This window comes from Bos grunniens, chromosome 20 (genome assembly GCF_055505025.1).
Source record: "Bos grunniens cultivar Pamir isolate PY7600 chromosome 20, Bosgru_T2T1.0, whole genome shotgun sequence".
NCBI lineage: Eukaryota > Metazoa > Chordata > Mammalia > Artiodactyla > Bovidae > Bos > Bos grunniens.
In genome coordinates this window covers 14,162,668-14,739,383 of record NC_141184.1, presented here as the reverse complement: position 1 = coordinate 14,739,383, position 576,716 = coordinate 14,162,668, and the positions used below count along the sequence as shown (strand labels likewise).

At 41.4% G+C, this 576,716-nt stretch overlaps 2 protein-coding genes across 4 annotated transcripts; one reads left to right on the top strand and one right to left on the bottom strand.

Annotated features, from left to right (window-relative positions):
* Positions 1-98,669: 98,669 nt before the first annotated feature.
* FBXL7 (F-box and leucine rich repeat protein 7) lies at positions 98,670-564,038 on the bottom strand. Of its 3 annotated transcripts, XM_086362484.1 has the most exons (5): positions 563,906-564,038; positions 435,325-435,414; positions 173,000-173,062; positions 111,158-111,769; positions 98,670-102,016 (listed from the first exon to the last, which is right to left on the bottom strand). In XM_086362484.1, the coding sequence occupies exons 1-5, from the start codon at positions 563,940-563,942 to the stop codon at positions 101,280-101,282; spliced, it is 1,539 nt and encodes a 512-aa protein (XP_086218610.1). In that variant the 5' UTR covers positions 563,943-564,038; the 3' UTR covers positions 98,670-101,279. The 3 variants fall into 3 exon arrangements, with proteins under 3 accessions (XP_086218610.1, XP_086218611.1, XP_086218612.1); XM_086362485.1 differs by lacking the exon at positions 173,000-173,062; XM_086362486.1 differs by lacking the exons at positions 173,000-173,062; positions 435,325-435,414; positions 563,906-564,038 and adding an exon at positions 169,787-169,936.
* LOC147350121 (uncharacterized) lies at positions 563,842-570,351 on the top strand. The gene is made up of 3 exons (XM_086362487.1): positions 563,842-564,849; positions 566,626-566,685; positions 570,094-570,351. Exons 1-2 carry the CDS (start codon positions 564,155-564,157, stop codon positions 566,660-566,662), a joined length of 732 nt encoding a protein of 243 aa, XP_086218613.1. The 5' UTR covers positions 563,842-564,154; the 3' UTR covers positions 566,663-566,685; positions 570,094-570,351.
* The last annotated feature ends 6,365 nt before the right edge of the window (positions 570,352-576,716 follow it).

Here is a 576,716-nt window from a genome sequence, read left to right as displayed (position 1 = left end):
GGGTATCTTACTCTATTTTTTCTTTCACTCAGGATGGAGAAATGTAGAGTTTGAATGGTGCTGCTAGGAGAAGGTGGGGAATACAACTGGAAGTGACTTAGCACAATAAGAGCAAGATTGGTGCCCAGGTCAATCACAAAGGGCTGGAAGTGGCAGGCACCAATCAAAGTTCTGCCAAAAGACTGTGATGATTGTCTGTCCCCAGTGGGTTACAAATCAGATCAGTCAGGGTTCTCAGGTGCGAGAAACTAAAAAGCAAAACAAAGTCAACATAAGGAACAAAACCTTTTATTGAGAAGACAATGGGTAGCTCTCAGAACAACCAGGAAGGCCATAAAAACACACTTGGTTAGGATTATGGGATGCTGGAAGGAGCTAGGACCACACTCAAACCAGGCAACAAAACCAGCCAGAAGAGGACACTATTGCTGCCTCCAGAACTGAACAAGCATGCTGTTCTTGCAATATCCTGCCTGGAGTTTCTCAAAACCTTGAACGGAATCCTCCTATTTCTTTATATCTCAAGCTCCCAATTCAGAATTTGGGGCAAGGACATCTGATGGCTCTAACCTTGGTCACATGTTCGTGCTGTGGCTACAGAGAAGATGCAAAGTAAAACCTGGAGTTTTCAGCATCTGTGCTGAGAGTCAAACTTTGCCTCCCCTTGAGACACTTGAACTGAGAAATCATCCATTTGTAAAGGGTTCCAGATGCCCAGTAGCCAGAGACAGAGAGACTGGACCATCCAAAACAGCCCTCTAGCTGCTCTTCTGCAAATAGAGCAGGTTGAAATTAATAATCTCCAATGTTGTTTTAGCTTTTCTCAGGTGTTCTGATTCTAGGGAAGTAATACCTAGATGCTTATGCCTATTATAAGTATGTTTATTGCCATTTAAAAAACACGGGAGGAAACAGCACATAAAACATCTGCTTCCTGAGCTGCTTGGACGTGGCTGAGAGTCTTGATGACAAAGAGGCTTCATTTTGTATGCTAATTTCTATTGTTTGTGGTTTCCCAAGCTGTTATGCAGAAAGAAATTCACAGAATGACCCTGCAGTCATCAGGAAAGCAAGTCAGAGACTCACACACAGGGACGCAAGAAGGGAGGGGTAGCACCTGTGTGGCCTGTTTATCAGCATGTGTGTGTGTGTGTGTGTGTGTGTGTGTGTGTGTCTGTATGTGTGTGTGCTAAGTCGCTTAAGTACTGTACAACTCTTTGTGACCCCATGGACTGTAGCTTGCCAGGCTCCTCTGTCCATGGGACTCCTCAAGCAAGAATACTGGAGTGGGTCACCATGCCCTCCTCCAAGGGATCTTCCCAACCCAGGGACTGAACTTGAATCTCTTAGGTCTCCTGCACTGGCAGGTGGGTTCTTTACCACTAGTCCCACCTGGGAAGTCCCTCCTGTCTACCAGTGCTAACCTTAACTCGGAGCCTCTCCTTTGCTTGCACAATGCCCTTTCTCCTCCAACAGGGAGCTGCAAATGGGGGCCAGCCCCTTAGGAGAGCTTCAGGTCATTGCTGAAAACAGCCAGGATGTAATGATTAATTTTATGTGTTAACTTGACTAGGCTGCAATGGATCCAGACATTTTGCCAAACAGCATTCTGGGTTTGTCTGTGTTTTTGGATTTGGTAGCGTTTGAATTGGTAGACTTTGAGTGAAGCAAATTGCCCTCCTTAATGTGTATCGCCCTCATGAAATCAACTGAAGACCTGAATAGAATAAAATGCTTGGGTAAGAGGGAACTTAGGGCTTCCCTGGTGGCTCAGCTGATAAAGAACACGCCTGCCAATGTGAGAGACACAGGTCCAATCCCTGGATCAGGAAGATCCCCTATAGTAGGAAATGGCAACACATTCCAGTATTCTTGCCTGGAGAATTTCCATGGACAGAGGAGCCTGGCAGGCTACAGTCCACGGCGTCACAAAGAGTCAGACACGACTGAGTGCCTGAGAGCGCGCGTGCGAACGCACACACACACACACACACACAAGAGGGAACTTGGCCTACCTGACTGTTGAGCTGGGACATTCATTTTCTCCTGCCTTTGAACTGAAGTTTACAAGCTTGGTTGTCCTGGATCTCAGGCATTTCCTCTCAGACAAGACCTACACCACCAGCTCTCCTGGGTATCCAGCTTGCCAATTGCAGAACTTGGGGCATCTCAGCATCCACAATCATGTGAGTCAACTTCTTATAATAAGTATTATTTATATACATGTATGTGCTAAGTCACTTCAGTCATGTCCGACACTGTGCAACCCCATGGACTGTAGCCAACTAGGCTTCTCTGTCCATGGAATTTTCCAGGCAAGAATACTGGAATGGGTTGCTATTCCCTCCTCCAGGGGATCTTTTCGGCCCAGGGATCAAACCCATGTCTCTTATGTCTCCTGCACTGGCAGGCAGCTTCTTGACCACTAGCACACCTGGGATGCCTTTAGATAGGTGCTATCTCCTATTGATTTTCTTTGTGAGGAGAACCTTAAGACACAGGGCAAAGTGAGGACAGAAGGACGTTGCTGCGACACTGATTACTCCACCCCCAGTTCTGCAGCCAGTCTGATGACCAAGGGTCTCGAGATCATTAGTCACTAGTGTACATACTTGCCCAGACCCTGGTTCAGTGGCCTCACCATAAACATTTTGAAAAAACTGGGTGTAACAGTTTAAACCAGCTCTTCCCGCATACGTGAACTTCCTTCCCTTGAGCACATGCCCCTGGGGCCTCTCCATGATGGGTTTAGAACATAAATGACTGTACTAGGGTGAAGGAGTGCTAGAAAACAAGAAAAAGAACAGGGATGAAATTTTTGGCTCAGAAATTTTGGAGATTTTTCCTGCACATTCTTTTCTGTTGGTGGATTCTGTATTTTCTCCCACTTCATCTGCCTTATTCGCTCCTGTGTTTGCCCTCTCTTGCCTATGCTAACTTGGTTCACCAGGAAGGTAGGCACACTAGAGTTATAGAGGACAGTTTATTCACACTTATCAAAATACCCAGTAGGAATGTGAGTTTGTCCCTTAGAATTTGCTTGCAGTTGAAAAGTCAGACTCTAGCCATGGAAGAAATGGAAGCTTCAGTCATTTGCACTTCTCACTTTATGTTGTTGCTCAGTGTCTAAGTCACATCTAACTCTTTGTGATCCCATGAACTGCAGCATGCCAGGCTTCTCTCTCCTTCACTATCTCCCAGAGTATGCTCAAACTCATGTCCATTGAGTTGTGATGCCATCCAACCATCTCATCACTTTATGGGGCTGCCTGCTAATGATGTGTGAGTCTTTAAAAAATGTTTTTATTTATTTGGCAGCACTAAATCTTCCTTGCAGAATGTGAGATCTTTAGTTGAGGCATGCAAACGAACTCTTAGCTGCAGCATGTGGGATCCAGTTCCTTGATCAGGGATGGAAACACAGTCCCTTGCATTGAGAGTGCAGTCTTAAACACTGGACCACCAGAAAGTCCTGAAGAGTGAGTCTTAAATAGACAGAATCCGCCATTAAGGTAGGTTAGTAATATTACTATTTAGGAAGTGAAATGGACTCTGTTCCTCTCCATCTTTCTCCTTCTGGTATTTCTGTCATGCATACCTTGTACCTTTTATAGTGGTCTCATGGTCCCTGGCAATTCTGTCTTGTTTTTTTCCAGTCTGTTCTCTTTGCTTTTAGTTTCTTAAGGATTCTACTGATACATCTTCTAGCTCAGAGTTTTTCCTCAGCCATGTCCAGTCTACTAATAAGCCTATCAAAGATATTCTTCTCTATTCTTGTATTTTTTACCTCTGGCATTTCTTTTCAGTTCTTTCCTAGGGCTTCCATCTTTCTGTTTACATTGTCCATCTGGTCTTGCATGTTGTCTACTTCACACACTAGAGTCCTTTAGCATCTTAATCATGGTTGATTCAAATTCTCAGTCTGATAATCCCAACATCCTTGCCATGTCTAGTTCTGATGCTTTCTCTGTGTTTTCAAAATGTGGTGGACTTTTCTGTTTGTTTTTTGGCTTTTTGATATTTCTTATAACTTTTTCCTTACAGAATTTTTTTTTTTATTTTCTGATACTTGGATATGTTGTTTTGGATAAAAGGAATAGCTGCGGTCTATAATTGGGTCTCGGGCTTCCCAGGTGGCTCAGTGGTAAAGAATCTGCCTGCAATGCAGGAGATGAAGTTTCAATCCCTGGATCAGAAAGATCCCTTGGAAGAGGAAATGGAAACCCACTCCAATATTCTTGCCTGGGAAATCCTATGCCCAGCAGAGCCTGATGGGCTAAAGTCCATGAGGTTGTAGAAGAGTTAGATACGACTGAGTGACTGAACATGCACACACACACATAATTGGGTCTCCACCCTTTATTGACCCTATGTCTATGCCTGGACTCTGAACTTCACAAGTGTTTTTCAGTTTTTTTTCCTCCCCCTTTAGCTGGGACAGGATGACTAGAGCCAGCAGAAGTTAGGAATTCCCTTCCTCACACCACTTAAGTTCTGATAATAGTCCAGTAGGTAGGTTCTAGTTAACTGACTTCCTCTGAGGGCAGGTCTTGTGAAGAAGAATAGAGTGCTTGGGGCTGTTTCTAAATGCTTCTCCATCACCTTCCCCTGCCAGAAGTCCATGGGGATTTATTTGGTATGAGAATCTGATTGAGTTTCTGGAGTTAGATCTCACAATATTATGAGGATCTCCTTATGATTTGGTCCCCTTGGAGTTCTTAATCAGAGTTTTTTGCACTGAGCCTCCAGCTCTTCTTTAATTGTGGTCTAAGTTTTCCTTCCCTGGCACTGGTTCCCATGGTGGTTTGCACTCCTGAGTCTCTGGTAAGCCTCGGCTCTTTATGTTCACCTGTCTGTCCCTCCAATCTCAGGGCGGGAGTTTGCCCCGTGTCCTCCTCCCTCTTATGGATCCAAGAAAAGTTGAAGAAGTCTGTTCACCTTGTCACTCATTGTTAGGACACAAAGGCTGCTTCCAAGGTCCTTATGGTATCACACTCAGATCCAGTTGCTCTCTGCTTGAAAGCCAATACTCGAGAGGCAAGTATTGGTTGAAAAGAAAGATTGTTTTTATCAGGAGGCTGGCAACTGGGAGAGAAAGTAGACTCACCTCCAAAAACCAACTCCCAACTGTTGATCAAGGGCAAGAGCTTTTAAAGGGGAATTTCAGAGGTGTGGGCAGATGGAGGGAACTACATGAAGAACAGTACAGTCAACTCTACCAATCATCTTGAAATTAGTCATGTGGTGGTCTGATCAGAGTTGTGTTGATTGTTTTAAGTAGTTAGTCTTCAGTTCCAGGATTGGTTGGTTCCCATTTTCTTGAGGCCAGTTCTTGGAATTGTGCAAGATATAGCAGCTTGTCATGGCTACAGTCTGGTCATCATGTAATTAACTTCTTCCACCTGGTAGAAGTTTCAGTCTCTATGAAGCAGCCCAAAGGATATGACTCAGAATATTATCTATAGCCCTTGAGGAGGAACTAAAGGTCCCTGACTTTACTTAATCACTAAATTCTTATTATTTTGTCCTATTTGACTGTTTTCTTTGCTTCTTCATTTTTTCCATTTCTCTAATTACATTTATTTTTTGATACATTTATTCTTTATATATTTAAAGTGTTTATACAGACAAGAGGAAGGTGGAGGACATGTGGGTGGGTCTGTCCTGGAAAGGCCCCACAGAGTCCTTCTCCATTTCATTTACATGGGGAACTAGAAACTAGAAGACTTAAAGGGGTGTCTTTAGTCACTGCCTGTGACTAAATCATGAAATGATGAGGGAGTTAGAAAAATATATTCTGATGTTCCAAGAAGAATTGAGAAGCGGTGATTTTGGTGGAAGCTAGATTCCTCTATTTTTTTAATTCTGAAATTAGTCTTTTTATTTTTTTTAATTTTTACTTATTATTTATTTAAAAATTTTTTGGCTATTGTGGGTCTATGCTGCTGCACATGGGCTTTCTCTAGTTGCAGCAAGTGGGGGATATTCTCTGTTGCAGTGCACAGGCTCCTCATCGTGGTGACTTCCCTTGTGAAATGTAGGCTCTAGAGCTAGGGCTCAGTAGTTGTGGTACACGGGCTTAGTTGCTCCACAGCATGTAGAGTCTTCCCAGACCAGAGATCAAACCCCTGTCCCTTGCATTGCAAGGTGGATTCTTAACCACTGGACAACCAGGGAAGCCCTGAAATTCGTCTTTTTAAAAATACTTTTTATTATGAATTATTTCAGATTCACCACAAAGGACAAAGACCATGGTAAACAATCGTGTTTCAGCCATCTGAGAATTAAAGGTAAGTTCCAGTGTGTTTGTAACTCAAACATCTGTAACAGTTCACCTGCAATCACATATTAGGCCACAAGAAGTTATCTTCATTTCCAATCTGTTCACATGATATAAAACCCACGTATGCAAATGTCAGCCTTTGAGCCCTGTAAGATTCTCTTTCATTGTACAGCCACCTCTCTTCACTGGCTCTGAATGACTTTTGGTTGTTTCTAAGCCACATCAGCCTCTGAAGATGACAACTGTCCCTGATAAAAGATGTCAAGGCAGTGCATTATGTTCTCTGAAGGCTGTTTTAGTGATGAGGTACCAAAGAGAGTTTTCCCAAAAGCAATATCATTGGGATCAGTGTATAAATTCCCAAGGTGGTAACTGTGAGCTGATGACAGTCACTTGACTATATAAATTCTTGAATGGCCAGAAACATCTGTCACATAATTTTATAGTCGGGATTATTTTCAAAGGTCTTCATGGAAGGAGTTTTCATAAATTTTCACTGTAAGATTTGTAACTCTTTCTTCTCAGAAGCTCCTTTTTATATCAACATTAAACCTCTTCTCCTGCGATTCAGGAAATTACATTCTGTTTAACTCCGAGTCATGGTAAGAACAGCTACAATTTGATCTCTGCCTGTGGGATGGGTACTATTATAACCCCTGTTCGCAGATTAATAACATCAGGTTTAGCAAAATGAAGAAATTTATCCAAAGTCACAAAGTTAGGATGGAGGAAAGCTGGGATTCACATGAACCCAGAATCTGACACCCTTATCCATTGCTCTTCAGATCCCACCACAAGAGAATATGGCTTCTTAGATACAGGAGCTAAATTTTCTTAGAGGCAGAAATGGACACGGATTTATCCAACACATAAAGAGAACTCATCCTGAGATGGATGGCTTTATTTTGGATTCCCCCAGGTCTTGCAAACCCAATAAAAGTAAGTGGCCCAGCACAGAGTGCCATGTAGGTTGTCTGCCACATACCCAGTGCAGACTGTTGTCTCTGGATGAGGTTTCCCTAGAGAAGCATTACTAACTCCATCTCCTTGGAAGATGCCAGACCTGTATCCTTTGCATTGGTTGCTAGGTGACTCACTGTCCTGGCTAGTCAGGATTATAGATGCTAGGCAGAACATAGGAAAAAGCCAAAAATATCCCTCTCCTTAAAATCCCTGGGCTCTTGGGAGAGACTATCACAATAATTTATGCCACAACCATCCAAGAGAAAGAGAAGGTTCTCTTTTGCAAATCTCAGGACTATAACCATGTACTACATACAGTCCCTTGGTTTTCTGCATTAGTATTGAAAACTTACCCAGTGAAATACAAACATACACTAATAAATTGCTTGGAAAATCTCAAGAGACAATCTATACACAAAGATCAGAGAAGGCAATTGCAACCCACTCCAATACTCTTGCCTGGAAAATCCCATGGATGGAGGAGCCTGGTAGGCTGCAGTCCACAGGGTCTCTAAGAGTCGAACACTGAGCGACATCACTTTCACGTTTCACTATCATGCTTTGGAGAAGGAAATGGCAACCCACTCCAGTGTTCTTGCCTGGAGAATCCCAGAAACGGTGGAGCTTGGTGGGCTGCCATCTATGGTGTCGCACAGAGTTGGACACGACTGAAGTGACTTAGCTGTAGCAGTAGCATACACAAAGATGAATAACTGATGGAGACTTAGTTGTTGTGAATTCCACCCAGCATATTAATCTCACAGTGTTAAATTCTATTCCCCACCACACTCTAAACAGTCCTTTGTTTCTTGAAAGTGAAAAGTGAAAGTTGCTCAGTCATGTCCAACTCTTTGCAACCCCATATACTATACAGTTCATGGAATTTTCCAGGCCAGAATACTGGAGTAGGTAGCCTTTCCCTTCTCCAGGGGATCTTCCCAACTCAGGGATCGAACCCAGGTCTCCCTCATTGCGGGCAGATTCTTTACCAGTTAAGTCACAAGGGAAGCCCAAGAACACTGGAGTGGGTAGCCTATCCCTTCTCCAGTGGATCTTCCTGACTCAGGAATTGAACCAGGTCTCCTGCATTGCAGGTGGATTCTTTACTAACTGATCTATTAGGGAAGCCCTTTGTCTCTTGGAAAAATATAAAAGCCACCCCACCCCGGTTTCAGGTCAATGATTCAAAAATCACTCAACAACTTTTCTAGTTTAACAACTTAATTAAATACCTCTTTGTTCTGGACTGTTGTATCTTGAGAAATGTTTTTCTAATAGCCTCCCCACGTCCCAGTAATTTTAACTAAACTTCCTCTAGACAACTGATGCTCTGCTTCCTCCTCAGTTCCATCGGAGAAGTTTAAAATATGGGTTCCAGTTTTTCGCTGTCCTGTAGTATTACATTTAAGATTGGCCACAGCCAAATGATAGACAGAGTGGCCTTCCTTGAACCTTGACTTTGGACTTGGCCACATGACTTTCATTAGCTGTAACGTTGTAATCGCTGTCAGAACAAATTGCGACAAAGATATCGGCTTAAAAACATTTCCATTGTTACCATCTTTCTAAATTCCATATATATGCGTTAGTATACTGTATTGGTGTTTTTCTTTCTGGCTTACTTCACTCTGTATATGACCTAGAGGGATGGTATGGGGAGGCAGGAGGGAGGAGGGTTCAGGATGGGGAACACATATATACCTGTGGCGGATTCATTTCAATATTTGGCAAAACCAATACAATATTGTAAAGTTTAAAAATAAAATAAAATTTAAAAAAATAAAAAAATAAAAAGATACAGTGGTATCAAAAAACAAAACAAAACAAAACAAAAACATTTCCATTTATTATCTCACAGTTTCTGAAAGTCAAAATCCAGTGAGTCCTCTACTTAGGGTCTCCAAAGGCTTAAATAAAGGTCATGGCAGGATTCGACTCGTCTATGTAAGTTCGAGGGATGGGTTTACTGCCAACCTCACTCAAATGTGTGCTAAGTCACTTCAGTTGTATCTGACTCTTTTGGCTCCACGGACTGTAGCCTGCCAGGCTCCTCTGCCCATGGAATTGTCCAGGCAAGACCACTGGAGTACAGTATCATTTCCTGTTCCAGGGGATCTTTCTGACCCAGGGATTGAACCCAAGTCTCTTGCGTTTCCTGCACTGTCAGATGAATTCTTTACCACCAGAACCACCTGGGAAACCCTCCAACCTCACCCAAATTGTTGGTCAAATTCAGTTCTTTGTGAATATAAGGATGAAATCTTCATGTCCCTGCTGGCTGTCAGCTGAGGGCCTCTTTTCTCCTATGAGCTGTTTGCATTGCTTCTCATGCACTGCATGTGATCATCTCCAGCAGTGGTGGGTTGAATTCCTCTTGTGCTTTAGATCTCTCCACCTTCTTTCTGTTGCATCTCCCTCACTCCAGCTGGAGGAAGCTCTCTGCTTTTAAGACCCCGGGTTAGCCTGCATCCAGATAATCTTGGGCAATATCTTTGTTTTAAGGTTCATAATCTTAATTACAATGTAAAGTCCCCTTTGCTATGTAATATAACATATTTCACGGGTTTCCCTGGTAGCTCAGGTGGTAAAGAATTTGCCTGCAATGCAGAACACACAGATTCGATCCCTGGGTTGGGAAGATGCCCTGGAGGAGGAAATGGCAACCCACTCCAGTATTCTCACCTGGAGAATCCCATAGACAGAGGAGCCTGGCGGGGTACAGTACATGGGGTTTCAAAGAGTCAGACATGACTGAGCAACTAACACCAACTAACTTAACCTATCTATAATATATTTACAGGTTTCAGTTTAAAAAAAAAAATCTGGCCAAAGACAGAAAACTTCATCTAGAATTTTAGTTCTACTTCTGCCTCGTATCATTTTGGACAAGTCATTTGCTTTCTGTATGTCTTGATTTCTTCATATATAAATCCAGAATATAAGTCAAAGTTCAAAGAACTGTAGCAAAAATTAAATACAGTGGTGAATTATTTCATTCAACTATCTTTTAGTATATTCATAAATACTTACTGAATTCTTATGGTCTGCTAGACATTATGGTAAAAACTGAGAAATTAAAGATTAATTAAGACAAGTTTCTCATTTTTAAGAAGTCTACATCCCAGTGAGAAAAGTATCTCATAAATGCTAAAGCAGTCTATAAATCCAAGGTGTTATTTTTCTATTTCTTCTTCTAAATTTTTTTGGGGGGCATAAACTACCTTTTCATACTTCCTGTCTTATTTTCTTCTAAACTTCAGTCAGTCATGAGCTTCATTATAAAAATTAACATCTTTCAAATTTCACCTTCACATTCTTTCTTCATCCAAAAGAAAAGGTGGTTACACTTACTCATTGGAAAAAAAAAATATTCACTTCAGGGAGACCCAAATTTACTAAGTCTTGTAGGAAAGCATAAGAGCTTTCAATTGAAAAAGATTAACCTTTCTTAGATCTATTGAAAATCTTCCTATTTTCTTCACTAATAAAATGCACCTCAGGGGATGTATTATATGTCTCAGTACCAAAACCCAACAACAACACACATGGGTTACATGAAATTCCAAGTTAAAGATTATAATGGGAATTGACTGAATTTGTTGCTCTAATCCTCCAAAGTCCCATCTAACTATTCATCTATTCATCAGGATGGGAGTATTTCTATAAATGCTTATGGCCCTTAATTTTTCTCTTTTCCAGACATAGTCATTATTCAAAGTGTAACCCAGTAGAATATTTTTGGAATGCTGCATTATGGTCATTCACTGAGCTATTTTAGTTGTTGGTCTCCTTCCCTGCTTCTCTCCATCTTCTCTTTCCCTTGTACTATGTCCCTGGACTACAGCAAATGTTCCTTTTGTTGGGCTGCCCTGAACAGTCAAAAATGATACTAAGTGTGCATAGCTTGACCTGTTCTGGAACAATTCACCAACAGTCTAAATGACAGATTATTGGCATAGAAACTGGCCTCAGGGACACATCAGCACCCCACCAAGAACTGCCAGGAGGGCTGCTGCACTGTGATAACTTCCTCTATCCTCCAAGGCTGAAATGAACATGTCTCCACGGAGCCGTCTTAAGAAGGATCTCTGGTCCAGCCTCAAAGTTCACTCAAAAGACACTGGGATGGTCATGCATTAGGTTTTCTCACTGCTCTCAAAGACTGTCTTACCTTGAAGATATTTTCACATAGAATGAAGAGTAAATGTTAATAGGCACTCAGTACCATTGTGTTTTCAAAGGAGATGGCCAACAGAGTAGAGTTTGCAGCCACGCCCAGCTAATGGATCATCACTCACAGTTAATTGCAGTGTGTTTTTGTCATTATGGCCATCATTTGTAACAGAACATGATATCCAACATTTGAGCCTAAGATCCAGGGAAGATATGACACATTCTGGGAACAAGAGGGACTGTCTACTGGTGTTGTCCTTGGAGAAGTGGTGAGAAATGTTGGAGAGGCATTTGGAGGAAATTAGTGCCAAGGACCGACCGAGTCAAGAAAAAGAGACACAACCCTGTGCTGGGGTCCATAGCTGGTGTATTGAATTAAGCATATGCATATTATGATCTGCTGAATGAGGGGGCATAAGACACAGCATGAAGTTGGCAGGTAGCTCCCTCAGCATCTGTGCTCTCACTTTGAGGAGGTGAAAACCCTGGGGCCATTTTGACTGAAGGCAGAGTTTCAGTGCTTTTACACAAAAGAAGTCAAGTCATAAGATTTATTACTTATAGATTCTGGGAATGGGACAATGAGCTGGGGGAAGGGCATTCCTCAGGTGACAGAGAGCAGGGTAGCAAGCACCTACTACTTATAAGGTGATCGGGGCAGAGTTCACTCACTTTTCATGAGTTCAGATCTAAGTGGTTATTTTAAAAAGTATCCCAGGGATTCCCTGGTGATTCAGTGGTGAAAAATCTACCTGCCAATGCAGGAGACATAGGTTCAACCATCCCTGGTCTGGAAACATCCCACATGTCTCAGAGCAACTAAGGCCGTGCACTATAACTATTGAGCCTGTGCTCTAGACCTTGGGAACCACAATGGTTGAACCCAAGCGCCACAGCTACTGAAGCCTGTGCCTAGAGCCACTGCTCCACAACAGGAGAAGTCAGCACCACAGTGAAAAGCATGATCATTGCGTCTAGAGAGCATCCCCCACTCCCCAGAACGAGATAAAAGCTCACACAGTGACAAAGACCCATCAGAGACAGAAATAAACATCAGAGACAGAAATAAAGGTGAAAAAGGCCCCAGGAAAAGCAAAGTGGGAACTAGGGGTGGAGACTAAACTCAGGTCCTTATCTAAATGTCAGTACTCTGGGTGTCAGAAGGGTTGTCATACTGTGAAACGCTCAGACAGCAACTCAAAAAAGCTGTTTTCTCATCACAGCCCTTTGTGCAAGGTGAGATGATGAAACAACACAGAAGGTCAGACTCTGGAGGGACAGGCAAACAGACAAAAGGCTAAAAGACCATGAAAGGCAAATCAGAGGCTAGGGGACAGACAGGAGAAGCAGAAATGGAATGAGATGTGAATATCAAATAAGGTGCTTTAGGAAGGCACTGTTCTCCTCCTGTTCCACCACCCTGAAGCTTAGTTCAGGGTCCTTATTCAGTCAGAAGTAGAAGTCTTGAATTGGCAGGCTGTCAACATAGCCCATGTCTTAGTTCTGTAACTTAAAGAAGTAGATTTAATAAAAATAAGTCTCCTTCAGCTTCTTCCTCTGCAGAATGCATGATAAAACTGCAGAAGATTGACTTGGCTGTCAATGCTTTAAAATATTATGGTTTAAAGAGACCTCAGAGGCCATTTGGATTCTTCTTTTGCCCATACGCAGATTTCTCTAAACCATCCAGGTTACTACTCTTCACGTTAATATAGAGCTACTGTTACACAAGTCAAACTAGAGGAGTTAAAGTCCCAACAGATATGTGGTCCAGGGCTTATGTCTTCTTGAGAAGGGCTTACAGCAAGTCCCTGAATCTTTTATATCCAGTGTAATCACATTGACCATATGATAGCTTTTTCATGATGGACATTATCAGGTATTCTTACCTCTATCCTCCATTGAGTTTTCCAATGCTTGATACATAGTAGGTGTTTCAGAAATATTTGTGACATGAATGAAAGACTCAGATCAGATCCTTCACACTCTCATAGCTGATGAAATCTGTTGAGAACTGTATTAACACCATTCTAGATATGAAAATCTTCACCAGGCAGGTTCCACTGCTGGAAAATGGAATCCAGTCTGACTCACTAGAAGGGAATTACATTACAAAACTGCATTACAAATATATTGCTTGGATATAAGTTGTGATGAATAAGCAGGTGGGAAAGAAAAGTCTAAAGGCTTCGGGCCAAAGCAAACACATGATAAAGAATAACTGTTAGCAAACTGTGTCTATGATGACAAATTCATAAAAAGAATATTATATGACCATCTCAACTCTGCTCTAGTGCAGAGTGGATACTGGATACAGGAAGTTGATTTTAGGGACTGAGCAACGCTTCAGATGCCAACTGGCCTAAAGTCTCAGATTGGAAGGGAGGAAGCTATAAGCAAGCTGAACAGAGGCTTTTAAATTTTTTAATTTAAAAACCTTCCAGTTTCAGAATAGTGATGCAGACATAGACAATGGACATGCGGACACGAGGGGAAAGGGAGGGTGGGATGAACTGAGAGAGTAGGATTGACATATACATGTTACCATGTGTAAAACAGATTGCAAGTTGAGAAGCTGCTGTATTACACAGGGAGCTCAGCTTGGTGCTCTGTGCTGACCTAGAGGGGTGGGAGGTGAGGGGGTTGCGGTGGGAGGGAGGTTTAAGAGGGAGAGGATACATGTGAACTTATATCTGATCATCCTTATTGTACAGCAGAAACTAACATATTGTAAAGCAATTGTACTCCAATAAAATTTTCGCGTTTAACTGAGATATAGTTGAAATACAGCATTGTAAATGTTTAAGGTCTACTATGTAATAATTTGGTATCTGCATATATTGGGAACTGGTTTTTCCGGTAGTCATGTATGGATGACCATAAAGAAAGCCGAGTGCCTAAGAATTGATGCTTTTGAACTGTGGTGATGAAGAAGACTCTTGAGAGTATCTTGGACTGCAAGGAGATCAAACCAGTCAATCCTAAAGGAAATCAGTCCTGAATATTCATTGGAAGGACTGATGTTGAAGCTGAAATTCCAATACTTTGGCCACCTGATCAGAAGAACTGACTCATCAGAAAAGACCCTGATGCTGGGGAAGATTGAAGGCAGGAGGAGAAGGGGATGACTGAGGATGAGATGGTTGGATGGCATCACCGACTCAATGGGCATGAGTTTGAGCAAGCTCTGGGAGTTGGTGATGGACAGGAAGCCTGGTGTGCTGCAGTCCATGGGGTCACAAAGGGTTGGACACAACTGAGTGACTGAATTGAACTGATTACCACAACTTTATTTAACATCCATCACCTCATTAAACTTCTTCTTGTGATGAGAACATTTGAGATCTGCTCTCTTAGCAAATACCAATAGGCACCATGCTGTACATTACAGTTCCCAGAACTTACTTATTACTCGAACTTTGCATATTTTGACCACCTTCAAAACATACATCTTTGTGTATACATATCTTTCTGTGTATACATATATGTATATCTATATACATATACCTTTATGTATACATTTCTTTATATGCATATTTTCTTCATCAAGTTCATTCCCATGTCTTGGTTATTCTGAATAGTGCTGTAATGAACACGGGGTGGGGAAACGCGGCTATTTATTCAAGATAAGGATTCTACTTCCTTCAGATATATACCCAGATGTAAAATTGCTGGTTTGTATGGTAGTTCAATTTTCCAGTAGAAGTGACAAATAGATTCAAAGGATTAGATCTGATAACCAGAGTGCCTGAAGAACTATGGATGGAGGTTCATAGCAGTGTGCAGGAGGCAGTGATCAAAACCATCCCCAAGAAGAAGAAATGCAAAAAGGCAAAATGGTTGTCTGAGGAGGCTTTACAAATAGCTGAGAAAAGAAGAGAAGTGAAAGGCAAAGGAGAAAAAGAAAGATATGCCGATCTGAATACAGAGTTCCAAAGAATAGCAACCAGAGGTAAGAAAGCCTTCCTAAGTGAACAATGCAAAGAATTAGAAGGAAACAATAGAAAGGGAAAGACTAGAGATCTCTTCAAGAAACTTAAAGATATCAAGGGAACATTTCATGAAAAATTGGGCACAATAAAGGACAGAAATTGTATGGACCTAACAGAAGCAGAAGATATTAAGAAATGGTGGCAAGAATACACAGAAGAACTATACAAAAAAGATCTTCATGACCCATATAATCACGATGGTATGATCACTCACCTAGAACCAGACATCCTGGAATGTGAAGTCAAGTGGGCCTTAGGAAGAATCACTATGAACAAAGCTAGTGGAGTTGATGGAATTCCAACTGAGCTATTTCAAATCCTAAAAGATGATGCTGTTAAAGTGCTGCACTCAATATGCCTGCAAATTTGGAAAACTCAGCAGTGGCCACAGGACTGAAAAGGATCAGTTTTCATTCCAACCCCCAAGAAGGGCATTGTCAAAGAACATTTGAGCTACTGAACAATTGCATTCATTTCAAATGTTAGCAAGGTAATGCTCAAAATCCTCCAAGCTAGGCTTCAACATTATGTGAACTGAGAACTTCTAGATGTACAAGCTGGATTTAGAAAAGACAGAGGAATCAGAGATCAAATTGCCAACATGGGTGGATCATAGAAAAAGAGAATTCTAGAAAAAATCTACTTCTGCTTCACTGACTACACTAAAGTTTACTACTGTGTGGATCACAACAAACTGGGTAAAATTTTTAAAGAGATGGGAATACCAGACCACCTTACATACCTCATGAGAAACCTGTATGCAGGTCAAGAAGCAATAGTTAGAACCAGACATGGAACAATGAACTGATTCAAAATTGGGAAAGGAGTATGTCAAGGATGTATATTGTCACCCTGCTTATTTAACTTGTATGCAAAGTACGTCATGCAAAATTCCAGGCTGGATGAATCACAAGCTGGAATCAAGATTGCAGGGAAAAATATAAGTAACTTCAAACAGGCATATGACACCATCCTTATGGCAGAAATTGAGGAGGAACTAAAGAGCCTCTTGATGAGGGTCAAAGAGGAGAGTGAAAAAGCTGACTTAAAACTCATCATTAAGAAAACAAAGATCATGGCATCCGGTCCCATCACTTCATGACAAGTAGATGGGGAAACAATGAAAACAGTGACAGATTTTATTTTCTTGGACTCTAAAATCACTGAGGATGGTGACTGCATCCATGAAATTAAAAGACGCTTGCTCCTTGGAAGAAAAGCAATCACAAGTCTAGACAGTGTATTAAAAAACAGAGACATCACTTTGCCTACAAAGGAGCATATAATCAAAGCTATGATTTTTCCAGTAGTCATGTACAGATGTGTGAGCTGGACCATAAAGAAGGCTGAGTGCTGAAGAATTGATGCTTTTGAACTGTGGTGTTGGAGAAGACTCTTGAGAGTCCCTTGGACAGCAAGGAGCTCAAACCAGTCAATCCTAAAGGAAATCAGTCCTGAATATTCATTGAAAGGACTGATGCTGAAGTTGAAGCTCCAATACTTTCACTATCTAATGCGAAGAGTTGACTCATTGGAAAAGACCCTGAGGCTGGGAAAGATTTAAGGCAGGAGAAAGGGACGACAGATTACCTGATGGTTGGCTGTCATCACCAACTCCATGGACATGAGTTTGAGCAAGCTCCAGGAGATGATGAAGGACATGGAAGCCTGGCATGCTGAAGTCCATAGGGTCGTAAAGTGTTGGCCACCACTGAGTCGCTGATCAACAACAAATGGTAGTTCTATTTTTAAATTTGAGGGAACTCCATACTATTTTCCATAATGGCTGTACCACATTTCATTCCCACTAAAAGTATACAAGTGTTTTCTTTTCTTCATATCCTTACCAGGGCTTCTCTCTCATCTTTTTTATGGTAGCTATTCTAATAGGTTGAGGTGATAACTCATTATGGCTTGCATTTCCCTCATGATTAATGACATTGAGCAGTTTTTCATGCGACTGTTGGCTATTTGTGGGTTTTCTTTGGAAAATTACCTATTCAGGTTCATTACTCATTTTTAATTAGATTATTTGCTTGGTTTTACTATTGAGTTGTACATGTTCCTTATGTATTTGGATATTAGCCCTTATTAAATACATGGTTTGCAAATTTTTTTTATCAGTCTATAGATTGCCTTTTCATTTTGCTGATTATTTCTTTTGCTGTGTAGAAGCTTTTTAGTTTGATGTAGTTCCACTTGTTTATTTTTGCTTTTGTTTGTATTTTAGGTGTTATACTGGTAAGTCACTTCAGTCATGTCCGACTCTGTGCGACCCCATAGATGGCAGCCCACCAGGCTCCCCCGTCCCTGGGATTCTCCAGGCAAGAACACTGGAGTGGGTTGCTATTTCCTTCTCTAGTGCATGAAAGTGAAAAGTAAAAGTGAAGTTGCTCAGTCATGTCTGACTCTTAGGGACCCCATGGACTGAAGCCTACCAGGCTCCTCCGTCCATGGGATTTTCCAGGCAAGAGTACTGGAGTGGGTTGCCATTGCCTTCTCCTTTAGGTGCCTTAACTATAAACTTATTGCCAAGAGCAGTGTCAAAGAGATTTTTCCTGTGTTTTCTTCCAGGATTTTTATGGTTTCAGGTTTTATATTTAGGTCTTTCATCCATTTTGAGTTAACTTTTGTGTGTTTAAAATTTTTTAATTGAAGAATAGTTGATTTACAATGCTGTGTTAGTTTCAGGTACAGCAAAGTGATTCAGGAGCTTCCCAGGTGTCTCAGTGGGGAAAAAAAAAAAAATCCACCTGCAATGCAGGAGACACAGGAGACGTGGATTCAGTTCCTGGATCAGGAAAATTCCCTGGAGGAGGGCGTAGCAACCGCTCCAGTATGCTTGCCTGGAGAATCCCATGGACAGAGGAGCCTGGCAGGCTACAGTCCATGGGGTCAAATAGAGTCAGAAATGACTGAAGCAACTGATCACACACACACTCAAAGTGATTCAGTTTTGTTTGTGAGGGGCTTTTTGACTTTACAACTGGAGGGCCTTTCTCCAGATTCAGGGCATTTCTGGCTGCCTCAGGGTCCAGGGTGTAGATGGTCAGGTAGGACAGTGGCTGGCCCATATACAAACAACGTTGTGCAAACCAAGAAAGGTGCTACTCTTGGTGGATGCCGTCCAGTGCTAGGGTTCATCGTCAGCAAGCAAGACAAAACTGACATTCAGTTTCCGTTTGCCTCTTTGGCCACCCACACTTGCCCAGGGCCCAGCTGGTGTGCCTCGGCATGGTGGCCCCAAGGATGAGCTGGGGCTTCTTGAGTTTCATCCTGAAAAGCTCAGGAGGTGGAGAGAGAAGAGGATGCTTTCTGGGTCTCTCGTTTCTGGTATTTCCTTGGATACAGGAGAGAAATTTGGGCTTATTTTATCAAATTAGAAGTATTTAAAATGGGTCCCTTAGACTCTCAAGACTCCACAGACAGGCTTTTTTAGGGCTTCTATAAAACTTCAGAGATTTAGATAGCAGTTGTAAGCATGTGAATATAAGAGTTTTTATATAAAAATATTTCATATCTTTTATCCATCCCAAAGGAATCCATCACCCTAAAATATTACAATTATTGGTTTAAGTATGTGTTGTAATTCAAAGATTAAACCAATAAACAAAAGAGAGTAGAAAAAAGAGTCTGACAGGAAATTTTTCTTTATTTCATTTTAATTGTCATAGTTCAATGAGCATAACACAAATATATAACATAAACTTTGTGAACAGCTACCCATTCAAGGAAACTTGCTCTTCTTGTCTTCTTCACACAGCCTGGAAAATAACTTTTGGCCACTTTAATGAACAAGTTATTAGATTAGAAGAATTGAAAATCTTCCAAACACAGAACAAAGCCCTTTAATGCAGTTCTTTACAAAGGTTGGTAAATGAGCATATGCCCTGGGCAGGCCAAAAGGAAGTTCAACTAACTCAGTGGCTAAGTGCTCCTGTATTGGGAGTCAAGTTCAATTCTTGTCCCTGCCATTAACTAACTAGGAGTTCAAAAGTGTTTAGAAAAGTTATTTGACTTCTCAGAAGCAAAATGGAGCTAAGTGAAGGATCTACCCACCTCACAGAATTGTTTCAAGGGGAAAATGCAAAAATACATGGGAGATACTTACTACGATCCTCAACATACAATAAGAGCTTTATATATGTGAGTTGTTTAATAGTTTTATTATTATTGAAAAAATTAATCTATCAGAAGCAGATTGGGGGCTTTAAAGTTTTGGGTGGCGTTTTCTTTTTCTTTTATTTTCCTCAGAACCAGTCTCATTCAATGCAATTTCAGAAGCAAATCCCCAGATTTCTAAGATAAGATACACATCTCCCCTTATTATACCTTTGAGATCAGCTAAAATAAATTTAACTTTTAAATAATGTAACAGCTATTAAAAATGTACAGTACGTGGGATTTAGAAGAGCAGACTTTGACAAATGGGTAGAAAGAATAAGGATGAGTTGGCAGAGTACATCCATTGGGTGAAATAATGCACAAAGATTAAAACTTTATTTCCCCTGCATTTAGGTTTAGGGCCAGTCTTGATCTCTTTGGGCTTTGGGGATCCTTTTGAATTTATTTTATTTATTTATTTATTTTTTGACAGCTTTAATTTTTCAGCACTTTATTTTTTTTTTATTTGATAAATTTAATGCCTTTTATTGCCATACCTCATTTTACTGTGCTTTGCTTTAGTGAACTTTATAGATACATGTTTGTTTTTTTTTTTCCCCTTGTTAATTTTCTGTTTAGTTGATCTATCCATAACTGTGAGTAGGGTATTAAAGTCTCCCACTATTATTGTGTTATTGTTAATTTCTCCTTTCATACTTGTTAGGATTTGTCTTACATACTGCGGTGCTCCCATGTTGGGTGGATATATATTTATAATTGTTATATCTTCTTCTTGGATTGATCCTTTGATCATTATGTAGTGACCTTCTTTGTCTCTTTTCACAGCCTTTGTTTTAAAGTCTAATTTATCTGATACGAGTATTGTGACTCCTGCTTTCTTTTGGTCCCAATTTGCATGGAAAATCTTTTTCCAGCCCTTCACTTTCAGTCTGTATGTGTCCCCTGTTTTGAGGTGGGTCTCTTGTAGACAACATATGTAGGGGTCTTGTTTTTGTATCCATTCAGCCAGTCTTTGTCTTTTGGTTGGGGCATTCAACCCATTTACGTTTAAGGTAATTACTAATAAGTATGATCCCGTTGCCATTTACTTTATTGTTTTGGGTTCGAGTTTATACACCATTTTTGTGTTTCCTGTCTAGAGAATATCCTTTAGTATTTGTTGGAGAGCTGGTTTGGTGGTGCAGAAGTCTCTCAGCTTTTGCTTGTCTGAAAAGCTTTTGATTTCTCCTTCATACTTGAATGAGATCCTTGCTGGATACAATAATCTGGGCTGTAGGTTATTTTCTTTCATCATTTTAAGTATGTCTTGCCATTCCCTCCTGGCTTGAAGAGTTTCTATTGAAAGATCAGCTGTTATCCTTATGGGAATTCCCTTGTGTGTTATTTGTTGTTTTTCCCTTGCTGCTTTTAATATTTGTTCTTTGTGTTTGATCTTTGTTAATTTGATTAATATGTATCTTGGGGTGTTTCTCCTTGGGTTTATCCTGTTTGGGACTCTCTGGGCTTCTTGGACTTGGGTGATTATTTCCTTCCCCATTTTAGGGAAGTTTTCAACTATTATCTCCTCAAGTATTTTCTCATGGTCTTTCTTTTTGTCTTCTTCTTCTGGAACCCCTATGATTCGAATGTTGTAGCATTTAATATTGTCCTGGAGGTCTCTGAGATTGTCCTCATTTCTTTTAATTCGTTTTTCTTTTATCCTCTCTGATTCATTTATTTCTATTTTTTCTATTTCTATTTTCTATTTTCTATTTCTATTCTATTTTCTATTTCTATTCATTCATTTATTCTATCTTCTAATTCACTAATCCTATCTTCTGCCTCTGTTATTCTACTATTTGTTGCCTCCAGAGTGTTTTTAATTTCATTTATTGCATTATTCATTATATATTGACTCTTTTTTATTTCTTCTAGGTCCTTGTTAAACCTTTCTTGCATCTTCTCAATCCTTGTCTCCAGGCTATTTATCTGTGATTCCATTTTAATTTCAAGATTTTGGATCAATTTCACTATCATTATTTGGAACTCTTTATCAGGTAGATTCCCTATCTCTTCCTCTTTTGTTTGGTTTGGTGGGCATTTATCCTGTTCCTTTATCTGCTGGGTATTCCTCTGTCTCTTCATCTTGTTTAAATTGCTGAGTTTGGGAGTCCTTTCTGTATTCTGGCAGTTTGTGGAGTTCTCTTTATTGTGGCGTTTCCTCGCTGTGTGTGGGTATGTAGAGGTGGCTTGTCAAGGTTTCCTGGTTAGGGAAGCTTGTGTCGGTGTTCTGGTGGGTGGAGCTGTATTTCTTCTCTTTGTTCAGTCGCGCTATGGGGAGGGAGGGAGGGATGCTGCAAACAAATGACACTGGCGTGCGCTCGCAGTGCCTCAGCCACACTGGGTCTGCCCCCGCTCACGGTGCGTGTAGCCTCCCTGCCCACACTGCTCAGGCTCTAGGTTGTTCCGCCGGGAACAATCCGAGGCTGGCCCTGGGTTGCATGCACCTCCCAGGTCCAAGCTGCTCAGGTTCAGGCACTCAGGTAGTTCTCAGAGGCGCAGACTCAGTTGGGGCTGCGTTTTGTGCTCTTCCCAGGTCCGAGCAGCTCAGGTGATGAGGTGTTTGGCGAGCACCAATGCTGCGACTTATCGCCTCCCCGCCACTTGGTTATCTGGGTGTAAAACCAGCACACCTTCTCAGGCAGATGTTGACCGTCCAGACCCCCAATAAGTTTTAGTTAGCAAAGAAGCCAGTTTTATAGATAATGTCTCTCTGGGGCTGCGATTGCCCCCTTCCGGCTCTGGCTGCCTGTCACCGGAGGGGGAAGGTTTGCAGCCGGCTACCTCTGTTTAGTCCTTTGTTCCACGCGCGGGCTGGCGGTGTCTTAGGTTAGGGCTGGCTTTTCGCATGGTAGATATCCCACAGTCTGGTTTGCTAGCCCAAATTATTTCGCTCAGATAGTGCTCAGGGTATTCAGGCCAGATTCTTACTCTCAGCGATGCAGCCCGCGCCGCGCCTCCCTGCCCAGCCCCCGCTTGCTAATGGCGGATGCAGGCGTCTGCGCTGCTTCTCCGCTGGAGGAGTTACCGTAGGGCTCGCAATCTGCGAGTTTTAATTGTTTATTTATTTTTTCTCCCTGTTATGTTGTCCTCTGTGCTTCCAAAGCTCGGCATGGATTCGGCAGTGAGAAGGTTTCCTGGTGTTTGGAAACTTCTCTCTTTTTAAGACTCCCTTCCCGGGATGGAACTCCGTCCCTCCCTCTTTTGTCTCTTTTATTGTCTTTAATATTTTTTCCTACCTCCTTTCAAGGAGTTGGGTTGTTTTTCTGGGTGCCTGATGTCCTCTGCCGGCATTCAGAAGTTGTTTTGTGGAATTTACTCGACGTTTAAATGCTCTTTTGATGAAGTTGTGGGGGAGAAAGTGTTTTCCCCGTCCTACTCCTCCGCCATCTTGGCGCCTTCCCTCCCTTTTGAATTTAGAAAGGAACAATTAGCATATCAGGGGCTTCCCAGGTGACTCAGTGGTTAAGAATCCACTTGCCAATGCAGGAGATGTGTGTTCAATCCCTGGGTCGGGAAGATCCCCTAGAAAAGGAAATGGCAACTCACTCCACTATTCTTGCCTGAGAAATCACACAGACAGAGGAGCCTGGCGAGCTATAGTCCATGGGTCTCAAGAGTCAGACATGACTTAGTAACTAAACAACAACAACCGCAATCAGCATATCAAGGTCTAAATGTTCAGGGAATGTGATGCCTGGCTCAGTCCTGAAACTGCCTTCAGCCTTCAGCTGACTCCTTTGTGTGGACAGCACCCTTTCAGTATTCAGGATACTCTAAAGCCCACTTTCCTAGCCATGCCCCTGGCGATAGTCAAGGGATTGTGCCTAGGTCCTGGGCACATTTATTTGGAAATTTTTTGAGATATGACTCAGTTAAAGATTGGGCGGCTGGTCAGAATTCACAATAATAATTACCCAGGTAGGACCAACAGGCAGTAAGATAGTCCTTCCTAATGCTGGCTACACATCATAACCAATGGACATATATTTACAAATAAACATGGACCTGACCCAACATGAGTCTGTGTAGTAAGTCTGGGTTAGCACAAACTTTTGGAGAACATTGCCAAAAAGAAGATTAAAAATATATACATTGCTTTACTAGGGCAAAATGAGGTGGAATTTGCATACCTTCTGAAGAGTAACAAAATAAATATGTGTCAGTGGCAATATATGACTCAGTAACAAAGAGCATGAACTTAAGAATACAGGGACATGATCACCTATGCTCTGTTGGGACTCAAGATTGGAATAAGGTGATGGAAGAGACTATCTGTTCAATGGAAACAGAGGCATGCAAAGAGAGGCAGAAGAGTATCAGGCTCCCATGGGTCTTGCCAGTGCAATTTCTGTGCTACTCTCTTCATGTATTTTATGAAACCAGTTCCTCTACTCCAACTCTTGAGATCCAAAAGGCAGGTGCCTAATTTTATCTCACTGCCCAGAGACACTGGTTAAGGGTGGACACCTGCCTCAGGCTGGACCAATCACGTCTCAGATGCCAGGCCACAGTGAATGGTCCAGAGCTGTGCTGTCCAGTATGGTAGCCTGGGGCAAAGGGGGCAGTCCAGGCCACACAACTGAACAACATTAAAGGTCAACAAGAGTCTTTTTCAAGATTTGTTACAACAGAGTTAGCAAATAGAAGTCCTTCTCCTCAAAGATGTCAAAGATGGAAAGCTATTGAAGGGTGGATACTGAGAGAGAGATTCTCTGGCTGTAGTTTTTTTAGGAAGTACTTTTGGGGTCAATAATGGGGGGAAAAGAAAAGAAGCAGAATTGAGCAGTGGGAATGTTGAGCTGAAATAAACCCTCAGTGAAGGACTTGACGGGCCACATGGTGAGCTCTGAAAGGAGGCTTGATCTTCAAAGTTATCCTGAAGTAGTATAAGAGATCAAGCCTTTATACTACTGCACAGATCAGTCATTGGATGTGGGCTTCCCTGGAAAGTGGGCATGAACTTGTGTTAGGTACAAGGCAATTCCTGAAGATGGCTGACAGTTAAAGGCAACTGGCAAATAAGGATTTTAGTCCCAGAAGAAGCAAGTCAAAGAATTTACTACAGAATGCCAGCACTTCTGAAAGAGTAAGAGGTGAAACCCAGAGAGTTCTGTGGACATGTGGAACTCTTAATTCCATGCACTCTTGTACTTTCTATGGTTTGCTTACAAAAGCCCATTAGGCTCTTTTTCATATCTGTGCATGCTAAGTTGTTTTAGTCATATCTGACTCTTTGCCAGTCCATAGACTGTAGTTCTCCAGGCTCCTCCACCCATGGGATTCTCCAGGCAAGAATGCTGGAGTGGGTTGCCATGACCTCCTCCAGGGGATCTTCCCAGCCCAGGAATTGAACCCCTGTCTCTTATGTCTCCTGCAGTGGCAGATGGGTTCTTTACCATTAGCATTGCTGTTTTTGTTATTCAGTTACCTAATTATGTGTGACGCTTTACACACCATGGACTGCAGCATGCCAGGCCTCCCTGTCCCTCACCATCTTCCGAAGTTTGCCCAAGTTCATGTCCATTGCATCAGTGATGCCATCCAGCCGTTTCATCCTCTGATGTCCTCTTCTCCTTCGGCCCTCAATCTTTCCCAGCATCAGGGACTTTTCCAGTGAGCTGGCTGTTCACATCGGGTGACCAAAATACTGGAGCTTCAGCTTCAGCATCAGTCCTTCCAATGAGTATTCAGGGTTTATTTCCCTTAATATTGACTGGTTTGATCTCCTTGCTGTCTTAGGGACTTTTAGGAGTCTTCTCCAGTGCACAGTTCAAAAACATCAATTCTTTGGCACTCTGCCTTCTTTACAACCATACATGACCAGTGGGAAGACCATAGCCTTGACTATACAGACCTTTGTTGACAGAGTAATGTCTCTGCTTTTCAATAGACTGTCTAGGTCTGCCATTGCTTTCCTGCTAAGAAGCAATCATGTTCTGATTTCATGGCTGCAGTCACCATCCACAGCAAATTTAGAGCCCAAGAAGAAGAAATCTGTCACTACTTCCACTTTTCCTCTTCTATTTGCCATGAAGTAATGGGGCTGGAAAAAGCACAAGCTGGAATCAAGATTGCCGGGAGAAATATCAATAACTCAGATATGCAGATGACACTACCTTATGGCAGAAAGTGAAGTGGAACTAAAGAGCCTCTTGATGAAAGTGGAAGAGGAGAGTGAAAAATTTGGCCTAAAGCTCAACATTCAGAAAACGAAGATCATGGCATCTGGTCCCATCACTTCATGGCAAATGGATGGAGAAACAGTGGAAACAGTGGCTGACTTTATTTTTTTGGGCTCCAAAATCACTGCAGATGGTGATTGTAGCCATAAAATTAAAAGACGCTTACTCCTTGGAAGGAAAGTTATGACCAACCTAGATAGCATATTCAAAAGCAGAGACATTACTTTGTCAACAAAGGTCTGTCTAGTCAAGGCTATGGTTTTTCCAGTGGTCATGTATGGATGTGAGAGTTTGACTATAAAGAAAGCTGAGCACTGAAGAATTGATGCTTTTGAACTGTAGTGTTAGAGAAGACTCTTGAGAGTCCCTTGGATTGCAAGGAGATCCAACCAGTCCATCCTAAAGGAGACCAGTCCTGGATGTTCATTGGAAGGACTGATGCTGAAGCTGAAACTCCAGTACTTTGGCCACCTCATGTGAAGAGTTGACTCATTGGAAAAGACCCTGATGGGAATTGGAGGTAGGAGGAAAAGGGGACAACAGAGGATGAGATGGCTCGATGATATCACCGACTTGAAGGACATGAGTTTGAGTGAACTCCCGGAGTTGGTGATGGACAGGGAGGCCTGGCATGCTGTGATTCATGGGGTTGCAAAGAGTTGGACACGACTGAGCAACTGAACTGAACTGAATGGGGCTGTATGCCATGATCTTAGTTTTGTTTGTTTGTTTGTTTTTTAACATTTAGTTTTAAACAGGCTCTTTCACCCTTATCAAGAGGCTCTTTAGTTCCTCTTAGCTTCCTGCCATTAGAGTGATATCATCCGCACATCTGAGGTTGTTAATGTTTCTCCCACCTATCTTGATTCCCGCTTGTAACTCATCAGCCTGACATTTCTCATGATGTGCTCAGCGTATAGGTTAAGCAAACAGGGTGACAGCAGACAGCCCTATTGAACTCCTTTCTCAATCTTGAACCAATCAGTTGTTCCACACAGGGTTCTAATTGTTGTTTCTTGATCCACCTACAGGTTTCTCAGGAGACAGGTAAGATAGTCTGGTATTCTCACTTCTTTAAGAGCTTTCCACAGTTTGTTATGATCCACACAAAGGCTTCAGCGTAGTTGATGAAACAGAAGTAGATGTTTTTTTGGAATTCCCTATCTTTATGATCCAGCATGTAATTTGATCTCTAGTTCCTCTGCCCTTTCTAAACCCATCTTGGACATCTGGAAGTTCTTGGTTCATGTAATGCTAAAGCCTAGCATGCAAGATTTTAAGTATGATCTTACTAGCAAGGGAGATGAATGCAATTGTCCGATGGTTAGCACTTTCTTTGGTATTACTCTTCTTGGGAAGTGAGGTGAGGATTGACTTTTTCCAGTCCTGTGGCCATTGCTGGGTCTTCCAGATTTGCTGACATATTGAATGTAACACCTTGGTGCCATCATCCTTCAGGGTTTTTAATAACTCTACTGGAATTCCATTGCATCCACTAGCTTTATTAACAGCAGTGCTTCCTAAGGCCCACTTCACACTTCAGAATGTCTGGCTCTGGGTGACTGACAACACCATCACAGTAATCTGGTTCATTTAGATCTTTTTTGTACAGTTCTTCTGTGTATTCTTTCTATCTCTTCTTGATCTCTTCAGTGTTTACTAGGTCTCTACTGTTTCTGTCCTTTATTTTACCCATCTTTAGGCAAAGATGGGCACAAAAACCTAGTTCAAATTCTACTAAAACAATCATGTCTAAGACAATTAAGAATATATAATTCTTCAGAGATCTATAAGACCAAAAATTGAAGCATGTCAAAAAATGCATGGGAGTGGGTAAAGGGAGAGAGTAATTCAATTATTATTATTGCAGCAAACTACATTAGCTTGACTAGATGGAAGGAAGATGTTTCTTCATAAACACAGGCCACTAAACTGGGGCCAAAGAAAGATTCTTTGTTGGGATTCAGTCCCATGATCATCTGCTGGAGTATCATTGGGCTGCAAGTAAAATATCTTGATACATTCTTGACCAAATTTTTTTACAAAATTTTTTTATTTTTCCAAAGAGGAGAAGTTGGAGAATTGCTGCTATCACCTCAATTCTGAAGAACCAGAAGGATTTAGTTGCAGGGGAGGAAGTCAGGTGAATCATTGAAGAACATGTCTATATTGCTTTGGAAGATTTTTAAAAGATTGAGGGGGAGAGGCTGGCATGTGTGGGATGTAGAATTAAGGAAATGGATACATTCATGTTACAAGAATTGGATGGGAAAGGGCTCAAGAGGGTTGAGTGAGTGAGTGAGTGAGTCAGTCACTCAGTCGTGTCTGACTCTTTTTGACCCCATGGACTGCAGCCTGCCAGGCTCCTCTGTCCGTGAAAATCTCCAGGCAAGAATACTGGAGTGGGTTGCCATTTCTTTCTCCAGAAGAGGATTGGGTAACTCCTAAAACTCAAATTTTGAGCATGTAGCCCCAAGATGGAAGGAAATACAGAGGAAGTAAGGTTATATTCCCAAGAATTAGAAATTGTGCCAATAGGACTAAAATTGTTACTATAGACTGAACATGTCACTTACACTAAATTCTTAAAGTGTTAACATCTAATCCTAAACATGATGGTATTTGGAGGTTGGATCCTTTGGAAGATGATTAAGTCATGAAGGCAGAGCCCTCATGAACGAGATTAATGCCCTTATAAAAGGGTCTCCAGAGAGCTCCCTTGCCCCTTCTGCCGTGTGTGAACAGAGAGAAGGCGACTTCTATGAATCAGGACTTGGTCTACAGATCTGCTGGTGTCTTGATCTTGGACTTCCCCACTTCCAGAACTGTGAGAAATAGATTTCTGTTGTTTGTAATCCACTCTGTCTATGATACTTTTGTTATGGTGGCCTGAATGCACTAAGGAACAGTGGCTGTCTTAACTCTCTTTAGAAGAGAATAATCATAGAAGGGATGAATTTCTAGTTTGAGCATTCTTGGTATAATAACATTATATTACTGGGTGACATAATATGGACTTTCCCAGTGGCTCAGTGGTGAAAGAACCCACCTGCAATTCAGGAGATGTGGAAGACACAGGTTCAATCCCTTGGTCAGGAAGATCCCCTGGAGTAGGAAATGGCAACCCACTCTAGTATTCTCATCTGGAGAATCCCATGGCAGAGGACCCTGGTGGGCTACAGTCCATGAGGTCGCAAAGAGTCGGACATGACTGAGCACTCATGACAAATGTGTCACAATCCTCAGTGGCTATTTTCTTTCCAGTTTATTTGTACTTTAAACATGGAAAACCCTCATCAGTAGGTTGGGAGTAAAACATAAGATGTATGAATAAATGAAAGTGAAACTTTGGCTGTTCTGCTTTCTTGGCTCAGACAGTTGCCTTCCAGGGACCAGAAGTAATAACAGCTATGATTTATTGGATTCTTACAAAGTTCCAGGCATTGTGCTAAGTGCTTTATATGAATGATCTCATGTAATCTTTACAGACATTCTTTTGGAGTAAGTATTCATTAATATCCCCATTATACATACACTAGAAGTCAGATTTGAAATGATCAGATGACCTGTTCCAAGGGGCAAAAATTAAACTTAAGACAAAGCCAGTGTTCCAGACTGCTATACAGAAAGAGCTTACAAATGAAAATGGTAAATCATTTTCTGTGATCTTTGTGGTACAGGGAGGAAAATGAACCGTGCTCCTCAGGGTGAGAGCCAAGCACAAGGGCAGTAGAAGGAGAGTGTTTAGCAAGGGCTGAAATATAACCAACTCTATGCTGGTGGGCAGGCCGTCATTCCTGCAGTGGGACTGTGACAGCCCTCAGGAGGGGTTGCTCCTTTCTACCTGGTCCACCAGACCTTTGCAGCCCTTTTGTCTGGAAGTGGAAACATCCTAACTTAGAGAAAAGTTGCCTCGATCTAGAGTTCCAAGATCAAAAGTGAAATAAACCAATGAAGGAATGAGTGTGAGGAGATTAAGAGGAGAGAAATATTAATGTGATTTGCAAAAAGATGAGTAAGGGAGATTTTGACAACTAGCAGCCAGTGAGATTGACTTCCTTCCTGGGCGAGATTCCTGGAAAGGCTTATTAAGGGGATAATTTATCTTCTACTGCCCTGCTTCTCTGAAGAACTTTTTGAAAAGTCAAGAGCAGGAATTACATTAGCCTATATACCCATCCAGACAGAGGGAGTCCCATATGGGTTTAGCACGTATGTTTAAAATATGTATCTTTGTATCTTTGTATTTATTTATTGTAAGGTGATGGCACTCAATAAATATTTTTTGAAGAATAAGTAAATGGGTGACATTTACTTAGGTCACCCATAAGTGACGTATGAGTATATAAGGTCAAAATGAGTCCACATGTTGATATAGCTGCTTTCAAAATTAATTTGCCTGTATGATCTATTAACTGACACAATGGCAACAATGATCTTATTCATTTTTCTTGTCTCAGATTCAATGTCCTATCTTTAGAGAAAACTTTCCTGACTTCAAAAATTTAAATCAGATCCCTCCTTATTATTCTTATTTAAAGCACCTAATGTTTTTTTTGTTTTTGCTTCACTTACCACAAGTAGTAATTGACGTCTATTGGTGCATTTTCATCTAACGTTGTCTCACCACAGCAGAGGCTATATGTTGTGGCTCATTATTGTACCTTCAATATAGTGCACAGTGTCCAGAACATAGAAGTTGTCCAAGAAAATCTTGTTTAATTAAAAATGTGAATTAAAGAGGAGGTCTCCACTTACTAAATCAGAAACCGCTGGGTGCTGTTATCCTGAATGTCAAGCTTTGAATGCATTTGAGCACAATGAAGTTATATTGAGAACAGAGGAACCAACCTGTTATTAAAGTTAACTGTAAGCTAGAGAAGAGATTTGATTCTAAGTGATGGAAAAAAATGCAATCGTTTAACTCATAGAGAAAAGCTGCAAGGTAAAGAGTGGTGACATGTGCAAAGACAGTTCCCTACTGTCTACAGTTATTGCAAGGGTTGCCTCTGAAGAAGCAAGTATTGCCACACACATACCCACCCACATGCATATTTTAAAATTTGGCCTTACAGTGTAGTTTAGGATCAGTGTTGATATTTATAATGACTGGAGTAGAAACATTTGAGATCAATACGAAAAAAAAAAAACTTTTTTGTTTTTAAACAGTTAAATCTGTCCCCAAAGAGAATGGACAGTTGTGGTGCTGGAGGATTCTTGAGAGTCTCTTGGACAGCAAGGAGATCAAACCAATCAATCCTAAAGGAAATCAACCCTGAATATTCATTGGAAAGACATGCTGAAGCTGAAGCTCTAGTACTTTGGCCACCTGATGTGAGGAGCCAACTCATTGGAAAAGACCCTGATGCTGGAAAAGATAGAGGGCAGGAGAAGGGGGTAACAGAGGATGAGATGGTTGGATGGCATCACCAACTCAATGGACATGAGTTTGAGTAAACTCCAGGAGATGCTGCAGTCCATGGGGTCCAAAAGAGTTGGACAAGGTTTAGTGACTGAAGAGCAACAGCAAGTCTTCAAATCTTCAGAAAACTTAGTGCGTGCATTAGAGTAAACATAATTAAGAAACGGCACAGTGCTTAGACCTGCAGGAAATGGACAGCTCTAGAGAGTCTGGCTCCTTGTGGCTGCCTTGATCTTGTGAGGGCTGGCCAGATGATCTTTGCCTTTCTCTAACCTCAAAATAATTGTAAAACCTGCAGAAATATCACCCACAGTTTCTTAGATCCTTGACTATACACATGGCTCTTGAAAGAGCCTGAGTAGAAAATTTGGCCTTTTGTGTTTGAAGTACACACTGTATGTCACTGAAACTGTAGGACTTTATAAATTCATAACAAATGTGTGATGATTTAATAACTTTGCTTTCAAATGGAACATGAGAAATCTAAGCAATTGCCCCAAACTGCCTAACTATTAACCTTGATTTATTGGTAACAAAAGCAATTACATATTCTTAGTAATATAGGCCTTCTGCAGATATAGTATTAATAATGTTAGGACACATTTTTTCTGCACAGCAAAAAGAAGCAAACTATTTTTCAAGCACATCAAAATGTAGGAGCATTTTAAGTAGCAAATAGCATTGTTACACATAACTACTATTGAGCATATAGCTTAGACGTGGCATCTTTTTGAAACTCTATAATCCTAGGTTGAACTACTGCTGTTATTTAGTCGCTAAGTTGTGTCTGACTCATTTGAGATCCCGTGGACTGTAGCCCCAGTCTCCTAGGTCCATGGCATTTCCCAGGCAAGAATATTAGAGTGGGCTGCCATTTCCTTCTCCAGGAGATCTTGCCGACCCAGGGATCAAACTCGAGTCTCCTGCATTGGCAGGTGGATTCTTTACCACTAAGTCACCAGGGAAGCCCAGGTTGAACTACTGTAAATTGATCTTTTAGGAGTAGAGTCCTAGTCAGCTGTTTTCTTCACTGTATTTATTTATTTTTGTCCCTGGAATATGGGATCTTAGTTTCCCCACCAGGGATCAAATCCATGCCCCCGGCATTGGAAGCGCTGAGTTGTAACCTCTGCACCATCAGCGGAGTCCCTGTTCTCTGTATTTAGATCCTATAATAAGTGTTCAATACCCTGGAAAGTCTTTGTTTTTGGAACTAAGCTGATGAAATGCTTCAGGATTTTACTTTATTTACGCATCACTTATATTCACTTCCCCGCATCACCCCGCACTCCTCCAACCATCTCACCAAGTCCTACTTGAGAAGAGAACAACCGGGCCCCTTTCTCAGTTTATGTTGTTTATAGGTGTTGCACCATGATTTTCTGTATCTTATTTTCTTATAATTACTGAGAATATCATTTTAACATTCACTACCCATCGGATCCATTTGACTAAAGACAATGATCAGACATCAGATACTTGGGAGACACTAGTTTTATTAGGGCACAGAGTATATAAAGGTGCCCTAGATCCAGCATGGATGTTCTTTGCTCAGTTACGATTAATATTGCACAAGCCCTATTGCCAATTTTTCTTAACTCATTTTTTCCCTTCAAAATTTTTTTTTAATCTTGTTTCTTTCCCACAAATTATGAGGCAAACTGGCTGCGCCAAGGCAATCTTCAGTACCAATAAATCAAGGTTTCCCATAAAACTGTACAATTTCTTACTGATGGCACTTGAAGAAGAAAGTTATTAAATCATTACTCATTTAACAGATATTTTTAGGATGCACTACTATTTCTCACTGCATACTCTGGTGTGGTCATAGTATAGAAATCTAGATATTGAGTGGAAAAACCTAGGCAAGATCTTGGTGATTTTCCAGCATTAATACTTAGTCTGCTGTTGCTAATGAGGCTTCCCAGGGGGCTCAGTGGTAAAGAACTTGCCTGCCAATGAGTTCAATCCCTGGGTGGGGAAGATCCCCTGGAAAAGGAAATGGCCACCCATTCCAGCATTCTTGACCGAAAAATCCCATGGACACAGGAGCCTGGTGGGCTACTGTCCCTGGGGTCATAAAGAGTTGGATTCGACTTAACAGCTAAGCATGCACACACAGGTTGATAATGACCAAACAGATGGGCAGGTAACTTTCAAAGAAGCCTGTTTTCCTTGAACTGCAACAACCAGGGTCACATGCCATAAAGGAAGAATGTTCTGGAGGCAGGCAATGCAGGAACAATGCACTTGCTCAGACATCTCTTTGAGTGGGACTCTCATATTCATCTCTGCATTCCCGTGCTGTCTGCTGCAGGTGCTCACTGGTTGGTGAATTTAATCCTGGGTTATTGGAGAAGGGAGAATAGAGACAAACCCACACAGATGAAGAGGGGCGCTCATCTTTTTAGGCTAATGGGCTTATCCTTTCTTTTAATGTGCTAATATAGCTAGAGTAGGGTATCCCTCGAGTGGGATAGCAGAAGGATCTGCAGGTGGTACAGCGTCCTCCCAATGATGCAGGGGTGTTTCAAAGCACTTGAGGTTATGACAATCCTGAAGCATGAAGCTGCAAAGTTTTATTCATAGTCCACAATGCAGAGTCCTCAAAGGGCAGGAAAGTCTGATCCAAGGCTATATTTTTATAAAAATTTGCTCTATCCTAAACTCTAGGGGAACATGTTCTTTTCTGAGGACAGAAGGAAAATCTCTATGAAGCTGACTCTAAGTCTTTAGTTCTGCAAAGCTCCACTTAGTAAACTGAACGGTGACCTACTGAATTGCATGGGTTGAGGGAAGAAGCCAAGAAAGCCGAAATATTTCTCAGCATTGTGTTCATACCATGAGGACGTTTACAGTGATAATGCCACTACAATAGTTTGAACACAAATTGATAAATTTTATATATACTTAATCAGCCACAAAGGTAAGTTGAACCCAAAGTATTAGTCCCTGTATTCTTGCCTGGAGAATTCCATGGACAGAGGAACCTGGAGGGCCGCAGTCCATGGGGTCCCAAAGAGTGGGCCCTAAAACTTTACTGTTAGAAATTCATTTCTTTGTCTGGAGTATTGTCCTCTCTCTCTAATTCCCTTTCTCAAATAGCCTAGATGTAGATTAATATATTAAGTCATTAACACCTTAGTGTGAAAGAGTTTGAAAAATCATGGCTCATAGCAAAGTGGGGAGATGTAAAACTTAAAGCAGTGGTGGGGAATATGAAAAGATTTAAATCAAAGACTAATCTTTTTTTTTTTTTTTTTGGCCTGGGGAACCCATCTGTAAGCATAAATTTCACAGATTCTCTTATTCTCAAGCAGAATTCTCCACCTTGTCCTTAGGGGAAAAGGTGCAAAAACTTTTGTTATGGAGGTGGGTATCCTGTGAATTGCAGAAAGTTTAGCAGTATCCCTGCTCTCTAATCATTACATGCCAGTTGCAACCTCAGTTATGACAACAAAAAATGTCTCCAGTCTTTGCCAAAAATGTTCCCAGGGGAACAAAATTACCCCGACATGAAGATCACTGTCTCGTGTAAATTATAATCTTGGCGATGTTAAGGGTAGAATCAGTACAACTGTTTTCTCCCATAGATGGCGCACTTGCTCAACAAAGTGTTTCATTAAAAGAGCTGTAGGGAATCTGAAAAGTGCAAAGTGTTGCTTGCTCAAGTTGGGTCCCACTCTTTGCGACCCCATGGGCTGTGGCCTGCCAGGCTCCACTGTCCATGGAATTCTCCAGGCAAGAATACAGGAATTGGTAGCCATTCCCTTCTCCAGGAAGGAGATCTTCCCAACTCAGGAATCAAACCCAGGTCTCCCACATTGCAGGCAGATTCCTTACTGTCTGAGTCACCAGGGAAGCCACAACAGGGAACCTAACCAGAAGGAAAAGTACAGATCACAGGCCACTGAATCAGCTGCAAATTGTCTTTGCTTTTGCCCCTCTTCTGAATCAGCAGGAAATGGACCACATTCCTAATGGTTGCCTTGACCCTCTATGGGCTGGCCAGGAAGGCTGATTTTGACAATGGAAGGTGCTAGCTGTCTGAGCCTCATCCAGAAGGGCTCCCAGGCTAGGCTGGGCAAACACCAAGGTTTATAGAGAGTCACCCAAAGCAGCAGTCACTCATATGCTTTTGATATTGCAAAATTGTTCCTAGTTACTCTGCACATTTTGTCTTTAAATTGCTTTCATTGTTTTATGTGGTCTGTGGTACGCACCTCATTTCTTTCAGCTTGCAGCCATAGTATTTCCAGCAGTTAGCTCATTCAACAGAAGCTCCTTGTATTTTTATCCAAGGAGTCAACATTATGTTAGGGAGAGGAGGCAGAAGGTTGGAATACATTTCCCTAAGGTGAGAGGCAACTAGCCTCATAAAATGTTTTATTACCCAAAGTGAGAATATTGTTTAATCACCAAAGTGATGCAAAGTGGCACAGTGGTAAAGAATTTGCCAGCCCATTCAGGAAAGACAGAGGATGTGGGTTTGATCCCTGGATAGGGAAGATTCCCTGGAGTAAGAAAAAGCAATCCACTCCAGTATTCTTGCCTGAAAAATTCCATGGACAGAGGAGCCTGGAACACTAGAGTCCATAGGGTTGCAAAGAGTTGGACATGACTGATCATGCACCCACGATGCTAACAAAGCCTCAAAACTCCCCTTGACATTTTGCTAAGATTACTCGCGTGTGCTAAATCACTTCTGTCATGTCCAACTCTTTGCAACCCTATGGATTGTAGCCCACCAGTCTCCTCTATCCATGGGATTGTCCAGGCAAGAATACTGGAGTGGGTTACTATGCCCTCCTCCAGGGGCTCTTTCCTACCTAGGGATTGAACCTGTGTCTCTTACATCACCTCTATTGGCAGGCAGATTATTTACCACTAGAGCCACCTTGGCAGCCCCCACAGGAACTAGTTATGCATTAGACAAATTGCAGTTCTCATTCACCAGCTCAGGGCAAGGTCAGGCTACTGAAAAGTAACAGTGATGCTTCTTCCAAGCGGATGTATGTTGCAGGTTTAATGCTTTTCTTTTCCACCTGTGACATGAGTGGGTTTACAGTTTCAGGATACAATAGACACTGAGAGCTGACATCCTCTTCATTTGTCACTAGCAGCAGACGTTGTCCAAAGTCGGGATCAAGATTCATCGTAGCCAGGAGCTGTTGACTGGGTCTGTTTATTACCAGTAAACTCTTTTTTTTTTTTTATTGTTAACATATTTTATTTATTTATTTTTATCTTTCCTTATTTTATTTTATTTTTAAACTTTAAAATATTGTATTAGTTTTGCCAAATATCGAAATGAATCCGCCACAGGTATACCCGCATTCCCCATCCTGAACCCTCCTCCCTCCTCCCTCCCCTACCCTCCCTCTGGGTCGTCCCAGTGCACCAGCCCCAAGCATCCAGTACCGTGCATCGAACCTGGACTGGCGACTCGTTTCATACATGATATTATACATGTTTCACTGCTATTCTCCCAAATCTCCCCACCCTCTCCCTCTCCCACAGAGTCCATAAGACTGATGTATACATCGGTGTCTCTTTTGCTGTCTCGTACACAGGGTTATTGTTACCATCTTTCTAAATTCCATATATATGCGTTAGTATACTGTATTGGTGTTTTTCTTTCTGGCTTACTTCACTCTGTATAATAGGTTCCAGTTTCATCCACCTCATTAGAACTGATTCAAATGTATTCTTTTTAATGGCTGAGTAATACTGCATTGTGTATATGTACCACAGCTTTCTTATCCATTCATCTGCTGATGGACATCTAGGTTGCTTCCATGTCCTGGCTATTATAAACAGTGCTGCGATGAACATTGGGGTACACCTGTCTCTTTCCCTTCTGGTTTCCTCAGTGTGTATGCCCAGCAGTGGGATTGCTGGATCATAAGGCAGTTCTATTTCCAGTTTTTTAAGGAATCTCCACACTGTTCTCCGTAGTGGCTGTACTAGTTTGCATTCCCACCAAGAGTGTAAGAGGGTTCCCTTTTCTCCACACCCTCTCCAGCATTTATTGCTTGTAGACTTATGGATCGCAGCCATTCTGACTGGCATGAAATGGTACCTCATAGTGGTTTTGATTTGCATTTCTCTGATAATGAGTGATGTTGAGCATCTTTTCATGTGTTTGTTAGCCATCTGTATGTCTTCTGTGGAGAAATGTCTATTTAGTTCTTTGGCGCATTTTTTGAATGGGTCATTTATTTTTCTGGAGTTGAGCTGTAGGAGTTGCTTGTATATTTTTGAGATTAGTTGTTTGTCAGTTGCTTCATTTGCTATTATTTTCTCCCATTCTGAAGGCTGCCTTTTCACCTTGTTAATAGTTTCCTTTGTTGTGCAGAAGCTTTTAAGTTTAATTAGGTCCCATTTGTTTATTTTTGCTTTTATTTCCAATATTCTGGGAGGTGGGTCATAGAGGATCCTGCTGTGATGTATGTTGGAGAGTGTTTTGCCTATGTTCTCCTCTAGGAGTTTTATAGTTTCTGGTCTTAAGTTGAGATCTTTAATCCATTTTGAGTTTATTTTTGTGTATGGTGTTAGAAAGTGTTCTAGTTTCATTCTTTTACAAGTGGTTGACCAGATTTCCCAGCACCACTTGTTAAAGAGATTGTCTTTAATCCATTGTATATTCTTGCCTCCTTTGTCAAAGATAAGGTGTCCATATGTGTGTGGATTTATCTCTGGGCTTTCTATTTTGTTCCATTGATCAATATTTCTGTCTTTGTGCCAGTACCATACTGCCTTTATAACTGTGGCTTTGTAATAGAGCCTGAAGTCAGGTAGGTTGATTCCTCCAGTTCCATTCTTCTTTCTCAAGATAGCTTTGGCTATTCAAGGTTTTTTGTATTTCCATACAAATGGTGAAATTATTTGTTCTAGCTCTGTGAAGAATACTGTTGGTAGCTTGATAGGGATTGCACTGAATCTATAAATTGCTTTGGGTAGTATACTCATTTTCACTGTATTGATTCTTCCAATCCATGAACATGGTATATTTCTCCATCTATTAGTGTCCTCTTTGATTTCTTTCACCAGTGTTTTATAGTTTTCTGTATATGGGTCTTTAGTTTCTTTAGGTAGATATATTCCTAAGTATTTTATTCTTTCCATTGCAATGGTGAATAGAATTGTTTCCTTAATTTCTCTTTAAGTTTTCTCATTATTAGTGTATAGGAATGCAAGGGATTTCTGTGTGTTGATTTTATATCCTGCAACTTTACTATAATCATTGATTAGTTCTAGTAATTTTCTGGTGAAGTCTTTAGGGTTTTCTATGTAAAGGATCATGTCATCTGCAAACAGTGAGAGTTTTACTTCTTCTTTTCCAATTTGGATTCCTTTTATTTCTTTTTCTGCTCTGATTGCTGTGGCCAAAACTTCCAAAACTATGTTGAATAGTAATGGTGAAAGTGGGCACCCTTGTCTTGTTCCTGACTTTAGAGGAAATGCTTTCAATTTTTCCCCATTGAGGATAATGTTTGCTGTGGGTTTGTCATATATAGCTTGTATTATGTTGAGGTATGTTCCTTCTATTCCTGCTTTCTGGAGAGTTCTTATCATAAATGAATGTTGAATTTTGTCAAAGGCTTTCTCTGCATCTATTGAGATAATCATATGGTTTTTGTTTTTCAATTTGTTAATGTGGTGTATTACATTGATTGATTTGTGGATATTGAAGAATCCTTGCATCTCTGGGATAAACCCTACTTGGTCATGGTGTATGATCTTTTTAATGTGTTGTTGGATTCTGATTGCTAGAATTTTGTTAAGGATTTTTGCATCTATGTTCATCAGTGATATTGGCCTGTAGTTTTCTTTTTTTGTGGGATCTTTGTCAGGTTTTGGTATTAGGGTGATGGTGGCCTCATAGAATGAGTTTGGAAGTTTACCTTCCTCTGCAATTTTCTGGAAGAGTTTGAGCAGGATAGGTGTTAGCTCTTCTCTAAATTTTTGGTAGAATTCAGCTGTGAAGCCGTCTGGACCTGGGCTTTTGTTTGCTGGAAGATTTTTGATCACCCTGCTGAATAACCAACAAATCACAGAAGAAATCAAAAAAGAAATCAAAATTTGCATAGAAACTAATGAAAATGAAAACACAACAACTCAAAACCTGTGGGACACTTTAAAAGCAGTCCTAAGAGGAAAGTTCATAGCAATACAGGCATACCTCAAGAAACAAGAAAAAAGTCAAATAAATAACCTAACCCTACACCTAAAGCAACTAGAAACGGAAGAAATGAAGAACCCCAGGGTTAGTAGAAGGAAAAAATTAGGGCAGAAATAAATGCAAAAGAAACAAAAGAGACCATAGCAAAAATCAACAAAGCCAAAAGCTGGTTCTTTGAAAGGATAAATAAAATTGGCAAACCATTAGCCAGACTCATCAAGAAACAAAGGGAGAAAAATCAAATCAATAAAATTAGAAATGAAAATGGAGAGATCACAACAGACAACACAGAAATACAAAGGATCATAAGAGACTACTATCAACAATTATATGCCAATAAAATGGACAACGTGGAAGAAATGGACAAATTCTTAGAAAAGTACAACTTTCCAAAACTGGACCAGGAAGAAATAGAAAATCTTAACAGACCCATCACAAGCACGGAAATTGAAACAGTAAACTCTTTTGAACAAATTCCATAAGGACGCCTGTTGCTAAATGAACATCCAAGAAGCAGAGATTCAGGCTCACAGGGAACTTTCGTTGGTTTTATTAATTCAACAAGTGCTTTTGAGGATTGACTATGTGCAGATATAAACTTGGGTCTGCTAAAGGCAGTGATGTCACTCCCAGACCCCAACACTAAGCATAGCCCCAACAGGAAGCACAGAAGCCCATCTAGTATGCAATCTTGGCCACGTCTGCTTGTCAACACTCCACAGTCTCCTTTTCAAGAGCCTCTCTGGAGACTTTTTCCCGTTGTCTACTGTAGTAGCAACTCTGTGTGGTGGGATGTTCCACCTTTAATTGGGCGTGAGGAATTCAAGAAAGCAAGTCACACGTGGTCTGGTCCCATTCAATTGGTTCTCTGTCACGAGTGGTGACAGAAGTGATTAGCTCTGCAAACCAAAGAACCTGATGTAGGCTGAGGGTGCTATTTGGATCTGCATTCTTAAAAATTGCTCTGCATGTTTCTTCTATGTTTTACTGGCCTAGAACTACTGTTTTGATGCAGAGATTCTTAACCCTGGCCGCACGTTATGATCACGGGGGAAAGTTTAAAAAATGCTGCTGCCTGGGCCCCATCCCTGTGATTCTTTCATTAGTTTGAAGGTGTATTTCTTCTTGGAAAATTAATAAAATTTACGTCAGTGGTTCTCCATCTTGGCTGTACATTAAAATCATCTGGAGTAGGGGAAATTTTTTTGTTTCTTGATATCTGAACCCCATTGCAGACCAATTAAAAATGACTCTGTAAGCTAGAGTGCTGGCATCTATAGTTTTTAGCTCCTCAATGTATTCTAGTACGTAGATCAATATGGGACCACTGACTCAAATTCTGGGCTTCCCCAGGTGGTGCAGAGGTAAAGAACCCGCCTGCCAATGCAGGAGATGTAGGAGACTTGGGTTCAATCCCTGGGTTGGGAAGGCCCCCTGGAAGAGGAAACGGCAATCCACTACAGTATTCTTGCCTGGAGAATCTCATGGACAGATGGACCATGGTGGGCTACAGGGTTGCAGACAGTCAGACTGAGAGTCTTACAGACTGAGAGTAAGACTGAAGCAACTTAGCATGCACTCACACATACGATGCAAATTCTGTTACTTTCATGTAGAAGTACTCTACACCAGCAATCAAAAAGGCAGAAAGGGTCACTAAAAAGAAGGTCAAATTGGGTTGGTTCTTTGTGCATAAGGAATCAAAAGTCAAACATTTCTTCTGGATTCTGGGAGAGAGAGAGTGTGTGTGAACATAGGCAGGACAGGTTTTGTAGAGTTGCATAAACAGGAGTAGAATGTTTGTGATTAGGAAAAAACAAATTCTGCACCACAAACATCTATTAACACCTCCTACATGCCATGGGCTGTCAAGGACCATAAGGTAAGACTGAATCCTTTCTCATGATTTGGAAGCTTACAACCCCAGAAAGAAATATTGTCTCGGCAGACCTCATATAGTCAGAGGGAAGCAAGAGAGAGAGAGAAAGAACCTAATTTGAACTCACAGCCCAAAATTTGTCACAGTGGGACCTTGGAGGAATTCAGTACCTTTCTAAGCTTCTATGGCTCAGCTGTCAAAGGTCCCATTCAGATGCGAGATGCTGCTTCCTGTATCCTCCTCTCCAACTGCTTCTCTCCTAAAGAAGCCTGCTGTCTCTGCCCCCTACAATCCACATTCATGCATATCCTGGGGGTCTGATCTATTCCTGAGTCCACCTCTCTCCTCCTCCACAAGACTTGCTCTATTCTATGCCCTGTTGTGTAAGACTCTGGTTCCTTGAAGTCTGCAGTGACAGCTGAGGAGCCATGAAATGCTCTACAGGTGACATAGTAATGGCATATTTTCCCCGGTGGTGGCTCAGATGGTAAAGCATCTGCCTGCAATGTAGGAGACCAGGTTCAATCGCTGGGTCAGGAAGATCCCCTGGAGGAGGAAATGGCAACCCACTGCAATACACTTGCTTGGAAAATTCCATGGATGGAGGAGCCTGGTAGGCTACAGTCCATGGGGTCGCAAAGAGTTGGATACAACTGAGGGACTTCACTTTCACTTTTCAAGGAGGAGTGATTGGGAGCAAAATATCTAAAGTATATTTCCTGAGGGGAGATGGGTGAAAGGTTTTGGAAAAACGTGTTCTTCTCTTGGAAGCCCCTCAACTAACCTCCAAGAGTGAGTTATTGTTCTTCCTGGGATTGGCCTGTGTGAGTGGCCGTTCCACCCACGTTCCCTCACCCCAGGAGGCTAGATCCTACCACCAGAAAACAGTGAGTCCTCTCTACATTGCAGGGACTGGTTAATCCAAGAAACTGAATAAGGTTAAACCCGCAGAGCATTTTTTTTTTTTTTCTTTGAGAATAGTAACTAATTTCCAAAGAAGTCTTTTCTGGACTGAACTGATCCAAGGTGCTCTGCGAGGGAACTACAATTTTAGGAACAGAAAGTGATATCCTGGTTTTTCTACTTGGGTGGTACAAAAATGCTGCTTAGGTCACTTTGCCCATCAGACCAAGGATCATGTACCACCCTGTTGAGAAAGACTTCCTGTGGTTATTCCAGCAAGAAATAATGACTCCTTTCTCTGATATGTGTATCTACAATTGTTTCTGAAATTATAGAAATTTATTTCCATTTGCAGTGACACATCACCTTTTCCTCACATGGTAGTTATTTGGGTACAAATGCTAGTTTTTCCGACTAGACTGTAAACTCCTTAAAGGCAAGATCCCACTGTCCAAACAGTGCTAAGCTCAATGTTGGGACTGTAATATTGACAGATCCATATGGAGGCATGGGTTTATGTTTATATTTTAAAATAACATAAGAAAATAGAAATCCATCATGTATATAATGAAAAAAAATTATACAAAAATTAGTTGAATTAGTTTTCATTCATGTGTCATAAAATTTTTAATTAAATTAAATTAAAATTTTTTATTGAGGTATAGTTGATTTGCAATGTTGTGTTAGTTTCAGGTGTACAGCAAAGTAATTCAGTTTTATGTATGTGTGTGTATATACACATATGCATAGTTATATGTATGCATCTTCTTTTTCAGATTCTTTTCCCTTATAGGCTATCACAGATTATTGAGCATAGTTTCCTGCGCCATACAGTAGGTCCTTATTAGTTACTTATTTTATATATAATAGAGTATAAATGTTAATCCTATAGTTCAAATGTCATAAAATTTTAAATGACTGGCTCTTGGGGAATTGATAGCAAGACCTTGTACAATATCAAGGAAGCTTCCATGCTCACTGGGGCAAAAATCAAGGTGTTTGCCAGGATGAACTGTTGTCTGGAGGCTGTAGCTTTCGTCTGGAGGTCACTGCCAACCTTATTCCTATTGATGGCAGAATTCAGTTCCCAGGATCACAGGACTGAAGCCACTGTTTCCTTGCTGGCTGTTGACTGAAGACCTGAATATTCATTGGAAGTACTGATGCTGAAGCTGAAACTCCAACACTTTGGTCACCGGATACAAAGAACTGACTCATTGGAAAAGACCCTGATGGTGGGAAAGATTGAGGGCAGGAGGAGAAGGGGACAACAGATGGATGGCATCACTGACTGTAAGGACATGAGTTTTAAGAAAGCTCCAGGAGTTGGTGATGGACAGGGAAGCCTGGTGTGCTGCAGTCCATGGGGTTCCAAAGAATCAGACACAACTGAGCAACTGAACTGAACTGAACAGACTGAAGACCATGCTGAGCTCTTAAAGGCCACCACATTTCTTTCCAAGTGGCCTCTTCCATTTTCGAGCTAACAATAGTATATCAAATCCTTCTTATGCTTCAAATCACTGACTTCATTTTCTGTGTCTTCTAGACTCAGATTTGAAGAGCTCCTGTGATTAGGAAGGGTCCACCTGGATACTTCCTATTTGTAAATTCAATTGTGCCGTGTAAGATGACCTAACCCTGGAAATGAGATTCGTCACACTCACAAATCCTGGTGATCATACAGGGTGCGCACACCAGCAGTTGGGAAATTTAGGAGCCATCTTAGATTTCTGCCTACCACAGTACTGTCAAGAAGCTTGGCTGAGAATAGAAAACTACTGGGAAGAATAATCTAGAAGGAAATGGGATTAAATGATTCTTTCTAAAATCATGGTCAAGAGCAAGCCTTGAGCCTATTTGTATGCTGAGAAGACAGAAAGGATACAGAAAAGGGATTAAACATCCAAGAAGGTGAGAATAACTGCAAAGGGACTTGAGGAGATGGGTTCCTGAATGCAAGATTAAAGGGAGAATGCCCTTCTGCTCAGAGGATGGAAAGAGACTGTGAAGGTAGATGCTGATATATGTGCAAGGGCAGCAGTTTGATGGAATGCTTTCAGATTGCCTCAATACATTCCCTAAGAAGTAGGAAGACAAGGAAAGCAGAGGGAGTAACAGGGTAGATAGAACTGGGGGATGCTGAGAGAGTGGATATTAGAAGTGCAACTTGAGATGGTTGACCCAGGGCATCCACAAGTGGTAGAGGGTTAATAATAAATCCATCCAATAAGCACAGAGCAGCCTTCCCTGGTGGCTCAGACAGTAAAGAATCTGTCTGCAATGCAGGAGACCCCAGTTCAACCCCTGGGTCAGGAAGATCCCCTGAAGAACTTGCCAACAAACATTCATATAGTCAAAGCTATGGTTTTCCAGTAGTCATATACGATATGAAAGTTGAACCATAAAGAAAGCTGAGCACCAAACAATTGATGCTTCTGAACTTCAGTGCTGGAGAAGACTCTTGAGAGTCCCTTGGACTGCAAGGAGATCCAACCAGTCAATCCTCAAGGAAATCAATGCTGAATATTCATTGGAAGGACTGATGCTGAAGCTGAGCTTCAATACTTTGGCCACTCAATTCGAAGAGCTGACTTGTTGGGAAAGACCCTGATGCTGAGAAACATTAAGGGAAGGAGGAGAAGGAGGATATAGAGAATGAGATGGTTGGGCAGCATCATCAATTCAATGGACATGAGTTTGAGCAAACTCCAGGAGATGATGGATGGAGGATCTGGGCATGCTGCAGTCCATAGGGTTGCAAAGAGTTGGACATGAGTCGGACATGATTGAATGACCGAACAACAGCAAAGCAGGAAGGATGCTGGAGCTGCCTCTTACCTGCTCATGAGTCCCACCATGTGCATTTGTCCCCAGCACTGAGTTCAATGACATTATATTAGCATCTTGAAGTGGCCACAGTGGGGACACTTATACTTTGGAAATGGGCAAACATCGAGATTAGTGCTTTTTAAACAGACAGCTAGCTGTTAAATATTTACCAGCTCACCAGTCCTACAGGAACCACCCTTTGAGTTTCAAAGACATCAGCCTACATCAAATTGCTTCTGTTCATAAGCTCCTAATTCCACAAAGAGGTCATAGGAGCATCTGGATAAATGACAAAATGAGCATAGTTTACAAAATGGTGCCTGAGGTGGCTATGATATTTAGCTTTCATACCAATTTAATGTACATCAATAATGAGGAGGAGGTACTGCTAAAGGAGGCTTAAAATAGCAACTTATAAATCTCTTCTCTCGACAGAATGGGTTTCCACTTTGCATATCGAAATATGAGAATCAATTGAGATTTGTGATACTAGGAGTATTTTAGATATTGAAATGAATATGGGCAGATAATAGAAAAAATTCCTTCCTCTTTTCCTTCTTTCTTTTATCCTACCTTTCCTTTCCTTTCCTTTCTTCTTCCTTTTTTTAAAACAACATTTGAGTTTTTAAGAGAACCATGTTATTGGAACTTGTCTAAGAAAGTCAGGAAAAGGCTAATGAAGAAGATTGAAATAGAGAAGGATGAACAGAAAGAGAAAAAAGGATAAGCAAAAAGGTACAAAGGAACTATCAGACATACAGTAGCCAAAGAAATACTTTCAGTGAGAAAGCTAATTAAACTCTATATTTTTAAAAATAATTTCTAAGTAATTAATGGTCTTCTTAAAATCGGTAAGGTGAATACAGTTTTGATTCTTTAGTTGAGACGTTACCTTCTCTCAGAGCCTTCAAATATGCATGAGGCAATCTGCAGTTTGAGCTACTTGTGTTTCAGGAAAAGCCATTGAAGTGTTCTCTCAACGAGCAGCAAGACACTATTGCTACCCTACCAGCTCTTCTGTAATTCACAATATTATCTACTTTTAAGCAGCCCTCTAAGGGGAGAATGTTGAGTCCAGGCGGAGCCAAAGCAGGCAAAGTGTTGCAGAATTTTGACTTATGTACCTTATTTTAGCCCAGGGTTATTTGTGATGAAATAAGGCACTGGAAAATGATGACAATAAGAAAAAATTGGAATTATCATTAACACTTAAATGATTCAAAAGACTCAGGGTCTTTCTTCTCCTTTTACCTAAGATCCTTTAGTGGTTCTCGGAGTCTTGCTGGAGAGGTCAACATGAAAAAACTTTTGTAATGCTAGAAGGATGGATTTTATGTTTTTATAAGTCTTCTTTATAGGACCACCCTAAATGTTTGTCTTAGGTCCATGTCACCCAGGAAAGTAAGATGAAAGGAAAAGGCTAAACGGCAGAGAGGAAGCTAAGTCTTGATCTTCCCGTATGTCAAGGTAATTGGCCTTGGCCTTTCTTGCTCATGGGACTTTGGGACAGTAACTCAGAAGCAACATGAAGAATAAATTTGGATTCTGGACAGTTGCTTAATACTATCTTGTTGATGAACTATCTTTCTTGAGCTGCTTCATCAAAGGCTGCACCAGTGTTCTCAAAGGTCGCCATGATTTATCACAGCTCAACAAACGTATCTACTGGTATATTCCAATCCTTTATAAATTAAAGTTCAGGATTCTAGATAAATTAAAATAAAAGAAGAGTGAGTCTTCTGTAAGGCCGTGGCTCTAACAACAGGATCTCCATGAGCAACTTATCATGCCAGCCTTATGACATATTGAAGAAATTCATACATCCTCAAGAAGGTATTCTGCAATTCACTGATTTCCTCAATTTGCTTTTCAAAAAAATCTAAGTGACTCTCTGGGCCAGAAGATTATTTAACTTCTGACATTTTAAGGTATGGAACATATTGAATTTAAAATTAAGTCTGAGTAAACATTGATTAATATATGATATCAAAAGTTCCAAATCAAAACGATTTTAAGACAAGTATGTATGTAAATACAAACATGTAACATAAATGTGAAACATTTGCTTTATCTAAATAAATGTTTAAAAATGGGAATAAAGTAAAGCACACTAGTTTTAAAGTCATTTAACAACTATAAAGAAGAGAATAAAGGCAGGCTGCCACGTAATATTGAGCAGAGTTCTCTGTGCTCTACAGTAGGACCTTGATTGTTATCCATTTTAAACATAGTGGTAAGTACATGTAGATCCCTGAGTGGGAGGGAATTTGGGGGGAGAATTGCTGTTGTTGTTCAGTTGCTAAATTGTGTTTGACTCTTTGTGACCCCATATATTGCAGCACGCCAGGCTTCACTGTCCTTCACCATCTCCAGGAGTTTGCTCAAACTCAAGTCCATTGAGTAGGTGATGCCATCCCACCATCTCATCCTCTGTCTTCTCCTCTCACCTTCAATCTTTCCCCACATCATGGTCTTTTCCAATGACTCAGCTCTTTACATCAGGTGGCCAAAGTATTAGCATTGTCAGGCAAATTCTTTACCACTAGTGCTACCTGGGAAGCCCTTCGGGGAGAATAGATACATGTATTAATATATATATAAGACTGAGTCACTTTGCTGTCCACTGAAAATTGTTACAACATTGTTAATCAGGTATGTTCCAATATAGAATAAAAAGTCAAAAAAGAAGATAATAAAAACATTTGTAATTCTGCTACCTAGAGGTGATTATCATTGAAGTATTTTTAAGGCATGTTGTACAAGTCAGTTGTTACAGTAATAATACTCCTTAACAAAACAGACTACAACAGACATTTATTTTCTCTTCATCATGAAGGTATAGATTAATAATTTGGCTGGAATTTCTCTTCCTAGGCTCAGCTGGTTTCACCTGCCTTGGCTCTAGAAAGGAGGTAAGTTCAGATCTCATTCTGGGTTGGGTGAATGCCCAGTGTCTCTTCCTCTCTCTGTAGTGGGCAGAAGCAGAGAGGTGAGTTCAACCATGCAAGCTTATTTAAATTGTCTGCTCACATCACACCTTGCAGGAGTTCACTAAACTAAAGCTACTTACGTGACCAGTCAGAGTCAGTGGGGCAGGGAACACACTCCCAGGTGGGGGAACTAGAGTAAGGCAATGGAGGAAGAAATGGTAAGCAAATCATATAATTACACACGTATATATGCTGCTGCTGCTGCTAAGTCGCTTCAGTCGTGTCCAACTCTGTGCGACCCCATAGACTGCAGCCCACCAGGCTCCCCCGTCCCTGGGATTCTCCAGGCAAGAACACTGGAGTGGGTTGCCATTTCCTTCTCCAATGCATGAAAGTGAAAAGTGAAAGTGAAGTCGCTCAGTCGTGTCCGACTCCCAGCAACCCCATGGACTGCAGCCCACCAGGCTCCTCTGTCCGTGGGATTTTCCAGGCAAGAGTACTGGAGTGGGGTGCCATTGCCTTCTCCAACACATATATATACACATAGTTATATATGTATATGCACATATGTTTATATGTATAACATATGTTTATATATGTAAACATGTATATATAGGTGAGGCTTCCCAGGTGGTGCTAATGGTAAAGAATCCACCTGCCAATGATTTCCCTTACACATTTTTCCTATTGTAATCTTTGTCACTCGCTTATTGGTTTGCAGAAACTCAATGCATTGTATCATCATATTGCCAATATTTTTCTTAGTTTGTGTTTTACCTATTCATTTTGTCTTTTTGACATTGATATTATAAATTTTCATATATAAAAATGAATCGAGAAAAAAAACAATTTTTTTTAGATGAATGAGCTTTGCTTTGCAATTTCTTCTTTTGCTTTAAGTTTAGAAAGTATTTACTTTTCTAAGACTGGTACTATTTACTAATTTTTGCTTTTTTTAAAAAAAATGGTTTAATCCTTTATATTGATATTTTGCTTTTTGACCATTATGAATTTATTTTATTCAGTCTGTGGTCTGAGATGAGGAGGTAAATTCTGTCCCTTCTAAAAAATTAGTTAGCACAATACAGAGAATAAAGTGAAGTCACCCGGTTATGTCTTAGCCTTTGCGACCCCATGGACTGTAGCCTACCAGGCTCCTCTGTCCATGGAATTTACCAGGCTAGAGTACTGGAGTGGGTTGCCATTTCCTTTTCCAGGGGATCTTCCCTATCCAGGGATCGAACCCAGGTCTCATATATTGCAGGAAGACGCTTTACCTTCTGAGCCACCAGGGAAGACTATATAGAGAATAACCTTTTACTAATGAAAAAAATTAAACATATAAGTAATGTACTAAGAGTATCTAAGTATGTATACAGTATTAAGATACTACATAAAGTCTAAATTAAAAACATTATTACCAAAACAAAAATCCTGTAATAATTTAGGGGAAGAATGGCTGACAGACCTGTTAAAGGTAGAAAAAACATTAATTCGATGTCTCTGTTACTTCATTATCTTATTTATGACACAAAATAATATATGTATAATTGAGAAAACATTTTTAACTATCAGCTGGATAAAGTTGACAACTGTTTATATCCATTTATTTGAATTTTTAAAAAAAAATCGTACTCTTTCTTTGAAAAATAACCTTCGTGTAGTAGAGGAAGAGATAAATAAACATGGAGCTCACAATTAGGAAACCCACATTCGAGTTCTCTTTGGACGCTGTGTGATTTTGATCAAGTTAACCTTTTTTATCATCAGTGTACTTATCTAAATTGAGAAGGCAACAATGCCACCAGGGTATAAGCTGAAGAAAAATAATAAGGACAGAATAAAGACATAATAATAAGGACATAAATATTTTTCAGTTCGGTTCAGTCGCTCAGTTGTGTCTGACTTTTTGTGAATTGCAGCACGCCAGGCCTCCCTGTCCATCACCAATTCCCGGAGTCTACCCAAACTCATGTCCCTTCTGTCGTCCCCTTTTCCTCCTGCCATCAATCTTTCCCAGCATCAGGGTCTTTTCCAATGAGTCAACTCTTCACATGAGGTGGCCAAAGTATTAGAGTTTCAGCTTCAACATCAGTCCTTCCAATGAACACCCAGGACTGATCTCCTTTAGGATGGATTGGTTGGATCTTCTTGCAGTCCAAGGGACTCTCAAGAGTCTTCTCCAACACCACAGTTCAAAAGCATCAATTCTTCAGCACTCTACTTTCTTCACTGTCCAACTCTCACATCCATACATGACCACTGGAGAAACCATAGCCTTGACAAGATGGGCCTTTGTTGGCCAAGTAATGTCTCTACTTTTAAATATATGCTGTCTAGGTTGGTCATAACTTTCCTTCCAAGGAGTAAGCATCTTTTAATTTCCTGGCTGCAATCATCATCTTCAGTGATTTTGGAGCCCCAAAAAGTAAAGTCTGACACTGTTTTCTTTTTTTTAAATTTTATTTTATTTTTAAACTTTACAATATTGTATTAGTTTTGCCCAACATAGAAATGAATCCGCCACAGGTATACCCGTGCTCCCCATCCTGAACCCTCCTCCCTCCTCCCTCCCCATACCCTCCCTCTGGGCTGTCCCAGAGCACCAGCCCCACTGTTTTCTGAATCTTGAGCTTTAAGCCAACTTTTTCACTCTTCTCCTTAACTTTAACATTTACCAACTGATCATTGCATTGCTAAATGTTTCACATGAATTTCTTAATTTTGTCCTCGTGTTATCCTTACAAAAATATTCAGTGGTACAAACAATATCCTATTTCACAGATTGGGTATCTGAGAAATTAAGTCCCTTGCCACATTCCCAGAACTTGGTAGTGGATAAGGATGCAAAAGATTGTTCTAATAAACAAAGCAGAGCATTGTAAAGACATCAGAGGTTACTATGCAAGCATAAGTTTCCTTTGAGAGTTTCCACTTGGAAGTCCTCTTTCCCTTGATGTCTTCTTTACTTCATGATGGTTTTAGTCCATTTCATGCAGATGGCTCTGAGCCATAGAAAGCAGGAGAAGAGTCTGAGCTTCATTGTTCATTTTTGGGTTGCTCATCATTGGTAAACTTGTACAATCTCTTCCTGCATCTCTGTTTCTTTCCTTTATTCTTTTATACTGAAGACTCAGAGCAGTTTCTCCCCTCTATACCCTTAGTGGATTGTTTCCTGATTTCATTTATGATTTAAGAAACTATGCTTTCCCTAAGTAAACTCTGAAATTTCTAAGGAAAACCAACTTTTTCACAGTTATCACCAAAAAGATAATAGCCCCCAAGAGCACCCATCTCTTGCACACGCTTGTTCCTGGGAACAGGTATTTAGCAGGTCATTTCAAGTTCCAGCTACAGCTTTGTCATAGACTCTAAAACAAAGACCAGCAGCATAACAGATGATTTCTCCTAAACCAAACCATGAAAAGTGAAAGTGTTAGTCGCTCAGTGGTGTTTGACTCTTTGTGACCCCATGGACTGTAGCTCTCCAGGCTCCTCCATCCGTGGGATTCTCCAGGCAAGACTATTGGAGTGGGTAACCATTCCCTTCTCCATGAGATCTTCCTGACCCAGGGATCAAACCCAGATCTGCTGCATTGCAGACAAGTTCTTTACCATTTGAGCCACAGGGAAGCCCCCAACCAAACCAGGACTGTCCACATTTTGAAAAAAAAATTCATAAAATTTTTCATTAGTGTAAATAACACATTTACTTGAGTTTAGCAAGTTTTTAATTTTTTACTTGAAGTTCTCATGAGGCTGAAATTCCACAAGGTAAGTGCGGGAGGTGGGAGGAAGATCAGCTTTAATCTAATTGGTAATCAACTTCTCAGTTTACAAGGAAGGTGTAACCTGTAGTCACAGATGACTCAGAGACTCAGCTTCTGCCAAAGCTGGGTATCAGTCTGAGAGGTTTGGCTTGTATCCCAGGGACAAGATGAAATTTGTTCCTGAGCTATTTCCTTTTTTCTGTTCCAAACTATTTAATAATCTCTCTTTCTAGTTCCTTGTTGTAAGAGTTAGATGTATCATTCTTAAGACAGTCTCAGGCTGCAGCGGACATACTTACTGGTGTCATATAAGAACTGGGTGTCATCTTTACTGAGGATCTGCCACATTCCTCATTTGATTCTCAAACATTTGTGAACATCAACATTCAGACAGGTTGCAGAGATGCCTGTCTTCAGTAAAGATGAAGCTGGACCAGAACTCTGGCAATCTGACTCCAGGTTCTACGCCCTTCCCACACCACCAGCTTCCTTAGACAGTATCTCTCAGCTCTCTGCTTTATAAAGTGAGGGTATCAGCTATACTATTTTTTCATCCTTCTCTCTTCCCTCTTCTACCTTCCCATTTCTCTCAGCTGCACTTACCATGCTCAAGATTGATAAGGCTTACATTCTGTTCTGTAACCATTGATAAGCATTCCATGATTAATTCAAAGGTTGCATCTGAAAATTAAAAGGGAGAGGGTGGGAAGATTTGGGAGAATGATATTGAAACATGTAAAACATCATGTAAGAAACGAGTTGCCAGTCCAGGTTCGATACACGATACTGGATGCTTGGGGCTAGTGCACTGGGATGACCCAGAGGGATGGTATGGGGAGGGAGGAGGGAGGAGGGTTCAGGATGGGGAACACATGTATACCTGTGGCAGATTCATTTTGATATTTGGCAAAACTAATACAATTATGTAAAGTTTAAAAATAAAATAAAATTTTAAAAATAGATATTTATATTATTTGATGACATTAATATTGCTTATGGTATCATTGTGTATTAGTATTGCAGTTGTAATACTACTATCTTCCAGTTAATGAAGGAAGCATGTCAAAATAGATTCTGTTTCTTATTCTTTACAATTGCTAATTATGCATTTGAGTCAACTTTATATATGATTCATTTCTTTCTTATACAAGGTTTTGGTTTTTAAATTTTCCCAGAGTTCTGGTTGCCTTTCTTTCTTTGCAGAGTGAAAAATATATACCCTCCTTACTATGGTCCTAATATGTCATAACTCTCCACTAAATACTCATTAATTTTTTTTTGAAACTTACTGGCTTTATATTCCAATTTGTATTTGTTCTACAATTATCTTCCTCCCTGGAGCTTTTCATTATCTTGCATTTATGTGCTTTAACCTGAACCGATAGCTCTGCAGCAGACAGGCTATTATTCACTACTTTTCTGGGTTAGATTAATATTTTCATCCATGCTGACTTCTTCCTTAGTTTAATACTCTTTTGCTTGAGTACATTCTGACCCAGCTTCTAAGAAAAACTGCATGGGAAAGAAACTCTGAATTCATTTTTTTCAGTAGTCGTGTATGGATGTGAGAGTTGGACCATAAAGAAGACTAAGAACTGAAGAACTGATGCTTTCAAATTGTGGTGCTGGAGAAGACTCTTGAGAGCCCCTTGGACAGCAAGGAGATCAAACCAGTCAATCCCAAAGGAAATCAACCTTGAGTATTCATGGGAAAGCCATTGCTGAAGCTGAAGCTCCAATTCTTTGGCCACCTGATGCGAAGAGCCGACTCATTGGAAAAGACCCTGATGCTGGAAAAGATTGAAGGCAGGAGGAGAAGACGACAGCACCCGAGGACAAGATAGGTAGCATCACTGACTCAGTGGACATGAGCCTGAGCAAACTTCAGGGAACAGTGAAGCATAGCGTAGACTGGCATGCTGCATGCAGTCCCTGAGGTTGGAAAGAGTTGGACATGACTTAGAGGTTGAACAACAATAATGGAAATTTTTTTAGATTTGTCCTTTAGTTACTTGAATCATCCATGGGTCAGAATTTTGTATCCTGACCCTTCTCTTTCTTGTTCCAGATTTCCCCCAAACGTCTGGTTATTTTGGTTGTCTCACAATAAGAATAAGGTTGGGAGCTGGGCACATAGCTGGGGAATTTCAATCAGCAGGCTATTCTAAATATAGAAAACTATCCTGGCAGTCCACAGCCTATTGCTCCAGCTCCTGGATCTAGCACACCATTCTTATACACACACACCTGGAGTTCATTCTCTTTTCCTGTATTTAGCATTTATTTCAGACCAGGGCCAGATGTAGGCAGGATTGGAGAGTGAAGAAAGAATAGATTTAGGAAACCTAATACTAATATATTTGAGAAATGCTATATTTGATTTCACTTTCAGAACATAGATTGATATCCTCCTGGATCTTGGGATCTCTTTTGATCAAACTCTTTCATAGCTAAATTAGAAGTAATTTGACTTAGGATATCAGCAGCAAATTGAAAAAAAAACACGTAATAACATTTGCATCCCCCAGTGAAGGCATTTAGGATGACAGCCAGATTCTGAAAGTGCTTGAGCCCCACTTGAAATTAATTTTGGTATAAATTATAGGGTAGCTAATATAGAGCACCTCTCATCTACTTAATTTCTACATATCAGCACTCAATATAATTTTTAGAAAAACACTTAAAAATGTAGTATCGATAGAAAAGCAAACGTAGCAGAATTAGATTAACTCTTTTTTGCAAGTAAAAATTAGGGCTTTTCTATTTAAAAAAGAAACATCACATTTTGAAATTACTTATGAAATTTAATCTGACCATTTATTTACTGTGTTCAGTTGCAGAATGATTATGAATAAGAGGGACTTCCCTGATGGCTCAGACAGTAAAGAATCTACCTTCAATGAAGGAGATCTAGCTTAAATCCCTGGGTCAGGAAGATCCTTTGGAGAAGGAAATGTCAACCCACTCCAGGGTTCTTGCCTAGAGAATTCCATGGACAGAGGAGCCTGGTGGGCTATAGTCCATGGGGTCACAAAGAGTCGGACACAACTGAGTGACTAATACTTTAAGAATAAGAAGGTAAAAACTGGGTTGATTCATGATGGTGAAGAATAAAATCTTTGTGTGCTCTTTTTTGTCTACTTAAAGTGTCTCATGGTCTTCTCAGGTGGCTTAGTGGTAAAGAACCTGCCTGCCAATACAGAAGACACAGGAAACATGGGTTCGATTCCTCGGTTGAGAAGATCCCTTGGAGGAAGAAATGGCAACCCATTCCAGTATTCTTGCCTGGATAATCCCATGAACAGAGAAGCCTAGCAGGCCACAGTCCATGGGGTTTCAGTGAGTCAGATACAACTGAGTATGCATGCATGCAAAGTATCTCATAAAAAGATTCTGACAACATCATTCTGAATGGACTTCTAAGCTTTTTGCCAGAGATAGGAAAACATTTTCTATCAAGAGCCAATAACCTCACACATGCTAAATCAATTTAAGGTTTACATGGAAGAACAATCACCTTAACACAGCTTTAGCTTTTTATTTTGAAAGAGAGAAACTTTTTAAAAGCTTAAGTAGAGAAGCTATAAAACTTGATAATATGAGTTACTTAAAAATATACTTCACTTTTGTACTATGCCTTAACATAATGCAGAAGGCTCAGGGAGAGGAAAGGGAAGAGGAAAAAACAGAGCAGATGGGAGGAGGAGACTGAGAACAACAGATTTAGAGACAGTGAGAGTAGAGAACAAGTCAATAGGTGATGAAGTGTGGAAGTACTTTGGTTACTTGATGCTGCCTCTTTGGGCTGAGAGTGTATTAGCAACACTTTCTGAAGCTTTAATTTATTAGCATCTATTCACACATGCTTATTTATTCTTTATTCCTAAATGCAGTGAATATTCACAGTAGCCCACTAAGGGTGGGGGATGCTATTTTTTAGGTTTGCATTATGATAAATAGGGAAATTTTATTAAAGATTCCGTGCTGGGCTTCCCAAGTGGGAGAGTGGTGAAGAATCCTCCTACCAGTGTAGGAGACACAAGAGATGTGGATTTGATCCCTGGGCTGGGAAGTTCCCCTGGAGAAGGAAACGGCAACCCACTCCAGTATTCTTGTCTGGGAAATCCCATGGAAAAAGGAGCCTGGTGGGCTACAGCCTGCGTCCACGTATATTAAGTTGCTTCAGTTGTGTCCAACTCTTTGTGACCCCATGGACTGTAGCACACCAGGCTCCTCTGTCCATGGGGGTTCTGCAGGCAGTCTATAGGGTTGCAAAGAATTGGACATGATTGAACACACACAAATACATACACATACACACACACACACTGGACTCTTACTTTTTTTTTTTTAAACTGAACTACAGACTTAACTGGATTTCATCAGTCTCCTCACTCATGTTCTTTGCTGGCTCATAACTTAATCCAGGATTCCACGCTGCATTTAGTAATCATGTGTCCACATTTTCATAGTCTGTGAGAGTTCCCCTCTCTGTGTCTTCCAGGATCTTGCACTTGTGAAGCATATGGGACATATATTTTGCAGAATATCCCACAATTTGGATTAATCTAGTGTCTTTTCATAAACGGATTAAGTTTGGGAATTTTTTTACAAGAGTAGAGCAAAGAAGATGCACTCTTCTTAGTGTATTTTACCAGGCAGTAAATGATGAAAATGTGTCTTCTTATCACCGCTGCTAAGCTTGGTCACTGGCTAAGGTGTTGTCTGCCAGGTTTCTGTATTTTATAATGACTGTTTTTCCTTCTGTAACTATTGAAGATTTTAGGGGAGATAATTTGAGACTAAGAAAATAATGGTTTTTCGACAAGCTTTTGCCCATTAATTTTAACAATTGTTCTCAGATCTTGCCTTCAACAGTGTTTACTCTGGTGTATTTCTTCTAGTCTCATTACCTCTTCTGTATTTGTTACTTGGAAGAGCTATACTCTCTCATTTATTGATTCAGCTATTTATCTCTGTTATTCTGGACTCATGGATGTTTAGTGTATTCTACTGATTATAATTCAATGCATCATTTTTTACTTTGTTACTCAACTTCTTCCACTCCTAGATACTGGAAGCTCTTTTAGGTTGGCTCTTGTGACCTTTTGACAGGCTCCAATCATTTTTTGAGCACTTCCTTACTTCTGGACCAAAAGATGCTTCAAACTCATCTTATATTTTCCCTTCCTCACCCTCAAAATAAGCTACTTCTACAAAAAGTTCTGGTTTTCACTACTTAAAAACAGCATTTAGAGACAAAGATCTATGCTGCAGGTGACTTCGTTATTACTGGGATGTCACTGATTCTAGACTCCATCAGTGGTTCATGCCTTTACCAATACCGTGCTGTATTGGTTAATGTGGCTTAATAATAAGCCTTGATGTTGTGTAGTGTGAGGGTTATAACTTTGTTCATTTTCAAATTCGTTTTGGTTATTAGTTCCTTCTTCACATGTAAATATTAGAATCAGAAGTATTGTTATCTACAAAACAACTTGATAAGATTTTTATTTGGTTTGCACAGATTAGATTAGAGTGGTTTGACAACAATATGGAGTCTTCCAGATCCTTATCTTTTAAACCTCTGATTTCTATACAAGATTCAGCCCAATGTATGGAAACCTATTTAAGGACACTCAGGAACTGAGTCTCCATACTAAAAACAGACCATAATGTTAGGCAATCAAAAAGTTGGGTAGGAAACAGTTCACAAAGTAATTTTTAATTTGATTTTGTCTCTCCCAAGTCAATAATGAATATAATAAAGGAAAGAAGAAAAAGATTTCCATATGGTAGCAGAGTAAGGGAACTGATAGCAGAATTTATCTATTTGCTTCTAAAGCTCTTGATAACATCCACACCAGATGTCCTGCCAAGTCTGAAATACTGTAAAAACATTCTTCATTTACGGAAACATAATGTTTCTTTTTTGCTTTGTAAACATTGCAAGTATGCCTCCTGTTTCTTTTCTTTTTCATATCCACCCCCACATATTTTTTTGGATGGAAAAAACCTAAGATAAGAAAACAAATGACTAAAATTATTTTTCCATCATAAATTCATTACTTGTGGAAGTACCTTGGATTTTATGTATCATAGGGACTTTGGAATAATCATTCCCAGTGCGTACACTGTGGTTTAGAGACCAAGGAAGACTAGCATATGACCTTTTAAAACCTGTTCTTGCTTTTGAGATTTTAAAAAATTAATGTGTTCACCAACATCTTTTAACTTCATCTCATACACAAGTTCGAATGATGCTTGGTGGGGAGAATATAAGTAGGTCCCTTTGGTGGTTTAGAAAATAGTCATATAAGGGCATAGGTGACTCAGAAAATTTTAACTCTTAAACATTACTAAGGGATAAACTAATATATTCACTTCTAGAAGTCTATATTCCCCATGATGGCTTTGTAGAAAAGTTTCTGATGAAGTAAATTATATTGTGGTGTGGTAGATATGTCCTGATTTTAGCTGCTAGACAGTTTGGTCTAGAAAAAATATATATTATAACATCTATTCAATTTAATACATTTATATACTTATGTATGTTACATACACATGTTATATACATCTGTTATATAATATTTACATATGTATTGCTAATTGCTAATTGCTAATTGCTAAGTCACTTCAGTCATGTCCGACTCTGTGTGACCCCATAGACTGCAGCCCACCAGGCTTCCCCGTCCCTGGGATTCTCCAGGCAAGAACACTGGAGTGGGTTGCCATTTCCTTCTCCCATGCATGAAAGTGAAAAGTTAAAGTGAAGTCGCTCAGTCGTGTCTGACCCTCAGCGACCCCATGGACTGCAGCCTTCTAAGCTCCTCCATCCATGGGATTTTCCAGGCAAGAATACTGGAGTGGGGTGCCATTGCCTTCTCTGTTACATATGTGTATATGTATTAAATTGAATATATATGTATATATATCTATTAAATTGAAGTATAGCTTATTTACAATATTGTGTTACTTTCTGGTATATAGCAAAGTGATCCATATATATTCTTTCTTAGATTCTTTCCTGTTATAGTTTATTACAAGATACTGAATGTAGTTCCCTGTACAATACAGAAGGACCTTGTTAATACTCTATTTTATATATAGTAGTTTGTATCTGCTAATAATAAACACCTTAATTTATTCCCATCCCTTCCTTTTTGGTAACCAAAAGTTTGATTTCTATGTCTGTGCCATTTTCTGTTTAATAAATAAGTTCCTTTGTGTCATTTTTTAAGATTCTACGGTAAGTGATATCATATGATATTTTTCTTTGTCTGACCTACTTCATTTAGTATAACATCTAGGTCCATTCATGTTGTTGCAAATGGCATTATTTCATCCTTTTTGATGGCCGAGTAGTATTCCACTGTGTACATACATATACCACATCTTTATCTATTCATCTGTCATTGAAACTCTAGGTTGCTTCTATGTATTGGCTATTGTAAATAGTGCAGCTATGAATATTGAAGTGTATGTATCTTTTCAAAGTAGAATTTTCTTTGGATATATGCTTAGGAGTGGAGTTGACAGTTTCTCTTGCTTTGTTAGTTCTCCTCCCCTAGAATTTGCTAGGTTTTGTTTCTCTCCTATTAAACAGTTGTTTTAGACTGCCACTGTCCTGAGGATAGTCATGAGGTAGAAACTTAAGGTCGTTCAGGTGTTCTCAGGATCTATGCCTTTTCCTGCATATGCCCAGTGACTTTCTAATTTCTCCTATATATTGTTTTTGAATGTTCTTGTCTTTAATGTCTGGTTTCCAAAGGTGGAACAGAGAAATATGAAGAGTAGGGTAAAGATTTTGGTCCCTTAACTCCCTCAGAAGACATTTTAATTGCAGGGGGAGGTCTTGCAGCAATGGCTGCCCTCCGTTTTTCTGCACATATATGATTAGAACTGGGAATCAGGAATCAGACACAGATCCCTGATATTTAGAGGACAGAGTCATCCTCACCCACCCTGCCTTCTGCAAGATGTGTACGAATTTGATTCAGAAATACATGGGAAGTGCAGGATGGGCTGGTTGTGCAAAGCTAAGAGTTGAAATTGATTGAAATTAATCACAGTGTATCATCTAAGACTTTCCCTTTAAATTGCAAAACTTCAATAGCTCCCCAGTTCCAAAGTATTTATATCAGGAGTCTCTGCCAGTGAAATTTATTTCTAGGTGGGGACTCAGATTGCTGGTACTTCCTACTCTATCTTCCTAGAATTCTTTGGCTTATAGTTTTTGATACAAGGATAGTATTTTTTTAACTGAGATATATATATCAGTTTATATCAATATATATAACTTTATATATTATTAACATTTAGTGCTTAAGGTGTATAGATCTACACATTTTCACAAATGCATACAGTCACGAACCACTGCCATTGGAACACAACAATCCTATCATTTCCAAAAGGTTTATTTTGTAATCAATTCCTGCCTCAACTGCTGCTCATAGATTGGGAAAAGGTATTTACAAAGCATAGATCTGATAAGGTCTTGTGTCTGAAATATAAGAACTTTCAAAATTCAAAAGTAAATTTAAAATATCAATAAAAATGGTAAAAAGGTTTAACAAATATTTCACCAAAGAATATATATGAATGGCAAACAAGTGTGCTGTCATTTGTCATTAGAGTAATACAGATTAAAATCATAATGAGAAAACACTACAGCTATACACATGTTGAATTAGCTAAAACAGATGGACCATGTCAAGTGTCCACTAGAATGAGGAGGATCTGAAACCTCTGTGTACTGTTTGTGGGAACTGAAAATGTTACAGCCACTGTGAAAACATGTACTCATTCTGCCATTCTAATTTCTCAGCATTTACGCAAGAGTAATGAGACGGGGATCAAGACCATCCCCATGGAAAAGAAATGCAAAAAAGCAAAATGGCTATCTGGGGAGGCCTTACAAAGAGCTGTGAAAAGAAGAGAAGTGAAAAGCAAAGGAGAAAAGGAAAGATATAAGCATCTGAATGCAGAGTTCCAAAGAACAGGAGGAAGAGATAAGAAAGCCTTCCTCAGTGATCAATGCAAAGAAATAGAGGAAAACAACAGAATGGGAAAGACTAGAGATTTCTTGAAGAAAATTAGAGATACCAAGGGAAATTTCATGCAAAGATGGGCTCGATAAAGGACAGAAATGGTATGGACCTAACAGAAGCAGAAGATATCAAGAAGAGGTGGCAAGAATACACAGAAGAACTGTACAAAAAAGATCTTCACAACCCAGATAATCACAATGGTGTGATCACTGACCTAGAGCCAGACATCCTGGAATGTGAAGTCAAGTGGGCCTTAGAAAGCATCACTGCAAACAAAGCTAGTGGAGGTGATGGAATTCCAGTTGAGCTATTTCAAATCCTGAAAGATGATGCTATGAAAGTGCTGCACTCAATATGCCAGCAAATTTGGAAAACTAGGCAGTGGCCACAGGACTGGAAAAGGTCAGTTTTCATTCCAATCCCAAAGAAAGGCAATGCCAAAGAATGCTCAAACTACCACACAATTGCACTCATCTCACATGCTAGTAAAGTAATGCTCAAAATTCTCCAAGCCAGGCTTCAGCAATATGTGAACCGTGAACTTCCTGATGTTCAAGCTGGTTTTAGAAAAGGCAGAGGAACCAGAGACCAAATTGCCAACACCTGCTGGATCATGGAAAAAGCAAGAGAGTTCCAGAAAAACATCTATTTCTGCTTTATTGACTATGCCAAAGCCTTTGACTGTGTGGATCAAATAAACTGTGGGAAATTCTGAAAGAGATGGGAATACCAGACCACCTGACCTGCCTCTTGAGAAATCTGTATGCAGGTCAGGAAGCAACAGTTAGAACTGGACATGGAACAACAGACTGGTTCCAAATAGGAAAAGGGGTACGTCAAGGATGTATACTGTCACCCTGCTTATTTAACTTATATGCAGAGTATATCATGAGAAATGCTGGACTGGAAGAAACACAAGCTGGAATCAAGACTGCCAGGAGAAACATCAATAACCTCAGACACGCAGATGACACCACCCTTATGGCAGAAAGTGAAGAGGAACTCAAAAGCCTCTTGATGAAAGTGAAAGAGGAGAGTGCTCTTACTCACTCAATATTTGGAAAACTAAGATCATGGCATCTGGTCCCAACACTTCATGGGAAATAGATGGGGAAACAGTAGAAACAATGTCAGACTTTATTTTTGGGGGCTCTAAAATCACTACAGACGGTGACTGCAGCCATGAAATTAAAAGACGCTTACTCCTTGGAAGGAAAGTTATGACCAACCTAGATAGCATATTGAAAAGCAGAGACATTACTTTGCCAACAAAGGTCCGTCTAGTCAAGGCTATGGTTTTTCCTGTCGTCATGTATGGATGTGAGTTGGACTGTGAAGAAGGCTGAGTGCTGAAGAATTGATAACTTTTAAACTGTGGTGTTGGAGAAGACTCTTGAGAGTCCCTTGGACTGCAAGGAGATCCAACCAGTCCATTCTGAAGGAGATCAGCCCTGGGATTTCTTTGGAAGGAATGATGCTAAAGCTGAAACTCCCGTACTTTGACTACCTCATGCGAAGAGTTGACTCATTGGAAAAGACTCTGATGCTGGGCGGGATTGAGGGTAGGAGGAGAAGGGGACGACAGAGGATGAGATGGCTGGATGGCATCACTGACTCGATGGACATGAGTCTGAGTGAACTCTGGGAGTTGGTGATGGACAGGGAGGCCTGGCATGCTGCTATTCATGAGGTCGCAAAGAGTCGGACACGACTGAGTGACTGAACTGAACTTAACTTAATGAAATGATATGTGCATGTGAAGACTTGTACATGAGTGTTCATAGCAGCTTTATTTGTTGCCTTTTGAGTTTGGCTTCTGTATTTAGGATTCACACAAAGAGAGGTTTTTTTTTTTTTTTTTAATGAACTTTATATTCTATCTTTCAATCTGTTTTCTTGCCATTTCTTTAACATGATCAATAGATGTTTTTGAAGAGTATGTCTTCTATCCAGATTATCACCTAAGCAGACGATGTGGTAGATGAGACAATGGCTCTTGTCCTCAAAGAGCTTATGGTCTAGCAGGTATGATGGGCATGGATGCAAACGTTATGGGGGACACTAAGAAGTTCAGGTTTCAAGAGGAACCAAAATTAATAAATTAACTCTAGTGCAGGATATAATGCTTCTGTGAAAATTAAGCATTTAAAAGTAAGCATAAAGACGTATAAGTAGGATTTTACAATCATGTGCTTGACCAGTACTGCTCCGTAATACTTTTCCAAGGTAAAACAAGGAAAAGATAAGGATGATATTGTGAAGATATTGGATGTAAGAGATTTTGCTTTATCCTGAGCTTGTGTTCCTTCTAATTTTTTGTGTTAACATTTTTTATCTGTAGTATTAAATAATAACTATTTGCATTTTGTGTGTCCATATAGTCAAAGCTATGGCTTTTCAAGTAATCATGTACAGATGTGAGTGTTAGACCGTAAAGAAGGCTGAGCACCAAAGAATTGATGCTTTCAAATTGTGGTGCTGGAGAACATGCTTGAGAGTCCTGTGGACTAAAAGGAGATCGAACCAGTTAATCATAAAGGAAATTAACCCTGAATATTCACTGGACAGACTCCAATCCTTTGGCCATCTGCTACGAAGAGCTGACTGTTTGGAAAAGACCCTGATGTGGGGAAAGAGTGAAGACAAAAGGAGGAGGGGACAGCAGAGGATGAGATGGTTAGATAACATCACTGACCCATTGGAAATGAATTTGAGCAAACTCTGGGAGATGTGAAGGATGGGAAGCCTGATGTGCTGTAGTCTATGGGGTCACAAGGAGTCACACACAATGACTGAAGAAGAAAATATAAGAAATTTATTAAATATTGATGAATTGGATGAAGTGTAAATGGGAGTTCCTTGATTCCTCTCGGAAGTTTTTGGTAAGCTTGATAGTTTTCAAAACAATACATTAAAAAGTCCTTTCACTAATGAAAATAAAGGTATAGTAGATGGTAATCATTTTGATTAAAAAATTAAAAATTAACAGAATTTCATTCAATTTTAGAATTTTTTATTGTTTCTTGAAAACCCTTGTTCTTTTGTCATGGCTCCTTCCTCCATCTTCTAAGCCAGCACTATAACCTCTTCAATCTCTCTCAAACTCTGACCCTGATGCTTCCCTCATTCAACAATAAGAATACTTGTGATGATGCAGGATGATCACCCCACCTGACCTAAGGTCAGCTACCTTAACTCCACTTTCCCATGTGACATGGCATACTCTGAGGTCCTGGGGCTTAGAAGGTCACATCTTGGGGAGACTATTAGTTTGCCCACTATGTAGGGAATGTTAGCGGGACATTTCAGGCCACTGGGTGGTAGTGAACATGTAGTGTGGCACGTAGGGAGAGCAGAGTGGTGGGAAGGAGCCGATAGCATAGAGACGCTTTAAAGACAAGTCAAGCATCTGGGACTTCACCCACTGGGAAACCACAGGAGGGTGTTAAATAGGACTGACATTTTCATATTTGTATTCATGGAAGTTTACCCTGGTTTTGCTGGAGAAAATAGGTTGGATAAGAGTGATTGGCTGAGTAGCAGATCGTGAAGCTGTTCTAGTCATTCAGATAAAAGCTGACAATATTCTGGACTTGGTAGCGGCCGTGGGAAAACAGAAACAAATGACCCTCCATTAGCACTGGAAGAAGTGAAAACTTGGAAGTGGCTTCCCCAGATGGCAGTGTCATCTTCAGTGACATTAAAGTAAAAGTTAGAATGAAGAACTGAATTGACAAGATTTGGTGAATGACCAGATGATGAGGGTTGAGAAGGAGTGTACTGGTCAGTGTTCAATCATGGAAGCAGAACCAGTAGGATGTATGGTTTTTCTATATGGATTTCATATTTGGGATTGCATTTGCAGCTGTGCAGCTAGGTTAAATGAGCCCAAGGACCACTGGAAAGGAAGTCAGGGAGGAAAGATCAGGAGCAGGAAGGAACCCCCAGAGCAGAGGTTAGAGCTTATTGCTCACAGGCAGACAGTTAAAAGAGAAGGTCCAGGTGGAAGGGGAATAATTAATTGCAGACTCTGCTGCTGTTTGCAGCCTCAGGTCTCATGAAAGACCTCAAACTGTTTAAGGCAGACCCTCCCAGGATCATCTCCCTTTTGATTATCATAAAGTCAGCTGATTGAGAACATAATTAACAGGGGAAAAAAATCCCTTCATAGAGCACTTAGAGCAGTGTTTGGTTGAACACTGCAAAGAACATGTGTGTATGCTACAAAATGGCCACTGCTTTTCATCCATGCTCCAATTCTTATGAGAAATCTCCCTTGAACTCCACAAACATTCTAGAAAGGGAATTCCAGAGGTAGCAGTTGAGCCCAGCCAAGTCGACATGTCACAAAGCTATAACATGGAGGAAGGGGTGAAGGGTAAAGTAAAGATTCATGCATGAGCCAATGGGAGGGGGCTTTGGGAAGACAGCCACCCCTGTGAGGCACAGTGAGCCATATGGTAGAGAGACTCTTTTTTATTTTATATCCTTAGGTGCCATCATGATCCCATACAGAAAAGATGGACATACGGACAGTAAGGCTTATTCATGAACAATAAGCCTCATTCTAGACCTCTCCTCTTTTCCACACTCTGCTATGACTCAGCCCTATATTTGCAGGAGCCCCAGAGAGCTGACAAAGGACATGTGACTAAGACCTTTAGTTTTCATCTGGAATTTTACTGCCTGTTATCTATACTCACACTCCTTGAATTCTTGGCCTCCTGGATACTCAACAAATGGCATCTATTCTACTCATCTCTCTGGTGGTGTGTTCGCAGGAAGCTGCAGCAAGCACTTGAAGAGGGTACGCCCTGGGTGGAGGGATGGATGTAAAGCCACCATCTTGGCTCCCTGTTGCCTTAGAAAACTCAAGGGGCCACTCCAAGGTGGCCACTGCTGACTCTTGGCCACATGTGCCCTTTGCACGCTGTGAGAGGACACAGTTGTGCTTTCTTGATGTCATCATTAGAAAGTTAGAAATATACCTACCACAAGCATCCTTTGTTTTCTGGAACCCATCCAACTTAATGTCTTAGATCTTAGAGTGAAATGTGCTCCCATGATGCTTATTAACACATTTAGTCATTTACACACATTTACAACTTATGGAGCTCTGGGATTTTGAAAGTTACTCTCTTGACTCTGAAATTTAGAAAATTTTCTAAAGCCACCATACACTGAGAGTGAACTGTGTGTGATGAGTTTTTAACATATATCTTATTTTTCCTCCATGGTCAACCCAAAAGATGGGCATGATCATCTACACTTTGCAAGTGAGAACACAGCCCAGAGTCACACATTCAGGAAATGGCAGCTTTTTGAAGCCATGCCTGTCTGACTCAGTGGCAATACTTTATCCTCCTTGACTTACTGTGCACCTAAATCCTCACGGGCAACTCAGTGACTTTACCCACTTGATAAAGTAATACATCTGGACATCAACAGTATTCTCCTGCAACTGAACAGGAAAGACACTCGTCCTTAAGTACTCCATTACTGAAAATTGCCATTAAATATAAGAAAACCACAAACTAACAGGGCAAACATGACACAAGTGGCCAGAAACAGTAATGAAATTGAACTTTGTCAAGTCCCATCAAGGTCCTAAAACTTGTTGTTTATTTAGGCATACTTAAGAGATATGGGTTTGAGCCCTGGGTGGGGAAGATCCCCTGGAGGAGGGCATGGCAACCCACTCCAGAATTCTTGCCTGGAGAATCCCATGGACAGAGGAGCCTGGAGGGCTAGAGTCCATAGGGTTGTAAAGAGTTGGACGTGACTGAAGCGACCTAGCATTCATGCACAACGAGACACATATGATAGAAATTGAAAAAAAAAAAAAACCTGATACAAATTCTGAGCTAAAGGAATTTTATGTCCTAGTAGAGAGAGATGTGACATAGATTATTATAACATACAATAGCAAAGACTGGACACGATAAGGGAAGAGCAGATAAGGTTTCTGTAAGACAGAGGGCAGAGATGTGTAGCAGATTCACCAAGAGTCATGTTCTTGACACTGTCTCAGTCTACCTCCTACACTGAATCCCTACATTTGGAAATATAGTCACCCTGAATTTGGGTTAACCAAGGGTGAGTCTGTTAAGACAATCGAACTGGCTGGCATACAGTGGTCCACACAGACACAGTGTAGTAAACCAAAGTGTCATCAGTGGCCTTATAAAGGCAGAGCACTCTCAAATGGCTTTTACAGGTGGCCAACATTTAGACCCTGATGCTGGGAAAGACTGAAGGCAGGAGGAGAAGGCCCAACAGAGGACGAGATGGTTGGATGGCATCACCAACTCAATGGACGTGAGTCTGAGCAAACTGCAGGAGATAGTGAAGGATAGGGAAGCCTGGCATGCTGCTGTCCTTTGGGTCGCAAAGGGTTGGACATGCTTAGTGACTAAGTGACTGAACAACATTGAGATTGGCTAATTCTTGGTACGGTCTGTGTTTTTTAAATATCTTACTCTGTTCTCAGACTTTGCAGAAGTATGCAAATGATTGTGTGTGTGTGTGTGCGCACATGTAAGAGAAAAAGAGAGAGACAAAAACAGAAAGACAGAGACAGAGAGGGATCATGATCACAATAATGAGTTCTAGGGATTCAGGACAGTATCAGTGCAAAAGAAATCCAGACCACTCTGCCTCGATTGTGACTCCTACACCTTTCTCATTTATACCCATGTTTTTGATAGCTCTCTCTTTCTCTTTTAAAATTAAAAAAAAAATTTATTTCGGCTCTGCTAGGTCTTTGTTGCTGCATGTGGGCTTTGTGTAGTTGTGGTGAGTGGGGGTTACTCTCCAGCTGTGGTGTGCAGGCTTCTCATAACAGTGGTTTCTCCTGTTGCAGAGCATTGTCTCTAGATGTGCAGGTTTCGGTAGTTGCAGCACACAGGCTCAGTAGTTGTGCTGCTTGGGCTTAGTTGCTCCCCAGCATCCCCAGTTGCTTCCCAGACCAGGGCTCAAATCCATGTCCCCAACATTGGCAGGTGGATTCTTGTCCACTGTACCACCAGGGAAATTCTCCCTCTTCCTTAACTGATCTTTGAAGTCTTCTTGCCTCTATGATTCTGAGTATGAACCCATGGCTCAGTTCTGTTCAGTTCAGTCACTCAGTCGTGTCTGACTCTTTGCAACCTCATAGACTGCAGCAGGCCAGGCCTCTCTGTCCATCACCAACTCCCAGAGCTTACTCAAACTCATGTCCACTGAGTCGGTGGTACCATCCAACCATCTCATCCTCTGTTGTCCCCTTCTCCTCCTGCCCTCAATCTTTCCCAGCATCAGGGTCTTTTCAAATGAGTCAGTTCTTCCCATCAGGTGGCCAAAGTATTGGAGTTTCAGCTTCAGCATCAGTCCTTCCAACAAACATTCAGGACTGATTTACTTTAGGATGGACTGATTGGATCTCCTTGCTGTCCAAGGGACTCTCAAGAGTCTTCTCCAACACCACAGTTCAAAAGCATCAATTCTTCAGTGCTCAGTTTTCTTTATAGTCCAACTCTCACATCCATACATGACTACTGGAAAAATCATAGCTTTGACTAGATGGACATTTGCTGGCAAAGTAATGTCTCTGCTTTTTACTATGCTGTCTAGGTTAGTCAGAGCTTTTCTTCCAAGGAGGAAGCGTCTTTTAATTTCATGACTGCAGTCACCATCAACACACTCTTAATAATAAACTTGCTCATCAAATGGACCTCAGTGCTGTGCTATCTGGATCTCACTCAAGCCTGCCAAGTAAATGAGAGGTGCTAGGTCTCTCTCCCAGTTCTAGCTTGATATCTAGCAGCACAGCCATGTGTGGACATTCTTCATGATCTGATACTCTGAGGCATGGCAGCTTCAACCTGAACTGTGAAAGTGTGAACATGTTAGTCTCTCAATGGTGTCTTACTCTTTGCAACCCAATGGACTATAGCCCACCAGTTTCCTCTGTCCATAGAGTTCTCCAGGCAAGAATACTGGAGTGGGTAGCATTTCCCTTCTCCAGGGGACCTTCCCAACCCAGGGATCAAACCCAGGTCTCCTGCATTGCAGACAGATTCTTTATCGTCTGAGTCACCAGGGAAACCAGAACTGGATCATCCTTAAAAAGAAAATAGCTAAGCGCTTTGAGTTCACTTAGAAACTGATTTTAAAAGTCAGGGATTCTTTTTCCTTCCTATTGATAAAGACAACAATATAGATGATTATGCTCCCCCCCACCCCAGAGAAGCTCACAGAAACACATAGAAATCTCAGTATAAGCATAATATTTAACCCCACCATCTAGATGGTCAGAAATAAGACTAATTATATTATTTGGAGCCAAAGATGGAGAAGCTCTATACAGTCAGCAAAAACAAGACAGGGTGCTGACTATGGCTCAGATAATGAACTCCTTATTGCAAAATTCAGACTTAAATTGAAGAACGTATGGAAAACCACTAGGCCATTCTGGTGTGACCTAAATCAGATCACTTATGATTATAAAGTGAAAGTGACAAATAGATTTAAGGGATTAGATCTGAAATATCAATATCTTTAGGCAGAGTGCCTGAAGAATTATAGATGGAGGTTCATAACATTGTACAGGAGGTGGTGATAAAAATCATCCCAAGAAAAAGAAATGTGAAAAGCAAAATGGTTGTCTCAGTTCAGTCGCTCAGTTGTGTCTGACACTTTGTGACCCCATGGACAGCAGCATGCCAGGCCTCCCTGTTCATTACTAACTTCTGGAGTTTACCCAAACTCATGTCCATTGAGTTTCCACTGTTTCCCCATCTATTTGCCATGAAGTGATGGGACCAGATGCCATAATCTTAGTTTTCTGAATGTTGAGCTTTAAGCCAACTTTTTCACCCTCCCTTTTCACTTTCATCAAGAGGTTCTTTAGTTCTTCCACACTTTCTGCCATAAGGGTGGTGTTATCTGCATATCTGAGGTTATGTCTGAGGAGGCCTTATAAACAGCTGAGAAAAGAAAAGAAGTGAAAGGCAATGGAGAAAAGGAAAGATATGCCCATCTGAATACAGAGTTCCAAAGAATAGCAAGGAGAGATAAGAAAGCCTTCCTAAGTGAACAATGCAAAGAAACAGAAAAAAACAATAGAATGGGAGAGGCTAGAGATCTCTTCAAGAAAATTAGAAATACCAAGGGAACAGTTCATGCAAAGATGGGCACAATAAAGGACAGAAACAGTATGAACCTAACAAAATCAGAAGATATTAAGAAGAGGTGGCAAGAATATACAGAAGAACTATACAAAAAAGATATTAATGACCCAGAAAACCATGATGTTGTGATTACTCACCTGGAGCCAGGCATCTTGGAGTGCAAAGTCAAGTGGGCCTTAAGAAGCATCACTATGAACAAAACTAGTTGAAGTAATGGAATTCTGGCTGAGCTATCTCAAATCCTAAAAGATGATGCTGTTAAAGTACTGCACTCAATTTGGAAAACTCAGCAGTGGCCACAGGACTGGAAAAGGTCAGTTTTCATTCCAATCCCAAGGAAAGGCAATGCCAAAGAATGTTCCAACTACCACACAATTGCTCTCATTTCACACACGAGCAAAGTAATGCTCAAAATTCTCCAAGTGAGGCTTCAATAGTATGTGAACTGAGAACTTCAAGATATATGTTCAAGCCACATTTAGAAAAGGCAGAGGAACAAGAGATCAAATTGCCAACATCCATTGGTGTTGGGAGGCACAGTGCAAAATAGCCTTGAAGGAGAAGGTCCTCAGGGAAATGGTGAAGGGCCAGAAGTACCTAGGCATTGTGTACTGATAGCTGAAAAACATCTCCTGCCTTTGGCTATGCTCGGCGCCAAGATTTAACAATTAAATATTAAAGATGTTGCTTGAGAAAATGGGTCATGGGATAAACACATGGGTCATTAAGAACGCGCTGTTCCTTGAAATATCTTTTACTGATTATGTCTTAGCCTTGTACATGCCCTGCTAGCTGTATGCTCTAAGCTCTTTGTTCCTCACTCCTATAAAAAGGCTCGACTGCAGAAATAAAATTGTCAGTCCTTGCAGAGACTGTCCAAGTGTTGTTCTTTCAGATTCGCCATTTCCAAATCCCGGAGAGAAAACTCCAACAGTTGGATCATAGAAAGAGCAAGAAAATTCCAGAAAAACATCTACTTCTGCTTCATTGACTATGCTAAAGGCTTTGACTGTGTGGATCACAAAAAACTGTGGAAAATTCTGAAAGAGATGGGACTACTAGACCACTTTACCTGCCTCCTGAGAAACCTGCATGAGATCAAGAAGTAACAGAACCAGATATGGAAAAATGGACTGATTCAAATTGGGAAAGGAGTACTTCAAGGCTGTATATTGTCACTGTGCTTATTTAACTTATATGCAGAGTACATCATGAGAAATGCTGGGTTGGATGAAGCACAAGGTGGAATCAAGATTGCTGGGAGAAATATCAATAACCTCAGATATGCAGATGACACCATCCTTATGGCAGAAAGTGAAGAAGAACTAAAGAGCCTCTTGATGAAAGTGAAAGAGGAGAGTGAAAAACTCAACATTTAGAAAACTAAGATCATGGCATCTGGTTCCATCACTTCATGGCAAATAGATGGAAAAACAATGGAAACAGTGACAGATTTTATTTTCTTGGGCTACAAAATCACTGCAGGTGGTAACTGCAGTCATGAAATTTAAAGACACTTGCTCCTTGGAAGAAAAGTTCTGACCAACCTAGACAGCATATTAAAAAGCAGAAACATTACTTTGCCAACAAAGGTCTGTCTAGTTAAGGCTATGGTTTTTCCAGTGGTCATGTATGGTTGTGAGAGTTGGACCATAAAGAAGGCTGAGCACCAAAAGATTGATGCTCTGATCTGTGGTGTTGGAGAAGACTCTTGAGAGTCCCTTGGACTGCAAGAGATCCAACCAATCCATCCTAAAGGAGATCAGTCCTGAATGTTCATTGGAAGGACTGATATTGAAGCTGAAACTCAAATACTTTGGCCACCTGATTGGATGAGCTGAATCATTAGAAAGACCCTGATGCTGGGAAAGATTGAAGACAGGAGAAGAAGGGGATGACAGAAGATGAGATGGTTGGATGGTATCACCAACTCAATGGACATGAGTTTGAGCAAGCTCTGGGAGATGGTGAATGATAGGGAAGCCTGGAGTGCTGCAGTCCGTGGGTCCAAAGAGTCGGACATGACTACATGTCTGAACAACAACAAAAATCATAAGTCAGTATTTTTTTTTCCAAGAAAAGTTTTGCTCTTCTAAGTTTCAGTCCATTCCTCAATAAAGCCTTGTAATATAAAGCAATACCAGTAATCAGTACACAGAGGACTGGAAGAAATATTTCTTTAATTTTTAGAAAAAAGCCCTGAATTCCGGTAAGTTGGCTTAGGCATTTCCTCCCAGGAAGAAAATGCAGGATCACTGGAAAAGTCTGTAGTATACTATAGAGCCTGTGAATGCTTCAGGTAAAAAGAATAGTGCAAGTGTGTGATCAGAAGGGCCAGAGAAAAGCATGCTGGTTTGGGCTTTGTCAACTTGGTTAGTCAAAACCTGTATTTACCCAGATTTCCACTCCCTACATGATCATGAGTCGTACTCAGGCAAAAATGAAGGAAGTGATGGAGGGCAGCGGTGATAGTCAGCCATCATGCTCTGATGTTGTCATGATCCCAGAATTTCCTTCTACTCTGTTCAGTTCAGTTTAGTCACTCAGTTGTGCCTGACTCTTTGCAACCTCATGGACTGCAGCACTCCAGGCCTCCCTGTCTATCACCAACTCCCGGAGTTTACTCACACTCATCTCCATTGAGTTGGTGATGTCATCCAACCATCTCATCCTCTGTTGTCCCCTTCTCCTCCCACCTACAATCCTTCCCAGCATCAGGGTCTTTTCAAATGAGTCAGCTCTTTCCATCAGGTGGCCAAAGTATTTGAGTTTCAGCTTCAATATCAGTCCTTCCAATGAACATTCAGGACTGATCTCCTTTAGGATGGATTGGTTGGATCTCCTTGCTGTCCAAGGGACTCTTCAAGAGTCTTCTCCAACACCACAGTTTAAAAGCATCAGTTCTTCGGCACTCAGTTTTCTTTATAGTCCAACTCTCACATCCATACATGACTACTGAAAAAAACCATAGCCTTGATGAAATGGACCTTTGTTGGTAAAGTAATGTCTCTGTTTTTTAATATGCTGTCTAGGTTGGTCATAACTTTCCTTCCAAGGAGTAAGCATCTTAATTTCATGGCTGCAGTCACCATATGCAGTGATTTTGGAGCCCCCCCAAATAAAGTCAGCCACTGTTTCCACTGTTTACGCATCTATTTGCCATGAAGTGATGGGACCGGATGCCATGATCTTAGTTTTTTGAATGTTAAGCTTTAAGCCAACTTCTTCACTCTTTTCTTTCACTTTGAACAAGAGGCTCTTTAGTTTTTCTTCACTTTCTGACATGAGGGTGGTGTCATCTGCATATCTGTTATTGATATTTCTATCCCAGCATTCTTGATTTCAGCTTGTGCTTCATCCAGCCCAGCATTTCTCATGATCCACTCTGTAGATCCACATTAATGACTAAACACCCTTGGCCTCCAAGAATGACCATTGGTGACTCCCTTCCCTATGTATCTCCCCTCCCGGACTTGAACTTCCCTGCTCCTCCCACGACTGTGTAAGGTCAAATTCCTAGAGTCATGTAACTTGAGTGTTTCTAGCTCCCTGGATGGGCCGTGACTGACATGAGAAGTGACAAGGGCACCAGATGTATCTCTTCAACTTGCCATCATGAGTACTAACCCCACAGAGCCTCCCAAGGGAAAGCTCTTGCTTAGCTCCAGGAAAATAAGAAATTACAACTTGGGTTTCCAGAATGTAGTGGTATTTGTTCATTCATTCATTCAACACATATCTAGAAAGCTCTCAAAATGTGCTAGACATTCTTTCAGTGAGGATGCAGTTAAACTAAAATAGGCATATCACCCAATTCTTTGTCCAAACCAGCTCTGTTTGAGAGTGAACAGGGGACTATTAAATAGGCAGACTTCTCTGGTGGATCAGACGGTAAAGCATCTGCCTACAATGCAAATACACCAGGGACTTCCCTGGCTGACTAGTGGTTGGGATTCCATGCTCCCAATGCAGGGGCAGGGGTTCAATCCCCGGTCGGGGAACTAGGATCCTGCATGCCACACAGTGCAAGAATGCCAAAAATAATAATAAATAATAAAAGTGCCAATAATGATAATAGCAATACCAGCAATAATAAGTTAAAACATTTTAAATGCATAATATTAAAACATATATACCAGAAAAAAAAAAGCATAAACTGAGGCTGTGCTAAACAAATCAGGATATAGATGAAACACTGTGGTTGTCTTGGTTGTAAGTCAAGTCAGAAAGACATAATTTAAACATAATCTCGCAAATACATGTAAACTTACAAGGATGAGTACAGCTAAGAAGAAGGGGTCCACAGAGCAGATCACTCTTCATGGGATGACTGAGCTCCATTAAGAGGTCAAAGGAGGCTGCTGACTGCTCTGCTGTCATGGGTGCTCTCTCCTTCTCCTCCTCCTTCTCGCCTTCCCTCTCCTCTCTTCCAGGTGAACGTTACACTGATAGGAAAGGGATCTGCCCGAGTGGCCGAGTGTGCAGGTCATTCATGTGAGGAGTCGGTGTGCAGGTAAAGCCCACATGAAAGTGCAATAATTTAGTGGTTAGTGATTTGGGGTATGCCTAGGCTGGAAGAGGGCCCTTCTAGAACTTAATCTGGTGTAAGTAAAGGATCCTGGGGACTTCCCTGGCAGGTGAGTACTTTGGACTCTGAGCTCCTACTGGAGGGGACCCGGGTTCTAACCCCAGTTGGGGAATTAAGATTCTGCATGATGCATAGAGCGTATCCTGACCTGGGTGGGAGGGATTCCATTTTCATCTTTATTTTTTCACTTTTGGACCAGAGATTTTAGTCTTAATGCTGACTTCATTCTTTGCTAGCTGTTGGACAAACTCCTTTTTACTTTTCTTAGCCTTAGTGTTCTCATCTGTAAAATGATTATCATAATGGCAATACTTCTCCTAAGATGGTTTTAGAGCTAAAGTAAGACAAAGAATGTAAATGCCTAGATAGAGATTGACATATAATAATCTTTATATAAATATTACTTCTTTGTGTTGAGGATGATTTTTAAAATTATTGCTGGGTGATAAAACTATTTGGTGAAACTCACACAGTTATTCCCCAGAGAAAGAGAAATCATTGTTCAAGTGCTTCTCTGTTTCATTACTTTAGTCCCTATGGATTTAAAACATGGTTATTTCCAGAATGTCTAAAATATTACAAATATGAAGAAAATAATTTTCCTGTATTTCTACATCTTAAAGCTACATATTGTTAACATTTTATTTCCTTTCCATCTTTTTATGTAGTTATGCTAAAGTATATAACATGCTGTGCTGTGCTTAGTCGCTTAGTCGTGTCCAACTCTTTGGGACCCCATGGACTGTAGCCCTCCAGGATCCTTTGTCCACGGGATTTCCCTGGCAAGAATACTGGAGTGGGTTGCCATTTCCTTCTCCAAAAATATATAACATATTGTATTATATATGCTGAGGTTTTTGTTAACATTTTCTGACTTAAAAATTATAGATGTCCAAGGTAGAAAAATTATAAATGCTTACAGAATGCTTACCTGAAACTCTGAAAGTGTACATTTGTTAGTTAATATTGTGGGTGTATTTTCTTGTAACCTTAATCTATGCTTTTAAAGAAACATAGTGGACACCATACTGTGCACACTGATTTTAAGCATGAACAAAGAGACGTTTATAGATCCTATATGAGTCATTGGTAAAGAATTATTCAGTAACAGCTAATATCAATCCCTGAGTGGATTTATTAGGTTTTCTAATTAAAAATCTCCAATTGCTGCTATCTTCCACATAAATTTTAAAGAAGCCAAAAACCATTACTCAAGTAACTTGCAATGCAATTGGGCGTTATATTGTTTAGGCACCTTTAATCTTTTGAATAAAGGAAACAAATAAAACTTTAATCCTACTCATAGCTCTGTGTCCCAAATATTGGGTTGGCCAAAAAGTTCATTAGGGTTTTTGATGCAATGTTATGGAAAAACCCAAACAAACTTTTTGTCCTATCAAATACTTCAGTATTTAGCCACAGTTGGCAAGGGAAGACACAAAATAAAAACAATTTTTACTTCTGGTGTCTTCAACCAGGGCTATGGCTGATTATAAAACATACTGTCTGTTACTAAGTGACTTAAATCCAAAGGAAGCACTCCAGGGTCAAGTTTTACCCCCAAATTGCAGATCATTCTGATAACATGTGAACCTTCTCAATTCTAGGCTTGGGATGAACACAGAGGAAGGGAAACCTTAATAAATCATTTATGCCATTCTTAGTTGTCTATAAGGGCTTCCCTGGTGGCTTAGGGGTAAGGAATCTGCCTGCCAAAGCAGGAGACACGTGTTTGACCTCTGGGTCAGGAAGATCACCTGGAGAAGGAAATGGCAACCCACTCCAGTATTCTTGCCTGGGAAATCCCATGGACAGAGGAGACTGGAAGGCTACAGTCCACAAGGTTGTAAGAGTCGGACAACGGCTTAGCGACTAAACCACCACCACCAGTTGTCTATAAAGGATGAGATAAAAAGATGAGACAGACGTAATCTGAGTTACTTTAGAGAAAGCAATACAGTTTTGTTTTTAGGTATCTTATGTTAACATAAGTTATGCTAAGTAGACTATATATATGGGTGTGTTAGAATTACATTTTGATTCATCTCTCATCTAACTGAAATTATTCAAAATGCCAGGGTCATTTTCTGAGCAACTGAATGTTTAAATTTTCTCTTGGACAACTTGACAAGGTAACATGCACAGGCTATATATCTTCCTTTGTGCACAGGACTCAATTGTCTTCTTAGAGTATAGATGATCTTCTCAACTGCAGTTAGAGTTGCAGAGATTAATTACCAAAGACAATGGCTATTCATTTATTCAGGTTAGCAGACAACTGCTGACCTACTCCATAGGCTTAACAAATTTTTCTTCACTTTCGAAATTCACAACTTCTGTCAGGATGTAGGTGTCTCTTGGTGTGGATTTTTCCTAGAACATAGTAAAACTTAAATTTGTAGCCTCACATTTTAAAGTTCAACCTCAACAAAGTGTATGAACATGAAAGCTGTTTTTCTCAAATATGCCGTTGATTATTGCTTCTGTAGCGCTTCCCCAAGGTCTCTTACATATAAATTTTTATCTTTAACATCGTCAATTCTGTATTTTGCTGCCTCCAGTAGAAAGTTTAACCTTGTGATTCTATTGCAAACTCCCTTGGAATAATTCCCTGTTACATTTACCTGCTCTTCATGTCTTCATACTCCTTTCTCATCAGTCTTCTCTCTCCTTCTGACCTTTTCTTCATTTTCATACTTCAATTAGTTGATGTCAGATTTTCAGAATTATCTTGCAGCACTTACAGTAAATATGTTTTTTTTTAATTAATTTTATTTTATTTTTAAACTTTACATAATTGTATTAGTTTTGCCAAATATCAAAATGAATCCACCACAGGTATACATGTGTTCCCGATCCTGAACCCTCCTCCCTCCCCATACCATCCCTCTGGGTCGTCCCAGTGCACCAGCCCCAAGCATCCAGTATCGTGCATTGAACCTGGACTGGCATCTAGTTTCATACATGATATTTTACATGTTTCAATGCCATTCACCCAAATCTTCCCACCCTCTCCCTCTCCCACAGAGTCCATAAGACTGTTCTATACATCAGTGTCTCTTTTGCTGTCTCGTACACAGGGTTATTGTTATCATCTTTCTAAATTCCATATATATGCGTTAGTATACTGTATTGGTGTTTTTCCTTCTGGCTTACTTCACTCTGTATAATAGGCTCCAGTATCATCCACCTCATTAGAATTGATTCAAATGTATTCTTTTTAATGGCTGAGTAATACTCCATTGTGTATATGTACCACAGCTTTCTTATCCATTCATCTGCTGATGGACATCTAGGTTGCTTCCAAGTCCTGGCTATTATAAACAGTGCTGCGATGAACATTGGGGTACACCTGTCTCTTTCCCTTCTGGTTTTCTCAGTGTGTATGCCCAGCAGTGGGATTGCTGGATCATAAGGCAAGTCTATTTCCAGTTTTTTAAGGAATCTCCACACTGTTCTCCATAGTGGCTGTACTAGTTTGCATTCCCACCAGGAGTGTAAGAGGGTTCCCTTTTCTCCACACCCTCTCCAGCATTTATTATTTGTAGACTTTTGGATCGCAGCCATTCTGACTGGTGTGAAATGGTTTTAAAGAACTTTTTCTTCTGTCTAAGTCTTCAGGATGGGGTTCCCTTTACCTAAGTCTGTTGTATTTAATGTTCACACATGCTCCAGTGATGTGAGATATAATCAGACTCCTTGTTAATTTACGCAATGGGTATAGATTATTTTCTGGCTCTGTAACTGTGCTTTCTGAACAAGACCTTGCTGATATTTTCTGTTGCCCATGGGCTGCTTTGGACCATAAAGAAGGCTGAGTGCTGAAGAATTGATGTTTTCGAACTGTGCTGCTGGAGAAGACTCTTGAAGGTCCCTTAAACTACAAGGAGATCAAACCAGTCAGTCTTAACTGAAATCAACCCTGAATATTTTTTGGAAGACTGATGCTGAAGCTCCAATACTTTGGCCACCTGATTCAAAGAACTGACATTGGAAAAACCCTGATGCTGGGAAAGATTGAGGGCAGGAGGAGAAGGGGGTGACAGAGGATGGGATAGTTGGGTGGCATCACTGACTCTAGGGATATGAGTTTGAGCAAACTCTGGGAGATAGTGAAGGACAGGGAAGCCTGGCTTGTTGCAGTCCATGGGGTCACAAAGAGTCAGACATGACTTAGCAACTGAACAACAGCAAAAAAAAAAATGGGCTGCTTTGAAGCTCACAAGGCTCCCTTGGCCTGTGGTTTTCAGTTGTGTTCAGGCAATAGGAACCTACAGCAGGAGAATGGAGGGAGGGAGAGAGTGAGGTGGTATTTATTTCTCTGGCTCCTTCCTGAGGTCGCTGGTCACTTGATTTAAGGTTACAGGCCCAACTAAGGCATCCGTTCCTCAAAGTTCTCTATATCTAGATTCTGGCAACTGTTCCGCCTTCCCCTCCCCCTGTCATTTCATGCTTGAGGGTAATCACAGCCCTCTTGTTTTTAACTCCAGGGTACTCTCCTCTCAATGTTTATTTCCCTTACATTTATGAACAGTTCTTTCTGAAATGCATCAATGACACATTAATTCCATGTGTCAACTTGGTGAGGTTATGGTGCCCACTAGTATGGCATCAAACTGGTTTAGAACTTGCTGTGAAGGCATTTGGTAGATGTGATTAACAATTACAATCAATTAACTTTTACATTCAGATTCTCTTCCATGGTATCAGTGGGCCTTGTCTAACCAGCTGAAAGCCTTAGGAATAAACATGGACATTTCCCAGAGAAGGAGAAATTGTTTCAGAATGGTAACATAGATAATCTGCCTGAGTTATCAGCCTATGGGACTTCCCTACAGGTTTCAGACTTGCAAGTCCTCGCAGTCTTGTTCAACCAGTTCTTTAAAATCATTTTCTCTTTTTCTCTCTCAAAAGATCTATCTCTTTATCTATCTGTCCATCTGTCTCTCCAACTTGTTTTGTTACTACAGAGAACTCTGACAGACATATACATACTCAAATTATTCTAATTTGAGAGATGTAAAAGAGAGATATGGGTTCGAACTCTGGGATGGGAAGATCCCCTGGAAGAGGGCATAGCAATACACTCCAGTATTCTTGCCTGGAGAATTCTATGCACAGAAGACCCTGGCGGGCTACAGTCCGTGGGGTCACAAAGAGTGGGATACAACTGAAGCGACTTAGCATGAGCACAAGCATCTGATTTCTGTGGCAACCTTGACCGCTGTGAAGGCCTTTGTAACTATGAGAGTGGTCTGAAGTTCACACCTAAGCTTCCATTCCTTCATTACTTCTCTCAGCAAATTCTTTTGTACTCCTCTGAATTAGCTATTACACCCGACATCAGAAAGAGAAACTGTGGCCCCTGCCTTCATGGAACTTTCAGATATCTGAGAAATCTAAAAACTGCAATAAAATATAGTGAATATGATGGTGGGCTCAGAGAGGGGCTGGGGTGCACTTTCCCTTATTTTGGGCTTTGGGAGGCTTCTGTGGGGAAACCAGCTCCAAGTTGAGAAGGAAGTTATGAACGGCCATTCAGGTGAATGGAAAGGATAATTGGAAGATTAACGGACACCAGAATTGCCTGTGTGAAGCTGGTATGACTGTGGGCAGTGGATCCATCTACTGTATGTTTATACTAACCTTCCACGTCTTTCTCCTTGGCTTTACAGTGTTTTAAAGAGACAGATCTTAGGAGAATAATCACTGCACGACTGGGACTGTTTCTGTGGTTGCATCCAGAGTATTTAACCTGGGTTACCTCCCCTCCCAAGATATTCTCCTCCAAGCTTCATTCTTCTTGTTTGAAGTTTCCTGGGCATTTCATTCTCCAATGAATTTAAGCATAAAGGTACTACCACATTTTCAGAATCACATGCAGTGCTTCGATTGGCATTTCCATGGAGATGAGAGGCTGTGGTCCAATCCTCTGACTGGTACCATCCTTATCTTTCTGAGCCAGCAGCAGAAAGTATGCACATTTCCATCAGTTTTATAATCACTGGAAATGCCTCAAATCCTGGAAACATTTGCCTGTCGGTTCTTCTTTTCAGAGCTGTATGCATCATTGTTACTTAACTATTTGATTGGTGATGAATGGATTTTCAGCCAGAAAAATCAGAAAGTGAAGCAAAACGTTAGAGGAAGCTGGGAGAGCATTCTTCAGGAACTGTTAGCCAGATGTCATCTTAAAACACGAAGGCTGGACCCATCCTGTGTGAAAGGGGATGAGATTCAATTCCATTTGTAGAAGTTATGTCTGCCTGCTAAGGCAGGCCCTTGATTGAATCAAAGAGTGCTTTTGTTGGTCCATCTGGGTAATGGCTTCAATTCTCCTAGTAACTGTATTTTGCCGAAATAGGGTCCCAGGGGTTGGGGGATGGTTGGCCTAATTGGCGAGTCTGGATTTATACGCAGGCTATTTTCATCATGCTCTCCTTTAGCCCTAATGAGGTTTGTAAAATGATTTTCACTATGTGTCTGAACATGTGACCCTCCTCACCTCACTCTCCCCCTGATTTCATAAGCAGTTGCTGTGGCAGTGGCCGTTTAACAGGATAAACTCGCTCTTTGGGAGACATCTGCATCCAATAGAGACTGTCTCTGGCATGTCTGTGTCCCTTCTCTGTGGGCAATGTGATGGAAGGCAGGCTCAGGGCTCTGTGTCCCTGCCCTACGTGCTTCTCCACGTCGTGAAGCCAACAGTCACTTCCTCTCCAAGTCGCGTGAACACCAGGGGATTTTCACTTTGCCATCCAGAGAATGAGATATTCTTTCTCCCTGTGATCTCAGAAGATCTTACAGCTAACACTTCACAGAAAGTGAAGAAAAGTTCTTTAAGCCCTTGACTGTACCATCTGCTCCACGGCCTCACAAATTCCCAGCACATAGTGAGTCCCAGCTCCTCATTTTGGTTTTGGACATGAAAACAGTGGAAATAGAACAAGGCACAATTGATACTCAAAGTTGAACATGATTGGGTGATGCCTTAAGTATCAAATTCACATCTACGTCTTCATTTTCTTTCCTGAATTTCCCAAAGAAAATAACTTACAAAATAGCCTTAGAAAACATACTATGGCTTCTAAATTCTGATACGTTATTTGAAATGAATCATAAATAGACTTATGCACTTTAACCTGATATTGTCCCAATTAGAATGAAGGCGTTTGCTTACCAGAGAAAATGTCTAATGAAGTTAATGGTCTATAATAATGGTCGTCAATGTGTGGTCCTCAGATCAGAATATTAGCATTCCCTTGAAATATGTAAGGGATGCAAATTCTGTGTGTTGTTGTTCAGTTGCTGAGTTGTGTCCGACTTCTCGTGACTCCATGACTGCAGCACTCCAGGCTTCCCTGTCCTTCACCATCTCCTGGAGTTTGCTCAAACTCAAGTCCATTGAGCTGGTGATGCCATCCAACCATCTCATCTTCTGTTGTCCCCTTCTCCTCCTGCCTTCAGTCTTTCCCAGCATCAGGGTATTTCCAATGAGCTGGCTTTTCGTATCAGGTGGCCAAAGGATTGGAGTTTTAGCTTCAGCATCAGTCCTTCCAATGAATATTCAGGATTGATTTCCTTTAGGATTGACTGGTTGATCAACTTGCAATCCAAGGGACTCTCAGCAGTCTTCTCCAGCACCACAGTATGAAAGCATCATTTCTTCAGTGCTCAGCCTTCTTTATGGCCCAAGTCTCACATCCATACAAGACTGCGTTGACTATACTGACATTTGTCAGTAAAGTGATATCTGCTTTTTAATACACTATCTAGGTTTGTCATAACTTTCCTTCCAAAGAGCGAACATCTTTTAACTTCATGGCTGTAGTCACCATCTGCAGCAAATTCTCATTTTCCATCAAAATCAGAAGATCCAGAGATGAGACCTGTCAGCCTGTTTTTTAACAAGCCCTCCAGGTGACTGAGATGCTTTCTTAAGTCCTCAGACTACTGATCCTTAAAGGGTAATTGGTGAAGTATTGATAGAGTTGAAAATAAAATTAATATATTTACCATGTGTTTGTTTAGTCATAAAGTAACTTTAGGGCCAGGTGACTTTTTCTGTGAGGAATCACTCAAGTGATCTTCTGATTTACTTGTATTAATTAATCCTCACAATGGTCCCATGTGGTAGGTTCTTCGATTCTGACTTCTAAGATGAGGAAATTAAAGGGAAAAACCTGGTTCATGTCACCCAGCTTCATCTTCAGTGGATACTGGGAACTACAAAGGAAATTTGGAACTTAGAAATGGTCACCTCTCCCTGGGTGTGCAGGGATCTTGGAAGGGATTGGAGACTTCACAAAAAACCCAGGGACCCTCCGTGGGAAGGGCTGAGGCTGGACCTGCTCCCAGAGGTTCAGCGTTACGGGAGCTTCTCAAGAAAAGTAGGATACAACTTAATACAGCAAAGCCCTTGTGCTCTCTGCTGTGTTAGCACTTTGTCCCTAGAATCACACTCAGATAGAACATTGAATTGAGTAGGTCAGTCCAGCTCACTCTAATAGAACTTCTCATATTTTACTTCTAATGGATACTTTTCATAAATTTCAACTTCCAAGTTCAGTGTTCCTGATGCTAGAAAGTTCTTCATCTCCGTGAAATGAGAATAAAGTTCTGGGCTGAATGGCTCTACTGGGGCTGGTTTGAAATGTGCAGGCTAAACCCACATGTGAGTTTCTAGAGGTGTCTGCTTACATTCTTTGGAGTTAACTTTCCTTCTGCTCTGACTTTGATAGAAACCCACATGAGATAGTACTTTCACTTAGCTGGAATGAGAGCAGATGGAATGTTCAAATCTTAAAATTTCTCCTGGATCGTTACCATGAGGCAACATTACATTGTTGGCAATATCATTTGTAAGAGCATTTTATGGCATTGTTTTGTGTTTGAGAAAAAATTAATCAGGAAAAGTTCAGTGTGGGAGACGTGTGGAATTATAATGAAGATTTGCTCTTTGCTTTCTTCTGTTGGTCTATATACATTATGCTCCCTCTTGGTGCCTAACTTGGAAAGCCTGGATCACAAATGCTCCTGTAGGCCTCTCAAGGACAGGTAAACAGAACCCATGAGCCCCGCTCCCCTCTCTACCTGACTGTCATCCATACAGAAACTGTTTGCCATGTCTCTCACAAACCCTAGTCTGTTTTTGGTCACCTCCTCCACATCTGGATGGCTTCCTTCATAGCTCAGTTGGTAAAGAATCCACCTGCAATGCAGGAGACCCTGGTTCGATTCCTGGGTAGGGAAGATCCACTGGAGAAGGGATAGGCTACCCACTTCAGTATTCCTGTGCTTCCCTTGTGACTCAGCTGGTAAAGAATCCGTCTGTAATGTGGAAGACCTGGTTTCAATCCCTGGGTTGGGAAGATCCTCTGGAGAAGGGAAAGGCTACCCACTCCAGTATTCTGGCCTGGAGAATCCCATGGACAGAGGAGCCTGGCAGGCTACAGTCCACAGGGTTGCAGAATCAGAATGAGCGACTAAAATATTAAAATCTTTTGATGTTCTGACAATCTGGTGTTTGTTGCAAAAACTCCTCTATATCCTGGCTCCACCAGCACCTCTTTGGAGCTGTCTCTCAGAGTGATACAAGAGGCTGTGTCCTTAAATCCTCAGGTTTGTCTGCTGAGTAAAACAAACTCTCAACTTTTCCATGGTGCTGTTTCTTTTTGTTTTTCAGATGACAACACCACACTATGGCTGTCCTCTGGGTTTTTGTTTTTGTCATAGGCCAAAACAGAACAGGACAGATAGAACAGAAAAAAACTTGAGGTACCATTTTCCAGAGATGAAAATACCCAATCCAGGGCTTGGTGCCCAGTCTTTCCCTTCTCCTAGGAAACTTACTGTGCCTATTAAAGAGACAGTTTCTTTATGTGGGAAAGTGATGTGTTTCCAAATTCAAAACAAATTGGTAGTGTCCTAAGCTCAATCTCAAAAGGCTAAGTTAATGCTTAAGTTTTTCAAACTGCACCAGGTCTGGCTAATTGCTTACAATGTAGATGAGGACTTACCATTGACCAAATATACATTTTCAGGCTTCCCTGGTGGCTCAAATGGTAAAGAATCCACCTTCAATGCAGAAGACCTGGGTTTGATCCCTGGATCAGGAAGATCCCCTGGAAGAGGAAATGACAACCCACTCCAGTATTCTTCCCATGGTGTGGGAAGCTAGGCGGGCTGCAGTCCGTGAGGTCCCAGAGTCGGACACTATTGAGCAACTAACACAAAACATACATTTAAGTGACAAAGCTCCTTCTTGGGCCGTAAATATATTAAAATTAAACTTATAGTTTTTTTTTTTTTTTAAGAGCACCATCTTGATATTGACATGTAGAACCTAGATTGCTTTCAAACAGGAAAAGAAAATTGAAAAAAATTCACGCAAACTATTCTGGTGATTCTTTTCCTTGGTAGAAGGCTCTCTTGAAAGCCAAAAGTGTTATATTTTTAGGATATTTTCAGAAAATAGGCTACATTGAGGTCATTTTGTATCTTGCTGTTGCTGCTAAGTCACTTCAGTCATGTCCGACTCTGTGTGACCCCATGGATGGCAGCCCACCAGGCTCCCCCGTCCCTCGGATTCTCCAGGCAAGAACACTGGAGTGGATTGCCATTTCCTTCTCCAATGCATGAAAGTGAAAAATCAAAGGAAATCGCTCAGTCGTGTCTGACTCTTCGCAACCCCATGGACTGCAGCCAACCAGACTCCTCCATCCATGGGATTTTCCAGGCAAGAGTACTGGAGTGGGGTGCCATTGCCTTCTCCATTTTGTATCTTATAAATTAGTATATTCATCAAGAACTTAATTGTACTAAGAAAGCAAATAAATCGATATTTGAATCAAACCTAACTGCTTTTGAATTATAGTTGATGTTCTTTAGTTCAGGCTTGGTATCTGAGTGTGGTTGCAGTGATGTTATATGAGTAAGAAGCCAGTGAAAATGAAAGTGTCAGTCATTCAGTTGTGTATGACTCTTTGCGAGCCTGTGGACTATATAGCCTGCCAGGTTCCTCTGTCCATGGGTTTCTCCAGGCAAGATACTGAAGTAGGTTGCCGTTCCCCTTTCCAAGGGATCTTCCCAACCCAGGGATTGAACCCTGGTCTCCCACATTGCAAGCAGATTCTTTACCATCTGAGCTATAAGGGAAGCCTGAAATGTCTATGCAAATAAACGAGAAAATGATCAGGGCCTTTCTACAGATAGCCACTAACAGCTTGGTGGAGCAAAGCATGAAAAGATTCGACACTTTTTTTTTTTTTGCATTTGCACCCTGAAGACCTTGTTGGAAATGCAAACAAGTTACTTATTACTTATATTTCTATAGGGCTTCAAAGTTGACAAAGCACTTTTATCATCTCTTATCCTATAACCTAAGAACCTGGGCCAAATTCCCACGTGTGAAAGATGAGGCCATTGGGAGAAGAAAGATTAAGTGAGATGCCCATGGTCTTATTGCTAACATAGAGCTGGTACTTTTGATGCCAGGACTACTGGTATCTCCATGATTCCAAGCCATCTCAGGATGTAGCGGCGAACCCCACACTGTAGCCACTGCTTCTTCACTCTGATAAAATGATGAAGGAAGCAGTTACAGAAAGCAGCCAGTCATGGTACTGGGGTTGAGTGGTGGTGACAGTGATGGCATTTTCATGGCCACCATTCATAGTCCCTGGTCCTCCAGCCAAGATGTGGTAGCTGGTGAACTACACCTTATCAGTCCTGTTATCATTATAGTAGACATTGACAAGGTACACACCATCCATCAAAACAGCTCAGATGTGTATATGCCTGAGATCTATATACTTGAATCAATGGTTTAACATTCTACTTTCTTCCTTGAAAAGCATGCATCCTTCATAAAGAGGTTTAACATATATATGGAGGAAAAATATCATGATATATGTTTAGCAGAGATTAGAAGAAAATTAAGGTAGACCCTCCATTATCAAGGCTGGCTATTTGCAGAAAGGCTTGAAAATATTTGGAATAGCTCTGTCTGCACCAAATTCTGAAGGTGATAATAGAATGTCACCAGCATAAATATTTCTATCTCCTTTCCAGAAAGGAAATATGATAGATTTTTTTTAAAGGAAGCGGAAAAGAAAAGGAAATACCTGTGTGTCTTTTAGTTTATCTGCAGGGAACAACATTTCCTGGTTCTAAATTTCCACTCATTAACTCTACCTGACCACCCCCGCCCACAATCTCACTTTACTAGATCATAAGATCCAATTGGATGCTGGAAATGTTATCCAGCCATGACGTCAGCAGATTTGTGCCATGCAAACACCCTCTGGGCCAAGAAGTGCTCCTTTGTGTCTCCTTGGGAAGTAAGGATGTGTCAATGTGATCTTGATACAAATATTGATGTAGGATGCCCACATTTCAATGTCTGTCTCTTATAGACCCCTTACCATCTGTGGGTTTAGAAAAACATGTGCAAGGATTTAAAGTAATTTCAAAAGATGAATGGAAGATGACAGCTGGTGAGTTGGAGCCATTAAGGATGTAGCCAACAGTGGTGCTTCAGAACTGATGGAGACGTACAGGCTTTGGGTTTTGCAGGTAACGATCTTCCCTTTGATACCCCTCTGCCATTATTAGCAGTACCTACCCCTGCAGAATTCAGAGGAGAGAGCTGTAGACCAGGCTGACCATGTTTTAGATACTTCCAGAAATTCACTAAGGAAGCAGCTGACACCTGTAAGCAAGATTTCTGCCATTCTGTTCCCTGTACTCCGTCTGTACCTGATTTCAAATCTTCAAATCAAATTGTACTCAATTATGGTTTGACCTGGATTATGAAAATGTTGAAGGCTTCGATTTTTATTCCTTTGTGGGAGGATAAAACAGTGTATTCATTTGCTCAGTCTGCCATAACAAGGCACTACAGACGGGGTGGCTTAAACAACAGAAATTTATTTTCTCACGTTGCTGGAGATTAGATATTCAAGATCAAGATGTCCCCAGGCTGTTTCTCCTAAGAAAGAACTTAATAAACTTATTGTAACTTAATTACCTCTGGAGAGACACTGTCACCAAATACAGTCGCATTCTGACTTACTAGGGGTTAGCACATCAATGTATGAGTTTTGCAGAAGGGAGAGACACAATTCAGGACGTAACAAATAGTATCCAAGTTGACTCAGAGAAGAGACAAATCTGAATCATCTGTTGGCTCCGTGATTTTCAGGAAAAAAAAAAAAACATAAAAAGACAGGATCTTCCTCAAGAAATTGGTGATATCACCTAAGAGTCATGCATTTTCAGTGGTACTGCTAGAACTGAGTGACAGTCATATGTTGTGGACTTCAGCTTTGGAGCCTGAGTCAAAAATCTTTTGCTCTTTGCTGGAACTGTCATAATCTACTATTTATATAGAATATAAATCCTGTCTACTACAAAAGGATTGGTGGTGATATATAACTTTAAACATAATGAAAAAAAGAGAAAAGGAATCATGACATTTAGAGAAGAAATAGATGTTACTAATTACCTGGAAAGAGTTATAGATTATAGTTTGAGCTTAATTATTTTCTAGACTTCCCAGAAATGAAGGAAAACATAAATTACAATGAGATATGTTATCTTTGTGGACTGTTAAAGAAAGCAGGCAAGCTTGCCTGGAGAGTACAGTTATTTTGTTTTTTGTGTTTTTTTTCCTCTAAAACTAAACCCAAGGAAAAACTTATTGCTTGAGACATTTTTCAGAGACCTGAATGAATTGAGTGTTAGATGTTGAATAGGGGATAGCAGATCATGAAAGAGACAGTGTCTTCTAATATGTTTAATGAAAGTAATTATTTAGAATGAAAACTGTCTTATAGCTAACATTAGTGTTACAAGGGGAACATTTGGCATAATTCATATCTTTGGGGAAATAACATTCTTAGAAAACTCTTTTCTCCTTGGAGTGATTATTAGTGGAAGAAGGAAATCGAGAAACTGAGTAAGCTACCACATTATAGCAAAGCTCATTAATGAGACTCTGGACAGGCAGTGGCATGCCTAGAGATGATCCGGGCTTAGAAGCTGGCAAAACAAAGGCTTTTCAAAAGAAAATACAGAGCATTTTTTCTCTTCATTTTCTTTCTTCCTGCAGTTTTCCTCTTCTTTTTCTGCCTTTATCTCATCCTCACCTTCCTCTTTCTTTTCCTCTTATTTCTTCTCCTCTCCGTCTTCTCTTCCTTCTTTTATTCTCTTGGCGTCTGAGAGAAAGGAATTAGAAGAGGTAGTCATTGACAGGATGAAAGAACTAAGAGCTGATTGTTTTCCAAGAATGGGAGGCCGGAGGTTTCTGTGGTGAGTCCAGTAACTAAGATTCTGAGCTTCCAATCCAAGGGGCCCAGGTTTGATCGCTGGTCAGGAAATTAGATCCTGCAGACTGCAACAAAGATCCTAAGTGCTGCAACCACGACCCCATGCAGCTAAAAAATAAATAAATACATTAAAAAAAAAAACAAAGAATGCATTTTATGTAGCCAGCCTCCAAGATAGCCCAGAGTGATCCCTGCCACCTGGAATATCAACCTCTGTCTGTGTGACCAATAGGATGGAGCAGAAAACTCATCAAGGTCATCTGGCTTCCTGCTTGCCATCTCTTATCCTCATTCTTGCTCACTCATTCTGGGGGACACCAGCTGCCCAGTGGCTTCCTGCCAGTAGCTGCTGAGTGAGGTTGGAAGTGGGTTTTCCATCCTGTCAAGCCTTTAGATAACTATAGCCAAGGATGATATCCTAACTGAAAGACTCTGAGGCTGAACTGCCCAGTAAACTGTTCTCAAATTCTGTAAGATACAGAACTTATGATACAGTTGTAATACTGTTCTGTGACCCACAGGAGCTGTGAGATAATAAACATCTATTTCTTTAAATTGCCAATTTTGGGGGTATTTTTGTAATCTATGTGTGTTTGTGTTAGTCGCTCAGTCATGTCCAACTGTTTGTGACCCTATGGACGGACTGTAACCCACCAGGCTCCTCTGTGCATGGGATTCTCCAGACAAGAATAGTGGAGTGGATAGTCATTCCCTTCTCTAAGGGCTCTTTTAGACCCTGGGATCAAACCCAGGTCTCCTGCATTGCAGGCAGATTCTGTACCATCTAAGGCACCAGGGAAGCCCTGTAATCTACAGTAGGAAACTAATAATAGCATTCCTTTGCAAATTGTTTGCAACGCAACAAATTTTAGTGCAAATGCATTTCTCTCTCCTGCTGCCATGTCATTTCCTCAAAGATTTCTCTCACCAAGTGAGCAGTGAATATCAGTCCTTCTGGTGTCACTGAGCTAATGCAAACTCTGATCTGAACAAATTACACATAACAGTCCTTTACTCCTTTCTGTGTATTACTCCACATGCCCAAATATGCCGCTTAAAAATAAAGCAATAATAACAATGTAAGACTTACACGACCAAGTATTTCTTTGGCATCTTTAGAATGCGTCATGTCTTCAGCCTGCCCTTGAGTTATGTCTTTTCATAGCCAGATCCAACTGCTCTGCCCAGAAGAAAACGCTAAGAGGCAGCACATCCAAAAACGTAGCTGTGTTCTTTGGAAAGTATTTCCCCAGAATGCAGACTATGCAGACTACTTCTGATTATCAATGGCATTCATTCTGCTATAGTTTTTTTTCCATAAAAAATCTGGCTAGGGAATTTTAAAAATCAGTACGAAAGACACATTTCACTACCACATTGGAAAAAATATTGTGTTTGGCGAAGGGGAGGCTTTTGGGTGCCATTGGCAAATACCCTCATCTTTAGTCCTAGTAACTGGAGCTGAGAAAAAAAAAAAAATCTAAGCCATGAAGCCCTGTCTGCATCCTAATTCAGATGGGTTATTTATCCCCTTGGCTTTCCCCTTGTTTTGATTTTATTGGCTGAGTCAAACATCTTTCTTGTCCTTATTCCAGGATCAGTAGAATATCTCTATTCTTCTCTTTTTAGTTGGACAGACTGGCAAGATTCAGAATGATTTTGATAAAAATTGAGGGCAGATGCAGCACTCAATATTTTTGATAGATGTGGTTCCATTGCTGTTTTGTTCTGAGTCTCAAAGCTAAATAAAAAACTGAGCCAGTGATAATTTCAGGAACATCAGAAATTTTTATGAGATGCCATCAGTTCCGGGTACTCCTTGACCAAATATACACATATATGTACATGCACACATATATATCTATAGATAGATCTGTCTTTTATATGTAAACCAGTCTGCCATATAAAATATTAACAATGATCCAAAAAGCCTGACCCCTTAACCATTGTTGTTGCCATATCTTCTAGCATAGAAATTAAATGATGCTTCCAAACATTAACAGAAAATCAGTGGCAGAACCAATTATGAACTGTTAAATCCTAATCTGATGATTAATTAGCTTGATCAGATTTGACCATGTTATGAGAAATTAAGGACGACTTTCCCCCTTTGTATCTGTAATATGTATCAGGGGCAGAGTTGGTCAGTATCTCTGTGTTTGCCCTTCTGGGGACTGTAGGAGGGACTTTGGGCTTCTCTGATGAATCAGTGATAAAGAATCTACCTGAGATGCAGGAGATGTGAGTTCGATCCCTGGGTTGAGAAGATCCCCTGGAGCAGGGCACGGCAACCCACTCTAGTATTCTTACCTAGAGAATCCCATGGACAGAGGGTCCTGGTGGGCTATGGTCCACAGTGTCGCAGAGTCGGGCACAACTGAAGCGACTGAGCATGCAAGCATGCAGCAGGTACCTTAGTCCAAGACCATATTGAAGTTCTGCTACCATGGACATCTAATGTTCACAGGAGTGCTGGTGGAGATATTAAGAAATTACCACAGAAAGCTTAGAGACATCCCAAATGCTGGACCAAGGTAAATCCAGGACCATTTGGAAGAGGTTAACAAAGAAGCTGAGAACAAATGACCTAAGTGTGTTTGGTCTGAGTATTTCGGCAGGACACTCTGCTTTCAGATTAGTGGTAGGGAAAGGTTTTAGGAAGCTTGGGGAAAGGGCCTGTAAGCCCTTCTACTCTTTATTCTGATTCTGCTAAATCAGAAGGACGGTGGTTAAAAGAAGTTTTCTGAAGGATTAGGTGTTTAGATGTACATGAATCCTATTGAGGCTAACTGCTCGATACTAACTTGAAGCAGACTTAAATTTATCTCTATGCTAATAATATCTTGGAATACAATCAATGGTATTCAGAGCTTGTCTACCTCATGATTCATGTCTATTGCACCCATTACAACCCAAACAGAAAGCAAAGTTTTCCTTTCTTTTTTTTTATAGTTACATAAAGCAGAGGGACCAGCAGGTATTCCCATGATGAAGGCAAACCGAGATGAAAAATTTCTGATTGTAATCCTTTTAACCAAAGTTGGAACACTTCTAAAAATGAAACTTAATCTTTTAAAGAATCACTTATTTGTATTTCAAGTCCATTCCTGGACATATAGAAGGGAAATATTTGGGTATTCATTAAAAGCAAGACAAAAGACCTACAAACCCTTTGGTCCCGTGATGTTCTACCAGAAACAAAGTGTCATAAAGAAACTTAAAATGTTTCTCTCAGTGGCTTTTTGAAATTTTTAAGTCTCATCTATTGAGCGCTTACCTATAATTTTGTAACCATTTTCAAGAGATTTGCTGGTAGTCACTAATCATTGAGATGAGGAGCCTTGGATTCAAACAGGAGCAAAATTTCCCACTGTAAATGCTGCACAAGCAGGACCATCCAGGGAAATTAGTAGGAAATTAAGAGTGGTGAGTGAACATCTACAAATTAATAATGAAGTTTTAGGTTTGGCAAAAAAACACAAAAAGCCTTCCAAATTTGTTACACTTACAGTTTATAGCTATGGGGTAATTAAGCCTCTGCATATAGACCCTGATGCTGGGAAAGACTGAGGGAAGGAGAAGGGGATGACAGAGGATGAGATGGTTGGATGGCATCACTGACTCAATGGACAGGAGTTTGAGCTCAAGAAGATAGTGAAGAACAGGGAAGCCTGGTGTGCTGCCGTTCATGGGGTTGCAAAGAGTCAGACACAACTTAGTGACTGAACAACAACAATACAATTCGAATTCACCTTTGAGAAATACAGTGTAACCCCTCTAGTCTTCCAGATCAAGGCTGGTTATATTTCGAGGATCATCTCCAAAAATATTCTGTGTCCCCGAAAAATTACTCCAGGGCCCTGACAGTGGTATTTTCTCCTGAATACCGAGCTACCCACACTTAGCAGTGTAGCCTGAGAAGTTCTTTGAAGTCACCATAGGCCCCCCCAAAAGGGACACATCTTCTGAAAATGGTGTGCTAAACAAGAGTGGCCACATCCACCTAGCACAGTGAAAAACAAAACAAAAAACAGGATAAAAAAAAAAATAGGACTCCAACTTGAATTTGTGTTTCATCCTTTGCCACAGAGAACTCAGTGAGCAGAACTAAGCAAAAGGTTAATGTCATTTACTCGCTCAGTAGTGTCCAACTCTTTGTGACCCTATGGAATATAGCCCATCAGACTCCTCTGTCCATGGGATTTTCCAGGCAAGAGTACTGGAGTGGGTAGCCATGCTCCCCTCCAGGGGATCTTCCTTATCCAGGGATCAAACCCAAATCTCCTGCACTGGCAGGCGGATTCTTTACCAATGAACCTCCAGGGGTGCAAAAAGGTAATACATACAATTTACAAATTTTATATAAAAGATATGAGATACATAAAATTCATTTCACTAGAGTCAAAAAATGGACTTTCCTGGTAGCTCAGACAGTAAGAATCCTACAATGAGGGACACCTGGGTTTGATCCCTGGGTCGGTAAGATCCCCTGGAGGAGGGCGTGGAAACCCACTGCAATATTCTTGCCTGGAGAATCCCATGGACAGAGGAGCCCGGTGGGCCACAGTCCATGGGGTTGCAAACAGTTGGACATGACTGAGAGACTAAGCACAGAGTCAATAAATAATAACCTTTAAAAAAGCTTAAAAGATTGCACTTGCTAAAGATTTCTTAGTTTCAGCCAAAGCAGACATTCAGCTAAATTCTCCCAAGGTCTTTCTTGGATTCCAGTTGCTCCCAAGGTTTAACTCTGGGTTCCCAAACCTGGGAGAGGAACTCTATTGTGAAGTTACTGATATAATACTATGTGTTGACCAGAAAATCAGGAAAGAAAGGTCGCTTTTCTTCATGGACAAAATAAGCTATTGACTGTGAAGAATTAGGCATTGGAACCCTGAAACCAGCGAACTGAGGGTGAGGGAAGTCAAAGAAACAGAGACAGTACCTGAGAACGTGTGGCTTTTCTTCTTGTAAAAGCAAAAAGACTCCTTACATAACACGATCACCTTTAAGCTTTATTTTGCCTCATGCATGTGGGATTAAGCACACGTTTTAAAAGGAAAGGAGACTAATGCCCTCCCATGGCAGTGTTTGTATTTCCCACTGCTTACCCGAGGGCACTATTTTTAAAAGAAACATCACACCCAGGAGCCCCAAGGTGAGAGTACCAGCGAAACAAGGCCAGCTTGGAAATCCGGAGGAGACTCTGGTTTTCATTATGTGAGTTAGAGGTCGTTACTTGAATGTTATTTTTTTCCCTCTTTCTTTTTTTTTTTTAATTTTAAATCCACAGCTTCTTGGTCTCCAAACTTCCAGCATGCTCATGGTCATTATTCTTTGGGTGTTTTAAAATTATGAACATAGAAGAGTCAACTGGAGTCTCACACTCTGACTAGCTGATGGAAAGCTTGTGCTTCATGAACATCATTCATATAGATCAACTATGTCATAAATCGCTTGCTGGCCTGTGTGGCTGTAACAAGAACAAGAGAAATGGTCTGAATTCTCCCTCTCTGGATCTTCTACTAAGACAAGGATCTGTTCAGCAAAATGATCTTTTCAGGGGATTTACTAAGTGGCCAGAGAACATGAAAAACCCCCATTTCTCACATTTCTCCATTACTGGGGGGTGGGACTGCAAAATGAGAGATGGCACATTTTGAGATTCAATGCATTTGTGTAGTTACACTGGAAGTCTGAAAAATGTAAAATTATACAAAGGTAATCATGTCTGTTTTGGTTTCCACCTCCCAAAGAAAGGTTTTGAGATAAAATGAAGAAGGATATATATCAGTTGTGACAGCTTTGTTCCTGTATCTACTTTCTCTTAAATGAAAAGGACCATGATAAGTTTGTTTAAATTCTTAATGTAAATACCCGTGTAGAATTCATTCATGATGTGAAACGTGGATTTCTTTTTTTTAAGATTTTATTTATAGAAGGTGGCTGTGTGTTCATTAGCGGTTGGTAAAAGATTAGCGGAAAAGGAAGTACCAATTACTGGTTAATCTTTGTAATGAGAAATCCTCTCCCTTCTATCTTTTGTGTGCCTATCTGGCAATGGGCTTAATAAGTCTACTACTACTCAGACTCGGGAGAGCTTTGGGGCTCTGAAAAACCAGGAGGATTTTGCTTCTGACTGCAGAGAAACGGGAATTAAACGCTTTCCTATCACTCTTCCAGTTTCTAATGCACTTCATTGTTTAGCTGATTATTACTGTGGGCAGATCATTTCACATTGACTACCCTGATAAAATGTGAAGCTTCAAAGAACCCATCCTCGGGGAATTTACAAGTGAAATCCATTCGTCGGCAATTTTAATGGCTACTTAATCAATCTTACTTGGGTCATCCAGTATGGTTGAGATAACTGACACAGACTGGTTCTTTATAAGGAGACACAGTGCACTGAGAAACCTCACTTACTCTGACCGTTCCCATCAAAAGTGCATGATGATTAGGATAAAACCAAAAAGCATCATGTTGGCTGAAGAATCCAAGGATTCTTGAGAGAGGGACCTGCAATCTTCTTCTCCTTGAGCTAGATTCTTGGGAAATCAGGATGGCAGTTCTCTGGGCTGTGTCTGTATGTTTGGACTGGATGTTGTTTGGGAGAGCATCAGGCTGTTTTGAGGTTCTTAGAGTTTTTCCAAGAATTTATATTTCAGTGTTGTTTTTTCAAAATGTTCCCATCTTTTAGAGATTATATGTGTGTGTGTGTGAGAGAGACAGTGTGTATGTGTATATAGGAATTAATCTATGGGATGACCTTAGGACAAAAGAGAACTTTCTATTTCCATATGACTAACTGAAGGCAAATCATTTCTTTTTTTCAACCATCAGGGCAAGACTCTTAGTGCCAGCATGGTGTCTGACACATACTAGGTTCTTAAAAAAAATATTTATTTGTTGAATGAATGAAAGTATATCTCCTTTTTCTATCCCCTTTTCCACCTTCTAACTCATTGCATGACATTATTTGATAGGAGTTCCTTTAGGGAAATGATATTGTTTCTTATTCACCCAGAACCTCTCATAGTACCTGATCAATAAACCTCCATTAAAGGAGTTAAAGGAGGCTGAGTACCATCTGCTCCTTCAGAAGAAATGACTAGCACTCCCTGGGGACTCACTGTTCATGAAGAAAGACTGTAACATCCAGTTTCCCTCATATGTTGATCATCACATGAGCCAGGATAGAATTCAGACATGCTTATTTCATCAGTATAAAATGCAATAGTTGAGTGGCCAGAAGGAGAAACATTTGACAACATAGAAATAAGCAGATTTGGAAATCTTTAGATCAAGTTTTATTTTATTTTTTAATGATATTTCCAAGCCCTATTTTGATACCTGGATGATGTTGATTGCTATCTTCTGAACTCCAGTACTCTTGCCTGGAAAATCCCATGGATGGAGGAGCCTGGTAGGCTGCAGTCCATGGGGTCGCTAAGAGTCAGACACGACTGAGCAACTTCACTTTCACTTTTCACTTTTATGCATTGGAGAAGGAAATGGCAACCCACTCCAGTGTTCTTGCATAGAGAATCCCAGGGACGGGGGGCTGCTGTCTATGGGGTCGCACAGAATCGGACACAACTGAAGCGACTTTGCAGTAGCAACGGCAGCCTGAGCAACAGTTTAGAGCTTTCACGTAGCCTTCCTGGATGGTCCATGAGATCAGCATTCTAGCTGCATCCTGCTGAAGATGCCACCACTGTGCTGTTTACAGGCAGGGATGGTGAAACCTATTCAGCTCCCAAAAGACCATGCTCTTTCATCTCATGTGGTTTCAAATTCAAGTTGATCTGCTAACTTGAGAAGGAAAAAAAAGACTACAAAAATGGACCTGTGGCTTTAGGAGATAATGTTGCACTCAAGGAAAGGAGGAATCATCATATCCTGGATACAGTCTTGGTTGGTGTGTCCCCAGTCTGAATGTCTGTGGAAGTACTGGGTTGACCAAAAAAGTTCGTCTGGTTTTTTGTACCATCTTACAGAAAAGCCCGAAAGAACTTTTTAGTCAACCCAATATTTTCTTGCCTTCAGTGAACAACTTTGCCCATCTGGTGGTTGTCTTTATGGAACGTGTCTGAATTGCTCTTTGGGCAAAGGGAGCTGTGTTTAGGCAGGGCTCAATGATGGTATGGTATCAGCATCCCCAGCAGAGAGACAGCAACAGGACCTCCCCTCTCCATGAACCACTCCTTCCTGCAACATTAAGGACAACTACTGGTGTATGAGGGGCTTTCCAGGTGGTGCTACTGTTAAAGAACCCACCTGTCAATGCAGGAAACATGAGACATGGGTTTGATCCCTGGGTCAGGAAGATTCCCTGGAGAAGAAAATGGCAACCCACTCCAGTATTCTTGCCTGGAGAATCCCATGGACAGAGGAGCCTGGCAGGCTACATACAGTTCATGGGGTCACAGAGTTGGACATGACTGAAGCGACTAACCATGCTGGTGTGTGAAGCAAAAAGAAGAAAGCATTTGAGCATGGAAAGAGGAAAACCAGTTTTGTTTCACAGACTGTCTGCATGAACATATTCATGTAGTATTTACCTCATCACTAAATATTCCTGCTCCCTTTTCTACTGTCTATTCAGCATTTCTGCAAATTAACTTCTTCCTGAACTAATCATGATTGCCAGCTATTGAACAAAAACACTACTTTTTGATGACTTTTCTGTGAAAATTTAGACCTGGTAGGCGATTTTATTGCAAAAAAAATTCTTTTTCCCTTAAAAATACTAAACTGTTAGGTTTCATGTTGTGGGCTCCTGGATGTCAAACGTCTCGAAGTCTTTAATTCTCAACAAATGTCAATATAAGAAATCATGAACCTCCAGGGCATATGCATCTTATTTACTGCTAACTTTATTCTGGGATCTTGACAAGAATTGTATGCAGCTACCTCGAGTTAATATTTCAAAGCAGTTACTAGTCCTGTTGGTTTATGTGATAGTCCTTAAGCAGCTGAATCAGGGTAAGAAGGAAGTTGAGGATAGCTACTTTTAAAATTGGCATCTCCTAAAATGTTTTTGAGAGTCCCTTGGACTGCAAGGAGATCCAACCAGTCCCTTCTGAAGGAGATCAGCCCTGGGATTTCTTTGGAAGGACTGATGCTGAAGCTGAAACTCCAGTACTTTGGCCACCTCGTGCGAAGAGTTGACTCATTGGAAAAGACTCTGATGCTGTGAGGGATTGGGGGCAGGAGGAGAAGGGGACGACAGAGGATGAGATGGCTGGATGGCATCACTGACTCGATGGACATGAGTCTCAGTGAACTCCAGGAGTTGGTGATGGACAGTGAGGCCTGGCGTGCTGCGATTCATGGGGTTGCAAAGAGTCGGACACGACTGAGAGACTGAACTGAACTGAAAATGTTTTTACTTGCTAAAGATGGAATTTTCCATTCATCTCTCAGTACCTGCTTTCTGCCATACTAATTTCTCTGATCTAAAGGTTTGGGTAGGGAGATATTTGGCATTTCCTTTTTTCCAACCGATTGATAATTCTTCCTTTTCAATCAAGTTGCCATATTCCGCTTCTAGGTTTTTTTTTTGTTTGTTTTTTTGTTTGTTTTTTTTTGCTGTACCATCAAAAGGTGGGTTAGGGAACTGAAGATATAAACTGTGAATGTAATGATTTTTACTTACCTGCTAATTTTTAGCCAAAGACAATGAGCTAAGGGGAATGACACAGCCACGGGTGCAACTTTGCCAGCAGCAGCAGTGACCTGACATGCTCTCTATTTCAACAGGAGGCAAGTTTCTCCCTCACTCTTGAATTTCCCCATCTGAACATCAGGCTACTCTGGCCAGGGAATTAAATGAGGCTGAACCCGATTACCAACATATTGCTTTATTTCTTGGTGGTAGTAAGTTAAGGCTTTCTAGAGTCATACAGCACGCAGTGATTTGAACATTAGAATTAAAACAACAACAACAATGAGCATTCAATTTAGCAGAGGCAGGAAGGAAGCAATGTTTAAAAACAGGTAAATTTCCTAGTGAGGCTTTTCGCGTGGTCTCTAAAAATCTGCTGAGCTGTTTCCCCAGGAACCACTGTCATAGATTCATACGACAAGGGGAAGTGGAATGGGTGAAGAGCAGACTGGGAGAAAGACCGAAATGGGGAAAGATAGGGCAAGCCAGGTAATCAGTGTGAAGGCTGGCTTTGTCTCAAGTTTGGAAGACAGTGTAGGTGCTATGGTCAAGAGGTGGTGATCAAGATATTTGGAATGGGACACCCCCTCTCTGGTTGTGTGAGCCGTTTTGGATCTTTCCTCTTATTCCAGGAGTATTACATTGGCTCACTTGGAAGATCTCAGTACCAAGGGTTAGGGACGATCCTTTGTGACTTATATTCTGAAGCTCTGAACAGAGTCACAAGTCACACAGCAGGGGAATGCTACCTTCAATCCCTTTCACAGTTCTAAACTTTGTTACCAGATACTATCCCCAGACAAACAATTCCTTTTTCCCTGTGGCACGTGGCATTGACTGCACCTCCAAGTTGCTGACAGTGTTGATTGGAGAGGTGGCCATATATCATGTGATGCCATCTCACTGCTATCTCCTTCTCAAAATAAGACAAAGACATGCAGGGAGCCTAATATGGGAGTGCAGCTGTCAACTGGTGTATAGGCTGGATGTGAAACTGTTCCATGTGCTTAGCTTGGAGACACTAGGCTCTGGGTGTGGAGGGTGGGTCCTCTGAGAACGAAATGAATGAACTGTTTGGAAAGCAAAGGAGGAGGGGTGTTGCCAGAGAATAATTTAAGAGAGGTCATGGGCTTATTAACAAAAATCAATGAAATGACATGAAAACAAGCAATGGGATTGTTGGCATCCTGACTTCGCATGAATGAGGATAGCAAATGGATTTCCATCCAAATAGGACCATTTCACATTTATACTTGGCAACGGCTTTAATGTTGGATATCAAAGTCTTAGCTGGTGGGCCAGCGCCTACATCTTATCACATGTTCCCTCTTTCATTTGTGGGGCACTTTTGAGTGGACAGGATTTAAACTACCTGGAAATCTGCTCTGCATATTTGAGGAAGGACAAGCAGACATCACAGGGGAGGCACACAAGGTGGCAATCTGCACACGTGACACTTACGACTTAACCTCAATGGGCTTCACGTGATGCAGTCTGGATGCCCAAGGAAATAAACAGATGAGAAAACAGAAATGTGATCTGAATGACAAAGAACCGAGGCATCTGTTCCTGCCAGCTGTAGGGCAGATGTGTGCGTGCACGCCACGTGTGCAGCGACAGGGATTTGAAAAACCCTGGAGGACACGTGTTCTCCTGGGCCTCCCTTGTTAATTAAAAATTGTGAGTGTCTTCCTTCCTACTTGGAAACACTCAGAAAGATCAACCTGACTGGGGGAGGTGGGTTTTGCTGTGATTAGGAATTCCATCACCTCCATGCGATGGGGTGATGCCAAAAGCATGTGTGTACAGAAGCCGTCCATCTGGCTGGGCAAGAGAGGATGACCAAGAGACTCACTCATCAAAAGAAACAAACTGAATGACACTCAGATTAGGGAGAAGAACATATAGGAGGTGGGGTTGGCACGCCTCCTGAAAGCAGTCACAGAATAGATATCCTTGGAAGAGGTAGATGCCTCTTGTGCTGCCAAGGAGCTTGGGTTTACTGACATCCCTTGTTCCCTCGATTCTAAAATGGGCATGAAGCTCATCCTTGATTAGATCAGAGGAAGTCCTCTGATTCAGGGCTGGAAGCAGAAGCCTAGAGAAGTCAAATGCTTTGCCCAAGGTCACACAGCTAGTAAGTGGTGGAGCAGGAGTGGGGTGGAACAAGGCAGGTCTCTTCTTTCACCCTGTTAACTGCTGCAAGTGATCCTTTAAAAGGGTTTATAAGTGCTGCATATATAGCAGGTGCTGTGACATTTATTTAACAAGAATTTTGCTTGGGTATGGGATGGGAGAGTGTGGTTTAGGCCAGTCAAGCAGTTTAAAGAGGAGGAGGTGTGGAGAGCAGTATTATTCTGACGATTTGTTGTTACTGTAGGAGAGGGAGGGGTAGGGTTGGAGAGATGGGGTGCAGAACTCTGGGGATGTGGCCAGGAGGAAAGAAACTGAAAAGGGGATGTTCTTAAAGACATTGCAGTCAGCTTTCTGAGGTACATGTTTTTGAGAAGAGACATCACCACCAATGACCTGATTCCCCCTGCAAAAAACCGTTGTCTGGAATAGAAATGGGGCTCCCTCACCCTCCTTTCCTAGCCCTCTGTTGCCCGTGAGAAATTAGAAAGAAGAAAAGCCAGATCCATAAGAAGAAACTTCCTGGAAGAAAGAAGCTGTTCCGAGTGGGTGTCGGTGCTTACATAGGCTGCTCTGAAAAAAACAAAACAAAACAAAAAAACCAACGTGTTCTGTTCAGGTCTGTACGGTGACAGCGATGGGCGGGAGGCTGTCCCTTCAGAAGAAGGCAGGGTTGGTGTGCTCGATGACGCAGCGCTTGCAGTGGCGTTTCACGAAGCGCAGCGCCTCCACGGACACCTCGCAGTCCTGCACGTTCAGCATCTGCAGGTCAAAGCAGTTGGCCGCCACGATCTGCAGGCCCTGGCCCGTGATGCTCTCGCAAGACTTGAGGCTGAGGCGCTTGAGATTGAAGCAGTTCAGGGCCAGGCACTCCAGGCCCGTGTCAGAGACCAGAGGGCATTTGCCGATGTCCAGGGACTTGAGTTTGGCGCAGTTCTTGGCGAGGTACTCCAGGCCGTGGTCCGTGATGCCCTCGCAGCCCCTGGCATTGAGGTAGCGCAGCTTGCCGCAGTACTTGGCCACGTAGCGGATGCCCACATCGGTGACCCGGCCGCAGTGCGCAATGCTGAGGTACCGCAGGCGGGACTCCAGCTTGGCGATCTCGCGCAGGCCAAAGTCGCTGACGAAGCGGCAGTCGCTGACGCTCAGCTCCTTGATGGAGGTGCAGTAGATCATCAGGTAGCGGAGGCCCTCGTCAGTGAGGCGGACACAGCGCCGCAGGTACAGGTGGGTCAGCTGCGTGCAGTGGGCCGCGATGGTGTGCAGGCCTTCGTCTTCCAGCACGAAGCAGTCTGTCATGTCCAGGTAGCGGATGGAGATCTGTTTGCCGTGCAAGGGGGACAGTTTAATGGAGGCCTCGCGGGTCAAGCTGATGCAGGTCACCTTGGAGCATCCTAGACGGAGAGACAGAACACACGCTCAGAACGACCTCGGGGAACGGGGAATGGTGGGGGGGCTCCTGAATAGATTCCTACCCCTCTCTGGATTTGGGTCCCTTCCCTTCCTGGCTGCTCAGGAGACGGAATGCAAGAATGGGCTTTCCGTGTTCATCATTTAACTACTCTGGGCTTAAGAGGCTTTGGGGTTTTAGAATCAGAAAGATAAGGGTTCCAATGGATATAGATCCATCAATGGTTGGCCTGACGTTTGGGCAAATCGGTCCTTCAAGTAGGTCCTTTGCTTTAAAATAAGGGTGCTCTGCTTCCCTGGAAGGTGGCTGTAAAGAAGACATGAGACTGTGTGTGTAAATATCCCATCCTGGTTCTGGAAAGTTCAGGAAGCTCAGTTCTTACCCTGCAGTGATCTGGTAGCTCTCTGATCCAAAGAAGTGAGATAGGAAATAGAAGGCTGGACCATGACTGCAGTTTGGCAGAAAGAGCACTGGCTTGGGAGTCACAATCCATCTCAGGTCTACTTTTTATGGTCTGAGGCAGGAGGGTTAAGTTTTCTGAGTCTCAAGACTCTTCTCTGAAATGGGAGTGAGTAGCTGGTATGCCTATAACTCTGGGGATATAATAATGAGGATGCAACCAGGTAATGGATATGGATATACTTTGAAAACCATGGGAAATATATGTCATTAGTCTAACAAAGTGACCGTCTAGGGATTCAGTTCCACCTCCTCTGGTCCAGGAAGAACAAAATCAGGATTATCCTCTATCCCTTCTACCAGTTTGTCCTGCTTTTACCCGCTACGATCTATTTTCACAGCTGCCAGACACATCCTGGAACAGTACTCCTGTCATGCTCAAGGCCGTCTCACTACAAGCGTAAAAGCTAACGTCTAAAGGGGGCCTCCAAGGACCTGCACCCCTGGGCCCTTATGCCTTCCCCCTCTTCCAAGCCCACTGGGCTCCTTGCTAGTTCCCAGATGGCTCAGGTGCCTCCCTGCCTCAGCAACTGTGCACTGGACAGGGCCTCCCTGGATAATGCCCTGGGTCACCCCCACTTTCTTAGGCTTCAGAGCAACTGTCCTTTCATAGGACAACTCTTTGTGAGTCATCCTGAATGAACCAGTACCCTCTGCCTGACTCCCATTTATTTTCAGCATTCGTTATCACTTTGAGGCATTATATACCTATTTATTCACTTTTATTCACATTTATTTATGTGTTTGCTGTCCTCATGGAATGTAAGTTCCTGAGAAAAAAGGACTCACACTCTTCACTGCTGTATCCCTCACACCTGGTTCAGAGCTGGTTCTCACTAAGTACCTGTTGAATGAACAAATGAATGAATGATTTATAGAGTGTATACAGTCCCTATATATCAGGGCTTCTCTGATAGCTCAGTTGGTAAAGGATCCGCCTGCAATGCAGGAGACCCCAGTTTGATTCCTGGGTCGGGATGATCTGCTGGAGAAGGGATAGGCTACCCACTCCAGTATTCTTGGGCTTCCCTGTGGCTCAGCTGGTAAAGAGTCTGCCTGCAATGCGGGAGACCTGGGTTTGATCCCTGGGTTAGGAAGATCCCCTGGAGAAAGGAAAGGCTGCCCACTCCAGTATTCTGGCCTGGAGAATTCCATGGACTGTGTAGTTCATGGCGGTCACAAAGAGTCAGACACAACTGAGTGACTTCACTTTCCTTCACTTTCATGCAGTCTTTTATAGGAAAACCTGATGGGATAATCCAACTTCCAACATTTAAATATCCTCAGGATTGTAATCGAGGCTGAGGTATATCTAACATTGATAAACCAACTATTTTATAGTTAATTATAATGCCTTTTATTTCTGTTGAAAGATAACGTTTACAAAGTGCTTTTTATAAACATTTGAGAAAACGTTTATTGATTTTCTTCATTCTTTTTTTTTTCACTTGATTCTTCAAACAATCTGTTTTCTAGACAAGGAAATTAGTACTCAGGAAGATATCTTTAGATGCCTCTCTAAACTCCTTTCCCCTAAATATGTGTGGGAATAAATTTTATATGTATATATTTATACCATATATTATATAACTATTATATATTTTATGACATATGAAACACTCATTATATATTTCAGTTCATTGTATATTACTATTTAAAATATGTACACAGTCTATTTTAGTATATGAACATACATCATTAATATACATAGCCAAATACATCATATAAATGTAATAATACATATATTTCCTTCCACTACGTAGACTGTACATATACTTTTCATTTTCTCTCTCCTCCACCCAAATCCCTCTGCCGCTCTAAAGCCAGGCGCCTCACCTCCGGGGCTCCGCGCCTTGGCTGATGACGTCATCTCCAAGCCTTCTAAGCAACCACGTGATAGTGTTAATGGGGACTTTCCTCCCACTCCTGGCAGGCTGCCCAGGAAACTCTTATAATATAAAATTCAGGTCCTGGGAATAATGACATTCAGAAGCCATGTGCTACCAAGTCGAAGAATTTCAGGAAGGAGCAAAGCATACACCCCAGCATTGGAGAACAAAGATGTGGCTTGTCAGAGCCTGTGCGCACAACTCCAGGGGGCTCTGTGGTTTTGCAGAAGGTGGTTGGTACCCCTCAACTGTCGCTCTGAACTCTCCCTTTGTTTGAAGTTCTTGTTTTACACTGACTGCGATCCTGCTTATGCTGAATCTGTATGTTCACACCGTGGCTGCCCATCTATCATGACGGTGAAGGCACTTAACGATCACAGGACAACTTTGTTCCTAAACTCTTAGTTCCAGTTTCCTATTTAAGAAAGAAATATCCAGTAAAACCTGCTGCATTCCAGGAAGGATACTCTATTCGGTCCAGGGAAACATTTGTCTGCATTTTGAAACCAAACCCCAATTTAATGAAATACTAGCTTAGCTCACTTTTGATGAAGACAAAATCATATCACATTTTGATATGCTTGCATCATTTTAGGTCAATCATTTTAAATTTCAGCTTTAGCCCTTTTATAGATTTGCTAAGTTTGGGTTGAAAATAAACTGATTCATGGCTCAATGGGTAATATCTGTGGGCAGTGGATGCATGTATATATTACAGACTTGCAGAGAACATGAGAAATCATTCCCTTTGAACTTCATTTTTTAAAGATGAGGCATCTCAGATTCAGTGAGATTATATGACTTGTACAGTCAGACTACAGAGAATTTTCCTGATCCAAGACTTCTAATATAGCAGGGATGTAAGAATTGACTAAGAAATAGCATGCAATTGATGAATTGCATGAGAGATGTATGATAGATGTACCAGCATGAAGTGAATATTTAGACACTGGGGTATCATAAGTCTTGGGAGTGGGGATTCTTGGAAGAGAGAAATAATTTGAATACACAAATATGGAACCCAGGTAGTATAAAGTAATAGCAGGAGCAAATTCAAGGGACAGGAAAGCATGGAGGCAGAGGGGGAGTGAGCAGTATTCACAGGATAAAACACAGGATTTATCCTGTGTGGCAGCTAAGATGGGAATAATCCACTGGGATTGGATCTTGGGGGCCTGTTTTACCATGCAGGATAAGGAGTAGGGATATTACACAACCAGGAGTGGATAGTATGGGTTGAACAAATCTGGGGCTATCTTTAATTAATTCCAGATTTGGTTCAGCTTTCACAAAAATGCTCATTACCACCTTCTCTCATTATTGGGTAATAATACTCTGGGATATAAAAGGATGATATCAACAAAGACCAACTACTGCCTCGTAAGTGTGTTACTGAATAAAACACACATGGGAGAACTTAACATGAATGAACTCATCTAGTCCTCCCAACCGTTTTACTGATGAGGAAGTTTTAGTCACTGCGCTATAGCTTTCCGAGCGCTTGTTCAGAGCAGTCACGAATGACAACTTTGTTTGAACCCTTTAGAAATCAAGATGACTGTTTGGGGCTTTGAAACTCCTCTGTTGAACGAATTACATTATCACAAAATACAGATATAAACTATGCCTCATTTTTTCCCATATAAAACTCATAATGAATTGAGAATACACAAGTACCCAGTTGCAAAACCGAGCAACGCTCTACCTGCTTACACCTGGGAGGATACCCTCAGCTTCCCAGGGGTCAGGCCGGAAAGGCTTTACTTAGGGGATGCTTGCACTGGGCCTCCGGCAATGAGACATCTGTTAAGAAGGTTTTGGGGGAGGTGAAAGGGGGCAGAGGAGGGAATGGCATGCAGGTCAGAGAGGTGCCCACACATCATAGTGTGCACAGGCATGGTGTACTTGGGAAATTCAAATGGTTCCAGGAAACACAGCATTCAGGTTACTAGGGGCAGGGTGAGATTTGAACCTAGAAAGAGTAGCTCATGAGGTGCCATATATGCTTTGCTAAGCAACTTTTTCCCTACATGTCACGAGGAGGGATTGGAGATTTTATGCAGGGAAATGAAGGGTTAGCTTCTCAGTTTGAAAACATTCCTCTGGACCTTGGTTGTGTAGAAGGTGTATGGATGGAGTTGAGGTGGGTGTAAGGCCAGTGATAGGGCAAGCATGCATCCAGGCAGGCAGGCAGAAGAGAGGGGGTGGACTTAACATTCTGGGGGAGTAGAATCACCTGGGCAGGACTCAATAGGTCTCATATAACAGATCAGGAAGGGTAGTAAGGAGGACTCCCAGGTCTCCAAGTATAGGGGAGCCTTTGGAAGCAACTTCACTTGTAATAATCATAAGATTTAAACTTTAAAAATTGGTTAGTTGTAATATATTCTATTGATGTTTAGAGATGTTATTAATTGTGATGGTTAATTTTATGTGTCAACTTGACTAGGTGACAAAGTGCCAAGATATTTGGCTGAACCTTATTTCTAGGTGTGCCTGTGAGCATTTTTCTGGATAAGATTAACATTTGAACCAGGAGACTCAGGCAGACTGCCCTTCCCAATGCATATGGTTGTTGTCATTCAGTGGCTAAGTCATTCTTTGCCACCCCATGGACTGCAGCATGCCAAGCTTCCCTATCCTTCACTGTCTTCAGGAGCTTGCTCAAACTCATGTCCATTGAATTGGTGATGCCATCCAGCCATCTCATCCTTTGTTGTCCCCTTCTCCTCCTACCTTCACTCTTTCCCAGCCTCAGGGTCTTTACCAATGAGTCAGTTCTTTGCATCAGGTGGCCAAAGTATTGGAGTTTCAGCTTCAGCATCAGTCCTTCCAATTAATATTCAGGACTGATTTTCTTTAGGATTGACTGGTTTGATGTCCTTGCAGGTCAAGGGACTCTCTAGAGTCTTCTCCAACACCACAGTTCAAAAGCATCAATTCTTCAGTGCTCAACTTTCTTTATGGTCCAACTCTCATATTCATACATGACTACTGGAAAAACCATAGCTTTAACTAGACAGATCTTTTCTGGTAAAGTGATGTCTCTGCTTTTTAATATGCTGTTTAGTAGGTTTGTCATAGCTTTTCTTCCAAGGATTAAGTGTCTTTTCATGTCATGGCTGCAGGCACCATCTGCAGTGATTTTGAAGCCCAATAAAATAAAGTCTGTCACTATTTCCATCTATTTGTTTTCTCATCTATTTGCCATGAAGTGATGGGACCAGATGCTATGATCTTTGTTTTTTGAATGTTGAGTTTTAAGCCAGCTTTTTCATTCTCCTCTTTCACTTTCATCAAGAGGCTCTTTGGTTCCTCTTCGCTTTCTGCCATAAGGGTAGTATCATCTGCATATCTGAGGTTATTGATATTTCTCCGGGCAATGTTGATTCCAGATTGTGCTTCATCCAGCCTGGCATTTTGCATGATGTACTTTGCATATAAGTTAAATAAGCAGGGTGACAATATACAGTGTTAACATACTCCTTTCCTATTTTGGGACCAGTCCCTTATTCCATGTCCAGTTCTAACTGTTGCTTCTTGACCTGCAAACACATTTCTCAAGAGGCAGGTAATCTCTTTACACACACACACACACACACACACACACACATATGGGACATATATATATAACTGGGACATACATATAAAACACCTCATATATATATAACTGTCCCATATATATATACATATATACACACACACACATACATACACTATTGCTTCTATTTCTCTGGAGAACTGTGTTGTCTAGTCACTCAGTTGTGTCTGACTCTTTGCAACCCCATAGAGTGTTGCTCTCCAGACTCCTCTGTCCATTGGACTCTCCAGGCAAGAATATTGGAATGTGTTGCCATTTCCTTTTCCAGAGGATCTTCCCAACCCAGGGATTGAACCCGAGTCTAATACGCATGAGCAGGCATATTCTTTACCACTGAGTCGCCAGCTAAGCCCTAGAGAACCATGACTAAACATTAATAAAAGGTAATAAGTGATAATGAATAAATGCTAGAGCTAGTTATAGTAACTTTCAGTGACTTTTAAAGATAACTTTCAAGGCGGGCATGCTAGGGATGGGAGGGGCAGTTTCACGTTCTCTGGGGGAGTTAAGCTCTAGACAGCCAAGCTCTATACTCAGTGGCAAGTATATTGCCACTGGAAGGCACCGTTCGGAGGTGGTGACACAAATCACCCTTATGAGTTGTTGGGTATTTGGAGTTCATCTACCTGAAAATACCCACCACCATTCCTGACAATATTTAGAATTCTGTGCTCTTGGTGAGTTAGAGATTCCCCCGTTTACACAGTCTTTATTTACACAGATATCCAGGTCAGGTTGATAGGGAGAAGCTTAATACATAACGGTTAGCACAGGGGCCAAGCAGGGTCCACTCACTCAGGCTAGAAGCCCGGAAACTTCCATCCCCAAACAGCACAGGCACTTTCCATATTTCCGAATCTCAAAAGAAGCCCAAAGACAAAATACAATTACTTGCAGCCTGTCCTGAGGGTGCACAGGGGAGCCCCTTTAACAAAGATGGGGATTCCAAAACAGTGTCATTTTCTAATCTAAGAAAAATAAAAGAAAATGAGGTGTTTATAAAAGAGGCCCACAGGATTTAGAACCTTTGAATGTTAAAGAATCCAATCCCTTAGTCCCCACACCCCTGTTTTTTTTTTTTTTTTTAAAGAAGAGGAAAGACATCTAGGGAAAGCTGTGAACTGTCCCAAATCACAGACTTTTGAAGCTAGTTCCCACCGCATCATAATGCTTTCTCTTTCCAGAATTCCTTGAGGGGGGGGGGGAATGTAAGAAAACCTCTTCGTTTCCTGCTTCTTTATGCCAACAGCTGCTCACGACTAACTGAACATACGGTTTCCATGGCTTTGTGCTGGAGCCAACTCAAGGAGGGGAGCAGGGAAAGAATGTACGAGAAATAATTGACTGTCATCGGAAATATTTTCAGATGTCGGTTTTCAAAAGAGAGAGTGAGCTCCGAGAGCTGACTTTTACCTCAGGTTTTGTTAGAGGATATCATTTACCTCAGATGCTGGTAAATCCCCAACTCTATTTCTTGGCCTGTTCAGTGGTTTTTACTTTCGACCCCTCCCCAACAGTCCCTGAGGTTGTGGCTCGCGCTGCTCATTTCTTTAACTCCCAGTTGCATCTCACACACTCCAGCCGCTCAAATGTGTGTCTTTTGACTGGGTAGCAGATGAGATAAAGAAAGGCTGTTAGTCTGGCTGGATCCACGTCTGGCGCCTCAGTGCGAGTCTGGGCTTTAATTCTTCCTGCCTGTGAGAGGTTTGAAAGCAAAGCAGCCATGCTGGGAATTCCTTCATTTTAAAAAAAGAACTAAAGGGTTTCCCTCATAGCTCAGTTGGTAAAGAATCTGCCTGCAATGCAGGAGACCCTGGTTCGATTCCTGGGTCGGGAAGATCTGCTGGAGAAGGGAAAGGCTACCCACTCCAGTATTCTTGGGCTTCCCTTGTGGCTCAGCTGGTAAAGAATCCACCTGCATTGCAGGAGACTTGGGTTCGATCCTTGGGTTGGGAAGATCCCCTGGAGAAGGGAAAGGCTATCCACTCCAGTATTCTGGCCTAGAGAATTCTATGGACTGTATAAATCCATGGAGTTGCAAAGAGGAGGACACGACTGAGCAACTTTCACTTCACTTTCAAAGGCTTCACTTGGTGGGCCCTACCCTTGTACTCTGTAATTAAGAATACTGCTTGATGGCAGAGGCCAACACAATACTGTGAAATGATTTTCCTTCAATTAAAAATAAATAAGTTTGGGAAATACAAAGAATATTGCTTGAGAAAAGATGCAAAAGCAACCCAAGGCTGAGGAGGGTAGGAGTGTAATATGAGGAGACGCTGAGCCATGATGGATTTTTCCCAGTGTCTGCAAAATTTCCAGCCATGGTGACCACTGGCCACAGCACAGAATCAGCTTAAACACAGCTCTTAGGCTCCATGCGACAGTGACCAGTGGATGTCAGGGCAGTTTCTAAACTACTTCGGTTTCAGCTAGAGAGCTGGCTCTCATGTATCTGTGATTAGATACTTAGTTCCCATTATCCATGATTTGTGCTGCCCTGCTGGCTCAGTAGGAGACCCAGCTTCGATCCCTGGGTCGGGAAGATCCCCTGGAAAAGGGAACAGCAACTCACTCCAGTATTCTTGCTTGGAGAATTCCAAGGACAGAGGAGCCTGGTGGGCTACAGTCCACGGGATCTCAAAGAGTCAGATATGACTGAGCGACTAACACCACCACCACCTATCTATGGTTGCTCTGAAATTACTTTGAAAATTATGGGGAGGAAAGACACACTTGACAGTCACACTAACTTGTGGGACTTGCCTAGCTGCTCCAGTGGTTAAGACTTCACCTTCCAAAGCAGGTTCTATCCCTGGTCAGGGAGCTAAGCTCTCACATGCTTCTTGGGCAAGAAACCAAAACATAAATCAGAAGCTATATTGTAACAAATTCAATAAAGACTTTTTAAAAGGTCCACATCAAGAAATAAAAAAGGCACACTAACTTGAATTGCCAGACGTAAGATGCCTCTAAGTCCTCTAAGAAGTTGACATCATTTGACAAAAGGGATACCTCTGGCTCCCAGAATCATGGTTCCATAAAGACAGTTTTATAGGAAGAAGAGTCACCCTGCTGAGCCCTGAATATCACAAAGGGGGACCCTTCCCAAGTGTCAGCGTCCTCTCCTGCTTTGGGAGGATGCACTGGGAAGGGCCCACGGATGGCCACGTACCTGACACATCAAGGTGCTCCAGGTTGGGACAGAGGGACACCACGTCGAAGACTGCCTCGTTGGAGATGTTGTAGCAGCCGGAGACTTCCAGCCGCCGGAGCTCCGGGCAGCACTGGGCAATGGTGTAAAGACCTCGGTCCGTGAGCCGCCTGCAGCCACTGACACTGACGGTTTCCAGCATGAGACAGACGTTGGGTGTGTCCTGACAGAGTCTGCGGGTGAGCACCTTGAGGGCGCGGTCCACGTTGATGGTCTCGCCCGTCAGGCGGATAGTCCTCCAGAGGCGCGGGTCCCAGGCCAGGTTGTACCAGCGGCGGCACACGCGCGCGCAGCGGCACAGCTGGTTGGTGGGCAGGAAGGAGAAGACCTGCACCATGGCGTGGTCCGGGAGCCGCTCGATGCTGGCCTGCTCCTTCTGGGGCCTGGAGGCCAGCCGGATGAGCGGGTGGGTGAGGCGGGTCGGGGGCGGGGAGTGGACCATGGCCACCGTCTCCCCGGTGATGGAGGACGAGGAGGTGGACGAGCCCCTTCCATTCTGAAATCCCGGCAGGTTGGGTGGACATATCAGGGCTGGGCTGGGCGTGCTCAGTGTGCGCATGCTCAGGTCGGAGTCTGGCAAAGGACAGAGAACAAAGGGTTAAGGATGGACGGGGCGGAGTGGCGGGGGTGGGGGCGGGGGAGGCCGGGAAGGAGGCAGGGAGGTGGCACCCTGTCCACTGACATCCTTCCTGGGCAGACGCCGGCTCAATCTGTCTCATTGGAAGCAGGAGCCCACGCAAGTTTTCCCCATTAAGAAAAGGGCTAATTCTTCACTATCTCCCCAGGGGTGGGCAAACTATCTCTAAAGGGTCAGATAAGAAATAGCGGAAGCACTGCAGGCCATCTGGGTTCCATCCCTGTTGCAATTACTCAGTCCTGCTGTTTTAGTGCAAAAGCTGCCATAAACAACACGAAAACAAGCCCAGCCGTCCTGGCTATTTTTCCATAAAACTTGTTCTGTAAAAACAGATCAGCTGATTTGGCCCCAGGGTTATAGTTTTCTGACCTCTGATCTACATTAATGGTGATTATCTAAAGGGCACAACTCCAAAGTTTTATTATTTCTATACTGGGAGAAGAAAGCTCATATATTGTGAACACAAACTGATTTATTTTGGTTAGGCAGATGCTTACGCTTCATTTATAAAGGAGAGGAATGCATTTTAAAGGAGAAGACTGGCCAGTGGGGAGAGAGCATTAGCTATCTTTGCCCTCACCTGCCCCCTAGTGTCCAGCCCCCCATCTTTTGATAATGGTACCCCAAACTCTGTGATCTGGGTTCTGGAGAGCCACCCTGCTTCCTTCCCCTGTCAGACTAGGCACTTCAGATGGTATTTGCAGTCCTTGAATATCTGTTGCAATATTTATTTTTCTTTCTTATCAATAATTCCTCACTTTGCATTTGAATAATGTGACTTTTTTTTCTGTTCCTTGGAACCAAAAAGGTCACTTGATGAAGAAGTAAATGGTTTTTAAATTTATGAGGGATTGAGAGACCTTTAGAATGCTGCTTTAAGAAATCTGCTCATTTCATATCCCTCCCCCAACCTTGATATATATATATATGGAAGAATTTATTCTTGCCCTATATAAATGTTTGTATGTTATACATTTTACATATATAGATGGATAGATTTATTTAGGAAGACATTTATTCTTTCTAAATATGTTTATATATTTCATACACACGTATGAATATATATATATACACACACACACATGCACACACACATATATTGTATATACATATATATATATATATATATAGAGAGAGAGAGAGAGAGAGAGAGTTTACCTCCAAAATACACAATTCTTTACCTGTGAAATAAGTGAATTGGTCTAGATAATTTCTAAGTCACTTTCAGCTCTAATTAAGCTCTAAAGACTTAAACAAAAATTTTATCCTTGTGTGCTTTTTCACATTTTGTATCTTGGGAATTTTCATTCAAACACTTGTCTTTTCAAAGAACTCCCAGTAATAACACATAGAACTTCTGACACAGGACATCTCTGCTGTGTATTTGTAGTTTTCTCACTGATAGATTTTTTCTATGTTTTCTTTTAAATTTACTTCTCTGTGGCCTAACACTGAAGATGCCCTACACAGGTCACCACTTTTCTCCTGGAGCATCTTTGAATTATTGTCTGCCCCTCCCTCAGCCCCATACACTTACAGACACACCTTGTCTGCCTCTTGAAGTATGTAATCTTTTGTGACTGAGTGCAACTGCCACCCCCTCTAAGAATAGTTGGGCTTCCAATGGCACACCACTCCAGTACTCTTGCCTGGAAAATCCCATGGATGGAGGAGCCTGGAAGGCTGCAGTCCATGGGGTCACTGAGGGTCAGACACGACTGAGCGACTTCACTTTCACTTTTCACTTTCATGCATTGGAGAAGGAAATGGCAACCCACTACTGTATTCTTGCCTGGAGAATCCGAGAGACAGGGGAGCCTGGTGGGCTGCTGTCTATGGGGTCGCACAGAGTCGGACACGACTGAAGTAACTTAGCAGCAGCAGCCTAGCTCAGTTGGTGAAGAATCTGCCTGCAATGCAGGAGACCCCAGTTTGATTCCTGGGTCTGGAAAATCCGCTGGAGAAGGGATAGCCTACCCACTCCTATATTCTTGGGCTTCCCTTGGGGCTCAACTGGTAAAGAATCCTCCTACAATGTGGGGGACCTGGGTTCGATCCCTGGGTTGGGAAGATCCCCTGGAGAAGGGAAAGGCTACCCTTTCACAGAATACCACTCCAGTATTCTGGCCTGGAGAATTCCATGGACTTTACAGTCCATGGGGTGGCAAAGAGTCTGACATGACTGAGCGACTTTCACTTCACTAATAGTTCCTTTCTGTCTTTGAGATAAAATGAATTCCTTCCCTTTTGAAATCCCCACCCTTCCTTATACAGGCAAGTGTGAATTTATCTTTCCCTATTGCTTGATTGTATTATTTTTCTCACTTTTGCATTTCTCCCTATACCCCCATATCCTTTGTCATGTGATTCTGCAGTCTTCCTAGGCAGAGTATATTTCTTCAGTCCAGTGATGTGGGCTTTGGCCATGTGACTTGCTTTGGTTAGCAGATCTTAGGGGATGTGATTTGCCCAAAGCCATTTGTGTGGTTGGGCTTGCCCACCTGTTTCTATCATCACCCTGGGAAGAACATCCTCAGTTGGTTCACTGACCTTAGAATGACGAGAAGCCCATCACCTCATCAGATGAGCAGACAGAAGTGGCTCCAACCTGCAGCTTAGAGCCAAGCTCAACCAAAAGCTTAGAGCCAAGCTCAACCAAACCTGGCTGGAGTCAACAAATGCCCAAGTGAACAACAGATGTGTGAGCTGGAATACTGAGGTTTGGGGTGATTTGTAATACAGCACCCCCATGGCAACAGATGATGGATACAACTTCTACTACACTAAAAACCCCTTTGAGACAAGGATTGAATGCTCTTCTTCTTTGCGTCCTGGCGGTGCCTGACATGGTTTATGGTAGAAGTGCTTCTGTGTGTGCTCGGTCGTGTCGGACTCTTTTGAGACCTCATGGACTGTAGCCCTCCAGGCTCCTCTGTCCATGGGATTAGTTTCCAGGCAAGAATACTAGAGTGGGTTGCTGTGCCCTCCTCCAGGGGATCTTTCAGACCCAGGGGTTGAACCTGAGCCTCCTGCATTGGCAAGCAGATTCTTTACCACTATGATACCAGGGAAGCCTTATGGTACATAAGGCTGGGATTTGAAAGGAAGCATTTATATGTTTAATATCTAGCTTGGCATGTACTTTTCTATCCCAGCTGGTATACATACTGCATTTTAAATCATTCATAAGAAAAAAAAATGCACTTCTGTCTTTTGTAATCAGCTAAAATAAACAGTACATCTTTAAGGAAAACCTTAAGTGTAAACCAATTAAGGGTTTGAAAACTGCCATCCAAGCTACCACAGTACTAACCATTATTACATGAACTCCTAGAATTGCCTCTAAAGTTACCATTTTTCTTAGGAGTTTGAACAACTTCTTTTGGATCAGGGAGGAGGGACAATCTTAGGTTTTCAGCTCTGACATTTTAGCAGCTGTGGAGGCTCTGAAATCTCTCTCCTGCCTGCCTCTGGTCCGTTCATCTTAAAAGAGAAAGACGCTTAACTGTTCTGCGAAGACCTGTGTAGTTTGATCTGGGCCCTGGAGGAATGGACTCTTCTTATGGTGGGGGTGGAGGTAGATTCCTAAAACCTGTGTCTATAATGGATTCACTTTTCATCATTCTTTTATATTCCCAGCACTGGATCACAGGAACACATACAGATTGCCTAGCTCTGCTCTTAGTATTTTTTTTTTTTCTTTCTCTTCTTTGCCAATAATCATGCCCTGGCATTAATGGAGTCCACACTCATAAAGTGATGGCAGTCTGGCACCCCTGTGGGAAACATTCTGCCCTGGGAGGCTCTGGAGCACAGTAATGGCTCTCCACTCCAGCTCTTAGCAGCAGGACTCTCAGCAGTAATTCAGGACAGCAGTGCACTGGGGGCTAAGCAGGGGAGCCTAGGAGATTTCAGCCAGGAGAGCTGGATGTCTCCTTTTGCCAGAGCACGCACCAGGATTCTCTTGAGTTCTTTGTGCTCATTCTGTGTGCATGCCTAGTCGCTTCAATCATGTCCGACTCTTTGCGACCCCATGGACTGTAGCCCACCGGGCTCCTCTGTCCATGGGATTCTCCAGGCAAGAGTACTAGAGAGGGTTGCCATGCCCTCTTCCAGGGGATCTTCCTGACCCAGGGATCGAACTCATGTCTCCTGCATTGCAGGCAGATTCTTTACCGCTGAGCCACCAGAGAAGCTTATTCTACAGTAGGTCAAAAACCCTCCGAGAATTTCTGAAAGGATACAGTCTGTTGTAATTGAATGAACTGCACTCGATAATTAGAAAAAGGATGAAGAATGACGAGTAATGCTATGGTCTAAATGTTGCTAGCTGTCTCACATTTGTGTGCTGAGTGAATGTTAACTCCCGAAGTGATGGTAGGATGGAGGGTGGAGACTTTGGGAAGTGATTAGGTCTTGAGAGTTGAACCTTCGTGAACGGGCTCAGTGCCCTCATAAAACAGACCCCAGGAACTGGCTCTCACTTCCGCCCCGTGAGGTGACGGTGAGGAGGCAGACTTATGAGGAAGTGGGCCGCCAGCAGATACTCAATCTGCCAGCATCTTGATCTGGGACTTCTAGAACTGTGAGAAATACATTTTTCTTCCTTATAAGCCACCCAGTCTGCGGTATTTTTCTACAGACAAATAACAACTAGAGATGTTCATGCCCAGATGTTGTCACAAAGTATCTTTTCTTGATATTTTATGTCTCTCTCTCTCTATATATATATATATAGGGAAATATAAATATATAAATATTTTTTCATTGCACATATGCTCACATACACACATAAACACATTTTTAATTTGGAAATAAATGTTATTATGGATAAAATACACATAGTTGCCACAGAGTTTCTCTTCCCCTTGGGGACTCAGAGCCATTTATTGCCACAAGGTATGATGTATAATAACAAGAAGTAGTTTTTCCTTACAGAATGATCAACAGTCCCAGAGTATAAATGCACGTGTGCCAGGAAAGGACAGTATGGCTTCAGATTCAAAACGAGGACCATTTCTATTACCAAGTGGTGTACTCCATGTGCACACAGCCCGGCAGGAGGACCTAGTGCTCTCTTTGCACGCGATTTTTTTCTCCTTTGTCACTTTCAGAGCACTGGCTGCTAAATGGACAATGGCAAGAGCTTCTATTTTTTCTGATACAGATTAGAAACAAGGATGTTGATATTTGATCCCTGGACATACACTCGAGAGGAAATGATCAAAGACAAATATTAAGATGATAGACAGAAGCAATTTGGAACCCTTCTCCTGGCCTTAGATGACACTGCAAGACAAACAGAAGCAAGAAGAAAGCTGACTTTATTTGAACTCAGAATATAAATTCAGACTATTTTGTAGGAATGAACATATTTTCATATCTGAATACCTACTCCAAGTGAATTTCTACCTATCTGATGTCTTGAGGGCAAAATCAACCCACTTATCTTAGCAGTAAGATGGTCCTATTGGGCGACGACACAGAATAACTGAGAGGGTATTATCGCCACTTTTAATACACTGTACACTTTCTTATCCATTTATATAAATTAGCCATTATGTTACATCTTTCTTTAGTGTGCCCCCTAGGCAAATGGTGAGATGTATGAATAACATATGGAAGAACTCTTCCCTGAGAAGCATTATTTTGAGAAGCAAAAGTAGCACTTGCAAGAACTGCCTGTGCTCAGCTGCTACATTGTCTCTGATTCTTTGCCACCTCATGGACTATAGCCTCCCAGGCTCCTCTGTTCCTGGGATTTTCCAGGCCAGAATCCTGGAGTGGGATGCTATTTCCTTCTCCAGGGGATCTTCTCAATCCAGGGATCAAACCTGAGTCTCCTGCATTGGCAGACAGATTCTTTACCACTAAGCCACCAGGGAAGCCCTTGCAAAAAGTACTAAGTGAAATATACATTTCCAAAAGCTTCTGTCAAGAGTCAAATCTACGATAACTGGAAATGGGCATCATGATGAAATGGAACAGAGTAGCTTGTTTGGAGCCTCCCTTCCCTGTTGCTTCTGTGGTATCCACATTGCCATGAGATGCAGGTATCACCCACACAATGTTCTTGGCAAGGATCACTGCAAACCGGCATATGCAACGGCCACTAGTATCAATTAATTAAAGATCAAATGTCCCCTGAAATACCAGGACAAGGAATGCCCAAACTCTTAGGAGATAAATACATCTTCTTAACATCTGAAAAATTTCCAGAATGTAAAAAGGAGGTGGCTTTTTTAAATTTACCAAATGGCTATTTACTCTGCTGACATTCTTTGAGCAAACTTTTTTCAATAATAAGTACACAAATTGATAGGGAACTCAGTTAAAAGTATACTCAATGAATTACTTCATGGTAGGTAAGATGGATGGGTGAATGGAAGAAAGAATGGACAAACAGACAAAGGTACAAAATGAAAACATAAAATCTGCAGAAAGGGCATGTTTGGTTACATATAAATATGTAAATGTTAAAGAAGTTGTTAATCATGAATATGTAAGACTCTAAGAAAGACAGAGATGAACACATGTAAATGTCATGAAAGCAGAATGGGGTAATTTATGGAGAAATAAGCAAACCATTTATTTGCAATAGGACATTATTTTGTGACCTATCTGTTTTTCCTAATGATATCAAGAAGCTGGAAATATTCCCCAAATTGATATATGACACAAAAACACCTACCACGGATGTCTGCAGGAAAATATACAGAATAAACTGCAAGGGATACATAGTGATAGACATTGGGTATTCAAATTCAGTAGTCTGGGCTGCTGCAGAGTCTTGGATTACAGATTTACAGGCAGGAAAGAAAGTGACAATTCATTTACTCATTGGATCATTTAACATGCTGCTGCTGCTAAGTCACTTCAGTCGTGTCTGACTCTGTGCGACCCCATAGATGGCAGCCCACCAGGCTCCCCCATCCCTGGGATTCTCCAGGCAAGAACACTGGAGTGGGTTGCCATTTCCTTCTCCAATGCATGAAAGTGAAAAGTGAAAGTGAAGTCGCTCAGTTGTGTCCAACCCTCAGTGACCCCATGGACTGCAGCCTTCCAGGCTCCTCTGTCCATGGGGTTTTCCAGGCAAGAGTACTGGAGTGGGGTGCCACATGTTTACTATTGTCTGAGAGCCTGGTGGGGTCTGGAAGGGAGGAGTTTTTGCATTTGACTGAATTATAAAGTGGGCTTCCCAGGTGGCACTAGTGGTAAAGAATCAGCCTGCCAATGTAGGAGACATTAAGAGACATGGGTTCTATCCCTGGATGGGGAAGATCCCCTGGAGGAGGACATGGATCCCCACTCAAGTATTCTTGTCTGGAGAATCCCATGGACAGAGGAGCCTGGCAGGCTCCATAGGGTCCATAGGATTGCACAGAGTCAGACCCAACTGAAGCGACTTAGCACAGAGGCACGAAGATTATAAAGGAAATATTCCTGACCCACCACCTTTCTGCACTACAGCCCCATTCAAGTACTTCCACAGCAAAGACCCCGCCCTTTTCCAAAAGCTTGTAGCCTTTAGGGAGAGAGAAAAAAAGACTCTCTATTGAGAATGTGTCTGCATCAGACAAAATCCAGGCTGAGAAGGAGAGCAAAGTAGGTCCAAGTCTGAAAAAAATATCAGTTTTCAGAAGTCTAAGGTAAGGACAATGAAAATATAAAATCTCCCAATAATTTGAATGAAAGACTTTTTAATTTGAATTAATATGTTTAGTAAAAACTTTTGAATTTTCTCAAAATGAGGCTAATTTTCATTTCCTACAATGGAGATCCTAGGTCAAATAAATGTAGTTATATTTTTTATATTGATATTTTCATCTGTTGTCTAAAATAAGAGACAGTGAATTCTTTAAAGTTTGAGAACTTGTTGCTCCATTATTAATTTAAAATATTTCCAAGTATGTGATATATGTGTGAATGATATGTTTTATGCTCTTAAATATGTAAAGAATACCCAAAAGTATAGCTGTCTTTTTCTGAGGGGAAAAAAACCCTATGAACTTTCCTACTTATGGTTGCAAACGTCCTGGAAATTCTGCCTCTTTGGTAATTATAACACAGTATCAAAAATATTCAAGGCATCTCATGCACACATGCTTATTAGACACATTTTCTTCTAACGAGATAGCTGCTTGTTCTGTACAAGTTTTTATTTTCAAACCACTGCTGTTTACACTCTAGGAAGTCATATTTACATTACATTGGCCTTTCAAAGTCAAAATTTACAAAGCTACTCTGCATTTTCCCCCTGTGATTACCAAAACTTTTGTGCAAGATGCTTTCCATTATAAGTTGTCTTTCTACTCCAGAATTCTTGCCATAAAAAGCAAAGTTTCTTTTCTTAGCTTAAACTCAAGCTTAAAAAAATAGATCCATAAAACCTAGCTTGTGAAAAAAAAATACAATCTAAGGGATCTTTTTCTTCTTGTTTCATTTCAAAATATTTTCTTTTAATGTGGTTCACATCATATCCACACCCTAAAATTTATTTAAGGTATTGGTTGCTATGAGGCGGAAATTTATATAGACAAGGTTAACCTTGCATTTTACCCAGAAGTTACCTTTAGGACTCAAGGGTTCTTGCTCGGAGGTCATCCAGACGGTGGCACCCTCAAGCGGGTGTGCATGCTAAGTCACTCAGTCATGTCCGACTCTGTGTGACGCCCATGGACTGTGGCCCGCCAGGCTCCTCTGTCCAGGGATTCTCTAGGCATGAATACTGGAGTGGGTTGCCATGCCCTCCTCCAGGGGAGCTCCCCTACCCAGAGATGGAACCCACGTCTCCCGTGTCTCCTGCACTGGCAGACACGTTCTTCACCACTAGCGCCACCTGGGAAGCCCATGGCACCCTCAAGATCAGATTAAAGCTAGGGCATTTTTTTTTTTTAATGGTACAGATGAACTTATTTGCAGGGTAGGAATAGAGATGCAGATGTAGGGAATGCACATGTAGACGCGGGGTGTAGGGGGATGAATTGAGAGGTTGGGATTGATGTATGTGCACACGCGTGTGTAAAATAGACAGCTAGTGCGAACTTGCTTTACCTGCTGTATAGCGCAGGGAGCTCAGCCCAGTGCTCTGTGATAACCTAAATGGATAGGGTGGGTGGGGGCGGGGGGGTCCAAGAGGGAGGGGATATGTGTATACATATAACTGACTTACTTGGTTGTACAGCAGAAACTACCACAGCATTATAGAGCAAATATACCCCAATTTGAAATAAAACATAAGAAGAATAAAAGGGTAAGATTTCTGTCCAAGAACAAAACTCTGCTTTGTTGGTCACCTGGATCAGTTCTCTTAAGGGCAGAGCTTGGTGACTGGTCCCTGAAATCTTGACAAGGATGTCAAGGGTCCTCTCATATCATAAGATGGAGTCTAGTCCAATGCCTGGCTCTATTTTTATGCCTAAAATAGATTCTAAAAAATTCTAAACACCAGTTCTTCAATTTATCCAGTTTTTGACTCATACTGATTTGAATATGGATTGTGTTTTATCCTTTAGTTCTTCTAAAAGGGAAGAGTCATGCAGCTAAAGAAGCCTTTAACCCATGTTGCCCTAAAAGACATAAATATAATGGATGAGATGTACAGAAGCACAAGCTGAAATCAAGATTGCCGGGAGAAGTATCAATGACCTCAGATATGCAGACGACACCACCCTTATGGCAGAAAGTGAAGAGGAGCTAAAAAGCCTCTTGATGAAAGTGAGAGAGGAGAGTGAAAAAGTTGGCTTAAAGCTCAACATTCAGAAAGCAAAGATCATGGCATCTGGTCCCATCACTTCATGGCAAATAGATGGAGAAACAGTGGAAAGAGTGGCTGACTTTATTTTTTTGGGCTCCAAAATCACTGCAGATGGTGACTGCAGCCATGAAATTAAAAGACGCTTACTCATTAGAAGGAAAGTTATGACAAACATAGCATATTAAAAAGCAGAGTCATTACTTTGCCAACAAAGGTCCGTCTAGTCAAGGCTATGGTTTTTCCAGTGGTCATGTATGGATGTGAGAGTTGGACTGTGAAGAAAGCTGAGCGCTGAAGAATTGATGCTTTTGAACTGTGGTGTTGGAGAAGACTCTTGAGAGTCCCTTGGACTGCAAGGAGATCCAACCAGTCCATCCTAAAGGAGATCAGTCCTGGGTGTTCATTGGAAGGACTGATGTTGAAGATGAAACTCCAGTACTTTGGCCACCTGATGGGAAGAGCTGAGTCATCTGAAAAGACCCTGATGCTGGGAAGGATTGAGGTCAGGAGGAGAAGGGGATGATAGAAGATTAGATGGTTGGATGGCATCACTGACTCAATGGACATGAGTTTGGGTGAACTATGGGAGTTGGTGATGGACAGAGAGGCCTGGCATGCTGCAGTTCATGGGGTCGCAAAGAGTTGGACACAACTGAGCGGCTGAACTGAACTGAACTGATGTACAGAATGGCATCTCAGGAATCTATATAGTGCAGGTTGATTCACTTTCAATGCTGAATATCTAGAAAGGATCTTTTAGATAATTTATGCCCAATGAAACTTCAAGTGACCTTAGATACTATGTCAGAGTCCTGGATTATAATTCACAGCCTCCTTATGGTTTTATTTTGTGTTCAAACAATGACGTCTTAGTATTTTTGAAAGTCTGCAAAATAGCAAAGGGGGATAACCTTATACTAGTTATTCTTTAATGGAAATTAGGATGGTTCACCCTGAGGGAAAGTACCACTGTTAGATACTATCCTTTTCAAAAGGTGAGGCTATAATCTCCTTAGGGTAGAGCATGTTTAGAACCTCTTTAAATACGTGTTAATCTTCCTTTTTAATTAAAAGAAAGATTCATATTGAAAGTCTTTGATAGCCAGCATTATTTAGCTAGCATTTAATAACATTGTAATGTTTTTAAACATTAAATTTACATTTAAATGTTTAAACAATAAACATTTAAACTGTTCACTGTAATTTATTTTAATTTAAAAATCATTTAATTTTGACAAGTGATACTGGTCTTTCCAGGAAGATAATGTAGTATTTGGCTTTTAGATAATTTAAATTTACTTCTAAAAATATTAAGTGAATAGTAGTACAGATGATGAGGAGATACAGCAAAAACCATGAAGGCATTTGTAAATGTCTCAAGTTTAGGAAATGCTGTTATGGCAGAAAGAGCACTGAACTTGGATGAACTTGGATTCCTGCCTCTGCTCTACTCTGTGCAGTTGCATCATCTGAGACAAGTGGCTGCAACTCCAGGGGCCACTGGCCTCCTCTTGTGGAAATTAGAAATAATTCCACCCACTTTACAGAGTAGTTAGATGGAGTCGATGAAAGGTGATATTGTTATCAGTAGACGCATTGGACAAAAATGATAGTCTCTACTGAGGACTTCCTGGGGAGACATTCTGGGCCCTCCAGCTGTGGGGGCTATGTTTTGAGGACTGTATGCTTCTGGATTTCCTGGTATATTCCCATCTTCACAAATTCCTTATTGTTGCTGCCATAAACTTTTGAAATGTCTTTCACATCAGTGGGGTGAGGGGGCGGGGATGTGAATGTAGCCTTATTTGGAAATGGAGACTTTGAAGATGTAATTAAGATGCCATCATACTCAGTTAGGGTGATTCCTAATCCAATATAGCTGGTGTCCTTGTAAGAAAAGAAACAGAGACTTGGGGAGAGAAGACCGAGAAAGACACAGAGGTAAGAGGGCCACACAAAGACGGAGGCAGAGACTGGAGGTTCAGTTTTGTTCAGTTCAGTTCAGTCGCTCAGTCGTGTCCGACTCTTTGCAACCCCATGAATCGCAACACGCCAGCCCTCCCTGTCCATCACCATCTCCCAGAGTTCACTCAAACTCACGGCCATCAAGTCAGTGATGCCATCCAGCCATCTCATCCTCTGTTGTCCCCTTCTCCTCCTGCCCCCAATCCCTCCCAGCATCAGAGTCTTTTCCAATGAGTCAACTTTTCGCATGAGGTAGCCAAAGTACTGGAGTTTCAGTTTTAGCATCATTCCTTCCAAAGAAATCCCAGGGCTGATCTCCTTCAGAATGGACTGGTTGGATCTCCTTGCAGTCCAAGGGACTCTCAAGAGTCTTCTCCAACACCACAGTTCAAAGGCATCAATACTTCGGCACTCAGCTTTCTTCACAGTCCAACTCTCACATCCATACATGACCATTATGCTGCCGTAAACCAAGGAACGTCTGGGGCCCCCAGCAGCTGAAAGAGACAAGAAGGAAGCATTCTCCATGACTCTGCAGCACCCTGATTTGGACTTGTGACCTCCAGAACTGTGACACCACAGATTCTGTTATATTATCTGGTTTGTCTACTTTGGAAAGGCAGCCCCCCAAAAGCCAGCACACTTCTTGCACACTTTTTGACTGAATGATTACCATGTGCCAGGCATTGTATTAGGCACTACCTAGGTAACAAGGTGAAACGTTGTTAGAGGGTGTGGGAGACTCTTTTTCCCAAATTCACATCTCAGAGCACATGTCTCCTGGCCCAGAAGTCCTGCGCCCCTAGACTAACTAACTGGTTGATTCCCAGTCACTGCTCAAATTCCCGGTAGGATGTCAGTTTCTCTATCAAGCCTTTCCAGATCCACCCACGTTGAATTATTTAACCACTTTTACTGTTTCCATGGAAGTATAATCTATCTGTACCATAGCCTTTTCACACAGTATCTCTGCATCCACTGGTCTGCAAGTACCTTGGAGTATTTCCTGCATCTCTAAGTCAGTCCAGGGTTTCACCTGGATTCAGCCACCTAAGGGAATATTCTTCACTTGGCCCTATAGCAAATCCCTTTCAGTTTTCTTTTGGTTGGGGCTGGAAATATTTATAGGAACTGCAGATCTTCCTTCTTATGAAGGAATTGTTGTTTAGTTGCTAAATTGAGTCTAACTCTTGCAACCCCAATGACTGTAGCTCGCCAGGTTCTTCTGTCCATGGGATTTCCAAGGCAAGAATACTGGAGTGGGTCACCATTTCCTTCTCCAGGGGATCTTCCTGACCCAGGGATTGAACCCGGGTCTCCTGCATTGGCATTGGATTCTTTACCGCTGAGCCACAGGGAAAAGCCCTATGAAGGGATTATGTCCCCATAAATCCATCATAAGTTGAAAATATCTTTAAGTTGAAAGTGCCTTTAATTCACCTACTGAGCATAACTTAGCCCAGCCTTCCTTAAACATGCTGAAAACACTTACATGAGAATACAGTTGGGCATCTTTATCTAACAAAGCTTAATTTGTAATAAAGTGTTGAGTATCTCATGTAATGTACTGAACACTGTACTGAAAGTGAAATGCAGACTAGTGGTCTGGGCAGTGTTTACCCTCACGATCCTGTGGTTGACTGGTAGCTGAAGTTCATAGCCGCTGCCAGCATCATGAGGGAGCCTGGCACTGCATCATGCCAGCCTCAGAGAAAGCAAAATTCAAAACTGCGGATGGCTCTTACACCCTTGTAACGCTGGAATATCATTAACTCGGGGACTGCCTGTACTTGGAGCAACCAGATGTTTCTGACTGAACAAGTTGGAACATCTTTGTGCTTTATCATCATTTCATTTTTAGGTCTTTTTTCTTTGGCCCTCCACTTAATTTAGGCTGAGGCAGCACACACACTTAGTTTAATAATATAAAATATCTATCTAATAAATATCTACTTGGGAGATATTTAAACGGACACATGCACACACAAAAACAATCTCTTACAGTCCACATCACCGGAAGTATCTCAGAGCCAAATTCTTAGGGCTTTGTTTGTGGTACCTGCTGTGTAGATGAGTCACATCTCTTCACTTCTAATAACAATGAAACATGAAAACTCACAATAAATGGGGAAAAAAACATTATTACATTGGCCCACAATTTTGAAATATATTGTTTAACTTTAGTTACCTACAAGGTTACAGGAACTTTCGTGAATGTGTATTTCTTCCCCCAGATTGATTCACACGTCAGTTGTAATAATCGGAACTGGCTTTTCATTGCCAGTGTGGGAGAGATAGTAATATTTATCCGCTGTTTTCCAGAAAGCTCATGGATAGCTCTGCAAAGCTGGGGCAATGTGCTAGCTCTTGTCTTGACAACAGAAGAAAACACATGTTTCCATGAAAAGGTCTGCAATCCATGATTTTCAACTTCAACTTGCATGTTATATGGCTGCCTTAATTGTCAGATAATGCTTTTGCCTTATTTCTCCATGAATAGTTATGAAACTCCAGCATTTGGATCTTTCAAAATGCATAGATGGTACAGTATTGAATTTAGATTCTGGTAAAGAGAAACATAAATTTTCAGTTCACAGAAGAAAATAGGCCCCACAGGGAGCAACAGTGGAGCTCACAAATTCAACTCTCAAGTGAGAAAAAAGAGAAATTGCCAATAAACTTACGAACATGTAAAATATCAATAATTAATTAGAATGTTTCCAAAGCAAAGCAAGTCCCCAGAATTTTCTTAACTATTTGAAAATACTATCCACATTGTTTAAATTCTTTACAACTTCTTTTAATTAAGAGTATATACAATGTTTATTATATAAGACACTGTTAGAAGTGCTATATAAATATTGACTAATATACACAATGTCCTTCTTATTTTTTTTAAATGCTTGGGAAAACCAATGACCCAATAATATAGAGAAACATTTTATTCTCTCTATATTATCAAATAGAGAATGGAACAGTAAAGGAACTGAGTACATTTAAGTATTGTTTTCTTTACAAACCGAGGGTCTCTTTGCAGCCTGCTGAGTGGATGGATGCCTTAAAGTGACCTGGGGTACATATTATGGTGAGTTTCTGCTATAGTCCAAGTTCATAATCTCTGCTTGAGAGACCCTTACGGGTAGGATTTTTCCAAGGAATAAACCCCAATACTCTGTAGCACAAAGACTGGCTTTTCAATGAATCCCTGGGTTTGGAGGGGTGGGACTTCACCTGGCCTAATTCTGGACCACATTATTAATACATACTTGGTTTAGGAATCCTCATTTTAAAGGGAAATTTAGTAATAAGCCTAAGGAAATTCAGCTGCAGAGTAGAGTCTAAGCAAACTGAAATACTTCCGGGAAATCCTTCCACACTAACTGTGTGTGTGTGTGTGTGTGTTTTTAATCTGGAGAATTAGAACTTTTTATCAACTTTACAATTACCCATATCCTAACCAGAAACTCATAATTTCTGGATCATATTTCTCTTTAGAAAGATATCTAGAAGTGTATACTTACTGGATATATCTCTTAGCAGCACCTGGGTGAAGAATGAAAAAGTAAATCTAAACGCAGTTTCCTAATTATAACACATGGCATTAATCAGTGCTAAAAGCTCCTGCTTAATCCTGAGATCATTAACAAAAACGCTTGGGGTCAGGGTCGGGAACCAGGAGGGGAAGAAGTTATACATTTGATTCATTGGACATGATCTCGATTTAAAACAGCTTTGCTGGAACACATGTGCTTTCGGTTCTCTTTTAACTAAAATTCAACACCTATATTTAGTAATAAACTGACCAAAATGACAGATTCTGGTCCATCATTTATATGGATATGTCATACATGAGAATGTTCCATATTCTATAGGTTACAGCTCTGATTTCCCCAGGAGGCCATGGTGTGACCTTGGGACGTAGGTCAGAGTGTGGTGGGGGGCACTTGAGTGGACTGGGAAGTAACTCAGGATTTACCCTCTCCATCCTAACCTCTGTGTTTCCCCCTTTGTCTCCCCCAACCCAAACTCAGATATCCACATGGTTCTCATGGGTGGACCACTTTGCTTACTTTTATGACTTTAGATCTGAACTTAAAATACTTTATTTTTACCAGCAAATATTACTCTTTGACATTATTCCAGGCTGGTGGCTTGGGTTTTTCTCAAGATTTTTTTTTTTTTTTGTCCTGACATTTATTTGTTTGGTTTTAAAATCTCTCTCTTCTAAATTAATAAAAGCAAAGATTAGCAAGGATGATAAAAACATTTTCAGATTTATTCTGCAGAGATGGAGCAGATAGAAACCTTGAGGTAGGAATTGTTTTGGCTCATTCAATATGAATGACCTTTAAAAACATTTCTTATTCTGGGCCAGATGATATGCAGGCTGGCCTCTGAACATTGTTAGTTCTTTTTGGTTAAGAAGACCACATTTCTTTCAAGTTCAAAAAGGGAAAAAAAGTTGAAAATGGCACCTTAATTTTAGATTTTGAGAAATTTCAATGCTTGATTGTTTTAGAATTAATTTAGAATTAATTTCATATTATTGTTTTAGAATTAATTTCATATTATTCTGAACACCAAAAAATAATTCATGGTTTACAGCTAAAAGATTGCTTCATTGGTCTCAAGGATCAGGGAAATAAAAAGATGATTAAAACAGCATTTTGAACATTTTGCAAAATGGTCTATTTTGGCTCTTTCAGCCATGTTAAGAGCCTTATGAAACAATATAGCTAAACATTCAGTGATTGACTACTGGGATACTTAAGTACATCACAGGATAGCACAAGCCACAAAGAAATGGCCAGATATTTGTACTTTTAATAATCTTCTTTGGCCAGTAATGCAATGTAGAGAACACACTCTTCCTTATTATAAAAAAGAACTCACATAAATACAGTCAAATAGTTATGAAATAGAAATTCATTTTCTTAGGGAAAAATTTAGGACCAAGATTAATATGCAAGATATCAAATGTGTGGTTATTAATATGACCCTTTTTGGATCTTACACTCCGAAAATTCATTTTAAGGTTTGAAAAGAGCTATCTTTTATCCCTGGAAATAGCTTTTATTCTTATGATTTGAATTCTGTAAAGATCAAAACAAAATTAGAAACAACTTATCACAACCATGATCTAGCTAATATTTTTAATTATTGCAAAGAATCTCTGCTTTTGGCAAGAAATCCACAAAGGGTTTATAATTAGTCTGACATTGCTACAGACTTAAAACAAGGAACAAAGCGCACTACGTACTCACATCAGGGTTATGAGGTTTGTATGTTCTCATTGTAAGTACACAAAATGTCAGAGAGAGTCTGCTGCAATTGACATTCTACTAACAGATAACCTAGTATGAACATATTTGGCTCAAAACTTAGAATTATATCAAAACACAATAATACATCTTTAAATGAGAATAGCCAAGAAAAATAATGCATGAAGCAGTCCTATGACTTTACTGATAAAGAGCTAAAATTATAAAAACAATTGTTACTGTTGTTCAGTCAATAAATCGTGTCCCGCTCTTTGTGAATCCCTGGACTGCATGGCTCCCCTGTCCTTTACTGTCTCCCAGAGTTTGCTCACATTCATGTCCATTGAGTCCTAGATGCTATTTAATCACCCCACCCTCTGCTGCCCCTTCTGTTGCCTTCAGTCTTTCCCAGCGAGTCAGTTCTTTGCATCAGGTGACCAAAGTATTGGAGCTTCAGCTTCAGCATCAGTCCTTCCAATGAATATTCAGGGTTGATTTCTTTTAGGATTGACTGGTTTGATCTCCTTGCAGTCCAAGGGACTCTTAAGAGTTTTTTCCAGCACCACAATTATGAAGCATTAATTCTTTGGTGCTCAGCCTTTGTTATGGTCCATATAGACACAATAAGCTCATAAACACGCTATGTCCCTAGCAGCTCAGTCAGTAAAGAATCTGCCTGCAATGCAGGTGACCCAGGTTTGATTCCTGGATCTGGAAGATCTCCTGGAGAAAGAAATGGCAACCCACTCCAGTATTCTTGCCTGGGAAATTCAATGGGCAGAGGAGCTTGGCGGGCTATAGGCCATGGGTTAAGAGTCAGACATGACTTAGTGACTGAACTACCATGAAGATTCAGATATACTAACATATCATATATTGAAATGTAGCAACTACCATAGGATGTCCTAAGGGTACTGTATTTCACAATGCCAACTTTAAACTTAGGTCCCTACAGCAGCCGTTATTTCCCCAATTCTTCCCTTTGATTTACAAGGGCTGTAAAAAGGTCGTTTCCAGAAGATGCATAAAGAAAAAGCTGTTGTCCAAGGTTTTCATCTCTAGCTTGAAAGCACAGAAGATATTGTCCCTTGTGTTGGACTTCTAAAAAAAAATTTTTTTATTGGAGTATAGTTGCTTTACAATGTTGTGTTAGTTTCTGCTGTACAGCAAAGTGAATCAGCCCTACACATACATCCATCCCCTCCCTTTAACACTTGCTTCCCATTCATGTCACCACAGTGCATTAAGTAGAGTTCCCTGTGCTATACACTAGGTTCTTCAGATCAGATCAGATCAGTCGCTCAGTCGTGTGCGACTCTTTGCGACCCCATGAATCGCATCACGCCTGGCCTCCCTGTCCAACACCAACTCCCGGAGTTCACTGAGACTCACGTCCATTGAGTCAGTGATGCCATCCAGCCATCTCATCCCCTGTCGTCCCCTTCTCCTCCTGCCCCCAATCCCTCCCAGCATCAGAGTCTTTTCCAAGGAGTCAACTCTTCGCATGAGGTGGCCAAAGTGCTGGAGTTTCAGCTTTAGCATCAGTCCTTCCAAAGAAATCCCAGGGCTGATCTCCTTCAGAATGGACTGGTTGGATCTCCTTGCAGTCCAAGGGACTCTCAAGAGTCTTCTCCAACACCACAGTTCAAAAGCATCAATTCTTCGGCGCTCAGCCTTCTTCAGAGTCCAACTTTCACATCTATACATGACCACAGGAAAAACCATAGCTTTGACTAGATGGACCTTTGTTGGCAAAGTAATGTCTCTGCTTTTGAATATGCTATCTAGGTTGGTCATAACTTTCCTTCCAAGGAGCAAGCGTCTTAATTTCATGGCTGCAGTCACCATCTGCACTAGGTTCTTATTAGTTATCTATTTTATATATAGTACCAATAGTGTATTTATGTCAATCCCAGTTTCCTATGAACTTCTTTGAATGAATTAGTGGCACTGGGCAATGGTACCCCACTCCAGTACTCTTGCCTGGAAGATCCCATGGATGGCAGAGCCTGGTAGGCTGCAGTCCACAGAGTTGCTAAGAGTCAGACATGACTCAGCAACTTCCCTTTCACTTTTCACTTTCATGCATTGGAGAAGGAAATGGCAACCCACTCCAGTGTTCTTGCCTGGAGAAACCCAGGGACGGGGGAGCCTGGTGGGCTGCCATCTGTGGGGTGGCACAGAGTTGGACACGACTGAAGCAACTTAGCAGCTGACCACTAATCTACTTTTAAAAGTTTGAGTTGGAAGAGAAATAGAAAAAAATAACACTAAAGCAGTTGCTACATTGCAAAGTTTTACAATCTCCTTTAAAGGAAAGTCTATAAAAATATTCATTAATGTTTCTATCTTTTAAACTTAAGAACAAACACCAAGTGTGAAAGGAGAGCCAGACATCTGAACAAATTCTGGATTTTCCTACCCTCTCCCTATTTGTGCATGAAGGAAGGAGAAATTGTTGATGGTCAGAGTCTATTTTCCACGTGCATGCAAAGACCAGATGCCATAACAAGGTAAAACCATAGCAACTAAGGTAGATTTTTCTGGAGGGAAGTGTGCTGGAATATCAAAGGGCAAGGAACGCTTTAATCAGATTTTGTGGTATTTACCCCTAAACCCCATCCTCCAAACTCCTATATTTAATATTTGTACCCAGCGGGCACAGTGCAGGCAGGGCATGGTAGGCGATGGGAGCTGACCTCCAGGTAGGCACCATGTGTCAGAATCCTTCAACTAAATAACTGAGAGTCAGATCTTTTAAGAAACCTTTCCTTTCCTAAATGGGTCCCATTTTCCTCTCTTTTATTCCTGAAGCATCCATATGTGCACGCTAAGTTGTTTCAGCCATATCTGACTCCTTGTGACCCCAGGGACTGCAGCCCACCAGGCTCCTCTGTCCATGGGATTCTCCAGGCAAAGAATACTGGAGTGGGTTGCCATTTCCTACTCCAGGGAATCTTCCTGACCCAGGGATCGAATTGGTGTCTCTTATGTCTCCTTATGGGTTCTCTACCTCTAGTGCAACCTGGGACATCCCCACGAAATGTCCATAGCGGTGTGTATTCATCTGGCTGGCCTGGCCTCCAACCTGCTGGATTTTCTGCAAGTAGCCCAGAGCTCATCAGAGTGGTGGCTGCTGTCTTCCTCGCTCAGCACTTTTACTGAAATGCCCCTTGACCTGGGCCGGGGTGGGGAGCAGGGCACTAGTCAGTCTTGCAAGGCTTGCTCTGCCCTGATGGCCTAAACCTTCCACTTGAAACCTTCATCATCAACATCACTGCACCTCTGATGAGGCTATACCTAGGGGTCAGAGGGGAAGAACTGAATCAGCCCTGAAGAATTGATAGTGAATCCACATGGTGCTGGATTTCTGAGGACAGTTCTGTCTTCTCTCAGTCTAGGGGATTTGGTTAAAGAATTGTATTGAGCCACTGCCTCCTTTTTTTAGGTCATATAACTTTTAAAATTTGTATTATTTCTTTTTTTAAATTGGAGGGTAGTTGCTTTGTTGGCCTCTGCCATACATCAACATGAATCAGCCACAGGTATACATATGTCCCCTCCTCCCTGAACACACTCCCTCCTCCCTGAACACCGCACCCTCCTCCCATCTCCCACCCATCCCCGCCCTCTGGGATGTCACAGAGCACTGGGTTGAGCTCTCTGCATCAGACAACAATCCCACGTGCTATCTATTTTATCGTATGTATAAGATAATGTATACATACGTTTCCAGGCTAGTCTCCCAATTCATCCTACCCTCTCCTTCCCCGCACTGTATCTGCAAGTCTCTTCTCTTTGTCTGTGTTTCCATTCCTGCCCTGCAAACAGGTCGGCTGCTGAGCTGTACAAGCCAACTGGAGACCTATGTGAGGCCCCAGGAAGAAAGACAGCAAGCTCTCTCCTAAATTAGAGTTAAGCTCTCTACTCAGTCACGGGCAAACTGTGAATATCAGCATCACTACTTAAGCCATACTTGGGGATTATAAGAGCAGATGGAAGTACATTTCCTGCAGGAAACTGAGTTGGACCAGCTTCCTCAAGTCATCTGGACACTTTTTTTCTTTTAATCAAAGCATCAAATTCTTCCTTGTATATTGTTCAGTTGTCTTCAATCAACATAATGGCTGCAAAGAGAGAAAATGTGCTGGCTCAAAACGTCCACCCATTTAGATAATCATAATCGTGTAAACAGATGTGAAATTGGGCACTCCACACTCTATGCTGTGAGGATGTTATGAGCCCTGGGACTTCGCATATGGGGGCATCTGTGCCTTCTAAGGAAAACAAACTGATAACTCTGCAACTTTAAACATCCTGTTCCATCTTAAATATTAAACATATGCCGTAAGGGGGGAAAATGCACAGCCATGTGAAAGCTAGATGGCCAATATAAAACTGTCACTGTGTACTCTACAGTCACAGAGAGGAGGTCAGGAGTGACAGACGAGAGGCAGCTGCAGGGACATTCTGCAGTAAGGGAAGAGAAGCAGGGTTATTGGTGTTGAAGGCTTTTTGCGTCCTAATGAAGCACAGTTTTCTGATTATCGTATTATCACACTCACTTTGACAGTTTGTGCAAAGCTAGTTCACCGTTGAAGAATGGAGTTAAATTCCCTACACACTTGTATCCTAAAATGAACAATATCAACCTGATAAAATAAACCTATGCAATACAGAGCAACACACGGCCATCATGCTGCTGGAAAGTCATTAACGACGCAACGTTCATGGCTGAGGATTTAGTACACTGGGGACAAATAAAAAATTCCCCTGGGGATGGAGACTTATCTAGGTTGTACACCCCGCCTGCAATGCGGGAGACCCTGGTTCAATCCCTGGGTAGGGAAGATCCCTTGGAGAAGGCAAAGGCTACCCACTCCAGTATTCTGGCCTAGAAGATTCCACGGACTATACAGTCCGTGGGGTCACAAAGAGTCAGACATGACTGAGCGACTTTCACTCACTTACTTACTCACACCAAATGGGTAATGGATGGTGTGAAACTGAGTGATATACCTTAAAATGCTGGCTTTATCAGATTCCAGTTTGCTCTAATGCTCTGTGGTCACTCAGGACAAATCTTGTGGGGAAATTAATTATGACTCATTAACTAAAAGTACAGGGACTTCCCTGGTGGTCCAGTGATTGGGAATTTGGCTGCTAAAGCAGGGATCTCTGGTCTGGGAAGATCCCACATGCCTGGGAGCAACTAAGTCTATGAGCTGCAACAACTGAAGCCTGCGCTCTCTAGAGCCTGTGCTCTGCAACAGTAGAAGCCACCGAAATGAGAAGCCCATGCACTGCAACTAGAGAGAGCCCTGTGCAGCAAGGAAGACCCAGCATGTCCATACATAAATGAATAAGTAATTTAAAAGATACAGTAAGATAAGGAATATTTGGGGCTTGTGGCATCTTCATTCACTGAACTGTGGTGGTGAAGTAGATGGCTTTCAGAAATATATAAATACACATACATACATATACATAAGAAATATATATATATATACACACACATAGTAGTTTTGAAAGCTCTATAAACTATTCAGTTCTCTTCAAAATGAAAGGCAAAACAAAATCCCTGTAAGAAAACAGGAAGAGCTGGTCCCCAAATAAATACTTGACAGAAGATGACCGGGTGACTTCCAACCTGGATTGGGAAGATTCCCCTGGAGAAGAGAAAGGCTACCCACTCCAGTATGCTGGCCTGGAATATATACCGTAGTCCATGGAGTTGCAAAGAGTTGGACTTGACTGAGTGCCTTTCACTTTCACTTTCCAAGCTGAAAGGGGACATAAACGGAGGAAGAGGCACTAGAAATGCATGTGATATTGCACAGGTTCATAACAGTTCTGAGCTGCAGTTCTTCACATATAATGTTGGTGGAGTCAAGAATACGGTGAGTTTTACCCATGTGTCTATGGAAACTATTTCTGGTGGAGAACTGTGTTCTCTGACACATCTTTAGCTTGAGGCTAAAATCTAAATTTTACCATAAAAATCATTTTTCACATATCTACCCCCAAGGATGATTTTGTTAGAATCAGTACACAAATGTCCTTTGAGAATGATGAGTGCTCTAGTCAAACGCTTCAGGTCTCTCTTATGCTGGCTGATACATGGACTCTCTTTTTTTTCTCTTTCTCACACAAACATTATGTGTCTATCAATCTAGCTGCTAGCTGGCAGTGCTCTGTTACCCCAAATCATGGCTGGGTTTAGAGATGCCTGTTACTTCAGCCCTCTCCTTCATGTTTCCAAGTAAATCAGCAGAATTTCCAATGTGACTGGGGAGAAAGAGACTAAGTCATTTCCATTCCACCAGAAATGGGGAGCTGATGGGTAGCTGCTGTGTGAATCAAAGTTCAAGCTGAATAAATGAGATTCTGACAGGGCTGGATTCACTCTGTGAGTGTCTGTGCTCTGCATATGGGTAGAATCTTGGTTTCTACTGCTCTAGATGTAGTAGCTAGACTGTGCCAGGTTGCTTAAGTAATGTCCAACTCTTTTCAACCCCATGGGCTGTAGCCCACCAGGATCCTCTGTCCAGGGGATTCTCTAAGCAAGAAAACTGGAGTGGGTTGCCATGCTCTCCAATAGGGGATCTTCTCGACCTAGGATGGAATCTGTGTCTCCTGTGGCTCCTACATTGCAGACAGATTCTTTACTGCTGAGCCACTGGGATAAAAAGAGAACTTTATATTCAAGGTTTGGAAAGCATGATATTTATAAGGTTGGGGCAGTCCGCAGAGGGGAGAAGACTCTAGGTAGATATCATTTGCCTTTTTTCTGCATATCTATGCTAAGTGTATTCCCTTTGCATGCATGTGACTTTGCAGTGTGTTTCATTATTATTCGGGCCCCAGTGACTTATGAAAAATATTTAATGATGTGATGGTCACCCAGTGGGTTTCACACATTTTATATTCTTTTCCAATTCTAATCCAATTCAGGTTAGATCAATCACACTGCTTTCCCCATTGCCTGCTGACTTTAGAACAAGCTCTGGTCTATCCAGTGAAGGCTGACTGGCCTTGTTGGGGCTTCGGTACAGTTTTTCAACCTTTTCTGCTTGCACCTCTCCTGGAGTGGTCTAACCTCCAGAAAACTGGACGGTGACCCCGAGCATGATCTAAACTCTCTCCTACCCAAGCTGCTTCTTCTTCCTTCTTGGGCATTTATGTTGCTGTTGTTTGAAAATCTTTTTAGGCCTGACTCAAGTACTGTCTTCTTCATGAGCTGTTTACTGGGTTCATCAACATACCAAGTATGCCTCACTTAAACCATCATGCACTTCCTGTTTAATTAAGGCATTCCTTTGTCTTCCTGCTTCCATTGTGAGAGGTACTCTGATTATCTTTCTCAGCATCTACCGAAGTGCCTCACACTTAAAAGGTGTTTGCTCAATAAAGAAATCAGATGAGTAACAGCTTTAGACTGAGCTCCTTGAAGTCTTTCTTTTTGTCTCTCACAGCAGCAAGCTTGGTGTCTGCATGGAAGATTCCAGTGTATTCGCTGAATTCAGAAGACCCTCCCAAAATATTTGTTAAACTAGGGAAAATTGTATTTGCCCACTGTAGTGTATAAAGCACTTTCAGTTCAGTTCAGTTCAGTCGCTCAGTCCTGTCCGACTCTTTGCAACCCCATGAATCGCAGCACGCCAGGCCTCCCTGTCCATCACCAACTCCTGGAGTTCACCCAGACTCATGTCCATCGAGTCGTTGATGCCATCCAGCTATCTCATCCTCTGTCGTCCCCTTCTCCTGCCCTCAATCTCTTCCAGCATCAGTCTTTTCCAATGAGTCAACTCTTCGCATGAGGTGGCCAAAGTACTGGAGTTTCAGCTTTAGCATCATTCCTTCCAAAGAAATCCCAGGGCTGATCTCCTTTAGGATGGACTGGTTGGATCTCCTTGCAGTCCAAGGGACTCTCAAGAGTCTTCTCCAACACCACACTTCAAAAGCATCAATTCTTTGGCGCTCAGCTTTCTTCACAGTCCAACTCTCACATCCATACATGACCACTGGAAAAACCATAGCCTTGACTAGATGGACCTTTGTTGGCAAAGTAATGTCTCTGCTTTTCAATATGCTGTCTAGGTTGGTCATAACTTTTCTTCCAAGGAGTAAGCGTCTTTTAATTTCATGGCTGCAGTCACCATCTGCAGTGATTTTGGAGGCCCCAAAAATAAAGTCTGACACTGTTTCCACTGTTTCCCCATCTATTTGCCATGAAGTGATGGGACCAGATGCCATGATCTTCGTTTTCTGAATGTTGAGCTTTAAGCCAACTTTTTCACTCTCCACTTTCACTTTCATCAAGAGGCTTTTGAGTTCCTCTTCACTTTCTGCCTTAAGGGTGGTGTCATCTGCATATCTGAGGTTATTGATATTTCTCCTGGCAATCTTGATTCCAGCTTGTGCTTCTTTCAGCCCAGCGTCTCTCATGATGTACTCTGCATATAAGTTAAATAAGCAGGGTGACAATATACAGCCTTGACGTACTCCTTTTCCTATTTGGAACCAGTCTGTTGTTATTATTATGTTTCTTCAGACTTAATACTTAATGTTAACTTTTGTTTTTGTTTTCCATTTTTAGGTTGAGTTACAAAGGTATACAGAGAAGTGAGTGAAAGTCTCTCAGTCATGTCCAATTCCTTGTAGGCCCATGGACTATACAGTCCATGAAATTCTCCAGGCCAGAATACTGGAGTGAGTAGCCATTTCCTTCTCCAGGAGTTCTTCCCAACTCAGAGATTGAACCCAGGTCTCCTGCATTTGCAGGCAGATTCTTTACCAGTTGAGCTACCAGGGAAGCAGAGACGTAGAGAAGTAGTAAATATTAATACTAGCTTTTGAACAGGACTGCTGACCTTCTGCTGTTTGTCAACAACAATAGATGCCTGAGTAAGCTGTCCAGGGAGTCAGCATTTCAAAGGGTCAAAGAGGAAGGAACTGGCTGGAGTCATTCTCACTGGTCTGGGGGTTCTTGAGCTGGGGAACTGGGATCACACTCCACATTCTCACAGCCAGGATACACAGATTTGCTTAAAGGTCATTATCTGCACATGGGGTGACATTCTCCCATCCCACTGCTGGAACTATGAGATGGGTAATTTTAGAAGTTATTTTGCCACTTTAGGCTCTTAGAATGGATCCATGGTTTACCCTCCATATTTAGAGTAGGCTCCTTCCTCCCTCCCTCCTTCTCTTCTTCCTATCTTCCTTTCTTTTTTCTGGTTACAAACACCAGGAAGTGAGGAATGGATGACCCAGAAGGAATTTTAGTATCGTGCTGCCACCCAAGTCCCCTACCCCTAAACTCTTACCTTTCTAGATCAAAGTAGACTCCACTCAACTGACCCTGAGCTCAGTGCCCTAAGTCCCAACTTGACAATTACTTTGGGATTAAAAATAAGAGAAAGTACTTTAATCATCAGAATTGGATGATCATTCCTATGGACAATGGACTTTGAAGTATCAGAGATGTCTAAATTGTAAGATTTGCAAATGATACATCCACTAGAAAGCAATGCATCCAGCTTATTATAACACCTTCCTTAATTCAGTTCAGTTCAGTTCAGTTCCTCAGTCATGTCCAGCTCTTTGCAATCCCATGGACTGCAGCACGCCAGGCCTCCCTGTCTATCACCAACTCCCGGAGGTCACCAAAACTCACGTCCATCGAGTTGGTGATGCCATCCAGCCATCTCATCCTCTGTCGTCCCCTTCTCCTCCTGCTCCCAATCCCTCCCAGCATCAGAGTCTTTTCCAATGAGTCAACTCTTCGCATGAGGTGGCCAAAGTACTGGAGTTTCAGCTTTAGCATCATTCCTTCCAAGGAAATCCCAGGGCTGATCTTCAGAATGGACTGGTTGGATCGCCTTGCAGTCCATGGGACTTTCAAGAGTCTTCTCCAACACCACAGTTAAAAAGCATCAATTCTTCGGCACTCAGCTTTCTTCACAGTCCAACTCTCACATCCATACATGACCACTGGAAAAACCATAGCTTTGACTAGACGGACCTTTGTTGGCAAAGTAATGTCTCTGCTTTTGAATATGCTATCTAGGTTGGTCATAACTTTCCTTCCAAGGAGTAAGCGCCTTTTAATTTCATGGCTGCAGTCACCATTTGCAGTGATTTTGGAGCCCCAAAATATAAAGTCTGACACTGTTTCCACTGTGTCCCCATCTATTTGCCATGAAGTGATGGGACCAGATGCCATGATCTTTGTTTTCTGAATGTTGAGCTTTAAGCCAACTTTTTCACTCTCCTCTTTTACTTTCATCAAGGGGCTTTTTAGTTCCTCTTCATTTCTGCCATAAGGGTGGTATCTAAAGTTTAATTTTTTTTCTGGAAAAATTTTAAGGATTTTCAATAATTTTCTAAGGCTTTCTGTAAGAATTTCAATTGTGCCCCAAGCTATATATATTATGATTACTCTAAGTATGAAAGTTTCATTGCCTTCAAAATTAACTACATCATTCTTCTTTACTTTTAAATAGCTTTATAAAATTTCAATTATATAAACAATACATGCTCAGTGCTAACCATTCACAAGATATAGAATATAATAAACAGCAAAGATGATTCTAATCATCTCACTTTCTTGTATATCTTTCTGAGCACAGATTGGATGTGGATATTTCTAAGCACAGATAGGTATATTGACAAGTAGAACAGAAAGGAAGAACATTTTGGAATGTTACTCATTTTGAACTGTTTCTGAATCATATACAGGCTTTGATCCTCAGTTTGGTCAATCATTTTATGGAAAATGGTTCAACACCTGAAACAGGATACACTGCCATTAAATTTTTAGAAGGCATATTTAGAAGGCTATTTAGAAAGCTTATTTCCTCTTCTTCTATGAGATAACTTGCTATCACCTACTCCCTAGTGGCTCAGTGGTAAAGAATTCACTTGCCTATACAGGAGACATAAAAGACACAGGTTTGATCCCTGGGTCAGGAAGATCCCCTGGAGAAGGAACTGGCAACCCACTTCAGTATTCTTGCCTGGAGAATCCATGGACAGAGAAGCCTGGTCTGTGATAGTCCATGGGGTTGCAAAGAGCTGAACATGACTGAAGTGACTTGGCACAATTAACAAATGAACATCCACCCTGTCCAATCAAAAAAAAAAACTTAAAAATTTGTTTTAAGTATCTCATTGAGCCCAATGACACAACTAGAATTGAGGTGAGGCACAGTGGTTGAGCAGAATCCAGATGGACCCCTCTAGGAATCCATCTTTTACTGCAGGTTAAGGACAGTAAAAACTCCACTTCCCAAATACTGTGTCAATATATAACGTACTCTATACCTGCTTCCTGGAAATGGGGTAGGATCTTCTCCTTAGAAGGAATCTTTTAGAGAACTCCTATAGACTTTCATTAAATCTCATCTAAACCATAAACAGAAAATTGTACAGAAAAATCAATTTCATATGTGAAGGCATCATGTCCCAAATATATTCATCATGTCTGCCACTGGTATTTACTTTGAGCTCATTGATAGGTGATTATGTAAGTCTCATATTTCAATTTTCCCTGCAATATAAATGTTGTCATGGCTTATTTTTTATTTTTATTTATTTATTTTAAATTAATTAATTTATTTTAGTTGGAAGCTAATAACTTTACAATACTGTAGTGGTTTTGGCCATACATTGACATGAATCAGCCATGGGTGTATATGTGTTCCCCATCCTGAACCCCTCTCCCACCTCCCTCCCCATGAAACTGGAGCCTGTTATACAGAGTGACCTAAGTTAGAAAGAAAAACACCAATACAGTATATTAATGCATATGTATGGAATTTAGAAAGATGGTAACGATGACCCTATATGTGAGACAGCAAAAGAGACAAAGATGTAAAGAACAGACTTTTGGACTCTGTGGGAGAAGGTGAGGGTGGGATGATTTGAGAGAATAGCATTGAAACATGTATATTACCATATGTGAAATAGATCTCCAGTCCAGGTTCAGTGCATGAAACAGGGTGCTCAGGGCCAGTGTACTGGCACAGCTTATTTTTTAAAAATATTTATTTATTTGGCTGCTCTGGGTCTTAGTTGTGGAATGTGGGATCTTGATCTTCATTGCCACATGCAAATTCCTACTTGGAGCATATGGGATCTAGTTCTCCAACCAGGGATTGAACCCAGGTCGCCTGCATTGGGAGCATAGCATTTCAGCCACTGGACCACCAGGGTAGTCTCTGTCATAGCTGATTTTTGTTATTAGAATATTCTCTATGAGCTGTGTACTATAAAAACTGACCAAACATCCACTTGATACATAGTGACTGATATTGGGTGGACTCTGTCAGCCTAGGGCTAAACAAACATCTAGCTTTTCTAAATGTTAACATGCTTTCTCTATAACCATGATGAAGTGGAATCTTGCCCAAATACAAGTGTGATCCTGCCTCCATACGACTGGTGCCCAGGTACATGGATGGAACTTGAGTCCTTCTCTTCAATGCAAAGTAGCTGCTGCTGCTGCTGCTAAGTTGCTTTAGTCGTATCCCATCCTGTGCGACCCCATAGACAGAAGCCCACCAGGCTCCCCCGTCCCTGGGATTCTCCAGGCAAGAACACTGGAGTGGGCTGCCATTTCCTTCCCCAATGCATGAAAGTGAAAAGTGAAAGTGAAAGTGAAGTCGCTCAGTCATGTCCGACTCTTGGCGACCCATGGACTGCAGCCTACCAGGCTCCTCTGTCCATGGGATTTTCCTGGCAAGAGTACTGGAGTGGGGTGCCATTGCCTTAGAGACTGTAATTAATGTACTCTCTGAGTGACAACAGTTACTTCCATTCTAGCCCCTTAGAAATCTGTTTCCCACACAGCTGCCATGTACTTTCTGTGCTCAAAACTCTCCACCAGACTCTTCCTCTCACTTGGAATAAAGCAAGAGACAAAGCCTTGGAGAGAACACAGGGTCCTACACCTTCTGCCCTGACTCATCTCAGTGACCCAGTTTCCTGTTGTGTTTCCATTTGCTCACTGAGATCATGTCCTGGAACCCCACCCCCCACCTCCACCTTGCTGTTTCCAGAATGTGCCAAGCACATCTCCCCACTGCCCCCTTCCCCCAGGGCCTTCCTGCCAGTTGGAGCACTGTCTCTGGCATGTGAGATGGCTCATACCATCAGTCCCATTTCCCTGGCACTTTCTCTATGCCCTGGTCCTCTTGGGCTGCACAGGGCTGACCTCCACAAGTCATTTCACCAAGCTCCCTTGTTCCATGGGAGGCAGGAGCAGGAAGGGCCAGGGAGAGTGAGTCTCCTCCAACCCTTCCTGCTGGGGGTTTGGGCAGTGGCTGTGTTCCTTCCCTCTAGTCGCCGCTGCTGACATGCAGCCCCTCTGCCTCTGCTATAGCTCTGCCCCTTCAGGACTGTGAGTAGAACTGCTTCCTGCTGCAGCTAATCCCTGGGTGCTCACCAACCCCTGCCCTTAATCCTACCCATATCTCTGTAAGCAGCATCTTTACTCAACCTGCTCAATTACTCCTTGTGCTGCCTGTTTCTTCTCATAGGTTACCTCCTGGATGAAGCCTTCCACAATAACCTCTTTAAAACAAAAATCCTCTCGCTTCTTTCTCACACTTTATCTCCATGGCACCTGATACATATTAATTTTTAAAAATTGTGTGCCTTCTTTTGTGGATCGTAAGCTCAAAGGACTTTGTTTTTCTTGTGTTTCCTGATGTGTCTACAGCTCCTACTAGAGAGTCCAGTATGCAGAGTAAATTTATTTGTTTCCTAATTCTAGGAAATAATATTTGGGGTTTCTTTTTCCTTACAAGACTTTAAATGGTAAAGACAGTGACTTTAATATCAACATTAAACAACTCTGATCTGGACAGTAGAACTTAAGGGGACGACGGAATATAAAAATCACTGGAAATCTACTGTTCCTCTGTTAAGTTTATAGTAAAAATAATTAGTACATCCTTGACCTGAGGAAGAACTTGAAGACACTTAAAAATGCCACTTGCATGACATATCTGAGAGCATATGGTAGAATTAAGACGTGATGAATTAGGCAATGCTGTGTTATCTTTTAAAACTACTTCAATTCCATTGATGAGTCCAAATGGGACTATAGCAACAACAGTACAACAATACCAGAAGAGAAGTGTAAATTACGTGGAGAAAACGGAGAATAAGATGGCTAAGATTAAGCTTGCATTCTCTGCACAGATGATAGATTTTAGCATTTCCAAAATTCTTCTAATTGTGTAGCTTACCTTGCTGAGTAAATCATTATAGAAGCAATTTTATCTTAAATGTCACCACCAAATTCATCATCAGAAATTAATTAAGAAATCCTTGATCTCCTTCTGGATTTGTTTATAGTATACAGACTTCACATACTGAAAGATAAAGCTAGTAAACCAAACTTCTTGATGGAGTCTCCAGTTAATTTCTATTTTCACATCATCTTTAGAGGATACCAAGTTTGAGTTCAGGCTTCCCCAGTGGCTCAGCAGTAAAGAATCCGCCTGCAAGGCAGGAGCCGTAGGATACGAGGGTTCGATCCCTGGGTCGGGAAGATCCCCTGGAGGAGGGCATGGTAGCCCACTCCAGTATTTTTGCCTGGAGAATCCATGGACAGAGGAGCCTGGTGGACTACAGTCCATGGGGTGACAAAGATTCGGACACAAGTGAAGTGACTTAGCATGCACACACACAAGGTTGAGTTCTGCCAACACTATGCTCTTTACTTGGAAAGAGAAGAGAGCATGAAGCTGTTATTCCCAAGACTTTCTGTCCCTTATAAAGTTGTCACTATGAGAAAAATATCTCAGGTTGGGAACAGTCCAGTGCCTCCCATCTCACTTCTTAAACTGCTCTGGGTTATGTCACCTGGCTGATTTTTCATTTGTTTCTTGTTTGATTTCACAAGTCTTTGCATTGGTTTTTATTTCAGAGTGTCTGCTGAATAATCACGTTTGTGGAAGGAAAGAACATATGGATCTTGGAGATAGAAACGCTCCAAGCACAGAGCCCACACTTGAAGACACTCAAAGTGCTTGATTTAATGCACTGATGCTCAGCCTTGGTTACACACTGAAATTCCCTGGGGAGTTTTAAAACAGCACTGATGCCTGGATTCAACCTCCCGAGATGATCATTTCAATAGTATAGAGTACATTGTGGGCACTGGAGGTTTTCAAAGCTCCTGTGTGTTCTAACATGGGAGAGAGCTGGGGGACCACTGATTTAGGGAAACTGAATGCCACTGGCAAATCTTTAATGCAAGTTTCAGGTGATTCTAGTCATATGTAACTTCTACTGCTTTAACTCTAAAAACACTGTAGGGATGCCTGCATTCCCTTATTTTGGTTCATTAGAGAAAAAAAAAATCTCTGTTGCTCACTGTTTTTCTGATACATGAGATTTGCTTTTCAGTGAAGAGGCTCATCAGAAGTCATGTGTAAGCCTCCTGATGAGTCACACAAGAAGGGATCTTATTTTCATCCTGGGTAGGGCTGTTTGGGGGTACATCCAGAAGGAAGGATGCTACTCCTCAAACAGAAGAAGAAACTCTTGGCTTGTTAACCTTCAACCACTGAAATTCAAAGTGGAGTGTTTACATTGGCCTAGAGCCAGCTGTTGGTAAATTTCACAGTGCTTAATATCATTATTGTCTTTAGGAGAGTATTAATGGCCCTTTCTGGAGAAGGCAATGGCACCCCACTCCAGCACTCTTGCCTGGAAAGTCCCATGGATGGAGGAGCCTGGTGGGCTGCAGTCCATGGGGTCGCTAAGAGTCAGACACGACTGAGCGACTTCACTTTCACTTTTCATTTTCATGCATTGGAGAAGGAAATGGCAACCCACTCCAGTGTTCTTGCCTTGAGAATCCCAGGGACGGGGAAGCCTGGTTGGGCTGCTGTCTCTGGGGTCGCACAGAGTCGGACACGACTGAAGCGACAGCAGCAGTAGCAGCAATGGCCCTTTCCCTTACTTTTCTGTTTGTATGGCCCACTGGATTTGTCATGACTATTCAAGATGTAGAAAGGCCAGTCCAAGTGCTCTCACAGACATTAACAAAGTCTTAAAGTGGGCAAGGAGCTTTAGTACTACCCAAATAGTCCTGTAGGTTTTAAGAAGGTGAGGATGAAATTTGCGATTTTTCATGAAATGGAAATGTGCTCACAGGTGGGAGAATGGGCACTGGGAGTAAGGTGCAGAAGGTTGTCTTGGACTTCATCTCCTGATGAGAATTTTTCTAAACCTGACGAAGCAGTTCCCTTAAGAATTTAATAGCTTTAACAGTCTAAACACCCATCGACAGAGGAGTGGATTAAGAAGATGTGGTACATATATACAATGGAGTATTATTCAGCCATAAAAAGGCCATTCTAGGAGCCATTTGTATTAGCATTTTAGGGGGAATTTACAGAGCAAGGGTCACAAGAACCACCTCATCAGGTAAATTAAGAGCTCTGAAGTTCCTGGATGACAGTGCAAGGCAACTGAGTTTCAGTTACTAGGAATGCACTTTATGAAATCTTAAATTAGCCTCACAGGTTGCCCAGCCATGGGATTCTGGGATTCTGACTGAGGTAAAGAGATCAGGGACCTCTAGAGCTTGTGGCACTGTTATGACATCAAACCCAAAGAGACTCAATTCTCGAGCTGGTTGGAAGGGCTGGTGGACAGCAGAACATGGCAGCCACGGGAGGACAAAGAATCCCAGAATAAGTGAACGTGGAGTTTTAACACTGGCATTTCCTCCTCTCTCCATTGAAAAAAGCACCTATGTATTTAAAATAGTTTCACAGATACTAACACATAGTCACTCCTCTTGAGTTTACCAAAATAACCATGTGCGATACATTCTAATTCCCATAAAAGGGCTATTTTAATGCATGGAACCGTCATGGGTGGCAGTTAATACCATACTCTGTGTTTAGTAAGGTACTTATTAGCTCACTATCTTCAGGGACAACCCTAAACAAAGTCTAGAAGTGCACATGGTCAATATTTATATTTGCTAGACACACTGGGATGGTCTGGAGCCATTTCCAGCAGCTGTGCAAATGGTTGATGCTGAGGTCCTTTCTCAGACTTAAATCTCCATTTAGCAATTCCCGCCTATGTCCAAACACTGAAAATATTTTCACTTTTGACATAGAGGAGAATCCAGTTTGGGATTTAAATGTCAAGCCAAGAGGGATCACCCATTCTCCTGCCTTCCCTCTCGCATGAGGCTCTGTTCCCCGCCTTCTTTCTCCTCAGTGACAATGCACACTGCCCCGACTCCCCCTTGAGAAATTCCCAGAGCTTGCTCCTTTGTGCTGTCATAAACACAAAGGGTGAAACATTGGCTGGAAATGTAAACTTGGATCAAACTTCCAAAACACAACAGAACAATTGGTGGTCTTGTCGGGTCCAGTCCTTTCATTGGACAAAACCATAGCCTTGACTAGGCTGTACTGTTTATAAGGCTCATCCCCACATATAAACGATTTTTTAAAATTATGGGAGACCCACGTTTATAAATGCAATGGGTCTGTTTAGAAAAAGCAATTCATCTGTCTCTTGAATGGTTAAGCTTTCTCTCTTTCCTCTTTCCAGCTCCAAAGCAAAACAAAGCACGGTTTGGCTTTTTAATTGAACAATAAACTTGTTCCAGGCAGAAAAATCTTCACGCCACTTTCAGTCATTGTGGGGAGACTGTAACAGTTAGGTCAGCCATGTTGCTTTGTGAGCCACGGCTCTTGAAAAATATGTGCCTCTGAGACTTGGGGCCACACAGACACGTGTGCGTGCATGCACATGGGCAGACTCACTCACAGCTTGCAAAGTTTTATCAGATTTTATTAGAAAAGGACTTTCCCCTTGGCTCTATGTATACTATTTGTGCCCTGCTAATTAAGGAAGTGGAAGATCCTTGCTTTATGGGGTGAGAAGTGGTACTGGCAGGATGGTCATCCATAAACCAGCATAATAAAGGGGAATGTAGGGATAACTGAAATGAGCCTCCATTTAAAGACAAAATATAACTTGGGACGTGTACTAAGTCATATCCAGGGGGATTTCTGTTTGATGAAAAAAGATAATAGCATACATCAGAGAATGTACAGACATTCTTGTCTCCAAATGCCTTTTGGAGACAAGAGTACTTTAGGCAACAGCTAATAATTTGAAACGTCCCTCTGCCCAGTTTTATGGCCACAGTGAGAAAGGCACAAGGGGAATATACAAGGCCACCCACTGGGACATGGATCCTCCTCCTTGTGTGTGTTCTCATTGTAAAAATATGTATGCCCGCACACATATGTTCACATAGGATGACATGTAGCTCAAGATTATTTCCTGATAGTTCTTTCAATTGATTAGTAGAAACAGAAACACAATATGTAGGTTGTATTCAGTACAGACTATTCCAGCCTGAGTCTGAGTCCCTTCTCCCTTCTTCTTGCCCTCTTTTTGTAATTTTCTTAACTCACATTTTAAACAAGAAAATATCATTTAAAAAGTAAGATTAAATGATAACAGAGATTGCTAACTCACCCAGTTTGGGCTATACATACAGTCATAGAAATTGCATCAGGTTCTAGAAAGACAATGACTTGTAAGTTTTTAATATTTTGGAGGAAAGTCATGATGAGAACTTAACCATTTCTTTGATTTTCTTCTTCCTCTTGTTTTACTGGGCTTTCCAGATGGCATCAGTGGTAAAGACTCCCCTGCCTATGCAGGAGACATAAGAGACATGGGTTCGATCCCTGGGTGGGGAAGATCCCCTGGAGGAGGGCATGACAATCCACTCCAGTATTCCTGCCTAGAGAATCCCCTGGACAGAGGAGCCTGGGGGGCTACAGTCTGTACAGGCTATTCCAGCCTGAGTTTGACTCCTTTCTCTATTCTTCTCGCTCTCTTTTTGTAATTTACTTAACACACATTTTAAATAAGAAAATTTCATTAAAAAAAGTAAAACTATGGCACCCCACTCCAGTACTCTTGCCTGGAAAATCCCATGGATGGAGGAGCCTGGTAGGCTGCAGTCCATGGGTTCACTGAGTCGGACACGACTGAGTGACTTCACTTTCACTTTTCACTTTCATGCGTTGGAGAAGGAAATGGCAACCCACTCCAGTGTTCTTGCCTGGAGAATCCCAGGGACGGGGGAGCTTGGTGGGCTACTGTCTATGGGGTCGCACAGAGTCGGACACAACTGACGTGACTTAACAGACAAACAAAATGATAATAGGGGTTGCTAAGTTGCCCAGTTATGGCTATACATACAGTCATAGAAATCGAATCAGGTCCTAGAAAGGCAATGACTTGTAAAGCTTTAATATTTTGGAGCAAAGTCATGGTGGAACATAATCATTCCTACGATCTTCCTCCTTTCATTTTACCAGCATTGAAGTGGAAGCCCATCACTGCTTGTGGCAGGTACTTTCTGACATGGGTCACAAAGAGCTTCCTTGCTGGCATTTAATTCTGCGTGTCATCACCTCCCCTTGAATGTGGACTGGACCAACTTAACAGGCTTCTAAAAATAAAATTTGAGAAAAAGTGATGAGACTTCACTTCTGAAATCAGGCGATAAAGGACTGTGACTTTCCTGTAACTTGTCTTCTCTCTCACCCTCCCTCTTACTCATTCTGATGAAGCCAGATGTCCTACGTGAGCTGCCTCAAGGAGAGGTCCAGCTGGCAAGAAAAAAATGGGGGCATCTAGTTAGCAGCTGGTGAGGAACTACAGCCCTCAGTTCACCAAACTGCAGGGAACTAAATCCTGCCAACAACCATGTGAGGGAGTGTGGAGTGTGGTGGTTCCTGGTCAAGTTTTTTGAGTTGTAGCTGACACTCAATAGCAATTTATCTGTCCTTATGATGGGCCATAGGGCACAGTTAGACTGTGTTGGATTCCTGACCCATAGACTCTGTGTAATAATAAATGGTATAGTTCTTAACCAACAAATCTGGGGTAATTTGTTACTCAGCAGTAGGTAGCCAGTACACCATTCTAAAAACATTCTCCATCTTTCACTGGTAGACTCTGAATATTTTTCAAAATGGTAAGCACACACATACACAGTTTATAAAAAGTTCCCTTCCACTTTTTTGGGGTGGGAGACTGTTTTATCCCACCACTGAATCCCACCATTCTTTCCTTTCTAAAATAATTTGGTGGTTCACTGTAATTCAAATAGTAAAAAAGTTCCCAATAAAATAAGACTGTTTGTACCAACTGAATTCCTTACTCAGAAAACTGTCTTTTCTTCACAACTTTTAGTATTTGATATTTTTAATTATCTACACTGAATTCATTTGTAGGTAAATTGTGTTTTTCCCTGTTCATCCAGGTTTATTTGTTCATTTCAGCATCAAAATAATAGATAACCAAATAAATGCAGTTTGTTGGCTGAGTGCTTACCACCTTCTATTTGCATAAAAAACCGATTTTAGCAGCATTTATTAGGGAGTTGTGTGTGTGCTCAGTCATGTCTGACTCTTTGTGACCCCATGACTGTAGCCCACCAGACTTCTCTGCGAATGGAATTTTCCAGGCAAGAATATTGGACTGGGTTGCCATTTCCATCTCCATATTAGGTAGTTAACTGTGTTTGAATCTGTATTATACATTTGGGGTGAAAATTTGATATTTATCAACAAATTATCTGTACTTGAAACAATTTCTCAATAAAAGGTGGGTCTAAGGATTTAATTAGGTTAAGGTCCCAGCTACATATTCTGGTCTTCCACCAGCACTGAAATACCACTGATGTTTAAGGAAGCTGAATGACCAGCAGAAGTGGTAATTTGCAGCACTGATCTAAGACTTAAGGGAAGAGAGCCAAGACGGCATCTTGGAATTTGCTGCCAAAATCTTTCCAACAAAAAGGATGTGTTTCTCACCACCTGTAAAGTCTTAAGTGAGTTCACAATGCCCAAATGAGGGCTATAAAACCCATTTCTTACAGCACTCAAAATTGTTATGCATACAACTTGTGATGAGAAACCAACACGTGGGAAACCTTTTTTGGTGAATAATAAGTTTTCTATACATGGGTTTAGAAACCGTTGAGTATCTCATGATCTGTTTTCAAGGAGAGTGGGGTTAACTGGTAGGACTTTTTCTTCTGGGAAAAGCCAAAAAAAAAAGAAAACAAAACAATTGAAACCTTAAAATTGCCCTGTCAGGGATAAAAGTGCTTGGGAATGTGTATTCCTCTGAATTTCCTGCCCTATCACAACGTTCTCAGTTTGCATCTATACCCAGACAGTAATTATGTCTTACATAGAAATGTAGATAAAAATTTCCTCATATTTCCTTTTTTATGGCAAATGTTTGTGCCCTTTTAAACCCTAACATCTGAATGATAAATATGGAAAAGGTAGTTTTAATTATGCTGAAGAATTTTTCAAGTGTTGTGAGTTGGCTGCCATCTTGAAAGATGAGATAATTTATGATAAGATGTCTGAGACTAAGAGAGCAACCAGACCTTATCTTATTGATTTTTTTAAATGGCGGGCTGACATATAAGAAAATATCCTTAGTTAATGACACATTTTAACAAAACACGCTATATCATTTTTTCAACAGAATTTTGGAAGTCGGAGCTCTGTTCAGGTTCAGAACTGCTGTGTCTGGTGATTTCACACTTGAGTTGTTTCTACTCTGAAACCTCAGGAGTTTCACCTCGGCTCAGCCTTAGGGTTGGACCAAGGAGAAAGAAACAGTAGTGTGCTCACAGAGCAAGCTTTTCTTCTAAGGGGAGTCGACTGACAAGAGGCCATGTTACTGCGTTAAAGGTCATTTGACTTCATCGCTAATATCCTCTTCCTCAGAGCGTTAATGTATTTCCAGTTTTGCATAGTGACTTCTGCTGGGTCTGAAATGGGGGTTTTATAGCATCTCGGCTACTATGAAGAGGATGGGAGCTGGTTTCCTTCCTGGTCATAGAGGACAGACATATCACGTCCTGAGACAAGTCACATGCACAGAGAAAGCTCTGCACTCTGGTATTAGCCTGGATCAGGTCCTACGGGAGCACCTTGTGTGACTTCCAGCGCTGACCCTTCAGCTGATGGATCCTCGTCTCTGATTGGTCATTGAGGCCAGAAAAGCTAGATGATGTGGATTGAGAGCTTCCTGTTAGTATTTTTTGGGATGTACTTGGCAGTTCTGCTTTCTAGATAATGCTGCAAAACATGGACATCCCAGGGATTTGAGTCTCAGCAAAGAGTTACTCGTTATCTGGCAGAGAATGATTCACCATCACTGCTGAGAACTGCAAGGATTTAAAAAATGAACTTGCTCAAATCTGGAAACAATACCAACAAATCCAGCAAAACAATGAAATCATCTATCTTGGGACCTGTTGTTTTTTAAAAAATGGTTTTCAGCTTACTCAGAAGAAGAGTGAATCTGGCCAAAGAATCTGTGCTTTAAAGGCAAGTTCTGACAGTAAAGAATTTTATTAAGTTGCCTCCTGGCTGTCCTTATGTCGGGGCTTCCATGTAAGAAGGTAGCGTGGTTTGGTGGGTAAGAGTGAAATTTCTGGGAACAAGCTGCTTGGGAAAGTTAATCTCTATACTGATTAGTTTTCTCATCTGCAGAATGGGGATAGAAATAGTACCAGTCTCGTAGGGTGGGAAAGTCTGGATGAGCATACAGTAGAGATAGGCAGAATGATAGGATAAGTATTCAATCTATGATTTTTTATATTAAATGAAAATATAAAACTATCCTTGGCCTTCATGATTCAGAATTGATTTTACTAAGCATGTTACAAACAGGATTATTTACATGGTAGGATGTAGTGCTTTTCAAACTTCTTTATATTAAAGAACCAGCTTTTTGTTTCCAATTACCTTTGACCAATCAGTTCAGTTAGTTCAGTTTAGTTGCTCAGTCGTGTCTGACTCTTTGTGACCCCATGGGCCACAGCATGCCAGGCCTCCCTGTCCCTCACCAACTCCCAGAGTTTTCTCATCATTGAGTCGGTGATGCCATCCAACCATCTCATCCTCTGTCGTCCCTTTCTCCTCCTGCCCTCAGTCCTTCCCAGCTTCAGGGTCTTTTCAAATGAGTTGGCTCTTCGCATCAAGTGGCCAAAGCATTGGAGTTTCAGCTTCAGCATCAGTCCTTCCAATGAATATGCAGGACTGATTTCCTTTAGGATGGACTGGTTGGGTCTGCTTGCAGTCAAAGGGACTCTCCAAGAGTCTTCTCCAACACCAGAATTCAAAAGCCTCAATTCTTTGGTGCTCAGCTTTCTTTATGGTCCAACTCTCACATCCATACATGACTACTGGAAAAACCATAGTCTTGACTAGATGGACTTTTGTGGGCAAAGCAAAATTAATAAAAGTAAAGTTCTAGAAAAATGAAATGAAAATGGGATAAGGATATACAACAACTAAGCCTACACTGCTGTATAAAATGTTTCTGAAAGCTTCCTTTCATTTCTGTGTTTGTCTCCTTGCCATCCGGTCACACAATTCACAGATGGACACATGTCTGCAGACTCCATCTGGAACAACATGGCTGCACAGGACAGTGCCTTTTAGTTAGGGCTGCTGTGCACTGGCATCGTTTCTGGGGGAGGTGGGATTTGCCTCTTCCTGAAGTGGGATTCCTCCCTCCCTGTTCCCCCCTCCCCCCGCAAATAACAACAGGCACTTGGGAAAAAAAAAAATCCCTAGGGCCAGCCCATGGGCTTTGACTTGGCCATCAGATACACTGATACACTGACTTGGAATGGAAGCTAGATATGAGTAGGAGCAGGGAGAACACAGAGTCATTCCAGTACACCATGGAGACAGTAGTGCGCCCCACCTCCAACAGCAACCAGGATTCTAGAAGCTGCCTGGGAGGGGTCTGTGGTGGGAGGGGTCTGTGGGCTCGGCCCTTCTCCAGGCCTGTACCCTGCCACCTTGGAGGGGAGCTCCTGGGCCTCACTTCGAGGTTCTCCTGGAGAATTAACCTACTTAGTATCCTTTTAAGGAGTTCTTCCTTAGCTGGTAGATTAGTACTGCTTGAAATTAAGGACCATTAGTAATAGATATGGATTTAAAAGATACAATCAAGGAGAAGAACTATCCTGCTGTTTGAAATCTCATCAACTCTGGCCAACCTATGGCTGTTTACAAACCCTTTGGTATTCCTATGCGTATGTTTATCCCATTACCGACCCAGATCTACTTGTTTTTCATCCATTTCCCTACAGTACCATGGGGTGTGTAAAGACACTCCAGTTGAGTTCAAAATCATGCTGAAAGTGAATGAACAGTTTATACTACATTCTGATAAATTTAAGTCACACGAGCCAGTAGGGAGGACATAAGTCACAATTATGAAGGAACTGGTCTCCCACGTTGTCCTTTTTTATATTGAAGGACATTTATCCTGGGAATTCATAATTCTGTGGTCTTAAGCGAGAATTTAGCCCCGCAAAGCTGATTCCCCATGTAGGAGGATGCTCTGGTGCAAACTTCCTGACATATAGTGGGTGATAGAGGCAGTTTTCTGCTCATCTGACAAAGAAAGGTGCACGTTGGTGGGAGTTCCCCCGGGATGCGGGCCCACCCCCTGGTGCCATGGCGCATCCAGGTGCTGTGCAGATGTCTTTCGGGAAAGCTTTAGATTTAGAAAATAAGGGGTTGGGCTTGAGGTTTTCTGTCCCCTTCCAAACTCTGAGAATCTGCTAGCTGTCCTTCTAGTTTTCTTCTGGCCATCATAATATAATCTGGGCTTCCTGTTTGGTTCGCTGGCACATTTTATGTCAAAAGGTAAATATTACATGATACTGTTTACATCTAATAAAAATGATACAAATTAACTTATTAAAAAAAAAACAGAAATAGATCTACAGATATAGAAAACAAATGGTAACCAAAAGAGAAGGGGGAGAAGGGCTAAATTAGAAGTTTGGGATTAATATAGATACAGTACTACATACAAAATAGTTAACTAACAACAACCTACTGTATAGCACAAGGAACTATACACAATATCTTGTAATAACCCATAATTGAAAAGAATCTAATTATATATATATATATATATATAAACGGAGTCACTTTCCTGTACACCTGAAACTAACACAACATTGTAAATCAACTATACTTCAAAAAATTTTAAAAAGTAACGGGAAAAATAAATAGAATAATAAAAACTAAAAAATAAATTCAAAAAATATTTTCTCATGTAGAATTGCTGCAAGGAGGTAAAAGGATTAAAACCCCCACACTACCAGAAATTACAATTCAGGAAGATAGGGCTTTGCTGGTTATAAAGGTTCCCTGTCATGATGCAAATAATTATTGAGGAAGGAAACAATGAAGTCATCATCTGCTACTGGTGAATCATCAGCGACCCATGTGCCTACTCACAGTGGTCTGAACTGCCAGATAGCTGACAGCAAGTTTGTTTGGGAATGAGAGAGTTCAGCGCAACAGTTCTTGACCTTGGCTGCATATTAAAACCACCCAAGAAGCTGGAAAAACTATCCCTGTTTGGTCTCACTTCTAGAGGCTGACAGAGAAGGCAATGGCACCCCTCTCCAGTACTCTTGCCTGGAAAATCCCATGGACAGAGGAGCCCGGTAGGCTGCAGTCCATGGGGTCGTGAAGAGTCGGACACGACTGAGCGACTTCACTTTCACTTTTCACTTTCATGCCTTGGAGAAGGAAATGGCAACCCACTCCAGCGTTCTTGCCTGGAGAACCTCAGGGATGGGGGAGCCTGGTGGGCTGCCGTCTATGGGGTCGCACAGAGTCGGACATGACTGAAGCGACGCAGCAGCAGCAGCAGCAGCTAGAGGCTGATATTCCACAGAGTCTTCAGTAGATAAGACCTGAGATTTGCAAACCCCACCAGTTTCTACACATGAACCTCAAGGAAGGAAACTTACTTTACTTATGAAAATAAGAACCTATTATCCTATGTCCATTTCTGAAACTTTCTGCTTTATAGTCTAACATATTTTTAGTCTAAATTCCACTTATTTTTGATAAATGGGATCTTTGATTTCAGTTTCCTTAAAGTAAATAATTGCAAAATCAAATTCAGGTAACACTTGCTGGAAAGCATCTTTATGGGATACATCATGTTATGCCAGAAGTAAACTCATGCATTAGTGTGGGACACAGCACTCCATCCACAGGAGAGAGTTAATAAGTAGTTCAGTTCAGTCGCTCAGTCGTGTCTGACTCTTTGTGACCCCATGAATCGCAGCATGCCAGGCCTCCCTGTCCATCACCAACTCCTGGAGTTCACTCAGACTCATGTCCATCGAGTCAGTGATGCCATCCAGCCATCTCATCCTCTGTCGTCCCCTTCTCCTCCTGCCCCCAATCCCTCCCAGCATCAGAGTCTTTTCCAATGAGTCAACTCTTCGCATGAGATGACCAAACTATTGGAGTTTCAGCTTTAGCATCATTCCTTCCAAAGTATATATAAGTAGTTCAGGGATTGATAAAAGAAAGGTAGAGCGAACACTGAAAACCTACGTTCATTTGGTGAACTTTCATGTCAAAGAGCAGAGATTTTAAGTATTTAATATCTCTGTGCATTTGCTTCTCTAGAGATTAGTTCAACTTGTTCTGCTCAGTCAATCAGTCATGTCCAACTCTATGTCACCCCATGGGCTGTAGCCCATCAGGCTCCTCTGTCCGTGGGATCTTCCAGGCAAGAGTACTGGAGTGGGTTGCCATTTCCTACTCCAGTTCAACCTCTTAGCTAACTGCATATTTCAATTACCTTTTACCTTCCGTTCACAAAGGCCAATTGGCTTGTCTCTGATCACACAGTTAGTTAGTACCAAAGCCAAGTCCACTCTCCCACTCCCCAAATTACAGTTTACCATTGAAGGGCTTCCCTGGTGGCTCAGCTGGTAAAAAATCCACCTGCAGTGCAGGAGACCTGGGTTTGATCTGGGTTGGGAAGATCCCCTGGAGAAGGGAACAGCTACCCACTGCAGTATTCTGGCCTGGAGAATTCCTGGGTCTCTAACAGTTGGACAGAACAGAGTGACTTTCACTTTCTTTTCACTTTCACTTTCATTCCTACTGAAAAGCTGCCATTGGATTCATTGGACACCTGCAACTCTTAACATTTGTAGTGGCTTCTCTTTTGTAACATGTAGACATATCACCAAGTATACAAAAGGTTCCCTACTTATTTCAAGATAATATTTTAGTTATGAAGAAAATGCAGCCCATGTAAGGATCTGGATGGGAGACTTTAGCTCAGTCACTTTACATAGTCCCTACTGACTTAATTGTACGATATTCAAAGACAAGTTTGACTTATATGAACGGAAACAGAGAGATTAATTACCCTGGTGTTGGTTGTTAATTTATGTGAAGGGCTCATTTAATCATATTTAAAGTCATAGAGATTAAAGAGATGCAATTAGCAAAATACGAACTATCTATCTTTGTCATTCTAATTCCCTGCAGTTTGGATCTGTGCACTTGGCAAGGTAAATAACACTGAAAAATAAAATAATTTCAAATATTACTTGGAGCCATCTCTCAGTAGGTAGCAAAAGACAGATGCTGTAATAGAGGAAATTAACAAGCCAGACAGGAAAAAAATAGTGATTACGTTAATTTCTAGCCTACTATTATTTCTGCATTGCTGAGCTCATCTCCAGTGTTAATTTTTCCCTTTAAAATAATTTGTAATTCTTTCTAGATTCCTGCTGGTCTAACCACAAGGCTGCTGAAGAAATTTCTGGTTTTCTTTCTATTTTTTTTTAACATCTCTGCAAAAAAGAAGTGTTACCCTTATAACTAGTTAACTCTCTAGAGGACTGTCACTCTTCTCCTGCTGTTGCTGTTCATATTTCAAGGTCCATTCTGTTCCATGTCTCCCTACACAGTTTCCTTCATGACCTTTGAGTCTTGCCAGGCTTTCAAGCCTGCTCTTTAAAAGGTACTGGGTTTCAGTTTCATGTGAGTAGCTTGATTCCATGGATGCAGACCAGATCACAGCCCATAAGCTCCCAAAAGCGCTTGACCGTGAGGAGAATGTGAGTGTGAAAGGGCCTTGAAAATTCTTTGGCTGTCTTGGCAGACAGCTCATAGAATACTCCACCCGCAATGTCACTACATCTTTTTGGACAAAAGTCTGCACAGAAGGTCCAAGAAGCTGGCTTTCTAACAAATGATGGGGGGGTGGGGTGCAGGGTGGGGAGAACTGAGGTCATCCACACATATACCTATAATGGAAGCTGTTTATGAATAAGCCTTAACTTCTGTTAATAAAATCCCTATACATGTCTCAATTAGAGATGTTAAACATCTTTTCATGTGCATTTTGGCCACCTCTATGTCTTCATAGTTTAAAAAGGCACCCCAATATTCAGTGCAGCACTGTTTACTACAGCCAAGACATGGAAGCAACCTACATGTCTATCAACAGAGGAATGGATACAGAGGTGGTACATATATACAATGGAATATTACTCAGTCATTAAAAAGAATGAAATAATGCCATTTGCAGCAACAAATGGATAGACCTAGAGATTATTGTATTAAGTGAAGTAAGTCAGACAGAGAAAGACAAATATAATATCACTTATATGTGGAATCTAAAAAAAAGGATAAAGATGAACTTATATACAAAATAGAAATAAACCCACAGAAATAGAAAACAAATTTATGGTTACCAAAGGGGAAAGGGGTGGGAGAGGAATAAATTAGGAGTTTGAGATAAAAATATATACATTATTATATATAAAATACATATAATAGATAACCAACAAGGACCTACTATATAGCACAGGGAAATCTATTCAATATTTCAACTAATAAGGGAAAAGAATCTGAAAAAGAATGGATATACTGTATGTATAACTGAATCATCTGTTGTACACCCGAAACTAACACAACATTGTAAATAAACTATACTTCAATAAAAAGGTAGTTATGACTAAATTTTTAAAAATCCTTTTAAGTATAGAAAAGAAGTGAAAGTCACTTAATCGTGTCCAACTCTTTGCGACCTCATGGACCATACAGTCCATGGAATTCTCCAGGCCAGAATACTGGAGTGGGTAGCCTTTCCCTTCTCCAGCGGATCTTCCTGACCCAGGAATTGAACTAGTGTCTCCTGCATTGCAGGTGGATTCTTTACCAACTGAGCTATCAGAGAAGCCCCATATAAGTATAGAACCACATCATAAACTCTGACATTCTTCCAAAAATGTCTATTTGGGTGCTTAGCCTAACGTTGACATACAGCTTCTTTCTTCCCAAATCTCCCTCCGTGTTCCCCAGCAACTCTGCCTGAAGAGGGAAGATTAAACAACTGCAAGGGGAAGTTTCGGCTCAGAATTTAACCTCCAACCCTGAGAGCCTGGAAACATTCTTCAAATTTTTTAAAATTCACTCTCAGACCATGAGCTAGTTTCTAAGGCCTTAAGGAATTGTCTAAAGCTCAGACCACTTATTTCCTACAGAAAATCCTCTTCCTTCTGGTTGCCTTTATATCATATTACACAGTCTTCTGTCCACCCAAGGCACAGCCCATAGAGTCAATATGAGGCTGAGAAAGGGGAGGGAAGTTGGAGGGAAACCAAGCCGAGTTCTTATGTCCCTTGTTAAATTTTGGGGGAGGTGAAACGTGCCACTCTTTTAATATGTTCCTTAAAACCAGTGGTGCGCCTATTGGCCTCCTCCCTTGGCAAAATGTCCTAAGTATGCTTGAGGCCTCTTGGCTGACCAGATCTTGGGCTCTACCAGACCCCAAAATGAAAGCAGAACCTAGGATCTCCACCAGAAACCAGAAAGCATCTATATTTTTTAAAAGTTTCCCAGGTGACTCTAGGGACCTCCCCAGGTGGCACAGTGGTAAAGAATCTGCTTGCCAATACCGGAGATGCAGGAAGACCCAAGTTCAATTCCTGGGTTGGGAAAATTCCATGTAGAAGGAAATGGCAAGCCACTCCAGTATTCTTGCCTGGAAAATCCGATGGACAGAGGAGCCTGGCAGGCTACAGTCCTTGAGGTTGCAAAGAGTTGGACACAACTGAGCACACACACAGAGAGAGGCGATTTTAAGGTGAAGCTAAGACATGGGTTCTGAGCCCCCTGCTTCCTGTATTTACCCTTCCATAATCATCTCCTCTTAAGTATGGACAGGATATAGTAATGGCCTAGAGGCAGAATACAGGGAAAGTGATGGGATCACTTCCAAGGTTAGGTTATAAAAGCATGTGGCTTCTATCTTGTCACTCTCTCTTGCTTTCTGGGTTCGCCTGCTTTGATAAGTCCATGTGGCACATAGTGGCACACTGGTGAAGAATACGCCCGCCAATGCAGGAGACAGAAGAGATGTGGGTTCAGTCCTTGGGTTGGTAAGATCCTCTGGAGAAGGAAACGGCAACCCACTGCAGTATTCTTGCCTGGAGAATTGCATGGACAGAGCTGGGCGGGCTGTGGTCCATGGGGCTGCAGAGAGTTGGACATGACTGAGCGCACACAGCAGCACAGCAGCCACGTGGCATGCAGCTGAGGCTGGCCTCCAGCCAATAGCCAGTGAGGAAAGGAGACCCTCAGCCCAACAACCCACAGAGAACTGACTATGGCCAACAACCACCTCCTTCTTCAGCTGAGCCCTTAGATGACTCCAGCCCCAGCTGACACTCTGCAGCCTTGGGAGAATCCCTTAAGCTTTGAGAACCCAGCTAATCTGTGCCTGGATGCCTGACCCAGAGACTGTGAAAAAATACACGAATTATTTTCTTTTGCCATGTTTATTGAGGTATACTTGATAAGTAAAAATTGTATATGTGTATTGAACATGGTGTTCTCTTATACATTCACACTGTGAAATGATTACCACAATTGAGCTAATTAACACATCCATCCCCATGTGTGCAGTGAGAACACTTAAGAGGAAATCAATGTGTACACTGTTTTAAGTCACTCATTTTGGAATCATTTGTCATATGGCAATAGGTAACATACACATGGTCACTCTAGTGATAAATGTTATGGAAAATAAAGCACAAAATAGCACTAGAAAATGATGGGGATGGAGGTGAAGGAAGAAGTTGAAATTTTGAGTAGTGTTACCAAGGAAAGCCTCTTTGAGAAGGTTCCATTGAGGAAGTGAGCAAGGGAGTCATGCAGATGCCTTCAGAGAGACCCTCCAGGCAGGGGGGTCACAGACATGCAGTGCAGCTTGTTGTTCAGTCACTAAGGCAGGTCTGACTCTTTGTGACGCCATGGGCTGCAGCAAGGCAGGCACCTCTGTCCGTGGGATTTTCCAAGTAAGAATACTGGAGCAAGTTGATTTCCTACTCCAAGGGATGTTCCCAGTCCAGGGATCGAACCTGCATCTCTTGCATCTCCTCCATTGGCAGGTGGATTCTTTACCACTAGCACCACCTAGGAAGGCCGTATGCCATAATATAATCGTATACAATGATTTTAGCATTAGAAACATATTTCTAAACTTTCAAGTTTAGTTCAGTTCAGTTCAGTCACTCAGTCGTGTCCGACTCTTTGCGACCCCATGAATCACAGCATGCCAGGCCTCCCTGTCCATCACCAAGTCCTGGAGTTTACCCAAACTCATGTCCATCAAGTCGGTGATGCCATCCAGCCATCTCATCCTCTGTCATCCCCTTCTCCTGCCCCAGATCCCTCCCAACATCAGAGTATTTTCCAATGAGTCAACTCTTCGCATGAGGTGGCCAAAGTACTGGAGTTTCAGCTTCAGCATCATTCCTTCCAATGAACACCCAGGACTGATCTCCTTTAGGACTGGTTGGATGTCCTTGCAGTCCAAGGGACTCTCAAGAATCTTCTCCAACACCACAGTTCAAAAGCATCAATTCTTCGGCGCTCAGCTTTCTTCACAGTCCAACTCTCACATATGGCCAAAAACTGGCTCATTCTACCTCATTTCATATAAGTGATGAGCATTAGTCACTGATAAAATTAAAGTCATAATTATAGGAACCATTTCTCACTGAAACGGCGTCTGTAAATTTCTGACCCCATGTTTCTATGTGCACAGATACGGGCACATATATGTAGACTCGTGTGTCAGTAAATATGTACTTATAACCTGTAAATGTTTTGTTGATTCACTGATAGGCACATTATATATTACACACTGAAACCAGTCCTTTAATTCTAGGGCACACCTCATCTCAGTAGCATTTACCAGCTTATCTTACCTAATAATCACTGCTTGGTGGCTCACTGTTTTGTCTGCAAAGGACAAGCAAGTGTAGAAATGCAGCCATTCTCTGCATAACTGAAAGCAAATTCTACATCTGTCCCATCTGTGAACCCCATCAGTGGAGAGATGACCTTTTCTTCTGGAACAAATTTGGTCTTGCAGACCTTGTCTTAGGAAAGAGACATTTGCATGATTGTTGGTGTGTGAGAACTGGTTGGCCACTGTGGGCATGCTGGGGTGAGGGGTCCCATTGTTGGTGCCTTGAAAGATAATCAGAATGGGTAGGAGATCTATTCCTCTGGGAAAACTAGAGAATTATGGGTTGTGGTGTCAGGAAGGGAGCAGTCCCTTTATGTGGGCATTTTCCCTGCCGCTGGCATTTAAAGGATTGTTTGCTCTGACCCTGGAGACACTTTTAATTTTCTCAACATGGAAAAGTCAGGATTTCGTCTCTACCACAATGATGGTGAAAGCAGCTCTAAGTAAAAGTGGATTGAAAGTAATTGTCCTCCCTAAATGGCACTATTGTCTGTTGTTTGCAAAGAGCTGTTTTAAAGAGAAAGAAGAGGAGGAGGGAGGGAGGGGTGGGAGGAGGAACAATGAGAGAGATTCGGAAACCGAGAACAGAGAACAGAATGCTGAATGAGGCTGTGAAGGGATTAGGAGAGGGCATGTTTGGAGAGTTACAGGCCTGTCATCAATTTCCAGCTCCCTCCATAGATCTGAGAAGTGCTGATGGGGGGTTCAGCTGTGTGCAGTGGAAGACTTAAGCCCTAGAGTCATCTCTGCTTCTGGATGCCTCTGACAAATCTACCCCCAATTCCAATATTTCCCCTTGGTTCTGAGAGTCTGCTTACCACTGAATCTGCTCATTCCACATTCTTCAAGCTCCCATTTGTTTCTAAGTCTTTTTCTCCCACTGTGGCACTAGGGTCTCCTGAAGCCCTGGAGTGGAGAGCTTTGGCTCCTACCTGCCTTCCTGTGGACCTGCCTCTCCCCTACCCCAAGGGATGAAGATGGAGCTGTCCGTCAAGGGTTCCACCTCGCCCACAGAAGCTGGACAAATGATGCCTGCTCACCTATCAAGAGAACTTTTGGGGACCGGAATGGATGTTCAGGGCCAAAAATGGTTTCTTTCCTTATGAAATTTTAAGTTTTTAGGACTATTTAAGTTTAAAATGGTAACCCTTCCCATCTTGAACCCTTCTGTTAATCATTCAATGAACAAAAGTGAAATCAGAGCCAAGACTTAGAAACAGAGTCAGTTCTTTGAGACTGTTGACGTGTGTGCATGCTCAGTCACTAAGCTGTATCTGACTCTTTTTGACCCCATGGACTGTAGACCGCAAGGCTCCTCGGACCATGGGATTTCCCAGGCAAGAATATGGGAGTGGGCTGCCATGCCCTTCTCCAGGGGATCTTTCCAACCCAGGGATTGAACCCACATCTCCTGCATTGCAGGAGGATTCTTTACCACTGAGCCACCTGGGGAGCCCCAAGACCATTCACAAAACACCTGAATGCAGCTATCCAAAAGCAAGACAACACCAGAACTTTCAGTAGCATCAGACAATAGATTCTATTTTAGCTTAAAGCTACATTAAGGTAGGTTCTATCTCTTGTGGTAGAAAAATGTCTTAGGTAATATAATATTTTCTTTAAAATCCTGTGAAGTCTGACAGTGATAGAAATAAAAGTCTGCTGATTTGATTCTACTGAAACCTAAACCAGGAATCTTGGCTACATTTTCACATGAACAGAAATCTGCACTACTTTTTTGGCTTCTCTCATTAAGTTTCTCCACTTGTTCTGAGACACTTGTGTTAAATGATTTCTGCCAGGATTTGTTCCTTCCCTCTGGGAGACCTGAAGGCTAATCCTGTATATTCATTCATTCTCAGCACCTCTTTGTCTTCATCATCCACCCTAACTTGAGTTAGAAGAGCAAAAGTGATGGGTCAGCCCCTCCTCCCAAATTCTAGCCTTGGAAGATAGTGATGGGGCTTCCAGAAACACAAAAACTGGAAGGTGGACAATAAGGAGGCTTTTTCATCAAAGTGGGGTCATAGCCACCACTCTCCTAGGTTCCCAGGCAGATATTTTAAAAATAAGTCCATGTCGAGAAAACTTGCCTGGTACTTATCAAATTTCTGCCTTAATTTTTTTTTTCTATACTCTCTGGCATGAGAAAAGACATGAACATTTCGTCTTAAATAAAAATAGGCTCTTAAAGATAAGATGATGACTGCAAGCATATGCTCCAAATGGAAAAGATTAATACTGGAAATCCTTAATTATTAGGGATTTTTATCAATCCTTTCATGGCTTCTCCTTCAGGCTCTCCTCTCTTGGGTTTTTAACTACTTGCTGACACTGATTCCAGGGAGCAGATAAAATATGATCTAATTTACAGTGCATATTCTGTCACCAGGCAGTGCCTTTGAGAAATTTTAGTAGAAGTGGTTGCTGTTCACGCTTTTTCCTGTATGTAAAGTATGGGGATTACAGTTAACCTAGATCTCTATGTGCAGAGTGTATATACGGCCATATAGAGAAGAAAATGCTCCCAACATACACTGCCATACACACACACATGAAAACGCCTAAATGCCTGAATCTCCCAGGGACTTCCTTAGAGGGAACAAGCAGCCTCACATTTTAGATGTAGCAGAGAGTGGAGAGTAAGGTGGCAGAGTCCCTTTCTACCTGGTTAGTCCTTCCCACCAGCTGGACTCTGATGGAGTTGAGAGTTTCCTTTCTGATTCCCACCCCGTGTTCCAATTCAGGATCACTCATCTCCCCCTTGCCCCTTCCTATCCCATCCCTTCACATCCCATACAGGTGCTACAGAGGCACGTTCCTGTTCAGTGTGGCAACATTCTCCTCCATTGATGTCAATTAAAGAAAACAGTAACATCTGGCTCCCTTCCTTTCTGTCCACACATAGCTTTGAGACCTGAGCATGCTATGAAGCATATGTGAGCCCCATTTCTTAATTCATAAGTTGATGATAATAATGACAATGTTAACAGGAGTCTTGGGTTTCCCTGATGGCTCAGTAGGTAAAGCATCTCCCTGCCAATGCAGAAGACACAGGTTTGATCCCTGGGTTGGGAAGATCTGCTGGAGAAGGGCATGGCTACCCACTCCAGTATTCTTGCCTGGAGAGTCCCATTGATGGAGGAGCCTTGCGGGCTACAGTCCAAAGGGTTGCAAAGGGTCAGACACAACTGAGCACACATGCATTCAATAAGAGTCTTGGGAGGACTCAGTGTAATAACGTATATAAAGTGGTTGGGTTTTGTCAGATTTTCTGTAAACATTATCTCTCCATTCTCTTCTTTCTATCCCCAAAGACAGTCAGTATTAACTTTATCCATAAGTTAAGTTCGCCGTGTTATCTCCTACCAGCAGCTACATGTGGCCAGTACTAGATGCTCCACTAAGCACTGTTTAATAATTAAACAAAGTCTAGCTGAACACGTATTATCAATTTGTGTTTGCAGAAAGTGAATCCAACCTTGCTCCTTGCACAAAGGGAGGTGGAATATAGTGGATGATGACAGGGTGAGTGTGAGCCACAGCCTCCAGAAGGGAGACTCTGACAACGGCAGAGGGTAGCTGATTTCCTGTGGTCAGCAATCCAGTGGTAACAGCAGGATGGTCAAGGTTAAAAGGGCCACAGTATCAGCTCTTGCCCTTTAGTTGACAGCCCTCTTGCTGTGTCCTGGAAAAGCCTGTGCTCGCCCCTCGGCTTGGTTTTAAAACCAGAGGTTGGAATATGTGGGGAATGGGGCTTACTCCACGTGGTCCTCCATGCTCCAGGGCTCCGATGATCAAGTGCTGTGCATCCCCACTGAGTCAGGACAAGCATGTTAATACTTTGTCCATGTAACTATCAGGAAACTGGGCCCCCACACCCAGGACACAAAGATGCCTTGGATCTGCAGATGGCTGAGCAGAAGGCTTTCGTTGGTCAGAATAACACAGGATTCACTTTCCTCCTTTAGTCAGAGTGGTTGCTGTTGCTCTTTCAAAAGACAATAGATGGGGCTTCCTTGTTGGTTCAGAGGTCAAGAATCTGCCTGCCAATACAGGATACACGGGTTCCATCTCTGATCTGGGAAGATCCCATATGCCGCGGAAAGCTGCAACTACCCAGCCCAGGTGCTGCAGCTAGTGAAGCCCGTGCTCCTCAACAAGAGAAGGCACCGCCAGGAGAAGCCTGCCCGCCGCAACTAGAGCGTGGCCCCTGTTCGCCACAACTAGAGAAGAGCTCATACAGCAGGGAAGACCCAGCACAGCCCACAATAAATACATAAAATAAATAAAATTATATTTATAAAAGACAACTGAAACCTGGACAAAGCCAACATGCCATCCTGGTAAAAAAGACCCCTGCATATGTGGCCTAGGAGGCTGCTGTCCTTGGGAACCAGTGCCCATGCCTCAGCCAGAATGACTGCCAAGGCCTTCCTGCTCTCATGCTGGACAGCGGCTGGGTCTCACGATCACCATGTCACATTGGAACCTAGACACTAGACGTTATCTTGGCAAGGCCAGTTAATAAGCCACAAAAATGTGTTAAATAAAGAATACACAGTGAGCAGACACAGGCCACTCTGGAATCTACAATATATCCCATGGGTAGAATTCACCACCACCTACCTAGCACATATTATCTTGAAACACATTCCAATGAGCTCTGCTATTGGAAAGAATTTTGTCAGAAAGTGTAGTGCAGAGAGCCTGGAAATGAGAATCAGCAGATAAAGACTGTGGTCCCACTGTGACTGCTAACAGGCTGTTTTACCTCGGCCAAGACACTCAACATTGTTGGATCTTATCGTCTCTATACAAATAGGATCCTAGACAAGACAATGCTTAAGGCTCTGTCAGTGGTAATACCTTAGGGGTCATTCGGGCACAGATTCCAGTCATTTTCCAAGAGGAGTCCAATGTCAAGAATTGCACTAGCCTTAAGTATTTAGCTGGTTAAGGAACCCTTGGATTTATTGATAGTTGCATGGAAATAAGAAGCCAATAAACTAAGTTAAGGGAATTTGATATGCTGATGGGCCAATGTGAGAAGATGAGGGAGGCTGGAATAAACTTTCCAAAGACAGGCTCCAAAGAATTTGAATAAACTCACCAGAAAGCAAAATAAACCCAACTTCCCAAAGAGTGAAATGTTGTCACTAAAACTGGGCTCTATCAGTGTCATCTGCAAGGCTTCATCCTAATCCCTCATTGGTACCCTGGGTATTTAGTTGCTCAGCTATGTCTGACTCTCTGTGACTCCATGACTCTAGCCTACCAGGCTCTTCTGTCCATGGGATTCTTCAGGCAAGAATGGACTGGTTGTCATGCCTTCTTCCAGGGAATCTTCCCACCCCAGGCATTGAACACAGGTCTCCTGCATTGCAGGTGGATTCTTTACCATCTGAGTCACCAGGGAAGCCTCCCCATTGGTATCCTGGCCACACTGAATTTCTCGGATAAGGGATAACAAGAAGAAAATGAAGCAGGTTGGATGGTCAGAGGACATCTCTTGATATCGGTCAACTAAAAATGAAAAGTTTTGGAAATAATGCATACAATAAAGTGTTTGGTTTGATTTTGGTCAAAATTTGCTATTCTTAATAAACTTTGGCAACTCTTGGCTGTCAAGCAGAAGAATATGCTCTATGTTAACATGAGAGCACAAGGAGTGAAATTTCATGATTAATAAATTGATTGAAAATAGGAATTTATGTTTGGTGGTGTTATTTCCTCAAGTGATTTAAGTAGAGTTTGGTTTTCTAGAAGAATTTTCTTTCTGTTTACTATTTTTACATATAAATCGTCAACTGTTCCACAATCCCTGTAAGACAGAGTCTCCTAATATTCATCAGTTCAGTTCAGTTCAGTCGCTCAGTCGTGTCCGACTCTTTGCGACCACATGAATCGAAGCACACCAGGCCTCCCTGTCCATCACCAACTCCCAGAGTTCACCCAAACCCATGTCCATCGAGTCGGTGATGCCATCCAACCATCTCATCCTCTGTCGTCCCCTTGTTCTGATTTTAATTTCTTATTCTCCAAGAAGGAATGAATTTTAGTGATAAAAAGTATCAACTTAAGAGTCAGGCCTGAGTTTGGTTCTGATATTCACAAACTGGATGTTTTACAGGCTCAGTTTCCTTATCTGTGAAAAATTAATAGGGTTTCTCAGCCTGATGTTGTAGGCATTTGGGTATGATAATTCAAGCAGCAGCCCTGGACACTACCTGCCAGATATCCATAACACATTTGGCTTTGTGACAATCAAAAATATTTATAGACATTCCCCAATGTCCCCTTTGGGCAGCATCATCCCAGGCAGAGGATCTCTGAATTGGGATTGTTGTTCAGTTGCTAAACCGTGTCCGACTCTTTGAGACCACAGGAACTGCAGCACCCCAGGCTTCCCTTTCCTTCACCATCTCCCACAGTCTGTTCAAACTCATGTCCATTGAGTCGTTGATACCATCCAACTATCTCATTCTCTGTCGCCCCCATCTCCTCCTGCCCTCAATCTTTCCCAGCATCAGGGTCTTTTCTAAATGAGTCGGCTCTTCGCATCAGGTGGCCAAAGTATTGGAATTTCAGCTTCAATATCAGTCCTTCCAGTGAATATATTCAGGGCTGATTTCCTTTGCAATTAACTGATTTGATCTCCTTGCTGTCCAAGGGACTCTCAACAGTCTTCTCCAGCACCACGATACTCATGCTTTTTTCTCATGTTGCTGGGAAAATGAAATGAAAGAAGGATAAGAAGCTCATGGCACAGTCTGGGCCCAATAGCTGCCTGTTCTCTCCTTCTCTTGACTCTAGTCTTGGTGGAAATACTAGGGACCATTAAAGGCTCCACCCATCACCGACTTGAGTCAGGTGCCATCTACTCAGCACTGGGGTAGAGTCAGTTGGCTTCTTTGATCTCTGTTCAGCCCCTGATATGATGGCTGGCTTTGAAAACCCAACTGACATAGGTTTAGGGTCATTTAAATGACGTAGATGGGGAAGAGGAGGGAAAAGATCCAAGGTATGCTTTTTAAATCCCAATATACTATAAGTAGACATTATATATGGAATATTTATTGAGCCATGTTGGTGGAAATTTTTCCAGACTAAATTGTGCATTAATCACATTCTAGTTCATAGCTTATTTTAAAACAATATTTTCTTATATTACATTTCTGGTGATTTATTGTATCGCATAAGGATAGTAAAGATAGGTCTATAAAACAATCCCCTAGAAATTTAAAAGTGAAAATAATGGTAAAGCCTAAAAAATGGTTCTATTTTAGATTTAACCAAAGAAGCAGAGGTGAACAATTTAAATCAGGTTATGGAATCAAAGTAATTTGGCTCTTTTAAAAAGAAAGAAAAGTGGGAGGGGGCGTTTAGGATGGGGAGGGGACACATGTATTACTGTGGCTGATTCATATTGATGTATGGCAAAAACCATCATAATATTGTTAAGTAATTATTCTCCAATTAAAGTATGTTAATTAATTAAAAAAATAAAATGGGAAAAATAAAAAAAGAAAGAAAAGAAAAAGTAAACAAAAACTAACATCTTGTCAAGATAGCTTGTTCCCTTATGAATTCACAGTCAGAAGCTGCTAAAGATAACGTCATGCAAATGTATGTGTGCATGCTCAGTCACTTTAGTCATGTCCGACTCTTTGTGACTCCATGGACTGTAGCCCGCCAGATTCCTCTGTCCATGGGATTCTCCAGGCAAGAATACTGGAGTGGGTTGCTATGCTTTTCTCCAGGGGATCTTCCCAATCTGGGGATTGAACCCATGACTCCCGCAGCTCCTGCATTGCTGGTGGATTCTTTACCCACTGAGCCACCTAGAAAGCCCTGCAGATGTATACATTAGATAATTCCCACCAAAATATCTCTCTGCGAAGAAGTTAATGTTCATATAAGGGTATTGCCTATCTTGCATAAACACTGCTGCTGCTAAGTCGCTTCAGTTGTGTCTGACTCTGTGCGACCCCATGGATTGCAGCCTACCAAGCTCCTCCGTCCATAGGATTTTCCAGGCAAGAGTACTGGAGTGGGGTGCCATTGCCTTCTCCATTGCATAAACACAGTACTTTATAATAAATGTCATCAGAGACTTCTATAGTTCTCAGATCCCAGGAAGTTAACTGCCATAGGGTTTAAGCTGCAAAACCACTGGCTTCCTCCTGAAAACCCTTCTTTCATCCAGTGAATATGAAAAAGAAAACCTTTCCTGACCCAAATACTGGCTGAAGGGTTTAGTCTAGAATAGCCCTTTACTGTTGCTATCAATGATGATGTGTTATTTATGGTAATTTCTCATAAGATGAATTGTGTGAGTGTTTGACACATCTAAAATGTTAAATATACATATATATACACACAACACACACACGCACACACACACACACATATTTCCCTCTATTTTTCCATTGTCTAATAGTTGAAAGGTTGAAATTCTCTATGGTTCTCTTGGAGTGTTGTAGAATTTTAATGTGAAAAAAGAAATGGAATAAGACTGGAATATGAAGCCATGAACTTGGAAAGAAACCCAAACTGCCATATTGATGAACACTACATTCTCTTGAGTCAGGGTGCCAGCTCGGAACAATTGTTTAACTTGTCTGTTTCTATTTCCTCAATTTATGGCTGTTGGGTCCTTGAAACAGAAATATTTTGAACATATGTAGCAAATAATTATACACATATATACCCATATATCAGAGACTGTACTTGAAACTCACCCTTTGTAAGTCATCTTTGTTCACATATCTGTTAGTAGTTAAAAAGATTCAGGACTTTTTTGGAGGAACAAGGAAATTATCTATTTCTGCATAATAAATATGTTTTCTTATTACAATCCAATTGTGTTGATTTCTCACTTTGCCTAGAACCAGAAGAAAACATTCATTACTTTTACTAGGTTACTCCCTTACTAATAAATTTCAGTAATTCCTCTTTCTCAAACAATGCTTTTCAAATGGTGTTCCAGAGGGCACCAGGGTTCCACAGGCATGTACCAGGTGTAACAAGAGAGAACAGACCTCTTTAGGGGACTCTTTTCTGCCCTTACTCTTAAGAGCACAGTTTCCATTCAATCTGAATAACATGGAATATATATATATATATATTTTCTGACTTTCATTTAATGCATAGACCCACTACTGGAACCAAATGGTACCATAACTTTCCAGAGATTTATGGAATGGGGGCTGTCTGGGTGTTCCCGTGGTTAAGAATCCATCTTCCAATGCAGGGGAGGTGAGTTTGATTCTTGGTTGGGGAAGTAAGATCCCATATGCCACAGGGCAACTAAGACTGCATATAGCAAGTGGAGAGAAAAGGCTGAATGCTGCAACTGGAGAAGCCTGTGCTCCGCAATGAAAACACCGTGTCAGCAAAAGAAAAAAACACCAAAAGTAAAAAAGAAAAAACAAAGACTCGTGGAATGGTAGTCTGGAGAAGAGAATCTGAATTCATTTCACTAAAATCTTTTTCTGCAACCTGAGCTCATATTAAGGCTGCTTTAGAAGGCAATGGCACCCCACTCCAGTACTCTTGCCTGGAAAATCCCATAGACAGAGGAGCCTGGTAGGCTGCAGTCCATGGTGTGGCGAAGAGTCGGACACGACTGAGCGACTTCACTTTCACTTTTCACTTTCATGCATTGTAGAAGGAAATGGCAACCCACTCCAGTGTTCTTGCCTGGAGAATCCCAGGGACAGGGGAGCCTGATGGGCTGTGGTCTATGGGGTCGCATAGAGTCGGACACTACTGAAGTGACTTAGCAGCAGCAGAAGCAAGGTAATGCTCAAAATTCTCCAAGCTAGGTTTCAACAGTATGTGAACCAAGAACTTCCAGATGTTCAAGCTGGGTTTAGAAAAGGCAGAGGAACCAGAGACCAAACTGCCAACATCCATTGGATCATGAAAAAGCAAGAGAATTCCAGAACATCTACTTCTGCTTCATTGACTATGCTAAAGCCTTTAACTGTGTGGATTGCAACAAATTGTGCAAAGTCTTAAAGAGATATGAATACTAGACCACCTTACCTGCCTCCTGAGAAATCTGTATGCAGGTCAAAAAAACAACAGTTAGAACAGACATGGAACAATGGACTGGTTCCAGAGTGGGAAAGGAGTATGTCAAGGTTATATATTGTCACCCCGCCTATTTAATTTATATGCAGAATAATACATCATGTGAAATGACTGACTGGATGAAGCACAAGCTGGAATCAAGATTGTAGGGAGAAATATCAACAACCTCAGATACGCAGATGACACCACCCTTATAGCAGAAAGCAAAGAGCCTCTTAATAAGGGTGAAAGAGGAGAGTGAAAAAGCTAGCTTAAAAGCAGAACATTCAAAAAATGAAGATCATGGGATCTAGTCCCATCACTTCACAGCAAACAAGTGGGGAAACAATGGAAACGACGACAGGATTTATTTTCTTGAGCTCCAAATCACAGCGAATGGTGACTGCAGTCATGAAATTAAAAGAAGTTTGCTTCTAGGAAGAAAAGCTATGACCAACCTAGATAGCATATTAAAAAGCAGAGATGTTACTTTGCCAACAAAGGTCCATCTAGTCAAAGCTATGGCTTTTTCAGTAGTCATGTATGGCTGTGAGAGTTGGACCATAAGGAAAGCTGAACACCAAAGAATTGATGGTTTTCAACTGTGGTGTTGGAGAAGACTCTTGAGAGTCCCTTGGACTGCAAGTTCAAACCAGTCAATCATAAAGGAAATCAGTCCTGAATATTCATTGCAAGGACTGATGCTGAAGCTGAAACTCCAATATTTTGGCCACCTGATGCGAAGAAGTGACTCAATGGAAAAGATTCTAATGCTGGGAAAGACTGAAGACAGGAGGAGAAGGGGACCACAGAGGATGAGATAGTTGGTGGCATCACCGGCTGGATGGACATGAGTTTGAGCAAGCTCCAGGAGTTGGTGATGTACAGGGGAGCCTGGCATGCTGTAGTCCATGGGGTCACAGAGTCAGACATGACTGAGCGACTAAACTGAACTGAACTGAGGGCTTCCCTGATAGCTCACAGTAAAGAATCTGCCTGCAATGCAGGAAACCCAGGTTCGACCCCTGGGTCGGGAAGATCCTCTGGAGAAGAAAATGTGAACCCGCTCCAATATTCTTGTCTAGCGAATTCTATGGACAGAGAGGTGTGTGGCGGGCTGAAGTCCATGGGGTCGCAAAGAGTTGGACACGACTGAGTGACTAAGCACTTTCACTTCAGGGAAGGAGGTGAGAAGAGGAAAAGGGAGGAAGAAAAGAGAAGAAGGGAGACTTTAAAGAACAGAATTTGTAAACGGTGAGTAGAACATAGGCTTTCTGTGTTCAGGTTCTGTAAGCAAATGGCGAGTGAAGCATGGCAGACCATTTCCCGGCTGACGTTTGCAGAGCATCGGGACCACAGACATGCCAGGACACCATAGGATGTTGCGGGAAAATGGTCCTTTGATGGCAGAGCAATGGAGCAGACTACTGAGATTCCCAGAACTGTTCAGGCAGAAGAAAGGACCCCTGAAGTGTTGGGGGCCTGGTTATGGAGATGAGGAGAGTGGATGGAAGTGAATTACAAAGGATGTACTTATTTTGCTTAACATAACAGGGCAGGTACAATGCCCCTGACAGGAGGCAGGCAGAGAACGTCTATCTCCGCTCTCGGGGGCCTGCTAACCCTAAGCAGGCTTTGAAGGAATGTGATCCCTTGTGTGCCCATAAGGAATGAACATTGAGCTGTGTAACTAATTTGAGTAGAGTTTCAACTCACCAAGGTATAAACTTGGAACGGATTTCCCAGGTATCTGACTAATTGTGTTCTCTCTACTCAATCACAGGGAACATCTTATTGGATGCCTCACATGTCAGTCATTTCCAGTTGTGAAGGTGTTTCTAGTCCAGCCTCATATTCAATTGAAAGCCCTCACTCACCTGTTAGATCCGTGGCTCGTGTGGCCAGCAGAGAGCAGGGGCGACGGTCCCCACCATCATTCTCTAGATAAGTTGTAAACAGTGTGTATATCATTGTCCCATCAAAAAAGAAAGGAAAGAAAAGCTAAAATGAATGAAAACAATAACAAATTCATGTGTATTTTAGCATCTGTATGGAACACAAATGCAGAAAATATATGTCTAGAGGCTCCAGCTATAGTTCATCAGTCAGGACTGATGGGGCATGCTCCTCCACTCACTTGAGCTGCACAATCTCCTCTACACACACATACACACACACACACACACACACACACACACACGGGCATGTGCCTTGGGTTCTGTTTAACTCAAAATCCTTCATCCTGTACTTCCTCTGCATTTGATGGTATTCCATAGGAATTTCTTGCAACTTCTTGATGGACTTGCTGGGCAACTTCAAACAACTCTTGTTAACAACTTAATCAGTAGTTCGTAAGTATAAAACAGAAATACAGCACGCAGGTTAAGAACAGGAATTTTTGCCAGGGGTCCCCAACCTCCAGGATCTAATACCTGCTGATCTGAGGTGGAGCTCATGTAACAATAATAGAAATACAGTGCACAAAAAATAAAATGCACTTGAATCATCCTGAAATCATCCCCCCTCCCAATTTAGTGGAAAACCTGTCTTCTAAGAAGTCAGTTCCGAGTGCCCAAAAGGTTGGGGACTGCTATGGACCACGTAGCCTATTTCCGTCCATTGGGGGAAAACGTCCCTTCGTCCCTCAGTGCCTCAGTCTCCCTACCTGCAATCCAAGGACAGTAATTGCTCCCAACTTATAGGGCTACTGTGAGGATTAGATGATTTAAAAGTGTTTAGAACAGGGGTTGGCATGCTCAAGTGAAGCTATCACTATTATTAAATTTTACATATTTGATACTATAATCTGGGCTGGGCTTGAACCCAGGTCTTACTATATGTATGACATAATGGGCTAACCATAAGCATCCCTCAGGCTCTGTGTTTGGCTAGTAAAAAGAGGGATGAACGTCTTCTGTACTCCCTTCATGTGTCAGGGTGCACAGGTGTTGGCTGGGGTACACTTACATAATGCCATGGGACTAGAAGGGCTTCCCAGATGGGGCAGTTGGTAAAGAATATGCTTGCCAATGCAGGAGACACAGAGATATGCATTCGATCCTTGGGTCAGGAAGAACACCTGGAGTAGGAAATGGCAACCCACTCCAGTATTCTTACCTGGAAAATTCCATGGACAGAGGAGAGTGGCAGGTCAAAGTCCATGGGGTGGTAAAGAGTCAGACACGACTGAGCACACACACCCCCGTGGGACTAAAAAGTGGTAAAATCTTTGTTTAAGGAAAATGTGTGCATACTTTTAAACTCAGGAATTTTTTATTTTTTGTGAATTAGCTTACAAAAATACTTGCACACATATTAATCCAAAAGACAAATGTATGAGAACATGTGCTGAAACATTGTTTATAATGACGCTAAATATGCATTTATTAGGTACTGGTTACTACCATAAATAATGCTACTTGAGTTTATAGCCATTGAAAAAGAGTTTGATACTCATGGAAGTAAACAGCCAAGTGGGAAAATAAAGGACAAGCTGTTAACAGTGCATATATCATAGTCCCATCAAAAAAAGAAATAAAAGAAAATGGAAAAAAAGCTAAAATGAATGAAAACAATAACAAATACACATGTATTTTAGCATCTGCATAGAACACAAATGCAGAAAATATATGTCTAACAATTACCAGTAGTTATTCTGGCAGTGGAATTATGGATGTCTTTATCTTTCTGTGGTACGTATTCCTTTGTTCTCTAAGTATTTTAAACTCAAAGTAAACATTACTTTGGTGGCTAGGAGAATAAAGCTATTCAATTTTTTTTTTTAAACAATCATAGACTTTGGAATCAAACAAGCTTGGGTAAAATGATAACTTTAAACCTTTTTAGCAGTGAGAAAACTATTGAACGCCTCTAAATCTTATTTCCTTTTGTTGTCAAATTGATAATACCTAATCCTCATTATTACAAGGAGATTTAAACTCCCTAACACAAAGCCTGGCATTCCCAAATGTTTCGTAAATGTCAGTTTTATTTCCACTGCTTAGTGCTAATGATAAAATATCTATGCTGATTATCTTAAAAAATATAAACAATATTTATTGACAAAGATTTTAATTTGGTGACACATTTTAATGAGTGACACAAATTCAATAAACCAAATTTGTGATACTCTTATTTTAACTGTATCATTTTTCCTAAGATCATTTTTATTTTAGAGGGAATAAGAAACTACGTAACAAATGGGAAAAAAGAAATGGTTAACTGCATGCAGTTTTACAGTGGGTCTATCAGGACAAAGTGCATATGTAATTTTTGTGTCCCAACCCATCTGCAATCTAGTAAATCACTGCAGAGAAGTAACAGTGTTATTTCACTATAAATATTTATAAATATATCTATATATATTCATATAAATATACATATATCCAGAAAAAGCTCTCCTGCACATTAACAGACCTATAAAATGAAAAATAACAGGAAAATATTTGACTCATTTTACACCTTTAAAATTGCAAATCTGTTTTTTTCAAAATAAAAACTAAATGCTGCAATATTTTATTTACGTACATCTAAAATATGTAGAATTAAACAATGATGAAAAAACCAAGGTCTTTGATAACCATTTTATTTTTATTTTCTATCAAAATTAGCAGGGCAAACCTTCAAGTGAAGTGTTTTCCTAATTTGGATGAGGTCAACTAAACTCTGCAGGAAGTGAGAACAATGGCTTTTGACTTGCTTCTAACATTAGGAAATACACTGGTCTTATCGTCACAACCGTGGACTTGTCCCCTGGTTTCACTGTAAACAATTGAGCAAAACATTAGTCAAGAAGTTGATTAGTATTTAGGGTATAGTATCTGCTTCTGGAGGCTTGTCTGAGTCTGTTATCCTCATAGTAGGTTAGCTTTGCATGTGTGTGTATGTCTTCTATGAGAAAGGAATAAGTGTCACTGTGCCCATTCCAAATAGAGCTTGACTCAAAAATTCAGGTAAGTTAGGAAATTGTTGTATGTGATGGGGGATTTTTGTAGCCAGAATTGAAAAACGAAATATGAAGTGGCTGGGAGAGCATGTGGCACAAAAGTGAGGTCTCACACGCTTAGCATGCTCATACTCAAACAGGAAGAAAAAGATAGCACCTGACCTGAACCTGAACTTGAACCAGATATCTCACCTCAAGTCTCTGTACTTCCTTCCCCCAGGCCATGCTAACGTAATCAACATTCAGGGAAGATCAGAAGGCAAACAGGCCCAAGATTACCTCAACAGATTCCAGATCCTACTGAAAGACAGGATAGTTAACATGATGAGTAACAGGATGTTTATAAAAAGTGATTTCGGAATTGATTCTTTCACGGTTAGGCTGACCTATTAATTATGTGTGTGTGTGTGTTAGTGGCTCAGTCCTGTCCAACTCTTTGTGGCCCCATGGACTGTAGCCCACCAGGCTTCTCCGTCCATGGGATTCTCCAGGCAAGAATACTGGAGTGGGTTGTCATTTCCTTCTCCAGACCTATTAACTATGTGAAGTCGCTCAGTTGTGTCCAACTCTTTGTGACCCCATGGACTGTAGCCTACCAGGCTTCTCCATCCATGGGATTTTCCAGGCAAGAATACTGGAGTGGGTTGCCATTTCCTTCTCCAAGGGATCTTCCCGATGCAGGGATCGAACCTGGGTCTCCCACGTTGTAGGCAGACGCTTTACCGTCTGAGCCACAAGGGAAGTCTATTAACTATAGTCAACTAGTAAATATACGCACTCAGGAGGACAAACACACCCAGGAGGCCCCGGCCCTCTATAAATATTTGTCAGATCAACAGTTAAGGGATGGTTATTTACTATATGGATTTCACAGCTCCTTTGCCTCTTTTTCTTATTTCTGCTTCACATTCCGGTGCCAAAAGCCTTTCTTTCCAAAGGCCAGGAAGATGAAATCAGAGTAAGGAAACCCTCAAGTGGTCCACTTTATACTACTCAATATTTTGGTCCAATGGTTTGGCAGAAACGAACTTTTTAAATGCTGATGAAAACAATCTGTTACATCTCTGTCACTGTTCATTAAGAGAACTGAAAGGATCAAATATCTGTGTGTCATTCAAGAAGATAGCCAATGTTATAGATGTGAAATTTAGGGTTGTCTCCTTAACAAATTCAAGATCTCTACAGCTGCCACACTGATTTTGCTAAAACCATCCATGTAGGGGTAATTTCAAATCCTGCTCATCCATACAAAACCCTAGTGACTGCACTCCTTCCCATATCCTTAACTTCTTGCCCTGCCCCTTCCTGCCCTGTACTTAATAATCCTGTTGCCTGCAAGACGTTACTCTCAATTCAGAGTATCAACGCATCTGAGCATCGACACACTTGAATGTACAGGCACAAAGGACTTGAAGTGAGAAAGGCCGTGTGAACTGTTCCTCCATGAGGTCTCCTCCCAGATATTCCATGTGAAACATCTCTATCACCATCCTAATGGGCCAGGATTGAGTCTAGTCCCTGAGATCCCTGCAACAGATGTTCCTCTTCCATCTCTCACCACTCCTCCCATGAGCCGCAGTAACACCTCTTAATTCAGGGTCTTTGCCGAGCTATGGCCTCTTCTTGCAGAGGCCTCATGACTCAGCCTTCAACTAGCAACCACTCTCTATCCCTTTAAATCTTGGTTCAAGAGGATGCCTCCTTGAAAAGACAGACACACAGCCGGAGACCCTACCTTGAGCTCGACCTCCGCAGCCTGCCTTGTGCCAGGCCAGGTGCCCCTCTTCTGTGCTCCTTGGGATTCAATAGAACAATATATCTAAAGCTTACAACAGTCATCTTCAATGAGTGTGAGCTGTTGACAGTGATTACCTGTATTTGCTCTTTCCTCTGGTGCCTCAGACAGTAAAGAATCTGCCTGCAATGCAGGAGACCTGGGTTTGATCTCTGGGTCGGGAAGATCCCCTGGAGAAGGGAAAGGCTACCTACTCTAGTATTCTTGCCTGGAGAATCCCATGGACAAGGAGCTTGGAGGGCTATGGTCCAAGTGGTCGCGAAGAGTCAGACACAGCTAAGCACAGCACAGAAGCTGCATATCGTAGTTTATTTTTTTGAGGAAAAGATGTCTTAGTTATTTGTGCATCCCTCACCCCTTACATGGTCTTTCCTGGTGGCTCTGGGGTGAAGAATCTCTCTGAAATTCAGGAGATGCGGGTTCAATCTCTGGGTCAGGAAGATCCCCTGGAGAAGGGAATGGCAGCCCACTCCAGTATTCTTGCTTGGGAAATCCCATGGACAGAGGAACCTGGAGGGCCATAGTCCATGGGGTCGCAAAGAGTCAGACACAACTGAGCATGCACACACACACACTCCTTATGCAGTGCTTGGCACCTATTGAGTGCAATATATTAATACATAACCGCCAGACTGAACTCGTAAGAATAAGAGTAATCATGTCAGAGTCATAGACTCCTAGAACTGGAAGTGTCTAAACATGAACATTTAGCTCCAAGTTCACAGAGCAAAAGCCAGCCTTTTGGGCTTCCCTTTTGGCTCACCTGTTAAAGAATCAGCCTGCAATGCACAAAACCTGGCTTCGATCCTGGGTTGGGAAGATCCCCTGGAGAAGGAAAAGGCTACCCACTCCAGTATTCTGGCCTGGAGAATTCCATGGACAGTTCATGGGATCACAAAGAGTCGGACACGACTGAGTGACTTTCACTTCCACTTCACAGAGCAAAAAAACACTCTATGTAGGTACAGAGAGCCATTTTTCCCAGGGAAGAAACACTTGAACATTTCCGATTCACCCTTGACTGTAAACATAGCCTCAAATGGCATGGTCCTCATGCAGCTTCTGATGAATATCCAGAGGCTTCATGCCCATGCAGGGTGTTCAATTATGGTTTTCAACAGAAAGTGTAAATTACAGGATGCCTGATAAATTCATCCAGAAATGTTAAGAAAAACAGATGGCATTTTCCAAATCTTATCAAACAATTCCCTTTCTCCTCACTCACCAGAGTAGTTTTGCGCCAAATATGATGGAAAAGTAATTTGCCTGTCCCTGGTCATTTACACCCTCCAGAGGGAGGGGTTGCTGAGCTAAGTAAGAGATATTGCTTTCCCGCACACTGCTCTCTTCCTTCTCTGGGTGGCTAAAACAAAACAAAGTATTTGATTTCCCCCATTTTTCTGCTGATGAAAGATGACAGGTCCAGTAGTGGAGTTCACAAGTGGAAATCTTTATTTTGTGTGATTAGAATCTCTCTGTTTCTACTGTAACCAGTCCAATGGCAGAGACAGGGATTTCAGAGTCTGCAAGAACAGTGCTAAAACCGCTGTAATCTAGCGTGGATTGATGGACTTCTCAGCGTCCCATCATCTCCCTACACACTCCAGACCTAGCTAGCTCTGCCCCTGATGGAACCGACAGGGCAAGCAAAGGAGAGAGGACAGACTGTGCTTAGCAGTTTGCATTCTACCTCTTTGGTCCATTTTAGACACTTCCATCCCCATTTAAAAGTGAACTTGTTACGTTTTTTTCAGGAATCAAGAACTCACCTTAGAAGGAGACCACGGGGGAACTGCACGGAGAAAACATCTTGGTTTCTGGGGTTATTTATACATTTATTGTAGTTTATTTTTTTTTTCATTGTGCTATTCATTTCTATGAATATAACAATATACAGGCTCACATTTACCCTTAGATATGCTGAACTTCCCCCAAATACACAAAGTACCTGACTCTTAGAATTTGGAAAGAATTTAAGCTATAGAAGACCGGGCATACAAGATTTATTCAGTTCCTGTGGATTTAGCCTTGAGAATTACTGTTCACCAAGAGCCTCAGTGACTACAACCCTTACTGTCAGGCATAGCAAGAGGAAAAAAAACCACCCTTATGTTGTAGAACACATGAGTGACCGGAATGATCTGTTAGTTCATTAATTCAGACAGAGCTCTGTTGCTGATGGTCTGAGGTCTAGCCTCTCGGAGGACAGGGAAAGAAGGTCAACCTCCCAAGAGGCTGCTTTCCTGACCTCAGGAAGCAGCATGGCCAGGAAGGACGCAGAGAACAAGGTGCAGCCATCACCTAAGCACGTGGTTTTGTGTGAGCGATTCTAAGAGCAAGTCTGCTTTCAGCTAGGACTCCATTTTGCGTACAGACTAAAACAGGAAAAGAGGCCATTTATGCATCATTTTCAAACGGAAAGTACTTGACGGATGAAAAATTTTCTGAACCACGGTTAAGACTTTCCAAACAGACAAGGCAATGCCAAAAAAAAAAAAAAAAAAAAGGAGTGATTGTGAACGGGCCTGGCAAAATGCTTCAGGAAGTGGCCGGGCGTGTGTATCCTTGCTGATTACATACATAATAGCTCCAACGCCATGTTCTATACTGAGAAGGGCTGCACTTCAGAGCTGTGTTTTCAAAAGGAAAAAGAAACAGGACTCTCGCTGAGCCCTGCTGTAGAGAGACAGGGCAGCTGCAGGAGCAGGGAAGTCAGGAGTCCTGTGTGCTGGGGACAGTGTCACATTACACAGGAGGAACCCAGGAGCCAGGCTCACAGCAAGTCAAAGGCAGATCCCACAGGGACAAGGCTACAGGATGTTCTAGGAAAGGAGTCTGGAAAATAAAAAATCCAAAGCCTAACCCATATCTCTTTTACTCACTTTGTGGATGAGAGCCCTGGAGAGGAAATGGTAGGTACAGGTAAAGGAACAAATGGTGACATTCATGAGTGTGTGTGTGTGTGTGTGTGTGTGTGTGCTAAGTCACTTCATTTGTGTCTGACTCTTTGTGACCCCATGGACTGTAGCCCGCCAGACTCCTCTGTCCATGGAATTCTCCAGGCAAGAATACTGGAGTGGGCTGTCATTCCCTCCTCCAGGGGATCTTCCCAACTCAAGGATGGAAATCTTGTTTCCCATGTCTCCTGCATCAGCAAGAAGGTTCTTTACCACAAGTGCCACCTGGGAAGACCCAGAAACATTCATATTTCAAGTCATATCTAGGATATCTGAACCTTGAGGATGATGGAAATTAGCCTGCTTCCCAGGTGGCTCAGTGGTAAAGAACCCACCTGCCAATGCAGGAGGAGCAAAAGATGTGAGTTTGATCCCTGGGTCAGGAAGATCCCCTGGAGTAGGAAATGGCACTCCACTCCAGTATTCTTGCCTGGGAAATTCCATGGGCAGAGGAGCCTGGGGTTCCTCAGTCCATGGGGACCACAGTCCATGGGGTTACAGAGAGTCAAACACAGCTAAGGGACTGAGCACAAGCCCTTTTTGACTGGGGAGGTAAGGTGTGAATATTAATGAGATCATACTTAAAAGCACTTTCTACAATGCCTAGTACATAAGTTCTATGAAAAAGTTACAATTCCAAATGATAGTATCGATAATTATAACAAATGTCTGTGTTTTAAGAGGCTCTTCTACCTCTGTCATCCTGGAGATGACATGAAGGTGATCACAGCTTACACAACTGTGAAAGTGGTTTTCCTGTGAACCCTCCCCCCAAAACCCAGGACTGATTTACTTGATCTGGGACTCTTTCGAAGATATGTCCCTGTCTCTACAGAATCTATGATCCAAAGAGATAGAAGCTATACTTCAAGGACCCCTTCATGGATCACAGCCTTCGTGCTTTCTAACTGTGGTGCTGGAGGAGACTCTTGAGAGTCTCTTGGACTGCAGGAAGATCAAACCAGCCAATCCTAAAGGAAATCAACACTGAATAGCCATTGGAAGGTCTGATGCTGAAGCTGAAGCTCAATCCTTTGGCCACTTGATGTGAAGAGCTGACTTATTAGAAAAGACCTGGATGCTGGGAAAGATTGAAGACAAAAGGAAAAGGGGACAGCTGAGGATGAGATGGCTAGATAGCGTCACAGACTCAGTGGACAGGAATTTGAGCATTCTGGGAGACAGTGAAGGACAGGGGAGCCTGGCATGCCACAGTCCATGGGCTTGCAAAGAATCAGACACAACTTAGCAACTGAACAACAACAACACTGCAAGGAAGGATACGAGAGAACCAAGAAGAGGGGGCTTCCCACTTGGGAGTCCAAATGGGGAAGAATATTGTGCCGTTTCTTTTCAGAATCATCGCTTTTCGATCTAGAATGACATGTGTGCATCTCCCTTGAATTGATCAAAGGTATCAAATACTTTCTTATCACAGTCCATGCTGCTTTAGCTTCTTTCCATACTTTCACTATCCCTCCACATTAATATTAATAAAAGTTTTTCCATATTAAAAAAGTAATCATTACTAATTTAAAATTATATAACACCTTTAATAGTGAAGACACTTTTCCATGACCCTATGGTATGTGGATACCTAGGATATCTAAGGTCTGATGTCAACAGGTAGAAATGCTGATGCTCAGGATGGCAGGTCCTGGAACCAGACTGTGTGTGTATGCTAAGTCGCTTCAGTTGTGTCCGACTCTGTGCGACCCTATGGACTGTAGTAGCCCGCCAGACTCCTCTGTTCATGGGATTCTCTAGGCAAGAACACTGGAATGGGTTGCCATGCCCCTTCTCTCCAGGGGATCTTCCCAACCCATGGATGGAACTCACGTCTCTTGTCTCCTGCATTGGCAGGCGGGTTCTTTACCACTAGGACCATCTGGGAAGCCAGACTGCTGGGATTCAAATCCTCACTCTACATCTACCTACCTAGCATGTCAGGCAAGATGACTGGTCACTCTATACCTCTATACCTCAGTGTTCTCATCTGTATAATGGGAGCAGTAAGAGTGCTTCACTCATGAGAGAATTGAAAGACAAAATGCCCATTAAGTTCTGAGAGCACGTGAGGAAGGAGAGACGTTTTAATGGACGTGAAGTTTTTCTAGGTAAATAGAATTCAGGCAATCTGTCCTAATAGTATTAATAGTCTCATTTGAAGAGATTGAAAACAAAATTAACATGTAAAAAGCTTGCATTTTGAATCAGCAGTCATTTGTTTCTTCCAATTTATCCATTCATCTATTCATTTATTTACCAAGTGTATACAAAACTTCTACCAGAAGGTCTCTTTCAGATACAATGAAAAGAAGAAAAATTGATACTCAATTTTAATAGGCAGGTCAAGAGAGGAATCACACACTGTATTCATTTTACATTTAGGCTGCTTTTTGCAAATACTTAAATCACAAACCAAGGGATAAAATTTAGGAGTTGGTCAAAGCTATAAAGGGTTTTTAAGGCATGAAAGAATTGCCTGCATAAACCATACATCAGCAGAGTTCATTAAACCGCACATTACTAGAGCTATAATTTATACGTTCAGTTTTAAGAATAGGCTGAAAAACATACTCAATCTTGGCAACTGCCATCTTGGATTTACTTTTCCAGAAGAGAGAATAATTCCAGGCAACAGCATTTGAAAACATTAACCCCTGGCTTTGTTTCCTTTTGAACAGCCAAGGATTTAGCACTACTGCAAAATACTGTTTGAAATAACAATGAAACCCCTAGAGTCTCTGGAGAAGCAGTAGGGACTTTTTGTCACGAAACAAATCTTGGGATCTCAGTCATAGACTTAGGAAGCTTTATTTTTGACTTAAAGTTCTGTCTTAGTTAAGCAATTCCATTAAAGCATGTACCCGTGTGCACAGAGACACAAACATTTGGTTTCAGAGAGTATTGTGCCTTGAGCAAGCATATTGAGTTTGCTTTAAAAATGAAAAAATGAGTCAATGGAGGTGGTCCTAATAACCGAAAGAGTTGGAAAAGCCTTCTAAATTGTCTACTGAAAGATTAGACTATTCTAGATAATCTAAGGCACATGCAGTCCTGTAGACTCATCAGAGAATTTTTGTCAGATATATCTCTAGAAGCACAATGGCAGGGTATACTGGTCACCTGCTGCTGCTGCTGCTAAGTCGCTTCAGTCATGTCTGACTCTGTGCGACCCCAGAGACAGCAGCCCACCAGGCTCCCCCATCCCTGGGATTCTCCAGGCAAGAACACTGGAGTGGGGTGCCATTTCCTTCTCCAATGTATGAAAGTGAAAAGTGAAAGGGAAGTCGCTCAGTCGTGTCCGACCCTTAGTGACCCCATGGACTGCAGCCCACCAGGCTCCTCCGTCCACGGGATTCTCCAGGCAAGAGTACTAGAGTGGGGTGCCATTGCTTCTCCCACTGGTCACCTACTGCTGCGTAACAAATGATCACAAACTTAGTGGCTTTAAACAACACTATTCACGATTTCACAGTTTTAGTGGGTCAGGAGTCTTGGTTGGGGCTGTGTCTTCCAAGGCTGCAATCAAAGTGTTGGCTGGGATATGTCCTTTCTGGAGCTCAAAATTCCCTTCCAAACTGACATGGTTGTTGGAAGAATTCAGTTCCTTGTGTGGTAGAACCTGTCTTCTTGCTGACTGCTCACTGGAGGTTATGCTCAGCTCCTACAGGTCACCTGCAGGTCCTTGCCACATGGCCCCCTTACAATATGAGTTTACTTCCTCAAGGCCAGCAGAAGAATCCCTCTCTTTAAAGAAGTGCCTTTAAGGGCTTCTCTCCTTTAAGGGCTTTCACCTAATTGAGTTAGGCCCACCTAGGAAGATCTTCCTATTGATTAAACTAAAAACAATGATTTAGGATGTTAATTATATCTGTGAAACCTCTACATCCTTACCACTAATATATGCTATAACCTAATCAAGAGAATGTTCCCTGATAGCTCAGCTGGTAAAGACTCTGCCTGCAATGTGGGAGACCTGGGTTTGATCCCCGGGTTGGGAAGATCCCCTGGAGAATGGAAAGGCTACCTACTCCAGTATTCAGGCCTTGAGAATTCCATGGACTGTACAGTCCATGGGGTCACAAAGAGTCGGACACAACTGAGCACCTTTCAGTCAAGAGACTGAAATCCTAGGACATATGTACCTAGGACATATGCAGAGTTTATACACAGATGACAAGGGTTTTGCAGACCTTCTTAGAATATGGCCTCATGTCCTGGGCTAGAGTAGTTACTTTGCCAAGGTAAAGTAACACTTAGGAATACTTAGGAAGTTTTCATCAAGAGATGAATGGATAAAGAAGATGTGATGCACACACTCACACACACACACGCATATACAGAGATACAAACTCTGGGAGATGGTGAAGGACAAGGAAGCCTGGTGTGCTGTAGCCCAAGGGGTTGAAAAGAGTTGGACACGGCCAAGCAACTAAACAACAATCACAACAGATGTATCTGGAGAGTTGGATGAGGCAGTTGCCGGTGGCTTTTTCCTTTATTCACTTCTATTAATACACTTTCATTTAACATTTCAATAAGTAAACTTTGATTTTATATTTGAAAAGAACATAAGTAATGAGGTAATACGTTTAATCCACTTTATATATAAAGGATGCATTTTACTGGGTTATTTGACTATTCTTAATCATATTTTCTATTTGAGGGATATTCATTTACCTGTATGAGCTTTTTCATTTCTCCACACCTGGTGGGTTAGTCCTAATTACCGTAGTTGGCAAGAGGAGCTAACTGGGTCTCAGTGAGTCTGCTACTTGGATCAGGGGGGTGGTTGGTTAGAAGGAAAAGTGAAACCGTGACCTAGATGCTCAACATCCTATCAGAGTATCAACTCTACACTGTCATTCACAAATGAGAGTTTACTGTGTGCGCCTCACATTATACCTCACCCGGGCCTCCCAGCGGCTCAGGTGGTAAACAGTGTGCCTGCCAATGCAGGAGCCACGTGAGGCATGAGTTCCATCCCTGCGTCAGGAAGATTCCTTGGAGGAGGAAATGGCAACGTGCTCCAGTGTTCTTGCCAGGGATATCCCATGGACAAAGGAGCCTGGGGGGCTACAGTCCACGGGTTCACAAAGAGTCAGACATGACTGAGAGACTGAGCATGCACACGCCTCACATCAGACTGGGCCAGTGTGTGCAGAAAAACCAACTAGAAGCTCTGGGTCAAATTCATCAGGAAATCAGGAGGGAGCACAGAAATATCTGCTAGGAACAAAAAGAAAACCATCCAAACATTTTCCCCCTCAGTTGGAAAGAACCTATTTCTCAGAAGGACTTATTTTCCATATTAGATAAGTCAGAGGAATCAGCTGCCAGACCACACTGAAGAGGGGGTAGGAAGTGGTCCAGCCAGCCAACCAGCCGGGCTGGCATCTGGAACAGAGCCTGGAAGGCTGGAGGCTCAGCTGGAGGTCCGGAGGGTCCACCCCAGGGAAGGAGGGAACAGGCTGGAACCTGAGGCTCAGGGGGCTTAAGGAAAAGGATCTTTTCCTCCAGGGTCCCTAGCCATTTGGATTTTCTCATATCTGTGACTTTTAGTTACTTTTCAGTTTTTTTTCTTTTCTTTCTTTTTTCAGTGGGGGAGGTTCTGTGAGTGAACCTTGTGATAAAAATAATGTCTTTTATCTCTGACCCATGCCAAGCACTGGTCCTCTCTGTGGCATACCCCTGCTTGGCCGCTCCAGCTCTCCATGTGCCCAGATGTAGGCGTCCATTCCTCATGCTTGGTTTGTCTCATGTCTGCATCGTCCTCTCCTGGGCTTTGAGGGAGAAGCAGGAAGCTTTCTTCTTCCCCAGCCCTGCCCATTCCATTCCGCCTCATTCAGCTCAATCCGGCCACACTTTGTGCACCCGGCTCTCCTCCAGGGTGAAGGAGATGGCCTGGCCACCCTGCCTGGCTTTCTCTCACTGCTCAGAGGGAATAGCCTGCGGGCAGTGCCCGGATGTACGAGGGCAACTTGGGAGTGGTGCTGACCCCAGGAATGTCCCTGCTGTGGGACTTCCTTGGTGGTCCAATGGCTAAGACTCCATCCTCTCGATGCAGAGGGCCAGGGTTCGATCCCTGGTCGAGAACCTAGATCCCACACGCTGCAGCCAAAGATGAAAAGAAAGTGAAAGTGTTAGTCACTTCAGTCACATCCGACTCTTCGTGACCCCAAGGACTGTGGCCCACCAGACTCCTCTGTCCATGGGATTCTCCAAGCAAGAATATTGGAGTGGCTTGCCATTCCCTTCTCCAGGGGATCCACCTGACCTGGGGACCAGACCTGGGTCTCCTGCAGTGCAGGCAGATTCTTTACTGACTGAGCCACGGAAAGATTCCACATGCCAAAACTGAGACCCGGTGCAGCCGAATAAATACATAATTTAAATAAGTCAGCATTTAAAAAAAGAAACATCACTTTCACTTCTCTCAGAGTGGATTTTCAGGCCCTAGGAAAAAAGCAAGACTCTCTCCAGCAGCTAAGTGGAAGCAGATCTCTGATGTAAGCAGTGGAGGTAACACTTCCCCTTTCTTGGCACTTGAAGGGGAAGGATGGAAGCAAAATAAAAGGCCAATCTGTGTGTAATTAAAGGCATCTACTAACAAATTCTGCTCCCCCCCCAACCCCCACCCCTGTTAAAGCAATAGAAATACAAATATTCCACCTTCTTAGGCTCCTCCTCCAGTACTAAACTGTCCATGTGGGAGTGGTGTCTTTAGGCATGCTGGCAAGGTTACCTCCATCAAAGGAGGGAAAGAGTCTTCAAATTAAGGAAAAAAGAACGGAATTTCTCCAGAGCGGTAGCTACTGTAACTTTTGCCTAATCTTTGTTTTTTTTTTTTTTAATTTAACTTTATTTTTTTTATTTTATTTTTAAACTTTACATAATTGTATTAGTTTTGCCAAATATCAAAATGAATCCACCACAGGTATACATGTGTTCCCCATCCTCAACCCTCCTCCCTCCCCCCTCCCCATACCATCCCTCTGGGTCGTCCCAGTGCACCAGCCCCAAGCGTGAAAGCGCGTATATATAACTGCCACTGTGTATCGATTCATCTTTAAAGATTATTCATATGACACCTTCTTGAGATTAAAGATTTTAAAACTCAGACAAAAGAAGACAATTATCCAGAGATTTGTAATCTTCTAGAATTCTTAGAAAATCTAGAGAGCTGTAAAGTCCTCTTTTCAACATTCATTCATTAGATGCAGGAATCCAAGCAGAGTAACTTAAGGATACTCACTTGTCTTCTGAAAACTTTGGTTCTTTGCATTCTTATGTGGGACTTTGGGCATCCCTGGTGGCTCAAATGGTAAAGAATCCCCCTGCAATGCGGGAGCCCTGGGTTCTATTCCTGGGTTGGAAAGATTCCCCTGGAAGAGGGCATGGCAACCTGCTCCAGTATTCTTGCCTGGAGAATCCCATGGACAGAGGAGCCTGTTAGACGACAGTTCACAGGGTTGCAAAGAGTCAGACAGGACTGAGCGACTAAGCGCAGCACAGCACATTGGAGGTTATCCTATTTTTAACTCTGTGACCAATCAACCAAAGAGGAAAAGATTCATGTGATTTATTCATTTAAATATTTTCTGAATTCCTACCATGAGGTAGGGGTACAGCAGAGGAAAAAAGAGGCAAAATCTCTGACCTTAAGGAGCTTTCATTCTCATAGAGAAAGACAGACAATAAGCCAATAAACACTTAAATGTATGTGCGTGAAAAGTGTTACCATGTAAAAGGGGACTAATAAGGACAGATAGAAATGAGAACCTTTATTTTAAATTGAGTGTCTTAGAAGAGGGGAGTATTTTTTTTTAACAGAAGCAAAAGCTTATATGAATCATCATTTTTCTGTTGGTGGTGCTCAGTTGCTCAGTTGTGTCTGATTCTTCTTGATCCCATGGACTGTAGCCTGCCAGGTTCCTCTGCTCATGGAATTTTCCAGGCAAGAATACTGGAGTAGGGTGCCATTTCCTACTCCATGGGATCTTCAGACCAAGGGATGAAATCCACACCTCTTGCATCGCCTGCATTGGCAGGTGGATTCTTTACCACTACTTGGGAATCCCAGAAGACACAAATTTCTTGCATTGTTGTTCAGTAGCTAAGTTGTGTCTGACTCTGCCACCCCATGGACTGTAGCACATCAGGATACAAATTTCTTATCACGATACATACATAAAAAGTTTGAGGAAAAAGGGCAAAAATGATGTTTCCTAAAAACTATAAAAGTATCACCTATAAGAATGAGGTCAAAATAAGAATGTTTCAAATCATATCCTTTTATCCATAGAGGTGCTTTCATAGTCTTCTCTTTTCAAGTCATAGTTAGCAAAACATGCTACAGCTTAAAGGACCTATAATTGTCTTCCTACTTCTTTCAGTGAAAAGCAATTGTTCATAAAATGCATTTTTCCTTGTCACATTTAAATCATTAATATACGATGGATTTGCCATAAAACATTTGAAAGAGTTATGGCAACGAAAGCTATTCTCACTGGCTTCTTGAATCCACTAGTTTATTCCCAATCTGTTTCGCTGTAGAAGCTTCCTCTTTTCATTCACACTCCATCTAATTCTCCCTTTAGCAAATTCCTACAGTTTCAGCACGAGCGGATGGAACACCTAGAGGATGCTAGTTCCCTGAGATGAAGATAACAACAGATGTCCTTTTAAAAAGATCTTTAGTGTAATAGGCTTGGGAACAGAACTTAAGGAAAGATTTCTCTGAGCCTTCAGGGTGTCCATGTATATCATAAGCCAACTTGCAGATTTTTAAAAATCATTTAAAAACAGAATTATTTTTGACAGCTTAATTTGAGAGCTACAAATTCTCACAAATTGATAAATCATGATTTAACAGAAGCCACACTGAAGACTTTTGACACTTGATTCTTTTGGATTTTTGTATCTCCCAGAAAAAAACGATTGGCTTCCTCAAGGAATTTTCTCACTGGGAAAATTTTTAAAAATAATTTATTTTTAATCGGGAGGGTTTTCAAATGTTTTGCACTTATTCTTAGGTATCTCCTTAGGTCTAAGCTCAGAAGACACTAGGAGACAAAAACAAAACAAAACAATACAAAAAACCAGCAACAAAGGGCCCAATAGAAAATGGGTAAAGTGTATGATGAGGCAATTCATAGCTGAGGACACCTGAGCAGCAGAGCGAGGGGTAAAAGGCTCTTGACCTGTGTAGCATTCAGGAAAAACAAGATTCTTTTTTTTTAAGTGAGAAAATCACAGTGAAAGAAAAACAAAGTAAAAGTATTAGAAAGTGACAGGTAAAAGAAGCTCATAAAGGGCACGTCGGAAATACAATTCCATGGTTCACAGGGTCTGTATGTTTAAGAAAAACAAGAAAAAAACCAAAACGTAATTACAGATATTTAGTAATAGTTATTGTTATCACTATACTTATAGATCGGAGAAGGCAATGGCACCCCACTCCAGTACTCTTGCATGGAAAATCCCATGGACGGAGGAGCCTGGTGGGCTGCAATCCATGGGGTCGCTGAGGGTCGGACACGACTGAGCGACTTCACTTTCACTTTTCACTTTCATGCATTGGAGAAGGAAATGGCAGCCCACTCCAGTGTTCTTGCCTGGAGAATCCCATGGACGGAGGAGCCTGGTGGGCTGCAGTCCATGGGGTCGCTAAGAGTCGGACACGACTAAGCGACTTCACTTTCACTTTCATCTATAGAATTTAGGGGGCAAAATTGAGCTGAAGATAAATTTCCACACAATTTTCAAGGCGGTGGTTTTTAAGTAGTTAAAAACTTTTAAGGATGCATTAGGAAGTGTACTGTGAGAAAAACAGAGGGATCCAGACAGACCCTGGACGATTAGCATTTCAAATGTCCATCAGGGAGAAGAGATGTCAGTAAGAGAAGACTGTCTTGGTTCTGGAAGGAGAGAAAGACCTAGAAACCAAGGGCAAAAAAGCTTTTCAATTAGGGGGTAGGTTTATCAATACCAAATGGATCAGACATATGTACTGAGATAAAGATATAAATGTGTGTGTGTGTGTGCTCAGTCACTCAGTAGTAGCTGACTCTCTGCAACCCCATGGGCTGCAGCCCTCCAGGCTCCTCTGTCCATGGAATTTTCAAGGCAAGGATACTGGAGTGGGTTGCCATTTCCTCCTCCATGGGATCTTCCTGAACTAGGGATTGAACCCGTGTCTCTTGTGTCTCTTGCAGTGGTAGGCAGATTCTTTACCACTGAGCCATGTGGGAAGCACCAAAGATACAAATGGTTGTAGATTTAAAAAAAAAAAATGAGCACTGAAGATAGTCTCAATACATCCATCCATGGAGTGCTTGTCTAATTCCTAAGGTGGGGGCCAAGATGGCTGAACAAGTCTGGAATCACAGCAGGTGGAGACCACCCTTCCACGTCTCCCACACTCCAGCAGATTGAACTAAACAGTTATCTTTCTTCATGGCCTTCAGCATGTTAATAAAATGAGCCTATCTCTTTTGCTCTCAAATAAAACTTACTTGTCTATTTATCCTCCTTTTGCTTTGTGCCAAGTAATTAAGTTTCAAAACTTTCTCTCAAAAACAAAAACAAAAACAAAAAAATCACCCGAAAAACCTATTACTGATCCGAGAGTAATGCTAATAACCCTTGAGGACAGAGTCTGCATTCAGGATTCCACAGCCCCAAGAACTTCGACTGTCAGATGTCCACCTTCGATTCCTGACTTCCTACCAAGTTAGTTTTGAGGAGGATGCATCGGGTTCTGGGTCTTGACCAACTTGACTTCTAGCCACCCTTAGCTCTTAAAATATCTTAATGCTAGTCATAATAATAATAATAAACAATAGGGAAGTGATTAGCTAATAGATTATCAACAGAGGGTGGTCTAAATCAGCTGTATCTAGAATCTGGCTCACTTTGCCTTTGCTGGATTCAATCTAAGCATGCTTGTCTTAAATGTCAATTGTAACCAAACATAAATGTTTTGTTAAAACAAGTTTATCTACACTAAACTTAACTGTAGTCTCTGATTAGCTGTTTTGAACTTAAATAAAGCATATTTATGGCTGTTTTTCCTTTTGACAGTACGTCAGCTACATATAGGCAGGATTGTGTTGTGTCTCAGGTGCTTTAAAAGGTCCTAGACTTTTTTCTGTGACATTTGAAAGAAGAGGTGTCACACTTTATCCAATCAGATCAGATCAGATCAGTCGCTCAGTCGTGTCCGACTCTGCGACCCCATGAATCGCAGCACGCCAGGCCTCCCTGTCCATCACCAACTCCCGGAGTTCACTCAGACTCACGTCCATCCAGTCAGTGATACCATCCAGCCATCTCATCCTCTGTCCTCCCCTTCTCCTCTTGCCCCCAATCCCTCCCAGCATGAGAGTCTTTTCCAAGGAGTCAACTCTTCGTATGAGGTGGCCAAAGTACTGGAGTTTCAGTTTTAGCATCATTCCTTCCAAAGAAACCTCAGGGCTGATCTCCTTCAGAATGGACTGGTTGGATCTCCTTGCAGTCCAAGGGACTCTCAAGAGTCTTCTCCAACACCACAGTTCAAAAGCATCAATTCTTCGGCGCTCAGCCTTCTTCACAGTCCAACTCTCACATCCATACATGATCACAGGAAAAACCATAGCCTTGACTAGACGAACCTTTGTTGGCAAAGTAATGTCTCTGCTTTTGAATATGCTATCTAGGTTGGTCATAACTTTCCTTCCAAGGAGTAAGCGCCTTTTAATTTCATGGCTGGAGTCACCATCTGTAGTGATTTTGAAGCCCAGAAAAATAAAGTCTGACACTGTTTCCACTGTTTCCCCATCTATTTCCAATGAAGTGATGGGACCGGATGCCATGATCTTCATTTTCTGAATGTTGAGCTTTAAGCCAACTTTTTCACTCTCCACTTTCACTTTCATCAAGAGGCTTTTGAGTTCCTCTTCACTTTCTGCCATAAGGGTGGTGTCATCTGCATATCTGAGGTTATTGATATTTCTCCCGGCAATCTTGATTCCACCTTGTGCTTCTTCCAGTCCAGCGTTTCTCATGATGTAGTCTGCATATAAGTTAAATAAACAGGCTGTTAAATACAGCCTTGATGAATTCCTTTTCCTATTTGGAACCAGTCTGTTGTTCCATGTCCAGTTCTAACTGTTGCTTCCTGACCTGCATACAAATTTCTCAAGAGGCAGATCAGGTGGTCTGGTATTCCCATCTCTTTCAGAATTTTCCACAGTTTATTGTGATCCACACAGTCAAAGGCTTTGGCATAGTCATATAGTTAAAGATAAATTAAGAGTTTACTGCTTTATGAAAGGATTCTTTATTAAAGCATTACCTATAAATTTTTAATAAGAAGCACTGGTCTAATTTTAAATAATATTATCTACAGTCTAGTTATGTTAAATTTTGAATTTGAATCTTACGATGGCTTCAGTCCAAATTGGGCAACAGACTGAACGTTTATGTCCTCCCCAAATTCATATACTGAAACTTATTCTCCAAATGTGAGGATACTGGGAGGTGATTAGCTTTGGGGATGTGATTAGGTCATGAAGGTGAAGCCTTCATGAATGGTAGTGTTATTGTTCAGTCCCCAAGTCATGTCTGACTCTTTGTGACCCCATGGACTGCAGCAGGCCAGGCCTCCTTGTCCCCTACCATCTCCCGGAGTCTGCCCAAGTTCATGTCCATTGCATTGGTGATGCCATCCAACCATCTAATCCTCTGTCGCCCTCTTCTCCTTCTGCTTTCAATATTTCCCAGTGTCAGGGTCTTTTCCAATGAGTCAGCTGTTCTATTAGTACTCTTATAAAAGAGGACTTAGAGAGTGCCCCCAAATCCTTCCTCCATGTGAGGTTACAACAAAAAGACCATCACCTAGGAACCAGGAAGTGGGCTCTCACCAGAGCCCTGATCTTGGACTTCACAGCCCCTAGACTGTGAGAAATACATTCCTCTTGTTAATATGCCACCCAATCTATGCAATATTTGTTATTGCAGTCCAAACTGACTAAGCCAACATATTACCAGAATATCACAGACCTTAGTGTCACAGATTAAAGAGTGACAGAATGTTTCGGCTGCAGGCTATCTAATTCCGTGTAATTCTGGGTATTTGTCTGCTAGACACAAGGGAGGGATCCAAAGCTTCAAAGCCTGGATGCCTTGGTGCTTTCTTATAAGAATAAGTAGCAGAAGAAGCCAAAACCTCTCAAGATGTCTAAGAGGAGGTCTTGCCTGGACAAAGGGTGCAGATACAGCTGACAGCTGACTTACCCCAATTCTCTTGGTAAGCTTTCTCTCCAAGGTTCCATCATAGAGTACAATGTGGACAGTCATGGTGTTTGATTGACAGGAGGCTCAAAGCTGATGGAGGCCAGGTCACATTGCTGTCTGCTCCAAAACTTGCAGGGTGCCTTGGACTAACTGGGGCAAGACATGTCGCGTGATCTGGCCTCTCATTCCTGGCAAACTCAGTTCTTACAACTCTTCGTCTTTCCCATTTAGCTCTAGCACATGGCTCCTCACTGTTCCTTGAACACTCAAGGCCTATTCCCGTTTACAAGCTTGGTGTTATCTGTTGCCTTTGTCAAAATACTCTCATCATAAATATCTACATAGCTCATTTCTTGTCTTAGATCATTTTGGCTGCTATCAGAAAATACTGTAGGGACTTTCCTGGTGGTCCAGTGGTTAGGAAACCCACTTCTAACACAGGTTCCATCTCTGGTCAGGGAAGGAGGATCCCACATACTGCTGGGAAACTACTGAGCCTGTGATTTCTACAGCCTGTGTTCCACAACAACAGAAGCCTGTGCACTGCAGCTGGAAGCCCTTCTTCTGCAAGAGGAGAAGTCTTTGCACCACAGTGAAGACCCAGTGCAGTCACAAAAAGCTCTGCTTTTGCCATCTTTCAATTCTTAATAATTTTTTGAAAAAGAAAAGACCATAGATTGGGTGGTTTATAAACAATAGAAATTTATTTCTCCTGGTTCTGGAGGTTGAGAGTCCAAGATCAAGGTGCCAGCAGAGTCCATGTCTGGCGGGGTTCACTTCCTGTTTCATAGATGGCTGTCTTCTCACTCTAATTCGCATAGTGGAAGATGCTGGGGAGCTCTCTGGAGTCTGTTTTGTTAAGGGCACTAATCTTATTCACAAGGGCTCCACCCTCATGACCAAATCACCTCCCCAGACTCCCTTTCCTAATACCATAATATGGGGGGTAAGGATTTCAACATACGAATATGAGGGGATATAAACATTCTTCTATCTACAGTACTCCTCACCTGATGCAGCTATTTGCTCAAAATCACCTTCTTGATGAGGCTGACCTAAAATATCTTATTTAAAATTACAACCCATTGGTCTCCCACTTTGATCTTTCTCTCTTCATGTCTACCTTTTCTTTCTTCTTCATGTCTTTTTTCTTTTCTCCTTTTTTCCATAAACACATATCACCTTCCAAAGCACTATATTTTTCATTTAGTTTGTCCGTTGGGTATTGTCTGCCTTCCTTTACTAAAATGCATGCTCCAGAAGAAGGGATCATTATTTGGTTCACTGGTGCATCTCAAAGCTCTGAAAACATTTTCTGGCACATAGTAAGTATGTGATAAATATGGGATAAATAAATGAAGGAATTCAATTGGCAGAATATTGTGCAATGATAAGGTATAAGGACCATGAGGACCAAGATCATCTAGATTTTCATCACCACAATGTCCTTAGCACCTAAGATGGTCCCCAGAAGAGAACATTTATTGAAGGAATGAATGAATGTTATTGGGGTGGGGTAAGAGTTCATAAAATCCAAATAAATATAAGTGAAAATAAATACCTTTGGTCTGGGATTGAGGTACTTCTGTGCCCCAAATCTTTCCCAGAGTTCTTTAGCTGCATATGCAAGTCATAAAATTACCCAGGATGTTGCAGAAAAGATTCTTTCCTGTTACCTGAGAATTCAGAAGGACTACAACTACTTAAAAGAAAGTCCTGACAGAGGTGACAGCACCTGACTGGCAAGGGAAAAGTACCTGAAGATGATCTGCCTGTGCTATAATGTGCAGAATTCTACTGCAGTAGGGAATTTTCAGCACTGTTTTCTTGTGCTATAATCAGAGATCACAAGGTTTGGAGTCAGACCGACTTGTATCAAATGTCCTACCCATCACATCCTAGACTGTGTGACTCGGAAGTAAAAGCCACTCAGTCGTGTGCGACTCTGCGAGTCCATGGGCTGTAGCCTTCCAGGCTCCTCTGTCCCTGGAGTTCTTCAGGCAAGAATACTGGAGCAGGTTGTCATACCCTCCTCCAGGGGATATTCCCAAACCTGGGATCGAACTTGGTTTCCTACACTGAAGGCAGATTCTTGACCATTTGAGCCACCAAGAAGCCCTTAATCACTTCCTAAAATCCTATCTCCATATGGTTACAACACAAGGTTAGGGCTTCAACGTACAAATTTCAGAGGGACACAATTCAGTTTATGCTGCTACTGCTAAGTCGCTTCAGTCGTGTCCAACTCTGTGAGACCCCATAAACGGCAGCCCACCAGGCTCCCCCGCCCCTGGGATTCTCCAGGGAAGAATACTGGAGTGGGTTGCCATTTCCTTCTCCAATGCATGAATGTGAAAAGTCAAAGTGAAGTTGCTCAGTTGTGTCCGACTCTTAGGGACCTCATGGACTGCAGCCTACCAGGCTCCTCTGTCCATGGGATTTTCCAGGCAAGAGTACTGGAGTGGCATGCCATTGCCTTCTCCAAATTCAGTCTATAGCAAATACTAAAATAACAACTACATACATGCATAAACAAAGCAACCTTGCTAAGCCGAGAATAGAGGGCAAAGTGGTTGAAAAGCACAATCTCATGTTTCAATACTCCAAAGCATGTAAGTTTAACAGTTTGATAAATTTAACAAGATTTCTTTAAGACCTATTTCATTTTCACAGAAGAAAAACTAAAAGTCAGAAAACGTGGTATGATATGGAAAGTAGACCTTAATCATTCCCTAGCACATTGATTTCAACATGTAAATATGCTCCACATTTTTTTCTAACTTTAAAACAAACCAAAAAAAAATTTCTTCAAATATAGATACCTATTTGGCTAGACAGTATCTTCGCTTCTTCACAGTCACGGTGTGACTCTCAGAAACTCATTTTTTTTCCTGGACCTCCATTTCTATTATCTTTAAACAATACTCACTCTTTAGGGTTGCTGTGAAGCTAAAGAGGATGTGTCAAGTAAAATGCCTAGACATCCCCACCCCATATCACTGTATCCTCTATGTTCATTCTATATAAGACTCTAGTATTTCTATTGCATAATTACACATGTGTGTATGTGCTAAGTCGCTTCAGTTGTGTTGAGTCTTTCCCACCCAATGGATTGTAGCCTGCCAGGCTCCTCTGTCTGTGGGATTCTCCAGGCAAGAATATTGGAGTGAGTTGCCATTTCTTACTCCAGGGGATCTTCTCAACCCAGGAACTGAACCTGCATCTCCTTCATCTCCTGCATTGGTAGGTGAGTTCTTTACCACTAGTGCCACCTGGGAAGCCCGTAATTACACATAAAAACCTATAATTACATGCTCTAATTCTAAGTAAGATTTTGCTTTCTCATCCAAGGTCTAACCGTTAGATCACATTATTCCTTTATTTATTTTTTATTGTATTTTACACTGGAACTTTATAGTAGAAAATGTCACAAGAAATGAGGATAAAATTACAGGCCATTTCATTGTTTTCCTCAGTGCAAACCTGGCCACGAGGGTTTATGAATGCTGAGGTCCTTAAAAATTACAGCAATACATCAGGATATTTACTAAAAGGGCAGAGCAGGGATTCATACATTACCCACTATTTACATTTGAAAGGAGCTAATGGTGTACAGCCCTGATAAGTCATGAATTGATTACCAAGCAGAAGTGACCATTAAAAGATGAAAACGTAGTTTACAATGACTAGCCCAGCCCCATGACTTGGAAATATTTCTTTTGAAATGTGATTAACATTTAGCTTCTGAAATTAAAGACTAAGCAAATTAGTAGCCAATGAATTTGCTAATTTTCCTATTGCCTACTTAAGTCTTCTTAGACACCACCTGCATGACGCAAATCGTGTTCAGAAAGGAGCACTTCTGTAAGCTGCGTATTTCCAGAAGGCCACGTTTGCAGCTCAAGGCTATAAAACACACACCACAGAAGAGGAAACGGGAACCCTGAAGGACTGAGAACTCTGAGAGGTTTGCACAGCTTTTAAGTGGCAGAGCTATGATTTGAACTTCTTGAAAGAGGAGCTGGTTAAGGCCACAGGATTTATAATCAGAGAGCCATACATTTAAGATCGTCTGGAGTGTTTCCAGCCATCAGATTCAGAGCAGCAATACTTTTACCTGTTTTATGCATGTGTCTTTCATGAAAGACAAAGATCCTATTAAAAAAAAACTATATATTACCTGTGTCAAAGTTTAATTTTCAAAAACTTAAAAACGTGGCTTCCATATAAATGCAAAATGAACAAATGCAAACATTTTCTTTAACTCTTTAACAAGGGAACCATTGTGAAGGATTCAAAAGAGAGTAAGAATACATACGGAGTGAAAAAATAATTTTATAAGAAGATTTCTGGGTCAGATGCACAACTGATTCCCTATAGAGAAGACATTTTTTCTGCAGACAAAAGTCATTTGAATGCTACTGCATAAAAACCTACATGTTAACATATAACTTCATAGAATCTAGGCTTATAGTCCATTGTTATTTAGTGAGTCAAACAAAATTACCTAAACTTCTTCCCTCAACAAGTGTATAATCCTTGGGTAAACTTGTTAAACAATGACTGTATGGCATCAAAATGACATGCCCCACTGGTTTTGCTTTATTTCCAAGTTTTAGTTAACTTTTCTTAACTCCTAATAAATGTCTACCTGGAAACTGAAAATAGATTTGCAAGTACAATGAAGATAATAATGTTTTATCTACAGATAGCTCTTTAGTTTACCCTTTGATAATCATAAAATTATCTAGACACTGAAAATGGCATCTGGATACTTCTGATGCAAGAGAGCACGTCTGGGGACTTCCCAGGTGGTCCAGTGGCTAACATTCAATGCTCCCATTGCAAGAGACCTGGGTTCGATTCCTGGTCAGGGAATTAGATCCCACATACTGTAACTAAGAAGTGCATAATGCCAGAATTAAAGATCCCGCAAGTGCCAACTAAGACCCGGCACAAAAAACAAATACAAATTTTTTAAACAAAGAGCCCCTCATAAAAAAAAGAGAGAGTGCATGGCTGTTATTTTCTAAGTGTAGAAAGCAGATCTTTCCTATAAAAAGTGTTGTGCTAAGTCACTCAGTTGTGTCTGATTCTGAGATGTCATGGAATGTAGCCCGCCAGGCTCCTTGGTCCATGTGATTCTCCAGGCAAGAATACTGGGTGGGTTGCCATTTCCTCCTCCAGGGGATCTTCCTGACCCAGGGATCGAACCATCATCTCCTGCCTCTTCTGCATTGGAAGGCAGATTCACTGAGCCACCTGGGAAGCCCTAGAGTTTTACCAAAATATATATTTCAAATGAAAATGACTACTTGTGCAAAGCAGTTAATGACATCATGAAAATCTTAGGCTGTCCATGTGCTTCTTATCAGACTACACTGAGAAGCTGAAGCAAGGGAGGAAAAGTGATGGTTTGAAGGTGACATTCCCAACTTGGAAGGGAAGATAAACAAGCCTCCTTTCAGTACAACCCCTTTCAGCTTGAATATGAGTTTCTGTGCATCTCAGGGAGAGATGACAAAACCTGGCCCAACACAGCTGGCAAGAAAGTCAAGGGGGAGGATTGGAAAGACTTGCCTTTTTGGTCGTTGCTTATGGCAAGGAGTCTGGCTCCATGTTTGCTGAAATTGAATTCAGAAGGAAGATGCCAGAGCAAACCGGAATGAATAACCCATGCAGGGCATCTCTTTGAATTTTTTTAAACTATTTATTTTTAATTGAAGGGTAATTGCTTTACCACATTGTGTTGGTTTCTGCCATGCCTCGGCATGCATCAGCCGTAGGGATACACGTCTCCTTCCTCTTGAACCTCCCTCCCGTCTCCCACCCCATCCCACCCCTTTAGGCTGTCACAGAGCCTTGGCTTGAGCTCCCTGAGTCATACACCAAATTCCCACTGGCTATCTGTTTTATATTTGGTAGTGAATGTTTCCCCTGCTACTCTGTCCATCCATCCCACCCTCTCCCTCTCGCCCCTGTGTCCACAAGTCTGTTTGATCTCTATGTCTGTGCCTCCACTGGTGCCGGCTAAGGGGTTCATTAATGCCACCTTTCTAGATTCAATCATCCCAGTGCTCCAGACGCAGACCTCTGAGAGCTCTTACTGCATTGGTTCATCTCAGCATTCGAGAGAGTTCCTGCCAGCTCAGTGCCATGTGTCACCCAAGTGTCCGTCTTCTCTCTCCTTGTTCTACTTGAGACAACTTCCCTAACTGAACTAGCTGTTCTCAAGATGGTTAATCTGAGTGCCCTGTATTAAAAAGGATCATCTGACCCAACATAGAATCAAAGCCTGATGCGTTTTCATCATCTTTCTGAGAATTATTCAAAATTCCATTACTTTTGAATATATAAATTTACATTGAATATATAAATTTATATTGGGACTTCCTTGTAGCTCAAATGGTAAAGATCTGCTTGCAAAGCAGGAGACTAGGATTCGATCACTCAGTCGGAAAGATCCTCTGGAGAAGGGAATGGCAATCCACTCCAGTATTCTTGCCTGGAGAATCCCATGGACAGAGAAGCCTGGGGGGCTACGGTCCACGGGGTTGCAAAGAGTTGGACACGACTGAGCAACTAACACACACACAAATTTACACTGAGGTATAACACATTGATATTTATTAAGGAACACATGATTATCTTGCTTGATTTATCCCTAGGAAGTACACTGTCTAAGATTTGTGAAAACCATCTTTAAACAGATGTAACAAAATCATATTTTATGATACTACCAGACTGCTATTCTCTGAAGTTGCTAGCTTCCAGGGTCCTTTCCTCCACTATTTGGGCAGCAGAGACCCCTTCCTCTAGGAACTGCCCTCAGAGAAAGAGTGATGCAAGAGAGCTCAAAAAAGGCTCTTGAAATTCATAACAGAGGCAACAGTATTCTTGAAAGTCAAAATAATTTAAATCCACAAGAAAGGCCCAGGCCTTTCCAGTAAGAAAAAAGATTTGTGGGTTCCATAAATCAAAGCCTGGAGTATTTAGAACACAGAGTTTATATCATCAATCTTGAAGTAGGGAGGGCCGGGTTTAGACCGACAGCAGCTTACTTGTCCTGGAGGGTGGGGACTGGGGTGGAAGGAACAGCAGAAACCCTGCAGGGTGGGGGCCAGAAGAGCAAGGACCATGGCCCACCTCTTTACAAAGACCAAGTCACAAGCTGGGGTTCCCTGGGATGTCTAGTCTCTTCTTTCCTAAAGAAAGATGCTCTACAGGTCTCTGTAGCCCCGCCCCCAGCCCCACAAATTCTGCCACATCCCTGAGAATTTACACCACTTTCCACAAAGGGGAATATTCTCACTGCCTCTGTGAGAGCAGCCTGCTGTGGTCATGGGAACATTGCTTTCTAGAATGAGGTTCAGAGCACAGGACTTGCAGAGCAGACCTCTAGATTCAGCCTGACGATCAGCCTATTAGAGCTTCAGTCAGAGTTCTGTGTGGGACAGGAGAACCTCTTGGTATTTCCTTGGAGTTTCTGACCATAAAAATCCATTAAAAGACAGAGATCTCTTTCCCTGGAATGATACTGATGTTCAGGACGGCTGTGATTCCTTGAATCACACTGTAGGGAACATGGGGCCAGTTCCCTGGCTGTGGGGTCAGTGTGTCCTGGGGTTGGTTTTACGTTCTAGGTTTTCCCACAATAGGAATACCACCACTTAGTATCACTGACAGTATGAGATCAGTCTGTGTCATGGAAGTGCAGAATCTGGGCCACTGTAAGGCGCTCTGTGTTTTACCTCCCCCCCCCCTTTATTCCTCACACACCCCCTCCAGAGTATCTTCTGACTCACGTTGTTCAGCCACTCAGTCGTGTCCAACTCTTTGTGATCCCATGGACTATAGCAAATCAGGCTTCCCTGTCCTTCACCAGCTCCTGGAGTTTGCTCAAACTCACTTCTGTTGAGTCGATGATGCCACCCAACCATTTTGTCCTCTGCTGTCCCCTTTGCCTCCTGCCTTCAATATTTCCCAGAATCTGGGCCTTTTCCAATGAGTTGGTTCTCTCCATCAGGTGGCCAAAGTATTGGAGCTTCAGCTTCAGCATCAGTTCTTCCAATGAATAAGGGTTGATTTCCTTTAGGAAAACCTTGATGTCGAAGGGACTCTCGAGAGTCTTCTCCAGTACCACCGTTTGAAAGCATCAGTTCTTCAGTGCTCAGCCTTCTTTACGGTCCAACTCTCATATCCATACATGACTACTGGAAAAACCATAGCTTTAATTAGACAGATTCATATCCCCTCTCCCCTCTAATCTACATCCTCCTCAGCATTCAGCTGGAAAAGCCACCATCTCCAGGAAGGGTCCAGATACTCCACTGATGTGCTTGCAAAGCTTTTTATTTCACTTGAAGTTAGATGAGTTGTAAAGAGCTTTAGTAAAACTGGCTACTCTTTAGATTATATTCTGCCCTGTGTTATCATTATCTGAATATAAGTCTCTTTCCCCCACAGACAGACATTTCTTGGAAGACTGAGACTTTAGTTGCTTTGCTCTTTGTGTGGTATGCATCTAGAAAGAAGAATGATAGGCACCCTCCTTAACTAGAGGAGGCACCCATGTGAATTGAACAGGTTTCTGGGAGACAGAATTGGAAAGCAAAGGGGGAACCTTAAACAGTGAAACAGTAAGTCAGTCAGGATGAGTTAGGCTGTGCTTCAGTAACAAGTAGCCCCAGCATCTAAGTGGTTCACATAATAAAGATGTATTCCTTACTCATCTACATGAGGGTGAACTGGTGGTTTTATGCCCATCATTCTTGCTCTGAGATTCAGGATGCTGCCTGGAATACGGCTTGCTGATGTGGCAGAAGGCGAGAACTCTGGATGACATCTCCAACAAAATATCCTGCAAATTTCTCAGCACCCCATTAGCCAGTCAGGCCAGGGGTAGGTGCGAAGACAGATCACAAGCCCACAGCCGGAGACACCATGTCAGTCAGTGTCAGCAGTTCAGGACGGACTCTGGGGCTGGCTGTGATCAGTCTTTTTGTCAGAGGTTTGCAGTGCTTTCCAAGTGGCACAAGTGTAAGGAACCCACTTGCCAATGCAGGAGACATGAGAGATGTGGGTTCGATCCCTGGGTTGGGAAGATACCCTGGAGGAGAGCATGGCAACCCACTCCAGCATTCTTGTCTGGAGAATCCCATGGTCAGAGGAGCCTGGTGGGCTACAGTACCATGTGACTGAGCACACATGCATGCAGGCTAAGGCTGCCACTCTTTCATCCTCTGTCCTCAGATTACGAGAAAGAGCTACAGGCCAGGATGGAGACTTCATGTCTGAGTCTCTCCAGGCACAAAGATTGGAGGAAAGTTGGCCTTAAAAGCACAAGGGGAGGGGGAACAGAGAGAGGGGACCTGCCCTAGGAGGGGCCATGATGGGCTCCAGGGCGAGCCTCCCCTCACCACCCTACTCTCCTGAGGGGCAGAGTTATTACCACAGTGATCAAATATGGTTCCAGGGCCAGCACAGGAGGAACAGGCGTAACTTAAAAAATGTTCAACCTCACTTATAATCTGGGGTATGTAACAAAAACAATAAAACTTATCTTGGGAACAGGGATGGACCAGTTTGGTGGGACCTGAAGTTTGTGCAATTTGGGGGTAGTCCTCCTGGACTTGGAGAGGCAAGAGAAGGGAGTCTTACCTGATTGTGCTAAAATATCTTCCTTCTGCACAATTCTCAGAGCCCAGATGTATCTGTTTGAGCAAACTCTGGGAGATGGTGAAGGACAGGGAAAGCCAGGTGTGCTGCAGTCCATGGGGTCGCAGAGTCAATCACGACTTAGCGACTGAACGGCAACACAGTGAATCTTTCTCTAGACCTTTCCCAGGACCTTGGAAGGACCCCGGAAGGAGCCAGGCAGGTGGGGATGCTGAAGGGTAAGCCTCACTGGCTTGGGGATTAATCCAGCTTTGCAGGGGAGGCTTTGAAGCAGGGAGAGATGAAGCCAAGAGACAAGAGACACGTGCGGACCTTTGTTCACTATAAACCCCACGTGCCATTCTCTGGGCATGCTCCCAGATGCCAATGATTCGAATTTCAGTTTTAATTTAAATTACTGATATACTAACAGAAGATGGAAAACCTGAGGAGAGTCCCTTTTGGGGACCCTTACAGGGGAGATATCTAAGTGCTGTGTATTATCACTGCGCTAATAAAACAAGAATATTTCAAAAGCAAATCTTGATGCTCAGGTTTTCAGTGTTATGGTCTGACTTTAAATAATGATTCATACTAATGCTTTCAAGAGCAATTCTAGGAAAATACAGACTGAGTGTGGACTGGCAAACTTATATGCCGATTGGTGAATTTTAAAGCAGAGAGTCAATGTTATTAAGATGAAAATAATTGTATATATTCAGAATCCTAAATCATTACCACATGTTACTTGGGTGACTCCCAACATTAGAAAAAATATAAAAGTGAAAAAAAAAACTTCATGTTTTATTTTAACCATTCATTTCTTGACATGGTTTTGAAACATGGATTTTAAAGATACTTGAACAGCAGCTGCTAGCTTTCCAAAAGTATGAGGAAACTTTTAAAAAATGCCTATAAATTTAGTATTTTTGTGGCTATAACTTTTCAGGGATAAATGGTTTAGCAAACAAAGAACGGTAACCACTGAGCTTCATTAAGCATCAAAGATAATTACTATAGGCAACAAGGGTAGAAAGAAAGGCTTCAGATGGTTGTGAGGTTCAAAGGGTTGATTTAGGGTCACTATTAAATAATGATGTGAAAATTCACAGTTACTTAATTAGCTAGTTCATGCAACTCTACAGAGAAAGCTGATTAAAAACCTAGTAACCCAGGGCAGTGGCCCAGGTTTCTGAAGGTCATGAGGCACCTTTCAAACCATGGGGCAAGGCAAGTGTGGGGTGAATTGAGATAATAGCATGGAAACTTATACATTACCATAGGTAAAACAGACAGCAGGTAGGAATTATCTGTGTGGCTCAGGGAACTCAACCCAGTACTCTGTGACAACCTGGAGGGGTGGGATGTGGAGGGATATAGCAGGGTGATTCAGGAAGGAGCTTCCTTTCTGAAGGAAGGTGATTCAGGAAGGGGCTCCCCTGGTGGCTCAGATGGTAAAGCGTCTGCCCACAGTGCGGGAGACCTGTGTTCGATCCCTGGGTTGGGAAGATTCCCTGGAGAAGGAAATGGCAACCCACTCCAGTACTCTTGCCTGGAAAATTTCATGGACTGAGGAGCCTGGTAGGCTACAGTCCATAGGGTCGCAAAGAGTCACATACGACTGAATGACTTCACTTTCACTTTCTTTTCAGGAATGAGGGGACATATGTACACCTATGATTGACTCATGTTGATGTGTGGCAGAAACCAACACAATATTGTAAAGCCATTGTCCTCCAATTAAACAATTTTTAAAAAGTGTGTTACTAATATCGATCTTCTCACACTTCACTTTTACTATTTCATTGAAAAGTCTAATAACTCAAAGGCCAGCTAACTTCTGAGAAATTAAAAAGTACTAAGTAAGGCAGGGAAGCATCCATGGACAGGCTCTCTAGGGCATCGGTTGCGTTGACTCCAATCCTCTCTCAGATCCAGTGACAGGGGAATTGGCAAACACATGTGCCAGTGACACCCAGATATGACAGTATTCTGGAAATCACTCTACAGTTTCTCCTGCAAATGCTGTTTGGCCTTTCTAGCACACCACTGCTGGGCAGGGAGAGACTAAATCCGAACTTCAGCCCTGGCACTGAAAGCCCACAGAACTGGGCTTTCATACAGAATTCGTTCAGACCAAATTCCTGGCTCACTTTCAGGCATCACCTACCTCCTTACCTGCACTTACAGAAACCATCTCAGAAGGTGTTCCATTAGTTACAGAAGGTCCCTGCTGGAGGGAACTTGTCCATTCTATTCGGCTGGTTAAAAACAACCCTTTAAAGCTATTCAATACATTCCTAAACTCCAACGAAGGCTTATTCATTCTCTCAACCTACAGTTGCCAGATTAAATACAAGACACCTAGTTAAGATGGAATTTTCAGATAGCCAATGATTTCTCAGCAGAGGTATATCCCAAATACTGTATGGGACATACTTGTAATAAGCACACTATGTGTTATTTCAACTGACTAGCCCATATTTAACCGGGTATTTCATGGTTTTAGTTGGTAAATCTGGAAACCCTAATTCAATCTTATATTAATAACAGCCAGCAACACCTACAGAGCACCAACTATGCTGGGCACTGAACATGTTTTTATGTGTTTTTAATTCCAGCAATAACCTCATGAGGTAGTTATTATTCCCATTTTACAGGTGTGAAAAATGGAAGTACATTTAATTAAAGTCAACATTCTCTTACGAAATCAAGTATTTCAAACCTGGACCCTCAAGCGTAGATGGCTTCCCATCTTGTGGGTGTGGAAAGGGCCAAAGTTTTCTACAGAAAACAGTTCTGAGCCACTGGAGCACAAGCACAAATGTTTGATCCAGGTCCTAACACTCTTTGGCATGGAGTATCGCATCCATTTTTAGTTTGGAAAATATCCACAGCAGGTGTTACCAAATCCCACTGCAGCCATTAATATACTCACAGAATATTGAATTTTCAGCAATGAAATTCTGGGTGAGCCATCCAAGATAAACTGGATACAATGCCTACCTTTAATAGCCAAATGATTTGATTAGCTCTTTGTTTAATATAGCTGTTTAAATGAGCACCTACTATTCCTAACATGAAGATTTATGTTTTAACATAATTTGATTTATCATGTACCTCATCTGTGTCAGATTTAGGAGAAAGATACATGCAAAATTTAAATGCAATATACTAGAACTTTAGAGTGGAGATATACAGAGTAGTTCTCTAAGTGCACAGCAGAGAAGAGTTATGTACCATTAGGTTAGGGACTATCAGAAGGTCTTCACGGATGAGATGTGATGGAACTACATCTTAAAGACCAAGGAAGCATTCATCGGATAGGAAGTTGCAAAGGCTGTTGAGGGTGAAATTGGTAATGAAATAGAGAGACCTTGCTCAGCATCAACACTGGGCAGCCAGATCCATCATACCATGAGCACATTCTTAGTATTAAAAAAAAAAAAAAAAAAATGAAGCCACAGGGACGGCCCAGAGCAGAATGCCTTGTTCTCTACAATAGCAGTTCGCAACCTTTTTGGCACCAGGGGTGGGTTTCATAGCACACAATTTTTCCATGGACAGTTGAGGGGAGATGGTTTCAGGATGATTCAAGCACAGTTCACAGCGGGGTTCATGCTCCTATGAGAATCTAATGCTGCCACACACACCCCCATACATGGCCCAGGGATTGGGGACCCCTGGTCTACAACGTTAAGAGACAAGCATAAGGTACAGTTATACTCTGTTTTTTTTCTGGCCTCTCTGCTTTTTAATGTCCTTTTTTTCTCCTTTTGCTGAAACGTGCTAGACACAAGATTAGATCTTAGCGCATGATGGACAGAACAAAGAAGTCACAGAAGACGCTGGGGCTTTACTTACCCTGTATCTAAAAGCCTGAATTTTATACCCTCTAACCACGATTTTCTCAAAGTACTAAAGTCTTTAAAAGCTCATCTACCTTTTCTGAGAGTTCATCCACATTAGACATTCAGTATTAAGTGAGGAGTCTTTAAAATTTTTGCAATGTGATTTTTCTCTAGTATTTTCAACTGTGTTAGCTTGTATCTAAGAGGTGGGAAATAGACTTTGCAAAAATGAGCTGATGTGGATGCTGGTCGGACATACCACAAGTATCACAAAGCATTGGCTTCAGTACATTTAATTTTAGTCTCCAGAGAAGTCTTACTTTAGACCTGGCCCCTGTGAACTAGGGAAGAAATGTGAACTGTTTCCTCAAGTTTCCACAACACATTTCTTGCAATTTTCAGTTCACTAAAAGCTCCATAAGGAGGCTTAGATGATGTGCTTTAGGCAGAATTCGATGAGCACTGGCCTGGGAATCAAGGGAACCTGAGTTTGCTCTTGGCTTTGTTTCTTACTTGGGCAAGTCATCAACTTTCTCCTTTTCTTCATCTCTCAAAGGACAAGTGAAGTTGACAATGGCTCTAATCCCCTCTAATTCTAAAGCATTCTACTTTTATAGTTAAATTGTTCAATGGAATTACTTTTACCCATTTGCATTTAAAATTTTTGAATACTAGATTTAGCAAAATTGCAAGAGACCTGGGATAGTATCCAGAAAAAGAAAAAAAAAAAAGATAATGCTTCCCACTGACCCAAATGCAGAAAAATTCAGAAATTAGGAAACACTTAAAACACAATTCTCAACATTTTATATTTTGCAGTAGGAATTAGGATAATTTCTACTTCTGATTGAAATATGACAGGTCTACTTCTTTCAAATGCATGTGTGATCTCTCCTTCTGTTGGTTCGAAGCCAGTGAAAACCTCAAACGACCCTAAATAAGTAAACTGGAAAGTCACTTTAGTTAGGAGTCGTAAGATCTACTCAGGGTTTTACAGCAACATATGTGGTGTTTTATTGGATCGAGACTTTATATTCCATATAAAGTCATTTTTTTCCAAATAAAGATGATTTTACTGGATTCAATTCAGATAATATTAACATGTATGGACCAATTCCAAGCTTCCTTTGGTTTCTAGTAATCATATACGAATGAGAATGGTCACAGCAATTCTATTAATATATTTACTTCTGTCAGAAGCTGCCTTAGCAAGCATAACAATAAAACATAAGAAAATAAACACTGAAAATTGGACTTTTAAGAGATTCTTCATAGCTTATGGATTTTATTAAATAAATGCCAAAATAATTAAATTACTACAAAATTTTAACTGTTTATTATTTATTTTGGCTTCAAATAAAAAACCCAGAAAGTTTATAGTATTTGGTGTTCCAAAATTAATATATTTGATTTACTAAAATAAAAACATATCACAATGAGTTAGGTTCACATATGAAACTTGCAGAATGGCTTTGACACTGCTTACGGCCTCTTGGAAGCTCTTCTAACTTCTCAGAACCTCAGCTGTGCATCTGTAAAAAGACTGACTTGGTAATTTTCTAACTGTCTTTGAGCTCTGAGAAAGTATGATTCAAGAAAACAGCTTTCAAAAAGCACTTAGAAACCCCCGCCCAAACTGTTTTGTTAGATCAAGTCCAAAGACCTAATGTAAAGAAGAATATCCTGTTTCCAACATCAACCAGCAGTGAAACCGGGTTCTTTAGACTAAGCAACAGTGCTAAAGGGGGGTTACAGTATTTGGCTACCACGAAGAAGAAAATTATCATCGTTTTAATCAGCAGATGCTATGTTCTCCTTTGAATCGCTCTTCGCTTTTTCTCGGAAACGGCAAATGTAAGGAACGGTGAAGAACAGCAGAGGGCGCCACAATCACAACCAAAGCGAACAAGAGCAAAACCCTGGCATCAGGACCACGAGTGCCAGGAAGTTCTGAGACCTGAATCCCAAAACGAGAGACAGTCAGCTGGGAACAGACATTTTCAGATTGTATTTGGGAAACTGCCGGTGAAAATGTTTTACATTTCATCTCAGCATCCACTTCCAGATAAAGGGCGATGCTTCTGTGTTTTGGGTACCTTCTGGAATATTTCCTTCTCTCTGGGACGCTACCTACGAGACAGAGGACTGTGCCAGGCGAGACACACCTCGGCAGGCAGGGCGGGAGGCATGAAGATGGGGCTTGGTGTACACGGAGTCACTGATCCGAGGACTGGTGGAGTTTGAAGACTAGAATCCTCTGCACTTGAGATGGTCTCATGTGAAGCATGAAAGAGACTTGTGTGTTGCCAGAGAGGCACAGGTCTAGGAAAGATGGGGCTGAGGAGGGCAGGGTCAGAGTAACTGTAGGGAGGAGTTTTTAAATAAGTGGAGCTCTCCCCCAACTGAGTCAGAGCGCTTGGTTCGCCTCCAGGCCCTGGCTGCTCACACTTCATTCACAGACCTCAGAGATTTATGAATCTGGTGAGAGGCTGGAGTTGATGACTAAGAAACTAGAAGTCTCAAGCATTAATTACACTTGTCATTATGTCAAATTGTATAGGATCTGATTTACTTCTAGGAAATAAGTATGAGATTACACATGCTTTTGAAACCCAAGCTCATGATTTCCAAATAACAGGTCATAATGACTGTGATGACTCAGAGATCTGCTATTAAAACAAACTAATGATTATAATTGTTAAAGTAAGTATCAGAATGATTAAAGTATTTGCTAATGGTTATTCTCTGTTGATGCAGAATTGGACTCAGTAGGGTGTCTGGTTATTATATACATGCGTATATTCATCCACACATATATATAGACACCCACCCGTACACACGTGCAGATTTCTATGGAGAAAAGTGGAAACTGGCTCTCTGGAAACAGGCATTCTTCTTGTGAAGGTGTGAGAGTCCTGTCCAGTTATTAAACGAGGTTAATGCAAAGGCTTCTGAGACTTGATTGTCTGTGTTTGAATCTAGCCTCTGCTGCTGCTAAGTCGCTTCAGTCGTGTCCGACTCTGTGCGACCCCATAGACGGCAGCCCACCAGGCTCCCCCATCCCTGGGATTCTCCAGGCAAGAACACTGGAGTGGGTTGCCATTTCCTTCTCCAAAGCATGAAAGTGAAAAGTAAAAGTGAAGTCGCTCAGTCGTGCTCGACTCTTAGCGACCCCATGGACTGCCGACTACCAGGCTCCTCCGTCCATGGGATTTTCCAGGCAAGAGTACTGGAGTGGGGTGCCATTGCCTTCTCCAAATCTAGCCTCTAGTACTGCCTAGCTCTGTGGCCTGGGGCAACTTGTCCCATCTCGCTGGCTCTCAGGTGGTCCCTGAAATGACAGCATTGACATCAGCTTCCTCTGGGAACCTGACTGAAAGGCAAATTCTCAGACCATACCCCAGCCCTCCTGAATCAGAAAACCTGAGGTGGGGTCCAGAATCTGTATTCACAAGCCTTCTAGGTGACTTCTGATGTGCTCTAACATCTGATAACCCTTGTTCCATGTGCCTCAGTGTCCTCATCTATAAAACGGGCACAAATAAGATTCTTGTGAAAAATAAATGAGGTAGACTTCTATAGTGTTTAGAACAGTATGGAGTACATGCAATATGCAATATGTCCATGCTTTTAATATTATTATACAAATCTCAATAGCTGTGAAGAGGAGAAAAAAAGAGTAACATCAACTGAAATGTTAATATTGTATGGAAGTGGAATCAGTGGGGAAACTGTAATTTTGCTGAAGGTGATAATTGAGGAAATGAATTCCACTGAAACATGGGATGGAGAGATTCAGGCTTCATAAAACAGGACTGACAGGATTCCTCCAGAGGAAAGGACAGCCAAGCTTGCTCATCGGAGGGCAGTCCTGTCACCTCTTTGCCGGGGTGGACACACTCATCTTGGTACATCATTTGGGTTTAAGCTGCCCAGCTCAAACCCCACATCGGATGATTCTTCCCAAGGCAACCAAAGGAGCTGAGTCTAAACTATCACATCTTCATGTCCATCCCCAAGACTGAAGTTAATCAGGCCACGTGGTTCTTCCTATCTGAGAAATTAGGGTGCTGTGAGGGTAAGGGCAACACGAGGACTTTCTCAGGCACTTTCAGCTCACCCCCAACCCCGAAATCTCGGAAAAGCCACTTATGACCACCAAAAAGCCACTTATGACTTTTTGGTGGTCATAAGTGAGGACTCGGGAATTTCTCTGTGCAAAGTCCTTAATCTTCCATTTCCAAATACATGAAGCTGGGATGGTGGTGGTGATGCTGCTGCTTTCCTCATAGGGCTTTGGGGGCCAGCTAAGAGAAAGGATAAAAGGTCAGCACCCCTGCCCCCGCCCCACGCCCAGCAAGTGCCAACCCACATTCGCCATTGCTGAGTTATCCATTTTCATGAGTAAGTAAGACGACATTCCGAGATCTTGCATAAATCGCTTGACATCCCACAGCCAGTAAGTATCAGAGTTGGGATTTCAAGCCCAGTGTGTAGGACGGGAGAACAAATGAGCTCCTCTGGAGACCTGGGTTCTATCCCAGGGTTGGGAAGATCCCCTGGAGAAGGGAAATGCTACCCACTCCAGTATTCTGGCCTGGGGAATTCCACGGGCTGTATAGTCCATCGGGTCACAAAGAGCTGGACACGGCAGCAACTTTCACTTTACTCCCTGAACAATGCTTTCCTGAGAGTTGTCATTCTATAGCAACTTGAGTGGACCTCACTCAGGAATTATAGAAGATGTTGATTCACATATAACTATGAAATTCGGAAAAAAAAAACTTCACAAGATGAAGATTGTTGCTAATAATATAAAAAAAATTTAGGTAAAGATACATCTAGTGGATAATATAACAAAATTACAGTTCTAATTAATAAAATTGCCAATGATTCCATACCTTTGGAGATTAATTCACAACAAAACTATTCAATTTAGAGACAATTTACTGAGGATATACCATGTGTCATATCCTACTTGGTAAATAGAAAAGGAAAGTTGAGTAAGATTTGCCCTTGCCATCAAACGATGTTTTCAAATTATGGTGCTGGAGAAGACTTTTGAGAATCCTTTGGACTGCAAGGAGATTAAACCAGTCAATCCTAAAGGAAACGAACTCTGAATATTCATTGGAAGGACTGAAGCAGAAACTCCAATATGTTGGCCACCTGATGCGGCGAGCCAACTCATTGGGAAAGACCGTGGTGCTGGGAAACATTGAAGGCAGGAGAAGGGGACGACAGAGGATGCACCGACTCAATGGACATGAGTTTGAGCAAAGTCTGGGAGATGCTGAAGGACAGGGAAGCCTGGTGTGCTGCAGTCCATAGGGTCGCAAAAGAGTCAGACACGACTGAGCACACACACTATCTTTTATTTTTTCCCTCTAGCGGTGTTTGTTTTAAAATATCAGATTCAAAGTGAAAAGAAAAAAGGTACAATTTCACTCGGTTTCCAGCTTTTTAAATATGTTGAGATCACTCTTGGAATGAAGTACACAAAAGCTTAGTAATAATCATAATGATAACGTAATAGGTGTTTTTTAAAACTCTCGATTTCCAAACATCCAGATGTTTGGCCTTTGCTGAAGGTATCCAGATGACTGATTGCATTTTTTCAGTTTTCATACAGCTCCAGGACTTCATGGAGCCACAAACCTTTTAGCTGCAACAATGCAATTAGAAATCACAGCTATTCTTCTATCCTGGAGGACCCCTGTGAGCAAACTAAGGTCTGCAGGCCAAATGCGGCCTGACCATTCTTTACGTATTGCCTGGGGCAGTTCTCAAGCTGCAGGTTAGAGCTGAGCAGTTAGGACGTCCTGCAATGCTAAAAATATTTACTCCCTGCCCTTTGCAGACAAAGCTTGCCAAACCTTTATGGAGATCATCATCTGCTTTCTTCAGCTAATTGGCTTTCTATGATTGTCTTTAGGAAGTTATAATAAATCAGTAAACTGATTTGCACATGAGTAATAAACACTTTGAGAAGATGCACTAATGACTCTGGGCATTGTTCAGAGGTGAACTTAATGGAATTTAATGTTTAAGAGGCCATTGGGTTAACTGCTCTTCACCTTGGAAATCATTATGCATTTGGTTAAGAAAAACACGAACCTCAGATGTATGAGTAAATGAATAGAGAGAATGTTCTCACAGTTTCCATTTTTATAATTCATCCCATGGGGCTTTTCAATGATATATATTACAAGAAATGATGGAAAACTCAAATTCACCTCAATATAAAGATTTAAGTTTCACCAAATTTTATTATGTAATAATTTCTTCTAATATGCTTATTTAATGACCAGTATTAAATTGACATTTACATATAGAAAGCTAAGGAATAATGAAAACATTTTTAAATGATACATTAGGTAACTGTATTTTCTGTATCATTTAAAACTTAAAGTTTTGGAAAATTTATTTTTTTAGCCAACTCTTTCATCGTTTTTCCACAAGAAAGGGTTCCTTAGGCCGTCTTGAAAGTATGTTAGTTGTCCAGTCATGTCCGCCTCTTTGCGACCCCATAGGCTGCACCTACCAGGCTCCTCTGTCCATGGGATTCTCCAGGCAAGAATACTGAGTGGGTACCCATTCCCTTCTCCAGGGGATTTTCCCTACCCAGGGATCAAACACAGGTCTCCCTCATTCCAGGCAGATTCTTTCCCATCTGAGCCACCACGAAAGCCGTAGCCACCTTAGTACTGAAATAGAAAGGAAAATGTGGTATTGTTCCTCTAATCCAATGTATTTTGCAGAAGACCATCTTTAAGTTCTTCAGTAACTACTTACTAACTCAACTTTATTTATTAAGAATTCTCAATTTTTAGCCACCTTAGTACTCAACATTCTTAATAAATACAGTATATCTACTGTTTAGAGAGTCTTGGTTTCTCACTGGAACACAATCTGGGACCCTCTGGGTATAGCTAGTGCTTTGACAGATTTTATCCCTTCACAAAGACTACATACATGCTATTTACTATAATAATATGTAGAACCATTGTATGTGGGCTTCTCTCATAACTCATCTGGTAAAGAATCCGCCTGCAATGCAGGAGACCCCTGGTTCAATTCCTGAGTCAGGAAGATCCCCTGGAGAAAGGGTGGGCTACAGACTCCAGTATTTATGGGCTTCCCTGGTGGCTCAGATGGTAAAGAATCCACCTGCACTGCAGGAGATCTGGGTTCAATCTCTGAGTCAGGAAGATCTCCTGGAGAAGGAAATGGCAACCCACTCCTGTATTCTTGCCTGGAGAATCCCCATGGACATAGGAGGCCTGCAGGCTACACTCTATGGAGCTGCAAAAAGTCAGACACGACTGAGTGACTAAGCACAGCACAGCACAGCGTTGTATGTGTGTACACGTGTATATGTGTATATAAACGAGGTCAATGAAGAATAATAGAATGCCGGTCATAGTACCTACTACTGTCACACAGCCCTTCTCTATGGTTTCTGGGGTCTAGATGATTATATGTTGTGCAGAATCGCTGTAAGGTTAGAAACACAAACCCTTGAAGCTGGATCACAGAGAAACATGCCTTCCTTTATTGTTATGTCCAAGTGAATATCTGGTCTCTAAATTCTAATCTCTAAATTTCTTCACCCATTTAATCCTCACTCTTACATGCTAACCCTAAACTTGCCTTGAAAGTTAGAAAGTGAAGTCGCTCAGTCGTGTCCAACTCTTTGCGACCCCGTGGACTGTAGTCCACCAGGCTCCTCCGTCCATGGGATTCTCCAGGCAAGAATACTGGAGTGGACTGCCGTTTCAACTTGCCTTACTTATTACAAATTTACCAGCTGCTCAGGGATTGTGATTCAGACAAAAATGAATTTTTATTTTTCATTTTTTGACAGAAGTCATGTGTTTAGGAAAGAAAATCTCTAATCACATCATTTATCATTTAAAAGAATACCTGCCTGATCCTTAGGACTAATGCATTCATCACTGGCAAAGCCTGAAAACATTTCCTCCCACCAACTTTTGACTTGTTATGAGAGATGTCACTCCCGTTTTACAGATGAGAAAACTGAGGTGCAGTCAGAGTAAGTGACATGCCCAGAGCTTACAGCAGAATCTGGTACCTGATCCCAACTTTATGGACTCAAAGTTCAGCAAACTTACTATTACCTCACATTCAACACAGGCTTCTTATGGACATCAGGAACAAAAGCAACCTACACAGAAACCAGGAGGAGGTTTTTTCTTTTGTTTAAACATTGGTTTTTGACAAAGGTTGATTTGTTCTGGAATTGCAGTTTATCTTTGGACAAAACCCTCAACTCAATTATTTTGTGTAAAAAGGCAAATGTCTCAACACCCAATTTTTAATAGATGATCGCCTTTGTGGCCTTCACAGTAAAAAGATTAAGTAGCTGCAGTGCAAAATCTTTAAATCAAATTTGAGTTTAAGGGTGGCATCTAAAACATATCAAATATGAGGACTTTCCTGGTCGTCCAGTGTTTAAGAATCAGCCTTCCAATGCAGGGGACGCAGGTTCAGGCCCTGGTCAGGGAACTAATATCTCACAAGCAACAGGGCAGCTAGAGAGAGGATCATGTACAGGGGTGAAAGATCTCACGTGCCACAACTATGACCAACACAGCCAAAAATAAAGAAATATTTTGAAAAACTTGACTCAAAGCCAGTTAATATCACATCCAATAGTCTCATCATTAAACTATGCTGCTTTATTGTCATGTTTATATCCTGATTTGGGAATCAAATGAACTGTGTGTTCACTGAATTTGAAAAGGCATTACCTTCATAGGTTGGCTAAGTTGTGTCTGACTCTTTTGAGGCCCCATGGATTGTATGTAGCCTGCTAGGCGCTTCTGTCCACGGGACTTCCCAGGCAAGAAGACTGGGGTGGGTTGCCATTCCCTTCTCCAGGGGATCTTCTCAACCCAGGGATCGAACCTGTGTCCCCCACATTGGCAAGTGGATTCTTTACTGCTGAGCCACCAGGGAAGCCCCACCTTTTGGAATACAAAGCCAAAAAACACTGAGCACATGAGAAAAGCCATCTGTCTCCAGAAGAAAAGAAATTCTTGGGAATTTCCTCGTGGTCCAGTGATTAGGACTTGGCACTTTCATTACTGTGGCCCAGGTTCAGCTCTTGGTCGGGGAACAAAGATCCTACAAGCTATGTGGCATGGTCAGAAAAAAAAAAAAAGGAACAGAAATTCTTCTGCTGATGGATTTTATCATATCCACCTACTAGCACACACTCATGAATTTCTTAAATTTATTGACAAAGGGGAGGGTAGGACAAATTGGAAGAGTAATACTGACATATACACTACCATGAGTAAGGTAGACAGCTAGCTGGAAGGAAGCTTCCAAGTAGCACAGGCAGCTCGGCTCAGTGCTCTGTGTGACCTAGAGGGGTGGGAAGGGGGTGGGGTGGGAGGGAGGCCTGAGAGGGAGAGGATATATGAACACATATAGCTGATTCACTTTGCTGTCCAGCAGAAACTAACAAAGCATTGGAAAACAATTACATTCCACCAATAAAATAAGAATAAAAAACTAAGAAATCAAACACCTTTTCTTTTTGAATACCCAAGAACAGAACAGAGTAGTAGATGAGTTAAAAGGGAAGCAGGTTATTTTGACATTATATTTCTACCTGTTCATTTCTGAGTACTTTCTATCAGAGTGATAAGACCAAATACAGAGAAATGATAATAATAGCTTCCATTGTGATAATTTCTTTTTGAATGTCCAAACATTTCCAAGTACTTAACAGTTTAATTATGTATCTGAACCCTGAGATAGATGTGGAAAAATCTGCATCACACTAGTGAGAATCCAACAGCACTTTTCACATACAAACATCTTTTCATGGCTTTCTCTAGACAGTTTGAAATAAAACATAAATTACAAATTAATCTAAAATAAATTACATTTTCTCAATTTCAGCCATTGGCTGTCACCTTGCTAAAAACAGCCTTCCGCCAAAACTCAATATCTAGCCACTTGATTTAGTGCAGGCTACTAAGGTCTGATGAAAGCAAGAAGTGTGAAAATTTAAAACCCTTAAAGCAAATATAGCACAGTTTGTAGGTGATGAAAATAATTAAGTATAAATCCTATATTTTATTTCAATCTCTCACAAAATTGTCCTGTCCTAAATAGTCAAGTGCCTTGATTGAGTAGACTTTAATGTTCCAAAAATAATCTATCAAGGCACAGTTTTCCCAACAGCAGCATATGACTCTCATCACCTTTAGATATTTCTCATTAAATATGGATTAATTCACAAGGCCCCCTACTCCACTAAGGACCCACTGTAAATATGCGATAGTTCAGGGAAAGTTGCTAACATCCTTATCAAAGGCATTAACGTCCTAAAGAGCTTAGCGAGTTTGCTTGTATAAAGAGTTCATAAAGAATTCTGTCTCCATGGAGGTTGGACAGCTATTCTGCACTGACACCCTATTCAAAGTTGGAAAATTATGCTTCCTTCCCTCCAAGAGGCATTTCATTGGCTCTCTTCTTTGCTTCATTCCCTTCAAACAATGAGATAATGAGCTGCAAAAATGTTATCAAATGCCAATCGTTATAGAGAAATATTTCCACAGTAACTCCGCCTGGAGGGAGGAAGTAGGTCAAAAAAAATTGGTACCAGTTGGTAGAATGCAAAAAAGGGAAAGTCAAAATTTAGGAAACAATGATTAGCTGTGTAAAGAAAAAGTCTTGTGTTGAATTCATCATGTAGTTTGGAGACGGTACAGAGTTGGAAGCAACTGCTCATGAGATTGGACCCATCACAGAGAAGCTTGTGGTTAGATCAGCAGCCTTGCTCATAGCACCACTCAAATGTAGGGCTGCCAACACAGCGCTGGGCCACCCACCGTGATCTGCCAAGTGGGCATTCCAAGGGAAGGTTTGGAGTGTTGAAGGTGTCTGTTTTTAGGGTCGGGAAGTGCTTTTTTTTCCCTTGGCACAGCCAACAACCTATAGTTTGCTCCTGGAGATTCCTAGTGCATGGCAGCATCTTAAAGGGATCTGTTAAATTTGGTCTCACCAAGCATTTCTCAAACCAATCTAGTCATAGAAGATTTTCATGACCACACTGTTATGGTGTGAACTGCACCACTCTCCCCCTGAAAGGCTTCCCAGGTGGCGCTAGTGGTACAGAACCTGCCTGCCAATGCAGGAGACCTAAGAGAGGAGGGTTCAATCCCTGGGTTGGGAAGATCCCCTGGAGAAGGGCATGGCACCCACTCCAGTGTTCTTGCCTGGAGAATCCCCATGGACAGAGGAGCCTGGCGGGCTACAGTCCACGGGGTCCCACAGAGTCGGACATGACTGAATCGACTCAGCATGGCACCCCCCTCGCCAATCCATATTCTGAAGTCCTACCCCTCAGGATAGCACAGTACCTCTGAATGTAACTGTGTTAGGAGAGAGGGTCTTTAAAGGGGTGATTAAGTTAGAATGAATTCTTAGTGTGGGCTCTAATCCAGTATGACTTCAGTCCTTGCAAGAAGAAAAGATTGGGAAACACAGACACAAAGAGGCATGACCATTTGAATGACACAAGTGGAAGGAGGTATGTGCAAGCCAAGGAGAGATGCCTCCTAAGGCAACTAACTTTTGCTGACATCTTGATCTTGGACCTCCAGCCTCCAGAACTGTGAGAAAATACATTTCTGTTAATTTCAGCTCCTGAGTTTGTGGTACTTTTTATGGCAACCAAAGCAAACTAATACACACAGTGTAAGGATTTATTGGAATAGAACATCATCTTACAGTACAAATGCCCCTCTAATTAATGAACAATGGAGGGCACAAAGGCCATGGCCTATCTGACCTTTACATCCCACCACATGAGCTGCTACCACTAATACATGGTTAATAATTGTGAGAGGATCAGGGGCTTTCCTGGAGGCCAGTGGTGAAGACTTCACCTTCTCCTGCAGTGGGTGCAGGTTGGTCCCAGGTCAGGGAGTTAAGATCCCACATGATTCCCGAGAAAAAACCAAAACATAGACCAGAAGTGGTCTTGTAGCAAATTAAAGACTTAAAAATGGTCCACATAAAAAATAAAAGAAATCTTAAAAAAAGTAATTGTGAAGATCATAATTTCTTGTATCCCTGTGAGTTGTAAATTTAAAGATACTTCTGTGATTTCTTTTAATTTGCCCAAGGATCAATTTTTGTGTTTTCTTAGGAAAGACGGAAAGCATAAAAATGCAAATGTAACGTCTTCATATCTGCATCTTGCTTAAGCGTTTACTTGAGAGATACCTGTTAAATGCCTACTATGTACCAAGAGGGCTTCCCTGTAGCTCAGCTGGTAAAGAATCTGCCTACAATGCAGGAGACCCCAGTTCAATTCCTGGGTCGGGAAGATCCCCTGGAGAAGAGATAGGCTACCCACTCCAGTATTCTTGAGCTTCCCCGGTGGCTCAGATGGTAAAGAATCCACCTGCAATGCGGGAGACCTGGGTTGGGAAGATCCCACGGAGGAGGGCATGGCAACCTACTCCAGGATTCTTGCCAGGAGAATCCCATGGACAGAGCAGCCTGGTGGGCTACAGTCTATGGGGTCGCAAAGCATTGCGAATGACTGAACAATTAAATACAGCACAGCTCATGTGCCAAGAACTGTGCTGAAGAGGGGACACACAGACACAGCAAGATAGATCTGCCTCTTGGATTTTAGAGCTGGGAAAGGGAGAAGTATCAAACAAATACGGATACCACTTATTATTTCATCTCAGTTTTGACAAGTGAAATAAAAGAAAAATATAGTGGCAATTGAAACATAAGTGAAAAAAATTACAGCTTTTACTAAACAAATCCAAGGCAGATAATGATGCAAATAAAACTTATCATCATGGTTTTCATATTAATATGGTCAAATTTGTGTCTCATTTTTAATATTAAATAAGGTTCATTGATAATTATTATTCAATGGTGCCTATTTATTCACCTTAATATTACATGTGGTGAGAGATGGCTAGCAAACATTAAGCAGTACATTTCAATATAAAGTATTTCCCCTACTATTTTTGCATAAAATGAAAACCATGGATCATTACTGTCTGATTTCTTTACTGATATATATTTAAATTAAAAAATATATATTACATCAAAATAGACTAGAGTGCTATTTTCTAAACTATCCAAAAATACTTGGTGTTTCTAAAGAAATTTGGGGAATCTAGATTCAAATGCTGTACATTCAAATGACATGTGTCATTTATGACAATAAACTAAAGTCAGGATTTGTAGCTTCGGCTGATAAAAGACTTCAAATGGGCATGTCAACATGTCTTCATTTATGCAAAAGAAACATTTTTGCAAGTCATCTTTTCTCATCTTTCTCAGTTCCATTTCAGCTTCATGCCTCAGCTCTCTCTGTTCATGGATTAGTTGAATAATCTTAGTCCCTCTTCTCTTTTGTTGTATTGACTCTTGGTCTTCTATCAAAAAGTTTAAAGCTGCTTTTCCTTTGAAAATGATTTGATCTTTGCAGGAGTATCAAAGAGTTATATGCATAAGTGATTATTTTAATATTATTAGGTCTTTGACTCTAGAGATATTAATATTAATGACTAATAATTATTGAGTGGTCACTCTGTATTAGACCCTGTGCTAAAATTATTACTAGTGACTCAGACAGTAGAGAATCTGCCTGCAATGCTGGAGACCCGAGTTTAATCCCTGGGTCAGGAAGATCCCCTGCAGGAGGGCCTGGCAACCCACTCCAGTATTCTTGCCTGGAGAATCCCCATGGACAGAGGAGCCTGGTGGGCTACAGTCCATGGGGTCACACAGTCTGACATGACTGAAGAGATTTAGATCAAATTTCATCCACCTAACAGCCCTATAAAGTCAATTTTATCAGACTTGGTGGCCATCTTTTTTTTTCCCCCCCAGGAGAAAGTGAATTTTAAGGAGGGTTAGCAATTAGGACTTGAATCCGGATTCCACTGTTTTAACCACCCCAATGACTGCCTGATAAAGTGAGTGGGCGGACACCCTTAGTAGTAGTCCCAAAGCTCTGAAGGATGAGGATCTCCCCCAGGAAATTCTGAAGTTCAACATTCAAGTCACCATCTGCATAAACCACTTCCAAATATGCATAAACCATCTGCTTTAGAATATGCAGTTATACAGATGTTTGTGATAGGGACACGCTGACACACATTATTCTTAAGTAGAGCAACTTCACATGGTGACCATTATGGGTTACCCACTAGCAAGAATATATTTCTGTGCAGTTAAATGCACGATGGTGATTTAATATTAAAGTAGAGCAATTCCTTCTGAGAGTTCCACTTAAAGGAAACGGCTGGGGTTTGGATGGTTTATTGGGTGAAAATAATAGCCAGCTGTCTTCAGAGATCCAGGATGGGCAAAATGATTGAGTTAATGCAGGCAGACTTTTTAGGGGGTTCGCACATGAATTTTGAAAGGCAGTGGTTAGCAGAACAAAACTCTCCCACACAAACTCACAAATTGTGCTGTAATTAATTCCACACCTTGAGTCCCCACTGTGTGTCAGGAACTATCTAAGTGCTGGCAACAGCAGAGTGTAAGGTCACCCAAGTCCTTACTTGTGTGCAGCCTCCAAGCTCTCGCTTACAAAGGAAAATTCAGGCCGAGCGGATCCCCACTGCACCACTTGGGACAAATCTCTCTTGTATCATAATTTATGGCCCTTTTATGATTTATTCATGTGTTGAGTTTGACCAGGCAAAGAGAAAGTTCTGAGGCTATGTCACGTCCATCATTATTCCCAGAGCTCTAGCCTGCTATCCTTCACTATAATAGTTACTGAAGGCCTGATTTTGAGATACAGTAAGTCCCCTCCGTATGAACCTTCATGTTGCACAGTTTCAAAGATGGGAAGGTGTGTTCCATCAACATCAGGCACATATGAAATGGCAGCTGGCCCTCTGTCTCCTATTGCTGATGATGCTTCAGCTCTACCATCTCCTATTTCCTCTCCCTCTCTAGTCAGTAACTTTTCTTCCTGTGAATTCTGGCGGCCCCTCTATGCTGGTTGTAGTCCTGTATGATTGTACTTTTGAAGGTACTGTACTGTAAGATTAAAAATGCTTTCTTTATTTCTTGTTTGCTTTTTTTATGTATTATTTTTATGTATACATATTATTGTATACATTATACATTATATTATACATTATATTTTGTATATATTATTTTATGTATACATATTATTGCATACAGTATTTTATTGTATACATATTATTTAATGTGTGAAATGTATTATAAACCTATTATAGTACATACTACATACTGGACTGTGTTAATTTAGTACATAGGTTACCGTTGTTGGACTTATGAGCAAATTGGACTTACAAACGCACTCCGGGGATGGAACTCTTCTGTATATAGGGGACTTGCTATACCAGGGTCATACAGTAAGAGATGTATGACCACAGACACAGCATCCGTGGATGATGGGAGAGGGGTAAGTCCAGACTGAGCTTGAGGAAAGGGCTCCAGGAAAAGCCATCCTTGACCATCAGAAGTACCTGGCTGGATATGGAAAGATTTACAAACTGGAAGCCCATTGTAAATAAATTCAGGAGTTCATTTTATTTCTCCTAAATACAAAGACTTGGTAAACGGAACACTTGGGGAATCTTCAGAATGTGGCAGGATACTGAGAAAGACAAACAAGGAAATCTAAAAGAAAAATACCCGCTGCAGACTCCACAGGAAGCAGGCAAGAGGCTCTGGTGGCTTCCACACGGGTTTCAGCTTGATGAGGGGAAAAGGAAGATGGTGGGTGATACGGCCCTCAGGACTGTATGAGTCGTTTCCAGCACATGTGCCCCTGCTGCGGACACACCTGGAACACGGTCTCCTCTCAGTGGCCAAGTCCGGGGCTGTGGCCACAGGGAAAAGGAGCAGACCGAGTCCCCGCAGCCCAGAGCCCTGCCTGTCTTTGGTTTCATCCAGCCCAGGAACCCAAACAGCTCCAGCTCTGGAAACCTGTGGCTTCAGAGTGGAGATGGCTGCACTGTGGGTGTCAGTGCAGCGCCCCGAGTCCGGTACCCCAGTCGGGCTTTGGGATTACTTTCGGCCGCTGGCAACGATATGGCCCTGAAGTACTTTAGGGGGTGCCTTGCTGCTCGGACAACTGTAGATACTGTGGCTCCTGGATACAAGCTGGAGTTATTCCTGGAAAGGATCTGGGGCATTTGGAAGTCGATTCATGACACCTTCTTCAGAAATGTAAAAGGAAAGCCGGAGTTGGAGACAAAAGTTGAGTCCCTATCGTTGAGGGGGAAGTCTCAAAAACCGGTTTGTAATTTAGGTCTCTTCATCAGGAATGCTGACTATTTAGGACTGGCAGAACACCGCGCTGCCACGCTCTCACCTACCCTGCATCAGAGTGTGCCGCGTTGTGCCCACTGCTTACTGCAGCTGCCCTTCCTGTTCAAGCCAGCTCACCGGGGTCTCCAGGACACAGATCTCTCCCCTCCTCCACCCCCGCACCCTCCTTCCCTGTAAACGCAGGACCACAGGTCAGCTGAAGTGAGTGTATGGATGACCTCTGAAAGCAGGGTGGCAGCGAGACCTAATTCCATGTGCCAGAATGTTCGCTTTTCATTTCTCATTATAATAGTCGCATGTGTGTTGTGCTGTGCTCAGTCGCCTCAGTGTGTCTGACTCTGTGACCCCATGGACTGTAACCCGCCAGGCTCCTCTGTCCATGGGATTCTCCAGGCAAGAATACTGGAGTGAGTTGCCATTCCCTTCTCCAAGGGATCTTACCGACCTAGGGACAGAACCCACGTCTCTGATATTGCAGGCAGATTCTTTACAGCTGATCCACCAAGGAAACCCAATAAATGCATACATATAATAATAAATAAATACATTTATAATATTTATTTATGTGGCTTCCCTCGTAGCTAAGTTGGTAAAGAATGCAGGAGACCTGGGTTTGATCCCTGGGTTGGGAGGAGGCTCTGGGGAAAGAAATGGCAAACCACTCCAGTATTCTTGCCTGGAGAATCCCATGGACAGAAGAGCCTGGTGGGCTATAGTCCATGGGGTCTCAAGAGCCGGACATGACTTAGTGTCTAAACCACCACCATAATATTTATTATATATATATATATATATATATATAAAACACATAATAAGTATATAACATAAATAACATATAAAGACAAATAATATATATTCAATGGATGATGAGAAAGGGCTTCCCTTGTGACTCAGCTGGTAAAGAATCCACCTGCAATGCAGGAGACTTGGGTTCCATCCCTGGGTTTGGAAGATCCCCTGGAGAAGCGAAAGGTTACCCATTCCAGTATTCTGGCCTGGAGAATTCCCCGGATTGTATAGTCCACAGGGTCGCAAAGAGTCAGACACAACTGAGTGATTTTCACTCACTCACCCATGATGAGGAAAAAAAAAAATATATATATATATATATATTTCCTGTTTAGAAATGCAATCATGTCATAGACTTAGGAATGGAAGAAGCATCACAGGACAGGACACATTTGACAGCTGAGCAGCTCTGGTCCACACAGCTGGTCTGGGGAAGCCACAAAGCAAAGCACTGTCCCCCTTAATCTAAGCTTCTATCACTTGTCCCAGAGGAGAGCTGATTCTGGATACAGGTGAGCTCTCACTCTCTTTATGTGGTGTACTTGTGAGACATACTGATCCACTACTGGCTTCTGCCCCATATCTCTGAGCTGGGCTAATCTTCCTAAAGAAGAAGGTGGCCATGTCTCCAAGGTGTTGGCAGAGCCCTATTTCATACCTGATGTCCCAACCCAATCATTTTGAGAACCTCGCAGCCTCTCCAAGGAGCCCCAGTGTGGAAGAGAAATGCATGGTGCTGCCCTGATGTCGCTTTTCCACTCAAAACCTTAAAATTCCTCCCCTGCTGCAGCTGCTGCAAAGTCGCTTCAGTCGTGTCCGACTCTGTGACCCCATAGACAGCAGCCCACCAGGCTCTCCCGTCCTTGGGATTCTCCAGGCAAGAACACTGGAGTGGGTTGCCATTGCCTTCTCCAATGCATGAAAGTGAAAAGTGAAAGTGAAGTTGCTCAGTCGTGTCCGACTCTTCGCGATCCCATGGACTGCAGCCTACCAGGCTCCTCCATCCATGGGATTTTCCAGGCAAGAGTACTGGAGTGGGTTGCCATTGCCTTCTCTGAAACTCCTCCCCATTCACTGCTAACTCACTCATCTTCAAACTGTTAATTTATTTTTAAGTTATTTCCTCTATTTTTTTCAGGCTATGCCAGAGATTTTATTTCGGTTTTCACATTTACATTTGTCAAAGCTAATTTAAGCAGATACTTGGAAAGGTACTTTTGAGATGAAAGTGAAAAAGTGAAAATGTTATTTGCGCAGTCCTGTTCGACTCTTTGTGAACCCATGGACTGTAGCCTGCCAGGCTCCTCTGTCTATGGAATTTTCCAGGCAAGGATACTGGAGTGGGTGGCCATTGCCTTGTCCAGGTGATCTTCCTGACCCAGGGATCAAACCTGAGTCTCCTGTATTGTAGTCAGATTCTTTACCATCTGAGCCACCAGAGAAGCCCAGCTGTTCCCTAATCATCCACAAATCAACACATGAAGTGTGAGTGTTTGGGGAGTTAACTTTTCCACTGTGACTAAGGAAACAACACCAAAAGCACCGAAGTGACAGACTTCATGTTATTTTAGAGAATAAAAGCGACTCACTTATGTCACCTATACACAAGCAAACCGGAGAATGGGAGCAATTAAACAGGTTTATTTTCAAGATTTATATATTTCTGTTAATTTATCCCATCTGTAGTTAAGTCCTTTTGAGTTCCTTGGGTCTCGTTACTAGCCCTTTAGGTCATAAGATTAGATCAGATGAACCGGAAGAACTTTATCACTTGTTTAGTTTGATTCTATGATTATGAGTTTTTGTTTTTTTTAAAGCCAGTCAACTTGAGAAACGAACATAAAGGCTGTAGGATAAAAATCCATCTTCATTTTTCTCTCCCTATTTACTCATAGTCTGAAAAAGGAAGGTGAGTCATTCGTGTCCATATTTCACACAAGAATTATTTTCCAGTTTAAAATGAATTAATAAAAGCTAAGATCTATTTTAATCAATCTCAGAAGTTGAATGATTAAGTAAACTCCATCAAATACTTAAGTTATCATAAGTTGTCATAAAGAACTTAGCTTTCTTTTTGAAATCCTATGATTTCATAACCATTTTTTCCTTTAATGGATTATTTTCTCCTGGAACTGATTACGGTTGATACTAAGTAACCTTATGGGTCAACCTTATAGTTTTGACATTTCTAAAACTTCTCAGTGGCTGCAGTGATGTAGTTTATCAAAGACTGTCTGTAATGAGATGCCAATATATGAATACACAGTGAGGACTTGGCCTGTAGACAGATCTTAAGCTAAATCCTTAAAAATTTTAAACCCAGTCAGAATGGCTGCGATCCAAAAGTCTACAAATAATAAATGCTGGAGAGGGTGTGGAGAAAAGGGAACCCTCTTACACTGTTGGTGGGAATGCAAACTAGTACAGCCACTATGGAGAACAGTGTGGAGATTCCTTAAAAAACTGGAAATAGAACTGCCTTATGATCCAGCAATCCCACTGCTGGGCATACACACTGAGGAAACCAGAAGGGAAAGAGACACGTGTACCCCAATGTTCATCGCAGCACTGTTTATAATAGCCAGGACATGGAAACAACCTAGATGCCCATCAGCAGATGAATGGATAAGAAAGCTGTGGTACATATACACAATGGAGTATTACTCAGCCATTAAAAAGAATACATTTTAATCAGTTCTAATGAGGTGGATGAAACTGGAGCCTATTATACAGAGTGAAGTAAGCCAGAAGGACAAACACCAATACAGTATACTAACGCATATATATGGAATTTAGAAAGATGGTAACGATAACCCTGTATACGAGACAGCAAAAGAGACACTGATGTATAGAACAGGCTTATGGACTCTGTGGGAGAGGGAGAGGGTGGGAAGATTTGGGAGAATGGCATTGAAACATGTGAAATGTCATGTATGAAATGAGATGCCAGTCCAGGTTCAATGCACGATGCTGGATGCTTGGGGCTGGTGCACTGGGACGACCCAGAGGGATGGTATGGGGAAGGAGGAGGGAGGAGGGTAAGAAATAAAATTTAAAGATTTAAAAAAAAAAAATTTTTAAACCCATAAAAATTAAAATGTTACACCTTAATATAAATTTCTGCTATACTTAGTATGAGATTTTGCTATAAATTCAGAGTGTGGAGTATAGACAATTAACAAATTCAAATAGATTTCTATTTGGGAAGAGTGAAACTTCAGGATCTAAAAGAGACATCATCCTTCTTCACTCCGTACAGATATTAAGCCATGCTAAGGAATTCGGAACAATTCAGGCACTGTTTTTCTACTGCAGTGTCTCTAGAGTTGTGGCCCCACCCCCAAATTCATACACTAAAGTCCTAGCCCCACTACCTCAGGCTGTGACTGCATTTGGAGATGGTGTCTTAAAGAGGTAATTAAAAATGAGGCTTCAGGTTGGGCCCTATGACATGACTGGTATCCACACAGGAAGAGGAGATTGGAACACAGACATGTAGAGAAATGACTGTGAGAAGGCACAGGAGAAGGTGGCCATGTGTGAGTCAAAGAGAGCGGCCTCAGACAAAATCAACCTTCTTGACATCTTGATCTTCGACTTCCGGCCTCCAGAATTGTAAGAAAATACATTCTTACTGGTTCAGTCACCCAGTCTGTGGTACTTTCTTATGGCAGCTAACAAACTAACACCATAGTTAACTTTTAAAACTGTATTATAAATGTAGAAAATAATATAGAAAACCAGTTGCAAAAATATATACTGATGTTAACAATCAGTTCAATTCAGTCAGTTCAGTTGCTCAGTCATGTCCGACTCTTTGCGACCCCATGAATCGCAGCACGCCAGGCCTCCCTGTCCATCACCAACTCCCGGAGTTCACTCAGACTCATATCCATCGAGTCGGTGATGCCATCCAGCCATCTCATCTTCTGTCGTCCCCTTTTCCTCCTGCCCCCAATCCCTCCCAGCATCAGAGTCTTTTCCAATGAGTCAACTCTTCGCATGAGGTGGCCAAAGTACTGGAGTTTCAGCTTTAGCATCATTCCTTCCAAAGAAATCCCAGGGCTGATCTTTAGAATGGACTGGTTGGATCTCCTTGCAGTCCAAGGGACTCTCAAGAGGCTTCTCCAACACCACAGTTCAAAAGCATCAATTCTTTGGCACTCAGCTTTCTTCACAGTCCAACTCTCACATCCATACATGACCACTGGAAAAACCATAGCCTTGACTAGATGGACCTTAGTTGGCAAAGTAATGTCTCTGCTTTTCAATATGCTATCTAGGTTGGTCATAACTTTCCTTCCAAGGAGTAAGCATCTTTTAATTTCATGGCTGCAGTCACCATCTGCAGTGATGTTAACAATATGGAAGTGTAGAATCAGTGAAGTGTAAAATATTTTAATATTTGGGTCAGAGGTGCGTGTGTGTGCTCAGTTGTGTCTGATTCTTTGTGACCCCATGCACTGTAGCCCACCAGTCTCCTCTATCCATGACATTTTCCAGGCAAGAATACTGGAGTGGGTTGCCATTTCCTCCTCTAGGGGATCCTCTCGACCCCAGGGACTGAACCCACATCTCAGGGGGCTCCTGCATTAGCAGGTGGATTCTTTACCCCTGAGCCAACCAGAATACAGGAAACAGTCACAAATAACTACAAGGGATGGTAAGAATCTTGTGATGCCTGCTTCAGAAAGAAGAGCTTTCACTTTTTATTTAAGTGGCTGGCCGTTTCTCCTTTGAGTAACACAAAGGATATATATGGAATGTTCAGGGGGGTTAATGGAATTTCCAATTCCTGTCTCTCAAAGATGGGGTCCCCTTTTGTGTGACACCCTGCACTACTACTAGGGTGGCTTAACTCCCCCCCAACCCCCACCAACACGGGGTCTTTTCAGTGGTTGAGGGACAAGCTTATGGATGTAGGTAATGAAGTGATGAGAGAGTTAATTTTTAGGTAGGTTGATAAGGAGTCTGGGGCTCTCCAGAAGAGAGGGACCCAGGATGCTTGAGAAGGAGAAAGGGGTCCAGGGCTCTCAATGATTAAGCCTGGTCCCTGGTCCCGAAGCTAGATATTCTTCTTCAGAAATCACGAATCCGACATCATTCACCATAAACTATCAGTGAGATGCAGGAGGAGGTGAAACAGATGTTATTAAAATTCATCTTCATTCATTTCTAAGGAAACAATAAAGCTTTCATACATGGTTCATGTATTGCTGAAGCCTGGCTTGGAAAATTTTAAGCATCACTTTACCAGTGTGTAAGATGAGTGCAATTGTGTGGTAGTTTGAACATTCTTTGGCATTGCCTTTCTTTGGGATTGGAGAAGGAAATGGCAAACCACTCCAGTATTCATGCCTGGAAAATCCCACGGACTGAGGAGCCTGGTGGGCTACAATCCATGGGGTCGCAAAGAGTCAGACACGACTGAGCGACTTCTGTGTGTGTGTGTGTGTGTCTGTTCTTTGAGATTGGAATGAAAACTGACCTTTTCCAGTCCTGTGGCCACTGCTGAGTTTTCCAAATTTGCTGGCATATTGAGTGTAGCACTTTCACAGCATCATCTTTCAGGATTTGAAATAGCTCAACTGGGATTCCATCACCTCCACTAGCTTTGTCCCTAGTGATGCTTCCTAAAGCCCACTTGACTTCCCGTTCCAGGACGTCTGGCTCTAGGTGAGTGATCACACCATCATGATTATCTGGGTCATGAATCCTTCTGTGTATTCTTGCCACCTCTTCTTAATATCTTCTGCTTCTGTTAGGTCCCTACCATTTCTGTCCATTTTGGTATCTCTAATTTTCTTGAAGAGATCTCTAGTCTTTCCCATTCCATTGTTTTCCTCTATTTCTTTGCATTGATCACTGAGGAAGCTTTTCTTATCTCTCCTTGCTATTCTTTGGAACTCTGCATTCAAATGTATTCAAGAAGAGGATAATGTGATGATAAGAAATACCAAAGTCTATTTTATTTGACTCAAACCAACCATTGTGTGTGCATGCTAAGTCAATTCAGCTGTGTCCAACTCTTTGCAACCCTACAGACCGTAGCCCATCAGGTTCCTCTGTCCATGGGATTCTCCGGGCAAGACTACTGGAATGCGTTGCCATTTTCTCCTCCAGGGGATCTTCCCAACCCAAGGATCGAACCTGCATCTCTTGCGTCTCCTGTGTTGGCAAGTGGATTCTTTACCACTAGTGCCACCTGGGAAACGGTACATATATACCACTGTTACATATATAAACATGTACAATATTAGGAGACCAAGGATATGCTTATGGTATATTTCAGGATAAAACATTGATCAAATATTTTTATATGGGTAATTTCCAAAGTGTGAGTATAAAACTGCTGAAAGTCAGCCAGTCCACAGATATTTATTGACGGTCTACAATGGTTATACAGGTCATGCCCCTGAGAACACAGCAAGAACCAGATGCTGCTTATGTCTTCAAGGGTCTCACTTCCTCCCAGGGAGTGATAAACAGACATGAAATCCATTAACAGATTAAAAAACATGATTATAGACATAGGTAATTGCTAAGAAGAAAACATACTTTGATGAAGGATGACTTGGCACTGCTGAGAGCAGTGCTGGTTTATCCAGGAGGGCTGAGGAGGCCACTTTGAGGGAATATTTCAGTTGAAACTGAATGAGTACCCAATAAAATTCTGGAGTAAGCATATTCAAGAAAAAGGGAGAATCAGTGCAAAAATATACTGTGCAAGGGGGTCAAACTTAGCATGACCACAGGAGAGAGAGACGAATGGCTAGATGGCAGTGAATGAGGGTAACAGTCAGACCTAAATGTACAGATTCGAACTCAGAGGTGGGCGAGATGGTACAGATACCCTGTCTTGCAGAGGAGCATGGATCTTACCTTAACTGGATTCAATTTTAAGCAGGGACTGACATGATCTTGCTATGCTTCTAAAATATCACTATGGCTGCTTGGATTGAAAGTGGACTGTCTGGGGTTGGCATAAAGGAGGTGAAATCCAAAGAAGGGGCAGGATGAAGGCCTCTTGGAGTGACTGTCATAGAGCAGATGGTGAGAAGTACTCAGGTTCATGACAGCTTTTGGATGAAGAACCAAGTGGACTTGCAGGTGAGTGTAATGGGAGGGGGAAGTGGGAACCGGGGGAACTTAATTGTGTGTGTATGACCTGTCATCTGTTGAGGTGAAGAATACTCCATCATACTGAGCCCTGTTAACCTAAAGTCTCAACATCTCTGAATTTCATGAATAGAAAGGAGATAAATATACCTCTTTCAAAAAGTTCATTACATGCATCAAATGTATCAGCAATCAGCTGGCAGACTAACCTCCTGCACAAATACGGAACAGAGTACTTATCTTCTCGATTTTGGCCTAGAGTCTTCTGTACACCCACCCAGATAAATATTTCTAATGCTAATACAATAAATATTTATTCAATTAGATAAATACTTCTGATTTCTCAGTTGTGTCCAACACTTTGCGACCCCATGGACTGCAGCCCACCAGGATCCTCCATCCATGGGATTTTCTAGGAAACAGCACTGAAGTGGGTTGCCATGCCTTTCTTCAGTAGATCTTCTTGACCCAGGGATTGAATCCTAGTCTCCTGTATTGCAGGCAGACACTTTACCATCTGAACCACCAGGAAAATCATTTCTAAAGCCAGGAAAGAATATTTAAAAACCCTGGCTTATGGAGAATCCTATGCGTGTTAGTCACTCAGTCATGTTTGACTCTTTACGACCCCATGGACTGTAGCCCCCCAGGCTCCTCTGTCCATGGGATTCTCCAGGTAAGATTACTGGAGTGGGTTGCCATTTCCTTCTCTAGGGGATCTTCCTGACCCAGGGATTGAACCCTGGTCTCCTGCATTGTAGGCAGATTCTTTACCATCTGAGCCACGAGGGAAGCCTGGAGAATCCTATATCCATTGATAAAAACTTACAATGAACTTTACAAAACTTTACAAAACTTACAAAAACTTTACACTGTTCTCAAAGTGACATGTCATTTTGTCATGTTGACATTTCTCACAAAATGAAAGCCACATTTTTGGACCACTTTCTTATATACTGCTTAGAATCAGTTTTCCAAAGTTGTCTATTCACGTGGCTTGTTCTATAATCTTTAAAGGTACAGTAATCCTATGGCATTAACTTTTAAGTTACTATTGTTTATTCTAATAAATGGCAGTGCCTCAAATTCCTTATGATGGTTAGATCTATAGATCAACTTGGCCAGACTATAGTGCTCACTAATTTAATCAAACACACAGAGAGACACACACACACACACACTTAGTAGCTACTCTTCTAGCAGCTATCAAGCATAAAGTATAGTATTACTAACTATAGTTACCACACTGTACATGAGATCCTAGAATCTAGAACTGATTTAACAACTGCAAGCTTGTACTCTTTGACCAACATCTCCCTATATTCCCCACCCTTCAGCCTCTGGTAATCTCGCCTCTAGTCTCTGTTTCTATGCATTTGTTTTTTTTAAATTTCACATATAAGTGATATCATAGAGTATTTATCTTTCTCTGTCTGACTCATCTGCTCAGAATAAGCAAATGTCAGGCTTTACGTTTATTTATGGCTAAATGATATTATACTGTATTCTTTATCTATTTATCCATTGACACTTAGATTGCTTCCATATCTGGCTATTGTGAATAATCATGAATGAAAAATGAATAATAAATATGATGGTGAAGAAATCTCTTTGGGATCCTATTTTCCTTTTCTTTGGAAATATACCTAGAAGTGAGTATACGGTAGTTCTCTTAATATCTTGAGGACCCTCCATACTGTTTGCCATAGTAGAGGCACCAATTTCCATTCTTACCAAAAATGCCAAAGGATCCCCTTTTCTCCACATCCTTACCAATATTTATCTCTTATCATTTTGATGATAGTCATTATATCAGGTGTGAGGTGATATTTCACTTTAGTTTTAATTTGCATTTCTTTAGTGATCAGAGGTTGAGTACCTTTTCATGTACCTGTTGGCTTTTGGCATGTCTTCTTGAAAAAAAAAGTCTATTCAGTTTCTCTATTTTTTTTTTTTTTTTACTTTTTAAAAATGTATTTATTTTTAATTAAACCAAATTGCTTTACAGTATTATATTGGTTTCTGCCAAACATCATGAATCATATGTCCCCTCCCTCTTGAACCTACATTCCACCTCCCTCCTCATCCCACTCCTCTAGGTTGTTACAGAGCACTGGTTTGAGTTCCTGGAGTCATACAGCAGATTTCAGTTAGCTATCTATTTTACATACGGTGATACTGTTTCCATGTTACTCTTTTCATACATCTCACGCTCTCCTTGCTCTTCCCCCTCCTCCCATCACTGTGTCCACAAGTCTGTCCTCTATATCTGTGTGTCCATTGCTACTGTGAAAATAATTTCCTTAGTACTGTCTTTCTAGATTCCATATGTATGCGTTGGAAGTGGAAGTGAAGTCGCTCAGTCATGTCCAACTCTTTGCGACACCATGGACTGTAGCCCACCAGGCTCCTCCATCCATGGGATTCTCCATCCATGGGATTCTCAAGAATACTGGAGTGAGTTGTCACTTCCTTCTCCATGGGATCTTCCTGACCCAGGGATCGAACCCATGTCTCCTGCATTGCAGGCAGATGCTTTAACCTCTGAGCCACCAGGGAAGCCCTGGTGTATGCGTTAGCATACAATATCTGTTTTTCTCTTTCTGACTTACTTCACTCTGTAAAATAGGCTCTAGGTTCATCCACCTCATTAGAACTAACTGAAATATGTTCCTTTTTATGGCTGAGTATTCTTCTGTTTGTGTATCTGTACCACAGCTTCTTTTTCCATTCATCTGTCAATGGACATCTAGGTTGCTTCCATATTATAACTATTTTAAAGTGCTACAATAAGTTCTTTATATATTTTGAATATTAATCAGTTCAGCTCAGTTCAGTCGCTCAATCACGTCTGACTCTTTGCGACCCCATGAACCGCAGCACGCCAGGCCTCCCTGTCCATCACCAACTCCCGGAGTTCACCGAGACTCATGTCCATTGAGTCGGTGATGCCATCCAGCCATCTCATCCTCTATCGTCCCCTTCTCCTCCTGCCCTCAATCTTTCCCAGCATCAGGGTCTTTTTCAGTGAGTCAGCTCTTCACATCAAGTAGCCAAAGTATTAGAGTTTCAGCTTCAACATCAGTCCTTCCAATGAACACCCAGGACTGATCTCCTTTAGGATGGACTGGTTGGATCTCCTTGCAGTCCAAGGGACTCTCAAGAGACTTTTCTAACACCACAGTTCAAAAGCATCAATTCTTCGGCACTCAGCTTTCTTCACAATCCAACTCTCACATCCATACATGACCACTGGAAAAACCATAGCCTTGACTAGACGGACCTTTGTTGGCAAAGTAACGTCTCTGCTTTTTAATATGCTGTCTAGGTTGGTCATAACTTTCCTTCCAAGGAGTAAGCGTCTTTTAATTTTATGGCTGCAGTCACCATCTGCAGTGATTTTGGAGCCCCCAAAAATAAAGTCAGCCACTGTTTCCACTGTTTCCCCACCTATTTTCCATGAAGTGATGGGACCGGATGCTATGATCTTAGTTTTCTGAATGTTGAGCTTTAAGTCAACTTTTTCACTCTCCTCTAATACCTTGTCAGATATATGATTTTCAAATACTTTCTTTCATTCCATAGGCTGCCTTTTCATTGCATTGATGGTCTTCTTTGCTGTGCATAAGCTATTAATTTGATGTAGTCCTACTTGTTGTTTTTTGTTTTTTTCCTGCTCTTAATATTCTGTGTGATAGCACCTCCTTCATAACAACAAACTCAGTTTTATCATATATTCATCCTTCATTTTCAATGAAGTTATAAAAACGGATAATGTATTATTGTTAAAAATTTTTTTCTCACTGCCAGGAAGAACCCTTCTCAAAATTATTGTTCCCAAACTGACTCAAAAAAGAAGCTTGCTCAAGAATTTTTGTACAGTGGTGAGTAATTCAACAAAACAAAACAAAACAAAAAAACAAGCCAGAGAACTCTTTTAACACTGACCCAATCAAAAAATGGGCCAGAGAACTAAATAGACATTTCTCCAAAGAAGACATACAGATGGCTAACAAACACATGAAAAGATGCTCAACATCACTCATTATCAGAGAAATGCAAATCAAAACCACTATGAGGTACCATTTCACGCCAGTCAGAATGGCTGCAATCCATAAGTCTACAAGCAATAAATGCTGGAGAGGGTGTGGAGAAAAGGGAACTCTCTTACACTGTTGGTGGGAATGCAAACTAGTACAGCCATTATGGAGAACAGTGTGGAGATTCCTTAAAAAACTGGAAATAGAACTGCCTTATGATCTAGCAATCCCACTGCTGGGCATACACACTGAGGAAACCAGAAGGGAAAGAGACACGTGTACCCCAATGTTCATCACAGCACTGTTTATAATAGCCAGGATATGGAAGCAACCTAGATGTCCATCAGCAGATGAATGGATAAGAAAGCTGTGGTACATATACACAATGGAGTATTACTCAGTCATTAAAAAGAATACATTTGAATCAGTTCTAATGAGATGGATGAAACTGGAGCCTATTATACAGAGTGAAGTAAGCCAGAAAGAAAAACACCAATACAGTATACTAACGCATATATATGGAATTTAGAAAGATGGTAACAATAACTCTGTGTACGAGACAGCAAAAGAGACACTGATGTATAGATCAGTCTTATGGACTCTATGGGAGAGGGAGAGGGTGGGGAGTTTTGGGAGAATAGCATTGAAACATGTATAATATCATGTATGAAACGAGTCACCAGTCCAAGTTCGATGCATGGTACTGGATGCTTGGGGCTGGTGCACTGGGATGACCCAGAGGGAGGGGAGGAGAGGGAGGAGGGTGGAGGGTTCAGGATGGGGAACACGGGTATACCTGTGGTGGATTCATTTCGATATTTGGCAAAACTAATACAATATTGTAAAGTTTAAAAATAAAATTAAAAAAAAAAGAGAGAGAGAAAAAAAAACAAAACACTACATGATCCCAATTTCTGGGACAGATATCTGGAAAGAGATACTTTGTTCTGGTTAGAGCTGGTCCATTTCCTCATGACCCACCAATGAAACTCCCAGAGAGGGAGGGAGATAGAAAGGGCATTCTAAGGACAGGATGCTGATCCATGCAGAGTTCTATGATGATGCATTGACCAATGTCTCTCAGCCTTCAAGACACAGCATGGTGACCTTTTTTTCTTTTCCCCAGGAGAATATGGAGAGGCACCTAAAAGGCCTCTTACTGCAGTTTCTATGGGAATGAGCCTGAACACCTCTTCCTTGATCTGTCTCAGGAGAGGATACCTGCTCCTTCTCCTGCCCTCCCACATAACTCTACAGTTATCCGTGTCCTGTTCTGTACTGTATATTTCACCTGAGACAGTGCACTGATGTGGTGTCCATAGGTTACCATTGCCTCAATTATGTTGACTCCACTGGGCAGAGTGAAGGTCTTGCTCACCCTTGTGATCAGCTGCCCAGAATGTGCAGAGCAGGTGCCCCCGCTCCTCTTATGAATGAGTCCCCAATACACTCCACTGTCAGAAACTAGGGAAAGTGTGACTGTCTACAACAAACTCTGGCAGAGAGACTGCCTCAAGCAACCAAGTGGTACCCGAAAGGCTGGAATCTTATTACTCTTAACTTGAAATCTAGATCAGAATCCTCACTTGCAGACAGGAAATTTCATCTCCTCCAAGGATGACTCAGCAAAGTGACAGGTACCATTTATTGAGAGCTCTAACAGAATCATGTCAACCATATTCTCTCAGAAGAGTGAATGCTTGTTAGACTTTCAAAATCCTTCTGTGGGAGACAATGTTGGTGAAGCATCTGTTCGATACTGCTGTCTTTTGTCTTCATTTTGATTTTAAGTAATATTTCAACTTAACTCTTAAAAATTGGTAACAAATTCATATATGCTGTAAGTGAAAAAAATCCAAGCTATACAACTAAAAGTCTTCTAAAACTCCACCTCCTGTCCATTCAGCTAACTCCTCTCAATGTCACCACTGTTACTAGTCTTAGTGAATCCTAAAGACTTTTTTTTACACTTCAAAAATAAATTCTCATTCCCTCCTTTTCACAAAAGGATAATGACAAAACAATTCATCAGTTCTAAAGGAAGTTTAAAACAATGTGGAGAAATTATCAGGTTCATAAATGGATGAAATTTAGTGAACACAAAGGAAAAGAGGAGCTGACAGAAAAGAAAATAATAAAGTGACAAAGTGGGTTTTATTTGCTTCTCCATCAGCCTTGAGCAAAGGAGAAGAGACCCTTCACTCAGCTAAGTGTGAAAGGTCTTGGCAAGCCTGTGGGTGTCTGTATGCTTCAAGGCAGACTTGTTTGGGCACCAGTCTTTCCAAATAAAAAGCTTAGAGTCTGCCAGGAACATGGAGAACAATAGCAGACCAAGTGGTCTGCTACAGCTCATGGTCAGAAGAACTATATGAAATGGCACAGATACTCTTAATGAGATCTTGATCACCTTGCTGTATTCCTCTATCTCAGAGCTCCCATTTTCCTTTGCTCCCTCTTTTCTGTCATCTGGGCAGTATTAATGGAGAAATGGGGATGAACCACAACAATTATATGGAAAAGAAAGTGGAAAAAATCCAAATTACTTTCCCCCAAAAGGTCTGGATGTGCTCATTTGTGTTGGACTCTTTGCAACCCCATATATGTCTGGGCAAATCTAAAAGCCAGTGTTCCTAAGATTGAGATGATTGCAAGTTTCAGAATATATAATTTCTTTCAGAAGTTTCAAGTTATATTTTTAAACACATAGACATCACACAATTCTTGTCTAAACTGTAAGCTATTATTTAGATCTGTCTTAATTTGTTTTAATACAACCTGATCTTTTCCATTTATAACAAATATAGACAGCGTATTAAAAGGCAAAGACATCACTTTGTAACAAAGGTTCATATAGTCAAAGCTATGTTTTTTCCAGTAGTCATGTACAGATGTGAGTGTTGGACCATAAAGAAGGCTGAGCAGTAATGAAATTATGCTTTTGAATTGTGGTGCTGCAGAAGACTCTTTAGGGCCCTTTGGAGTACAAGGAGATCAAACCAGTCAATCCTAAAGGAAATCAACCCTGAATATTCATTGGAAGGACTGATGCTAAAGCTGAAGCTGAAGCTCCAATACTTTGGCCACTTGATGCGAATAGCCCACTCACTGGAAAGGATCCTGATGCTGGGAAAGATTGACGGCAAAAGGAGAAGGGGGCAACAGAGAATGAGATGGTTAGATAGCATCACCAACTCAACGGATATGAATTTGAGCAAACTCCAGAAGACAGTGGAGGACAGAGGAGTCTGGCGTGCTACAGTCCACGGGGTTGCAAAGAGTCAGACACGACTTAGTGATTGAACAACAATCTTTTCTATCTCCCATAAGGTTGCAGTTCAACTAGTAGTGATTTTAGATCAGTGCAGAAATACTGCAAATATTGAACAAGATTCATCCCCATGAACCTATTTTTAGTACCGATACCACTCTGCTGTTGAAAAGGACAGTTACATACGGTTGTTCCTGGTCATATATTGGAGGTCTGCACCTGCCCAAAGGAAGGGGAGCCAGTCTCTAGCTGGCCACAGAACGCAGCACCTTCTTGTCATTCTCACAAAGGCACTGCATATGCTAGCTCAGCCTTGAAGCCAAGGACTTTCAAACCACTGGCAGTAACAGGTGCCATCATGATTACGCTCGTATGGGAGATGGCACATCAGTTCATATGGCAGAGTCCTGCATTATACCTATTGACTGGCTTAATTATTACTCACGCCACTTTCACTCTTAAGCATGTTTGGGACTAGATGACCTGTTATAGTCATCCTAGTCTTGTCAGAGATTAATTTACAGGGCTTAGCTGAATCCCCTTTAATGCTACACTCTTGAGAATTGCTGTCATTCAGTTGATAAGTTGTGTCCGACTCTTTTCGACTCCATGGGCTGGAGAATGCCAGGTGTCCCTGTCCTTCACCAGTAGCCATGGTGGTCTCTTGGCTATGTTGTATTTCCTTTTGAAATCTACTTTGTAGTGTGTGTGTGTTAGTCACTCAGTTGTGTCTAACTCTTTGTGACCCCGTGGACTATAGCCTGCCAAGCTCCTCTGTCCATGGAATCCTCCAGGCAAGAATACTGGAGCGAGTTGTCATTCCCTTCTCTAGGGGATCTTCCTGACATAGGGATCGAACCCAGGTCTTGAATTTTTAAAATCAGCCAAAAATGTGTCCTGCTTCATGGTGGTTAGGAGAGTTGTGCTTTTTTTCAACTATCCTGTATATGCATGAAAAGAGAAAGTTGGTGAGAGAATAATAAGTATTCTGCAGTAACTCTCTGAGTCTCCCACAGAGGAGTTCTTGATCGAATTATGCACATTCTCAAATCCTTTCTGGGCCACCTTGTCTGTGCCTAGTTTTGGCACTGACTTGTGCAACCTGATAACACCACAGGCAGCTGAGGGAATTCCATAATCCTCACTGGTCTGGCACAGTGAATCCCTGTGAAGTCTGGATCATGCCAATCACAGGAAAAAAAAAAAAAACTTTTTACTTTTGAGTTGTTGAAAGCTCTGGATGCTTCCGTCATTTGCAAACCATATAAGAAATGGATATCGCTGCAGGGTATAAAATCCAGCTTTTTTTCTCATGCAATTACCTGTGTATTTTTTAGGGATCTTTGTTTTGATTTGAACGTTTGGGTCAGTAATCAGTGCAGATTCTAAATAGGCAAACTAGCAGAGCACGGGTTGGCAACTTTTTTCTGTAAAGAACTAGGTAATAAACATTTTATGCTTTGCATGCCAATAACATTCTTTGTTAAAAACCACTCCTCTGCCTTGTAGCACAAAAGCAGCTGTAGACAAGGAGTAAACTAATGAGCATGACTGTGTTCCAATAAAACTTTATTCATAAAAGGAGCTGGCAGGCTGGATTTGGCCTGTGGGCCATAGTTTGCTGACCCCTAGTTAAATGACTCAACTGCCCTCTGGTGTTTCCCTTTGGTTATCTGTTGGAAAATGTGCTCTTATCATCATTATTAGTTCAGTTCAGTTCAGTAGCTCAGTCCTGTCTGACTCTTTGTAACCCCACGGACTGCCAGGCTTCCCTGTCCATCATCAACTCCCGGAGCCTACTCAAACTCATGTTCATTGAGTAGGTGATGCCAACCAACCATCTCATCCTGTGTCATCCCTTTCTCCTCCTGCCTTTAATCTTTCCCAGCATCAAGGTCTTTTTCCAATGAGTCAATTCTTTGCATCAGGTGGCCAAAGTATTGGAGTTTCAGCTTCAGCATCAGTCCTTCCAAAGAATATTCAGGACTGATTTCCTTTAGGATGGACTGGTTGGATCTCCTTGCTGTCCAAGAGACTCTCCAGAGTCTTCTCCAACACCACAGCTCAAAAGCATTAATTCTTTGGCACTCAGCTTTCTTTAAAGTCCAACTCTCCCATCCATATATGACGACTGGAAGAACCATAGCTTTGACTAGATGGACCTTCGTCGGCAAAGTAATGTCTGCTTTTTAATACGCTATCTAGGTTGGTCATTATCATCATTATGATTCAAAGTAAAGTCCCCACCTTCTCTTTCCTTATCTAGCAAAACATTATTGGTTTTTATGTCAGAAAAAAATGTGAAGAATGGATTCATTGGAAAACATCCTGATGCTGGGAATGACTGAAGGCCAAAGAAGAGGGCAGCAGAAGATGAGATGGGTAGATAGCATCACCCAATCAATGGACATGAACTTGAGCAAACTCCGGGAGACAGTGTGGGACAGGGAAGCCTGACTTGCTGCAGTCCATGGGGCCTCAAAGAGTTGGACACAACTTGGCGACTGAACAGCAATAACATGAAAACCATTCAAAGATTTTCAGAGTTAATTTTGAGAATACTGTTACATCTCAAGAATAATTCATGATTTGACAATTTATCCTTTGGGCAATCTACTGGATGGAGAATTAATGGCACAGAAACATTATAAAGGATATAATGGATCCATAAAATGGCTTGAGTTCAAATAGGATATCTATTGCTTTAGTAAGAAAATATGCCCATTGAAAAAGTTACTTAGGAAAAATACTCTGTAAGGTCATAAACTGGAAAAACAGATGATTGATTATGACAAAACTTTTAAGAAAAAGAAATTTGATAGTTTGGGGCCTGCTATTACTCCAGTTTTAAAATGTTCCTCTCTTTTCTCCTCCTCTTTTTTATTTATGGTAGTAATTTGATGAGAGAGAGCCTTCGAAATCAATGAGGTGCTCACATCTACTTTGATCTGGTAATAGGCAAAAACAAGATGTGTACTTACTTCCTTCTAACTTAAAATAAAAATATTATATTCTCCCAACCTCTCCAATTGGCCTCCAAAATAAAGAACAATGGAGTTATCCATATTCATCTCTTAAAAAAAAATCCTCATGAAACTTTGAGCTGTTTTTAACAATCAAACACATCATTTGTTTGCAGGTAATTTCTGTGACTGAGGCCTTAAGGAAAGTACATTTTGTTCAAATTAGCAATGCTTAAACGGCATGGATTTTAAAATTTTCACCACAGAAAAGGTATTGGGATGATAACCGTAATTTTTGGCTCTTAGGCACATCTTCATTAGAATTCTATACAGTTTAAGGCTTGCAAACTGCATCGAATCTTGGTAATTATGTTAGGCTTTCAAAATCGATACACATTTAAAACCCTGATGTGAAAAACTTAAGTAATCTTTTGACTATATCCTTCTGAACTGCAAACGATTACATATTTAGAAAAATGCTAGTCAAACTGTTATATAGGAAGAAAGTCTTTCTAATTCTGAGTGTTACTACCTCTTCACCCCCCTCACCCATCATTTCTCAGAGGTTCTTTTAATTCACTCTTATCAGATCCGACTTCCCTGGTGGCTCAGACAGTAAAGCGTCTGTCTACAACGCGGGAGACCTGGGTTCGATCTCTGGGTTGGGAAGATCCCCTGGAGAAGGAAATGGCAATCCACTCCAGTACTATTGCCTGGAAAATCCCATGGACAGAGGAGCCTGGTAGGCTACAGTCCATGGGGTTGCAAAGAGTCAGACACAACTGAGTGACTTCACTTTCACTTTCTTTCACTTTATCAGATCGATGGATTCTCCATTCCCTGAGTTGCTCCTGATGGATCCCTGGAGGAACAGAAGACTCTAAGAAAACAAAATACACAAACAGACTGGGCATGGGGTATAACGAGCCATGAGGAGCCACGGAATCAAACGTAAGGCTTCCTCTGGCAAAGCTGTCACCCACCAGCCTCGATCTTTTCATGAGTAATTCATGCTAAGGCAGCATGCTAGGAAATGAAGTTAAAAAAAGTTGGAAAACATTTCCCAGAGGAAATGCGCCCTGCTTGCTCTCTCTGGCCTGTACTGAAGCCAAATTTCTATCTGTAGAGGAAAGACCTTTGTTTCTTTCCCGCCCCTCTCCCTTCTTACAATATTATTAGGTTGCAAACAATAGCTTTTGTTGCAAAGCAGGAATAAAGGAGCCTAAAATCAGCACACAATTGTGTGATCACTGGTTTGCCTTGTATCTCAAAATTGTTAAGGGGAAAAAAAAAAAAAGATACAGCATTCACAAAGCCATTCATCTTTCTTAAACCAAAAGATAAGAGAAAGCCCTGAAATCTGTGAGCAAAAATCCTCAGTACCCATTTATAGGGCTCTGGTAATACTTCCCACAAGGACTTGACAATTTAAGACTTGCTTTTCTTGCTTTATTTATCTATCTTTAGTCAAAGGGGATATTATTAGTTCTCACCTTTCCAAGTTTGTTATTCACTGCGCACAACATGAGGGTAATAAGCAGATGAACCTATAAAGTGCTAAAGGCATCAAAACAAAACATTTGGCAACAGTCGTTTGTTACTTTGTTTAGATCTTATTTGTCATTTTCTATCACCTTGCAAGTTATTTCCCAGTTAGCGCTCATCCTGACCAGGAGATGTCACTGTAGTTGGATTAAATAATTTACAGAGCAATTTGAGATATACTAGAAAGAGTCTCTGTGTTACAAAAAGCTTTCTCTGGAACTGTCACAAATGTATAGAAAAGAATTCTGGAATAAAAGTGAACGCTGTGTGCCCAACTCTGCTTTTAGCCAATAGAATACAACATTTGTGTTATGATCCAGATTAAGAGAGAAGGCTTATTTCCTCCCGCTTTGCTAAAAGTCAAATATACTAGGATAAGACATCATAAACTTGGTGATTTATCCATCTAGGTGAGTAAAGGTTTTAGTGACTATAGCCGGGAGGCAGCTTTGTTTCTTCTACTTTTCACAGACACAGAAAAAAAAAAAAATCCTAAAATTTGTATGGAACCACTAAAAATCCTAATAGCCAAAGCAAGTCTGAGAAAACAGCACAAAGCTGGAGGCTTCAGATTTCCTGATTTGAAACTATACTACACAGCTATAGTAATCAAAATGGTATGGTAACAGCATAAATATAGACACACAGACCAATGGAACAGAATAGAGTCTAGAAATAAACCCTTGCATATACGATCAACTAATATTTTGACAAGGACAAAAGCATGCTCAATGGGGATAGGATAGTCTCTTCAGTAAATGGTGCTGGGAAGACTGGATATCCACATGCAGAAGAATGAAACTGGATTCACATCTTACAACACACAGAATAATCACCCCAAAATGGATTGAAACTTGAAAATAAGATCTGAAACCATAAGAATCTTAGGAGAAAACATAAGTAGTAAGCTCCTTGGCATTGATATTGGCATTAATTCCTTGGATTTGACACCAAAAGCAAAGGCAGTAAGAGTGAAAATAAGTGAGTGGAGCTATGGAGACAAAAAAAGCTTCTGCACAGCACAGGAAACCATCAGTAAATGAAAAGGAAAATGATAAAATGGGAAAAAACATTTGCAAACCACATATCCAATAAGAGGTTAATAACCAAAATTTACAAGGAAGTCGTACAACACAACAGAAAACAAAAAACAAAACAGAAACAAAACAAAAACCAACAACAGCAACAAAGAAAAACAATTTAAAAATTGGGATCCGAATAGTGTGCATGAGTGCTTAGTTGCTTAGCTGTGTCTGATTCTTTTCGACCCCATGGAATGTAGTCTGCCAGGCTCCTCTGTCCATGGGATTTGTCAGGCAAGAATACTGGAGCAGGTTGCCATTTCCTCCTCCAGGGGATCTTCCCAATCCACGTACTGAACCCACGACTCTCGCATCCCCTGTATTGGCAGGAGGGTTCTTCACACTGTGCACCTGGAAAGCCCAGGGATCTGAATAGACATTTTCCCAAAGAAGACGTACAAATGGTGAAAAGTATATGAAGAAGTGCTCAACATCACTAATTATCAGGGAAATTCAAATCAGAACCACAATGAGGTATTACCTTACACTTGTTAGAAAGGCTGTCATTAAAAAAAAAAAAAAGATAGCAAGTGTTGGTGAGGATGCTATGACTGTAACTGGTACAACCACTGTGTAAACCAGTATAGCAGGTCCTCAGGAAATTAAAGGAAAACTACCACATGATCCAGAAATCCCATTTCTTGTGCTGGTAGATGAAGGGTCTCCTTCACTTCATTACAGTCCATCCTTTGGAAAGGTAAGACTGTGTCCCACTTATGTCCATAGCGCACTCTGGAAAACATTTGAAAGTTGAATGTCTGAAAGCCAAGCAACAGACTTCATTTTGTTGAATGGAGTATGAAAAAGGAGTATGTCTTCTATTTTTTATTCTCAGCTTTATTGAGGTATAACTGACCAGCCCATGGCTAGTTTGGTGTGTACTAAATACACACTAAATCAAACTGAAAGAAAAACTAAAAATGCTCTAATTACTGCTTCCTCTCATCCCTCCCCTTTCCCTCCAAGATGAGCATCATTTATTCATGGAGACAAGGATAGCTTACTTTAACATAAAATGCCTGACAGCTAAGCCAGCACATGCATTATAATTGCATTCATCTCTTATTTTTTCTAATGTTATAAATATATGAGGTGGGGTTGTGCCATTGATTATTATAATATTGTTATGGTTAGGGATTAATAAAGCTCCAGATGACAAAACAATTCTCTCTTTAGGTATTAGCCAAAATTACCTACTGTTCTTGCAAGGTAGGTATTAACTGGATATTTTTCATGGGCTTCTCCTTGGAGTCATGTTCTGCGCTTGCTGCATCAGATTCACTATAGAACCTTGTGTAGCCCTTCTCTGTGCCCAGGGACCAGGCTTCTGAGGGTTCCATATATACAATGAGGCACTTTTGCTCTCTGGTTCTTACTTGGAATTGATCAATGGGCAACCCAGAGAGATCGGGGGTCAGGGGGAGGAAGAAGGGAGCGATCACAGCATTTATTACCTGACATCCTCCCCATTCAGCCTTTTCTCTACCAAACTAATGCTTCTCCTTCAGACACACAAGTCTCTCCCAGTCCTGGCAAATACCCCAGGGGTTTGCCTGCCTTTGCCCTCCCAGGCCCAGGAGTTTGCCCAGGGTACCACCCATCCTTTTTTTGCAGGGTCTGTTTTAACCCTGCCCTCAAGTTTGCAAAAGTCTCTCTAGGAAAATCTCTCCAATTGTGTGAATGTTCTATTTTACATACAAACATCATTTCTGGACCGTAGGTGGCACCTGGAGCATGAAATAAGCTTTAGGGAAATGTGTGATATTTACTATTTAGACACGACTAGGCATACACCCCTGGTACGTGTCTTACATTGGGAATAGAACAATTTTTATTTGAATTACCCAAACCAAGTTTTGGAGAGAAAGAAATGTTTAAAGACTATAGAATATTTGAAACAAAGAACCACAGAACTAAACTTAGACTGAATCACAGGCTTGGGACTTCCCTGGGGGTGCAGCAGATAAGAATCCACCTGCCAATACAGGGGGCCCGGGGGTTTGACTTCTGGTTCGGGAAGATCCCACATAACGTGGAGCAACTGAGCCCGTGTGCCAAAACAACTTAGCCTGTGCCCTAGAGCCTGCGAGTCACAACTGTTGAGCCCGAGTGCTACAACTAACTACCGAAGCTCTGCAAGGAGAAGCCATGGTGATGAGAAGCCAGCACACCACAGTGAAAAGCAGCCCCATGCTCATCGCAACGGAGAAAGCCCAGGCAGCGACGAAGACCCAGCACAGCCAAAAATAAACAAATAAAATTTAAAAAAAATCATAGACTTATTTAAACCCGATTCCACATTATATAAGAAGTTCAGTGATCATTCATTGAGCACCTACTAAGAGCCTGACAGTGTGCTCAGGGTTATGTTAAAATCTGTCTGATACACTTGTATCTGTCTTGTATCATCTGTCTGATACACTTGTATGGCAGGTACCATTCCTGTTTCAGAGTTGAGGATAATAAGACTCAAGATAAGTGCATTAACCCGCCCTCACACATGGCCAGTTACAGACTAGCAAGGAATCCTGAAGGGCCACATTCTGTCTACTGGCCAGACCACCCCATCCAGAGGGACACTGGGACCTCATGGGCTCCACATGGCTAAAAGGACTGTAAGAATTCCACAGCCTTAACATAAGCCTGTTTAACTTTACTTAATCTAATCTTCCCAACAGATGTCCTCGAGCCATTCTCAGAGAAAAGGCACTAACATCTGGCATCCATGAATCACAGTTGGGAAATGGGGTCTGTGCCTCTCTTTCCTGATTTTTCTCTCTTTGAGTCTGAGGCCTTGTATTCCTTCTGGGATTGGTGATTACATTGAGGAAAAGCTGTTCTAAAACATCAGGTGCACTGGCGATTCTCAAGCACTACGTTGTTATCAAAAGGATGTAGCATATTTGTGAGACTTTCAAAGCATGTCATCATTGGACAATGATAAGGAAAAGGAAAGAGGAATCTTCGTAACAGGAAGTTTTCATTAGCGCTTAATGATTTGGGCAGCGACCAGGCTAGCGGTCATCTGATAAAATGATTTGCTAAGGAAAATGCTGGTGTGGGTGATTTTAGTCATAAATGGATGCAGGAATAATATTAATAGCTAACATTTACTTAATATTAAGAATGTCCCTGCCATGATTCCCAACTCCTTACATGTTACCTCATTTAATGTCAATGTATGGCAAAAAACACTACAATATTGTAATGTAATTAGCCTCCAATCAATATAAATAAATTAAATTAAAAAAAGAAAAAAATATAAAGTTCATGGTACCCCTTTGAGGTAGACCTTATAGTCCCTAATTTTACAGTTGAGAAACTGAGGAACAGGGAGGTTGAAGAGGCTTGAAGTAATTTCAGTGTCAAACAGCCAATGTGGAGGAAGTGGTCTTGAGCTCCAGGTGGCTGGATTCCAGACCCTCTGCTCACAGGAAGGGCTTCATCTGCTTAAGAGACGCTAGCTTCTTTCCGTTATGGACCAGCTAGATTTTAATTAAAAAAAATCATGTACAGTGGTGACCTCAACTTACCTTAAATGAGATGCGGTAGGAAGAATTTTAAAAATCAAGTCTGATATTAAAAAAGAAGCTCACAAATTCAAGGAGAATTGTAATTTGGCATCAGCCTGGAAGTGACCTGGAGATATTGGTTAACGGCAATCTAAATAGGAGGGCTTCCCGGTGTCTGTGTTAAGAATCTGCCTACAGTGCAGGAGACCCAGGTTTGAGCCCTGGATTGGGAAGGTTCCCTGGAGAAGGGAATGGCAACCCACTCCAGTTTTCTTGCCCAGAGTATTCCATGGACAGAGGAGCTGGGCAGGCTATAGCCCATGGGGTCCTAAACAGTCAGACAGGACTGAGCAACTAACACTTTCACTTTCAGTCTAAATAGGAACAGTGTTAGAGGGCTGAAAATGGGGTTGTATGCAGCATCAGAGCAAGTTCAAGTCTCCGAATCTGTCCTTCATGAATTCTCCCAGGAGTATCACAAGCGTGTGCGTGCACACACATACACACACAAGCCATTTTATTTTGAGCATCGTAGTTTAGAAGGTTCAGAGGCAAGTCATCAGTATGTGAATGAGTCACAGCCCATCTGATGGTCTTCCTGCAGCAGCCCTGGTGGTCTACCCCGCCTGCTACTCTGTCTGCCCCAAAGCTGGCCACCGGCCATGGAACCTCAGCCAGGGAGCTGGCTTCAAGCTGAAGTGAAACAGAGGGTCTGCAGCCAGAGAGCTGGGTGGTGCTGCAGTCTGCAGAGGATGGGAGACACCCACATAGCCAACACTTGTGTATAGACCACACTGCAGAGGACCAGGTAGGTTGTGATCCAAAAGCTCGTTCAGGACAGGATCAGAGCGTGGACAGCCTGCGCACCTGCCAGCATGGTGGTGGCTGATGGACTTCAACTCCCCTCTGTTGTTCTCCACCCTTACGCTCAGCAGATACAGGGCAGACCTGAGCACTGGGTGCCTTAAAGGACAAGGTAAATTCACTGAAAGGCATAGGTGGTCTGTTAGGAGGAAGAAGTCTTAGGGTGGTCAAGAGGGCAGTCTTAAAGTATCTGAAGAGTTGTCATATAGAAGGACCTGAAATATACCTGAGATGCTGGGGATAACTTCCTTGAGCCTGTTAGGTAAACACCTCTATGGAGCTCCTGGTCTGATGGAGACCGAGACATGAAGCAAACCATTGTGTTATTAAAAATAATGTTCCAAACTGTGACAGCTGCCAATAAAAGAAAGATACTAAGATACAGGGGATCTGGGGAGACATCATCTTTTAGAAGTGCCATTTAAGCCGAGGAGCTAAGGATGTGAAGTTAGCTATGTGGAGAGTAAAGAGAGGGATATTTTGGGTGAATGGTAAGGAATGGGACCTAAAGAATCTGGAAGAAGACTGGTCCAGGGAGGAGGAGGCAGGCCAGGGTCAAATCTTACCAGACTTCCTAGGCCCTGCACAGACTTTGGATTTACACTTGTAGATAACACCTGAAAAGTTTCTCTTCCATTTCCCCTTCTTTCCTTGTCATGTCTTTTAGAAATTCCACAAAGTTAATGGACATTATAGGCCTACTCCCTTTGTCAGCAAAAAAAATTGCATGCTTAGTCATTCAGTCATGTCTGACTCTTTGCAACCCTGTGGACTGTAGCCCACCAGAGTCCTCTGTCCATGGCATTTCCCAGGCAAGAATACTGGAGTGGGTGGCCAATTTTCTTCTCTAGGGGATCTTCCCAATCCAGAGATCAACCTGCGTCTTCAGTGTCTCCTATATTGCAGGTGGGTTCTTGGAAAAAAAAATGCTAAAAAAATTAGTTGTTGCTTATTTTACATCAAACCCTGAACTAGGCCCTGAGGATTAAAATGTAAATAGGATGTCTAGTGGGTAGAAAAATGATCCTTTAAAACTGATGTCTACTGAGAACATCAGGATGTGACTTGATTTGGAAACAGGGGTTTTTGTAAGTTTTAAGTAGAGTTATTGTATCCTGGTTTAGGCCGGGCCCTTGCCGAAAAATTGATGCTTCTAAACTGTGGTGTTGGAGAAGACTCTTGAGAGTCCCTTGGACTGCAAGGAGATCCAACCAGTCCATTCTAAAGGAAATCAGTCCTGAATATTCATTGGAAGGACTGATGCTGAAGCTGAAGCTCCAATACTTTGGCCACCTGATGTGAAGAGCTGACTCACTGGAAAAGACCCTGATGCTGGGAAAGATTGAAGGCAGGAGGAGAAGGGGATGACAGAAGATGAGATGGTTGGATGGCATCACCGACTCAATGGATATGAGTTTGAGCAAGCTCTGGGAGCTGGTGATGGACAGGGAAGCCTGGTGCGCTGCAGTCCATGGGGTTGCAAAGAATCAGACATGACTGAGCAACTGAACTGAACTGAACTTGCAAGTAGAGAACTCGATGGCACAAAGAAGAGGGTCATGTGCTGAGGGAGGCAGAGACTGGAGTGATGTGGCTAATAGACAAGAAACTCCAGGGCACACCAGGAGTCACCCGAAGCTGGAAGAGATGTGGAAAGATTCTTCTCTAGAGCCTGCAGAAGGGATGAGGCCCCAGGACACCTTGGTTTCAGACTTCTGTCTCTAGAACCATGAGCCAATACTTCCCTATTGTTGGAGGCTACCCAGTTCATGGTGGTTTGTTGCAACAGCCTAGGAAACTAATACAGCTTGCCTCTCCCTGCTCAGATGGCCCTAGTGTGCAGCAAATGGAATTCTCCAGGCAAGAATACTGGAGAGGATTGCCATTCCTTCCCCAAGGGATCTTCCCGACTGAGGTATCGAAGCAGGTCTCCTACATTTCAGGCGGAATGTTTACCCTCTGAGCCATTAGCAAAGCCCAAAAGAAACTGCTGCTGCTAAATCACTTCAGTCGTGTCCAACTTTATGCGACCCCATAGATGGAAGCCCATCAGGCTCCCCTGTCCCTGGGATTCTCCAGGCAAGAACACTGGAGTGGGTTGCCATTTCCTTCTCCAATGCATGAAAGTGAAAAGTGAAGGTGAAGTCGCTCAGTCGTGTCCTACTCTTAGCGACCCCATGGACTGCAGCCCACCAGGCTCCTCCATCCATGGGATTTTCCAGGCAAGAGTACTAGAGTGGGGTGCCATTGCCTTCTCCAAAAAAAAAAAAAAGAAACTAGTGTAAGTCAAACAGTATATAAGTGTGTATGCAAAGCATGACAGAGCTTTCAGCATATCCTTGAAATTATTTCTTTCCTCTCTGAATTTAATATCTTCTTTTCACTAGTGTTTTTTTCAGAAATCTATGTTTTAAAGACAGTTTAATTTTAGGTAGAAGGTGGGAAGTATTTGTTTCTCTATAATCTAAACCGAGCAACAAAGGACCTTTCTATTTGGCCAGATTGAGGCTTTCTGCACTTCTGAACACAACTAAATGCTCAAGGCATTAGAAGTTTGGATGACATCACTTCCTTTATCAAGACCCAGATTTACTCTGATATTTTATTTTTCTTAACTCCCTCTGTCTTAACTCCACTTACGCCCTGAAATTTCCAGCCCTCTGATCAAGGCACACCTCTTTCAAAAGGCCTTTCCAACTGTCTTTATTTGAAACAAGTTTCCTTCATTCCTATACTGTAAGGCCTTTAATGCTGCATAGGTCTCATGTATTAAATACTATAAACTCTTCATGGGAGTTTCATTTCTGCTTGTTTTATTAGGTTTCTAGGGCTGTTCTAACAAATTACCACAGTCTTGGGGCCTTAAAATGACAGAAATGCATTATCTCACAGGTCTAGAGGCCAGAAGTCTGAAATCAAGTGACTGGCAGAGCTCTCATGTGTAGGAAGGCTTGAGACAAGAATCTTCCCTGCCCCTTCCAGCTCCCGGTGGCTCCAGGTTTTCCCTGGCTTGTGGCTGCATCACTCCAGCCTCTGTCTCCATCTTCCTATGAACTTCTGCTCTGCACCTTTCTCCTCTGTGGGTTTCTCATAGGGACATATGTCTTTGGATTTAGGGCTCACCGGAATAATCCAGGATGATCTCATGTTGAAATGCTGAATCACATCTGCTAAAATCATTTTTTTTCCAAATCAGATCATCTTTGATAGGATCTGGTGCTGAGAATATGAACTTATTTTGCGGAGGCCACCACTACATTTACCTTTGCATCCGTGTTCACCTGTATGTTCGTCACGCATAACACGCATCTGGTAATTCATTTTTTATTAAATGGAATAAAATTAAACTTTTGAACACAGACTCGGGAGGATCTACAAACTATCCTCATTCACTTTTTATCAACCATATTAAACTCATGCTAAGCCACAAATTCCGTTCTTGTGTAGAATTACATTTCTGTCAGTTGACATTGTTAAATAGCAAATGACCTTTCCAGTACCAAAGAGACAGTAAGAGTCATCACTGTCTGTATATTATGTGCTGACGAAGTCTTGAATACTGTTAGGACATTTAAAGAACATAATAATCTGAGCGGAAACAGAGGGCAATTTAAGAAAATAGGAAATAACAAAAAATATAGGGGACTTTCGAATTGTGATGCTGGAGAAGAATCTTGGGAGTTCCTTGGACTGCAAGGAGATGAAACCAGTCAATCCTAAAGGAAATCAACCCTGAATATTCATTGGAAGGATTGATGCTGAAGCTGAAGCTCCAATACTTTGGGCATCTGATGCAAAGAGCTGACTCACTGGAAAAAACCCTGATGCTGAGAAAAATTGAAGGCAAAAGGAAAAGGGGCAACAAAGGACAAGATGGTGAGATAGCAGCACCAACTCAATGAACATGAATTTGAGCAAAATCCACGATACAGTGGAGGACAAAGGAGCCTGGCATGCTAGAGTCCATGGGGTTGCAAAGAGTTGGACATGACTTAGCAACTGAACAAAAACCAAAAAGTAAGAAAGGATGGGTAAGGAGAGAGAGAGAGGAAATAAAAAAACCCCAAACTCTGGTGTCATGTACCTTTAATTTCAGTATTGTCATGGTTAATTGAGAATCTCCCCGTGAGAATTCACAGATCAAAAAGTCTAGAGCTTGTGAGGACTCTATTGAGTAGCACTTGCACTAGGAGAAGACAAGTTTTGGAAACTCAGGAAACAACAGAAGCTATTTCTGCGTGTTAGTTTTTTCTGTTCCAGGACTCATTTCATGATGACAGTTTAGCTAAATTGGTTAGATAGATGAAGTCATTCCAATATTCAATATTGTTTCTATAAAGTATTTTCTGTTTATTGTACAACTTAGAAGTGTCATTGGTTTACAGATGCCACCCAGAGCCACATGCTGCCACTGCCAAAGCTGGGGATTTCACACTGTTGCAACGTTAGAGCAAACAGGCCACAAAATATACCAGATGCAACTGAACAGCGATGCAGCTTAAAAAGACTTAATCGAAAATGTCCTGAATCTACTTTGCCCAAGAATTATCACTGGGACAGTCTGCTCTTTGATATGGTAATACAACCAGCTGCCGGTTCATCTCTGTTTCCAATGTGGTAATCCACACTGCTTTTCATCTTCTTGCCATCAATCATGTGACTTTTAATATTTGGCGGGTTTAACCTTCCATGTGGTCTTCTCAGGGGGCGCTAGTGGTGAAGAACCCATCTGCCAATGCTGGAGATGTAAGAGACATAAGGCATAAGGTCAAGAAGATCCCCTGGAGGAGGGCATGGTAACCCACTCCAGTATTCTTGCTGGGAGAATCCATGGACAGAGGAGCCTGGTGGGCTACAGTTCATAGGGTCACAAATAATCCCACAGAACTGAAATGACTACACACACACACACATTCACACACAAGCTTCCATGTATGAGGTTTATTCATTTTCCTTTCATTGGGAATTTGGAGGCAGTGATTGGCTTAGACTCTTACCAAGGATGAAGTCCCCATTTGCATCTACTATTTCTCTTCCTCTGTATGTGACACCCTTCAAAGTAGCTTCTCTAAGTCTATAACTAACTGGATGCTAAGGTGACCAGGGAGCCTGCCACACACTCTGAGATGTTCACAATGGGCTGTGTGTTTGATGCATGTGTAAGTGTGCACCATGGTGGAATTCACCTGTGATGCAGAAGACTACCCACAGCTGATCTGCACCCTTTCTTCCTGTGCTGTTTGGTGAAAGTATTGCAGAGTACCCAGATGTCTGCAGACATGTGGGAATGTGAGGTTAAGAAGTCTAGGTAGTGATTTTTTAAAAATCTCATAATGAAAAGCTATTTTTCTGAAATGCCAGTAATTGTATAAATCCCATGCTGGTGAAATAGAAGCTTCCTTCATCACATCCAAGGTTGTGTTACAGACTTGATTCATGGAAATAGGCATACCCACCCTCACATGAATGAAAGAAGAAAAGGGCTACAAAAAATGTGATGGTGACACACACACGTGTGCATGCTTAGTCGTGTTTGACTCTTTGCGACCCCGTGGACTGAAGCCCAGCAGGCTCCTCTGTCTGTGGAATTTTCCATGGAGAAATAGTGGACAGGGCATTTCCTACTCCAGGGGATCTTGCTGACCCAGGCTTCACACCTGTGTCTCTTGCATCTTTTGCATTGGCAGGCAGATTCGTTACCACTGTGCCACCTGGGAAGCGAATACATATACACGTGAACATATAATCTTATATATTCTGTTGATCTCAGTCACAAATGGCAGCAGGGCACATATGTCAAAAAGGGATGGGGGTAGGATGGGAGGCAGATCTAAGAGGAAGGGGACATATTTATGGACATGGCCGACTCACTTCATTGTACCACAGAAACTAACACAATATGGTAAGGCAGTTACATTCCAGTACAAAATAAAATAAAATAATGAACAACAACAAAAAGGAAACCCATCAAGGATGCTTCTTTCTAAGTCTAATATCCTTGAACATTTCTGTTTGATTATATGGGCCAAAATCTTTAATTTTAAAGGGCTACAAACATATCTTACTGCATTTCATGTTGTGATCACAAAAGTTAAACCTGAGGAGGACCTAGAGGGCTATCTCAATTTCTTTTTGAACAGGGACTCTGAGATTCACAGAAGTGACAAGATTTGTCCAGGTTACTCGTGGGAGTGGTGACAGAGTTATGACGGCCACTCTGGGTTCTTTCTCTCATGTCCGCACAGTGTCACACTTCAGGCAGCCTTCCCCACAATAACGACACTGGCAACTGGGGGAGGAGGTGGCGAACGCCTCCTAGAACTGCTATCACCACGCAGGCGTGGGAGGAACAGTGACTGTTGTGCTACCTAGCTAGGAGTGTGGTCACCCCGCTGGAACTCAGCCCATCTGCTCAGAAGAAACTCTCTGAGCTGATTCACTATGTCCCTCATCTCTGTTTACCTCAGCCGCGATCAAAAGTTCAAGCTTCCTGTGAAAGCTGATAACCCCCATTTCCATTCACATATATCCGGTCTCATGACCCCACACGTTCCTCTCCCTGGCTAAATCTCTGTATTGTGCCGACCGGCATTCTCAGTCAAGAATCCAGCACACACATCCTTAACTTCCTAACTCACCTCCTTGAGGGCTCTGAATGTGCCCTTCACCTCCTTATGGTCACTGAGACTCATCCCCTGAGCACACTCCTTCCTTGGCAGTCCTGTCCAGTGAAGGAACGTCTTTTCTTCCAGTATCTCCCGAACCGCAGGGCTTGGAACTGGAGTAGGTACCCTCTTGTTCTCCTGGCTACTGCTTTCAAGCCCTATCATCGTTGTTCTGGCAACGCCTCACCCCTTTGAGACTCCTACCAACCAGTCACCCAGCCTCCACCCTCCTGGCTGCCATCTTGGGGATCTCATTCATGCATGGCTCACAATGGCCACTCTTGCACAGGTCAGCATTCTGGATCGTGACTTTCCGGTTCCTCGGCCTCTCTTTCAATGGCCTTTTCTTGCATTTCACCTTAGTTTTCTACTCCCAACAAATCCAGGACCTGCCCGTCTCTGGGAGCTGCGCCTCCTGCTAGTTCTCTACCACCCCTGGTAACCTTCCCGCTCACTCGTTGGTGATGACAGCCCATGATTTCAATTTCTCACACTTACTGACCCTCTCATTGACTAACCCTGCCACTGCTCCTCAGTCATCTTGTGCTTTCACTCCCTTCTTCGCCCAGCCTAGATTCCCTAGTCCACTACCACGATCACACTTATGCAAAAATGGTCACGCTCTGGCTTCTCTGCTCTGTGACTGTATGCACCTGTCACAACCTCACATCCAACAGCTCCAACTTTCCACCCTCTCCCTGCCTGCACATTAACTGATTTATGCTGCTGGGGAATATCACATAGCTGTGTGGTTTCATTTTTAAACTTATGATCGCCAATGTCAAAGTCTCAGGATTGCCTGGCAACCCTATCTCATTTCCCTCCTCAATTCACTTTTCTGCTTTAAGTATCCTTTTTTCTTAAATATCTTCCACCCCCTGGCCACATCCTCATCCTCTGTCTTAGAATGGAGGAAACATGCCTACCTTTTCATAGGCAACTGTCTTCATTTTGGTCATAGGTCCTAGTCAGACTTCTTTGATCTCTGTTTCTCCTGCATTATCAATCTCTCCATTCCTACTTTTCAATCCTATCAACAAGAAATCCGTACCACAATCTTTTCCCTTCCTCATCTGTCTTCAGCATCTGCCCCATTTTTATGTTCTCCATCACAAAATACTTGTCAAGAGATATCTACATGCATGGTATCCACTGCCTGGTTTCTCATTTACATTGAAAAATCTTATTTTTAAAAATCTAAGTAGGGGCTTCCCTGGTGTCTCAATGGTAAAAGAATCTGCCGGCCACTGCAGGAGACATGGGTTCAATCCCTGGCTCTGGAGAATCCCACAGTCCGCGGAGCAACTAAGCCTGTTCACCACCTGTTTAGCCTGTGCTCTAGAGCCTGGGAGCTGCAGTTACTAAAGCCCATGGGTCCCAGAGCCCGAGCTCCGCAAGTGAAGCCACTGCAAGGAGAGACGCACGGATAACTAGAGGGTAGGCCCCACTCACTGCAACCATAGAAAAGCCCGCACAGCAATGAAGACCCAGCACGGCCAAAACAAATAAACAAAATCAAAGTAAAATCGTTATAAAGTTAAGAATATACTTATGTATTAAAATTTTTCTCCCCTTAGGCAGCCACTTAAAACTCTTAACTGAATCTCCTGTGATTCACTTTAAAGGACATACCTAAAAAGCACTTCTCTGTTTCTCAATTGTAGACATTTATAATGAATGGCTCCCCATACTGAACACGTCAGCTTATTCTTTTATACAACACCCTACAAACACATATACACACACACATCACCTTTCCTTATCCTCCCAAATATAGTTATGTCAAACTTCTGGTTAAATCAGCAGGCAGTGGTATGGAAACACCATTTGTAAACAAGACTATGGTTTACCACCACTATCTTTTTTTTTTTTTTTTTGAATTTTTCTATAGTTATCAATTGATTCGATTTTCTGATTATTTTTCCACATATCACAAACTCAATCACCTCAGGAGCTGTAGAATTTGTCTTAATATATTCAAACGTAAGAGGCATACTATCAGTTCCATTTCTACCAGATAAGTTCTTCTGGAATTCTCTGTCCTCTGACTCAGATTCGACCACAGTCACAAGGGGAGAGATATAATAAAAGAGACCCTCTGGCACCACTGTTACAACTGCGTATGCTCTTAGAGCCTGGCCAACAAGTTTAAGGAGGTGATAATGAGATCATGAATAGCAACAGCTTCAGGATAAATGGAATCAGAGCACTACTTTTTACAGCCAAAAGGAACTTTTGCACCAGAAAGAAAGACTAGAATTTTCGTCACTTTTTGGTGCAGCATGGCAGAGGCAAACTCAGCTTCTACTAGTGCTCAAATATCTGACTAAAGGACAGCTCTTGTTCCCTCGTGTGCATATACTAAAGTCCAGTCTATCAATCCCTACACTAAATTCTTCAGCATATTAAAACTGTATTAACATAGATTCATTGAAGAGCAAAGTTTTATGAAAAGCCTTAACAGAAAAATCATTTTCATCTTTTATATAATAACCCCAATCACAATTCTCAGAATGTCTTCTGCATGCTTCTTTTATAAACATATAGAACTCCTGACCGCTAATTTAGAGGTGCTTATTGAATAAACAATATGGCCATGTCAACCTTTTAAAACCCATTCCTACCTCTTAGTAACTCTGAAATTAGTTTATGGGGCTAATATAACTAACAATTTATTTTCTCTCTTGGAAAATGAAGCGAGTAATCTTTGGGCAATTCCAATTCAAATTATGATACATTCTGAATTATTGGAATTCAGATGACTTGAAATGTTAAAATATATATGACAAATATGAAAATAAAAATATAAACACATTTTATATCTATCTATACATGTACCCCTTTACCCCTGGATTATACCTAAGATTCCTTCCAATAACACAAATATGACCTTCAATTCAGTAAATGGAAACAGGTTATCACATGAATCTGAGCAAATTCTGGGAGATAGTGAAGGAAAGGGGAGCCTGGCAGGCTACAGTCCACGGGCTTGCAGAGTTGGACACAATTTAGTGACAAAAACAGGTTACCAGAGCTCACCTTTAGCTTTTTACTTTGGATGAGTGATTAGAGATTGAATATTAACCATTAATCTTGCTGCTTATTTAGTGAAATCAACTATGATTTGATTTTCAACAAAGAAATACAGACACAGTCATGGGGAGTAGAACCCAGTTACTCCCTCTCCCTCTAAGCTTCTTGGCAGATCCAGGCTTCCATTACCCCTCAAGTTCCAGAAGACAACTGGCCACAGAGAAATCACTTATTTAATTTGATACCCACATGATGTGGCAATTAGTTTTCAAGTACATTTTTGAAAAACATAAGTAGGACATCTGGAATGAGGTTGGGATGATTAGGTTTGGGGAGAGAAGACCAATAAATGGAAATTTCAGAAATCTTTACTGAAGAAACAAATATTCCAAGAGTAAGTGGTTCTGTCTTTAAAATAAAATTGCCATTTGAAATAAGAAGATGCTTACTGAGTTCTGCTACAGAACAAATCAATTTTTCATGATGATTCTTGGGTAAGAGCCATAAATCAAATCTTAAGTACTTTTGAAAAAGACCATGCCAATGTCTATTGTTTAAAATTTATTATATCGTTATTAATTTGCTGAATGTAACTAAAAGACTTGAAAATGCTCAGAAATACACAGTGATATTGATTTTGGACGAATTACGATTAAAATACTCAAAATCACTTTAATCCATGTAAAATTTTATCTCAGTGCTATAAAGCACTTTTTTTTTAATGAGCCATGGATAATTTTCCTTAGAACACACGATGGCAGGAAACCAACAATTGGGAACCACATTTCCTAAAAAGGCACTCATTTTGACAGACAAAAGGATAATTGCTCCCAAACCACTCTTTTCCATTTTTCATGACATGGCTTTTCCATTCTGTTCTATGTGGTAAGAAGACCCACCGTAAGCGTACATGTTGTCAACTGCACTGACAAATCTTAATAAATAGGGATTTTACTCACTAGTTAAGAAAAAAACAAAAAGTCCATTAAAAGTAATCTCTCAGTGTGAATTTCATATCACGTATATTTAGCAGGAATGCATTTGATCTTGAGAAGAGGGCTGCAGTTGTAAGATTTGACCCTTAGTGAGATCATCCCTTCTTTTGCATCTTAGGGTATAATCAACGTTTATTTCTAGCTAAAGTCTCTTCTGGTTTCTTTGGGTTTTTAAAATATGATTTTCTTATTTTTTTTTAATATTTTATTTATTTACTTGACTGTGTCAGGTCTGAGTTGCATCATGTGGGATCTTTCCATGTGGCACACAGACTCTCTAGTTGTGGCCCATGGGCTCAGGAGTCGTGGCATGTGGTCTTACCTGCCCTGTAGCATACTGGATCTTTGTTCTCCAACCAAAGATTGAACTCACATCCCCTGCACTGCAAGGGGGATTTGTTTTTACCACTGGACCACCAGGCACGTCCTGAAGTATGACTTTCTGAAGCCATTTCAACCATATTAGAAAGCTGACTGAGCTATTAAAAAGAATGAATTCGAATCAGTTCTAATGAGGTGCATGAAACTGGAGCCTACTATACAGAGTGAAGTAAGTCAGAAAGAAAAACACCAATACAGTATACTAACGCATATATATGGAATTTAGAAAGATAGTAATGATGACCCTATATGCAAGACAGCAAAAGAGACACAAATGTATAGAACAGACTTTTGGACTCTGTGAGAGAAGGCAAGGGTGGGATGATTTGAGAGGATATCATTGAAACATGTGTATTACCATATGTGAAATAGATCACCAGTCCAGGTTCGATGAATGAGACAGGGTGCTCAGGGCTGGTGCATTTGGATGACCCAGAAGGATGAGATGGGGAGGGAGGTGGGAGGGGTGTTCAGGATGGGGAACACATGTACCCCCATGGCTGATTCATGTCAATGTATGGCAAAAACCACTACAATATTGTAATTAGCCTCCAATTAAAATAAATTAATTAAAAAAAGAAGCATCCACAGATAGCCATATATTCTGTGGATGAGAATGGAGGTTCAGGAATTCACTCTACCTACAAAGAATCTTGGAATCATTTGAGGGGAGGTAGAGAACTGAGTGGCTTAGTGGGATAAGGAAAATGGACCACTGGAGAAGACTAATGAACCTTAGAAAGACAGGTGATTCAGGAAGCAGTGCCCCTGAGGAAGCACCACAAGTGAAAACCTGGATTTAACAAGGAAGTTTCTTCTCTGAGCAAAGATTAGGTCAGTGGTTCTCAGTCCAGAGTCTTAACTAATCAGTCTAGACTGGGTACACAGAAGGGCTCTCCAGATGATGGTAATGTGCACCCAGGGTTGAAAAATACTGAATATTAAAGAGACAGAATATAAGGAGGTGTTGAGAAGGAGAGTAATTGAGATGGAAAGGCAGAGTGCACTCTCTCAGTAAAGTGAGAGATGGAGTTAGCTCTTGATACAGAAAATGGGTTAGAGGTTTGGAGAGAATGGGAATTATGTGGAGAGGATAGGGGAATGCAACAGGACTTTAACCACAAATAACCTCTGAATGACCTAAAATACAGTGTGTCAAGGTATTGAATGACCTAAAATACATTACAGTATGTGAAAGTTATATAATGACCCCTTATTGTTTTGAAAGAATAAATAAATTTGCTAAGCATCTCAGATACTATGTACCACGATTTCTTCAACTAATTAGGTATATTTAAGTTCTTTGTTGATTGCACTGGCAAATTTTGACTCATCTTGAATAAATTTAGAGTCAAAATACTATATCTTTCTAAAGATATTTTTATGCAGGTTTATTGTGTTTGGTTAGTTGTTGATGTGCATATAAGGGGGATAAGGTAACATTTCCCACACTTCTCCAGCATGGCCACAGAGAAGATAATCAGTGTTGTTCTAGAGCAAACAATGCTTCTTGCACAGCTGAGCTCTATGCCAATGAAAAAAAGGTTTCTCAACCTTTGAATTTATTTTCTTTTCCTTTCCTTTCCTTTCCTTTTTTTAAAGCGGAATAGAGGTCTGTATGGAGAAGGCAATGGCACCCCACTCCAGCACTCTTGCCTGGAAAATCCCATGGACAGAGGAGCCTGGTAGCCTGCAGTCCATGGGGTTGCTAAGAATCAGACACGACTGAGCGACTTCACTTTCACTTTTTACTTTCATGCATTGGAGAAGGAAATGGCAACCCACTCCAGCGTTCTTGCTTGGAGAATCCCAGGGATGGGGGAGCCCGGTGGGTTGCCATCTATGGGGCCGAACAGAGTTGGACACGACTGAAGCGACTTAGCAGCAGCAGCAGCAGAGGTCTGTACAGTATGTGTAGCCCATTTCCTTAAAGGGAAATGCTTGGGTGTCTCCTAGGACCCACATGTTCTACGGACCAAGCTTTAAAATTTTGATTCAACTTCTCTTTCCTTATTCAAAACTGGGTCATGTGTACTGTAATGTTGTCAGCCTGACATTCTCATACTAAGAGGATTTGAACACTGCGTCTGTTTACCTTTTCAGCCTAATTGAATATGATTCCCGTCACTGTCAGTTTTACTCTTCTTTCAGTTGCTAAACTATAATTAAAAGAAAGACACAGAGAACAGGGAATACGTTATCCATATGTTGCTCATTGATGAGTCTCAACTATAAATATTTTTTGGGAGGAAGATTAAAGAACTACATTATTTGATTTACTCAAGGTTAATATCCAGGTGCACTGAATTTTAAGTTAGGAGAGGAGCCATACTGTGGAGGGAAGATAATATTAGGTCCTGGGGTACAAGGCTGCCATTTGCCCCTAGGTCCACTTACTAACTGGGACTTCTCAGGTGTTCCAGAGGGTAAAGAATCCGCCTGCAGTGCAGGAGAGGCAGGAGACACAGGTTCAACCCCCAAGTCAGGAAGATCCCCTGGAGGAGGGCACTACAACCCACTCCAGCATTCTGGCCCGAGAAATCCTATGGACAGAGGAGCCTGGCGGGCTACAGTCCATAGGCTCGCAAAGAGTCAGTCACTACGAAGAGGCTACACGTGCACACATATACTATTACTACTAACTATAAACCATAACTTTAAGTCCCTGAAACTTTTATGTTTCAGTTTTTCATATGCAAAATGGCAATGAAAATACCTTCCCTCGTTAGGTTGTTAATAAAATGAATGAAATAATGTGTGTCAAATATATTTTAATGTGACTTACCTTGAATTTAATTCTCTATTTTGGGGATGTGTTATAGTTGCAAATTGAACTTCCACAAAACAAAGCAAAATAATATTGGTGGCTTATGTATTTTAAGTTCTATAATTATTAGCTTTACAAATATTAGCATTATACAAAACAATGTACAATGTTATGTATAACATAGGGGTATTTCCAATAGAACTTACGAGTACACTTCTGAACATAGAAAAGAGCTAGCCCACTTACAGTTCTTTTCTTTCTCCTTGCTGGTGTTGGTGCCATGAAGTTATAAGAAACATATGAGAGGAATTATACTGAAAAATGTGAGAATTTTTTCCTGCCTCACCATCACATATGTTGAGCCCCAGACGCAATTATCCTTTTAGAATGTATTACAGATGCGGCACTTAGCAAATGGGTACAAGATGTTTGTTCAGATAGAAACTTGCGGGCCAATGCTAGGGGAAGCTGGCAAAAGCTTTCAGCAGGCAATGTTTCTTGTAGGTTGCCAACCCAGATGATTTTTTTTTCCCTGAGAGTTTTGGCAGCTGTCTTCCATGTCTTCAGGTTGCACTTCTAATTTGTTGTTTCCATGGTAACATGGACTTTCAACCATATTCTTCTTTATTAACTGGCTATATAATGGAGGTGTGCCCTAAGCAAAATGGGATTTGAGGGGGGGACAACAATTAGGATAAAACCTACCACACTTTTCTGTATGATGGTAATCATGTAACCAAGAGTAGTACACTCACAGTTTATTAACCCAAGGTTGGCAGGTATCGATCCTGACTTCTTCCTGAAATGTTTCACCTAACAAAAGGCTCTGGAATCAGATTAATGCATTTATTGTCATTATTACCATTATTATTATTATTATTAATACAAGAATAAAAACAGTGGCTCACATTTTGCACTAAGGAAACTCACAATATGTTGCAGGTGTCTATCTTTAATCCTGATAAATAATAAAAATTGAAATCTGTTTTATGCTTTACAACTTAAAACTTAGCAGTTTTAGGTGGAAGTTACATAGTCAGAGTGTTGTTGCACCTGCAAGCCCAGAATCTCTGCTATGTCCAAAGTCAATGTCTATGATGAATGGAGTATGGAAGATCAGCTAGGATGTTTTGATAACATAGCTGCAACGGAGTTACGTTGGCCTTATCAACATGTTTAAGACTGCTGTTGTTCTTAATTATCATGAAGTATGTGCTGCGATTCATGGGGTCGCAAAGAGTCGGACACGACTGAGGGACTGAACTGAACTGAACTGAATTGACGTGCAGCAGAAGGCATGACCCAATTTCCGTTCTGTGCCTCACTGAAGTTCTGAATTAGCCAAAGCAAAAGTTTAAGCACTGGCTTTGTGAAATCTATAATTTTTCCTACAAATAATGTGAATCACAGACATTCAGCACCCAAATTTGTTCCTGATTCTCATGCCAGCCCATCCTTAAAGAATGGAGGCTTGAAAGGTGAGGAACCAATGTATAATGAATATCACAGATATTGTAAGGAGTCAAATCATTTTGCAATATACCTGAAACATTGTAAATCAACTATACTAAAAAATACAGGTTATAAGTTACACAAAGTAGTGTTTTCCATCAAATTACAAAAAAAAATTTTTGAAGTTTTGTTTTTACAATGCAACTAACAATCATTACATTTTTACCAAAGATTGACATATGAACCCATTACCTTCTTCAATGCACAAAATGTCCTATTTCCCTTTGGGTATTTGATATTATATAATGTTTAATTGTGGTATCTTTTCTGTAGCTGCAATTATTTAAACATTATCTCAGAAAATGTTTCTGTATTTTCTACCTGGCAACCTGAAAAGAGGTACAGATGTCCAACAGCCTCTGACCATCTTATACTCTCTCTCTAAGCTCCCTTCACAACCCTGACTACTTCTTTCTTCATCAATTCAGAATTTCTGGGAGAATAAAGAAACTGGACAGGAGTCCTCGCATGTCCCAAGGGTCAAGAGGAGGAACACAACCCTACCATGGAGTGTGGTTCAGGACCATGGACAACTGCAGAGCCATCTGCCTCCACCTTCAAACTTGATAGCCAGGATCAGAGAAGGCCAAGAAAAATTGTTGCTCATGCTACTTTGGTAATTAGTTAGGAATTAGTATTATGCTATTATTTTTTAATTTTTCAGTTCAGTTCAGTCACTTACAGTCGTGTCTGACTCTGAAACTCCATGGACTGCAGCATATTAGGTTTCCCTGTCCAATCACCAACTCCTAGAGCTTGCTCAAACTCATGTCCATCAAGTCGGCAATGCCGTCCAACCATCTCATCCTCTGTCATCCCCTTATCCTCCTGCCTTCAATATTTCCCAGCACCAGGATCTTTTCCAATGAGTCAGTTCTCATATAGTGGTCAAAGTATTGGAGTTTCAGCTTCAGCCTCATAGTAGCTTTTCTTCCAAGGAGCAAGCGTCTTTTAATTTCATGGCTGTGGTCACCATCTACAGTGATTTTGGAGTCCAAGAAAATAAAGTCTGTCACTGTTCCATTGTTTCTCCACTTATTTACCATGAAGTGATGGGACCAAATGCCATGATTTTCACTTTTTGAACTTGAGTTTTAAGCCAGCTTTTTCACTCTCCTCTTCCACTTTCATCAAGAGGCTCTTTAGTTCCTCTTTGCTTTCTGCCAAAAGGGTAGTGTCACCTGCACATCTAAGGTTATAGGTATTTCTCCCACCATTCTTGATTCCAGCTTGTGCTTCATCCAGTCTGGCATTTAGCATGATGTACTCTGGATATAAGTTAAATAAGCAGAGTGACAATATACATCCTTGGTGTACTTCTTTCCCAATTTGGACTCAGTCCTTTGTTCCATGTCCAGTTATAACTGTTGCTTCTTGATCTACACACATATTTCTCAGGAGGCAGGTAAGATGGTCTGGTATTTTCTTCTCTTAAAGAATTTTCCACAGTTGTGATCCACATAGTCAAAAGCTTTAGCAGAGACAATGACGCAGAAGATGTTTTTCTGGAATTCTCTGGCTTTTCCTATGAGCCAATGGATGTTGGCAATTTGATCTCTGGTTCCTCTGCTTTTTCTAAATCAAATTTGAACATCTGCAAGTTCTTGGTTCACATACTGTTGAACTCTAACTTGGAGAATTTTGAGCATTACTTTGCTAGCATGTGAGATGAGTGCATTTATGTGGTAGTTTGAACATTCTTTGGCATTGCCTTTCTCTGGGATTGGAGTGAAAACTGACGTTTTCCAGTCCTGTGGCCACTGCTGAGTTTTCCAAATTTGCTGGCATATTGAGTGCAGCACTTTAACAGCATTTTAATTTTAGGCTGCCAAAATTCTTCCTCCAGCCAGGTATAATGGTTTCATTAAAATTCCATTCCCTTAGAAAAATAATGGTCTGAAAAAAGTTATCATGTCAGGCCAGAAATCTGGACTCCCCCTTATGACAAAGGCATGCCAAGCTCAGGGGTCAAATATACAAGGATGAGAAGATCTAGGGCCATAGCTAGATAGACTGAGAAAGAGGAAATCACAGGAATACAGCACAACTGGAAAGAAAAACCACCACGAGGTCAATATGTATGGTAGGCTGAGCAATGGTCTTCACAAAAATGTTCAAGTTAAGTTGAGGATACTGAGATGAGGACATTCTCGTGGATTATCAGGGTGAGACAGTATAATTACAAAGATCCTTTTAAAAGTGAGGCAGGAGGGGATGAGTTTGTGATGAGAGATGTGATGAAAAAGCAAGGAAAGGACCATAAGTCAAGGAACACAGGTGGTATCTAGAAGCTGAAAAAAAAATCAAGGAAACAGATTCTTCCACCTGAGCCTCAAAGCAAGGCAGCCCTGCCAACACCTTGATTTAGATTTCTGACCTCCAGATTTCTAACAGAGTAAACTTGTATTTTTAAAAGCCATTAAATATGTGGTAATTTGCTACAGGAGCAACAAAAAATGAACACAGTATCCACAAGGAGAACTCATGTGCAAAGAGAAAGAAAGGGAGTCAAGCAACATGGGAGTGTTTATGAGTGGAAGGACTTCCGTATCGTCGCTTTCCTCTGTCCATTTCCTTTAAATGACTGGAACATACAATAAGTATACTCTTTCTTTACTCACCCGCCCCTTTCCACATAGAATAGATTATATAGAACCATGTAAACCACACACTTCATTTTATGCCCTAACTCTGCTGTACCATAAACAATGGCAATCATTATGGAATTCAGTAGATTATACTCTAGACCACTGGTAATTTCTTTCATTATTTAAAATGTTTCTAAAGTAATGTGCTTAAAATAAAATATTTAAATTGAGGTCCACTTTAATAAAGTTGGGTGGAACCAACTGAATGCAATGCAAATAAAGGGAGATTTTTCATTAATCTGTGCTTGCTTTCTTGTTTAAATTTCAGATACTTAGACCTTGATAAAAAGGGTCATATGCTTTCCACAGGTTCTGTGATTTTTATAGGCCGCTGAAGTCTTCAGAGAATTGAAGCGGTGTTAAAAGACTACCTGTCAAGCCAGAGACAGAAAAAACCAACGTGAAAATAAGAAGGCAGATAATGAAGTCTGTTGGGGTGGTGGAGGGGAATGGTGAATAGAAGATTACTGGGAACTAGCTCTTCCTTCCACTAATTTCAACCATTTACTGAGTCAGGAATCTGTCCTAGAATCTATGCCAATATTTTTTAAATTCATGCAATCACATCACATTTTAATAGACTCAGAGGTCTAAGTAACTGTTCCAAGTTGACACAGCTTGAGTGGCTGAGGCAGGGGACCTAATTTTAAGATATCTGACTCCAAAGTCATGCTTTTTCAATCATGCCTTTCAGTGATGAGAGCATAGAAAGCTTTTGAGTTTAACTAATTGTCTTTACTTGATTTGTCTTCCATGCCCTGGGAATATGGGGTTTTCTTTGTTCCCTTGCCAAGGGAACAGAATTTTCACTCTAGTTGAACAGTGATTCAGAAGTCCACATTCTCACACCAGGTATTTATTCTTCAGCTCAGCTTCCAGAAAGACATAACTTTTGTAATCATCTGTAAACCTGTGTACACAACATATTCTTTGGGTTTAACTATCTTGTACCATTAAGTGGAGCAGAAGAGGAAGCGGAAGATGCTAGAAAAATAGAAGTAGAGAATATGTGCTAATATTCGAGGCTTCCCTGGTGGCTCAGATGGTAAAAAGTCTGCCTGCAATGCAGGACACCTGCATTCAGTCCCTGGGTTGGGAAGACCCTTTACAGAAGACAATGCCTACTTATTCCTGCCTGAAGAATTTCATGGACAGAGGAGCCTGGCGGACTACAGGCTACAGAGTCCAACATGACTGAGCTACTATGGCACAGAGGGTAAAGAATTTGCCTGCAGGGCAGGAGACAGAGGAGATGCCAGTTCGATCCCTGAGTTGGGAAGATTCCCTGGAAGAGGGCATGGCAACCCTCACCAATATTCTTGCCTGGAGAATCCCATGGATTGAGGCTCCTGGCAGTCTACAGTCTATGGGGTCTGATACCACTCCTGCAATTTTCATGAATAATTTATCAACTTATGAAACTTTTAGTTCACTTATGGATAGTATCTTTTTTAATGAGTTCATCCATTGACCATCCTCTATTAGTCCAAATAATCAGAGAGGGTCTGGTTAGGAGGGGAGGCAATTATTTTTGAATGACAATATCCCAGACTCATCCTCAATATGGACTCACATGGTTACAGCAATCAGCTTCTTAGAAGCAGAGCTGGCTTGTCATCCAGATCTCCTAATCCCCAGTTAAAGCTTCTCCATTTATAACATCCTGTCATCTGTTCTCTTCCCAAACCTCAATATAAACCCCAGAATACTGATGCTCACCTCTCAGATTTCCTATACAGATCCGCAGTGCAGCACAGACTCAGCAGGAAAGTCACATCACACAGGAAGACGTGCTGCACATTAATTTTCTAGTTCAAAAGAAAATGAACTAAAGCCCATCTGAAAATACCCAGAACTGTACTCCCCTACTGCTTTGAGTCACTTGATCTCCACCTTTCGGCAGGCAAGGCTACATTCAGCAGCACAGTGAAGAATGAAAATCTCCTTAAGATGAGCTGTTTAGGGGAAAACTCAAAGGGATTACAGGCAAAAGCAAATGACATGCATTAGAGCCGACTAGCAAGTGCCCAGAAGCCAATATCCTTCTAAGGTCCACTGATGATGTGACCCTGGACTGGTCACACAGCTTTTGGGGCAGAGAAGACCTAAGTATAAATCACAGGGAAGAAAGCTAGTTTGTAACTGTTCCATAGGAGATAAGGATAACAGAAAGGTATCAGAAATATGGAAATTCCTTTATAAGGCTTAATTGATTTTGCTGAGCTATACAGAAAGCCAGTGGCAGACTTTATTTTTTTTTGGGAGGGGGGTCGGTGCTCCAAAATCACTGCAGATGGTGACTGCGGCCATGAAATTAAAAGATGCTTGCTCCATGAAAGAAAAGCTATGATCAACCTAGACAGCATATTAAAAAGCAGAGACTTTATTTTGCCAACAAAGGTCTATCTATGGAAAAAGCTATGGTTTTTTCAGTAGTCATGTATGGATGTGAGAGTTGGACTATAGAGAAAGCTGAGCCGAAGAATTGATGCTTTTGAACTGTGCTGTTGGAGAAGACTCTTGAGAGGTCCTTCGGACTGCAAGGAGATCAAACCAGTCAATCCTAAAGGAAGTCAATATTGAATATTCATTGGAATGACTTATGCTGAAGTTGAAACTCCAATACTTTGGCCAGCTGATGCGAAGAACTGACTCATAGGAAAAGACCCTGATGCTGGGAAAGATTGAAAGCAGGAGGAGAAGGGGACGACAGAGGGTGAAATGGTTGGATGGCATCACTGACTCGATGGACACGAGCTTGAGTAAACTCCGGGAGTGGTGATGGGCAGGGAGGACTGATGTGCTGCAGTTCATGGGGTCACAAAGAGTCAGACATGACTGAGTGACTGAACTGAACAGAAAGCCAAGCTTTCAGGGAATCTGGTCTTGCCACGATACAATCCCCACTACTTGGGTATCTCTGGACAAATTTCCTAACCTAGAATTTTTACTGCCACACAGTGTATACCAATAACCATGCAGGGGCAGTGTAATGTCATAGAAAAGGAAGGAAATTTACAGCCAGGCACACTTACAGTCCATTTACCTCCATAAATCTCAGTTTCATAATTGGTATAATGGATAGGATAATAATAACATCTATATCAAAGGGATGTTTGTACGGATGAAATGAAATATTTCATGTGAAACTTTTGGATAAATCAGACACATTTTCAAGTTCAAATTTAAAAAAACAAAAACAACAACAAAAACGACCCACAACATTGGCTTAAACTAATGAGCTTTTCTTCTCATATCTAAAAATTTAGAGGTGGGTAGCTGCTGATTGGTTTATTGTCTCCATGCTGGCATGACTGTAATTTTCTAGGGCTCTGCTCATAAGTTGGCTGCCAGAATTCAGTCCATCACAGTTGTATTAAAGGTAGGTAAAGAAAGCTGAGCGCTGAAGAATTGAGGCTTTCAAATTGTGGTGTTAGAGAAGACTCTTGAGGGTCCCTTGGACTGCAAGGAGATCAAACCAGTCAATCCTAAAGGAAATTAGTCCTGAATATTCATTGGAAGGACAGATGCTGAAGCTGAAGCTACAATACTCTGGCCACCAGATGCAAAAAGCAAACTTATTGGAAGAGACCCTGATGTGGGAAAGATTGAGGGCAGGATGAGAAGGGGATGACAGAGGATGAGATGGTTGGATGACATCACTGACTCAATGGACATGAATTTGAACAAGCTCCGGGAGATAGAGGAGGTCAGAGGAGCCTGGGGCGCTATACTCCATGGGGTTACAAAGAGTTTGACACATCTTAGGGATTGAACAACAACAAGAACAAGTAGGGAAGTAGGGAGGAATCAGATGTGTCAGGAAAGCCAAGTCTTCCTTGAGGTGTTTCCTGCGTCCCCTCATTTTATCCTGTGGGCCAGAACTGCCTCACATGACCACTCTAGCTTCAAGGGACACTGGGAGCCCACAGCTGAGGTTGACCTATCACCCAGACTGGGCACATGTGGCCCTGAATAAAATCAGGCTTTGGGTGACAAGAAAGAACAGAAAAGGGAATACTGGGAGGCAATTAACCAGGTGGATGACAACCTGGCAATTAGTAAAAAGTGAAAATGTTAGTCGCTCAAGTCATGTTCTACTCTTTGCAACCCCATGGACTGTAGCCCGCCAGGATCCTCTGTCCATGGGATTTTCCAGGCAGGAATACTGGAGTAGGTTGCCATTTGCTTCTCCAGGGGATCTTCCCCATCCAGGGATCAAACCCAGGTCTCCTGCATTGCAGGCAGATTCTTTACCATCTGAGCCACCAGGGAAGCAGCATTTAGTAGCTAATCATTAAATTCAGTCTTTTTGATCCTTCTTCCACCAGTAAACTGAATAAATACATCCAGGTTTAATAGTCTGCAATTCCATGGGATTATTAAATTATAATCAGAGATCAATACTATATAAAATTTTTGAGTGGACTTATTTGAAGATGAGTAGGACAGTGACAATGGCACCCCACTCCAATACTCTTGCCTGGAAAATCCCATGGACGGAGGAGCCTGGTGGGCTGCAGTCCATGGGATCGCTAGGAGTTGGACACGACTGAGCGACTTCCCTTTCACTTTTCACTTTCATGCATTGGAGAAGGAAGTGGCAACCCACTCCAGTGTTCTTGCCCGGAGAATCCCAGGGACAGGGGAGCCTGGTGGGCTGCCATCTATGGGGTTGCACAGAGTTGGACACGACTGAAGCGACTTAGCAGCAGCAGCAGCAGCAGGACAGTGACAAATCTGATTCATGGAATGTTCTTAACTCTTTAGTTTGAGATGATTTCAGATTTACCAAAACTGTTATAAAAACAGCAGAGTAGGCTCTCACACACCCTTTGCTAGGTTTCTCCAAATGTTAACACATTACATGACCATAATGTGATGATCAAAACAGAGGAAAGAACACTGACACAGTGTTATTAACTAACCTGCAAGCCTTTATTCACGTCAACTCACGCCTTGCTAATGTTCTTTTCCTGTTCAGAATCCAGTTGAAGATCCCACTGCATTTCATTTGTCATGTCTCCTTAGCTTCCTCCAATCAGGATGCAGAATATTTTCACAACTACAAATTTTTACTATATTGATATAGTGACAACAGGGCTATTTGTTTTGAACTTATTGGAATGTACCACATCGAATTTGAAAGTGACATGACCATGTGGTGGTCCCTGGCAGATGAAAAGGCTGATTTGCCACTGTTGATGTGCTTAACATTCTTCTACACTGAAAATATGTGTACATCACAACAAAAAGTATGGATGATTAAGCTACAGATGAGTACAATCTGGATTAATGAGGGATTTCTGTATCTTGTCTGGGTAATGTTAAATTTCTCCTCTGGAGCATTTTCTTGCCCGTGACATAAGCATCTATCACATCTGTAATGGGTCAACTTCGAAGGTTCCAGATGAGTATATTAAAGATATATGCTCAAGCAGCGATAATTAGCTAAATAAGGACAGCATCATTCATTAGAGAATTCCAAAACGGAGTGCTGAGCTGTCCCTGGAAGTGCCGTCTTTTTACATTCCCCTGTGAGGCGGCAGCTGGCATGTGCCACAAGCCATATGGCAAGGCAGCAGAGACGGGAGCCAGGGCTCCCCACGCAGCCTCCTCGCCTCGATGCCCTGCTGCCTGCCTACTCATGGAATTAGGATGATTTATGACCTTGGCAAAGGGACCTATTTGTAATGCCAATATTTTGGATCAATACGTGAGAGCATGTCTCTAAACAATGTATCTTGCCTCTGCTTGGTCTTTTGCTAAATTGATCCTTGACTGCCCTGAAGTGGGAGCCGAATGAATCAAGATGTCCACATTTCTGGGCTTTGAGGTATGTTTACCTCTCCAGGCCAAACCAGCCTCCTCCAGTTGATGTCTCAGGTACCACTGCAGCCGTGGTGCAGGGATGCAGCGGGAAGTGGAACCCTGCCACCACAGCGCTCATGGAAAAACTCAACATGCTCTGAGTACAGCACGATGACCGTACTATCGCTGCTGGCAGCACAACCTCAGAAAAGGGCAGCTCACCAGGGTTTAGAATGAGGAGTGGAAGTGGTCTTCTGTGCCTTCCACAGGTGCTCTACACTATGTTCCTATTCTGGGGATTGAGAATGAGCAAATCTGTGACAATATTACTCTTTAAACAGATGACAAGATGATAGGTATTTGCTGTTTTTTAATACTACCCTTAGAATAGAAGAGTATCAAAGCACAAGAGAAAAGGATAACATAATTTAAAGGTATTTTAAATTTAAAGGTAATTTAAAGGTATTCCTTTCTCTCCACACTAGTAGCAAAACAGAAAACAACAGGTTTCTGATTCTGATACTCGTTAAACTAGGCACTTGTCGACCAAAGCAATGAGACATACTGCATCTTTGAATACTGTTATTACAACCGTGAAGAGGTCATAAAAGGACATTTGTTCTTTAGGTAAACATGACAAAGCATAGTAAAAGCATATAAAAGTGACAAAATGTCCTGCCATATGTACGTATATTATTCCTCTCTTAGGTAAAAAATAGCTATGAACAATCATACAGTTAATTTAAGTAAAATATATGTCTATGCTTTCCTCGTGGCATCTGCTTTTGCTACCATATATTCACCTGTGTGCTGCATAATTTTGGAGCCTCATCATATACATATAATAGAATAATGTTGAAAATAGTGACTTAGCAATGGCGAGGAGTAACAAACAAAATTATGTCTCCAGGAAAATGCTTACATTTTTGGTATTGTAATGAACCTTCTGCAAATATTTCTTTATATATGTGCTTGCTTGTGTCCCAGTTTTTTCCTTATCCCTAGAGTAGCTCTAGACATTCACAACCAAGTGGTAGGGAAACATACACATTACCTGCAGCGTGGCTCTGGGGCTTATAAAAGCAGTTCCCAGAGCTTAGCCTTCTGCACACGGAAGAGGCTGTGACTCTTGGAGGCAGACACATACCCCACATTAGCAAATCTAAACTAATCTTAGTTTCAGTGCTGTGATGTGCTATGGATATCATCATTAGAGTAAGAGGGATAAACTGTTTCCTAGTAGTTTAAGACACTTTTAAATGAAAACTATGGCTTTTGAAAATAGAATTATTTATCATTTGTGTGAAAGGGAAAAATGAGACTTTTTAGAGGAAAACTGTTCTCTTTTCAGACTATCCTATCTATCACGTTAGGGTATAGTAGTGTGTTTACAGTAGACTGAGTTTCTTCATCAACACCTAACAATTGTGTGTGTGTGTGTGTGCTCAGTTGTGTCCAACTCTTTGCAACCCCATGCACTGTAGCCCGCCATGCTCCTCTGTCCATGGAATTACTTAGGCAAGAATACACGAATGGGTTGCCATTTCCTTCTCCAGGGGATCTTCCCAATCCAGGGATCAAACCCACACCTCTTGCATCTCCTGCATTGGCCACCAGTGCCACCAGAAATGCAGGACCGAACACTTAGAAAACTTCAATTTTCTTCCCTACTATTTATTGGTTTGGTTGAAAAGTTCATTTGGGTTTTCCCATAAGATGCAATGGAAAGACCTGAAAGAACTTTTTGGCCAAACCAATATTTGGTGTGATGAAGGTGGAGGAAAAAGTAAAATAAGAGACAGAATAAGTTGATAAGGAAATTATTAATCCTTTTTACTATTATTTTGGAAGAGCAAATATATTCTAACGAGAATCAACTTTAAAATAGGAGCAGTTTTATTTCAAAACAATCATGGATTTGTACATAATAACAGAAGTGGAAACTTGAATATAGACTTTTATATACTAGGTTCCTGAATCCTCACTTATATTTGCTCTTCCACCTTGTGGTGATGAAGACAAGATAAAGCCAGTGGCAGCAAGCCAGTTCCATACAGCTTAATTAAACTGTAAATGTTTACCGAGTGTCTACTTCCTATAAGACTCCTCTCCAGGGATGCAAAAATGAAGACATAGTTCTAGCTCTCCAGTACATGTGTGAGTAGTGAGGGGACCTGATGTATCAAAACACTGTTTTCATTCAGTGTTAAAGAAGCACACATACCTAAGAGTAGAATTCTTATTATAAGCTGTTTCTTGCCATTAACGTGTTTGCTGCAAGCTTTTTGCTGCAAATATTTTTGCCATATAACTAATTCCTTTAAGACAATTTTACCATGAAAAATGAAAGAGCCAACAGACAGTTTTTGGATTACAGTCCACTTGAGCTGATTGAGTAACTCAGCTGGTAAAGAATCCGCCTGCAATGCAGGAGACCTGGGTTCGATCCATGGGTTGGGAAGATCCCCTGGAGGAGGGCAAGGCAACCCACGCCAGTATTCTTGCCTGAAGAATCCCCAAGGACAGAGAAGCCTGGCGGGTTACAGTCCATGGGGTCACGAGGAGTCGGATATGACTGAGTGACTAAGCACAGCACAGCACTTCTTCCGGTTAGTGATATTAATGACTGTGGCTTTATCCAGCTGACAGGGAAGATGCTTTGCCCCAAGAGTGGCTTCTTCTTTTGACACACACTGTACAGGAGGAAAAAGAGACTCAGGGCCTCAAAGGTGCAGAGTCGAGTCCCCGCTTCCCATAGAACTCTGGCACTTCGGTCAGGAGCCATGTGTCAGAAATAGCAGTACAGAGGCTTCCACAGGGCAATACAGAACTCGAATAGAACCATGCAGCCTAGTGTTCGGGAACTAACACCTCTCTGAATGACACAAGAAATTTTAGTGACAAAAAAAGGATGAGAAGGCGAAACAACAAGCAAAAAACAAAAAAAAGTTTAAAACACTACGCACAAAAGACTCGGAAGACAAGTACTTAGGTACAACCTGCAAGCTAAACTCAGTTATGTGTGCAGTCTTGCCATTAATCTACACACATTTTCCATCTACTTAAATGTGTGATAATTCACAATAGAGTCTTTTAAATTGTGTTATTTCTCATGGTTCACTATGTCCTCTTTAATGTTCTTCTTTTATTTTTTGTTAGTTTGTCTTTTATGGTGAAATTTCTTAACAGCCGATTAATAATGCAGCAAAAATGTTTGCAGCAGAAATGCTTAAGGGAAAGCACGGAGAACTACCTAAGACATTGTTAGGAATATGGGTATCCACTTTTTTTCAAAAGTTCACTTTACACCACTTCACTTTCACGAAAGACCTACATTAGTACCTGTCTTTGATAACCAAAGAAATCCTAAGAGAATTTATGCTTTTACTAATACAGGTAACTGCTTATTATTTATCATTATTTATTTTTTGCTTTAAGCCATTTTGACTACAAAAGGCTTCACAGAAACTTTTTTTTTTTTTTGGTGAATCCTCTCCCTCCCCACCCCCAAGTGCGTTACTAACCAACAGAATCCGGTAAAGGTGAAGTAATGTCACTCTCGTGGTTTGGTTACAAATGACTGTGCCAGCTATCTTGTGAGCAGACCCTCTCTCCTGCTGGCTTTAAGGAAGCAAGCTGTCATACTGCAGAGGCCCCCAAGGCAATGGACTGAAGACCATGCCTGACCAACATGGCAGAGAGGAACTGACAACTTGCAAAAAACTGGGTCCTGACAACCAGGGTATGAGTGCAGAGGCAGATTCTTTCCTGACCAGTCCTTGAGGCGACCCTAATCCCAGCTGACACCCCGAGACCTTGAAGCTAAAAACCCAATTAAGCTGCATGTGAATTCTTTATCCATGGAAATTGTGAGATAATAAATATGCATTGCATTAAGCTGTTAAGTTTAGGGGTAAATCTGTTCTGTGGCCATTGCTATTAGTGGGAACCCACATTTGTTAAAGGAATTGGGAGAAATTTTATTTTAAAAAGTGATTCAAACATATTTTAAAATAATTTCCAACTATACTTTGCTTTTAAATGATTTATAGGAAAAGAAGCACATCATGGTGCAGTTGCAGAAACAAAGAGACTCAATGAACTAAAATTAATAAATCTTTTGTTTACACAGCTCAACAAGTTCAAGGTTGTGAACAACCAGGAAGCCCAGACACAGAGATTAAGCAGATTTCTCTGCAGACCCAAAAGAGCAGAGATGAAATCTCAAGCCCAGTCCATGCATACAAACACCTTTGGGAGCCTAAAGTATCTGTTTTTTTTTTTCTTCTACCTGAAAGCTAACTATGATACTTTTGGCACCAAGGTAGCCACAAACAATTATTTTTAAAGGGAAAGAAAAGGAAATTGCCTACTTAAAATATTAATGCTGTAGATTACTCAGAAAGCAATACTGAAGCAATGGAAAGGAAATGGGAGAAACAGATTGCTTCCAATGTCAACATAATTCTACCTTTGAAATACTCCTTCTGTTCCATGCACACACGTGGTACCTGAGCAAGGCAATGGACAAAACAGCCAGGATAGGAAGTGGCTGTCCAGAAGGAAGAAGAATGACTTTCACATTTCTTACCTCTTTCATTTCCCTATTCATGCAAGATTCTTATCACTGTCCATGGTCACTTTGAAACACAAATGACGGGTTACTTTTCTGCTTTATTCTCTAGCTATTTCTAGTTACTAAAATGTTTCTCATTTGACCCTTGGCTATGTGGGAATTGATTATTTTGTTCAATAAACTCATTGACCCAGACCATCTATGACCTAAAAGTTAAGTGTATCCTCCTTACCACCATGATCGCCATCCCATTCCCTCTGCCATTTGATTCCAAGGGAGACAGTACCTCCCGCGGTAAACTCATGCCTGGTGCCCTTCCCGGCTCTTATCTTGATTACAGGGTTGACATATTTGCTCTGCAAAATGGTTCATTCCTGGGTCCAAAGTGCCTGGTCACTTATTATTTGATAAAGCAACAAAAAGTCAAAGGATTTAATTCCTATGTAAATTCCAGGCTATTTGGTGATGATCAGCTTGTTGTAAATCTGGGCAGTTTTCTAGCTAAAACATGGTGGACTATCTCATCTCAACTGATTTTTTACTTCTCCAAAACACAGACCATTCAAATGTACTTTGTGTTATATACAGTGAAGTTGTGACTGAAAATGAATGTATATGTACTACAGAATAAAATATATCTTTATTTCACATATGAGAATACCACAGTTGATCATTTTTATAGGAGAAAATGATCATAAACGATGACTAGGTGTGATACATGCACGCCTGGTCAATGTGTGTACATGGTGTAAAACTGTCCAGACAGTGTGGTGAACAGCTGACCTTTGCCCCAGCAGGAGACTGAAGGTGTTCCCAACTCTGACCTTACATCTGCTTTGTGACTTTCTGGATCTTAGCTTGTTCTTCCTCTTTAAAAAACAAATGATGAAGGCAAAAATAATCACACAGATCTCTGGCTCTGTGATGACGTACGTCTACGCCAGTCACTGGCTCATTACTGACGCCACTGAGTCACGTGCTGAGGACCTCGTTTTACTCATATTCCATTTCTAAGAGAATGGTCGATTCTTGGGCAGTGCTTGCCTCTCTCATGCCAAGCTCCACCCTTTAGCACACTGCTCCCATGATCCACCCATTGGAAATGCCTACTTCTCCATCTGGGTGATCAGCTCCACCAGGCAGCCTTCGCTCAGGTTTGCTTGTTTTTGGCTGGGTTAGAGATCTCCCTGCTGTGCTCTGACAGTCCCTTGTACAAACCTCAGTTACAGGAATGACTAAATTATACTGAAATAGTTTGTTTCCTATCTGTCTCCTGCCCAGCTAGACACTGAATTCCTCATGATCAGTCTTGGAGAGATTTAATCCCCAGGAGGGCAGGGGTATTTTCTGTTTTGTTCCATGTCACATTCCCAATGTCCTGGAATATACAAGTGGCTAAATGAGTATTTAATAAACAGGAGAATGAGTGAATATATGAATTAACGCCTACTGATATCAATGTCATGAGTTCAGTTCAGTTCAGTCGCTCAGTCGTGTGCAACTCTTTGCGATCCCATGGACTGCAGCACGCCAGGCCTCCTGTCCATCACCAACTCGCAGAGTCTACTCAAACTCACGTCCATTGAATCAGTGACATCATGAGTACCTCCAGAGAATAGCATATTAAACATTCAGCAGGAATTCCCTGATGATCCAATTGTTAAGAATTCTCCTGCCAATGCAGGGGACACAAGTGTGATCTCTGGTCCCAGAAGATTCCACATGCCACAGAGCAATTAAGCCCATGTGCCACAACTATTGAGCCTGTGCTCTAGAACCTGGGAGGCACAACCACTGAAGCTCGCACTACAGAGCCTGTGCTCTCCCAACAAGAGAAGCCACCATAGTGAGAAGCCTGTGGACCGCAACGAAGAGTCGCCCCCTCTAGCCAGAACTGGAGAAAGCCTGTGTGTAGCAACAAAGATCCGGCACAGCAGAAATAAATAACTAATTAAAAAAACTTTTAAAGATGACTGGAGTCATAACAAACCATTTACATTTCCAGAACATAAACTACTTAGTCTAGAAAGAAGAAACATATATCTATCTATCTATCTTCCCTTGTAGCTCAGCGAGTAAAGAGTCTGCCTGCAATTCAGGAGACCCAGGTTCAATCCCTGGGTCAGGAAGATTCCCTAGAGAAGGAAATGGCAACCCAGTCCAGTATTCTTGCCTGGAGAATCCCATGGACAGAGGAGCCTGGCAGGTTACAGTCCATGGGGTGGCAAAAGTCAGACATGACGTAATGACTAAACCACCACAATATATATACACACAAACATATATATATATATATATATATATACACATATTGATTTTACAGCATAATGTCAAAGCATAATTATTTTTTAATAAGCACATGCAAAAATGTTCCCTCAAATTTAGAAACTTTTCAACAGCATGTAATAAGTTATCTCAGAGATGGTCAATGGAAGTCTCAGAAAGACCACACATAAGACAGATGAAGAGTACCTTCATTACCACAGTCTCCCTTCAAGTCCATGGTTCAGTTTTAATAAAAATCAGTGAGAAAAGTTATTATTAAATTGTTTGGTAAGACTGGATTCCATGTTAGTCGTGGATTTCATTCTTAACGGCTTTAAAAATGTGGCCTGCCACTAATACAACTACACTATTAATATCATAGGATGACAATAATAACTTCAGCATTCTGACACAATCTTATTTCAACTCCCTAAGTAGGAAAAGCCTAAAAAAATTAACTATTAGTGTTTAAAATATAAAGACCTCTGTAAACACCTTATGGGATGATTGATAATTCATAATATCAGGTGGTGTTAGACGTAAAGAACCTGCCTGCCAATGCAGGAGACATAAGAGATGTGGGTTCAATCCCTGGGTTGGGAAGATTCCCTGGAGGAGGACATGGTAACCCACTCCAGTATTCTTGCCTAGAGAATCCCATGGACAGAGGAGCCTGACAGTCTACAGTCCACAGGATCACAAACAGCTGGACACAACTGAAGTGACTGAGCACAAACACAACTCAAAGTTACATGGGGGCCACAGTTTAACAAACCCAGTGAAAGACAGAAACCTGTGTGTATATGCTCAGTGACTCAGTAAGCCCACCAGGGTCCTCTGCCCATGGAATTTTCCAGGCAAGAATAATGGAGTGGGTTGCCATTCCCTTCTCCAGGGGATCTTCTCAACCCAGATCAAACCCATGTCTCTTGCCTCGCCTGTACTGACAGGCAGATTTTTTAACACTGAGCCAGCTGGGAAGCCTCCAGACATGTGTGGGCATATTTCAAATGCATGTAGCAACTATTATGACAATAAACATATACTTTAAAGATCTAATAAAATTATATGGCTGTTTATCATGTGTGCCTCTCAATCAATACCTATTAAAATTGTAACTCGTAAAAATCTGTCATATGATTTTCTTTGAAAATTCATTAGAATTAGTTTTATTAATTCTTTTCTGAATATAAAAGCAATTCAATTTAATCAGGCTAAAAAGATAAATAAAGAGAACACCTATGGTCACCCCTATAAACACTTTGCTGTGGGTATATTTAATCATATTTCATTAAGTCTATGCTTTTTAATCAAAGATGGGATCATGCTATTTGGGGACTGGCTTTAAAATGCAATATGTTGTCAAACTTTCTATATCAATACATATATTTCTGTAACATTTTAATTGCTGTGAAATAGTCTATTACACAGAAATACCAAGATGTATTTGTTAGCCCTTTGGGGGTATTTTTCACTTTTGTAAACATTCATGTACCTGGAGAAGGAAATGGCAAACCACTCCAGTATTCTTGCCTGGAGAATCCCATGGACAGAAGAGCCTGGAGGGCTACAGTCCATAGGATCACAAAGAGTTGGACACCACTGAAGGGACTCAGCACAAACATTCATGTATACCAGGATTTTTCAACCTCAGCCCTATGAAGCCTTTGGACTGGATCATTCTTAGTTTCCTGCTGGTCTTCCTGCTCATTGCAGGATGCGCTTCCATCCACTGAAGGCAGAAGCATCCCCTCCCTCCAAGCTGGGACAACCAAAAGTTTCTGCAGATAGTGCCACATATTCTTTGGGGGACAAAATAATTCCCAGTTGGGAACCATTCCCACAGACCCATCGTTGCATATTTAATGGATTATATCAGTTCAGTTCAGTCACTCAGTCATGTCCGACTCTTTGTGACCCCATGAACACGCCAGGCCTCCCCGTCCATCACCAACTCCCGGAATACACCCAAACCCATGTCCATCGAGTGGGTGATGCCATCCAACCATCTCATCCTCTGTCGTCCCCTTTTCCTCCTGCCCTCAATCTTTCCCAGCATCAGGGTCTTTTCCAATGAGTTAGCTCTTCACATCAGGTGGCCAAAGTATTGGAGTTTCAGCTTCAACATCAGTCCTTTCAATGAACACCCAGGACTGATCTCCTTTAGGATGGACTGGTTGGATCTCCTTGTAGTCCAAGGGACTCTTTCAAGAGTCTTCTCCAACATCACAGTTCAAAAGCATCAATTCTTCAGCACTCAGCTTTCTTTATAGTCTAACACTCACATCCATAGATGACCACTGGAAAAACCATAGCCTTGACTAGACGGACCTTTGTTGGCAAAGTAATGTCTCTGCTTTTTAATATGCTGTCTAGGTTGGTCATAACTTTCCTTCCAAGGAGTAAGCATCTTTTAATTTCATGGCTGCAGTCACCATTTTCAGTGATTTTGGAGCCCAGAAAAATAAAGTCAGCCACTGTTTCCACTGTTCCCCCATCTATTTCCCATGAAGTGATGGGACCAGATGCCAAGATCTTCGTTTTCTGAATGTTGAGCTTTAAGCCAACTTTTTCACTCTCCACTTTCACTTTCATCAAGAGGCTTTTTAATTCCTCTTCACTTTCTGCCATAAGGGTGGTGTCATCTGCATATCTGAGGTTATTGATATTTCTCCCGGCAATCTTGATTCCAGCTTGTGCTTCCTCTAGCCCAGCGTTTCTCATGATGTACTCTGCATATAAGTTAAGTAAGCAGGGTGACAATATACAGCTTTGACGTACTCTTTTTCCTATTTGAAACCAGTTAGTCTGTTGTTCCATGTCCAGTTCTAACTGTTGCTTCCTGACCTGCATACAGGTTTCTCAAGAGGCAGGTCAGGTGGTCTGGTATCCCCATCTCTTTCAAATTATATATCCATTGAATATTTCCATTATATATCCATTGAATATTTTCCCTGAAGTAGAACTGCTGGAACAAAGGGTTAAGTTCGAAAGTCTGTGGCCACGTGGCTGCTCTTGAAGACAGTCCCTGTCAATTTTCCCTGAAACAGCATAGCCCTGAGATGGCCTGTTTCTCTTTTAGTCACCATAATCCAATAGTATGTAGTTCCCTTGTTGTTTTTTTTTCTAATCAATACCCATTTGAGAGTATCTCATTGCTGTTTAAAATGCATTTTTTTCTTTTTTTTAAATTTTTAAACTTTACAAAATTGTATTAGTTTTGCCAAACATCAAAATGAATCCGCCACAGGTATACATGTGTTCCCCAAATGCATTTTTTTAAGCAACTGGTGAGGATAAACATTTCAAAGTAGGTTTTGGCATCATTTGCATTTCTACTTTCTTTGGTGAACAGTCTTTTTTACCCTTTCATGTTTAAGGATTTTCTTTCTTTGGTTTTCTGAGAGTTCTTTATAAATTAAGGTACTGCCACACTCTTATGTTGAAAATACTTTTGTTTTCCATTTTCTCATCTACTTTTATTTCCATTTAATTATTGTTTATGCAAAAGCTTCATAGTGTTATATCTATGGTTATATATTATATAGATATGAAACTATGTATATTATAGCTGCTTAGAGAGAAGGCAATGGCACCCCACTCCAGTACTCTTGCCTGGAAAATCCCATGGATGGAGGAGCCTGGTAGGCTGCAGTCCATAGGGTTGCTGGGAGTCGGACACGACTGAGCGACTTCACTTTCACTTTTCACTTTCATGCATTGGAGAAGGAAATGGCAACCCACTCCAGTATTCTTGCCTGGAGAATCCCAGGGACAGGGGAGCCTGGTGGGCTGCCGTCTCTGGGGTCGCACAGAGTCGGACACGACTGAAGCGACTTAGCAGCAGCAGCAGCAGCAGCAGGCAAACTCTGAGCTTGTGATTGTGTTTATGAAGTCCTTTCTCTTCTCAAAATTACATAAATGTTAAACCATATTTTCTTATAGAGTCTTTATGGTTTTTCCCCTGAGTTTTTAACTATTTTAAGCATTTGACATTTATCTGATTTTGAAGTAATGCATAAGGTGATTTTCAAACTATTTTGATGTAAAAGAGAGGGTCCCCTGGAAGAATGGGAACCCGCAATCTGGCTTATCACTCGGTTTTACCCTGCCAGCTTTACCAGGCTCCTAGATTTCCTAATTCTTTCTTGCCATCTCTCCCATTATTATCATAATCTGACCATGAAATAGGTGCCAACAAAGTCAAACAGAATATAACGGGAGAAATAAAGGAAGAAAAGGAAAGCATTTTAATTTATCTGTTAACCTGAAAATAGGAACCAACTAGCTGTGGGTAGAAAATGAATATGTAATATAAAGAGGTTGATTAGGTTTGCTGGAAAAACTTCATTCCTATTCAGTGCTATTCTTCAGCCCTTGGAGATCTGTGGGGCGCCTTTAGTGCACCAAGGTTGTCCATGTATTTAACCTACTTACATCCTCAAAAGAGCCCTGGTGGAAATGCTGATTATTCTTAGTTACTGATGACAGAACTGCAGTTCAGCTTCTCATCAGCGTCATGCAGTTCCCGGAATGCAGAGAAAACCCTGATTCTTTTGTCTATTACTTCTACCTTTAGACAACAACGCAAAGCATCTGGTCAGGAAGGTTTGTTGTTGTTGTTGAGAAAATAAATCCCCCTAGCGTTTTGGCAGGAATGCCATTCAGCCTTCTGTTTGTCACAGTGAATTGATGTCTTCCGGACTCTGCGACTCTACTTGGGATTAGTGTCTGAAGTCCGAGAGCCTCCTAGGAGTAGACCAAGAATTTGAAGCATTCTGCAAAAAATGTAAAGGAACGTAAGCGGCCAGGTCTCAGAGTTGCACAGCTTTAGTCAATTTCCTCCTAATGGCCTCCTTGAACCGAAGCAAAGCCTGCTATGGTTTTGTGTTATTTCATCATCTCTTCGATAACTTTTCTTAACCACAAAACTCATCTGAAAGGGAGAAAAAAAAACATAAAATCTTCTAGGAAGAAATCCTGAAGCAGGAATTAAGACTCAGAATTTGACATGACAAGGAATCTATTGTTCATTTATCTCTCCCTGATTCCTAAATCAAAACACTGGTTTACTTTCTGAGGTTCACAGAAATGCCTTTTCATCTATTCTCTGTAGGCACTATGCCACACAAAGGAAGGCTGCCTACCTCTAACATTCTCCCCCAGTAAACAATACTTAGAAACAAAAAATTAGAAATAAAAAATTAGACTGGCAAATTGTTTGAGTTTGGTACATCTTTAATATTTTTTTCCTTTCTTAATATCTGTCCATCAAAGTTATTTTCATATTATATAATGCTTAAGAATACATTGAGTTCATTAAAACATTTGTGAAGGAGGGAAAAAGCAGATCTCTCCCCAGAGATAAGGGGAAACTGATCTCTTAATGACTTCAATTATACATTTACAAGTGGTTGTTGGCAAGTCATTAAAAATGACCCACTTCACACAAATGGATACCCTTGTATTGCTGTGGGGGCTTGATCTTTGAAGCCCTTCTTTTTCTTGGTTAAGCTCAACACAGCTAGTAAAACTAGGGTCATATGTCTTTAAAATATGTGCATCCAATCAACATACCATAAATATAGTCCATTTGTCTCAACCCTTAGTGAATTCAAGACTTCACTTGTGATTTACAAAGCACATTCTTGTCATAAGTCAGAGCAAGACAAAGTTACTGGGACTCAGAGCAAGACAAAGTTATTGGGACTGAACTCTCCAACTCAAATTCATTTTTTTGTCGAGAGGATGGACTGACAATAATGTGGTTCAATGAGTATGAAAAGTAATACCAGGATGCTTTCTATTATCTTTAACCCTTTGATACTGGTAATTTTGCTATTTGGAAGCATCATTATGGACTAGACCAAATGTTTCCAAGTGGATAGTAATTACGAAAATGAAAAAAAAAAAAAGAGAGAGAGAGAGGAGGTAATTTGCTTTCAGCTAACACTGAAATTCTTACAGGGAGTGGAGGAAGTAAGATTGAAAATGTACAGATATGTTCTCATAAAACTAAATAAAGTATTTCCTTTTACATGAAAGCATAAAGCAATAGAAACATGGTGGGGGAGGTTGGAGAGCATTGCTTGTTTTTGCTTCGTCTTGATGTATGAAACTGATAAATGCTATGTCTGAAGCTTACATTTTTCAAGTGATATACACTGGAGTGAAATATTTTAAAACATCATCTAGATTTAATGGAAAAAAACCTGAGCCAGATCTTGGGGAAATCCTTTAAGATTTCAGAAACATGCAAATCAGTGACTAGATTGGACTGGTTCAGGACTAATTCTGGAACTGTGAAAATTCTCAGTATTTTCAAAACACCTATGAAACCTGTCTGCAGGTCAGAAGCAACAGTTACAACTGGACATGGAACAACAGACTAGTTCCAAATTGGGAAAGGAGTATATTAAGGCTATATATTGTCACCCTGCTTATTTAACATATACGAAGAGTGAGTGAGTGAAGTCGCTCAGTCATGTCCGACTCTTTGTGACCCCACGGACTGTAGCCCACCAGGCTCCTCCATCCATGGAATTTTCTAGGCAAGAGTACTGGAGTGGGTTGCCATTTCCTCCTCCAGGGGATCTTCCTGACCCAGGGATCAAACCCGGGTCTCCCGCATTGCAGGCAGACGCTTTACCATCTGAGCCACCAGGGATGCAGAGTACATCATGCGAAATGCCAGGCTAGATGAGGCACATGCTAGAATCAAGATTGCCGGGGGAAATATCAATAACCTAATATGAAGATGATGCAACCCTTATGGCAGAAAGCAAAGAACTAAAGAGCCTCTTGATGAAGGTGAAAGAGGACAGTAAAAGAGCTGGCTTAAAATTCAACATTCAGAAAACTAAGATCACGGCATCTGGTCTCATCACTTCATGGCAAATAGAGGGAGGAACAATGGAAAAGCGATAGACATTTTTTTCTTAGACTCCAGAATCATTGCAGATGGTGACTACAACCACGAAATTAAAAGATCCTTGCTCCTTGGAAGAAAAGCATATTCAAAAGCAGACATTACTTTATCAACAAAGGTCCTTATAGTCAAAGCTATGGCTTTTGCAGTCTTCATGTATGTATGTGAGGGTTGGACCATAAAGAAGGCTGAGTACCAAAGAATTGATGCATATGAACTGTGGTGTTGGAGAAGACTCTTGAGAGTCCTTTGGACTGCAAGGAGATCAAACCAGTCAATTCTAAAGTAAATCAAGCCTGAAAATTCATTGGAAGGACTGATGTTGAAGCTCCAATACTTTGGCCACCTGATGCGAAGAACTGACTCATTGGAAAAGACCCTGATGCTGGGAAAGATTGAAGGCAGGAGGAGAAGGGGATGACAGAGGATCAGATGGTTGGATGGCATCACTGGCTCGATGGACATGAGTTTGAGCAAGCTCCAGGAGATGGTGAGGAACAGGGACGCTTGGCCTGCTGCAGTCCATCGGGTCGCAAAGAGTCAGAAATGACTGAGTGACTGAACAACAACAACAACAAGAAGCCAGTTTCTCATTAACCAGATGCTGTGAATGCAATCAGCTAGCGAGGGCGTCTGGGGTCTGACCATCTTCTCTTTCCGTCTCCCTTTTCCCTCCACCATTAGGGAAAACCAGAGTGCAGTGGAGTCAACAGATGCAACAAGCATTTTCTGGCCCAGCCACTGGAATGTAACAACAGATATCTCCTGAGCCAGACTTTCTCACTGACTCCATTAGTTGTCTGCAAAACAACCTGCAAACTAGTCATCACATTTTATACACTGGTTGATAACATATGTCTGGCTAGTTCTTACTGGCTAGGAGTTTGTATTGGCTAGCTACTGTTATTGGTTATTTCCAGACAGAATGGAGACAGAATGGAGAGTGTTCACCTTGATGGAGGAAGGCATTCAAGAGGCCAAGGATATTTCTCCTGGATGCTCTTTTAAAAACTGCCTTTGGTTAAAATCAGAAACTGAGCCTTCCTAAGGCTGGTTGCCCAGGCAATGTATAATTATTTGCTGAAAGCTTTATGCTTGTTGATGTTCAGAAATCACTCCCCTATGTGATAGGTAGATGATATAAGTTTTATTTGAAGAGGGGAGACAGAGACAGAGAAAGAAGAAAAGAAAGAAAGAAGCCACACACACACACACACACACACACACACACACACAGTAGAGCAAGTCAGTCCTTGCAAATTCATCTTTTATGCTTGCTTGATCATTCATATTCTCAATGCCTCTATCCTATTCTTCAATTACAGATGTTCTTGGATAGGATCTATTGATATTTGTCCACCACATTTTTTTTTTTTTTGCCAGTGCACACAGGACCCCTTTAATCCATTAAATTACAAAATTAAATCTCTTCTAGGTTGAGCCTTCCCTAAGACATACGGAGCTTATATTGACAAACTTGTTTTCAACCAATAGTCTGGTATGAAAATATGAGGAACATTATGGGGTTTTGGAAAATGTTTCAGCAATTCAGAAATCCTGAGCAACAGCGGCAGATGAGATTTCCTAAATATTCAGAAATAAACTCCAGCCATGCCCCTTTACTTTCCCAACACAAATTACAGCTATAAATTGTGTTAATCTGTCCCTCTCTTGCTTCCTAGTCTGCATCTAAAAGCCATGTACTTTGGTCCTTGGAGTGAGCAAGGATTTTCCTAATAGCAGGAAGTGAGATATACTTGAAAACAATTTGATACTATTGTGGGCAAGGATTAAAAAAGCCAAGGATTTAATGCTTTCCAAAATCACTAATAGAGTCAGTTAGAGTCTAGACAACAAAGGAAAAAGCAACACTAGTCTTAGTTGATGAGCTTCCCAGGTGGCTGAGCCAGGGGCTCAGTGGTAAAGAACCCACATGCAATACAGGAGACAGGGGTTCCATCCCTGATCTGGGCAGATCCCCTGGAGTAGGAAATGACAACCCACTCCAGTAATCTTGTCTGGTAAATCCCATGGACAGGGTAGCCTAGCGGGCTACATCCATAGGGTCGCAAAGAGTTGGGCACACCTGAAGCAACTTAGCATGCACGCACGCACACTTTGAAAGTGTGTGCTATTGCTTGATCCCGTTATTTTTACTCTCCCTGCAAACAGCTAAATCTTCTAGGAAACAATAAACATTCCTACTACGAGAACTAGATCAAAGCACTCGACGATGTCTGATTAATAGTGTTCAATAATAACACAAGTCATGGATCTCTACCAGTTAAGTTTCTGAAAGGGGAAAAGCAACACAATATGGATTTATGGGTTCTGTCTTTTTTTTAATATATATGTATTTATTTGGCTAAGCCTGGTCAAAATTATAGCATGCAGCATCGTTGATCTTTCTTGTAGCATGTGGGATCTAGTTCCCTGGCCAGGGATTGAACCTGGGTCCCCTGCATTGGGAGTATGTACTGTTAGCCACTGGACCACCAGAGAAGGCCCTGGATTCTGTCTTTAGAACAGAGGGCCATGTGAATCTTCTGCCCACACTTCCTTATCTGCAGATTTTAAAAAATCACATAGAATTTTGACAGTAACAAGGGCTTTTACAACTTGATTTCTAAAGGTACTTTAGAGCTTTTAATGTAGTTTCACAGACAGGGAAGAAAGCAAGCCAGTTGTGATCAATCGTTCTGCAGAGTCACAAATACTAACATTAAAAATGTGGATCATCTAAAGTTGAGGTCAATTATTCCCCTTGATCGTCCTTGAGTTTGTTCAGATAGCTGATTATTCACTTGCCAAAATAAGCTCTCGAGTAAACAAATGGTCTGCTGAAAGAACAAAGTAGGAGATATTTAAGTGCTTAGCAAACTCAGTCACAAACACTAGCCGGGGGAAAAAAGAAGAAGACAGAGTGTGTCTGAGGGAGCGTGCGTGTGGCAGGGTGTCCAGCCCATGCCTGCTCCCTGCATTCCAGCCTTCTGTGCATACAGCCCCTGAACCCACTGCTCAACAGCCAAGTCCGACTTGAGCTGAAGTGACAGAAGTGTTCAAAGTCTTATCACAACAGAAACAGCGTTTTCCAAAAGTCAACACGTTGCTGAAGAAAAAGATTGATTAAACCGAGGACAAATCCCTGGACACATCACTCTGGAACAAGAATGAACCATGTGAAAAGTACAGCCATCCCTGGAGTAGTCTCCAGTTCCCCCAGAACTTTCTAGAAGGGTAATTTGTCACTGATGAATTTAAGACATTACTGGAAAAGGACTAGGGGACTGAGATTGGGGTTGATCTTATACAAATCTCTATGAATATACATAGACTTCCTAAATGGAGCAATAAAAAGTAAGTCAGTAAACAGTACACTATGAATTTTGATATATAATAAATTAGCAACCATGACACATACTATTGAATTCCATTTATCATTCTTTGCTTGCATATATTCTTTAAGCTCTTTACCTACAGGTTCAATGAGATGTTTGCAAATTCTTTGATTGCATATTAAGTTGCATAATTTTTTAGCGTTTTTTAAAATCCAAAATCTAAATGCTTTGAAATTCTTAATTTTTGCAATTTGTTACTTGCGTTGATGATGGTGGGTTGTTGGAGAAATCCAAAAGTTTGAGATTAAAATATAATGCTTTGGGAATCACAGCGTTGTTGATTATTTCTCACACTGGGTTTCCTTTACCTGACATGTTCTGTCCATGAAAACTGCATGACAAAGCACAGGCTAAGAGCCCCTCATCCATCTCACTCCTGTTACAACACATGCCTCCAGGGAACACATCTGAGGAACATGTTTCCTTTCATTTTTTTTCACAAGATTTTAGTTGAGGTTCATTCTCTGTGTGGAGTGAAAGCTGTGAGAACCAGAAACTAAAAAATTCTGACGATCTGTAAGAGGAACTCACTCTCGACCAAAAAACCTTACACATATTTAGCTAGTTAAAGTATTTTATTTCTTCATTCCGTGAAATGATATTGAATGAGAATGACACTGGGGATTTGAAAGTCTGTCTTATTTTCACTCACTCTGTGGATTATCCATTTTTAATCTATTATCAGTTTCCTAACTGTTGAGCAGCTAACTCCTGGACAGCCCTCCAGCTGCTGGGTAATCTTTGTGCATCCAGAGAATACTTTCTTACTTAAATATTAATCTAAGAAAAAATATCCATAGCTAAATCCACTACAAAAGTAATGAGAGGAAACATTCCAAACACTAAACAGGAATGCATTTTTCAAATTTATTTATTTTTAATTGGAGAATAAATGCTTTACAATATAGTGTTGGCTTCTGCCATACATCAACACGAATCAGCCATAGGTAAACATATGTCCCCTTCCTCCTGAATCTCTCTCTCCCACCTCCCACACCATCTCACCCCTCCAGGTTGTCACAGAGCACCAGGTTTGAGCTCCGTGCATGAGACAGAAAATTCCCCCTGGCTATCTATTTTACATATGATAATGTATATGTTTCATTGCTACCATCTCAATTCAGCCCCCCCTCCTTCCCCTGCTGTGTCCATAAGTCTGCTCACTATGACTACATCCCCACTACTGCCCTGCAAATAGGTTCATCATTATCATCTTTCTAGATTCCATATATACGTGTTAATATATGATATTAGTTTTTCTCTTTCTGATTTACTTCTTTCTCTATAATAGGCTCTAGGTTCATCCTCATTAGAACTGACTGAAATGTGTTCCGCTTTATGGATGAGTAAAAAAAAAGAATTTCAGTTGTTCAGTCATGTCCAACTCTTTGCGACCCAATGGACTGCAGCATGCCAGGGTTCCCTGTCCTTCATCATCTCCCAGAGTTTGCCCAAACTCATGTCCATTGAGTCAGTGCTGTCAACCAACCATCTCGTCCTCTGTCGTACCCTTCTCTCCTGCCTTCAGTCTTTCCCAGCATCAGGGGCTTTTCAAAGTAAGAAATGAGTAATACTCTATTGTACATACATACCACAAGTTCTTTATCCATTCCTCAGTCAATGGACATCTAGGTTGCTTCCATGTCCTGGCTTTTGTAAACAGTGTTACTATGAACATTGGGGTACATGAGTCTTTTTAAATTATTGTTTCCTCAGAGTAAATGCTCAGTAATGGGACTGTTGGGTTATTTGGTAGTTTTATTCCTGGTTTTTACTGTTCTCCATAGTGTTTGTGGAACCAAAGATCAAACTGCCAACATCTGTTGGATCATCAAAAAGCGAGAGAGTTCCAGAAAAACATCTACTTCTGCTTTATTGACTACACCAAAGCCTTTGATTGTGTGGATCACAATAAACTGTGGGAAATTCTGAAAGAGATGGGAATACCAGACCACCTGACCTCCCTCCTGAGAAACATGTATCCAGGTCAAGAAGCAACAGTTAGAATTGGACATGGAACAACAGACTGGATCCAAATCAGGAAAGGAGCACTTCAAGGCTGTATATTGTCACCCTGCTTATTTAACTTACATGCAGAGTACATCATGAGAAATGCTGGACTGGATGAAGCACAAGCTGGAATCAAGATTGCTGGGAGAAATACTAATAACCTCAGATATGCAGATGACACCACTCTTATAGCAGAAAGCAAGAAGAACTAAAGAGCCTCTTGATGAAAGTGAAAGAGAACAGTGACAAATCTGGCTTAAAACTCAACATTCAGAAAACTAAGATCATGGTAAGCGGTCCCATCACTTCATGGCAAATACATGGGGAAACAGTGGAAACAGTGACAGACTTCATTCTGGGGGCTCCAAAATCACTGCAGATGGTGACTGCAGCCATGCAATTAAAAGATGCTTGCTCCTTGGAAGAAAAGTTATGACCAACCTAGATGGCATATTAAAAAGCAGAGACATTACTCTGTCAACAAAGGTCCATCTAGTGAGAGCTATGGTTTTCCCAGTAGTCATGTATGGATGCGAGAGTTGGAGTATAAAGAAAGCTGAGCACTGAAGAATTGATGCTTTTGAACTGTGGTGTTGGAGAAGACTCTTGGAGAGTCCCTTGGACAGCAAGGAGATCCAACCAGTCAATCCTAAAGGAAATTAGTCCTGAATATTCATTGGAACAACTGATGCTGAAGCTGAAATGCCAATACTTTGGCCACCTGATATGAAGAATTGACTCATTTGAAAAGACCCTGATGCTGGGAAAGATTGAAGGCGGGAGGAGAAGTGGGCGACACAGGATCAGATGGTTGGATGGCATCATGGACTCAATGGACATAAGTTTGAGTAAACTCCGAGAGTTGGTGATGGTCAGGAAAGCCTGGTGTGCTGCAGTCCATGGGGTTGCAGAGTCGGACACGACTGAGTGATTAAACTGAACTGAACTGAACTGATTGAACTGAACACTCCCACCAACAGTGCAAAGGATGCCCTTTTCTCCACACCCTTTCCAGTATTCACTGTTTGTAGATTTTTTGATGATGGTCACTCTGATTGGTGTGAGGTGAGTTTTATTTTGCACTTCCCTAATAATGAGCAATGTTAGCATATTTTCATGTGTTTATTAGCCATTTTTGGCTATAAACCATCTTTGGCATATGTTTTTAAGTCTTCTTTGGAGAAATGTCTGTTTAGGTCTTTTGCCCACTTTTTAATTGGGTTGGTTGTTTTTCTGGTATTGAACTGCACACCTCCTAACACCATACACAGAAATAAACTCAAAATGGATTAAAGACTTAAATGTAAGGCCAGAAACTATAAAGCTGTTAGAGGAAAACATAGGCAGTACACTCCCTGACATAAATCACAGCAAGATCCTCTATGACCCATCTCCTTGAATAATGGAAATAAAAATAAACAAGTGGGATCTAATTAAACTTAAAAGCTTTTGCATAGCAAAGGAAACCATAAAGAAGGTGAAAAGACAATCCTAAGAATGGGAGAAAATAACAGCAAATGAAACAACTGAAAGGATTAATCTCTAAAATATACAAGGAATGCATTTTTAAGATAGGCCATTATATGGGCTTCCTTGCTGGTCCAGTGGTTAGGAGTCTGCCTGCCAAGCAGGGGACATGGGTTCAGTCCCTGGTCTAGAAAGATTCCGCATGCTCAGGAGCGACCAAGCCTGTGCACTGGAACTACTGAAACGCGAGCACTCCGCAGTAAGAGAAGCCACTGCAGTGAGAAAGCACCTCAACTACAGAGTAGCCCACTCACTGCAAGGAAGACCCAGTCAGCCAAAAATTACAAAAAAAGAAAAATGACAAGCCATCATCAGAGGCCATAAACACTGCATTCCTCTCTTTGACACAGTTTAAAATTGATATCAAACTCTGAATCTCACCAACATTTACTTATTGCAAAAATCACTGCAAGGAGATCAAACCAGTCCATCCTAAAGGAAATCAGTCCTGAATATTCATTGGAAGAATTGATGCTCAAGCTGAAGCTCCAAGACTTTGGCCACCTGATGCTAAGAACTGACTCCTTGGTAAAGACCCTGATGCTGAGAAAGATTTAAGGCAGGAGGAGAAGGGGATGACCAAGGATGACATGGTTAGATGACATCACTGACTTGATGGACATGAGTTTGAGCAATCTCCAGGAGATGGTGAGGGGCAGGGAGGCCTGGCACGCTGCTGTCCATGGGGTCACAAAGAGGCGGACACAACTGAGCAACTGAACTGAACTAACCTGAACAGTCACTCTCTAAAATGATAGGAAAAGCATGTGAGTCCATTCAATTCATACAGGAACCTACAGTCTCAAATATTCTCAAGCCTTATAAATGAGTTGAAGCTCATGTAGAAGATATCAAAAATCCTTAGTAGATTCTAAAACAATCATACCCAAGGTTTTCTGAACTAACTCTTACCTAGAGATGCCTCCACCCTGTGCATCAAGAAGTCTGGCCTGGCCTCCAAGTCAACTGAGTTCTATTTGAACCTCAAAGTTCATGTGAGATCCCTCCTTTTTCTAGAATTCATTAAAAATGTATTTATTTGACTGTGCTGGGTCTTAGTTGTGGCATGTGGGATCTAGATCCCTGACCAGGGATTGAACCCCAGGTCTCCTGCATTGGAAGCACAGACTATTAACCACTGGACCACCAGGGAAATCCTGAGAACACTCCTTTCAAACTAACATATCACACAAATTTCCCCTCTCCCAATGGTCCCCTTTATTGCAGCCCAAATTCTAGTTACCACCTGACAAGTGACCAAGGAAAAGGTGGAAAGAAAAGTGTAACTACTGGCCAGAACTTTATGGAAACAGAAGGCAAGTTTTCAAAAACAGTGAAGAAACTAGGAGTGTAGCTTTACAGAACATCAGGTAAATATCTCCCTGAAAGCACGCAGTCCCCAGAAGTTACAGTATCTCAGAATCAAAACATGGAAAGAGAAATACGCATGAATGATGGCAAATGACTTCTGTCATTTGGAAAAAAAAATGAATGCATCTTTCTCTTTCAATGTAATAGACATAAGCTGACATACTTTAGGACAGAAATGACTGAGCTTAGTAATTTATATCATGTTGGTTTGGGCATTGTTTCCTTCCAGATGTTCAAGGAAAGACTGATGATAACTCACACCTCAGCAAATACATTTCAGGATTGCATTTCACTTCCGTGAGCTGCTCACTGCTGCCTGCTTTCTCAGCTTTATTTTTTTGCTTTCTGTCCAGTACACGCTTTGCTCTTGGACTACAGTTAAAAGGGTGGTGACGACGACATATAAATACTGGAGCAAATACTGGAGCAAAGCAGCCACTCATGACACTGCCCAACACCAGCCTCCAAACCCCTGAACAGGAAAAAAAAAAAATCTGCAATAAGCCTTCTGACCAATATGGCGCAAGATACGGTTTTTGGATACCCGTGGGCAAAAAAAAATGCAAAACAAAACCCAAAGAGCAGGAAACGCCTCATAAATTCAGAGCAGAGCTTTTAAGTCAAATGTTCAATCAGAGACTTGCCAGGATCCACAGGTGGGGCTGCTGGAAGTGTTAAGAGCCAGGCAGGGGGTAAAATGCTTCCTTCTTCACTGAGCCAGGCCACTCACAAAGGCTCGAGGTCAGAGAATAGGGTTACAGTAAGGCAAGAAGGAAGCTGCGTTAGACCTCAGGATGAGGTCAGCTGAACTTCCTGCCGCAAAAAGAAAGCCCAGCCTGGAGCTGGTGAGATTGAAACCAGGCCACTGCTCTCTGGACCCTAATGATGAAACTCTTCAGCCGTTTATTATTTTTCACCTAGAGTATACATTTATTATCAACTTTACACAAACGTTTAAAACACAAGCTCTGCTAGACTGGGCTTCTCAGGTAGCTCAGTGGTAAAGAACCCGCCTGTCAATGCAGGAGACATAAGAGATGCGGGTCCAATCCCTGGGTCGGAAAGATGCCCTGGAGGAGGGCAGGGCAACCCATTCCAGTATTCTTGCCTGGAGAATCCCATGAACAGAGGAGCCTGGTGGGCTACAGTTCATGGGGTTGCAAAGAGTAGGACACGACTTAAGAGACTGAACAACACCCACTAGACTGTAAGTGCCACTAGAATGTAAGTTCCTCGAGGTGGAGATCTTTATCTGTTTTGTTTGCTGGGCTACTGAAGTGCCTACATTGGATACACAGTAGGCACCTCACACACATTTGGGCAATAAATAAAGACCAAGACGGATACTCAGGACAAAGATACAGCTCCAGCAGGGCTGTCGTGTAAGTCTGTGCAAGTTGTGTCCTGCACAAAAGCACCTTGCATGTGTGGGTGCTTTGGTCATTTCTGACTCTATGACGCTGTGGACTGTAGCCCACCAGACTCCTCTGTCCATATGATTCTCCAGGCAAGAATACTGGAGTGGGTTGCTGTGCTCTCCTCCAGGGGATCTTCCTGACCCAGTTATGGAACCTGCATCTCTTACGTTTCCTGCATTGGCAACCAGGATTTTTACCACTGAGCCAGCTGGAAAGGGCCTATAAAACCACCTGCCCCTCTGCAAAATGAGCCTGGAGACCCATCAGCATGTACCCATCAAAGCCTGGCCCTGGCCTGTGAGTGCGCAGCTCAGAAAAGGGGCCTTTTTGCAATCTGTCCACCCAAAGAGGAAGCTGTTTTGTGGGCAGGGTCCCCAGGGCTCTGCCAAGGCAAGCTTCCTCTGGGAGGTTACTCAGTGAGTGTGCAGGGCAAGGCAAGGGCATGCAAGTAATGCAATGAATTTTACCAAAGCCATTCTACAGTTCAGACATTTCGTCAGTTCATTTCATTACTCAGGTCTTCCTTCATTAATAACGCTGTGCCGTCCGCTGAGGATACCCCTTTACCAAATCCTTACAAATGTAATTCACAAGTAGAATCAGAAGTCTTGACATTATAAAGACCTGTTTGCCTTACTTCTTATGTAGCCATTAACTAGTCAATGTGCTTCTCTGAGCATATGGATCATTTTCTCTTTTTCTTTTGTTATTTCTTAATCAAGTATAATGACTAACTGAAAGTGTCTAAGATATTTAAGTGGAGAGAAATATTAGCATGGGGGTAAGTAATGAATGAATCAATGTCTAGGTATATGTGAAGGTTCCTTCACTTTGGTACTAGTGGTATGTGAAGCCAGATAATTCTTTGTTGTCAGGGGCTTTCCTGTGTATTTTAGGATTTTTAGCAACAGCTCTGATCTCCATACACTAAACACCAGCAGCATTTCAGCCCCCAGCTGAATCAAGCAAAATGTCTCTATATATTTCCAAATGTTCCTTAGGAGGCAAAATCATACCCAGTTGAGAACCAATGATATAGGTAAAGCTGCCATACCTTAGGATTAAGGTAAACCTAAAAGACACTTAGATATTATATTCATGGAAAATTAAAAAGAATTACCGCAAAATACTAAAATGGGTCTAAGCCTTAACATCAAGCTGGGAAGTGGTCCAAATTCAGCTGCCCCAGTTGGAGAACACAGGACGGTAAGAGAGAGGAAGGATGAGCAGAGACAAACACCAGGCTAAGCAAAAATATGGGGCAATGTTTTTAAGTGGATGAATTAAGTCACAGATGGAAAATCTAGATTGTGCAATTCCCTTTGGGCTCGACATAAGGTAGTAATCTTAGGTTGGATCCACATGTGTGCATTTGAACCAACTAACCATCGTCCATAGATTTTTTTTTTTCTCCCTTTGCCTGAAAAAACAATCTTTGCTGCAAAAATCAAGAGTACCATTATACTGTTGGCCTGATTCAGAGACTGTGTTGGTTGAAATAATATCTACTGCTAATGATAAAGAGGGACAACCAAATAAATACAAATGGTCGGTTTGGTAACGACTTCAATGGCCAGGTTGAACCCCTAGAGCCTCCCATTTAAGAGTTAGGTCACTTGGCTTGTGCTTTTAAGGAGGAAGATGTTTAAAACTCTGATCTCACTCTACCCTTGGCGATGGATCTAGCTGCTTTTTCTTACTTTCTTTCTTTCTTTCTTTTTGAGCTTCTTCATTCAGGCTTGTCCCCAAAGTATCTTAGAACAGACTCTCCAGAGACAAAGCTAAAGATTGGTAGAACTGCATCCTATGAAAACTTGTGGGGAAAGGAAAGTGGTGTAAAAGTAAAAGCATATCTTTGCATCCTTCCTGGCCTCTTTGATCATTCTAGTCGATGTCTGGGAACATTTATACAGGCTATATAGGTGTCTCATTTTTCTTGAGACACTCTCTTCATCTGAATTCTAGAACTATAGTCTTATGTTTTCTAAAAACTTAGAAGCCCCAGCTTCTCCAACTGGGGCAACTGAACTTGGACCACTTCCCAGCTTGATGTTAAGGCTTAGACCCATTTTAGTATTTTGCAGCAATTCTTTTTAATTATCCATGAATATAATACCTAAGTGTCTTTTAGGTTTACCTCCTCATCTTGCAGCAGGCTAACACTGGAAACCCAAAGCTCCCCTTCTCTCATTCCAAGCTTGGTCTGACACTTTGTTATCAGTACACAGCAAAGTAGGTGCAACAAGCCGGCGTAAATGTTTAAAAACTGTGGCAGCAATCTGACATAACAATTGCATATCCATTAAATGTAATAGCAAAAATAAAATAAAGAGCTGGCATTTGCACTTCTTTCTTTCACTTTTCTTTTAGTTTTATTTTCCCTTTAAATTATTTTTAGCGTATTTGACAAAGTATCCATCCACAGCAACTGAGAAAAAATCAAAGTTTCTTTAGCGAGATCAGAGAGACTTTGAGAAGAACCATCGTCACATGATCTCATTTAATCCCAGAGTTTTAAATCACTATCTCGATGTTGCTGGCATTCAATTTTATATCTCTAGCCAGATTCGTTCATCCAAAGGCCTTCTCATTTCTCCACTGAGAAGTCTAAAAAGCATCTCAAAGTGACACATCAGAAATCAAGTCTTGTTTCTTGCTCCTCAATCCCACTCCACCCGTCTTCTTCACCTCATTAAATGGTACTGTAGTGAAGTAGCTCAGTCGTGTACGACTCTTTGCAACCCTGTGGACTGTAGCCCACCAGGCTCCTCTGTCCATGGGATTCTCCAGGCAAGAATACTGCAGTGGGTTGCCATTTCCTTCTCCAGGGGATTTTCCCGACCCAGGGCTTGAACCCAGGTCTCATGCATTGCAAGCAGACGCTTTAACCTCTGAGCCACGAGTGTCTGACCCAATTTTTCAGGCCAGACACTCAGGGATCATTATTGACTAGTATGTTTCTGCTGAGATTCCCAAGTGTCACTAGCTGTAAAGAACCTGCCTGCCGATGCAGGAGACATAAGAAATGAGGGTTCAATCCCTGAGTTGAGAAGATTCCCTGGAGAAGGGCATGGCAACACACTCCAGTAGTCCTGCCTGCAGAATCCCATGGACAGAGAGGCCTGGCGGGCTACAGTCCATCGGGTCTCAAAGAGTCAGCCACGGCTGAAGTGACTTAGCACACACACACGTGTTTCTACTGCCCCAGGCATTCTATGCAGTAGAAATTCCTGGTGGCTCTGGCACTAACAGATATTTCAAACTGAACCACTTCTCACCAAGATCACAGTTCAAACGATCATCTTTTCACCTCAGAAAAATAAGAGTTCTGCGATCTCTCCCTGCTTCTCCTCTTGCCCACTATATAGTCTATTATCCCTGGCAGTTACATTTTTTAAAATATACATCTGATCAAGTTCTCTATGCCCCAAATTCTCCAGTAGATTTGCATCACACTTACAATGAAGTCCAGTGTGTACCATGGTCGAGGAGATGCTCCGCAATCTGCCCTGCCATCATCATTACCTCACTGGTAACCAGCTTCCTGCTGGTAACACCTTAACGTACGTTCCCATTTTAGGAGCTTTTGCATCTTGCTTCCCACTGCCTGAAACATTTTTTTCCCTAGACATGTGCAAGCCGAACTCTCTTGTTTCCCCAAGAGCCCATTTCATGTAGCAATACTACCACCCCTCATCATAATCACTCTTACTTCCATGTACCTTGCCTGGAGTATCCCATGGACAGAGAAGCCTGGAGGGCTACAGTCCATGGGGTTGCAAGAGTCAGACATGCCTTAATGGCTAAACCACCATCCATGTATCTTAGCTAAATACTGTAATATGATTTATCTATTTCAAAATTTGTTAAGTGCCTCTCTCTACCAACAAAGTTTCGTCTAGTCAAGGCTATGGTTTTTCCTGTGGTCACGTACGGATGTGAGAGTTGGACTGTGAAGAAGGCTGAGCGCCAAAGAATTGATGCTTTTGAACTGTGGTGTTGGAGAAGACTCTTGAGAGTCCCTTGGACTGCAAGGAGATCCAACCAGTCCATTCTGAAGGAGATCAACCCTGGGATTTCTTTGGAAGGAATGATGCTAAAGCTGAAACTCCAGTACTTTGGCCACCTCATGCGAAGAGTTGACTCATTGGGAAAGACTCTGATGCTGGGAGGGATTGAGGGCAGGAGGAGAAGGGGACGACAGAGGATGAGATGGCTGGATGGCATCACTGACTCGATGGACGTGGGTCTCAGTGAACTCCGGGAGTTGATGATGGACCGGGAGGCCTGGCGTGCTGGGATTCACGGGGTCGCAAAGAGTCGAACACAACTGGGTGACTGAACTGAACTGAACTGAACTGAACCCGCAGAATGTAAGTTCCATGAGGGCAAGTATTGAGACTTCTTCACTGTAACAACTCTCTTTTGTCTAGAGAATGTCTGACACAGAAAAGAGACTCAAAAATGTGCTTGAATGAATTACTTTATTTCAAACATGTCTGTGAATACAGAAAAGAGTAAAAACAGTGACTAGCTAACAAAACGGTTTTGTTCCTTAGGCTTATCTTTAGTCATTCCTTTTATTCCTTTGACGTTTTTAATTGAAAAACTATGTACCCTCATAACTATGGTGGTCAAACAATTAAATACCTATAACTAATATTTAGACTGTTAAGTAATCAGCCACAGAAATGTGAACTGGAGAGAAATACATTAATTCAGACTCACTTGAACCTTATTTTGTGATAACAGTTTGAGTTTTGTTCAGCAAGCAATAGGCTTCCCAGGTGGCTTAGATGGTAAAGAATCAGCCTGCAATGCAGGAGACTCGGGTTCGATCCCTGGGGTCAGGAAGATTCCCTGGAGAAGGGAATGGCACCCCACCCCAATATTCTGGCCTGGATAATTCTATGGACAGAGGAGCCTGGTGGGCTACAGTCGATGGAGTTCCAAAGAGCTGGACATGACTGAGTGACTAACACTTTTACTTTCCTTTACTTTCAGTAAATAATGGGAAGTTTAATGTAATTGTGTATAGAAGAGTGAAAGGAAAACGCTTGAAAATTTTTAGGAATGCCAACTGTCCAATATTAGGAAAGAAGTCATAAAAGTACCAATGATTTCAATGCTAATTACAATGTAGTTTCATCCACTCATCAGCACAGGTCACTCAAGCCTCTACTAGACAGCTCTCATTCATTCATTCATTTTGCTACTTAGGCTTATAATTCATTCAAACATGTTACAGATATTTACCAAACACCTAGTATGTGCTGGACTCTGTTCCAGGGGGTGGGAAGGACAGAGCCATTGACAAAGCACACAGGAGGCCTTCCTTCACTCAACTGCCTTTCCAGGACAGTTTTGTTCTGATACCTGTTTGTGAAAATAGTGAAACTACTTTTTATCAGTCAAATTCTGATTGGTTTCAAGGAGTTTAGATTCTTCCTTTTTAGAGATGGGTGTGCTCTCTTCTCCAGCCTCCATATTTTCAAGTGTCTGAATGGCTTCAAAATTAAGATATATTATTCTCCTCCATCACCACAGGGGAAGACAGTTACGGAAATGCTTTTCAGATTTTTTATTTATTTAAGATAAAACCACTTGTATTTCTCACCAGGGAGTATTTATATAAATATACCCCCTATAAGTAATCTCATCAAGTAGTTTTGGATGAAAAATCTTTGAAAATAGCAGAAAGTGTCCGTGAAGCAGAAATGGACTTAAGAAAGCCACGTGCACAATTAATAATTCAGTCATTTTCTGAGCAGTGAGCTGGTGCCAACATGCTACTTGTTCTGGCCTCAGTAAAATCGTTAACTCTGATTTTTATTCAAACCTAACTGTCATCACCATCAGACCAGGGACTTAGTATATTTGTCCCCTGATCATGGCACCCTAGTGCATTCAACAAATTTACTTGACATTTATTTGTGAGATCATCCTGTTCCAGTTGTTGTTCAGTTGCTCAGTCTTGTTGGACTCTTTGTGACCCCATGGACTGCAGCACCCCAGGCTTCCCTGTCCTTTACTATCTCCCAGAGTTTTCTCAGACTCATGTCCATCGAGTCGGTGATGCTATCTAACCGTCTCATCTTCCAGTTGGGATATTGGTGTTTTCAGGGGGAAAATATTCTTCTTTCAACCTCTTAAGGAACGGTTCCATTTTCTTTAAGTTCTATACAGAAAATGGAACCGTTCCTTATATACAATATCTTCCTTCTTTCTTTGCTTCCCATCTTGCTTTTTTTTCAGTAAGTTAACCTCTGAGAACACATGAATTAATATTCACCACACAGAGCCAGATGCATCTGAAAAATTTGTAGTCTTTGACTCTTTTTTTTTTTTTTTTAACACCCAAGAGCAGCCTTTTCCGGGAAAAGAAGAAAAACAAAGATCAAGGAAAGAGCTTTAAATGTCCCCCAAGAAGAATTCAATGCCAAAGAATGACTTCTTAAATATACAATTTCACCCTGACTGCCAATCCATAGCTTTTGGAAAGAAAGATTTTTTTAAGCTGGAAATTCATGTGAGAACTATAGGCAAAAGAAGTTTCAAGGACATGCACAAACACCCATATCTATCCAATGGGTAAAGCACCAACAAAAGAAGGTATTATATTTAATACTGGGCTGTAATCATAATTAAAAAGATGTATCAGCAAACTTAAAGTATATGTGTGTGTGTGCGTGTGTTAATAGGAAGGCCCGATATTAGGCTGTATCTAAAGGAATACTGCTACTTAGCATCATGTTTCTCTCTATAAGAATATTTACTAAAGTAATCTTTGACTTTTTGTCTGTTTTGAGGAATGTTACAGGAAAGAATATGAGCATATGTGACTTTTAGTGGATGATACTGCCTTTTAGTCCCCCTCTCATTCCCGCCACAAGAAAACACAGGAGACATTTCTCTCTTAGGAAAATGTCTGGTGATCTTGAGCAACTACATTATTTACTCCTTATAAATGTATTGAATTGTGCAATTGATTGTCTTTCTGTCTTTGTTTGGACAACTAAGGAATTCAGCCAAATCTATGAACCTCCACTGATTCAGGGCAACACCCAGCATTAGTGAATATCATCTATTACTCAGTAATGTTGAATTCTTCTCTTCTTACTTTCCTTTGCTCAATTTCTTCTCTGTTGATTTCATCCCATTCTCTGGGTGAGCCACCTCAAGTCCACTTTATCCAAAAAGTAGGAATTTAAGGAGACAGGGAAATATTTACCAGCAAACATCATTTCTCATTCGGTATATAAACACTCTCACGTGTGATTCGTAACTACATGTGCATCCTTGGAAGCTAGTGGAATCAAACAGAGGTCATTTTAAAGGTGAAATGAAGATGGCAACACGTTCCAGGGGAGCCTGGAGAGGTCTATGTCCAAACAGGGGGCTCTGGGTCGACAGTAGACGGAAGACTTCAGTTTTTAAAAAATGCGTTTGTAACATGATGTTACCCGGATGTTTCAGCTGAGGTTTGAAAACTCCAGATCCAACCTGTTAAAGTGAAGGTACTGCACTATGCAGAACTTGTGGAAAAGGAAGCGGGGGAAGCCAGAGAGAGAGTCCGGACAACAGGTCAGGGACGCCACCACAGCAGCATCAGCAAGAACTCCCTTGTCCCCTTGCCTCTGTCTCCGCCCCTCCCCCCATCCTAGAGTGTCAGAATCCCAGGTTAGCAGAATGGGAGGCTGACAGAGAGAAGTAACCCACACACTCTGCATCCGACAGCCTGCAGCCACTCCATGGGACAGGAAGTAATCCAATCTTCCATGAGGTTGGACCCTTTATCATTATATTCGGTCAGACCATTGAGTTACTGAAATAAAGTTGTCTCTGCGTCTTAGGTAAGAGCTACTGAAAAGTCTGGGTCCCCATGGGGCTTCCCAGGTGGTGATGTGTTGAAGAACCAGCCTGACACTGCAGGTAGACATGAGATGTGGTTTCCATCCCTGGGTTGGGAAGATCCCCTGGAGGAAGACAGGGCAACACACACCAGTATTCTTGCTGGAGAAATCCTATGGACAGAGGAGCCTGGCAGGCTACAGTCCATAGGGTTGCAAAGAGTTGGACTTGACTGAAGCAACTTAGCACAGAGCAAGGGCCCCTGTGACTGCTCATCCCAGGAGGTAATGGCTGGCCCTCACTGGATAACAAAGGGGCCGAGGGAGACAAAAAGACTCTGCTTAACAAATATACGCCACAAGCCATGCTGGCTTGACATGATGTTGACATATTTTTCCAAGTGTGACATATTTATTTGTCACGGTTAATTTTATGGGTCAACTGACTGGATCACAAGTGTCAGATATTTGGCTAAACACTGTATCTGGGCGTGTCAGTGGGCACACTTCTGGATGAAACTAGCATTTGCCATGGTGGATTCAGGAGAGCAGTGTGCCCTCCTCAATGCGGGTGGGCTGTCATCCAACCCATTGAGGACCTGAACAGAACAAAAGGGCAGAAGAAAGCAAAATTTGGCCTTTCCTGCCTCATTTTTTGAGCTGGGATGTAGCCAGCTGCAACTCCTGGTTCTCAGGTCTTTAGACCTGGACTGACCTGCACCCCCAGCTTTCCTGGACTCAAGGTTATAGTTGGTAGATGATGGGACTTCTCAGCCTCCATAATAGAATGAGTCAATTCCTCATAATACATCTTTTCATATAAAATATCTCCTATCGGTTCTCTTTCTCTGGAGAACTTTAATACAGTATTATTTCATCCACATCATGATGCTGAACATGTCCTAACATATAAATGATATCCCTTTTCTATGGGTCTCAGTGATTCTCTCCTACTGTTTTCATACATTTGCAGGCAAACATCAGCTCTACGTGGGGACGCAGATGCCTAATCACATGCATTAGCTTTCCTGAAGGAAAACCACAGATCTGAAGGGGGCCTTGTTATTTGTCTTATTTCTCTATGGACTATTTGATTCAGATAGTTGTCAAAGTATTAGATAGTGACAATGTCATTTATAGGGAAATACACAAAGGGAGGGGCTTCCCTGGTGGCTCAGATCTTAAACAATTTGCCTGCAATGCAGGAGACCCAGGTTAGATCCCTAGGTTGGGAAGATCCCCTGTAAAAGGGAATAGCAATTATTATTGCCTGGAGAATTCCATAGACAGAGGAGCCGGGCGAGCTATAGTCCATAGGGTAGCAAAGAGAACACTTTCACTTGTTTTCACTCAAAGGAACAATGGAAAATCTCCTTCAGTACCAGATCTGGCCAGAGGAGTCTCAACTCCATGATGATACTGCATAAAGTGGTCATTTGATAAAGTGAAACCCTCTTTACAGAGTAAAAATGTTACTTTCCTCTTATTCTCTTTACTCTTTCTTACATCTCAAGGGATAGCCTCTAGGGTTGGCATACTGTTGCTTTTAAAGTAAGACCACTTGTGTGACATTTGTAAAGTTATAGATCTCGAGTCATTTGTTCACTGAAGTGTTTGTTGAACATCTATAAGTTCTGTGGCTGTGATGTAGGGTATAAAGAATGCACATTGCAACAGAACATTTCATCCATTGGGGGAGATAGTATGTCATAAATGTTGTGGAATGCATAAAACAAAGAGCTTCAGGTGCCCAGTGGAGGAAGGACCAGGGAGAGGTGACTGTGGGGGAGGGGTGAAGATGACTCTAGAACTAGGGTGGGTGCTTGTGTGTGCTCAGTCGCGTCTCACTCTTTGCGACCCCGTGGACTGTAACACACCAGGCTTCACTGTCCATGGAGTTTTCCAAGCAAGAATACCATTTCCTTCTCCAGGAGATCTTTCTGACCTGGAGATTGAACCCATATCTCCTGCATCTCCTGTATTAGTGGACAGATTCTTCACCACTGCACTGCCTGAACTAGGTTGCTGGGGCTCAGATCTGAGCTTTTCCCCCTTTACTGCCTGTATGACTCTGGGTAAGCTAGAAATCTCTCTGTGTTGTCATTTCCTCATCTATGGAAAGAAATGATAATTGTTACAGTTAACTCAAAGAAAGTATACATAACAGTTTTTGGAAAATAGCGAGGGTCACATAAGTTTCAGATATAATAATTACCAGGTTACATTATCTATGGTAATAAGCAAATTTATTGTCTAGTCACTCAGTCATGTCTGACTCTTTGAGACACCATGAACTGCAGTATGCCAGGCTTCCCTGTTCTTCACTATCTCCTGGAGCTGGCTCAGACTCAAGTCCATTGAGTTGGTGATGCCATCCAACCATCTCATCCTCTGTCATCCCTTTCTCCTCCTGCCTTCAATCTTTCCCAGCATTGGGGTCTTTTCTAACTATTAAGTTCTTTGCATCAGATGGCTAAAGCTTCAGCTTCAGCATCAGTCCTTCTAATGAATACTCAGGATTGTTTCCTTTAGGATGGACTGGTTGGATCTCCTTGCAGTCCAAGGGACTCTCAATAGTCTTCTCCAACACCACAGTTCAAAAGCAACAATTCTTCAGCGCTCAGCCTTCTTTATGGTCCAGCTCTCACATCCATACATGACTACTGAAAAACCATAGCTTTGGCTAGAGGGAACTTTGTCAGCAAAGTAATGTCTCTGCTTTTGAATATGCTGTCTAGGTTTCTCAGAGCTTCTCTTCCAAGGAGCAAGCAGATACCTAGTGCCTTTTAAATCCATAAAATAAGCAACAGGAGCTGCATATACCCCATCAGACAGAAGTGTGGCAAGTGGCCCCTTGAGGCTGTAAGAGAAGTTGAAATTTGAATATTTCCCTTTCTAGCTTTTAAGTTGAAGGAGGGCAAAAAGAACTGTTGCTGAGGAGTAAAGGCCTTGGGTTCTAGGATTGCCTCTTTAGTGCATGAGTTTTCTTAAAGCCAGTCAAATTCAGAGGGAGGGACAAAGATGACAAAGCAAAACCAAGGCAAGTGCCTTATGTGTTTACAGTAAGTTGCGTGCATTTGCTATTTCATATGGGCTTCCCCAGTGGTTCAGCATTAAAGAATCCGCCTGCAATGAAGGAGACTCAGGAGATGCGGGTTCAACCCCTAGGTTAGGAAGATCTCCTAGAGAAGGGTGTGGCAACACACTCCAGTATCCTTGGCTAGAAAGTCACATGGACAGAAGAGCCTGGGGGACCACAGTCCATGAGGCTACAGAGAGTCAGACGTGGCTGAAGTGACTGAGAACACACACCTGGTATTTTATGTATTTATCAAATTTAAGACTGGTGATTTATTTAGGTCTTTTAATTATAAACTTATAAAACTGTACAGGAAAAATTCACCAGTTTATAAAATAATATTGTCATTTTTATAAGAACTTAAGGGTCACCATGCTTATAAACTCGATTTAATATATTTGTGTAAGTTTCTCCAGAATTGGAGTATTTGGGTTCTTAGATCTTTGAAAAGTTTAAAAATTGAAATGAATATGTTAAATTTATGAATGCTATTTAAATATTTAATGAAATTTAATTAACTAAGCTGCAAAGGTCCCCTTGAAAGTGACAGCTGAACTGTACCAGATTTATATACAGAATAATGAGAGTTTGAGCTAAATTTAGGAGCGTAAGGAAAGTTAGGCTTTGGAATTTGCAACTTTAATACTTTGAATATTAATCTGCTAAAACAAAAATAGGTACAAATGATCTTTTCTTTGGGTGAAACACCCAGAAAGACACCAAACCTCACACTGAAAACAACTACGGGAAACAGTTCTTGCTTCAAATCATTAAATCAAATTCTAGGTCTTACTATGAACCACTGCACTATATTCTGTTCTACACTGTCTTTGCAAAATATTACATGGTAACACTTCTCAAAATTCTCCAGTGGTCTCTTGCTAATAAACCCCAAAGCTTTTAATCTCCCACCTTCCTGAAAGTCGGTGTACCACACTTATTGGAAGCACCCAAGTACACCCTTTTTCTCTGAACATGATTCCATTCTTCTGAACAGTTCAGTTTCCTTTTCTGATTTTTCTGGATCATCTCTTACCTTTCAGAAAACAGATCTCACTATCCCTAAGACCATGTCATCTCAGACTCTTTCTAGAAGATTCTGACATTTACTATTCTTGGGCATTTCTTATAGTCATTTATCTTCTATTCCAAAATCAATGATAAGTAGCTTTTTTTCTTATATGTGGTAACTGTCTACTCTTAGAGAGACATGCCCCTCTACTGTACTCCTCTCCCCAACAAACATTTTAGTTATATTAGATTTATGTCAAACTCCAATTTCTGGTCTCTGCCTCTTACGACAATTATGTTTGAATCATCTTTGAGGCACTGATTCTTCCCAGCACAGCACTCTTCACATAGAAAATATTCATTGAATATTTTGCTAGGTTCATGAGTGTTCTTTGGGCTTCCCTGGTAGCTCAGACAGTAAAGAATCCACTTGCTTTAAAGAACCCAGGAGACCTGGGTTCGATCCCTGGGTCGGGAAGATCTCCTGGAGAAGGAAAGGGCAGCCCACTCCAGTATTCTTGCCTGGAGAATCCCATGGACAGAGGAACCTGGTGGCCTACAGACCATGGGGTCATGAAGAGTTGGACACGATTGAGCAATTAACACTTTCACTTTCATGAGTGTTCTTTAGAATTAATTAATCTTTGTTTTTTTTTAAATGGTAGTATACTAATTTCACTTTCCTGTAATTGCGCTCATGTTAAACACACATTCTGATTTTATGCGTGGTCCACATCAATGGGTACCATCTCAGCACACACTACTGTGCTTGTCACAATGGATCATTTCTGTAATGTTTGCACAGTTTTACCCCTTCTAAGTATACAGACAGACCTCATTTTACTGCTCTGTGCTTCATTGCACTTCTCAGATACTGTGGATTTTTTTGTTGCTGTTGTTCTGTTAGTATTGTTGTTCTGTTAGTATTAGATTTTTTTTTTTTTAAGAAATTGAAGATTTGTGGCAACCCTGCACTGTGATAGGGATTACAAGGTGTCTCAAATGGTAAAGAATCAGCCTGCAGTGGAGGAGACCCAGATTTGATCCCTGGGCCGGAAAGATCTCCTGTAGTACGAAATGGAAACACACTCCAGTATTCCTGCCTGGAGAATTCCATGGACAGAGGAGTCTTGCGGGATACAGTCCATAATGTCACAAAGAGTCGGACATGACTGGGCAACTAACATTTCACTTCACTGCATTGTGATAATTCATTATTATGATGATGGCTAGCATTTTCAGCAATAAAGCATTTTTAATTAAGCTATGTATATATTTTAGACATAATGCTGTTGTACTCAACAGCCTACTATATAAAGATACCTTTTATATGCACTGGAAAATAAGAAAAAAATTTGACTTGCTTTATCGTGCTGGTCTGGAACTCAACCCACAATACCTTCAAGGTGTGCCTCTAATTGTTCTGGATGAAACTATTTTATAATACTTAATAGAAAAATCTGAAATCACTTAATCCCCAAAGAAAGAAAAGTCTTGAAGGTACAGAATTCCTTTGCTCTCTCTTCATTAAAGTCCAAGGGCAATGTCATTATTCCTGATGGCATTTTGTTTTCTGTATTTGACACTAGGAAGCTGAAGGAGGAAACTCTAACCAAGAGGAAATCCTTTTTTGATGTTAAGTTGTGGTTCCAAATATGCAAGCATTTTAGTTTGAGACAAAGTGGAGTTTCTATAGATTGTGATCTTAAAATATACAAACCACTCATTTTCATTCTGACCTTCAACCCCACTACTTTTAAAATGGAATTGCCTAAACTGACCTCACACTTGCCTCTGCAAATTTAGAAATACAAAAGTCCTGCATCTGACATGTGGAGACTTCTTACTTTTATCTAAAAATTAAAACATTATAGAGTGAATGAAAATATAAATACAAGAGATAAAAGAATAAATATGAAAGGCTTCATTTTAATTACTACTTTTATTGCTCCTGGGTTATTTAGTACATCAGTTAATAAAAATGATTTAAAAAAAACCCTAATACTGTTTTTGGGTAAGAATCTAGCTACTCCTTCTCTTGTTTTTATTTTGTTTGTTGGTTGGTTTTCACAAACAAAGTGACCCTTAAATCCTGAAAGAAACGCTAACTCTTGACGTGCCCTGTAATTTGAGGAAAGAAAGCATTCCAGACATGAATAAATAAACACATCTGTGGAACTGACCTAAGAATTATTTGGTCAACTTTGCCAGAACCAACTTTCAAATATTGAATTTTATATCTGGGGGAAAAAATGTTCAAGTATGGAAAACAAACATACCATGGGCAAAAGAGCTCGTAAGATTCACCAGAGGGAAATGGAACGAGAAAATCCGTCCATCTGTTCATGCCTTATTTTTTCATCGCATTTGGAAACGTGCTGCACAGAGATAACTTTGTTCAGTCCTGAAGTGCAACTTGACATGACTGTTGTTTCTGGCGCCAGATGCACCGCACAGGACCCATGAAGGGCGAGGAGCCGGCCAGGGGAAGGCAGCTGCCAGCGGCTGCGGGGGGATCAGAGCTCCTGATCAGCCTCCTCTCCCTCTGTCCTCTGAGCACACTCAGGAACTCGATCCATCAGGCAAATTCATCATCTCGATTCACCAATGGCAAACTTTCAGAATGAACAGGGGACCGTGTGTTCCGTGGCCCACCCCACGTTGCAGAGATGGTTCAAGGGGGACTGTCAGAAGGGGGATGCTCTGCATTGACATTGGTCACCTATGTCTTTGCTCATTAATTTTTTCACCCAGAAGCAACATTCTCTTTTTCCCTTTTTTTCTGCCTAGGATCCTTCCTCTTCTCCCCTCCCTGGAATACTGTGGAGTATTTTTTTTTCTTCTAAAGCACTTTCCCTCTTACAATCAAGAATGAACTCACCAGGTTGTATCTCAGGGGTCAGTGGTATCTAGAAAAACCATTCCCTTCCCAGCCACACTGGTGGAGATGCTCCCCGGCATCACTAGCAAGAGAAATGAGCAACCTGGTTTAAAATACAAACTCTGGGACTTCCCTGGTGGTCCAGTGATTAAGCATCCACCTGCCAATACAAGGGACACAAGTTTGATCCCTCGTCCTGCAAGATTATACATGTTGCAGGACAACTAAAGCTGTGTACCACAACTAGTGAGCCTGCACGCCTAAGCCCATGCTTATCAACAAGAGAAGCCACCACAACGAGAAGCCCGTGCAGTACTAGAGAGTAGCCCCTCTCAGTGCAACTGGAGAAAGCCCACAAAAAGCAGCAGAGACCCAGTGCAGCCAAAAATATATAAATAAAATAAAATGTTTTTAAAAATACATTAAAAAATACAACCACTTACCTTTGTCTGAGCAATTAGCATGGGGTTTCCACCTCCAAAGTGTTAGACTAATCAATTAATCAATTCTGATGTCAGTAAAAATGTAGGGATTAGGTTTGTTATTTGGTCATCCAAAACAACATTATTTTATAAGTGATGCTCTGGTGGCTCAGACAGTAAAGAATCTGTCTTCAATGCAGGAGGCGTGGGTTTGATCCCTGGGTCGTGAAGATACTCTGGAGAAGGGAATGGCCACCCTCTCCAGTGTTCTGCTGCTGCTGCTAAGTCACTTCAGCCATGTCCAACTCTGTGCGACCCCATAGACGGCAGCCCACCAGGCTCCCCCATCCCTGGGATTCTCCAGGCAAGAACACTGGAGTGGGTTGCCATTTCCTCCTCCAATGCATGAAAGTGAAAAGTGAAAGTGAAGTCGCTCAGTTGTGTCTGACTCTTAGCGACCTCATGGACTTCAGCCCATCAGGCTCCTCCGTCCATGGGATTTTCCAGGCAAGAGTACTGGAGTGGGTTGCCATTGCCTTCTCCAGTCTATGGGGTTGCAAAGAGTCAGACATGACTAAGCAACTAACACACATAAGTGATGCTAGTCGCTGGACAAATTCAAGTTTAACATTCATCAACAGGCACCGGAAAACTATCCAGTTGGGTCACGCATCTAATTGTGAATGGAAAAATAAACTCTAGAAATAGCTTCTCCAAAATAGAATGAAACTTATTTTTACAGTAGGAACATAAACAAGGTTTCATGTAATAATGTAACTACATCTACACCCTGTTCCTAAGACCAAACCAAACCAAACTAACCCTCTCTCGTTATTTAACAGAAAATCTCAGTGGTCCTATGTTTATAGAAATTCTATGACTTTAAATAAAACATGCTTTGAATTATTATCTTACATATTTTTGATGTATTTAGTAAACATCTCCATACGATCTTAAGTTGTCTTGAAGGGAACTTTTATAATTCAAAAAAATGAAAAGCAAACAGCTCAAGAAACCAGGGCCCATGAAAGATGAGGTAGAGAAATAATAAAAAGCCAAGATATGATTAATTCTGGGACATACTAAAATCCAGGCTTCCATGATGGCTCAGACAGTAAAGAATCTGCTTGCAATGCAAGAGACCTGGGTTTGATCCCTGGACTGGGAAAATCCCCTGAAGAAGGAAATGGCAACCCACTCCAGTATTCTTGCTTGGAGAATTCCATGAACAAAGGAGTCTGGCAGGCTACAGTCCAGGGAACTGCAAAGAGTTATACACAACTGAGTGATGAAGCACACACACACATACTAAAATTCGATACAATTTTTACAGGTAGGCTGCACATTTGGTCCTGAATGTCCTAGTGGCCAAAGAAAACAGACAAATACATCAGTTAGAAGATTCACAGCATCTATGCAAAAGAAAAATAAATGAACATTTGTGAGAAATTCCTTCCAAATTTCTCTATTGTCAGAAAGTATAGACTATGTCAAATAGGAAAAATGCCTTTAAAATTTTTTTTTTTTTTTAAACATCATGTGTTTCAAGAGAATTCTAAGCACACATAACTTTCTGGCCACTGAACTTGTTAACTTGATAATGGGAAACTAGCGGTCGTTAAGGCTTTGCAGTTGTTTCATGAAGCATGTGCTTATTTGTCATGGAAACTCTACTTCCGTTCTTTCTAATCATTCATCGTGGAGCAGCACTGCTCATAGATAAGAGTGTGGAATCTGGAACCGGCACCTTTAACGATTAGTGTGAACTGGCTGACTTGCGTCACTTCTCTGGGCATCATTTTTTCCATTTGTAAAGTGGTGATAATACTAGCACGAACCTTTTCAGTTCGTTGAGGAATTAAATCACTTATAGATATTTCTGGGAGCGGAGTAAGCACTAAAAATAATAATTATGACTTAAATTGTCATTACTATTTACTATTAATATTTAAGCCTCTGTGCACATATATCTATGTATTACTGCTTAACTATGAATGTTTATGTATAACATACAGTAGTATACAATCATAATGTTAATTCTGCCTTAAAGAAAAGATACATATCATTACTAATAGATTGTGCAAAGGTATGTGAACTTCTGTGAAATCAATTTAGCACCAGTTTAGAATCATTGTATTTATTTTTTTCTTCCTTAAAAGGGAGTCACAGTCAAGGAAAAAGGCTAATAACAGATATTTTACATGTCATTATTTGGAACATTGGTCTTTTAAAAAACACCATCATTAAGTTGATGGACCTCTGGGAAACAGCATCATCAAAAGACCCCTGGAAGCCATCCATTCACATGTAAGTTCTCCACTGGCATTAAAAGAAAAAGGGAACACTAAATTATCCAGAACAATGAATTCAGCAACCTAAAAATAAACTTTCAAAAACTGACACCAAGTATCTGCAGCCCTAGTTGATGTGGAAATAGTCTATGAATAAACGGACACAAAGATTTTAATCATCCTTCTTGTCTTGTTTTGGCCAGTGGAGAAACAGATTCTTTAATTATATATGTTCTCATTCTCACTTAAGTGCATTTCTATCAGGCATTAACTCTACCAAGGTTACTTTATTCATTTCAATAAAATTAGGTCCATACACACATTAAATATTGCAGTCCTCTGTGACACTGATAAATCACTCATCGTCCAATCCTTAATTCTACAAAACTGAAGCAAACCAGATGATGTAAGAAACAGATCATTTGGCTGTATCAGGCAGGGATTCATGAAATGTTTGGTACATGTTGTTTTAGAAAAGAGTCCAACATGGAGAGCCCAAAGACCTCTGTTTACATCTGAGCTCCACCCATGAGTTTTTGTCTTTGACCTAGATATTTAAATCTCTGAGCCTCAATGCACTAAGCTCTAAAATAGGAAAAGTAATTACCACTAATTCAAAGACACATTGGGAGGATAACATGATAGGTTTGTAAAAGCCTTTGAAAACTGCAAAATATTATGCAGAAGTAGAACCATAGTTCATGATCTGACCCTTACTTAGCTACATTCAGATATATGAACCAAGGGGTTTAGGCAAGGATCAGTCTCACAGGAATGACTAAAAGCTAGAATCTCAGTTTTAAAACTTAAGTTACAGGGCATAATTGGTCTAGGGGTTCTTCACAGAGTACTGCTTCCTAATGGCCATGTCTCCTTAAGATACCTAATAATACATGAAAACTTTGCTTTATGAGTACAGTTTCAAAGAAAGCAAAACAAAATAAAACAATCAAATCAAACCAACAAATAAAAACCAAAGAAAACTTTCTAGAGGTTAAGGGCAGAACTCTGGAATCACACTGAGTTGGAATCCTGGTCCACCGTTATTTTTCTAAGCCTGCCTGTTAGTTTCTCTTTGCCTATTTCTTTATCTGCAAAGATAAAGGTAATTACAAAACTTAGAATAGTTGTGAAGACTAGGTGAGATAATATGCATCAAGCACTTAGTGGAGTGCTTGGCATACAGTAAGTGCTCAAAGAATGCTTATCTGCATTATCTATTAACAGAGAACCAATATCCTATATTACTGAATCAAGAATGAACTTCCTTCATGTGAGACATAATTACCTCTTCATTTGAGTATGGAGCTTAAGAAAGGACACAACGCAGAGTAGAGATGAACAAACCAGGTAGAAGAATGATCCACCATCTATAGATCAAACTATTTATGGGTTAGGTGGAAGACAAACACGATGTCACCATTTCCTTGACTGTGTTAAAGTTTCATTTAAAAATATCAGTAAGACAAGCATTCCAAAACTGACCAAGGAAAAAGAAAAGAGTCTCAAACAAAAACACATTGTAAGTAATGAGAATCGACTGTACAGTGCAGGGACCTCTGCTCAGTACTCTGTAATGACCTATGTGGGATAAGAATCTAAAAAGAGTAGGTATATGTATATGTACGACTGATTTACTGTGCTATACAGCAGAAACCAACACAACATTGTAAAGCAACTATACTTTGATAAAAATTAACATTAAAAAAATTTAAAAGAAAAAAGAAAACGTTGAAAGAAAAAGATGATAAAATGAAGGAGACCTACAAATAAAATAGTTGTAAAATAAATTTTAAAACTTAGAGGAAATGGAGAAAATACTAGAAAGTTTAAGTTAACAAAATTGACTCAAGAAGACATAGAAAGTATACAAAGTCCTAGCATCACAACCATATTTGAATCTGTTTTACTGACATGAGTCAGCAAACTACAGTCAACAGGTTGGCTGCCTACATTTGCAAATAAAGTTTGACTGAAATACTGCCATGACTATTTGTTTACAAGTTATCTAAGGCTGCTTTTGTACTGCAAGAGCAGACTTGACTAGTTGTGACAGAGATATTTTTTTCCCCACAAGCTGAAAATGTTTATCATCTACTCTTTAAGAAAAAGTTTGCTAGCCCCTGCTTTTTGAAGTCAAGTTCATTTTTGAAAATATATACAAAAAGGATGTTGAAAGAAAAATGATTACTAATAGCTGTAGTAGAAAGCATTCAATAAAATCCAATATCCATAATGATTTTTTTAAATGTTAGCAAACTTGGGAAGGGAATATATTTCCTAAGTCTAATAAAATCTGTTTATACAACACCCACAAGTCATTAAACTTAATGGTGAAATATGGAAATGCAGTCTAAGAATAAGAAAAATATGAGGCTTACTATTATAACTTCAACTTAACATTGGATGTTCTGGCTAGCATAAATAAGATGACAAGAAAAAGAAACAAATAGTATAAGAGTTGGAAAATAAATCAAAATGTCATCATCTCCAGGTTTGTTATTACTCACATTTTTTTAAATAAAATAATCTCAGATAAGTTATTGGGTTTTATAAAAGGGTTAGCAAAATAAAAGTAAATAAGATGAATTTTCACAAAACAAACTTTATTTCCATACTTCAGCAAGTTTATAAATGTATTTTTTAAAAAAGAACATTGGGCCCAGCAAAAAGAGCCAGACCCCAAAAATGCACATACAGCATGATTCCATTTATATGAAATTCAAGAATAGGCAAACTAATCTATAGTGACAGAAAGTGAATCAGTGGTTTCCTGGGGCTTGCAAGGAAAGGAGGATTTGACTGAAATAAGGCAATAAGAAATATTATGGGTGACAGAAATGTTTTACATCCTGATTGTGGAGGTGGTTACATGAGTGTATACATTTGTCAAAATTCATCAAACTGTGTATATATGGTTTTTCATATGGCTTCACATACATGGTGGATTTCATCATATGTAGATTATAACTCAAATTGACTTGGAAAAAGTAAGAAAAAATCTTTACACCACCAAAAAAAATAAATCTAAAAAAAAAAGTTTTAACATTTTAAGATTATTTTAACAACATGAAGAGATCTACAATGAAGAGGAATACAATATTAATGCACAAAAATGCAGTATCATAGAAATGTCTGTTCTCACCAAACTAACCTAAGATTCAATGCAATTTCATTCCAAATTCCAAATATTTGTGAAATTCATGAAATAATTATAAAATACCCCTGAAAGATGGAAGTGCCAACATGGCACTCAATTAGAACAGCTATTTCTGAAGAAGAAAACTGTGAAAGAATGGTCTTTCAAGATAACGTTTAATTTTAAAACTGAATTAATAGTGTTTTTTCAGAGCAGCAATAAACAAGTAGGACAACAGGACAGAATGTAAACCCAGAAGTGACCACATAGACCGTTCAATCAGTGGTGTTGAGCTATGTTGTACCAGAGCTGGTCTGAGCCAATAGCTGCCAGTTTTAAAATAAATTTTTCATTACTTTTTATTTGTACACTGTTGTGTTGGATTCTGCCATACAAAAACACAAACTGGCCATGATTACAATGGCACCCCACTCCAGTGCTCTTGCCTGGAAAATCCCATGGACAGAGGGGCCTAGTGGGCTGCAATCCATGAGGTCGCTAAGAGTCAGACATGACTGAGCGACTTCACTTTCACTTTTCACTTTCATGCATTGGAGAAGGAAATGGCAACCCACTCCAGTGTTCTTGCCTGGAGAATCTCAGGGAAGGGGGAGCCTGGTGGGCTGCCGTCTATGGGGTCGCACAGAGTCAGACACAACTGAAGCGACTTAGCAGCAGCAGCATACATACATAATCCTATCCCATCCTATCCCTACAGGTCATCAGAGAATGGACTTATGGACACAGCAGAGGAGGGAGTGAGTGAGACAAATGGAGAAAGTAGCATCAACATATACACACTATCAGATAAGATGGATAGTAAGACAGATGGCTGGCGAGAAGTTATTGATTGTTAGTTTTTTTTTTTTAATTTCAAGCTATCTGGTAATATAACCATCAAAAAGTAAATTGCATAAACTTAAAGTAAATGTTATTAATAACAAAAAAATAAACACTCAAAATTCATGACTTCTTAATGATCTTACTAAAGCCCATGTTCCTGAGGTCATTTATGTCCTTTGATTTGTGTGGTGGAAATACAATGTAATGTGAACCACAGAATGCCTTTTCCCATCTCTGTGTTCAGCAACGATATGCCAATAGCTAGAAATGGGCACTTGTAGGAGTATTTATATCAAGGAAATTTTCAACACTACAAATCAGGGCTTGATTTATTCTTTATGTATTGACTATTCTTAAGAGCATAATGAAAAAAAAACTGTTATAATGCAGATTAGAATGAAAAGGGTGTCATGTCTACAGTCCCTACATTATGAATAGCACAATAAAACAATAAAATATAATCTACTGGTATTCAAATGTTATTATCAGATTCAAGAAGCTACTAGTGTCACTGAATTCCCAGATTACATTTTGTTTCACTTTTGTGTTACTTGTTACGGTAAGGAAAGAAATCACCCAATAGTCACTATTATACTCATTCATCTATTGCAACCATAGGCCAGCTACACATATAATAAAATCAATAAAAGCATTCTGTGATAAGCAATCAGTTACATAGAATTCATCCATAGAATAATATTGTATAAACTACAATATATGCATGCACATTTTCACTGTGTACATGTGCCAGTTTCCTGTTAGTGTAAGGTAAGGCAGGGAGTGGGGTTGGGGGCGGTTAAAGAAGAGGGTGCTGTGGGGATGGTATGAGTATGAATAAGGCATCAAGAAGCCTAGAGAGTATTACTCAGCCATTAAAAAGAATACATCTGAATCAGTTCTAATGAGGTGGATGAAACTGGAGCCTATTATACAGAGTGAAGTAAGCCAGAAGGACAAACACCAATACAGTATATTAACGCATATATATGGAATTTAGAAAGATGGTAACGATAACCCTGTATACGAGACAGCAAAAGAGACACTGATGTATAGAACAGGTTTATGGACTCTGTGGGAGAGGGAGAGGGTGGGAAGATTTGGGAGAATGGCATTAAAACATGTGAAATGTCATGTATGAAATGAGATGCCAGTCCAGGTTCAATGCACGATGCTGGATGCTTGGGGCTGGTGCATTGGGACGACCCAGAGGGATGGTATGGGGAGGGAGGAGGGAGGAGGGTTCAGGATGGGGAACACATGTATAATTTTTTTTAATTAAAATTGAATAAAAAAAATAGAGAAAAAAAATAAATAAAAGTTCCAGTTGGTTTCAAAAAAAAAAAAAAATACAAATAGACTGAGTTCATTGAAATGATGTGGTAGTATTGGATAATACAGAAGACCCAGAATATGTTTATGTTATTACATAAAAAAAAAAAAGAAGCCTAGAATTCTAAATTCAAACCTGGTTTTTCAGGTTGTTATAAGAAATAATGAATTAAGATTGGAAGATGGCCTATATAAGCATGACATATACCTATTAAATAGTCATCAAATGGTACTTAAGCCTCCACTGTACTCTTGCATTTGGCTCTGAAAGCCTGCTATTGAAAGTACTAAAACATTTCATAATAAAATATCTCTTAAGAAGACAGAGATATCCTAGGTGTACAATAATGTGGATTCTTAGACACTATTTGGAATTTTTAGAGTGGCAGAAATGATTTGGGTAGCCAAAAAACAGTGTACAGCACAATCCTACCTTTAAAATATCCCTATCTGGGCTGAAAATATTCCTGGGAAAATATCACAATACTAACAACTGAAAGAAAAGATTTTAAAAATGGTAGGTCAGGGGGGAAGGCAATATGCACAAAAAGTATTTCCAAAACCTTACAAAGGAGAACTGGGAATTGGCATACTTGTCCAAAAATGTTTTCTCTCTCTTCTTAAAGTTAGGGAATAGTTATTTTTGTATTATCATGGAGATAAAGAGAGAAGAATCAAAGATGATACAGAAAAAGGAGAAGGGGTAAAAAGAGGGGAAAGAGAGAATATACATAATTTTATTTGAAAGGCAAATAACAAGGTAGGACCTGAAATGATTAATTTTGTTTGCTTCCTGTTTTTTGTTTTTTTTTTTTATCTTTGTTAGTTATGATTTTAGGCAGAGTATTTACAGATTTTGTGAGTGGCCTTTGCCTGCCAGTTTTGGAACTCTTACCACTTTAGGTACTCATGTGCTGTGCAGTGCTCAGTGGCTTCAGTCGTGTCCGACTCTGTGCGACCCTATGGACTACAGCCCGACAGGCTCCTCTGTCCATGAGGTCTTCTAGGCAAGAATACTGGAGTGGGTTGCCAGGCCCTCCTCCAGGGGACCTTACCGACCCAGGGCTGAACCTGCGCCTCTTAATGTTCACCTGCTTTGTCAGGTGGGTTCTTTACCATCAGCGCCACCTGGGAAGCCCCAGGTCTCTTAAAATCACATACCTAAAGGGATATAGAGACTGTTCTCTTTGATATCATAGATCGCACACTGAAAAGCAATTATTTGAAAATCGAAGATATATGTAGTCTCCAAGCAGAAAATGAAATGAAAATTAACATAATCTTTATAAGAAAATGAAACACTGAGCTTCAAAGATGTATGTGGATGAGCATCATACTAGCCTGCTCCATAAAACAGTTACAGCTTCTATCATAAAAGCAAAATTATATATCTAAATTTAAGATGGGATGTTTTTAAACAGTAAAACACTCCAGAATTGCAAACAGATATTACTAATCTGTGGAGAAAGTTACACCATGAATAAAATTTAACAGAGGAAGAAAATAATACTATACATAAAATTATTACTTCCAAACATTTTTCTCACTTGACTCATTATTGCCTTTATTTAGCAATTTGCACTGTCAAAATATCCAGTTTGTTCCAGAATGAGTTCATTCTCTGAGTCTATGATGTGAGGTTTTAGAATTTTGTCATTTTTCTCCCAGGGGTATGTGTGTGTGTGTGTGTGTGTGTGTGAGTGTGTGTGTTTCAGGAAAGCAAGGGCAACTACCAATTTATGTGGAAAATCTCATATTAAGCTGCTAAAGCATTGTATATTTATATATCATATTCTTTTCAATAAATTATTTTGAAAGGAAACAGCTAAAAACAGATAGTAGCTGACGATGCCACCGTTGCCAAAACCAATGGCTTAATGTACAAAATGATGTGCCATATAAAAAAAAAATTGTTGACCAACACATTTCAGATAGTGAGAATTGCTGGATTCATTAAATGCAGAGAAAAAATAAGCTACGTACAAATGAAAAAATCAGATTGCTGGATTTATTAAATGCAAGAGAAAAAAATAAGGTAGGTACACATGCAAAATCAGACAATTTAAAACTTAAGAATTTTTGATGAATTGTTAAATGCTTTCCTAATATTTACAACCTACACGCATGCTTGAAAAGGTTCACAACAGATAGACCATGTAATCAGGAACAATGTGGTTACGTGTGTGCGTGTGCTCAGTTTGGTCCAACTTTTTGATCCCCTTGACTGTAGCCCACCAGGGTCCTCTGTCCATGCAATTCTCCAGGCAATAATACTGGAGTAGAGTGTCATTCCCTTCTCCAGGGAATCTTTCCGACTCAAGGACTGAATCTTCATCTCTTGAGTCTCCTGCATTGGCAGGCAGATTCTTTACCGCTGAGCCACCTGGGAAGCTGGGAGAAAAGTTAATTTACTCCAGCCACCCAAAGTAAATATAATCAAAGCTTAAATTTTACAACGTGGAAGTTTCTAACTGGATGTCTTCCATCTGATTCTTGAATGTTTTTAGGGAAAGTTACAAAGGAAGTCTTCAAGGAAAATGTCCTGAGGGCATCCATATTGTGGGCTCTTTATTACTAGCATTACATGGAAGATAATGCCAATTAACAGTCATAATTGCTAATAAATGACTGGTTTAGTGTAGGTATTATGCTTTATTGCTAATAGGTATTATGCTTTATTGCTAACATCTTACTTTATGCATAGCAACTCAACAGGGATTGCAAATTTAGACTTGCAGACAACTGCAGAGACTCAAATGAGTTCAGTACACAGCTTGATGCCTGGCACAAAACTGGTGATCATGCTTGTTGAAGAAACAAGAAGTACTAGCTACTGATGCTCATACATACTCAACTTCTTACCTGCCAAGTACTTCTGAGTCAGTGAGGGAATATTCATTAATAAGCCATATTACTTCAGATTCTCCCACTGCTGTTCCATCTCCATTCCAAGAAGGATTCTGGAGAACTTAGCTGGATTCTCCCAGGATCTTTGGCCTCAACCAAGGCAAGCTACCTTGACATTAATCATTCCTGCAGAATATCTGTTATTTCCTTTAGTCTGAGCTACAAATTTTAATCGACAAATAAATGTCTATCCTTGTTAATACTTTAGAAAGATAAACACACTTATAAAAGACCTAACTGACTGGCTGGTAGAGAAAAGAAATAAAACTGCAACCTTAAAAGGATTTGTTTCCATTTATTTGATTGTCTTTCTGTACCCTGTCACAATGTCTAAGTGGGTAATGGAATAAAAGAAAACAAATATCTTTTACTAGCAGGAAGCAGTGTATTACAGTGGTAAGAGCAAGACTATTATTGCCAGACCAGGGCTGCCCTGATGGCTCAGCAGTAAAGAATCCACCTGGAATGCAGGAGCCAGAGGAGACACAAGTTCAATCCCTGAGTCAGGAAGATCTCCTGGAGGAGGGTATGGGAACCCACGCCAGTATTCTTGCCTGGAGAATCCCATGGACAGAGGAGCCTGGGGGGCTACAGTCCATAGGGTCACAGAGAGCAGGACAGGAATGAAGCAACTTTGCACACACACACGCATTATCAGACCAACCACCACCTACTACCTTAGCTGTATAATTTTCCTTCTCTGTTAAGTAAAAGTACCTGTCCTGCAGGGGCTCTTTAGGTATTTGTACCACATCACTGTAGGTGGCAATTCAACTAGAACAATGTCAGAAAAACCATGGCTACTCAAATAATGATATTCACTACAGTTCTGGGTATCTTTTCAGTTCTAAAAAACAAAAATAGAATTTAGAGTGACAACAGGATAATTATTTAATCTTCTTGCTGAAAGAGTTATCATGTCAGATTGAGGGAACAAAGAAGGAATTTGTTACTATTTTGCTCATATGGAAATAAAGTGAAGACATAAAATCACATCAAAAAATGTCTTCAACACTTTTGACTCTTCCCTGGAAAAATGTGTAAATTCTTTTAGGACCAACCTTGGGATAACCATAAAGATAACTCCACTACAGCATTCAGAACAGAACTTAAGTCAGTTCCTAGGAAGTAAGATAAATAAGGGCATACTCTGAGTTTATAGTCCCATTCTGAATTGTATTCAACAGTCAAATGCAGATTTCAGTAGGAAAGTAAAGCCAGCTTGCTTGGATAAGAGTCTGGGCTTATCCTTGTGTGAAGGCCACAAACAAAGGGGCTATGGAACTGTTTAAAATAATGATGACACTCTTGTAACCAGTCTTTTTACCACCTCTTAGTTGAAATTCTGTCTCCCCCAATATACACACACGAGACTTTTTGGTGATCGAATGCTTAAAGAGAAAAAGGGTTATTTACGCTTTCTCAACAGTGCAAAACTGTACCAATGATATTTATTTTAAACATCATGTATTTTCCCCTTAGAGGAAAAGCCCATTATTATTACAGCTGAAAGCAATAACTCTCAAACTGGGAAATATTTCCCAATCAAAACCTTGTGATTATCACAATGCCTGGATGCTTGGCTCTTATTTTATTTATTTGTTTACTTAAAGGCATCTCTTCAAGGGTCAGATATAAAAAGACATATTTATTTAACTAGTCTTCAACTGCCCTTGTCTATAAGTGCAAAAATATCCAAACATTATAAAAGATAAGAACAGATTATTTATTTTAGTAGCTTGAGGATTTTCCGCATTAGTTTATCTGAACCTTAACTTAAGTCCAAACAAAAGTCTGGGGAAAAGACCCTGTGGGACTTACTGTCTACCGATCTTCAAATTTTTATTTTGAAAAATGTCAAACTTATGGAAAAACTTGGAAGAATAGTGCAACAAACACCTATATGCCAAATTTACCAGCTGTTAATATTTACACAGTCTCCCTCTCACTTAATTCACATCTATGTATAATACATGTGTATATATGTGTGTATGTATAGGTGTACCCACATACACACACTCCCTTTTTCTGAATTATTTGAGAGTTAGTTGCAAACCTTGTGACTCTGAATCTCTAAAACACTCAGCGCATACCTCTTATGAAGTACCCCACATCACAATCAATATAATCATCACACGCAGAAAATTTAACAATGACTCAATACTCTAAATAACATAAATTCCATATTTAAATCTTCTTCATTGGCTCAATAATGTCCTTTAAAGCTGGGACAGTTTATTTTGCATTTGAATCCACAATCTGATCAAGGATCATTTATTCTAATTCTAGAATATTCATTCCCCCAGCCTCTTCTGACTTACATGACATTGGCAATTGTAGAGCCTAGGTCAATTATTTTGTGTAACATTCCTCCAATTGGAAATGTCTTGTTTCTCACAGTTAGATTAGATTACCTTATACATCTTTGGCAGGCATACATCAGAAGTGATATTGGTCAAGCAATGTCTTGTGTGTATTTTAATGTAATTATTTGAGGTCCACTTTCATCTTTTCTTACTCACTCAAATAGTACAATACAGAAGATGGCAAGCAAGTACTTTTAGTATAGCTTCTTACTGTGTGCTGACCACTGGTCTGGAACACCTCTGGGCATCAGAACACCTACCACACTAACAAATCATGATAACTTTTTTTGTGGAGTGTGTGAAGAGAGAATTAAAACAGGATGGTTTAGGTGCTTGGCACTTATGCATTTTAAATGAACATCTTTAGAACAGTTTGTAATGGAATCTCAGCAGAATTCTACTTTTTATATTCTCTGGGTGGCTTACAGTATACACTGTGAAACTAGACCAGCAACATGGTTGTCATACCTAAGAGAGCAGAGCAGAATACAAAGAACAGGTGTTCCTGGGAACTGGAAAGAAAACAGAAATGCACTGCCAAGCACAGCTCTCTATACCAAGTGGCATACTCACTGAGGCCTGGCACATGTGTAGGGCCTTACGTGGCACGTTATTTAAACTAGAATCAATCCATGTCAAGAGACTCTGGACTTTTTTCTCTATATGTTTTTCAAGATAATAAAATTCTTAATTATCTAGAACAGTTTAGGTAAAGTCACGTCCAAGTAAAAAATGTTCAAGAATATATCCCAATTATTTTCTGCTTTCAAGATAGTAATTAAAGTGAAAGTCGCTCAGTCATATCTGACTCTTTGTGACCCAATGGACCATACAGTCCATGGGATTCTCCAGGCCAGAATACTGGAGTGGGTAGCCTATCTCTTCTCCAGGGGATCTTCCCAACCCAGGAATCAAACTGCAGTCTCCTGCATAGCAGGTGGATTCTTCACCAACTGAGCTATTGGGAAAGTTATCATCAAATATGATCTTTAATACAAATGAAAGTTCCTAAGCAAATCTGGAAATCAGAGTAGATTGCTTTTTCTAAAACACGACGAGAGCTCTAGTTATAATTAAAAAGGTAAAATAAAAGTAAGAATGCTGTTTTTTAACATATTTCTCAATATAATCCAAAGAAAACCCCTTTCTCAGGAATAAGCAAATACACAAGCAGAAAAATCCATAAAGACATCTCTGAACTCAATAACACCATTAATCAACTAGATATAATTAACACCTACAGGCTATGTCATTCAACATTGAGAATACACATTTTTCCCAAGTTCACATGAAACATTCACCACACCACAACTGACAACATTCTCAGCCATAAAATATGAAAGAACGTAAATCATACAAGGCTTGCTCTCAGATCACGTGGGATTAAAGTGGAAATCAATAACAGAAAGTTAAGTGGAAAACCACAAAATACACAAGATTTTAAACCACATACTTCTAAGAAATACATGAGTCAAAGAAGAAATCTCAAAGTAAGTTTTCAAATATTTTGAACTACCTAAAGATGAAAACACAAGTTGTCAAAAATCTGTGGAGTACAGCAAAAACAGTGCTAAGAGGGAAATTCATAGCACTGAATGCAGAGGTTAGAAAAGAAGAAAGACCTGTAGTAGTCAAGGTCATGCAGTATTGTTGAAAGAATAGACAAACAGATCGATGAAAAAGAACAGACAGCCCAGAAAGACAGCCCTGATCTTTGACAAAGTAGAAAAGGCAATACAGTAAGTCTCCTCAACCACAGGTGCTGGAATCATTGGACATGCAAGAAAATGAACCTCAACCCAGATCTTACATGCTTCACAGAAGTTAAATGGGTCACAGACCTAAACGTAAACACAGAACTATAAAACTGCTAGATGAAAACACAGGAGAAAAATGAGAAGACTTGTATATTGTGATGACTTTACTGTAGGTTTTTTTTTGTTTTGTTCTGTCTTGTTTTGTTTTGGGCCTCACCACAGGGTTTGTGGGACCTTAGTTTCCCGGTCAGGGATTGAACCCAAGCCCACATCAGTGAAAGCACAGAGTCCTAACCACTGGACTGCCAGGGAAGTTCCAGCGATGACTTTAAACACAACACCAAAGACACAATCCAAGGAAGAAACAACTGATAAGATTATTTACCATTTAAAACTAAAATTAGTCACCATTTGAAACTTCTGCTCTGCAAAAGACAGTACCAAGAGAATTCGAGAAGACAAGCCATAGAGTTACAGAAAATATTTGCACATCTGACAAAGGGATGTTATCGGAACATACAAAGAAGTCTTAAAACTCAATAAGAAAATACACAATCCAATTAAAAATAAACCATAGAGCTTAACAGACACCTCGCCAGAAAGATATACGGATTGTTAAAAAGTTTATGAAAAGATGCTCTACACCGTCTGCCATCAGGAAAACACAAATTGAAATAGCATTGTATAGCTATCAGAATGGCTAAACTCCAGCAAACTGCAACACCAAATGCTGTCAAGGACGAGGAGCAACAGGAACTCTCATACATTACAGGTGGAATGCAAAATGGGATAGCCACTTTGGAAGATAGTTTGGCCTTTTCCTCCAAACTAAACCTTTATCACACGATCCAGTAATTGTGCTCCTTGGTTATTTCTCCAAAGGCGTTGAAAATGTATGTCCACACAGAACTCTGCACTTGGATGTTTATAGCAGCTTCATCTATAGTTACCAAAACTTGGAAGCAGCCAAAATGTCCTTCAGTAGGTGAATGGATAAATGAACTGTGGGATACCCAGATAATGGACTATCGTTCAGCGCTGAAAAGAAATGAGATATCAAGCCATAACAAGATCTGAAAGAACCTTAAAGTGAAAGAAGTCAGTCTAAAAATGTTACCTGCTGTGATTTTAACTACATGACATTCTAGAAAAAGCAAAACAATGGAGACAATAAAAATTAGTGGCTGCCAGGAGAGTACGTGTGTTAGCACATCATACATATGTATATGTGCTCACTCGTGTCTGACTCTATGCAGCCCCATGGACTGTAGCCTGCCAGGCTCCTCTGTCCATAGGATTTTCCAGGCAAGAATATTGGAGTGGGTTGCCACTTGTTACTCCAGGGGATCTTGCCAACCCAGGGATTGAACCCGTGGCATCCCTCATGTCTCTTGCATTGGCATACAGATTCTTTACCACTAGTGCCACCTAGGAAGCCCCATATTAGTGCATTGGTGAATATGAATAGGCAGAGCATGGAGAATTGTAGGGCAATGAAAATATTCTGTACGATATTATAATGATGGATATGATGGATATACGTCATTATATATTTGTCCACACCCATCAAATGCACATACCTAGAGTGAGCCCTAGAGTAAACTATGGACTTTGGGGGATTATGATGTATTGATGTAGGTTCATCCTGGGTAAAAAATGTACCATTTTGGTGAATGAGGATCATGCAGAAGGCTATGCATGTGTAACGGTAGGAGGTATATGGGAATTCTCTACACTACCCTTTAAATATTACTGTGAATCTAAAAAAGTGTTCTGAAAAATACAGAGAAGAGTCAAATTAAGAGGAAAATCAAACCATCACTAAGTCAGATAATATTTATTGACTATTACACTCAAGTATTATAAACTATAATTACAAACTAGCTTCTGAATATGAGCATCTTAGTAGAGTACATGCAAAGATCATGTAAAGTTTCAAGTGACAGGAATGAACTAACACACATATAGGCCAGGAGGATGTTAGGAAAAGATGCAGAGGAAACAATGATGGTGCAGGCCTGACCATGGGTGGGGGAAGGATTGAGTCTGAGCTGCTAAGGTTGGAGGTCAGCACAATGAACAAGGAAGAAGGGAGAAGAAAGCCAGCAGGCATGGGAGGTGGGCCAATGTCATTTAGGACGGATATAAACATGATGAAAACAGAACTGTATTTGGCAAGTCAGGTACGAGCAAGCTGTTTTAACTTGCCACATTTATACAGATGTTTGGGGTCAGGTTCACAAAGCATAAAGAAGTACAACATAAGTCTAATAAGGATCCCCCCGTGCAGCAATTTCTTTGGCTAAAAATCACACTGTCTGTACAGTACCTCCTCTGCTGAGAGAACATTTGCCTCCAGAGAGCTGTCCCAGGGAGAAATTATAAACAAAAGAGCATTAGCCATCCTGAAGTCTGTACACAAAAACATGGTTTTACAGTTCAGCTTAATCCTCTGTAGACAGTGCTTGATGAAATACATTTTCATGAGTCGTGCATATTCTTAGCATTAGAAATGCTGGAGGCTTTGTGAAAACACAGTATGGCCTTCTCAATTGGGCAAATCAAGCTAGAGTCATTTAGCACTACTATTTACACCTCTAAGATATAGTCCTTACGATGTGTTAATAATTAAAGATACTGAGGAATTAAAGATAACAATAGAGTGTTAATAATACACTTCACATCTTCACACTTAAAAATCTTACTGTTTCTGGTTGGAGAACCAATTCCAGACCATTGCTGAATATTCTATATGTACTTCAGAGGGTCATGGGGCACACATAAATAGGAAACGGATTCCAGAAAACGATGAAGTATAGGTTAAAACAATAAACAGTGGTGAGGCTTTGGTTTATACTATGTATCAGCAATCTACAGCCTATGGACTGAATCCAGTCTATTGCCTATTTTTGTAAATAAAGTTTTATTGGAACACAGCCACAGCCATTTATTTACATATTGTCTCTGGCTGCTTTCACACAACATGGCAGAATTAAGTAATTGTGACAGAGACCACATGGCCCACAAAGCCTAAAATATTTACTATCTGGTCTTTTACAGAAAAGATGGCCAAATCCTGGTCTCTGCTTTTAATTGTCAGAGACTTAAAATATGTGTTAGTTTTCTATGGACCCTATAATAAAGTACCGCAAATTAAGTGACTCAAACAACACAAATTAATTGTCTTATAATTCTACAGGTCAGAAGTCCAAAAATCAAGGTGTCAGTAGGTCTATATTCTGTCTGGAAATTCTAAGGGAGAATTCTTTGCCTACCTTCCTGATGCTATCTGCATTCTTTGGTTTATGGCCCCATCCTCCACTTTCAAAGCCAGCATGTCAATCTCTCTCTGCTTCTGTTGTCATGGGGGCTTTTTTCTTCTAGCTTTTGTCATTACATCTCCTCCTGAGAGACCAACTGGCTTGCTTCTGCCTTATCAGTGTCCTTGTTATTACACTGGATCCAGTCAGAATAATCTAGAATAATCTTTCCATCTCAAGCTCCTCAATTTAATCATACCCATGAAGTCCCTTTTGCCACATACCTTATTATATTCATATGTGCCAGGACTGTGTGTAGAACCTTGGCTATACTACAAGGACACTGGCCCTACCCTGAGTGGGTCCAGGAGCCTCTAAGGGCTTCCAACAGAGGACTAACATGATCTGACTTCACTTTCTAACTGGATCACCTTGTTACGTTGAGAACAAGCTAAAGAGGACAACAGTGGAAGCACAGAGATAGCACTTGGGAGACGACAGCAATAATTGGGATAAGAAATGACACCGTCATTAAAGCAGGGTAGCAGCAATGGACGTGGTAAGTACTCTGAATCCACAAATACCCTGAAGTTAGAGACAAGAATGTCTGCATCTTTAGTGATGCCTTTTGAGATCACGATGTAATGTCTTAACTTTCCAACTAGATTATAAGTTCCTTGTGGGCAGGGTCCAGGTCTTCTGTGTCTCCAGAGACTTCTTGGCCCTGGAGTCTTACAGACAGCAGGTAATGCATATAAAACACATTCATGATCAGTCAGTAAAAAGGAACTGTGGTCAGAGACCCACGAATGTCATATGAACATGATTCAGAACACTTGGCATTTGAGTCAGTGACCAACTATGTGAGAAAACATTTCCTGGGACAAGTCCAGCCTCTCTTCCCTGCCAACAACCCTACAATACATAACTTTATTGCGGTAAATTTAGCTATATTCAAATATTCCAATAGAGTGTTATTAAGCCTTGGGCATTTTTACATTCCATAAACTTTACTTAAAGTGCTCTTCTGGTTTGAAAACAAATAAAACGGCAAAGAGACATATATAACTTGGAGGATTCACGTGACTAGAACTGAGACTAAAAGCACATTTGATTATCGGCTCAAGTTGATTGAAGTGAAAGAGGAAAAAAAGGACTGCTTCCTTCTGAAGATACTGTCTCAGAGATTTATACACATGGTCAGGGGATCTGATAACTGATTGCTCATTCCATAAAACAAAAATTAACTGGCAAAAGAGAACTCTTCAGTATTGAGATACCAAATGATATTTGGCATCAGCCACTAAATGTGGCAGTCAAGTTCAGCTCCTTGCATGAAAGGGGTTGTAATTTCTAGCTACAGTAACTGAACATATATTTGGATAGTTAATTTTTCAGGTAAAGGAATGCTGGAGTTGATCAGTAGTGACAATTAGCTAAGGGTACTCTTCTGCACCTGCTAAGACAGATGGCAGAGAGTGGACCCAGCACTCCACGGGGATTCAGCACATTTGGTTTTCATTTGGAGATAAACCTACTTGTTTTACAGGTTCGTGCCTCTGTCCCATTAGCTGAGAAATGGAAACCAGGTGATAGGCTGGACACTTCCTCATCTTTAGAGATGGGGCCATTTGTGCAAACATCTCAGCCAGCAGACAACATTGAGGAAGCATGGACAATTGTGTGATTTGTCTTCAGATGTCAGACTGATATTATTTTGGTTGGAAACCAGGGCAGTCAGGTATCACTCCCTGCTGCTGCTGCTAAGTCACTTCAGTCGTGTCCGACTCTGTGTGACCCCATAGACGAAAGCCCATCAGGCTCCCCTGTCCCTGGGATTCTCCAGGCAAGAACACTGGAGTGGGTTGCCATTTCCTTCTCCAATGCATGAAAGTGAAAAGTGAAAGGGAAGTCGCTCAGTCGTGTCCAACTCTTAGCGACCCCATGGACTGCAGCCTACCAGGCTCCTCCACCCATGGGATTTTCCAGGCAAAAGTACTGGAGTGCGGTGCCATCGCCTTCTCCAGTATCACTCCCTACCAGACACCAAACCAAGCCCTGGGCATGAAAAGACTTAGAATAGAAAGACAAACTGCATGTAGAAAAAGCACTTCAGGTCTTTCAGAAAGAACATATACAGAGTTTGGCACAGAAATACAAATAAAAATAGTTGTTGGGAACTTCCTTGGTGGTCCAGTGGTTGAGAATCTTCCTGCCAAAGTAGGGGACGTGGGCTTGCTCCCTGGTCCAGGATGATCCCATATGCCATGGAGCAACTAAGTCTGTGCACCACAGCTACTGAGCCCACGCACCTAGAGTCCATGTGCACAACAAAAAAGCACCCGCAAAGAGAAGCAGAGAAGCCCATACATGAGATGAGAGAAACCCATGCAGCAATGAAGACCCAGCACAGCCAAAAATAAATAAACAAAATAATATATTGAAAAATACTTGTCAGTTTAGGAAAAGAGCAAGAAAAAGGAATAGAGAGGAAATATTAATAAAGAGATGGTACAGGAAATAAAGTAAAGGGTTGTTTTTGTTCAGTCGCTAAGTCGTGTCCGACTCTTTGCAAGCCCATGGACTGCAGCACTTCAGGTTCCCCTGTCCTCCACGGTCTCCTGGAGTTTGCTTAAACTCATGTCCATTGAGCTGCTGATGCCCTCCAACCATCTCATCGGGCGCCGCATCTCCTGTGTCTCCTGAATTGCAAGCTGATTTTTTATTGGCTGAGCCATCTGGGAAGCCCCAAAAAGTAAAGCGCGAGGAGTTGAAATAAAAGGAAAGACACTGGATGAATACAGGGAAGACTGGAGACACCCAGAGAAGAATTTCCTAACCCCACTCCTGGCAAACTATACAATCCCTCAGTGGCTAAAACAAGCTCTCCCATGCAGACTGAGGGGCACGCAGGTGCATCAAGAAACCTTAAAGTGACTAGGGGCATAGGAACTGGCCTGACTCATCCAGCTCAGATCCCTGTGGTCTGTAATTCACATTTCTGTCCTTTGAAGAGCTTTCACAGTTCAGTTCAGTTCAGTCACTCAGTCATGTCAAACTCTTTGTGACCCCCATGACTGCAGCACGCCAGACTTTCCTACCCATCATCAACTCCCGGAGTTTACTCAAACTCATGTCCATTGACTCAGTGATGCCATCCAACCATCTCATCCTCTGTCATCCCCTTCTCCTCCCACCTTCAATCTTTCCTAGCATTAGGGTCTTTTCCAATGAGTCAGTTCTTCATATCAGGTGGCCAAAGTATTGGAGTTTCAGCTTCAACTGATGCCTTTCCCATGAATATTCAGGACTGATTTCCTTTAGGATGGACGGGTTGGATTTCCTTGCAGTCCAAGGGACTCTCAAGAGTCTTCTCCAACACCACAGTTCAAAAGCATCAATTCTTCAGCACACAGCTTTCTTTATAGTCCAACTCTCACATCCATACATGACTACTGGAAAAACCATAGCTTTGACCAGATGGACCTTTTCTGGCAAAGTCATGTCTCTGCTTTTTAATATGCTGTCTAGGTTGGTCATAACTATCCTTCCAAGGAGTACGCATCTTTTAATTTCATGGCTGCAATCACCATCTGAAGTGATTTTGGAGCCTAAAAAAATATAGTCTTTCACCGTTTCCACTGTTACCCCATCTATTTGCCATGAAGTGATGGGGCCAGATGCCATGATCTTAGTTTTCTGAATGTTGAGTTTTAAGCCAAGTTTTTCACTCCTCTGTTTCACTTTCATCAAGAGGCTCTTTAGTTCTTCTTCACTTTCTGCCATAAGGATGGTGTCATCTGCATATCTGAGGTTATTGATATTTCTCCCGGCAATCTTGATTCCAGCTTGTGCTTCATGGGTACTCTGCATAGAAGTGAAATAAGCAGGGTGACAATATGCAGTCTCGATGTACTCCTTTCCCGATCTGGAACCAGTTTTTCCATGTTTGATTCTAACTATTGTTTTCACAGTAGGTACTCAATAATTATGTGTTAAAGGTGATTGAACAGTAAATATTCTAACACAGTAATTCAAGAGGAAGAGAGACACAGAGTTTAGCACTTTGAGGAGGGCAACCCACTTAAGTAAAAATAGGATAAGAAGTCAATATTCAAACTGACAGTGGTCAGGAAAATATTTGTGCTAAGAAAGGTTGCATGACCATAGCATTGGAGGGTGGATAGGTTAACATACTCTACACCCCACCCACAAATGCCCTTTATATGGTCTATAGATGGATCTAGCAAAAGAGCAATAAAACCCACTTCTGCAACAGGCTTCTGTTTAACCTTCTGACTCTCATGACATGATTCTCCTGTGGAAAAGGATGTGTGTGCTCAGTTGCTCAGTCATGTTTGACTATTTGTGACCCCATGGACTGTAGCTCACCAGGATCCTCTCTCCTTGGAATTTTCCAGTCAAGAATACTGGACTTGACTGACTCCAGTCAAGAATAGTGGGTTGCCATTTGCTACGTCAGGGGATCTTCCCAACCCAAAGATCGAACTCCTGTCTCCTGCATCTCCTGCATTTGCGGGTGAATTCTTTGCCACTGATTTGCAGATAAATGGGCAACAGAGATATAGGACTGAGGTGTAAACAGTTATAGTTAGTGGTGGCATAAGGCATCAAGGAATGATGTTTTTCAAAACCTCTGGATATACTTACAGAACAAATTTCATTCAATCAGTAATGCAGTGCTAAAGAAGCCACCTGGTAGTGAAGGAGATTCAAGAGATGCAGGTTTGATCCCTCAGTCAGGAAGATCCCTTAGAGAAGGAAATGAAAACCCACTCCAGTATTCTTGTCTGGAAAATCCCATGGACAAAGGAGCCTGGTGGGTTACAGTCCATGGGGTCACAACTTACTGATAGAATGACAACAAAGAAAAGAATAGCTTTATTGGTTTGCCAGGCAAAGGACCCATAGCAGGATAACATCCTCAAAACTGTGTGTCCAAGCCAGGAGGTGACAGTGAGAAATTTTACAGTAATGGTTCAAAGAGGGTATGATCAGCTCCTAGACATTCTTCTCATTGGTTGGTGATAAGTGGGAGTCAGCATCCTTAACCTTTAGGTTCCAAGTGGGCTGCGGTCTGTGTGCTTGTGGGCACCATACCATTTTAACTTCTCCCACCTGCTGGGGTTTCATTATCTGCAAAACAGCTCAAAGATATTGCTATGTATATTCCTTTGAGGGGGAACCAGGACCCTACCCCCAAGGCTGTACTACTGTTTCTTTTGACTGTTCCTCCCTTTTCTCTGTAATCCCTCCCTTCCCTAATTAAGTGCTTGAATCTTCACTTTGGAATTTAGGGAAGGTCATGGAGACTGAATGAAGACTACTTCCTATAATCAAGAAATGGGGGACAATAAAACCTTTTGTGCCCCAGGAGCCCCATGGGGGTCCTGCTTGGTATCAATAGGAATCCTGATGATCTAGTATTTTATCTTCCTGGTGAAAAAGTTTTTATCTCAAGACATTATCTGAAAATGTGGGTAAGACGTCTCATGAAAACAAATTATACTAATTCACATGCAAATTGTAAGCCAATCTACAAATGCCCTATAACCAATATTCCTCCCCCGTTCCTTTCTTCTCCCTCCTTTTTGTAGAAATGCAGCTTCAATTTTACTAATATATTGACTGATATGTAATAATATTAGAAAGGAAGCTTTTGGGACAAAATAGGATGATCACATAGTTAGCTTAGAAACCCCATTAAGGAATTGTAGATAGAAAGGGAAGTTTAGGGGGCTTTGGGAGACCACAGTAAGATTAATGATAACTCGAGAAAGTAATGAGAAAATTCTGAAGGAATGTGGGCTTGCTTGATTCATAAAGCAAAATAAGTCACTTAGCATCAAAGTCAGATTGACATGCTTAACAATAAAATTGAGCTATCTTGCTTAGCAACAAAACCAAGCAACAGAAGCATGAGACGTGCCCCAAAACAATAAAACAACGGTGGCATGAGACATGTATCCTGCCCAGTGAGCTAAGAGCTAAGAGCACCAAATATGTATGCTCTTTGGTCTCTAAGACTTTTTTTTTTTTTTTTGCACAATGCCCCCAAAACAATAAAACAGTAATAGAGAATAAGGCCTACCACCTGCCTGGAGGTGTCATCAAGTTAATGACCCCCCAAAACAGGCTCTGTGCACATAAAAAAACAATCATTTATGGAAAGGTGGGTGACTTTCCAAAATGAAAGACTGTCACCATACTGAGACTTGAAACTGTTTTTCCAAAGTGCTATGACAGTCAAGTGGGCCTTAGAAACTATCACTATGATCAAAGTTAGTGGAGGTGATGGAATTCCAGTTGAGCTATTCCAAATCCTGAAAGATGATGCTGTGAAAGTGCTGCACTCAATATGCCAGCAAATTTGGAAAACTCAGCAGTGGCCACAGGACTGGAAAAGGTCAGTTTTCATTCTAATCCCAAAGAAAGGCAATGCCAAAGAATGCTCAAACTACCGCACAATTGCACTCATCTCACACGCTAGTAAAGCAATGCTCAAAATTCTCCAAGCCAGGCTTCAGCAATATGTGAACCGTGAACTTCCTGATGTTCAAGCTGGTTTTAGAAAAGGCAGAGGAACCAGAGATCAAATTGCCAACATCCCCTGGATCATAGAAAAAGCAAGAGAGTTCCAGAAAAAATCTATTTCTGCTTTCTTGACTATGCCAAAGCCTTTGACTGTGTGGATCACAATAAACTGTGGAAAATTCTGAAAGAGATGGAAATACCAGACCACCTGATCTGCCTCTTGAGAAATTTGTATGCAGGTCAGGAAGCAACAGTTAGAACTGGACATGGAACAACAGACTGGTTCCAAATAGGAAAAGGAGTTCATCATGTCTGTATATTGTCACCCTGTTTATTTAACTTCTATGCAGAGTACATCATGAGAAACGCTGGACTGGAAGAAACACAAGCTGTAATCAAGATTGCCGGGAGAAATATCAATAACCTCAGATATGCAGATGACACCACCCTTATGGCAGAAAGTGAAGAGGAACTCAAAAGCCTCTTGATGAAAGTGAAAGAGGAGAGTGAAAAAGTTGGCTTAAAGCTCAACATTCAGAAAACGAAGATCATGGCATCTGGTCCCATCACTTCATGGGAAATAGATGGGAAAACAGTGGGAACAGTGTCAGACTTTATTTTTCTGGGCTCCAAAATCACTACAGATGGTGACTGCAGCCATGAAATTAAAAGACGCTTACTCCTTGGAAGGAAAGTTATGACCAACCTAGATAGCATATTCAAAAGCAGAGACATTACTTTGCCAACAAAGGTCCGTCTAGTCAAGGCTATGGTTTTTCCTGTGGTCATGTATGGATGTGGAAGTTGGACTGTGAAGAAGGCTGAGCACCGAAGAATTGATGCTTTTGAACTGTGGTGTTGGAGAAGACTGTTGAGAGTCCCTTGGACTGCAAGGAGATCCAACCAGTCCATTCTGAAGGAGATCAGCCCTGGGACTTCTTTGGAAGGAATGATGCTGAAGCTGAAACTCCAGTACTTTGGCCACCTCATGCGAAGAGTTGACTCATTGGAAAAGACTCTGATGCTTGGGGGGATTGGGGGCAGGAGGAGAAGGGGACGACAGAGGATGAGATGGCTGGATGGCATCACCGACTCGATGGACGCGAGTCTGAGTGAACTCCGGGAGTTGGTGATGGACAGGGAGGCCTGGCGTGCTGTGATTCATGGGGTTGCAAGGAGTCGGACACGACTGAGCAACTGATCTGATCTGATGACAGTTCTGGCCTGACCATATAGGGACAAGAAAACTTCCCTGCCCTACCTAGGGGAGGAACTGATGATGGAAACACAACATCTACTCAGAAAGACAAAGATCTTCTCCCCTTCCCCCTTCCTTCTTCTGATTTAAAAAATGTAACCCACTGAGACCCAGGGCAGCACAATGCTTGCTACCTTCTTGTGAACCTCACAAGCATCCTATTCTAATAAATCACGTCTTATCTAGCACTCTGCCTCTTGCTGAATTCCTTTTGGCATTAAGACAAAAAGGACTGTGGTGCCAGAGCTCTTTGGAGCCCCTAAAGGACACCAAATGGTTTCAAAGCCTATACCTAAAAGACTTGGAGAACTTAGAATACTGTATTAATTTAACAGTTATCATGGGGGCGCTACTTTTTATGAGCCACTGTAAGTAACAGACAGAGTCTAGAAGTTGAGTAGTAGCTGATAGAGGCATCAGATTTGGAGACGGAAAGGAGGGTGGATTGGAGTAGAAAGGCAGGAGATGACAGAATAAACTAGGACATGCCTGAGAGAGAACTAACGAACTGAGCCAAGGTCAGGAAGAGTGAGTATGTGTGGACAAGGGTTCTAGGGCAAGTAAGGAAAGTATAGGACCAGGTGAAGTGAAAGTGAAAGTCACTCAGTCGTGTCCAACTCTTTGCAACCCCATGGACTGTCCATGGAATTCTCCAAGCCAGAATACTGGAGTAGATAGTCATTCCTGTCTCCAGCGGGGCTTCCCTGGTGTCTCAGATGGTACAGAATCCGTCTCCAATGTGAGAGACATGGGTTCAATCCCGGTTGGGAAGATCCCCTAAAGAAGAGAATGGCTACCCAGTACAGTAATTAATAACTGCAACTTCCAGTGAAAACTAGGAAGCAAGCAATTGTAAACTGTCTGTGGCCATACCAATATTTATAAGGCTTCCCTAGTGGCTCAGCTGGTAAAGGATCTGCATGCAATGTGGGAAACTTGAGTTCAATCCCTAGGTTGGGACGATCCCCTAAAGCATGAAAGATTGGGCAAAAGTAGGCATCAAACCTCAAGGTAAGCCTTGAGGAAATTCAGGACATGAAAACACAGGATGCTGGCCCCAATAGCTGAGGTACATATCAAAGGAATGATTTCAGTGAGTCCAGACTACTGTATCTTCCTATACATAGAAAAGTGCAAAATTCCTTGAGATTATCTCAGTTCAGTCGCTCAGTCTTGTCTGACTTTTTGAGACCCCATGGACTGATTATCTAATTTTCTTTAATTAACAGTAACTGGGATTCAAAAGAGAGAGAAAAAGAATGCCGGGGGTTGAGAAACTAGGTAATACAAAGGAGACAGACTAAAGCCAAGCCTGCCCTTCAAGAGCTCTGGTCATGGACACCACATTCAGACATGTGATTTCATCCACAAAGCGTTTTAAGTAGTTTAATATGTTGCACTGTCAGACAAGAAAGAGCATTCTGGAGTTAAGAAATAAATAAAAAGATGCAGCCTAGTCTCCAGCAGAATTTAACTCCAACTAAGGGACGAAAGAGAAGAAATGCTATATGTCTTGACTTGGACATGACTGATGGGAGATGAAAAACTGTCAGAGGATTTGAATCTAATTCTTGGATTTGATATCACCACATGGAGTTCTGCATTATAGCTGTTTTCTGTAACCGTTCAGAATCCTGATGTCAAATGCTATGGTTCTACTTGAACAATCTCAAAATAAAATTCTTTTACCTCAAAGAAAATTCTTTTAGATTCAGAACAAATATGTTAGGTTTATAGTTTCCATAACTAACACATAGAGAAAGAAAGAGAAGAAAAGAGAGAGAGAGAGGGAGGGAGGGAGGGAAGAAAGGAAGGAAGAGAGGATAAAAAAGAGTTCTGCCATGAATTACAGGCCTTGGAATCTTTGAATATTAAAGTTAAAGAGGTCGTCATGCCAATTTCTCATTTTATAAACAAGGGAACTGAGATCCTGAGACACTGAAGGACTTCCCTAAGTCACCAAGTACATGAGCAGTACAAGCAAGATTTAAATTGGATGACCTGAAGGGTTTCCTCTTTACCCTTTCAGGAAGAGCTGATGTCTTTCTCACCTTCCTCCTCTAGGTTCAGTTCATTTCATTTCAGTCGCTCAGTTGTGTCCAACTCTTTGTGACCCCATGAATCGCAGCATGCCAGGCCTCCCTGTCCATCACCAACTCCCGGAGTTCACTCAGACTCACGTCCATCGAGTCGGTGATGCCATCCAGCCATCTCATCCTCTGTCGTCCCCTTCTCCTCCTGCCCCCAATCCCTCCCAGCATCAGAGTCTTTTCCAATGAGTCAACTCTTCGCATGAGGTGGCCAAAGTACTGGAGTTTCAGCTTTAGCATCGTTCCTTCCAAATAACACCCAGGGCTGATCTCCTTTAGAATGGACTGGTTGGATCTCCTTGCAGTCCAAGGGACTCTCAAGAGTCTTCTCCAACACCATAGTTCAAAAGCATCAATTCTTCTGTGCTCAGCTTTCTTCACAGTCCAACTCTCACATCCATACATGACCAGTGGAGAAACCATAGCCTTGACTAGCAGACCTTTGTTGGCAAAGTAATGCTTTAACCCTTCTCAAAGCAATCCCAGCACATCTTGCCATTCCACCCTGAATCACCAGGAGCAACAGAAAGAGCAGGAATCCAGGCCACTGAAGGACAGACAGCACAGAGGAATCCAGTTTCACTGCAATGCCAGCCTACTCCTCAGTGCTCAAGCTCAGACCTGCCACTGCCTGAGTGACCTTGTTTATCTGCTCTGCTCAATACCAGCTCCTTGTATCGTTGTGTTCTGGGAGAAAATATAACTGTATTTGTTACTGTATGTCTTCAGTCTGTGAATCCTACATAAACTTTTTGAGTTACAGTGAGGTCATTGATACCTAGAAGGCTGAATTATATATTAAATCATATTACTTTAAAAATTATATTATTAAAAATAAAATTCTAACTTTTGAATAAAGTAGGTCACACCCTTCAAAATCAGCACCTATTTTTTACCATCAAACCAAGTGGCATACTGGTAAAGAATCTGCCTGCCAGTGCAGGAGACCCAGGAGACCCTGGTTCAATCCCTGGGTCAGGAAGTCTCCTGGAATAGGGAGTGGCAACCCACTCTGCTATTCTTGCCTGGGAATTCTATGGACAGAGGAACCTAATGGGGTCAGTCCATGGGGTTGCAAAGAGTTGTACATGACTGAGCACGCATGCATGCACCATGAAAAATAAAAGTCTAACTTTTGAATAAAGTAGGTCACATCCTTCAAAGTTGCACCTAATTTTATCATCAAGCTTCTGGTCTCAGTATTCTACCAAAGCTTTGCTCATTTTATGAAATCCATAAGACACATGATCTGTTGAAGAACCATTGTTACTTCTACCAAAGTTAGAAGCTATTTCAGGAAAACTGTGCTTAAAATTAACAATTTAACACATGTGGCTATGACAAAAGACCTATTAGTCCACGAACCATGACTTTTCATTTAGATCATTCAACACTTTGTTGAATCAACTTTGCCTTATTTTCAGTTCCAAGTTGTTTCAGGCCTACATAAAAAGTGAAGCAGTAACTCAGTATGTTGGATACATAAGCAAAAACAGAACTTCACAATAGTTGAATAATGCAAATTTTTGTCGATATTATCTGATGCCTCAAATGTAAAATAAAGTTAATTCCAATAATGACTTTGTTTTCTTCATCCAGTTAATAGAATCAAAAATATATTTTTGGAAATTCTATTAAAGTTGAAACATCTGACATTACTGTGAATGATCTCTGCAAATTCAATTTAAAAATTTAACACTGTAGAAGAGGGGGAATGGGCTGGATGAAATAGGTGAAGGGAATTAAGAGGTAGAAACTTATAGTTATAAAATAAATAAGTCTCAGAGATAAAATTTCAGTATATGGATTATAATCAATAATACTGTAATAACTCTGTATGGCGACAGATGGTTACTAGACTTACTGTGATGATCATAATGTCTGCAGATGTAAAACTACTATGATGGACACCTAAAAACTAATATGCATTGTATGTCAACTATACCTCAATAAAATTGTAATAAAAAATACAATACTCTATTAAAAATTAACATTGTAAACAAAATGTAAAAACATTCAGGCTGAAATAGCTACATATTTATATGTTATTGTTGTTGCTCAGTTGCTAAGTTTGTGCCCAACTTTTTGCAACCTCATGGATTGCAGCATGCCAGGCTCCCGGGTTCTTCACTCTTTCCCAGAGTTTGCTCAAATTCTTGTCCATTGAGTCAGTGATGCTATCTAACCATCTCATTTTCTGCCACCGCCTCCTTCTCCTTTTGCTTTCCATCTTTCTCAGCATCAGGGTCTTTTACAATGAGTCATTACGTGGCCAAAGTATTGTAGTTTCAGCTTCAGCATCAGTCCTTCCAATGAGTACTCAGGGCTGATTTCACTTAAGACTGACTTTAATCTTCTTGCAGTCCAAGGGACTCTCAAGAGTCTTCTCCAGCACCACAGTTTGAAAGCATCAATTCTTTAGCACTCAGCCTTCTTCATGGTCCAACTCTCACATCCATACATGACTACTGGAAAAATCACAACTTTGACTATGTGGACCTTGGTCAGCAAAGTGGTGTTTCTGCTTTTTAATATACCATCTAGGTCTGTCATAGCTTTACTTCCAAGGAGCAAGCATTCAAATTAAGAATAAATTCTATTTAGCAGAATTTGCTCCAAATTTAGCAGGTAGTGAGGCAACTATAAAGAGTATTTTCTCAACTACAAATATTTTGATCTGCAGATAAGAGTCCCTTGGAATTGTCAGTAATTCCTAATTTGTTAACCATAAAATGCAACCTTACAAGACTGCAGGCAATTTTATTTAAAATGAGAGAAGATGACTGTATTGAAAAAATATGTGGTTCTGTAAAAATCAGTGATTTAATATTGGAGAAAGCACATGTAGAAAAAAGCAGAATGAGACCACCTAGAGATGGAGAGACAGCCACATGCAGAGTGGCTACTCTCGAGACCAGACACTCTCTACATTTTGATTTTATGAGAATCCTTCATGTATTAAATGTTTATTTGAGCTGTCTCATTTTTATTTAAGCTCATTTGAGTGGACTTCGTCTTTGTAAACCAAAGGCCTCACTTTCTTTACTTCTCAAAGCGACTGCCTCTGTGCTCCACAGCACTGCTTTCCATTCTCCAAGGTATAATTTTCACAAGGCTGTGATTCTTCATCCATTTAAGTAACTTTGTCCCAACGTGTGAGTCCTTAAGGCAAAAACCATGTTCTACTCATTGTCAGCACAATGTCCGATACATAGAAATGCTCACTAAATACATGGTGAATGAATAAATATTATAAGGACCAAGAGCATCTTCATTCTAATTGTCCTTTTCAGGAGGAGTGCCTTACAACTCATGGATTTCTTATTTTCTTCCTTATCATTAGTTTTTGCATTTTTTTTCTTGTATAGCATTATATTATTTATCATGTTCCAAAACAGAATTTTTTCCTCCAAAATCTATTTCCTCAATTATATTGAGAGTTTCTCTTAAGTTTTTTAACCTGAGTGTGTGCATGCAAGCAGTAAATACTTAAAAAATATTTTTATATTAATTATTAACTAGTACACCAACGAAATTAATGTAAAAATATTACAGTATTAATTAGTACACTAATGAAATTATTAAGAACACCAGTGACAGGGCTTCCCTGGTGGCTAAGATGGTGAAGAACCCGCCTGTAATGTGGGAACATGGGTTAGGAAGTCCTCTGGAGGAGGACATGGCAACCCACTCCAGTATTCTTGCCTGGAGAAATCTTCATGGACAGAGCAGCCTGGTGGGCCACAGTCCAGCGGGTCATAAGGAGTCGGACACGACTGAGCAACCAAGCACAGCACACAGCAGTGAAAGAACTGAAGTGTGGTGATGAAGATGAAACCAACACACGCTGTAAATTAACTACATTTCAATTTAAAAAGAAAATTAATTAAAACGTACAGTTTCCAATTAGAAAAATAAATTACAAATAAAATAAAAAATACAGTTTCTAAAGTTAAAAAAGATGAGCTGCAGCCAAAAGGATACCATTAACAACAAAGAGAGAAAACCCAATGACTTGATGATGAACAGCTGATTTATTCTGAGACTGAACTATAATATTTGCTACTCTTTGCCTAAAGGTACTGATTTCCAGTGGTCTTAATATTTATATGGACTGCCAGAGCTGGTCTCTGGATTACTTGGCGTATTACTTAGCTCTTGATTCTCCTGCTTGTCTTTGATGACTACTGACCCAGAGACATGGACAACAGTAGACCTCTCAAGAGAATATGTAACTCTTATAAGAATCTGGAAATCAAGGTTTCAGTCACAGTGGAGAACAGATGAACCAGAGAGAAATTGTAACTAGGAACAAGTTTTCTAATTCTGTCTCCAACCTGACCCTAAGGAATGTTCATAGACATTATGTGTATCCATCCAGTCACATTCTTCCTAAGTCTAAATCTATACACACCATATGCAAACATATTTAAATATCTGGCTAATTTATACTAGAAATGAGCTCACTCAAGTCTCTATGAGATAATGAGTCTCTATGAGTTTCTATGAGATAATCATTTAGGCAAAAGACTTTATGTACCAGATTTATGCAGCAATCATCAAAAATCTGTACTTTACTTAAAGTGCCACACCATCAGAGAGGCAAAAAACATACCAGATGGAACTCTGCAAGTTAAATGTAGATCAGTGTCAATGTCACTGTTACCAAAAAAAAAAAAAATCCCTTCAGAACACAAATATAAGTAAAATACTCAAAGGAAACTATGAACTGAGTAAAAATGATTCATGTTTCAACTACGTTTGCTTTTTCAAAATGTGTTATTTGAAACAGCCAACATAATAAAAATTATAAATTCCACTCAACATGCAACTCAGTGATCCTGAGACACACTTGTTAATAGTTAAATTGGAGTCACTTCATTTGCCAATGAATGGACTAAATATAAAACTATAGTTTGTAAGACACACATACATTCACATCCAATTGGTTAAACAAGCAACCACTTGCAGACTCCACTTATTATCAAACTTAAAGACATACAATTTGAATTATCTTAGTCTCCAAAATCAGAAAATTGGTTCCATGAAGAATCCTACAATTATTTAGAAATGGTCAGGGATTAACAATGTATGTATTATTGAGTGTGCCTGCAGCAAAGAGTGCTTTTTGCTCCAGACCATCTATATTTTATCTGTATTCTATCATGAAAGGAGGATTTTTAAACATGCCATTTTGATCAAACACACGGCCTCCTGAAATCCTCAGAGACTCGAGTGAGCTCATATTTGCATTTTGGTTCCACTTCAAGAAGAGCTTTTGTGACTATTAATGAAAAGAAAACAGTCATCATGGGAGTGAATGACCTGATTTTCCTCATCCTTTTGATAATTAAAATACTGGAAAAATAAAAACATCAAAACTGCTTAATTTTATAAATGGCTGCTGTTAAGAAGAGCTTTAATTTTCTTTAAAATGATGGGACCATCAGTTAAACAAGCATTATCTGTGAACACCACTTACCTGCCAAAATACAGTAACATATGGTAGCAGAGCATTGTAAAGATATTACACATAGCTACACGTGCTTATTACATAAGTTTGATGTAGTCATAACTTGTTATTTACCCACTACATTCAGTAAAACATCAATTAAGTGAATGCTTCTAGTAGGGTCCCTTTGAGTGGGTATTTCCTTGAGAGTGGTAATTAATACAGATTCTAAGCACAATCTCATACTTCCTAAGACAGACTCTAGCGATCAGGTTAAAAAAACCTGTGATTTTAGCTTGTTCTCAAGAGACCTTTAAAGAAACATGCTGGACAAGTTACTAACTCTGATTCCAAAACCCCTGATTTGTTGTAGCTACATTCCCTTCCTTCCTCTGTTGTAGGTTAAACTGTGTCTTCCAAAAAGATATGCTGATGTCCTAACTTCCAGCACCCCAGAATGTGACCTGTATTCAGTTCAGTTCAGTCGTTCAGTACTGTCCGACTCTGTGACCCCATGAATCGCAGCACGCCAGGCCTCCCTGTCCATCACCAACTCCCGGAGTTCACTGAGACTCACGTCCATTGAGTCAGTGATGCCATCCAGCCATCTCATCCTCTGTCGTCCCCTTCTCCTCCTGCCCCCAATCCCTCCCAGCATCAGAGTCCTTTCCAATGAGTCAACTCTTCGCATGAGGTGGCCAAAGTACTGGAGTTTCAGCTTTAGCATCAGTCCTTCCAAAGAAATCCCAGGGCTGATCTCCTTCAGAATGGACTAGTTGGATCTCCTTGCAGTCCAAGGGACTCTCAAGAGTCTTCTCCAACATCACAGTTCAAAAGCATCAATTCTTTGGCACTCAGCCTTCTTCACAGTCCAACGCTCACATCCATACATGACCACAGGAAAAACCATAGCCTTGACTAGACGGACCTTTGTTGGCAAAGTAATGTCTCAGCTTTTGAATATGCTATCTAGGTTGGTCATCACTTTCCTTCCAAGGAGTAAGTGTCTTTTAATTTCATGGCTGCAGTCACCATCTGTAGTGATTTTGGAGCCCAGAAAAATAAAGTCTGACACTGTTTCCACTGTTTCCCCATCTATTTCCCATGAAGTGATGGGACCGGATGCCATGATCTTCGTTTTCTGAATGTTGAGCTTTAAGTCAACTTTTTCATTCTCCACTTTCACCTCCATCAGGAGGCTTTTGAGTTCCTCTTCACCTTCTGCCATAAGGGTGGTGTCATCTGCATATCTGAGGTTATTGATATTTCTCCCGGCAATCTTGATTACAGCTTGTGTTTCTTCCAGTCCAGCATTTCTCATGATGTACTCTGCGTATAAGTTAAATAAGCAGGGTGACAATATACAGCCTTGACGAACTCCTTTTCCTATTTGGAACCAGTCTGTTGTTCCATGCTTCCTGACCTGAATACAGATTTCTCAAGAGGCAGATCAGGTGGTCTGGTATTCCCATCTCTTTCAGAATTTTCCACAGTTTATTGTGATCCACACAGTCAAAGGCTTTGGCATAGTCAATAAAGCAGAAATAGATTTTTTCTGGAACTCTCTTGCTTTTTCCATGATCCAGTGGATGTTGGTAATTTGATCTCTTGTTCCTCTGCCTTTTCTAAAACCAGCTTGAATATCAGGAAGTTCACAGTTCACATATTGCTGAAGCCTGGCTTGGAGAATTTTGAGCATTACTTTATTAGGAAATAGGAATTTTGCAGAGGTAATTAGTTTAGTAAAGACAAGGTCATACTGGAGTAGAAAAAATCCTTAATCTAATCTGAGTAGTGTCTTTAAGCAAGAGAAGCAAGAGGAGAGAGGCACACAGGGACAACACCGTGGATGACAGAAGCAAAGAATGGGGTACCTGCAGCTACAAGCCAAGGAGCACCAATGATTGAGGGCTACCAGCCAAAGCCAGGAAGGGATAAGGTAGCACCCTATGCAGTTTCCGAGGGGTAAGAGCAGTGCCTACACCTTAATTATGGGCCTCTAGTCTCCAAAACTGCGAGACAATCAATTTTGGTTGTTTTAAGCCAACTAGTTTATGGTGTTTCATTTTGGCAGCCCCAGGAAGCTAATATATTGCTCATTTACACAACAGGAAAAAGATTCAGGGAGGAAATGGCAGAAGTTGACCTTCAACCTGCATTGTCTACCCTCTATTAGAGGACCCTACCCAAACTTCACACGTTCCCAGATGTTTATTCTTTCTCATGTGGACTACTGTAGTTACCTTTACATCTAATGATGATCCAACTGTGCTTTGAGGACTCTTATTTCAGAAGCAGCTTGAGAGGGCTTCTCTGACCTAGTGCCTCAGAGCTTCCTGCAGGTAAAGTACAAGAATCTGCATCGTTAAAGAGTACACACTGCTTTCAAGTGCACATGCAACGTGCTCCAGGACAGATTACATGCTGGGTCACAAAGCAAGCCTGTGTAAATGCAAGAAATGTGAAATTATATTGAATATCTTTTCTGACCATGATATTATGAGGCTAGAAATCAATTACAGGGAAAAAAGTGTAAAAAACACAAACACATAAAGGCTAAACAAAAAGCTACTAAACAAACAATAGAAAAACAACCAACTGAAAAAATAAAAAAGGAAAAAAAAAACCTAGAGATGAATGAAAATGAAAATACAGTGCTCCAAAACCTATGGGGTGCAGCAAAAGCAGTTCTAAGATTAGGGAATTTTATAATGATACAATTTTACCTCAGGAAACAAAAATATCTTATAAACAATCTAACCTTACACCTAAAACAACTAGAGAAAGATGAATAAACAAAACTCAAAGATAGTAGAAGGAAAAAAATCATAAAGATCAGAGCAGAAATAAATAAAATAGAGACTAAAATTTACAGAAAAAAATCAATGAAACTAAAAGCTGGTTTTTTGAAAAAGCAAACAAAATTGATAAATCTTTAGCCAAACTCATCAAGGAAAAAGAAGAGGGCCCAAATCAACAGAAACCAGAAATGAAAATGGAGACATTAAAAACAATATCACAGAAACACAAAGGATCATAAAAGACTACGGTGAGCACGATACAGCAATAAAATAAACAACCTGGAAGAAATGGGTGAATTCTTAAAAACATACAAACTCCCAACTGAACAAGAGGGAAACATGAATGAACCATGTTTGTTCAAACAAACAAGTATTGAAACTGAATCAGTAATTTAAGAAGTCTCTACAAGCAAAAATCCAGGACAGCATGGCTTTACTGGTGAATTTTACCAAACATTTAGAGATGAATTAATACCAAACCTCTGAAAAGATTTCCAAAAAATTGCAGAAGGAAAATTTATAAAATCTTTCTGTGAGGATACCATCACCTTGATATCAAAATCAGACAAAGATACCACAATAAAAGAAAAACATAGGCTAATATCACTGATGAGCCTAGAGGCAAAAATCCTCAACAAAATACCAGCAAACCAAATGCAACAATATATTAAAATGATCATACACCATGATCAAGTTGGATTTATCCCAGGAATGAAAAGATATTTCAATATCCATAAATCAGTCAATGTTATATTCTACATTAACTAAATAAAGAATGAAAACCACATGATTATTCCAACAGATGCAAAAACTTTTGATAAATGTCAACATTCATTTATGATAAAAACTCTTCAGAAAGTGGACACACAGGGAAGCTACCTCAACCTAATAAAGGCCATTTATAACAATCCTACAGCTAACATTATACTCAATGGTAAAAAGCTAAAAGTATTTCATTTAAGATCAGAAACGATAAAAGGATACCTGCTCTCACCACTTTTATTCAGTCCTGTGGCTAGGACTTCAGTTTTGGAAGTCCTAGCCACAGCAATTAGAGGGGGAAAAAAAGAGGAAAACAAATTGGACAAGATGTAAAACTTTCACTGTTTGCACATGACATGACACTATACACAGAAAATCCTAAAGATGCTAAAATAAAACTACTAAAGCTCATCAAGGGACTTGGTAAAGTTGCTGGATACAAAATTAATATACAGAAATGTGTTGCATTTCTATACACTAACAACACAATATCTGAAATAGGAATTAAGGGAAAATCCCTTTTACCATTGTATCAAATAGAATAAAATATCCATGAATAAATTTACCTAAGGAGGGGAAAGATCTGTACTCTGAAAGCTGTAAGATGCTGATAAAAGGAATTGAAGACAACAAAGACAGAAAGATATACTGTGTCTTTGGATTGAAAAAAATCCATATTGTTAAAATGACCATACTGTACAAGGCAATCTACAATCCAATGCAAACACTATCAAATTATCCATGGTATTTTTCATAGACCTAGAGCCAAAAAAACCTAAAAATTTGTATGGAGTCAGAAAAGACCCCAAATAGCAAAAATAATCTTGAGAAAGAAGAATGGAGCCAGAGGAATCACATGCCCTGACTTTAGACTATACTGCAAAGCTACAGGCATCAAAACAGCATGGTACTGGAACAAAAACAGAAATATGGATCAGTGGAACAGGATAAAAGTCCAGAGATAAATGGTGACACCTCTGGTCACCTAATATGACAAACAAGGTAAGAATATACAATGGAGAAAAGACAGTCTCTTCAATAAGTGGGTGCTACGAAAACTGGACAGCTATAAGTAAAAGAATTAACCAAGAACATTTTCTAACACCATATATAAAAATAAATGCAAAAAGGATTAAAGAACAAAATGCAAGACTGTATATTATAAAAGTCCTAAGGAAAAACATAGGGAGACCACTCTTTGACATAAATCACCACAATAGTTTTGGATTTGTCTCCTAGAGTAATGTAAATAAAAACAAAAATAAACATGTGGCATCTAAAAATTTTAAAGCTTTTGCACAGCAAAGGAAACCATAAACAAGAGTAAAAGACAACCTATGTACTGGGCAAAGTTTTGGCAAACAATGCCACTGAAAAGGGGTTAATTTCTAAAATACACAAATATCTCATAAAGCGTAATATAAAAAAACTATCAAAAAATGGTTAGAAGATCTAAGTAGATGTTTCTCCAAAGAAGACATACAGATGTTCAACAGGCACATGAAAAGATGCTCAAAATTGCTGGCTATTAGACAAATGCAAATCAAAACTACCATGAGGCATCACATCACACTAGCCATAATGGTCATCAGTAAAAAGTATACAAATAATAAATGCTGGAGAGGGTGTGGAGAAAAAGGAGCCCTCTGATTGTCGGTGGGAATGTACACGGTGTAGCTACTATGGAGAACACTATGGAAGTTATTTAAAAAACTAAAAATAGTTACCATATGATCTTGCAATCACACTTCTGGGCATATATCTGGAGAAAACACTAATTCAAAAAGATCAGATCAGATCAGTCACTCAGTCGTGTCCAACTCTTTGCGACCCCGTGAATCGCAGCATGCCAGGCCTCCCTGTCCATCACCAACTCCCGGAGTTCACGGAGACTCACATCCATCGAGTCAGTGATGCCATCCAGCCATCTCATCCTCTGTCGTCCCCTTCTCCTCCTGCCCCCAATCCCCCCAAGCATCAGAGTCTTTTCCAATGAGTCAACTCTTCACATAGATACACATACTCCAATGCTCATAGCAGCGTTATTTACAATATCCAAGACATGGGAGCAACCTAAAAGTCTATCAACAGATGAGGAAATAAAGAAGATATGTGAGATATATATCAGTTCAGTTCAGTTAAGTTGCTCAGTCGCGTCCAACTCTTTGCAACCCCATGGACTGCAGCAGGCCAGGCTTCCCTGTCCATCACGAACTCCCGGAGCTTATTCAAACTCATGTCCGTTGAGTCAGTGATGCCATCCATCTCATCCTCTGTCATCCCCTTCTCCTCCCACCTTCAATCTTTCCCAGCATCAGGGTCTCTTCCAATGAGTCATTTCTTCGCATCAGGTGGCCAAATATGGCTTCCCTGTGGGCTCAGGGGTAAAGGATCCACCTGCCAAGCAGAAGACATGGGTTCAATCCATTCGTCAGAAAGAGCCCCTGGAAGAGGGCATGGCAATCCACTCTAGTATTCTTGCCTGGGAAATCCCATGGACAGAGGACCCCGGCAGGGCACAGGCCATAGGGCTCACCAGAAGTCAGATATAGTGACTAAAACAGCTATATATATATATACACATATATACACACACACACATATATATATACATGCATATATATAAACTGAATCATTTGCTATACACTTTAAACTAACACATTTTAATTTAAATATATTTAAACAAATAATCTACATACTTCAAAGAAGTCTAGGCTACTCCAGCAATTATAATTAGTTTTCCTACTCTGTCTAAAAGAATAGAGTTCTCTGATTAAGCTGACTTAGAATTAATTGAGCATTATTCAATAATTCTCTGATTTGCTTTTAGATTTTCTCATGGAAAAATATTGTACACTTTCAGTTCAAATTCTTTCTTAATTAACTTAACTCAATAATGCTAATTGTGAAATACTGTATAGCAAAAATATTTAGGCTCTGTGGATCTTAGAGCGGGACAAATAGAATCCTTTTTAAATTAGAGATAACATTGTCGATCAGAATTTATCATCGCTATTTTAAATAAATTTGGGAGTAAAATAGTTTTCTATATTTATAAAAAGATACAGCACACCATCTTTATTTTGCTTATTTTACTTTTGAATGGTAAAGGTAAAAGAAAGTTTCTTGAGAATCACTAATCGAGCTCTGAAGTTGTTAACTGGGCTTCATGACTCCTTGGGTAAAATAATAAAATTTCAACCTGCTCACCATATGCAAATATGCATATGCAAAATTTGTATGTAACTTGAAAATCAAGGTTGAAAGCATGATTTAAATTTAGGTGAGGCCTCCTGGGTTGGAATGTGATTTAACTTCTATCATGTTCTAGAAGTCAAGCTTTCATAACAGTCCTTAATAACCATTTAGAGAATAGCCATCAGTTACGTTTTAAGGGATTACAAATGATCTGTTTCTCAGTGATTTTTATTAAAAGACTCCCTCTATATTGCTATTTGCTTGGTTTCTACTTACACTCCCTGTTTCTAAACTTCTGGAAGACACATTAAAAATCAGGAAGAAATATTTTGCTTTCACATTGCAATTTCCTATGTTATTATAAGTGTTTTGAATCATCACCAAACTTCCCTCTAAAATATAAATGAGTAGGTAGGTCTCAGGAGAATATTTCTATTTTATCATAATAACAAACTTGAAGTAATTGGTTAATTTTAGAAAATAGCATTTCCTCATTAGTTCTTTGCTTTAGCATGCTGGTTAGTTATAATAAAATCCAAAACAGCACTGGCTTTAAAATAGAAAGTTGATTTATTTGCTCATTTTTAAACACACTGTGGTGAAAATAAAAAGAACTTCACAGTTTTGCTTTTCAAGCAAGTTTTTAAGATATTTAAGACAGAGAGACAAATGAGTTCCTTTGATAGCTTAATTAAGCCTTATGTGTGTAGATGGCCCATCATCTCTTAAGAAAAATGTCTTTGTCATCTCCAGCATCTGTCTCTACTTCCTCCAGTCCCAATTTTTGCATCCTTACCTCAAACCTAGGGTGTGTAAATAAACTCTTAGGAGATTTCTCTGCTAATTCAACTTCTTATTAACCCTGAATATACTAAATACTATTGTCATATTAATCTCAAAGCACTTTTCCAATCTTATCATTTGTTGGCTCAAAAACTTCTATTTGCTCTCCAATTGCCTTCAAAATTAAATATGACCCTTCGGTCAGTCATTTAAGACCCTTTAAAATGTGTCACCAAATGAATCATTTTCTCACTCATCCTAGACAAGTTCTCTCTTCCAGTCACATTCTATTCTTGAATTTTATTAATAAGTGTGCTTTTAGGCTTTCTAGACCTTGCAATTTTATCACTCCTTGCTCCTGGCATGATTTCTCTATCAATCTTTACCTAAACCAGAGAGGATCTATTTCTTATGGCCCAACAAAGGCCCACTCAGGACCCCACAAAGATAGACTCTCACACTCACATCGACCTTGTTAACACAGTGCCTACAACTCATGCATCTCCTTATAATGTGCCTAGTGTAGCGTTCCCAAGGAACTTCTCTTAAATGTCCTGCTTTTATTTTTTTTTTGATTTTAGTAACTTATGTGTTCTTCCTGCTGCTTATTTCTTTTTTTTTTAATTTAAATTTATTTATTTTAATTGCAGGCTAATTACTTTACAATATTGTATTGGTTCTGCCACACATCAACATGAATCCGCCACCTGAGCCCCCCATGTTCCCCATCCTGAACCCCCCTCCCACCTCCCTCCCTGTACCATCCCGCTGGGTCATCCCAGTGCACCAGCCCCAAGGATCCTGTATCGAACCTGGACTGGTGATTCGTTTCTTATGATATTATACATGTTTCCATGCCATTTCCCCAAATCATCCCACCCTCTTCCTCTACCACAGAGTCCAAAAGACTGTTCTATACATCTGTGTCTCTTTTGCTGTCTCGCATACAGGGTTATCATTAGAATCTTTCTAAATTCCATATATATGCATTAGTATACTGTATTGGTGTTTTTCTTTCTGGCTTACTCCACTCCACTTACTCCACTCCACTCTGTATAATAGGCTCCGGTTACATCAACCTCATTAGAACTGATTCAAATATATGTACTCATTACACAATGAGTAAAACTCCATTGTGTATATGTACCACAGCTTTCTTATCCGTTTATCTGCTGATGGACATCTAGGTTGCTTCCATGTCCTGGTTATTATAAACAGTGCTGTGATGAACATTGGGGTACATGCGTCTCTTTCAATTCTGGTTTCCTCGGTGTGTATGCCCAGCAGTGGGATTGCTGGGTCATATGGCAGTTCTAGTTCCAGTTTTTTAAGGAATCTCCACACTGTTCTCCATAGTGGCTGTACTTGTTTGCATTCCTACCAACAGTATAAGAGGGTTCCTTTTTCTCCACACCTTCTCCAGCATTTATTGCTTGTAGACTTTTGGATAGCAGCCATTCTGACTGGCGTGAAATGGTACCTCATTGTGGCTTTGATTTGCATTTCTCTGATAATAAGTGATGTTGAGCATCTTTTCATGTGTTTGTTAGCCATCTGTATGTCTTCTTTGGAGAAATGTCTATTTAGTTCTTTGGCCCATTTTTAGATTGGGTCATTTATTTTTCTGGAATTGAGCTGTAGGAGTTGCTTGTATATTTTTGAGATTAGTTCTACCAACGGTATTTTTCACAGAGCTAGAAAAATAATTTCACAATTCGTATGGAAATACAAAAAACCTCAAATAGCCAAAGCAATCTTGAGAAAGAAGAATGGAACTGGAGGAATCAACCTGCCTGACTTCAGGCTCTACTACAAAGCCACAGTCATCAAGACAGTATGGTACTGGCACAAAGACAGAAATATAGATCAATGGAACAAAATAGAAAGCCCAGAGATAAATCCACGCACATATGGACACCTTATCTTTGACAAAGGAGGCAAGAATATACAATGGAAAAAAGACAATCTCTTTAACAACTGGTGCTGGGAAAACTGGTCAACCACTTGCAAAAGAATGAAACTAGACCACTTTCTAACACCATACACAAAAATAAACTCAAAATGGATTAAAGATCTAAACATAAGACCAGAAACTATAAAACTCTTAGAGGAGAACATAGGCAAAACACTCTCTGACATAAATCACAGCAGGATCTTCTGTGACCCACCTCCCTAAATATTGGAAATAAAAGCAAAAATAAATAAATGGGACCTAATTAAAATTAAAAGCTTCTGCACAACAAAGGAAACTATAAGCTAGGTGAAAAGACAGCCTTCAGAATGGGAGAAAATAATAGCAAATGAAGCAACTGACAAAGAACTAATCTCAAAAATGTCCTGCTTTTTTTTGTAAAAGCATATGCACTCATTCACATATTTATAGGTAACCTCCTATGTGCCATACAATGAGATATAAAACTTAAGCAAACCTGTCTATGTCAGGGCAAAACTGTTAGGATAAAGGCACATAGGTACTATGGAACGGGGGAAGGTAAGCCATTTAGATGTGAGAAGAGACCCCCAAAGAAGGGACCCATATCTAAAATTGGCATTCATCCCATGAATAACTGTAGGGGAGGACGAGATTCCAGGAAGACAGAATGGCGCCTGCCCACCTTATAATTAATATAGATTGTATTTTGACAGAAATCATCATTTTGTAAAGGGAAAATCTGTTTTAGTTATAAAGTCATGTTAAAAAGGTGAACTGAGCAGTCATTTAATAGAAGGTTCCCTTTCAAACTCCAGTAGTGCTAAAACCTGACCATAAGCAGATCTCCTAACGAAGCTGGGATGATGATAATATAAAATTAAGTTTGTATGTATGGCACACACAGGATTAAGTCTTAATCAGTTATTTAGGTGGAGATGCAACTTATACGACAAGGGGTAACTGAAAACAAAACCAGCTCACGTATGGTTTTATCTATTTTAAATTTGAATTTAATTAGAATGTGTCTATTAACCCTTCCAATTTAAAATAATCCCTTTCCTCCATTTTCAGTCCAATGTATAGGACTATGGAGAGAAAACTGACATTTAGAAAGACAACTACAGCTTTAAAGCATGACAGCAGGATCATTTCATGTTTACAAAATATTGAGTTACGTACTCTGGGGTAGTAAAATCTACTGGCACTTTTCAGAAAGCTGGAAGAACCCGAAACTGCTGTTAACCACACCACGCCGTTATGTATTTCAATAAAGCACTGTTTCATTCTTAGACAGTAAGAGTTTGGGGCCAAATATACTCAGGAGAGCAAGGATAAGCCACCAAGGCACAAAGGACAAGGGGTAGGAAACAGAAACAAAGGCAACCTCGCGTTTGACCCGGGGACGCAGTAGGCAAGCCTCTTCTGCAAAGAAACAAACCTCTCAAAGGTTTCTTTCCTGCAATTGCATCAGACTTCAGCAAAAACGGAACCAGACCTGGTATTTTGCAGGATCAGAGCAAGCAACTGCAGCTGGAGCTTAATGCCCCAACCCTGAGCCAGTCATTAGCAGCATCACTTCTTTGGAATAGAAGTTAGGAGCTTGATTTCCGGATTCAGACAGGTTGGGCTGAACCCAAACTCCAAATTTTATAGGTTGTGTAATAATCTCTCTGGATATGATTTCCCCGTCTGTAAAATGTACATAATAAAACCTACTTCAGAGTGTTTGTTGGGAGATACAGAGATCATCCATATAAAGTACTCTGCATGCTGACTAACACACAGTGAGAAATCCATAGATCACAGCTGCTGGGATCAAAGTAATCACCCTGGTACTTGACCTAAATGTGCAAATATTTTAACTAAATATTCATATTCAGCCAGTGAACCTCTTCAGACTAACATAGGGGGGCCTCTTGTTCTCCAAAGGACCATCATTTGGAACCAATTCGGCCTCTAGTCAGAGACCTTCACAGCAGTGTAGGGCTATAGTGCAGACTTGCTACAAAGCACGTGCAGACAGCCTACAAAGAGCACTGGGGCTGAGAGAACTGCAGATTTAAACACTCTCCCCTCCCTGGATGAGGACCTGAATGCTCCCTCTGACTTCTATTTCCTCCCAGCCTGGGTGTCCACGGAGGGTCTTAAATAGGAAGTTGTTCTCTGAGAGGATTCCTGTTCATGCTTTGAGTGAGTGATTGAGTGAAGTCGCTCAGTCGTGTCGGACTCTTTGGGACCCCATGGACTGTAGCCTACCAGGCTCCTCTGTCCATGGGATTTTCCAGGCAATAGTACTGGAGTGGATTGCCATTTCCTGCTTTAGGACACCTCAAATGCAAGAGATGTAGACTAAAGGCAGACTGAAGTCATTTGCAAAGTTCAAGGTCATCTTTCCTTTTTCTTTCCTTTGAATCTAAAAGTTCAGTCATTAATTACATCACAAGTCTAAAAAGGAATTCTCCCCATCCTGGTCTTTATTGAGTTGGGTTAGACACGAAGGCAGCAATTTCTGTTTTTGTTTATTTTTGAGCAGGTCTGTTGCCTGTGCTTAAATTTCTTGTTAAATCTCTCTGTTTTATAGCTAATCACATTTTTATAGCAGGCATGAAGCTCTCTACAAGGCCCTTGCTAAGCTGTTCCTGTAAATCAAAACCTTACTCTGCTGTTCTTGTAGCTGGCAGTGTAACAGGGCTAGTTTTACCATTTATGGTTGCAAAGACCATCCAGATTTTTTTTTTAAGTTCCCTTAGCTTTTTGTTTTTTTCTCCACTCAACTCCCTCCCCTCCTGCCTTAAAAAATGTATATTCCAGGCTTAGCTAAAACATGTCTGAATAGATTATTTCATTCCTTACCACGGTGCATTAATAAAGGTGTCAAAATGACAGAGGATGCTTGGCTTTCATCCCTGAGTCCCAGATTCATTCCTCGAGGGTAGGCTGTAGCTGTTTGGGAAAAGATGATCTGATCTTTGGGGCTCCTGGAAGCTGACCTCCAAAGTCTATTTAAAGTATTAAACACTTTCTAGTAAAATATAAAGTGGACAGGGTGCTTAAACACATCCTGTCTCGTTAGGCTACTCACACCTCAGCATCGTCTTTGCCGTCATGCCTGTGTCCAGCTGGGGACAGAGGGAGCTCATGCATTTAACCCTAGATTATTTCACTAAAGGAGTATGAGTGTCTTCTCTGTGTTCACACCAGTGTTCAAAACTGTTCCGATGGGTTTCCCTGGTGGTGCAGTAAATACGAATCTGCCTGCCTATGCAGGGGAAACCGGTTCAATCCCTGATCCGGGAGGATCCCATATGTCATGAAGCAGCTACGCCTGTGCACCCTAACTACTGAGCCCACGTGCTGCAACTACTGAGACCATGAGCCTAGAGCCTATGTTCAGCAACAAGAGAAGCCCATTCACTGCAAGGAACAGTGGCCCCCACTGGCTGCAAGTAGAGAAAGCCCACATGAAGAAATGAAGACCCAGTGCAGCCAAAAATAAATGGAATTAAAAACAAAAAACTGCTATTTTGCTTGCTAAATAAAAACTGCTATCCTGTTTTTCTTTCTTTTTTTTTATAATTACAGTGAGGCTAAGAAGAAAGAAAGGTGTGAAGATATATGAAAAATAAAAACATATATATGTGTGTGTGTTCGTGTGTGTGTGTGTGTGTGTGTGTGCATGCTACGTCATTTCAATTGTGTCTGACTCTTTGCAACTCTATGGACAGTAGCCCATCAGATTCCTCTGTCCATTGGATTCTCTAGGCAAGAATACTGGAGTGCATTGCCATTTCCTTCTCCAGGGGATCTTCCTGACCCAGGGATCAAGGCTGCATCTCTTATGTCTCCTGCATTGGTGGACAGGTTCTTTACCACTAGCACTACCCGGGTAGTGTGTATATATATGAGCTATTTTTAAAGAGCATGTTAAAAGAGCACGGGAATAAAGGAACATGGATCCTACCCAAAATTTCCAAAAGAAAAGACCCCTCTCAGGCACCATGGTAGAACCTGTACCTGTGGGAATAATAGAGGGTGCGATGACTCAATGGCTTTGGGTTTTGAGCAAACCCCACACCTGGTGGCATCCACTGGTACCCATTCCAGGTAAATATTCCAGGTGGCTCTACTCACAGGAGACAAAAACATGCTCTCTGGTTCCAGTAACTGACCCAAGTAAGACCTCAGGACAAAGGAGTCTCAGCTCTGACACTGGGAACTCTCCTTCTCCTGGGCACCCAGGCAGTTCTTCTGCCCAAGGCAGGTGCTGGGCGAGACCCTGGTGGCATTAGAATGAGTAAGACATTGTCACTGCCCAGATGGAGCTCCTTGGCCCTTCTTTTGAGCTCTAGTCTCCGGCTGGTTCACAGGACCAAGGTGCAACTCAAATGTGATTAAGCAAGAAGGAAATGTATTGGCTCCAGGAAGAAAGAGTGGTAGGTGACAGAATGGAAGGAGAGGGTGGAGCAAGCATCGGATCTGAGGCGGGAGCAGGATGCTCACGTAGTGGGCTATCTCACTTTCTTCTTCCTCGCCTCTTCCTAAGTCTGCTTCTCTTACTCTTCCTGCTGACAGGAAATGTGATCCTGGCACCACCAGCTCAGCCACCCCAGAAGAAAGAGAGGACTTGTTCAGCCCAGTGTGTGTATAGCAACTGCAAGAAGGGCTCTGAGCAACAGAGATCACAGGCATGACCTGCGGAATATCTTTCTTTGTAGCAAAAGGAGTGTCTTGGTCACACCTGGATCGAGTCCCAGTTCCGCAGCCAGGGGGAAAAGAGTCTGTCATCAGAAGAAAGGGGATTGGAGAGTGAATGAGCTGCCTCTGTTAACTCCAAGGCTCAACAGTATAGGATATTTGCCCAAAAGAGAGGCATTGGGAGGCAAGGAAATACATTAAATGGATGGCTTAAACTGGGATTGACATATACACATGCATGCATGCTGAGTCGCCTCAGTCATGTCAGACTCTTTGCGACCCTATGGAATGCAGCCCACCAGGCTCCTCTGTCCATGGGATTCTCCAGGCAAGAATAATGGAGTGGGTTGCCATGCCCTCCTCCAGGGGATCTTTCCAACCCAGGGATCAAGCTCAAGTCTCTTATGTCTCCAGCATTTGTAGGCAGCTTCTTTACCACTAGCACCACCTGGGAAGACTGGTCTATATGGGAAAAGAATCTAAAAAATGAGTGGCTATATGTATGTGTAACTGATTCACTTTGCTGTACACCTGAAACTAAAACAACATTGTAAATCAACTATATTCCAATAAAACTTTAAAAAAAAAAACAGCAGAAGGAGATAAATGGTGGAATGAAGTGTTAGTATTTAAGTGGGGAGAAAGGCAGTATACTTGATTAGGAATGTCCACTCTTATAGCCTGTGCTTTTAATAACAAGCCTGTCCTTTTAATGACAATAATTATTAACACTACTTCTTATTACTAGGCACTTCCTATTATTAGGCAGTAAGTATTGTTCCAAGTACTTTTTCTATAATTTTTACTTTACATTGGGGCATAGTTGATATTTAGCCATATGTAGGATGTCACACCTATGAAAGAGTAGAAAACCTAGATCCCAATTCACGTAGCCTAACCTGAAGGCCCAGGCGCTTACATGTACTCTCCTGGCCTGGTTCTTCCCCACCACTTTTCGTGATAAGTCACTTCAGTCATGTCTGACCCCATCGACTATAGCCCACCAGGCTCCTCTTTCCATGAGATTCTTCAGGTAAGAATACTGGAGTGGGTTGCCCTTTCCTCCTCCCAGGGATCTTCTCAACTCAGGGATTGAACATAGGTCTCCTGCATTATAGCCAGATTCTTTACTGTCTGAGCCACAAATGATTTTCCCTTAGAAGCAAAAACGACCACTCAGTGGTGCTTCTTGGGCGTCATCTGCTGTGTGATGTTCTGAAGAAAATCAGAAGGAAACCTGACCCAAAAGGATGCTGTGAATTCCTGCAGCTCCAGACAGACGCTAGGAAAGGGCAACTGTCTCCCAGACATTGTCCTGGGTGACCAGTGCAGGAAAAGGGTGACATGATTGACTAGGAAATCTTGGTAAGGAGAAGGATTAGATGTGTTCCCTGGAAAATGTCCCCCTTTTGAAAATTAAAATCGAGTATTTTAAATAAACATGAGGAAGTATCCTCAAGTTACAAAACAGAGGCTCTGATAACACTATGCACAGAAAACCCATTCTTTCTTCTCCAAACCATCATCTCTTGCTACAGTAATAACAGCACTTGGAGCCTCTGAAGCCTGCATGTTAGAAAAACCCAGATCACCTCAAGATTGCCTTCACTCCCATGGCGTTAACTGGAGAATCTGGGAGAACAACGTATATTTATTCTACTCACTGACCAGGGACAGTTGTCTAGCTGCCTATGATTATTTATTTTAATTGAATTGGGTTTTGATTATACCTGCCAAGCTGATTATTTAAAATAATGACATAGTTTGAAAGTTGGAAAGCAAAAGCTTCTTTTCTAAAATGAAGAAATGCCTCATCACTTAGCTCATCTGCTTAAAAAAATATAAAAAAGAATTTTCCTTCATGATGAGGATAGTGAAAAAGGCGGAATACTGCTTTTCACCAGTGGTTCTCAACCAGAGGCAACTTGTATATAACTGTCATCCATGGGGATATTCGGTGATGTCTGAAGATGTTTTTGGCTGTCACAACTTGAGGTGTGTAACTAGCATCTAGGGAGAAGAGACAGTGGATACTGCAAAATGACCTGCAATGTACAGAAAGACCCCTCTGTGTGGACCAAAATATCAGCAGTGCCATGGTTGAGAGACCCTGGTTTAGACAAGCTGAAGTCTATCCATTATTAACTGAATGGTTCTTCATGGGCTAGTAACTTAAATTCTGCAAAATAATGAAAGACTTGTGAGAAACCATGACTAGCAACTATTCTCTTTTACAACCACTACTGTTACTACTAGATCAATTCAGCAAGGACTGTGTGTTGTTGTTCATTCACTCAGCCGAGTCTGACTCTTTGCCACCCAATGGACTGCAGCACACCAGGCCTCTCCGTTCTTCACTATGCCCTGGAGTTTGCTCAAACTCACGTCCATTGAGTCAATGATACCATCCAAGCATCTCGTCCTCTGTCGCCCCCTTTTCCTCCTGCCCACTGAGCGTTTACTCTGTGTTGGGTATTGGTCTAATTGTTATTTCAATCAGTACAACTGCCTTAGGAGGCACTATTATTTCTCCATTTTACTGATGAGAAACTGAGGCAGACAAGGGGTGAGAATCATCCCCAAGGCAAGATCTGGCAGAAGAACTCTGGGCTTAGGAGACAACATGCACATTTCAGAGGCTGGATCATGGCTACTGATCTTAGAGGCTAAAGGAAATACTGAGCAGACAGTGAAGAAGGGCACCCCCAGAGGTTCTGCATCAAGACGTGTTGATCAAAGGAGGCAGGATCAGTGGTCAAGCTCGTTCTTTCACACTGGGAAACACTGTCTATGAGTTTTTCTAAATAATACAATAATTGAAAAATATCAAACTGAAGGGAAGCAACAGTAATAATATTTAGAGCAGAGAAAGGAGTACGAACAGTGAAAGAGAAAACTACTGGCCTCAGTGTGACCCATAGCCAGTCCAGCTCATAGCAACAGAACCAGTGACGGCCGGGTGTCCAGTTCCCTCCAGGAGCCCAGGGAGAGGCAGCGATGGAGGTCACGTCTTCCACGTGCATAGCCTTGCTACTCTGGGGGATGGAGAATCAGGCCTGACTCACTAGCCCTGTCCTAGGCAGTTGGGTATGAAGAGAACCATCCTTTCGGGACCAATTATCCAACATGGGTTACTCTAGAATGTTCCTCTCCCAACCCTCTGTGTGACAGTCTTTCTGAGACTCGCCAGGTCCACTTCTATTTCACAAACAAAGCTCCCTGCTGGTCCCTCGATATGTATAAACACAGTCAGTTACAGAATCAGCCCCACTGACACCAACTTTGAATGTTATTCATAACAGAAACCAAGTGTGTTCTGGTCCTGATGACGGTGAGGGATCTTTAGCCTCAGAGACATGACTGTCCCCAAGTTCATTGCATGTTTCTTCATGTGTGACTCTTATGGGTAGGTGCTGCCTGATTTACATTGAGAACTCTCGGGTACAGACCGGGAAGTCTTTACGGGGGACGAGAAAGTGGCCTTGCTTTTGCCTGATGAGAAGACAGCAGCACAGCGTCTGACTGAGAGCAAATTGTAGAGTAGTTGCATGCATTGTCTGAGTTACTGGATCTACACAAGCTTGAATGCCTGCTCCCAACTACAAGCATGTTTATGACTTTCACTGAGCAAGTCTCTGTCTTTTGATTTGTAAACTAGGATAATATTGCCTCACATTTATGCTGATAAAGGATACCACAGTGCCTTTATTATAGTACTGGAGACATAATAAGGACTAGATCGGTAATTGCCATTGCCAGTGAAACCCAGCACTCCTGTAAGAAGTGTATAGTCTTGTCCCCTTCGCGATCCTAAAATGAAATTCAATTAACATACGAAATTTTGAAAGAAATAATAAAATGCCTTAACAATATAACAAAGGAGAAAGAGAAGAAAAGTAAATAATAATAAAATGCCATGCCTTTAAATATGTAATTGGCTAGGTTCTTCCATCCAGGAAGATGCAAAACTAGCTGTGTGCTTCACCTTGAATGCAACAGCGACGAATGCAGATGCAAGTGTGAAGTGCTTGTTACACACAAGCAGTGTGGCAGCTCTGATGGGATTGTCTGAAAGCGTCAACAGCTCTTGGGGAAGTTCTGATTCCCCAAGTCCTAACACCCCTCGACGTACATGGTAGTTTCATTCTTGGAAAATTCAAGGCATATATTCACCCTGCGCGCACACACACACACACACACACACACGCACACACGCACACACACACACAAAGTACTTCGTGTCTACATAGACATGGTTCTGAGCCTAGACTCAAATAATTATTAACAATATGTTTAGCCTACTTGAATGCCCAATAAGCTCACAAACATTGCCTCACTTTTCTTGTTGTGCAAGACTCTTCTGTGCGCTACAGGACACCAGCACACCTGTCCCCCTCCCCTGAAGTCCAGTAGCTCTCCTCCAGGCATTGTGATAACCAAATGCATGTTCACAAATTCGGCCCAAACACTGCTTCAGAGCAGTGCCATGCCAGCTAAGTACCATCACACCAGATCAGTGGTATCACTAATAAAACAACAAGAAAAAATGCCCTATAGTTCTAATAAATGATTATTGATTTCTCTTTCCACACTGCGTTACATTCATTTAAAATTGGTAGTAATTATTAAAAACAAGCTCATGCAGGCTGCTCTCATGGAGTGTGAAGGAATATGAAGAAAAGTGGAGGGTCACTTTAAGAGGAGAATGAGCATTGACTGCTCACATTCAGGGCTTCTGGTCTCCAAATGTCCTTTTCTGCTGCCACAATTTAGACTCACTAAGGCTGATATCAGGATAGCAAGAGTTAAAACTCAAACGTCTGAAAAGGAAAAGACAGTAGTTATATTGAGGGCTTCTGAATTCTAATCAGCCATGTGGATTTATTTCAATGTTTTTCCAAATATAGGATTTTCCTGTAAAGGGATTTTGTTAACAGTATAGCCACCTAATCTAATTCAGGGTGGCCTTGGATTGTGCTTCTCTCTAACAATTTCACTTATTAAGTTTTTAAGGAGGGCAAGAGAGAATTTTATTATGGAAGCAGATGGCATGGGTATTCTAATTCATTCAACAAACACGAAAGATCCACAACCTGCCAGGCCTTCAGATATTAGGACAGAGTCCCTTGGAACACTACATAGATGCTAAACCCATGTGACTGGTTCTAGAATTTCTCTGGACCAGATAGAGATTATCTTCACTTAATTATAAGTAGGCTTAGGCCTGGAGTTTGACAATCATAACACTACGTCTGAAGTCCCAGTGGGTGGTCACCACACCTCTTGGCTCAATGGTCCAATGTACTAAAAGTTAAGTAGGTCACAATTTCCGAAACTTTTTCCTTCCAAAAATTTACATTTTCAAGCATCACTGCACTTCCAAGCTATTAAAACTTCAGTAACTGAAGATATAGGTCCAAAAAAGTCCATTTTGCCTTCTAAATCATACTGAACATTATATAAATTGAGGTTTTGCTAATTCTGTACATTTAAGTCTTGGATAAAATAAAGCAATTAAAATAATATCCCTAGAGGTCAATATACTTTGTTCACTGCTACACAGGGAATAGTTGGGAGAGGGAAAAAAAAAGCAAGTTGAATAGGAACAAGGCCCCTACCCAAGTAATATGGCTCCCAAACAAGACAAGGATTTAGATAGAAGAAACACAGAGGGGTCATTTCATCTGATATTTACCTATTTGAAGTGAAGTGAAGTTGCTCAGTCGTGTGCAACTCTTTACAATCCCATGGACTGTAACTTACCAGGCTCCACAGTCCATGGAATTTTCCAGGCAAGAGTATTATATTGACTTAGTTACTATGCTATTTAAATACTGTCAGATTTATCTAACACAGTTACGTAAATACAATGGCTTGGTCCCATGTGGGATTTTCTCAACCTGAGTGTAATGGGCAACATAACAAAAAGATCCACTTAGTTCTCTATGATCGTAAAGGACCGGCCTCACATGCACATCAAGAGCAGGACACCAAGTGTGAAACTGAGACAGGCTGTGACCTGGGGCCCTTTGCTGCAACGCTTGCACCTGGACAATGTCTCCTCCAGCGACAGAATACAGAGAAACAATAAGGGACTAAAAACAATTGCATGCATGAGCAGTTGGGGCAAGTTCTGGACAACATGCTACCAAAAGATCAAAAAGAGCCCAGCTGCCACTTGTGAAGAGTCGGCAACAAAAACAGAACGTCAGGAGCAAAAGCAGGATACTGCGTATGTTCCCCGTATTCAACGTCATCAAAGAGAAGGGCAAACCACCTACGCTGCCCCTCCAGCCTGACCTCTGGACACACCCCGACCCTCACCCCACATAAGGAACAGCTCACCATGCCCCTCAGGAAGCACACAAGGGGATCTGTTACTTGTTTTCGCTCCCCCCACTGCTGCAGCAGGGGCCCCAGTAATGTCTTGCCTGAATTTCTTAACTGGCCTCTTGTCAAGAAAGAACTTGGAGGTGGCCCAGTGAAAAGCCATTCAGAGAGCCAAACTGGGTGCATTTGGAACAAGTGTCCCGTACCAGTGTTCAGAGTCCACATCACCCTGGTAAGGGCCTTCCTTATCATATCTGCTCATTGTTCTCTGACAAAGAGACCAACAGGGCCACTGTTTATAGACACTTTTTTTCTAGGTTTTTATGTATTTGCACATCTGCTTTGCTGTCAGATGCCTGCCTCAAATCCCACTCTGGTGACTGCATACTGGAGATCAAGTCATGATAAGGCACAGGGCTTCCTTGGTGGCTCAGAGGGTAGAGGATCTGCCTGCAATGTAGGAGACTCGGGTTCAACCCCTGGGTTGGAAAGACCCCCTGAAGAAGGGAATGGTAACCCACTCTAGTATTCTTGCTTAGAGAATTCCATGGACAGAGGAGCCTAGTAGGCTACAGTCCATGGGAACACAAAGAGGTGGACATGACCGAGCAAGTAACGTTTTCACTTTTTTCACTTTCATGATAAGGCATAGCAAGGTCTAATGCAGAATCTATATCCTAATAATAGCTATATTTATTGAGTGCTTCCTCTGTGCCAGACATAGTGCTAAGTTCTGTCCCTATATATTCTTTCACTGAATCCTGAAAATGAAAGTGAAAGTCACTCAGGCATGTCCAACTCTTTGAGACCCCATGGACTATACAGTCCTAAGCCAGAATACTGGAGTGGTTAGCCTTTGCCTTCTCCAGAGGATCTTCCCAACCCAGGGATCGAACCCAGGTCTCCCCCACTGCAGGCAAATTCTTTACCAGCTGAGCCACAAGGGAACCCTCACTGAATCCTGGATTCACTGCAAATAAGGCACTTCATCCCTTTTTACAGGTGAGGATGCTGAGGCACACAATAGTTAAGAGAAGTGGCCAAGGTCATACATATGGTAATAGGAGAGGTAGGATTTGCACTCAGGTATGATGATGTTAAAAGCCTGCACTTTGCTCTGTAGCCTTACCAAACATCCAGTCTGTTTTGCCAGCACTGAAGAAACACGTGGAATATTCTACTATCCCCCACACACATTTCTTTGTGACATCTGAACTATACTAGATACCATTCCTTTCACCTGAAATAGTCACCCTAGACTTCCAGGTAAAGTTATTCCCAATGTATGCTTTGAGACACTGTCTATGGCTTCCTTCTCCTTCTTTCACATAATCTTGAGACACATCCCGCTCCATTCAGCTGCAGTAATTCCACAGGCTTCCAAACCCTTTCGTATCCTCCCAGTATGCAAACTCAGAAAGTACAGGCATTTCTTCCTTTTAGGTACTTAATGTCATGTTCAAAGACTGCATCCAAGCTTATATTCACACAATGTACACAATTAAGACTTTGAAAAGTCATTTGCCCAACATGAGTTTTATTATTTGTGCATACTCAAGAGACACGAATCTGAAGCTCCAATACTTTGGCCACCTGATGCGAAGAGTGGACTCACTGGAAAAGACCCTGATGCTGGGACAGATTGAGGGCAGGAGGAGAAGCGGGCAACAGAGGATGAGATAGTTGGATGGTATCACGGACTCGATGGACATGAGTTTGAGCAAACTATGGGAGATGGTGAAGGACAGAGAAGCCTGGTGTGCTGCAGTCCGTGGGGTCACAAAGAGTCAGACACAACTTAGCAACTGAACAGCAACAACAACTCAAGAGGAGGGCTTTGCTTTTGTTGTTGAAGATACACTTCTGTCTACCTACCTCTTTTCTGGACTACTTTAAATATATCTTTCTTATAGTATGCATCATGTTACAGTATCATTTACCTGCCTTCTTTACCAGACCAGACCATAAATTTCCTGGGAGCAGAAACAGGTTTTTTCACTCATGTATCCCCATAAGTTAGCATAATGAATTATGAGAATCAGATCAGCAATAACTATTTGGGAGATGAATGGATGGATGAAAGGAGGGGTGTATATAATATGAACTAATGGTAGCATATAATGATTAAAATGTAAAATATATCACTAACATATATTGATGGAGCAGGAATGGCAACCCACTCCAGTATTCTTACCTCGAGGAATCCAATGGACAGACCAGCCAGGTGGGCTACAGTCCATGGGGTCACAAAAAGTCAGACACGACTGAGTGACTAAGTACATATGTATATTGAACCATTAGGTTGCACACCTGAGAATAATATAATGCTATATGTCATTTATACGACAGAGGATGAGATGGCTGGATGGCATCACCGACTCGATGGACGTGAGTTTGAGTGAACTCCGGGAGCTGGTGATGGACAGGGAGGCCTGGCGTGCTGCAATTCATGGGGTCGCAAAGAGTCGGACACGACTGAGCAACTAAACTGAACTGAACTGAACTGATATGTCATTTATATCTCAAGTTGAAAAAATTAAACTATGGAAAATTGTCTAAATTGCTTCAATCAATATGGAAAATTGTTAAAATACTTCATTGCTTCAACTTTTAAAAAGGCTTTATGTTCTTTGGTCTGTACATAACTCTTGGGAGGCACTGCAGGGTCTTCGTTTTCCATACAAAGATACTGAAGATTAAGGGAGTTAAGGGATCCAGACGTGTAGAAGGAAGGTGAAAGAAGTGATGGGCTTCAATATCCTATCTTTAAACTATGAAAAAAAATCATTAAGGATTCAGATTTTGGTAAAATAATGTGTTTTTTTTTTTATTTTTTGTAATGCAAAAAATTAAACAGTTTTCGCTCTAAGTTGGATTTTTGAAGGGAAGGAAGGATAATTTTTTTTAGATCTAAAACTACTTGCCTCTGTTAAGAGCCACACGTCCCACAGTCTACGCTTTTATGAGGAGAACACTGCATGTCATTATGGCTTCCCTTTTATAGCATGCTTCCAGGAACACCTCTGCTGTGAAACACATTTCTTTCCTTCTCAAATTCATTAAAACGTCCACCCTCTCTGTGGTATCCCAGAATACACAGTTTATGCCTCCTTAAAGTAGGGACTCACTCGTGGGACCTGGGAGGCAGATGCAGTATAGCAGGAAATCTTAGATGGAAATTCTTGTGGAATTCAGCCTCAAGGCAAAGCGGTCATGGTCTAGCAAGGTTACATCGTTCCCAGAGGTTGTTCACCTCTGGTACTGCCTAGCTTCATTCTCACACACAATTCCTGGTATAAAGCTACATGACCCAAAAGTGCCTTGGTATGATAATAACATTTGAATAGACACATTTCTAACTGATTAATTAAAAACAACAGTAAACCATTCTTTGTGAGTTGAGAGCTTCAAGAAAACAGAAGACAAATTTTAGGTCTCCAAAGACTACATCGGGGTGCTCCTGAAGCAATGGTTTAACTCTACATATGAAACAGAACCTTCCTATGTCTCAGAAGAATAAGCAATATATGTCCTAATACCTCCACCTTTTATTCTGCTCTCTTATTCTATTTACAACCTGCCCTTGGTTCCTGTAAACATTACTAAAAGGATAATTAGAGCTACAGCTTACTTATTATGACCAGACATTGCCTAAAGCTCTAGTTCCAAAAAAAATGGAACCAGGTAATTCCATATGCTTAAGATTTCTTTTACTGCCATCTTCAACAAATAGAAAAATCTCAGACAGTCAAGTGTTTTTCCAGTGTCTGATACAAATTGAAGAGTTTCCAATCAGACATAAACATTTTGGAAGCCAGAGGGTAACAGACTGTATCCATCCCTGAATGTGTAGCCTGCACAAACACACCCTCCGAACCAACAGTCGTCTGGGAGTTGTGTTGAGGAAATATGTTACCATGTTTTGGGCATCAGTTACCCCCTGATAAATACTTTGTTGTTGTTGTTTTCAGCTGGATATAAAAATTTTAGAGCAATGTACTATCAAAAATACATTCAGGCAACAGAATAGAATTTAAAAGCAATATTTTACTTATATGCTAAAGTAAAACAGAGTACTGAGGTACCATTCTCTCTATAATTAAAGACAAAAAATCCTTTTTATCTGGTAAGATAACGTATTAGGAGAATGAGGTAGTGACATGTGCTGTATGTTCGTCGAGCTTACTTTGTTTCCCTCCTGGAAACACAGTAAGACTATAATAGGAAGGAACCAACCTGACTGGACATTAGAGCTGTTCCTTTTTAATCTCTGTGTTTTACTGCTTGTGTTCAGTCATGTTGGCTCTGAACCTTTTGTAAAGGAATGTTGCCTATAGCCTCAAATACACAGGGTAGCCTATTCTCAAGGCTCTGACCTTTAAGTACAAAAAGATATAAAATTTTATAGAACAGAGAATAACATTTGTTTTATTAGAGATGTACAGGAACAGTATGACCTGACCTATGTGGACAGCTGCATGAACAAAGGATTCCAACACCAAGAAGTTTGCAACAACTAACCACACCCCTCCCTATTCTTGTCTTTAAAAAGGTTTTCCTGAAACCATTTGAGGAGTTCAAGGATTGGGGGTCATAAACCACCCATCTTCTTGCATGGCCCTGCAATAAACCTTTCTCTTCTCCAGACTGGTATTTCAGTATTATTTGTCTTCACTGAGAATTGGGCACATGAACTTCTGCTCAGTAACAAGGCTACATTTCCCAGCCTCCTTTGCAGTTAAATTTAAGTACAGCCATGTGATCAGGTTCTGGCCAATGAAATGTAAACAAAGGTGCTTGAGGCCAGCTGGCAATATCTTTTCTTATTTTATGGCAACTTTGGAGGCCACATGTTGACCATGATGGACAAAGTCTGGGTTCCCGATGTCTAAATGACACCAGAACAGTTTCCCTCCCACCTCTCCGACTCTGACCATAATAGTCTATGATGTAACCAAATAATAAATTGTTATATTAAATCGCTAATAGTTTAGCTGTTGTTTGTTACAATAGTTAGCAGCTTCTGACTACTGCAAACTTGAATTATCTGGGTGATTGGCACACCATGTTTATATAAACCTAGTCTAAATGAAACAAAGCAGAGCTTTCTTATTCCTTGAAAGAAATCATCTTGCCTTGGTTCTAAATTAAAAAAAAATTTTTTTCCTATGTTCTTATTTTAGTTATTTCTGAATTTCTTAACAAAGGCAAAAAGAAAGTGTAAAACTGAGATAAATACAAAAATAAGACCAACATTAACCCATTTTTATACTTGGTTCAAATGTAATCAAAAGATAAATGGCTATATTAAGTCAATATTTTTGAACCATATTTTTTCTGATTATAAAAGGGATACAGTTTATTATAGAAAATAGAAAAAAATCCAAAAAAGCAGAAAAAAATAAGCATCACTCATTATTGTACCACCCATTGGTAACTACTATTCACAGGTTTAAATAAACCATTTTAGTCTTTTCTCTGTGTATATGGGTGGGTGGGCAAATACATATTTAATTTCATAAATCTGCAATCATACAGTTTCAGTGATTCCCTTTAAATATTTTTCAATATGTTAAGAACATTTTCACAACAACGTTTCTTCTACAACATACTTTTTAAAGCTGCATGTGAATACACTTCAGAAAATTTCATTTTGATGAATATGTGATTTCAGTTATTATTAGCAGAAGCAATACTAAAGTGGATCAATCTGTAGAGCATCTTGCTACCTCTCTAATTACATCTTTTTGATGAGTTTTTCACGCTGAAGTTTCTGACACAAATTGCCAAATTATCCTCCAAAAAGGTTGTACCAATTTATGTTCCTACCAGGCTTGTCATGTTCTTCACATTGATCTCCTGACAGATCTATTCTTAAATATTATGCATACTTATTTGTGTCTGTTTATAATTATACTTTCCCACCTGATTCTTGCTGGCATATAAAAAAAGTTATAAATCACTTTTTTTCATTTACATTCTTAGGAATGGCATGGACATTGGATTCCACCTAGAGTAGTGTCTCTAAGCTTAAATGATGGGAATGACTAAAAGAATAATCCTCATGAAATTATTATAGCCATTCACTGAGATAATATATAGAAAGCATTCAGCATAATATCAAAGTTCCTAACAGTAATTAATAAAAATGATGCACAGTGCACCCTAATACATTTCCAGAAATCCACATGTATAGATCAATGTCATAATCTGACATAAATTAAAGCTTGCTCACACTCATGATGGCAATGTATGTGTGTGTGCTTAGTTGCTCAGTCATGTCCAACATTTAACTCCATGGACCGTAATCTGCCGCGTTACTCTGCCCATGGGAATTTCCAGGCAAGAATACTAGAGTAGGCTGCCATTTCTTTCTCCAGGGGATCTTTTTGACCCAGGGATCAAACCCAAGTCTCTTATGTCTCCTGCATTGCAGGCAGACACTGAGCAAACATTTATTTACCACAAATTACCAGCCTAATTATTCCAAAATCACTGCAGATGGTGATTGTAGCCATGAAATTAAAAGACACTGACTCCTTGGAAGGAAAGTTATGGCCAACCTAGACAGCATATTAAAAAGCAGAAACATCATTTTGTCAACAAAGGTCTGTCTAGTCAAGGCTATGGTTTTTCCAGTAGTCATGTATGGATATGAGAGTTGGACTATAAAGAAAGCTGACTGATGAAGAATTGACGCTTTTAAACTGTGGTGTTGGAGAAGACTCTTGAGCGTCCCTTGGACTGCAAGGAGATCCAACCAGCCCATCCTAAGAGATGGACAGGGAGACCTGGCATGCTGCGGTTCATGGGGTTGCAAAGAGTCAGACACAACTGAGCGACTGAACTGAACTAAACTGAATTATTTCCGCCTGACATCTCACCTTTACAGCTGTTTTTCTCTCTTATAGTGGGTATGTTAATTGAAAGTCTTCTGAAATCCAACACAATCAACAAAACACTATGTGATCTACTTAAGACTGGTTCTTTCCTCCCTATTTGACCATGAGTTAGGAAGATGAAACTAGTAGATTTCGGACTCCTACAGTATTTATTTCCTGGAATAGCCAACTGCTACAATTGTTCAGGTTGTGTATTGCACAAGGGCATCAAATCTAAGGAGCTATAATTCACAGCTCAGCCATCTTTTTTTATTGCAACTTCATTACCTCCAGAGATGAGTGCATATTAAAAAAAAATTCCCCCAAAACGGCATTGACATTTCTTCCTTCTGATGAACTTACTTTTAGAATAATTTTCTGACAACTAGAAGCAAAATGTCTCATGAAGAGTTATCTAATTAAAACACACATGAAGTCATCACACAGTAGCAGCCTCATCCTCAGAGGCCATGCTGCTGCTAAGTCGCTTCAGTCGTGTCCAACTCTGTGTGACTGCATAGACAGCAGCCCACCAAGCTCCCCCATCCCTAGGATTCTCCAGGCAAGAACACTGGAGTGGGTTGCCATTTCCTTCCCCAACACATGAAAGTGAAAAGTGAAAGTGAAGTCACTCAGTGGTGTCCGACTCTTCGAGACCCCATGGACTGCAGCCTACGAGGCTCCTCTGTCCATGAGATTTTCCAGGCAAGAGTACTGGAGTGGGGTGCCATCGCCTTGTCCCTCAGAGGCCATAGTAGTTTGCAAAAGTGAATATCCAAATTACTGGACAAAATTGCATGTAATTTTCAATTAAAACTTGTTTCCATCACGTCTTAGAAACATGTAGGCTTCCCTGATGGCTCAGTAGTAAAGAATCCACCTGCAGGAGATGCAGGAGATGTGGGTTCAATCCCTCGGTTGGGAAGATCCCCTGGAGGAGGGCATGGAAATCCACCCCAGTGTTCTTGCCTGCAAAATCCCACAAAAGAGAAGTCTGATGGGCTATAGTCCATAGGGTCGCAAAGAGCCAAACGCAGCTGAAGTGACTGAGCACACACGCACACGTCGAAATCTATATTGGTCATCCATCCTTCTGCTTCTCCAAGCAACTAATGAAAAGTCTGGACCATATGTTTAACATTAAAAAATAGGCTTTCTTCCTTTGTCTCTCATTTTTATAAATGGTGCAAATATCTTTTACTCCATCTTCAGTTTTATCATCATCTCGTTTTTTCCCTCATGATTGAGTTGTTAGATGTGGTTGGTGAACTCTCATTCTATGGAAGACTACACAGTCCTCAAGACTTCATGAAAAACAGCCATCAGTAAGTTGGACCCAACTAAAAATTTCATTCAGTGCTCAGCTGTTCAAGAGATATTGGCATTCTGGTATATACTGTCATTTTTTAAGGAAAAAATATCTTCTACAACCACATTCAGAAAGTAAGTTTTAGCTTTTGTATTTGTGTGTGAGAAGAACACAACTCTGGGGAAAAAATGAAATCAGTGCAGTATCTTATAGATGTTTCTATTGCTTGTATTTCCCTTTTTTTTTTTTTTTTTTTTTTGCCACACCACCCAGCTAGTGGGATCTTAGTTCCCTAACCAGGGATTGAACCACGGCCACCACAGTGAATGTGCCAAGTCCTAGCCACTGGGCCACCAGAGAATTCCTCTATTCTCCAACTTTAATTAACATATATACAGTCCTCTAGAAAAGTCACCAGAATAATGTGTAACTTACTCAAAAAACAAAGTAGAAAACCATAATTAAAACTGTAGTCACATCTGAAATAGAGATGGTAAGAGCGTGCCCTGGCCTGGCTAAAGTATAGTCCGTAGCAGTCTAGTCATTGTGAACGTTGCTTTCATCATTGGTATTTTATCAACTTTGGCCTTTAACTTTGGGCTTCCCTTGTGGCTCAGATGGTAAAGAATCTGCTTTACCTGGATCAAACCCAGGTTTGATCCCTGGGTCAGGAAGATCCCCTGCAGAAGGTCATAGCTACCCACTCCAGTATTCTTGCCTGGAGAATTTCATGACAGAGGAGCCTGGCAGGCTACAGTCCTTGAGATCACAAAGAGTCAGACCTGACTGAGTGAATAACACTTTCACTTTCTTTGGTATTTTATCAGCATTTAGTAAATGAAATCAAGTTTTCCTTTAATCCTGTCTTTCAGTGAGGATTGATGAAAAAATAACCAAGATTTTAAATCAAGCTGATCCAAAATAACTCAACTTCCATAAACAGGTCAGGTACCTGTATTTTTCCTGTAGATGCCTGTCCAATGTTGGTCAGATAACTAAGAGTCCAGAAATTGGTCAAAAATATTTCAGGTGGTCAGTTCTATGGTAATAAAAAACCCAAAGAAAAGAAGAGGGCCCTGCCCCATCCCAGTTTTCTCAATTCATAAAAATGAGCACTTAGAATAACTTTAAATAGAGTATAAGCCATAAAAATGTTGAATCACTTGGTGGAAACTTGAAGCTAATATAATATTATAAATCAACTAGACTTTGATTTAAAAAAATAGAAAAATAGTTCAGGTAGAAGAACATTTTTTTTTAATCTCAGGTGAAAAAAATGAGGAGTTAGAAGTCCAAAGCCATTTGTATCTGCCTGAAATTACATGATATCCAAATGCCCTTTTTCTCTTTGACATTAATATGCTCAAAGAAAGAGTTTGATTGTTTTCCTCTCAAAAGTTTCACAGCACAACTAACTCAGCTACATCATCTTGAAGATGTCCATGCCGCTGCTGCTGCTAAGTCACTTCAGTCGTGTCCGACTCTGTGCAACCCCATAGACAGCAGCCCACCAGGCTCCCCTGTCCCTGGGATTCTCCAGGCAAGAACACTGGAGTGGGTTACCATTTCCTTCTCCAATGCTAAGTGAAAGTGAAGTCGCTCAGTTGTGTCCAACTCTTTGCGACCCCATGGACTGCAGCCCACCAGGCTCCTCCATCCATGGGATTTTCCAGGCAAGAGTACTGCAATGGGGTGCCATCGCCTTCTCTGGAAGATGTCCATAAATATGAACTATTGAGGCATATTTTCTTATATCTATAGATATTAGTAGGGAACCTAGATTTTTGTTGGTCTATATATGTCTCTCCATTTTCTGGGTTGAAGAATCAGGGATCTGAACTCCAATATCACTAAAACTCAAGGAAAATCTTTCTGATTTCCATCCTGTAAACTCAAGAGCAATGCATCCATGCTTTATTTATCCCTGGAGAGAATTAATTTATTTTTTATTCCGTCTCCCTGTATTTGCTTTGGAGCTTTTCACATATGTTGCTGAAACTGACTAGAACTTGGCGGTGAGAAGACTGTAACGTGATGTATATCCCTTCAGCCTCCCTTGGCCAACTTGGGGAGGCTGTCAATGGAGGTCAAAAGATAGCTTTGTCTCCCATGCAAGGGCCAGAAGATGGATGAGAAACAAAGCCACGGTATGACATTTTTGACCCAAACACTGCAGCGAGGTCGGCACACTTGTTCCAGGTGAATAGTGTTCTTCATACTATCATCTTTCTTAGGAAAAAGCTAAAGAGGAAGGGGGGATAGGGCCAGAAGAGGGCTGGAAGAGGAGTACAAATTCAGAATTTGCTACCATCCCTTTATTGCTCCCTATGAAAAAGAAAATGGTTGGTTAGTGTGATCGTTCAGAAAGTGAATCCACATGGTAGCCTGAGATATATATGCTGAGACATGCTGTTATACAAAGAAAATGTTTCTGACTTTGACCAATGACTTTTAATAAAATTCTCCCCAAACAAGGTTGGTCCCATGTCTTGGCCATTGTGAATGTAACAATGAACATGGGAATGTAAATAAATCCTCAAGATTCTGATTTCGATTCTTTTGGATAAATACTCAAAGTGGGATTGCTGATGTATGGTAATTCTATTTTTACTTTTTTTAGAAACTTCCATACTGTTTTCCATAGCAAGCTGCACTACTTCATATCTCAACAACACTGGGCCAGGTTCATATTTTTAAAATAACAGCCATCCTAAAGGTATAAAGTAGTAATTCATCATGGTTTTAACTTGCATTTCCTGAATAGATAAAGAAAATGTGATATATGTATATATACTATATATGAGCTTCCCAGGCAGTGCTAGTGTAAAGAACCTGCCTGCCAATGCAAGAGACACACTGGAATATTATTTAGCCTTAAAAAAGAAGGAAACCCTGTGAAAAGAAGGTTAAACAGGGTTAAACCCTGTTAACCCTGTGTTAACATGGATGAACCTTAGGATATCATGCTAAATAGAATAAGCCAGCCAAAAAAAGATAAGTACTGTATGATTACACTTAAATGAGGTATCTGTAAGAGTCAAATGTATAGAAGCAGAGAGTGGAATGGTGGTTACCAGGAGGTAGAAGGAAGAGAATATGGAGACTTGCTATTCAAAGGATATAAGGTTTCAGTTACGTAAGATGGTTAAGTTCCAAAGATCTGCTATACAACACAGTTCCTATAATTAACAGTGCTGTCTAGTATACATAAAATTTGCTAAGAGGTTAGATCTCATATTAAGTGCTCTTCCTGAGCGCTCAGTTGTGTCCAACTCACCACGACCCCATGGAATGCAGCCCACCAGGCTCCTCTGTCTATGGGATTTTTCAGGCAAGAATACCGGAATGGGTTGCCATTTCCTCCTCCAGGGGATCTTCCTGACCCAGGGATCGAACCCGTGTCACCTGCGTCTCCTTGCATTGGAAGGTGGATGCTTTTACCACTGAGCCACCAGGGAAGCCCTAAGTGTTCTCACCACAATGAAAAAGAAAAGTCTCCCCAAAGTGAAAAAAATAATTCATTGAGAAACAGATAAAGATCAAAACTCACACATTTAAAAAAAACTATTCACATATTCAATATCTCTTCTTTCCATAAATTTCTTCAGGATGGTAATTTTATTTCATAACCATTAATCTACCTCAGAAACAATCATAAGGTACCGATGAGCTATAAATCTGACTTACTGTTATTGATGATGATAGGGAAATGATGATGAATCAGCCAACATGAAAGAAGCATTTTGTATTTTCATTTTCACCACAAGAACTTAACATGAGTGTTAAAAAGAGCTGCTTTTAAACTCAGAGACCATATTTAATTTGTGGATTTGCAATAAAAGAATTTAAAATGGCAGGTGAGGAGTGCTAGATCCGAGATTTTCCAGGTAGCACACTTAATGACAAGCTGCTCCTACTGCATTCAGGATTTATCATGTGGAACATTGGCTCGGAGGCCATTCATGAGCTTTTCTCCTAGCTGAAAAACATTCATTTCATCTTCTGTTTCAAATGCTTTTAAACAAGTGTTTTCCTTGGCCAACCCCTCATGAAGAGCAGTGCCCCACTGCATGGTGACCTATGGTTCTACTTCTGTAACCAGAGCCTTAAGCAAGCAGCCTTCTCAACACACAGATGACCTCTTTTGGGGCAAATCGAAGATGACATTTTTCACTGGGTAGGAGCGTTTCATCCTTCATAAGAAAGATTATCAGTCAAACTGCCTGAGATAGACACTAAACATCAGAAAAAAAAATATTGTTTTGAAAAGCTTGAGTAAGATTTTATAAGAACACAGAAACAAAAGCCCTTGCTGCTATATTCTAAACATGTAACCGTATTTTCTGCTTCTCGAATTACAAAGTCTAATGAAAACTTTGGCATCAATATCTCGCTGCATTTTAAGGATCAGGAAGTGGGGTCAAGGAAGGACTTTAGTCCCATCAGATATGAGAAGAGAAAAATGAAGAAGAAAAATGTCTCAGTCTTCCCCCAGTTCGCTTGCAAACCAACCCCTTACTTAAAGAACATCTGTAAAGATGATTTAGTCTTACAGAAATGTAGACCTAGAAAGTGTCAGCCTTACTTTATTTTCAGTCTTATTTTAGGAATAAGAAACCTTGAGGTTCAATGAAGTTAGATTCCATGTTCAAGATCAATTAAAGAAACGAGGGATCTTGGATCTCCTGACTTTCTGCTCGCTCTCTCTACACAATATTGGCAAAAATTTTAACACAGTAAAAAGTATAGCTTGAAGGATCACAGAGACACACATTATGGACATTCGAGGACTGTGAAGACAACCATTGCATATCGATTTCCTATTCAGTGCAGGAAAATGAAGAAGAGTTAAGATTGTGACAGGGAAGAGAACTAAGGAAATAAAGAATGACCAAAGCATAGAAGAAGCCTGAGGACAGAACTCAAAGCAGCCTGTAGGTTCAGGAGTGAATACTTCACGCATCAAAGGACTGAAAGTAGACCGCTGGGTGCAGTTTGGTATTCTCAGAGAAGACTTCTCAGAGACAGGATGGATATTCTAGGAAGATGGGAACATCAGGTGATCAAACAGCAGGGCACTATCCTGGGGAAAGGTTAAGTAGGCTGCTACTAGTAGGTAGTATTAGCCATACTATCTATTTCTTTCTTTCTTTCTTTTTCTTTTTCAGTATGGTTAATCGGTCTTACACAGAGGATGAGAATGGTAGAGCTGGTGATGCCATCCAACCACCTCATCCTCTGGCATCCCCTTCTCCTCCTGCCTTCAATCTTTCCCAGCATTAGGGTCTTTTCAAATGAGTCAGTTCTTCACATCAGGTGGCCAAAGCATTGGAGTTTCAGCTTCAGCATCAGTTCTTCCAATGAATATTCAGGTCTGATTTCCTTTAGGATGGACTGGTTGGCTCTCCTGCGCTCCAAGGGACTCTCAAGAGTCTTCTCCAACACCACAGCTCAAAAGCATCAGTTTTTCAGTGCTCAGCTTTCTTTATAGTCCAACTCAAACATCCATACATGACTACTGGAAAAACCATAGCTTTGACTATACGAACCTTTGTTTGAGATTTCATAAAAGGCTCCTAGAACATCTCAAAGAGTTTTTTTTTTCCTCTCTTTGTAAAAAGAGAGATGTTAAACGAATTAGGTTTGTTTGATGTGTTAAACTGCATGAATAACATTGTCAAATAAAAAGTGATGCTTAACCTTCCCTAGGCTTTATTTGTATGGATAAATATTATTAATGTATGTATTCACAGACTGTATGAAATTTCTAAAAATTTATCAATACCTTCCATGAAATATCCTGGCATAATATTAGCAGTCATAATTCCAATTATTATTTAGAATGTTGTATATCACAAAAACAACCAAATTGTGTTACTTTTATAATAAAATTTCATCAAATTTAAAAAAAAATAAATAAATAAAAGTAAAGTAATGTCTCTGCTTTTTAATATGCTGTCTACATTTGTCATAACTTTTCTTCCAAGGAGCAAGCATCGATTAATATAATGGCTGCAGTCACCACCTGCAGTGATTCTGGAGCCCCCAAAAATATAGTCTTTCACTGTTTCCACTCTTTCCCCATCTATTTGCCATGAAGTGATGGGACCAGATGCCATGATCTTAGATTTTTGAATGTTGAGTTTTAAGCCAGGTTTTTGACTCTCATTTTTCACTTTCACCAAGAGGCTCTTTAGTTCTTCTTCATTTTCTGCCAGAAGGGTGGTGTCATCTTCATATCTGAGGTTATTGATATTTCTCCAGGAAATCTTGATTCCAGCTTGTGCTTCATCCATTCCAGCATTTTGCATGATGTTAAGTAAGTTAAATAAGCATGGTGACATGCTTATAAGTTAAATAAGCATGGTGACAATATACAGCCTTGACTTAATTCTTTTCCAATTTGGAACCAATCTATTGTTTCATGTCCAGTTCTAACTGTTGCTTCTTGACCTGCATACAGATTTCTCAGGAGGAGGTAGGTGGTTTGGTATTTCCATCTCTTGAAGAATTTTCCACAGGTTGTTGTGATCCACATGGTCAAAGGCTTTGGCATAGTCAATGAACCACAAGTAGCTGTTTTTCTGGAACTCTCTTGCTTTTTCAATGATCCAGCGGATGTTGGCAATTTGATCTCTGGTTCCTCTGCATTTTCTAAATCCAGCTTGAACATCTGGAAGTTCATGGTCCAAGTACTGTTGAAGCCTGGCCTGGAGAATTTTGAGCATTATTTTGCTAGCATGTCAGATGAGTGCAATTATGCGGTAGGTAATTTGAGCATTATTGGTATTGCCTTTCTTTGGGATTGGAATGAAAACTGACTTTTCCAGTCCTGTGGCTACTGCTGAGTTTTCCAAATTTGCTGGAATATTGAGTGTAGCACTTTCACAGCATCATCTTTCAGGATTTGAAATAGCTCAACTGGAATTCCATCACTTCCACTAGCTTTGTTCATAGTGATGCTTCCTAAGGCTCACTTGACTTCACATTCCGTTCTGTCTGGCTCTGCTGCTGCTGCTGCTGCTAAGTTGCTTCAGTCGTATCCGACTCTGTGCGACACCATAGACGGCAGCCCACCAGGCTCCCCAGTCCCTGGGATTCTCCAGGCAAGAACACTGAAGTGGGTTGCCATTTCCTTCTCCAATGCATGAAAGTGAAAAGTGAAAGAGAAGTTGCTCAGTTGTGTCTGACTCCTAGCGACCCCATGGACTGCAGCCTACCAGGCCCCTCCGTCCATGGGATTTTCCAGGCAAGAGTACTGAAGTGGGTTGCCATTGCCTTCTCTGCTGTCTGGCTCTAGGTGAGTGATTACACCATCGTGATTATCTGGGTCATGAAGATCTCTTTTGTATAGTTCTTCTGTGTATTTTTGCCACTTCTTCTTAATATCTTCTGCTTCTGTTAGGTCCATACCATATCGTTCCTTTATTGAGTCCATCTTTGCATGAAATGTTCCTTTGGTATCTCTAATTTTCTTGAAGAGATCTCTAGTATTTCCCATTCTACTGTTTTCCTCTCTTTCTTTGCATTGATCATTGAGGAAGGCTTCCTTACCTCTCCTTGCTGTTTTTTCGAACTCTGCATTCAAATCTTTCCTTTTCTCTTTTGCCCTTTCACTTCTCTTCCTTACATAGCTATTTGTAAGGCTTCCTCAAACAGCTATTTTGCCTTTTTGCATTTCTTTTTCTTGGGGATGGTCTTGATCACTGCCTCCTGTACAATGTCACAAACCTCCATCCATAGTTCTTCAGGCACTCTATCAGATCGAATCCCTTGAATCTATTTGTCACTTCTACTGTATAATCGTAAGGGATTTAATTTAGGTCATACTTGAATGGTCTAGTGGTTTTCCCTACTTTCTTCAATTTCAGTTTGAATTTGGCAATAAGGATTTCATGATCTGAGCCAGTCAGCTCCCAGTCTTGTTTTTGCTGACTATATAGAGCTTCTCCATCTTTGGCTGCAAAGAATATAATCAGTCTGATTTCAGTGTTGACCATCTGGTGATGTCCATGTGTAGAGTCTTCTCTTGTGTTGTTGGAAGAGGGTATTTGTTATGACCAGTGTGTTCTCTTGGCAAAACTCTGTTAGCCTTTGCCCTGCTTCATTCTGTACTCCAAGGCCAAATTTGCCTGTTACTCCAAGTATCTCTTGACTTCCTACTTTTGCATTCCAGTCCCCTGTAATGAAAAGGACATTTTTTGGGGGTATTAGTTCTATAAGGTCTTGTAGGTCATCATAGAACCATTCAACTTCAGATTCTTCAGCATTACTGGTCAGAGCATAGACTTGGATTACTGTGATATTGAATGGTTTGCATTGGAAACAAACAGAGATCATTCTGTCCTTTTTGAGACTGCATCCAAGTACTGCATTTTGGACTCTTTAGTTGACTATGATGGCTACTCCATTTCTTCTATGGGATTCTTGCCCACAGTAGTAGATATAATGGTCATCTGCATTAAATTCACGCAATCCCATCCATTTTAGTTCGCTGATTCCTAAAATGTCAATGTTCACTCTTGCCATCTCCTGTTCGACCACTTCCAATTTGCCTTGATTCATGGACCTAACATCAGAACAAGATCCAGTTTCCCCCTCAGTCAGTCTCTCCCATCAGGAAGCTTCCATAAGCCTCTTATACTTCTCCATCAGAGACAGACTGAAAACCACAGCTGCAGAAAACTAGCCAATCTGATCACACAAACCACAGCCTTGTCTAACTCAATGAAACTATGAGCCATGCCATGCAGGGCCACCCAAGATGGACAGGTCATGGTGAAGAGTTCTGACAAAACGTGTTCCACTGGAGAAGGGAATGGCAGGCCACTTCAGTATTCTTGCCTTGAAAACCCCATGAGCAGTAATGAAAAGGCAAAAGATAGGACACTGAAAGAAGAACTCCCCAGGTCGGTTGGTGCCCAATATGCTACTGGAGATCAGTGGAGAACTGACTCCAGAAAGAATGAAGGGATAGAGCCAAAGCAAAAACAACACCCAGTTGTGGATGTGACTGCTGATGGAAGGTCTATGTGGAGCCATTTAATTCCAGCTTGGAAGGACAGACCTAGGAAGTCAGAATGATAGAACATACAGATAATCAATCTTAAAGGAGTATATGACTTACGGAGAATACAACAGCCAGCTGGAAGCAGTGACATTTTTTGCAAATGACCCTGTCTCAGTAAGTGTTCCCTCGTGTTCTCAGTCATGTGATGCCAATACCATTCTAGACTCCATTCTAGGGGCCAATTTCTAGCACATGAAAGGCATGAAAAATAGTAAAGGAATAAATCAGTTGTGCAATTCTGTTTGATGCCAAAAATTTTAACCCAAGGAAGGAAGTGAACACTCACATAATAAAATGAAAGTTTCTATTCAAAGCAATCAAAGGACATGCAGAATCCTTCCAATAGTGTCCTTAGTAAAGTGAAAGACTGCTCAGGACCTACAGAATGGTCCTGAAACTTTCATAAACTGAGTGTTAGTAGGTATTTAATCCTACTATATGCAATAGTAGAAACGTAAGCCCATTGAGAGAAGTAGGAACAGGGTATACCACAGGGCTAAGTAGCAAGCCTATTTCCTCCAAACAGATAATCTACACAAAACAAGACCTTACATTTCAGATCAGTAAGTACATAAGTTTTTTTGGAGTTCTTATGCAAGTAATTGAAATGGTGAATGGAAGCAAATACATAGACTTCTCAGGCCTTCGCAGGCCAATGCGTGCATGCTAAGTCACGTCACCTTAGTCATGTCCGACCCTTTTCGACCCTATAGACTGTAGCCTGCCAGGCTCCTCTGTCCATGGGAATTCTCCAAGCAAGAACGCTGGAGTGGGTTGCCATGCCTTCCTCCAGGGGATCTTCCTGACCCAGGGGTTGAACCCGTGTCTCCTGCAGCTCTTTGTATTGCAGCCAGATTCTTTACCACTGAGCCACCAAGGAAGCCCTTACAGGCCAAAACTTTGATGCAAAATATCCAGAAAATTGAGATACGAGACTGCTTGTTGAGTTGTATACCTCCCTTTAGTCATTTCGAGTAATGCCTAAATTCAGGAGAAAACCTTGCATATATAACATTTTTAACTATCAGGTGATACACATATATATCATAAAAAATTCTGGTTATTTTAAGGTCGACTATAGCAAAAATACCTTCAATTATTATGTAAGTAATCTAAAACTTCACATTTTAAATATAAAGTCTTTTTTTCAGGGAGTTAACGTCCCATTCCAGGCACTGCAACCAATGCATTATTCATCTGACTGATGATGTAATGTGTGTTCCAAAATAAATGCAGATAGTCTGACCCAGTCTGCTGCAGTTCAAGGTGGTCTTGGGGGAAAGTCTGTTGATGTCAAGTTCATTCACATAGCAAAGACTCAAAACTGACATGGATGCAGTGATATGAAACCCAGAGGTCCTTCTGGAAGTCATCCTGGAATCATAACGATCTATCTGAAAGAAATGCTGTGACAGTGTCAGAGCAAATAAAAACCTTCCAGTTAGCAAAGAAAACTTAACTCTTTCTGATAATATAGGGCAATACTAAAATCTCCCAGACATGGTCATGCATCAGTTACCTAGGGTTGATTAGCAAGTACATTTTTGTGGTCAAGAGAGATTGGGCTAAACTGTAACCCAATATTAGAGGGGAGACAGCAAGAGTTCTGTTATAGCTCTGTGATCTGATAATTTGCCCCTTCCCTATCTTTTTTCAGGTAAAACCAAAGAAACTCTAATGGTAAACTGAAATTCCAAACCATGTGAGTCCTTATAGATTGGAGTTCTTTCCTTAAGTGTTGAGACAGTTATCTTTCCAAAGAGAAACCTCAGACCCAACTCAACTACCTCTAAAGATCTTTTCTCAAACGGACCAGTGTTTTAATGGTTTTCCTGAAAAACCTTGATTCACTTGCAACAAACTTTTGAGTAGTCAATAGTTGGATTTGATTCTTCTTAAAAACATCACAGGAAACTTCCTCATGTATTATTTTTTTCATCATGTAAGAGTTGATATCCAATAATATAGCTAAAACAACAGGAAACTAAATAAAGCATTCTATGAGCTATGTACTGATGTTCTGATAATCCCAAACCTCATTTACTTATCATTGATCCAGGAGTGACACCAGACACTGAAGTGGCTTACCCTGTGACAAGCTACGACTTGGGAGTCTTTGCTACAGTGCTGCAACGCTTGTACCTGGATAATGTCTCCTCCAGTAACAGAATACAAACAAATTCTAAAGGACTAAAAATAACTGAAAGTCGCTCAGCCCTGTCTGATTCTTTGCTACTCCATAGACTGCAGCTCATGACTCAGTGGAAAAGACTCTGATGCTGGGAAAGATTGAAGGCAGGAGGAGAAGGGGACGACAGAGGATGAGATGGTTGGATGGCATCACCGACTCAATAGACATGAGTTTGAGTAATTTCCAGGAGTTGGTGAAGGATAGGGAAGCCTGGTGTGCTGCAGTCCATGGGATCGAAAAGAGTCAGACATGATTGACCAACTGAACTGAACTGGACTGCGCTTGCCAGGATCCTCTGCCCATGGAATTTTCCAGGCAAGAATACTAGAGCAGGTAGTCATTGCCTTCTCCTGGGGATCTTTGTGATCCAGGGATTGAACCTGGGTCTCCTACATTGCAGGCAGATTCTTTATCACTAGCACCATCTGGGACTCAATGGGCATGAGTCTGAACAAACTCCAGGAGATAAAGAAGGACAGGGAAGCTTGGCGTGCCTCAGTCCATGGGATTGCAGAGTCGGACATGACTTAGAGACTGAACAACAACAAAAATAACTTCTTGCATGTACAATTGGGGCAAATTCTGGATAAGATACCAAAAGTACAAAAAAAATTCAGCTGTCACTTCTGGAGAGGCAGGAGCAAAAACAGGGTATCCTGTGCATGCCCCCTGCTCATGACGTCACCAAAGTGGTGGGCAAACCACCTAAGCCATCCCTCCAACCCAACCCTGGACACACCCCACCCCCACCCCATATAAGGAACCAGATCACCTTCCCTCTGGGAGCAAGCACTGGAACCTGTTATTCATTTTTGCTTCTTCCTTCAAACTTAGGGGCCCCAGGAAAGCCTTGACTGAATTTTGAGACTGGCCTGCTACAATTTCTATTGATTAAGAAAGGCCCAGAAGCCTGGTCAGTATTACCACCAATGCACATATGCATGCATGCACGCATGCTTAGTCACTCGGTCGTGTCTGACTCTGCATTCCCATGGAGTGTAACCTGCCAGGCTCCTCTGTCCATGGGGATTCTCCAGGCAAGAATACTGGAGTGGGTTGCAATTTTCTCCTCCAGGGGATCTTCCCAACCCAGGGATCGAACCCACATCTCCCACACTTCCCGCACTGGCAGACGGATTCTCTACCACTGTACCACCTTTGGAGGTATTACTACCAACAGTGCTAATTCTAAACTGCAAGGCCGCTTCTCACAATTCCACTTCAAAACTGAAGAAATGGTAGTTCAGAAAGACATCTGATATCACACAGTGAGCAAGTAGTGGAATTCTTTTTGACTAACCTGCAGGACTCTTTAAAGCCTATATCTTAGTTCTTCCCTCTGTAACATTGCAATGCAATGAGACTGGTTTCCTCAGCGCACCAGACATATCCAAATACATGTCCTCACTTGCAAGGTAATTTGCTCAGGGAATCTCATGCTTTTTCCAGTATGCTGCGAATTGATTCATATAGTTTTTGGACTTCTTCCTTTCGGAATTTTAGAGTTTAAAATATACGAAATGTAAGTGGCAATAAACCTCTGTTCTTTATAGATGTGTTTATTCAATGTTACTAAAAAATGAGGAGTGAAGATGCAGAAATAAAATGGATGATCAGGCTTAGGGATACAAAATGAAATGTACCCAAAGCACAAGGTTAATTTTCTTCTGTGGCACAGAGACTGAAGATAATTCCAAAGAGACCAAAAATTGTGTAAGCAGTGGTAACATGTTTGAATCACTGCATTTCCTATCATGTGACCACTCAGCAACCCACTCCAGTATTCTTGCCTAGAGAATCCCATGGACAGAGGAGCCTGGTGGGCTACAGTTCATAGGTCCATAGAGTCACAGAGTCAGACATGACTGAAATGACCTAGCATGCATGTGTGCACTCCAAAGAACAAAATTCTGAAGAACAATATCTACTTAAAATTTTGTTTCTATGTTTCATGATCTATGATTACCATCAGTATGGTCACTAAGATCCATTCCAAAGCATTATTTTGGTAACTACATGATTAATACTTCTAAAGTATTATAAACCATGAATGAGAATAAGGGTATTAATTTCAGTCGGATTATTGAGCATCTTTCTCCAATATCAATGAATTTTTAAAGTCCAAGGAAACTCTGTCCAGTGTCCAATCAGCATTTCTCTCAAATTCTATTTGGATCATCTGGAAAATCTGGTAGAACATTCAAAAGAGGCTAAAAATAGCACTCAAATACATTTTCCAAAAATAGAAAGAAAAAGGACAGGTGGACAACTGGTAAGAATTAAATTTAGGAAAATAAATTACAAAATCAGTCTTGAATTTACCACTTCAGATTTTAAAAGACCTCCTAGAATGTTATTTCCAGCATAAAACCTCTCTATGAAAACAGAATCATTTTTAGAAACTAAATGAAAACACTGTTAATATATCTAATTTTAAACAGGAGGAAAAAGAAATGTAATACTGGCCAAAAGTGTTTCAACCACATAAAATAAACTCTTAGGATATTTCAAAGAGTTAAAGCTCTTTAAAATAATACCTTTTTCAAGTAGTTTAAGGGCATTACTTGCTAATGTTCCTGGAAGAAGTCCATTTAGAGACATTAAGATGTCTTGAAATATCCCTCTTGCTGTATTTTTATATGGTCAAGTAATATATATAAAGACATAGGGACTAAATACCATGGTTTTCTCTTTCCCTAAAAGGTAGGGGAAATAAAAGTCCATCAATAAAGATCCTTGTCATTGACACAACCCAGAATTTAATCATGGCATGAATTCAGGTTTTTGGTTTTTTTTCCTAAGTCCAAGATAATTTGTATAGCAAGTAATATTATTACAATTAGTAGCTCCCACCAACAGGGATAGTTTCAAACTTTCTATAAATGCATATGGCAAAAGAAACATTTGTTAACAAGATGCCTTGTTGACCCAAAGCACTAAAACATGCTTTAAAAGAGTTCTCTATTTCTCACCGTGTATGTCATTAACATACACATTAACAGAGTAGACCAAGCCTTAAAGATGATCCTAGAAACCAAAGTGGGATCTTCACAGTGTGGAATGAACCAAATCATCTAAATATTTTTTTCGATTCCAGTTGGACACTAAGCTCTACCATGTGCCACTGCCAACATAGCTCTGGAACTCTTGGCCTTTGCATCTACTGTGACTGCCGCAGGACACTGAACCTAGAAATGAATCACCCAGGAGCAGAGAGGGGAGTCCGTCTCATCTCAAACCCAGAGTTAGGAACCTTTTAATCATGAGTCCTAAGATTAAAAATATTCATTAAACATAAGCAGATTTAAAAAAGAAAACAAACCAATTTGTGATGTTACATAGTGCTTCTAACACAGCAGAGGATTAACTGAAAAAATATTGGTGAAACTTTCAGAAAAAATCCTCACTGCAGAGTGTGGTATTATTGATTTAACTGAAATGGATTATATTGGAGAAATGGGATCAGGGTTAGTGGAAATGAAAGAGATTTAATTAAGGAGTTAACAGTGTATTCTAGGAGACCATAGACCTGTATAGAAAAGCAGACAAAACAGTTCAGAGATCTATAGAAACCTTACATTCTTTCCACCACAAAAGGCAGGGAGCAGAGAACACACTTGAAACTGTTGAAATGGAGCAAGGATCAACCTGAAATTGACCAAAACACCATGCATCACTCAGAGATACCCTGGCTCTTGGAGGACCCCCACCCCCATCATGACAATAATGCAAAAAGATCTATGAAATGAAGTAGAACAGTAACTAAAAGATAATTCAAAGAACCACTTTCCACTTAGATCCACCTTAGAGTAAGGTCAGAGGATGAGTTTGGGGAGAATTACATAACAGATAAAGGACAAGATAAAAAGGAACAGAGCTGTAAAGTGTACAAAGGTGAGGAATTGTTTGAAAATTACAAATAAATTGTTTATTCCACTGACTTTGACTGGTCAGGGTACCTAATAAACTCGAGATCTGGATTATGCATTGTGTCTCCTGACCAGTGGGATGGCTCTGCTGCACTAAGGAAATCTTAGAGGAAGGAGCCAGGTGATCTAACACTGGGCACAAAAACAAATATGAGCCATCACTTCTATTCAATATTGTACTAGAGTCCCAGCTACTGCAAAAAGGCAAGGCAAACAAATAAAATACACACAAATCAAAAGAACTAAAATTGCATTTATTTACAGATGACACAATCATTTACATAGAAAATCCCAAAGAACTGATAAAAAAAATTATACAACTAATAAGTAATCCTAGTGAGTTTGCAGGATACAAACAATATGAGTCAATTGTTTTTCTATGTACTAGCAATGAACATCGGAGAAGGCAATGGCACCCCACTCCAGTGCTCTTACCTGGAAAATCCCATGGATGGAGGAGCCTGGTAGGCTGCAGTCCATGGGGTCACTAAGAGTCAGACACGACTGAGCGACTTCCCTTTCACTTTTCACTTTCCTGCCTTGGAGAAGGAAGTGGCAACCCACTCCAGTGTTCTTGCCTGGAGAATCCCAGGGACAGGGGAGCCTGGTGGGCTGCCGTCTCTAGGGTCGCACAGAGTCAGACACGACTAAAGAGACTTAGTAGCAGCAGCAGCAGAAATGAACATTTGTGATTTCAAGTTATATTTGTGTCATCAAGACCAACAGTTAAAAATGTAAAGAAATGAATGACTTTCTCAACATAAGATTGCTTCCTAATAATCAGATGAAGAAAATTACACAGTCTAGAAGCTTCAAGAAACTGTAATTGTTCCATCCTGGAATGGCAAACTACTTGAAAGGAGTTTGAAGCCAGAGATGCAAGACTCTCAATCCTCAGTTCAGTTCAGTTCAGTCGCTAGAGTCGTGTCCGACTCTTTGCGACCTCATGAATCGCAGCACGCCAGGCCTCCCTGTCCATCACCAACTCCCGGAGTTCACCCAGACTCACGTCCATTGAGTCAGGGATGCCATCCAGCCATCTCATCCTCTGTCATCCCCTTCTCCTCCTGCCCCCAATCTCTCCCAGCATCAGAGTCTTTTCCAATGAGTCAACTCTTCGCATGAGGTGCCCAAAGTACTGGAGTTTCAGTTTTAGCATCATTCCTTCCAAAGAAATCCCAGGGCTGATCTCCTTCAGAATGGACTGGTTGGATCTCCTTGCAGTCCAAGGGACTCTCAAGAGTCTTCTCCAACACCACAGTTCAAAAGCATCAATTCTTCGGCACTCAGCTTTCTTCACAGTCCAACTCTCACATCCATACATGACCACTGGGAAAACCATAGCCTTGACTAGACGGATCTTTGTTGGCAAAGTAATGTCTCTGCTTTTGAATATGCTATCTAGGTAGGTCATAACTTTCCTTCCAAGGAGTAAGCGTCTTTTAATTTCATGGCTGCAGTCACCATCTGCAGTGATTTTGGAGCCCAAAAAGCCACAATATGTCATAGGAAATGCTTCAAAGATAACAGAAAGTGAAATCAGAAGCATCTAAAAAGTGTTGGGTTACACCACAAGGTCTACAAAATGGATTTCAATGTGCTGTACGTTTAAGATTATGTAAAGGGTCTTCATTCACTATGAAGTACACACAGAACCCCTAACAACCTAACTCGGCTATGTCATAAATTTGATCTCAAGCAAATGTAGGGACAGTAATAAACAATTAGCAACTGGGCTGGTGTTCTTGTGTGTGTGTTTCTTTTAAAACTTTTTATTTTGTATTGGGGTATAGTTGATTAACAAAGTTGTGACAGTTTCAGGTGAACAGCAAAGGGGCTCAGCCGTATATATACATGTATTCATCCACCCCCAACTGCCACACGACCCTGAGCAGAGTTCCATGTATAGATCCTTGTTGGTTATCTATTTCAAATACAGCTGTGTACACAGGCAATCATAAGTTCGTTCTCTAAGTCTGTGAACCTCTTTTTGCTTTTTTTTAAGTTCATTTGGTACATTTATATAATAGAATATTACTCAGCCACTAAAAAGAGCAAAATAACGCTATCTGCAGCAACATGGATGGCCTCAGAGGTTGTCACACTGAGCTAAGTAAGTCAGACAGAGGAGAAAAACATGCCATCCCTTACATGCGGAATATAAGAAGAAATGATACTATGTTTGTGTTTTCATAATTAAATGGGACTTTGGGGAAGTGAGCTGGATGGTTGCACATCCCTGAGGAAATCTACAAGAAAGTCTGAGCAGGTGCCTTTTTTCTGCCAATAAATTCATCAAGTCCCAGCATCCAAGACCTTTCTACTGAACTTCAATTTGTTTCAGTGATTGGTAATCATGGCAATTGTTCAGCTCCTTTGAGAACACTGAGAAAGTAAAAGAGTGAAAATGCAGGAAATGTGCTCTTCAGAGGGGATGAGATGAGTGGAGTCAAAGTGGTTCTATCAGAGCTTGGGGTAGGATGTTGAATCCCCGCCTGTTGGGGACCCTCTTGCCGAGGGAAGTGTGGCTCATGGCTCAGGCAGCAAGAGCAGGGAAAGTACCTCTGCCACTACCATACATCGTGCTGTTGGGCAAAACCGTGAGGGTGGTACAGGATATTCACCATCATGCATTTTTTTCACAATCATTTGATTACAGAAGCAATAGAGTCAGATGTGGGCTTCCCTGGTGGCTCAGATGGTAAAGAATCTGCCTGCAACGTGGGAGTTCCTGGTTTGATCCCTGGCTTGGGAAGATACCCTGGAGCAAAGCATGGCAACCCACTTCAGTATTCCTGCCTGGAGAATCCCAATAGACAGAGGGGCCTGGCAAGCTGTAATCCATGGGGGTCACAAAGAGTCAGACACGACTGAGTGAAGCACATAAGGTCAGATGCAAAGTACACAGAAGCATCTAAAGCTTCTCATTACTCCCTCACACAGCCAACATCCACACAGTAGGAACCATGTGGTATGCATCTTCTTTAAAATATTACACACTACTCTTACAATATTTACTTGGCTGTGCAGTATGTGGAATCTAGTCCCTTGACCAGGGATCAAACTTGGGCCCCCTGAATTGGGAGTGCAGAGTCTTATTCCCTGGACCATCAGGGAAGTCTCTACAATATTAATTTTTTATTAAATAAATTTACACATAATCTTTTATACTGGGTTAAGGTTTAATTTGACATTTTCATTTAAAAAATCTATCAGAAATAGTCTGACAAACTGATAGAGACAGACCCACTTAAAATAGTGCAGGAGAATTCCAGACTAAAGGATATAACCCTCCTTATACCATTATTCTCCTGATGATCACTTCCGTTGTTTCCAATTCTAAAGAAAGTTGTGAACTTTCTGATTTGGATTTATGTGTGTCTGTGTTTGCCTGTCTTAGAAATTGAATGCTTCTGATTTTGAATAAATTTCTTTGAATGAAACTAATAGATCAATGTCTGTCCACATTTTCACTGTATAAAGTATTACCAGGTCACAAGGTTTCAAACCCATTGTATTCCTACCAACAGTTTATAAGAGTAGTAATACGTGTACACCTGTGGTGGATTCATGTTGATGTATGGCAAAAGCAGTACAATATTGTAAAGTAATTAGCCTCCAATTAAAATAAATAAATTAAAAATAAAATAACCCCCTACCCCCCAAAAAAGAGTAGTTATTTTCCTACATTTTTACATGATCTGAATTCTAACCATATTTTAAGTTTAAACAAATGTGATGGTTGAAACTTGGGGTTTTATTATTATTTTCTGAATGATCTAGGAGGTTATGCCGCTTTTTATTTGCATTTTTTCTTTAGTGGATTGCCTGTTTATGTCATTTGCATATTTTTTCTCCTTAGCTGTTCTGACCCTTTGTTTTCTGGATTGTAATCTTCTTCTCCCAGACTCTCATTTGTCTTTTGTCCTTTTATGGAAGTGACAGTCATAATTCTTAGCAGCAAACACAAGTCACTCCTCCTACTGTAAGCTGAAAAACAACTTTTTAAAGAGTGTTGGATTAATCACTAAAGTTCCCTGAAGAAACAAACAGTTGATCTCTGAGGCCACAAAGCCAGGGAAAATGTCCAAATTAAGGTGATGCATTGTTATACAGGCCTTCCAAGATGTCACTAGTAGCCAATACAGGAGATATAAGAGATAGGGGTTAGATTCCTGGGTTGGGAAGACCTGGTGCCATCTGAGGGCATGGCAACGCTCTCTAGTATTCTTGCCTGTAGACTCTCATAGACAGAAGAGCCTGGCGGGCTACAGTCTTTAGGGTTGCAGAGTCAGACACGACTGAAGCGACTTAGCACAGCACGGTGTTGTTAAAGGAGATACTCTGCTCTCTTCCAACTCTCAGTGTGCAGGATGTCACTGCCAACATCTGGATGTTTCTCTGTCACTTTCCACATAATTAATTCCATGAGGCACCTCCTTCTTCACGTCCACCTTTTCTGAATCAGAAATTAGAATGAGTCCATCTAAATGGTGAGACCAGTCTCAACACTAGCTGCAAGGGAGCCTGGGAAAGTGGCTTTCTGGCTTCTAGTTTAGGAAGGCCGATATATAAAATACCCCCCAAACACTTGAATGACGTTCAAAAAGTTGGGAGCCAGTGAGAAAATAGTTAAAGTGTCCACTACATGCAGTCTTTGTGTCACATACACTTTCAAATTTCACAAAATCAAGTATGTGATTGTTTCTTTCTGTTTGTGGTTTTGGTCTTGCTTTTAAAAAAATACCATCACCACAGGATGACTATACAAACATTCTCTTGTAATGTCTTACGAGACGGTTGTGGTACTATTTTATACCATTCAGACTTTTCTTTCATCTATGATTCATGGTTATATGATGCAGTAGGAATAAACTTGCAGTTTTTTTCAAAAGCACAGGCAGTTCTTTCAGTTTCGTTAATTGAACGATACATAATTTATTCACTGATAAATAAATGCCATCTTTAATTATATGTTCAATGATTTCTATTCATTCTATAATATTGTTTGCTTATCACAATTCAGTACTATACTATTTTCTTTAAACTAGTCCTATATCTCGTTTACATGTCTAGTAGAGAATGCATCTTTGCCCCTGCTTCATTTCAAAATTTTCTTGGAAATTTTCATATGTTTATTCTTTCATATACACTTTAGAATCACTTAGGTGTTCCAAAAGAGGAAAAATTCTGATTGAGACTGCATAAAATTTACATATTAATTTCAGTACAAGTGACATGTCTAAGATATTGTCTTCTTATCCAGAACATGGTCAGTCTTTCCCCTACTTGGGTTTTGTCCTATGTGTTTCAATGTAATTTTATAGTTCTCTTCATAGGGTCTTTCTCATTAAATTCATTCCTAGATATTTCACAGCCTTTTCTACACATTATTATGAATGGGATCGTTCTCATTTCCATTTTTATAAAGTCATTTTATTCTCTTTTTCTAACTGCATCTGATTCTACAATACATATGGTGTACAGTTGAGCCTTCATGTAAGTAATTCCCAGAGTGCTCAATATTGATACTTTAACATAAGACAAGTTTGAGGGGACACAAGATAATTTCCTAATTAAACCTGATTGTCTCATACACTAGATTTATTGTTTTTTTTTCAAATTTATACATTAGATATTCATTGTCTAGAGTTCATAGTTCCAAGTTTTCTTTACAGTAATAACAACTAGACACGTGGATATATGCATCCTTACGGTTCACCAATATTATTCTGCAATTTGCCATGAGATTCACATACATCTATGCATTCAAAAGTTCTCAAAGGTTATTTCTAACTAAACCTTTAGCAAACATTGTGAAATTATCTATTTTCTATATAGAACCTATAGATCCAGTTTCTATTATAAACCAAAGGGGTGGGCATATGAATAAAGGATGATGTTTTTCTTTCTGTCAAATGTTCATAGTAATTTGAACAAAATGAGTATTACAAACACATCTTTATACAAAAAAGATTCTCAACCATAAAATTAGTGGCTACAACTGCACCAGGTTCTGGCTATAGGAACATACTTTGTTCCTATAACAGACAAGGAAAGCTGAGACACAGTAACAGTATTACTGGCTGCAGCATCAACCTGGTTCAAGTGATCCAAGTTTTCATCAAGGCTTTGTGAAATGATAACTTGTAAGTCACTTACTTTCTCTTTATACAGTTCCTACATCTATAAAATGAGTGAGTAAAGCTGGAAGCAAGATTGCTGGGAGAAATATCAACAACTTCAGATATGCAGATGATACCACCCTAATGGCAGAAAACAAAGAGCAACTAAAGAACCTCTTGATGAAAGTCAAAGGAAAGAGTGAAAAAGTTGGCTTAAAACACAACATTCAAAAAAACTAAGGTCATGGCATTCGGTCCCATCACAACATGGCAAGTAGGTGCAGAAACAGTGTCAGACTTTATTTTTGGGGGATGCAAAATCACTGCAGATGGTGGCTGCAACCATGAAATTAAAAGACGCTTACTCCTTGGAAGAAAAGCTATGAAAAACTTAGACAGCATACTAAAAAGCAGAGACATTACTTTGCCGACAAAGATCTGTCTAGTCCAAGCTATGGTTTTTCCAGTGGTTACGTATGGATGTGAGAGTTGGACAATAAAGAAAGCTGAGTACCAAAGAATTGATGCTTTTGAACTGTGGTGTTGGAGAAGACTCTTGAGAGTCCCTTGGACAGCCAATCAAACCAGTCAATCCTAAAGGAAATCAACCCTGAATACTCATTCAAAGAACTGATTCTGAAGCTGAAATTCCAATACTTCAGCACCTGATGTGAAGAACTGACTCATCTGAAAAGACGCTGATGCTGGGAAAGATTGAAGACAGGAGGAGAAGGAGATGACAGAGGATGAGATGGCTGGATGGCCTCACCGACTCAATGGACATGAGTTTGAGCAAGCTCCAGGAGATAGTGAAGGACAGGGAAGCCTGGGGTGCTACAGTCCATGGGGTCACAAAGAGTCAGCTACAACTTACCAACTGAATAGCAACAATAGGCCCTAGGGCTCTCTCTGTTTCATGTTTCAAGTCTCAAGTTTCAAAAGGGGGCCATGTGGCTTCCCCAAGCCCACAGGAAATGGTGGACACTTCTGGATCCATGGACACAGAACTATTTCGGGAACACTGAAACCACAACTTTCAATCAGACTAATCAACCAGAGGTTGCCAATAAAGACACTTTACTGTAGCCTCAAATTTTGCCTATGATAACTACCACACATATGGAAATAATGATTACTTTAATCAAAAGTTATATTTCTATATCAATTCTGATACTACAGAAAGAAACACAGCCTCTGCTTATTTCCTCACCTTGGATTAGTTGACACAGGATGTTCAAATGTAGCTTGGACTAAAGTATGTGCTGACAGCAGTAGCCCTCTTAATATAAGTCACACCAGGAATGTGGGTGTTTCTACACCTGCCATGGCAAAGTAGCCACATACCAGCTTATAGTAAGATCCACTTAAGTCAGATTCGGAGGAATTTTCTAGCATGTAAACATAAAAGTGAATATAAACAATGTTTAACATGTAGTTTATCATCTAGAGACTTATAATTACAGAACCCACACGTGTATATCTAAAGTAAAGCTTACGATGGAATCCTATTACATGATTTTTTCAAATCTAAAGTCAAATTTTAAACCCTAGTCTTCTAAAATTTTTCACACAGAGAGAAGCCACCAAAAATCTTGGACAATACATCTTATAGTGTTTCAAGGAGCCAAGGCAGGCGTCTGTTTTGCTAATCAGGAAGTTTTCTGTCTGAGATTAGAGCTTTGGGGAATAGTTAGAGATTCTGAATCCTTTAAATAACCTTGAATCCTTCAAGTATTAAATTCAAGATAAAAATGAGCCATGAGTACTAGACATGAAGAATATTAAAAGAGGGAGATGGCTACCAAATATGCATCAGGCATTCACACTGTAAGGAAGTTTATGGCTGATGGTAAGCAGCTTGCTAAAGAATCATTTTAGAGTTTTTGTTGTTTTAGAAATTTCCCTCATACATAGAGTTGTGGCAGATGATTTTCTTTTAATTTCATCCTTGCACAAATGAATTCCCAGGCTCCTTTCTCAATGATGTAAATGGGCCTAATTAAAAACCCTACCATTTACATATTAAGGTAGCTATCTGTGAACTGCCAACTTCATCTGGCCTGATTTAGAGAACCATTCTGAGGGATTACAAGGAGTTATAGACCCCTGCCCTAGAGTAAAAATAAACCCTTCCCTAAGAAATGATTGGTTCCACAGTCTGTGGGAATGAAAGCCAGCAATAAGCTTTGAGTCTAATTAGTTCACCGCTTGCTGTGTTTGATGCGCGTGAAGTACAAAGGCCACCGATATGACCTTATTCCCATGTGTTGACAGGTTCGGTGCAGCTAGATGATGTTCGTAGGTTCTCCAAGTTTCAGTCAAAGCCACTGACTTCACTTGTCCTCAGTGTGTTGTTCATTCACAGAAACTTGGCCATTTACTGAAACGTGAAGTCAGTTTTCAGAAAACGAAGATCAGGGCATCTGGTCCCATCACTTCATGGGAAATAGATGGGGAAACAGTGGAAACAGTGTCAGACTTTATTTTTCTGGGCTCCAAAATCACTACAGATGGTGACTGCAGCCTTGAAATTAAAAGACGCTTACTCCTTGGAAGAAAAGTTATGACCAACCTAGATAGCATATTGAAAAGCAGAGACATTACTTTGTCAACAAAGGTCCGTCTAGTCAAGGCTATGGTTTTTCCTGTGGTCATGTATGGATGTGAGAGTTGGACTGTGAAGAAAGCTGAGTGCCGAAGAATTGATGCTTTTGAACTGTGGTGTTGGAGAAGACTCTTTTGAGAGTCCCTTGGACTGCAAGAAGATCCAACCAGTCCATTCTGAAGGAGATCAGCCCTGGGATTTCTTTGGAAGGAATGATGCTAAAGCTGAAACTCCAGGACTTTGGCCACCTCACGTGAAGAATTGACTCATTGGAAAAGACTCTGATGCTGGAAGGGATTAGGGGCAGGAGGAGAAGGGGACGACAGAGGATGAGATGGCTGGATGGCATCACCGACTTGACGGACGTTGAGTTTGAGTTAACGCCAGGAGATGGTGATGGACAGGGAGGCCTGGCGTGCTGCGATTAATGGGGTTGCAAAGAGTCAGACACGACTGAGCAACTGAACTGAACTGAAGTCAGTTTGGTCTCGCAAAGTCAGAACTGAAGGTCCATGTCATGTCTTGCAGCTTTTGGGCAGAACCCCCCAAAAGAAAATGATTTCACTGTAGATAAACACAGTGAGAATGAATGGATAAAACAAGTTTTTTCTTTTTTTTTATTCCACTAACTTTTTGTACAAAAGGTGATATTCTTGAGAATTCTAAATTGCTTCATATTGCAACTTTTTTTTTAATTGGAGGAAGATTAGTGTTGTGTTGGTTTCTGCCATATAACAATGCAAATCAGCTATAATTATACAGATATCACCTTCTTTGAGCCCCCCTCCTGTCCCTCTGTCCCACTCCTCTAGGTCATCACAGACTGCCTGGCTAGGCTCCCTGTGTTACAAAGCAGCTTCTTACCAGCCATCTATTATACACACGACAGTGTACACATGTCGATGATACTTCCTCTGCCCCACTCTCTCCCTCCCGCACTGTGTCCACAAGTCCACTCTCAATATCTGTGTCTCCATTCTTTCCTCGTAAATAGGTTTCAACTCTTTTTGAATCAACCAAGAGCATTTGTGGCATAACTTCTTTAAATTAAACTCTGTTCCTCAAGAACCTAAGTAGTCTTAGAATCCACTGTGCCAGATGGATGCAGAAAGGCAAAGTCACTTGGAAAATTTTGATAACCTTTCCATCCAGAAATATAACTCCTATCAGGTAAATCAGGCCTGTGGGTCAGAAGGCTTTTGACAGTGCAATCTGAATAAAGGTTGTCAGCAATTTCAGATAAACTGGAATTTAAATGAAATCTTAAGGCATTTCTTTCTGGTGGGTAAAATCACAAACTACCAAATATGTAAAGAAGTAGGCTTATAAAATTGTTTATGAACCAGGAGTTGAGGTGTTGGCCCAAGACTCGAGTAACTTTATACTGTAGGGTGTATGAAAGAAAGGAGGAGAAAATATAAACCCAAAGGGAGTGGAGAAGCTAATGGAGAGAGTTTTGAGTACAGGTAGTCTCCAAGTATGGTGGCATTTACACGACTGGAAAACAGCTGATTAGAAGGTGGAAAACTCCTTAACCACCAAGGCAATTATTGCTTCATAGAAACAGTCCCACATTTAGATCATGTAGAAAAACTTGCTAAGTTGAAGTACATGAGTTATCACTTTCCATCCTAGCCGTTTGATTGTGCAGCAGTTGCTTCTATCCTAACCAAAGAAATTAGAGAACATCAAAAGTGAATAAAAGAGGAGAGGGACTCAAAGACAAGGAATGAACAGATGAAAACAGAAACACAGGCACAAGCATGAGGTGGACAGAGCAAGCTGCAAAAAGAAAAGAGAGATTCACAGATAAGTCAGATATGAAGAGAAGATGAGAGGCAAGAGAGCTTATACATAACACAGAAAAATAAAGAAAGCATATGCAAAATTTCATCCCCAATGATTTGCAAAACAAAAATCCAGGTCTGTGTTAGGTCTTAAGTATCAAACACAAAAGAAAATTTAAGCTGCAGAGACTTTAATGTTTCTCTACTTAAAGATTTGCATGGATCCAGAACATTCCAAGGCAAGTTAGCAAACTAGTGTTTTATCACAACATGTCCTTAAAAGTTGACCACAGCCATGTCATAGGCGAGACCCAGGCAGACTTTGGAGCCACTATCAGGAAAAAGATTTAGCAACTGATGAAGGTCAAGTTTGGGGGTGAAACACAATGAGTAATGAGAGCATTTTAAGTTCACAGAGTGAAATCCCGTGTAAACGTTAGACAGTGGGGCAAAAGTATACTGTTATGCAGGTGCCAGAGCTGACGAGGGTAGACAGGAGATGACCACACAGCCCAAGGAGGAGAGAGAGCACAGCCACAGTGGGGGGAATCCAGTGGCACCCAATACTCAAAACCAGAAAGAGACAGAGAAGAGCAACATTGTGAGAAATCACACACTGCTACATTTAAAAAGACAGCAGTTCTAATGAGGTGCACGAAACTGGAGCCGATTCTACAGAGTGGAGTAAGCCAGAAAGAAAAACACCAATACAGCATACTAGTGCATATATATGGAATTTAGAAAGATGGTAACGATAACCCTGTATGCGAGACAGCAAAAGAGACACAGATGTATAGAATAGTCTTTTGGACTCTGTGGGGGGAGGGATGATTTGGGAGAATGACATTGAAATATGTATAATATCATATAAGAAACGAATCGCCAGTCCAGGTTCCATGCAGGATACAGGATGCTTGGGGCTGGTGCACTGGGATGACCCAGAGGGATGGTATGGGGAGGGAGATGGAAGGGGGATTCAGGATTGGAAACACGTGTACACCCGTGGCAGATTCATGTTGATGTACGGCAAAACCAATACAATATTGTAAAGTGATTAGCCTCTAATTAAAATAAATAAATTTAAATTTTAAAAAATTTATATTAAAAAATAATAATAAAATAAAAAATAAAAAGATAGCCAATAAGCATATCTTGTACAGTACAGAGAACCTGACTCAGTATTCTGTAATAAGCTGAATGGGAAAAGAATTTGAAAAAGAAAATAGATACAGGTACACATATAACTGAATCCCTTTCCTGTATACCTGAAGCTGAACAGTGTTGTGTTCATCAACTGTGTTCCAACGTAAGATTGAAAAAAAAAAAGAATGTATAGGAGACTTCTCTGGTGGTCCAGTGGTTAAGAATCTGCCTTTCAATGCAAGAGATGTGGGTTTGATACTTGGTCGGGGAACTAAGATCCCAAGGCTGCAGGGCAACTCCTAAGCCAGTGCACCATAACAAAAGCCCATGCACTGGCAGAGAGCTCGCCTGCCACAATGAAGACCCAGTGCAGCCAAAATAAACAAACGAACAACAACAAAAATATGTACACAATTAAACTGGGGGAGAGGGTGAAGCAGGTCCCGTGGTTACCAGGTACCAGACACAATGCTGAGACAGGGGCTTACTGAAAGTGAAAGTGCTACTTGCTCAGTCGTGTCCAACTCTTTGTGACCCTATGGACTGAGGTCCACCAGGCTCCTCTGTCCATGGAATTCTCCAGGCAAGAATATTGGAGTGGGTTGCTGTGCCCTCCTCCAGGGGATCTCCTGGAACCAGGTATTGAACCCAGGCCTTCTGCACTGCAGGCAGATATCTTTCCAGACCTTATTAAGTCTTGGAAAAGCCAAGGTAACTATGTTTCTCCTACGTGCTCTTTTTGTTTGGTCTGTTTGTTGTCAGTCTTAACTCTTACACTTTGATCTACAATCCATTTCGAGTTATTATTTGTATATAGTGTGAAGGAAGGTTCAGGATTAATTTTGTTGCACATGACTGTCCAATTATTCCAGCATCATTTGTTATAAAGATTATCTTTTTCCCATTGAATTAATTGGCCTGGTACATCTATCACAAATCAATTGTATAAGTCTGTTTCTAAACTTTTTTTCTATTCTACTCATGTATTTGTCTGTCTTTGCATAAATACACACTGTCTTGTTTCCTATAGCTCTATACTCTTGGAATCAGGCAGCAGTCCACGTCTAAGGATGGGACACAAGGTCGGAACCAGATAAAAATAGTTGTCATTTGGTAAAGAGGCCCAGAGAATTCTGCCGGAGCTCCTTAAATTTCTCCAGCAAAAGTCAAGATTGGCCATGGATATCAAGTAAAGTTAATGCTACTGGGAGGACTAAAGCAGTCCCAACCACAAAGGAGAAGCATATAGAGAGATTACAGAGGACCAAGAATAAATAGCCCATAAATATCTGACCTCAGACTCACAGACACAGACTGATATAATATTGAAATAACAAACTCAGCATCTTTTTCATGTAGTCCTGCCTAGATGACATCCCAGCAGTCTACTGCAGTTGTACCTCTGTAAGATAAATATCTAAAACCCAAGCCATGAGAACACCCCTGGGTGTCTTCACACTACCAGAAACAATTAAACTTACCTGAGCACAGAAACAGGGGAGCTGAGACAAGTTTAACCAGTTAACTTAAGAGTTATCCTGCCAAAATGTGATAGCCTCTTTTCTTCTGTTTTATTCTCAGGACCTCATAATCTGGATTTTCCTTTGCTATTCTGCTATTCCTTAGGTCTATGCATGGCTTTAATAACTATAAGACTTATCTACGTCAATAACTCGAACCAGTAATATTGTCGTTAAGCAACCAATAAGAAAGTTTTGTTAGATTTCCAATGTCAAAGTCTACAAACCCTGCAATAAAAAGAAAATAAGTATATCAGGAAAGGAAATGAAAATATGGCCACTTTCCTAAAGCATTAGAACAAATTTGGCCCCCCAAAAAAAAAAAATTGAAATTGGTTTGGCTGGGATTCTGATGAGCACAGTCTGAGACAATAAAACAGTTACGAAGTCTGAGTTCAAGTGGTCATTCCTCCATAGTTTCCATGGAAGATCATTTCAGCTGGTGTTCATCTTTCTGTTCAACAGAAGTCTTCAACAGGGCATAAGAATAGAGGATGGGAGACATGGAAAATTACTGTGGCTAAGAGAGCCCGAATGGAAAAATAACCTTCGCATAAATGCATGTGGAAGTTGGTAACAGAGCCCTTATCTTGCAGGAATGTGGGCCCTTCAATTGGCCAGGTTTGAGCCATCCTGGGGCCTGATCCACTTGGCTCTGTGAATACTGAACAGTTCAAACTAGGCTTTAGCTCAGACAGGATAAAAACAATCACCACAGGAATGTTCCAGAAATTTTAAAATGTAGAAGAGAAAACCCTTCATGGCAAGCCCAAAGCCAGAGTCTGGTGCCCGTTCATCTATGTCTAGTTCCAGATCTCTTCATTTTCTGATCTCAGAAGGTTTTACATACACCCAATCACCTGGATTTAAAAAAAAAAAAAAATGTAGACTTAGTGATAAGGAAGTGGTGCCTTCATTCCCAATTCAGATGTAAAAACAAACAGAAATAAAAACAGGATGCCCTGTTGAAGAAGATACCACATAGGATTCTACAAAACTAATCTCAATTTTTGGATGACAAATATTAGTGAAAATACACTTGAATGTATATTATAGTCAGATCGATGATCAGTGTGTTCTAACAAACTGAATTTAGTAGTAGGTGCGGACTTCCACGGTGGTCCACTGGCTAAGACTCCGTGCTGTCAATGCGGGGGGCATGGGCTCAACCCCTGGTCAGGGAACTGGACCCCACATGCCTCAACTAAGAGTTTACACGTGGCAATTAAAGATCCCCACATGCCGCAATAGAGATTGAAGATCCTATAGCACTAAGATCTGGCATAGCCAAATAAATAAAGAAAGAAATTTTAAAAAATAAATAAATTCAGTAGCAGGTAACAGTAGGAAAAGTAAGTATGCATTCAAGACATGGTAATTCTCCAGGCCAGAATACTGCATTGGGTAGCCTTTCCCTTCTCCAGGAGATCTTCCCAACCCAGGGATCAAACCCAGGTGTCCCTCATTGTAGGTGGATTCTTTACCAGCTGAGCCACAAGGGTAGCCCAGGAATACTGGAGTGGGTAGCCTATCCCTTCTCCAGTGGATCTTCCCAACCCCAGGAATTGAAACGGGGTGTCCTGCATTGCCAGTGGATTCTTTACCAATTGAGCTATCAGGGAAGCCCAATATTCATGTTCTTATTTCCTCTATAAAAATGTTCATTAAAAGTGTGTGCCGGTGGCAAGTGTTGAAAACATATTGTTGCACGCTGGTATTTTCAGCATCCACTCTATCCTCTAGGCTTTAGCAAGGCAGCATGCTGATTTCAAACTGGTACAGAAACTCTCAGCTTCATGAGCTCAGGCAAAGTACTTCCATTTCTTATTCTAAGTATGAAAGTGAAAGTGTTAGTCACTCTGCCATGTCCGACTCTTTGCTACCTCATAGACTGTAGTCTGCCAGGCTCCTCTGTCCATGAAATTCTTCAGGCAAGGATACTGGAGTGGGTAGCCATTCCCTTCTCCAGGGATTGAACTTGGGTCTCCTGCATCACAGGTAGATTCTTTACTGTTTGAGCCACCAGGGAGGCCCATTGTAAAACGGATGTACCATTGCCTACTTTAACCCATGTCTCCTGCATCACAGGTCGATTCTTTACTGCCTGAGCCACCAGGGAGGCCCACTGTAAAATGGATGTACCAATGCCTACTTGGGCTGTGATAAAGTTGAAGAAATGCAATGTATATACAGCATTCAGTGAGGTGGCAAAATATGCCAATAAATATTAATGTTCCTCTATTCCCTCTTCCTATATCACTGGAACAAATTAAAATTGATTCAAAAGTTTTCTTTTCAGGACTCTTACTGTTGCCTACTCTACCGTACTGAGAAGGAATAATCCCTGAAGAGCAAACTATGTTTAACTCTCTACTCCAACCCCATATTCACTCTTAAATACTCCCTTTTCAGCACTCTGTTTTTCTAGCTTTTTAAACCCTAAGCCTTCTGGATTTTAGATTTATTGTGGGCTATCATTTGGATTTGGGACATAACATATTTACATGAGAAAGTACAAAAAATGGGCAGTTGCCTCCCAGTATTGAGAGATAACTGCATAGGATAGTCAGAAGGCTTGGTGTCTAAGGCTCATGTTTAAGACCATGGTGGGACACTTGCAGGTTTGATTATTTTAGAGTCTTAGTTCTCACATTGGAAATGTGGATAATCATGCTTGTCTTACCAAAATCATAAGAATTTGAAAGAATCAAGTGTAATTACTTGTGAAATTTCTTTATAAGTGCTAAATAAATCAATGATTGACACTTGTTTTTTCATTATAGGGGCTTCCCTGGTGGCTCAGAGAGTAGAGAATCTGCCTGTAATGTGGAAAACCTAGGTTATCCCCTGGAGAAGGCAATGGCTACCTGCTCCAGTATCCTTGCCTGGAGAATCCCATGGACAGGGAAGCCTGGTGGGCTACAGTCAGGGGGTCACAGAGTCGGACATGACTGAGCAACTAACATTTTCACACACTTCATCATTATAAGATCAAATAGATAGATTGGAATTCTTATCTTCACTTTTGTCTTCTTGCTCCCATCCTGAAGCTGATCCAATCAAACTTAGTGCAGGACTTTCTAGACTCTGAGCTTACCAGAGTGGCATCAGAAATTCTTAAATGATCCCAAGTAATACTTGAAGACAAAACTAAATTCAGGGTTCCTCTGTGATTCAGACCAACATGGTGACTGCACATTATCTCTGCCCAATAAAGTTCCTCTAAATCTGATCTGAATCCTCAGTGAATACTAGAATGAACCAGGTCATTTCAGGCTCCTGAGTTTCCTGAGCTCTCACTTGGTCATATATTCCCTAGGGGACTGTCCACTAGATGACCATAATGCAATCACATCTCTGAGACTCTGCATCTAAAATATCCATAACGTGTCAATGTGTGCGTGCTCGAGTTATCCATTAGTATCATAAAGTAACACACCATTACCATTAGATCAGAAAGAGAGTTTCAGGGGATTGCAAAACAACAAGATAAGTTAAGTCAACAATGTGGTGTTTAAACATGTCCAGCAATTCCAAGGCTCCAAAACAGCTGAAAACGATTTGAGGAATAAGATCAGCCAAGGAGAATGTTTAATTTTCATTAATGTAGGAGCATCTATTCAGACCTGCCATAGCCAAAGAGGCAGCATTTGAGACAGTTTTCAAGCCTGGTTGCAGCTGAATTTGGTGAAAATTATTTCTTGGCGTTGTTTCAAGTTCTTCATTCTGGAGCCAGACTGTCTGGGTTCAATTCCTAAGTTGACCACTTACTAGCAGTAAAACCTTTGGCAAGATCCTTAACCTCCATCTCAGTTTCTTCACCTATAAAATGGGGTAATAATAAAGCTACCTCATTCAAGTATTGTAAGGATTAAATTGGAAGTAACTAGAATAATTGAGACACAAAGTAGTTACTTACCAAGTACTATTATTATTATAGTACTATCATAAATCAAAAGTAACTTATACATGATATTTATAGAGTAGCAAAGTGAGGCTTTCAATTTGTATAAGATGTGTTGTTGTTTAGTCACTAAGTCCTACCCAACTCTTTTGCAAGCCCCATGGACTGCAGCACCACTACAGTAGCTCCAGGCTACTATGTCCATAAGCTTCCCCATGCAAGAATACTGAAGTGGGTTGCCACTTCTTTCTCCAGTGGGTCTTCCCAACCCAGGACTTGAACCTGCATCTCCTGCTCTAGCAGGCAGATTCTTGACCACTAAGACACCAGGCAGGCGTGCACTATTATCCTTTTTGTATAAATGAAGAGTACGTGTTACAGAGGTTGAATTCACAGCATTACCCAACAACTCAGTGGCTTAATCATGATTTCTACCAGTTCCCCTCCTCTCACCTCTACCCACCTGCTCCCAAGAGTTTTAAAGTTTCTTCAAAACACGAATGAAGCAATCACTGTGGGTGAGTGTTAGAACAGAGAAGTTTGAAGCAAGCCAAAATTCCATGTTTGAAAAGAAGGCGAGGCAATCACATTGTCATTTTCAAGTGAACAATGAAGCCAAATTGTTTTGTTATTGGACAGAACTTTCAATCTGTAAAGTTTCATATAGAATTGAACCAAATAAGCCCATTATAAAGAGGACAAAGAGCTATAAAGAGACCTTTTAAAAACAATCTAATGACGGCAAAATGGGTGATGGGTATAAGCTTGAGTTATAAAATAAATCATAGAGATGCAATATGCAGCACGGGGACTATAGTTAATAATCTTGTATTGTGTATTTGACAGTTGCTAAGAGGGTACATCTTAAAAGTTCTCGTCACACAAAAATATTGTAACCATGTAGCATAATGAATGTTAAGTAGACTTATTATAGTGATCATTTTGCAAAGTATACAACTACTGAATCATGACGTGCCACACCTGAAACAAATATAACGTTATATGTCAATTATATCTCAATTAAAAACAAACAAGAAAAAAAAACTAAGAAGCAATGAGACAACTTTCATATCATGTCGGTCCATACAAAAGGAAGGCATCGACGGATGTACGGATGTAACAATGAATATACATGGCGGTGAAATGGGAAGAAAGCAACAAAAACAGCAAATTGCTTTCCAAAATCAACCATCCACATAAATAGACCTGTCTAGATTGTGTTATCACTTTGTCCATGAAATGGCCGATGATCAGAGTAAGTCAATCTGTTGGTCTTTGGGGAAAGAACAAGGCAAATACAAAGTCCTAGGAGCACAAAGATCTGCAGTGAGCTTGTTGGCTTTCAGGATCTTTTGCTCGACCCCTGCCCTGGGTCTATCTGAAGGCAAGGGCACTGGGACATGAGATGCTGTGTCACACAACCGGGGCACACCTGGGGGTCAGCTGCTCTCCTCCCTCCAGTGAAGGGAGGGAGGGGATTTCCTTCTTCTTGAGTTCACCAGATTCCCTATATCTGAAAACCATGGACTCAGGAGCATCTCAAAGATGCCATTAATTCTGTGAAGATAGCATGTCTCGTTAAGACATCAAGTTTCTTGCACATCTCTGATGAGCTAAAATGCAGTATCCTAAAGGAAATGTCAAACAGAAGTCATCTTGAGACTCACGGTGTGCTTCCTTAAAAACGAAGCATTACTCAAGTAGCCAAAAATGATGAATAAGTCCTCTGTCTCTCACTTTCTTTCTACTGATGTGGCAGGAAATCAGTCATTACATCCTAACATCACTGCTCTAACATGTCCCACATAAGGGCAATAATGTAACTATTTTTAACTTCTTGCTCCAAATCATCGGAATAAATATCCATGCAGATGGATTCGAAGAGGCAAACGGGCTCACCATCCCTTTTAAAGAATGAAAGTACAAACTGTCAAAATTATGTTTAATTAAAAATCATTTATTTTGGTCTTATAGTAGAGGGAAACATTGGATCAGACACATATTCATTTGGACAAAAATCCTTGTATTTGTCCAAATCCTTGATGTGGCCTCAGATCAAACCCAAGCAGGCGTGTCTACAGCTGAGAAACAGATCATCCTTCCAGAGACAATTACTGCTTCCAATCAAAACACTTGAGCATATCACATCAAATGGGTGTGAGGGAATTCTCCCTCTTCAACCAAATCAGTCTTCATTTCCATCAACTGTATGTCACAGAGAAGCAAATGCCTTCTAATCTTTGAGCTCAGCCTTCAATTCTTTCTTGACCCAGGAAGATAAAGCATGGTTTATCTTAATATTTTTAAGATGTCAGACCCTGTATCTACCCAGTCCTGGCTGCAATGCAAGAGGTAAGGAAAGTAAATAGGACAATGAGGTCTTCCCACATGGTTCCACCCAAGATCGGCTGCTCCATCTAAGATCTTTCTATACATCTGCCTTTCACATAAGGAAGCCAGGGTGAATCTATTTTTTCTTTTTAGCAGGCATTGCAATAAGTTTCTGATCTACAAATACAAGTAGGATAGAAAAGGACAATGTGACTCTTGACTAAATTTATTGGCCCCCCAAAATCAGAATTCATGCAAATCTCTAGCTAGATCTAGCTGGTTCATTTCTCCTAAAATATTTCATAAAGGGAAAAGATGAGGTTGGCCAGATCAATCATTCCAACATACAGCAATAGAAGCAGCTCCATGAGGAAGTCTGAGGGCTGGGACCCTTGCTGCTCAAGAGTTCATTTAGATTTATAAAACTTGAGCTCTCTTGGCATGCTTCATAAAAAATTATTACGTGAAAAATCTGGCCGCTTGCTGCATTATTCATTGCAGACCCTCTTAAACAAATAACTGTTAAACACATAAAAGCGTTCACGCATGAAGTGGGGAAAAGCAAATGAAATCTGCTAAACAAATCATAATTGAGATGAGTAAAATGGTCCTCAGGTCACGAGAAGAAAGGTAGAAAGTCATCAGAGTTTTGTGATTCATTTATGAAAAAGAGATTCAATCGTTCCTTTTTATTATTAAGTAAAATTACAAAATCAATTGAATGGGTGGGCAAGTAATCATTATAAGAAAGAAGAATGCCCATGATAGGGGATGTGTTAGATGAGCATCAGAGGAAGGACCTGAAATGGACCCCAACTCTCCTAGGACTTTCATGACCCTGCTTCCTACAGAGAATCCTGTCAAGGACTGTCTTGTTCTAGGGGCCCTAAGGCTCACTTGGTGTGCTCCCCAGCAGCAACTGGGTATAGAGCCAACCAGATTTCCTTTCATGTAGAACCATCTGAAAGGCTTAGTTAGCTCCCCCTGCACTTGAGAGTTTGGATTTAGGTAAGGAAGAGCAGGTTTCACAGACCATAACTTTTTACTTTCTAAATACCCCCCAATTCTTGGTCATGCCAACCACGTTGAGCTCATATGAATCAGAAATTGAGGGCCAGGCAGGATTGTCTCTCTATAGTTTTGAGTTAAGCAGGTGCACAAGCCCTGACATCTGTGACCCTCAGAGGCTGGTAAGCACCACAGCTGCTGCGTGTGGTACCCTGGAAGGATTAGACGTCCCGCCACTCTCAGCATAGATTTGAATGACTTTCTTTTTCTTTGTGTAATGAACAAAAAGAATTGGAGAAACGTAAAAACTCATCCTTGTGTTAATTTTTCCATTCACCAGAAGATAAAAACAGCCTGGAGAAATGTGGAGTGATTGCTGGGTTAGGGTTGGGATAGGTCTCCAAAATCTCTTCTAAGCTATAAAATATCCATTATCGTAACTGCTCAGCTCATTGAAATCATGAGTCAGAAAGCAATACTCCTTCAAACTCTCATTAGATCCCCAATATGCTGGAGGTCATGTTTACTGCTGTATTAGTCAGTGTTTACTAGAGAGACACAACCAATAGGAGATTATATATGTAAATGGGTTCATTATGAGGAATTAGTTCAAGTGGTTATGGAGGCTGAGAGACCCCCAAGACCTGCAGTCAGAGAGAGGGGGCCCACGAGGGCAGGTGGTAGAGCTCCAGGCTCACTCAGACTGAAGGCCTGAGAACCAGAAGAGATAATGGTGTAAGTGCCAGTCCAACTCCAAATCCTTAACCAAAGATGGGAGAAGACTGACATCCCAGCTCGAAGACGTTCAAGCAGAGAGAGAAAATCCTTTATACTCAAACTTTTATCCTAGCCAGACCTTTAATGCACTGGGTGAGTCCCACCAGTATTGGGGAAGACAATCTGTTTCACTGGGTCCATGGACCTCAGTGTTCACCTCATCCAGGAACCCCCTCCCAGACACACCCAGAATCTGTTTAACCAAACATCTGGGCCCTCCATGGTACAATCAGGTTGATGTGTGAAATGAACCATCACAACTAGAATAGCAGTGATGACTGAAAGAGACACTTAACTCCCATTCCCCCCATTGCCCTGGGAAACAATGTCCATGCAACCAAAACTCCCTGTTTCTCTCTGCTGCCTCCCATGCTCATACCTGGAGGAGGAGAAGCGAATTAACTGTAGAATCTGGCAGAAGGAACCAGGTGTGCAGGACTCTGCCCTGTCTGGGTCTTTCCCTTGAATGCACCTCAATGCCAACTGAGCATACACCACCCTCAGCTCAAGCCCCATGGGGCAGTTCTGGGGGGACTAGCTCAATTCAAAGGGTCCCTAACACATTAACATTTGCTGCATCTTCTGGGAACCTAGAGAAACCAATTGTGGCTATCTAGAAATAAAATAATCCCTGGAGCATGTGGCAATTCTATAGGCGGGCTTGCCTTAAGTGGCTTGATCCCTGAGGTCTGCAGCTCAGACCTCAAGGCCTCAGCAAGTGCCAGCCGTGGGAGCCTTTGCAATATTCCCTGGAACATTCCAGCCCCAGCACATGAGACAGCTCCATCCTAAACAACACAGGCTCCCCTTGCCCTGATGGTAACACTGAAAACAGAGACCTGAGCAGACTAGTCCCCAAGACTTCTGTTATGGGTTAAACTCTGTCACCCTGAAAGATCTCCAGAAGTCCTAGGCCTATTACGTCAGTTGTTCAGTCCTGTCCCGTCTGACTTTTTGTGACCCCATGGACTGCAGCCAGGCTTCCCTGACCTTTACTATCTCTCTGAGTTTGCTCAAACTCCTGTCCATTATGTCAGAGTGTGGCCTTATTTGGAGTTGCAGGGTTGGGGGTAGTCACTGAAGACATAAGTAGTTAAGATGTAAGCTAATAAGTAGTTAAGTCATGCTGAAGTGGGTGGGTCCCTAATCTGTACAGAAGATGAGAAGAGACACAAAGACACACAAGCAAGAAGCAGGCAATGTGATGACAGAGGCAGAGACTGAGAGCCTGCAGCTGCTGGCCAGGGAACACCCAGAACTGCAAGGAAGGTTTTCTCCTACAGGTTTCAGAGCCAACACCCTGACTTCCGATGTCAAGCCTCCTGACCTGTGACACAATATACTTCTGCTGTTCTAAGTCATTCAGTTTGTGGTACTTTGCTTTGGTGGCCCTGGGAAATGATAAAGACTAGTATAATATCAATTCAACACCAAGTCCCAACCTGTAGACAAACACTAAGACGTGAACTGAAGTTCTTCATGATGCCCTAAGATGCAATCCAAGGAAATAAGGCTTTCTGTAAACATCCTAAGATAAGTGCCCCTGCCCAACTAGGGGGGGAAAGGTGTTTCAGTGACCTTACAGCAACAGGACTGAGCTGAGCAGACACAGAATCCACTGACTCACTGTATCCCCTCCACTCCTGGCTTCAGATTACTACTATTCACTGACTTAGTCTACTTCAACAGACACAAATCTGTAAATTATTAAGAATAATGACAATTGTTGATTAAGCATTTTCCTATGCCAGGCAGTGATTTAGCAGTCTTTACATATATTATAGTCTGATGCTTGCAAAAACTTGAGAGATCAACATCTCTATCTTCATTTTCTGGAATGAGAGACTGAGTTTTGTAGGTCCAATAAATCATGAAGCCTGATTTTGACGCCAGGCCTGCCAGAAACACCAGCTCAGTCTTAGAGAACTTTCAGGACATGAAGAGCCAGATGGATTCCACAATTTGGAAATTTAAGGATACATCACAGTGCCAGAGACTAACAAAAATACAAGCCATCCTAATAATTATTCCCCAGATTGTTTCTTGAAACATGAGAGGTCGTCAGTGATGAAAACACAAAACAGCACTCCTTACTGGACTATTTTCTGACTCTGCTAGGGAAACTAGCCTGGGTAGGGAATCAACCTTTGCTTTCTATAGCTCTGATGGTATGTTAAGGTTCAGAGCAGTAAAAATGTGAGTACCAGAGGACTGTTTTTATTCTAAATCTATTTTCTGGTATCACAGATATGGTATGACTTGCTACAAATGCAGTTGAAACACAGCTCCTGGAAGCTATAAACAAGTTGAACTGCAGACTGATGACTGGCAAGGACCAAGCATGCAAACTGCTGGCTGAGCTGTTGCTAGGATTCTGCAACAGGTCATCATTGCCCTTGGGCAATGATCTGCAGCCAGGCTGGATGGTGAGACAGGTTGTCCAGCCCTGCTCAGCACCACTGACACTGCATGTACTCAACACTAGAATTACACACTCACTCTACAGCAGTGCTCGCTCAAACTTTAATGTCCATAGCAGTCACCCAGACAACTTGTTAGAATGCAGATCTGGCAGGTGTGGGGGAAGCCTGAAATTCAGCATCTCTGACCAGCTCCTGGGGATTCGATGCTGCTGGCCCTGGCTCCTACATTAATTAGCCCGGTGCTAGATGACCTATTTTCACAACTCCCCCCACCTTCAATTACCACTTCGGGACCCTTCCCTTCATGCAAAGCTTGGATCTAATATCAGGTCCTCTGTAAACTTCTGAAGACTGGCAGGCATGGCCTCTCCTTCCCCGGGGTCCACTATGGTTTCAAAGTAACCCATTAAAAAAAAAAAAAAACTAGAGTTCTCCTTGGGCTTCTCTTGCAGCTCAATTGGTAAAAAATCTGCTTGCAGTGCAGGAGCCCACCTGCAGTGCAGGAGACCCGGGTTCAATTCCTGGGTTGGGAAGATCCCCTTGAGAAGGAAATGGCAACCCGCTCCAGCATTCTTGCCTGGGAAATCCCATGGACAGAGGAGTTGGCAGGCTACAGTCCATGGGGTTGCAAGTGTCAGACACAACTTAGCAACTAACCACCAGAGTTCTCCTTAATTTTTTTGATTTGTCACAATGTACCTCTGGAGCACAAGGATGGCCTCTAACATGTCTTGTTCTCCTTAACACTCCTCAAAGGGTCTGTCACAGGATAGGTGGTAAACTGGGTTTGCCGGAAAAATAAAGTAGACTTAACATGCTGTGGTTTCGGGAGTTTACACTGTCCTCAATTTTCAAAATCAGATAATTGGTTTTATCTCCAGTTCTTTCAGACTCCTGTGTCGGGACTTGTTTGGGCTTGTTGGCTTGTACTCATTTTAAAGATTCTTTTTAAACCATGCCATCACTTTATATGAGCGACAGTTTTAAATCAAAGAGCCCTACGACAAAGAAGGGAATCCAGAAAAAATATGCTTTAGTTCAAGGCACTGAGTAGCTGTGTCACCCTGAACCCTCTCACTTCTAAGCTGGTTTTAATAATGAACAGAGCAGGATCCTGTGGGACATTCCTGGGCACAAACCACCCCACTGCGTGTATCAGCCTCTAGTTTGTAGAACAGCTTTAAGTCCTTAAGGCTCTCCCAAAGTTTCAAACAGCAAATTTAATCAGACAAGTGATTAAACACTGCAACAAAGGAAAACAGTCAAGCAAGACAAAATGGTGATGTTTAGCCATAAACAAAGTCAAGGACCATTAGTTTCTCCTCAAGGTCTATACGTAATATCTTGAATCATGTCCTTGAGTTGTTTATCAGATACTAACCTGGCCATCAGGTAGATGAAGTTAACTGCCAACCACCCCAGGTAGACTCCAGACTGACTGGGACCAGAAGGCTGATGATGTTGACTCCCAAAACACCACCCAGTGACCTCACTTCCAACCAATCAGAATGTCCAGGAGCAGATCAGGCAAGCTGAGACCCTCTCCCTCAGCACTGTTTGAGAAAAAAATCTCTCCTGAAAGCCACTGGGGCGTCGGATTTTTTGAGCATGAGCTGCCCATTCTCCTTGTTTGGCCCGGCAATATCTGCTGTGTATTTTCCTTCATCACAACGTGGTGGCAAGAGATCTGTTTTCCTGCGGGTGGGATCAGCAGACCAGGCTTGGTACAGCCACAGTAACAGCAGCTGCCCCACTGATGCTGGAGGGTAAATAAGGTAATATATGTGATGCATTTAGAATCATGGTCAGCACATGGTAAGCACTGTGAGAAGATTAGCTGTTGTCACCACTTACGCGTTTCAGTATTTATGGAAAACATGCTCCTTGCTACAGAAATAATTGAAGACCAGCGTCTGTGCTTTCCCCCTGCAACTGGTTAAATGATACCATCTTCTTTCATGGCCCTTCTTTGACATGCTTCCCACACTTCATCTTCTCACATAACTTCAAACAACATACCCCTGAGTAGTTCTCTGCTTTTTCATTCTTATCTGTCTTTGCTCATTTGTGATGCTCCTCCTACTGACACAATTCCTGAAGCTTTGGTACTACTTTTCCCTTGATTCTGCACCTGTCTTTATCCCTTTTATAAGAGCTTTAAAAATCTAAGCTCATAAGAGATCCATTCACACTGGCTCCAATTCTGTTCATTGGAAATGGCCTCAATTATGTGATCAGAATTTCATTCTTTATTCTATTTCTTATTTTATAATCTTCCCCATCATTACTTTTTCTAATCTCCAAGGGATAAAACTTTCACCAGCATGTCTAAATGTATCACATGCTCTTTATTAGCAGAATGAGAACAAAGCATTTGAGGAGCGGGGTGACCCATCACATCTATCTTTTCTGTCTGACAAGATCAAAGACTATGTCATTTATGCATTCAGTATGTGCAATAATGAACCATTTCTGCTCCTTTATCCTTCTATCATGAGGAAAATGTACCATTTATAGTTTCAAATATGGGGATTTCTTATCACACCATTTTAAATTGTATTTCTCCCTATTCTTTCTGTTGGATTTGTTACTTTTGAAAAAAAAAGAAGTATATTTCATCCTACCAAGTTTAAAGACATCAAAACTGAAAATCATAAAGATACGTTGCTATATAATCAATGCAAGGAAAAGCACTGTAGAACACCCATCAAGAGCCATATATTCAAAGGGAAGATTTTAATCTAACCTTTAAAAGACTGGAAAAATGAATTTATATGTTCTGAGTTAAAAGAAAACATTTATAGCCTACATATTAATTTTTAAATGAGTCCCTGTTTTAATCTATTTTTTCTAATACTTGTCAACCACAAATTGGCTTCTGTCACCATGAGCAAAAAGTTTTGCCTGATTAATGCAACCGGAGAACACTTAATTCTAAAATGCAAATATGAGACATATGACAAATAAATATTGATAAGATTTTATGAAAGAGCACAATATCAGGGGTCTTAACAGACTGTTAAGAGTGCTACATCCAGATCTTCAGCTGTCGCATGTTAAATGAGCAAATGAGAATAAATTTGACCTCCATTGCAGTTTAAGACAGAGAAGGCAATGGCACCCCACTCCAGTACTCTTGCCTAGAAAATCCCATGGATGGAGGAGCCTGGTGGGCCACAGTCCATGGGGTCGCTAAGAGTCAGACACGACTGAGTGACTTCACTTTCACTTTTCACTTTCACGCATTGGAGAAGGAAATGGCAACCCACTCCAGTGTTCTTGCCTGGAGAATCCCAGGGACAGGGGAGCCTCGTGGGCTGCCATCTCTGGGGTCGCATAGAGTCAGACACGACTGAAGCGACTTAGCAGCAGCAGCAGCAGCAGTCTAAGAATACCAGCATGTGTAGCTGTAGGCTTTCCTTTTCCATAAGAAAAGTCCAGGGCACCCAGGGGTGACACAAAGGAAGAATACAATGTGTGTTAAAATAAGATATTGTGTTCTAGAAAAGGTGCTTCTCAACCTAGGAGTTAGAAAGGACCAGTATTCTTCCAGCTTTGAAATTCATACGAATACTTCATAAAATGCAACAAAAATGAAGAGAAACATAAAAGTCTTTTTTCTTAAGGCAGACATATAAATTACAAGTTCATGCTCATCCCTTTGGATGTCACAGCATGTTAAGTTGCTCCAAAAGACTCTAATCATTCTTGATTCCTATATTTACCTTGATAGAAGCAGATGGTTCACAGAATACCACTGACAACACTTTGATTATCACTCTTCTGTCATAAGGTACTAAGGAAAAATGTGAGTGAAAATGGATCAGAACTATACTAATCTCAAGTACTATTATTTCTTGCCTGGTCCACAACTGACATCTAATGGGCTTCCCTCACTGCCGGTTCCCAGGTCACACAGCAGCCACAGGTCTGTCTCTGTTTATGGTCCTCAAGAGCTCCTCCTTGCTCTCAGAGTATACTCTACACATGGCAAGATCCTACAAAGGCTGGCTGTGACTACTTGCCCAATGTCATCCCTTCTCCCCATTGCCATTGTCCTGCAAATACACACGGCCTATTGCTCAGAAAAGCCCTAAGCTGCTTCCAGGTCCAGGGTCTTCTCAGGAGTTGGTCTCTCTTCATGTAATCATGCACAACCACCCATCCATCCTAAAGATTAAAAACGGCTGCAAATACATCAACCTTCATCCCATACAGTGGTAGAGTCAATACACCTACCTTCAAATCCAGATGACTATAACCACTGCAACTAATAGAAAATGGCAGAAGTAATGCTGTGTCAATTTCTGAACCCAGAACTTAAGAAACTAGCAGCTTCCACTTCCTGTCTCTTGACTCTTTTTAGAACCCCCATATAAGGAGTCTGATTACCCTGAAACCATCCTGCTAAAGAGGTCACCTGTATGCTCTCCAGTGACAGACTAGCCATCCTAGGCAAGGTTGGGGCACAGGTTGTTTACCATCTAGAACAGCCTATTCACTAGCTGAATACCACCACTGACCTCAGTCCATGCCACAGGCAGCAAAACAATTACAGTTAAGCTCCATCCAAATATTTGACTGGGGAAAAAAATGTGAAATATATTACAGTGGTTTTTTGAAGTAACTGAATGTAAAAGCAGAATGATGACTTCCCCAAAGATTCCCACATCCTAATTCCCAGAATACTGAACATATTACTTTACATGGTAAGGGGAACTTTACAGATGTGATTAAGATATAGAGATGGTAAGATTATCCTGGTTTACCCGGTGGGCCCAAAGTCATCTCAAAGATCCTTACAAGAGAAAAGTAGAAGGATCAGAGTCAGAGAGAGACAAAGGGAAATATGAAGATGTTATGATGCTGGGTTTAAGGATGAAGGAAGAGGCCATAAACCAATCTGGGAAAAGCCAGGAATGGACTCTCCTGTAGAGATTCCAGAAGAAATACAGTCCTGCCAACAACTAGATTTTAGTCCTCTGAGATTCATGTAGGGCTTCTGACCTCCAGGATTGTAAGAAGGTAGGTTTTTGTGGTATTAAGCCACTAAATTAGTGGTGATTTGCTACAGGGGCAACAGAAAACAAATACATTAGTTACGAGGGTAATTTATTACATAATAATGGACAACCAGACGACAGTCCTCCCTGCCACTGCATCTCCCAACCCCACATACCTGCATTCACACAAACCTTCGTTCTTGTGCAGTTGCTCAATCATATCTGACTCTCTGTGACCCGATGGACTGCAGCACTCTAGGCTTCCCTGTCCTTCACTATCTCCCAGGAGCTTGCTTGCCCAAACTCATGTTCATGAGTCAATGGTGCTATATAAACATTTCATCCTCTACCGCCTTCTGTTCCTTTTGCCTTCAATCTTTCCCAGCATCAGGGTCTTTTCCTATGAGTTGGCTCTTCACATCAGGTGGCTAAAGTACTGGAGCTTCAGCTTTAGCATCAGTCCTTCCAATGAATATTCAGGGTTGATTTCCTTTAGGATTAACTGGTTTGATCTCCTTGCTGTCCAAGGGACTCCCAAGAGTCTTCTCCAGCACTACAATCCTTGACCTTGCTTATTTCTGTTCATTATTCAGAAAAAGAAGAAAGTGAACTCACTCAGTCATGTCTGACTCTGCAACCCCATGGACTGTAGTTGGCCAGGTTCCTCTGTCCATGGAATTCTCCAGGCTGGAATACTGGAGTGTGTTTACATTTCCTTCTTCAGGGGATCTTCCCAACCCAGGGATCAAACCCAGGTCTCTTGCATTGCAGGCAGACTCCTTACCATCTGAGCCACCAGGGAAGTCATTTTTCAGAACCTTGGCTTAAATGTTTACTTATAGGAATGTATTAAAGAATGTACTCTCAGCATGTAATTTGTTTGTAAGATTATACAATATCTAGGTCCCTACACGATGAAAAGTTTCAGAAGGTGAAGTCATTTTGGTCTATCTGACTCACCAAGGAGTCCCCATTCCACACTTGCGATACTCAGCATTCAGTAAATATTCAATGTAAATGAACACAGAAGAATTAGAACATAGGTAATACACTGGAACTGTAGTTTGTAAATGTATGTAAAGAAGACAAACTGCGTTAGAAGTATGTTCAACTAATGGAAATAAAGTTTCAACAATACAAAAATTCTTTGAAAACTAATTATAAAAAGCCCATGAAAGCAAGTGATGGCTGCCTAGATGAGGTTGAATGCATATTTGAGGATCCGGTAGGAAAAACAGCAAGGTTGACCTTTATCCAAAAATATTAATCAGAGAGAAAAAAATAGTTGAATTTTTGGTCATATCACATTCAATAAAATTGAAAAAAAAAAAAAAAGCGACCAGACATTCTCACCCTTAAAAAAAATTAAATTGAATTTTCTACGAATTGCCTTTTTAACATGGAAAGTTGGACAATACTGAAAAATACCAAAAAACTATAGTCATCCCTCAGTATCTATAGAAAACTAGTTTCAAAAGTCCCTACATATACTAAAATTTATGGATACTCATGTCCTTTATATTAAATGGCCTGGTATACAATCTGTAATTTTCATAGATAGCCATTGATAACATCTTGAAATGTGTCCCCTCAGTCTTTTTTTCCTCTTAGAATATAATCTTATACACAACTGGGATCACACAAGAAATGTTGCTTCAAATTCTGCATTTGTCATATTTTTCTATATTGCTAAATTTTGCTAACATGATTTAATAGCTAAACAGGAATTTGATATACAGTGCCTCAATTAAATATGTTTCCAACATTTTTATATTATAAACATTAAGAAGCATATAACTACAAACAAAACTATAACTACAAACAAAACGAAGATTTGTAAGGTAATTTCCTAGTGTGAAATTCTTAGATGAAAGTATGTCTATACTTTTACGGCTCTTGATTCCCATGGATCAGTGTTTTCTGATTGTGAGGTATAATAAAAGAAGTTGGAGAAATAAAACATGCTATTTAAAGATTAACAACATAGACTAAAGCATCAAAGGCTCCGAGAAGTCCAGCAATAAAAAAGAAACCTGTGTTAGCTTAATGGAAAGATAAATATTTTTAACGACATAAAGACATTTTCTTCCCCATATAGCACGCACTAACCCATGAATGTGCTGGTGGTCTTCTTAAGCTTTATAACTTCTGTTTTCATGCTTTCAAAGGTTCTTCTACCCCAAGATCATAAAATAAGTCATCTACATATAATTTGAACATTTAAATCTTTCATCCATCAAGAATTTATTTTGGCATCAAGAACTTCCATGCTCCTTTTTTAAAAAACAAGAAGCTGAACTTCCTATTAGGATATATTGACAAAGTTTATCTCCTTATCCATGTATTAATATAATGCCATCTTTATCATACCCTAAATTGCCATAGGTGATGCTAGTGGTAAAGAATCCATCTGCCAATGTAGGTGATGCAAGAGACATGGGTTCAATCCCTGTGCTGAGATCCCCTGGAGTAGGAAATGGAAACCCACTCCAGTATTCTTGCCTAGAAAATCTCATGGACAAAGGAGTCTGGCAGGCTACTGTCCGTGGCGTTGCAAAGACTCAGACACAACTAGGCGACTAACACTACTACCCTGAGCTCTCTGTTCCATTACACCGAGCTCTATCACACCACACTTCTTAACTATTTATAAATGTATAATATATTTTCATAACACTAAGGAAATATGCTTTCATTACTCGTTTCCAAAATTTTTCTTGGATATCCTCATAGGCACGTGTATTCATTCAACAAATGAGTTCAACATACTTAAGTAATTCAACATCCATGCTGTGATACATATGGAATTGAACTGAATTCATCATCCACATATGGTAGGTACTTATAGATGTTGGATTTATTCTTATAGGTTAAGAAAGGAGAATTTGGTCAGGTTTCAAAACTCAAATCTTACTGGGATTTCCATAGCAATTATGTTAAATTAATTTAGGGGAGACTTTTCCATACAAACTCTTGCTGTCCCAGAGTGAGGTTGGATACGAATTTACATAAAGTACTTGATTAAGCTGATGAAACCAAATCAGCTCATATGCAAAGAGTCTCACATTGGATATAATTTGTAAATTTAATCCTCATAACCAACACATGAAGTAGATAATATTACAATTCCTAGTTTACAAAGAAGAAAATAAAAACTAAGCAACTTGTGTCACACACATATGGGGATTTACAAAATCACACAATTTTTATTTCATAGGGTTTTTTTCCCCCTCTCATTCAGATTAAATGAAGAGTTCAATATTCAACTTCATTTTCCAAACACATCCATTAACCATAATTCAGCTCTGTAAACCTCTGCGATTGGATGAATTCAGTTTCCAGTCTCTGTGCGTGCACGTTAAGCTGCTTCAGTCGTGTCCGACTCTTGGCAACCCTATGGACTGTAGCCCGCCAGGCTCCTCTGTGCATGGGATTCTCCAGGCAAGAATACTGGAGTGGGTTGCCGTTTCCTCCTTCAGGGGATCTTCCCGACCCAGGGACTGAATCCGTGTCCCTTACGTCTCCTGCATTGGCAGGTGAGTTCTCACCGCTAGTGCCACCTGGGAAGCCCTTCAAACCTCTATCCTGACCTATTCCAATCCAGCGAAATAAAATATATGAGCTTAAGAGTTGGGGAAACAAAATACAGTTTGCAAAAGATAATCTGAGGTCAAGGTTGGTTCCAGGATAATTTTTTTTAAAAAAAGGAAAGAACAGTACTATTTTCTTTTTTAGGAATGGTTTTTCTAACATTTTCTTCATAACAAGTCAGTGAATCCAAAAAAATATGAGGATGTTTGTTAACTGGCCAATTCAGCCATATTTTGTGCCAATAAAATGAAACTTACTTCTCCAATTTCTTCAGTTAAAGAACCACAGGCTCTAATTTGGTACCTTGAGATGTCAGTAATGAAGAATTGAAACAATTCAAATGTGTTGAGGTTAAAAGAGATTAAAAATGGATTTGGAGGGGGGAAAAGAACATATTTTCCTCTTCCCTTAAAATTGAGGTTGCACGGAGGGGTATTGAATAGCCCCAGGATACTTAGATTTCTAAGTTTATTTCATTTGCTGATCTAAAATGTTAAAAAAATTTTTTTCTGAGAAAAACTGGTTGTTTATAGACCTACTATTCAGACCACTTAAACTTTTGGTTTAAAATATTAAAACACACATGAAAACATAGAAACTAGACGTATCTTCTGTTCCATCTTTCTTCCGACATGCCTATTCTGCTTTTAAAAAGTTGTCTGTCCCTTTAACACAAAAGGTAACTAAAAACAAATCGATGGCAAATATTCCCATGATATGCCTCGTTATCCTAAGCAATAGTATTATTCTTTTTTTCTAAAAAATAACTATGTTTCTCATATATTGGTTTTGCATGGCTTTTGCAGGTACAGTCTTTAAGACTCTAGTTGGAAAGTTAGTCAAGAGGGCTATTCCTTCTTAAAATCTTGAATAACAACCCAGTTATTCATTCAATAAATACTTATCAAATATTTATTATATGCTAAATACTGTGGCGGAGAAGGCAATGGCACCCCACTCCAGTGCTCTTGCCTGGAGAATCCCATGGACAGAGGGGCCTGGTGGGCTGCAGTCCATGGGGTCGTGAAGGGTTGGACATGACTGAGCGACTTCACTTTCACTTTTCACTTTTCACTTTCATGCATTGGAGAAGGAGATAGCAACCCACTCCAGTGTTCTTGCCTGGAGAATCCCAGGGATGGGGCAGCCTGGTGGGCTGCCATCTATGGGGTTGCACAGAGTCGGACACGACTGAAGCGACTAGCAGCAGCAGCAAATACTGTGGCAGCCATGGGGTATATAACTGGATGAAATACAGTTCTTTCGTCAAAGAAGTTCAAGCTAGTGCAAGAATGAGACCATGGAGCCATGCACTGACGCACACATACGGCTGATATCTTGACTGAACTGTGGCCTACTACTTGTTGCTACTGCAGAGCATGCATATATGAGCACATCTAGAGATCTGAAGGGCACTTCCAACAGAGGTTATAAGTTTGGATGCTGAGTAGCAGAAAATCTTAAGATAAAAAGAATTTTATCTTAAGATTTTTATACTAAGTCATATATATGACTATATATATATGTCCTTTTGTATGAAATTTCATTTGTATACATATATATATATACACACACATATATAGTGCAGGAATTTACAATATACAATATTATAAATTAGTAGCATTTATATGTACTGTTACCTTAAGAAATACTTTTACCCCTACTCTAACTTGACTAAATGTGAGCCCACAGCAGCAGGAACCTAGATTCCTAAATTTACATCTTGAATATATTTCTCCACTAAAAGGACCCAGGCTGTTTGGGGAGCATGACTTATTCTTTATTCTGGGCAGAAAAAAAAAAAGAAAATACAATGTATCTGGACCATTCTTTTATGGCCAGAAAGCAAGGATGGTTTTATAGCATGAAGGACAGTGCTAGATGGGCAAAGGAGATGCTTAAAGGTTTGGTTTTCTCACAGAAGTTGTGAAAGCCAAAGATCAAAAAGTGAATGGCAATTATTAGTAATCAGAACAAAGTGAGTTTGCAATTAGACTCAAAAGAGTAAAGGTAATACAAATTGCATAGTTACTATAAATTCTATAAAATACTGTAATGTACAATAGAAGATCAACAAAATAGGATACTTAAATTTGAGCTGATTGAAATAGTAATGGAGGGTTCACTGATGGATTCTTCAGAAGTTGGCTTTGGCCATATCTGTGTAAGTTAGGCTACAAAGAAGGCAAGTGAACAGTCTCAAAAGTGAGTCCTTCTCTGACTCCTATAGGAAATCTACTCCATCCAAGCCTTTGGTGAGCTTGGGAAAGACTGACTAGAGATTTTCAGGGACATAGGACAGTGTCACTTTGGGCACCAGTGCCCGACAAGTGGAATCTCTGGAATTGCTGGAATCACTCCCCAGCTACACTGTTTCTTCTTCTTCCCATCATCCTTCTCTTCCCTCTCCTGGAGGCCCCCTCTGTCTCCCTCCTTCGAAGCCCAGAATCTGTCTACTGCTCAGACGAATCTAGTTTTCTAAAGACCACATGGGGAAACTCACATAAATAGACACATGCAGCTACTCAGAAGCGCAAACCTCCCCCAGTGTACCATGGTCCATCCCTGCTGGAAGGCAGTCCTAGTTATAAACAGCAGAAAACTCCTAGCTACATTTCCAATTAATAACTGTGTTACTATTCCACTTCCCACAGACCACACTCCTTGTTACAATTTTTCAATCACCTCTTAATGATCACAAATAATTTCTAAATTACTTGTATATCATTCCCTCCAAAATGTGGATTTTCTATGTTTTTTTTAAGAATACATACAATGTAAAGGAATGTCCTTTACACACTTGAGTGCTTTTCTCTCACTATTTGTTAATCAGCCTAACAGCCTTGGGAAGTCAGGGACTTCCTGAGGCAGTTAGTTTATCCTCAGGAAGTTATTTCCTGGTCAAAAAGGAAGTAAACAGACATGTTAACCTGACTTTTAAGGTCAGATTCTGTCCATGACTGTAAAGGGCAAATATTTCCAACATCAGGATATTTGTCCTAAAGCGTTGGTTCCCAACCTCCTCCCTATTCCTTCTTTGCCTTAGATGAGCTCAGAAATTGGTCCTGTAGTGTGAAACCCTCCAAACAACCCACACAAACCTGGGGGGTGCACAGTGGCAGAGAATGAGAGCCTGTTTGTCACTGACAACTCCAACTGCGTGGGCTCCACAGAAAACCCAGTACAAAGAATACATAGCCACTCCATAATTAATTGTTTTAGTGAAAGACTGGATGCTCGAAGCAGATGGTAAAGAATCTGCCTGCAATGAGGGGACCCAGGTTCGATCCCTGGGTCAGGAAGATCCCCTGGAGAAGGGAATGGCTACCCACTCCAGTATTCTTGCCTGGAGAATTCCTTGGACAGAGGACCCTGGTGGGCTACAAGTCCATGGGGTCACAAAAAGTTAGACACGATTAAGCAAATAACACTTTCACTTTCAATGCAGCCAGAGAAGTCTGTTTAGATGCCTCCACTTTTCTCTACATGAGCCCAGACAGATTTTCCCAAACTCTTCACACTCTTACATACTGTGCTATATCACCTTCTCCATCCTCCACCTTATACACACACAGCAAAAGCTAAGCCCCAGGCTACCAGGACACCTTGTCCAGCTCCTCCCAGCTACTGCATTTCTTCAGATTACCTGTTGGGACACAACCCCATACTACCCAAGTTACTATTTAACTGCTCCTAATTGCTTATTTCTGCCAGCAACTGTGAAGGCTATGGAAGCAGTGGATCTTGTCATAAAATTGAACTCCTTAGGGAATCAAATAACTAACAGCAATATTGGAAAGGGTAATCATTATGGCATTAGAGGATGATGAGGATTCAAGAGCTGCAGGTAGGATGCTCCATTTGAATCCATTAAATTAAACCCAAAATTCATTTTGGAAATTCTTCAGGTGGAAGAAAACACATCTAAGGGTAGCAACTGTTCTCTGTGCTACCAGTTTGTAATTAACATTTTGTAGACCCAGTCAGGGAGAAGGCAATGACACCCCATTCCAGTTCTCTTGCCTGGAAAATCCCATGGACGGAGGAGCCTGGTAGGCTGCAGTCCATGGGGTCTCTAGGAGTCGGACACGACTGAGCGACTTCACTTTCACTTTTCACTTTCATGCATTGGAGGAGGAAATGGAAACCAACTCCAGTGTTCTTGCCTGGAGAATCCCAGGGACGGCGGAGCCTGGTGGGCTGCCGTCTATGAGGTTGCAGAGTCGGACACAACTAAAGCGACTTAGCAGCAGCAGCAGCAGCAGCAGCAGCAGACCCAGTCAGAGTTGAAACAAATGTATTTGAACCTAGATTCCATCCTTGCATAAATTCTCATCTAGTGAAACTACTGAAATCACTGATAAACATCTTAGGAATGAATCTAAGCTTTTATTGCATAGATACCTAGTTGTAACTTAGATGAACCAGAATGCCTATAGTTGAAATAAACTGATTACTTGAGTGCTATTTTGCAAATGACAAAACGTAGGTGAAGGAAATAAACATAGAATAGTTTCGGACATGGCATTAAAATATTGTCCATCCTAAAGGAAATCAGTCCTGAATATTCATTGGAAGCTCAAGATCATACTTTGGCCCCCTGATGCCAAGAACTGACTCACTGGAAAAGACCCTAATGCTGGGAAAATATTGAGGGTGGGAGGAGAAGGGAATGACAGAGGATGAGATGGCTGGATGGCATCACCGACTCAATGGACATGACTTTGAGTAAACTCTGGGAACTGGTGATGGAGAGGGAGGCCTGGCGTGCTGCAGTCCATGGAGTCACAGAGTCAGACACAACTGAGAGACCGAACCGAACTGAACTTTTTTTTTCTTTCTTTCTCTTAACTCTACATAAAGGCACTGAGAAACTCTGGATGTCTCAATTAAGTATTACTTTTAAATGTCCTTAAACACACACACACTAATACAGAAGCCTAGTTTCCTTCTGAGACTATTACATGACATTTTTGCCATTCTGGGTAATTCATTTGGGAAGATAACTCCCTCAAAAAATTAAACTTAGTTCTTGAGTCTGAGACAGTATTTATAATTTCAGTGTACATTTCTAGGCTATACATAACCATTTTCTGCATACTGAACTGATGAGCTTTCCTCTATTTAAACTAATCCTCAGATGAAAATGTGACTTCCTTATTAAATTGGGCACATTGAGTCTATAAAAGGTTCAGCTCACTCGGTATAATTGGTGCCGTTTTTCAAACGTCACCTAACTTCCAATTAAGCAGTAGCTTCAACAATAAAGGAAAGTTGATCAGGAAGCAGTAAGTTGCTAATTTAATTACCAAAATGCATTAAGCCTCAAGAACTAAAGTCTTGCAAAGCATTCCTAAATGACCCTAAAATTATCAGAGGTAGTTAAGTTTAAAATTTAATTTGTAAAGGCAAAACAAATTCTATAATAATTGGTTATCACCTTCCTTATACACCAAACAAAAGCTCCTAAAAACCATTTCTGATTTTGGAATCTCCCTCCCCATAAGGTCCCCCATCTTACCTTCCAATTTGGATAAATGTCAATTTATAACTATTTTAAATGAGATTTGGGGACTTCCCTGATGGTCCAGTGCTTAAGATTCTGCGCTTCCACTGTAGAAGGTGCAAGTCCAATCTCTGGTTGGGGAACTAAGATCCCATATACCTCATGACCAAAAAACCCCAACAAACCAAAAAAACAAACCCTGATGACTAAGGAAGCAGCTCTGAATGTAAACCTCTGAATGCAAACCTTCAGTCCTCTTACATATGAGAGAGAAATAAAATTTATATATATATATATATTTTTAGAAAAACAGTTTTATTTTATTTTACTTTTTACTTTTTTTCTTTTTTTAATTTAATTTAATTTTTTAAATTTTATTTTATTTTATTTTTTAACTTTACAATATTGTATTGGTTTTACCATATATCAACATGAATCCACCACAGGTATACATGTGTTCCCCATCCCAAACCCTCCTCACTCCTCCCTCCCCGTACCATCCCTCATTGGAGGCTAATTACTTTACAATATTGTATTGGTTTTGCCATACATCAACATGAATCCACCACGGGTGTACATGTGTTCCCCATGCTGAAACCCCCTCCCACCTCCCTCCCCATCCAATTCCTCTGGGTCTTCCCAGTGCACCAGCCCCGAGCATCCTGTATCATGCATCAAACCTGGACTGGCGATTTGTTTCATATATGATAATATACATGTTTCAATGCCATTCTCCCAAATCATCCCACCCTTGCCCCCTCCCATAGAGTCCAAAAGACTGTCCTATACATCTGTGTCTCTTTTGCTGTCTCACATACAGGGTTATCATTACCATTTTTCTAAATTCCATATATATGCATTAGTATACTGTATTGATGTTTTTCTTTCTGGCTTAACTTCACTCTGTATAATAGGCTCCAGTCTTATCCACCTCATTTGAACTGATTCAAATGTATTCTTTTTAATGGCTGAGTAATACTCCATTGTGTATATGTACCACAGCTTTCTTATCCATTCATCTGCTGATGGACATCTAGGCTGCTTCCATGTCCTGGCTATTATAAACAGTGCTGCGATGAACACTGGGGTACACGTGTCTCTTTCAATTCTGGTTTCCTCACTGTGTATACCCAGCAGTGGGATTGCTGGGTCGTATGGCAGTTCTATTTCCAGTTTTCTAAGGAATCTCCACACTGTTCTCCATAGTGGCTGTACTAGTTTGCATTCTCACCAACAGTGTAAGAGGGTTCCCTTTTTTCCACACCCTCTCCAGCATTTATTGTTTGTAGACTTTTTGATCGCAGCCATTCTGACTGGCGTGAAATGGTACCTCATAGTGGTTTTGATTTGCATTTCTCTGATAATGAGTGATATTGAGCATCTTTTCATGTGTTTGTTAGCCATTTGTATGTCTTCTTTGGAGAAATGTCTATTTAGTTCTTTGGCCCATTTTTTGATTGGGTTGTTTATTTTTCTGGAATTGAGCTGTAGGAGTTGCTTGTATATTATTGAGATTAATTCTTTGTCAATTGCTTCATTTGCTATTATTTTCTCCCATTCTGAAGGCTGTCTTTTCACCTTGCTTATAGTTTCCTTTGTTGTGCAGAAGCTTTTAATTTTAATTAGGTCCCATTTGTTTACTTTCGCTTTTATTTCCAAAATTCTGGCAGGTGGGTCACAGAGGATCCTGCGATGATTTATGTTGGAGAGTGTTTTGCCTATGTTCTCCTCTAGGAGAACCTTCATAGCATCTCTGAATGCAAACCTTCAGTACTCTTACATATCAGAGAGAAATAAAGTTTATATGTTTTTTTTTTAAAGATTTCTTCAATGTCATTTTCTTTCTCCAGTTCTTTATAGTCCTCTTCCTATGTTATCACTCTGCTTCTCTTGTGTCACAGATAGAATTTCATTCAACTATAATAGACTGCTTCATGGTACATTTCCAGTCTTCCAAGGCACATGGTCTAAGATTGATATCTACCACTTGTGTGCATTTCCAATTTAAGAATAATTCCCTGGCTTAGTTTTAAGGGAAAAACAAGCAATACGACTATCCAGTACTTTAATATTACATACACTATAGACCCTATATCAAGATTAACTTACATATCAGTTTCAAACCCTAACTCTGTCTGGTGAAGTCTGTTAGGGCACAGTTATGGTTACCGGAAAACTAAAACTTCAACAGTGCAATATAAAAGCAGCTTGGAATGTTTGACTTTTGCTTTCTATAACTGAGGATTTGAAGTCAATTTCTAGACTATACATGAACCAGCAAAGTGTTTCCATGTATAAGACCGGCGATTGAGACACGATTATGAGCTGGCTTTTGAAAAGGTACTTCTCATAAGTACTTTCAAAATACACTTCGATATAAACTTATAACAATGATTAGTATGAAATTGTCAGTACTTTATCATGGCTTGTACAAAATAAGCATTAACAATAAATGTTAGCAATCAGGCTGGAAGATTATCTTTGCTACTTACTAGTTTTACCTGACTTTGGGCCTCCCTGATTCTTTCCCAGTCTCCCTGTTTTCATCTACCAAATGGAAACATTTACGCCTACTTCACAAGAGAAGCAGCATGACGAAAACAAAGTTGAATGCAACAGTGTTCATGAAAGTACTAGTAAGAGCCTGAAATAAGTGTCCCCAAAATGTTCATTGAATTTGTTGGATAGTCAAAAAGGCTTTTTGAGAAACAGAATCTACCTTGAGTTAAAAGCTTCATCCTTTTCTTCCTGAATGATTCGTGTGAATGTTGTCTGAGGAACACATTCAAGTAAAAAGAAGATAATATAAAGAAGACAAAGAGAATAAAAACAAAGCCAGATGCCTGGACATTTTCAAAATAAGTCTATTTAGAATTGGTTTAATTCGGGCACTGAAAACATGAGAACCTGGAAATATATAAATAAACTGGTGGTTTTAGGGTTGCAGAAAGAATATCACCACCAATTCTTTATAAATTAACTCATTTCAGATGGTTAAGATGAAACATTTTTAAGTGAACTTTTTTCAGGGAGTTAAAGGGACAATTTCACAAAGTAATGTTATACGAATCTTTTTTTTTTCTTTTATTTAAATAATTTAAAACCAAATATCAAAATGAATCCACCACAGGTATACATGTGTTCCCCATCCTGAACCCTCCTCCCTCCTCCCTCCCCATACCATCCCTCTGGGTTGTCCCAGTGCACCAGCCCCAAGCATCCAGCATCGTGCATTGAACCTGGACTGGCATCTCATTTCATCTTTTGAAGGCTGTTTTATAATCATGAGCTGACGTAAAGGGAGTGTTTACATCTCCAGAAGTGAATGTACTCAAGTAGGTTGAAATCCTTTTACTATTCGAAGCAGCTACTCCCTGATCTACTGGGGCTCCACCACCTTTCTCAAACTCTTCTAAACACCTTGCCTCAGCTCTACAACAAGCTGACAACAGGCAGCAAGAGAACAGGCAGAAAAACGAGAGTTAAATTGCTTCATGCTCCAAAGGCCACAGCGTTTTTACAGGTTATGCTTTTTTCTAATTGGAACATCTTTCACCAAAACATGACTGTGTCTGACTCCTACTTGACAATGTATTAGGTGTGTAATCTTGAGCCGTTACTTTGTCAACAAAGGTCTTTCTAGTCAAGGCTATGGTTTTTCCAGTGGTCATGTATGGATGTGAGAGTTGGACTATAAAGAAAGCTGAGCACAGAAGAATTGATGCTTTTGAACTGTGGTGTTGGAGAAGACTCTTGAGAGTCCCTTGGACTGCAAGGAGATCCAATCTGTCCATCCTAAAGGAGATTAGTCCTGGGTGTTCATTGGAAGGACTGATGTTGAAGTTGAAACTCCAATACTTTTGCCACCTGATGCGAAGAGCCGACTCATTGGAAAAGACCCTGATGCTGGGAAAGACTGAGGGCAGAAGGAGAAGGGGATGACAGAGGATGAGATGGTTGGATGGCATCACTGACTTAATGGACATGAGTTTGAGTAAACTCCAGGAGTTGGTGATGGACAGGAAAGCCTGGAATGCTGCAGTCCATGGGGTCGCAGAGTCGGACACGACTGAGCGACTGAATTCAGCTGAACTTGAGTAAGTCTCTTCATTTCTCTGGGTCACAGGTATTTCTTTGTAAAATGACTATATTAGATCAGAAAATTGCCAAGGCTTTTTGTAGCTCTAAAAATTCTCTGATTCCATGGTTGTCTGGCTTGAAAACCAACACATATAAACAGCCATCACACTGATAAATTGTGTTGTTAGGGAGTTCAATACCTGAACTTGAACATGATTAAAAAGCAGCTGAATGAAGCTGACTTCTCAGCAGCTAACTGCATTTGGTCTTTAAACTAGATATTTCATTTTTCCCCAGATCAAGGGAAGGCAAAGTCTTTGAGATATCATCCTTAAAGCCACACCCTCATCCCCCTCTGCATCCCATTCCAAGAAAGAAGCCCAACCTCAGCTTCCTATTTCTAGGAAGCTTCTTCATGATCTAAAGTCAATTGATTCTGCTCACAGCTGAATGTGATTTCAAAGACCTGCAGGTCAAAGGCCATCCTTTCCTATACAAGAGAAAACATTCTGTGGATGAGATAGACTGAAAAACATGGAAGAGAAAGAATAATAACACAACTGGAAAGAATTAAGCTTCAGCTTCGCTAGAGGTGAAGAATCTGCCTGCAATGCAGGAAACCCAGGTTCAGTCTCTGGTTCGGGAAGATCCCCTGGAGCAGGGAATGGCTACCCACTGCAGAATTCTTGCCTGGAAAATCCCATGGATAGAGAAGCTGGGAGGCTACAGTCCATAGGGTCACAAAAAGTCAACACAACTGAATGACTTTCAGTTTCAGTTATTTCAGTTAGGATGTTCGAATGGAGATTTTGTTGGGGAAAAAATAAATGGAAAGTCTCTAGCTTTCTACACTTGAACCCAAACACCTTACAGTGTCAGGAAATCAGGAACTTAAACTGTTACAAGAAATATAACAGGTCTTACAGAAAGCTTATACCTTATCAGAGAGAAAACTCTGCAGGCTGTTAATTCCTTGGAAGAGGTGTGGCTTTAGAGCCACAAAATTAAAATTCATAAAAGTTTTGCATGAGACTCTCGAACAGAACATTACATCAGGTAAACTATCATTCTCTTTTGGATTAAAGTCAAATTGTATCACCATCTCGGGACCATCTTCCTAGGGGTACAGTCTTATGACCCCGATTATGACCCAAAGTGAATCTTAAGTTGTAACTTGAGATAGATAGCAAAGCTATATAAGTCCTTAGCAAAGAAACTGACCTAGCAGTGAATAAACGTGATGCCTCAACTGTTAGGACTGGGTGCCAAACTGTTTCAAACCTGAGATGAGATTGGTCCTGACTGTCCAAGAAAAGCTAAAAAATAAATTAATCAATTAAAAGATTGGGAAATCTGTGGGTCTGTAATACCTCATATCTTCCAGAGCTTCGTGTGAGAATATGCAGGTACCATGATGGGTCCACTCTGACTGGGCACCACAGGCTGGGCCATGAGCCCTGCTGGTTCAGGGATTTGTTATGATGGATTTCAGGCCAGTTCTGGCCCCAAGGCATCTCAGGAGAAGCTTTCAGCCACAACTTGGCACTTTGTACGGCCAAGACTCAGCCTCTCACCACTGTGTATGACCTCCTCTCAGAGTTGGAAGCCAGCACATGAAAAGAACACTTTGTGATGGATTAGATTGGGGTCTGAAGGTCAGGCAGCAGCTCCCCCAAACCCATCTTCACATGTTTAAATCAATAAGTTCTAGTACATTTACTGAGCTATGTAACTATTGGTATCACCACAATCCAATTTTAGATAACTGTCATCTCCCCAAAAGGATCCCTCATGCCTGCTGACAGCTAATCGCCATTCCCACCGCCGGCCCCAGGTCAGTGTGTATGCTGTGTGTCCTTCTCTTCCCCCCACTCCCAGGCCCTCAGTTTATTTCCCAGTATACACTGAACAGAGGGGTCACCCACGTTTCCCGGCAAAAGACAGTGTCTATACCATCAGCCATCTTGTAGAGGCTGGACACAAATGCATACATGTAGGTACCCACACACATGCACATACACACATGCACACGCGAGCACACACACACACACACACACACTACCCAGGGAATGATGTCACACCCTCCCCATCCAGCCCATCAGGGAGAAGCCCAACACTGATCCAGAATGCTTCCAACTCAGCTATTACAGGGATGGCCACAGTTTTCCAAAGCTACAGGAAACCTGAATATTATCCTCCATGATAGACACCATGTTTAGAAATCAGTATCACTCAGACTCTTAAACTGAGGATCCTTGCTGTGCTTCCTGAAGACGATATCCTTGAATTCAAAGGAGAAAAACCATAAGAGGGTCAAAGAACTGAAGAAAATAACCATAATCAAACAGCTTCGGAAAAACCAGGCAACCACATACTCAATTTTTTTTTTTAAATGTAACCAGATTTTTTTTTTAAACTTTACAATATTGTATTAGTTTTGCCAAATATCAAGATGAATCTGCCACAGGTATACCTGTGTTCCCCATCCTGAACCCTCCTCCCTCCTCCCTCCCCATACCCTCCTATCAAAGGTTAAATATAGTTCTAGTAAAGTGTAGAAAGAGAATCAAAGGAGCATTTTCAATGTGCTCTTCTGAAGCGCGTGTAAGAAATCAACGTCCACCTTTTGTTTTCTTTTGTCGTGTGTTGCAGAGAGAGGTTACCTAGGCATTTTCTGGTAGGAAGAAACCGACATGCAAACAGGTAAATCCACCTTGTGGAGGTCAGAGAATGTGACGCTCTGATCACTTATTCTGAGAAGTGGACCTGGGCTCTGTCATCTGTAAACTGAGGAAATGGGCACTGGCTATTACGCTTCCATCTTGAAAAACCAGACCCATAGTATGAGGCCATTCTGTGGCAAACAACCCTGAAACACACTTTAATGTAACTAATATCCACATCAAATTCATTTTGTAATATTTAAAATTTTTCACTGATGGAAAAACAGCAGCAAAAAGGATTCAAGCAAATAAACAGCAAAACAGCACATTCTTTTAAATTTTTTTCAGATAGAAAAAAATGGATAGTATCTTTCATAAGGATGAAGTGCATCCATTTAAGACTTCAGAAAAAAATTTCATACCAATTTAGCCCAGTTGCTAAAAATTCTGTTTCATATGAATATCACAGTTTCTTGTTTTCCTCTCCTGAAAATGCATTGTGACCAAAATGTATAAAACATTGGCTGAGCGTACACCAAAAGCATCTTCCTAAGAAAAAGGCAAAATAGAAATGAAAAATTTGAATCCCTATAGTTTATTTTGAAGCATAAAAAGCAGACATTTTTTAAATGCTTGAAATCCCACAGTCCCAACCTTGGCAACATAGCTCATATATTCTTGCATTTTCTACTTCTGAAACAGAGAAAAAAGAAGAGAACTTAAATCCATTGGCTAGAATCAATTTACCTGCTTCGTACATTACCTTAACTGAATTTCAAAAATAATCTAATCCCCACATTTGAATTAACAGGCAGAAAATTAAGTTTGGACTGCTACTTGATTCTTTACTGCATTAAGAAGAACACACCAATCTGTTTGCCATACACTAGGGTAAAACAATGCTAAGGCATTAAACACAAGGGAATACAGTCCAGTTGTAAAATATATTTATCCATCAGTCTGGGGATAATTAACTCAGAGAAGTTAACTTTTATATGAAACACACCAAGTCAAAGAATACCCAAAGAAGACACACAACAGAAGTAAACCATCATCATTAATGTAAAAAATGTAGTGCAGATCAAGGACAATCTAACAGCTTAAATGACCAACACCAGGCTACGAGTACACTTTCTGATATTATAAACAGCAGAAATTAAGCTTCTGAAACAAGGACTGGAAACGCATTTCCACAACACCCTGTACACGTCAGGAAAGTAGGCTCCATATAGTGTCATGAGGAATCAGCTGACACCCCACGAGTCTTTCATTACAAACAGCATTCATGTCTTTCACAGACCTTCATTCAACTATTCATTTAGAAAGAATTCTTCTTCAAAAAAGAAGCCGTTTAATTGTGTGTTTCATATTAACATAAAAGGGGTTGAGTCCTAATTGGGTCAACTTTTTACCAAATAACTACTACAGAATCAATTATTTCCACACTCAAACAAATAAGTATAACTGAAAAGCTTCTCAACTATTGGGAAGCAGTTAAATTCCAACACGTGTTACTACATATAATCAAATTCTTCATCAAGAACACCAATGCAACCCATCTTTGTTCTGACAAGCAGGAATTCTCACTTAATTTTTTAAAGAATCAAACAAACCTCTTCTCCTACTCCCCATTATTGGGGACTGGTTCAGGTTCTACAAATCACACAACCATGACCTTCCCATTATCAAAATCCCAAATTCCAGGTGTGCTTATTTCCAAAGTTCTTGCAGGAACTTTCAACTAGAGCAAAAGGATTTTACAATCATGTTTCCCATACTGAAAAACAAGACATCATTCATAAACATTCCCAAAAGTCAGCTTATTATACTTTGACAAAATAACAGCATTTACCTTAAACTGCACCAAAACAACTTTAGTAGACATTGACAACAATGCAATAAAAGAGAAAGCCTTGGCCTTCCCATTTTTGAAAATCCCATATGCTCCCACTCAGCAGAACAGATCTGAGACTCACACATTTTATGTGTCTTCCAAATACAGCCAGCACTGTGACGAGAGCACAAGAGATAATGAAGACCAGATGCCTACCTTCGCTGGTAGCCACATTCTTCTGGGCTTGGGTCGGCGTGTGATCTGTACTTGAGCTCACGTCGGATGAGATGCTTGAGCTGCCTTTGCCTAGAGAAAACAAAAACGAGGAGCTTTTGAATTTTGTCATTTCAGAACTGGACTGTGCCTTCCACTCCATCTCACACCAAGCCATATCACTCGTTTCCAAGAAAGGAGCCATAACACTAAGAATGAAGTTTATTAGTTTTCTGGCCTCATGCATTAAATATCTTTGGGGAAATATCTGACCCATGCCATTACAGAGCTAAAGCCCTATTATAATATGGCTTGACTATCAACTCAGGCGATTATAAGGTATCGTCAAACATGATAACGTAATATAGTTTTGGCATATACGTGAATAAGAGAGTGCGAGTGAGAGACACATCTACAGTATTAATTTTTTCTTTCCAACTATAAATTATACATTTTCTGGTAAAGGACAAAAAGCAAATCTAGGAATGAGGCATCATCCAAGGGGCAAGAGCCTGCTGGCTCCAAACAGCTGCATTGCCTTAAAAAAAACAAATTCCCTAATTTAATGGGTTCTTCGTTAAAACAAACAAAAAACCTGCTTTGTTCTTCTAATGCAGGGCTTCTTAAATGGGGATGCCTCCTCCTCAAGTGGACATCTGGCAATGACTGGTTTCGTTTTTAATTGTCACAGTGGGGGAAGGTGTGCTGCTGGCATCTGGTGGGTAGAGGCCAGGGAAGCTGCTCAATGTCTTACAATGTGCATGACAGCACCCCACAGTTTTAAAAAAATAATCCAGACCAGAGCATCAGCTGGGCTGAACTTGAGAAATCCTGGCCTAAATAACCTAACCTCAGCTGACAACTGACTTTCTGCTCTTCTAACTTTAAATCTGAACATATGCCAATACATTAATACTGCTGAACATTTTGTCTTTCAATCATGTCTGACTCTTTGAGACCCCATGGACTATAGCCCACCAGGCTCTTCTGTCCACAGCATTCTCGAGGCAAGAATACTGGAGTGGGTAGCCATTTCCTTCTCCAGGAGATCTTCCCGACCCAGGGATCGAGCCTGGGTCTCCTGCACTGCAGGTAGACTCTTTACCATTTGAGCCCCCAGGGAATGAAAGTCTACAAATAGGACACACACCGTATAAGGAGGGAGGTGCCAGTGACCACTGGGCAGATTCTGAGATGATCTCCATGGTACCTGCTGCAGACTGAATGGCTGTTCCCAAATCTCATGTCTTAAAAGTTAATCTCCAGTATGATGGTTTTAGGAGGTGATTATAGTATTTGGAGGTGATTAGATCATGACAGTGGAGCCCTCATGAGTGTGATTAGTGCCCTTATTGAAGAGACCCCAGAGTGCCCCCTGTCCTTTTATCATGTAGGGTTACAGGGAAAAGATGGCCATCTATGAACCAGGAAGCAGCTCCTCACCAGACCTTGATATCAGACTTTTCAACCTCCAGAACTGTGAGAATTAAATATCTGTCACCCAGTCTATGGTATTTTGTTGTAAGCAGCCTGAACAGGCTAAGCCAGTGCCCATGCCCTTGGTAATCTGCTCCCCTTGTGTGTGGACAGAATTTGCAATTTGTTACTAAGCAATAGGACATGGCAATGGTGAGAGGGTTTTGCAGATGTAATTAAATTTCCTATAGCATTGACTTTAATCAAAAGGGTGATTATCCTGGGTGGGCCTGACCTAAATACCTAAGTAAACCCTTTTATAGAGCCTAGAGGAGGGAGACTCTTCCTCCTTGTCTTGAAGATGCAAACCATCATGCATGCTACAGCTGCAAGGAGAAATTCTACCAACCCTACATGAGCCTGGAAGAAGATCCAACTTCAGATGAGAAAGCCGACCAGGCCAACATCTTGATGACAGCTTTGCAAGATCCTGAACAAAAGATCCAGCTGACCCAAGCCAAGAATTCTGAGCCAAGGAAACAGTGAAAGAATAGATATATCTTGTGATAAACTTTGCTAAATTCATGGTAATCTGTTATGTGGCAATAGAAAACTAAAACAATGACCAGTCAATGACATCCCAAATGAACTCTTTTCGTGCCACAAATTATGATCTAGATTCTTACACACAGCTGAGAAACACTGTTTTCAAATAGTCTTCTCTGCACAGTGGTACATAACCCAATTGGGTGGAGGGAGTTTACAGTCTATGAAAGGACAATGTAGAAAAGCACAAATGGGCTTGCGCTGAAAGAGCTTCAGGATTTTGTTTGCTAATATTGAGGGCAATGGAGGAATCCAAGTTCATTGGTGATATCACCTGAGCAGGGAATTCAAATGGCTGTTGCTTCTTCTTGTCACTGCACATCGCTCATTATGACTTATCGCTCTGAAACAATTCTGTCATTCCCGTCTTTGCCCATTTCACATGCAGGTGGAGAAGCACACAGCAGTTTCTCTTGGAGACCAATGCCTTGACCTCTGCAGAAAGCTATACCGAGAACACAGGAGTACCAGGCAAAGTGCTCAGTTCAGCGACCATCACACCTATCAGTCACTCTGTCCTGTATCCATCATGGCTGCCAGCTTCTCGTGCAATTGGAGTGATCCGCTCTTTTGAATGTTTCAAGTACTATGTCTGGAGTCTCTGGCTTCAAAACCCTGCTCTACCATTTCCAAGCCACATACATATCCATGAACAAGTCACTCAAACTAAATCTTGTTTCATCTCCTGGTATGTGAAGATGGAAACCTCTTGCACTTTATGCAAATGGGTGTCATGGTGCCCAGGCTTTGGTGTGTGTATCAGTCAGGTTTCTCCAGAGAAACAGAACTGATAGATGTGTAAATATCTCCCACTAGGATACATGTCAGGATCAGGGGAAATTATAGAATTATTTCTATCATATATATATATGGGATTTTCATATATTCATATATATGAGATACTGAGTTGACCAAAAAGTTCATTTGGATTTTTCCATTACCTCATATAAATATTGGCCAATCCAATATTTATACATATATATATATGACACATATATATTAAAAATATACATTATAAAATATCTACACATATAATATACTATATATAGATACAGAGTCAGAGAGAAAGAGATTTAAAGGAATTGGCTCACAGAATAGTTGGAGCTCACAAGTTGGGAATCCGTATGTAGGGTAGGCGTGCAAGCAGGATGGAAACTCAAGTAGGCGTTAATGCTGCAGCCTTGAGGCACAACTATTTTCAAATAAACCTCACATTTTACTTTAAAGGCCTTAAAGTGACCAGACTGAAGGCCCACTGTCCAATCAATAGTCATTATCAAAGGTAAACTTAAAGTCAACTAAAACAGCAGATGGTAACCACATTTATAAATCACTTTAATGACAAAACCTAGATTAGTGTCAGATTCCATAACTGTGTTCTATGGCCTGGCTAGGCTGACACAGACAACTTTCTATCACGGTGTCAGACCCACAGGAATTGAAAATCCGTATTTGCCACGCACCATGCCTGGAAGAAGATCTGTCAGACTCTCTAAGCTTCACTGCCTTTCATCCATAAAACAGAGATAAAAACAAATAAAAAACCAACTACTCATTTCCTCTATTAAAAATAGGGGAATTATACCCCCACCTCTCAGGGTGGGAGAGGCTGCTATGAGATATGGTTTATAAAAGCATTCAGTCACATCCGGTCCTGGAGAGAGTCCACTGCATGATCGTTTAATATTGACCCAAAGATCACAGTTCAATTTGTATCAGGAAATAAGAAATAAAATGTAAAACACTAATTATTATTTGACTATATATGCATATATAATAGCAAATAAATATTATGTATGCTTATAAATTAAATTCTACATGCCTTATAGATCTAGTAAAAATCCCTCAAGCATAAACAAAGTTGGCAATTCTGCTCTCTATCCAATTGCTACATGAAAGTTTGTTTATTTGATCAATGGCCAAAACCCCCATTAGGGGTGGTTAGCATATCCAAACTGTGCCGGTTGGATTTGGTAAAGTAAAATTTTGCTCTTTATTGAATTTCCTCCCAAGCGGGCTAGAAGCCTAAATGAGGGCAATTGAACAAACAATTAGGTATCAAATATATAAACATCAAAGAAAGTGAAGACTAACAATGCACTGAGGTTGGTAGGTGTTGCCTGTAACAGGTGAGCATACACTTCTGTGAATCTCAACCACCATATGGACAAATTAGCCAGTGGGTCGATCACTTCAGGGACTTGAGGTGCACTGTTAACCTAAGCATGTTAGCGAAGAATTTGATCCCAATCACAGATCCCTTCAGGCTTTCTGTTAGAGGGTGCCAGGTTCTCCCAATGTCTGAAAAGATGTTCATTAAATGAGGATCCTATTTGAACAAGATTTCAAATCTCTTTTAGTATAAAAATCTCCATGTATAAAACTGCAACACTAAATATCTTTTCTCATTCCCAGTGCCCAGGCTGACTGTGCAAAAGCAGATGTTTAAAACAAGACAGACGTTCCATTGTTATTTATTGACAACATGAGGAAGGCAAAGGGAGGAAGAGGAAAGATCAATCAATACATAACAAAAATGAATCAGTGGGGTCCTATGCTCTCTAACATTCTTAAGAGTCCAATAAATCCCTTGCAAAATTGATTCCCTTTATCAATTCCAGATTAGATGCATCAAATTCATTCCTGCGGATTTCGGTCAAAGACCCCTGACAGGAAATGCACAACGGAGCACGTGGATACATGTGGTGGGGGCCGTAGCCCTTTATTTCCTGTTTCTCTCAGGTACCTTGATTCCAAGTGGCTGCTGCAGGTACACCCTGAGAACCTTATTTAATATCAAATGTCCACACCAAAGGAAAGAGAGTTCTTTTTTCTCAGAATTAGGTCAAGGGAGCAGTGGGTCATGTTTGTGTATTGAATTCACTGTTATTTTCCTGACTGTTATCTTGAGATCGTTTCTTATCTTCTTTGATCCACGGTTCAAATGTCTGTGTGTACAGAATAATAATATTAGTTATCTCAAAGAATGATCTGGCCTAATCCCTGGCCCAGGTGCAGATTAGCTTTTGGAAAGAAACTGAACACATATTCTTGAAGCATATTAGCTCTTTCAGGCCAACGGGAATTTTATAGATGAGTTCTCCAGAGTCGGAGATATTGATGGAGAGTGAAATGAGGAGGTATCAAATACAAGGTCCCTGTTTCACTTCATTGTGAGCAGAAAACAGTAGATGGTGTCCTTTGCTTTGCTTCTCCTATTTTTTGTTCTTTCCTGGTGAGGGTTGAAAGCACAATTTAAGGAGCACAACAGTGAGAATGGAAAAGAAGCAGAGAGATCTCAGAGTCACGTTTTGAGTCTTTTTTTTTTTCTTTCCTATCAAGCCATTTAATGTCCTAACTGGAACTTTCTTTACTCCCTTTTTCCCAAACTACCTAACAGGTGGCCTCAGGCTCAATGATCAGGACTCACATGTTGTAACTGGAGGGTGATCTGGGACAGAGACAAAGATTGGTTAACTGAGCACCTACTTTATGCTGCCCTATGCTGGACCCTTCTCCTAAGAGGCCACAGTTCTCACAGGTTTATGTCCATCCTGAGAAAAGCCTAGGACAATTTTCAGCATTTTCCTCTTTGCTAAGAAATGCAAGATTTGCTTCAGGGTGCTGACATTCTTTCAATATTTTTTAAAAATATATATAACATAAAATTTGCCATCTTCACTATTTTTTACTTGTAATTCAGAGGTATCCACTCACAGTGTTGTACACCCATCACTACTGTTTCCACAACTTTTCCATTACCTGACACAGAAATTCTGTATCACAGCCCCATAAATCTCCATCCCTCCCTCTTTCAGTCCCAGGTAATCTCTACCTGCTTTGCATCTCTATGAATTAGCCTATTCTGGATATTTCCTATAGATAGAGTCATGCAATCTTCATCCTTTGCTTTTTTTTTTTTCACTTATCATATTTTCAATGGTTCATCCAAGTTGTACGTCCCTCCTTTTTGTGGCCAAATAATATTCCACTGTGTGTATGTTCCACGTTTGGGGGTGCACTGATGGGCACTTCGCATGTTTCTACCTTGTAGCTACTGTGACTGATGCTGCCTTAACAGAGGCCTGGCTTCAGTACTGGCGGCTTGTAATTTAGAAACTTCTGGTGCTTGTTGTTTCTAGCTGAAATCAGATCCTGAGGGCTGTGGCTGAAGCCAGGGGAGGAGAACAGAGTACACAGAGTTCTTCCAGGAGAGAAACTGTGACAATCCCACTGCTGAGGCAGCAGCTCCTCCAGAGCCATTCACTTCCAATCCTGTGGCAGCTTCCGGGTTGAGCAGCCAACTGGCCCAGATCACAGACAGTAACAGAGCAGCACAGGGCTTTGGGGTCTGAACACACACCTGCTGCAAAGCTCGGCTGAACACAGCTCCCTCTTCCAAAGGCTGTGGGATGTTGATTGGAACTGGACTGCCAGGGGATGCCTGGGGATGGCCCCTTTCTCTCCGTCTTGGGGACAGTCCATGTTTTCTCTAGCAGAAGCAAGAGCTTCAGCCTCCAGGCAGACAGCTCAGGAGCGGGTGTCCCCGCTCCAACACCACACAAGGGAAACCATGATGTGAAATGCAAGCCCAGACTCAACCACACAGGACCCTGCAGGATACTTCATCATTTAACTGATGTTACCTTAGAAGCCAAAGGCTAAAGAGAGAAAGAATTCAGGAGAAATGATTTCGGTCGAGCAGCAATCATTTTACATCTCAGCACCACTCGCTTTACCTTGGTGAAGAAAGCACATATTCTTTGACAAAAATCTCAGTTAAAGCCAATCTTTTCTGCATTGTTCCTGGAGGCTGTGATTACTAAAAAGAAAAAGAATAAAGACACATGATTTTGAAACAGTTCGCTTAAACTCATCCAGGGAACTCAGCAGGATGGCTATAAGTGTGAGTAAAGTGAGTAAAGTGCCATCTTACAGTGTGTGTGCAGTTTGAACACCCACTGCCTGGACCATAACTTGGCTTTGCTGCTATCTAGCTGACTGAATCAGACATGCAACAAAGGACTGACTCCAAATTGGGAAAGGAGTACGTCAAGGCTTTATATTATCACCTTGCTTATTTAAATTATATGCAGGGTACACCATGTGGAATGCCGGGCTGCATGAAGCACAAGCTGGAATCAAGATTTCTGGGAGAAATATCAATAACCTCAGATACGCAGATGACACCACCCTTATGCCAGAAAGCAAAGAGGAACTAAAGAGCCTATTGATGAAAGTGAAAGAGGAGAGTGAAAAGGTTGGCTTAAAACTCAATATTCAATAAACTAAGATCATGGCATCTGGTCCCATCACTTCATGGCAAATAGATGGGGAAACAATGGAAATAGTGGCAGACTTTCTTTTCTTGGGCTCCAAAATCACAGCAGTTGGTGACTGCAGCCATGAAATTAAAACACGCTTGCTCCTTGGAAGAAAAGCTATGGCAAACCTAGACAGCACATTAAAAAGCAGAGACATTACTTTGCTGACAAAAGTCCATCTAGTCAAAGCTATGGTTTTTCCAGTGGTCATGTATGCATGTGAGAATTGGACCATAAAGAAAGCTTCGCGCCAAAGAACTGATACTTTTGAACTGTGGTGTTAGAGAAGACTCTTGAGAGTCCCTTGGACTGCAAGGAGATCCAACCAGTTCATACTAAAGGAAATCAGTCCTGAATATTCATTGAAGGACTGATGCTGAAGCTGAATCTCCAGTACTTTGGCCACCTGATACAAAGTGCTGACTCATTTGAAAAGACCCTCATGCTGGGAAAGATTGAAGGCAGGGGGAGAAGGGGAGGACAGAAGATGAGATGGTTGGAAGGCATCACTGACTCATTGGACATGATTTTAAGCAAGCTCCAGGAGTTGGTGATGGACAGGGAAGTCTGGTGTGCTGCAGTCCATGGGGTCACAGAGTCAGACATGACTGAGCAACTGAACTGAACTGAGCTGGTTGAGCTGGAGGTAGCTATCTTACTTTCCAAAAACCTCAGTTTCTCCACCTGTAAAATGAAGTGCAAGGATGCTAAGTCATTTCTGTCGTGTCCAACTCTTTTCAACCCTAGGGACTGAAGCCCACCAGCTCCTCTGTTCGTGGAATTCTCCAGGCAAGAATACTGAAGTGGGTTGTTATGCCCTCCTCCAGGGGATCTTCCCTATCTAGGGATCGAACTGAAGTCTCTTATGTCTTCTGCATTGGCAAGCAAGTTCTTTACTGCTAGTGCCACCTGGGAAGCCTGTAAAATGGAGTACTAGGAGATATAAACTCATAGCACAACTACGAGTATAAAATGAGGTCAATAAGTCAATTGCTCATAAGGCATACACGTATAATAGATACTTAGTGGTGTTAGCTACTATTAACCATCCTCCCTATTTTTACTATTAATCAGTAATCCAATTTAATTCAACAACTACAAGCTAAACCTACTGTATGTGAAGAGTTATGATTAGCACTAGAAAAAAACAAGACAGTCTATATTGGGTGGGGAAGTAAAACACAGATACACAAGTAGAATTGAACATAAATGCAGTATAAAGTTTTAAACATTAAGGTTTAAACATTTGAAACATAAAAGATTTTAAATCATTAAGTGATAATCTCAAACACTTTGATTCACAAAATTTCATCACTGCTTGGTGTGACTGCTGTTTTCTTTTATAATGATGTTAAAATTATGTAGGTTGTAAACAATCATGTCTGTCTTCTCTACTGGACTTTCAACTTTACGAAGGTAGATTTCATACATATCTATTCACTGCTCTACTCTCTAAAGCAAGCACAGTGGTTGGTATGTTATGGTCACGCGGTACCTATGTGTTAAATGACTTGGCATCAGTGAGTGAAGGATCCACCGAGCAAATAAACTGGAAACGTATTCCTAACGGAATAGCCCTGTTCCCATCATGTTTCCTAACAAACACTACACCTTCCTACGGGCACCACTTAAATCTTTGTTACACCAAAAGACAGGCTTCACATAATGGCTATGTGTTGAAATTACAAAATTCATACATATTCTCAGTGGTGACAAACTATATGGTAGTGGTCCTCAACCTTTGTGGCACCAGGGACCAGTTTCATGGAAGATAATTCTTCCAGAGGTTGGCAGGGGCTGGGGAGATGGTGTTAGGATGACTCAAGCAGATTACATTTTTTGTACACTTTATTTCTATTATCACATTATGATATATAATAAAATAATTACACAATTCACCATAATGCAGAATCAGTGGGAGCCCTGAGCTTGTTTTCCAGCAACTAGATGGTCCCATCTGGGGGTGATGGAAGACAGTGGCAGCTGCTCCCCAGTGCTAGCAACACTGTCTCAGCTCCACCTCAGGTCATCAAGCATTAGATTCTCACAAGGAGCACGCAAGCTAGATCCCTCGCATGCACAGTTCACAGGAGGGTTGGCGCTCCTAAGTACAGATGAGACTTCACTCACTTGCCCACTGCTTACCTCCTTCTGTGCAGCCTGGCTCCTAACAGGTCACGGATCTATACTGATCCATGGCCTGGGGGTTGGGGACTACCGCTATATAGTACTCTGTATTAGCTCCTAGGGATGCTATAGCAAATTATCACTAACTAAACAGCTCAAAATAAAAGAAGTTTGTTGTCCCATGATCTTGGAAGCTAGAAGTCTGAAATTAAGGTGCCAGAAGAGCCATGCTCTAGAGAGAATCTGTTCCCTGCCTCTCTCCTAGCTCCTCCTAATTGCCAGCAACCCTTGGCATTCTCTGGTTTGTGGCAGCATATTTCCAGTCTCCACCAGTCATCACATGGCCACCTCCCTTTTATGTGACTCTGCATCCCTTCTTATAAGGACACCAGCCTTATTGAATTGACTCCACCCAACTCCAGTGTGGTGTGTTAGTCGCCTAGTTGTGTCTGACTCTTTGTGACCCCATGGACTGCCACCTGCCAAGCTCCTCTGCCCATGGGATTTTCCAGGCAAGAATACTGGAGTGGGTAGCCATTCCCTTTTTCAGGGGATCTTCCCAACTCAGGGATCAAGCCCAGGTCTCCTGAATTGCAGGCAGATTCTTTACCATCTGAGCCACCAAAGAAGCCCCAGTGTGTCCTCACCTTAATTACACTTGTAAGGACCCGATTCCCAAATAAGGTCACATTCTGATGTTTCAGGAAGGGACGGGGAAGACACTCTTCAACCCAGTAGATTCTCCAGCACTATTTTCTGCACAATTAAGCAGAAAGCCAAAAATCCTACCGTGAATCTATCATTTGAGCATTGATTCAAGTCTCACTGCATGGCAGTATTACTGTGAGAGGAAAAGGAAGATTAGCCATAAGATTTAATGCATCATGGAATGCAGGAATCCTAAAAAAGTCTTTCAGCATTCGAAAAAGCAAGCCCTTGGCATACCATCACGGGTAGTTTTAAGTTGAAAAGGTCAGGCAATATTTCATTAAAGGCACTAAGGCGGAGCCTGCTCCCCCAAGACTCACACCCACCTAAGGGCCTTCAGGCAATGCCTCCAGAGCTAACACAGATGTCAGCTGACACTAAGACAGATGCTGCTGCTGCTGCTGACAGATGGTGCTTCACAGCTGGGTTTCTGAGCAGAGTAATGAGAGGATCAGACCATGGACAGGCTAAAGGGTGCGTGCGTCGGCACAAGAATTTCAGTCGTACTATAAGTCATTCAGAAGACGGTTTTATGCTAATAACAACACTACAGTTTGCATCAAAGTTCTAAAGGGCTGCTGTGTCCCAAAGATCATGAGAAGACCATGCCTGGCTAAACCATATGGGAGGGAAAGACAAGCGTTCTTTTTGAAGTTCAAGGCTGTTTCAGCAGGATCTGAGGGCAAATTCAAAGCCACATGCTCATTTCCTGACATCAAGAGTCTCAGTGAGAATAAAGTTGTAAGTAGCTCTTCTGATTCACCCGCTCATTTATTCAGGGTCCCATGTGCCAGCCACCACGTTTGACACAATTCCATGATCAAGTCATCTTGGTGACAGAGGTTACTTTCCTGCAGGATCTTGAGGACAGGGAAGAACAGAGAAAATACAAACTTTACCTTTCAATAGCAATATTTTGTGGTTGCTCAAACCCAGTTCACTCTGACAATTACAGACCTTTGTATCCTGTGGCCTGGAGAAGGCAATGGCACCCCACTCCAGTACTCTTGCCTGGAAAATCCCATGGAGCCTGGTAGGCTGCAGTCCATGGGATCGATAAGAGTTGGACATGACCGAGCGACTTCACTTTCACTTTTCACTTTCATGCACTGGAGAAGGAAATGGCAACCCACTCCAGTGTTCTTGCCTGGAGAATCCCAGGGACAGGGGAGCCTGGTGGGCTGCTGTCTATGGGGTCGCACAAGAGTCGGACACGACTAAAGCAACTTAGCAGCAGCAGTAGCAGTACCCTGTGGCCACTCACTGACTTTAGGGATTTTATACAAAGCATGCTTATATGTGTTTATCTTAAATATCAATGATGATCTATATAAATTAGTGAAAATTCTGAATTGTGGCAGAGATGGTAAAGAATCTGCCTGCTATGCAGAAGACCTGAGTTCGATCCCTGGGTTGGGAAGACCCCTTGGAGGAGGGAATGGGTACCTACTCCAGTATTCTGGCCTGGAGAATTCCAAGGACAGAGGAGCCTGGCAGGCTATGGTCCATGGGGTCACAAAGAATCAGACATTACTGAGTGACTAACACTGAATAATAAATTCTTAAAGGCATTTTACTATCCTCCTTTCACACATAAGCAGTAAGTTTACCAATAGTGAAAGAGAGAGGGGAAGGGCTATGCAATTTAAATCTGAATCTTATTCAACACAAGATAATCTTAGGATTTTACTATGTTTCACATCTGACATGTCCAATTATTAGGAACTCACAGGCAGAAGTTAGAGAAATATACAAATATATATGTACACACACATATTTATGTCACCAAATATGTCATCAAGATTCTGTCAAGGGAACTAAAAAAGATTCAGACTGCCCTGCCTGGCAAAGAAGATTACAACAAGCAAGCTTTCGTACCTACCACCAAGAAGATGCAGACAGTAAAGATTAAGAAAGCACTTAAGTGAAAAAATCAGAACTCATATCTCAGATGCTCAGATAAGTCAGATGCTCAGATAAGCTCAGATGAGTCCCTGACTAGTTGGGTGGCCCCAAGGAAGCTACTCAAGACTTTTCAGCAACAATGAGTATGTCACCTCAGACCAGGAAGAAAGACATTGGAAGAGGTCATCTTCAAGACCCCTTTCCACTCCCACATTCTCTATTCCTCCTTGACTGAAAAAGAGATCAACCCTCTTACAAAGCTACAAACCGCTTTACAACCACAAACCAAGATTCTGCAAGTTAACAGACAAGTGGGAGAGATGGAGTTCTTAACCAACTTCTCCCTTCTTCCACTGAATAGAAATTATACATAAATATATATATGGGACTTCCCTGGTGTTCCAGTGGCTAAGACTCTGAGCTCCCAGTGCAGGGGGCCTGGGTTCAATCCCTGGTCAGGGAACTAGATCCCATATGTCACAACTAAGAGTTCACATGCCACAACGAAAGATCCTGCACCCAGGAATGAAGATCGAAGATCGCTCTTGTCACAGCTAAGACCAAGCACAGCCAAATAAATAAATAAAAATAAATTTAAAAAATTATATATATGTATATATTATCATATATAATGTTATATACATGTATATGTGTTTATATATATATATATATATATATATATATATGGTTTCCCTGATGATTCAGATGATAAAGAATCTGCCTGCAATGCAAGAGACCTGGATTTGATTCCTGTATTGCAAAGGTCCCCTGGAGAAGGAAATGGCAATCCACTCTAGTATTCTTGCCCAGGAAATTCCATGGACAGAGGAGCCTGGCAAGCTACAGTCCATGGGGCTGCAGAAAGTCAGATACAACTTCAGTGACTAACACACATACAGACACATATACACACACACCAATACATAAAAATACTCTGGCATTAGGGAAATACACAAATGTATTTGTCCACACACATATTTATGTCACCAAATTGCAGCTGCTTTATTTAGTCGCTGTGTCTTGTCTTTGAGCATGTGACTTCGGCCTTGGCCTGTCCAGTGTGATCTTCTTAGTCCCCAAATCAAAGATCTCATTTTATTACCTTCCACACGCTCCCTAAGAGTATCATTATCCTCTACCTCCATTTCTTCCACTTTCCTTGGGGTAAGAGAAGCTTTGCTAGGAACCACAGTGGGAAGCCACAGTTCTCTTCTCTTTCATAGGAGGAGAAACGACCATTCCCAACACAACGCATCTCTGAACACAAAGCACATGAGAAAATGTGCATGGCAGCAGTGTAGTACTTCACAGAGAGCAGAATCCTTCTCCATCAGAACTGGAAGGAAGGAGAGGTCAAAGGAGCACAGTGAGGGTGGTGACTGCCCCCACTCGGAATCCATCTCATCCCTCTGGCTTTGGGCAGCTCTGCCGTGATTGGGTGACAGTGAATTCAACTCTGTCTCCAGCAGGAAGCTCCGCCTGTCCTAAGCCAATCAACATGAGCCCATCCTCACTGCCCAGTGACTGACCAGGCAGATACAGAGGGGCAGGTAAGTGGCCAAAGTTGTCAGTTGTAAGGGGAAAGGTGTTCTCCCTATCTCTCTGGAATACAACTCTTGGGTTTGTTAGCCACCAAATTGTATCAAAAAGGAATATCCACCTTACCATCAAGATAAACACAGCAAAGCAGAAAGACAGAAAGAAGTCAGGTAAGAACGTGGTAAATGCCCGCTCAGCCGTGCCTGACTCTTGGCAACCCCATGGACTGTGGCTCACCAGGCTCCTCTGTCCATGGGATTCTCCAGGCAAGAATACTGGAATGGGTTGCCATGCCCTCCTCCAGGGTATCTTACCAACTCAGGGATTGAACCCACGTCTCCTGTTTCTCCTACACTGGCAGGCAGATTCCTACCACTGAGCCACCCAGGAAGACATAAACCAGTTCAACATAAACCACCAAGACATAAACCAGTGTGAACTGGTCCTGATGCTGGCCATGCAACTGGATTTCTATTATGTGAACCAACAAGGGACAAGAGCTCCTGTCTGCTGCTCCTGATGATCAATGTTAGAATTGCAGAAATGTATGCTTAACAAAGATAAAATGTGGCATTCAAGAAAAAAAAAAAAAAAATAGGAATTCCTTGGTGGTCCAGTGGTTAGGATTCCATGCTCTCACTGCTGAGCGCCTGGGTTTGATCTCTGGTCAGGGAACTAGGATCCCCCAAGCCAAGTGGAGCAGTCAAAAAAAGAAAAAGAAAACAGAAAAAAAAAAATTCATCCTAAAAGTATTTTTTTCTATGTGAAAGCTACAATTTCTTCCTGTAGAGACGGACTCTGAAAGGTGGAATAAGTATAAAGTGGAATAAGTATAAAGAAATCATTTTAACAGTGATGAATTGTAACATTTGTAAAAAGCACCACCAAGTAAAAGTTAAGAAGCTGTATATATAGCCACATGATAAATCTGATAAGGCTTCCAGACCCTGGAAAACAGTTTAATTTGCTCTGGGCAATGAACAGATGACTGGGTAGGTCTTTCTTCTCTTAAAAAAACTTTAATTTAGCTTCCATCTATAATCTACATTGTATTTTTCAAAGCTTTATGCATTAAAAAAAATTGCTCTCCCTAAATTTTGCATTTACAGCCCTTTTATCATATAAATTGCGGTCATAACCTAACTTAAGGTTTGCAGGAGCCAGTGAAGGGAAAGGTCTGGCTTGTATAAAATGAGATACACTAAGCAAAATAAATCCTGCCTGGAACTGGAACAGTTCTTGAATACAGCAACTTAGAAGCTAATCTCTCCTCGCTTTTGAAAATATAATAGCTTTGCCTTTTAGACAAAAATAGATCAAATATTTCACCAATAGCTGTTGTTCCCTTCCTCATTCTCTTTCTTGATGTACAGATCCTAGGTTAATAACTGTAAAATTCTCTAGAATTCTTCTCCTGAACGCTGGTAGTACAAAGGTATCACTTCACCCACAAAGGTGACAGGGACATTCTGACTATCACATTTTTGTCTGAAGGAAGAACGGGTCACAGGGATCTGATCTTTCAAGCTGTGCATCAATTCACTCCAGGCCCTTCTTCATTTACCTTCTCACAAAATTATTATACTCACCCTAAAAGTCAAATACCTTTTGTGGAATCCAGATGGAAACTCTAGGGTGTGCTTCATAAAGACTTTGTTGTCATGCAATTTACAGGATCTTCACTGATTTAAATAAAAAGTAAACATTTCAGGCATTTGTGATGAACTTTTTTCAATGTAAAGATATCTAAGGAAATGTTTTCAGACTAGCAGAATAATTTTGCCTGCCTCCAGACTTCTATCTTTTACAATAAAGAGATAGAATGAAGTATTTTGCCATCTTCCCCTACTCCTGGTGAGATGTCACAGATACTGATATTCACATCACCAGATGACACCAGCCCAGTTTAAAACCCCTTAATAGTTTCCTACTGGGTTTGGACTTAAGCCCAAACTCCCTACTATGGCCCATGAGACTGTGTGACAGCAGCCACTGCTCTCCCCAGAGGGTCCCCAGAGAAGGACTCTGTCTGCTGAGATCACTGCTACTCACAGTGCCGGCTGCTTGCCGACTCGCAATAAAGACTTGAAGGAACCGGGAAATAGCTATCAGGTAAACACAGAATTTGCCTTTCTAGTTTATCAAACTATAAAACTAGCAAGTTTTTAAAATGCAAAGAATATCCAAATACAGATAAATAAATAACATAGATCAATACGGCTTCCCAGGTAGCTCAGTGGTAAAGAATCCACCTGCCAAGCAGGAGATGTGGGTTCGATCCCTGGGTTGAGAAGATCCCCTGGAGAAGGAAATGGCAACCCACTCCAGTATTCTTGCCTGGGAAACCCCATGGACAGAGGAGCCTGGAGGGCTATCGACCGTGGGGTCCCAAAGAGCCGGACACAACTTGGCAACTAAACAATGACAAGATCAATATGAGACAATGATTCAGTGAAGATTCTGAATGCTGAACACTTAAAAGAAATGCCACTTGTATGCTTTAAATCCATAGGAAAACTACTTAAGTAGTTTACTGGCAAGTAGAAACTTGACAGTCATTAAGAGAAAAACAGATACATGAGAAAAGAACAGAAAAGAAAATTAGCTGGAGGCAGGGGAAGGGGATGCTTTTTTTTCTTCTTTTTGAAAAGTCCTCATTTTATTCTTACTCTTGAAGGCTGGCAAGAGTCTGAAGACCACAGCACTGAATCTCAATTCATTAGTCTGTGCTTTGATTTACCACAGTATTGACCATCAAAAGAAGGTTTCATTTACTTCCAATATTCAATAAAAAGGAAACAATGCTGATTTTTTTAAATGTCGCTATGTATATTGCAATATTTTTGAGGGCAAGTTTATTAAGCTTTTGGAGAGGGTGAAAGAGCCAACATATCCATAAGTGGTATAATCATTAAATGTCTACAAAACTCGAAAGAAGATTGAAATGGATCAGTTCTATACCATTTAAGGCATATAAGGTACATCAGTTAAGTCAGAAATACCAGTGGACCACAATGAAGTGCCCACAGATAAATTCATATGTAAATAGTGAAGACAAAACAGAAACCCTGAAAACCAGTGATGAAGGAAGAATTAATAACTGGTACTGGAAGAACTAGGTCTCTACTTTTTACAAAAATCATACCCTTATCTTACTCAGAAAACAAAAATATAAAACTCAAAAGATATAAATTCAAAAGAAAATAAAACTAAGTATCAAATTTCTAGAAGGCAGAAGTCTATTAACCTAAAACAGAAAAAAAGTGCAAAGAAAATTTCAAGAGATTCAACCATATTAAAAAAATTTAAGCTTCTGTATAAGAAAAATAAATAAAAAGGAACAGATATAATTGAAACCAAACAAGCTTCTGGGGAGCAGGGGGTAGGAATCACAAAGGCAAATGTCTTTATTGTCCAAAGAACTCATACTAATCACTTGAAAGACTCTTAAAGAGGAACACAGGTCAGGAAAAGATGACAATAAGCTCTTCACCAAAGAAGAAACACAAATGGTATAAAAGAACTTGAAACACTAACTCACAGAGACAAAACAAGAAGATGCCACTTACAGTCCATGCATTTGCAAAATGCTTTGTCTGAGTGAGAATATCCATTCCACTGGCTGCAAGAATAAACAGATACAAGTACTTTAAAGTGTCTGAAAACACACACATCAAAAGCCTTGATATGATTTAAACCCTTTTATCCCAGCAAGCCCACATCTCCTTAAATTAACATAAGCAGTCTGCTCCTTTCTTACCTAATGTAGCTTTGAGCTTGTCTTTGAAAGTAAATACACTCAAGTCAAGGAGCAGACCATGATGTTAAGAGGGCAGGATTGGCTGGCTACAGAATCTGTGGGCCCCAGAGCAAAATGAAAGTGTGGGGCCCTTATTAAGAAGTGATTAAACTCTCAAGAGGCTAACAGGAGAGCATCCAACCACCATGCATGGGGCCCTGTTAGGGGGAATTCTGTATCCAGATTGCTGGGGTGAGGGTGGGGAAAGAGAGGAAAGCCATTCTCTTAGCCTGGTCCACGCAAGCACTGATTTTCTGATACTGCTTAGTGGATGAGAGCCTTGGGATGGAGTAGAGAGACAGTTCAGTTCAGTTCAGTTGCATCCAGCTCTTTGCGACCCCATGAACTGCAGCACATCAGGCCTCCCTGTCCATCACCAACTCTTGGGGTCTACTCAAACTCATGTCCATTGAGTCAGTGATGCCATCCAACCATCTCATCCTCTGTCGTCCCCTTCTCCTCTCGCTTTCAATCTTTCCCAGCATCAGGGTCTTTTCCAATGAGTTGGCTCTTCGCATCAGGTGGCCAAAATATTGGAGTTTCAGCTTCAACATCAGTCCTTCCAATGAACATTCAGGACTGATTTCCTTTAGGATGGACTGAGAAGGGAATGGCAAACCACTTCAGTATTCCTGCCTTGAGAACTCCATGAACAGTATGAAAAGGGAGACAGGTTGGTTGCTAAGAGGAAGTGACCCTCTTCTCCCAGAGGAGACAGGAAGAGTAAGACCGTAGAGGTATGCGCCTGAGTAGACACTGGTACCAAAGCCTAGGCACTGGCTTGGACGGCCTGGGATGTTTTCATATCTACATGGAACTCAGCTTCTAGACTGGGAGCACGGTCACTTTTCCTTCCCCCTGTGCTACAAGGGAAGTCAGATATTTAGTCTCACCAGCTTTGCCCACATCCAACCCAACCCTCTCCTGCCACTGGACAGGCAGGGTCGCCAGCGCAGCAGAGGGGGGCTGGCCCCGCTCCTGTGTTAGGGAACCACAGACTGAAACTGTCCTCCCTGACCAGGCACCATAGTAACCCTGCATAAATGACTCATGACAGGAAGTACTCATAAGGAACATGGAACGAACAAAGCTACCACCAACCGGAAGAATTCAGAAAAAGTCAAAAGGAAAGAGGAGACTCCAGTCCACATGCCCTACCAACTTCCCAGAATTCTTCACACTGGAATCCATCTCAGCTGAGTGATGGATTCGCCACCAGCAAGGACCCCAAGTCACATTGATTGGCCGAAGACCACCCGGAAATTAACCCAACTGCTATAAAACCAGAGACTGTAAGCCACATGGCAGAAAAGTTCTCCTGGATTCCCTTACCCTGCTGCTCTCTGCCCAGGCACTCCTTCCCAATAACGTCTCTTGCTTTGTCTACACGTGTGTCTCCTTGGACAGTTCATTTCCAAGGCTTAGACAGAGCCCACGTTCAGGCCCTGGAAGGGGTCCCTCTTCCTGCAACACCTGGAGCCTGCTTTTCTGAGTCTCTGAAATCAAAGAGCCATCACAAAGGGATTACAAGATAATGGATAATCATTAAGACTGCTTGTATGGTTGCTGAATAAATTCAGCACACAAATAATAGTTCAGGACTAACAGTATATAGTCTACACAGTGCTGCATTTGAAAGCTGATATCCATCTTTATTTTAACGTAGGGAAAACATTTAAAAATACAGAAGTGAAGAGTTTGTAACTATTTCTGAATAATTACTTGTCTCTTTAAAGATAAAACAAGCACTCTATGTGCACACACATTACCTTCATATTACACAAAATTAAATAATTTCTTCATCCACAAACACCAGAATTTATTTTAAAAATGCTGTTTTCTTATTTCAAAAGCAAACCTCAGCCTATTCTGGCATGACCATACAGATTTAGCAGATGTTCAGACAAGAGCCCTTGTTCATCAGACAACAGGGCTTCATATGAAACCCAACTTTGCACTTAAACAAACCACTTCTTATCTATGAGCCTCCACTGCTTCTTCTGCCCTGCAAGTATATTAGGGCTGAGATGTTGCCCAGGCTCTCATAGCAGCCAAACCCCACCAGGTAAATCCTGACATCTTGTTGCTCCACTGAATCCTCAGGGCCACCTCATGAGACAGGACCTGTGTTACCATCCCGTGGTTCACATGAGAAAATGAAGACATGGATTGTGGAACCTTCCCAAAGCTTGTAAATGAAAGCATCATGCATTATGACGCCAGTCACCAGGCTACCTCGTCTTAGATTTTCATTATAGGCTCCTGGGGAAAAGCCCAAGTGCAGGAAATGGTGTACTTGAATTTGAATCTTTTGTCACTTATCACCTCCTTGACTTTGAAAATACACTGAACTCTATTTCAGAGTCTTTATTTATGAAATGGGGTCCCAGGGTGGTGGATTTTCTGTGAATTAATGCATATAAAGCACCTAGTCTAGGCTTGACCCATAGAAAGCACATAGTAAATGTTATCCGTTGATACTGTTCAGAGTATAAATTCACACAATTGTATCACACTTCAAAATTAAGGTCCTAGATCAGCACTTTGTCTGAACAGTTTATTTTGTGGTAATAATCAGTATAAAGAACTCGATATTAAGTGATTCTTTTGTCCCTGTGTTGGCCAATTTGATCTGCCTAGAATAGCATCTCTTCCCCTCCTAAACGTGACTCTAATCTACTATCAATTCTTCCACAACAGCCTTCCCCAGGTCTCAGGGACCCCTCCCCACTTGCAATGTTGGTCCATTTACAGTCACTTGGCACTCAGAATGTAATAATCACAAGTGACATTTACAGCCACTGTGGGACTATACCCATTTGTTTTTATGTAGACGTTCTCACTGCACTGGCATTCCTATCTTCTTACATGCCCTGGGATCACAGCCTCTCCTTACACTGCAGCTGGTAAAAAGACTACACCCTCAGGAAACATTTACTGCTTTAGTCTAGTTTCTAGACAATGCTCTAGAAAATGGGAAATGAAAACAAGGAGTCACAGTGGACTCCTTTTCACATGCAGTTACATTTTTCAAAGGTAAAGGCTGACCAAGATTCTACATTGGTGTGTGCAGATCCATGCAGGAGCATAACCAAGTAACTGTTCTGATGGGAACTTACAATTAGGGAAAAGACACCGCATTTCTATTGCAACTGAGGCTTACCTGATAGCTCAGTTAGTAAAGAATCCACCTGCAATGCAGGAGACCCTAGTTTGATTCCTGGGTCAGGAAGATCCCCTGGAGAAGGGATAGGCTACCCACTCCAGTATTCTTGGACTTCCCTGGTGGCTCAGCTGGTAAAGAATCTACCATTAATGCGGGAGACTTGGGATTGATCCCTGGGTTGGGAAGATCCCCTGGAGAAGGGAAAGGCTACCCATTCCAGTATTCTGACCTGGAGAATTCCATGGACTATACAATCCATAGGGTCACAAAGAGTCAGACATGACTGAGCGACTTTCACTTTTGAGGAACTTTGTAATATGCAAAGAAGAGAGTCTGGCATTTTAGTCAGCAGCAGCTGGAATATAGCATGTCATAGTCTAGATTATTATGAAAAAGGCCGGTCTAAACTTCTGAAAACCAGAATTCTGAAACATACACACCCAAGGCTAACCTGTGAGTCTCTATGGTGGACCTGCTCTTCTCTAGCATCAGTCTCTTCGGGTCCCTTAAGGCCATCCTCAGCGTCTATGCAAGGCAGAGCCCACAGGTGCACTCCGCCATTCCTCTCTACACCCATTCTGAGCCTCAGATGGCCATCCATGCTCCTGTTCCTGTCTCTGAATTACAGGCACCAGGAATCTAGACTTTCTGGTGGTGCCTAATGAGCAGTCTTGTCCTTCGTGTAAAATCCACCTCCCTCGACATCAGGTAAGGACTAGAAACACCATTTCAAAGAGTGGTTGTTAACTTTACTGGCTTGACTGCCCAAGACCAGGATGGATACACTTTTAACCTCTTCAACTATTTACTTTTCAAATGCCTTATGGGATTCTTGACCTCTTTGACCCACCATATATCCTCCCAATATACACAACCTAGACATTAAACCTTCCATTCAGCCATCTCAGCCTCGTTATGTTTTATACTCACTGCATGGCATAGAGGTGGATGCAAATGCCTTACAACCTATCTAATGAATCTCACTAAATCAACTCCAGGTACTTTACGCCATCAATAACTAAATATTAAGTGACTCATCTATATGCAACATATATTATGGGCACCGGACAATGTAATTTAATTTAAAGAAAAAACTGAGTGGACTAGATATTTAATACTGCATAAGTTATAAAAAAAAAAAAAAAAAACTACCATTTTTGTAGGTAAAGAAGCATCAAAATCCACCATTTCACCTGGTTTGACCTAACTATAAACATTTCTTGGTGATTACACTAAAATGTTGGTGATCAGCATGGAGTTTAAATTTCATCAGCATAAATTTCATCGGATGGTGCCCAAGAGATAGTCACTTATCCTAAATTCTTCTCTAAAGCATACAGTGTCACACTGAGCTATCAACGAACATATTTAGAGAAATAACATATATTTATCATAAAGAGAGAAAATTCACAAACCTCCAATAAGCAAAATATTTGTTATACTAATTAAATAATACAAAAACAAATGCTGTACCTCTTTCTGTCCCTCTCCTAAGCTATTTAACTTCCAACAAAACTCTTTGGAAAATCGGCTTACTGATTTCTAATCTAAATCTTTGTGTCAGAAAATTTAATAAGCATTCCACACCGAGCACAGATAGAGTAAGATTCGCTTATTTCCAAAGAAGAGAAGTATTTGGAAGAAGTGGGAAAGAGGAAGGGCCTCAGAAGGAAACACAATGCTAAGCAAATGTTCACCAGCTGCATTGCAGTGCAGCTAACTAGCTTTCAGCCAGGCATTCTTCATTTGAAAGCCTCTACAATTTCAAATGTTTGCCTGTATTGCTGTTGGATAGGGAGAACACTTTTACTGCTTATCCTTAAATACTTGCCAGCATTCTACCAAATTATAATTGTACAGCAGCATAATGGGAAGATACTTCTTTTGGGTTTGAATATGCCTATTTTATCCTGGAGTCTTCTACTCAATAGCACACTTTTTCTTTTTCAAGATCAAGTAAAATTTTAGCTCTAGGCTCAAAAGTGAAGCAATTATCATGTTAGTTGTAAATTTCTACAAATAATAAAATAATCGCTCACTAATAAATCTTTTCCTTCTATGTGGTTAAGCTGAGCTAAATGTTAGGAATAGAATTTCAGTGTTCTTCTTTTTTTCTTTAATTAAAGGATAGTTAATCTGGGGGGCTTCCCAGATGGCTCAGTGGTAAAGAATCTACCTGCCAATGCAGGAGATGCAGGTTTGATCCCTGGGTTGTGAAGATTCCCTGGAGGAGGAAATGACAACCCACTCCAGGATTCTTGTCTGGAGAATTCCATGGAGAGAGGAGCTTGGAGGGCTACAGTCTATGGCGTCACAAAGAGAAAGACATGATTAAGCACACATGCATGATTATGATCTTAGTTAATATACAAAGTATACAGCAAAGTGATTCAGTTACAAATATGCATGCATATATAACCCATATCAAGCTGTTTTTAGATGTTCAAGCTGGTTTTAGAAAAGGCAGAGGAACTAGAGATCAAAGTGCCAACATCTGCTGGATCATCAAAAAAGCAAGAGACTTCCAGAAAACATCGATTTCTGCTTTATTGACTATGCCAAAGCCTTTGACTGTGTGGATCACAATAAATTGTGGAAAATTCTGAAAGAGATGGGAATACCAGACCACTTGACCTGCCTCTTGAGAAACCTCTATGCAGGTCAGGAAACAACAGTTAGAACTGGACATGGAACAACAGACTGGTTCCAAATAGGAAAAGGAGTACATCAAGGCTGTATATTGTCACCCTGCTTATTTAACATATGCAGAGTACATCATGAGAAACACTGGGCTGGAAGAAGCACAAGCTGGAATCAAGATTCCCGAGAGAAATATCAATAACCTCAGATACGCAGATGACACCACCCTTATGGCAGAAAGTGAAGAGGAACTCAAAAGCCTCTTGATGAAAGTGAAAGAGGAGAGTGAAAAAGTTGGCTTAAAGCTCAACATTCAGAAAATGAAGATAATGGCACCTGGTCCCATCACTTCATGGGAAATAGATGGGGAAACAGTGGAAACAGTGTCAGACTTTATTTTTCTGGGCTCCAAAATCACTACAGATGGTGACTGCACCCATGAAATTAAAAGACGCTTACTCCTTGGAAGGAAAGTTATGACCAACCTAGATAGCATATTCAAAAGCAGAGACATTACTTTGCCAACAAAGGTCCGTCTAGTCAAGGCTATGGTTTTTCCTGTGGTCATGTATGGATGTGAGAGTTGGACTGTGAAGAAAGCTGAGTGCCAAAAAATTGATGCTTTTGAACTGTGGTGTTGGAGAAGACTCTTGAGAGTCCCTTGGACTGCAAGGAGATCCAACCAGTCCATCCTAAAGGAGATCAGTCCTGGGTGTTCAAACTCCAGTACTTTGGCCACCTCATGTGAAGAGTTGACTCATTGGAAAAGACCCTGATGCTGGGAGGGATTGGGGGCAGGAGGAGAAGGGGATGACAGAGGATGAGATGGCTGGATGGCATCACCTACTCGATGGACATGAGTTTGAGTGAACTCCAGGAGTTGGTGATGGACAGGGAGGCCTGGTGTGCTGTGATTCATGGGGTCTCAAAGAGTCGAACACGACTGAGCGACTGAACTGAACTGAACTGATACATATATACCCATATTCTTTTTCAGGTTCTTTTCCATTATACCTTACTAAAGCTATTGTATATAATTCCCTGAGCTATACAGTAGGTTCTTGTTGTCTATTTTATATACAGTAGTGTGTATATTTTAATGCCAAACTCCTAATTGGTCCCTTCTCTCCCTTCCCCTTTGGTAATGATAATTTTTTTTCTATGTCTGTGAGTCTATTTGTGTATTGTAATTAAGTTCATGGGTATCACTTTTCAGATTCCACATATAAGGGATACCATACAGTATTTGTCTTTGTCTGAGTTACTTTACTTTACAGAATTTCAATTTTTTAGTCAATGGAGAAAACAAAAATACAAGGACTAAGGTCTAGAGCAAAATGGTAGACAGATGTCCCCTTCTTTCTAATGACTGCGGTTTCCAAATCAGTTACTCTAAAACATATGCAGGGGCAAATGTTAACACAAAGCTTTCAGGGGGACCCACATTTTAAATGAGGAGCCTGAATTTAAATGGCTAAATAGTGTGGATTTTAGGCATTATAAACATAGGAGGAAAGACTATCTATGATGTTGTCAGGCAACATAGATAGGGATTTTATAACACAAAATCTAGTGCAATCTTCTCAACAATATTATGAACCAAGCCTTATTATCTTCATTCCCAAGGTACCAGAATTGGAGCAGAGAAGTTTAATTTTCCCGTGGTCACAGTGCAATTCCATCCCAGAGCAGAACTAGGTCCATGGGATTCCGAACCTCTTCTCTGTGACTCCGTGCCACCATAAATTAAAAGGATAACAATGAGTTTGGAGGTGGACATTAAACCGGAGCAGAGAATGAACAGAAAGAAGACTTAGAGTCTTGTCTGAGTTCCAGAATTTTCTAGTTAAATGATGTTCTCTGAACCCCAATTTCCTCAGAGCACAGGAATCTCAGAGCATAGACATAGTGGGTGTTCAATGAGTACTTGTTGAGCCCAAATATTTCTGTGAGTCTCTGAGATGCTTTCAATGCAGTGGGCTTCAGAAGACCCTCCTTCCACAGAAGGCAGATGGCTAACGATCGGGCCAATCTCATTCCTCACAAATTTCAAGACTCACATTACAATGTCTGGGGCAAAGGAGACTGATGTTATTGAGCTCCTGGCCCTGCCAAGTGGAGACAGAAATGGAAGCTGACACTTACAGAGTCAACTTCGGTCTATTCCTAAGCTTTCTGCTACTCTGAGCTTCCCTCTTTGTCTGAGCCCTAAACAAGAAAATATTTCCATCTTATAAGCTAAAATTTGCATTCTAATGCCTTCCCCCCATGACCTGTAAAATTCCAGTCTTAGTCTTGAACTATCTCAACCTGCTACCACTTACAGAAAAAATAGTGTCTTATTTATTCAGGTCTGGGGAGATGCTGAGACCCAAGAAAATCAGATTTGAGTCTTTGACACATTAAGGGAATAAAAAGGATAAGCTGTGGTCAGTGTGGTCCAAGACTCACTTACAAAAATATACACCTTCTTTACAGAATTCTTCATGCTGTAAAGACAGACAGGAAAAGAGTCAGGAAGTAAAACAATAATGCAACTGTTAACTGAACAGAAGCATTTTCCCAAACAAAGCTATCTGACTCATTACTTTATACAACAGATACAGACTTGGTCCCTACTTTAATGATCAGACATTAGGAGCCAGGAAACTAAGAGCAACAGCATCTCTGCTCTCGAGACATTTACAGTCCATGGAGGACTAACCCAATAAACGTAATCATCCCTACAAGGGGCTCCAGAGTTCACCATAGGTCCACCTGGCTCAGATTTGGCTGGGAGAATTGGCGATCTGGAAATGTAGACAATATGAGGGCCCATCCCAAGCAGAATAAAGGATGTAGATGCCAAAGGGAACACTGAGCTCTCAAGAACCACAGCAAATCTAGTGGGGCTACAGAAGATGAAGGAAGGGAAGGAGGTGGGAGATGGTCAGGAATCTTGAAGTGTCACAGATCCTGGTGAGGAACTTGAACTATATCCAGAGAGCAGTAGGCACCTTTGAAAAGTTTGAACAAGCAGAAAGGCATATCAGATAATTGAAAGGAAGGATGAGCTGCTGTCTAGAGAACAGACCCAAGACTGTACAGCTGGAGGCAGTGAGAGTGGTTGGAAAGATGTCACTCAAAGTAGCAGCAGCAGGTGCAGAGAGATGAAGGGGCTCGAGAGATGTGAGTCCAGTGGAAACACGAGAAATCTGGGATTGGGCGGTCAGGGTGAGGCAGACGGCCCAGATGATCTTCTCAAATGTTCAGAAGGGTAAACATTGCCTAGCCTATGTATGTGAGCAGTTGAACCGTGCCTACACCCAGAAGCAGCCAGAAAACAGATTCTAGTCCCTCTCATGCATGCCTTTCTCCCTCTTGGCATTCTCCCCATGCCTGTGTGGTTGTCAAAATGCTCTTATTTTTCCTCTTCACCCTATAGATCAGGTCCATCTGGCACTCACGGTCTTCCCTTCCACCACTTGCCTTTTCCACACATGTCTTTATAACCACTGTTGTCCCTCAAGATCAAAGATGTCTTAAAACATGTTGTAAAGAAAGATCAATCCTTTAAAAAAAAAAAAAGGCACAGACTCAGGATGGTGAATGAAGGACCAATCTGGGTTCCCATTTTAAACACAGAAGGTCAAGCTTCGGTCATGTCTTCACAATCTATTCCTTAGCTGTAGGGCAGGTGGAGAAGCCACTTGACCACATGGCTGCAGGGTTCATAGCCACTGTCTGAATCTCTTCTGCACATCACCACCTCCGATGACAGTGATGAAGACTCACTGGCTAAGCCCGAGGCTGGCTTGGCAAACCCTAGAGGGATGTTCAGAAAACGAAACCAGCTGCCCGGGCCATGTGTTGGTCGGACTCTACTGCCACCAGAAGGCAACCTATTTTCCACGCTTCTTTGAGGATAGCTTCCAAAGCCATTCCCTCTGATTTAAAGAACTAATAGGGAAATACTGCAACTCATCAAAGCTTTTTAAGCACAAATATGCAGCAACGTGGTCCCCACACCGCGGGGACCAGGTCCACCCAGGCACACAGGGGCAAAGAAGCTGCTGACTGATCCCCAAGGCTACTTACTGGGTGCTCAGGTCAAGAACATGGGGTTTCTTGCTATTCTTCTGCTTATATTTTCATCCTTCTTTCTCATCGAATATATTTTGTAGCTAATTCCATTAGTTACAACAAGAAACCTTTTGCAATTTATGTTAGGAAAGAGGTTTTTGTGATCCGTACTAGTTCAATGATTTCCATATGAAGAATAAAGAATCAACAGCTTAACAATACCAAAAGAAAGATGAAAAGGAAGCTAATTAAGTTTTTAAAAAGAAAAATGGAACTAAAATCTTCCAAGTTTAAACAAAGGGAGGTTCTGATGGCACTGGCCTTCAAAAACTCATATTAAAATAATTATTCCTTTGTTTGCATGGAAATGGAACATGGACAGAGGTCAGAGGGACATTTATAACTGGGAGCAAAGTTGTGTATGTACGACTTTATACTAGATATATCCCTCCTCGTCACACACAAACTATTATTCAGTTGAGATTATAACATCACTTTTGTCTCATGCCACAGTTCTTCTGTTATGACCAGCCATGGATTGACACATCAATACTATAAAATGTGTAGTAAAATGAAACTAAAATATTTTTTAAAGTGATAACTTATTTGGGGAATAATAGCGTTCACTTTGAACATTTGACCATTTCGTTCTGACAGTAAATAAATCACACAATGGTCTCCCCATAGCCTATCAACACTGAATGATAAATCTTTGACTTCAGCGTTACATCAGACATAATGCTGTAAAGGAGAAGTCTAGTTTCAACTCAGCAGCCACAGTTGTGCCTCAGCTGGACAGTAAATCTGATGCAAAATGAGCAAATATGGGTGGCTGAGTTTCAGCCTGGCATAACAGTGAGGCTCTGACAAGGATCCCAGAACTTAGAGAGTTTTTAGGAACCAAAAAAAAAAAAAGTATGAAAAACAAAAACATATGCTAAACAGCTGGGGATGGGGGAAAGAAAGAAGAGCTTTCACCTTAGCTAAGAAAACATTCTATTTAATGACTTTTTCTTTGAGCTGATCCATTCTCAGGTTTCCTTTTTTAATCTCTAAAACCATTGTCTCTAGAAGGCACACATTAGATTAATAAAGATGCATTCACTCTTTCATTCAAATCAACATTCAACAAATCATGTTTTTATCTCCTATGAGTTCCGAGACTCCGAAGAAATTATTTAACTTCACTGTACCTCAGTTTGGAGAAGGCAATGTCACCCCACTCCAGTACTCTTGCCTGGAAAATCCCATGGATGGAGGAGCCTGGTAGGCTGCTGTCCATTGGGTCGCTATGAGTCTGACACGACTGAGCGACTTCACTTTCCCTTTTCACTTTCATGTGTTGGAGAAGGAAATGGCAACCCACTCCAGTGTTCTTGCCTAGAGAATCCCAGGGATGGCGGAGCCTGGTGGGCTTCCATCTATGGGGTCGCACAGAGTCAGACACGACTGAAGCGACTGAGCAGCAGCAGCAGCAGCACCTCAGTTTCTTCATCTGTAAAATGGGATGTCTGTAAAAGTTGTACCTAACTTACTGGACACTTGAACCTGGCCATGCAACCTCAATACCACACACCATCCCCAAGCTGAGATTTACAACAGTGAATAAAGCAAACCAGGTCCCCACTTCCAGGGAAGCAGAGGAAACCAAAATAAACACACACAGAATTTCAAAACTGAACAAGTACCTGGAGAAAGCACCATAGGATACTACTGAAAAAAAATGGAGAGTTTATGAAATGGAAGGGGTCATGGATGGCTTTGCTGAGTTGAGAATCTTTGAGCTGAAATCTAAAGGTCCCTGGAGTGGGTCATGCAAAGAGAAGAGACTAATCCACTTTCGATCAAGGATTTGGGATCTATAAAGGTCCTGACCTTGGAATTGGCCAGCTCTGTTCCAGAAACTGGGGAGATGGAGGGAACTGGGTCAAATTATTTGGCACCTAGAGGCCAAATAGTAAAGAATTTAGCTCTATGCATCCATGTATATGAATTAGGAAATCACTGGATGGTTTTCCAGTAGGAAAATGACAGATCTTTGTTCTGAAAGATGATTCTGGCGGCTGCATAGTGAATGAACTTGGGAGGTTCAGAGTGAGGGATGGGGGGCTGAACTCCTTCTAATGGGATGGGATTATCATGATCACCTTGCACAGGCAGAGACAGGGACGACAGAAACAGAACTAAAGGCACTCCCGAAATCTCACCAAACGTCTGCCCTGGCCTTCTCTTCTCCGGTACAAACTCGCACGAGAGAAAGGGCTAAAACAAGAATTTAAATAGTCCCTATGTTACTGCAGTTCTTCAGATGGCTCTCTTTATGAAAGCCAGTGGCCAGAGATGTTTGCCCTGTTTTTACCAAAACCGTTTTACAGACCTGGACAGATTTGACAGTTCAGGCTGGCTTCTTGGTGTGGTTTAGATTGAGAGCTGTAAAATCCCACTACTGAGAAAGTAAAATCAAGATGTACGAGGATGCTAAATCCAGGCTGTGGACAATCCTTTATTGTTTCCGTTTTGGACCGAATTGTAAAATGTCCTTTGGAACATGAGCTAGAGGTTCGATGCCGACCAGGACCAGGAAGTATAAGTTTCTCCACCGTAGCTTCCTCGTAAAGGGTTCAGATGCAATAACTTTCTTTTCAGTTTGCCACCCAAAAGTTAACGCAGGGAATACTTTGTGAAAAGTATGTGCTTCCATTCCAACCTGTTACTTTGTGTTTTGGGAAAGAAAAGAGAGGATGCAAGAGAGAGATGGAGAAGAAAGAAGGGCGGAAGGGAGAGGGAGAAAAAGAGAGAGAGAATAAATATAATAAAGCCAGAGAACTAAGGCATGGTTTGTCATTACCCAGAAGTGCTAACACTGGCTCCCAATCCTCAAGCTCTGATGCCTTCATCAATCTTAATACCCACCCCATGCCCCCAGATCTGTACAGAGCAAACACGAGGGTGAGGGGGGAGAAACTTCTTAGCTAGATTCTAATATTAGCATCTAGCTTGGAAAAAACGTGCTTTGCATTGACAGCACATATTTTTAAGGGCTTCTTGGGATCTAACTTAGGAGACTGGCTCCATGCCTTGTAGTTTCACATATTTTCTTGATTCCTAAGCTAATCATTTTTACATCATCTGCTTTAAAATAAGCCAAAGGGAAGCTTCCTCCAGGAATAGCCATTCATTGGCATTCCACAATTAAAAACGAGATCACATTTGGGTGACTAGCCTTGAACAAGAACTGAACTTAGATTTAATAAGACACAGGCTCATGTGTAATGCATACCAGTGAGTCTGACAAGAAATATTTAATATGATACAAGTCTTGCATAAAACTAAGTCAGTTTTAACAACTCATCAGGATTTATTAGGCATAGCTTAAGCCACTTGATGGCATTACAGTGAATGGTCTCTGAGCCTTCAATGGAAGAAATTTCAAATTTCTTGAGTACAAATTTTCCCTCTTCTTATCAATGTATCTTAGGCACACAATTCATGATCATCTCCATCAATAACACCCAAAGGAAAATGAGGTTAAAACTCTACCTCACACAATTACAGTATGGTAAATTTGCTAACGATGACTATGAATAGTTTTGAAATGTAATATTTAATTGTGAACACTTAGTCTCTTTGGGGAGAAGGCGATGGCACCCTACTCCAGTACTCTTGCCTGGAAAATTCCATGGACGGAGGAGCCTGGTAGACTGCAGTCCATGGGGTCGCTACGAGTTGGACACGACTGAGCGACTTCACTTTCACTTTTCACTTTCATGCATTGGAGAAGGAAATGGCAACCCACTCCAGTGTTCTTGCCTGGAGAATCCCAGGGACGGGGGAGCCTGGTGGCTGCCATCTATGGGGTTGCACAGAGTCGGACACAACTGAGGTGACTTAGCAGCAGCAGCAGCAGCAGTCTCTTTGGACAGCAAGGAGATCAAACCAGTCAATCCTAATGGAAATCAGTCCTGAATATTCATTGGAAGGACTGATGCTGAAGCTGAAACTCCAATACTTTGGCCATCTGACTGACTCAGGTGAAGAACTGACTCATTGGAAAAGACTCTGATGTTGGGAAAGATTGAAGACAGGAGGAGAAGGGGACACAGAGAATGAGATGGTTAGATGGCATCACCGACTCAAGGAACATGAGTTTGAGCAAGGTCCAGGAGTTGGTGATGGACAGGGAAGCCTGGCATGCTGCAGTCGATGGGGTCGCAAAGAGTTGGACACGACTGAGTGACTGAACTGAACTGAAGTCTCTTTACTCTGAAAAATTCTTAAGAAGGCATATTTTCCATGTAAACAGGTAGCTTCTATATCTGGAGAAATCACATGAAATAACAATAGGCCAAGATACTCTGACTTTTCATTATTTCTAAACTGCATCATTACTATAAGCCACCTGATGGTCTCATCTATCCCTCTACAAGCAAAGACAGTGAGTTACCACATAGTACCAACAGGTTCAAGCTTTGGCCTCATACTTTTCAGTGTTTTCCTTTACCTAATAAAAAAAATTATAAACATGTTCCCTTCCTTTTGGTACATGTTGGAAGTCATTAAATCTCACATTTGGTGACTGCCCAACTCTTCAACCCCACTACAAAACACAGAAACACATTTTAAACTAAGGGAGAGGTGGAATAAAATCTAATTAATCAGGTATACATCACAGAATCCTTTTTAGGAAATGCATCTGATTGCTTGGGTACCTTACAGTGGAGAAGCTGCAGGGCTCCACTTGGAAGCTTCGCCGCACCTGTGTGCATGACTTCATGGAGACAATTGATGTAATAGCATATTTTTTTTGTTGCTGTTAAGTCGCTAAGGCATGTGTAACTCCTTGCAACTCATAGCATATGGCTGCAAGCAGATGAAATTGTCTCTTCTTATAGAAGACATTTTTTTTTCTCAAAGGCACTAAACAAGCTCCCAAGAGTCTGCTTTGCACTCTGATTTTTTCAATCAAATGGTTTAAGTGCATTGCAGTTCAATCCCAGAGTAAAGACAAAATTCTTTGATGATCATTCTTTCTTCCCCAACACTCAGGAAAACCAGGAGACCAGGAAGTTCACTACTTGGAGCTAAAGTCCAGCATCACCAACTAGTATATCTATCATGGGATTCATCAGCCTGGAAAGAGACCCTCAGGAACCGGGTGAGTATCAGACAGGAACATCAGCTCTGCTGATGCCCACATGCTGCAACCAGGCAACTCGGGAGCATCCTGGACCTCAGGAAACTTCATGACCAAACTCAGTTCACGAGGCAGGAAGAGAGACTTCCCTGGTGGTCCAGCGGCTAAGACTCAGAGCTCCTAATGCAGGAATCCCAGGTTCAATCCCTGGTCATGACGGGAACTAGATTCTCACATGTACAACTAAGAGTTTGCATGCTTCAACTAAAGACCCTGCATGCTGCAATAAAGATCAATGATCTCGCAGGCCACAACTAAGACCAGGCCCAAAGAGATTAATGAATATTTTTTAAACAGTAAACAAGATAGATAAAACTCTTTTAAAAAAGATAGACAGAAAAAGGACAGGAATTATCCTGCATCTGACTCAGGCCTGAAAATCAAAGGAGATTCAAGACTGAGGCAGACTTGACCACAAATCTCCTGTTCAAAGATATCCTAGAGATAAACTTTAGCCCCGAGCTTCTTGTTATGTTGTATATACATACTTAGGAAATAACATCTAATACCCAAAGAAGAGTATTAGAAAGAATATGTGTTCATCCATCCACCTACTCATTTGGCATCCAAAAAACTTCTATTAAATGCAGCCATGTGGCTGGAGATGAGGATGTAATTATAAGCAAAACAGGCAGAGTCCTGAGAGTGGAGTTTCCAGTCCACTGGAAGGAGGGAGGTACTAATCAAAGCATCACACTTGAATGTATAATTTATAACTGAAGACTCTAAAGAAAATGAACGTAGTTCCATGATACAAAGGAAAGAAAACAACTCAACCAAAGACTGAACATAAAGGAAGGCCTTCTTTGATAATTAAGAGGTAATTGAAGGCCAAAGAAGAACATGGGTCCAGAAAATATCAGACGGAAAAGATAGTCTGTGCAGAGGCTCCAAGCAAAAAAGGAGAAAACTGTGTTTGGGAGTTAAAAAAGGTTCTCATGCTGGGGGGCATTGCAGGAGGTGGTGACAAGGTGCAGGCAGGAGGAAGACCATACAAGACTTTCAAGACACATTTAGGACAGAAGTCTTTGTCCAAAAGCAAAGAAAAATAGATGTGGGAAAAAGTGGTAACAGTGACAGATTTTATTTTCTTGGGATCCAAAATCACTTTAGATGGTGATTGCAGCCATGAAATTAAAAGGTGCTTGGACCTTGGAAGAAAAGCTATGACCAACCTAGACAGTATATTAAAAAGCAGAGACATCACTTGCCAGCAAAGGTCCATCTAGTCAAAGCTATGTTTTTTCCAGTAGTCATGTACAGATGTGAGAGTTGGACCATAAAGAAGACTGAACACTGAAGAACTGATGCTTTTGAACTGTGGCGCTGGAGGAGACTCTTGAGAGCCCCTTGGACAGAGAGGAGATCAAACCAGTCAATCCTAAAGCAATCCTAAAGTCAATCCTAAAGCACGGAGATCAAACCATTCATTCATCAAAATATCCAATGAATTGGCTATTCATTGGAAGGACTAATGCTGAAGCTTGAAACCTTTGGCCACCTGATGGAAAGAGCAGACACTGGAAAAGGCTCTGATGCTGGGAACAATCGAGGGCAAGAGGAAAAGGGGTCAACAGAGGATGAAATGGTTTGATGGCATCACCAACTCAATAGAATGAGCTTGAGCAAATTCCGGGAGATAATGAAGGACACAGAAGTCTGGTGTTTTGCAGTTCATGGGGTTGCAAAGAGGCGGTTATGACTTAGCGACTGAACAACAATGAGAGATAACCAAATTTTTAAAAATAAACTCAAGGTTGAGTGAACATTCAGTCCAACATAAGAGCAGCATTTCAAATCAACAGGTGGAGAGGTGAATGTGTTATCACACAGAAGTCCACGTGTCCAGTGCAGAATGATGCCAAACACCAAACGTCAGAGTCTAGAACAAAGAAAGGTTTACTGCAGCGCCACACAAGGAGACGGTGACTCATGCCTTAAAAACCCCAAACTCCCTGAAAGCTTTCAGCAAAGCCCTTTTCTAGGAAAGGTGAAGGAGGGCCTTGGTTAGTTGTTGCAAACTTCTCCATGTCAGAGCCTTTGTTCTTGAGGTCAGGTCACAGTCAGGTCACTATACTCCTGTAAACCTCCACCAAACAATGTTCTTCTCTGTCCTGACAAGTAACTTGGAGAGAATCAATTGTACAGGATCAAAAGGAACCCATGTCGCAGCGAATACCAATCAGGTGAATTCCCAGCTCACAACAGTTGCCCTTCTTTGAGAACAGCCCCAACCACAGAGGTGGACCTGAAATAAGGATGCGCAATGTCCTTGCAACTCAGTCCTGACCTCCGAGGGGTCCATGACTGATCTAAGCTGTACCACTTTTTGAAACATGAATAGAGAGACTGAAACTGGTTGAAGCTGTTACCTTAACAGCAGCATCTCTGTACTCCAGACGCTGAGGCCTCCAGGGACTGTGACTCATACAGACCATCACAATCATTAGGTCTAGAAGGTGGGAAGTAGGGAGAGGTCCACTGCTGCTTCAGGGCCTAGGCCCGGCCAGTGGGTTGCTGGGCAAGGGCTCTGAGACTCTGCAGGACACAATACTCAGCCTGTCCCCGGGCCCCCTCAGTTTACTCACCAGCCGCGATCCACTTCTCACACTTCGCACTGTCTTCCACGGCGAGAACCACGGCGAGGACCACTTCGAGCTGACTGCTGACGGAACAGGGCCCCTAACTGCTGCACTCAAGGTCTCAGGCTAACGGCCCCTCAAATGACTGCACACCCACCACTATTACAAATGCATTACCAAATATCTTGGGGACAATTATTTAACAATTTAGAAAAAAAATAATAAGACTTGATCTGACCTCACTCTTTTCACTTAAATATATTTCAGATAAATCAATCATTAAAATGTAGCAACTGAAAACTGAAGAGGTCCTTAAAAGAACATAAAAGTTTTTCTACTCTGGATTACAGAAATCTGTTTAATGATGAAATTATAATGGAAATAATGCATAAAGGTGACCTAATAATAAGGTAGAACTTCTATGAAGCAAAGAGGAAAGAGACAGAAAAACTCAGAATAAGGCAAATGTAAGAAGAAATGAAATAGGAAAAGAAAAGAGAAAAGTACCCTCAAACTACCATATGGAAAGTTGGAAGATTTTTAAGAAAACCGCAAAAAATATTAATAATAATGTATTTTATGGACAAAGAACAGTTTACCATGTAACAGTAGAGGATAAAAAGGTCCAATACAATGATGAAAGAGGCCAAGATTAGGCTATTTAGCAAAGAAAACAATGAAGTGGTTAGCAAACATGTGAAAATGTTCCATCTCAGGGGTAATAATAAAATGAAAACATGAAGAAATTGTGTGTGTGTTAGTGAGATGATAAGATTTTACAACAGGGACCAAGCCCACATTTGTGAGATAAGGCAATAAGGATTCCAGGAATCAATAAGCGGGGAAGTTGGCCCCCATGTGTGAGGCCAATTTGACAACATGTATCAGAGTTTAATAGGAGCACAGTCTTTAAGCCAAAGATTTCTCAGAATTTAACATAAGAACTATACAAGTTTAAAAGCTTTATTCCTAAGGCTGTGTATCCAACCATTTGTATGAGAGAGAAGAGTACAGAAATGCTTAAGTAAATTGCCACTTACATCCAAAGGAAGATTATACAAACATTAAGATGTGATGCATTTATTGACATGGAAATCTGTCAATGACATTACTGAATGAAATGAGGTTAACATAGTAGCATGTGTGGCCTAGGTTCACCTATGTGGAGTAATACCCGTGAAAGTTACCTCTGCATGAACACGTAGCATTCTCTCTCCTCTTTTCTTACCTAGAAGAACACATGCTTTGCTTAGTCTCTCAGTCATGTCCAACTCTTGGCAGCCTCATGGACTGCATCCCACCAGGCTCCTCTGTCCATGGGGATTCTCCAGGCAAGAATACTGGAGTGGGTTGCTGTGCCCTCCTCCAGGGGATCTTCCCAACCCAGGGATTGAACCCGGGTCTCCCGCATTGCAGGCTGATTCTTTACCATCTGAGCCAATAAGAAGCCCACAGATAGTCATAGATGGACTAATTTATGCCTCATTTCTTATATGCTTTCAGTATACTCTAAGTATTCAATGAGATTTAACTAGCCCAGAGTAGAAAACAATTCATGCTGATGTTCTTCTATTTTCTACCTCTTCAGTTTTCAGTGTATGCATTTCAATCTCCAGTCACCCTGGAATATATTTGAGTGTAAGGAGTGAGTTCCAATCAAGCCTGTGTTAAGGGAGATTTATGTCGGCAACTGTGAGATGTGGGCTTCAGGGAAGGAGCTGGGTATCTGTCAGAAACAATCTTGCATCTTCCTCCCTTCTTCCCACTGTACAAATTCATACAGGGACGCACCACACCCATAAATGCTCACACAGCCACATAAATGAAGATGAGGAGGGAGGGAGGGAGGGAGACCAACAGATACAAGAGATTCTGTTTATTAGACCGAGGTCTGAGAGTCTCCCAGCTGCAAAGGGATAGCTTGTTGGGGAGGCTTAACTGTTTTAATCTGGGAGAAATCTCTGCAACAGGGAGACAAGGTCTCATAAAGCTGGCAAAAAGGGCTACACTCATTCCAGACAAGCCCGAGGGGCTTGTTTTCTCAGCACAGCATCCTGAACACAGCAGGCAGGAGAAATGGAGGGTCTGCTAACCTCGACATGGGCACTTGTGTCCGGTGCAGTCAGCAGGGAGGGGTGGAGACGTGGGGAAGCTGGGGTGGACACTGGAATGATGTTCCGTGTCCCTGCTGCATCCTCCAGCTCATGGGAAAGGGTTAATTTGAAATAATAAACAATAGCTCCCAACTGTTTTAGAAGAGAAATTGCTAATGCTGATCATTACAAATGATACTTGGTATGCCCAACATTATCCTCAGTATGCGTCAAGATATTAATAAAATCAATCAATACAGTGAAGTGGCATCCACTATGATTTTGAGGCTTTTTCAGATATGATGCCAAATAACCTGAGACTGTGGTCATCTGTGAGGAATCAAGACGGCCCATCAACTAGTGGTACCTGCCCCTGGATACTTGAACTTTTCAACCCTGACGAGGGGTTGGTGTAACTCATAATCTTGGATCTAGAGAGACATCTTCACTGAGTTACCTTACCAGCTCAAAGCAGCACTATCATAGGGTTCCGCCCGCCCGTCTGCCAATGCTCCTTCCAGTCATGCATTTAAACACACTGCTGCATCTGCAAGCGCCGCTGAGACATTCTCTCAGACCCCTGACCGCTCACCAGGACACTTGAGATAGACTCGAGACACACCCGGACAGGGCCATTCTCAAGATTCTTAGGAATGTCATCAGTCTCTTTCCTGTTCTAGCACCTCGGACACCCCCAACCCTGAGGGTCATGTTCACGCGGCCTTCAGTGTTTTCCCCCCAGGGAGGCATGGCTTGGCACCTGCCTATTACAGAAGAAAAGAGTTAAATATTTCAAGACTTGTTCAAAGTTTGTGAAAGGATGGCTCCTCAGTTTGCATATCCAGGAACAAAGATCAAAACTCTGTTTTTAATTAATTATAAAGAAAGAGTATAGTATGCTTTTTCCAGAAAGGATAGCATGCTACCTCTGCAGGCCCTCTAGGCCCGCCATGCTGGCTCCTCTTAAATCCTGGCAGGGAGTGACCCGCATGGCCTCTGAGGTGCAGTGGTGAAAGCAGACACGGCTTCCACCTTGTTCACTGGAACAAACCCCGCTTGAAACCTTTTTCTGCCATATACGCAGATGGATGGCCCTGAGACTGCCATTTTGCAAGGAAGCCCAAAGTAATCCAGGCGCAGATACCCCAAGGAGAGGCCTTGAGACCCGAGGGGGAGACAGACAGGGAGAAAGAGAGAATGCAGTCCCATTAACTGCTCCAGCTTCAGCCCCTGCGTGGCCCCAGAACCACTCTCCTCAGGCCTTCCCAAGTTCCTGACCCACGAAAACTAAAAGAGATCATAAAATGACGGCTGTTGTTTTAAGCCGCTAAGTTTTAAGGTGATTCGTTACGCAGCAGCAGTAACTGGAACATACTGTGACAATGATCATAAAGAGACTAGAAAGGCTTTATTGGGAAATATGATTTCTCGCCCTTTCGTAAAGCAATTTTGTTTAGCTTAGAGAAGCATCTGTGTTTTATAACATTCATTATTTCCCCTCAGACACACTGCTTTTTCTGGATAAGGAATTACAGGCTCTATTCTAAAGTCATAGACTAATGGACAAATTACCGCCAGTGGGAGAAGCAGTATGCGGGGGTCCCATACCCCACTATGACACCAATTATTCACAGAGCTCAACAGGAATATATTCAGATTCCCCTGAAGGAATCTACTTCCCACACGCCTGGGAGGGAGGAGGGGAGTGTTAAATGTGGTCAGTCAGTTCAGTCACTTAGTTGTGTCCAACTCTTTGCGACCCCATGAATCACAGGACGCCAGGCCTCCCTGTCCATCATCAACTCCCGGAGTTCACTCAGACTCACGTCCATCAAGTCAGTGATGCCATCCAGCCATCTCATCCTCTTATCCTTTTCCTCCTGCCCCCAATCCCGCCCAGCATCAGAGTCTTTTCCAATGAGTCAACTCTTCGCATGAGGTGGCCAAGGTACTGGAGTTTCAGCTTTAGCATCATTCCTTCCAAAGAAATCCCAGAGCTGATCTCCTTCAGAATGGACTGGTTGGATCTCCTTGCAGTCCAAGGGACTCTCAAGAGTCTTCTCCAACACCATAGTTCAAAAGCATCAATTCTTCTGCGCTCAGCCTTCTTCACAGTCCAACTCTCACATCCATACATGACCACAGGAAAAACCATAACATAAGGTATAAAACCTCTTCCTATATGTTTTCATTCTAATGAGGAATAACACTGCGTTCTTGTTTCAATACTGTAACCCTCCCATATGCCGGAAGGGACCTATAAGCCTAAAGACATTAAGACCCAGAATTGAGGGCTTCTTCCCTGGTGGCTCAGTGGTTACAGAATCCACCTGCCAATGCAGGAGACACAGGTTCAACGCCAGTCCCGGAAGATCCCATATGTTGCCAGGCAGCTAAGCACTTGCACCACAACTATTGAGCCCGTGCTCTAGAGCCCGGGGAACCACCACTATGGAACCCACGTGCTGGCACTACCGAAGCCTGCGTGTCCTAGAGCCTGGGCTCCACAACAAGAGAAGTTACTGCAACAAGAAGCCCATGGACCCCCCAGTAGGGAGTGGCCATCACTCACCACAGCTACAGGAAAGCCTGCAGAGCAACAAAGACCCAGCACAGCCCCAAATAAATAAACACAGACCCAGAGTCTGGAAAGAGGAAAATGCCAAAGAATGTGACACTGTTCAGTCTCACCAAACTCACACACTGACGTCTACCAAAAAGCAATGCGTTTTTTGGCACCAGCTGTACATCTATATGTATCTGATGACAAACATGTAACTCACTTGGAAACAGTGAATGCCTAAAGCAGCTGAATAATTTATTTTTCATCAAGATGTTCCATGTCATGGATGATGAAAATCATACATAAACATTTGGCCAATTTCAAAACAATTCAAGTTAATTTAACCCCCAAACCAAAAAAAAATGGGGGGGGGGGCAATGGGATGGGACAAGAGAAGCTGAATATAATTGTTTTGCGGAATTAGTACACCTGTGTTTGCTTCATAATGGATTGGAATTATACCAATTTTCCTTCTAAACATATGGAGATTGTGCTATTTCCAGCTTAAATTATGAAAGTACTTTGGATCTCTCATAGCATCATGAGGGGCATAAAGATGTCATAAGGGGACTAATGCTAAAAGCACTGGATGATGCATGCAGAGTGTTCAGTGCATGCCAGACTTTCCAGAACTACATCTGAGACCACAGCTATGGGTGAGTTTGTTTAGACTTTGCCTAAGAAGATACAGGAGTTCCAAATCCACTGGGCTTACACAAAACCACCCAAAAGGCTGACCAGTCGGACCAACTGAGGTCCTCTGATATCTGGACTCATCCTAGGAACAACACTGTTTCTGTTAAGAGATCAAGTCTCCGCCTCCTGGGAACCACATCCTAATGACTGCCCACAGGGGATCTTTTTCGATTCAGTGTTGTGTCTTGTCCCAAGAAATTCATTAGTTATTTCAAAACATGACCCATATGCTGTTCCCCACCCCTCTGTTTTATATAAGGATTTTCTCTGCTTCTGGCAGAAAGTTCCAGAAATTTCTCTATTCTCACAAGAATCGCTCTCGGCCCTTTCCCAGTACAATAAAGAAGCATTTTTATGTTATGGGTGATGGCCAGTTAACATCTGTATTTCTTCAAAGTACAGCATTCCTATCAGCCAAGGGAAACACCTGCACAGCCTGCATTACAACCACGACCACTCACCCCACAAACAACTCACAGAATCCAAAGGAAAAAACCACAGGTGCTGACGAAGAACAGCTCCATAAGCACCAATTTCTTCAAAACAAACAAGATCATAAGGTATAATTATAGCTAGGAAACATGGACATCAACCCAATAACCTATCATTATTTTTATAATGTATGGGGTTTGGACTAAACACGACCACAGATGAAAGCTCTGAGGCAGAGTTCCTTGGAGACATATGGTGGCTGACAAAGACAACAGATTGTATTTGTAAAATAATTAGCCAGACATTCCAGCTTCTTTTTTCTTAGCAATTTTAAAACAGAAATTTGACAAAGGGTACATTTAGACCTCAAGTCCTCTAAACTATCATACCCTTAAGCCTATTAAACGCACACACAACACAATATTTTACATATTAATAATGTTTCATTACAAGAATCAGAGCAAAGCAAACGCAGTTAGAAACCATTTCAATTTATTTGAAAATGACTGTATCGCCCAAAGCACATCTTTTTCAGAAGTCTCGCAGGATGAAGATGCAATGCAGCTACCTAACGGAGAACGGACTGCTCTCTGTGCTCGTGTGCCTAGTCGCTCCGTCTGTCTGACTCTGTGATTCCGTGGGCTGTAGGCCACCAGGCTCCTCTGTCCCTGGGGATTCTCCAGGCGAGAATTCTGGAGTGGGTTGCCATGCGCTCCTCCAGGGGATCTTCCCAACCCAGGGACTGAACCCAGGTCTCCTGCATTCCTTACTGTAGCAAATAGATGTGTTCCACACTATCGGACTTTCCTTAGAAGGTAAGTGACGCCCACAGGAAGCTCACATACACCAGGGCAAGAAAATAAATGCCCTCAGGCCACTGAGGATGATGGAAATGGGTCTTCTGAAGAACCCAGACACTGTGATATGGAGAGTGAATAACACATTAAAGCCACATGAGATGACGTCATCAGAAAGCACCTGAAGCCAGAGCGTCTGGGGAAGATAAGAGGCTACTTGTTAGAGGATGAGGAATGAGTGAGTAAGACACGCTTGTCAGAAGTGGCTTCATGGTGGGCAGATTAAAATGATGCAAATCTCTTAGAGGACACTGTCAACAAGGTGCTTCTCAAAATATTTCACAAAAAAATCTCATAACTTTGGAACTCCTGTTTGACAAAGCCTGGCAAAAGAATAGTATTTTCTTTCAAATCAACTCTTTTAAAAATGCTTTACTGTTTCCTATATTCTCACCACTGTGTGAGGAAACATCCAGGATTAGACAGAGGGTCAGAAAAAGTCTCCTGGGCTTCCCTGCTGACTTAGCGGTGATAGAGAATCCGCCTGCCGATGCAGGGGACAAGGGTTCGATTCCAGATCCGGGAAGATCCCACATGGCACAGAGCAAGTAAGCCTGTGGGACACAACTATTGAGCCTTTGCTCCAGAGCCCAGGAGCTGCAGCGACTGAAGCCTGTTGCGCCCTAGAGCCTGTGCTCCGCGACAGGAGAGATCACGGCAAAGAGAAGCCCGCACACCAGAACTAGAGAGTGGTTCCCACTGGCCATAACTGGAGAAAAGGCTGTGAGGCAGTGAAGACCCAGCACAGCCAAAAATGAAACATGAATAAATGCATGAAAAAAGAAGTCTCTTGCTCTCAAAGCAGTTACAAAATAATAGGAAAGTCAGACAAACATAATCCAAGTGTCAGAAACATTGTGATGACTACTGTAGTGAAAATCATACACGCTTGGGAAGGATTTTTCAAACTGATGGCCCAACTTTAGACAGCCAACCACCTCATCCAAACTTTAAGGTTCCAACAAGTTACTAAGGACAAGAAAAAAAATCAATCTTTTAAAAGGTATGTATCTTAAATGTCAGTGATCCACTTCAGCTGTTAAGTTAAGCAAGGCCTCCACATCAACTTCGCCTGGTGAATTTTGCCCTTCACTGAGCACTAACAACATAAATATTATTCTTAATTCCAAAGAGATAGCTTCTTGCTTATTTATAAAGTCTAGCTACTTAAATGTTATCAACCTACTATGAAACTTTCACCATTAGATTCAGAAGTCATCATCTTTCATGTTGCTAGGAAAGTAGTGAGCTATAAACCCAGTTTAATGCCTAAAAGAAGATATGATATTAAGAACTTCTCTGACAAACATTATTTCTGACATTATTTAATAAACCACTAAACCCAGTTCCCACTTAAAAATATAAATCAAACACACAACCTTACGGTGAAGACTAAAGCAGGGAATGGAGAACGTGTCGTCTAGGACCAGAGATGTGTTGCCAATAATTTATAGGTTTATAGGTCTCTTGTTGTTCTTTTGTAGAAAACTGCAGTTCTTTGCTCCCTAGACTAGTGTGCAATGAGACAGGCATATTGGATGTGCTAAAACAAAATAAGTAGCCTGAGATTATACCATATTTCCCAAAAGACAAAGAAATATTTAATATATTTCATTCAACCTACATTACTGCATGCCAGCTTGGAAACAAGTGAAGTGCAAGACATAAGAAAATGATAGCTACAGTTACCAGTCATTCTTCATAGGAAATGAAATGTCAGCTAAGCAGTCCAAATGCTAAAGACAAAGAAACAAAAACTGTATTTTCAAGTAAAGCAATACTCAGTTATTATCACAGACTCCAAAAATGAAACCACTGAGAAAGAGGCAGCTAACCTAAAATAATGTGGCCAACCATTAGTTCCTCTAACACAAAAACATATGTCTTTTCTGATCACTCAAAACAGAAAGCATTCTGAAAAGAACAGGAAAAAACACCAAGAAGATAACTATCTTTAATGTGATCTTTTAAAATCATTCTTTATTGGGGTTTAGTTGCTTTACACTGCTATGTTAGTTCTTGCCATACAGCAAAGTGAATTATCTCCCCTCTTTGTTTTCATGTGAGTTTTAATCCTCTTATGAGGCTTATCTGAGTCAAACTCCAGATGTATTTTCTATTTCACAGAAAAGGCAAAGCATGCACACACAAAAATGAAAAAATACATAAATAAGTACACAATGGAAGGAAGTTTATATAAAAACACATCTCCATAACAGAATGAGTTAGCACCAAGCCTGGAGTGTTTCATAACTCAGGCTGGGAGAAACTATAGACATGCAATTTTTTTGAGCTGGCTTTTGCTAATTCAGGGTTTCTGAATCTTGGCACTATAACATTTTGATTTAAGCCAGAATAATTATTTGTGTTGATGGGCTTCCTTGGTGGCTCAGTGGTAAAGAATCTGCCTGCAATGAGGAGACATGAGTTCGATCCTTGGTTAAGGAAGATCCCCTGGAGAAGGATATGCCCACCCACTGCAGTATTCTTGCCTGGAGAATCCCACGGACAGAGGAGCCTAATGGGCTAAGTCCATGGGGTCACAAATGAGTTGGACACGACTTAGCTACTAAACAAGGACAACAACAATTCTTTGTTTTAAGATCCTATCTTGTACATTTAGAAGCCTCCATGCCTTCTAACTAAAGGTTAGAAGCACCCCCCTCTTATTTGTGACAACCAAAGCTGACTCCAGAGAGTAGAATGTCACCTAGGAAGCAAAACGGTCCCCAATGAGAACCATATTCTAACCCAGTGACAACAAGGTGAAGCCAAATAGCTTAAACGGGCTGCATGACCACAGACTCAATTAGCCTATCTCTGTCCAAGGTGCTCAAGCAAGCCTACCGTGTTCTCTGCTCAAGAGACACCATCTAGGCCAATGCAAAGTAGTGGGGCAGGGTGCGGGGGGCAGGGGGACTTTACACCTCACATCTCCCCAAAATGTTTCCAGAGCACTTCCTCTTCTGAGAGTGACACTGTCCATTTAGACACTGGGACGTTAACAGAGCTATCTACAGAAGCAAAGTCTATTTAACACATGTCTAGATGACCCAGACACTTTAGAAACCAACAACAAGGAAAGGAGAGGAAAAACATTTTATAGTCAGCAAGAATAATCAAGAAACGAAAAGACCCAAGAAATACTAGAAGAAAGGTTTACAAGATGCTTCAGATATTTTAAAGGATAAATTATCAATTCATATGATTGATATACATTGGACATCTATCAGGATTCAAGGCATGAGATAGATGGTGGCTCAGCTGGTAAAGAATCTGCCTGCAATGTGGGAGACCTGGGTTTAATCCCTAGGTGGGGAAGATCCCCTGGAGAAGGGAAAGGCTACCCACTCCAGTATTCAGGCCTGGAGAATTCCACAGACTGTATAGTCCATGGGGTCACAAAGAGTTGAACATGACTCAGTGACTTTCACTTTCAGGGTCACATTAAGATCAAAGACATACAGAGTCAGTTCAGTTCAGTTCAGTTCAGTTGCTCAGTCATGTCCAACTCCCTGCGACCCCATGAATCGCAGCACACTAGGCCTCCCTGTCCATCACCAACTCCCGGAGTTCACTCAGACTCACGTCCATCAAGTCAGTGATGCCATCCAGCCATCTCATCCTCTGTCATCCCCTTCTCCACCTGCCCCCAATCCCTCCCAGCATCAGAGTCTTTTCCAACGAGTCAGCTCTTCACATGAGGTGGCCTAAGTATTGGAGTTTCAGCTTTAGCATCATTCCTTCCAAAGAAATCACAGGGCTCCCTCAGAATGGACTGGTTGGATCTCCTTGCAGTCCAAGGGACTCTCAAGAGTCTTATCCAACACCATAGACATACAGAGTGCTGCTGCTAAGTCACTTCAGTTGCGTTTGACTCTGTGCGACCCCATAGACAGCAGCCCACCAGGCTCTGCCATCCCTGGGATTCTCCAGGCAAGAACACTGGAGTGGATTGCCATTTCCTTCTCCAATGGGTGAAAGTGAAGTCACTCAGTCGTGTCTGACTCTTAGCGATCCCATGGACTGCAACCCACCAGGCTCCTCCGTCCATGGGATTTTCCAGGCAAGAGTACTGGAGTGGGGTGCCATTGCCTTCTCCAGACATACAGAGTAGTCCTCAAATCTGGCTGTGTATTCAAATCACCTGGGAGAGTGTCTTCAAATAACCAACAGTCAGGCTTACACTCAGGCCAATTACATAAGCATCTGCGTTTTTATACAGTTCTTCGAAACTTTTGAGCAAGACCCTAGGGTTGGTGGGGACTTGGACATAGGTAGCGGGTGGGTGGGGATGGCATTTCTGTTTGAAATTACAAGAGAAAAACATCACCATGATCGAAAAATCAAGGGCACATAATGGCAAAAAGATTAAAACAAGTGGTTCAGTTCCCTTGGTTCACAGGATCTGAGTCAGGCAGTAAAGGTGAATATGGTAGGTGAAATGCAGACCGTGGTGTTAAACTGTGAACAAAAGGAGAACCTCTGAACATTTCTGAGAAAAGAGTAAAACTATAATTCAAAAAATTCATCTTTCAAAAACTCAAAGGCTCCAGGAAAGACAAAGGCAGGAAGTCGAGTATTGTGTCTAAATCAAGAAGCCCAAAATACACCTTCAGCTATCCTTGGTTCCCAGGGGAAGTCTCCTGGTTGACTCCCTTTCACGTTCATCCAGCACACATCAGATTCCCCAAGGGATGGGGCTACACCCTGGAGTCATCTTTTAATTTATTTTCCTTGGATGCCCTTGTGGCTGCTCTTTCAATTCTCATCTGTATCACATGGTTTGGAAATTCTCCTGCTAGACCTTGCCTTGCAATCAGAGTGGCATCACTAAGTGTCTTTTTAATATCCTCCCTTGGACATGTTGCAACACATTCAGTGGCTCAGTCGTGTCCAGCTCTTTATAGCCCTATGGACTATAGCCCACCAGGCTCCTCTGTCCGTGGGATTCTCCGGGCAAGAATACTGGAGTGGGTAGCAATTCCCTTCTCCAGGGGATCTTCCCAACCCAGGGATTGAACCTGCGTCTCCTGCACTGGCAAGTGGATTCTTTATCACTGGGCAGCCTGGGAAATCCTTTGGACATATTCAGGTGGCCTCAAACTCACCACATCTCCTGAAATCATGATATTCCCCACACAGCCTAGTGCTCTTTATATTCCTTTTCTCTGGAAGGAGTACCACATTCTACCCAGACACACAGGCCAGATATTTGCACGTCATTCTTGACAACATCTCTTTCATCCCCAACACAATCTACCATCAAGTCTTAGGATGTGACTTCCCTGCATCACTCAGACTGCCCCTTTTCTCTCCCCTCTATCTACAGCTCCTTTGCCTAACCTGCCATCTTCTGTGGCTTACCTGTTTTCTTAATGGTCTTGACTTACTGACCCAAATTCACTGTTTCCTCCCTCTTGCTATCGCCAAGTCATTAGGTCAAATTCAAAACCTAACTACAACACCACTTCACTTAAAATTCTTCAGTGGGTTCCCTTTGATCTTAGGATATATGCAAAATGCCTCTGCAAGGCCTGACTATCATTTGAAACCAGTCACCAATGACTTCCTTTAGTCTCACGTGTTTGCGTGCACGCCCTGCCATAGGCATTGTTCCATCCACCGAGATCTTGGTCTCCCTGTTTGGACTACTGAACTCTAAGCCACTCTGCAGAGCCCAGTCAAGTCATCACTTCCTCCAGGCGTCCTTCCCTGATGCCCTGCCTTACTGCACATCTCTCCTTTGAACGCTCTAACTTGGATGCAAGTCTATTGATACATTCAGTTGACTGACACTTGATGTAAGTATCCGTAATTTACACTTTTCTCCCAATAGTCTCACTGCTAAATCATCACAGCACGGATATGGAGGGAACAAAGAATGTATAGGAAGAGAATAAAGGAGACAGGGAAGAGAGTCAAGAGATCTTCCAGTTTAGACATGCCAAACTTAAAGTAGAAAGGTAGAATCAAAAGTGACTACAAAGATTTCAAGTCTGAATGGCTAAGAAATACGAGCAGATAGTATAGTACCCATCCTGATTTGTTTCATTTTTATGTTGTTTTCTTTTTTTCACTCTCCACCATGCCAATATCCACAGCAAAGAGCCCTAGTATTTTATTTAACACAAATGACCTAAGGTTGGCTGCTACCAGAACATTCCAGCTGAAAGCCCAAGTACCATAATTCATGCAGGCTTAAGAGCAGCCCACAGTCAGGCCCACTCTCTCATTCTCTCCAGTATTAAATATTAAACACCAACGTAGAGTGAAAACTTTATCTTATGGCAAACAAAACTTCTTCATGGGGATACTTCCAGAGCATGCATGAGGAATGAAGTTACTGAATTATTTCAATCCTTCATGGTTTACATTTAGTCTTAACCTAATTTCAATAGTCCAGAAATATTAACACATCACAAAACATTTCCTCATAAAATAATGACGGATGTATCCACAGGCTGCTAAGATTTGAATTTATTTCATCCTAAAAACATGTCTTCTCTTACACTGGTGACTACTGAGTCGAATCTGAATTATTTTATGGAACATGGCAGGCTCCTGCTCAATAAGTACTTCTGTTGTTAAACTATATTTTATCCTTTTACACTTTTACACTGGAGGCATTAAAGTTTATTTTTTAAGCCAAAGCTGTTATATAATAAACCATTCTGGAGACAGCACAGTCTCTGCATCCATAAGATGTATCTGAATTTTAACATATATACTATTATAGAGTTACTGAACCTGCAAGAGTTGCCGAATATTTGCAATATTTTTGAAATAATAATAAAGACAGGTATAGACAATAAAAAGCTACCAAAGGATTTCTGGGGAAAATAAACTGTCTTCCAAAGTCTTAGAGAGTTTCCTAGAAGTAAAGAAATTATGAGTTTCATTCTGTTTTTAGCAAGATATCCAGTGTAGGGAAAACACTCAGTTCTATATATCAACTTTATGATGTCTGTATGACTCAGAACTTTCTGGCTACATTATTTTTCTTTGGTGGGAAAGTTGATGTAAATAGCACAAATGCTTATTAATGATTATCTATATTTGGGTGTGTGTCTAGTCACTCAGTTGTATCTAACTCTTTGCGACCCCATGGACTATAGCCCAATAGGCTCCCCTGTCCTTGGGATTCTCCAGGCAAGAATACTGAAATGTGTTGCCATTCCCTTCTCCAGGGAATCTTTCTGACCCAGGGATTGAACCCAGGTCTCCTGCACGGCAGGTGGATTCTTTACTGCCTGAGCCGCCAAAGGAGCTCTATCTATATTTATGACAGTACAAATCAAGAACCATATACTAAACTATCAAGTGGAATGGCTGACTTTATATTTGTGGTCTACAGAGATGTGAAGCATGTTGATATTACACATTAGTGCTGACTAGCTGAAGAAGGGCATCCAATGAGGAAAACAAGGCATCACCCAACAACAGAATGTACCTGATTGATGTTGGCAGAAGCCACTGTTTACACAAGACCACCTTGTTTCTGGGGGAAACAAAGAAAATCCCACAGTGCAACAGTAACACTGCCCACCTTTGCAGGACTGAGGGATCCTCACTACATGATTCTTCCTTCAACCAACATCAGTGTCCAATAGCTTCAGTCATGTCTGACTCTTTGTGACCCCATGAACCGTAGCCCACCAGGCTCCTCTGCCCATGGGACTTTCTCGGCAAGAATACTGGCATGGGTTGCCATGCCTTCCTCCAAGGGATCTTCCCAACTCAGGGCTCGAACCTGCATCTCCTGCATTACAGGCAGATTCTTTAACTGCTGAGTCATCAGGAAAGCCAGCATCTTTACTAAAAACAACAACAGCAGCCTTACAGCTGCCCTCTTCCCTCCTTCCACCAAGAAAATTGAAACCATCATTTTAGCATGATGTTTTATAAAAAAAGAAAAAAATATATTTTCTGAGCTACTTTGACCATCTTACTGGCAGGGCTGAGAAATCTTCCTTGCTACCCCCTCCTGTTCCCTGTTGAGAATGAATGAGAATTCTTGACCTTTTGTAAACACATTCTCCAGAGACTTGAAGACATGAGAGCTCAGAGTCACTCAGTGCCAACTGAGCACACTTTTATTGAGCTGGATTGCTCACTGGGACTTAGAATAAAAAGTAAATTCACCTTTCAGCAGTGTCCCTTGAAAGATTTCACAGCCTATTATAGAAGATAAACATCTGCTGTAAACAAGAGAGTGAAATTACAGAAGTGCGCCCAGGGTCTGTTGGACACAGCTGGGGAAGGAGAAATGGTCAGTTTTGCCTGATGAGTACTGAATACTTTCAAGACCCAGCATCAGACAGTATTCTCTGAGTCCTTTCCTGAACCTTCCCTAACAATCATGTAGACATAGAATTTTTGTTTGTTAGGGAAGGCTCAGGAAGGGACTCAGAGAATACTGTCTGACACTGGGTCTTGAAAGGATTTCATATGAACCTGATTTATATTAGGTTAATAAAGATGGAAACGTATAAAAAGGGGATAGGAATATACAGGTGTAGATAGAGGGGCATGTGGGTCACACTGCTTTGCGTGGACGTGAAGGGAGAGGCAGCGGGCAGGTTTACAGAATCTCTGGCCTCATCTCACCCTGTCTTTAAGCCATCTGCTTTCTGAGTTAAGGTACAGCCATACACTGGCAGGAGAGGCGTTCATTTCCAGCTCCTCAAAGCCCAGAACTGCTGCCATCAATCCAGATTCCCACACCAAAGGAACACATCCGTCTCCAAGTCAGTCGTCCACAATCTAAATACCATCTCCTTTTTCAAAGTCAAAGAGGACACTTAATAAACAGAGCTGCCGGTTGCTATCCTCTGTTTGATACTTTAGCCAAAGAGCTAAAATGGGTTCCGGCCCAATTTATCCTCCTCCTCCTTCCAGCGAGTGGAATAGTAGTGAAGCAGCTGGCACAAGCTGGGTCCAATATCGTTGCTTCTGCTGAAGCCATTCCCAAGGTTAGCATGTTTTATCCTCGCGTATAACATTTACAGCGTCTAAAGGACTCTGCAATTACAAAGTGTTTCCATTTTCCCTCTCTGACTTTATCCTCATCATTTCCTAAAGCAAGCGTTAGTACTTCAATGTTAAAAAGTGAAAACTAGCCCCAGAAAGTTAAATTACTATGCCAAATTTCTTCCAACAGTAAACGTTAAAAACAGTTGGACAGACCCGGCAGCCTAACACCCCAAATCACAAACTAGCGAGTCACACACATTTTGATTTGGTCCACTTGGGGTGTTTTTGTTTTTGTTTTAAATAAAAATTTTAAAGTTTATCGCACATAAAAAAAAAAGATAGTTTTTTGGAATCTTGTGAAAAACTGGAACCTGGGAGCTCTGACAATTCCAGGCTAATTCTCTGTGGTAATATAACAGGGTGGGAGTTGGGGCATTTGCAAGCTGGTCTGCCAGTCTGAACTAGCCCACACAGAGGTACAAGTCACTCATCTTATCTGCCTGACTGTGAGGGCAACTGAATTTGCCACCACACTGCTAAACCTTCTCACAGTAGGAGAAAACATTAGTGATTAAAGATAGGGATCTACAAAATGCTAGAGGTCATCTCACCCAAAAGCCTTTGAGTATTCACCTTTGTGTCACGGAGGTGGTTCCAGGGCGATTCCATCCAAACTGCACCCAAAAGTCACGTGTTCAACACTGCCACACTACTGGCTCATAGGTACTTACACAGTAAAAAGAAAAAAAAAATGGAAAATACTTTCTCTGAAAAAGCACATCTATACCACAGTCAAATCACTTTATATTTTTTTAATTTTTTCAAATCACTTTATTATCATAAACTATTTACATATTCGTGGAGGAGAAAAGAGACATGATTGAAAATACTGTGTCAAGTCTCATTCCACTTCTCTATTTTAAAGCAAATACTTTATAATCTTCTGGCATCTTATACCTATTCATTTTCCAATGACTGAGGAACAGGTCAAGATTTAGAAGTCTTAGAAAAGTCACTTCAACTGTTGCTTGTGTAATTTTAAAGAAATGATGGCCACACTATGGAATTTCTCAGTTTCTACTTTGCTAGTTAAAAGGCATTGTTTGGAAAGGAAAAAATGTTAAGGTGCCATTGATTTAAATGGTAGAAGCAAACTCTTGGTTGGTTTTTATGATTTCAGTTCTGTTTTGGGATTTGATTGCTGTGGGGGAAAAAAAAAGATGCTTAGCCATTAAAACAATAACATCTTAAAGGTTTATTTCATAAAATAAAAGCATAGCTATAAACCAGAAGCTCAAAAGGAGGCAGCCTACAGTTACAGTCAGATGAGGGGCAACTGGTCTCCCAAGTCTCGGTGGAGGGGTGTGTGGACTGCAGAAAACACACCCTGCAGCCTGGCACTGCCACGCATTTTTGAAAGCTGGCAAGTGAGCAGGGCTGCTGGAGTGAGAGAAGGATGGTCCATGGCCTTGAGCAGAGCTGGATGGTCACAGTCCCTGGTCACCTCCTTTACCTTGGACTTGCACACTCTGAATCCAGCAGAACTGCACAATTCTCATGGCAAGAAAGAGACAGGATTAAGGAAAAGGAAAGGAACTCTTAAAGAAGATCATCTAGATCCCCAAGTAGCGAGCACTGAAGCTAATCTGCAAGTAGATATTCACATGTTCTAATTAATTCCATTCAACTAATATAGTTTTATGGGGAAGAAAAATAAGTTTGGGGGACTTCTTTTCCTACAGACCAAGAAACATTTTTAGACGTATTTCACATATAGTTGGGCACGCACCTTAATTTTTCCTGGCTTCTGTTTCCTGATGTAGAAGATGAAAGACTTTAATTCAGTATTCATTAGCTTTCCACCCAATGCAGTTCTATGCTTCTATAGATTTCTACTTAGTTCATATATTTTAGCAATACAAAAAAAAAAAAAAAAGGGAATTCTTTTACTCTTCCAAACCACAGAGTAGAATATTAAGATTTTGAAATATTTAATATTCTACTCTACAGTTTGAATGAAAAAGAAATGAATCTTATTTTTTTTATATTGCAAAATGTATGTACTAAGTAGAAATTTAAAAGTATGGTAGTCATTAATAATCCATAGAGAAAAAACAGTCCCCTAAGTTAGGAAGCAGAAAGGGATAAAAAGGTAGAGCACAGAGGATTTTTCAGGCCGTGAAACTACTTTGTGTGACACTATAATTATAGATATACATCATTATATTATACAAACTCACAAAACGTACATCTATGTGAACTCTACTGTAAGCTACGAACTCTGGGTGGTAATGATGTATCCAACTGGATTTATCAATTGGAATTAATGCCCCACTTAGGCAGAGGATGTTGATAAGGGGGAGGTTATGCAGGTGGGCTTCCCTGGTGGCTCAGATTGTAAAAAAATCTGCCTGCAATGAGGTTCGATCCCTCGGTCAGTAAGATCCCCTGGAGGAGGGCATGGCAACCCACTCCAGTATTCTTGCCTGGAGAATTCCATGGACAGAGGACCTTGATGGGCTACAGTCAGTGGGGTCACAAAGAGTCGGACACGAATGAGCAACTAACACTTTCACTTCTCACTTTCATGTAGGTGGCAGGTCAAGAGATATATGGAAATTTTCTATACTTTCCACTCCATTTTAATATGAGCCTGAAACTGCTCTAAAAATAAAGTTTAAAAAAAAGAGAAAATGAGAGGGGAAAAAGTACTGAAAAGTGATGCTCGTTAGCTACTGGCACTCTCAGAGTGTTAGAGGTTTACAATGGTTGAGTGTGTGGCAACCACACAGATCAGCAGTAAATGCACACCACTTTGATAAAAACGACTGTTCTCTCAAGCTCCGCCACTGGAAGGAGCCTGTGTGACTCAATGTCTAATTTGGAAGAAAAAGTGGTTCTGCCATAAACCTTCTCTCTGACAACCTTTCTAATGTGTATGCATACCACATTTATTTCAGAACTGACACACCGGTTTCCAGGAGAAAGGCCAGCCACTATAGATATGTCATGAAAGAGGAAAATACAACCCAGGACACTGTACCTCACACAGCAGTGCAGAAAAGGAGTCATTTGCTTTTTCAAGTGCTTGCAGCGTCTATTCATTTGCAATAAAATACGTTTCTTGAAAGCTTGCTTCTTGTGCAAAACAGTTTCTGGGGTTGGAATGAGTGTCTGGGTCCCAAAGTTCAAGTTCACCTTTAGAAAGCCAAGGGGCTCTCTGTCCCTGAGAGTTTGCTCCGAGTCACGTCCCACAGAGCTCAGCGCCGTGCACCCGGTGCTTACTCTAGTTCACCAAACTGAATTAAATGCTTTATAGGCATCCTTGGGGGAAACGACTCAACCATTGTTTGGTATTTCTAAGTCGATCTGCCTAAATAAAATAAGAGAAGCCAGGGCTTCCTTGCCAAATGCACTTATAATTGAAATGCGAGTTGTTCATTTTTACTACTTATGTTCAAACTTTTTAAAAAGGTCCTGAAGCACAGGTTCTGGGAAACCTGCTCAATTTGAGTCTTGCTGCTGCAGCCGCTAAGTCGCCGCAGTCATGTCTGACTCTGTGCGACCCCATAGACGGCGGCCCACGAGGAATTTGAGTCTTATTCCTATCCCAGTTCCCTTTCAGTGTTAACAGTGAACTAGGACCCGACACTCTACTCTTGCTAAAACATTCAAAAATCCACATCCTGATGCATTTTTACATCACCTTCAATCTATTTTCAACACAGGACACAGAAGAGATGTGAAGTTTTCCAAGATGGATTGCTGTAAATTCCTTCTTCTCCCATCCTCTGTGTTCTTCTCTTCCCCTCCTTTAAAAATAACACCTCTTTTTTTGATATGCACAATGGTTAATTTTATGTGAACTTGTCTGAATCGCACAGTGCCCAGATGTTTGGTCAAATGTTATCCTTCATGTGTCTGTGACAGTGTGCTGGATAAGGCTAACATCAGAAGTGACAGACTGAGAAAAGCAGAAAGTGAAAGTGAAGTCACTCAGCCGTGTCCAACTCTTGGAGACCCCATGGACTGTAGCCTACCACGCTCCTCCGTCCCTGCGATTCTCCAGGCAAGAGTACTGGAGTGGGGTGCCATTTCCTTCTCCAGGGGACCTTCCCAACCCAGGGATCGAACCCAGGTCTCCCACATTGTAGGCAGACGCTTTACCATGTGAGCCACCAGGGAAGTCCGAGAAAAGCAGATGGCCCTCTAATGCGGGTGGGCCTTGTCCAATCAGTTGAAGACCAGAAGAGACCAAAAGGGCTGCCCTTCCAGACAGTAAGAGGGAACTCCTCCCGCCTGACAGCCTTGAACTGGGATTACAGTTCTATTTTATTTTCCTGACTTTGAACTTGAACTGAAAGCACTGGCCCTTCCTGGGTCTTGAACCTGCAGGAATTCACCAGAACCATACAATCAGCTGTCCTAGTTCTCAGGCCTCCAGACTCAGACTGGAACCACACCACCGGCTCTCCTAGCTCCCTGGCTTGTCAACTGCAGATCTTGGGGACTTGTCAAGCCTCCACAAGTGTGTGAGCCAATTCTTTGACATGTGGGTATGTGCATCTAAACACACACACATATACATATCTTATTGGTTCTGTTTCTCTAGAGAACACTGCCTCACACACCATAACATGGAGGGTTTCTAATAAAGACCATATTTCCCCTTTCACAAAAATAACCAAACTGCTTTGTTAAATAAAGATGAAGGTTTCCTTCCAGGTGAATATTACCTTTCTTCAGCTTTACATTTTTATTATGAAAACACAGTGTCATGTTAGAAACAGTTTAGGTTTCAACAGATATTTTCTTCATGGAAACGTAACAAACTTCTCTTAGGCACGAGCTAATCGTATTTTTATGGCACGGAAAAATCATATCAGAAAGACAGGAAAATGCAGCCAACTGCCATTCATTTTAATGGGAAAGACCAAGTGCCTTTTTTCTCTCTGAAACAGGAAAATGTGCTATTTTTATTACAGTTATTTTCATAGTGACATACTAGAAACATCCTTAAATGCTGAGTTTTATTTACTTCTCTCAAGTTGTATCTTTATTTCAAAAAGAGCCACACACAAATACAGTGTAACTTTTTTTCTCATGTGCTGAAAGATTTGAAATGTTGACTTTAAAAAAAAAAAAAAAAAAGACTACCTTACTGTTACCAGGCCTTTTCATATCAGTGCTGGGCACAGAAACCAAAAGTGCAAACCTTACAACATTTGACTGCATTCAAGCATACGGTGACTGAGTTTTGTTTTGTTTTTTTCTTTACTGAACTGCAATTTAGGATTTTTTAACTCTATTTTTCCATTTCTTGCCTTGATATTGAGAGTGTGTATCTACTTTTTATGCATTTATTCAATGAATTGCATGAACACTGGCGTTTACTTTTAGCATCTTCTTTGAGAAAACTTAGATTAAGTTTCACTAAACACATCATATCAGTTCAGTTCAGTTCATTTCAGTCACTCAGTCATGTCCAACTCTTTGCAACCCCATGAACCGCAGTACGCCAGGCCTCCCTGTCCATCACCAATTCCTAGAGTCCACACAAACCCATGTGCATTGAGTCACTGATGCCATCCAACCATCTCATCCTCTGTCATCCCCTTCTCTTCTTGCCCTCAATCTTTCCCAGCATCAGGGTCTTTCCAAATGAGTCAGGTCTCCGCATCAGGTGGCCAAAGTATTGGAGTTTCAGCTTCAACATCAGTCCCTCCAATGAACACCCAGGACTGATCTCCTTTAGGATGGACTGGTTGGATCTCCTTGCAGTCCAAGGGACTCTCAAGAGTCTTCTCCAACAGCACTATTCAAAAGCATCAATTCTTCAGCGCGCTCACATCCATACATGATACTGGAAAAACCATAGCCTTGACTAGACGGACCTTTGTTGGCAAAGTAATGTCTCTGCTTTTTAATATGCTGTCTAGGTTGGTTATAACTTTCCTTCCAAGGAGCAAGCGTCTTTTAATTCCATGGCTGCAGTCACCATCCACAGTGATTTTTATGCACACACACATTTACATATACACACACCCATGTAGACAGACAGTGTTAGTGTTAGTTGCTCAGCCATGTCCAACTCTTTGTGACCCTGTGGACTATAGCCTGCCAGGCTCCTCTGCCCATGGGATTTTCCAGGCAAACTCTGGAGTAGGTTGCTATTTCCTTCTGGGGGAATCTTCCTGACCTGGGGATTGAACCTGGGTCTCCTGCATTGCAGGCAGATTCTTTACTGTCTGAGTCCCCAGGGACACATGCACAGATACACTCACACATGGAGACAGTACTGACATCATCACTGTCCTACTCACCAGACTGAAGCTGAGAACTGTTATTAAAAAACAAAGCCAAAATTAAAGAACGACCACTTATACTAAAATGCGGGGGGAAGGCACAACCGTTCTGTTGTTTTGTATTAATATGACAAAAACACATTATGACTTGTTATGATGGAGGAGAGAGAAAGTCTTGATACATAGGAATCTTAAAACATATATGCCAAGAACCCTTTGGTAGCAAGGCTACTTTATCCTAACTTTTAACAAAGGAAAGTTAGCTGGTAACTAAAGGGTTCAACATATACTGGAAAGAAAGAGGACTGTTTTTTTTTTTTTTAAAAAGAAAGCACTCCCAATTCATCTGTTAAGTGAGCTAACCAGAGTGAACAGTATCCAATGATCACATCTCAAAAGGGCTTCATAAGAAATGAATTTGTTTATTCTAAACGCTGAGACTAGACATTTTGTAACATGATGAGACCACTCACATACAGAGTGACTAGATAGAACCACCCATTTTTATTTTAAATATTTAGAAATTAAAAACACAAGTCTGGGGCCTGACATACTTCAAGAGTATTTCAGTCCAGAACCTCATTTTATGAGGCATCAAGCCCCCAAAATTCCCCAAGTACCTTAGATTCATTTTCCATAAGCAAGCAAGGATCAGTTTTAAAGTGTAACACTGCTTGCCAGAACATCAGCCAGACAGGGACGTTCAAAGGGGCAAGTTCAAGTGGAGACGTGAGTCCATACAGGAAGCTGGAGCACTCTCTCCTCAGGCTTCAGAAGCCAGGAGCCGAGAGGAAAGCAAGGAGGACATCCTATAAAGAGGACTTGGCATCTTCGAGGGTTGTTTCAAACAGGAGAGTGAGAAGTACTTGCAATAAACAGCTAGAATCTACTTGCAGTGTTCCTTTACTGTTAAAGAGGCTTTAGCAACTCCAGCTGTCACAGCCAACAGGAACCTGGCAAATGTCAGAAGGCATTCCCTAAGAACAGTTCAGGACAGAAGACAAATAGAAGACCAGTTCCTGCTTTTCCATGCAAGGTCCCACATCTAGACTGCAGAGCAGAATTAATATGATAAAGGCAATTTTTGCATGTCAACTCCTTCTGCAATGAAGTTCCACTGCATCAAGCAAATATGAGACCAACACGGTGCCATGAACTGTGCTAGCTTTTAAAGATGCAAAGACCAATAAATCATTATCAATGAAAAACCACTGGGCATTTTCAGAAGATTCAGCAGTCCCACTCCTAGGAATACGTACCTGGGAGATATCTCTGTACTTCAGCAGTTCAAGATACACAAAGCAGAGTTCATAATGGCCTCAAGATGAAACAACGAAATGCTATCAGTAGGAGAATGGATAAATGAGTTGTGCCACATTCCCTAACCATCCCTTTTAATGTTGAAAATCATTCCTGCATGCCAGGCTCCCTAACCTGGGTCATGCTTTACCTTTCTGTACAACAATTAATAACATCTAATATACAAATATTATAACAATTCATTCTGTTTAGTGTCTGTGTCCCCACTTGGAACTTAAGCTCCATGACAGCAAGAACTTTCTTCATTGTTTTTATTAATAGAGTAGAGTACAGTTGATTAATAATATTGTGCTGGTTTCAGGTGTACAACAAAGCGATTCAGTTTTACATATACATGTATCTATTCCTCTTCCAATTCTTTTCCCGATTAGGTTGCTACAGAATATTGCTGTGCCTGTCCACAGAGCCTAGAACAGTGTCTGGCACATGAAAAGAATTAAATAAATTTATGTGGAAGAAAGGGATAGAGGGAGGGAGAGAAGGAGAGAGAGAAGGAGGAAGAGGGCAAGAAATTGCTAAAAACAGTGAAAATGATAGAATTATAGCGACAGCTTTCAACATGAGCCAGTCTCATGATTACAATGCTGACTGGAAAAAGCAAGGTATGAAAAATACATATAGTATGTTTCCATTTACATTAGGTTCCAAACATCCAAAATCACTATTATGATACGTACAGAAGTAGAAAAGCTAGAGATAGAATAACAGAAGTGTGCTAAATACAAAATCAGGAGGTAGATGACCTGGAGAGGGTGACGGAATTGCAGAGAGCACAGAGGACTTGAAAGTGCTGGTAATATTCTGTCCTTAAGCTGGGCTGTGGGCTTGCATTTTATTAGTATTCCCCATATTTCACATGAGGAGCAAACATGCTTATGACTTTCATAATTAATGCAAAAACAGCAAGTCACCTAAGGAGCCTACCATCTGGTGAGACAGTCAAACCTGATAAGAGATGAACCAGCAGATGGGGATAGGTCTTGAACGAAGGAGCAAGCGTGGACCACGGAGCGCCCCGTCAGCTGGTCACACTGGAAATAGTTGCAGTTTTACAAGCTTCTTTTGACAGTGGCTGAGGGAACTGGTCTCCAGTGGTCACCTGATTTACATATTTTTAAACCTATAGTCCATTGGCTACTGTCAGTTATCAAGAGAAGCATCTTTTCAAGAAGAACTCTGAGTTTTGAAACTTTATGTAAATCGTATTTTTTGTATTCTATTTGCTTTTTAATTGATTGTACTTGAAAGATACACATAGCTGTATTTTAATTTGCTCCATACATTAATCACACTATATAGTTATTTATTCTCATATTAGACATAAATTATTTCACTTAAAAAAAATGAAGAAATCTCACCTAGCATAGGCAGAATTTGGAAAACTGAAGCAAGAATTAGAGAAAATACTAAGTCATTTGAATAGGTGCTATTAATCTGCTGTCTATAATGGCATGAAATATTTGTTCTGTATATTCATCAATGGATGAATTATTAGGAATTCTAATTACCACTAGAAATAATTACTGGGTAGCAGCAAAATGCAAGATATTTGCTAGATACACAGGAAGGTACAAGCATCTGTAAGATACCCTTAGTGAGTTTATATGCTCCTGCTAAGGCATATACATAACAGTCGTACCACAGGCATAGGTACCAGGGTGACCTCGAACAACAGAAGCGACTGTGTGTATTGGGGTTGGTTTCTGCATGAAGTCACAAGAGAGGAGGAGCAGTCTGTTCTCATGCAAGGGAAAGAAATGCAATGTGCATTGCTGAACACTGCCTGGTCTTACATTACTCATAATCGGTCCTAACTCTTAACATCAATGTGAACAGTTACCATGCATGCCTGCAGGTGTTCTATTGCCAAAGCAATTACAGACACGCTATAAATCAAACCTCTGCCCTAACTCCACCAATCTTCCTCTTCTTTTTTTTTTTTTTTGGTTTTTGACAAATGTTTTGCTTCATCAAATACTAGGTACATTGTAACCAATCAAAAACTTGGCAAAATAACCTTTTTATTCTTTGTCCACAGGACATATGGAAAACTGTCTGAGAGAATAATGAAAAGGCCTTTAATGAGAAATTTCTGGATCACTTTTAGTAACTATTACATAGGGCAAGTCACTTAGGTTCTCAGATATCATTTTCTCATTGGCAAATTAAGGAAGTCCAACTGCATAGTCAGGGACCTTTTATGAAACACACATCCATATGTATGTGCACAGATGAGACTTTCTACCACACGGATATTTTCCATTGTCAGCTCCATGACTGCAGTCTACAAATGGTTATGTCATGTATACATGAGTGTAGCCCCTCTACAATCTTGAGCTATATATCTATTTACGCTTATGGAAGTATAGTAGATTAACAATGCTGTATTAGTTTCAGGTGTGCAGCAAAGTGATTGTATTACACACATATATGTATGTATATACACATATTCTTTTTGAGACTCTTTTTCATTTTAGGTTATTATAAGACACTGAATACAGTTTCCTGTGCTATACACTAGGTCCTTGTGGTTTATCTATTTTATATACAGTTGTTTGTATCTGCTAATTTAATTCAGCAAACTCCTAATTTATACTTCCCCTCCTTTCCCTTTGGTAACCATAAGCTTGTTTTCTATGTTTGTGAGTCTATTAGTGCCACATGCAGCTACATGGATGGACCTAGAGATTATCATACTAATTGAAGTAAGTCAGACAAATATCATACGATAAGACTTACATGTGGGGTCTAAAAAAGGGCAGAAATAAATTTATTTAAAAATCACAATCTCACTTTAAACTGATGGCAAAACGGTAAAGGGTTTCCAGTTGTTTCAGACGCATGACACCTCTTAGCACTTCGTATCTTCCTAATGTGTCCTTAATTTCCTCCTTTTATGTTATCGTCCTATGCACTCTCCTCCCCAAAACACACCTTGCTTCTTATACAGCATCCAAACGCACACACTAGTACTCAGACCACCACTATGCTAATAATGATGGCTCACACCCACTGAGTACCTACTGTGTGCCAGGCATTCTCCTGAGTGTTTCATCTGTATTTATTCCTTCAATTCCTATAACAAACCCAGGAAATGACGTTCCTTGTGAAGATGACATGGCTCCTTCATGGAGGATACAGGATTTGAGTCTGGATAGCCTAGCTCTAGAGTACCAACTCCTCAGTTCAGTTCAGTCGCTCAGTCGTGTCCAACTCTTAGCGACCCCATGGAATGTAGCATGCCAGGCCTCCCTGTCCATTGACAACTCCTGGAGCTTGCTCAAACTCATGTCCATTGAGTCGGTGATGCCATCCAACCATCTCATCCTCTGTCATCCTCTTCTCCTCCCACCTTCAATCTTTCCCAGCATCAGGGTCTTTTCAAATGAGTCAGTTCTTCGCATCAGATGGCCAAAATATTGGAGTTTCAGCTTCAGCATCAGTCCTTCCAATGAATATTCAGGACTAATTTCCTTTAGGATGGACTGGTTGGATCTCCTTGCTGTCCAAGGGACTCTCAAGAGTCTTCTCCAACACCACAGTTAAAAAGCATCAGCTTTCTTCACAGTCCAACTCTCACACCCATACATGACCACTGGAAAAACCATAGCTTTGACTAGACGAACCTATGTTGACAAAGTAAACCAACTCCTAACCCACCATTATAAATGCCAGGACTGTGGATGCTTTCCTCTGTGCATGCACGGGTGCTCACATGCGCACGCGTGCACACACACACACACACACACACATATCCATGCATACACACATGATTTATGGCTGAGACTCTATAAAGAATAAAACAGCAACCTCAGTATAAGAGGAGAAAACAATTCTCTATAAAACGAGTCTGACCTGGAGATCACTCAATGTGGATTTACTTCCAAGTACCCTAAAGGCCTGGTCTGCAGCCTCACCTACAGGGAGGTGCCATCGCTCGGCTCTTAATGAGAGACTCCAGTTTATTTAGGAGCCTCAGGGTTATTTTTGGAATCCAGATGTAAGGAACGGACTATTTCCATATTCAGTCTGTTGGGCATAACACGCTTGGTCCTTAGAAACCACATATGCCAGTCAGAGTCAGACCCAGTCTGGCACCTGTATGATTCCCTTGGCCTGGTGCCCCTTGGCCTGGCAGCAATAAATAGCAGGGTGGGAGCCAGGATCCGTGCTCCGCCTTCTGAAGGGAAGTGAAGATTTATCCTCTTGGAAAGGAAAGGAAACACTAGCCCAGCCTCCTCAAGATCCTGAGGGCCTGATGCCCTTAAAAAGAGCTTCACTGTGCAAAAGACCCCACTGCAGGGTTTTGGTTTTCTTCCTTCACTCTATAAAAATTTTAGTTAAAAGCTTGCCATTTTAAAAGTTTTTAGTGTGCAGTTCAGCAGCATTAACTATACACACAATGGTGAGCCACGTCACCAGCATCTGTTTCCTCTATTTATCATCACCCCCAAACAGAAGCTCTGTCCCCATAAAGCAAAGACTCCCCATTACCCCTTCACCCAGTCCCTGGTCACCTCTAACCTACTTTCTGTCTCTATGAAGTAGCCTGTTCTAGAGATTCCACAGAAGTGGAATCTTGTTAATACAGCATCTGTCCTTTCACGTCAGAAGTAGAATCTTAAATATTTGTCTTTTCATGCCACCTTCAAGTTTCACGTTCATCTACAGCACTATTAACCCCAAGCACGAGACTGGAGAGTGGGGAGAGGGGGTCTCCCCTGGAGGTCTCCCACTGTTTGTCTCCAGGAAGCCACCTCGCCCACCAAGGCTTCATGGATTTCCAGGGTTCAAACAGGAACACCAGACCCAAATGCTTCCTGCACTCAGCTGAATATAAGACTCTCATGCATCGTTCCTGAAATTACCTCTTCAGCTTTCAGACCTCATAACTCCAGATAGAGCATACCTGACTCTTGTGTCCAAGGCACAGATGGAGTAGCTAACATAAGCTGAGGTTCTTTATTATGAAAGGTGTACTCCGGGTCATTTTAAGTGTCTTGTATGCCTTACTCCTCTTAATTTTATAAGCCTTAACCCCATAGGGTATCAGTTTAAAATGACCCACATGCATGTACGTATGTTTTCAGTTGTGTCCAACTCTTTGCAACCCCGTGGACTGAAGCCTGCCAGGTTTCTTTGTCCACGGGGATTTTCCAGGCAAGAATACTGGAGTGGATTGCCATTTCCTCCTCCAAGGGATCTTCCTGACCCAGGGATGAAACCTGCGGCTCTCACATCGCCTGCAATGGCAGGTGGATTCTTTACCACTGTGCTACCTGGGAAGCCCCAAATGACCCACAGCTCACTTTAAATATAATATGTAGAACTCTGAGTTAAACTGCATTATGCTTTGGTACCTTTCAGAGATTGCTAATTCAACCTTTATTCATTACCATGCTATGGTCTCATTTCTGAGTTTAACATGCTTGTAGGGCTTAGGGATGAGACCAACAAATCTTAATAAATAAAAAGTCCCATGCACAAATGACAGAATGTTATATCTCAGGCGGAGTTAAGAACATGGATTCTTTAATGATGTCTCATTTTGGTTACTGGTTATTGCTCTAAAATCACTTCAAAGTTGAGGAGAGATGAGCTCTATGCAACTCAACCTCCAAACAAGAGATGTAGGCTGTTCCTTATTATCATCAAAACTGAGATAATTCTGAAAGTAGGTTAACAGATATACTTGAAAGTGAAAGTTGCTCAGTCACGTCTAACTCTTTGCAACCCCATGGACTGTAGTCCATGGAATTCTCCAGCCCAGATTACTGGAGTGGGAAGCCTTTCTTTTCTCCAGGGGATCTTCCCAACCCAGGGATCAAGCCCAGGTTTCCCGCACTGTAGGTGGATTCTTTACCGGCTGAGCCACAAGGAGAGCCCAAGAACACTGGAGTGGGTAGCCTATCCCTTCTCCAGAGGATCTTCCCGACCCAGGAATCTAACCAGGGTCTCCTGCATTGCAGGCGGATTCTTTACCAACTGAGCTATCCCTTTACTTCCTTTCTAATTTGCCACAGAAAAAGGGGTCTCAATATTCTTAGCTCATAACTTAGCAGGGATTTTTTCCATTTGCAAGCACAAGATTTCAAGTGTCGCATTTTCCATCAAATTACCTAACTTTTGTTCTTACGACTGTTAACCAACAAAAAGGGGGTAAAAACAGGACCTGTCCCTCACTGGGTAATTAAGAAGAGGAAGCATTTAAGTGCATTTAGGATACCAGGCAGATATGGAGCACCCACCATTGGTAGATATGATGGTCATACACCAAAGGACACACTTTGCTGAGAATTTCATAGTTCACAAATGAATATGAGAGAGATCTGCTTGGGCTTCCCTGGTGGCTCAGAGGTACAGAATCTGCCTGCCAATGCAGGAGATGACGGCTTGATCCTTGTGTCCGGAAGATCCCCAGGAGGAGGAAATGGCTACCCACTCCAGTATTCTTACCTGGGAAATCCCATGAACAGAAGAGCCTGGTGGGCTACAGTCCATGGGGTTACAAAATGTCATGCATGAGATCTGCTTACACTGGAAGAACATACAGGAATTACAATGCAAGACAGCAGAGACCACATTTCAACTCTGCCATCTTTGGGATAGAAGAAGCTCTGGAAGTTGTCTCCCCATCTACACATCATCTCTTTCAGCCTATTCCCAGGACCAGAACCTAGTGGCTCACGCAGAGCAGGGTGGATATGGAGTGGGACTGGGCTAGACCCCTAATAGGCAGAAAGAATTCAGAAGAAAAGCCCAGCCAATTCGATCTCTCTCCCAGGAACTTAATTGGAACAGGACAAACTTCCCCCATGGTTTTCCCTGTGAGTCGGTTGTTCAGTGGCCGCAGACTTGAATGGGGATGATAATAGGAGCTGTATGGCTATTTCAACTGAGCAGGACAGAGATGAACAGAAAGAAGCAAGGATGAGAACCCCCACATGCTGATGGAGAGAAAGAGCCCATGAACAAGGGTAGAGGGAAAGGAGACACAGAGTCACTGACCATCTTCCTGGCTGCTGACAGAGTTCTGTTCTTGCTTCAAGTCCCACATTTGTATTCTGCATCATTGCCCTGTGTCCTTTTCCTTCCTTTTCTTTGACTAATTTGCAGCAAATCTTAGTACCCACAACTAAACAATGTTTGTCTAAGAAACTTGAGTAAGCTTTCAATTAACCTCTTTAAGCCTCAGTTTCTTCATCTGTAAAATGGGATTCATTTGTTCAGTTTATGTTCATCTACCATCTACTATTTGCCAAGTACTAGCTAAGTAGTGTGGAGAAGGCAATGGCACCCCACTCCAGTACTCTTGCCTGGAAAATCCCATGGGCGGAGGAGCCTGGTGGGCTGCAGTCCGTGGGGTCGCTAAGAGTCAGACGCGACTGAGCGACTTCACTTTCACTTTTCACTTTCATGCATTGAAGAAGGAAATGGCAACCCACTCCAGTGTTCTTGCCTGGAGAATCCCAGGGACAGGGGAGCCTGGTGGGCTGCAGTCTATGGGGTCGCACAGAGTCGGACACGACTGAAGCGACTTAGCAGCAGCAGCAGCTAAGTAGTGCAGAAACAATGGTTAGACTCTCCAGAAAATATCCCCACCTTTGTGGAGTTTACAGTAGAGAAGGAGACATAAGCTTTAGTGGGTAAATAAATCATAAGATTAAACATAAAATTACAAGTAGGGTAAGTGCAGAAGGATATGATAACATAAAAATACATTCCAAAGGGACTAACTTCAGAGGAAGTCTGAGAGAGAATCTAAGTAGAGATTAACAAAGCCAAGAGGGAAAAGAAAAGCCTTCTAGGCAAAAGGTACATGATTTGCAAAGATTAGGAGAAAGGTAAACATGATGGCTGCAAAAAGACAAGTGGGAAAAGGGCACTGTAGAGAAAAGAAGGGAAACTGTGATGTGAGATGAAGCTGGATGACAGGACTGGGGTCAAAATGCCAAGGGCTATGTGGGCCATGATGAGTATTTTGATCTTTGTTCTAAGATACTTATTCCAAGATCAATGCTGAGCTTTAAATAAGGAGATGTTAAGTCAGACCTGCCTTTGAAACATGCTGGCCACACCATAAAGAATGTATTGGAGGAGGCAGGAGTGGATGTGGGTTGCACCAAGTTAACTGGCTGCTTTAAAGTCCACGGCAGAGAACCCAGAGACAGGAGCAAAAGTCATGAGTTTGACTAAAGATGTACTGAGTAGAGGTGTCTCTGAAACAGACAAGACTGAACATTTCATCTCAAGGCGACTGTGCCTATGAGTGTAGAATCTGCTGAGAAGGTCTAGGTCAGAGATATATATTCTTGAGTCAAGGAGACGAATCTGTAGACTTAATGGAAGGCTTGGGCACAGGTGACTTTGCCAAGGGAGAGATGATGGTGTGAGGACAGGAGAAGGTAGAGGGTAGCCAGTGGGTCGTGACTGGCATAGAGGCAGGTGGTCCACACGGGAGGCAGAGGCGAGACCAGGAGACTGATGTGTCGTAAGCACGGACTGGAAGAATAACCGACAGCATTCATCCAGTGACAGGCTGGCTAACAGAATTAAACTGGACAGTAGACAAAACCTCCAGGACAATACAGGGCACGGTGAAGTGAGCTCTGAAAATAAAAAAGGCAGTTACTGTCATGAATGGCTCACAGATTTTGTGAGCATCAAACTAGACAATCCATATGTCAGAGCACCTGACACACAGAAGGCTTTCAGCAGATGTAATTAGCAACTTCTTGTCCCCTTTTGAAAATTGGATGAGGTACTTTATGTCAAAAAATTCCTCCAAGACTAAAGGTTACCATGAAATAGGCAAGATGATAAGAAAATGACATGAACACTGAAGGAAGAGATGAGACTCTTGGGAAGAGAAGAAACCTGGACATACACTGGACACAGAAGCCAAAAGTGAAATTGATTTTCAAGCTTCTCCCAGTGCAGAGGTTAGAAGTACTGTATTCCCTCAGTTCAGTTCAGTTCAGTCACTCAGTCGTTTCCAACTCTTTGCGACCCCATGGAACTGCAGCACACCAGGCTTCCCTGTCCATCACCAACTCCCGGAGTTTGCTCAAACTCATGTCCATAGAATCAGAGATGACATCCAACCATCTCATGCTTTGTCATCCCCTTCTCCTCCTGCCTTCAGTTTTTCCCAGCATGGGGGTCACATATACATAAACACACACACACACAACCTTCAAATCCAGAAAAACAATGAATGAATTTCTTTGGAATTTCTTTGGAAAGTGCCTTAACATGTATTTTTTTGAAAACTGCTAAAGATCGACCCCCTATCAAATAAACTTAAAATCATTTTAATAATTATAATTATCTTTATCTAGATAAAGATCAATAGGAAACCCAGCCGTCACCCTTCTGCCACCACTGCACAGCATGAGGCTAGGCAATCTTTAAACTACTCAGGCAATGGTTTTCCTCCTGTGTTTGCAAAAATTCCTTTCCAAGGCTGAAAGAGTAAAATTCTTGCTCCTGACAATATATCACAAAATGTATACAGGACAGACCCCTAGTGTGACTACCAGTTGGATAATTATGCAGAGATAATGCACGGTTCTCGTCCTTTGTAGACAGAAGCCCACAGAGCACAAAGGCTTTCTGCCTTCAAAGGGCAACTATTCAAATGTTGCCTAACAGCTAAAGAAACAGGATTCCATGGTAACATAGATGCTCCTGGGTCAAGCACATGTTCTGAGAAAGCAAGGGACATGCAAATGAACCCAGGCTAATGGACCAGGGCTTACTCCAGTGGGGTTTTCTTTAATCGGGTCCTTGTGCTGTAAAGTGATAATTCTGCGGCCGTGCAGGGGACAACACAAACATTTAGAGATGAAAAGCAGGGGCGTCCCAGTAAAACATTTTCTGCCTCATTCTCCCGACCTAAAAAAGTGGATGTTCACTTTACTTAAAATTGGCAGAAAATAATAACTCCCACCCTGTTTTATATGGCCCAGAGCCCAGATTTCAATTTTAACATTTGCTCGTATGCTACTGTTTAAGTCAAGTCTTGAACTGTTTCAGCTGCTTGGAATGGGAGGTCAGAAATGGTGGGTGGGCGAGCTGGTGGCCAGGTGGGCGCCCTTGAGTCAGGATCCAGGTGAGGCATAAGGCCATGGCAGTCTCATTACCTGCGGGCGATTTCTGGAACAGAGGGTGAGGCATTTTCGATGAAGGGTTCAGGAGCACTGGGGTCACCACAAAGAGATCTGGACTTGCTTTAAAATGGTAAACAAAAGTGGGAAATAGAAAGGTTTAAAAGCAGTCTGGTGGCAAAGGAAAGTAGGAAGTTTGCAAGATGCCCTGCGTCGACCTCTGGGCCACTCAACAGCTTGGGGGAGAAGTTATTTGAGATCTCTGAGTCCCCGTCTTAGCATCTGTGACATCAAAGGGCTGACACATGTCTTTCATGTCTTCATGATTCCTTTAAGGCCTCAATGGCACCTTCCAGTATTCCATCTCTTTGGTCTATTTTTTTTTTAATTGGAGTATAGTTGATTTACAATGTTGTGTTACTTTCTGCTGTAAAGCAAAGTAATAGAGTTAAATATATATACACATATCCACTCTGTTTTAGATTCTTTTCCCATGTAGATCATTACAGAGTATTGAATAGAGTTCCCTGTGCTATACAGTAGGTCCTTGTTGATTATCTTATATATATATATTATAGCATATATGATAATCCCAATCTCCCAATTTATACCTTCCCTCTATCCCCCCTGGTAACCAATAAGATTGTTTTCTCCATCTGTGACTCTATTTTTGTTTTGTAAATATGTGCATCTGTACATGTCTTTTTAGACTCCATATACTATATTCTATTTCTATTTGGTATATCAAACTCGCCATGGGTTCCTTGTCACCAATCACACCATCTCCGCTACCAGAGCCCGTTAACTACATCCCAGAAGCCAAGTGTTACATGATTTTTATTCCAGGCACCAGTTATCTCCCAACAGCTCAGTGGTGGAAATGAGTTTCCCAAGCCTCCTTCAAGGGAAAATAAAAATATTAAAGTTTCTTTTGAAAAGTCCTGCCAAACTTCTAGCCTTACATCTTTAGAGGACATTTTTTATTTAGAGCCCCCCTGAGAGGTGGAAAGAAAATTGGAATCTGGGAGAATGTTCCTATTTTGACAAATGAAGCCAATGCTTCCTAGCAGAAGAGATCTTCAAAAACATGACTCAGGGAACTCAAACCGGGGCTCTATAACAACCTTCAGGGGTGGGTTGGGGCAGGAGGTGGGAGGGAGGTTCAAGAGGGAGGGGACATAGGTATACCTGTGGACGATTCATGTTGATGTTTGGCAGAAACCAACTCAATACTGTAAAGCAATTATCCTTCGATTAAAAATACATAAATTTATTTTTTTAAAAAAAGAAAGAAACATACCCTCCTAGGCCATTTCCCAGAAGCTCCTGCTGGACACAGGCTCCTGCCAAATCTCTAAAGATACGCTGTGTGCACCAGCACGGTGACCACTCACAGCCTTGCTTCCAGAAGCATCCTTCTCCAGCCCCTCAGCTCCCCAGCTTCTGCCCACTGCACCCTCTTGGTAATGACCAGGTCTCTGGTTTTCCAAACTTTCTCCCAGAAGGACCACCCTAGCAGCTAACAGAAACAAAGGCAGCAACAGAGTAGATTGGGCGGCATCCAGCTTTTCTAGAAACAGCCAGAAGGAAGCCTTTTAGGCTTTAAAGATCTAGTATCAAAATCAAGGTTACTATGTAGATACTTATAATCCAGAAGAGAAAACACTTTCCACGCCTTTTATTCATTGAAATCCACAAAGTAATAACAACAGTATAATCACTCATAGAATACAAGACTACTAAGAAAAGACTGTAATTATTTTGGAGGGAGTGGGGATAACATTACCCTTAATTTAGATTCAAAGGTATTGCTTCCTATGATCAACTCAATCACAAAGTTCATCCATGAAAACCACCCTCAGCTTTGTGGTTGTTTAGTCACTAAGTCATGTCTGATTCTTTGTGACCCCACGGATTGTAGCCCACCAGGCTCCTCCATCCATGGGGATTTTTCAGGCAAGGATATTGCAGTGGATTGCCATTTCCTTCTCCAGGGGATCTTCAGGACTCAGGGATCGAACCCAAGTCCCCTGCATGGGCAGGTGTATTCTTTACTGCTGAGCCACCAGGGAAGCCATCCTCAGTTTAGGGCCTTACAAAAGCAGGGAGCAGGCAGGACTTGGCTTGCACGCTGCAGTTTTCTGATTCAAGGAGCTCTACTATATAGCACAGAGAACTACATTCAATATCTTGAGATAAACCATAATGGAAAAGAATGTTAAAAAGAAAGTATTAAATATATGTATAACAGAATCACTCTGCTGCACAGCAGAAATTAACACAACAATGTAAATCAACTACAATTTTTTTAATTATTTAATTTTTTTTAAAAAAAGGAGGTTTAGGACAGAAACTTGACATTCTGGCTAGGCTTGGGTTGAATACTGGTTCTACAACTTACTTGCCAGCTCATGACCTGACTTTTCCAAAACAAAATTTTCTCCTCTTTTATATTAGAGTATGAAAAGCTAACTATAAGCATTCTGTGAACTAGTGGCTAACCTTTGTCAAATTCCTATGCCCTGGAAGTTATTCTGTGTGCTCTGTGTGCCTTATGTATTAACTCATTTAGGGATCAAAATATTCCCACAGGGTAGGTACAATTCTTACATGCATTTGAGGAGACTGAAGAACAGAAAGAAAAAGAAAGTGAAGTCGCTCAGCCATGTCCGAGTCTTTGCAAACCCATGGGCTGTAGCCTACCAGGTTCCTCCATCCATGAGATTCTCCAGGCAAGAAAACTGGAGTGTGTTGCCATTTCCTTCTCCAGGAGATCTTCCCAACCCAGGGACTGAACCCAGGTTTCCCGCATTGTAGGCAGATGCTTTACTGTCTGAGCCACCAGGGAAGTCTCTCTGAAGAACAGAGAGGTTAAAGGTTAAGCAAAATGCCTGCAGTTGCCACCAGGTATGAACACAGGCGGACTGAGAGCTCTCTTCACCTCCCACTGCCTGAGAGCTGTATTTGATGAATGTTAGCTATTATGACTTTTATTCTTGTTAATGAGCTATGTCAGTGGAGTAATTAGGATGAAGTTTTAATGTACATTCCAGAACACAGACATCAAAATGTGCTTTGTCCTTCAAAAGCGTTCACCTTCATAGGCTTTTCACATTCATTATAAAGCACCACTGGTCTGAAAGGTTCTTGGTTTTCCCTCTCAAAACTATAGCTTATTAACTTCAGGGGGCATTCTGACTCCTTCCTCCTTTGCTCCTTACTTCCCTTTCTACATTATAAGCTAAAATGTCAATTAATAGTATATTAGACTGCCTCACCTCATGGGTCTATTGTCGCCTTAGGAAAGAAGAACTCCCGGAATCCTTTATTGGCTAACAGGAAATTAAAAGGCCAGGCCAGGATGTTTCCCAGTTTGTCAGTGGCTGTCACCTAGGTCTGTTTTCAGGATGCCCAGACACCCGCCCTCCCGTAGGCCTGGCCGAGGGGCATGCAGGCGGGGGAACCAACCTGCACGGCCAGCACACACCCTTTTGCGGCTGCCCACCGGTCCTCCAGTCAGCTCTCATGGGTTCCTGGTCTTTCCAGCCTTTGCACAACGCTGCCAGAACCTTCCTCCCCAAGCATCCATGTAGTTCCTTGGTGGCCCTGAGGAGCTAAACTGTAGGGGAACATTTCCCCAGAGGTAAATCAGTTTCCCTCATTTTCTTTAAATATTCATCCTCAGAGGGCAAGCATCAGAAGTGGAATAGGAGGTGCGTGGCAATGGGTGCAAACCTCCCAGAAGGAGCTCATAAATCACGTCCTAGAGGTTCACCCTAAGGCCCTCTCCCCTCTGAGAACCTCAGACACCCTCTGGAATTGTAAGTACAAAATGACAGCTCCAAATCCCTATTACTGGCCCAAATCTCTCCTCCAAGTCAAACACACATCTCACCTGCCAGACCATGCCCACTGGCACTGCCCACCCGGGGTGCCCACTCTCCCAACGAGCTCAGCCTGTCAACTATGATGTGCTCAAAAGCTTCCTTCTTTCAGTTTTCAACTCGACTTGTGATCACCTCCTCACACACTGCTGCTGCTGCTGCTGCTAAGTCACTTCAGTCGTGTCCGACCCTGTGCGACCCCATAAACGGCAGCCCACCAGGCTCCCCTGTCCCTGGGATTCTCCAGGCAAGAACACTGGAGTGGGTTGCCATTTCCTTCTTCAATGCATGAAAGTGAAAAGTGAAAGTGAAGTCGCTCAGTTGTGTCTCCTAGCGACCCCATGGACTACAGCCCACCAGGCCCCTCAGTCCATGGGATTTTCCAGGCGAGAGTACTGGAGTGGGGTGCCATTGCCTTCTCCGTCCTCACACACACTGCCTCCCAGTTTCCAGACCCTCCACCCTTTGCATTTGCAAAGTCCCTTCCTCACTGTATATCATGTCTATCAAAGATGAGAGCCAAACTCCAGGTCTTCCATATAATCTGTAACATTCTAGAAGATATACTGTAAAAGTGAAAAGGGTAAACCTAACTTTAATATATTATATTTAATGCAATATAGTCATAATACTATGACTTCAATATGGAATCAATATAAAATTTTAAGGAGATATTTTAAATGTGTTTTCATGTTAAGTTTTCAAAATCCAGGGTGCATTTTCCTCTTAGAGCAGGTCTTGATTGCAATTAGCCATATTTCCAGTGCTCGGGAGCCACATATGGTCAGTAGCTACCATCATGGACAGTGAAGTGAAGCAAAGTCGCTCAGTCATGTCCGACTCTTTGTGACCCCATGGACTGTAGCCTACCAGGCTCCTTGGTCCATGGGATTTTCCAGGCAAGAGTAATGGAGTGGGTTGCCATTTTCTTCTCCAGGGGATCTTCCTGACCCAGGGGTGGAACTCGGATCTCCCGCATTGTAGGCAGACGCTTCACCATCTGAGCTACCAGGGAAGCCATCATGGACAGGGCGGGTCTAAATTCTACCCAACATTCAAGGATCAGCTAAGCCCCTTCCTCCTGCAAGGTTCCTCTAGTTCCTGCAGTCCTTTGTACCTTCCTCTGCACTACCATCATAACGCCCACCAACATATGGAAAATTTTTTCCCACGGATTTTATGACTATAAGTTTTATCGTCACAACTAAGTTCCAAACATATAAACCTCTGCTTTATCCATAGTGTATCTGTCGTGATGCCAGATATACTCTTTCAATAAATATTAATTTATTGACAGGGAATCCACAAATTGTGTCAGTAGTAAATAAAGGGTAAATTGAGGGCAGAATCATTAAAAATTGAAAGAAGCAAAGACACAGCGACATTCAGTTGAAGAAAATGACAATCATATAAAATATGCTGCTGCCTTTGCACAGAGCTATCATTCAGTTGAATCTATATTTTTCCATGTGTGACTTTCAAATCCTGGCATATTAACATCATGCCTGCAATCCTCAAGGAATATGAGGGAATAACAGTGGAGAAAAACCAGAGCTGATAACAAATTAAAAAGACACACAGCACAGAAGCTCTTTATCACACTGTTTGGGAAGGGCCATCCTTGATTAGGTGGTAAAGTCATAAGTAGACTCTAGTGTTCAGGAGGGACTTCTTGTCTTGTTCATGTTGAACCCTCGGTCCTGGGGCAGTCAGTTCCATTACTCTACTGCTCCTAATTTCCCTTTTTAAATTATAAACTATTATATCTGCAACCTAGACAGCATATTAAAAAGCAGAGACATTACTTTGCCAACAAAGGTCTGTCTAATCAAAGCTATGGTTTTTCCAGTAGTCATGTATGGATGTTAGAATTGGACTATAAAAAAAGCTGAGCACCGAAGAATTGATGCTTTTGCACTGTGGTATTGGAGAAGACTCTTGGGAGTCCCTTGGACTTCAAGGAGATCCAACCAGTCCATCCTAAAGGAAATCAGATCTGAATATTCATTGGAAAGATGGATGTTGAAGCTGAAACTCCAATACTTTGGCCACCTGATGCAAAGAACTGACTCACTGGGAAAGACCCTGACGCTGGGAAAGTTTGAAGGCAGGAAGAGAAGGGAAGGGCAGAGGATGAGATGGTTGGATGGCATCACCGACTCAGTGGACATAAGTTTGAGTAAACTCCGGGAGTTGGTGATGGACAGGGAGGCCTGATGTGCTGCAGTCCATGGGGCTATAAAGAGTCAGACACAACTGAGTGAATGAACTGAACTGAACTGATATCTGTTAATAAAACATTAGACCACCTCCTAAGGTAATTTATTATTTTTTATTTATTTTTAATAGAAGGACAATTGCTTTACAATACTGTGTTGGTTTCTGACATGCATCAACATGAATCAGTCATAGGTATATATATATCTATCCCTCCCCTTGAATTCCCCTCTCACCTCCCACTCCATCCCACCGACTAGGTTGTCATAGAGCACCAGTTTGAGCTCCGAGTCATACTAATTTATTGTTAAGGTAGGGTGAAAGGAGTTGGTGGAGTGTGTGGTACAGGACTGGTACTCAATAAAGGTTTAGTGACTGAATTAGTAACAGATAGGATTGTTACCTGAACTATGATGAAAATACAGATGACGTGTGTGATGGGAAATATGGAACCAGTGTAAGCAGAGACAACAACACAGAAGAAATAAACTTAGGTCTTCCTAAACAGCAAAGTGGGGAGATATCACCTCTATCTATAAAACATGCACAGTGGGGGTTGTGTCTTCAGGAAGATTCTTCTGTTTCCTCCTCTGGATGTAGAAAAATCTCAATAGTACTTCACAGTAAAATGTTGGTAGATTTTAGTTGGCACATTAAAGAGATATATCATGACCCCAGGAGGAAAACTGAACAAATATTAAGATGGACTAAAACGAATGAGGTCAGATGAAGGTGACGTTCACATGATTCATGGAGGAAGGCAAAACTCTGCCAAGTAGTGAACAGGACACTCTACTATGCTCTGAAGCCATAAGGTTTGATAGGACCTTCAGTGAGCTATTCAGTTTCCCTGCATGCATGTGTGCTAAGTCATTTCCATTGTGTCCAGCTCATTGCAACTCTATGGACCGTAGCTCAGGAGGCTCCTCTGTCCATGGGATTCCCCATGCAAGTGGGTTGCCATCTCCTCCTCGAATGGATCTTCCCGACCCAGGGATTGCAACTGTATCTCTTACATCTCCTGAATTGGCAGGTGGGTTCTTTACCACTAGCACCATCTGGGAACCCCGTTTAATTTCCCTACTCACAAGCAAATTCTGTATCTACAATCTACTGTGAAATTAATCATGAGCATATGTCTAGGCTGTATATTGTCACCCTACTTATTTAACTTATATGTAGAGTACATCACGCAAAATGCTGGGCTGGATGAAGCACAAGCTGGAATCAAGATTGCTGGGAGAAATATCAATAATCTCAGATATGCAGATGACACCACCCTTATGGCAGAAAGTGAAGAAGAACTAAAGAGCCTCTTGATGAAAGTGAAAGAGGAGAGTGAAAATGTTGGCTTAAAACTCAACATTCAGAAAACTAAGATCATGGCATCTGGTCCCATCACTTCATGGCAAATAGATGGGGAAACAGTGGAAACAGTGAGCAACTTTATTCTGGGGGGCTCCAAAATCACTACAGATGGTGACTGCAGCTATGAAATTAAAAGACTCTTGCTTCTTGGAAGAAAAGCTATGATCAACCTAGACAGCATATTAAACAGCAGAGACATTACTTTGAAAACAAAGGTCCATCTAGTCAAAGCTATGGTTTTTCTAGTAGTCATGTATGGATGTGAGTTGGACTATAAAGAAAGCTGAGTGCCAAAGAACTGATGCTTTTGAACTGTGGTATTGGAGAAGACTCTTAAGAGTCCCTTGGACTGCAAGGAGATCCAACCAGTCAATCCTAAAGAAAATCAGTCCTGAATATTCATTGGAAAGATTGATGCTGAAGCTGAAACTCCAATACTTTGGCTACCTTATGTGAAGAACTGACTCATTTGAAAAGACCCTGATGCTGGGAAAGATTGAAGGTGGGAGGAGAAGGGGACAACTGAGGATGAGATGGTTGGATGGCATCACTGACTCAATGGACATGAGTTTGAGCAAGCTCCTGGAGTTGGTGATGGACAGGGAAGCCTGGTGTGCTGCATTCCATGGGGTCACAAAGAGTCAGACATGACTGAGTGAATGAACTGAACTGAACTGAATAAGTCTAGGCTCAATCCTTAGAGTAAATACATCTTTCTTTCTATATACTTTTGGAGGCATTCAGGCATGTGTGGAAGGATGGTGTGTGTGTGAATTGCAAAGATTACACCAAAAAGTGGGTGAACTGGCATTGTCGTGTGTCTAAATGATAAATTAGATGAGAAGCAACTACAAAACCAAGCCAGGCAATGAAAAGAGTAATTGTTAAACATGGGCTTATGGAACAATTACTTCTTGCAAGGACATTTTGACTGTCACACATACTAACTTAAGTGTATTTCCAGTGGATGCTCATCTTAGGGTTCCCTAACCTACTAAAACAGATGAGAAGTATGGATGGATAAGCAAGGGCAGTCTAACTGCTAACAGAGGACAGAACAAATGTAAATTTGGCAGGCTCAGTACACCTCTTTCCTGTACCTATTTCATTCTGAGAATCATTTCAAAACACTTGGAAGACTTTAAAAGAAACGGCTATCCCATCTACAGCTCAAAAGCCCAATAACCCTCACTGCCCATCGGCCTCCCCTCTGAGCTTGACCTTCACTTTTCACCCGTCTGTGCTAGTGACTGATAACCAGACCCTGGCTTGTCAGATCCCCACTGACCTACCAGCGGTTTCTCCCTGCATGTGTCCAGCATTATAAAGAGACAAATCTGACTGAACACTTTAGGCCCTACTAGACTAGTTTTAAAAGTAGGGAATGTGCATTATTCATCAGTATATCCCCAGTGCCTAGCTCAAAGCCTGTTAGATATTAAACACAATACAAATGGTTGTTGGACCAAACTGGGGTAGCAGATTTTCTTTTGGAAACATTGGAAGAAACTGTCTCTCTTCCAAGGCCAATGTTCCTCTGTATAATTCACAAATGGTCATCCATTAAACCTATATTTAGATTTTCACTGCTTGGGAATGTCAAATTTCCCTTCTGCCTGGCAAGGGCATCTGGTAGATCACCCACTTCTCTGCACTGATCCCCAACCTGTTTCTGCTTCAGGAAACTAGTTCTTCTGTATTATGAAAGCAAATCACCTTTCCTGTTTGCATAAAGGGGCATAAAAACCATGGGGACATTAACAGAAAACAGAGTAACCTTGTTCACGTTTTAGAGTATCTTATGATTTAAAAAGCAGAAAAGGAATGTGCAGTTTGGAACAGTTCAGATTTGTCTCAATCAAAATATGCAAAAGGTCTTCTGGATTCTGAAGTTTATCTCACCATTCCATGTCTGCTACCATCACAAAGAGTCGCTTATGATGCAGGCAATAAAAAATTAGATGTTTGAAATTTCTGGCTCTTCATAAATGCTGAAGTTGTGCCAAAGAAATAATAATAGTTATAGGTCTAAGTGTATGAAATATATGCTCACATGGCCCACGGTAGATAGCTACAGTAATTATATTAGGAAAAATAGAGAATGTACTGAAATCGTGACTTAAAATAGTTTGTCATTCCAGGATTGTAGAACATTCAGGAAGGGCTGATGGGTGATAGCAGAAAAGTCTCCATATTCCTTCTGGACCTGCATTTATTAATCAGTTAAATGGAATAATCCAGAAAAAGTAGATGTATTCACACACTCTCATTTAATGCCATACATACTTACATGAAAGTAAATGAAAAAATCTACATGAAACTTATTTGGAAATATATAAAGAACCATAGTTAGATTAGTAACTAAAGATAAATATTTAAAAGAATTGCTATTTTTCCTTTTTACAATTTTTACATAAAGCAAAGTCACTGGTATATCGATTCCATTGTTTCATTCAATTATATGATGTCTTAAAAATGGGGTCGCAAAGAATCGGACATGACTGAGCAACTGTACTGAACTGAACTGAACTGAAACAGGACTACCTGCCTAGGGCTTCCTTGGTGGCTCAGACAGTAAAGAATCCATCCACAATGCAGGAGAACTGGGTTCGATCCCTGGGTTGCTAAAATCCCCTGGAGAAGGGCATGGCAACCCACTCCAGTATTCTTGCCTGGAGAATCCTGGCAGGCTACAATTCATAAGGTCGCAAAGAGTCTGAAGCTGAAACTCCAATACTTGGGCCACCTGATGGGAAGAACTGTCTCATTGGAAAAGACCCTGATGTTAGGAAAGTTTGAAGGCAGGAGGAGAAGGGGAGGACAGAGGATGATGAGATGGCTGGACGGCATCGCCAATTCAATGGACATGAGTTTGAGTGAACTCTGGGAGCTGGTGATGAACAAGGGCGCCTGGTGTGCTGCAGTCCATGGGGCTGTAAAGAGTCAGACACAACTGAGCGACTAAGCACAGCACAGCCTACTAACGAGGCCTCCTTTAGAGAAAGATCTGTAGGAACTTACAGAGAGTGATATCCAGGAGGTATAAAGTTAAAAAAAAAAAAGCTTCATCTAAAACAATGCTGCCTTTCCTGTAAGAAAGAATGAAGAAAGGAAACCCCACATTGCAACATTTATTTGTACAAAGAGAAACAGGTGGAAGGTAGAAAATGGCTTCCTACAAGACGAATGGGAGTGGGGGGAGGGCTAATGGATAGGTACGGCAGACGCCTCTCCCACTACACCTTTTTATATACACAGTTTTGACTTTGGAACCTTTTGTTTCCCATAATAACAAATATAATTAAATTTCCCAAAATGAGAAGAAAAATCAACTCTCTTGGAATACAGAGTATGGGTGGGATGTTGGCTTTGTGATGATATAGGAGAATGGCTTTATTCTTAAGAGATTCATGCTGGAGTGTTTGGGAGTGAGGCATTATTATATCTGCACTTTATTAGCAAATATGTCAGTTGAGTGAGAACTGCATATAAAAGTGTACTCACATGTGAGAATGTGTGTGTGTGCTCACACACACATACACATGGATAGAGAAGATGGAGAACTAGAAAGAGATGAGACCAGGGAAAGGTTACCAAACAACATTTTATCTTCATTCTTTTTCTCCAACCACTGAACATGATTTTACCCAGAGCCTTGGGGAGCTGTTTAAGGGCTGGAGAGCCTCACTGGTAGAGGCTGGAGGGCCAGGGGATTAGAGAGGCAGGCAGGAGATTTACCCCTTGGGACATGAGATTGGGTCCTGAAGACTTTAAACCTGGGAGGAAATATCTTCATCTAATACAGTGGAAAAGAAACAAACAACTTGGAACAAGTCTTCCTTCAGATAAGATTCCCTGAGGCAAAATGGCTCAGTAAAGGATATGCAGATATGCTGCAGTAACCAGAAGTTTGTTTTCAATCTGTGAGTCACCAAAGAGGAAAGTAGGGGGAGGAATAAATTAGGAGCTTGGGATTAACAAACACACACACTACTATATATAAAACAGATGACCACAGGGACTATAAAGCACACAGAACTCTACTCAATATTCTGTAATAACCTAGATGGGAAAAGAATCTGAAAAACAATGACTATATGTATATGCATAACTGAATCGGGCTTCCCAGGTGAATAATGGTAAAGAACCCCCCTGCCAAGGCAGGAAGCATAAGAGACACAGGTTCGAGCCTTGGGTTAGGGAGATCCCCTGGAGGAAGGCATGGCAACCCACTCCAGTATTATAACCTGGAGAATCCCATGGACAGAGGAGCCTGGTAGGCTACTAGTCGATGGGGTTGCAAAGAGTTGGACACAACTGAAGCAACACAGCACACATGCCTGCATAACTGAATTACTATGCTGTACACCTGAAACTGGGCTTCCCAGGTGGCACAGTGGTAAAGATTCACCTGCAAAGCAGGAAACGTGGGTTTAGTTTCTGAGTTGGGATGATTCCCTGAAGAAGGAAGTGGCAACCCACTCAAGTATTCTTGCCTGGAAAATTCCATGGACAGAGGAGCCTGGTGGGCTACAGTCCATGGGGTCACAAAGAGTTGGACATGACTGAGCAACTGATCTCAAACACATACACACACACACACCCCTGAAACTAATATAACTGTCAATCAACTATACTCCAATAAAATTACTTTTAAAAAAGGTATGCAAATCTAGAATTTTGAACTTTCATTTAGGACCTTTTAAATGACATCGTCCCTATCAATTAAGGCAAAACACTCTACTCTAGAGTTTTCTATCTCCCTCACACTGGTTCCACCATAGTCTATTCCAGTGACCATGGCTAAATCAAGCAGACTGCTTGTTTTGCATCTTTACCTGGGGAAAATGAATAGTCATTCTGGAAAACATTTTATCATGAAACAATGATAAAAACAACTAGGAAATCAGATTTTCACCCAAGCTTCGTATTTCCTAAAAATGCATAAACAGAGTAAAATGAAGAATCCTTATCAAGAATTGCAGTCAATATTTTTATTGAAAAATTTCATTGAAGTGTAATTTACATTTTTTATTAGTTTCAGATGCACAACATAGAGATTCTCCGAAAAATACAACAAACTAGTAATATAACACAGAAGAAGCAGACTCACAAATACACAGAAGAAAACAGTGGTTACCAGTGGCGGGGGGGGGGGGGGGGGGGGGGCGGGTGCAGTATAGCGAATGAGAGAATGGGCAGTACAAACTATTGGGTATAAGATAGGCTCAAGAATGTACTGTATAACACAGGCAATATAGCTAATATTTTGTACTAATTGGAAAGTAAACTTTAAAAATTGTACCAAAATTATTTTTAAAATACCTTTGTAGATTATACTCCATTTAAACTTATTACAAAGCAATGGCTATATTTACCTGTACAATATCTCCTTGAAGCATATTTATTTTATACATATTGGTTTGTACCTCTTAGTCCCATATCCCTAAACATCCCTACCCACTTCCCTCTCCCCGCTAGTAACCACTATTTTGTTCTCAATATCTGTGATTCTGTTTCTGCTTTGATATATACTCACAGAAAACTAGTCAATCTAATCACACTAGGACCACAGCCTTGTTTAACTCAATGAAACTAAGCCATGCCCGTGGGGCAACCCAAGACGGGTGGGTCATGGTGGAGAGATTTGACAGGATGTGGTCCACTGGAGAAGGGAATGGCAAACCACTTCAGTATTCTTGCCTTGAGAACCCCATGAACAGTATGAAAAGGCAAAATGATATCATACTGAAAGAGAAACTCCCCAGGTCAGTAGGGGCCCAATATGCTACTGGAGATCAGTGGAGAAATAACTCCAGAAAGAATGAGGGATGGAGCCAAAGCAAAAACAGTACCCAGCTGTGGATGTGACTGGTGATAGAAGCAAGGTACAACGCTGTAAGGAGCAATATTGCATAGGAACCTGGAATGTCAGGTCCATGAATCAAGGCAAATTGGAAGTGGTCAAACAAGAGATGGCAAGAGTGAATGTCGACATTCTAGGAATCAGCGAACTGAAATGGACTGGAATGGGTGAATTTAACTCAGATGACCATTATATCTACTACCACGGGCAGGAATCGCTCAGAAGAAATGGAGTGGCCATCATGGTCAACAAAAGAGTCCGAAATGCAGTACTTGGATGCAATCTGAAAAACGACAGAATAATCTCTGTTCGTTTCCAAGGAAAACCATTCAATATTACAGTAATCCAAGTCTATGCCACAACCAGTAATGCTGAAGAAGCTGAAGTTGAATGGTTCTATGAAGACCTACAAGACCTTTTAGAACTAACACCCAAAAACGATGTCCTTTTCATTATAGGGGACTGGAATGCAAAAGTAGGAAGTCAAGAAACACCTGGAGTAACAGGCAAATTTGGCCTTGGAATACGGAATAAAGAAGGGCAAAGACTAGTAGAGTTTTGCCAAGAAAATGTACTGGTCATAACAAACACCCTCTTCCAACAACACAAGAGAAGACTCTATACATGGACATCACTAGATGGTCAACACCGAAATCAGACTGATTATATTCCTTGCAGCCAAAGATGGAAAAGCCCTATACAGTCAGCAAAAACAAGACCAGGAGCTGACTGTGGCTCAGACCATGAACTCCTTATTGCCAAATTCAGACTGAAATTGAAGAAAGTAGGGAAAACCACTACACCATTCAGGTATGACCTAAATCAAATCCCTTAGGATGATACAGTGGAAGTGAGAAATAGATCTGATAGATAGAGTGCCTGATGAACTATGGAATGAGGTTCGTAACATTGTATAGGAGACAGGGATCAAGACCATTCCCATAGAAAAGAAAAGCAAAAAAGCAAAATGGCTGCCTGGGGAGGCCTTACAAACAGCTGTGAAAAGAAGAGAAATGAAAAGCAAAGGAGAAAAGGAAAGATATAAACATCTGAATGCAGAGTTCCAAAGAATAGCAAGAAGAGATAAGAAAGCCTTCTTCAGTGATCAATGCAAAGAAATAGAGGAAAAAAACAGAATGGGAAAGACTAGGGATCTCTTCAAGAAAATCAGAGATACCAAAGGAACATTTCATGCAAAGATGAGCTCCATAAAGGACAGAAATGGTATGGACCTAACAGAAGCAGAAGACATTAAGAAGAGATGGCAATAATACACAGAAGAACTGTACAAAAAAGATCTTCACGACCCTGATAATCACGATGGTGTGATCACTGACCTAGAGCCAGATATCCTGGAATGTAAAGTCAAGTGGGCCTTAGAAAGCAAACTACGAACAAAGCTAGTGGAGGTGATGGAACTCCAGTTGAGCTATTCCAAATCCTGAAAGATGATGCTGTGAAAGTGCTGCACTCAATATGCCAGCAAATTTGGAAAACTCAGCAGTGGCCACAGGACTGGAAAAGGTCAGTTTTCATTTCAATCCCAAAGAAAGGCAATGCCAAAGAATGTTCAAACTACCGCACAATTGCACTCATCTCACACACTAGTAAAGTAATGCTCAAAATTCTCCAAGCCAGGCTTCAGCAATATGTGAACCGTGAACTTGCAGATGTTCAAGCTGGTTTTAGAAAAGGCAGAGGAACCAGAGATCAAATTGCCAACATCCGCTGGATCATAGAAAAAGCAAGAGAGTTCCAGAAAAACATCTATTTTCTGCTTTATTGACTATGCCAAAGCCTTTGACTGTGTGGATCACAATAAACTGTAGAAAATTCTGAAAGAGATGGGAATACCAGACCACCTGACCCTGCTTCTTGAGAAATTTGTATGCAGGTCAGGAAGCAACAGTTAGAACTGGACATGGAACAACAGACTGGTTCCAAATAGGAAAAGGAGTTCGTCATGGCTGTATATTGTCACCCTGCTTATTTAATTTATATGCAGAGTACATCATGAGAAATGCTGGACTGGAAGAAACACAAATTGGAATCAAGATTACTGGGAGAAATATCAATAACCTCAGATATGCAGATGACACCACCCTTATGGCAGAAAGTGAAGAGGAACTCAAAAGCCTCTTGATGAAAGTGAAAGTGGAGAGTGAAAAAGTTGGCTTAAAGCTCAACATTCAGAAAACGAAGATCATGGCATCCGGTCCCACCACTTCATGGGAAATAGATGGGGAAACAGTGGAAACAGTGTCAGACTTTATTTTTCTGGGCTCCAAAATCACTGCAGATGGTGACTGCAGCCATGAAATTAAAAGACGCTTACTCCTTGGAAGGAAAGTTATGACCAACCTAGACAGCATATTCAAAAGCAGAGACATTACTTTGCCAACAAAGGTTCGTCTAGTCAAGGCTATGGTTTTCCCTGTGGTCATGTATGGATGTGAGAGTCGGACTGTGAAGAAGGCTGAGCACAGAAGAATTGATGCGTTTTGAACTGTGGTGTTGGAGAAGACTCTTGAGAGTCCCTTGGACTGCAAGGAGATCCAACCAGTCCATTCTGAAGGAGATCAGCCCTGGGACTTCTTTGGAAGGAATGATGCTGAAGCTGAAACTCCAGTACTTTGGCCACCTGATGCGAAGAGTTGACTCACTGGAAAAGACTCTGATGCTGGGAGGGATTGGGGGCAGGAGGAGAAGGGGACGAAAGAGGATGAGATGGCTGGATGGCATCACTGACTCGATGGACGTGAGTCTCAGTGAACTCCAGGAGTTGGTGATGGACAGGGAGGCCTGGAGTGCTGCGATTCATGGAGTAGCAAAGAGTTGGACACGACTGAGTGACTGATGTGATCTGATATACATTCATTTGTTTTATTTTTTAAGATTCCACATATAAGTAATAACACAGAGTACTGGTCTTTCTCTAACTTATTTTACTAAACATATTACTTACTAGGTCTATATACATTGTAGAATATATAATTTCATTTTTTATTGCTGAGTAATATTATATTGTATATTTACACCACATCTTCATCCATTCATTTACTGATGGACATTTAGGTTCCTTCCCCATCTTGGCTACTGTGAATAATACTGCTGCTACTGGGATGCATGCATTTTTTTGGCTTAGTTGTTCATTTCCTTTGGATATATATCCAGGAGTGGAAATGCTGGATTGTATGGTAGTTCTAAGTTAATTATTTAATTTTAATTTTAAATGTGTTTAATACTAATCAGTAGTTCTAATTTTAAGTTAATTATTTTTTAAATGAACTTAGAATAATTTGAGTTATAGGCAGAATGCTATTATTTCATAAAATAATCAAAATATGATTTACATAATACTCTTCAATTTGCAAAAGAAAGCCTCAGAGATACGTTAGAAAAAATGACCTCCTTTCATGAAGGCACCAAGGCAGGCAGATGAACTACATGAGGAGCATCTGACCACACCCTCAACAAAAAAATGCACAGAGTATCCAATAAAATCTCTCTTCTAGGACACCAAGAGTCCCCAGTCTGTCTCAGTCATTAACAGAAGCTTTTACTGAAGACAGAAAGCATCACAGCCCAACCAGTCAATGCACAGATGACTCACAGTTAACTTTAAAAAAAGTGACATTTAGAAAAAGTTCCCTTGTGGCTCAGCTGGTAAAGAATCCACCTGCGATGAGGGAGACCTGGATTCCATTTCTGGGTTGGGAAGATCCCCTGGAGAAGGGAAAGGCTACCCACTCCAGTATTCTGGCCTGGAGAATTCCAGGGGCTGCATAGCCTATGGGGTAGCAAAGAGTCGGACATGACTGAGCTACTTTTACTCACTCACTTAGACAAAGTACTATGTAGACGAGGAAGAATAATTCTGCTTATGAAAGTCCTTAAGCAAACTCCAAAAACATTTCCCAGCATCCTTGTTCTGAATGTCATCTTTGTGTGTTAGTAAAGCTGAACATTTCATGCAAAGATGCGCTCGATAAAGGACAGAAATGGTATGGACCTAACAGAAGCAGAAGACATTAAGAAAGGTGGCAAGAATACACAGAAGAACTATACAAAAAAGATCTTCATGACCAAGATAATCATGATGCTGTGATCACTCATCTAGAGCCAGACACCCTAGAATGCGAAGTCAAGTGGGCCTTAGAAAGCTTCACTATAAACAAAGCTAGTGGAGGTGATGGAATTTCAGTTGAGCTCTTTCAAATCCTGAAAGATGTTGCTGTGAAAGTGCTATACTCAATATGCCAGCAAATTTGGAAAACTCAGCAGTGGCCACAGGACTGGAAAAGGTCAGTTTTCATTTCAATCCCAAAGAAAGGCAATGCCAAAGAATGCTCAAACTACCACACAATTGCACTCATCTCACACACTAGTAAAGTAATGCTCAAAATTCTCCAAGCCAGGCTTCAGCAATATGTGAACCGTGAACTTCCAGATGTTCAAGCTGGTTTTAGAAAAGGCAGAGGAACCAGAGATCAAATTGCCAACATCCGCTGGATCATCAAAGAAGCAAGAGAGTTCCATAAAAACATCTATTTTCTGCTTTATTGACTATGCCAAAGCCTTTGACTGTGTGGGTCACAATAAACTGTAGAAAATTCTGAAAGAGATGGGAATACCAGACCACCTGACCCTGCCTCTTGAGAAATCTGTATGCAGGTCAGCAAGCAACAGTTAGAACTGGACATGGAACAACAGACTGGTTCCAAATAGGAAAAGGAGTTCATCAAGGCTGTATATTGTCACCCTGCTTATTTAACTTATATGCAGAGTACATCATGAGAAACGCTGAACTGGAAGAAACACAAGCTGGAATCAAGATTGCTGGGAGAAATATCAATAACCTCAGATATGCAGATGACACCACCCTTATGGCAGAAAGTGAAGAGGAACTCAAAAGCCTCTTGATGAAAGTGAAAGTGGAGAGTGAAAAAGTTGGCTTAAAGCTCAACATTCAGAAAACGAAGATCATGGCATCTGGTCCCATCACTTCATGGGAAATAGATGGGGACACAGTGGGAACAGTGTCAGACTTTATTTTTCTGGGCTCCAAAATCACTGCAGATGGTGACTGCAGCCATGAAATTAAAAGACGCTTACTCCTTGGAAGGAAAGTTATGACCAACCTAGACAGCATATTAAAAAGTAGAGACATTACTTTGTCAACAAAGGTCCATCTAGTCAAGGTTATGGTTTTTCCAGTGGTCATGTGTGGATGTGAAAGTTGGACCATGAAGAAAGCTGAGCACCGAAGAATTGATGCTTTTGAACTGTGGTGTTGGAGAAGACTCTTGAGAGTCCCTTGGACTGCAAGGAGATCCAACCAGTCCATTCTGAAGGAGATCAGCCCTGGGATTTCTTTGGAAGGAATGATGCTAAAACTGAAACTCCAGTACTTTGGCCACCTCATGCGAAGAGTTGACTCATTGGAAAAGACTCTGATGCTGGGAGGGATTGAGGGCAGGAGGAGAAGGGGACCACAGAGGATGAGATGGCTGGATGGCATCACCAACTCAATGGACATGAGTTTGAGTAAACTCTGGGAGTTGGTGATGGACAGGGAGGCCTGGCGTGCTATGATTCAAAGGGTTGCAAAGAGTCAGACATGACTGAGTGACTGAACTGAACTGAACTGAACTGAAAGGTTTATAGGTGTGATCAGTAAGTTTCAAGAAACTGGAAAGCTGAGTACCACTTTAAGAGCTGAAATGTTTTTCCATGGTTCCCTACTTACAATGTCGCTCATCCAAGTGCCTCGTTAGCCCGGGTTGCCATCAGTCATCAAAGCCCAACCCTACAAAGCAAGCTAAGACGCCACATAAGTCACTTGCTATTGGGCATAATAAGGTGGTACTGTTGCATTTTTATTGCCATTAGAATAAATTGTTCACAAGAGAAAGATGCTTCAGCTATTAAAATAAGTGAGGGGGAAAAAAGCCCAGGTATAGAAGTATTTTTTATGTGAAACATTCAGTCCAACATCTGCAAATCATTTGTGTTCTGTAAGCTAATAAAAAGTGTATGTGCTTTTTCCTCCGATTTATCCTCTAGAATTTTTTTCTTCTGTCTACCACTCATAAGAATACATTTTTATTTTCTCCACCATCAACAATTTTTTATGGAGTCCTCTAATATATGCTGTCTCTAAATCTGTACAGAAGAATTACCCAAACATGCTTTCTGAGTTTGTGTAAACCCACAAGTAAGCAAACAAACTGATTTCCCCAACATTTCAGCTGGAATCGAACCAACACAATGTCGCTGACCCACTGCTCCTACCAACCCCTCCAAGTGCAGGCTGGCCTGTGTGGGGCCCTTGGTAATCAGAGTCAATGCATTTAAATAGATTTAAATAGTGGCTCTGCCAGGATATAGGGAAGAGAGTATCAGGTTCCCTGTGCACATTTGCCATTAATATTCTGAATTCATGAATGCCAATAATTTCTTGAAAACTTGACTTTCAGTGTCAACTTGAATCTGTTGGTTTCTGTCCTATGATTGAGCAAAAATCAATTCTTCTACCTCCTCCAATCCTATCAGTGCAATTAGGTTGAGTTTAAGACATGGGAGGGGGTGACTGGCAGCTTCAGCTTACCGCCTGAAGACATTTTTGTCTTCACTTGAATTTTCTAAGAATAATACACCCACAGAAAAGCATCATTTCGGGGTATTTCCACTCCCTATTAGCAGATACAGAATAGTAGGGTATTAGTGACTTACTTCTAAAAGAAAATCATTTCTTCAGATACAAAGGACATCAAGAACTTCTTCCTATTGGTAGTTACAACCTTCAAAGTGTTCTTCTCATTGTTTCATCCTTTCAAGATGTAACTGCACATTGAATAAGCAAGACTCACAAGGCGGTCATTTACTTTGGTCCCCCACTCCTCCTCCCCACTTGCTGCAACAAGAGAAAAGCCCTCACTGCAATGAAGACCCAGCACAGCCAAAAATAAACAAATAAAATTAGTTAAAAATGTTGCTCTCCAAAGATGATTACAGATGGAAAATAAGCATATAAAAAGATGCTCCATCATATGTCATTAGGGAAATAAAATTAGAACAACACTAAGATATCACTAAGGCCTTCCCAGATAGCGCTGGTGGTAAAGAACCCACATGACAAGGCAAAAGATGCAGGTTCAATCCCTGACTTGGGAAGATCTCCCAGGGGAGGTCATGACAACCCACTCCAGTATTCTTGCCTGGAGAATCCCATGGACAGAGTGGCCTGGCGGACTTCAGTCCATGGGGTCAGAAAGAGTTGGACACAACTGAAGTGACTTAGCAAGCAAGCAAAGATATCACTAAACATGAATTAGAAGAGCCAAAACCCAGAACACTGAAAACACCAAATGCTGGCGAGGATGTACAACAACACGAAGTCTTAGTCACTGCTACAGGGAATACAAAATGGTACAGCTATTTGGAAGGCAATTGGGCAGTTTCTTGAAAAATTAAACATACTCTTACCATATGATCCAGCAATCACACTCCTTGGGATTTACCCAAATAAGCTGAATATGTATGTCCACATAAAATCCCACACATGGATGTTTATGGTAGCTTTATTCAAATTGTCAAAACTTGGAAGTAGCCAGATGTCTTTTGGTAGACAAAATGTATAAATACACTATGGTATATCCAGACAATGAAATATTATTCAGTGTTAAAAAGTAGTATCAATCCATGAAAAGACATGGAGGAAACTGAAATGCATAATACTAAGTGAAAGAAGACAATCTGCAAAGAGTACATCCTATATGATTCCATCTGTAGCATTGCATCCTGGAAAAGGTAGCCCTATAGAGACAAAATGATCAGCAGTTGCCCGGTGTCAGAGGGGAGGGAGGGATGAATATTTGGAATACAGAGGATGTTTTTTAGGGCAGTGAAACCAATCTGTAGGATACTGTAATCGTGGGTTGTTGTTGTTGTTCAGTTATTAAGTCATGTCTGACTCTTTGCAATCCCATGGACATAGCCCGCCAGGCTCCTCTGTCCATGGAGACTTCCAGGCAAGAATACTCGAGTGAGCTATTGCTTCTTTCTCCAGTAATTGTAGGTACACGTCATTATATATTTGTCAAAACCCCTAGAATGTATAACAGAAAGAGTGCACCGTAATGTAAACTATGGGCCCTGACTGATACTGATGTCTCAATATAGGTTCATCTATTGTAATAAACGGACCACTCTGACGGGGGAGTGTTGATAATGAGTGTGGTTCTGAGTGTAGCGGGCCAGAGGTGTATGGGAAATCTCTGGACCCTCCTTCTCAGTTTTGCTGTGAACCTAGAGCTGCTTTAAAAAATAAAATCTATTTAAGAGGAAAACAAATGGGTGGGAGTGGGGGAAATACTATTCCTACATTCAGTAACGAGATATTTTATTGAATATTCTTAAAAGCATTGATACCTTCCTTGTCTCCTCTGTAGTAAACAGGAGAATGAATACTCTGAAGAAGTAGCCAGACTTTGAAAATTACCCCTAAGCCTCCCTACATTCTTTATCCTTCCAAATCATCCACATCTAGAATTAATCATATTTTGGCCTTTGATTCTGCCAAGCCACACAACGAAAACTCTGACCCAAATTCCTCCAACCCTGTACAATACCAGCACAGGGCACAAAAGCACAGCCCAGAGGCAACGGGATCCCCCACTGTTTAGGGATTTTTCTGGTTTTCTGAGTTATTCTGATGTGACCTTTGTTCCCTTTATTTGCCTCCAGGATACCAGGCATTCATTCAACCATTTTCATGACACTTCGAGAATCTGATAAAAATGTCTCCTCTACCCATGTCTTTATATAATTTCATGTCTCTGTGGGCTTTCTAAGACTCATTCATAAATTCCTTCAGCTCCCTACACATAAACAATGCTTAATATCACTCATAACCACACGCCATGCCCTCTCTATCCTACCACAAAAATGTCTTCTCATTTCTTTGGAGCCGAAATGAGAAAACAATTTATCCTCTGAGCCAATCAGTTTTCCATCATTTTCACCAAATGTTTACAGAGCAGTCTCAGTCTTCAGAACATGAAGATGAGAGCGTGCCTTGCCCTGGGCTTACAGTGTGATTTTCTAAGAAAGGCTCTCCTCGGCCAACCTTATGTACTTTCTTGTTGCTGCTCAGTCACTCAGTCACGTCTGACTCCTAGTGACCCCATGGACTGCAGCACGCCAGGCCTCCCTATCCCTCACTGTCTCCTAGAGTTTCCTCAAGCTCATGTCCATTGAGTTAGTGATGCCCTCCAACCATCTCATCCTCTGTTGCCCCCTTCTCCTCCTGCCTTCAATCTTTCCCAGCATCAGAGTCTTTTCCAATGAGTCAACTCTTCACATGAAGTGGCCGAAGTACTGGAATTTCAGCTTTAGCATCATTCCTTATAGTCCAACTCTCAAATCCAAACATGACTACTGGAAAAACCATAGCTTTGGCTAGATGGACCTTTGTCAACAAAGTGATATTTCTGTTTTTTAATACATTGTCTAGGTTTGTCATAGCTTTTATTTCAAGGAGCAAGTGTCTTTTAATTTCATGGCTGCAGTCACTGTCCACAGTGATTTTGGAGCTCAAGAAAATAAAGTCGGTCACTATTTCCATTTCTCCCCCATGTGTTTGCCATGGTGTGATGGGACTGGATGCCATGATCTTCGCTTTTTGAAGGTTGAGTTTTAAGCCAGCTTTTTAACTGTTTATGTGTTTGAGTGACTTCAGCTACAGGATCATGCTCCCAGATCTCTGACCCAGATTCCTTCCCCACACTTCGGACTTGAAAGTCTACTGGACATTCCACAGTCACCCCAGACTCAACAAACTGGAAACACACTATCTTGCCCCTAAACCATATTCTTTCTGCTGCATTTCCCTCAGTGAATGACACCTGGTTCAACTTTTCTCCAAGTTAGAAACATGGAATACCCCTGACTCTTCTTGACTCAGATACCCAATCAATCAGCAAAGTTCCATCCATGTTAAGCCCTAAATCTTTTTCTTTAATAATTTTCTTTATTTATTTTTGGTTTCACTGGGTCTTCATTGCTGTGTGCGTGCTTTCTCTAGTTGCGGCGAGTGGCGGCTGCTCTCTAGTTGTGGTCTCAGGCTTCTCACTGTGGCGACTTCTCTTGCTGTGGAACATGGGCTCTTATGCCCTTCAGTGGTTGCAGCACATGGGCTCAATAGTTGGGGCCCCCAGATTCTAGGGCTCAGGCTCAGTATTCTTGGAGCACAGGCTTAGTTGCTCTGCAATGTGTGGCATCTTCCTGGACCAAGGATCAAACCCACGTCTCCTGTACTGGCTCCTGCAAGCAGTTCTTATCCACTGTGCCACCAAAGAAGTCTAAGCTCTAAGTCTTGAACCTACCACTCACCCCATAACCACTGCTCTGGTTGTATCTGATTCTTAACACTGATTTTGCAGTGAGTTTTTCTTTAACTCTGGTTTTCCCCCTCTAAAGGCATAAGACCTTTTGTTCTCTGGTAGAGAGCTAGACGATACAGCCAAAGGATGAGGCTGGAAACAGAGTTCCATGAGAGAGGGCACTGATCACAGAGATTTTATTTCTGGTGATGAGGCGGTTCAGGTCCTAGGCAAGATGTTTGAAAGGATGACTTTGATTCAGCCTTAAATCCTTTAATTTTCAACTTAGCTGAAGAAATAAATAACTGACAGACACAATAATTTAGCACTCAGAATACATCTTCAAGGAATTACCTTAGAAATATATGGCCTTTATCCAAGTGTTAAATCCAGAAAAATAAAAGCAGTTGAAGAAGCATCAGTTATAGCTTTCTTCTCTTCAACAAACTAAAACAATATCTTGGTCAGATTACCCAAGAAATGTTCATTCTCACTTCAAAATATTTTTTAAACAGTGGAAGGTAATATTAATAATATTAAAATAGGAAACTGAAATAGAGTAACAGATGTAGAAAAGGAACTTACAGTTATCAGGGGTGCAGGGGGAGGGATAAATTGGGAGACTGGGATTGATACATACCCACTGGTATACATAAATAGATAACTAATAAGGACTTACAGTGTAACACAGGGAACTCTACTCAACATCTTGTAATAACCTAAAACGGAAGAGAACATAAAAAAGAATATATGTATTTATATATATGTATAACTGAATCACTTTGCTGTACACCTAAAATTAACACAGCATTGTGAATCAACTATACTTCAATAAAAATTATAATAAATAAAAAAATAAAATGGGGAACTCTGTGAATATGGTAAGAATTTTCTGGAAACCAAAGCTCTTCATTTCTAGTGTCTACTAGAGACAGACACTGCAAAAAGATGTATCAGACTACATCTGAACACGTATTCATCAAGAACACTCAGGGACATACGGTTTAAACAACAACCAGGAACAACTTTTATCTGGCACTCTCTACCAATCAATGTTAACATTTCATACGAAATACGTCATCTCACAGAAGCTATGACATTCTTACTAAAAGTACCTCCATTTGATGGTTGGACACACCAAGATCTATGGAGGTTGGTAATTTATCAAAGACTGTACACTCTTGATCCCAAGCCAACAAGACCAACAAAGGGTTCCTTTATGTATCACTCCAGGTTGTAGAGGAACAGCTAGAAGGGGAGCATGTAAATTAAATCTGAACCAGTTCATGTCCTAAAAAAGGTGAGGCAGGGGAGAGCAGGGGGGAGGTGGAAAGGGAGCAAAATGGTAGCATACAAAGACCAATTTAGTCTGAGGTACATGGTAGGCTCCAGTGAACCATGACTGATTAAGTTGAATGTATAAGTAGTCAAGGAAAATTGGGTTAGACGGGATAACATCTTGGGCAGAACTTTTCAAACTAAAATGAAAATGACATTATAACAAACATGTAGAGTAAATGGGATTTACTGATACGTGACCACTTGGGCCTCCCACAAGCCTTCATCTGAACCCAGTCAACCTGCCTCAACCCCAGAGCCAGTCCCATATAACCATCCCAAACCACAGGTTGTTGTTTAGTTGCTAAGTTGTGTCCAACCCTTTGCGACCCGATGGACTGTAGCCTGCCAGGCTCCCCTGCCCATGGGATTTCTCAGGCAAGAACACTGGAGTGGGCTGCCATTTCCTTCCCTAAAACCACTAGCACATTCCGAAAAACACTAGTTGCTGTCCAATAGGGGTTCTCTCAGTAAACCTTAAATTATATTTTTAGAGCTGCATTTTCATTTTGTCATCAGTTCAGTTCAGTTGCTCAGTCGTGTCTGACTCTTTTTGACCCCATGGACCGTAGCATACCAGGCCTCCCTGTCCATCACCAACTCCCAGAGTTTACTCAAACTCATGTCCATTGAGTCAGCAATGCCATCCAACCATCTCATCCTCTGTCATCCCCTTCTCCTCCTGCCTTCAATCTTTCCCAGCATCAGAGTCTTTTCCTATGAGTCAGTTCTTCGCATCAGGCGGCCAAAGTATTGGAGTTTCAGCTTTAACACCAGTCCTTCCAATGAATAATCAGGGCTGATTTCCTTTAGGATGGACTGGTTGGATCTCCTTGCAGTCCAAGGGACTCAAGAGTCTTCTCCAACACGACAGTTCAAAAGCATCAATTCTTCAGCGCTCAGCTTTCTTTAGAGTCTAGCTCTCACTATTCTAATAAGAAAGTTTGGCAAATTATTAAAAGTATGATTAGGAAAAAATAAATCACATATCTTACAACTTAGAGATCATGATAATTTCATGCCCTTGCTAAAGTTCTTTCCCATGTACATATGTTTTATGTATTTTCTACTTATCTGTGTTTGCCCTGTGGTTCCTAGGAGACAACCTCTGAGCCCTTAGAAAATTCTGCCTGATATGAATGTTATTATATGCCCAAGACCTTGAGTCATTCTGGACTACAGTGACTAGAATACTTTATTCTAGCGAAGGGATTTATGATGAATGACTGTTTTTGCTCCATGGGGCTGGAATATGAGTAGCTGACATTCATTATGGGGGTGCTGTATGCCTACATGACAGACCCCTAATAAACAGCCAGGCTCAGGTGAGCTTTCCCAGTTGGTATCAAGGCTAGAGTTGGTTTCCCTGGTTGTCAACATTTTGCATGTTTTGTCACACATCATTGCTGGGAGAATTAGGGACACTCATGACTCCTCTGTGCAGACTCCAGGAGAACAGAGAAGCCGGGTGTGCTACAGTGTATGGGGTCGCCAAGAGTTGGACATGACTTAGCAACTTAGCAACAGTAACAACAACAAAATGTGACTCCACTGGGACAGAACACGTAGAAGCTTGTGACTTGCTTCTCTTGGACTTTGCCATACAAGCCTTATCCCCATGCCAGTCTTAATCTGCATCCTTTCACTGTGATCAACCATAACCATGAGTATAACAGCTTTTCTGAGTCTTGTGGATCATTGAGCCTGAATGTGGCCTCGGGACCTCTGACACAGTTTGTCTATCTGAGAAATCTATAAGCTTGAGTTGAGCCAGACTCCAGTATAAGCTAACCATGTCTCTGACTACTTTTAAAAATTCAAAAAGCAGTCACACCATCTATTAATGGATTTGCCTGCTAAGTCACTTCAGCTGTGCCCAACTCTTTGCGACCCTATGGACAGTAGCTCACCAGGTCCCATTGTCCATGGGATTTTCCAGGCGAGAAAACTGGAGTGGGTTGGCATTTAATAGTTTTATTACAGTTTACATTACTGATGAATGCTTATTTTCAAAGAATCTCACCTCACTTTTGAGTTATTTTAAAATCAAGGCAGCTTAAAGGCAGGAAAGAAAAAAACACCTGAAAATGAAGAAATGCAAAACGGTGTATTTTTTTCCATTCTAAGTGTACCCAGTCTGAGAGGACAATTAATATTGTAAAGGTCAATAAATCAACTGAACTCCTGCGATGTGAACAGTTAGCAAGATTTTGCACAGCTCCACATAACCTCGAGAGAATAGAGATTCATTCTGAAATAAATCCAGGAATGAGGTTGAGAACCCAAGCACTGTAAACCCTCCAGGAAGTTTACAATAGCTTCAAGTACTTTCTAGGAAGGCTACAATCCTTCCTTGGCACAGACAACCCTCCCAGCCACCAGAAAGCGAGGGGTCCATGCTGGTCCAAGTGGAGTGTACATTTTCACGCCCCTTCACTCTCTCAGTCTAGATCTGATTATGAGCTTTCCCATTCCCAAGGATGACATGCTCATATTCTCTTCATTTAGTTAGAGTCTGATTTTATGCAGGAATGTTCCTCTTCTATTTGTGGATGTGGTGTTTTTTAAGCAGGCTTCCCTCTAGTGGAACAGTACACTCTTACCCTGCTCCTTGGAGCGTCCCAGGTCTGTTTTGAATCAAGAGGCTCTAATTGTTTTGAGATTCTGACATGAGATACTCATTGTTTTACACTGATTAAATGGCTTCTTGATCGTTCCTCCCAGGACTGGATGTTAACCAAAACTTTAAGGGCAACCAAAAGATGCCTTTGGAATTCTTGTTCCCACAAACAGACGCTCTGCTTTTTCTCCCCAGACAAGGTGTGAGTGAATGAGCTAGTACAACAGAGAAAAGGCAGGAGAGTTTTTGCTAAATAAGTAAATTGGGTGATCTATGTGGACTCTGCTTGGGCAATTCTTTCCCAGAATCTCTGCTCCATTCCTCTAACCCTGCCTGCCATTCCCTACATGGAACTTACTCTCAAATGCCACTCCCATCACACATTCTGTCTCACTGGCAAGAAGTGCTGGCCATCCTCTCTGCCAAGCGGAGTCCCTCTAACTTCACACATTAACTCTAAATCCAGGTTTCTCCAGCAGCAGTCCCTCCTTTGCCACTCCCACAGCAGATGACCGCATTCATCCCCATCCCCCCACCCCTAGTTTCTTTGATCACTTCCACTTCACTGCCAACAACCACACAGTATAGTACTTCCTTTTCGGTGGGTGACTTCATGCTCAGAACTGATCACCAGGTTTGTGTAAGTGTGGGTGTCCTCCACTCTATAAAACCCCAAACCTAAGCCGTCCAACTCCTAAACAGCAGGAAGCATGCATGTTCTAATGTTTTCCTAATATTTCAAATGACCTTGTGCAATGCTGTGTAGAGAGGAGACTGCTTGTTTCCAGAGCTGAGTCAGAGAGACACTGATTGATTAGAATCTTTAATGTGAGATCCACTCCAGTATTCCTGCCAGGAAAATCCCATGGAGAGAGGAACCTGGTGGGCTACAATCCAAAGGGTCGCCAAGAGTCGGACGAGACTAAGCATGAACACAGACAGACAGAAGACAGACCAAATCAGCAAAACCCAAATTGTTCTAAATTCCCTTCTCATCACATTCTGTGGACTCCTATCCATGATCATATTGTAAATTCTATCCCCTGTGCCTTCTCGTATACAACACGTATGTATGGATGGATAGATATGTACATGTAAACACACACACAGAGACACTCATGCAGAGCAATGTATAGAGGAAAACCATTCCATTGAAAAGCAAGATAACTGGGCTAAGGAACAACTCACCAGCTTCACTCGGTCCCTGTGCATGGCTGCCTGCACTTCACCAGCTTCAATGCTCTTGCTAGCAAAATGGAAAAATGTGACTGGAACATTCTAGAGAAGGTGGGGTCTCATTCTAAAAGTGCCATGATAAAAGGAAAGCATTGCTATGGATTTTTAAAACTGGACAAGGTCAGTTAGGGATATTTAAAATAGGTAACCAGCAAGGTGGCCTTTCCAAGCGGCACTAGTGGTAAAGAACCTGTCTGCCAATGCAGGAGACACGAGATGGGACCTCAGTCCTTAGGTCGGGAAGATCCCCTGGAGGAGGGTATGGCAACCCACTCCAGTATTCTTGCCTAGAGAATCCCATGGACAGAGGAACCTGGTGGGTTACAGTCCATAGAGTGACAAAGAAACATGACTGAAGTGACTTAGCATGCACGCATGCAACCAACAAGGAGCAACTGCACAGGGAGATCTGCTGAATAATATGTAACAACCTAAATGGGAAAAGAATTTGAAAAAGATACAAGCATGCGTATAACTGAATCACTTTGCTGTACAACTGAAACTATCATAACACTGCTAATCAGCTATACTGCAGTATAAAATAAACAGCTAAAAAATAATAAAAGAAAGATTCAGGATTTAAACTTTTAAGAAAAATGGATGATTCATTCATTAGTAACTAGATGAAAAATAAAAATGTTTGAAGACAGGTGCCTTCTCAAGTATTCATTTTCCAAAAGAGACAGTTTCCCTACTTTCCTACATAAAGATGTACCAAAATTGAGTAAACAGAGAATAACCCCCACCTACAGAGGGCTTACAATGTGCCAGAACTTTCAATTCAGTTTCGGAATTTTTGACTCATTTAAAAATCTCACCGTTGCCCTCTGAGCTAAGTACTGATATTCTCATTTTAAAGATGGAGAAACTGAGGCATGGGGAAGTTATTTCCCTGGCTGATGACCACATAGCTCACTAAGTGACAGAGCCAGGACTCAAACTGTGAGCTGACAGACATACATGTTGTAGACAGAGGCTTCTGCGGAGAGCTGAAGAAGATCAGAAATCCAAGGCACGCTTGAGTATTAAACCTAGTGGGACAGAGGGTAAACATCACAAGCTCTGGGAGCTGGGGGTGCAGCAAACATCTCAGGTACCGTCCTTTTCCATAGACCTGAGACATCTCCTGGCCCTTCCACATGGGACAGGACATAAGTTACAATATACATTTAGCTGCAGAAAGATTAATGTAGACAAGTTGAAGGTTACTTACACTGTAGCTTAATCTCCTATAATAAACAGATAAAAGTAGAATCCAACACATCATCTGAGAAGAGATAAAATTCAACGTGTTGGTTATAATACAAAAAAGAGGAAATTCACTGACCCACACAATTAATGCCATTGCGTGAGTTATTGCTCCAAGCCATAACTGATAATAACACCAATGAACCAGAGTACATTCTAATAACTTCACAATCCTACCACGTTTGGTGTAAGAGAGAGAAGGGTCATTGGCAGCAAGTAGGAGAGAAATCATACACACACATGCACAAATCAGTTCCCATTTTGATTCTAAAATAGAAAAAGGAAAGTAAAACATAATTCCACTAATTTGAAAAGACTGTCTTCAACTTCTCCATAAAAGGTTTAGTGGTTCATTATAGAAATGAGCTCTTCCATCTCCCAAGAAGGAAGCCTCATTTACTCACACTAATGGACCATAAAATCCATTTCTTCAAAGTGTACTTCCCTGACTTAGTCAAGCCTTTTACCTAGAGTAGGAAGAGTGCACGTCTTCCAAATCCCCAAGCCCACTGAGCACTGGAAACATACACGTGGAGTCACAGGTTTGTGGTTCCACGTGAGAATCCAGCCAGAACCACTCCACATACTCGAGTCATTCAGGGGATGGCAGAACTGTACAAAACCTCCTATTTTAGTCTACTTTAGAATTCTATGTCCATATTTGCTTCAATGATGACATATAATAAACATTAAGAGTCACACACCATCTAAATGAAATCCACATATCATCTCTCCCAACACCCAAATTAATGATGGCAAACGAACCGTCACCTTAAGTATCATATTTCTACACTGAGCATTAACACATCAGATCAGACCAGATCAGTCGCTCAGTCGTGTCCAACTCTTTGCGACCCCATGAATCGCAGCACACCAGGCCTCCCTGTCTATCACCAACTCCCGGAGTTCACTCAGACTCACGTCCATCGAGTCAGTGATGCCATCCAACCATCTCATCCTCTGTTGTCCCCTTCTCCTCGTGCCCCCAATCCCTCCCAGCATCAGAGGCTTTAACACATAGGGGAGAAATTGCTGGTTGTGCCCCAAAATCCACTCTGTCTTCCACAGTAATAGTTTAAGCTGCTCACATGGCACCAAGCTAAAGGCCACATTTCCCAGCCTTACTTGCAGCAAGATGTCAATGTGGACCTTCTGTGGGTCAATAGGATGTGAACAAAAGTGATGCGACAATGCCTGGTTCATTTTTAACCCCTAAGAAAGCCACTAGCAGGATGTCCCCAGTGGTCCAGTGATTAAGACTCTGCTTCCAATACAGGGGGTGCAAGTTCAATCCCTGGTCAGGGAACTAATATCCTGCATGCCATGCAGAGCTGCCAAAAATAAATAAATAAAAATACTTTTTTTTAATTAAAAAGAAGAAAAAAGAATGTCCCAGAATTCTTTATGTTCTTCCTGTAAATTGGGACACATCGATGCAGATAATTTCATGTGATTGACAGGTCAAAAAGATGGAAGGAATCCTATCCCGGTATGACTTACCATGTGTCATCTGGACTGCTCACTTCTTGAATATATTTTTAAAAATCCTTTCATTTACCGTATTTTTTTATTATTTTATTACAGCAGCGTAGTTTTATCCTAATAATCTTGGTGAAATCGACCCGTTAGTCCCACTAACCCTAATCAGGTGGCGCTAGTGGTAAAGAACCCAGCTGCTAACACAGGAGACACAAGAAATGGAGGTTCAATCCCTGGGTTGGAAAGATCCCTTGGAGGAGGACAGGCAACCTACTCCAGTATTCTTGCCTGGAGAATCCCATGGACACAGGAGTCTGGCGGGCTACAGTCCATGGGCTCACAAAGAGTTGGACATGACTGAAGCAGTTTAGCACACATGCACCCTAACTTAAATCCTCTGCAACAACTCTGTCCAATAAGGCTTTCTCTTTGATGGAACTATTCAGTATCTGCATGACCCAATGTGATAGCAACATGAGGAGACTGAGCCCTCGTAACAGCTAGTGTGTCTGGAGAAATGAATTTATAATTTTGTTTAATCGTAGTTAATTAATATTTTAAAGGATTTCCCTGGTGGCTCAGACAGTAAAGAATCCACCTGCAATGTGGGAGACCTGGGTTTAATTCCTGGGCTGGGAAGATCCCCCAGAGGAGGACACAGAACCCACTCCCACTGCAGGATTCTTGGCAAGAGAATCCCCGTGGACAGAAGAGCCTGGTGGGCTACACAGTCCATGGGGTCTCAAGAGTTGGACACAACTTCCGTCTAGTCAAGGTTATGGTTTTTCCAGTAGTCATGCATGCATGGGAGAGTAGGACTGTGAAGAAAGCTGAGCACTGAAGAATTGATGTTTTTGAACTGTGGTGTTGGAGAAGACTCTTGAGAGTCCCTTGGACTGCAAGGAGATCCAACCAGTCCATCCTAAAGGAGATCAGTCCTGGATGTTCTCTGGAAGGACTGATGCTAAAGCTGAAACTCCAGTACTTTGGCCACCTCATGAGAAGAGTTGACTCATTGGAAAAGACTCTGATGCTGAGAGGGATTGGGGGCAGGAGGAGAAGGGGACGACAGAGGATGAGATGGCTGGATGGCATCACTGACTTGATGGGCGTGAGTTTGAGTGAACTCAGGGAGTTGGTAATGGACAGGGAGGCCTGGTGTGCTGCAATTCATGGGGTTGCAAAAAGTCGGACACGACTGAGCAACTGAACTGACTGACTGAGTGACTGGGCAACTAAGCACACACACACACAAATTTAAAAGCCACACAAGGCTAGTTGCCAGTTACTACTTTATTGGACAATGCAGTATCTGAAACACGTGAAATTGTGTTGTTTTGTTGTTGTTGTTATTTAGTCACTAAGTCGTGTCCGACTCAGTATGGACTGCAGCATACCAGGCTCCTCTGTCCACTGTCTCCCGGAGTTTGCACAAATTCATGTCCATTGAGTCAGAAATGCTATCTAACCATCTCATCCTCTGTTATCCCCTTCTCCTCCTGCCTTCTATCTTTCCCAGCAGCAGTGTCTTTTTCCAACAAATCGACTCTTCCCATCAGGTAGCCAAAGTATTGGAGCTTTAGCTCTACCATCAGTCCTTCCAATGAATATTCAGGGTTGATTTCCTTTAGGATTGACTGGTTTGATCTCCTTGCAGTCCAGGGGACTCTCAAGAGTCTTCTCCAGCACCACAGTTTGAAAGCATCAATTCTTTGGCACTCAGCCTTCTTTATGGTCCAACTCTCACATCTGTCCATGGCTACTAGAAAAACCATAGCTTGAACTATACAGACCTTTGTCAGCAAAGTGGTGTCTCTGCTTTTTAATACGCTGTCTAGATTTGTCACAGCTTTCCTTCCAAGGAGCATGTGTCTTTTAATTTCATGGCTGCAATCACCATCTTGGATGGTGATCTTGGAGCCCCAAAACTAAAACCTGTCACTGCTTCCACTTTTTCTCCTTCTATTTGCCATGAACTGATGGGACTGAATGCCATGATCTTAGTTTTCTGAATGTTAAAATTGTAAATGTACAACAATTAGGAAGACCCATTATTATCATAGGACTCATATTTTAAAGCAATGGGCTTTTGCTAGAATGTTACAGAGAACAGAAGTCCTTAAACCACAATTTTCTCTAAGTAGAAATAGATGTCAGGCTGAGACTAAAGTATGAAGTGTTTAGTGTTGTCATTTTAAAGCTGACACTAGCTTGTATTTCAACATGAAGGACACTTGGGATTCTTTTACACCATCATCAATACATTCATCTTCCATAAAACTAAACTCAGCAGATGATATTTTGTTGGAGAGACAAATGCAAAGCAGTTAGCAGCAATCAGGCTTACCAGTAAGTCACCATCTTTATTCCATTACACCGAGACCTGGGGCAGTAAAACTTAATTGAGAGGTACTAGAACATCTTCTGATTGATCTGAGTACTCATCTTATACAACGCTACTTTGGAGAGGTCAAGTTTACATTAATATTGTAAAACACTACAAAACTCCCAGAAAAGACGTGTGTTACAATGGAGCTGAATGCCACGTGAAACATCCATCTGAAACTCATAGCTGAGGCTCTGAATACAATTATGAGAAACAAATAAACCAAACTGGGCAGATTGCCCAGAGACAACAGTCAAATATAAACTTTGGCGAGGGACAGAAATGAAGGGAGGGTGCTGAGACAAGAGGGTGGTAGTGGGAGAATGAGGGCAAGACAAGGGGGAACCACAGCTGAAGGAGGAGGGGCTGGGAAGATAAATCCACTGGAGCAAGACAAATAATAACACTAGCAATGAAGGCAAAAACCAAAGAGAGGAGACTGGCCCCAAGTCTTATTATGATTTTTTTTTTTTTTTTTTTTTTGCCACACACCCAGCATGTAGGACCTTAGTTTTCTGACCAGGGATCGAACCCACGCTCCCTGCATTGGAACCCTGGAGTCTTAACCACTGGACAGCCGGGGAAGTCCTCCAAAGTTTTAAAGGTATGCACAAAAGCCCTCAGTGAAGCACTCTTGTGGGGGATTTACATAGACACACATTAAAATTTACATGATTTTTGCCCCAGAGTGAGTTTATTAGTAATCTGAAATTTCCATCCCAGTCTCTTTTGTTGGATGAACTTGAACAGCAATGAAACACAATATTTTCTAACTACTATTAAGAGCTGAATCCGAATCTTTGCTCAGTACAGAGAAATTTATAACTGTCTAAAGATTTAACCTATCCAAATACAAAGCAATAAGAAACAGAGGAAAATACACACAGCTCAATCACCCCCGAGCCCACGAGCACCAGAGAGAGAGGAGACTGGTTCTTACACGGGAATGTGGGTGTTTCTTTACCCTCCTTCTTCTAATAAGCAAAGAGAATCAACCCAGCTGTCTTTTGGGACTTGGAATTGTAGAATGTCAGTGCTGCAATAGTTTTAAATCAAATGAGATTACCCAAAGAGAACCAGACTCTGTGTGCTCCCAATAAACAGCTAAAATTTTTATTTCCCAAAGTGAAAGTATCTAAAAATACAGTTTATAAATATCACCTAGATGTACAATGTAGAATAATGGACTAAGTACTGGACTAGGACACATAGCTTCTAATTCCAACCCTGCTTTGTCAGTTAAATAATAGTAATGATGAGAATAAGAATCACAGCATCCTATTTAATTGATTCTAAGCTCCACTGCCCATTTAATACCTTCATCTTACAACCAATACTATCTTAAATCACTTTGGCAAATCCTATTGTAATTTCATGAAAACTTCCAGTCCTATGCTCTTGAATTCAAGAAAGCAGTGGCCCCTATGCACATTAGAGCTCGTGAAATGCAAGTTACAATAAATCAAAAAGTAGCATTTGTCATGTGCCAGGCATGTGTTGAGCATGTGTTGGTGCCAGGCACTGTCACTCTTATCTACTAATTCCGTCCACTCCCCGACAACCCTTGGAGGGAAGAACTAACATTGATCCCACTTGCCAGATGCAGAAACGGAGGCACTGCGAGGTTAAATAACATCTCACAAGCTCACACAACTAGTGACTGGCCTGGCACCCAGGTCTGGGCTTCTGGCCACCATGCTCACTGTTGCACCCATGCAGGACTAAACATGAGTCTTTTCGAGCAACTGGTACCCAAGTTTCTCGATAATGTCCAAAGGCGTGCAGTGGGATAAACAACCTCCAGAGTGCCACCGAGCTTTAAAACTCAGGGCGCCCTACCATGAAAGAGATGACACCACATCCCTCTGTAGGGCAGGTACTATATTAGTAAAGAAACAAATGATAGTTTAATTTTAATTTATTTCTTAAATTCCTTACAGAAGGATACTGTTTTTCTCTTCACTTACAGGAAAAAACTTAAAAGGGTAAAACTGAGGCATTTTTACTCCTGGCTAAATATCCTGGTAATTTTAAATAAAGCACCTGATCACTAATGAACCACCTTCTGGCTAATTCAGCTTTTGCAGTTTCTGCAGGATTGGACATTAGCGGAAACACTAAATCATAGCACATAAATATGCCAGAATCTGGCACATAGAATATAATTTGATCTTGTGACTTTTAAAGTAGGAACAATAAAGTACACAGGACATCCACATCACATCCACACACACGTGTACGTGTGTGTGTGAATGGTATTTTACACTGAATTGAGGACACTAGAAACAATGGGTTTTTTCCCCCATGTTAGAACCATTAAAATGTCCATTATTGTATCAAATGGCATAGAAAACTACAAATCAGAAAGCTACTCCTTGAACTTACTTACAAAACAGAAATAGACTCCCAGACATAGAAAACAAACTTAGGGTTACCAAAGGGGATACCTGGGGTCAGGGGACTTTGGATTAATATATACACACTGTGTGTGTGTGTGTGTGTGTGTGTGTGTGTGTGTGTGTGATAGCTTACCAGGCTCCTCTGTCCATGGAGTTTTCCAGACAAGAATACTGGAGTGGTTTGCCATTTCCTCCTCCAGAGGATCTTCCCAACCCAGGGATTAAACCTGCACCTCCTGCATTGGCTCGTGGATTCCTTACCACTTCGCCACCTAGGCAGTCCATATACATACTACTTTATACAAAATAGGCAAACAATAATGACCTACTGTATACCACAGGGAACTATACTTACTATCTTGTAATAACCTGTAGTGGAAAAGAAACTGAAAAGGTATATATACATATATATCTGAATCACTTTGCTGTATACCAGAAGCTAACATAACATTTTAAACTAGCCATACTCAATTTAAAAAAGAATATTACTCCCTATTAATACCAAGTCAGTCTTGAACCACACAAACACCAGATTTCTCTACTTCATAGGAATGTTCAGATTTGTCATAATAAAAAAAACAAACAAACAAAAAAAATAGCTCAACTCTTTTTCAAATCCTTCATGCAATTAGAACTCAAAAATGAAAACTTTACCAAGAGCTAAACCACATTCTAACTTCCCTCCTCCTAGTGCCAATCTAAAAGGGTCATCCAAAATAGGGATAAACAGAGCATAACTTACACTGCTCATGTGACAACTTCCAGCTACAGACAGGAATTTCCTCTTTTAAAAAAATGAATTCCAAAAATACAAAAAATGAATTCCAAAAATATAAAAAATGAACTCCAAAACCAACTTTTCTTTCGATTTTCTAAGTTTCTGGCAGAACTTACTCAAAGTCAATCCACTGGCTTATTGGGCCAAATGAGAAGTTAAAAATGTGGTAAAGTAGCATTTTAAGGGAGACACCAAATTAGCTCTCTTAAAAATGAGGTTCTAAGAAGGTCACCTGTCTTGCAAACAATGGGATCCAGATTCTAACTCAGGCTGTCTGGCTCCAAAGCTGGTTAACTGGGAACCTCTCTCTGACTTCCTCATCAGACCCAAAGTTCCCAGAGAACAAGATTATTCAGCACTATATCTCATAGGCTGAACTTCTCTGGTGGCTCAGATGGGAAAGACTCCATCTGCAATGCAGTAGACCTGGTTTGTTCCCTGAGTCAGGTAGATTCCCTGGAGGAGGGCATGGCAACTCTTTCCAGTATTCTTGCCTGGAGCATCCCATGGACAGAGGAGCCTGGTGGGTTACAGCCCATAGCGTCACAAAGAGTTAGACAGAACTGAGGGACTAACAGTAACTAATGGGCTCATGAATGGGCTTCCCTGGTGGATCAGCAGTAAAGAATCTGCATGCCAATGCAGGAGACATGGGTTCCATCCCTAGGTCAGGAAGATCCCCTGGAAGAGGAAATGGCAACCCACTCCAGTATTATTGCCTGGGAAATCCCACAGACAGAGGAGCCTGGAGGGCTGCAGTCCATGAGGTAACGAAGAGTCGGACACAACTTAGCAACTAAACAACAAATCTCATAGGTAGGCCAAGCCCCACAGTGACAGACAGAGATTAAGAAATATCTGTTGTCTAGATGAATTAATAAAGGAACTGAAAAATTTAGATAAGCAAATGCCCACGTTTATCAGTCCCAGAAAAATTCCTTCAGATCCTGGGTGATGATGATGAAAGGGAGAGATCAAAGAGCAAATTAACTATCCTGGCCTCCAGAGCCAGTTCAGGGAAACCCAAATCAATCAGAACATGGAGGTCTGTGAGCTGAGGTCACCCCCAACCACCCAAAGCAGAAGGCAAAGTCTTTCTAGAATCTTCCATCTCACTCATCTCCTTCAGCCAAAGAGTCTTCAAGTACTTCTACCTTTGTTGCATTGTTAAAACCCACACCTTCTTCCTCAGTCATGATGTCCCTGCCAAAATCAAGCTTCTACCTGACCTCACTTAGCGATCCTTCTCCCCTCCAACACACAGTACTGTTGGGGTCTTGATGGGGCCCCAGAAACAGCACCCTTCTCTCCCATCAGATTCAAGACAAACTGCAGAAATCATAAAAGAGGAGCAGCAGAGAGAGAAGGGAAATGGCTCCTTTGTTTTCAGGAACTTATGGTTCACAGGTTGTAGTTTTAGGTCTATAGACAAGTGGCTAATACTGAATACAAATGTAGGGAACCATGAGACCAAAGTTGGTCCATATATAGGCAGAGGAGCTGCCCCCCACCAAGGGCAGCTCCTTCCTAAGAGGAAAACAGAATGGAGCTCAGATGTCGACTTTATTCCTCTCAAATTTACCAACCAGGTAAATATCTCCAGGCCAGGAGTTATGTTAATGACACTCCCATCACAAGGAGTAGAGAGGAGGAACCCATGTGCCTGTCCATCAGTCTTCCAAATTCTGTCCCAGGTTGGCTGCCTTCGCTAAGCATTTGCCACAGACGCTCCCTCCTGCCATCCACCCTGCTTCACACCACTTTCATAGCCATGCATACCTGCCTACCTCTCCAGGCATGGGGCTCAACTCAGATCATCCTCTCCTCCCCTCTCAGTTGACCCACTGGCTCCTGCCTCTTTGTCTGACCTTCTCTCATTCCCTCCTTAACAGCCATGCCTGGCAAGCCCTTCCTCATTTTCCAGACGCAGTTCAAGGTCCTCTCAATAGCCCTCATGAACATTCTCAGCTAAAGCTCACCATGGCCAGGTCTGCCCCCATCACATGCTTTAGCTTTGCCATCCACAGCTCTTTTAGTACTTTATTCTGTTGCATCCACTAGACTGCAAACTCCCTAAATCAAGGACAATCTCTTATATTTTTAACCCCTCAGTACTTAGCACAGATTCTGGTACACGGATGCCTATAAAGACTTACTAGATTAGAGAGATCCTGCAAGTAGGTAAATGCCAAGTGGGACATAAAAATTCCATGCAAATAAAATTCCACAATGGATTAATGAGAACAAAGAGTATATCCAGTGAGAGCACGTGACATATTTCCTCAAGGTAAGGAGTTATCATATACATCATGATCAAGATGTATCTAAAAGAACTCAAAGGAATTTTTATTTTAAGAGGTGAACATTGAATTGGGCCAGAACTGAGGAGGACTTGCTGGGTAATAAAATGAAAAAAAGAGTCCAAAAAATAAACAAAAAACTACACATATACATATTACAAAAGAAAATAAAAGGTATATTTTAGGAAATATATTCTAGGAAAATAAAAGATATATTGGGGGATGCTGAGGTTTCTAGTTTGGTCAGGGTATGGAGTACATATAGAAAAGTATCCTGAGAGAAAGCCAAAGAGGGAATCTGGCTAAGCACACATAGGGCCTTGCTGCTGCTGCTGCTGCTAAGTTGCTTCAGTTGTGTCTGACTCTGTGTGACCCCATAGACGGCAGCCCACCAGGCTCCCCCGTCCCTGGGATTCTCCAGGCAAGAATACTGGAGTGGGTTGCCATTTCCTTCTCCAATGCAGGAAAGTGAAAAGTGAAAGGGAAGTCGCTCAATCATGTCTGACTCTTCAAGACCCCATGGACTGTAGCCCACCAGGTTCCTCCATCCATGGGATTTTCCAGGCAAGAGTACTGGAGTGGATTGCCATTGCCTTCTCCGAATAGCACCTTGAGCACCAAACAAAATAAATTCTACTTAATTTACAGACAATGCGAATCGAAGAATATTTCCTTAAAATGTAGGTGGTTAATGATGCCAAGGAAACCATTTAAAACCGGATCCTTGTAGTAGTGATAATAACAAACTAATAACTTTTTTTCAATTACTTCCAAATTTCTCAGGATCATAGCGACTCTGAGCTTATAATCATTTGATGATCTCAATGGAACATTATCTGAGCATAATAAAATGACTAATAAACTATTTAGGACAATCAAGAGACTAAATATTAATTTGTAGTCATTTTTCATTTTGCTTATGATTCTTTCAACCCACTCCTGCATGTTTCATCTACCTAATGAGTCTGCAGTTGCCACCAGTCTATCATGTAATAAGGCTTGCCAATTTTCCAATTCTCTTAATAGCTAGCAACACAAAATGCTGAGTTCAGGAAGTAATATCTGTGACCATCTGTTTCTACTTCACCATTTCTTCTTCACTATTCAACTACCAACTACAGAGAGAGTCAGAGATCACTCTTCAGATTGGTAGACAATCAGCAAAACAGAACCACGGAGAACTTACTGAGATGTCTGACTCCAGTGCCAGAGTTGAACAAATGGATCAGACAGATAAATGGTCTCTAGACCCATCTGCAGTCAGTCCTGAGTTACAGCAGCAAAAAATCCCTCTGAACAAATTCCAACATGGCTCTTTGAAAGCAGCACCTGGAACTATAAGCCTGTTTTTGCTCTTTTGCCAACTAGCTATGTATTTTTGGTCAAGTTACTTTAATGCATGGGGCTTTCCTAAATCTATACAATGAAAGGATTAGACTAGGTCCCCAAGCAAAAAAAAAAAATCCATTCATGTCTCTTAACTGTCAGCTGAAGGCTCCCGTTTAAGAACAGCCAGAATTCCCAGAAAGATCATTTTTCCCCAGCAGCAGCATCCTGTCCTTGACCATTGCCAGAAGAGCATCCTATTTTAGCCTCTCTGTTGTCTTTTTTCTGTGTTTGTTTTTAAATTTTTATTTTATACTGGAGTATAGTTGATCAACAACGCTGTGTTCATTTCAGGTGCACAGCAAAGTGATTCAAATACAAGTATCTATTCTTTTTCAAATTATTTTCCCATTTAGGTTGTTACAAAATACTGAGCAGAGTTCTCTGTCCTATACGGTAGGCTCTTGTTGGTCATCTATTTTAAGTAATTAAGTCCCCTATATACAAACTTTCAAGTTGCAAAGTTCAAAGATGTGAATTGGCATTTGTATGTCCGATCACGTGAGTTAATTCACATGTCTAGTGTACAGTCACATGAGTGTATCCTCCACAAGCGGCTGTGCTTCCTTGTACCACACAGTACTGTATAGAAGACAGTGGGACTCTATCTCGGAGAAGGCAATGGCACCCCACTCCAGTACTTTTCGATCCCCGGGTCGGGAAGATCCCCTGGAGAAAGAAATGGCACCCCACTCGAGTACTCTTGCCTGGAAAATCCCATGGATGGAGGAGCCTGGTAGGCTGAAGTCCATGGGGTCGCTAGAGTCGGACACGACAGAGCGACTTCACTTTCACTTTTCCCTTTCATGCACTGGAGAAGGAAATGGCAACCCACTCCAGCGTTCTTGCCTGGAGAATCCCAGGGACGGGGAAGCCTGGTGGGCTGCCATCTATGGGGTCGCACAGAGTCGGACACGACTGAAGCGACTTAGCAGCAGCAGCAGCAGGACTCTATCTGTATTTCAAGCCCAGATGTCCAGAAGCAAGCAGAAGAGCAGCAGTGAAGTAGATGGCTCTGTACTGTACTTTTTGAAGTACTATACTGTACGATTAAAAATGTTTTATTTTTGTGTTTGTTTTCTATATATTATTTGTGTGAAAAGTACTATAAACCTATTGCAGCAGAATACTACAGAGCCAATTGTGATAGCTGGACCCTAGGCTAACTCTATTGGACTTATAAGCAAATTGGACTTACAGATGCACTTTCAGAAGGAAACGTGTTTGTATGTAGGGGACTTACTCTACAGCAGGGTGTACACATTAATCCCAAACTCCAACCTACCCCTTCCTCCTCACCCTTCTCCCCACCATAAGTGTCTCCTCTGTAAGTCTGTTTCTGTTTTATAAATAGGTTCAACTGTATCTTTTTTTTTTTTTAGATTCCACATATAAGCAATATTGTATGATATTTGTCTTTGTCTGACTTACTAAGTGAAATAAGTCTGTTGTCTTTTGTTGGGTTCCCCAGGTAATGGTCTCTGATATTATTTGAAGTGCACGTGGTTTATCAGGAAGTTCCTTGCAAGCACACTTTGGAAAGGCAAGGGAGAAGACAGACGGGGCTGGGACAGAATTTGGTCTGTAATACAGTTGCAATACAGGACTCAGCCAAGCCTACAGGGAGTTTTGGACCCAAGACGGCTCTTCAGAGTTGTCTCAAGTTACACCCCTGCCTGGAAAGATCATTGGATGGGGGCTGCTTCCTTGCCTTGGCTGAGAATAATTTCTGGAGAAGCACTGAGCCAGGCTGGGAATACGAGAATCGATCCTAGAGGGGCTAACTACACAGAAGGAAAACAGCCACTGCCTTCACTTCAAATCTTCTGAAAGTAACAGGGGGAAGGGTGTGAATAAGAAAGAAATGGACTAAAAAGAAACAGATGGACTCTGTATGACCCTAGTCAACCTCTTTCGTTTCTTTGTGCCTCCATCTCCTTCACCGTCAGCTGATCTGTGGTCACTTTCACGGCCCCCACCAAAACATTCAAGACGCTACTACATGCATCCTTCTTGGTCAACTCTCAAAGCCTTTTTGTTACATACATCAAAGCTTACAAACATTGCGAAGGAAAACATACACACACACACATCAAACCTCTCCAGTCTCATTTGAAATTCATCTTCATTAACTGTGAAGAGATGATCAGCGACCGCAAATTCAAATCTACACAGCACAGCAGACACACTACAATCCCATGATTAAACTGAATCTGCAGGTAGCAGCTTGGAGATTTTGACATTAGACTGAATATAATTCCTCGGTTAGTTGTATCATTATTACCCATGCTCCCTCTTGTGAGGCAATTTTCCTTATTGGAAGTAAAGGAACCCCAACCAGAGCCTTTAACAATGATCCTTTTCCTGTTTTTATTAGCCCGTATCAAAGAAATGACTATTTGAAGCAAAACCAAGGGGAGGGAATTGGCTTTATATTGCTGCGTTCCTGTTATTATGGCTTCAGGAATGAAGGAAGACTCCCCAAGGAAATACTGTCTCTCTAAACAAGCTCGCAGGGTAATCAACAGGAGAGGTCTTTGGCGGAGGTGGAAAATAGAGAAAATTATTAAAATATAATTAAGTAAGCAAAGTGGATGCAAAATAAAATGTGAAAAGTAAGCTCTTCAGGACAGAAATGTCATGTCTTGGAACTTATTTTCATAGTAGTCTCCACAATATGCATTGTCCAAATGGGGCTACATAAGTTCAACCAACCGGAGAAGGCAATGGCACCCCACTCCAGTACTCTTGCCTGGAAAATCCCATGGACGGAGGAGCCTGGTAGGCTGCAGTCCATGGGGTTGCGAAGAGTCAGACATGACTGAGCGACTTCACTTTCACTTTTCACTTTCATGCATTGGAGAAGGAAATGGCAACCCACTCCAGTATTCTTGCCTGGAGAATCCCAGGGACAGGGGAGCCTGGTGGGCTGCCGTCTATGGGATCGCACAGAGTCGGACACAACTGAAGTGACTTAGCAAGTTCAACCAATGGAACAGCTCCTGATCTTTAAAAATCAAAAAAGACAAAACAATCGTATGAATGCTGCCCATGAATCTGAATTTACACCCCCGGTGTGTGTACTAAGTCGCCTCAGTGGTGTCTGTCTCTTTGCAACCCCATGGACTGTAGCCCGCCAGGCTCCTCTCTCCATGGGATTCTCCAGGCAAGAATACTGGAGTGAGTTGTCATTTCTTCTCCAGGGGATCTTCCAGACCCAGGGATCGAACCCACATCTCTTATATCTCCTGCACTGGCAGACAGGTTCTTTATCACGAGTACTACCTGGGAAGCACTCCAAAACAAAAGTCAACCAATAAAATTCCCTCCAATGAGAGATTACATCCACACCTCTGAGTCAAACACACACTCAGGTACACAAACAAAATATAACATACAGTTCCAAGTAGCCATCATGTCACAGAAACCATTTCAAGTCTTTTATTCATAGAGTACAAACACATCTATCCCAAGTTCCATCTCAGAAAGCCTGTGTGTTGAACTATTTGCTTCTTCTTCGGTTTGATTCTAACAGTGACTCTTTGTCTAAAGCTGATTCTCTAGCAGATACCATATTATTAAAAACAACAAATGGCACATTAATTTTAATTGTATTTTTAATTCTTTAAATATTTAAATACATAGCTTATATATTTTTCTCCATTTACAGAAAAACACAGATGTGCTGAATAATGGAAATTTATAGAAAAGGGTTATTTAAATATAGTCTCTAGTACATGTACAACTATATACACTGCTGCTGCTGCTAAGTCACATCTGTCGTGTCCGACTCTGTGCAACCCCACAGAGGCAGCCCACCAGGCTCCTCTGTCCCTGGGATTTTCCAGGCCAGAACACTGGAGTGGGTCGCCATTGCCTTCTCCAATGCATGAAAGTGAAAAGTGAAAGTGAAGTCACTCAGTTGTGTCCAACTCTTAGCGACCCAATGGACTGCAGCCCACCAGGCTCCTCCGTCCATGGGATTTTCCAGGCAAGAGTATTGGAGTGGGGTGCCATTGCCTTCTCTGACTATATACACACTACTGTTCAAAAATGTTTTTCTTTTTTCCTGAAATTGATTATTTCACTTCTGATTTCAGTAAGGAGGGAAGCCAGAAACAGAAGACCTACTAGAAACCATTTCAGTCAGACACATCTAAAAATTTATAGTTTCTATAATAAAAAGGAGAAAAATACAAATGCAGAGCTCCCATCATAAAGCAAATCAACATACAAATTTAAACGGATTCATAATGCTACAACCCTCTAATCCAGAGAACAGAGTCAAAGGAATGATACGCTTTCTAGATTGATTTATTTAAACTGTCATGTAAACCCAATTTCCAAAGCAGTTGAAACCAGTATTACCAAACAATATAATTTGAATAAAAAATAGATGGTAATGTCCTACTTAATACTCAGTGAAAGTAGTTAAGTCGGCAATACACTAAATTAGTGAAGCTTGGGGACTTCTCTCAGGTGATGGGAATCCGCCTGCCAATGTAGGGGACGTGGTTTCAATTCCTGGTCAGGGAAGACCCCACGTGCCCTGGAGCAACTGAGCCAGTGTGCCACAGTTACTGAGCCCTCATTCTAGGGCCTGGAAGTTGCAACTACTGACCCAGTACTTGGCAACTACTAAAGCCCACAGGTCTAGAGCCCATGCTCCAAAATAAGAAAAGCCATCACATTAGAAGCAAGCCCTTGCACCGCAGTGAAGAGGAGCCCCTGCTCGCTGAGACTAGAGAAAGCCTGAGCAAAGAAGATCCGGCACAGACAAAAATTAATACATACATACATACATACATACACTCTTTAAAAAAAATCCAAAGTTGAAATATCATCTGCATTGTTTTTAGCAACCCTAAAAAATATGTATTTCACTTTCCTTAAGCACACAAGCTAAACTATTTTCATCCACAAGAAGATGGAACCACAATGTTCAAAATAAAAGTCCAAGTCAGACTATCTTCAGAAGAAAACATGCCCAGAGATACTTTTTTTAAGAGTAAAATGTTCAAGTCTAGGAAAAGTTCACTGAAAATGTGATAGAGTTTCTAGGCTTTTTTAGACCCATAAAGATCGTAACTACAGATTCATCCTCACGGATCTGTTTAACAGAACTATATTAAAGACCTAATATGTTTGCAGGGTTATAGCCACAGCGAGTGGGCACATGGTAGGATAAGCAATAAATAAATACAAAGGAACAAGAAACAGAAAATAAAACAGCAGATCAGAGGATAATGAATGTAAAGTGAAGCAATTGAAGACCAGATGAAAGAATGGATTTCTATCACAATACCAGAAACTTCAGTGACCTCTGGTATCAACTCAACCTGAAGGGCTTCTCCAGGACCTAAACACTTCCAAAGACCTCTGAACAGTGTGGTCCTTCAACAACAAAAAAAAAATGGGAACACTGAGAGAATCAGGACACCGGTGATGTTGATCATCCCCAATTTTAGAGTTGAGTCTCTGGTCCTCCCAAAACTAAAATAACTTTCTCTAAGTGTCTGGAACAGAAGTTTTCAAAGGGAAACACCTCTCAGAGCCCCAGCTGAGATTTAAGGGCTAGCAAGCACACCCGAAGGAATAATGTCATCATGTCCTGAATACTTCTAACAGTTCACTCTGCATTCTCATTAAAATGATCTTCCTACTGCAAGCCTGCTCCCGTAAGTCGTGACACAGCTCTGTGGACTGAGAAGACCAGTAGACTACAGGCTTCCTACTTCTTCTAGAACTCCAAAAGCAGTTACTAAAGGACAGGATGGATGCTTGCAAGACCCTCACTTTCATCCTTGTTGATGTTGTTCGGTTGCTAAGTTGTATCTGACTCCTTTGACCCCGTGGACTGCAGCACCCCAGGCTCCTCTGTCCTCCACTATCTCTCAGAGTTTGCTCAAACTCACGTCCATCAAGTCGGTGATGCCATCCAACCATCTCATCCTCTGTCGTCCCCTTCTCCTGCCCTCCATCCTTCCCAGCATCAGGGTCTTTTCCAATGAGTTGGCTCTTCACATCAAAGGATTACAGCTTCAGCATCAATCCTTCCAATGAATATTTAGGGTTGCTTTTGTTTAGGATTGACTGGTTTGATCACCTTGCTGACTAAGGGACTTTCCTCCTTGGGTACAAGCAATTTAAAATAACTGTCAAAAATGCCTGGTGACAATACTCTAGCATGACTCTTTTTTTCTTGTAGCAGTTTAAAAGAAGTGATATTATAATGGCAAATATACTAAATTTAGAGTTGGAATGACCCCATCCATTCTCAGTTGCATGATCAAGGCAAGTCATTTAACCTGCCAAGGGCTCAGTTTCCTCATCTATAACCTGGGGAATATGACAGAAACCGCCCCTCCTATAGTCCCTGTGAAAATAAATAAGATTGATTACTGAAATGCTTTATAGTTTCCAAAGCAATTGCATAGACATACTCATGGAGGAGTTTTCCACGGGGCCAAGCAAATAAAAATACATATTGGAATAATTCTCCTATTCATGGCTATTTCAAATGCACACTTTTGAAGCCAGAGGGAACTAAAAAATATAACTTATAAACTAGTTAGGAAGGAAGGAAAACGTGCACACCTCTTTCAGTCTACCCTTAGCTTCTGTTTGTGAGCAAGCAGCCAGCCCAGGTAAGAAGCTCTCCCAGAACTGAAATAATTAAAAGTTCCTGATGCTCTGGAGCCTAGAGGGACAGCCTCCCAGCTCTCCTTGGCGCCCGGGAGACTCTACAGAATATGCTAATTATTTTACACGCTGCCATTCTCACAGACACTAGTTTCCCTGCCAATTTGTCAGCAGATTGCTGCCTAATGAGCAGTTAATTGGTCCTTGGGAGAGCCAGGTAGAGTGGGTTGAAAGTTTCTTTCCAAAGATGTCTTTCATTTTTGCTCACCTCATCTATAAAACCATTGCTTTCACTTTTAAGGGCTACTTCCCAGTGGCTTCATGCCTTTGAAACACATAAACAAAACAAAGATCTGGAAAGATTTTGGCTGCAACTTACATGGCTCAGGCAGGAAGGGGTCAGGGGCACAGCCACGGGGACTTCAGGAGCGACTGGACCACTTGCCAGCTCTGTGCCCTGGGCAGTCAGCCCATCTCGAAGCTTCTGTGTTGGCAACTGCAAAATGGGATGATCTGTGCCCACCACCTCCCTGAATGTTGTGAACTAGAGGAGTAAGTGTGTGTAACACACTCATTCGGGGAAATAGAACCCCCTAAGTGCTTAATAATTGTTACTGTTACGGAAATGAAAAATACAATAAACTTGGCAATAGCCAAGCCTACCAGATAATCTAATAGCAATTGTTTTTGTTCCATGAGCTAAGGTACTTGTAGGGCTTCCCTGGTGGCTCAAACTGTAAAGAATCCACCTGTAATGTGAAAGTGAAAAGTTAAAGTCACTCAGTCATGTCTGACTCTTTGCAACCCTATAGACTGTACAGTTCATGGAATTCTCCAGGCCAGAATACTGGAGTGGGTAGCCTTTCCCTTCTCCAGGGGATCTTCCCAACCCAGGGACCGAACCCAGGTCTCCCTGCATTGCAGGTGGATTCTTTATCAGCTGAGCCACAAGGGAAGCCAATATAGGAGACCTGGGTTTGATCCCTGGGTTGGGAAGATCCCCCAGGGGGAGGGCATGGCAACCCACACCAGTATGCTCATTTGGAGAATCCCCATGAACAGAGGAGCCTGGTGGGCTACAGTCCTTGGGGTTGCAAAGAGTCGGACATGACTGAGCTACTAAGCACAGCACAGGCTATTTGTAAGAAAAGAGAACTGAGTTCAACAGTGATTTCGTTCTTTAGAGTAAAGGGCAATCAATGCCCTAAATCCCATCCTCTCTGAATTTCTCCTCTTCTTCCTTCTCATATATATATATTTCTTCTACTCCAGCCTCAGCCTCATACCTATTCTTCCTCCCACTAGGGTCTGAGCCACCTCTAACAACTAGACCATGTGAGACCTGGCCTTAGACTTGAACTTAACCCAGATCTCCTGTGATTTGACTGGAGGACTCCATCTGGTCAAAGGTTCAACTGCACATCCAGGGAGCCTTTTCCTGACTGCTGCGCCTGGCCAAAAAGTGGGACAGTCACTCACAGCCAGAAGGTCAATCCACAAACACAAGAAAAATTCCTGGCATTTTTGTCTAGAAATTTTGATTCCTTCCCCTGCTACTTCTTGGAAAATGAAGCAGAGGAATTTACCACAGAAAGGGGAGCAAACAACAACAACAAAAAAATGTTTTAATAACATTTCTACACATTGCTCAAGGCTTCTAAAGTTACGACGACGAGTTCGTGCAGTGTTAGCAACTGTTTTTCATTTTGTTACGGGTTTAGAAAGTAAACAGGGATTGAGAGAATGAGCACATTTAAAACACAAGCGAATAAATATCAAATAAGGATTTATGACTCCAGACACAGTAGACACTCTGTGTACTGGTGAGAACGGTGGCCATATTACTCTAGAAAATTCTGAGACAGTTCATGATCATTTGTGTCAGAAGTCTGAAAGCTGGATGTCTCTGGGGTCTGTACCAGCAGGTTTACAAAGCATCTGCCTGCCGGCTCCCGTCCTCCTTGGTGGCAGGGCACAGCTGTGGCAAGGACCTAGACTGCTCAGATGCTGCTGCATCTTCTCTGAAGCCTTCCAAGGTCCTCACTTACAAAATAATCACTTCCCATGGGATAAACCACAGCAGAGATAGAACAGGAAGATTTCCAAGAATGATTAGGGAGAAACTCCTAGTAGAAGATTTCGTTTCTCCCAAGAGTAGAAGCTACTTCCCCTCCAATGTACCTGTTTTTTTTTTTTTTTTTAATTGAAGTATAGTTGATTTGCAGTATCATTTAAGTTTCAGGTATACAGCACAGTGATTCACTGTTATATATATATATATATATATATATATATATTACCACAGATTACCATACATCTTTGCCAACAAAGGTACATCTAGTTAAGACTACAGTTTTTCCAGTAGTCATGTATGGATGTGAGAGTTTCTATAAAGAAAGCTGAGCACCAAAGAATTGATACTTTTGAACTGTGGTGTTGGAGAAGACTCTTGAGAGTCTCTTGGACAGCAAGGAGATCCAACCAGTCCATCCTAAATGAAATCAGTCCTGAATGTTCACTGGAAGGACTGATATTGAAGCTGAAACTCCAACACTTTGGCCACCTGATGCGAAGAACTAACTCATTGGAAAACACCCTGATGCTGGAAAAGATTGAAGGCAGGAGGAGAAGGGGATGACAGAAGATGAGATGGTTGGATGGCATCACCGACTCAATGGACGTGAGGAGTTTGAGTGGGCTCCGGGAGTTGGTGATGGACAGGGAGGCCTGGTGTGCTGCACTCCATGGGGTCAAAAAGAGACACAGGTTCGATCCCTGGGTCAGGAGGATCTCCTGGAGGTGGAAAGGCAACCAACCCACTCCAGGATTCTGGCCTGGAGAATCTCATGAACAGAGGGGCTTGGTGGGCTACAGTCCATGGGGTCACACAGAGTTTTGACACAACTACTGAAGCTGCTTATCACACACATACACATATATAATGTTACATATACCAGACCACCTGATCTGCCTCTTGAGAAATTTGTATGCAGGTCAGGAAGCAACAGTTAGAACTGGACTTGGAACAACAGACTGGTTCCAAATAGGAAAAGGAGTTCGTCAAGGCTGTATATTGCCACCCTGTTTATTTAACTTATATGCAGAGTACATCATGAGAAACGCTGGACTGGAAGAAACACAAGCTGGAATCAAGATTGCCGGGAGAAATATCAATAACCTCAGACATGCAGATGACACCACCCTTATGGCAGAAAGTGAAGAGGAGCTAAAAAGCCGCTTGATGAAAGTGAAAGAGGAGAGTGAAAAAGTTGGCTTAAAGCTCAACATTCAGAAAACGAAGATCATGGCATCCGGTCCCACCACTTCATGGGAAATAGATGGGGAAACAGTGGAAACAGTGTCAGACTTTATTTTTCTGGGCTCCAAAATCACTGCAGATGGTGACTGCAGCCATGAAATTAAAAGACACTTACTCCTTGGAAGGAAAGTTATGACCAACCTAGATAGCATATTCAAAAGCAGAGACATTACTTTGCCAACAAAGGTTCGTCTAGTCAAGGCTATGGTTCTTCCTGTGGTCATGTATGGATGTGAGAGTTGGACTGTGAAGAAGGCTGAGCACCAAAGAATTGATGCTTTTGAACTGTGGTGTTGGAGAAGACTCTTGAGAGTCCCTTGGACTGCAAGGAGATCCAACCAGTCCATTCTGAAGGAGATCAGCCCTGGGATTTCTTTGGAAGGAATGATGCTCAAGCTGAAACTCCAGTACTTTGGCCACCTGATGCGAAGAGTTGACTCATTAGAAAAGACTCTGATGCTGGGAGGGATTGGGGGCCGGAGGAGAAGGGGACAACGAGGATGAGATGGCTGGATGGCATCACTGACTCAATGGACGTGAGTCTGAGTGAACTCAGGGAGTTGGTGATGGACAGGGAGGCCTGGCATGCTGCGATTCATGGGGTTGCAAAGAGTCGGACATGACTGAGCGACTGATCTGATCTGATCTGATATATATACACACTGTTCTTCAGATTCTCTTCCTTTATAGGTTATTACAAAACACTGAGTTTGTTCCCTGTGCTACACAGTAGAGGTCCTTGTTGGTTATCTATTTTATATATAGTGTATGTATATACTGTTGCTGCTGTTGTTATTGCTATTTTAGGAAACATGTGCATCCTTTAGATATTTGGAGAGTTGTAGGTATTCTGCAGAGCGATCATTTACAGAGTAGCTCTAATCTTACGCCCACTTCCTACTTATCACTTACGATCATACCTAGCACAACGGAAAAGCAGGGTCCGTCAGTGAATCTGCATTTATCCTGTTGTTCTGAAATCACTGGCCTCCTAATCTAGCTTTCCAGGTTTTCACTGAACTTCATTAAAGCAAGTCTTACTCTATCTAGAGATTCAACACGGTGAATAGATGGAAAAAGAGGTCTAAATTTCTGTAACAAACCCCACCAAAAAGCTACATTCTGGGAAAGTTCAGCTGATGTGGACTTTATCACCATGTGGCAGAACTGCCCACATCACTCATGCACAGCAGACATGGTGCCAAGCAACTTGAGAACTCCTTGAGGAAGACGTGGTCTCTATGAGGCTCTAGTCAACGTGTAGCTTCCTATCAAATGTCACTAATCCAGGATGTCAATGAAAAGTCTTACAAAGGTAAGACATTTATTCCAGACATTCAGCATAAGCATAATTCAGGGGTTGCTTCAACTCCAGTAGATCTACATGTTTTAGGCTAATAATGAAAGTAACAGCAACACTATAGGTAGACTCCATAGCCATCTCTACACTGAAAACAGGACACATCATTTATCAAACCCAATTACTGCGGCAGGAGGTTACATCCCACAGAAGGCAGGGAAACAAAAGTGGTTGATTTTCTAATGAATATCTAAATATATATAAATGGACATAACACATACATATAAGAGAAAATTAACCTAGAGAAATCAAGGGTAGTACTTTCCAACAACTATAAGGATAGAAATGTATTGGAGGGAGTAGCAATATGAGTTCAAATCAAACAATAACCCTTCATCAAACATAAATGCAACCCACAGACATAGAAATCAAACTAAGACTAGCAACAGGCAAAGGAAGGTAGGCATAAATTAGGGATTTGGGATGAACAGATATATAATACTATATATAAAATAGATAAGAAACAAGGACTCACTGTATAGCACAGGGAACTATACTCAGTATTTTGTAATAACTTATAATGGAAAGATCTGAAAGAGAATATACATGAGTGTGTATATATGTGCCGCATGCTGTGCTTAGTCGCTCAGTCATGTTCACCTTTTTGCAATCCCATGGACTGTAGCCCGCCAGGCTCCTCTAACCATGGGATTCTCCAAGCAACAATACTGAAGTGGGTTGCCATGCCCTCCTCCAGGGGCTCTTCCAAACCCGGGGATCAAATCCAGGTCTCCCACATTGCAGGCAGATCCTTTACCATCTGAGCCACCAGGGAAGCCATAACTGAATCACTCTGAATGTAAACCTGAAATTAACACAACATCATCAGTTAACCACACTTCATTTAAAAGAAGAACATAACGGCACATGGGAACATTTTTCCTAGGGAACTTGGTGTAGGGTCCTACAGTAAACCCCTTTGTTGATGCAGAAATCTCTAGCACAGCATCCCTTTCTGTGAACCCCCTCCCCATGTGGACGGACTCACTCCCTCATTAGGAAGCCTGTCTCAGGTGTGCACAGCTCTAATCAGCTTTTCCTCAGACTGAGTCAAATCTACCTACCTGCTGCTGCTGCTGCTAAGTCGCTTCAGTCGTGCCCAACTCTGTGTGACCCCATAGACGGCAGCCCACCAGGCTTCCCCGTCCCTAGGATTCTCCAGGCAAGAACACTGGAGTGGGTTGCCATTTCCTTCTCCAATGCATGAAAGTGAAAAGTGAAAGTGAAGTCACTCAGTCATGTCTGACTCTTCGCAACCCCATGAACTGCAGCCTACCAGGCTCCTCCATCCATGGGATTTTCCAGGCAAGAGTACTGGAGTGGGGTGCCACTGCCTTCTCCGATCTACCTGCTAGTAACTTATATACCTTGGTCTCTAATCAGCACTCTGAAACTTAATCTTCACTGTGACCATGAGCTTTAAGGTATTAAGCTTCTAAACTTCATTTATTACCTTCTTCATAATAAAGAAAATTTATTCACTCTAGATTTTATTCATGATACTGCCACATAGTTTAATACTTTCCTAATGCCATCCTACAGGCTTCCCTGATGGCTCAGTGGTAAACAACTAGACTGCCAATGCAGGACACGTGGGCTCAATCCTTAGGTGGGGAAGATCCCTGGAGAGGAAATGGCAACCCTCTCCAGTATTCTTGCCTGGGAAATCCCATGGACAGAGGAGCGTGGCGGGCTCCAGTCCATGGGGTTGTAGAAGAGTCAGACATGACTTAGTGAATGAATAACAAAAAATGCCATCTTAAGATGCATGGTATCTAGAAAGTTCTAGTAGTCAAAAAGCCAAGCCAAGTAGTTCCAAACAGCTTCCAGAGGCACTACTAGATAAGGACTAAGGGGAAGAGTAATTATCAAGGACTCAAAACCAACCCAGAATTCATTCTATTTCAAAAGGGTAGAGGGAGCAGAGAGTTGACAGGAGATGATTCCCAAGGAGAAAGAAAAGTTAACATCTCTTCTCTCTCTCTTGTTTAAAACATGCAAAAAGATTCCCCAAATTTCCAAAAATACACTGTCAGACGAAAAATGGCATTGTTAGCTTCACTACTGCTTTGACCTGAGCCAAGTAGTGGAATCAGTATCATGTATCTTCTGATTTTCATCAGAATGAATTTATTTACTGGAAGCAAAAGACAAAGACCCGAATCTATTTAAGAATGACAGGACCTTTGGTGGGATCTTCAGGAGGGAAGTCACATATCAGTAAGTCAGACAACACTACTGATCAGAGCAAGAGGAGCATGTCCTAGGCTTCCCGTCCTCTCCCTACAAAAGCAGTCACAAAACATCTGATAGAATATAATTGTATAAAACACGTTTGCAAAGACTCTAGGCAAAAAACATACGCCCAATGGCCAAACTGACTCAGTTCCACTGTAGCTGACTATTCATAGAAGACTGATGATGTTACACTTGCATAAAAAGATGATATACACCCTCCAACATAAAGAGTAGTTCGCTTTGGTAGAACATGGTGGTCAAAAGTTAACAGTCAACACGCTTTGTGGATCTTCAGGGATCAGTCCCTCACTTCTAAGTTTCAGTCTAAATGCCAATTTCTCCATAAGGCCCACAGTGACTACTCTAATTAAAATATGCCACACCCTCATCCTCTCAACTCCCATCAAGAGTCTTCTCCAGAACCAAAGTCAAAAGCATCAATTCTTTGCTTCAATTAGGCGTCAATCTTAACCTGGCAATTTTCTCTATGCAGAGACCTTAGCCCCTTAGAACTCGTCACATGTTTTACTAAGTTACTATGTTAACTGTTCCATTTCCCCTCCTTCCCAACACACATACACACAGATAAAGATAAGATTGACAAGGATAGGATCTTTATCTAGTTACTGATGGATCCCAAGAATCAAAAGAGTTCCTGGCACATAATAGGAAATAAGAAGCCAGCATACATTGATTGAATGAATAGGTAATTGTAATGAATAAGTAATTCTGCGCTTAGATAAACCTGGCCATGAGTCCCTTTTCCACCTCCATTAGCTATAGGACCTTGGGAAAATGATGGTCTTCTCTGAACTGTGTTTCCTCATCAGTCAAATGGAGATATAGGAATGCCTGTCCCATAGAATCATGATAAGAATGACATGATTCAGTGTATATGAAGAGCTTAGGATCATGCTTGGACAAAGCAGGAGTTCAAAAAATGTCACTTGCCATCATTTTTCCAGCAGTCACGTACAGATGTAAGAGTTGGACCATAAAGAAGGCTGAGCGTCAAAGAACTGATGCTTTCGAATTGTGGTACTGGAAAAGACTCGAGAGTCCCTTGGACAGCAAGGAGATCAAACCAGTCAATCCCAAAGGAAATCAACCCTGAATATCCATTAGAAGGACTGTTGCTGAAGCTGAAGCCACCTGATGCAGAGAGTCAACTCAATGGAAAAGACCCCAATGCTTGGAAAGACTGAAGGCAAAAGGAGAAGGGGATGGCAGAGGATGAGATGGTTAGATAGCATCACCAACCCAATGGACATGAATTTGAGCCAACTCATGCTCAAATAGTGAGGAGATAGTGGAAAACAGAGGAGCCCAGTTGTGCTGCAGTCCAGGGGGTCGCAAAGAGACAGACACAGCTTACTAACTGAACAACAACAGCAGCCATCATTATTATTATTTCAAGATATGTTCCCCAAAGCGGTGAGGGACTGGTAAGGATTTATGTTCCCCGGAAACTTGCCCTCCTCACATCTGAAGAGCGCAGATCTGAGATGGTGAAAAGGGACTCGGGGCGTTGATAAAGCTACAGAGCTACCAAGGTCAAGCCCATCACAAGACCTCATCAGTGCCAATTTAAAGACACTCAGGAGTTTACAAAGGAGCTGTTAACAGTGTGAGGATGACAGACTCAGCCCCGCTGGAGCAGAATAAACATTAACAATGAAACCACCAAGTAAGTGAGGGTGAGGCTGGGAACCTTAAAAGGCAGGAAAGCAGCTTCTCTCTGGCTACTTGAAGGGAGAGATTTGTTTATTTGGTTTAACTGGAGTCAAAGCTAATGGTTCTAATGGCTCGAATCACCCCAAATTATTCTCCAGATTTCCACACATGGGCTGTAACTTAAACTTTATGAAAGAAGATAAAGAAAATCAGTCTCCCATAAAAAGAGTTTACCCGAACATACTAATCATTTAGACATTCGCTTATATTTCTAGAAAGCTGAAGATCAGAAACTGTGTGGTAACATTTTCCTGGAGCAAATTCTAAGTCTGCCTGAAGCCTGGGAATTAAATCATTAATCTGAACATTCACTAAGTCTGTAGGAAAACAAAACACCAGAAACACCCAATATTGATAAGCACATTACCTTTAATCTCAGAATTAAAAGCAGAAACTGAGTTAAGAGAGAAAGTGGGAATGAGTGAGGAAGACAGAGATGAGGGTAAAGGGGATAACAAAAGGGAGAGGAATATTTACTGATTTCAGGGCAATAATGCCATCCCTGGGGGCTCAGATGGTAAAGAATCTGCCTGCAGTCCAGGAGACTTGGGTTCAATCCCCAGGTTGGGATGATCCCCTGGAGAAGGGAATGGCTACCCACTCTAGTATTCTTGCCTGGAGAATCCCATGGACAGAGGAGCCTGGTGGCTTACAGTCCGTGGGGTTACAGAGTCAGACATAACTGAGTAACTAACACTTATCAGGCCAATCATACTCATTATAACATATCTTCCCAAAGTGGTCCATTAAAGCATTATGTGAACAAACTAAAATGAAGGACTACATGCTCAAGGGTGATTACAACAAATAATGCGCCCCCCCCCCCAAAATTTTTTTTTTCTCTTTTCACTCTATAGAATAAAGGCCTTAAGGCTTGGGGACAACTGAGAAAAGTCTGGTAGCTAAGTAGAAGCTGGAATCAAATTTCCAGACTCCCAAATCAATGCTTTGCATTCCATACAAGAACTGCCTAGAGCTCTAACATGCATGTGATAAATGACTCAGATTCTGCATTTCTGACATGCTCCCAGGTGATACTGATGCTACAGGACCTGGGATGTCACAGAACTACAAAGCCTCTCACCCACTGCACCTGCTAAGGTAAGTCTTGGGAATATGTTTTAAAATATCTTTTTAAAAGATATTTTTCTGGGAGCAGGACAAAGTGAGATTACAGATGAAATATTGAGGTTTTAAAAGTTCTAATAATTCACAGTATTTCTAAAATTTAAGGGTCATTTACATGGTGGTGTCAACTCCAGTAGTAAGCAAAATACATTTAAGTTGCAAATTTTTAATCTATACACAAACACCAACATTTTATAGTTGAGGGATCTCTCACTGAGCCATTCTATGGATATACAATCATTGATCATTTAAAATATACCACGCCTAAATTGCACCATGGACTTCCCAGATGGCTCAGCAGTAAAGAGTCGGCCTGCCAATGCAGGAGACAAGAGTTCAATCCCTGGGTCAGGAAGATTCCCCTGGAGAAGGAAATGGCAACCCACTCCAGTATTCTTGCCTGGGAAATCCCAAGGACAGAGGAACCTGGCAGGCTACAGTCTTTGGGGTCAAAGAGTCAGAAAGAACTGACTCTTAGTGACTGAGCACAGATGCAAATAGCACGATAGCTGTAAAACTGTTGATGCTCAGTCTCCTCTGATAATAGAAATACTGTGTCTAGGGATTGCTTTGACTTTCTCTAAAATTGGATGTTTCAGATAAGAAAGACGGCATTAACATACCAAGTTCGCACAGGCTTATTTGCATAGACTTTACCATCCAACAGCACAATGTAATAAAGTTGACCATACTCAATTACATATATTTTAACCTATAATACATTACATATTTTATATGTATTGTATATATTATACATATATTATAATGATATATATTAGGGGGATATTAAAGTGCAACTGGGCAGAGTGTAACAGGGGCGAAACGATTTTTAAAAAACTCTTGTTATTCTCTCTATCCCCCTTCACTCCCCTCGATCCATCTATAAGAAAAGAATCTGGATGCATTTGAAGAGAGTTGATGAACACTGAACACAGTGTGTCCCTCCAGCCAAAACTCAGTTACCTCCCAAAGCTTTCTATTGGTCCCCTTGAATCAGCTGAACTCAAGAGATTTTTTTTTCCCTATAAAAAGTCCACTGTGTATCTAAATCGGATTCCAGTAAAAATTTCACTTCAGCTGAAGTGAAAATGCAGAGGTAGCAGTTAGGAATAACAGCTGGAGAACATTAGTTTTCTGTCTCTCCTTTTCTCTCCCAAGGGTTGAAAACTCCACTGTTCAGACAGGAAGTAGTCACACACCACACACTGCACAATACGAGAACGCTGGGATGTAAGAACAAGTTGCAGAGGATTAGAAAGAGTGTGAGGGGGTTTGTTCAAGAACACAGAGCCGCAACTCTGTGTTCCTCTCCGAGTATCCGACTCCCCCGACCCCCATCACCAGTGTTCAAGTAAAGTAATGGGTACGCACCCAGAACTGACAAGCACACACTTCACTCCCTGAAAGTTTTTTAATAACTCAAGAGGAAAAAGGCTTAATCTTTCATTTTTCCACCATTTTTTAAAACATTAACTTCACGAGGTTTTGGGGGGTGGCCAAGATTCTCCAATAATCTTTTCTGGCCTAATTTCACGGTTGGCTATCTTAAAAGACCACCTTTCAACTTTCTTAAAGAAAAAAAAAAACGAAATTGTCAGGGGAAAAAAAAAATCTCTCACTTAACTGTCCGGAATAAGGAAATCTACATATATCATATATATGTGGAATTCAACACATGATGCCCTGGAAAAAGAATGATTTAAACAAAAGGTTCTTGTGGATACGGTTTTCTTAGGGTCGGTTTCTGCTGTAATTTCACAAAGCTGCTGAGAAGAAACACAGTCGCAAGCATGGGGGAGAGGCATCCACCTTCCATGGTCAGAGCTCCTCAAGTTTTGAACTGAATGATTGAAGTTTCTCTAACACCACATGCTGAATAGTCATTCTGCATTCCTAGCAGTCTGCAGGCGCGGGACCCCCGCTTCTAACCGCCGGTCCTCTGGGGACAGGCTGTAAAACCGACCCCGTCTCTTGCACTCCTCTCCAGCCAAGTTCACGAAAGACAAACCTTCCTAACTTCAGAACTGCAGGGAAATGCCTCTGCAGTATGCCTATCAGGGGCAATGCAGTTAATCAACCGGGTTCCAACACTACGGTTTTATGCACAGAGGGGGAGGAGGGGCGAGGGAGAAGCCAACCCACACATCCATCACCCTTTTAGGAGTAGGTGGAGTTTAAAGTTCCCCCAACTTCCAAGTTCCCACTTGACAGGCAATATTTCTGTGCAATTTCTAGCCTCACGTAACAGACGGTCCTTTGCCCGTCTCGAGCCCCGGGAGAGCCCAGACCAAACCCCTCCCCAACGCCCCCCACAACCCGCCACGCCTGGCCTCGCATGGCCCCTAGGTGGTCAGTTTCACGAAGCTGTCAGCTCGGGGGGGGGCAATGAGCAGAGAATGGAAACTTAACTTCTTCCAGAAGTTTTCCCTGCTACAGGAGAGTCCAAATGACTGGTGCACAAAGGCCTGGGAAAGTTTTCCCTGCGTTGTTTCTCAGAACCGTCTTCCGCCAGCTGCCAAACTCTGCCAAACTCTGCCTAAACCCCAGATGCTCCAGGGAAGGGAAGTTAAGGCACAGGCGTTCCGCCACAGGCAGAAAGGCCACGCGAGCCGTCGCACGGACAACCTGCGAAGTTGCTTAGAGAGACCCCCGCCGTGAGAAAGCACCCGCGGGGCTCCCGAGCACTCCTGCCTAAGGGGAAGGTGATGGGCCAGACAGGGTGCCCAATGTGGGTGCGCCCCGACACCACCGGGCGTGCGAGAACCTTCCTTCCCAGACGCGAAGGCAAGGGGAAAGGAGATGGGGGGGCGGGGTGGGGCGTGATCGGGAGTGTGAGGACGGACGGCCCACTCACCCTCGCTGCCGTACTGTTTGCCATTGTTCGCGCCCATCCTGCCGCCGTCATGCCCGCCGTCTCCCCGGACACTCCATAGCTGGGGCGCACCGCCTGCGCGCTCCGCCAGAGGAAAGCCCGCCCGACGGGACCGTTAGCTGCGCATACCCCACGCGCCGGGGCCGATCTCCGGCCGGGGGCGTCCCCCCGCACTCCGGTGGGCGGTGGGGTGGGCTCGGTCCCCTCCTGGCAATCCCCCGACTACGCCGGATGGGGACCCGGGGACGGCCGCCGCCCTTAGAATCCGCGTTCGGGGCCGGCGGGCGCAGCGCCGCGGAGAGCCCGCGCCCTGGGGCCGCCCAGAGGCTCGCCGCGCCGCCGCCGCCTGGTCCCCATCCGCCCGCCCCGATCCCCCCGGCGGTGGGCGCTGAGCCGAGCGGCGCGGGCGGCCGGGGCTCCCGGGTTCTGCCGCCTCCTCCGGGCGCCCCCTGCGCACCCGCGGCTTCCCCCGGGGAGGGCGCGGCGGCCACTTGTTGCGGGTGCCCCGAGCGGTCGAAAGACTCGCGGCCCGGCGCGGCTCGCCCAAGGGCCGGACTTTTGTTAGCGCCAGGCGCCTCCTCTCGCCGCCCAGCGTCAATCACAGCTGGAGCCCCGGGGAGGAAGGCCGGCCCGGAGATGCGCGGCCTTTTAAAGGGGCAGCGCGCCTTTTCGGGCTCCGGCTCCCCGCCCCAGCCCGGGCGCAGGCCCTGCGCGCCGCCCGCGAACTGCAGAGGGGAGCGAAGGAAGGCGTGCTCTTGGCTCAATTTGACTATTGTTCTTTTCCCGGCTGGGTCCCTAATGAGTAAGATGAGCTTCCGGGTGTCGCTTGAAATCCCTTGGGTCTGCCTGCAAATACGGCCTGTGTTAGGTGTGGTGGCATTCCGAATCAACACGCGTCGGAAGCTGATTCTGTCCGACAGCTCCAGGTATGCGTGCCGGCCTCCTCCTGTGGCTCCCACGTTCGGGTCTGAGGCGGGAACCGAGGAGCGAGGGAGGCAAAACTTGAAGGGGAACTTAGCAGGGAGTCAGAGCAGAGCCAAAGACATTCCTCGCCTCGGTGCGGGAGGTTTCCTGGCTCAGAACTTTTAAGAGCTTCTGAGCCAGGAAGTGTGTTCACCGCCACCGCCCCCCCACCTCCCTCCCCCCGCCACCCCCACTCCCGTTTCTATGATTTTTTTTTCCCTTGTGGTTGGTGTTACCCTTTGTTTTATACATTACAACCTCTTTTGGAAATTTCTATGGCACTTCTAGAGTCTTAAAATGGCCTTTTGGTGTTCACTCCTTTAAATGGAAAAAGGAAATTCTTCTTAATGTTTTATTCCCTTTCCATATAAATACCTAGAATTTTATAACATTGCATCTTAGTAATGACCTGGGCATTCACAGCGTAAATTACTTTCTACGGAGGCAGGCACGCAGCACAGTTTCTCTTTTAAGTGTTGGATGTTTTAAATTAAACTTACATAATGATACATATAATATATAAGCATTTATGATACCTGAATGGAGATCCAGAGTTTTCGTAATTACCTTTTTCGTACAAGACTTGCGACCTTATGCAGAAATTGTTAGTGACTTGACCTTCCATAGATTCTCTTTGGGTAATTTCCTTTCATTTAATACTATTTTCATTCTTAAAGATAAGCAAAAATATCATGTTTCCAAATTTTAAAATCTAGATTTATTGTTCCAGAGAGATCATGTTTTGAAGGAAAAATAAATTCATCTATTTTCAAGCACAGAACTAAATAATTGTACCAATCACATGTCAACTGTTCTGTTGCAGGAAGAGGGACCCTTTCCAGGGCCCGAAACTGGGCTCTTGTCTAACACTCGGAAATGAATTGTCCTGAGGAGACACATGTGCTGATGAAACAAGAGATTTTATTGGGAAAGGGCACCTGGGTGGAGAGCAGTAGGGTAAGGGAACCCAGGAGAACAGCTCTGTCACGTGGCACGCAGTCTCTGGTTTTATGGTGATGGGATTAGTTTCCGGGTTGTCTTTAGCCAATCACTGACTCAGAGTCCTTCCTGGTGGTGCACGCCTCATTTGGCCACGATGGATGCCAGAGAGAAGGATTCTGGGGGGTGATAAGACATGTGGTGTCTCCTTTTGACCTTTCCCAAACTCTTCCGGTTGGTGGTGGCTTATTAGTTCAGTGTTCCTTACCAGGACCTCCTGTCCTAAAACAACCCATGCAAATAGTTACTATGGTGCCTGGCCAGGGTGGGCGGTTTCAGTCAGTGTGCTTCCCCTAACAGTTCCAGTTCAAAGAGATCAAGAACTATATTTCATCTTTTCGTATATATAATCTAGCACATTGGCCAATAATATGTGTTTCCCATGTCTGTTGAGTTAAATTATAAACTTACATCACAGGCCCTGTATAGGAAATAAGGGTGTCAAAAATGTGAAAGAGTCAAATGGGTTTTCAGAGACTCTGCCTGAAAATATAAACTCACACTAGAAATGAATGTGTCCACATTATCTTCATCTGGAATGGGACTCTGCTCACCTGGTCCCTGTGATTTTTCATCATCTTGTAGGAACTTGCCCTGGGTCTAACCCTGGATCAGATCATTTTTGGAAACTTCATTGGCAGTTAATCCACTGTAAGCAGTGGAATGATAGATGCTTCTCTTGATATTCTGTGTTGAGTTGACAGCTTGTTATAGGCTGTTATCTCCCTCCCTCCTTTGAGGTCTACACATCAGGAAAATGCTCCCAGAAGAAACTGAAGCTCCAGCAGTTCACCTACATGGTAAGTGCCAGATGAATTCAGCTTCTCAGACCCTCTCCTCCCCATTCCTCTACTTCTCTTGAACTGGTCATTATTCAACCTAAGAGGCTCTGTCCCCGCTTTTGGTTGAATCACTTCCCAGGATCTTTATATATCAGAGCAAAGCTAACGTTGAAAAGTAAATTGTAGTGACTAACCACTTTTACCTCCTCTGAAATTAAAGTCTCTAAATACTTTTAAAGGCCTATTGCCAGCCATAGAGAGGAAGAGAGACAATCCGGTATAAAACAAAACAAAAAAAACAAAATAGAGGACTTCTCTGGTGACTCAGTGGTAAAGAGTCCGCCTGCTAATGCAGGAGACACCAATTCAATCCCTGGTCTTGGAGCATCCTACATGCCTCGGAGCAAATAAGCCCGTGTGCCACAACTATCAATGCTGTGCCCTGGAGCCCAGGAGCCGCAACTACTGAAGCCCTTAAGCCCTAGGGCCCGTGCTCCACAACAAGAGAAGCCACCGCCATGAGATGCCCTCACATCTAGAGAATAACACCCACTCATCACTTTCTTTCTAGAAAGAGAAGTCCTCCTGCTGCTGAAAATAAAGATGCATTCACATGTATAGAAAGGGTTTACATTTCAAAACTAAGATACTATATACATGTACAATTTTTAGAAAAAAATTCCTACATTTTTAGCCAGCTGCCAAACAGAAACCCCCACCTTTCAAGCTTCTTGAGAAAAAAATAGTGGGTTTTTCACCAATGGGTTCTCAATAACTAGCACAGCTCCTAACCCAGTGTACTCACTCAGTAAAATACTGCAGAAGAAATGAATGATGAACAAAGACATAAAATGATTTAAGTATTGTTCCACTTTCTCTCACTGCCTTTTCTAAGAAGCCACAATCATCAAAAATATTTAAAAATAAGGCACCCCACTCCAGCATTCTTGCCTGGAAAATCCCATGGACGGAGGAGTCTGGTGGGCTGCAGGCCATGGGGTCGCGAAGAGCCGGACATGACTCCCTTTCACTTGAAGTCTTTCACTTGAGTGACTTCCCTTTCACTTTTCACTTTCCTGCATTGGAGAAGGAAATGACAACCCACTTCAGTGTTCTTGCCTGGAGAATCCCAGGGACGGGGGAGCCTGGTGGGCTGACGTCTATGGGGTCGCACAGAGTCGGACATGACTGAAGCAACTTAACAGCAGCAACAGCAAGCATTCTGAGCTTCCCAGGTGGCTCAGTGGTAAAGAATTCACCTGCCAGTGAGGGAGACACAGGAGACACTGGTTTGATTCCTGGGTCGGGAAGATCCCCTGGAGGAAGAAATGGCAACCTGCTCCAGTATTCTTGCCTGGGAAATCCCATGGACAGAGGAGACTGGCGGGCTACAGTCTGTGGTGTTGCGAAGAGTCAGACATGTTTGAGTGACTGAACACACAAAGAAGCTTCCTAAGTCACCCCAAAACTGAATAATAATGTACCAGGCACTGTTTTCTTTGTTTTTTTGTTTTTCCCCACCCAGTACTTTTCCTCTTTGCTCTGGAAATATCGGTTCCTGTCCTTTGGGAAACTTTCACCCATATTCCAACCCTGGGCTTCCTGTGGGACTTGCCAGTTGTAGTGGTGGTGGTCAACTTCGTGGTTAAGTGGGGGTCCAGAATCAGACTGACCCAATCAGACATCCACATCCATGCACCCCTAGCAGTAAAGGGGCAGCAAGTGCCTCTCCTGCTCCTTAGGTGGTATCAGTGCAGAGTCAGGACTTTCCCTATCATCCAGGAGTCTAGGGCCCACCTCACCACAGTACAGTGTCCTTGGAAGGAAAGCTATGACAAGCCTAGTCAACTTATTGAAAGCAAAGACATCACTTTGTCAACAAAGGTCTATGTTATCAAAGCTATGGTATTTCCAATTGTCATGTATGGATGTGAGAGCTGGACCATACAGAAGGCTGAGCACCGAAGAATTGACACTTTGGAACTGTGATGCTGGAGAATATTCTTAAGAATCCTTTGGACAGCAAGGAGCTGTTCCATGTCCACTTCTAACTGTTGCTTCCTGACCTGCATACAAATTTCTCAAGAGGCAGATCAGGTGGTCTGGTATTCCCATCTCTTTCAGAATTTTCCACAGTTTATTGTGATCCACACAGTCAAAGGCTTTGGCATAGTCAGTAAAGCAGAAATAGATGTTTTCCTGGAACTCTCTTGCTTTTTTGATGATCCAGCGGATGTTGGCAGTTTGGTCTCTGGTTCCTCTGCCTTTTCTAAAACCAGCTTGAACATCTGGAAGTTCACGGTTCACATATTGCTGAAGCCTGGCTTGGAGAATTTTGAGCATTACTTTACTAGCCTGTGAGATGAGTGCAATTGTGCGGTAGTTTGAGCACTCTTTGGCATTGCCTTTCTTTGGGACTGGAATGAACACTGACCTTGTCCAGTCCTGTGGCCACTGCTGAGTTTTCCAAATTTGCTGCATATTGAGTGCACCACTCATATTTTATCATTGGAGGAAGCTAAATTGGGGTAAATGTGATCCTTTTGTCTTATTCATCGCAAATGCAAATAAAACTACAATTATTTCAACATCAAAAGTTTTAAGTTGAAAAAAGAAGTCCTTTCACCACAAGATTTCTATGTATTCTTTCTGTACTATCATTTATAACACCTCGCATTTCTTCTTCATCTGCATACGGGAGAGCCAGAACCGTAATAATCACTGATTTCTTAGTGTCAGTTGGATTTACATCTGCATCTGCTCAGCACTGAGTGGTTTAGGCAAAGAAGCCTAAAATGGTTCATACCCTAAACTCTGGCTTTGGGAATATCAGAGTTAAAAGACTCCACTGATGAAAAAAACTGGCCAATTGCTAAATTAGTAAATTGTCCAACGACGTTGACTTGATACAAAAAGAAAAACATAAAAGTAGAGAAATCTGAATTTCAATTGATATTCACATTTTTGTTTCTATTTTTCATTAGCTAACTCAGTGACCTTTGAGCTACTTTAATAAATATTGATAAATCCATAATCTGAGTAATGGGAATATATTCTTTTCTAATAGTATATTTTTAGAGTATAGAATCCAAAATCTAGCTTGATTTAAAACCCCATGTGTCCATGCACGCTAAGGCACTTCAGTTGTGTCCAATTCTTTGCAACCTTATGTACCATAGCCACCAAGCTTCACTGTCCATGGGGATTCTCCAGGCAAGAATACTGGAGTGGGTTGCCAGGCCATCCTCCAGGGGATCTTTCCATCCCAGGGATCGAACCCCTGTCTCTTGTGTATTCTGCATTGGCAGCTGGTTTCTTTACTGCTAGCGCCACCTGGGAAGCCCTTACAAAACCACAGGAGTCTGTTTTTATTGGAGGTGGAGCCCCAGAAGGGCAGGTTAATCTTCTCCATGCACTTCGCCCTAGGAACAGACAGACTGCCAGAGCCCTGTGGAGCCAGGGGGCCAGGAACCAATTAGTGCACCTCTTCCCCTCAACTGGAGTGTTGGTTGCAAGCTTGCAAAGGATCACATTATTGCTGTAAGTCTCCCTTGAAATACTGTAGAGAAAATGAATCCTCCCATGGAACCCATTTTGGGGGGAACATTCAAAGCTGCACTCCCTGAGATTAAAAAAAAAAAAGAAGAATGATCATAATAAATACCTGTCTTTAAAAGGAAGAAATGAGTTTTCTTTTAAAGTTTATTTTAAAACTTTAAATAAACTAGAGTTTATTTAAACTAGAGTTTATTCACGTTTATATTGACTTTTTCCCCCTTGTTAGCACACTAGGTTGTCTTCAGAAAACTAAATCACCTGCTCATCTTTATTTTCATATTTTAGATTATGGATGGATTTGCATATTGTTACTGCAATTGTGGTGGAAGGTGGCAACTCAGTTCTAAAATAGGCTTGTGGTTGAAATACATGTATTAACTAAAAGAGGAAATACTGTTAATTATTATGTTTATTACCAAAATATGAAGCTGCATTCTTGACAAAACAAATACTTGTTTCAGATAGAAAATCGTGGTAAAAAAAGATTATTATGGCCACCCTAGAACATTTAGTATAAGTATTTTTACTTAAACTATAATATTAGAGAAGAAAAAATGAACATGCATGAATTTTAACACTGTGCTGTTTTGAATTAAGTATTTTGCATATCTCACTTAATGTCTGTAATTAACTTAGTGCTTCTAGACTTAACTTCATCGAGAAGACTACTGAGGCTCAGAGAAGTTGAGAAAATCCTAAAATGATACACAGCAAGATTAGAACTGAGATCAGTTTTCAAGGTCTGTGATATTTCTCCCTGTTTTTCTGCCACCATGTCATGCCATCACAGGTCACCCTAGGTTTGGACCAATCCTGGCTTTCAGCAGACATGCTATGTGTTTAACTTAGAGTGAAAAATCTTTTGAAATCTGCAAAATTTAATTAGACATGCATTCATTATGCCCCTTGAATCTTCACCATAGTCATAATGACTAGTGGCTAGGTATTTTAGATAAATAATTTAGATGTTATCATCATTATAAAGTAAATAGATTGCTTAATAGAATAAGCACTTTCTATAGAACTCTTCAGTATCACAGGAATCCAAGTCTATGCCCCAACCAGTAACGCTGAAGAAGCTGAAGTTGAACGGTTCTATGAAGACCTACAAGACCTTTTAGAACTAACACCCAAAAAAGATGTCCTTTTCATTATAGGGGACTGGAATGCAAAAGTAGGAAGTCAAGAAACACCTGGAGCAACAGGCAAATTTGGCCTTGGAATACGGAATGAAGCAGGGCAAAGACTAATAGAGTTTTGCCAAGAAGATGCACTGGTCATAGCAAAGATCCTCTTCCAACACAAGAGAAGATTCTATACATGGACATCACCAGATGGTCAACACCGAAATCAGACTGATTATATTCTTTGCAGCCAAAGAGGGAGAAGCTCTATACAGTCAACAAAAACAAGACCAGGAGCTGACTGTGGCTCAGACCATGAACTCCTTATTGCCAAATTCAGACTGAAATTGAAGAAAGTAGGGAAAACCACTACACCATTCAGGTATGACCTAAATCAAATCCCTTATGATGATACAGTGGAAGTGAGAAATAGATTTAAGGGCCTAGATCTGATAGATAGAGTGCCTGATGAACTATGGAATGAGGTTCGTGACATTGTACAGGAGACAGGGATCAAGACCATTCCCATAGAAAAGAAATGCAAAAAAGCAAAATGGCTGCCTGGGGAGGCCTTACAAATAGCTGTGAAAAGAAGAGAAGTGAAAAGCAAAGGAGAAAAGGAAAGATATAAACATCTGAATGCAGAGTTCCAAAGAATAGCAAGAAGAGATAAGAAAGTCTTCTTCAGCGATCAATGCAAAGAAATAGAGGAAAAAAACAGAATGGGAAAGACTAGGGATCTCTTCAAGAAAATCAGAGATACCAAAGGAACATTTCATGCAAAGATGAGCTCAATAAAGGACAGAAATGGTATGGACCTAACAGAAGCAGAAGATATTAAGAAAAGATGGCAAGAATACACAGAAGAGCTGTACAAAAAAGATCTTCACGACCCAGATAATCACAATGGTGTGATCACTGACCTAGAGCCAGACATCCTGGAATGTAAAGTCAAGTGGGCCTTAGAAAGCAAACTACGAACAAAGCTAGTGGAGGTGATGGAACTCCAGTTGAGCTATTCCAAATCCTGAAAGATGATGCTGTGAAAGTGCTGCACTCAATATGCCAGCAAATTTGGAAAACTCATCAGTGGCCACAGGACTGGAAAAGGTCAGTTTTCATTCCAATCCCAAAGAAAAGCAATGCTAAAAAATGCTCAAACTACTGCACAATTGCACTCATCTCACACGCTAGTAAAATAATGCTCAAAATTCTCCAAGCCAGGCTTCAGCAATATGTGAACCGTGAACTTCCTGATGTTCAAGCTGGTTTTAGAAAAGGCAGACGAACCAGAGATCAAATTGCCAGCATCCACTGGATCATAGAAAAAGCAGGAGAGTTCCAGAAAAACATCTATTTCTGCTTTATTGACTATGCCAAAGCCTTGACTGTGTGGATCACAATAAACTGTAGAAAATTCTGAAAGAGATGGGAATACCAGACCACCTGATCTGCCTCTTGAGAAATTTGTATGCAGGTCAGGAAGCAACAGTTAGAACTGGACATGGAACAACAGACTGGTTCCAAATAGGAAAAGGAGTTTGTCAAGGCTGTATATTGTCACCCTACTTATTTAACTTATATGCAGAGTACGTCATCAGAAACGCTGGACTAGAAGAAACAAGCTGGAATCAAGATTGCCGGGAGAAATATCAATAACCTCAGATATGCAGATGACACCACCCTTATGGCAGAAAGTGAAGAGAAACTCAAAAGCCTCTTGATGAAAGTGAAAGTAGAGAGTGGAAAAGTTGGCTTAAAGCTCAACATTCAGAAAACGAAGATCATGGCATCCGGTCCCACCACTTCATGGGAAATAGATGGGGAAACAGTGGAAACAGTGTCAGACTTTATTTTTCTGGGCTCCAAAATCACTGCAGATGGTGACTGCAGCCACGAAATTAAAAGATGCTTACTCCTTGGAAGAAAAGTTATGACCAACCTAGATGGCATATTCAAAAGCAGAGACATTACTTTGCCAACAAAGGTCCGTCTAGTCAAGGCTATGGTTTTTCCTGTGGTCATGTATGGATGTGAGAGTTGGACTGTGAAGAAGGCTGAGCGCCAAAGAATTGATGCTTTTGTACTGTGGTGTTGGAGAAGACTCTTGAGAGTCCCTTGGACTGCAAGGAGATCCAACCAGTCCATTCTGAAGGAGATCAGCCCTGGGATTTCTTCGGAGGGAATGATGCTGAAGCTGAAACTCCAGTACTTTGGCCAGCACATGCAAAGAGTTGACTCATTGGAAAAGACTCTGATGCTGGGAGGGATTGGCGGCAAGAGGAGAAGGGGACGACAGAGGATGAGATGGCTGGATGGCATCACTGACTTGATGGACGTGAGTCTCAGTGAACTCCGGGAGTTGGTGATGGACGGAGACCTGGGGTGCTGTGATTCATGGGGTCGCAAACAGTCGGACACAACTGAGTGATTGATCTGATCTGATCTGATAGAACTCTTGAAATTCTATCTGCCCACAAAGTTCCCTTTACAGCTCTGGGAAATGAAATAGCCATCTGCTCTAATTCAAAATATTATGATACTCACATACTCTACCAAACCATTGCACCTCACCCTGGATCACATTTAGCATGCAATTCCTTATTTGTCCTTTATCAGGTGACTATCCTATAGGAGGTATATCACACGAGACCCCACAGTAGCCCAAACCAGCATCATATGCTTAGCTCAGAGTGTTATAGCAGTCAGCCAAGTCCTAACATATTTCATTATCTGGCTTCTTAGAACACTGCAGAGTAGAAGCAAGGCATTAGAAGGAATAATGCTCAACCTGTTTAAGAAACTACAAAAAGTTACACCTTCTTAAAAATAGGGTAATGAGGAAAATCTCTAAAGGAAAGATAGAAAAACTGAATAAAGGAAAACTTAAGCAAAACAAATGAAAGATTCAGGGTGATATAAGCATAGGTTATTGTCTTATATAAGGTAATATTGTTGTTGTTTAGTTGCTAAGTCATATCCAGCTTTTTGCAACCCCATGGTCTGTAGCCTACCAGGCTCCTCTGTCCATGGGGATTCTCCAGGTAAGAATACTGGAGTGAGTTGCCATTTCCTTCTCCAGGAGATCTTCCAGACCCAGGGATTGAACCTGTGTCTCCTGCAGTGGCAGACGGATTCACTCATGCCACTTGGGAAGCCCCATAAGGTAATATTAGCACCTGTAATAGATAAATTTCCCAGTTTTAGTAACAAGCACATGTAACTAGTCCCCTGGAGATTATGCTCCACACAATGATTCAGGGATCCAGGTTTCTGCTGTCTTATAGCTCCATCAGCCACAACATTGTCTGCACACAGCTGGCTGAAGGCACAAAGAGTCAGTGGAAGTCCTGTCTCATCAGCTCTGCTCGCTTTTCACTGATGAGAACAAGTTCAGTGGCTTCATCTGGACACAAAGGAACCTAGGAAATGCAGTCTTTGGCTGACCTACTGTCCTAGCAACACCCCACACTGGGGCGGCGGGCAGGAGGGGGGACAGGAATACTGCTGAACATGCACGTAGCTTAACATTCTTGAGTAGCCCCTGAAGATAATTCTTTGTTCAACAATTAATGCACATAGCCACTACATGTCATACACTTTGGCCAGGTCACCCAACCCACATTTGCCCTTCCTTCTCCCTTGACGCCTTCTTCTCTTTGAGTCAAAAGTTAAATACTTCTGGGAATTCCCTGGTGGTCCAGTGGCTAAGACTTTGCCTACCAACCAGAGAGGAGTGGATTCTATCCTTTTCCGGGAACTAAGATCCCACATGCCTTGGGGCCAAAAAAACATTAAACAGGAGCAGTGTTGTAACCAATTCAGTAAAGACTTTAAAAATGGTCCACATCTAAAAAAATAAATAAAAATGAAAGTTAAATACTTGATTTCCCAGAACCCCCAGTACTTAAGAATGGCCATATGGCCTTGCCTTGGCCAAAGAAATATAAGCAAAATTCAGTAGGAGCACCTGGAATAGATTTTTGTCATGGAAATAAAATCCAGAGATAGTTCTGCCACTATTTCTTCCCTCTTCTTTCTTCAGCTCCACTGTTTTTTGAAACTGTGGCAGCATCTTGTGAATTTCAGGGAAATGTCAGGAGAATTGTAAGGATGGTGACCTGGAGTCAGAAGACACAGAGCTTTTGAGGCAATGCCAGCAGCTTCCTACTTTCAAACTCCCAGTAATGGAAGGATAGATGCTGTTACTTAAAGCCAACTGGATACCTAACAGATAGAACTTCCCTGGTGACTCAGTAGTAAAGAATCTGCCTGCAATGCAGAAGACCTGTGTTGCACCCTGGGTCAGGAAGATCCTCTGGAAGAGGAAATGGCTACCCCCTCCAGTATTCTTGCCTGAGAAATCCCATGGACAGAGGAGCCTGGTGGGCTGCAGTCCATGGGGTCGCAAGGGTTGGACACAACTTAGCAACTAAACCACTGACATACCTAAGAGATAACATATTTTGTTCATTAAGAAGGAAGAAAAAGTAGAAAATATAATAATATTCCTGTCCTTATAATAATATTTCCATCTAATGTATACTAAAATACATGATGCTTAAATGATAAATTTTAAATTACATAGAAAATATATATACACAAAACAGAAAATTTTCCACTCTATGTGCCCCTGAAAATGTCACTCTATTCATTTGCCATCATATCTAAATACACTGTTTTAGTGTATGAATTATGTACATTTATTCAACATGAAGAAATGCTATTTTCAGTGTCTTTATCAAGATTCAGTCAGTTTTTAAACTTGAAATCTTATGTCATGTGGAAAAGTTGCAAAATAACAAAGGACTATATCTTTCTCAACTATGGATATTGTAAAACTTTCCTGAAATTCAGTGTGACTTTCTTGATCAATCCTAAAGGAAATCAGAATAAATATTCATTAGAAGGACTGATGCTAAAGCTGAAGCTCCAATCCTTTGGCCACCTGATGCGAAGAGCTGACTCATGGAAAAGACCCTGATGCTGGGAAAGATGGAGGGCAGGAGGAGAGGGGGATGACAGAGGATGAGATGGTTGGATGGCATCACCGACTCAATGGACATGAGTTTGAGGAGACTCTGGGAAATGGTGAAGGACAGAGAAGCCTGGGGTGCTACAGTCCATGAGGTTGCAAAGAGTCGGACATGACTTAGCGACTCAACAACAACAGCAACAGATAATTTGTTTGAAGTGGAAACATGTGCATTGGTTCTCTGGCAGCAGCAAATTCCCTGATATAAACAGTGCTCACTTATGTGTCCACTTTCTCTGCAAAACTCCAAGGACTTTCAGTATTAATCAAGCTATCCCTCTTTCCCAGCTATAAGTGGGCACTTAGGGTGTGACTGGAAAGACTTTGTGACT

Coding starts and splice junctions, on each gene's coding strand:
- FBXL7 (XM_086362484.1), bottom strand. CDS start 563,942: ATGGGCGCGAACAATGGCAAACAGTACGGCAGCGAGG. Junction 173,063..435,324: donor GAATGTGGCTACCAGCGAAG/GTAGGCATCTGG, acceptor CAACTTATCTAG/AGAATGATGGTGGGGACCGT. Junction 102,017..111,157: donor GGAGCACCTTGATGTGTCAG/GTACGTGGCCAT, acceptor CTCTCCGTCTAG/GATGCTCCAAGGTGACCTGC.
- LOC147350121 (XM_086362487.1), top strand. CDS start 564,155: ATGGGGACCCGGGGACGGCCGCCGCCCTTAGAATCCGCGTTCGGGGCC. Junction 564,850..566,625: donor ATTCTGTCCGACAGCTCCAG/GTATGCGTGCCG, acceptor CCCTCCTTTGAG/GTCTACACATCAGGAAAATG.